Genomic DNA, 576,716 nt, shown 5'->3' with positions numbered 1-576,716 from the left:
AGCTAAGTCTTTCTCAAGACACTGCCTCATTCAGGCATACTGAGGCATTTTCAGGTCTGGCTTAAAGAAAGCTTTAATGAGTTGCCAGCTTGGTATAATTAAAAATATTCAAAAATAAAAAATACATGCATATATATTACCTACTGGCGGTCGCTAGTAGGTAGTTATAGTTAGGACCTAGTTACCATAGGAAAATCGTAACATTCTTTTCCCAATAACTTTGGCGCCGGATGACGAATCTTCGCAAAATTTTAAAAACTGGTGGGGCGCTCTGGTCAGCTCCTATCCCGAAAGTTTCAGGGTGATTCATCAAGCGGGGTCTGAGAAAAAAGGGGGGCCCCAAAACGTGTTTTCTCCATGTTATTTCCCACAGGAAATTTTGGAACAGACTACAGCCCGAACTGCTGAACGGAATTAAACCAAATTTTGCAAAAAAGTAGCCCTTGGCTCAGAAAGAGACCTTTTTTTAAAATGGTATAAATCCGTTCAGGAGTTCCTGAGAAAATCAAAAAATAGAGTTAAAAAAATCAATTTCCCCTAGGAAAGTTTAGACACCGTTATAGCAAAAGCTGCTGAACGGAATTACACCAAATTTGGCAAAAAGGTACTGCTTGGCTCAGAAAGTGTTCTTTTTGAAAATGGTGGAAATCCGTTCAGTAGTTTTTGAGAAATTAAGAAATAAAGATTGTGATATCTATGGCCGCGGTGGATCCGCGCAGCCTCCCGATCACAAGCTTTATTCTAATTGACTGTCAACACTCCAAACCAGGAAATGTTGGCAGCTATCTTAACCAAGGCGCAAGAAAAGAGAACAACAAAGGCGCAAACCAAGAAAAGGGGGCAGTGTAGAAACACCCTGAACCCCTAGGCCTGCTCAGGGGGTCTCACAATGCCACCGGGGCCCAAAAAAGTATTTTTTTTAAAACAAAATCTGCGAGATTCGGGCACCCAGTGCGAATTTCGGCCGGAAAAAAAAAACAATTAAAGTGTGGGCCAGGTCCCGGGGGCATGCGTTTTCCTGACTCCTGCACTCTTTCCCCCAAGCAGCCGCCCCAGCTTCTGCTCCCCATACTCTCCGGAGATCTCCCCACTTTACGGTGTCTGGTCCCTACATCCACAAAGCGCTTTGATGTCTTTTATGTCTTTGGCGCTATGTATACAATTATTGATGATGATACTGCCCATCTGATGATAATCCCACAGCGAGCCTTCCTCTTACTCCCCAGACTCTGCTCACCTGGCGTCGAACCTCTGCCACAGCGTTCCACCACAGCCCCTTACTCCTATTCTCTTACTCCTACAAAACAGCCTCTGTTCCACTTCTTTCTAGACTCTGCCCCGGCGCTCTCCGCGGCCACATACTCTTACTGTCCGGTCTCTGTTGCTCTACTCTCTAGACTCTGCCCTAGCGCTCCTTCCTCCCAGTGCCCAGTCTGTGACTCCCGCACTTCAAGGCGCTGCTTTCCGAGCTCCTTCATGGAGCACCCCTGCTCCAGCCCCGGAGCCCTCGCTCACCTGCCCGTTTTTGCAGAGGTCTGCCCACATGCTCGTGCCATCCCCGCCCCTCATCAGGATGTGCTAGGTGAAAAAGTAGATCCCGGGCACCTGGCAGGTGAACTTGCCCATGGACTTGTCGTAGTGGTTGCCCAGGTTGGTGACCACGTCATCAAACTTCAGCACTTCGTAGCCCTCGTGGGGGCTCTTCAGCCCCACGTAGAAGGCGATTTTGGGTCCGCTGAAAGAGGTGGTCACCGTCCCCCAGTGGTGTCTATTGTCCCGGCCACGGCCAGTCCTGAGAAGCCCGGTTTGCCCGGGTCCCCCCTTTCTCCAGGGGGGCCCCTCGGTCTTGGGGGCCCAGGTTCCCCAGGGGGACCCCTGGGGCCAGGTTTCCTCGTCCTGCCCTGGTCCCCCTTGGGTCCCTGGATCAAAGGCAGAGGGGGCATGGCACTCAGGCCCTGCAGCGCCTCCACGGCCGTGCTGCTGGGCTGCTTGGCGCTATAAGGGTCACAGATCATGCGGCAGATCCCCATCATCTCGTAGTGAGCTGAAGCCTTGGGGGGCTGCATGAGGAACAGGATGGCAACAAGCAGCAGCAGCACCATAATGATACCGAGCACAGCAACGACAGGCACTTCCTCTGGAAGATCCGGGAAGCGAGGGCCACCAAATCCTCTTTGCTGTGCGAAGTAATGATGGCCGCTTGCGAGCGGCGCCCCCCAGACAGAAGCAGGAGCCTGCCGAGCCACGGGAAGCCGAGCACCCCCCGGTGCTGCTGACGCCCAGTAACTTTGCCGTGACCTCAAGCTGAACGTGCGGTGTCCGCGGGAAGCATCAGCCTGCCACTGCCGCTCTGCTTCAAAGAGAGGGTGAGGCGGCGACTCATGGTGACAGCACTTGCCCGAGCCTGCTAGTGCTCTCACTAATGGGACGCACCTGCGAGGCGGCGGGAAGATAGCGAGAAGGGGTAGAGAAGGCTAAGAGAGGACGGGAAGAAGATGGGGGAGGGACGGGGGGCTAAAGAAAGTGACTGGAGAGAGAGTAAGGGAGGCTGACAGGAAACTGATGGAGGCGGGAGGCAGCTGGTGGAAAGATAGGTAGAAAGAGGGACAAAGTATGGGCATAAATAAAGTAAGTGAAAGGAAGGATTTAGATAGAGGGGGTTCAAGGGAGGTGAGAAGATATTTAAAAAGTGGTGTTGAAGAGTGAGAGAGGGGAAAATGAAACTCGAACAAGGAGGGAATATACTGGAGAGACTGCCATACATTAGAAATAATCTGAAGATAGATAGATAGATAGATAGATAGATAGATAGATAGATAGATAGATAGATAGATAGATAGATAGATAGATAGATAGATAGATAGATAGATAGATAGATAGATAGATAGATAGATAGATAGATAGATAGATAGATAGATAGATAGATAGATAGATAGATAGATAGATAGATAGATAGATAGTCCCAAAAAAGCCTCCAAGCTTTGAAGCAGCACTCCACAGGAAATTGTTCATCTGAACTTTTATTCAAACAAGAAGCGATTCACCAGACCTGTATTTAAGGTCCCTGATGTGTTTCAGTGCACACCTGCACCTTAATCATAGGGTGGGCATGTTGTAACAACAGGACTGGACTGCCACGTAGTATTTCCACTTTCATTTGCATGTTTTCTCCAGTGAAAAGCATGCTGGGCGCGGTAGTCCCGATTCTTCCCCCTTGGTGGGGTCCGTTGCTAAAACACAATTATCTGCCAATGTCAATATCCATTGTCTTCACGGCCCTCCGGTGGGCTTCAGGTCTGCTTAATCGCCTAAAAAATGTTAAGATTTCCTGCGCTGGAACAGGCTGTGATTTTCACAGCCACACAGACCTTCTTTCAATGATGGTGGCGGTGCATACTTCCACGGCCGGAGCAGCCGTGTGTAACATGTTCCCAAAAAACCTCCAAGCAGCACTCCACAGGAAATTGTTCATCCGAACTTTTATTCAAACAAGAAGCGATTCACCAGACCTGCATTTCAAGTCCCTGATGCGTTTCAGTGCACACCTGCACCTTAGTCATAGGGTGGGCATGTTGTAACAACAGGACTGGACTGCCATGTAGTATTTCCCCTTTCATTTGCAGGTTTTCTCCAGTGAAAAGCATGCTGGGCGCGGTAGTCCCGATTCTTCCCCCTTGGTGGGGTCCGTTGCTAAAACACAATTATCTGCCAATGTCAATATCCATTGGCTTCATAGATAGATAGATAGATAGATAGATAGATAGATAGATAGATAGATAGATAGATAGATAGATAGATAGATAGATAGATAGATAGATAGATAGATAGATAGATAGATAGATAGATAGATAGATAGATAGATAGATAGATAGATAGATAGATAGATAGATAGATAGGATATATCAGAAGAGATCTCCACAGAGATCCCAATAGAAATCAATTTGTTGAGCAAAAACTGAAATGCATTGGAAATTCCAAATTATTGAATTACATTAAAGCTGCCACATACATACCACTCAGAACACCGAGATAGACATGGGGACGAGATATTTGATTGTTTCAAGCATAGTGTCCATTAGCATCACTTGTTAGTTAAGTAAAGCACGTAACGCACGGACCGTACAACCATACAAATGGATATACATATGTAGGTATATGGATAGATAGACAGACAGACAGACTGGCAGATCTGCAGGTAAACAGACAGACAGAATGGAAGAGCATGCTCCTAAAAAGGATGACTGAAAAAGGAACCAAAAAGAGAGATAAAGAGAGAGATGGTTAGTGAATGAAAATGTATTGAGGAATAAAATGTAGATACTAAACCAAGGGGCAAGAAAAAGAGAAATAAGACTAGAGTTAGATTTTGAGGATCGATACATTAAAGAAAGGGAGATATGGATCACAGAAGCTAAGAACAGATACGATTTGAATAGAGAGACGTGAGTGTGGTTAAGAGAAAGGAGGAGGCAGCCAGAGGCAGGTGAATACCAAAGAGTTCAGAGAACGGGGGACTGGGTAAGACAGAAAGGGAGCAGATAAAGACAGGGGGTAGAAAGGGAAGATGGAAAGAGAGACACAAACAGGTATGTAGAGGTAAAGATATACTGAAAGAACAACGGATAGAGAAGCAGAAACAATAAATAAGGGAAAGAGAGCGGTAAGTAAAAGTCTTAAGAAATTTGTGAGAAATAAGTGACAGGAGAGAGAATGAAGAAGAAAGCAAGAGTACCCGAGTAGGGGTCCGGAGAAAGAAGGCGCTTACAAGAGACACGTGCTTTGAGCAGGGCACTGTGAGGACGTAAAGACTCTCGGGCCAGAGGGAGTCTATGGTGTGGAAGGGAAATGGGACTCATAGGAGAGACTAAAGGCAAAAGACACCGGAAAGAGACAACAATGAAGAGAGTGCTAGGAGTGAAACATGATGGAAAGAGAACGGAGTGAGAGATTTCAGGAAAAAACCCAAAACAGGCGAGGGAGCAAGAGAGAAAGGGCGACGGGGGGAGCGAGGGACGAGACACGTGCCTTTATAGAGATGGGGAAGACGCTCTGATGGAGGGCCGAGGAACAAGTAATGGAGCGAAACCCCTGCGGAAACGGAGTGGGATGTGAGCGAGGCGCTATCCGAGCGTGAAGAAGCGCGAGGCGCTATCCGAGCATGAAGAAGCGCCTGACATCGAAATCAGACGCATATTGGCCAGATGACAGTAGTACAAACCATGTCATCCCCGTTTAACCCTAGTCAAGTACTCCCTGCTTAATTGGTAACACGTATGCACATCTATCCATTCACTCAAAACACACAAAGTGCAAACCATGACGCGCACAGCTATTGCAATGCTGATTTAATGCCCCTGTTAGATGCTAACGTAATCCCTTCATACCCACGCTGAAACACTTTGATGTCTCAGAAACTGTTGAACGGATTTAGACCAAACTAACAAGCAAAGCCACTCTCGAGTAAACTTTCACTTTCATGCTAAGTTTGACGGAAGTTAATTTAGCTGTTTCATTCTGCAGAGGAGAGGGAAAGATCCGTTGAGTGTTAGACTAGGACATACCACCTTTTTGACCTCGCCCACCTTTAATTTCAATACCCTTCACAAATCAGCAAGCCACCTACCATATCAAAACGGATCAGATTTGTTAAAGAACGCCACAGTTATTAAGAAAACGAAACAAAAAAGCTGGTCAGTGTATATATAGCTAGACACCCAAAGTTGTTGCTGGGCGCCCGGTGCCAGCGGTGCCCGGGATTGCAGCCTTTGAATTCCAAGGGCGCCTTTGTCTTAATTCCACCGCCTGCGTCTTCCTTCCACCACCCATAACTTGCAAGTTATTTTTTATCCCTGCTTTCCCCCATTTTCATGTTTTCCTATCATTCTATTCCTCTTTTCTGTTTTCTGTATGTTACGGTGAGTCTGATGATTCAAAATAAACCCCTGCCCCAACAAATGAGTGCGGCAGTCCACAACCTGCAACAACCTCACACATTAATAGTGAAGTACCATTACACGGGGTTATTGTAACACCGTTAGTGGCAGCGCTTAGAAGCGACAGCCGTGCTGCATGACGCGCCACATATAAAGCACGGACGGTTAGTAAAAGAGTGTAATACGTTTTTGCGGTTTTCCCTGTGAAGAGTCTCTCTCCGATTATACGCAGCAGGGTAAAGCTCTGACAGGTGCAGTCTTCGGTCCTCTCAGCCTGCAGCGTAAGTGCCCAGCTCAACCACAGGTGAGCTTGGGGCTGCATCCCCACTTGAAAGCCCACGTGTCTCAGCCTTATAACTTGTCAAAGTTCACCTTTCCCGTGAGTCTGAGACCTCGGCCCCGTCTCCTGAGATTTTTCAGTGAATTTCTAATGTTTTTAAATGCTAATTCCTAACTATAACGTGTCTGAAACCTATGGTTTTTTCAGTGAATATATATATATGTATATATATATATACATACATACATATATATATATATAATTAGCTCTCTTCTGCCACTGGCTCTCTTGCACTATAATGGTATGTTGGTTGAACACGTGCACATGTGCCTAAAAAGAAGTGCACTTCAGTGCCAGGAGTGGGTGGGCCATACTTTACTCTACCACTGTTTTCTTTCCATTCCTTTTCCTTTTTTAATTGTCACCTACAGACTGCATTTAGCTGTGTGTTGCCGAAAGACCTATTGTGTGTTATACTAGTGCTTAAAGCAGGACTTGGGTCAGCCCATTGCATTGCTTATCGTTCATTGGCTTTCTTGTCAATCTGGTTTGCTTCCTTTTCATTCACTGTCAGCCCTTCCTATTCTTGAGTTTGGCCCCGAACCCAGAGCATAGTTTCTTTATAATCCTTTTCAATAGATGACTTGTAGACCTTGTGGCTAACACCAGTAAACTACGCTTTTCTAATGGTTCTATTACTCCATGGGAGTGCATTTGTTTTCATGCTCTATCCCCAATGTGCTTTATGCATCATGTCTCCACCTGCTGCATACTTCATGTTGCCCACCAAGATCGTCTGCTGTCCTCCCCCATCACGTCCCACGCCTCTTTTATTATCATGTTCCACCCCTCTACCTGTACCTACATTGCTTCCCGTGCTTGGTAATATTGACTTCCTCTTCACCCCTTCTCCTCAGCAGATTGTATCAGCAAAAGGTATAATTGAATATCTAAGGGATCCTTGACTTCTCACTCCCCACTTCAGTGTCAAGGTCTTCTCCCTCCAAGTTCAGGAATGTTAGCAATATACTTTCACTGTTTGGGAAAACAACCTCACCTCCACTTTGTGCACAGGAACAGGCCAGTGGTTCAAAAATGGGAGCCTCAGGTCTCCTTTATCCCGGCCCACTTATATACACAATGCATGCACTATCCAAGCCATATACACAAATATGCACAACATACACTTGTGATGTTAGCACTAGAATCTGTGTTAGTGCATAGCAGCAGAACATCATGTGAGTGGACTAGCAGGCCTTCACTCCATAGAAACAAATAAAAAGGATTCACAGACCATGATATGCTGCTACCTCTGCTTTACATGCTAAAACCGTTACAGGGACAGTTGCTCACTCTCAGTAAACAAATGCAAGCTTGGTCCCACTCTTTTGATTTTGGCTCATACTTCACACTAATCTAGTGTTTGCACAGAGGCCTATCCTATTCTGGATATAAATGAGTTCTGGGTCTGCCTTAGTGTGAAGAATTATGAGTAGTAGCTTTACACTGATAAATTTGGTTCTGCTCTGCGTTTCAGGAGGTGTAGATATATAAGTCTACACTTTGTAGTGTATTTACACTGAGAAGTTTGTTTGGTCAATGCTTTATTTGAAAAAATCACACCTTTTCAAAATGTTTCCAAATTGCGAGATAAGTGAAGCAAAGACAAAACTGACTATAAAAGGGGCTGGAAAATTGACAAGTGGATCTTAGATAAAAAGTGAGCAGAAATTGCTGTTTGCTGGTAAAATCATACTGAGCAACCACGGTAGAAGAATAACAGTAAAAAGCAATCTTGAGGGAGATGCAATCTAGGTAATAATCAGGCTTGTGCTATTTCACAGGGTTAGTTAGTGGAACCCAGATCTTCTTTCATCATGGAAAGGCATACTCAAGAATACGAGGAAAGCAGGAATACATTCAAAAGATTTATTTAAAATCAAACTCCTATCCAAGTGCACACAATGTAAATAGAAACTATTATAAAATCAAACAAGGTATTGGCAACAATACTTACCAGGAAACTATTGTGACATTATGATAGTACCATAAAGTTTCTTATCATCAATATCTCCCCACCCCTCAGTGCTCTCTGCTAACTAAGCTAAATTTAGCACCAACAGAGGCCTAATCTGATGTGTCCAGAGTTGGAGATAAGCCAAGTGAAGGCTGGATGCACTTTTGCCGTAGACTTCAGCAAGGGAAAGTGGTTACAACTCTGTATGACCCTCAGTCGTGAAACCCTGATATGAAGTCCCTCTCTATCTCATAACACTCTGTTCTAGTTTATATATTCTGTCTGAACATTGTTGAATGTTTTCAAAATGAACAATTAGTAGTAAGCCCTTCTACCATTCTCCTTACTATAATTCTGTCAAACCTCAAATATTGTTTAAACGTGAGAGGTTGAGATATCAGATTTCATGAAACCTTGTTCTTTGTTTAAAAACAATCACTGGAAAGGCGCTTTCAAAACCATACATGAATGTATATTAAAGCAGACTGAATTATCACATTGCAATGAATAACATTAATAAATATACATTTATATTTGAAACATAGAAATGAATAAATGAGCATATGTCATTCTAAAAGAGAACTATATGATAATTATAACAGCTTGGTGTGTAGGTGTATATCAGAATGAGTAACAGGATGGATGGATGGATGATGGATGGGTGGATTGATGGATGGATGGATGATTGAGTACATGGACACATGAATGGGAGAGTGGTTGGGCGCATGGTTGAGTAGCTGAGTGAGTGAATGACTACATGAGCGTGTAAGTGCATAAAAAGATGCATCAGTGCATGGAATGAAAAATGGTTGAAAGAGTGCGATGATGGATGGCTGGTTAGATCAATGGGTCAGTGTGTGTATGGATGAAGGAAAAAGTGATGAATAAGCATGCCTGGATAGATAAAGTTGTAAATTGATGAGTGAGTGCAGGTATAGCAACACAAAATGATAATGGACGGATGCTGAACATTGTCAAACATTCATCCCAGTCTCAGATCTGGGTTAAATCTATCCTCCCATTAGTGCACCTTATCCTGTTGTTGCTCATTAGCTCACCCATGCATTCAGTTCCTCTTTGGTCAATTCATTCTCTTAGTCCCTCACACTTTCTCCTATACACACAACCACATGCAGAAACTCATTGGAGAATTTCAAAATAGCAACCCAACTATCAGCCAATCCTGAGTCAAAAAAGTGGCACATCCAATTTTGCTTTTAACATTGTAAATTTGGGGTTAAACCCCCCAGCATGCAACGGTTGTCATAAAAACACAGGGCTAAAAGTGACACACCGGGCATAGACCACTTCACACCTATAAATGAGACGTGCAGAAACCTGTGAGTGGCTGTAAAACATGGAACAAAACAGAAACTAATGAGCAATGATCGAATGAGGTTGTAAAAGTGTTAGATATGAAAAGGCCAGCATGCTTGTGAAAACGAGAACACACAGACACTTATGCACTAATGCCAGACCAACAGTAGGGAAGTTAAAAATATTGGCAGCCACACCACCATTCCCAACTGTATACTACCTACTGTGTACAGCCGTACTCCAGTGGCAGCATTTGCTACAGTTTTGGTGAGAAATTTCCATTTCTGTTGAATTCTACACAATGTTTCCTTTATCTAAAGACTCCTGAGGTACTGTTCTTTTGAGGCATTTCCTTAACCGGAGGGGTTTTTGCCTGGCTGGTCAAACGTTGTGTCCTATTTTACTCACTGTTTCATCTGCAAGAAATCTCACCTGTGTGCTGCATAGTGTTACTGTCCTTCCAGTATTTTGTCTTCATGGACGGGGATCCCTCCAGTGTTGTGCCTGTGTTCTTATGACTCCTCTGTGAGGCTTGTTGTGCTTTCGCCTTCAGGTCGTATTCCAGCTAGGATCGCTGTCTTTTTACTGTAGGTAATGAAGATACAACGGGGTTCAATTAACTTCTGATCTCATGAGGGACTTCCTTACCAATCTTCACATTTGTCACCAAAAGGCTGCTTTGTATTGCCCCCGGGCAAATGGGTTGGTGGAGCGCATGAACAGGGTTGTCAAGGAGTGTTTGCAAAGGGCAGAGGTGACAAATGTACCTGCCAAGCTTGCCTTCGAAGAGATGATATGAGCCAACCGCACCGCACCTAATAGTGTCACAGGTGTGTCATCCTTCATCTCCTTAAAAGGTAGGAAGCCTAAGACTAACCTCACTGTGGGATGGTTACGCAAATACAGTACATGTTCTGTGGACAGGTCAGAAACTGCACCAGGACAAATACAAAACCAGATATGACAATACTAAGTCTGTTAAAACACAGCTGTTTAGACAAGGTGAATGGGTCCGTATTGACCTTCCTAAGACAAGGAGGAAGAACTACTCCTGTTTCTCCGAACCTTTCAAGACAGTAAGTGTGGGAAGAAATGTGGTCCAGTTAGAGAATGGGTATACGTGGGGGATAGACAAAGTGACAGCATGCAAGTAACCCAATTATATCAAAATAGATCCAGTACCATGGTTATGCAGTTGGAAAGGACAACCAATCTTCCTCGGAGGTCACCGAGGAATAATGTTCGCCCTGCGTGGCATAAAGATTATATTATTGGATAACTCTTTGTTATATGCTGTATAGGTTGTATCCAACTGCAGCTACTTGTGTCCTTATGATGTGCATGTACTGGAATGTTAATGATACTTTATGAGATGTTGTATTCTCTTTTTCTCATCTCTCTCTTTCCTCTCCTCTTCTCCTCCTTTTTGGCTCTTTGCATTATTCACTTCCCTGCACAGGGAGATGTGTTGTAATTCACTTGGTTCATCCTGCCTGTGTTTACCCCTCCTCTACCTCCCTTCTTGGAATGTTCTCACTTTTGTTAATAAAGATTCTAAAGCTGTCTACAGCTGACTGGAACCTGTTGGTGGTGTAAGACCTAATAAACTCTACTCCTTTTCAATTCAGTGTTGTCTTTTTAACAGTATGCAAGGGCGGCGGAGGAGGCCAGTGTTGCAACCCTTGCCTAGGAACAGTGACTTTGTTTACTCGGAGCTCAAGCATTCAAAATTTTAGATCTTTTTTATTTGCATAACATTTTTCGTGGTGTAAATTTGGTCTCTCACAAGGTAATTTAGATTATGTCAGAGGAACTTCTTCCCGATTTAGAGAGTTCCACCTGCCTGGCAGCTATTTTTATGCAGGGAAAGGATCCGCTGTCACAGCACTGAAGGTTTGGAAGAGGGTGCCATTTTTAAGGATCACACTTGGCAAACTTTTTTGTTTAGAAAGATGGTAAAGGGAACAATGAGGAGCTTGTTTTCTCTAAACTAAAAATAAATGGCCTGAGGCACAGGGAGTTTTCTTCCTGCATGTGGTGGTCAGTCTGCAATTTCCCTGCTTGTATCTGCCTCGGACTCAGGCAGGGAAAAACAGGGCAACCAATACTGTGATTTGGCAGCCCAATGGCAGACATGTCGCCATATTAGAGATTTACTCATGCAGAGCACCTGAAGCTCTGCTGGTGTAAGGCTAACACTCACCCAATTATAAACAGAGTGGGAGAATGCACATTTTGAAGGGCCAGAAGCATCACCAATTTACCAATTTATAGATTCTGCTCTCAATAAGGCATTACATCTTCTGAAATTGATTGCAGGATGTGGTATGTCACTAAACACACCCAAATAATCCCACACTTCTATAGAGGTGTGACATAGATAATCTCCTCCCTTCTATCTCTCTCTGTCGCTCTCTCTCGCTCCCTCTGTGAGGCATGATGCTCTTGTACTATGGTCTCTCTAGTATAATTTAGTGTACATAGGCTGCCATCATTATATTGATCATTAAATGATATGCCAAGAGCGATTAGATTTGAATGGGGTGTCTGTGCTGCTGCTATGATATATATTTATACCTGATTCCATTTGGGAAGCTAAATGGATTACATTCTACACTGAACTTCGTTCTGAAAGACTTGGTATTTGCCCTCCTCACTCTAAAGGCCAAGAGGCTCCTATTCTGAATTGCAAAATAGTGCTGACTTCAGCTGGCACTGAAACTAATCTCCTTTATTGATTAAACAATGCAAATCATCGTAGTCCTTTCAGACTGCATACACCGCATAGTTAAAAAGACTCTCCCTCATACCTTTCCCAAAACTATCAGACCTACCTACACCTTACCGCATTCTCTATAGACTTCCCTGGCTTTTAAATAATACCGCCATTTTGGGTGGCAGTTTAGTAGCTATATGAATATTATGACATATATAACGGGACAATTCCTTAACCCCTTACTTTGCTGCTGAGGTTTTTTCTACCCCTTTTTGATGTCCGGGGCACTACACACATAAGTTTTCATAACCGTTTTCCACTAGAGGTATCCAGGCCAAATCTTGCATTAGGTTTTCTAGTGTATGAAGGATTCTAAAGGTACCCAAAGTTAGTAGATTATCATGGAGTGAATTGAGCAGATATTCAAAATATAACACGTTTGTGGTTTTTTTGTTAAAGTGCTGTGCAAGAAAGAGCACTTTTTCCCTAATATTGCATCAACCAAAGGTTTGCTATGGTAATATCATCTTCCAAGCATTGAGCAACTGTTGTCAAAAAGCATGTTTTAATTACGTTTTTTATTTGTCTGAAAGGAAGTTGAGTTTCCTATTTTGTGTGATTTCTAAATCCTTGCAGTTCGGGGTGGAAACAGGTGGAGAACCCTAAAAGCTAGGCAAAAACAAACACAAGGAGATAATGGACGGAGTGCTGATTTAGGCCCAGATCTCTGTACTGGGGTGAATGTATGACATTGTTCTGCATTCTGTACATCAGCTGTTGTTTTTGCATTTGTCACCCCGAGTGGGACGGGTATGCCCAGACGTGGGTCCCGTGCTCTCCATGCCACTGGAATCAAGCGATTCTGGCTGAAGAGGGGTGAAACCCCGAAACCGGTCCTAGGATGCTTGTTTCCAGTCCAGGAAGGACCTAGCTTGGCAGTTTGGGCTGGACTGTTCTCATGAAGCACAGGGTCAAGACTGATTTGCATATGGCTGGGTTCAAACTGGAATGGCATGGTGAGCAAAAAAACGATGGATTTAGGCCCAGATCCCTGTACTGGGGTGAATGTATGACATTGTTCTGCATTATGTCCATCAACTGTTGTTTTTGCATTTGTCACCCCGACTGGGACTGGTACGTCCAGATGTGGGTCCCGTGCTCTCCATGCCACTGGAATCAAGCTATCCTGGCTGAAGAGGGGTAAAACCCCGAAACCGGTCCTAGGATGCTTGTTCCAGTCCAGGGAGGACTTGGCTTGGCAGTTCGGGCTGGACTGTTCCCATCAGGCACAGGGTCAAGACTGATTCGCATATGGCTGGGTTCAAACTGGAATGGCATGGTGAGCAAAAAAAGGATGGATTTAGGCCCAGATCTCTGTACTGGGGTGAATGTATGACATTGTTCTGCATTCTGTCTATCAACTGTTGTTTTTGCATTTGTCACCCCGAGTGGGACGGGTATGCCCAGACGAATCAAGCTATCCTGGCTGAAGAGGGGTGAATCCCCGAAAACGGTCCTAGGATGCTTGTTTCTAGTCCAGGGAGGACCTGGCTTGGCAGTTCGGGCTGGACTGTTCCCATGAGGCACAGGGTCAAGACTGATTTGCATATGGCTGGGTTAAAACTGGAATGGCATGGTGAGCAAAAAAAGGATGGATTTAGGCCCAGATCTCTGTACTGGGGTCAATGTATGACATTGTTCTGCATTCTGTCAATCAACGGCTGTTTTTGCAACCCTAAAAGCTAAACGTTTTTTAAAAATAGACAACATTCCTAATTTAGCCAGGGATCATTAGTATAGATTGCTCCTGGTTTTCCCAAGGAAACTAATGGTTGACTACAAAATATTATGAAAATAAGTTGGAGAAATAAGACATTGATGGCAAAGTTTTCGTCTGTAGGTTGTTTGCCCCGGTGGACGATTATAGTAATGTACTGCTACATCTGTCAGGCCCTTTCTGGCCGCAAAGATATATAGAATTGGTTGGTTGTCCAAAAACCTATGGTACCCAGAGCTAACTGAGCAGCAGCATATAATGATATTTCATTGTGCACCAGCCATGTAGCAATTCATATGGTAAAAACTATTGAATGGAAAAGAGGTATGGAGGAAACCTATGCATTTTTTTAAAATGTGCCCATAATAGAGTTTAGGAATAGTGGTTATCTGTTGTATTTTGCAAAATGTGTTCTTTTTTGCACATTGACAATCAGAGCCAAAATGACAAGAAATGCAAATGATAATTAAAAATGTTCTACTATTTTGTATTCCCACATTACTCCTGATAAAAACAGGACCCCACTTGTTAGCATTTCACCAACTAAAGCAAAGGCTGTGACTAGTCTTGCACCTAGTGGGCAAATAATTATATGCTCATATGAGGCTATGTGTATTTACCAATGGCTGAGATTCATTAAAGCATTGCTCCCATCTTTTTTTAAATGTTTTATTTAAGTCACCCTTAGTGCGACTGGAATGCCCAGATGCATCTCATGCTTGTTGTACAAATGGATTCAACCTGCACTTTCTGACTGACCCAGACCTCTGAAATAATTTGTAGTTTGCCTGTGTTCCTTTTTGGAGGCGACATTATCTCGGAGTTCAGGCTGGATGGTTCCTATTGAATGGTTTATATCTAAAAAGTGTGTAGTTACTGGTGGCTGAGGTTAATTCATGCCTCCCACCATCACTTTTCTGTTTTTCCAAGGTTCAATATGGGGCAATGCCTCTTCTAATGTGCCAGTTGAATTTTTACGTTTTTCCATATGTCATTATAACTTACTTCCTATTTACCAACTCTGCATGCAGTGATGGTTCCTCCGTGGGATCGGAGGAACGTTGCCCCCCTCCCCTGCCCCCCACACTACTGGGTAGAAAGTGTGAAAAATGAAATATGTGATCAAATGATTTTATTAACATTTTATTTTTGACACTTTCTGCCAGCAAACGGAGTGTGAGGGCAGGGCGGCCCCATGTATCACTGCTGCCAATGATTGGCAGCAGTAGGGAGTAGCCACTTAAGTTTGCAATGCTCATTTTGGTTTGGCCGACTACCTTGCTAAGGCCAAACCGACATGCATAATTCAAACCTCTCCAACCCGGCTGTCTTGGACAGCCAGGTTGGAGAACAGGCACAGGCCTACAGTGCCTGTTGTGTGGAGCCAGCCCGTTCTAGCCAATCAAGACACTTTAGAAAAGTGTCTTGATTGGATAAGAGTTGGCTGTGGGCTACATACTCAGAGAACAACCAGGAAGTTCTGCAGAATGAGAGGCAGTATAAGGTAATTTATTGATTTTTCTTAAAATGTATGTTTATGTTAATGTGCATATTGTTGTGTATTTGTTATATATATATTATGTTTACCTGTTATGCGCATATGTGTATGTATTTGCATATATGTGTATGTGTATATATGTGTATATGACTTTTGTATATCTTTTGCACCCCCCAATGTGATTTGCTACTAACCGCCGCTGTCTGCATTTCAAAATCTTTACTGTTGAGAATATGTTGTCTATGAGTCACTACGCGTCAGCCACCATCCAAAGGACTTGCTAGGCATGGCCAAAATATATTGAAGAGCCAACCAGCCAAATGCCGTAATCAGCTAAAGCTTTTCATTTGAGAATATTTGGGCCGATTCACAGAACTAATCGGAGACAAAATCCTAAACTTACTACTTTTGGTATTCACAGAAGGCAAGTAGTAGTAGTAGTAAAGTTAGGATTCCTAACTTTACTACTACTAAACTGAGACAAAATCCTAACTTTACGACTTTCGGTATTCACAAACGGCATTTAGTCGTATTAAAGTTAGATTACTAACTTTACTACTACTAAATGCCTTTTGTGAATACCGAAAGATGTAAAGTTAGGATTTTGTCTCAGTTTAGTAGTAGTAAAGTTAGGAGTCCTAACTTTACTACTACTAAATGCCTTCTGTGAATACCAAAAGTAAATTTAGGATTTTGTTTCAGATTAACCCCTTCGCCGCGGCGGGAATTCCGCCGCGGCGCTGGGGGGGGGGTTTGGGGGCAGGTGCGGTGGCGCTGTGCTCGTGACGGAACCACTCCGTCACGAGCCACGGTTGAGCTGTGCTCATGACGGAGTGGGTCCGTCACGTCTCCGCCCACTGCGCTAATCTCCCGCACAGGTGGGGAATTAGCACCGCGTGGGCGGAGCGGCCGCCAACGGCCGCAGCATGACGGAACCACTCCGTCATGAGCACAGCGCAACCGTGGCTCATGACGGAGTGGTTCCGTCATGAGCGGGGAAGGGGTTAACTTTTGTGAATCGGGCCCACTGTGTGTATGTCCCTTGAGTAGGGGATGGCTCGGTTCACGTTGTCCAATATCATGCAGAGTTTTTAGGATGTTACATGAAAATGCAGATAATATCCACAGAGCAGTGTACGAAAAAAAATTGGTGCCAAAAAAGGAAAAAGTAATTTACATGATGAATCACCCTCATGTTCCTCCTGAAATTAAACATGATCTTGATGTGGCTAACAAAACTCTGAACATCAACTGATTTTCAGTTGAAAACGTTTGCAAACTGTCAAAACAAGACTGCCAGTAATGTAGATTAGTATATGCATTCTTGGTGATAGCGTGCGTAATCTCAAATTCCTTTATAGCAATTTACTCACGAGAAGAAGATTCTTTGCAGTGTTGAGATTTTAGAGAATCACTTTCTGAAAGTTAAGTCCTTTGTTGCAAGTATCTAGTGTTGTGTCTTCCTTTTCTTTCAGGTTGCATTAAATGAAATCACAGACGTGAATGGGTAATGGCCTTGCTGAACAGTGACCTACAGGCTTCGGGTTTCATCTTTTTTTTAGAAAATTTGACTTCTCTTGTGCTGATGTTCCCCGTCAGTGACTCATAGTAGATTCACATCGCTAGCACAGGACAAGACATGCTCTGTTAATCCATAAAGGTCTTTCAGGGTTGATTATTCTTTTTATTTCTTTTTTTTATTTTTTATTTTATAAGTACTTTATTGACAACACAAGTAAATCAGAAAGAAAAGAACATACACAAGCTTTTTAGGATTAGCTGATAATAATAGCATATACATTTGATATCAAGTAGGCCTTACAAATAGATAAACATTAGAGACATAAAAAGAAAAATTAAAGAAAAGTTCCCCATATTCTATCAAATTTTTTCATTGATTTCAATCCCTTTATTTTGGCAATAGCACGTTCCATAGTGTAAATTTCATTGATCAAGGACCACCATTCCAGAATATGTGGAGGTTTCTGAGATATCCAAGCCCTAGCAATAGTCAATCTAGCACATGAAAATAATATTGTTAATAGATCTTTATGTGGGCAATTCGAAGCTTGTATGTCTAATAATACAGACAGAGGCGAGAGAGAACAAAAGACGATTTGTTTTTGCGATAAGATATTTTCAAATCCGGCCCTGAACTCAGACAGGGCTGGGCATGAGAAAAGTATATGTGTAATGTCAGCCGCAACAAGATCGCATTTGGGGCACTTAGAGCGTTCACTTGGTGGAGAATTTTGGGACCAGTTGGATATTCTTAGCGGGGTATAGTATATTCTTTTTATTTCAAAACAATTTTATTTCTCAAGACAGTCAGGATTGTAACAACACTTTGCATTTCAGTCTGCGAGTAAAATAACATATCTTAAACAAAAATTGGAAAGCAGAGGATGTGTATTCCTGGTATGTCGCTCAAAAGAACACATGCATAAGGAAGAAGAGGGAGAAGGAGAGAAAGTATAGATAGAATAAGAGGAGGGAGAGTGTCGGGAAATGAATAGTGTACATTTAGATTATACTGCAGAGTCTCCTGATGTGGTTCAGGGTGGGTTAATTTTTGTTGTATGTATAAATCCAGTTTGGACCATTAAAGGTGCGAGGATATTTTTTATTAAATATCTGATTATGTAGAAGGTTGTCAGCACTCCTGGTAAAGCATACACAGCCCTCCCCGCCCCCCAATTATAATATGGGATGTTTACATTTTTCCAGTTGTCAAGGATTGTTTTAATGCTAAGTGCAAGCAAGATATCAATGAGGAAAGAGTCCCAGTAGGATAGTGAGCTTAGTGTGATCGAGTCTGAAGCTGCATGAATACCTAGAGAGACTATGGTATGTGATAAAGGGATTTGTATGTTGAATATTTTTGATAGTGTAGCTTGAATAGATAGCTAGAAGGGGTTAATGTGTTTGCAGTAAAACAGCAAATGTTCTAGGTCTCCTGCGGGGTGTTGGCATTGCCAACGAGCAGCTAAAGAAACAAGATCACACTTATTTAGTCTTTCAGAAGTCCCGAATGCTCTGTATGTGGCTCATAGTTTGCATTGTAGGATGAGTGGCAAAACTTTATGCAGTAAAATAGATATCCACTTGCTAGGCCATTGTGATGGTAAGATGGGGTCAATGTTATATTTAATACATGATGCATCGAAAAAAATTTACATCTCATCTGTTAATATTGATGATGTTTTTTTAAAGTATTTTATCAAATATGGAGTCTTTATGGTTTTGGGATATAAGGTTTTGCAGAAAAGTGAGGCAGTCTGCTTTGTGTGGTTTTTATAAACCTCCAAGAGCAACTTTAAGGGACAGAAAGTAATGAAAATCAATTGATTGGAAGTTGAATTTAGATGTTAGTGGGGCAAAAGATAGCGGGTTGTCAGGGTGGATAATGTCTATGCCAATCGAGGTCCATCATTTCCAAAAAGATGGGATAAGATCAAGTTTTATAGATGGGTTAAACCATAGGGAGGCGAGCTCTGAGCCTTTGAGTCTTTGAGAAAAGCATTGGTCTAGCTTTTTGATAGCAAAGATGGAACCTGCAATAATTTGGTAAGAATGAGGTACCTTAATATTTTCTGATCTTAGAATATTTATAAGCGAGAGCAGGGAGGTTAGGTCAGACTCTATGTCCACCCAAGATGGGCGATGTGGTATCCACCAAATGGTTGATCAAGGAGGTCTGACAGAACATGAAATTAGGGAGGTTAATACCACCCTGTTGTTGTTTGCCTGTAATTTTTTAAGAGAAATTCTTGCCTGTTTTCCTTTCCATATAAAAGCTGAAATCAGAGCACTAAGTGATGTAAAGAAGGAGTTGGAGAAGTGCAGTGGAAGCATGTTTAGAATGAAGTAAATTTGAGGGGCAACCATCACTTTAACTGTTTCAGCCCTGCCCCACCATGTAATGAGATTTGGGGACTACTTCTCGGTTAGCTTTTTCATTTTGAGAGTAGGGAGGTTTCTATGTGAAGTTTAGTTCATGAGATAGAGTTTGCAAACTCTATTCCTAAGTATTTTAATTTGTTGGGTTGCCATTTAAGGTTTGCATTCGGGGCCATAAATGGTAGGCAAAGAATATTAAGGAGAAAGATTTCAGTTTTCTCCTGCTTTAAGGAATAACCAGAGACTTTGGCAAGTCCGTGATCACATTAATAATTTCAGGGATGGCGTTTTCTGCATCAGTAGAGAAAAGTGTCATCCACATATACTGCCAATTTCTGAGATCCACTTTTGAAAAGAATATCCTTTAATTGTTGCATTGCTCCAAATAGCGTGTAGCATGGGTTCGACTGATAGGAGGAACAATAGATGAGACAAGGGGCAACCTTTCCTAGTAACCTGAGCCTAATTAAAAGCTTAGGAAATGTGTCCATTAAGTTTAATTCAGGCTATTGGATTACAGTAGATAACCATGGCCAAACAAATTCATCTTGAACCTAAATTACATTTTTCAAAAGTGACTTGTAGGAAGGGCCAGGAAACCTTGTTAAATGTGTTTTCTGCCACAAAACCTGAGCACACCCATAAGTATACAACAGTATGTAATAATGATGTGATTCAGTTTCTTGAGGTATAAGATCAAGTCTTCATTTATTGATTCTTGCTCCAGCCAACACGTGTTTCGTCGCCTGGGAGTACCCGCGACTTCCTTAGGGCTGGAAAATGAACAAATATACAAAATTTGTTTGTCTGTATCATCATCAGTGTCTAAATATCTCTCATTCCATATTCACTCATGTCGTGAGAGATAGGTGGAGCCCAAGGTGAGGAGCACATCAGTTAAGTGACATGTATTACAAATTGTCTGAAAGTTACCACAATTACATAGATCCTAGACACCCACTTTGCTAACAAAGAGTGACATCAGGGATATGTCCCATCAAGGATAAAATAAATAACGTGTAGATCACCTAAAATGTGTGTATAGAAAAATATCATTGTGAGACACAAGGACCCAGAACCAAGTCACGATGACTATATACATGTATTATGACGAGTGTATCTACCTTACGTAAACAATTGTCTCCTTTGCGTTAAATAGATATTCGAATGTCTTTCGAATGTCTCGTTCGGCAATAATGAATATATATAAATATCCAAGTGCATAATAAGCATCGTAACACTAAGGTTCATGAACTAAGAAAAGTTTCCTAACATATCCAAAATATAATGAGATAGAGCTCCTAATATTTATGGTATCGATGTGTTTTCTGCTTCCAACGTCATAGCCATGGTTGGAGACGGGAGTAATTTAACTTTCTCCAAAATATGGGAAAAGATTCCATTCTTATCAGCGGCTAAGCACCCTTTTACAAATACTGTTTGAGATTGATGTATGAGTAGAGCAAGGACTTTCTCAAATCCGAGTGCCAATTTCTTAGTATAAATGTTATAGTCTGTATTTTAGAATGAGATAGGTCTAAACTTTTTTGTGTCTAGAGGGTCTTTCCCATCCTTGGGAATTGTAACAATATGTGCTTCTTAGAAGGAGCCTCCAAGTTTACTGGTAGAGTCAAAAGTATAGAAGAGGGTGAGATAATGTGGTGCTTATAGTTGCTGGAAACTATGATAATAGGAACTGGAAAACCATCTGGGCCCAGGGCTTTATTTTGTTTTAAAGATTTGATGGCTAAACACATTTCTTCTTGAGAAATACGGTTATTAAGCGGTGACAGGGCCTCTTTTGGGGTTGTGGGGAGTTGGAGAGGATCTAAAAAGAATTTGCAGGCAGCTGTGCAACCATTATGTCTGTGAAGGATTATATAATTATAAATAGAAGTAGAGGAATGTTTCTACGATTTTTGCGGGATCAGTTTGCAGGCAGCCTGTATGGTCTTTAATGGCCGTGATGTTGATGGATTTTTTAGCATCCTTGAGGGTGAAATCAAATAGTCTCCAAGATTTTTTGCGCATGCAGAAAGTTTTTGATTTTAACTTTAGCTGACCATACATGTGCCCTTTCACTAAGTATTTTGTTGTATTCGTATTTAAGTTGTTTAATTTTGGTGGTGGTATGAGCTTTAATGTCTTTGATTCTGTCTTTTTCTAAGAGTTGGATTTGTTTCTCTGGACTGTTTAATTTGCTTTCATAGCATCCCATTTAGTGCATTCATCAACTTCTGAGGCAATATTATTCTTGAAAGAAATTGCTAATGCCTGTGCCACTGAATTCCTGGAGACAGAACCTCATCATTCATTCTCCAGTATCTAATTTTAGTAGGACAAACAGATACATTTAGAGCAATTGTGATGCATGCATGGTCCGATGCAATAATCGGTTCGATGGTGGGATTAGATACTGACTGAATCAGAGAGTTGCTAATAAAGAAATAATCAATTCTGAATAAGGAGTTATGGGTATGAGGGTAGAAGATAAAATCCCTTCTAGTTGGACTGTGAAGGCACCAAATATCAGTTAGTTCATTGTCCTTGGTACGTTTATGAAATAGGGCATGTGAATGATTGGTCCTGTATGTATATTGTGATAATCTGCCCAGTGTGGTGTCAAAGGATAAGTTAAAGTGGTATGCTAGGATAAGTTTGTTGTTGGGTGGAATTTTAAGACATCTATGGTTCAGAGCTGACCAGAATGTTGGGTCATTCGATGTTGGGGCAAAAATGTTTGCACTGTGAAAGCAGGAGCTGTTTTTTGACATTTTGTAATTAAGTCATCTGCCTTGATCATCTTGGACAATAGTATCAAGCTGACACCCTGCAAGGTTCGAAATCAAGGTGAACACACCATTCTTCTTGTGGAACGCGGGAGAGCGAGCGTGATCAGATATCCAACTGTGATGCATGCTACGTGCTTCAGCCAGTCCGGCACTTGCTTTTTGGAGTAGTAGGATACCACTTTTTAATTTGCAACAATAGTCTAGAATATTTTTCCCTTTGAAAGGATGTTTTACCCCTTGGTGGTAAGGGAGAACATCTTAAGTGATACCTGAGACATATCTTAAATCTGAACTTAATTGGACAAGCAACATGTGGGAGGCGGAAGACTCCAGGGAAAGAGAGGAGAGGAGAAGGAACAGAAGGGGAAAGGAAGGGAACTGCATAGCACAGTGTGAGTATTGTATTAAGGTAGTATAAGAGTTAAGCATTAAAGTTGACCTGACTTTCAGTATGGTCAAACAAAACCTCACTATTGACAAAGAAAATCACCCCATCCACCCCCACCCCACAAGTCCCCCCCCCCCCCCCCAAGCAAAAAGAGGAGTCCTGAAGGCCTTGTAGAGGAGGAAAGCAGCTGGATATTGGAACCAGACCCCAGCAGGATTATGAAATTGTGAGCACCGAAAATATGATATGATAAAAGTTTTGATTTTTTTAAAAACCTTTATAAAACATGTGTCCCAAACAGAGAAAGACAGAATATACTTCTTGCTGTGTCCATTAGAAAGTCTTTAGGGAATTAACAATAAACTGAACCTAATACACTCAAAGCAAATAGGCCAAAAAACAAAAGAGAAAAACGCAGTATTATAAAAACTGTTGCAAGAGAATATGCAGTATTTCCCTACTGAACACTTGCTCATTACAAACAATGGGTGTCATTGAAGACTTCGGGGCATATTATCAAGACAGGCAATAAAATTATCGCCGCTTTAGTGGCAGAAAACTGCAGCTAAAACGGCGATAATGGGCTTGATAACATGCTCTATGGAATTCCAATTGAAGCCCATGTTAGAAGTCCTTCTAATCTAATCTAATCTAATCTGAGACACAGCAAAACTATGAGCAAGAGCATGTATGGACTGACAAAACATATATCAACTGAGCCAAAAGAGCATACCTGAAGACCTTCTTATATCAGAAGGGTGGAAGAACCATTGCAAATAACGTCTAGTGATAATACTATATGTAATACCATGGGCATAACATGGGTGGCAAGGTAAACTAATTCAACATAAACTAGGGCACAGAGAAACTGTAGGCAAATTCATATATCGTCTGAGACAATGTTTAGCGACTAAAACAGAAGAGCACACCTGTAAGGACTTCTTATATCACAGGAGTGACATTACAGAGGGTTAAGGTATATCACAACATTTTATCTGACATTCAGTATGACATTTGATTGTCAATTATTTGGTGTGTGAAGGTTTCCAGATCCTTTGCTTTGTCAAAAATATGTGGATTTCCTACAAAGATGGTCCTCGGCTTTGCTGGTCCAATAAATGAAAAGGATATGTTGAGAGATTGGAGATCTGGCCGAAGAGCTAGAAACATTTTTCTTCGATCCACTGTTATTTTTGCGTAGTCTTGTACGATGCCAATTTTGTGGTCTTTCCAGATGGGGGTTTGATTTTCTTCTTAAGGTCTAGGACCACTTCAGTATGTTGGGGGCATATGTATCATCATCTCCATTTGCGATTCTCAAATAGCAATTTTTTGAGAATCGCTATTTGAGAATTGCAAAACGGGATGTATTTAAAAAATCGCACAAATTTTGCGATTTCTTAAAATTCCTTAATTGCGATTAGCAAATTGCGAAATCGCAATTAAGGAATACCTTCCCATTCATTCCTATGGGCCAGGAGGCCCGTAGCAATGAATGGGAAGTCCTTCTCAATTTGCGAATCGCTATTTGCTAATCGCAAATTGAGAATATTTTCAAAGGTGCAAGGGAGTCATGATGACACCCTGATCCACCCCTGAAATCAGCATGTGTGCACATATGGCGCACATACATGCCCTAAGGGCATGTATGTGCACCACATGGCACTTTGAAATATGCAAAAAAGTGCATATTTCAAAGAAGTCGCAACTTACCACCAACTTGAAGTTGGTGGTAATTTGCGATTTCTTAAGGAGAAATCGCACAACTTGGGTGCGTGTTACATTGCATTTAAGAAATCGCAATTTGCGATTTCTTAAATGCTTACGCAAACTTAAGAAATCGCAAATTTAGCGATTCCTTAAGATTGCGAGGCTGAAATGCCTCATACATCTCCTTTTGCGATTTTGTATTCGCAAACACTGTTTTTTTGCGATTTGCAGCGTTTGCGAATACAAAATCCTTTGATACATATGCCCCTTGGTACCTTAGAGGTCTGAAAGATGAGGGCCCTTGGTTTATTAAGGGAGATGGAGGAGACGTGTGTTGGAATCTTCCGGGCCCTCTTCAAAAGTTTGTTTACAGTTAAGTTCAAGAACCTGAAGGGTCCACGATTCCAGGAAAGCGACACTAGATTTGTCGGTGTCTTCTAAACATAATATAATGTGTATTTGTAAAGTGCACGTTCACTGCGACAGGTATCTTGGCGCTGAATAATAGATGCTTATTGTTACCTAACTCAATGGTACTAATTTTATCGACTTCAGAAGAATGAAAGGATGAGTGGACCTGCCAGGATCTTAACCTGTGACCCAGAGGTCAAACACAGGCCCCTGCAGTGGACTCTTCTGTTTTGTTGGTAAGCCGCAGATTCGAAGGTCGCTTCTTGTTTCTATCTTCCAAGGCTGATATTTCTTTTTCCAGAGAAAATAGTTTCCGCTACATAATTTCAGAAGATTTTGTGATAAAGCACTGTTTATCTTCAACTTTGCAAATTCGAGATTCTGTTTCTTCCAGCCGGTTGGCCAGTGCACGTACATCTTGCCTGAGGCTGCCCATTTCCTCTTGAAGCTTCTCAGTATTTACTTTTGTTGCCTGAGTGAGATCATGGCGAGCGTTGAGTTTCGATAGTATGGTGTCAAGTCCGTTCGAGAAGTCTTGTTTCCCCTTCATAGGGGAGTCTGGTGACCGGGGGTTCTGATTTGTTCTCTTTTAGCCCAGTTTTTGTCCCTTGTGGTCCTTCTTATCTTGTGGCCCTCATGGTTCAAACTATGGTCTTTTGCTCTTGTGACTGTGATGATCTTGCGGCCATGTACGTTGAGAGAGCACTTTTATATAATCCTCTTGTTATTTGTTGTTCACTGATGACTGATAACAGAAGAAAGATGTCGGATGTGTAGGGTTGCTCAGGGCTGTCCAGAGTTATGAAGGATTGTGGAAGGGTAGTGGCACTATTACTTGGTGAAAGCTATGTGAATTCTGGGATGATATTATAGACAGTACACAATCTCAGTTGACTTTCAGAGCCAGAGCCTCTAATGTTGAACGGAAGTCAGAGGAGGAAAAAATAATTGTTCATATCCTTTTTGGACTTCATGCAGAAGCGTTGCATTAGTCACAAAAATGCCAAGATTTCGAGCAGGTGCTGGAGTAAAAGCACTATGGTACGGAAATCAGTTGTAGAGCTCAGCAGATTCTCAATTTCTAACTTTTGTTTTCACCTCAAGCTGTTAAAAAGAAGGCATTTTCATTCATTTGTATTTATTTATTTATTTTAAATCCTTATGAGAGCAAAAAGCTGGAAAGCTGAATAGTGCCATAAAACCAGCCAGACAATGTCACACTGGAAGACTTAATCGGAGCAGACACTAAGGTGACTTTATGAATCGCGTGGAACGCTAGTGGCCACCATTTTATCCTGGTAAGCAATTACGTTACAAGGGATTTTCCTCACCATCTTGCTTTAGTTTTTTTATGAGATGTGGCTTCTAAACCCTGATGGACCTGAGAGCACTGTGATGGCTTGTTGGGCTTTAGGGCCTGGTATTAGACCCTGTAGCGCAATGTGTGAGGCGGTATCGCTGGCTTCTGATGAGAGATGGGTGCCATTTTGCAAAGCGTTACCTTGCGTCGGATGCCAGGCGTGCCAGCTCGCCAATCTATGTGATGCAGCCCACGGACCTCTTAAGAAAAAAACACAGCCGCATGAGTAGAGCTTGGGATTAACAGAAGTTCATTTTTTAGGCAGGTTGCTCTTCAGCGGAAGGGAATATCTGCAATGATATCCACTTCGGGTCCATAGCGCCCTGCTTACGCTGACATCATGGTCGGGTGCTAGCCACACCCCCATTTGAGGGTTGATTATACATGCACTTTAAATGATAATGGGGCAAGCAGGAATCCCACTGCAACCTCACTATCAAAAGTGTTGGGAGAGGTTAAAAAGTTCTGTAGATTTTAAATTTGGTATTGGTGGCAAGTATGTCAATGATAAGGTATCATTCAATCAATCAATCAGGGAATTGTAAAGCGCGCTACTCACCCGTGAGGGTCTCAAGGCGCTGGGGGGGGGGTGCAGCTCTGGGTCAGCCAAAGGGCCAGGTCATGAAGCTCTTCCTGAAGGTGTGCAGAGTAGGGGAGCGTCTGATGTTGACCAGGGGCTCCTTCCAGGCCTTACCCTCGACGTAGAAGAAGGCTCTTCCACCCGCTCTGGTTCTGCGGATGCACTGGGTTTCTGCTGGGGCGCAGTCGGCGGGATGGAGGTTTCTTTTGGGTACGTGGAAGAAGACTCTTTTATTGCGGTATTTGGGTCCGGTGTTGTGGAGAGATTTGCAGGAGTGGGTGAGTAGCTTCTCGACGGGGAGCCAGTGGGGGTCTCGCAGGTATTGGGGAATGTACTCATGTCGTGGGATGCCAAGGACGAGTCTGGCAGTGGTGTTCTGGATGGTCTGAAGTTTGCGTAGCAGAGATTTGTTGATTCCAGCCTAGAGGGCATTTCCGTAGTCCAGTCTGCTTGTTATGAGTGCGTGGGTGATGGTGTTTCTGGCTTCGGGGGGGATCCATTTGAAGGTCTTGCGAAGGATGTGGAGGGTGTTGAAGCAGGTGGAGGCGACGGCGTTAATCTGGCGGGTCATGGTGAGGGAGGAGTCGAGCATGATGCCAAGGTTCCGGGCGTGGTCCGTGGGGGTGGGGAGGTTGCCGAGGGCGGTGAGCCACCAGGTGTTGTCCCAAGCTGAGGGGGTAGGTCCAAGGACGAGGTCTTCCGTCTTCTCCGAGTTGAGCTTCAGACAGCTGCTGCTCATCCAGTTTGCAACGTCTTTCATTCCTTCCTGGAAGCTGAGTCTGGTGGCTTCGGGGTCCGTGAGGGAGAGGATGAGCTGGGTGTCTTCGGCATAGGATACTATGCTGAGTCCATGCTGTCTGATGATGGTGGTGAGGAGGGCCATCCCTTACAACACAGCTTTTGTTCAGATAGCAGGAGGAGATGCAGTTGTACAATGGTAGAGTGGGAAGCTCTGATACCATTGGCATTTAGGAATTGATTATCTGGCACCATTACACCTAAATCAAAGAGGCAGCAGAGCCAATGTGGCACAGCGCGAACAACACAACCCCAATAATAAACTATTGTATTTTATCAAAAAATCTCTGCATTGCAAATAAGAATCTGTAGCATGTCAATATAGAGTGTTTGATGACTGGGGAAAGCAATCAGCAACTAAAACCAGCTACAGATAAAAACATTTTTGCCTAAAGTATTTGTATTCAAGGGTGGCATCTGTGTCCGTAAAATGATGTCCTGAGGAAATAATTATTTGTTATTTTGTGCGCTGATGAAATGTTCTCTATGAAATTATTCAATTTTATTATTCAGAAATAGACTTTTTACAATCCATATAATAGAGATATTGATATTTTGCAAGGAGCATCTTTAGAAATGGGTTTTAAATTGACTGTGCAAAGTTTAACAAGGAAACAGTGGTATGTATTTAACATTCATTTGTTGGTCTAATCTTCTTGAGAATTAGATTTATTAAATAGTGATGTCTGCAAGTATTTGCTCACCGTGAACGAGTTCTGCCTGAGACGGTATTTGTTTTCAAATAAAATGAGTTATTAATAAAAGTGAATTTCTTTATATTAATCTCAGCTATCTAGAGGATGTTACCGGTTCACTGAGTATAAAGAAAATACCTTGAACCACCCCACGCAGTCTGTGCAGACTTAAAAGGGAATAGGCATATAATCAGGCCGAATGTGTTTACATAAAAATGTGTGTTATTTTTTAGATAGCATACTGGAAAGTTCATACCAAGCACTGCTATGCAAGCACAGTCTGAAAGATATTAAACTGTCACTATAATAATAAACCATGCATATTTCACCAAAACCCTAGGGTTTAACTTATTTTCCCTTTTTCTTTAGAGAAGGCTCATAATTATAAGCTTGTATTTATGCAGTGTAATACATTAATGTCTTAATTATAAGTGGCGCCACAGCTAGAGCAACATTTGAAGAGTTAGTGGTTACCCGTGTTCTCCGGTTTCATTTTTTCTAAATGAGATTTGCTTGGGAACAATAAGAGGTGGTTTTGAAGCAGAATTATTAGTTTGAATTGAGGTAAATTAAAATACCCGCATTCTAGATAGTAGCCACCCTTCAGATACAGATGTACTTACAAATGAACTTATTTTCATCTTACAGTCTGTTTTATGTCGTTATGTACTTACTCTGCCCTCTCACGAACAGTAAAATGTGAGGCACGGCAGTTTCACTTACACTCCTAACTCATAGCTGTTACATTTATAACAATGCAGGAAGGTGTGTACAATTTCCTCTGGAGACCAGTTCTAGCACTATCCTATCTGCTGGTTGAAATATGGTACATGTGAAAAATATTTTAGAAAATCTACAAAGACTTTATTGGAATGCTAGTATTATCACATTTCAAAGTTGTATTTATACTTTTATCATAAACATTTACAATACCAACAGAATAATAAATACATTATAATGCATGAATCATTACATGTACATAAGAATCGACTTAATATCATAATTCAAATTATTCAGTTGCAACACCTCCGTCCCCCGACCCATCTTCACTTGCCAACATCAATGTGTACAGCATTGCGGACCAGATTTACAAATCATCAGCTAATTTTTCTTCCATAAAGACCATTGTCATCCTAATTTCCTCTGCAATTGCTCATGCAGAAGATCCTTCTACCAGGAAGCAAGTGTTGTGCTAGTTTCATCACTTACATCTGTCATCTTCTTGAATTGTTCAATTGAAGTTGTGACACTCAGCATTTTAACATGCCTTTAAACACTAAAGTAGTGGTGTCTAACGTAAGTCTAGAAGGTCCGAAATCATGTTAGATTTCAGGCTAACCACTGATTACGCAATTGAGTTCCACTTAGATAAATTTGATGTAAATTTATCTGATAGGATGTTCTGAATATCATTCATTTATTTGGTCCTCTCAGACTAACTCTCTTTAAAGTTTATTTTCTGAAATTTTAAAATGCAATTCATTTCTGCAAGACGCCGACTCTTTACACTGATGTGACTAGTTCCGGTCCATGCTCCCCTTCTGATGGATACCCAAAACTTACCTAAAGCTCAACCCCAACAAGACAGAATTTCTTTACTGGCCAAGAACAACAAACAAGAAATAGTACAAACCTGGCTCAACAACATGAACCATGTCTTTGAGCCCCAACTATAACTGAATGTCATGTCATTTGAAATCATCCTCTACACTAACCTCGCCCTCAAGTAGCACATTGTCAAAAAACAAAGATGACCCGATACCTCCACTCTCTTCTAAAGAAAGTGAAAAATGTCTTCCAGAATGAGACTTCAGAATTATGTTCAAGCCCGTGTTTTCTCACATTTGGATGGTGGCAATACCCTACTCCATGGCCTCCCAGACTCCTCACTGGTACCCCTTAGGGGAATCTTACATGCTGCAGCACAACTCATTCAGGGCCTGAGAAGTATGATCACATCACCCTAATTCTACTGGAATTCCATTGGCTTCCCTTGCCGACCAGCACCATCTTCAATACCACCTGCATCATTTACAAATCCATCAAAATCCTGCTTGTGAGTGTAACCTTGTTGAGGGCAACCTTCTGCTTGTGAGTGTAACCTCGTTGAGCGTTACAACAAACAAATGATGGACGGAATGCTGACAATGCAGACATTCTCCCCCAGTCAAGAGATCTGGGTTAAATCCATCGTTCTTTTGCCCACTACGCCACCCCAGTTCAGACATGGCCATATGCAAATCAGTCTTGACCCTGTGCCTCATGGGAACAGTCCAGCCCGAACTGCCAAGCCATGTCTTCCCTGGACCGGAATCAAGCATCCTAGGACCGGTTTCTGGCTATCAGCCGTCATCAGCCAGGATAGCTTGACTCCAGTGGCGTAGTGAGCACGGGACCCACGTCTGGGCATACCCATCCCACTTAGGGCGAAAAGCGTTACAACAATATATATATATAATACATACTTCAGCCTGTCATTGTATCATGAAAGAATAAAGTTGTAAAATACATACTCCAACCAGGAAATGCGGGTTAATAATACATGTTCATCGTAATTGTAAGAGCAATATTCTCATAATCATTATTATTTCGCATACAATGCATTGCCGTTATTTTAATATGCCCACTTGGGATAAATTGTTTAGCATTGCCGCTTCTTTAATATGCCCACTGGGGCAAAATTGTTCAGCACGCGATATCGGCTTATCGTTGAAATGTTTTTCAGTAATGCAAACCTTTGCGATTGGAAGGGTATGATTTCACCGCACAAGACTTTGAATGATAATAGGATGAATTCCATTATTTAATGCACTATATGACCACATGGCGCCATTATGAATACGAAATAATAATGATTAGGAGAATATTGCTCTTACAATTACAATGAACATTCATCGTATTAACCTGCATTTCTTGGTTTGAGTTTGTATTTTACAACTTTATTGTTTTATGATACAATGACCGGCTGAAGTATGCTTTTTATGTTTACCAAAAAAGCACATGATTTGAGCATTTGTTTCTTTAAAAGAAAGCAAAGAGGCACTTAACCTTGCCCGTGAGAAAGGAGTGATGTAACTACGAAACACGTCGGCATCGTTCGTTGCAATTAAACACGCTCTTGAATAGAGGCCACGGCTCCGGTGTTTTTCTTGGTATCAAGGATTGTGTTCACTGGATTTTGGTGTGTGCCCGCCGTTGGAAGAGGCTTGGGTACAGCCAAATTACGAGGTGGATATATGTGTATATATATATATATATATATATAGAGAGAGAGAGAGATAGATAGATAGATAGATAGATAGATAGATAGATAGATAGATAGATAGATAGATAGATAGATAGATAGATAGATAGATAGATAGATAGATAGATAGATAGATAGATAGATAGATAGATAGATAGATAGATAGATAGATAGATAGATAGATAGATAGATAGATAAATAGATAAAGAAAAAAGTTGCCCTCAACGAGGTTACACTCACAAGCAGGATTGTGCCTCTTTATTCCCAACAAAACCAGCAAAAATGATCAAGCCTTAGATATTTCGAACTTCACAGTTCTGAGAATGATTGATATAAAAGAGGGGATATCTTTTGTAGTAATGTTGCCGTTTTCATGCAGGATGCCTTTGACAAAGGGCGTGAGGCCCGAAACGTGTCGGCACTGGACTGCTGGTTATATGTGATTTTATTGACGTTTTTCTTTTCCTTCTAGACGTAAATCTTTTGAGAGCGCACTTTGTCTGGGGGCAACCTCTCTTCTTTGCATTTATACAGCCAGCCCGGTCTTGAAGTGGCACCACCGCAGGAAGCAATGCGGGTCCACGGTGTGCTTATCTGGGCAGCCTTTTGAGTGGAACAGCAGATTTTGAGTAAAAGAAAGGAACTTTGATGGATGTCATCAGCAGAGACAATAACTTTTGATTGTGTGGCAACGGCAGCCCACATGGGCAGTCTTTCGAACTACAGATCCCAGAATCCTCGGCACAAGCCGTTGACTCACCTGACAATGATTGATATAAAGGAAGGGTATATTTTGTAGTGATGTTGTCGTTTTCATTCAGAATGCCTCTGACAAAGGGCATGAGGCCCGAAACGCGTTGGCACTGGACTGCTGGTTATATGTAATTCATTGAAGTTTTGCTTTTCCTTCTAGAAATGAATCTGCTGAGAGCACACTTCCTCTGGGGGCAACCTCTCTTCTTTTCATTTATACGGCCGGCCCGGTCGTGAACTGGCGTAACTGCAGGAAGCAATGAGGGTCCACCGCGTGCTTATCTGGGCAGCCTTTTTGAGTGGAACAGCAGATTCTGAGTAAAGGAAAGGAACTTTGTTGGATGCCATCAGCAGAGACAATAACTTTGGATTGTGTTGCAACGGCAGCCCACATGAGCAGTCTTTCGAACTACAGATCCCAGAATCCCAAGTACAAGCCATTTACTCACCTGAGAATGATTGATATAAAGAGGGAGTATATTTTGTAGTGCTGTTATCGTTTTCATGCAGGATGCCTCTGACAAAGGGTATGAGGCCCGAAACGTGTCGGCACTGGACTCCTGGTTATATGTGATTCATTGAAGTTTTTCTTTTGCTTCTAGAAATAAATCTGTTGAGAGCACACTTCGTCTGGGGGCGACCTCTATTCTTTTAATTTATACGGACGGCCCAGTTGTGAAGTGGCGCCACCGCAGGAAAAAATGAGGGTCCACGGCGTGCTTATCTGGGCAGCCTTTTGAGTGGAACAGCAGATTTTGAGTACAGGAAAGGAACTTTGTTGGATGCCATCACCTGAGAATGATTGATATAAAAGAGGGGATATATTTTGTAGTGATGTTGCCATTTTCATGCAGGATGCCTCTGACAAAGGGCGCGAGGCCCGAAATACATTGACACTGGACTGCTGGTTATATGGGATTCATTGAATTTTTTCTTTTCCTTCTAGGAATAAACCTGCTGAAAGCGCACTTCGTCTGGGGGCAACCTCTCTTCTTTGCATTTATATGGCCCGTTCGGTGCTGAAGTGGCGTCACTGCAGGAAGCAATGCGGGTCCACGGTGTGCTTATCTAAAGGAAAGGAACTATTTGGATGCCATCAGCAGAGACAATAACTTTGGATTGTATGCCAACGGCAGCCCACATGAGCAGTCTTTCGAACTACAGATCCCAGAATCCCCAGCACAAGCCATTTACTCACCTGAGAATGATTGATATAAACAGGGGGTATATTTTATAGTGCTGTTATCGTTTTCATGCAGGATGCCTCTGACAAAGGGTATGAGGCCCGAAACGTGTCGGCACTGGACTCCTGGTTATATGTGATTCATTGAAGTTTTTCTTTTCCTTCTAGAAATAAATCTGTTGAGAGCACACTTCGTCTGGGGGCGACCTCTCTTCTTTTCATTTATACGGACGGCCCGGTTGTAAAGTGGCGCCACCGCAAGAAGCAATGAGGGTCCACAGCGTGCTTATCTGGGCAGCCTTTTGAGTGGAACAGCAGATTTTGAGCAAAGGAAAGGAACTTTGTTGGATGCCATCACCTGAGAATGATTGATATAAAAGAGGGGATATATTTCGTAGTGATGTTGCCGTTTTAATGCAGGATGCCTCTGACAAAGGGCGTGAGGCCCGAAATGCATTGACACTGGACTGCTGGTTATATGGGATTCATTTAATTTTTTCTTTTCCTTCTAGGAATAAACCTGCTGAAAGCGCACTTCGTCTAGGGGCAACCTCTCTTCTTTGCATTTATATGGCCGGTTCGGTCCTGAAGTGGCGTCACCGCAGGAAGCAATGCAGGTCCACGGCGTGCTTATCTAAAGGAAAGGAACTATGTTGGATGCCATCAGCAGAGACAATAACTTTGGATTGTGTGGCAACGGCAGTCCACATGGGCAGTCTTTCGAACTACAGATCCCAGAATCCTTGGCACAAGCTGTTTACTCACCAGAGAATTATTGAAATAAAAGAGGGAATATATTTTGTAGTGATGTTGACGTTTTCATGCAGGATGCCTCTGACAAAGGTATATATCTAGATATATATATTACCTACTGGCGGTCGCCTGTAGGTAGTTATAGTTAGGACCGTGTTTCCATAGGAAATCCGCAACATTCTATTTTGAATATATATATATACATATATCTATATATCTATATACATACACATATATATATATATATACACACATTGCGTTTTTTTGCTTCATTCTTCATCAACCATGATGCGTTTCGGCCATCTCAGTGACCGTGATCACATGCTTTTTTGCATGTTGAGGACAGCCCTTTATTCTCCGGAGTCAGACTGACATTAAAGAAAGACTCCTGAGAACATTTAACAGAATACGATACTCTTGGTTATATTCCCAATTTTTGACATTTTGGACCACAGTAAGACCAAATCATTAACTCATGTCAAGGGCTTTCTTCATATCCCAACCAAAAAAATATTGTTATTAAATACAAGGAAGTTACACAGGCCGATTTAAAGGGCAAAGAGTGCATCTCATTAAGCAAAGTCTTTACCGTATCCCCATCTTATTTAAGTGCAACCTCATGAATAATGGCAACTCCATCAGAATTGCGGGCAAGTGCCCGTTGCTTAAATTGGTTCACATTCATAGTAATACATTTCCTTTTGTCCCTTCATCCCTTGTATATCTCACCAACATATAAAGTGCAACTTAATTCATCATGTAAACTACATCGAAATTCGTGGCAAGTGGCCTATCATGCACTCAATTCCACTAAAAAGGATTCATTTACTTCCAGTACCTAGTGCCTGTTATGTTTTTATCGTCATTTATTATTATAATAAAAAATAGGCCAGGTTAGCAGGGAGTTAGTTAATCGTACAGTAAGTCTTCCTGAGTACCAGTGGGCATATATTTATATGTTCCAACTCCAAATTTACAAGCAAGAGTGAAATTCCTCATCATGATTTAGCCCATTAGGTGCTTTACTATCAAGTGCCAGGATGTACCTGGTTTCTAGCTCCCGGAGTTTCCTAGTGTGGTCACCAACCCTCCTATTAACTGGCACTGCATCAATGACAAAATACCTAACATGTGTTGGGTCTTTTTTGGTGCACCATCTCACAGTGTCTGGCTACTGGGTACTGTTGGTTATGGCCATCATGTGTTGTAGAATTCTTTTGTGAACCTGCAGCGTGGTGCAGCCTACGTATTGTAGCCTGCAAGTGCATGTTAACACGTAGATCGTAAAGTCAGTCTTACAATTGTACAACCCCATGATCTTGTCTCTCTTCCTCCAAATGGGTTCAAAAAGGTAGTGACATACTGACCTAAGCTGCAAGCCCTGCAGCGACTGCACTTCTCAAAGCCCGGGTGTGGCCTCAAACAACTTACTTCACGTTCAATCTCTGTGTCTGGGAAGTATCTTACCTATAACAGGATCGGCTTTAAGATCGGTTTTAAGAACATGCCAGTTTTTGTTGCATAGATCCCTAAATTCCCTATATTGGGTATTGGAGGTGATTAAAAACCTCACCTGCGGTTTACCTTCCTCCTCCCTTGATTCTCTCTTGGAGAATGGGATAATTTCTCATTTCTTTTTGTTGGCAGCCCTACGCGCCTCCTCTATTACTATTCTACTGTAGCCCCTCTCTAGAAATCTCTGACTCATTTCATTCTGGGGTTCGTTTAATTCGTTCCTGCTGCTGTCGCTGTTTCCTGAGGCGCTCAAAACTTCTTGCAAACATGAAGATTTTTCCATTCTCATAATCAATTCTGTCTCTCAAGAATTTGTTTACCTTCCTTTGTTGAATTACATATTCAATCTTGTTTGCATTTCAATTTTAAATTTCGTAATTGCCTCTTTCGCTGATCTGCTTTTAAGGTCATGCTCCAAGGTTTCTATTTCTTGTAAGATTTTGGAACTATCTTTGTCGGCATATTTAATTAGTATCTTGCCAATGCTTCCAAATTGTTTGTAGCCCACTCTTGCAGCATTTCGGGGTTTGATTTTTCGAAACTTGGTGCAATGATGATTCTTAAACCTTGTGGAATCTTACCCACATCCATGTACTTTGTTAAGGATTTAACTTCCCACCACTTTGTTATTTCTTTGCCATTTAGTTGTTTTAATGTTTTCAAAACCTGTTGTAAATCTGTTGGTTGAGAGGAACTCCCAGTGCTTTGTACCTCTTTTCTTGCTCCCTGCAAGCCTTTGTCTCTGAACATTTGTTCAGCCTCCTCCTCCCTCTCACGAACTGCAGTGGCTGACATCTCTGTTTGTAAAACTTAAGACCATTGCTCGGAAGGTATACTACCGGCAGTCTTTTTCTGCCCCACACCCGTACTGTCCCCCTCACCTGTGGTCATCACAACCTCTCAGTCAACCCTCCGGTCGACGGTTCGCCGTGCCGATCCTCCAATACCCCAGTCTTGGGTTTCCAGTATGGGGAGACCAGGACTGCCTTGGCTTCGCTCTGACCTGCCACGTAATTACACAGCCCGTCCAATTCAGCTGAAGCCGCTGATCCAATCATGGGTGGTTCGCTCGTGGGTACAGCCTCCACGCAAATATCGGAATAATTTTGTCAATTTCCAATAACAAAACAGAGTTGACTCCAATGCGGTTTTTGCTTTATTCTCCGTCAACCATGGTGTGTTTCTTGGTCAAGACCAGCGTAGTCGAAACGCGTAGGTGGAGAGTTGGGCTGAGTTACTTTATGACTTTAAAAAGTATTTGGCTATATTGTATGGTGAGTGCAGCGTCATCTTTTTGGTGGCATATATATATATGCACCACCGATTAGTCTGTGGTAACGTGCTCTGTCACACAGAAGATGCTAGTGTCAAGGGTGAACTGCCCCTCATAATTGTTAGTCACCAAGATTTCTAAACAAGGATTCACCGCACACCAAGGGAATATATATTTCAAACCTTTATTTGCAAACGTGCCAATTATGCCCCTTTCCACAGTGGGATAATTTGCACGTTTGCAAATAAAGGATTGAAATATATATTCCCTTGGTGTGCAGTGAATCCTTGTTTGGATATCTTGGTGAATTATATATATATATATATATATTCACTTAAAAAAACATAGGTTTCAGGGGCGTTATAGTTAGCTGGACATTTCCCTCGTACAAAACCCTAGAAATTCCCCTGTTATAGTTAGTTCAGCTAACTATAACTCGCACCCCCGCAATGCACTGCTGATGACGTCACATATTACATCACTCATGACATGGTCAGTGACATCACTGATGACATCATCCAGTGAGTATGTGTTTCTGTACAGTTTTAATATGTTTAATATATATAGGGAAAGGTCTGTTGAAGAATGAGTGGGTGTACAAGTGTGTGAATGGAAATTTTTCTAGGTGCGTAACTGACTCCATAAGTGAGTCATTAAATGTATCTTACTGCAGACTAGTGACTAAACTGTGTGAATGTCTGTATGTGTGTATGTGTCTGTGTGTTGGTGTATAAGTGGCTGCATGGTTTTGTGAATAGCTATATGAGTGTCTATATGGGTTATTGATTGGTTGTCTGAGTATCTGTATGGGTGCCTGAGTGTTTGTGTGGGTAGGGTGTGTGTGACTCTATGCATAGATGTGTGAGTGGGTGATTCTATGGGTGCATGGTTTTAAGAGTGTATCTGTGATGGACTGTATGGTTGGGTGAGTGTATGTATGGTTGTGTTAGGGATTGAATGTATATCTCAGTGGTACATGTGTGACTAACTACATATGTGAAAGGCAGTATATATGTGTGTAAGAGTATATAAGTGGGTATATGTGAGAGTGTGTGATTGTGAGAGTGGCTGTATGGATGAGTGTGTGCTTGTATCAATGATTGTATAAGAGCGTAAGAATGTGGTACTATTTTTATGAGTAAGTGAACTTGAATGTGTTTAACTGTATAGGTGAGTAAATTGGACTGTGTTTAATTATTTGCACGACTGACTAGGTGTGTCAGTACCTCAAAGGATGATTGGCGGTGTGTGAGTGTCTATATAGGTGTGTAAATGTATATGATAGTCTTGTACGGAGTGACTGTAAGCATGAGTGACTGTACAGGTGAGTGAGTGGAGGTGTATGTAGACCTAAAAGTTAATGAGTGGTTTTGTAGTTATTGGTATTGGAGTATCTATGGCTTTCAAAATGGCCGTCTGAAATTTTGAGTCGGTGTATCAGAGGTTATATTAGGGTGTGAGAAGATGCACTAATTTATCACATGGATGACGTCATCAGTGATGTCATCAGTGATGTCATTTGAGATGTCATCAGTGATGTCATCAGTGATGTCACTGACCATGTCATGAGTGATGTAATATGTGACGTTATCAGCAGTGCATTGCGGGGGCGCGATTTATAGTTAGCTGAACTAACTATAACAGGGGAATTTCTAGGGTTTTGTACGAGGGAAATGTCCAGCTAACTATAACGCCCCTGAAACCTATGGTTTTTTCAGTGAATTTCTAAGGTTTTTTAAATGCCAATTCCTAACTATAACGCCCCTGAAACCTTTGGTTTTTTCAGTGAATTTCAAAGGTTTTTTAAATGCCAATTCCTAACTATAACGTGCATGAAACCTATGGTTTTTTCAGTGCCTTTCAAAGGTTTTTTAAATGCTAATTCCTATCTATAGCTTATCTCTAAAGATATCGGGCCATATGTAGGTAGCCCAATACCGGTCGGTAACGGCCGATTTTCGGTAAATATACCGTTACCGACCGGTATTTAGGCTTTTGAGATGTAGGGGGATCATTTCTGTATTCGGTAATTTACCGAATCGGTAAAATTACCGAATCGGTAATTTTACCGATTCGGTAAATACCGAATACAGAAATGAGATGTAGGGGGAGTGTGTGGTGGGTGTGGGGATTCGTTATTTACCACCAACTGAAAGTTGGTGGTAAATGACGAATGTCTCTGTTAATGCATTATTTGGCCCTTAGATGTGTGCAATGTGGCAGACACACATGCCCTCAGGGCATGTATGTGTGCCACATGTGCACACATGCAGGAATCAGGGGTGCAACAGGGTGTCAATGTGACACCCTGCCACCCTTGATTGAGCTCCCCCCATTACCGATTCGGTATTTACCGATTCGGTAATGGTAACTGGCTTCCCATTGATTCCTATGGGCATCCTGGCCCATAGGAATCAATGAGATACAGGTTACCATTACCGAATCGGTAAATACCGATTCTAAAATACCGACACTTACCGAATCGGTATTTTTTTACCTACATTACATTTACCGATTCATAAATACCGAATCGGTAAAATTCGGTATTTAAAAATCGGTAAATGTAATTTACCTACATAAGGCCCATCGTGTTTAATGATTTTGATTGGATTTCTATATTTTTCCAATTCAGTGTGTCAATTTAATTAATTATGATTTTTTTAAAATACTTTTTTATCACCATTTTTTAAACTTATTTTTTCAATTCATTCTTTTAAAAATTAAAAGATATTATTTGAATTTAATGGGTTTTTCAAACATATTTTTTTATATTTTTCAAAATATTATGTTCAAAACTTTATTTTATATATATTTTTTCCATGTTATTGGATCCGCGCACCCAGGGGGTCCTTCTGAGACCACCTAAGCACCTCTAGAGGGTCAGAGTATTTCCACTCTGCCCCCTTTATATGTTTAACACACTTATTCCCCTTGCTTCTTCAGCCTCGCTTCTACAGAGGCAGGAAATGGCTGCCAACAGTTCCTGGTTTTGAATGTAGACAGACACTCGACAGCCAATTAGCATTCAGCGCGCGATCGGGAGGGTGTGCACTCAGTTCAGGGAGGGTGCGCTTACGGTGCGGGTAGGGTGCGCGGATCCTCCCCGGCCATAGATATATATGTACTTTTAACTCTAATTTTCTCAGGAACTACTGAATGGATCTCCCTGAAACACCACCCCCAGCATGACCCCTACACTGCCTGAACACCACTGCACTGCCCTCAACCCTGAAACACCACTGCCAGCACGACTTCCTACACTGCCCGAACACCACTGCACTGCCTTAAACCCTAAAACACCACCCCCCCACGACCTCCTACACTGCCCGAACACCACTGCACTGCCCTAAACCCTAAAACACCACCCCAGCACGACCCCCTACACTGCCCGAACCCCTAAAACACCACCCCCAGCACAACCCCCTACACTGCCCAAACACCACTGCACTGCCCTAAACCCTAAAACACCAGCCCCAGCACGACCCACTACACTGCCCGAACACCACTGCACTGCCCTAAACCCTAAAACACCAGCCCCAGCACGACCGACTAAACTGACCGAACACCACTGTATTGCCCTAAACCCTAAAGCACCAGCCCCAGCATGACCCTTCACACTGCCCGAACACCCCTGCTCTACACCCTGAAACACCACACCCAGCACGATCCCCTACACTGCCCGAACACCACTGCACTGCCCTAAACCCTGAAACACCACCCCCAGCACAACCCCTACACTGCCCGAACACCACTGCACTGCCCTAAACCCTGAAACACCACTGCCGGCACGACCTCCTACACTGCCCGATCACCACTGCACTGCCCTAAACCCTAAAACACCAGCCCCAGCACGACCCCCTATACTGCCCAAACACCAATGCACTGCCCTAAACCTTGAAACACTAGCCCCAGCACAGCCCCCACACTGCCCGAACACCACTGCACTGCACTAAACCCTGAAATACCACACCCAGTACGACCCCCTGCACTGCCCAAACACCACTGCCCTTCCCTAAACCCTGAAACACCACCCCCTGCATGACCCCCTACACTGCCCGAACACCACTGCACTGCCCTAAATCCTGAAACACCACCCCCAGCACGACCCCCTACACTGGCCGAACAACACTGCACTGCCCTAAAACCTGAAACACCACCCCCTGCACAAACCCCTACACTGCCCGAACACCACTGCACTGCCCTAAACCCTGAAAGACCTACCCCTGCGCGACCCCCTACACTGCCCGAACACCACTGCACTAAAACCTGAAACACCAGCCCCAGCACGACCCCTACACTGCCCGAACACCACTGCCCTAAACCCTGAAACACCTCCCCCAGCATGACCCCCTACACTGCCCAAACAACACTGCACTGCCATAAACCCTGAAACCCCACCACCCTGCACGAACCCCTACTCTGCCCGAACACCACTGCACTGACCTAATCCCTGAAACACCACCCCCGCACGACCCCGTACACTGCCCGAACACCACTGCACTGCCCTAAACCATGAAACACTGCCCCCAGCATGACCCCCTACACTGCCCAAACACCGCTGCACTGCCCTAAACCCTGAAACACAAGCACAAGCACGACCCCCTACACTGCCCGAACACCACTGCACTGCCCAAAACTATGAAACACCAACCCAGCACGACCCACTACACTGCCTGAACACCACTGCACTGCCCTAAACCCTGAAACTCCAGCCCCAGCACGACCCCCTACACTGCCCAAACACCACTGCACTGCCCAAAATCCTGAAACACCACACCAAGCACGACCCCCTACACTGCCCGAACACCCCTGCACTGCCCTAAACCACCCTCAACACGACCCCCTACACTGCTCGAACACCACTGCACTGCCCTAAACCCTGAAACACCATCCCCAGTAAGACCCCCTACACTGCCCGGACACCACTGCCCTAACCCTGAAACACCACCCCCAGCACGACCCCCTACAGTGCCCGAACACCACTGCACTGCCCTAAACCCTGAAACACCACTCCTAGCATGACCCCCTACACTGCCCGTACACCACTGCACTGCCCTAAACCCTGAAACTTCACACCCACAGCACGACCCCCTACACTACCAGAACACTACTGCACTGCCCTAAAACCAAAAACACCACCCCCAGCACGACCCCCTACAGTGCCTGAACACCACTACACTGCTCTAAACCATAAAACACCACCCCAGCATGACCCCTTACACTGCCCAAACACCACTGCACTGCCCTAAACCCTAAAACACCAGCCCCAGCATGACCCCCTACACTGCCCAAACACCACTGCACTGCCCTAAACCCTAAAACAAAAGCCCCAGCACAACACCTCACACAGCCGAACACCACTGCCCTGCCCTAAATCCTGAAACACCACACCCAGCACAAACCCTTACACTGCCCGAACACCCCTGCACTGCCCTAAACCACCCTCAGCACGACCCCCTACACTGCTCGAACACCACTGCACTGCCCTAAACCCTGAAACACCACCCCCCTGCATGCCCCCCTACACTGCCCGAATACCACTACACTGCCCTAAACCCTGAAACACCATCCCCAGTAAGACCCCCTACACTGCCCGACCACTGCCCTAACCCTGAAACACCACCCTCCTGCATGACCCTCTACACTGCCCGAATACCACTGCACTGCTCTAAACCCTGAAACACCACCCCCTGAAAGACCCCCTACACTGCCCGAACACCACTGCCCTTAACCCTGAAACACCACCCCCAGCAAGACCCCCTACACTGCCCGAACAGAACTGCACTGCTCTAAACCATGAAACACCACCCCCTGCATGACCCCCTACACTGCCAGAACACCACTGCTCTGCCCAATGCATAAAACACCACCCCTCGCGCATCCCCCTGCCCTGCCGGAACACCACTGCTCTGCCCTCACCCCTAAAACACCAGCCCCAGCACAACCCCCTACACTGCCCGAACACCACTGCCCTTAACCCTGAAACACCACCCCCAGCAAGACCCCCTACACTGCCCGAACGCCACTGCAAAGCCCTAAACCCTAAAACACCCCCCCTGCACGACCCCATACAGTGCCCAAACACCACTGCAATGCCCTAAACCCTGAAACACCAACCCAGCATGACCCCCTACACTGCCAGAACACCACTGCTCTGCCCAATGCATAAAACACCACCCGTCGCGCATCCCCCTGCACTGCCGGAACACCACTGCTCTGCCCTAACCCCTAAAACACCAGCCCCAGCACAACCCCCTACACTGCCCGAACACCACTGCACTGCCCTAAGCACTGAAACACCAGCCCCAGCACGACCCCCTACACTGCCTGAACACCACTGCGCTGCCCTATACCCTGAAACACCAGCCCCAGCATGACCTCCTAAACTGCCCGAACACCACTGCGCTGCACTAAACCCTAAAACACCACCCGCAGCATGACCTCCTACACTGCCCGAACACCACTGCACTGCCCTAAACCCTAAAAGACCACCCCCAGCACGACCCCTACACTGCCTGAACACCACTGCACTGCCCTAAACCCTAATACACCATCCCCAGAAGGACCCACTACACTGCCCGAACACCACTGCACTGCCCGAAAGATTAAACCACGCCCAGCATGACCCCCTACAATACCCGAACACCACTTCACTGCCCTAAACCCTGAAACACCACCCCCATGCATGACCCCCTACACTGCCCGAACACTACTGCACTGCCCTATACCCTGAAACACTACTCCAGCACGACCTCCTAGACTGCCCGAACACCACTGCACTGCCCTAAACTCTGAAACACCACCCCCTGCACGACCCCCTACACTGCCCGAATACCACTGCGGTACCGTAAACCCTGAAACACCACCCCCAGCACGACCCCTACTCTGCCCGAACACCACTGCACTGCCCTAAACCCTGAAACACCACCACCCTGCACGACCCCCTACACTGCCCGAAACACCACTGCACTGCCCTAAACCCTAAAACACCACCCCCAGCACGACCCCCTACACTGCCCGAACACCACTGCACTACCCTAAACCCTAAAACACCAGCCCCAGCACAACCTCCTACACTGCCCAAACCCCACTGCAATGCCCTAAACCCTGAAACACCACCCCCTGCATGACCCCCTAAACTGCCCAAACACAACTGCACTGCCTTATACCCTGAAATACCACCACCTGCATGACCCCCTACACTGCCCGAACAGCACTGCACTGCCCTAAACCCTTAAACACCACCCCTGCACGACCCCCTACACTGCCTGAACAGCATTGCACTGCCCTCAAGTCTGAAACACCACCCCCTCCATGACCCCCTACACTGCCCGAACACCACTGCACTGCCCTAAACCCTGAAACACCACCTCCATCACAACCCCCTACACTGCCTGAACACCACTGCACTGCCCTAAACCCTGAAACACAACCCCCTACACTGCCCAAACACCACTGCACTGCCACAAACCCTGACACACCACCCCTGTGCACGACCCCCTACACTGCCCGAACACCACTGCACTGCCCAAAACCCTGAAACACCACACCCGCATGACCACCTACACTGCCCGAACACCACTGCACTGCGCTAAACCATGAAACACCACCCCCACACGACCCCCTTCACTGCCCGAACACCACTGCACTGCCCTAAACCCTGAAACACCACCCCCCAGGAAGACCACCTACACTTCCCGAACATTACTGCACTGCCCTAACCCCTGAAACACCTCCCCCCTGCATGACCCCCTACACTGCCCGCACACCACTGAACTGACCTAAACCCTGAAACACCACCCCCAGCAAGACCCCCTACACTGCCCGAACAGAACTGCACTGCTCTAAACCATGAAACACCATCCCCTGCATGACCCCCTACACTGCCAGAACACCACTGCTCTGCCCAATGCATAAAACACCACCCCTCGCGCATCCCCCTGCCCTGCCGGAACACCACTGCTCTGCCCTCACCCCTAAAACACCAGCCCCAGCACAACCCCCTACACTGCCCGAACACCACTGCCCTTAACCCTGAAACACCACCCCCAGCAAGACCCCCTACACTGCCCGAACGCCACTGCAAAGCCCTAAACCCTAAAACACCCCCCCTGCACGACCCCATACAGTGCCCAAACACCACTGCAATGCCCTAAACCCTGAAACACCAACCCAGCATGACCCCCTACACTGCCAGAACACCACTGCTCTGCCCAATGCATAAAACACCACCCCTCGCGCATCCCCCTGCACTGCCGGAACACCACTGCTCTGCCCTAACCCCTAAAACACCAGCCCCAGCACAACCCCCTACACTGCCTGAACACCACTGCACTGCCCTAAACACTGAAACACCAGCCCCAGCACGACCCCCTACACTGCCTGAACACCACTGCGCTGCCCTATACCCTGAAAAACCAGCCCCAGCATGACCTCCTAAACTGCCCGAACACCACTGCGCTGCACTAAACCCTAAAACACCACCCGCAGCATGACCTCCTACACTGCCCGAACACCACTGCACTGCCCTAAACCCTAAAAGACCACCCCCAGCACGACCCCTACACTGCCTGAACACCACTGCACTGACCTAAACCCTAATACACCATCCCCAGAAGGACCCACTACACTGCCCGAACACCACTGCACTGCCCGAAAGATTAAACCACGCCCAGCATGACCCCCTACAATACCCGAACACCACTTCACTGCCCTAAACCCTGAAACACCACCCCCATGCATGACCCCCTACACTGCCCGAACACTACTGCACTGCCCTATACCCTGAAACACTACTCCAGCACGACCTCCTAGACTGCCCGAACACCACTGCACTGCCCTAAACTCTGAAACACCACCCCCTGCACGACCCCCTACACTGCCCGAATACCACTGCGGTACCGTAAACCCTGAAACACCACCCCCAGCACGACCCCTACTCTGCCCGAACACCACTGCACTGCCCTAAACCCTGAAACACCACCACCCTGCACGACCCCCTACACTGCCCGAAACACCACTGCACTGCCCTAAACCCTAAAACACCACCCCCAGCACGACCCCCTACACTGCCCGAACACCACTGCACTACCCTAAACCCTAAAACACCAGCCCCAGCACAACCTCCTACACTGCCCAAACCCCACTGCAATGCCCTAAACCCTGAAACACCACCCCCTGCATGACCCCCTAAACTGCCCAAACACAACTGCACTGCCTTATACCCTGAAATACCACCACCTGCATGACCCCCTACACTGCCCGAACAGCACTGCACTGCCCTAAACCCTGAAACACCACCCCTGCACGACCCCCTACACTGCCTGAACAGCATTGCACTGCCCTCAAGTCTGAAACACCACCCCCTCCATGACCCCCTACACTGCCCGAACACCACTGCACTGCCCTAAACCCTGAAACACCACCTCCATCACAACCCCCTACACTGCCTGAACACCACTGCACTGCCCTAAACCCTGAAACACAACCCCCTACACTGCCCGAACACCACTGCACTGCCACAAACCCTGACACACCACCCCTGTGCACGACCCCCTACACTGCCCGAACACCACTGCACTGCCCAAAACCCTGAAACACCACACCCGCATGACCACCTACACTGCCCGAACACCACTGCACTGCGCTAAACCATGAAACACCACCCCACACGACCCCCTTCACTGCCCGAACACCACTGCACTGCCCTAAACCCTGAAACACCACCCCCCAGGAAGACCCCTTACACTGCCCGAACACCACTGCACTGCGCTAAACCCTGAAACACCACCCCTGCATGACCCCCTACACTGTCCGAACACCACTGCACTGCCCTAAACCCTGAAACACCACCCCCAGGAAGACCACCTACACTTCCCGAACATTACTGCACTGCCCTAACCCCTGAAACACCTCCCCCCTGCATGACCCCCTACACTGCCCGCACACCACTGAACTGACCTAAACCCTGAAACACCACCCCCAGAACGACCCCCTATACTGCCCGAACTCCACTGCACTGCCCTAAACCCTGAAACACCACCCCCTGCACGACCTCCTACACTGCCCGAATACCATTGCACTGCCTTAAACCCTGAAACACCACCCCCAGCATGACCCCTACTCTGCCCGAACACCACTGCACTGCCCTAAACCCTGAAACACCACCCCCCTGCACGACCCCCTACATTGCCCGAACACCACTGCCCTGCCCTAAACCCTAAAACACCACCCCCAGCATGACCCCCTACACTGCCCGAACACCACTGCACTGCCCTAAACCCTAAAACACCACCCACAGCATGACCCCCTACACTACCCAAACACCACTGCACTGCCCTAAACCCTAAAACACCACCCACAGCATGACCCCCTACACTACCCAAACACCACTGCAGTGCCCTAAACCCTAAAACACCACCCCCAGCACGACCGCCTACACTTTCAAAACACCACTGCTCTACCCTAAACCCTAAATCTATCCCCAGCATGACCCCCTACACTACCCAAATACCACTGCACCACACTAAACAATAAATCCACCCTCAGCACGACCCCTACACTAACCAAACACCACTGCACTACTCTAAACCCTAAAACACTACTCCCAGCACAACCCCTACACTACACCAACACCACTGCACTGCCCTAAACAAACACCACTGCACTGCCCTAAAACCTAAAACACTACCCCCAGCATGACCCCCTACACTACACAAACACCACTGCACAACTCTAAACCCTAAATCTACTCCAAGCACGACCCCCTACACTACACAAACATCACTACATTACCCCAATCACTAAAAGACCACCCCCAGCACGACCCCTACACTGCCCGAACACCACTGCACTACCCTAAAACACCACCCCCAGCACGACCCCTACACTGCCCGAACACCACTGCACTGCCCTAAACCCCCAAGGCCAACCCCTTACAATGCCCGAACACCACTACACTGCCCTACACCCTGAAACACCACCCCCCTGCACGACCCCCTACACTGCCCGCACACCACTGAACTTGCCTAAACCCTGAAACACCACCCCCAGAACAACCCCCTACACTGCCCGAACACCACTGAACTTGCCTAAACCCTGAAACACCACCCCGCATGACCCCCTACACTGCCCGAACACCACTGCACTGCCCTAAACCCTGAAACACCACCCCCTGCACGACCCCCTACACTACCCGAATACCACTGCACTGCCTTAAACCCTGAAACACCACCCCCAGCATGACCCCTACTCTGCCCGAACACCACTGAACTGGCCTAAACCCTGAAACACCACCCCCCGAACGACCCCCTACACTGCCCGAACACCACTGCACTGCCCTAAACCCTGAAAAACCACCCCCTGCACGACCCCCTACACTGCCCGAACACCACTGCACTGCCCTAAACCCTGAAACACCACCCCCTGCACGACCCCCTACACTGCCCGAATACCACTGCACTGCCTTAAACCCTGAAACACCACCCCCAGAACGACTCCCTACACTGCTCGAACACCACTGCACTGCCCTAAACCCTGAAACACCACCCCCTGCACGACCCCTACACTGCCCGAATACCACTGCACTGCCCTAAACCCTGAAACACCACCCCCCTGCACGACCCCCTACATTGCCTGAACACCACTGCACTGCCCTAAACCCTAAAACACCAGTGACAACATGACCCCCTACACTGCCCGAACACCACTGCATTGCCCTAAACCCTAAAACACCAGCCCCAGCACGACCCCCTACACTGCCCGAACACCACTGCACTGCCCTAAACCCTGAAACACCAGCCCCAGCACGACCCCCTACACTGCCCTAACACCACTGCACTGCCCTAAACTCTGAAACACCAGCCCCAGCAAACCCCCCTACATTGCCCTCACACCACTGCACTGCCCTAAACCATGCAACAACAGCCCCCGCACTACCCCTACACTGCCCAAACACGAATGCACTGCCCTAAACCCTGAAATACCACCCCCTGCACAACCCCCTACACTGCCTGAACACCACTGCACTGCCCTAAACCCTGAAACACCACACCCTGCACGACCCCTACACTACCCGAACACCACTGCACTGCCCCAAACCCTAAAACACCACCCACAGCACGACCCCCTACACTGCCCTAAACCCTTAAATACCATCCCCTGCACGACCCCCTACACTGCCCGAACAGCACTGCGCTGCCCTAAACTCTGAAACACCACCCCCTCCATGACGCCCTACACTGCCCGAAGACCACTGCACTGCCCTAAACCCTGAAACACCACCCCCAGCAAAACCCCCTACACTGCCCGAACACCACTGCACTGCCATAAACCCTGAAACACCACCCCCTGCATGACCCCCTACACTGCCCGAACACCACTGCACTGCCCTAAACCATGAAACACCACCCCCAGACGACCCCCTTCACTGCCGGAACACCACTGCACTGCCATAAACCCTGAAACACCACCCCCCTGCAGGACCCCCTACATTGCATGAACACCACTGCACTGCTCAAAACCCTGAAACACCAACCCTGCACAACCCCCTTCACTGCCCGAACACTACTGCACTGCCCTATACGCTGAAACACCACACCCAGGAAGACCCCCTACACAGCCCGAATACCACTGCACTGCCCTAAACTCTGAAACACCACCGCCAGCACGACCCCCTACACTGCCCGAACACCACTGCACTACCCTAAACCCTAAAACACCACCTCCAGCACGACCACCTACACTGACCGAACACCACTGCACTGCCCTAAACCCTAAAACAGCACCCCCAGCACGACCCCTACACTGCCCGAACACCACTGCACTGCACTAAACCCTAAAACACCACCCCCAGCACGACCCCTTACACTACCCGAGCACCACTGCACTGCCCTAAACCCTAAAACACCACCCCCAGCATGACCCCCTACACTACCCAAACACCGTTGCACTGCCCTAAACCCTAAAACACCACCCCAGCATGACCCCCTACACTTCCAAAACACCACTGCACTACCCTAAACCCTAAATCTACCCCCAGCATGACCCCCTACCCTACCCAAACACCACTGCACTAGCCTAAACCCTAAATCTACCCTCAGCACGACCCCTACACTAACCAAATACAACTGCACTACCCTAAGCCCTAAAACACTACCCCCAGCACAACCCCCTACACTACACCAACACCACTGCACTGCCCTAAACCCTAAAACACTAGCCGCAACATGACCCCCTACACTACACAAACACCACTGCACTGCCCTAAACCCTAAAACACTACCCCCAGCATGGCCTCCTACACTACACAAACACCACTGCACAACCCTAAACCCTAAATCTACCCCAAGCCCGACCCACTACACTACACAAACATCACTCGACTACCCTAAACCCTTAAACACTACCACCAGCATACCCCCTACACTACACAAACACCACTGCACTACCCTAAACCCTAAAACACTACCCCCAGCACGACCCCCTACACTACACAAACACCACTGCACTACCCTAAACCCTAAAACACTACCCTCAGCACTACCCCTACACTACTCAAACACCACTGCACTACCCTAAACTCTAGAAAAGTAACCACCACCCCATGCCCAATCCCCCTTACCTCTAACTCCTGTTGGTTCCTCTCTCCTCATGGTTCCTGCTCCATGTCATCTCTGAGGGGCGGTGCACGTCGTTGTGAGGAAACGGAACAGCCTCTGTTTCCTTACAATGACATGGAACATCTACATTTTTTTAGAACTCATGGTCATTTACCATACATACCTTTACAACAAAATTCCTTATAAAAGGTATGCGTGGTAAATGACCATGCGTTCTAAAAAAAATGCGTAGTAATGACTTTGCGATGTACAACGCATGCTATTTAATGCATGCATTGTAATGGTATCGCGAAGTAAAAAATTTGTTGTAACGGCTGTTTACCGATCGAAGCTGGCCCCTGTTCTTCAGTGAGTTGTTTTTTTGATAAATTAAGAGGAAGGAATGTGTTTTTTTTACCGAAAAGTGCATTCCCGGCTGTTGTATTGTGAAAGTGTCCGCGTGTGGCCTAGTTTCACTTCCGGTGAGAGAGTGGAAGAGTCTGTTTGGATCTAAAGGGGTTCTGCTGTTGGACGGGGCCGGCGCGACACGTCATCAGAAAACACAGCTAATGGAAAGCATTGTCCCCGAAGTGTGGAGCAGTGCCATGAGAGGTCAACGAGTGTGCGTCCCACCGCTGTATGACCGTACTGCGTGACCCATGTGCCGCCTCCAGTGTACGGAAGGCAGAAGCGGCATCCATCGCAGGTCCTCTTTAAGACCGTTGTAGCACTAATTCTACATTTTTGAACAAGGGCATTTTAACATTGTTGTTCCTGCCAGATACAAAGAGAAGATCCTGTGTTATTCAATGCCCTCGTTACCTTTTCTGAGGGTAGTGGTGCTTGTCACTTCGCTGCCCTGCCGGTGCACATGACTGCATCTGCAGGGCCTCTGCCCTCGGATCAATGGTTTCGGTTTCTGGAGTGGTAACATAAACAGTTGTTCCCTAAGGCCTAGCCTGAACACTTAGGTAAATATCCCCTGTGCCAGCATTCCGCGGAAATTCTTTCCTAGCTCTCCCACGACGATGTCATAATAGCACGGCTCCGCTCGCGACACTGTATGACGTCATAGGAGCCATAAGAGGACCTCATCGGCGTGCTGACGTCAGTTCCACCGATTTTTTCCATGACACTGAGGTAAACAGGTGGACCGACAAATTTTCACATGTATACATAGTATACTAAATATATATTTATATAGATATATATACAAATGCATAACCAATAAAGGCATGAAGAAATAGCAACAGATCAAGCATTTCTCACTATTAAAACATAAGCATGATTAAGACATATTAAAAACATTCATGCCAAACAGTAAAAGCATCTTTTTGGTAGAAACAGTTGGGCAACGAGGAGGCGGGTGGGACAGTGAGGAATCCACAGGCAGATACTGTATCCACCAGAAAAAGCGTTACCGAAGCTAAGTAACTTGCTCTTCTGATGGATACTTCTGCCTGTTGATTCCTCACCTTTTGAATAGAATCCTCAAGCCGTACCTCACCCGGAGGAGGGTCTCCACCTGACTAGACCAAAAAATCTTGCAAAACAGATCGAGCAAAATGGCCATCCCTCCTAACCTCCGAATCCAATAATAATCAAATAATTTTTAGTCAAAATTATATTGAAAATAATACTTTAAAAATACTTTTATTAATAAATTTAGACAAACACTTAAAGGAAAACCTTTATTTATAATTAATTTAAAAATATTTCATACTTTACAAATTACACCGAAGTCGCAACCCCAGCGCGACTTTTCAAAATGGCTACCGGAATGCACGCAGCCATCGTGTAGGGTGCGCGAAGGGTGCGCGACTTCTGTATAATATTTTTTTTTTTTTAAAGAATGAATGTACTTTTACTAAAAATGAATCACCATTTTTTTTAATATATATATATATTTATATATATCTTGCAACAATGTAGCCCAAACGTTGTCGACGCCGGCGCTCGTTGCTGGGGCGGTGCGCTTCTAACGGCATGGCTGCACCAATAATTATCAAAGCCAGTTCTCTGTCTCACGACAGAAATTATGAAGTGCACTCACTTGTAAACAAGAATTGTGGCCGTTTTATTGTCAAAATCTCGTCATGCCCAACGCGTTTCGCCTTAGCACAAGGCTTGTTCACGGGATGTTAACACAAAAGAAAAAAAGGGCATCTTTTATTTTAATACGCACGCAGTTACTTCCTGTTTGCATTGCAGTGCATTATGGTGAGTGTAGTTCATTATTTAACAAAACTTGTAACATTCAAGTTTACTTAGTAAAATGGTGTGCTCTTTACTTTATAATGTTAAAACTTATTACACTTTAATCTTTTTATGGCATGATATGCTTATTGTCCTTTATTATTCATTCAGTTCTTTTTCTCTCTGGTGAGTCCTTTTATTCCACTGTTTTCATCATTTTATCTCCAATTGTTTATTCAAAAGAATCTTTCCTCTCTGGTGAGTATTTAATAAGGAGATAGTTGTTGCTTCTGATCCTGTATGCTATTTTAGAGATGTACATAAAGTTCTTCATTTTGATTAAGACCCCTCGGGTCTAAGGTTCGGAATGAGAGTATATGTTTTGATTTTCTTTGTCTCAGTACTCTCTTACAATCTCCACTTCTCTCCATTAGTGGGATTTGTTCTAAGGCCCAGTATTTTAAGGATTCCCATTTGCCGTCATGGTGTATTGCCATGTGTTTTGCTATGGCATTTGTGCGATCCTTATGATTCGTGGCTCTGATGTGTTCGAGGATTCTTTCTTTACCTCAAAGATCGTGCTTCCTATATATCGCAATTTGCATGGGCACTCTACCATGTAGACTACAAAATTACTTTTGCATGTAAGATGTTGTTTTATTTTCCATTTAATGCCATCTCGCATCTTGATCTCTTGTTTATGCTTTGCGATTTTGCACACCTTGCAATGTTTGCAAGGCCAGAAGCCTTCTCTTTGTAGCCAAGTAGTTGCTGGTGCTTGTTGAAAGTGGCTGTGGACAATTTTATCTCCTATGGTTCTTGCTCGGCGATATGTTATATTTGGATGGTTGCCAATTATTGATGTTAAGGTCGTATCCATTTTAAAATACCCCAATGTTTATTTCTTATTATTCTTGTTAGACTCTTATTTTCAGCACTGTATGTAGTGATTAGTCTGATTACTGTAGAGCTGTTTGATTCCTTTGATTTTTGTTCACTCTAAAGGAATACCCCTCGTATTTGATTTGAGGCTCTTTGTAAACTTTTTTCTATTACTTTTTTGGGGTATTTACATTTTTGAAACCTGTTACTTGTTTCTTTACTGTGTTTAGTAAATTCTATTTCGGTTGAGCAGTTCCTCCTTGATCTTAAAAATTCCCCATATGGGATGCTCCATTTCAATGATTGATTATGGAATCTTTCTCCATGTAATTTCACGTTTGTGGTTGTTTTTTTGCGATGTAGTGTGGTTTGTAGGGAATTGTTTTCCACATAGATATTCGTATCCAGGAATGTCACTTGTGTCTTACTAATTTCATACGTGAATTTGAGTTTTGATACATTGTTGTTTAGTCTGTCAAAATAATCTTCAAATTCTTGTTCCGTGCCATCCCAGATGATTAGGAGGTCATCTATGAAGCGCAACCATAAAACGACCTTTTCTAAGAACTCATCATTTTCTGATGCCCACGCCAGTTTTTGTTCGAACCATCCCATGGTTAGATTTGCATAATTGGGGGAGAATGGAAAACCCATGGCACATCCTTTTATTTGTTTGTATAGTTGTTTATTGAATAAAAAGATGTTATTATTGAGGCATAATGATATAATTTCGTTTAACATGATGTTATGTAGATGGTACTTGCTATTCCTTTTCCCTAGGAAATATTTGCATGCCTCTATCCCAATGGAGTGTTCAATGTTCGTATATAATGAAATCACATCCATCGTAATAAGTTTGAATGTTGACTGTCATGTGATTCCCTCTAGTTTTAATAAGAGGTCTGTAGTGTCTCTGAGATAAGGGCTAAGATCTTTAACAAGTGGTGCGAGGAAATGATCAATATAATTAGAGATGGGTTCCAACAAGGAATTATTAGCAGATCCTATTGGTCTTCCTGGAGGATGTTCTTTGCTTTTATGAATTTTAGGTAAACAATAGAATGTTGCTAAAGTTGGATGACTGCGACTTAGATATTTTTGTTCCTCATTGTCTATCAATCCCACTTCGAACCAATTTTGTAATTTCAAGGTTAGATTTTCTTGAGTTTCTTTTGTAGGATCCATCTGTAGTTCTTCATAACATTCCAGATCTGTTAGTTGTCTTCTTGCTTCAGCAACATAATCTCTTTTGTCCATAATGATGATATTTCCACCCTTGTCCGCGGGTTTAATTTCTATTGATTTGTCTTGTTGTAAATTATTCAGTGCTTCTCTTTGTTGTTTCGATAAGTTATCTTTTAGATTTGTGATTCTGATCTTATAAAGTTCTTCTGTTATGGCTTCATGAAACAGATCTACCTTGTAACCTGGTGATAAAATTGGATTGTACTTAGACTTTGATTTCAATCCACTCTTTCCTGCACCACCTGATAGGAGTACCTCCTTTAATTCTGTTATTGCTGCTGTTTCCTGTGATGGCGTCACTGCCCCCATTGTTAATAAGGTTTCTAGACCTTGTACATCTTCTGCCAAAAGGGTATTTGTTGGAGGTGTTGTTCTTACTGGTTGTTTTGAAGAAGTACTTTCTGCTTATATTTTCGCTAATTTGACTTTTCGTGTGTATTTGTACAGGTCGATCCTGGTTTGGGCGATGTCTATTTGGGTAGTTGGGCAGAAGTCTAAGCCTTTTTTGAGGACTTCTTTTTCAGTCTCAGTTAAGATTTTTTTTGAGAGATTGATGACATTCAGTTCTTGTGTTTTTGAGTCCTCTATTTCTGTTTCTTGGGTTGTCTGAGGCGTTCTTTGGTCCACGTATCTGCTCGCAGTTCTTCCCTTGCCTCTCTGTCCTCTTCTTGTCTTCCTCTTGTTCCTCTTCCACGGCCTCTGCCACCACCTCTTAGTGAGTGACTGTTTTTGCTCTGTTGTTCCAGTGCCATCCTCATCTCGGTTAAAAAGCTGGTCTTTTTTCTACTTTCTGATGTTACTTGTGGGGTGCCTTCATTTTCATTGACATCCGTGCTGGTGAGTGAATCATAACTTGAGAATTCTTTGTTGGTTATTTCTAGTTGGGCTTTGCTTTTGCGTGCTTCATATTGTCTCCCAAAAGTAAAAATCCTTCCTTCTTCGAAATCAATTTTATCACGTTGGAATTTGTGTTGTTTGCGTTGTTTTACTCTATCTTCATGTTTTTGTAAGTTTTTTAGAATATCTGATTTAAGTTTTTCCATCTCTTCTGATAGTGTCATTTTTTCTATTTCTTCTTCTTGGTCTTTTAATTCCCGTCGTGTTTCTTTTAGAGTTTTTTCAATGTGTTTTATCAGGATTAAAATTAAGCCCATGGATGATTCCAGCAAGTGCTCTCCCCATTCCTGTAATAGTTCCCCACTAGTGTCCTGGTGGCCTGGTATTAACATTAGGCGTAGGTCCCTTGGAATTCTTTTTACTTCCACATATTTCTGTAATGTTATTAACTCCCACCACTTGTTAATTTCCTTTTTGGACAGTCTCTCCCAGTACCTTAGTTTGTCTTTGATATTACTCATGGTTGTTATTCGTCCTCTTTCTACTCTCTGTGTAGCTGCAGTGACAAATAATTCGGACATGTCTGCATTTCGTTTTGCCTCTCTTTTCTCCATGGCGAAAATAAAGTTTGTTGACTTTTAGTCAAAAACTGCTTTGTTTGCAAGTCCCCCTCCCCTTGGTATATTTCTGTCTTTAGTGTGCCTAATTAGCGCTGTTCTGGCAGTGTTTCTGTTGTTTATTGTTTCCCCATACACTTCCCATTCGTACAAATCAGTTCTTAATACTTAATATATAATATATATATATATAAAATAAAAAACATAGGATTGAGGTACATTAGACTTACAAATTTTCATTTAAAAAACCTTTGAAATTCACTGGAAAAACCATAGGTTTCAGGCACGTTATGGTTAGAAATTAGCATTTTAAAAAAACTGAAATTCACTGAAAAAAACATAGGTTTCAGGCATGTTATAGTTAGAAATTAGCATTTAAAAAACCATAGAAATTAACTGAAAAAACCATAGGTTTCAGGAACGTTATAGTTAGTTGGACATTTCACTCGTACAAAACCATAGAAATTCCGGTGTTATAGTTAGTTCAGCTAACTATAACTCACGCCCCCGCAATGCACTGCTGATGATGTCACATATTACATTATTCATGACATGGTCAGTGACATCACTGATGACATCACTGATGACATCTCAAATGACAGCACTGATGACATCATCCATGTGAAAATCTGATGCACCTCCTCACACCTAAATATAACCTTTGATACACCCACTCTAAAATAAAGACTACCATTTTCGAAAAAATAGACACATCAATACCAGTTACTAAATACGCACTGACTGATTCCTAGGTCTAAACACACATCTACTCATTCACCTATACAGTCACTCATACATGCAGTCACTCATCAATACAACACTATCATATGCACTCATACACCTATACAGACACTCACACACTGCCACATATCCAGAGTTACTCACACACCTAGTCAGTCATGTAAAGAATCAATCATACTTCCATTTACTCACCTATACAGTTATACAGACACCACCTCACTTATTCATACATATACTAACACATAATTACTCTCTTATAGAATCACTGATACAAATACACACTCATCCATGCAGCCACTCTCACAATTACAGACTCTCACATACAGTTACTTAATTATACCATCCCTCACATATACTGCCTTTTACATATGTACTTACTTGCACATGTACCACTGAGACATCCATTCACTCACCAACACACCCATACACATACTCACCCACCCATACAGCTGTTTCCACATGCACTCTTGAACCCATACACCCAGTGAATCAACCATTCACACATCTATGCACAAAGTCACACACCTCCCACCCACCCACACACACACTCAGGCAGCCATACAAATACCCAGGCAAGCAATCAATAACCCATATAGACACTCCTGCAGCTACTCACCAACCCATGCAGCAGCTTACACAACATCAGACTGACTGATACAGACTTTCACACAGTTTAGTCACTAACCCATTTATTCAGAAAGACACATTTAATCACTCACGTATACAGTCAGTCATGTACCTACTAAATCCTCCATACAGACACTTATACACCCACTCATTCTTCAATACAGCTTGGCATATATATAAAACAAATTTAAACTTTACGGAAACAAACAGTCACTGGATGATGTCATCAGTGATGTCACTGACCATGTCATGAATGATGTAATATGTGACGTCATCAGCAGTGCATTGCGGGGCATGACCTATAGCTAGCTGAACTAACTATAACACCGGAATTTCTATGGTTTTGTATGAGTGAAATGTCTAACTAACTATAACGTTTCTGAAACCTATGGTTTTTTCAGTTAATATATATATGTATATATTTGTCATGAAGAGATCCTTTTGCTTGAAAGAACCAGAGGGACACCATGGGGTACTTCAAACAGGGGATTTATTTCAAAGAGCATGGGCATGACGAGTTTCGGACATTGCCTTTCTCAAATGTCTGCTCCTCCCCCGATTAACCACAGTTCCGTTTAAATTCCTCCAGTCGTTCCGCCATTGGTGGCTCTCCTGATAGGCCAGTTAAAAGTCACACACAGACCTGCAATCCGAGTAGTAAACTGCAAGTCCCAGTAGGCTCTCTCACCGCATGCTAGGCAAGTGCCTTCAGCCGGCAATGTCTGTAAAACAAAACCATCAGGATAACATTAAGAACGCTGTTCAGGGCTGTGGTAGTCGAAGCAGTTTAAAACAAATACTCCTCCCGAGTCCCCAAAACGCCTCAAACCACATTGATCCGCTCCTTGGGTGGCCTGGAAAACATATATGTCTGTATGTATGTATGTGTGTATATATATATATATATTAATATGTTCCCAAGGTCTCTGTGCTCAGAAATGCACTCCATGAGAAAATGTTCAACTGAACCTTTATTTCAGGAAGTGGTTTGAAACGCCCTAACAATTCATGTCCCTTACGCGTTTCGGTGCACACCTGCACCTTAATCATAGGGTTGAGCAAGTTAGAAAAAACGGCATTGGATTACCACATATTTGACCCTCTTAGGCATGTGTGCTCAAGTGCACAGCATCCTGGGAGCGGTAGTCCCGATTATTCTCCTTTGGTGGTGTCCGTTTTCCCAACAAGATTTTATCTGCCAATATCCTATTTATTATCATCGCCCTCCAGTGGGCCTTAGGCTTGTGAAAACGCTTCCCCAAATTACGAATTTCCTCGTGCTGGAACAGGCTGTGACAATGCACAGCCACACAGACCTTACTTCGATCATTAGGCGGTGCAACTTCTCACGGCTGGAGCTGCCAAGTATAACATGTTCCCAAGGTCTCCGCGCTCAGAAATGCACTCCACGAGAAAATGTTCAACTGAACCTTTATTTCAGGAAGTGGTTTGAAACGCCCAAACAATTCATGTCCCATAAGAGGGTCAAATATGTGGTAATCCAATGCCATTTTTTCTAACTTGCTCAACCCTATAATTAAGGTGCAAGTGTGCACCAAAATGCGTAAGGGACATGAATTGTTTGAGCGATTCAAACCGCTTCCTGAAATAAAGGTTCAGTTGAACATTTTCTCATGGAGTGCATATCTGAGCGTGGAGACCTTGGGAACATATACATATATATATATATATTCACAGAAAAAACCATAGGTTTCAGGCACGTTATAGTTAGGAATTAGCATTTAAAAAAACCTCAGAAATTCGCTGAAAAAACCATAGGTTTCAGGGGTGTTATAGTTAGCTGGACTTTTCACTTGTACAAAACCATTGAAATTCCCCCATTATAGTTAGTTCAGCTAACTATAACTCGCGTGCCCGCAATGCACTGCTGATGACGTCACATATTACATCACATGGTCAGTGACATCACTCATGACATCACTGATGACATCTCAAATGAGATCACTGATGACATCATCCAGTGAATGTGTGTTTTTCTGAAAATTAAATCTGTTTTATATATGTATAGCTCAAGGTCGATGGAAGAATAAATGGGTATATAAGTGTCTAAATGGATGATTTATTTTTGAAAAATTGATTGTGTAACTGACTGATTAAGTGTATCATAGTGAATACATGGCTTAGTGAGTAATGTTTAAATATGTAAATATCTGTATCAGTCTCTCACTTTGTGTATAAGTGGCTGCATGGGTTGGTGAGTAGCTACATGGGTGTCTATATAGGTTATTAGTTGGTTTTTTGAGTATCAGTCTGAGTGTCTGCATGGTTCGTGGGGGGTATTACGTAGAGCATAGGTGCATGAATGAGTGACGCACTCTTTGTATGTGTTGAAGACAGCATGTGTGCAGGACTGTATGGGTGGATGAGTGTGTGTATGGGTGTGTTAGTGAGTGAATGACTGTCTCAATAGTGTCTTTATGAGTAACTACATATGTTTTAAACTAGTATATGTGACTATTGGTGTATATAAGTGAGTATATGTGAGAGTGAGAGATTGAAAGAGTTCCTGTATGAATAAGTATGTGTTTCTATAAGTGATTGTTTAAAAGACTAAGTATGTGTAAGTTTCCGTAGAAGTAAGTGTGGTGGTGTGTGTATAACTGTATATGCAAGTAAATGTATGTTTGATTCTTTATTAGCATGAGTGACTATGTGTGTGAGTAACTCTATGGATGAGTGGCATTGTGTAACAGGATGTATAGGTGTATGAGTACATATGATGAGTGAGTACATGTATGAGTGACTGTATAGGACTGTTGGTGAATGAGTGGATGTGTATGTGGATCTTAGAATTACTGAAGAGGTTGTTGTAACTGGTATTGGTATGTCCATTGTTTTGAAAAGTTTCGTCTCTATTTTTGAATGTGTGTATCAAAGGTTATATTAGGGTGAGAGGAGGTCTGCCACTCTATCACAAGGATGATGTCATCAGTGATGTCATCAGTGATGTCATTTGAGATGTCATCAGTGATGTCATGAGTGATGTCACTGACCATGTCATGAGTGATGTAATATGTGACGTCATCAGCAGTGCATTGCGGGCGCGCGAGTTATAGTTAGCTGAACTAACTATAACGGGGGAATTTCAATGGTTTTGTACAAGTGAAAAGTCCAGCTAACTATAACACCCCTGAAACCTATGGTTTTTTCAGTGAATTTCTGAGGTTTTTTTAAATGCTAATTCCTAACTATAACGTGCCTGAAACCTATGGTTTTTTCTGTGAATTTCAAAGGTTTTTTAAATGCTAATTTCTAACTATGCCTACAGAGATAGGACATGTGAAGAAAGAAGAAACAATGCACAGAAAGAAAAAAAAGAAGTGCAGAAAGAAGCAACAGAAGTCCTCAAAGACGAAGAAAAGTGCAGGAAGAAGATAACGTGCAGAAAGAACAAAAAGAAGAGCAGAAAGAAGCCTTGTTGCAAAATCATCCTGTACCCTCAACTTTTTCAGACGGATACTGGTGGTAACTGAGTCTGACTAACCAGTCCTAGAGCCAGTGCTATGTTAAAAGACACTTAGAATACAGTGAAAACACCTACATACACTAGGGAACATTATGCGTTGGGGTCCCCCTGTGATTAGCATGACCTCCTCTGTAAGCCCCTAGTATATAATAGGGCAGGGGGATTAAAACTACCTCTTAAAACAGGCCACAGGGCGTTTTTGCACACGTCACCTCAGGCCCCGTCCCCTCCCTTCACCACTGTGTAAACGCGCCCTGTGTCCGTTTTTAGTTGGGAGATTAAGTCCCCTTGAATCCTAAGGGTCCCTAGGGTCAAACTAGACCACTAGGTACCTCCAGTAAGCGCCACAGAGCTGCGTTGCAGAGAGGTGGAAAAAGGGGCTTGGCCTCAGAACACCTGTCTGCAGCGCAGCTCCCTGGCGCATACTGGAGATGGCTGTTGGGCTAGTTGGCCCTCAGGGACCCTCATTATTGAAGAGGAATGAATTCCCCAACTTATAACTCGCCAGGGGGCGCGTTTGCAGAGTGCTGCAAGGAGGGGGCGTGGCCTCCGGCACGATGCCAGTCTTTTATTTATTTTAATTTTTTAAGAAGGGGGGCTCTGTGGTTCCCCTTCTTATTCTAATTTATTGGCCCTGATGACCCCATCCCCCAGGGCCTGTCTCCTAATTATATTTTTTTGACCCCAATCCCCAGGGCCGGCCACTGTTTTTTATTATTTTTAAAAAATATATATTTATAGACACACCTAGGACATGCTGGACAAACGGTACGTACCTATCACCATGACGATTTGCGTGATATTCATTAAAAGACGACTATGCATACAATGAATCCACGTGGAATGTATTTACACCACTAGTGAAGCTCTGACATGTCTGATGCCCTACCGTGCCTAATCCCGGTAGACACCCTTGTCGTTTATTTATACAAACATGGGTAGCTATTGACGGGCACATTTAATACACATGCACACCAAGCCATTCAAAGGGGATTCGACAAAAATTCGACCAAAACAATGCAAGAAACCCCCCTCACGGTTAATAAAACACACATCCACTGCCGGATGTGTAATACTTTTTATTTTACTCTCTGGAAAGGGGACGAACTTCACGTGAGAGTCACAGCGCGCTCCTGGCAGAGCCCAATGCTGTGTTGCACCCACCATTGCCTGCTGAGTGCCACACACCTCTGTGTTGTATTCCACTAGCTAGTGCATATGCTATGACACTCTCTAGCCCATGTGCACTGTAACACCACCCCGTGAATATGTCAGGCCACACTTGTCTTCGCACGGGTTATATTGCCCCATCTAACGTGCCTTCCTCGATGCCTATGTTATAACGCACAGTGCTATGCCATACATATTACAATCTGGGATCCATATCTTTGTCACAGTGCATATGCAACGTTACACTCCCCAGCACATATTTTATATTACAACTTTAGAGACTAGTTAGGTTACACAACACTGCCCTGTGCATATTACACTCCAAGGCGCATATCGCATAGCACGCGCTAGTGCCTGTGCTATCTCGCGCTCTCCAATGAATCTGTCATTGCGCACAATGTATTGCATATTATATTTCATACCCGGTTCATCTTATATCACACTTTTTGGTGCATAGTTTATACCATACACTATATCTAGTTTTCATTTTCAATCGTGCTCTCAGGACTATGTTCTATATAACACTGTGTTCACCTACCCTTTTCACGGGCATTACATTTTGCGATAGGGGGTGGAGGGTCAGGGGGTTTTTCTGCCAAGTGAGCCCGGAGTCACAGTCACAAACGTCCTCTTCTTCCTGAATAAAAGTGAGATTATGCTGCATACTTGTTCATATTTTAAGTAGTTTGCACAGACACACGTTTTAAAAACAATAATGTTCCTAATACTCGCCTTCTCTGAACAGTTAGCTTGCTGCCCCATCCCCCTCCTCCCTATCCTCTGTAGTGTGAATCCATGGACTAGCCTTCTCCCTCCTGCCATGCATGATCTGATGTGCTGCCACTGCCCTCAATTTAGTATGATGTACCAGTCCACTCCTCCTGCCCTCCATTGCCCAATTCTATGCCCCATCATTGACCCCCTGCTTAAACTCTGTGCTTAGCTTGCTGCCCCTATTCTCCTTCCCCCTGCCCTCCGATGTCTTTGTGCATGCCCCTGCTCCATCCTTTTTGCCCACCATGTTCCATGGACCTGCCACTCCTATCTACTCTGAGTGTTCTGTTGAGCTGCCACTCCCCTCCCACCTGCCTAGCATTGTCAGATGACTGTAACCTGTCCCTGCCACCTCCACCCTGCCTGTCCACATGCCATGCCCCTATCCTCTTCCTCCTGTCCTACATGGTCCATTGTACTGCCACACCCTTCTGCCCTCCCTGGTCTGTTGTGCTGCAACTGCTCCTCCTGCCTGCCCCGTGCGGTCTGTTGTGAGGCCCCTTCCCCTGAACTTTCTTGTCTGTGCACAGGTCCCGACCCTCCCTTCTATCCTCCATCGTCCTTTGTGCATGCCCCTGCACCTTCCTTCTTGCCCATCATAGCCATTGTGCTGCCACTAACCCTCCCACTTGCCATGCATGGTCTTCTGTGCTACCATGGCCCCTCCCACCTTCCCTGTGTGGTCAGTTAGCTGCCCCTGAACCCCTCCCACCTTCCCTCCATGGTCTGTGTGTATGCCATCACAGTCTCACTGTTGCTCTTCATGGTGTGTCTTGCTTCTAGTGCCCATCCTGCCTGACCTCCATGGCTATCTTGCTGCTCCTGCCCTGCCCCCTTGTCCCCAGCCCTCTGTTTACATGTGCAGACCCCTACTCCCTCCCTCCTGGCTTGTCTGTTCCATTGTAATGCCCCTGATCCGTCCCTCCTGCCCTTTATGGTCTGTTATGCTGCAGCTTTCTCTCCTGTCTGTCCATTATGGTCAGCTAGCTACCATTGCCTCTTGCCCCTCTGTACTCTGTTGTCCATGTGCATGGTCCTGTCCCCTCCCTCTTGCTTTCTATGGATTGTTGTGCTGCACTCCCGTCCCGCATGCCCTGTGTGGTGTATTGTGCTGCTGCAAACCCTGATGCCTGCCCTGCAAGGTCAGTTTGGTGCACCTCTCCATGTCCCTCCTGTCCTCTGTTATCCAAGTCCATGTCCCTACCCCATTTCCTTCCATGATCCAATGTACAATACTTGCGAACATTTTGAACTTGGTAAGAGGGAGATTTTGAAACAAAACTGGGGTATTGATTTTCCCCTTTGAGTTACATTGAAAAAGAGGAGATTGTAGACAGGAGACAGATCAAATAAAGCCCATTTGAGCTTAAAAACATTGGACGTTTCCTGGCTGAATCGGGTCTGTTGGCATGTATGGTTGTACTACCATTGCCTCTTCCTTCTGCCCACAATGGTCTATTACATTGCCACAGCCTCTCTTGCAAGTCCTGTATTGTTGGTTTGTTGCCCCTGCCCCCCTTTCCACTGCCCTCCATAGTCTGTTGTGCTGCCACGGCCCTTCCTGCCTGCTCAGTGTGGTTAAATTGTTGCCTGTGCACCCTCCTCCCTGCCTTCAATTTTCAGAGTCCGTGCCCCTGGCCTCTGCCTCTCAACAGTATCCTAATGAACAACTAGATTGCTAACATTCTATATTTATTACAAAAGTGTGGAACGCCTGACGTCATCTTGATGTAATCAAAACTGTAATACCTAGAGCATTTCCTTTAGAAATTACATATATGAGAGGGTCTTATTGGCATCAAAATTATGGTTAGTGCTCTAAAAGACTAAAATAAGGACATATTTTCTGAGTTTTCAAATAGCGACAAAGCACTTTTAAATTATTTGTTACCTTTATGTTTTTTTATCCAGTTGACCACTTGATTAAATGTTGCACTTAGGGGAGAGGATGTGGTGTTACTTCCAGAACTGCAGACTTTGCAACTGGGGAACCAGGTTGGAGTTTCTGCTTCAGCTCGACATTCTGTGATTCTGGTCAAATCACTTAGTCTCCCCATGTCTACAACCAAAATGAATTTGTTCTTGTGTGATGTAACCAATGCTCATGTAAAGCACTCCAAAACCTGACAAGTCTGCACTATATAACACTGCAAAAACACAAAATAATAAGTGTTTTGCACACTTCTGTCATTGGGCTATATTTGGGCTACATCTGGGTGATTTTGGGCTACATTTGGGCTCTTTTGTCTCCGGTGGCCATCTTGGGAGATTTATTTGTTATCAAGTTTCCTAATTTCCACATGTACTGCAGTCTCCTCAGTAGGAAATGCTTTCAGTTTTTTACTTTGATTCCATCATGAAGGTATTCAGATATGTCACACATTTGCCATAAATTCTGAATGTTAGCACTCTAGTTGCTCATTAGATCACTGTAGTAAAACTACTGTTCACCATGGAAGTCTGCTCCTGGTATTAAAAGTGCGTGTTTCAGTCTGCATGTCAGAATTTTTTAATGAAATAGAAGAGGATTTGAGAAGTCACTCAAAATGTGCCCTCATTTTCTTTCTTCAGCATCAATCATAATTTCTATGGCAAAATCAACCCCCTCATTGTGTTCCTTTTTAAATTAAATGTTTTAAGTGTTACCAGTTTATTCCAATCAAGATGGCTTCAGGTGTGCCATACTTTGGTCATAATGAAGACAGTAAGCGCTCTAGTTGTTTTTAAGAACACTCTGGGACATTCTGTCATTGGGCTATACTTGGGCAACATCTGGGTGATAATTGGGCTACATTTGGGCTCTTTTGTCTCTGGTGGCCATCTTGGGAGACTTATTTGTTATGAAGTTTTGTAATTTCCTCATTTACTGCAGTCTCCTCAGTAGGAAATACTTTCAGTTTTTTACTTTGATTCCATCAAGAAGGCATTCAGATGTGCCACACATTTGCCATAAATTCAGAATGTTAGCACTCTTTTTGCTCATTAGATCACTGTAGTAAAGCTACTGCACACCAGGGAAAACTGCTGCTGGTATTGAAAGTGCATGTTTCAGTCTGCATGTCAGAATTATTTAATGAAATAGAAGAGGATTTGAGAAGTCACTCAAAATGTGCCCTAATTTTTCTTTCTGCAGCACTAATCATACTTTTTATGGAAAAATGAACCCCCTCATTTTGTTCCTTTTTAAATTAAATGTTTTAAGAGTTACCACTTTAATCCAAGCAAGATGGCTTCAGGTGTGCCATACGTTTATCATAAGTAGGACTGTTAGCGATCTAGTTGTTCTTTGGAACACTCTGGGAAGCTGCAGTAGAACACAAAGGAATCAACTGACAGTCTCTGCCCTTGTTGGATGTACATGTTTTACTGAGAATGTCAGTCTTCATTCTCACATGACTGAGAAAGATAATGTGAATTTACAGAAAATAAGCTCTCAGTTTAGCTTATAGATCACCTTCCAAACCTCTGTGGGAAAAGCATGAGAAAATATTTTTCTCTCAATCATGATATCCCAGCAGAAGGCTTTTTCACATGGTGAAATCACCTTAGAACATACCACAATTCCTAAAATGAGTATGGTACCATCAACAAATGATTTATAATGTAACTAAAGTCTTAAAACCTTCTATTAACTGCAATGCTTTTTAATGAGGTGCTATCATGTATATTGGTCCCAAGATGGCTGCCAACACTTCTTGGATGAAGTGCTGACAGCCAATCAGATCTCAGGATGAGATGTGTGGTTAGGCTCCGCCCACATATATATATGATTTTACTTTTGATTTTCTCAGGAACTACTGAACAGATTGACACCAGACCTGCAAAAGGCACATCCCTGACCTGAGGACTACCTCTCTGCCAAATTTCAAGTAATTCTGTTCAGCCGTTCGGGCTGTACCTTGGACTAAAGGTCCCTATGGAAAATTGCATGGGGAAAACACGTTTTGGGACCCCCTTTTTTCTCAGCCCCCGCTTGACGAATCCTCCCGAGACTTTCAGGGTAGGAGCGGAGCGGAGCGCCCCACCTATTTTTAAAATTTCACGAGGATTCGTCAACCAGCGCCAAAGTTATTCCAAATAGAATGTTGCGGATTTCCTATGGAAACACGGTCCTAACTATAACTATCTACTGGCGACCGCCAGTAGATAATATATATATGTATATATATATTCACTGAAAAAACCATAGGTTTCACACATGTTATAGTTAGCGGAAATTTTACTGATAAAAAACCAATGAAATTCCCCCGTTATAGTTAGTGCAGGCAACTATAACTCACGCGACCGCAATCCTCTGCTGATGCTAATACTGTATTTAGACACTTATTTGCCCATGTCTTCTTCCATACATTTTTAGCTATGCATATATTACAAATATTTTTTTTTCATAAAGACACATATGTCATCAGCAGAAGATTGCGGTCGCGTGAGTTATAGTTGCCTGCACTAACTATAACGGGGGAATTTCATTGGTTTTTTATCAGTAAAATTTCCGCTAACTATAACATGTGTGAAACCTATGGTTTTTTCAGTGAATTTGCAAGGTTTTTTAAATGCTAATTCCTAACTATAACGTGTGTGAAACCTATGGTTTTTTCAGTGAATTTGTACGGTTTTTTAAATGCTAAGTTACTTTACGCCATTCGTGGCGTGCGCGCCCACTTAACGCAGTTCGTTCCGTGCGCGCACGGTGCGCTTCGCGCACCGCGCGCCCACTTTACGCAGTTAGTGCCGTGCACGCACGGTGGGCACGCAGTGCGCTACGCGCACCGCGTGCCCACGTTACGCTAGATGGGCCATGTACGCACGATGCGCTTCGCGCACCGTGCGCACATGGAGGACATATGATGCACTTCGTTTTGAAAGGTAATATTTTAATTTTTCGTATATGTTATAAGCCATGCACAAATGGTGCCCTTCGGGCACCATTTGCACACGGGGTGGAGAGAGTGTGGATAATTTTTTTTTTATTATTTTTTTTTTAAATATTTTAGTTTAACTCATCTTTAACAACCCATGCACAATTGGTGCCCTTCGGGCACCAATTGCACACGGGGTGGGGAGAGTGTGGATAATTTTTTTTTTTATATAATTTTTTACCGTACGCGTACGGTAAGCGTAATCGGCGAAATTAGCGAAAAAATAAAAATTCCGTTTTTGGCCTTGGGGGATCTTTGGGGACTCCCTCAACATTGCTATGTGTGTGGGAGCTGTCTAAACAGCCCCTTTACATGTTTTTGTGCTTTATATTTTAAACATCACTCTCAGTGCGAGAGAGAAAATGGCGGCCGCTGCTTCCTGGTTTCGGCCGATTCGAATGTTTACTAAGATCTAAGAGCCAATCAGAATCGCGCTCGCGCACGCCACCGTACGCGTACGGTAAGCGTACCGTAAGCGCACCGTAAGCTGGCTCAGATATATATATTGATTTAAAGGCTATTTTCTCAGAATCTACTGAACAGATTTACACCAAACCTACAAAAGGCACTTCCTTGACCTGAGGACTACCTCTCTGCCAAATTTCTAGTAATTCTGTTCAGCCGTTCGGGCTGTAGCCCTGTCTAAAGGTCCTATGGAAAAATGCATGGGAAAAACGCGTTTTGGGACCCCCCTTTCATCTCAGCCCCCACTTGACGAATCCCCCCGAGACTTTCAGGGTAGGAGCGGAGCGTAGCGCCCCACCTATTTTGAAAAATTCGCGAGGATTCGTCGACCGGCGCCAAAGTTATTCAAAATAGAATGTTGCGGATTTCCTATGGAAACGTGGTCCTAACTATAACTACCTACTGGCGACCGCCAGTAGGTAATATATATATTTAGAAAAGAAACTCGGTAGCAATCCCCACCAAGATATCCACGGCAACAAGGAAGTCCAACAGCACAGCAAGGTCAGTCAATAACGTTTTATTTCATCTTCACCAGGTGCACAACAACAGGGACGGTCGACGCGTTTCGGCGAATGCCTTCAACTGGACCATAGAGTCCCAACATCTAGACAGTCTTTTTAAAGTGACAGATTGCAAAAAACAAATAATTAACCTTGTGTTTATCTGTAAACTAGAATGTTAACCCACACTCAGCGATGACATACATTAGGCGCCATTTTACATTTCCATTCTTTATTTTTTATTATTATTTTATGTATGTCTGTTTATTTATTTATTCATTTTATTTTTTTATATATTATTCGTTATTTTTTTATTTACTTTCTTATTTATTTATTTATTTATGTGTTTTGTTGTATACATTGTCCTTAAACAGGTGACCAGACAGCGTTGGCGGATTTATTGAGTGAAGTACTCACCAATTATGGAAGACTTATTTATGAGGGCCTTAGAATACCATGTATGCTATGATTGTCAGGATCATGCATATATTCACATTCCAAAGAAAAAAGGAGAGAGATCCTAAAAAGGTCCTAAAAAATCCTAAAAGCAACCTAAGGGATATGCAGGAAAAAAAAAAACTGGATTTTCAGTTTTGACTAATTTTAGGAGGAGACCTCAAAACCCAAGGGAATTATCAATAATTCTCAAGATCTTCCAAAAATTATTAAAAGTTATTAAAAATTATTAAAAATTATTACCAAAAGCCATGGTCTCAAGTTAATCATCTCCCGAGTTTAAAAGGAAGTTCTTAAAGTTTTTGAGGGGATGATAGAAAAGGGATTTGTGCAATGTGCAAATTGTATCAATGGTGTCAATAACCTGCTAAGGTGTTTAATAAAGTGCAAGTGTGTCGTGCAAATTTGCAAATAGTTTAGGCTTATGAGATCCAAGCTGCCGTAATTGTAACGCAGTGCATTTTAGTAAAGTGCAAGTGTATCGTGCAAATTATGCAATTATTTAGGCTCATGAGATCCAACCTGCCATAGATGTTATACAGTGCATTTCAGTAAAGTACAAATATGCAAGTGTATTGTGCAAAATTGCAATTTTTTAGACTCATAAATACAAGGTGCCATAGCCATCATCTAATACAAAAATATCGTGCAAACAAGCAGTTTCAGTTCTATAAGATATATCATTTGATGCTACAAGTAGCATGAGTTCATATATAGTTCTGATGCATTGTGCAAATTTGCATTTTACAATCTACCATCAATGTTATGGTCTTGTTTAAAAACTCTTTTATTTTTTCAGGTGGCCCATAGTTCATTTCTAGGTATTCCAGTTGTTTCCAGTCTCACTTTGATAGTCATGATTTTGTAAAAACTCATCCTTTTGCTCTCCTGAATTTCTCCACTAAAAGCTACAGGTCAGGGTTAGGTCTTCCATGGTTTTTATAAATGAACATGTAATTCTGCATCCAAGTTATGGCCAAAGGGCTTTTCTGTTCCTAGCGCTAAAATGAATCTGGACTCAGCCCTTCTTAATTCCAGAGTTATGTCCCCACCTCTCTCGCTAGGTTGCATCATTTTGGCTCCGAAATAGCGTAACCCTAGTGAGTTCCCTTGATGTTTTTCGGAGAAATGTTTAGCCATAGGGTACGCCAGGTCTCGGTTTTTTATTGCTCGCAAATGCTGTAGAATGCGTAGTTTTAATTTATTGATGGTACTTCCAACATAAAGTTGTTTACACGGGCACTCTAGAACATATACCACGTATTTGGTTTCACACGTGATGTGAGCAGTAATCCATTCCTTTTTGCCATTGGCCAATGTGTATGACAGTGTGTTATTTCCATGTTCACATGCTTTGCATTTGGAGCATTTCCAAAAACCAGGTGTGGTTAACCATGTTACTCTATCCTTCTTTGGTGTTTTTAGATGGCTTTGTGTTAAAATGTCCCCTAATGATGAGGTCTTCCTATAGGTAATTTTAGGAGTAGGTGGTAAATTTTTCTTTAGTGAGTCATCCAGCAATAAGATATTCCAATTCTTTCTGATGATTTTCCTTAGGCACTTATTTTCAACGTTAAAATCCATAATGATCCGAATTGTTTCATCATTGCCACATCTCGTTCTCTCAGTAGTTCTGTTCTTGGTTTTTCCATGGTTTTGATCTTTGAGTCATTTATGACCTTCAGGGGGTATTCTCTTGCCAGGAATCTAGCACTTGCATCCTCCAGATTACTCTCTATGTCGCAGGTCTCTGAGCAATTTCTCTTGATGCGGAGCATCTCGCCATACGGGATGCTCCATTTCAGATGTTGTGGGTGTCCACTGTTGGCATGGAGGATGCTGTTTGTCGATGTGGGTTTCCGATGGATTCTGGTGCAGATCTTTTGATTATGAATGAAAACTTCTACATACAGGTAGGTTACTTGATTTTTGCTCCAGTTAGATGTGAAGGACAGATTATAATTGTTCTCATTCAGGCTTTGGATGAAGTCTTCCAGTGTCGATTCGTCTCCTTCCCACACTATAAACAAATCGTCTATGTACCTCATCCACGTTTTAATATTAGGCCTGTATCTGCTTCTCAGGATGCCATCTTCCCACACTGCCATAAATAGATTGGCAGACGTCGGGGCAAAAGAAGTCCCCATCGCTGTGCCTTGTCTCTGAAGGAATATTTCCCCATTAAAAAGAAAAACATTATGTGTTAGACAATGATTCAACATATCTAGGATAATTTGTGAATGTTCCAAATAACTCAGTGATCTTGTATCCAGAAATGTGTTCACTGCTGCCAGACCATCTTGGTGACAGATAGATGTATACAGTGAAGTCACATCCACTGTAATCAGAGTCTGGTGTTTGTTCCAATGGATGGTTTCCAATTTGTTTAGAAAAGCCGTAGTATCTTTTAGGTATGAGGGCAATTTTGTCACATATTCAATTAGGAACACGTCGATATAATGAGACGTTCTTTCCAAGAGTGAGCCCATAGAGCTGACAATTGGTCTGCCCAGAGGATCTACAGTTGACTTATGCACTTTTGGAAGAAAGTAAATTGTGGGTGTAATATGATTATCGACCTTGAGGTACATAAATTCCTCGAAGTTGATTAGTCCTCTCTCTTTCCAAATTAGTAATTGCTGATGGTATTCTGTAGTCCATTGTGTCATAGGATTTTTATCCAATATTTTGTAATGATCTTGGTTCCTCAGTTGTCTGTAGGCTTCAGCAATGTATTGCTCTCGATTTTGTAGGACAATATTGCCGCCTTTATCGGCGGCTTTTATAATGATGTTATGATTGTCTCTCAGTTCCTTCATTGCTTGCTGTTCCCCCGTGTGAGATTCCATGAGGGTTTATTATTTCTCCTATGTTTACCCATGGTGATTTGATTGATTTCATCTACCACGATCTCATGAAATAGGTCAATTTTATTTCCTGGGGGTAGCTGTGGACAAAATTTGGACTTAGATTTTAACCCACTTTCACCACCCACATGGGTGGTGATGCCTTCTTCTTGACAGAATTTGAGATCATCTTCAATGCTTGAACCAATGCTGGTACTCTCGTCAAGGTTCGGGCTTCCAAGATTGGATAGTGTCTTTAAAGCTGGTAAGTCTTTACGATTCAGAGGGGAGATGTCTTGGGTTTTAGAGATTAGGGCCCTTCCTGTTGATGTCAGCTTTTCTTCAAAGTATTTCTTTAATTTGGCTTTGCGGCAAAATTTGTATAGGTCAAAGCGCATGTTTGGGATATCTAGAGTTGTATTTGGACAGAATGTGAGTCCTTTATTGAGCAGGCTGATATGGTCTGTATTTAAAATCATGTTGGAGAGATTAATGACCAGATTTGTATCGAGTGAGGTTCTTTTTACTTTTGCTTTTTCTTTTCTTCTCCTCTTTTTGGCCTTGCCCCTTCTTTTACCACGTCTGATTGGGGTGGGTTTTGACCCCTCCCCCTTCCCCATGCTCTTGGTCGACCTCGTTGTCGCGTTTCCATCTGGGCTAATCTCATCTCCCCACAAAAATCCAATTTAGAGATTTCTATGTCCTCATCTGCCGAGCTCAGATCCGAGCTGTCATACAATCCTAGTGTTTCATGGCTGATGCATTTGTCCATTGCCACTCTATTCCTTAGAGAGTCATATTTTCTGGCAAATGTGTAAATACGCCCATTGGCGTAATCAATATGATCACGGTTGAATTTACTGGCTTTTCTTTTCTTTTCTCCACATCAACTTCGTGTTTGGTTATTTTATTCTCCATTGCTTCTATCAGTTCTTTTTCCTCATCATTATTTGGAAGTTTGTCCAACTCCGCCTCCAAGGTTTTAATTCTTTCCAAGGCACCAGCCAATTTGCGCTCTGCGTGTGTAATTAATGTTTTCATTAGTCTCAGGGAACATTCATTTGTGTCCGTTTGCCATTGTTTGATGAGGTCCGCATCCAAATCATTAAGTGTGGGCATAATCAAAATTCGTAGACCTCTAGGTACTCTTTTAAATTCGATATATTTTTCTAGCGTGGTTTTCTCCCACCACTTATTAATTTCCATGATTTTTGCTTGTTGTAGTTCTCTAATGACAATGTGGACATTTTTGTTCTTCCCCTCTGAAGGAACACTGTTGCGGCGGGATGGATCTGAGGTGGCTGAGTTGTCATCTAAGAGCTCATTGGCTCTTTGTGCCCGGTTGAGGTTTCTATCCGCCATGTAACTGTCTGGTTATCTGATAAGCTCCCTTGATTTTGGTGCTCAGTTCTACCACAATTCACTCAGTTTCGTTGCGTGGTTTTTTTTATCATTGTTGTGCAGTTTGGTGCAAAGTATTAAGGCTCATTACAAATGTGAATAAATCGTTCTTTTTAGTTTTTGTTTCCTTGCTGTACGGTCTTCCTCATAAGCACCTTGCAGTTTAGCAGGTGCGTACTATTCCACTGTATGCCTCAAGAGAATGTTGTTTTTCTACTTTCTGGGACGAGAGCGAGACGTCCGGCACAAAGCGGTTTCACTTTCAACCCGCCCGGGACCGCGTCTCTCGCGAGTCGGATGCTGACACGGTTTTCAGGTCAGACAGAGTTGGCTAAGCGTTTTCCCCCCACCGCCTCCACAGCGATGTTTGGATCTCGCTACAGCCCCCACAGCCTTCCCGTACTCACCGAGCAGCTCTCCTTCGCTTCGTCTTCGGTGTTCTACGTCGCGGCAGTCTTTGGATAGTCCTTCTTCACTGCTTACGACGTGAGGCAGAGGCGTCAGCTCCAAGAACTCCGTATCACGAATCGGGACTGGTTTCACGGAGAGAGACTGCTTCACCTCAATAGCGGAGTGCCTGTGGTGTGCAGATCAGCCGCTGCACTTCACATTTAGAAAAGAAACTCGGTAGCAATCCCCACCAAGATATCCACGGCAACAAGGAAGTCCAACAGCACAGCAAGGTCAGTCAATAACGTTTTATTTCATCTTCACCAGGTGCACAACAACAGGGACGGTCGACGCGTTTCGGCGAATGCCTTCAACTGGACCATAGAGTCCCAACATCTAGACAGTCTTTTTAAAGTGACAGAGTGCAAAAAACAAATAATTAACCTTGTGTTTATCTGTAAACTAGAATGTTAACCCACACTCAGCGATGACATACATTAGGCGCCATTTTACATTTCCATTCTTAATTTTTTATTATTATTTTATGTATGTCTGTTTATTTATTTATTCATTTTATTTTTTTATATATTATTCGTTATTTTTTTATTTACTTTCTTATTTATTTATTTATGTGTTTTGTTGTATACATAGGAAACACTTCCTATTTTGGGTCCTTAAACAGGTGACCAGACAGCGTTGGCGGATTTATTGAGTGTAGTACTCACCAATTATGGAAGACTTATTTATGAGGGCCTTAGACTACCATGTATGCTATGATTGTCAGGATCATGCATATATTCACATTCCAAAGAAAAAAGGAGAGAGATCCTAAAAAGGTCCTAAAAAATCCTATATACATATTTATATATATATATATATATATATATATATTACCTACTGGCGGTCGCCAGTAGGTAGTTATAGTTAAGACCTATTTTCCATAGGAAATCTGCAACATTCTATTCCCAATAAGTCTGGCGCCGGTTGATGAATCCTCGCAAAATTTTCCAAGCTGTTGGCCAGCTCCGCTCCGCTCCTACCCTGAAAGTTTCGTGGTGATTCGTCAAGCGAGGGCCGAGACAAAAGGGGGGCCCCAAAACACATTTTCCCCATGCAATTTCCCATAGGATCTGTTGTCGCAGCTACAGCCCGAACCGCTGAACGGAATGACACCAAATTTGGCAAAGAGGTAGTCCTCAGTTCAGACTCGTGCCTTTTGCTTAAATGGTGTAAATCCGTTCAGTAGTTCCTGAGAAAATTAGAGTTAAAAGTACATATATATCTATGGCCGGGGAGGATCCGCGTACCCTACCCGCACTGTGTGCGCACCCTCCCCGAACCAATCGCGCACCCTCCCGATCGCGCGCTGAATGCTAATTGGCTGTCGAGTGTCTGTCTACATTCGAAACCAGGAACTGTTGGTGGCCATTTTCTGACTCGGTAGAAGCGAGGCTGAAGAAGCTAGGGGAATAAGTGTGCAAAACATATAAAGGGGGCAGAGTGGAAATACTCTGACCCTCTAGAGGTGCTTAGGGGGTCCCAGAAGGACCCCCTGGGGCCCCCTTTTTTTTTTTTTTTTTTAACCGCGAAATGCGCGCACGGTGCGCGCATCCTATTACGTTGGGTGCTTGGATTCTCTTGCGTTGGGTGCGCGAAAAAATTGAAAAAAGACAAGAAATCATTGGTTGTATGACTACTTTCTACACTGAAAGGTAGGGTGTATATTTCTGTTTTTTAAAGGTATGATTCTTATTGGTTAACAAAAACAGATTGTAAGGAACATTATATATGATAAGCTGATATGTTGAAAAGTCAAGCACACTTGCTGTCTTGTTTAGTAATATTGTGTGCTGAACTTGTGACCTGTGTGCTCGGTGCAGTGTTCCATGACCTGTTTCTATGGTAACAGGCAGAAGGCAGATTGGGGGAAGGGTTGAAATGTATTTCAGTTGGAAAGGGTTGAGATGTTTAACCAATAGATATGTGTGTTTGCTTTTGAGTTTATGTGTGAAGGATTGTGATTTGATGTTTACATGTATATGTGTGGAAAATGAAAGGGAAACTTTTCCATTCTTTGTTTTTGCTGAGAGGTGCACAGTGCAGAGATTCTGTAAAAGAAAATCTGGTGTGTGACTGTTATACTTCTTAAACTACAAAACAACTTGAGGTGAGTTATTTAATTGTGAGGGGATGTATGTAGACTATTTTGATTTTAATCAGACTAATGTATTTCTCCTGCTAAAGTGTAGGGAGTACTTTTTTTCTCTACAATCTTATTGACAGTGTGTGTGCATGTAGAAACCATTCTGTGATAAGCATTTGTGTTTTTCGTGTGTTTGCAGACAGATAACTGTGCTGTTTTTATATTTTGGTAGAATTAGAAACCAGTCATTGTTTATGAATTTGTGAAATGAGTTATGTTTCTATATTAAAATGTAGTACTCCTTCTAGATGAAGAAATGTGTTTTGGTATAGTGCAAGGGATAGTGTTGTTTGTCCCGAATCACACAGTGAGTCATTTTGTCAAGTTTTAGTAGCATTAGAAGCCAGTCTTTGCTTATGCATTGATAAAATAAGTCATGCTTTGACACTAATGTGCTGTACTTTAATATGTAGATTGTGTGCAGTTCCCTTACCACTTGCATTGTAGTGAATGAGTTGTGGTAAACTCCTAGGGATAGTGGTGCTTCTCTAGAATCACACTGTGAGTTAGTGTGTATTTGGGAACTACTGTGAGAGAAGCATTTGGTAACATCGTGTATTTTCTGACAGATAACGTTTTTGAAACCTGTCATGTTGTCAAGTTTTAGTAGCATTAGAAGCCAGTCTTTGCTTATGCGTTGATTAAATGAGTTAGGCTTTGACACAAAAGTGCAGCCCTGAAATATGTAGATTGTGTGCAGTTCCCTTACCACTTCCACAGTAGTGAATGATTTTTGGTAAACTCCTAGGTATAGTGGTTGTTGTCTAGAATCACACTGTGAGTCTGTGTGCATTTGGGAACCACTGTGAGAGAAGCATTTGGTAACATTGTGTATTTAGTGACAGATAACTCTTTTAAAACCTGTAATGTTGTCAAGTTTCAGTAGCATTAGAAGCCAGTCTTTGGTTATGCATTGATAAAATGATTCATGCTTTGACACTAAAGTGCAGTACTGAAATATGTAGATTGTGTGCAGTCCCCTTACCCCTTCCACAGTAGTGAATGAGTTTTGGTAAGCTGCTAGGGATAGTGTTGCTTGTCTAGAATTACACTGTCAGTCTGTGTGCATTTGGGAACCATTGTGAGAGAAGCATTTGGTAACATAGTGTATTTGCTGACAGATAACTGTTTTAAAATCGGGCATGTTGTCAAGTTTTAGTAGCTTTAGAAGCTATTCTTTGCTTATGCATTGATAAAATGAGTCAGGGTTTGACACTAAAGTGCAGTACCATATACTATTCTCTTCACTGTGCCAGAACTGAAAATGTAAAAGTTTTACCCAGGCACTAACCTAGCAGTAGTCTGATGATTTAGTCAGTTTCCAAGTACTCATGTTGTGAACCATACATTACCACATAGATTGCTTCAAATGTCTATGCAGTATGCATGCAGTCTTCTAACATACTATACACTTGTCTTTCACATTTTCAATTCCCTAGTCAGTATCCATACACTTCCAGGAAACACCCTGTAACTCCCTTTGCAGTCTTATAGTGACCCATTCAGCACCATGTACAAATTCATTCACTGTGCCCTAACCCAAACAATTATAAATTCACCAAGACACTCTCTTTGCAGTACTCTAATCATTCAGTCAGTGCCTAAGTATTCATACAGCGAGCCAGGCCGTAGCACATGGACTGCTTCAAACCCCTATCCACTATGCATGCAGTCTTCTAACCACCTAGACACTTGTCTTTCACAATTTCAATTCCCTAGTCAGTATCCATACAGTCCAGCAAACATCCTGTCACTCCCTTTGCACTCCTCTAGTGACCCATTCAGAACCAAGTACTAATCCATTCCCTGTGCCAAAAGCCTACCACTTATAAATTCACCCAGGCACTCTCCTTGCTGTACTCTAATCATTCAGTCAGTACCCAAGTACTCATGCAGCGAGCCAGGCCGTAGCACATGGACTGCTTTAAATGCCTATTCAGTATGCATGCAGTGCTCTAATCGCCTACACAGTTGTCTTTCACACCTTCAATTTCCCAGTTAGTATTCATACACTTCTAGCAAACACCCTGTCACTCACCCAGTGTGTCTCCTTATAGTACTGTAATCATTTTGTCAGTTAGCATGTAGTCTTTTAGTGAGGTAGGCTTTAGGGCATGAACTGCTTCAAAGTAGTATGCACTATGCATGTAGTGTTTTAACGATCGTCACACTTGTGGTTCAGGGCTATAGTTTCTTAGTCAGTTTTTATATAAAATGTGTTTGTACAGTAATGGAATAGTATACATTTGAAAGTTATTAATATACGTTTATTTGTGATTTTTTTTTTACAGATACAGAACAGGAGTGTTTCTCATCTGTTTGCACTCTTCTCGTGCAAGATTGTTTGGATGAAGGGTCCTTCGGTGTTTCATCATACTTGTAGTGCTGTACGAGTATTTCTTGTTAGGATCCCCGTGCAACAGAACTCTTTTGCAAATCTTGCACATGACCAAGGTGGCATTGGTCTTTGTTTGCCCCTCGGGAAAAGTAAAACATTTCCACACCACTGAAGGAAAACGTTGTGGGCGTGGTGCGTCCTCCAAAAATGAATCCTTAGATTCGGAGAATATTTTAAAGCGACAACATTTACAGTTTTTGTAAGTTAAACTTATAAAATTTTGTTAGCTGTAAGCATTTTATATATCTGTGATTTGTATCTTGTGGTATTTTGTTGTCATTTGAGATGTCATCAGTGATGTCATCAGTGATGTCACTGACCATGTCATGAGTGATGTAATATGTGACGTCATCAGCAGTGCATTGCGGGGGCGCGAGTTATAGTTAGCTGAACTAACTATAACGGGGGAATTTCTAGGGTTTTGTACGAGGGAAATGTCCAGCTAACTACAATGCCCCTGAAACCTAAGGTTTTTTCAGTGAATATATATATATATAGATATATATATGTATATATTAATTACCTACTGGCGGTTGCCAGGTAGTTATAGTTAGGACCTAGTTTCCATAGGAAAAGCGTTTTTCGATTTGCCAATATCTTTGGCACCGGTTCACAAATCTTTGCAATATTTTCAAAACTAATGGGGCGGTCAGGTCAGCTGCTGTGTTGAAAGTTTTGGGGTAATTCATCAAGTAGGGGCAGAGAAAAAGGGGGGTCCCAAAACGTGTTTTCTCAATTTTAATTTACATAGGAAACTTTACACACAACTACCGCCCAAACTGCTGAACGGAATTACACCAAATTTGGCAAAAAGGTAGCTTTTGGTTCAGTAAGCACTCTTTTTGTTAAATGGTGTGAATCCGTTAAATAGTTCCTGAGAAATTTTAAGATTTCTCAGATATACAAATATAGCTGCAGTGGATCCGCTAACCCTCCCAATCTCTTGCCTGAGATCAGATTGGCTGCCAACACTTCAACCAGGAAGTGTTGGCAACCATCTTGTGACTCGTTGTGCTGAGGCACAAGAAAAAAAGTGAAGAAAACGATTAAAGACAAGAGAAATGTTCAGGGTTGAAACACCCTGACCCCCTAGTCCTGCTCAGGGGGTCTCACAGGGACTCCGTGGGCCAAGAAAAGCATTTACATTTTTTACATTTTCGGTGGGATTCACTTTGGATCCACGAATAAGGCTGAAAATGATAAAAAGAAATGAAGCTCCCGCGCTTAGTTTTCTTTTAGCCCCCCGGGTGGGCCAGGTCCCGGAACAATCATTAACCCCTTCGCTGCTGCGGACATTCCGCTGCAGCGCTGGGGGGGGCAGGGGGGCAGCGCGGTGGGCCTGTGCTCATGACGGAGCCGCTCCGTCATGAGCCACAGTTGAGCTGTGCTCATGACGGAACGGTTCCGTTATGACTCCGCCCATTTGCGTTGTCCCCCCGCACAGGCGGGGAAACAGCGCCGCGCAGGCGGAGCGGCCGCCAACGGGAGTGTCATGACGGAACCGTTCCGTCATGAGCACACGCCAACCGTGGCTCATGACGGAACGGTTCCGTCATGAGCAGGGAAGGGGTTAAAATAGATGCGTGGGCCCGCACAGGCCCCCGCAGCCCAGGGGACCGCCAACTCCCTGGGGCTATTTACATTAAAATGTGGGATGCCACGTGCCCTCCTACTGCCCCGGGGACCACCACCTCCCTGAGGCTACATTACAACAGGCATGGGGGCTCCTGCCTCACCATGCAGCCCCGGGGACCACCAACTCCCCCGGGCTCCAGGAGCCCTCTATGGCCCTGGGGGGGGAACAGCCATTACAACGCGGTTTTTACCACACGTAGGCATTACATCGCATGCGTTACAACACATGCAATGTTACAACATGTGGTAAAAACCACGCATACCATTACATCGCATGTGCTTTTACAACGCATGCGATGTAATGAGTAATGGCGGCTATCCAAGTCGTTGTGAGGAAACTGAGGCTGTTTCCTCACAACGACGTGCACCGCCCCTCAAAGCAGGAAGGAGGAAGCAGGAACCGGGAGCAGTGACAGCAACGCTGGACAGGAGAGAGGTAAGGGGGTTTGCGCTTGGGGTGGGGGTTACTTTTGTAGGGTTTAGGGTAGTGTTGTAATGTTTGTGTTGTGTGTTTTTTTTAACGTTTTAGGGTGTTTTTTTGTAGTGTAGTATAGTGTTTTAGGGTTGTGTTAGTGTTTTAGGGTTTAGTGTAGTGTTGTAGTGTTTGTTTAGTGTAGTGTATTAGGGTTTAGGGAAGTGTTGTAGTGTTTTAGGGTTTAGGGTAGTGTTGTAGAGTTTGTGTAGTGTAGTGATTTAGGGTTTAGGGTAGTGTAGTAGTGTTTGTGTAGTGTAGTGCATTAGGGCTTAGGGTAGTGTAGTGTTTTAGGGTTTAGGGTTGTGTTGTAGAGTTTTTGTAGTGTAGTGTTTTAGGGTTTAGGGTAGTGTAGTAGTGTTTGTGTAGTGTAGTGCATTAGGGTTTAGGGTAGTTTTGTAGTGTTTGTGTAGTGTAGTGTTTTAGGGTTTAGGGTAGTGTAGTGTTTTAGGGTTTAGGGTAGTGTTGTAGAGTTTGTGTGGTGTAGAGTTTTAAGGTTTAGGGTAGTGTAGTAGTGTTTGTGTAGTGTAGTGTTTTAGGGTGGTGTTGTAGTGTTTGTGTAGTGTAATGTTTTAGGGTTTAGGGTACTGTAGTGTTTAGGGTAGTGTTGTAGTGTCAGAAAGACTTCCATTTTATGTATCACTTGCTTCAACTCTGGACATTCATAAAACATATGAATACTGTCAGCTTGATCTTTCCCGCATCGCGTGCATCTACCCTCATTTAGCCTCCCCACCATGCTATTTTGGCTGGCGTATAGTACAAATTGAAAACAGTTTTATAATATTGTGATTTAAGGCTAGAAGTTTATCAGCCATCACAATTGATTCCTGTAGGATATCCCCTTCCTGTTCTAATTTATTATTCCATTTACGATTCTGTATTTCGAGGTCATCTCTTTGCAGTTCAATAAGGCTTTGATATAAATTACCAATCCTACAGTGCTTTCTCAATATCTCCAACACATTACTTTTCGTAGCCAAATTCGTTATATCTACTCTTGTTATTAAATAGTCCCGTATTTGTAAATATTTAAAAAAATCAGTCTGAGGGAGATCATATTCGGACACCAACGAGGAATAGGCCTTGATAGCACCATTATTAATTAGATCCCCCAAAGTCATAAGACCCTTTCTCCGCCATGTAGCCATAACAACATCGGAAAAGATTAAGGGAGGTAGTGCTAGAGAGGAGGTAGGTGTGTCAAAATTAAGTTTACCAATCTTCAGCATATTATGAATCTGTAATCATGCTTTATGGGTGGCTCCCCTCCTTTAATTGTATTTTTTTTCTAAATAGAAATGGCCATGCCCCGGGGATGGGGTCCTTAGTTAGCCCAGCTGAACAAATTAGGAGTCGCATCACATAAGCTACCACCACGAGCCAATTGGGGAACAATCCTGCTGGCTCCCGCTTCTCATCATCGGATGAGCACCTTACTGCAGGGGCAACACTCAACAGTTACCACCAAAGGAACCATAACCCTCAGGCACTGTTCCATCAAACACTGGGGGAGGGGGCACAACACATACCCGCCCCCACAACAACACCCTGCAATAAATAAGTGTATGGTAGATCGTCAAAAACCTCAAGTGCTCACGTCACCTTCAAAAAACGTGTACATGGAACTGTGTCAAAGGCATCTAATAGTCCAGACAGACCCTGATGCATTGTTAAAAACAGATTCCCATGTTCTGACCCCTAATTAAGAAAGGCTAACATGATTCATTGCCACTAAGGTTTTAAGGTAAATTCATCAGGGCTAGAGGGCCAGGCTATTACCCATTTTTGCAACGCACCTAGAAAAAAAGAGAAGGAAAACAAAAAAAAGGCCAGTAACAGTGCTCAAAAATTGTAATAAAAAATATAGAGCATACCTTCAAAATATATCTACAGAGGATGGTTTTAAAACATGGATAATTACCAGATGTCCACCAGGCGAGTACATACCAGAGGACCCCGGATACATGACCTCTTATACATTTTAGTTTTTTTGTATTGCCACATGAAAGACATTTGGGAAATCTTTTCTGCAGTTACAAAAAGATTTATATTCAATAGGAGTGACATGTTTGGAAACCATCCAGTAGTAACACAAACGTCAGAGAATGCACAGAAATTCAGCATCTCTTTATAAGAGAAAAATGTTATCCCACTGCCTATGCTGCTTTTCTAGGACACGTTTCTAAGATATTTTATTATAAATATCAGAATGTTTGTATTACAGAGAGAATAAGTCCAAGAAAACGACAATAGTCCCCGCACCAAGCGGTGCATAGGTTGTTGTAAAACACTTATGGACACTGTATCGAATGTTTTATTCCATACAGAGGATACTGGTTAGCCAAACTATTAGACATGGCACCCTTAGCGTGGTTTCCCCATAATTGTTTGCCTTCAGACCTCCTGTTTTTGCTTACTTTATTGTTGCTGGTTTTAGGACTCTGCACACTTTACCACTGCTAACCAAAGCTAAAGTTTGTGTGCTCTCTGCTTAAAACCCGGTAGCACTGGCTTTTATCCAGTTGGCATATTTAATTCACTTATAAGTCTCTAGTAAAGTGCACAGGGCCTGTAAATTAAATCCTACTAGTGGGTCTGCAGCATTGATTGTGCTACCTACTTAAGTGGCACTTTAAACTTGTTTCCGGCCTGCCATTGCAGAGTCTGTGTGTGCAGTTTAAACTGCAGTTTAAACACTTGGTAGGTACCAGCATACAGTGAAAGTTGGGGGAGGGGTGGTATCACAGAATATCCTGTCAGGTTTTTCGAGAACTTTCCTGCTAAAAAGGTTGAAATAATAAATTCACATATACATTTTCCAAACAACCCTGATAAGTTACAGGCTACAAAGGTGCAATTGTGTGCCATTGCATGATTCCCACATGTCAATGCATATGCTATCGAAGCCCATGTCCTACTTCACATACGTTTCCCCAGAGTGAGTTAATTTACAGAAATCGTCGGAGCCAGAACTTCCTGAAAATACAGATGGCCTGCAATGCCACAAACCTCCTTAATGACCTTTATGCAAACAGGGGCGGCTGGTGACATTTGAAAGTGGTGGGGCGTAAAATGATTGGTATACTGCACCGTTGCCAGCGAGCTTAGTGAGCTCGAACCACCAAAGGGGGGGTTTGTTGCGATTCTCTTCCCGTGAAAATTTAGAAAAAAGAGAAGAAAAATGGTGCATTTTCAAGCAAATTTGAGAAAGCAGGAAGGTTAATAAAGCAATTGTGAAAGTGCCTCTGTGAACTGTCACATTTCTCTTTACCTATCTCTCTCCCAGATTTCACCACCTTCACCTGTAAGTGGCTGCAAGCTGCTCTATCGGCATCACTCTCTTCCAGTGACACTCTCACTTTCCCATCATCTAAGTATCCCTTCCTACCTTATCTCTTTCGCTATCTCAGCATCTCCCCTCCTCTGTCACTGGATGGGTGCTGCTGACACTGCCCGGTGACTATCTCTTGCTGCCCCTTCCATTGTCTCCCAACCCCCCATGCTCTCCTCTCTCCCTATCTTGCTTCCTCTTTCTATCTTGCTATCTCTTCCTATCTTGTTGCTGTCACATCCATCTTGCTTGCTATCCCTCCCTACATCTCAGTATCCCTTCCTCCCTCGTCTCTTTCTGTCTCCACACCTCCATTCCCCCGTCATAGTAAATGACAAGTAGTTACAACAGAGCACATCTCACACAAGAATCGGATGAACTATCTCTAGACTCTACTATAGCGCCTAATATGTACCGGCGATTGCAGGTGGTGGGCACTTAGCGCTGCCACTCTTTTAAGGTCCGGGGCGTATTTCTCATCATCGGCCTCCACCCCCAGAGCAAGAGAGAAAAGTCAGTTAACCGTGGAATAGAAAGAGAAAGAAACAGTGACATAAGGGAACAAGGGTGCAGAAAGGAACGTGTGAGAGTAACGGAGCTGACTTAATGCCCATTGCTTTTATCATTACAAAACGAAAGCAGAATAGTTTAAAAAGACCACGTTTGTGAATACAGAGCCGCAGTATGCATTTTGTTTTCCAATGCATGCACCCAACAAGCAGGTATTTCAGTACCTCCAGGAATAGTGTGCTTTCCCACCCAGGGAAAACATGGTTGTTCAAAGAGCGAGGAGGCAACAAAAGTAGGGCTTCGCTGGCAAACACTGTAATGTGGCGCTAATGTGTTTAGGTGTGAATAAATCAATATGCTTTAGTTAGTTAGTTATTTTTCATATTTTGAATGTTTTATTTCTCTCTACCCTGAGGCTGCACTTAGAAATTGAAAAATGTCAGCAAAAGACTACGTTTCCAGCAAGTGTTTTTCTTTTTTGGATCCATTTCACAAGGAAGCAAATAAACGAAAGGAGGAAAGAGAAGGTACAGAGCACATCTCACAATCGGTTGAACATCATGAACTATCTATCTATAGCGCCTAGTGAGACCTAATGCCCATTGCTTATATCATTAAAAAACTAAAGCAGGACAGTTTAAAAAGACCACGTTTGTGAATACAGAGCCGCGCGTGCAGTATGCATTTTATTTTCCAATGCACGCAAAAACATTCTTCAAAGAGCGAAGAGGCAGTCGCGAGGGGAGGGTCGCGCGGAGGGGGGGGGTCGCACGGGAGAATACAATTAAAATTAAGACGAAAACTTACCTGACCGCCTCTGCTCCTGGTCCGCGTTGGCGCCTCTGCCCTCTTCAAACAGGAACAGCACGTCAGCACTGGAGTGGCAACCCCTCACCCAATCCTGGCGCTGCTGCAGCGCCAGGATTGGCTGAGGGCACAGCTTACTCTTCGCCCGCCGCCTGCCCATTAGGAGACCGAGGGGCTCCTAATGGGCATGCGCAAGTCTGTGAAAACACAAGTGTGCATGACTGGGCATGGGCTAAAAATTAGCTCACCTTGCCCACTCATGCGCACTTGTGCTGCAGTGAAGCCTGTCCCTGGCTGGTCTGACAATGCATGTCAGTCAACATGACACCGGACCGCCCACGGTCCGACGTCATGCTGACTGACATGCATTGTCAGTTCTCCCTCGGCGTCTCTGAACTTAAGTAAACTAAGTTCAGAGACGCCGAGGGAGCTGCGGGCGTGGGTGGGGGCGGGTGGGAAATGCCCCAACGCCCCCAATGGACGCATCGCCACTGTATGCAAAGTATATCCATGAACACACACAACGCCAATTTTTCCCCTCTGTGTACTATTCAGGGAGACCTATAGAAAGCATGTATAAAGCTGCTCATAAGCACGCCTAATCAATAATTAAATGCACACGTGGATTGCTGAAAGGCAGATTTCATTGTTTGCACGAGAGAGGGGGTGCATTACAATACGAAAGAGCTACTTGTTGCATGATCAGAGCCACATGTGCCATCTTGCGCAATACAGACCTCATGAACGGGATTCCAAGGGAACCTGTAAGTGACAACTCTGGTGATGATAATGTCCCTTCCCTCAAATGCCACCCCAGGACGGAATGCAGAAAGAGCTAAAGAAGGACGTGCATTCCGTACTGAAGGGATTATTTTTTACGTAAATCAACATAAACTTTAGTTTGCATTTAAGTCATATGCTTGGATGAGGAGCAAAATTGTTTGGCCTAGATGTTGCCAATCGTCTATTTTCATAAATGAAAGCAAATAAAAGTATTGAAGTGTTTGTACATAAAACTGAAAGAAGCAATTTTTCCTCCATGTATAACTCTATTTCCATTTCGGCTCAGTAATAGTTGCTCTTTCTGTGGGATGGTGAGTTCCACTACACATAAACAAATAAATAAATACAAAAGGCCTCATTTATGAAAAGTGACGTATCGCTGCGAGAAAACAGCGATGCATCACTTTTCATTGCGCCCTCCTTACGAGACCAACGATGCGTCATATTTAAAGTATCATGTCGCAAGGAGTTACAGATTCGTCAGTATTTCTGACGTATCTGTAGGCGCAAAAATTACGCATTGCTGGAGTGTGTCACAAAAGTGACGCAACTCTAGCAATAGGTCATTACACATAGGCAAGTCCCATGCGAAATGTGCCTTCATCAGTCTTACGCCTGCTTTTGCGTTCTAGAAGTGGCGCAGTGAAATCTAATAGACTTTACTCCGTCACTTTTATGACCCTTTCTTGCGTCAGAACGCCCCCCCCTGCTTACATTATACCTGGAGCAGGTCTAATGTGGCGCAGGGGTTTACAAAGTGACGCATCTACCTAGATGTGTCATTTTGTAAATATGGTGCAACAAGGCACATTTTTTTACGCCGCTGGTGCGTCACAAAAAGTGATGCACCGGCGGTGTAAAAGTGACGCAAGGCCTCATAAATAAGGACCAAAGTTTATAGAGCGCAGCGGCAGGCTACTGGGCTACTCAAAGAGTGTCCCTGCGCTAAACCGAATAAGTGACCTTTCAACCAGCAAAACACCTAATCATAGCAGAACGTGAAAGCCAAGTTTTCAAGTTACTCTTAAAGCACAGATCACCTTTCAGAGCACGTATGTGAAGAGGAAGGGCAGTCCAAGCTGTAGCCGCGAGATATGAAAGGAGGCGCACATTCCCTGTCCATTGTGGGTTCTCCAATTCTTTGTATTACCTGCCTCAGCTGCCACAGACAATGACTAGGAGTAGAAGCCTTTTCAACCTCCCGTGGTGCTGTGTTTGACCTGCTGGATGCACTAGCTGTCTGTATTTCCTCGTATAGAATTCATGTGTGTAAGGGTTCTGGCTACATCTCTGCCGTGGCGGATATCCGCACTTGCACATTTCATGCTTCACTGTGTGTAGTATTCAATGGTTTATGTGGAAAACCCCAATAACAAATAGTTCGAAAATAAACAGAGGGATCTCCTAAGAGACATATCTAGTAAAATATATAACATGTTGTTGCAGATGCCAGCCTTTCCACCGAGGTCCCCACAGCCTGTTAGTGGTTTTCTGTATGCCCCTAAATACACTTGTTTGCCTAGGATTCAGCAAATAGGCACAGGTCCTTCACTGCTTTTGTTAATTCAGATATGCCAGATCTAAAGATAGAATTTGCCTCAGTTAGGGTTTACCTAACTTCACCAACCCTCCAGCAGAGCTCACATGTGCCTCTGTGCTGCTTGTGTTGAATCAGTAGCATAGATTTCTGTAATGTATTGAACTGTAAGGCAGTAAGAATGCCAATTGGTCCTTCAGGTAATATTTGATGTTGATTTTGTCAAGAGGGCCTGCCCTGTCTGCATAAACTCGGATGACTTTCCCTGTCTCCATACATTTGTGAAGCCAAGCGAGTGGTTGTTGACTGTGTAACTGTGGTTGCAGAACTTAGTAGGACTGCAGTAGATGTCAAAAATGGTGCCTAGGTGGTCAAGTGGCTTCTTTCCCAGTCTTTTAGAGACATTTTAAGGCATGTGCAAAGTTAGCAATTGCCCAGGGTCCCAGCGTCCAAGGGATCCCTGATAGAAAAGTGAGTGAGACAGTCATAATTCCTGCCTTTATAACCATGTTCATAAAAACCTGCTTACTTATCTAATTTGACAGCTGAACATACTTATCAGAATCATGGCGGCAAATTTACTATTATTTCATGCAATGCAGCTTAGCAACTTAAGTTGCTGCATTGCATTACATGAAAGGGAGCAAGCAGGACTGCGGGTCTCTTTCCAAACGTCTGTGTGAGTCTAGCATAGGTTTTATTCTGGAAGTCTAGCCTTAAATTACAAAACGCTAATCTTAGGCTAACTTTAAAACTTTTCCTATTTTATATGTGTGCTGTGTCATGCAGCACACATGCAAATAGGGAGAAAAATACCTTATTGTTTTCTTTGCGCCTGTCTCAAGGAACATATTATTTAGACGCAAAGCACTGTTTTCAAATGTTAGTAGCTAGGGCTTTACATAAAAAAACACAAAGGGAGGTAGCATGGTAAAGCCCATGTACCACCTACGGGATGCCCCTTTGACGCAAAGTATGTAAAGCAGTTCATTGTACTGGGTTAATTTTAGGCACCGTTCCAGTGCAAAACAAGCAGTGGAAAGTAATTCCTAAATCAACGCTAATGGCCCGATTCCGATGTCAGAAGGACCGGAGTCAGTCCGAAATTGGTTTGGAACTGTAACCGAACGACCTCCTGTTGTTGGTTCCAGCCCAGGAAGTAGGATGCGACCAAACCCTGTTCGGTCGCAATCCCAGAGGTGCATTTCATCCCTGCACCTGGAGGCAGGCACCTTAAGGTGCCAGCCACTGGGTGCAGGGATCAACAGGGTGAAACCATAGATGCTCCCTAGGCTGCCATTTGGTTGCCGTGAACCCATGGGGGCCCTGCTGGGGGCCCCCAAAGACAGTTTCCCAATGCCTTTCTGTGTTGAAAAAGCCAGCACAGAGAGGCAGTGGAAAGATGCCATTGTACTTCCTCGGCTGGCTCATTTGGTGGCCTTGCACCCATGGGGGCCCTGTTGGGGGCCCCCAAAGACAGTTTCCCAATGCCTTTCTGTGTCGGAAAAGCTGGCACAGAAAGGCATCGTACTTCCTCGGCCGGCTCTGTTACTGAAGGGCTTCCGAATAATGGACATGCTCTTCGAGCCCACTGTAAGCCATTCGGAACTCCTGTTTGGAATAATTTCCGACCAACTCCATCAAAATGGGTCGGTCGGAAATTATCCCAAACAGGAGATTATGATGCCATAAGAATGGCTCCAACCAACAGTCGGAGCCATTTCTTACCCTATCGTAATCGGACCCTGGGTCTTTTTGCGTTACTTGTGTTGGCTTTGAGCCGAATCACATTGTTGATAAAATTATCCCTTAGTGTGCATTACTTCCCTGCCCAGCCTTAACCCTCGCAATCTCTGGCAGTTGGCAATTCAAATGAAAAATAATATTTCTGTGTCATTTTTTTCTCCTTATTTCATCTCCCCTCTTCTACCTTACCCGTCTTTTAACCACTGTCTTTTTCTCTACAGCTCTATGTACCTACAAACTGTCTCTCGATCTTAGCTGTCTATTAATTCACTTTTGTCTACCTCACCTCTCTCTCAATAGACCTGAAAATTCAGATTGCGGTGGTATTAGGTCTCCTTCGCATTTTTAGGAAGATATTTATGTGGGATTGCTTTTTAGGCCAGGAAGAGGATTCCACAGATTTTCATTATCAGCAGTTTGGACTATGGCAGTGATTGCTATGTACAAGAAATCAAGGTAGTGTCCCCCCACATGACACTATGTTCTCTTACACATCAAGCACTCCCTTATTCACAACTCGCCCATTCAATCTGAATGACTGAACCCAATTATATGAAATAATATATCATTTTATTATTATAATAGTATAAACATTTTTTTTAAACAGTGCTTATTGTAAAATCACAGCCTTACAAATTATATTATTTAATCACAAAACTATGTCTTAGTACATCAACAGGCAAAATATACACATCAATGTACATGAATTAAAAACACATTAAATCATCCAAATGTCCTTAAAAAAGCACAAAGATATCTGGCATATGTTAATCTATATATACATATAAAATAACCAAAACCATAGAGTTGTCAAGGAGGCTGCTGGAGCGCAAAAACCCTAGTAATGGGGAAAGCAGACCCGTACCGGTCTCCTCCCTTCAGCAGACCAGACGTCACACTAACTCATTCATACATGCAATCATTGGTGGGGCCCATAACACCAACACTCACTCTAACCATTCCACAGTCTGCACCCAACAGGAGGGATGAGCGGTTCAAGCACTCGACATGTGAGGGGAACACCTTATAACCTATAGAGAAAGAAAGTTATTTTACAACAATATACAACAATACCCCTTCCACCTACAGATCTCAATCCTAATCATCAAGGCACTCCTCCCACAATGATCGATGAATCATTTAGTTAGGTTTATTGAGTTACCTTTCTCAATAAACCACAAACTCATTTCTTGTTAATCAATATCTTTTTATCTAAATTTCTGAAGAGTAATTTATATCAAATTTCAAATATAGCGCAGAACATCATATTTACCTAATCTGACTATTCGGAGTCCTTTAAGTCAATGGTTCATGTCACAGTCAGTTGTCAAAGTTCTTTGCTCAGCACACTACAGTCTCAATAGATCAGCAAAGACCAGAGATGTGTAAGCATCTGTCAGTGCCCATAGAATTTAGGAAAAGTTCGCAGTCATCAATGTTTGGGCAGCATCTGGATCATCTAGGATTCAGGAAAAACGCAGCAGTCACCCTAAGTGGTAGAGTTCGCGTAGCATCACCGTCGTCGTCGTTGTCATTTGCGGCATAGCATAGCAATAAGTAAGATAGATAGTCCTCCCTATTCTACCGCGTAATTTTATAAAAAACTCAAGGCAAGAAGATACATTTTGTTATTTTGATATGGTTGTGATGGGTCAGTTGAGATCGTTCGATGCTGAAGTTTGCAATATTTGGTACAGTTCAAGGAGTGATGTCATAGGTTTCTCTAAAGTCATTCCTTTCCGGTTTAGTGGGAAAGTCCATTGTCTTTCGTCTTGGCGGTCGTCCCACAGTGTCCTTGTTTAAGAACATTAGGTTCAGGGTTCATGACGAGGTCTAGAAGAGTTTGTCGCTTCTGTGCACTTCGCTCCATGCCTCGTGGGACACTGGCCACTTCGTCGTGTCGCATTGGCAGCCATCTTTGTTTTTAGGCCCAAACGCCAACTTAAGCGAACCAAACACAAAAGTGTAATTAATACATAGAAATAATAAATCTAATGTTGACCCCTTCCTAATCCCTCTATGTACTTGTATTTATCTAGCGTATAGCAACATTTAAAGCAATTATATTCACCCTTTCGGTCCTCTTCTTGGGCAACATTACTAAAAGCAACATATATCATGCAGTATTCTAATTACTACATATACTACTTGTTAGTATGCGTACGGATTTTAGTCAACAAAAGTTATTTAGCCATGCAATATGCAAATCCGACGTGTAATTCGATTATTAATAATGTTGATTAATAAACATGCAAACTCATTTAATAATATTATAGTTAATGGATTATTTAATTAGTATTTTCAAGCAGAATGGGAAGGTATACAAAATGTTGTACTACCTGCTCCAGCAATCCCCCCTTTGGTGATTGTATCACCACACCATTAAAAATTTTTATCAATTTGTCAAGAAAGCAAAATGAATTCTTTATATTAGTTTACATCTCTGTTTCCCCAATTTCTTCTCTTCTGGCTGTTTTATACATATTTTCTTTCATCTCTTCTAATTCTACTTCTTCAAATTCCCTCTCCTGTTTCTTATTCTGTCTTCTTTTCAAATACTCTCTTTTTAACTTTTTCTGAATTTACTTTTGTTTATGACATAAACATCCTAATCTTAAAATTAATACAATAAAAATTACACATGTTAATGGAAATAAGATCTTACCTATAAATGTACTACCTAAGTTTAATAAGAAATTTTTAATAGAAGAAAGTTTCTTTACAATCTTTTCCCAAACACTTTCAACCTCCAGTGGTGAAATTTCATCATGCAATTCAGTTATATTTTTAATATAAATTTTCAGATCTTTACTTTCGTCTGGAATATAAGTACAACAATGTTGAACTTTCAGCATTTCACAGACTCCACCCTCTTTTGCCAATAATATATCAAGGGCAAGTCGATTTTGTATTACCATGGCACGCATAGCAACCATTTCAGTATTTACCAATAAAAATTCTCCAGCCGTGCTTGTTGACAAGCGATCCACTACTGTTGATAGTTGTCTAATTTTGTGTGCATTCAGAGATATTCCCACTGCTGGTATCAATGCTCCAAATATGTCTCCTACAATTTCTGACCAAGATTCTCTCTTTCTACGTGCTAAATGACTACCTAACTTATGTACACCATCTTCTCCGCTTCCCATGTGAAATATCTTTGGGAAAACCAGACCCCTACATAACATGTGCCATACCAATGGTCTGGCAAACGATAATATGCCTTGTTCCCACAGATAAAATATAACCCAGGAAAAACTGGATTATTTCCTCCTTTAAATCCCCATCCACCCATGATTCGGTATGTATCATGGCACTCACTGTTACCTACAAAATAATTATCATATGCCGTTTGATTCCTTCTAATACACAACTTCCCTTTCTGGGGCCAATCTAAAGCCATAGTTGGACTAGCTTCTCCTTTCAAGTGTTTTTCCATTTCAACATCCCAGACTGTCTTTTCCTCCTTTCCCTCAGATACTTTCTTCAACCCTATCCAAGAACGTCTTTTCCTCCTTCTTTAGACTACAAGTCAGATTATTCCTAAATATATATTCTAATGTTAGTTCTTTAGTTTCAAAGAAAAATTCACCTAACACCTTTGCAGGCTTTACTTTATTCAACTTGTTAATTGCGGGAACTTGTGAAAATATGTTATCTATATCTGAAAAATAATATTCTAATTTCCCTGTTTTATAAAACAAACTAGCTATTACACTACATGTTATTCCATAGGTTACTGGGAGGTGATGGTAGGTCACTCCCTCCGATACAGAAGCTGGTAACTGCATACATACATAGCAATCTCTCACGTCCATCGTCTTTACAAATTTGTATAAAAGTTTTGAAAACACATTGTTAGAGAAATCATTTATAGACCTATATTTATGTAGATAATTCCTATCTATTTTATACGGATATACTTTCTGAATCTTTTCTATATTAGTCTTATTTTCACTATGTCCTTCTATTGTGTCTATAGTAACCTTAAATGAAATCATCAAAGCTAATACACTCCATAAAAGCATTAGTAATCATGTACAACAACAACACATTTTAAACCACCTTCTAAGGAACGTACATTTAGCTTTTCTACTTTCTGTATTCGCCATTTCGTAAACTGATCAGTGTATTTTGTCTTAGCCTCTTCTACTTCACAACTAGTTTTGTCTAACCCAAGGCTCTAAGCACCTACTTGGTTCTATCAGTTATGTATTTTCCGGTATTCTATTTTGTTTCCATTCGCAGCATTTTTGTCTTTTTCAGTTTGGCATTTGATCGTCTTTCACTTTTCTCTCGTAATCTTGATACAGAACTTCCTGAACATCCGTCTCTTCTCCAATATCGGACAAGATAACTCTCAGGATTTCCGATTCTTCGTCTTCCTCAACCACTTCTGGTACAGTCACATCTGGATTTTCTTGGCTATCCACCTCTTCTTTTATTTCAGGCAGGGCCACGTATGTCCATTCTGGCGACTTATACTTCTGGTTGGGCTTTCTCGTTCTTTTGTTTTCCTCTGCTGTAACAATTTTTTCATTTTTCGACTTTTCTTGACTTGATACTTCATTCACCTGCTCTGCTCTTTGTGAATTCACTTGTGTCAATCGATATCTTAATCTCTTTATCTTGTTTGGCCAAATTTCATCTCTTGCTGGTCTTTTCAGTTTATTTCCTTTATCATTCTTTTCACCTCTCCATGCTCTTTTTCTCAGGACTCGTCCTTCTGGTACTTCCTCATCACTTTCTTCTGTTTCTGTTTAAACTTGCTTTTCGCTTTCAGCTGTTCTTTCCACCACTTCTTTTATTTTCCCTACTTCTGTCCCTCCTCGTGGTTCTTGCACACAATCTTCCTGCTGTCTAATTGTCCCTTCCTCTAACTGGATGTTGGAATTCCCTACAACTCCTCGGGGGTCTTCTGCAAGAATCTTTCCCTCTCTTTCTGTATCTTGCACCTGCTCATCTACTTTTGTTATTTCAGGTGGAATTTCTCTCAGCTTTCCATCAGGCATCTCTTCATCAATAACTTCCTTGGTTGTTTCTCCACTGCTTTTTGCTTTTCCCGAACATACCGGTATTTGTTCTGTCTCTGAGTCTGAGCTGGTATCCGAAATCTGTAATCTTCTTCTCAAGGGAATATTTTCTGGGGCAACGAACAAACTTGGTTCTGTTTCCCCCCTTTCAGGATTTTCTCTTGTTCTTACTTCTTCAGCATTTGATTCAGAGCTACTTTCTGACTCGTCATAATATTCTCGTTCTTGGCTATCCACTGGATTTGGGATTCTCAATGTATGACTAGCATGGATCCAGTTCTTGATCCCAGCACACTTTATTTTAATTCTCACCCAGTCTCCTGGGCTCAGATCATGAGCTTGCTTCTTTTCAAGGGTGGTGACATCCGCTCCAACCTGATGAAACACAGAATGAACTGCGTCAGCCAGCCCCTTACAGTAATCCAACACCAAGTCATCAGTTATAGGCAACAGCTTGTTGACTGGTATGAATACATGTCGCATTGCTCTTCCCATGATAATTTCATGTGGACTCAAACCTGTGGTTGAATCTGGAATTGATCTAATAGTCATGAGTACCCGAGGCAAGGCATCAGGCCATTTCAAACCTGTGGCTAAACACATTTTTCCCAATCGGTTTTTAATGGTGCCATTCATTTGTTCCACCACACCAGAAGCCTCTGGGCGATAGGCACAATGTAGTTTTTGTTGTACATTCAATGCTTCACAAATTAATTTCATGATCTCATTATGGAAATGCTTTCCTCTATCTGATTCAATTGTAACTGGGAAACCGAAATTAGAGATGAATTCCCTCAAAAGCAATCTTGCTACTGTGATTCCATCACTTCTTCTTTTGGGATATGCTTCTTCCCATCTAGAAAACAAACGGAACATACCTCAACCTATTACAGGGCGGCATCTCAATGAAATCAATCTGCATTCTGGTGAAAGGACCTCCTTCTCGACCTATTGTTCCTAGACTTACCACTGTCTTTCTTGACATATAAGGCATCTTTGACAAAGGCTCTCAGCTACAAGTCTGAATTTTGCATTGTACCAAGTTTGTTTAAAGGACCTAATCATCGCATCTCTCCCTATGTGTCCCTGTCCATGATACATCCGGGCCATGGCAGACACCATGCTATCAGGCATGACTGGTCTTCCATCTCGATATACCCATACATGATCTGTTTCCCTTGGTGCACATCCTGCTTTTACCCACTGTCTCATTTCCTCATCTCCTGCTTCTTCCTGCAATTGCCTCACTTCTTCCCAAGTCCCTACAATGTTAGAAAACATTAAAGGCAAAGAATTCATCTCCCTTTCTTTAGCCCTGTTGACTGAGTTCTGGTTTCGAGCACAATATTGAGCCATATCATTGGCAAATCTGTTTCCAATATAGTCAGCGGTTTGCACATGGGCAGCACACTTCACAACAGCCAATTGTTTAGGCAGCTGTATCGCCTCAAGCAACTTTCCAACCACTTCAGCATTCTTTAAGTCAGAAATCCTCTCTGCAGCCACATCAGGCCACAGTCATGCACAACACCAAAACCATACTGACTATCAGTTATCACAGTCACTCTCACATTCTTTCCAATCTTTCATGCTCTAGTTAAGGCTACAAGTTCAGCAACTTGGGCTGATGCTTCCATTACTGCTGCAACTGTGCATACTGCATATGCTGCACTCAGTCAGATTTCCTTTGTCTGTTCTCAAACATGATCCATCTACAAACATCACAAAATCACTCTCTGACAACGGTTCATCCTTTATATCCGGACGTGGTTTGGTACAGAAATCCAACACATCCAAACAATCATGATCCACTTCGTCCCTGACTTCAACATGTTCAGCATCAGGCAATTGTGTTGAAGGATTCACATTCAGACATCTCACAAGGCTTACATTCGTTGCACCTAATATGACTTTCTCATATTTAGTCAGCCGACTATGCGTCATAAACTGAGTGCGACTCCTTGTTAAAAGGATTGCCATATCATGAGGTACAAACACTTGCACAGGATATCCCATCACAATTCCCTCACTCTGTTCCAGACTCTTACAAGTAGCAACTACTGCTTTCAAACAACCTGGCAATGCTACAGCTACAGGGTCTAACATTGCTGAAAAATATGCAATTGGTCTTCTCAATTTTCCATGTTTCTGTATTAAAACAGAGAGTGCACATCCATTCCTCTCACTGCAGTACAGCTCGAACTCCTTATCATAGTCAGGAATTCCTAATGCTGGCGCTTCACACAAACTGTCTCTCAATTTCTTAAAAGCTGTTTATTCTTCCCTACCTAAATCAATAGGGTCCTTCACATCACTTCTCGTCAGGCATACCAATGGTTTTGCGATCAGGGGAAAATTACTTATCCATTGACGACAATATCCAACCATTCCAAGAAACATTCTCACTTCTCTTTGCGTCATTGGGGCTCTCATTCCTTTTATTATCTTGATTCTGTCTGTAGTTATTTTCTTCAGTCCTTTTTCGATTTTGTGACCTAAATATTGTACTTCTTTCTGACAAAATTGTAATTTCGATGGAGATACCTTAAGTCCTCCATCTGCCAAATGATTTAACAATGCTATAGTGTCCATTACACAAGCTTCTCGAGTCGTCAATATATTGGACTAACACTGAATTCTCAGGCATTTCAAGGTCTTCCAAAGACCTTTTCAATATCTGATTAAAAATCGAGGGGCTCTATGTATACCCCTGTGGGATTCGGCACCAAGCCAAAATACGTTTGCCAAAACGAAACACAAAAATGTGTTGGCTATCATGGTGCAACGGGATGGAAAAGAAAGCGTGACATAAGTCAATTACTGTGTACCATTCTGCATCATGAGGAATCTGATACAAAATCACAGATGGATTTGGTACAATAGGGCAGCACGATACAACAATTTTGTTTCTCTTTCTCAAGTCTTGCACTATCCTGAACTTACAGTTAGGCTTTTTCAGTCCTATAATTGGTGATTTACATGGATTACTCATTATTTCCCTGAAAATTCCTTGTTTAATCATTTTCTCAATTATTGGAATTACTCCTTCAATTATCTCGGGTGTCAATTTATATTGAGGAACATTTGGGTAGCTTATTCCTTCCTTCACTGTTACTTTTACGGGATCCACATTTCTCATCAATCCTACATCTTCTCCTGTAAAATCCCAGACTTCTGCTTTTACTGTCTGTTTCAATTCTATTGGTAGTTCATCAGGGTTGAATACAGCATAGGCTTCAGTAATCTCAGTTTCCATATTAGCCATAGTCATTTTATACAGTACATCTTCATCAGGGGTCTCAAACGCTATACCATCAGGGGTACAAAATATGGTGCAATTCATTTTACACAACAGGTCTCGTCCTAATAGGTTTACAGGACTTGAACCGCACACAACAAAGCGGTGCATTTCGGAAAATGTCCCTATATTGACTTTTACTGGTTCTGTGAGATACATTTTGATTTGTCTGTTGGATACTCCAACTACTTGGATTGTTTCTTCCGAGAGAGGAAGATTTCTAACATCAGCTGACCTAACAGTTGATCGAGTAGCACCAGTATCTACTAGGAAAGTAATATTTTCATTATTTACCTTTCCATCCACAAAAGGGCCTGTCTGGTCTACTTCTAGAGTTGCGCCAAGTACTCACTCTTCTTCCTCCCTTCGGCACCATCAATAACCTTCTTCTGACTCACTCTCATCGCGTTGTAGCCAATACTGCGAAAAAGCGCTAGCGCGCGGCAGCTTAGTTACCTTTTCTTTATTGTAGAATCCTGTCTCATTACTGTATTTCTGTGAATTTACGCTCTGTGAAATAGGCAGCTTTGGCACCTGATTCTGTTGGGTAACAACCTGCTGCTGTCGCTGCGGTTGACCACTCACCTCTTTCTGCACCTGCGGATTCAATGATGCATTATCACCATTAGTATTTGGGGGAAATTTACACTCGGATTTCCAGTGCCCTATTCTTCTGCAATTATGACATGGCCATTTCTTTTTGGCCTCTTCAATATTGAATTGTCCCTTTCCTTTTCCAGTATTAAATCTAGGTTTTGGCCTGGCATTATTTGCCTGTTCAATCAATTGTGCTTCCTGTCTTTCTGCTACCTTTACTTGTGCCCACATTGCTTTCTCTTTTAATTTACGCTGTTTAGCTTCAATTTCATCACTAAAATATTTTGCATGTCTTAGTACTTCATCTATTTTCTTGTTTTGCCAATCCAAAGTATGCTGTTTAACATCTCACTAATTTCTGGACGTAGACCATATACAAATCTATACACAAAATGACTCAAATCCTTTTCACTTAAATTTTCATCACCACTAGACTGCTTAAAGGCAAGGATTAACCTTTCATAATATGCATGCACCGATTCCTTAGCTTCTTGATGAGTTCGGTCAATTTTTACCCAATCAGTCTCTTTGGGAGGCACTTTGTTTTTCAAAAATGTGATTAATTGTTCGTTTTTTCTCATCACCTCTGGATCAGGGGCACCTGTCTTTGGATCTCTAGGGTATTCTTTTGTAGGCCTGTCTATCATTAATTTACACTCTGTCCATAGATCTGCTGGCACTATTATGTCAAATAGACTATTCAAGTCAATTCACAAAACCTTTGACAATTTTACATATCTGTCCACTTGTCTATACCACTCAACTGGCTTTTTGCGTAGTCGAGGGAAATCATTTGTAAATGACAAAATATCTTGCCTAGTCCAAGGAACATGTACATATCCTCCTCCTGGAATTTCTCTCATAGGGCATTCTGTCACTATCTTTTCCTTTTCTCTTACGGGGAAAGCAGCAAACGTTTTCTAAACCTCCTACTTCTCCATTTATCCACATCTCCCCACTTTCTTAACAAAATGATTATGTCTTTAATCTGAATTATTCGTCCTGTGGTGTTTAAATTTTCAATATCCTTCTCGGTAAAATCTACTCTATATGGTTTTTGTAAAGCTTTTACTTTTTCCATGTCTATACCCATTTCATTTGCTATTTCCTCTAATCTCTCGTGTAGGCTTTTTGCTCTCCAAGTTATACTTTTGCACAAAAACAATAATTCTTCATCCTTATAGGTTTTTAATTTTTCTGTGGGGATCGTCCATACTATTAATTCTTCCAAAACCATCCTTAGTTTTGCCACATCTATAGATTGAGATTCTCTGTCTTTTCTCTGTAAGCTCCTTAACCATTCACTTAATTCTTCTGAAGTAGGACCTACTGGTTTCTCTTCATTACCTCGTTCTTATTCTCTTGGGGTTTCTGATACGGGGTCTGTAGTCATTATCAATCTCTCAACTAGACCTGGATTTGCTGTTACATGTTTATGTGTACTCTGTTCTGATGAACTTATTGTTTGTCTCCATGGGTTCTCTTCTGAACTTATCCTTTCTGTCTGTTTATTACTGTTATAAGGAACCGTTAAACAATGTTCATTTTCCTTCTGTTTATCAAAGATAGGCATTACTGGACATATGGTTACGGGAAAAATCACGGCTTCTAAGTTTTTAGTCAATTCCCTAATCTTTTCGGTTAACTCTAAAGTGGTTTTTGCTAATTCTGTTGAACTTTCACTACTTACCTTGTTATCTGGTTTTCTCTCTATTTCTCTGAAAGAATTATTTTTCCCTAACTCTTGGGATACCGGTTCAGTCTTTTTTTTTTTTTTTTTTTTTAAAACCTTTATTCTTCAAAAAGCATGGACACAGCTATTCAGCCGACATCCCGGAGGTTCGGCAGCTTTGAGAGAGCAGAACAAAGAAACGTCCACAGTGCAGAGAAGGAGAAGCAGAAAAGGTTCTGTTTTAAATAAATACAAACTCACACAAAACCCCAGCAAGGCGAAGGACACTGAATACCACTGGTGATTGCCCCTCAGGGGAGAGCAGACCCCCCTCGTCTAACAGTCACAATACTGTGTTAAGAGGAAAAAGGGGGAAAAGCAGAGGCCCAAAAAGTCAACTAACAATCAGATACATATACAAAAGCTGGAAAGAATGTTAAGGAGAGAGCTGTTCATCGGGGGGAACCAAATCAGGGGCAAGACATATGCCCCCCCTATACTGGTTCCACCGCCCCCAAATGGCGTGCCACTTCCGGGGGCGCCCTCTAGCACAATATACTGTCTTTTCCCTTAGCATACTCCAGTCCATGTTTTCTTTCCACGCAGTCAATGTGGGGGGACCCGCAGAGCCCCACAGGCGCGCGATGTCTCGTTTAGCCACCATATTACCCAGAGTCACCCACAGGGTCTGTGCCTCATCGTGATCGGTAGGCCCCCAAACATTCAGGAGACAGCACCGCGCCTCCGGCTGCATAACAATGCCCGTCACCTCCCCCATCACCGTATGGACTCTCCTCCAGAATTCCATGATGACGCCACATTCCCAAATAATATGCATAAAGGTACCCACCATACCGCAGCCCCTCCTGCATAAACCCTCCTCAGAAAATCCCATATGAACCAGCCTTGGCCCCGTAACATAGGTTCTGTGGAGTATTTTGAGCTGCACCAGCCTCAGACGTGATGGGATCGCGACCTCCTTAGGAGAGGAGACCGCAGACTGCCAATCCTCCAGTTCGAGTCCGTCCCTAGTCCACTGGTCCCTCAGCCCCAACAGCAGGTCCGCCCGAACATTTATCAATTTCTTATATATGAGAGAAATCGTACTCTCTGGCATATGGCCGTCGAGGATCCGATCCTCCAATGGAGAGGACTCAGGCACCTTCTCACCCTCTACGAGGACTGACCGCAGGGCATGACGCACTTGAACATAGCGGAAAAACTCGGATTTCCCCAACTCATACTCCTGCTGCAGCTCTTCAAAGGACTTCACCCTCCCCTTAATCAGCAAATCTCCAACCCTGGAGATTCCAATCAAGTCCCATTTATCAAAACCTTTCGTATGCCAGAGCCTTCCCAATTTTTCAGATTCAAACAACGGGGTAGCTAGGGTGAGCCTATCCTTCCAGCCCAGCGAGTCAGTCGCCAACCTCCACACGCGCACCGCCACCCCAGTGGGCCCCGTGAGGGACGAGTCCAGCGCCCGAGAGTACAACGCTCTATGATAATTACCGCCGCGCAGCAACCATCGGTCCATGGCATAGCCGGGGCTTAGAGCCGGACCATAGAAACCATGATTAATCGCGCTCAACTGGGTGGCCCAGTAATAGCGTCGAATGTCCGGAAGCGCAATACCCCCGTCGTACCACGGAAGCGTCAATTTTGCAATCGATATGCGCGGCCGTCCATCCCACAACAACGATCGTTGGAGGCTTTCAACCTCCCTGAAGTAACTGGCCGGTACCCAATCAAGGGTATTCTGCAAGGCGTAAAGGAACCGGGGGAGAGACATCATTTTAAACAAGGCGGCGCGCCCAACGAGGGAGAGCGGCAGCTTCCGCCAGCCCGCAACATCCCGCCGCAAACGCGCCAGTGGGGGGAGCAGGTTTCTCTCATACCGCAGAGTGGAGTCAGTGGAGATAAAAATCCCCAGGTACACAAAGCCCTGCTGGGCGATCCGGATCGAACAAGTTCGCGGGACCGGCGGAGCCTCGCCGTTCAGAACATACAAATACGATTTACTCCAATTGATGACGAGTCCCGAGTTCCTGCCAAAGGACGTCAGAACGTCACAAACCACTATAAGCGAGTTCTTGGGCGAGGCGAGATAGAACAGGATCTCATCGGCATAGAGCGATATACGGTCCTCGTGCTCGGGCGACCATCTAAGTCCACGTATATCCGGATGCCAGCGTATCCACGCCGCCAGTGGCTCGAGGGCAAGGGCGAACAACAAAGGCGACAGGGGGCAACCCTGCCGAGTTCCCCTCCCAAGCTGGAACGGAGTCGACGCCCGCCCGTTTACCACAACACTCGCAAGGGGGCCCTCATAAAGCAACCTTACCCAGCTCACAAAACCAGGGCCAAAGCCGAACTTGGCAAGCACAGCCCACAGATATGCCCATTCCACCGTATCAAAAGCCATCGTGGCATCAAGCGATGCCACAATAGCTGGTTCTCGGAGCGTGCCCGCCATGGCAATCACTCCATGGAGACGCCGAAGGTTTAACGCAGTGTTACGGTGCGGGATAAAGCCGGATTGATCCGGATGGATCAATTCTCCAAGCACCCTGACCAAGCGGCCTGCCAGAATTTTAGCCAGAATTTTCGGCTCAGCATTAAGGAGTGATATTGGCCGATAGGAGGCACACTTATCTCGGGGTTTACCCTCCTTGTGTATTACAACAATCGTCGCCAGTCTCTGATCCAACGGAAGGGACCCACCCCCCCGCGCCTCCACAAACATGGCGCGCAGGTGAGGGGCAACCCTATCCGGGAACAGCTTATACAAGTCAATCGGCAAACCATTAGGGCCTGAGGCCTTGCCCGAGTTCAGCGCGCGGATGGCACCCGCCACCTCATCGACCGTTATGTCACCATCGAGATCATCTCTATCCACATCAGAAAGGCAGGGCAGAGCGATGTCACGCAGGAGGTCAAGCGAATCCTCGGTCGGCCTATCCGAAACTGAGGCATAAACCATACGGAAATAATCCAAAAAACACTGTACTATCCCCTCAGGGTCAACAACCACCTCTCCCCCCTCTCTCGTCAGCTCTGGCACCACTCTATTAACCCGTTCTTTTTTGTTCAGCCAAGCTAGGAGTTTCCCGGCCTTGTCACCAACATCATACAAGCGGCCCTGCTGTTCCCTACTGAGGGTCTTGGCGGCATTCGTCACCAGGTCCTTATATTCGGCTTGCTTCAAGCTCAGTTCATGCAGTGAGGCCTCTGTAACCTCCCGCTCCAGGGCCCCCACCAGAGCCGCGATCTCCTCCTCAACCTGCATAACCTCGCCATCTCTCCGCCGCTTGGCTGCCACTACCAAGGAGAGGGCCTCTCCTCTCAGCACGGTCTTAAATGCTTCCCACAACGACACGGCCGAGTCAACGGACCCCTGGTTGTCCTTAAAAAAGTGATCAACTGTCTTCAACAGCGCACTGCGCATCTTGGGGTTAATAGGAGCAACCCTGCCCCCTCCCTCGCGGCCGACGTCCAGCCGGACCCACACTGGCGAATGATCCGATATGCCCCGCGCCATATGCCTGGCCTCAGATACCAATGAGGCGTGCGCAGCCAGAGTGAGCAGGTAATCAATCCTAGAGAGGCTACCATGCGCCCCGGAGTGGAAGGTGTATTGGCTCTGTGTGGGGTGCCGAAGCCTCCAGCAGTCTACCAGGCCGAGTGTGTCTAGAAAGTCTGGGAGCCACTTCTGAGCCCCCCCGGTGTCCCTGGGCGGGTACCTATCCAGCAGCCCAGAGCTGACAGCATTGAAATCACCCCGCACCACTAGCATACCCTCCGGGAGGTCCAACAAGGCCCTACCCAGATCTGTAAACGTGGAGGCCTGCAGGGCAGGAGGGACATAGACCGAAACCAAAACCAAAGTTCTTCCTTCCCACCTCCCCGCCACCGCCACAAACCTCCCCCTATCATCAACAATGGTGGAGTTCACCTCGAACGGTAATGAAGCTCTAACTAGAATGCCCACACCCCTGGAGCCGGAGGAGAATCCCGAGTGAGCTATGGATTTGTAACCTTTCCTATTAAGAGCATAGCAAGTGTTACCTATAAGGTGTGTCTCCTGCAGTAGGGCGACATCCGGCAAAGACCGTTTCAAAAATTGCAAGACTATCCCCCGCTTAATGCGATCCCCCAAACCATTAACATTCCAGCTAAGAACATTTAAACCCCTACCCCCCATCCCCACACACAAAGAGGCCCACCCCACACCCGAAGAGCCACCATGGAACAATCCTGACAATGATTACTACGCCTTGCAAAAACAAACCCCCCAACAACAAACCCAAAATCCCAACTATCCCCCCCACCCTGCACCCCTGCTGCAGCTTACAAAGCCCCCCCAACTTGCAGTGTGCCTGTCGCCCTACCAAAACCCAAATCTACAAAATGTACCCTGAGGGAGGAAAGAGCTCCCATCGTCCTCCCGCAACCCTCCGTATTTACTGCAATCAGTTCAAGTCATTATCTAGACCCAAATCAAGTCAGTTCGGCTCCAAAGGCATCAACCCTGCCCATCCCGGCCACTGTCCCCGTCTGTGGCAGCGTCCTCGCCAGTCCGCCGTCGGGGCAAAGCGTCCAACCATTCACCGGCCATAGCAGGCGACTCAAAGAAGAAAGTTCGGTCTTCGTACACCACACGTAATCTGGCAGGGAAAAGCATGGCATACTTCAGGTCCCTCTCCCGAAGCCGTCTCTTCACCCCCAGGAAACTCTGCCTTTGCTTTTGCACCAGTTGGGTGAAGTCAGGATAGAAACTCACCGACGCGTTCTGAAAAGGGACCGGGCCCGTCACCCGCGATGCATGCAGGATGGCGTCCCGATCTCGGAAGTGAAAGAGCCAGGCGACAATTGGTCTCGGTGGAGCTCCCACCTTGGGCCTCCCACCCGGCACTCTGTGAGCTCGCTCAACTGCGAAGAACTTCCCAAGGCCCTTAGGCTTCAGATGGTTAAGCACCAAGTCCTCCACGAGCAGGTCTACAGAAATCTCGCCCGAGGACTCCGGGACCCCGATAACGCGCACGTTGTTGCGCCTGGCCCGGCTCTCAAAGTCCTCGAGCCTACGGGCGGAGAGGTCACTCTCGGCCCGCAGCTTACGAACCTCAGTCTGAAGTTCCGAGACATCATCAGCGAGGCCCGTGGTCTTGAGATCAAGGGCTTTAACCCGTTCATTAGTTTTGCCCAAATCCGCGCGGATCAGGTTAACGTCCACCAAGATGGTATCCACTTTGTGCGCCAGGGCATCAAACTGTCTCCCAATCGAAGCCTGCATCCCTTCGAGCGCGCCCATGACATCCTGCAACGAGAGCTCCGAGGCTGAGGGTGAGGCAGTCTTCTGTACATCCAGCGACTGGCTCGATCCACCAGGCGACCCCTTCTGCTGGGCATAGCGATCCTTATTATTGGCTTGAGTATAGGCTCCCCGCCTGGTAGCCTTGGGTTTCAGCCCATCCACCTCTGCTTTACCCGACATGTCTGGCACCAAGCAGGCCGGTGCAAAAAGACGGCCCTCTCTCAGTAAGAGGGAGCAGGAGAAGTCAGATCTGCAATAGCCAGCCAGAGTAGGGCGCAGAGCGTCCAGAGGATAATAAAGCAGCCGAAAGCACTCCCGGGCCAAGGCAGACAAAGAGCGAGAAAGTGAAAGTGAAAGGACGAGGTCCTCCGTCCGACAGTTCACACCTCGCCTGGCCGCTGTTGTTCAATTAGAGGTCGGGCATCCTGCCAACACCAGCCCCTGGCATCCCTCGGAGATAGGCCTCAATCTTCCGCCGTGCACAACTCCGGTTCCCGGTGGGCGATCCGAACTCGGGCAGCATCAATCGCCTCCATAACGAGTCATCTGCAAGATGCCGTGCATATAAAACAGGATTGAAGACAGGATAGTCGACGGAGGGCGCGTGGGTCTCAGGAGCTCAAAGCTCACGCGGCCATCTTGGTCAAGCGCTAGGCTCCTCCCTCACTGGTTCAGTCTTAATGCTTCGCAAAGTCTCTCTAACAGGGGCACTTGGTGTCAACATTTCAGAATCTGGTTGATATGAGGGTGGATTTTTATAAAACATGTCGTCAAGAACATCATCCTCCGATTCTTTCACTCCATACCCTCCTGACCCTATATTATGTCTTTTTTCTATACATTTTCTTCCACTAACTTCGTCAACATGTCTCACAGGATTTCTTCGCCCTCTCCTCATTCTATCATCATGGTTTCTCCTGACAATGGAGTCTACCAAACATGTACCTATATCTTCCGCCACTCCTTTGTCTTTCTCTGTCATGCATCTCATCTTCCCATTCCGTCAATGCTTCAAACTGTGTTGGTCTAGGTCTCGGTTCTAGGTTCATCATTTTCTCTCTTAAATTTCTCAAAACCGCTAAATTAAATGAACCATATTCTGGAAATGCCAAAACTCCATCATCTTTCGTATACTTTGCCCAATTGTCCAACCAAATACATGTATGATATCCGTATTTTGCAACCATAAATGATGCGGGCGATTTCGGTGAAGGAAGCAACTGTCCCTCTCTAGTCTTAATTGGTTTCTCCTTTTTAAATAAGCTCTTGATCTTTCCAAACCAGGTCTTTTTCTCTTTCTCTGGTGGATCTTAATACGTAATTTTGTCTTCCGTGTATCGCTAGACTTTCCCTACGGCTATTGTGTTGTTCTTAACAAATTGTAGCGCGACTCATATTAACGCACCAATCAGGAGTGTCTATATCACTTCTGTAATTCTCCAATACCAGCGCGACTCACACTAACGCACCAATCAGGAGCGTCTATGTCACCCTGTAATTCTCCACTCCTAGCGCGGCGCACACTAATGCACCAATCCGGAGTGTCTACGTTTCTTACTGACTAGCCAATCCCAGCGCGGTCTTTCTGACGTCAGCTTTTCTCACTACTCCTGCTTCTGCTGACCCCTCCTTTGCAAAATTTCTCGGTCCGCTTTTTTACGTACTTTAAACTTACAAATCTGTTAGTAACGACATTAAAGTCCAACCATTATCTGTTTCGCTAACCAGTAACCAATAACCTTTCTCACAAGAATTCCGTCTTTCCCGAGAGCAGCGCTTACCTCTGCCCTACTAGGGAATCGTTACTTCCGTGGATAAAGTAGCACATCCCTCTACTTCACCCTTCCAGCAAGCATTAGCTAACCGTTTCTCCAGAATTAAGACACCTAGTTGGAGACCCAATGCTCCTGAGAAATAAAACCAGAGTTTCACAATTAACCTGATTGCCTTTTCATTCACGCACTTTCAGACGGAAAATGTAGTTCATTCACACAGAATTCTGTCTTTCCCGAGAACAGCGAACAGTCTGTCCTACTACAGAATTATGACACTCATTAACAAAGTAGCACTTCCCTTCCCTTTATCCTTCTAACAAGCTTAGGCAACACCTATTACCTTTCCAGTGATAAGCGTAATCAGAGTGCCTTTTGGACTCCTGGTACCTAAGACCAAATTTTCACAGGTGACCTTCGCTACCATACATTTCTCTCATACAGAAAATGTCTCTAATGGTAACACACGATGATGTTACCGAATCGAACCCAGACAATGCGTCGTGTAACTCCAATCGTCACACGTTTTTCCCGTGTACCTACAGGGCAACAACAATTCCGTCTTTCCCGAGAGCAGTGCTTACCTCTTCTCTACTACGGAACCGTTACAAACTTCTGACTTCCTACATCCCAGAAGCCGTCAAATAACATAGAACTCAACACGACCCAACATAGAGTGTTTATTCATAAACCAATATTTTCCCACAATCAATAATCAATAAGCTATTTACAAGCAATAATCACCAAACCAAAACAATAAAAACCATCATCTTGCTACCAGAAAAACTGCTGGAGCGCAAAAACCCTAGTAATGGGGAAAGCAAACCCGTACCGGTATCCTCCCTTCAGCAGACCAGACATCACACTAACTCATTCTTACATGCAATCATTGGTGGGGCCCATAACACCAACACTCACTCTAACCATTCCACAGTCTGCACCCAACAGGACGGATGAGCGGTTCAAGCGCTTGATATGTGAGGGGAACACCTTATAACCTATAGAGAAAGAAAGTTATTTTACAACAATATACAACAATACCCCTTCCACCTACAGATCTCAATCCTAATCATCAAGGCACTCCTCCCACAATGATCGATGAATCATTTAGTTGGATTGGTTGATGGTGATTTTAGAACCAGCTAAAGCACATTTAAGATTTTGATCTTACCTTTCTCAATAAACCACCAACTCATTTCTTGTTAATCAATATCTTTTTATCTAAATTTCTGAAGAGTAATTTATATCGAATTTCAAACATAGCGCAGAACGTCATATTTACCTAATCTGGCTATTCGGAGTCCTCTAAGTGAATGGTTCATGTCACAGTCAGTTGTCAAAGTTCTTTGCTCAGCACGCTACAGTCTCAATAGATCAGCAAAGACCAGAGACGTGCAAGCATCTGTCAGTGCCCATAGAATTTAGGAAAAGTTCGCAGTCATCAATGTTTGGGCAGCATCTGGATCATCTAGGATTCAGGAAAAACGCAGCAGTCACCCTAAGTGGTAGAGTTCGCGTAGCGTCACCGTCGTCGCCGTTGTCATCTGCGGCATAGCATAGCAATAAGTAAGATAGATAGTCCTCCCTATTCTACTGCGTATTTTTATTTAAAAAAATCAAAGCAAGAAGATACATTTTGTTATTTTAATACGGTCGTGATTGGTCAGTTGAGAACGTTCGATGCTGATGTTTGCAATATTGGTACAGTTCAAGGAGTGATGTCATGGGTTCCTCTAAATTCAGACCGTTCCGGTTTAGTGTGAAAGTCCATTGTCTTTCGTCTTGGCGGTCGTCCCACAGTGTCCTTGTTTAAGAACATTAGGTTCAGGGTTCATGACGAGGTCTAGAAGACTTTGTCGCTTCTGCGCACTTCGCTCCATGCCTCGTGGGACAGTGGCCACTTCGTCGTGTCGCATTGGCAGCCATCTTTGTTTTTAGGCCCAAACGCCAACTTAAGCGAAACAAACACAAAAGTGTAATTAATACATAGAAATAATAAATCTAATGTTAACCCCTTACTAATCCCTCTATGTGCTTGTATTTTTCTAGCGTATAGCAACATTTAAAGCAATTATATTCACCCTTTCGGTCCTCTTCTTGGGCAACATTACTAAGACACCAAAAAGCAACATATATCATGCAGTATTCTAATTACTACATATACTACTTTTTAGTATGGGTACGGATTTTAGTCAACAAAGGTTATTTAGCCATGCAATATGCAAATCCCATGTGTAAATCGAATATTAATAATGTTGATTAATAAACATGCAAACTCATTTAATAATATTATAGTTAATGGATTATTTAATTAGTATTTTCAAGCAGAATGGGGAAGGTATACAAAATGTTGTACTACCTGCTCCAGCAAGGCGTTTTGGTGGATGACACTCGATAGGACCACCTTCCTCAGGACTTTAATTAGATGACAACAGTAATCTATTTGTTGTTATTCACGGAATCTCTAATTATTTGTAGATTCTGAGCCTTGTTTAAATCTTTACTGGGTGGCAAAAATTGCGTTCCCATGATAATTCAAATGTTCTTAAACATCAAATTTGCACTTCTAAACTGATATCTGTTTAGGTTCTCACTTCCATTAGTACTCTCAAACTCTCTTTCATTATATGGAGACAAATACTATTATCTGTCTATTGTTCCACACTTCTCCCAAGGTTTTCTTCCAATATCCTTATGGAGTCAACGTGAATGAGTTCTTCCGTTTAATGACGAGTCCCATCACTCCGATTGCTATGTAATCATCTTTAAATCCTTCCGAACAGAGCAGCTAGTCTGGTCTGTCATTTCCCCACAAGGACAGCCTTTGGACCTTTTCTGAACCTCCTTCACTGGCAACTCATAGGAAAGTGAATAATCTCGAAGTTGCTCTGTCATGTCCACAACGCACTATATACTGGTAGCCCCAACTATCTTCTCACGCAAATCAGTCTCTATCAACCCCACAGCACTCTTAGATCTGCCAACTTTGCCCTGGCCACTTCCTGTAGAATTCACAGAGATAGGAGTGGTGGTCATTCCTTTTTAGATGTGGTACCTTGGCGCAAGAATAAACTTCTGTCACCTATCTACTCCTGCATGAAAGATGACAGCACCAAATAATGCTTAAGATATGGCTCTTTTAGCTAGGTTCTCTGGGGAGTCCCGCTGTGACCTTAGGAACAACGGCTTGCTGTCTGAGCGCTGGGATACTCCCTCTAGACTGACTTTGTGTGCTAGACTCAATTGACTGTGTTAGACTCTGCATCTGCTCATATCTTCATCACTCTCAATTACTCTCTCTACCTCAACTCTCTTTCTACCTCATTCCTCCCTCTGTACCTTACTGCCCTGTTTCCACCTGACCTCCCTGTATCTCCCCTCCATCTACTTCACTTCTCACAAACCTGCATCTATATCTTTACCACACCTACCCATTTTCTTTCATGTCTACACTATGTTAACTTTCTCTACCTCTCTCGGCTCCTTTCTCTACCTCATCACTCCTTCTCACCTCTCGATTTTATTTTTCCCTCTACCTCACATCTCTTCACTACCATACATTTCTCTACCCCACCACTCTCTTTCTGACTAAGAAACTTCTCAAATGATCTAACCATTTGTTGACTACCTCACATCTCCACCTTCTCTTTCTCTCATTCTACCTCTGTTATCTTTGCTTTATCCCTTTAATATCTTAACCATTTCTGACTGCCTATATTCCTCTACCTCTATCATCAACTCCTCTCTCACACACAAAAACACATCTCCTTGTGACCTCCTTTTCCATTTCATCTCACCTCCTCCATTTCAACTATCATTATCTTCCTACTTTTTTTATAGATCTATCTCATTTTCTTTTCTTCTTCCCCTTTCTCTATGTCACATCTCTGTCTACAGTTGATCAAAGTCACCTCTATTCTCAAACTTTGTTTTTGCTCTATATTACTTTTTTCTTTCTATCCTTCATTCCTCTCTACATCTTTCTCTCTTCACCACTACTCTCTACCTGACCCACTTTTCTGTGCCTTATCTCATTTTGTTTTCTCGCTACCTTGGATCTCCTTGCCTTTCCTCGTATTTCACTATGTGTCTACCTTTATAAATCACTATCTCTCTCTACCTTACCTATTTCTCAACCTCCCTGTCTCTACCTACATCTTTCGCTTTCTACCTCTCTTTCTCATTCCATCGAACTACGTTACCTTTCTCTATATACTTTACTTCTCTCCCTACCTCATAATATCTTTCTATATCAACTCTACCTCTACCTCCTTCTCCCTGTACTTCACGACTCTCATGCAACTGATGGAGCACGATTTTTAAAAATAAAACCTGTTCAATGAAATCCACCTTAATGCATGCTTTGCATGAAACTAGAGTGAATAACATGTGAAATGTGCACAAGGCACGATAGTTTGATTTTTCTTAGCTAAAATAATTAGAATAATGCTAACTGAATGTTATTCTGTCTTCCTAACTGCCGAAAAAAAACGACAAAAGAAAAAGCTTTATTCTTCGTGAAAGTAGTGCAGGGTTTTTAGAAATTATTCTCTATTTTGCTAAAATAATGTAGGCCTCAGAATTGTTAGAGGACGTACTTTCTGTGCTCCTGTCCTTCAAATGTTACAAATGCTTCCTTACGAGTGCAGATATTTTGCCTGTTTCTGAATAGGTCTTTAGAATTCTTTCCTGTCTAGGTGAGGGATGTAGATGACAAATATAACTGTTATAAAACTATAAATACATTTGTAACTAGGTTCTTTTCCTCTTCATCTCTTGGAAGTTATACAATATTCAGACAAAGAGTGCTTAGAAAAACAGTAGTAAAGTCACTGTCAGTAGATTGTCATGCCATCGTGAATAACCAATAGAGAGGCTTGCTACAGAGAGAGAATGCAACAATATTAACGGATGAAAGGAAGTAGAGTACAATAAAGATTCCTGTGGGAAAGTGTTCCTCGGCTCGTTCACAAGATTGGTAACCTGTCCTGTGCCTGTGGTTATGCTGCATGCCGTGCTGATTCCTGATTCTCGGGCTGGCAATACCTGCCGAACCTAAGATACTATCCTAGCGACTTTGCACATCATCGGCTGATGGTGCTGCACTCACTATACCCTAACGGCCTAGTGTTTGTCTTGTTTACTGAGTTACTGAGTGATTTTTGGGCATGTTTATAATGATTTATGTTTAGCGTATTTCTTCATTGAAGGTCCTCGTGGAGAAATAGCATTTCATCTTTCATTGATTAGTCCCTTTTAGCTCTCCCAAAGATTCATCGGAGGACCTTGATATTGCTAATTGAGTGATAATGATTTATGGGCCCGTTATTAGAGTTACGTTTCCGATTATTATATACTGGGTGGTGTGGATAAGTGAGCTGACAAAAATCCCCCAACGCTTCCACTGCATCAATACTCTTCTTATTATGCCTCTGCCTTCTCCAGGATCTTGCCATTGCAATTTATCTTACTCAGCAGGGATACAGGTTACTGTCTAGCCAGAGAACGTAACATGTATAAAGAAGATAAGAGAAAAAGGTAGGGGAAGGGAATCTAGGAAAAAAATATCAGATTTAATCAATAGAATGGAATAAATCTTCAGAGAAACACTTTCATGTTCACTGTTTGCAGCAAGAACGCCAGTAATAAAGGAGAATTAATTTCTGAATGCAAATATCTGGTAACTAAAGCTACAATTTGAAATGGTATGTGTATATGCCGTATTTTAATATTATACCCTAGTCCATCTACCAAGCCACCGTTAGCATGTTTTCCTACAATAGGGGTACCAAGCTGGTTAGACACTGAATTCCAAATTAAATGTTGTTATTGCAAGTGAAAGCATTAGATCTAAGCTAAACAAGCATTTGCAATGCAATAGGACTCGCATTTACGCGAGACCTATTGCATTGGAAATGGGAGTGCAGGCGGGCGAGAAGGCACGAACGGGAGTGCGGGGGGCTGCGGGGGTCGAGAAGTCACAGACTGCGAGAGGGGGGAGGCATGGGAAGAAAGTAGTTTTCGATGTAAAGGGGTCAGTAGCCATGGAAGGATACAAATGATGACATGACCATCATGAGGAGGGACTAACAAGCCTAAAACCAATCGGAAGGCAGCATTTAGGACCTAAGGCAATGAAAAAGATGGGCAGAGAGTGGGTGGAGCTTCCACAGAGCTTCCATGCCATACTGAATACTGCATGCCTCGCAAAGCACGCAGCGCCTGCGCGCTGCCGCCACAGGCTCGACCTAAAAATGGCTTTATGAATGCTTGTTCAAGTTTTCTTTTGGTGATATTTGGCTGTTGGACATCAGGCAGCTTGAGCTTTTGACTGTTTTTGCATGCCCCTTTTTTGAGGGTTTAACGTATGGCAAGCAGGGGTGCATTCCTGACCAATGGTATGCAGGGTGCCACCCTCAATTATGAACTCTTTCCCTGTAGCGTGGCACATACTTGTCCCAGAAAGCACTGTTCTTTAAAAACCAAAATAAAGAATATCTCTACTGGAGCTTCAGGTCTGGCTAACCCAACCAACAGGTGTGGCTATCTTTCCCTAACACCCCCTTCCAGCCCTTCTGCTGATTCAATTACAGGGGTTCTGATCTGGCTGGGGGTTTAGGAAATAGGGGTGGGCCTGGATCCTGTCCTCAGTGTCTTTCCCTCTTTGAAGACCAGTTTAGCTACCCAGCCCCCTTCCTGCTTTTTGCTCTGTAGCTTGCAGATCTCCTCCCACCAGATGTCATTTTGTTTCTTTTCAGGCCACTCTACACCTCATCAGAGCGGTGTGGCTCAGCCTGTCAAAGGCTGGCCAATCAGGAGAGGCTGCTCTAGAGCTGGATTCAGGTGCATCAGAAAAGCAAGTTTTATAACTTCTTTTCTGTCATAGCTAAAACAAATCTAACCTTGTTTCTGGATTTATTCTAATTATTATTTATACACTTTGCATTATTATTTTAGCTCACTCCTGTCAATAAAGCCTTCCGACGTTAGCCTATGGAGCTGATGCCTAATAATAGGGAAAACGAAATTGGCAGTTTTTCCCTCACCAAGGCTTATAAAACATATTTTATAATGTCTCTAGGATAGACCTTAGAGGTGACTTGTATGTAAAAATAAGGTAGTTTAAGACGTTGGAAGTACCTTTGATTTCAAATTCTAATTTGGACATCATTTTATTTTAAAAGCAGCTTGCAAAGCAGGGCTGACTTTTAAAATGACAACAGGCAACACAGCAGTGCACCCTTAAGTGCAGTAAACCTACTGGTCCTCTAAACATACATGCCTTACCATATATTAGGGGCTTGCAGGTAAGTTGTCATCTCACACTTGTCCTAATCATTTGGTACCTGCAGCCTGTCCCTGGTTACATGACTTGGTCCTTGTGTATTGCCCCCAGACAGTAAGACAAAGAGAGGCTAGGTGTTTGCAGGATGGGCCACTCTAACTTAACGAGAAGGAGCTGTCACCTACCACACTTGCACATCAGAAAGGGTCTGCCTGAGCACACTCACAAAGGGTATGCCACTATGTCTTTTGTGTCCCCAGACAAACTGGGGTCAGGACAGAGTGGAGGGGGATGCCTGACACCTCAGGGGGTTTAAACAGTAAGAACCTTCCCCTACTTCACAGTGGGTACCAGGTATAAATAATGGACTCTTCATTACCCATCTGGACCTATGTATGACACAGAAGATCGACTGCTGTGCTGCTTTACTGCAAGAAGGACTGCCACTCTGCTGTGCTGCACTCCTGCCTGAGTGAGAAGGACTGGACATGGATCTTGAACCAAGGACCACCAGAGGGACTTCAAGGGCTACTTGGTTGGTCTCCTGATCAGAGCCTCAAGGACTAAATAGGCTCCAACATCATTGTACCAGGCACCAGGACTCTACCAGCTGTGAGTCCTGCCCTTCCAAGTGACGCTACATCAATCCTAGACCCTTGGAAGAGAGCCTGAAGGAGCTCTGCCAGCTGTGGTCCCAGCTAATTTGACACCTTGTGACGTATAGCCTCCCAAATCTCTGCATCGAAACCACTGCATGACAGATCATCAGCGCAGGTCTTCACATTGCATGCCTCAATGGCATTCTCAACGAAGATTCAGTACTCTGCATCGCAATCTACATCGGAATCAGCAGGTGAGTGACACATGTTCGACGAGGACTTTGCATTGCTAGCCCCTCATCAATGGCATCCTTGAATATGATTGGGGACCTCACAATGGACCCTCGCAGCATCCTTGGAACAACGGCTGCGCAAGCTTCCTTCGGTGCGGGATCTCGCAATGCGCCGCAACCAGGATTTAACGTACTTTGTTCGGCTCCCCTATCTGAGACCTTGTACCCGGCCCGCACTTTATCACGGTCAGCCTGAACTTGTGACTTTGCTCTGGTCTAAAGCAACCAGAAGACCACAGTTGGTACTTTGAGCTTTTTATCGCTATTTTCTCTTAAATGTTCTTTTTTAAAACCTTTATTTTTCAGTTTTAGAAAACATAATACAGCAGTTTGCGCAGTACGGTGTATAATGCATGACAGGTCGCACAGGAGAAGGCATTCTTTCGACCATTGAACACTCAGGCGACTTGTCAGGTGCACACTATGGCATGATCCATCATTCCAAGCTTGTGGGGAAATCACCTTACTACTGTTAAGACTAGGTCCCATCCCTCCCTGGGTTTGAATCATCACCCACACTCCCACCTGTGGTGTCACTATTCGTGGGGTAGGTATCTGCACGTGGGTCTAGATCCTCCTCAACTTTTTCAGCCCGCCTTCTCATTTTCATGTGCTTCTCCTCTGCTAGTGACCACCCCCGTACGTCCCTATATGAATTTTCCACTTAAATGTTTAAAGTTGCACATCTCCAGCTCTACTGATTGGATTTTTGTTTTCTTTATCCTAAACTGTTTATTACATTTTACTCTATTTATGTAAATTGGTGTGGGATTTTTCTTGTGTTGTGTGTCACTTTAATGATGGTTGAAATGTTGCATAAATAATTTTGCACATTGCCTTTAGGTTAAGCTTGACTGTTTTTGTGCTAAGCTACTAGAGGGTTAAGCACAGGTGATTTGGGGCTCGCTTGCAACTTCACCCTGATAAGGATTGTGGTTGCTGCTTAAATAGGGTTTCACCCCCCTCCCCCTTTAATCAGTAACCCAATTTCTTACAGGGTCTTATCATCTTTGGGTCAGTCTTTTTATTGGACGTAGGTCTTAGGGTTAGGGTTCTGATTGGTAGGTTAGTTTAGGGTTTCTGATTGGTTCCTGGGGCTAGGATTTCTACTGGACATAGGGCTTAAGGTTTTGTGTCTGATTGGCTGCTGACACAAGGGCTCTGAATGGCTGTAAGTGGCTGGGCTCCTGTTGGTCCTAGGGCTTAGGGCTTGTGTTTTCATTGGTTAAAGAGGACAAGAGCAGCTGCCTGTTTGAGGCTGTTCGAGACTGCTTGGGACTAGGGCCTGTCCAAATTCATAGTCACCAACATCTACCCTACCCCATTCACATCCACAACCAGATTACCACACTCACAGCAAATGTACTTCACTCATTTACTACAAACTAATCCTAACGAAGTTCATTGTCTCAGCACTCACTACAAAACCCCACAAACCACACCTATACCCCATCTACCCCAGCTACCACACATTTGCACCATCACTTATAAACAATACACCAATTTATGCTATACCACTAACCAATCCACTCATCACAAACACAACCCAAATTCACACCATATTTAACTACATCCCATCCAGACACACATTACCTGCTCTAATTACTCCAAACAAACCCCTTTTGACACTAACAAACCTATACTCAGCCTTCATCTTTTCACCCACCAACACACCCTTCTCTTCTTTCTATCACAATAATACAACCACACAACTCTTACACTCCACTGCATCAAACATATTTCGTCTGTCAGCGATCAAATCTAACACAAACACTCTTACCTCTAGTTCATCCCCTCTTACACACCACATGCACTCTATTCAAAAACACATCACCACCCCCTTTAGCTTACAACTACCGCTCACCAACAATACTTTACATACAAATCCTTCTCAGAAAACACCTACATCAGCACCTCCTTTCACTGCTCCTCAAAAACAAAACATAACACACACACTAGCACAACAAAATCTCTCACACACAGTACCTCATAATACTTTCCATCACAAACTACAATCAAACACCCACTCTCACCTTCGAGACTACAAGAATGATGCACACCGGGAACAAATTCCAATGCCATGCTTTCTCACTTCCCCCATACCTAACTCATATACAGCAACACCACTCTTTTTTAAGCACCTCTCATTCACTGGACAATTTAGAACCATACTACATGACCCACATACTGCACCACCACCCCTATCTCATACACATTCCACCCTAAACAGACACAAACAAAATAAGCAACATGTCACTCCTCAGAACGTAGCTTCTGCATGTCTACTGCACAACAAGGCTACACTGCAAAAACAACACAGCTCACCAACTCACTCTCAACCACCATCTCCACCACCTACACATACAGACCCATCAAAATGCTTCCTTAGCCTGTTGGACAAGGAACACAATACAGAATAGATACACTATTGCTATTCTCATACAGTTAATACCAGCACTAAGAACACACCTGCAACAAACTGACAAAATACTGCTCACTCTTCCACAAAACAAAGTCACATTGCCACCAGAGCTCATTCTCTAAACTGCCTACAAATAAATGCTCGATCACTGCCTAAATACAAGCAGCATATCTACAACCTTCTCACTGACACAAAACATGACATACTCTTCATAACTGAATCATGGTTGGGAGATGATGTGGCTCCAGTGTATCGTATAGACAAAATAGGAGGTGGCCTAGCTGTTGTGTTCAGGCAAACATTAAATATCACTAAAGCTGACGACGTCTCCATACAAGGATGTGAGGCCCTCTTCACCAGATGCAACCCTACACCATCTTTCTCCTGTAACTTCCTGCTCCTTTACAGACCTCCACCTAGCAATGCAACTTTCCCAGACGCACTTCAAGACACGGTTTCAAACCTGATAACACTACACTCCAACCTATGCATTCTGGGCGAACTCAACATTTGGTTTGACAAACCCAATATGCCCCAATCAAAAACAATCATCACTGTATGTTGAATATTAGATGTGCAATGCAGAGTGTTTAAAATTGAGATTTTTTTCTGTCAAAATTTTAGCCCCATACGACGAAACACGTGTTGGCTAAAAGAGGCTGGCCACTAGGCTGAAAATAAAACTGCTAAACTAAACCACGAAAGTCAATTATAAGCTTGAAGATCTATCATTGGATTGTTATTTGATTTTGTGCATGTGCTTGAGGCTGTTGATGAGGCTATTAATGGGCACTGGGCTCAGTCAAGTACGCCTCGCTAGATCAGGCAATTGCAATGCTCCAGGAGCTGGGACCTGGAACATTGCTAGCAAAGGCACATATAGAATTCTCAATTAGGCTCCTTCCGGTGCCCCCTGAGGACTTTTATTTATTGGGGTTCCAATTTGAGGGTGCTTTCTACTTTGACAAATGTATGCTTATAGGCTGTTCAGTTTCCTGTGCTTACTTCGAGAGGTTTAGCACCTTCTTGGAGTGGGTAAATAGGCAGGGATCAGGGCACCAGCCATAAATGATCTTCTCTTTCCCACGTCTCTTGTAAACCCACTATATCATAGGCTTTAAGAAAATTAATCCATCTGGGTTCCCTACTTTTTGTTCTAAGCCCTGCTACGTTCCAACTTAAGATCTTCCAATTCAGGTTCTCCTCCACCCTCTCCATGGAGGGTCCTTCTCCCCCCTCCCAACCCACTGGGATAAGGGGCTGCAGTCAATCGTTTTCATCCAAACTGCTTAGTGGGAAAAACCTGTTAGAGCACACTAGGCCATTCACCATTGTGTCCTCATTAACAGATTTAGACAATATTTTGGGGGGAAATGGACCTCTATTTTGAATCAGATTATCAAGCCGGTTCATCCTAGGACCTTGCCCCGAAGGTGGATCAAACTTATTTTTCATTTGAGATGAAGTCCCCAGCTGAGTCCTACCCAGAGACTGATTGCTCTCTGGGGGTGGGTAGAAAAATCCCAACGGTAGAGCCCTTATGCCCCCGGGCCCACATTATAACATTCATTAAACAACATTCCTGCCACCCCTATTTGATCAAAGTTAATAACAATACAGTCACCTTCTCCTTCTTTAATCCTCTGTCCCACCCCGCCAACATGTCTAACCATTTTATGTGAGCTGAGGCCTGTGCCCCATATATTGAGTGTTGTTTGCACTCTCACGTCCTTGAGCACCTCGGTAGTTGCAGATATGCAATGAATAAACAGCTTCTTCACAACTTTAGCTTCTCCACACTTTCTGCCAAGGTTTTCTTCTCCGGCCTCTATAGCTCTAATACATAATACTCCTTTCTCTGACTAATGTTGCCTTGGGACCGCACCTGTAGAGGAGAGAACATGCAATGTAAGCACGAAAATACATTTAGAAGTTCCTGCTTCTACAGTCAAGCTAACCAAGCCTGAGAGTTCACTACAGTTACATTAATGTAGGTGCACCTACTGTTTCAAAATAAATGTTAGATGAATACTAAAATCATTATTACACATGTAAGGCATTTTTTGTCTGCATGCAATATAACCTGAAACATAAGTGAAAGGTGTAATAAAACTACACTTCTTCATGATTAGGCTAAACATTAATATGCACATGTTTATGGATCTCTAGTTTCCACAGTGCATGCACTTCAGGGTACATTCAAGTGCACCACTGTACATTAATATCAGAACACACAACATATATGATGCTAAGAGCACGTATATATTGCGTACTTGTGACGTGTATGGGTGAAGCTAAAATTTCGCTGCCCCAAGACTGTGGTTGTTGAAGTGTGTTTAAGTGCTGTGAATGATAAGCTGTAAGAAAACAGAATTCATAAGGCTTTCCTTCGTTAACTCTAATACAATCAGGACTCTCCTGAACTGGCTTGGAGAATCTGCAATGTACTGCTTCCGGTGAAGTCATACCGGTATAACCTCTATAGTGCCATGTTTACCCGAAAGCAACACGTTCTGTGAAAATTATAATGGTGCCTTTTTAATGTATTTTGCATGGGTGACTGGAGGCGACCAGGGTGGCTGAGCAGACATGGATGTGGGGGGGAGGGAGTTCTAATCACTGAGATGAAATTGTGTGTTTCGTTGGTGGATAAGGGGGGGGGGGCAGCTTTTCGGAAAGAGTAATAGAAACCCTTCTTGGAAGTCCGAGCTCGTGTTCAATGCGTATTCCTGGAGATGAGTATTTCATCCCACTGGACCCCTTTTAGAACAAAAAGGCGGAATAACGGGCTCGGGGAGGCTCTTCAACCCTGAAAATAATCCCCTCCTTTCTCAGAGGACTGGGCGTAATTAATTTAAAGCAGAAAGCGAAACGCCAGTGCAATGATTGTTTTCTGTCAGCAGCAAACATTGCATTGCTTTGCAGTTAGTCACAGGGCCTGAGCAGCACGAGCCCCGGCGGCTATCAGGTATCAGCCTCGACGCGCGTGCCGCAGCAGCGCAGACCCGGAGCTCCGGCCGCTCTCCTAGGACAGAAATAGTTAATCTCGGCGAGCAGCGCCGCTGAGGGGGAGTTGCCTGGCCTAGGCAGCAGCAAAAACACGAGCGCGCATTCCTGCTTCTCCTTCAGCTGCCAACATCTGATTAGAAGCAGCGGCGGCGGCGGCAGCACAGTCCGCCCGGCTCTGAGTGGCTGCTCCGGGCTATCGGGGAGGAGACTGCGGACAGGGAGCCGGGGAGGAGGTACGAGAGCGGCGCAGACTGCCGGACGGTGGCTGCAGGCCCTTGGCAGCGGGAGGAGCCGGCGGACACCCCAGCCCCGGGGGACATGCGGAGAGCCTGAGGCGTCAAGGACCTGCCTGCTGCCGTAAGTAACCGAGGATGCTCTGCGGACCGTGCGTTGCCGTGGGGTCAGATGTCAGGGTCTCCCGAGGGGGGGGCCGGGGCAGACAGCATGTCACAGCGTGATGCCCGGCAGGCCCTAGGGGGTGAGCCGCATTCTGCAGTACATTCACCGCTCTCCAATGCCTCCCTCTGCAGCCGGTCGCCGGCCAGCAGCTGTGACACCCACATTTCTTCTGCTTTGTCCCTGCCAGGTTTATTGTATCACGATCTATTTCTAGGGGGTGGCGGTGTGTGCCGCTGGCTGCACACAGCATCACCCTCATTTGTACTCAGCCTTGGTACTGATTTGATGAAAAGCCCGTGTGTTGTGGCAATGCATAAATACCTTCGGCTGTTCTGTTATGAGCACCTATCATTCTAGTCACTAGTGCACAGAGTGGGCTTACTGGACAGCAGGCGCATTATGGATGGCGGCCTTACATGCTCGCTTCAGGTGATGGGGTGTATATGCAGTACATTGAAATGACCCTCCTAAGGCAGGGATGCTGGAATTCAATGGCAATTCTCCAGTTGACCAAACTTTGTGGTACTGAGATTTTCACGTATCCGATGTTTTATGATTTGTCACGACGGAGAGCGCTTAAAAAATGTTAGACTCCAACATTAACAAACTGGGCATGCCCCTGGGCAATGCCCTTTGAGCAGCGGGCCCTTGTCTTAAATGCACTCATCCGTTAGAATCTTATGGCTTCTTCCATCACCTCCATCCCCTTTCAGGGCTCGGCCAGGGGGCTGGGGAGGACGGGTTCGAGCAAGGGTGACCACCCCCTGGTGTACATTGTTTTTAGAGAGGTGGGCTTTTAAGTGTATCTGCGAGCCTTGTACTCAAGCTGCCCACCCATGACAGCTGATACAGTCGCATTCCTTTGTGCCTTTGGCAAACCTGCCAAGATCACACATCGAATGTAAGTTTGTGTCTCAACTGTATGAGCTAGATCGGGTATTGGTTTCATGTAAAAGAAGCAATGGGCAGGGGGAAAAACACCCTGTTCTTGCTTTAAATGGGGTCCAGATGCCGTTGTGTGACGTGGTCTCTTATACAGTTGGTGTTGCAAGGCTCAGTGGAGTAGAGAAGGAAGTGCTGGCGCAGGCGGGACCTGGCGTCCATCCGTAGCGGCTTGAAGCGGTGACTCGGAGGGTGGGGATATGTCAGCACAGCCCGTTTGGTGATTTAAGCGCGCATCCGCTCACATTTGCTCTAGTGCTGAAAATCCGCTATATTAGCAATTTTCAGTGGCCGGGTGACGACTATTTGTCACCGTGCATGTATTGGCACGGGCGGCTGAGTTTTAAGGGAGACAGCATGCATTTTGAGCATACCTTGCTTGCCTCCACCAACAAATCACTTCCAGGACAGAACGTGTCACAGAGAGCAGTGAATTTGTGGGGCTGGTTTAGATTACCTACCCCTGACAGAAAATATGCGGCTTCCTGCCTTCACAGACCCAGGCGACCGATTTGGACATATTACGAGCAGGCTGGGCAATTACATCACTTGTAAAAGGCGCGCAAGATTTCTTTTAACCTTGGTGTCACATACCAAGTGCACGGCTTATGGTAACCCACGATGTATTTCCTCAGACCGAATTGTGCGTTTCGTGCAGTAGTTTTGGTTTAAGAGCCGCTCTGCTGGTGATTTGAAGGCGTGTTTGTGTGCCTGGGACCTGCGTTCCGGCTGGGGGTGCTTGGCAAGCACTGTGACAAGCCTGCGAATGCGTCACATATTGTTTTGAAGTGACGAAGAAGACACCGTGGAATAGTTGTCTCTCACTCAGGTGTGATTCGCACCTGACCGCTGTGCGTGACTCGTGGTGCGTTCACACCCCGTGACAGACTCCCCGCCGTCTCCCAGGTGGCTGTCAGCTGTCTCTGCCTGATGGGCTTATCTCAGGCTGAACACACGGGATCTGCCCAGGCCGGGCTCAGCCCTCCACTCGCTCTCGACGTGAACAAACAGCAGTCCAACGTGCATTTAATGGAGCGAGCCTGACAAGTAAACTGCACTGTAAACAAGAGTGCATTGTTTCATAATTGGGCAGGGTGACGGGATTACAAGATCAGCAGCCAATGGGGAGTTCGTTTTTTTTGTTTCTCAGACGCACGCCGCCGATCTGGCTTTTTAAGAACAATCTAACGCTGTTCTTTTCTTTACAACATTATTTCAGTTCTTTCACGCAGAGAAGGCAGATTTTTTACTATGTATCCAGTTCAGCAGGCCTGAAGGAAACCGTTATTTCCTTCATAAAACTAACATTGAGATAATATTTGAGAAAACGACATCGTTTGCTTCGAAGGTGGTTAACGTTCATTGCTCGTCTCTGGAAATAGGACTTTTAAACATGGAATAACTAAGTTACAAACAAGGGCACATTTTCACAGGAAAATTGACATTTAGTTTATTGAGATAGATTGTTAAAGCTTTAGAGGCTAAAAAAAACCTGAAGATGCTAGCGATTTAACCTCAGCGTTCTATAAATGTATTCATTCATTCATCCACTCACCAGTTTACACTGAGGTGAATTTACGCCTGAATTAAGTTCTCTCAGTAACAGATAAGACAGTACGAGACTAGAAAATTAGATACATGTAAATACCATGACATCACTTAGCATAGCGCCATCAAATGCATTCAAATAGTGGTTTCTTCTCCGGACGCACGAAGCCCGAGGTGCCAGGCTTAGAATGGGAGGCACCAACTTTTGTTTTTTACTGGATTATTTTTTATGGGGCACCTCACATTATGCGCCACAGATTAAATATTCCTTGTCTCAAATTCTATACAAAAAGGAATATGTACACAGTTAATATGTGAGATAGAAGGTGAGAGTTTAATGACAGCTGCATTCTGGTCACAAGACGTACAATCATAGCCATAAACTACAGAAAGGTCAGCAAGATTTGCACCTACTAGGTTTTGAAGAGAGGAAAATGGTTTTCAATATTAGAGAAAGAAAGATTTCAATATTGAAGTGCTTCTTGAGAAAGTGCGGTTTTAAGACTGAGAGAGATGAGCAGTGGCTGTACTGGTAGGTAGCTCCCTCTCTTACATGCATGCTCAGAGAAGGAATGGGCACGGGAGGACCTCTCCATAAAATGTGTGATCTGTAGACTCTTCTCTAAGAGGGAGCCTCCAGAGATGTTCAGTTTCTGAGAGAGGTATGTAGGGGTATTTCAGTGCTGCGCCTTGTAGATTAAACAAGCAGTTGTATAAGTGCAGTTTGCCTCTATCGGGGCCATTTTTAGGAGGCGGGGACTAGTGTGATATATGCATGTGTTTGAGACAATCCTGGCATGCAGCACAGCCTCTAATGAAGCAACCCAGTGAGAAGTGCTTTCTCACAGTCAATGCAGGAAAGTACAAAATATTGCACAGCATTTTTAAGGCTATTTGGTGGGTAAGAAGCAATTGCAGTTCTGATTTGAGTTGTAAAACTGCTTGGTTGATTCTTGGTGTGAGTTACAGGTTTAAGTTCCCTGCCAAGTTTAATTGCAAAGGATTTTGCAGAAACAAAAGTTTGGGTCCGAAAACCCACATATTGATGTGCATTTATCCTGTTTTTTCATTAATGAGAGTATAAGGTACAACTGGGTATCATCTAAATAGAGATGATACCAAATCCCTTATTTGGTTAGAAGCTCCTCAAAGGCTTCAGATGAATATTGAAGTATAAGTGTGACAAGATTGATGCCCATGGTACATTGAAGGTAACAGGGTCAGTAAAAAGAGAGACTTTCCAATGTTAGCAAATTGGTGTCTGTTGTCAAGCTATGATTCAACAGGAATGGTGGACTGGAGTGGTAAACAGGAAGAGCCCATGTATGCCGCTCAAGAATGCCCTGAGAAACATGCCAACATTTTGGGAAAGTGGTGGGCATAGTATGGATTGATTTAATTGATTTTGGGACTTAGTTTTGTGATATATATATATTACCGAGGAATGTGTTCTTGTTTCTCTTTTGGACTGACTGACTATGTGCAGTGTGCAGTGTTCACTTTTGCAAGAAAGATTTTGATAAATCAAAAAAAAGATAAGATTCAAACCATTTTAGTACAGTGTAACTTATGCCGAGCTTGTCTTTAAGGGTTTTATTTTAGTTTCTTTTTTGAACCATCTTTATTTGAGTTTCATTATCAACAATACAGTAAGCAGGCCAGAACTTGCTAACCAGTGAGACACATCACTGCAAGCAGTATTCCCTCCGAAGCCCTGATAACTGTTTTACATGTTTTCTAGATAATCAGAAGATGCAGGTTCCATAAGGTGCACCAACATATTACCAATTCAAACAATAGGCAATAGGCCATTCCCTCCAAGCCTGCTCCTCACCAGACCCTCACAGCACCCACCCTGGTGTGGTAGGCCCTGTTTCTCGTTGTACTTTAGACCATGATCAGTGTCCTTGCTGTGCCCACTACCCTTCCATCTCTGAACATCTGAGAGTGGCTGGGTAGACCAGGGATGATTGTGGTGGGGTTCTATACCTTTTGACCTATGTGAATACTCAGTAACTACATGTCCCTACTCAATCCAATGCATCCGGGTCAGCCTGAGGTGCCTGTAGGGTGTCTTGTAAACCTTCCCAGTCTGCTGCAATGGGTTTCTTTTCGCAATCCACGTGCTTCCTCCTATCGCAGCGCTACAGCTTCGGCCCTACTCCACTTAAGTGTTGCCACACTCCAATGTTCCATACTGAGCAAAACACTGTCCTTCAAATGCATGGCGACCATTATACAGACCATCAGCAACACCAAATCAGTAAAGCGGGTTGTCACTCTCCCAACATTTCTGTGCTTTTATAGCCCTCGCATGCCACTCGCCATACTATAAAGGTCAGTACGGCCCCTTATTCTGGGGAGTGAGTCCGTGACCACCGCACACAGCGGGCAACTCCAGAACATGTCCTTTCATGCCCCCGTTGGGCTCCATACACTGTGGGCAAGTCGATACTGATCCGGGAAAGATCCACTACCGCGTGCATCCAGCAGCTTCATTCGGGATGGAGCACGAAGCTGCTGGCAGCACGTGGTAGCGGTGATACTGACGATCGCAGTCATCAATGGGGCACGCGACCATTTAGCGCATGATTCCCTGAGGAGTGGGTTGCAGGTACAAGGGATGACAGCAACCACTCGGTCCGGTGTGAGTTACAAGTGAGGTGAAGACTGGTTACCCTGGCAGCCCTGATGAAGTTGCCTAAATAGGTTGGCAACGAAACATGTCGGATTTTTGCTTTTGAAAATGGCCCAATACAAGCCATTTTTTAAAATTGAGGACGCTCGCGGCACCAAATAAAATTATGTTTAGCAAGTGAGTTGTACCCCATTTTAAATCCTGAGAACTGCATTTCTTTTCTCATGGGACCAGTGGGCACTCTAGTGATACAAGCACTGACAGTGCATTTACACATGTTTTTAACTGTTTTTTCTTCCCTTTTCTCACCTCTGAGAATTCTTTGAAGAAGCACATACTTTTTTCTTTTGGTCAAGAAAGTTATTGATGATGATAAAGTGGGTGAGCTAGTGAGTACCAACCAGCAAGCCCCCCTTGGTGATACTACCGTGAGGTACTTTCTGACCTTTCTCACATTTTTTTCACAAACTCTGTGGGGACACAAATCTCCTTTTTATGTGGTGTATTGACATTTTCTTCTTGAAACTGAACAATTAGACACAACAGGTTAGTGATAGTGTGCCTTGCTTGTGAGGAAGTTTTAAAATTTCTTATAATCTCCTCAGGTGTCTTTAAAATATAATAAATTGTTCATAACCAGTCAGGTCTTTTTGACAATTTTTGTACCTGCTGCATGTGGAGCAGTGGGAAGGCGGGATTTTATTTTAGGGTCGTACCGTGATCTCCATGTAATTCTCAAGATGGAAGAGATAACTATTCTGGCCAAATTTGTCAAAGGCAACAGAGAGTTCAAAATAGATTCGGGTCCTTAGTAGGTTTCCAATAAAGGATCTTAAAACTTTCATCCTTCATGTCTAAAAGCGTTGACACCGTGCCTCAAGTGTGTTGAAAGCCACTGGCAGGTCACCTTTGCAGCTGATTGGCAATCTCCGTTTAAAGGGTTTTTCACTTTCATATAGAGACTGGATATTGGGTGGCAACTCAATAAATTTTGTTAGTCTACCCTTGTTATTTTTTACATTGTTGTAATCATAACCAAACAGATAATTATAACATGCAATCAAGTAAAGATACTTTTATGATTGTGGTTTGTGTTTATGTAAGTGTTTCAGTATTGCCTGATGTAGATAACAAGGTTAAGGAGCCATTTTTGATTGCTTAAGAGACCGTAACGTAGCATAGTATGGCGATTCATTAAATGCAATAATAACATATAATAGCGCAACATTAAATAATACTGCTTACCATAAAATAATATAAAACACAACATACCATAACAAGAATTGGCAAAGCCAATAGTTCTTGCCTTTGGAGGGCATTAGCTAACTTCTTGTTTTGCCAATCCAATGTTTATTTACGTTGTTGAATGGTGTTGACCATAAAACAGGTGGCCAATATGTGATGGCATACACGAACAAACATCAGTACACATGCATGAGAATACGTTAGGACACAGTAGCCGTTTGCCTTTTTTTAAATTTACTATTCAAAGATGGCAGACAACCATCTTGGAACAGTAAATAAAATAAAATAGTTCAAGGGTCAGCATAGCAGCAAACTGCAGCTACTGGACCATTCTAAAAAGTAAAAAAACTAAAAAATACTAACAGAAAAAAAAGGGACGTGGAAGGGCTAGGGGAAGCAATGAAACAGAGTGGTTGAAGGAGCAAATTTAAATCTCTGTTTGGCCAACTTAGCCAACATTTGATCCTTTCGAGATCAAAAATGACTTAGTAATAAAGTAGATAATGGTAAATCCCCTTATGTACAGTGCTATGAACTGGCAAAACAAGTAGTAAACACTTTAGAAAACATACGTGGGAACTTTTTAAGGAGTCTTAGAGCAATCAGATGAGAGGCTTTTACCACTGTTGTCATGGAGATTTACCTTATTCGTGGACATACATCTGAGTACCAAATACATTCCATTGGCATTTGACACTCAGGGTAGCAAAGTTGAGCAGTTATGGGTGTACTCAGGGAGGTGCTGTAGGTTAGAGACACTGAACTCAATAAGACAGATATCCGTCAATAATTAATTGTCTGACCAATGCTTTTAATTAGAAAATATCTACTTTACTCTCAACACACAACACAATATTGTACATACAAGTTACATGGTGGCTTTACTATGGTATACTGTTCTTAAGGAAGTCCTTACTAGAAACACGGGCAACCAGTACTTACGTTGGCTGCTCCGCAGAACATGTATCGGAATGACTAGTGCAAGTCCAGGCACATTGGCTCGCGGATACAATTATGTTGATTTCCCCTTGGATCTGCATCAGCTCCCCCAAAGGATAGTAAACAGGTAGACCGTAAAGTATCCAAAGGTTCTCCCCTCAGTGCTTGATCTTTGTGCTGGACCTTGTGTTCGTCTTCTTAGGCCTCTGCAGGCCGGGCCTGCTGCTTGTTGGCTGTGTTGGAAGCCACACCGCTGTGTTGTCAGCATGGCCCCAAGTGAGACTGTGCTGACTGTGGGCTCGGCCCACAGCCCATCCAACTCTGGTTTCTGTAATCTTTACCGGACCCTTCACAGACACACCACAAAGCGCAAATGTTCTCTATAAAGCAGTCTGCTCCTAGTGCCACTCTATAGGAACTGACTAAATTATATGTGGAATGACTGTAGCTGTATATATGGAAGTAATTAAGGCCCCTTAAAATTCTGCAAGAAATTCTGACTCCTATCCATTTAATCAAATGGGATAATTCACCCCTTCAGCAAGGTATTATGAGGCCTCACCCCCAAACGTGGCCAGTCGCTGGCGTCCCAACAGTGAAGACATTGAGAAGATTAAATAAGCAAATGATGAGACAATAAAGTTGACAACTAGTTATTTCTATGTAAATGTGGAGTGCAAATGGATTAAAATGAAATGTATGACCTTGTAAAGCACCGTGCCTGTTAGCAGATTAAATAAAAATAGGTTGAGAGTTACTGAGGAGTTTGCAGAAGGCCAGATGCAGAATGAGTCAAAATGGGGATGGCAGCTAGCGACTTTATGAAAGAAGCTCTAAAGAAAAATATCACAAAGGGTATTTATTGATAAACTTTAGGAATGGATATATTTTTTAAGAAACAGTATAAGATTTTTTTTAACAGCTGTTGCGGAAATGCCTGGAGGGACATCTGAGCGGTGTGTCATGAGATGTACCATACTTTTCAGAAACGCAGCCTTACATATGGAAGTAATTTATTTTGGTTTCGTTTCACAGGGTGCCACGTAATTTCTAGGGCTTTTTTGTGTTTATTTTAAAGCTATTATTGCTGACTTTATTGTTTATTCTGTAGCAAGGTTTGTTCCCTCCTGGGAAAACTATATTTAATTTATTGATATAAGCCCCCACACTCCAGTGGCTATTTCAGCAAGCTGTTATGATGAACGGGAATGAAAGTTCCATGTTGGTGTTTCAAAAGTCTGTTAACATATAATGTAAGCCAAGTGAAAAAAGGTATAACTTTTCTTTACAAATGTGAAGAGATTAAGGTGTATTTCAACTTCAGTCCTGTTTTTCAGAGTTTGAAAAAATGATGGCGTTTGTAAAGTTGCAATGAAATGGAAATATTGGTGATGTTAAAGCCCTTTCACAAATAAAGTGATCACATTGAGTTTAAAAACCCGAGATGGGTTTTTGTTAACAATATGGGTAAGAGGACCTAGTCCTGCCCAAAAAAAATAGACCAGTGTTCACTCCCAAAACGAGGAGTAGCAGATATGCAGGGTTCCGCCCCTGCTGCCACCTTTAGTGCTCTGTTGATATGCTCTTATCAGGGGACACCATAAGCGTCACCGCCCAAGAAGTTAGCTCTATTGTTGCCTGATCTCGAAGAGAGCTATTAAGATAAAAAACAATTTTTACTAAGCGGTTATACTGGCCTATTAAGAAGTTTCACTTGTTAAATTAGGTAGTAAAGTATTTCCACTTTAGATTGTTCCTGTTAGCCCTGCCTGGGTGTCACACGCCAAGTGTTAGGATACGTGGTAGAGACATAGTTGGCACAGAGCATAGATGTAGGATGTTAGTGTGGCATGTGGTGGGAATTCATTCATGCGCATCCTCTATTAATTCTTGCCTAGAAGATGTTAAGTGTAACCATTTTTAACATATCACACAATTCCATATCACAGTAATCTACAGCCAGTTATTATCTATTTTGCAGCAGTAAGCAAGCATTGGCAATACAAATAGGCCTGGCTTTAAAGGAATGTTATGAGGCATTAGAAGAAAGACGCATGGGTATTTGTGTAGAAGCAAAGAACTGTATAATAATATTGGTGTAGATTAAAAGGTCAATTGAAAGTTGCACAGTTAATCCAGACCTAAGAATCCACGGTGGTTAATGACTGCTCTCCTCCCATCTTTGCTGCAGCCAGAGAAAACATAAATTATCTAGTTATGTAAGACCCTTTAATAGCATTCCAATGTCATGTGCATCTCTATAAAAGTCTAAGCTAAGGCAGCTGGATAAATAAAAAAATGATTACAGCTGCGTGGAGGACAAGCACTTTTTTCGTGAAAGCACACAAAACATGTACTTCTGGATGCCAACATGTATGTGGAGGAAAAGCCCCTCTCTAGTGATGTTCACATAATTATTTGGCAACACCTGTTCTGTCAAGCCGGACCTTAAAAACAAAGTGTACTACTGCTTGAATTGATTATATAAATCTAGATTTGTCCTCCTCCTTTCTGGACTAACCATGGATGTCTCTAGAAGACTGCTGAACCTATACAGTACTACCTCACCTTTTTGAAGCGATGGCTGTCATTCTTCTAGCAGGCCGCCGCCTGCTGCAGACATATATAATACTGCAGATGGGTAATGTTTAATAATAGGGTTTTTCGCCTAAGATGACCAAATGTAATAATATAGATAGCAAGAGCAAAGCTCAAGTTGTATATGATGTCACTTGGAACCCAAAGTGTAAAACTCAATGTCATTGATAGTTATCCATGTACAGTGTTACGTTGTGTATGCTCCCATGAGTACTCCACAGACTGAGAAGATTCATAAGGGAGCCACTCACAAAATACACTCTCCCAACGCATTCATACTTCCCTCAAGCTCTATTCTTCCTCACTCCCTTCCTACCTCACTTAGCAACTCTCCCCACCCAAAATATTACAGATACCAATACCTGCCATTCTTTCACCCTCCCCAACCATCCTCAAGAATACTCACCACTGTCTAAATAAAAAATGCTAAACAATATGAAATATTGTGCCATTATGCTTAACGATCCTAACCAGTGACCTCCCACAGCCAAATATTTTTTAATAAATATAGCTGACATCTTGTCATCTTCCCCAATCATGCTCAGTAATTCCCTTCCTCGCTCTGATATTATTTTAAAACCTCTAAACCTAGATGTGTGCCTTCTATTCCCTCCACTCACTGAGGTTGCCATATTGTCTTCACCCAATTGTCTTTCTCTACGTTCTCAGTTAGAGAATGGGGAGCCAGCACTGTGTTGACAGCTGCTCTTAGTGAATCGCTTCAGCGTGAGTGAGATTCTCCTTTCAGCCGAGAGTCTGTGCAGACCCACACCTGAAAGAAGGAGTGGTGGGTGGTGGATCAAGAGTGCCACCCTTATTACATCGTCTTCTCTGGATGTCTGCTTACATGGGCGAAGCAGGGGGGTGACTGAGGAAGCAAAATCCCCCTTCCTTTGGTGTTGCCACATCAGTTAAACCTCTATATTCCACTGCAGTGACATAGAATCCGTAAATAACTGTTAGAGATGGGGGTCTCCCGTTGGCAGGTTGTTACCCTGTCCAAGTAGGGATCCTTCTTCTTAGTCAAGATAAGAGGAATGCACTTATAAAAATAACCCCTGCTCACCTCCTTGGTAGCTTGGCACAAGCAGTCAGGCTTATCTCAGAGGCAGTGTGTAAAGCATTTGCACATAACCATCAGTAATACAGTGAAAACACTACAGAAGGACATCACACCAGTTTTAGAAAAATATCCAATTTATCTGTGCAAAGAAGACCAAAGAAGATAAAAATCCACCATACAGTTCTTAGAAATATCACTAAGCAAAAATAGGCATAAAATACAGTTCCTTGAAGTCAATAGCTCTGTCTGGGACTATGACGGCGTTGTGAACAACAAATCTAAACAGTTCTGGCTGACTGCAGCATCGTGGGCCAGCTACGGTGTCGGGAAAGACCCGCAAAACAGAACCTTTAGAAATGCAGGGACAGGAGCTCGCAATGAGCTCTGAAGAGCCGTCATCGGTTCCGGAGGTCGGGCATGAGTCATCGGGCCTTTGAAGTCACACGCGTTGCAGATCGGACTCCGTGTGGTTGAAGGCAGGAGCACTGGTGTCGGCGGCATTGGGGCTGCGGTGCTAAGTACAGTGGTGCGGCGTGCGGTGCCCTCAGGTCATTGTGCAGGCAGCAGCTCGGTGACGGTCATCCAGCGGCGTCGGTGAGACCAGGGCTGCGCTGCGAAGTGGGGCGGCGCTCGCTGCAGTGCTAGCAGGCTACGGTGCAGGCAGCGGCATCGCCATTGCTGAAGCTCTGTCGTTGGCTGACAAAGCAGAGTCGATGCCGCCCGCGTCGGTATGCTAAGGCTGCGGTGTGGGGCCTGGTACTCTCAAACCATAGTGCAAGCAGTGGCGTTGATGTCGGCGTGGAGCGGCATCGGGGATACCAGTGTGGTGTGTGAAGCGGGACAGTGTGAAGTGGGGCACCCACAGGTTGCGGTGCACTCAGCGGCTCGGTGGCAGCGGCGTGTGTCATCATTGGTGAGACATGGGTTGCGGTGTGAAGTGCGGCGGTGCCCTCCATGGTGCCTTCAGCACATGGAGTCGGCAGTGGTGTAGTTGACGGCGTCAAGTTGCTTTTTCTCCTGTTGCAGCACAAAACACACAGTTCCCAGTGCTGGTAGGAGATGAACTTGAAGTCTTTGCTGTTCATGAGACTTCCTGAACAGATGGCAAGCTGTACCTCAAGCCCTTGGAGAAACTAAACCAAAGAAGTTGCAGAAAGTTCAGTCCAGTCCTATCTCTGCCTAAGACCGAAGCAGCCATTGCAGGCCAACACTGCAAAGCACATGGCAAAGTGGTAGTTCCTCCTCAAAGCTTCTCCAGCTCTTCTTTTTGGCAGGTTCCTTGATCCAAAAGAGTTCTAAAATCCTGGGGTCAGGTCCCCAATATTTATATCACATTTCCTCTTTGTTCTCTTTGTGGCAAGGGTCTCTGAACCCAGTCCAAACCAGCTCTGCTCTCTCTGGCCCAGCTTCACTACAGGAGGTGGAGATAGCATTGGGCAGAGGAGACACTGCCTTTTCAGGTGCTGGTGAATACTCCTCAAACCATTCTAAAAGCAGGTCAGGCCTATTCAGCTGAACTATGAGTCTCCCAGGAAAGGCAGGACACACCTCAATCCCCCTTGTGGCTGTCTACAGTGAATGCACATCCCCAGCCCCTGTCACTCCCAAACCAGACAGTCCATACACAAACCAGCAGAGGCACACAGAATGGTTAGGCAAGAAAATACCAATTTTCTAAAAGTGGTATTTTCAAGCAGATAATATAAAAACCACCTTTAATATAAGATGTGTTTTTAAATTCTGAGTTCGGGCATATTTCTCCATCTTGTCCCAATGGAAAGTTAGGCTTGTAAAATGTTACAACGCAACTCCAATGTTAGCATATGGGACAGATAGCCTGTCAATAGTGAAAAATGAAATTGGCAGTATTTCACTATCAGGACATGTCACACTCACTGGGACATGTTCTACCTTTCACATTATCAGCCTCCTGCACATGGGGGTACCTTCGACCTACCTGAGTGGTGCCTTATATGTAGGAAAAGGGAAGGTTAGGGCCTGGCAAGTAGGGGCACTTGCCAGGTCAACATGGCAGCAAAAACTGCACGCAGACACTGCAGTGGCAGTTCTGAGATACCTTTTGAAAGGCTGCTTGTGTGAGTGGCACAATCAGTGCTGCAGGCCCACTAGCAGCATTTGATTTACAGGCCCTAGGCACACACAGTGCAATGTACTAGGGATTTAGTAGTAACTCAAATAATCCAAACATGGAATCCATAAACACAATTTACAATGGGAGCACTTGCACTTCAACACTGAACAGTAGTGAGAAAGTGCACAGAGGCACCAAACCAGCCAAATGAAGTCCAACATACCATTAAAAACATGGGGCCAGAAAGCAAAAAGACAGAGGAAACACGCCAAAAGATGCCAGGTCTAACAATAGCCTTGTTCCAAATCCAGGATTCACATATATTATTGTCAAAGGAAGCCAGCCATACATGTTAATAGCACATGCAATACACCCTTGAAGATGGACTGGTATCAGCATTGTGCAAGCAATCCACCTTAGAGTTCCGAATGACATGGACAGTTTATCCTTTGCTTTTGTTGTCTAATATTTCACTCAGCACCCCTCAGTAGCATCTTACCACCATTCATGATACCGACCAATCTACTAATCCCTATCAGATGTTGGCTAGCAGAAGCCGAATATTTTTTGATAGTCAAGCTTGAGTGGGGTCGTTCCTCAGCTAAAAATACCCCTCCACAGGCCTGATTACGAGTTGCGCATGAACAGCATGCAGCAGTTCCCATCAGTACCGTGCAATTGTAAATGAATCCCCATGGTATGGGGAATAACCACACAGACTCCGTTTTTCCAAGCTAAATTCAACATAGCATTCTCTAGTCAGTGTGTATTAACGCTCCCATTGGCTACCTGCTGTGAGCAGCATCCCTTAATAACCCGCGGTGCTATATTTAAGTTTATTTATTTTTCTTTTGCCATAATTGATCTAGTGTTATCTGTAATTTAAGATGTTGCTTTCCTTTAAGTTAAGGTATTTGTGACACACTCATTGGAATTGATGGAGTTTGGTTTACTGGGCGGGGAATGCTTGCCTTTGGTGCAGGTCTTTGACCATTTTCAAGGGAAGGCACCAACACTTACTGGCAGATTACCGCTTTCACTTTTCACAAAAAAAGAGATGCTGTCCTAATCAACAAATATTACAGCTTGCTTTACAAAACTCTTCTTTGGAATGCCAATAGGCTTGGCATAGCAAAATTAGATGAGCATTCGCACTGGGGGAATACTCTATTACTTATGCATTGTACGTAGGGGAACACGATACATGCTCTGGTAATCTATTTTCCAAAGAAAACGTGTATTTAAACTCGGTTTTCAACGTCTTGTGGTAACTGAGATTGAGGTAAGAAATATTCCAGCTGATTCCTAAGAGCAGGGTCTTGTAGCAACGTGTAGCACTGTAAACAATCACATGGAAACCGGCCTTTTGCAACAGCTGTTGATGATTTTAAAGGCTGGAGTTAATCTCCAGCCATTTTAAAATGAGTGTTTATGCGTGCTAAGGAAGGGTGGGACATATGGAGTTAGCCTGATGAAAACAGAGCTTAGGATGGCTTTTCTAGTGTTGTATGGTGAACCTATAGTCTAAAACATTGCTGTCCTGGAAAATACAGAATTCTTTTTCTACATCGTTGAGTTTGCATTTATACTTCTGATGAGGGTAGTGTAGACCGGTACCATCTGTTGCCCCAGGATTGACCTGTGTTACCCCTAACAGGGCCCTGGCTCTCAGGGTTTCTGTATGCCTCAGTGGGAAGAAAAAGGGATCCGGTCTCCTAAGGGCTTCTCTCTGTAGTTTCCACTTCCTACCCTTCTACTATTCCCCCACGAGCAAAAACGTAGTTCTTGCTTAATTAGTATCAGGACAGTATCAAATATGTGATGTCATTGTGTGGAAGGGAATCATAGGGTGTGTGATGCCGCTTTCATGAACCAGTAATTTTTTAGTTGATGTCTATACTAGGGTAATTTTTGGGAGCGAAGTTTTATCACAAGCACTATCTGTTCCAATACAGTGTACCCAAAATCAGGTATTAGCATAGAAACAAGTGTAAGCCCTCAGAAATTTAAGAGCCCAACACTAAACGTATTCTAAGTGCATTTAATTTGAGTGTCTCCTGTATTTCCTACTCCTACACAAACGTACTCCAGACGATAAAGACATGCCTCCTTTTTTCTCTGATCCACAACAACAGTGTTGTATTTAACAGTATCTGTAGGAAAGTGGGTTTCGGTTGCAGTAACCCTGCCACTTTTTGCCTGATTTCTGATGCACTTTGACAGAGTGCACACTGGGTCCTTGACAACCAAGTTCCCAGGGCCTGTGTTCTTTCCCTAACATGTACCATTGTTCTCACAATTGGCACAACTTTGGCCTTCCTGTAAATCCCTTGTAAGGGGTGCCTGTGGTGACAAGGGCCTGGTAGCCAGAGAAAGACCTCTGAGGGCTGCAGCATGTCTTATGCCACACTCTGAGACCTCTCACCACAAACATGTACCACTGTCATTGCAACCTGCATGTTTTGGTGCAGCTAAAAGTGAAGAGTTGACATGGCATACATCCTTGTGTGCCATGCCTACCAGTCACTGCATGAGGAATAGTTAAGTCACCCTTAAGGCAAAGGGGTACTGTAACTCATGTGAGGACCTATCGGTATGAACAGCTAGGCCCCTATACTTTCTAAGTCCAGTCTTAGATATTTTAAGTGCAGTAAAGCCATATACGAGTATATGGTCTGGAAACTTGTCTTTACGGTTTCACAGCACCATAAAGGCTTTACCGAATCCTGGGATGTTTGGTATCAAACATCTCAGGATAACAAACCTGCACTGATTCCAGTGTCAGATTTATTAACCCTTACACTCGGGGGTCCCTTCTAGAAAAGACACCTAAACCAAACCAGCCTCTTGTCGGTTCCCTGACTGGTAATCACCAGCCAGCCACCAAGAGACAGTTGTTTAGACCCCTGAGGTGAGAGCCCTAGCTCTCTGGGTCCAGAAACAAAGCCTTTCCTGGGAGGAGGTCAGGAAGGGCTGAGCATCATCAAAGGCCCTATCATCCTTGCACTGCGACCCCACACCTCCTGCTAGCAGGAGGAGCCTCCATTTCTGTCTTCCCCCACAATTTCAGCAGGAAGACAGGCAGTTAGCAATTCCAGGAGGTGGGTCCACCTCTGCCAACCCCACCCCTCAGGTGGGGGAGGTGAGGTGAAGCCCACTCTTCAGTGCCCACCATCTTGCTGATGGAGGGCATCCCTCAATCAGAGTTAGGGAATGTGCTCACTCCCCCAAGTGGGATGAGCACATCAAGGGTGTAGTCACCCTAAGGTAAGTAGCCCATTGACTACTACCTCGAGACTCCTAAAACTACCCCTAAATATTGTATTTAGGCAGCAGCCCTGAACCCAGGATGGTAGATTTGAAGTAACAAGAAAAAGAAGGACCGAGGAGCCAATGCTATAGAAGAGGAGGAGGACGATAACTGCTTTGGCCCCAGCCTTACCGTCCCGTCCCGTCTCCTGCTCTGAACTCCTGCGAGCTGAACCAGGCATGTCCTGCAGCCAGCAGCCTCCAAGAACCCCAGAGACCTGCCCTGCCTTCACAAAAAACTCCTATTTCCAGTGGACACCGGATTTGTCCAATACCAACCCAAGCAAAAGACTCCAGATCCGTCCGGATCTACAAGTTCTCACCACTCTGCACCTGACGCCCGCCGCCCTAGTCCGAGTGGCCCAACACCCCAGCGAGGTCCCACTGGTGATCCTGACCTGAGTGCCATTGTTGGGTGACCTCCACGACCTTCATCTCGACACCTGCAGCCTCAATCCAAAGGGTCCCCCAACCGTGACCGGAACCGGTGAGAAGAACCAGATACAAAAGGACACCCCTGCATCCGTAGCTCCTGTGACCTGAGGTGCCCAACCAACAGTGTCCTTGTGTCCAGCATCTCCTCAACTTCATCCTCCAGTCATTGGTTCTCCCGTCCATCTTCTGGCTCCAGCCTGCAGTCCGTTTTCACGACCGACAACCTCCATTGAATTGCACTGGGCTCCCAACACCTCCTAAGCACCCTGCACCTGGCCGCCCCTGAGGCGCTCGTGGTGTGGACTTAGTGCAGACCTGGGACCCTCTTTGTCCTGATACTAACCCTAGGAAGTTGGCTCCTGAGACCGAGTGGCCTGCCCGGGAGCAGTCCCCAACATAGGTGCCCCCTAACCCCTTAGGCTAACCTTGGCACACTGCATTCTGCTCCTGGCCTCCCTAGTGCCACTGGTGGTGCTCCTTGAGTGCCAACCTGAACCTTGGAGAACCTTGGTTCTACCCCCCAAAACTCCAATCCCAAAACAGATTTACTCACCTGTAACCTAACCCTTCATTTTTCCCATAGGACTGAATGGTGAGTTTTTCTCAAAAAGGTCTTCTGTGTTGAACTGTCTTGTACTGCACAAACAGTAATCTATTACTTGCACAAGAGTTAACCAGCTTAGAACTGTCTTGTGTTGTATAAACTGTGTGGGGAGTATATATCTTACCAAACCAGAACTATAATACGAAAGTAGTCCAAAAGTAAGCAAAAAGTACTTACCTGCATTTTTTAACTGTTTTCTCAACAGCAAAAGGTAATCCAAATGTTCCTACTAATCCAGCTTTCACTGTCTTACTGAAAGTAACATGGTATGAAGAGTTTAACTTACCTGCTACTAAGTGAATCGTTGTGCAAGAAATAAAAATAACAAAATAATAACTTTTTATACAAAAACTGGTCTGCATTCAGTCTTTGAGTGTGTGACATAATTTCTTGCTTAAGTGTGTACAATAAATGCTTAACACTATCCTCCTGATAAGCCTGATTGCTCAACCACACTACCACAAAAGAGAGTAAGGTATTATCTACTTTAGCCTCTGCTATACCTCTGGGGATCCACTGGACTCTGTGCACACTATATCTTATTTTGGTATAGTATATACAGCGCCAGCTTCCTACAGTATCCCTCTGGTGGGATTGTTGCACTTATAGCCATCTCTCAGAAGGCAGTATTAACAAAATGTAAACAAATAAAATTTGCTTATGCACTTTAACTCCTACGCTTGGAGAAAATGTCTGCTTTTTTGGGAATTTAAAAGCAATTACAGAAACATTTGCATTGTATTTTATTTGCTGTTGTGTAGGGTACCGGTTCCGCTAGAATGACCCCCTCCCTACTGTTGGGAATCTTCAACTGTCACAAATTCAAAGGACCCTTATACCTGAATTTTCCACTTATGGAGATGTAATTGACATACATTTCCACATCCATAAATGAAATGTTGAAGTGCTATTGAAGTGGAATACATTTATATTTTTTTCTCCATCGGGTAAAAGTTTCAATGACCATAACTTTTTGGGAGGAGACACTCCATACTCATACTCGTAGAGTTTTGTGAGGATGAAATATAGGCGCATTTGCTGGCTGAAAACTACATGCAAATCTTGTCCACAAATTTGTGAGTACTAAAGTTAGTATGGACCCACAAACTCCTGAGTTTGTGAGCTTTCAACAACTTTTACAGGTAGACCCACCCACAAGCTCACCTCAGTAGTTGGTTGTCTCACATAGGATTTTAATACTAACGGACAGTCCATGTCAGTAAAGCCCAATTGAATCCCCATATTCTTAAACCTGTGAACCAGAAGCAGGGTTGAACTTGCACATGTTTTTGGACGCCTAAGCTGTAATGGAGGGAATTTTAAATTAAGATTAAAATTAATGTAATTAGCCTCTTGGAGGTCAGTTACGTATAAATGGTGAATTTCAGTGTTTTTTATGGTGTTAAAACATTGTTTTTTATTTTTTGAAAGACCTACATATAACTCAATGTAAACTTTTGGTTTTGTCAGTGAATTTCTGAGTTTTTTAACATGAGTTAAAATGTTACTACTTTAATGACACTTTAACCCATTCAGTGAATATATATATGTATTAGAAGGGCATACACGGCTCCTGTATTGGTGATGTCATCCAATGTATGCGTCCATGCGGTGACAGTCTACAGACCTAGAGCTGAACAATCATTGTGGTGATAATGTCTTTGGTGTGTCCAGATCTTACGCTCCTTAAACCTTCCCATCCTCTGTTTCACCTTTTGCCTCAGGAGAGAAGTCTCCAGGCCTAGGTATGGGCATAGTGCTATATGTGCCTCATCCACTAATGTTTAAATGCACGCAGTCGTCACTGCTTCATTTATGGGTAAGAAAGTCGGACTATCTACTCAGAAGTGAAAGTTTTTATATCTATAACTCCAACACTGTATTTCAGTCAAATTTTTCGTTAGTGTAATTCCGATAAGGTTGATATTTTGTTTTACATATCCCTAGAAGTCTATACTGTGTACAATCCTTTATGTGACACACTTCTGTCTGTTTTTCTTATTTCTCAAAATCAATAAAGAAATATTGCATAAAAGAAGTAGCAATAGTTCTCGCCATATTTGTTATTGAGCCACACTATCAACCATCATACCGTACGCGAAAGGTTCAACTAGTTGTTACCATTCTGTCTGTATAAGTAGTAAACTGCCTGGGATGTTACGGTGTAGTAACTCCAAGTAGTATCTGTTCTGACTCTTTGGTTTGAATCCTGTTTTCAAAGTGTTTCGTTTTTAAAAAAAATGATAACCTGTGTACTTATTAATTTTATGTGCCAATATTAGTATTTTTCCATGGCTACCCACTCTTGAATCTAAGGCATTGCCGTCACTCTACCGGGGCGTTTGTGCCATAAATGCGTATTGATGTGCATGATGATGCTGATTTGTGCCAGGGTTTTGATGTAGGGTGCTACTCAATATGCCAGAAGTGTTGCTCAATTTGGAATTCTGCTGCTTAATATTTTTGGCTTTTTTGCGGAATGTGCCATGGCGCTGCCAGTTGCATTGAAGTATTGATCTCATTTCCTGTCCTCTGCACTCTATATACCTGGGGGCATAGATCTGATGTTCTGAGGGGCTGATGCCTGCAGTATGATGCTTTCTTTGGGCTGAGATGGCCTGGGAGACTTACATAAACCATGCTGCGTCTGTTGTGGGTGAAGGAGAAACAACCATAATGCACCTTTCTGTCATGCAAAGATCTGCACCTACTGCTGCCGCCTCCTTTCCTGGCAGAGTTACAGCTGTGGCATGAGTGGTAGGACTTTACTACTGTCCCTTTCCCAGGGCCAAGTGTAGCCAGTAAGAGCCTTCTTGAGGATCTGGGAGATAGTTCATGAACTATCTTCTTCCTTACTGACCATCTTGCTAGAATAATACCTGTTTAGTTTATTAGAAATTCTCCAAGTTGGATGTAGCTAGTGCATGTGACTATGAAAAACAGAAATAGGGTGGTCACGAGGCCTCTCCGAAACAAAAAACATACATTACCTATCAGGTTTGTCAGTCTTCACTACATTGTTTTAAAGTTCAACATTAAGATGGTAACATTTCTTCAATTAATCTTAAGTCAACTTCAGGTATAAAACAGCTCTAAGATCTCAGTTACAATACATATTTTTGTGAAAAGATACATTTAAGAATGATATTAATGGACTTAATTTATTCTGTCAGGGAAGAATGTAATAGATGTACAATTCCCCATCATGGAATGCCTATGAGTTCTATCAAATAGGCTCTTTTCATCACAGAATGAATGGTAGAAGTTCAATAGTTGAAGATTTTCATTTGTTGTGATTTAAATAATCATGGAAGTCAGTTGAAGGTTTTTTTGGAGTGGTAGATATCTGCTTAATTTTATTAATTGACAATTCTATTTGATAATACTGTTGTAAGACATTGTCTGTGTAGATTGTATCTTGCCTTCTCATTTAGAGGCACATTTGGAAAGTCATAATTGGAGTTAAAAGACTATCGAGTAGCTTGATACAGTTGTTTAGTGCTTTTAAGTAAGCAAAAAGCCTCTCTCTCATGGCCCTCACATATTACAGGTGAAATTCAGGAAGACCTTTTCAGGGTGACTGAAGAAGTTTCAGTTATAGTGTGGAATAATGTTTTATCTGAATCAAAGAATTATCAAATATTTTACTGATCAGGGACTCTGGCCGTGTGTTTACTAATGGTCATAATGTCGTGGCCAAGAGCTGCTGTTTTCAGCATTTGTGCTGTTGCACGCCCTTCCAGGAACTATGGGAGTGTATCCTCACCCAAATAAGATCTAGCAACAGTTGCAGATGGACAAACAAGTTCCTCACCACAAGAATTTACCAGACAGGATGGTCTGGTTATTAAATCATGATGAGTGTTCACCTAAGCTGACAAGGTTGAAAAGAAAACTCAAAAGACACCTGTCTTATAAATGAGTTTTCATGTATGAGGTATCTTAACTATATAACTATCAATCTTGAGTATATAACTTGATCAGGATAGTGTGCAGCTTTTCGAGGATATCAGAACTAAAAAAAAAAGGGTTAACAAATTAGAGGACATGACTCTGGTTACTCTTCTTAGAATTCCTGATAAAGCCATCAGCAGTTGAGTCAGTCACTACAGCTAAACAACCAGAGATTACAACTTCCTCATTTACAAAACTGGCCTCATCATCAGGTTCTCAGAATTGACCATAACAGAAAATGCTGTGCAAGGCATAACACCCAAATAAATCATGCAGGGAGTCATGCAGGGAGTGGACGAATTTCAGATTATGCTTTGCTTCTGTCAATTGTGGCATGCATGGCTTGCCTGATTATTCAAAGTGTTGTATTGTTTTCTCAGCGATAAGGCTTAAACAATCAAGAATATATTTTATTGAATATTTTATAAAAAATATTCTCTGGTGCAAGCAAGACATTTGTTTTACAAATAGGCATGAACAAAACCGGCATCATTTGTCATGAAACATGGCTGATAGAATGACAACATAGAAGGTCTATAATTTCTAACTGTAGCTATGTCCTGTGACTACAAAAATGTGACTACATTCTTACAAATGTAGAGCTCTACATAAAGCTCCTTGGTCCTGTCTAAAAGTGTTGCAACTGCACTATGGAAATATATATACATAGCCTAGCTTATTGCAGGAGATTTTTGGTTGCACCAATTTTAGAAAGCACATTTACAGCACTTACAGCATATGAAGCCAGAGCTGATGCTTGTGGCTGTATCTGGAAACATCACAGTGCAGCTCTGGAAAACTATTTTATAAAGTAGGGCCGCCTGCATAAAGCAAAATCCTTACATAATTTTCAAAATGTTGCACGCATATTTTGGTTTTTAGTATGAACTGCGAATTTTACAATAATATTGCCTACACTTGCATAAAATATTTTATGTTGTTTTGGTAAAAAAAATAATATATATATATATTAAGTGTAGAAAATATAATGGTAAAATAGCAAATACTTAAAAATATAAGACCACACCCAGCACAGTCCCTAGCACTAACAGTAGTTGCAGGCCTAACTGTTTCCGAATACTTACAGTACTACTTACCTAATTATATAATTTGACTTCCGATGTATTTGTCAATGCGATATAATGCCCTCATCATTTTTCTAGCAGGATATTTTGCAGTCAGTATTGTGGTAGAGCACCAACCAGGTGATCATGTAGGCTCTAATAAAATGAAAACCACTAATGAGGACTTTGTTCTGCAATTGAAAATATTAGATGTCAGTAAAATTAGGGTCCGGTTACTCTTGTCAGTGCTGAAATTGAATCTTTTCTTAGGAAGGCACAAACCTAATCACAAGGGTGACCAGGTACCAAGGCTACGTTATCATTATAACACCTCAACCCTCTTGCCTCATCCACCCTATACTGTCTCTTTGCCTCACTATTGTGTGTTATTTTTAATCGCTGCTTTTCCCTTTGAGACAAATTTCCTATCTTTCTTTTTTCACTTTTTTTCTATTCTTTTCTGCCTCTGCCTCTTTTGCTCTGGCTAATGAGAAAAAATGAGTCCTGGAACTCCAAGATGAGTGCCTGTGGCCACCACTCGCAACCACCACCATAAATTGAGCACTGAGCTCATGTTATAGGGCATCCCTGCTTCTCTCCAAATAAGGGCTCAATGTGGTATACTCTATGTTCAGAACCCAACTATATAGAAAGGGATCGCTTTAGGTTGGGAAATAAATTCAAATCCACAAATAAACTAAACTAGTGTGGTTCCTCTAACTCTCCATAAGCTGAATAGGGAATTAAACAAACTTATCCGGGCACAGTACCTTGAAAGGATATTGGAACGTGGGAAAGATATTGCTAGGTTAAAAAGAAAGAGAAGCAGACTTAAGCGAAAAATTAAAAGGGACAGGGAGGATGAAGTATGGATCAAATTAAGGGAATCTGCTGCTCAAGGCAACAGTAAAGATTTTTGGGCAATAATCGGGAAAGGATGTGGTACGCGTCACTCTCCTACTCCCGTAGCTATATCAGAAGATCTATGGTCCTCTCACATCCGAGAATTGTATGCAGGAATTGGGACCATGGGTGTGGATAATTTCATGCATGTCGCACCTGAGGCCTCAGTCTTTTCTCCCTCTGAGAAGGACATCGAGTTGGCTATAAAAAACATGAGATCCTCTGGGGCTATGGGACCGGATGAGCTCCCGATGACGGTCCTAAAACAAGACCCTTCAACCTGGAGTAAAATCTTGTATCCCCTGTTTAGGGCATGCCATTTTTCTAAATGTGTCCCTGCATCGTGGAGGGGAAGCATTCTGGTCCCTATCTTCAAAAAGGGAGCAAGGGACAACCCCAGTAACTATCGCATGATTGCGCTCCTCGACTCCATCGGAAAGGTCTTTGCGAAATGTCTCCTGAGATCTCTCTCCGATTGGGTCGAGGAGCGCAACATTTTGCCGCTGGAACAGACTGGCTTCCGTAGGGAACATGGCACTCTGGATAACCTTACAGCCCTTCAGGTTATTACTGATAAATATGTCCAGGTTAGAGGGGGTGTTGTATATGCCGCTTTCATAGACTTCTCCACAGCGTTCGATAAAGTGGATCGGGGTACGCTGTGGAGAAAATTGATGGGGATGGGTGTCCCTCCTCCCCTACTGGACTTGGTACGGGCTCTACACACTGAGACCTGGTGTAGGGTCTTAATGGGGGGTGAAAGGGGGTTGTCGGCTAAAATACCATCTCAGAATGGCCTTAAACAGGGCTGCTTATTGGCGCCCCTGTTGTTCTCCCTATATACAACTGACCTCCCTGCAGCTGTGTCCCGTAGTGAGGGGATCGCACCGTTGATAGGAGGGGTGCCAATAGCCTGTCTGATGTATGCCGATGATGTTTTATTGCTCGATTTAACTCCTGCGGGTCTGGCCAACAGGCTTCAGGCTCTTCAGGACTTTGCTGGCGAGCATTATATGAAGATCAATATTAATAAAAGTAAAGTGATGTGTATTGCGGGTAGGAAGAAATGTCGCTCTACAAATTTCGGTTGGGCCATCGGAGGGCTTAGATTGGAGGTCGTAACTTGTTATACGTTTTTAGGGAAAATATTCTCATCCAACATGAGCGAGAATTCTCATATAGAGCATTGCTCCTGCAAAGCTCTTGCCCAAGGTAATGGGTTAAAGTCCCTATACCTGGCAACGGGGAAAAGACATTTCTCTAGTCTTCTAGAAGTATTTAGAGCTAAAATCCCCGCAACCATCTTGTACGGTATAGAAATAATTGAGATAAAATATTGGGACTTTTGCAATAAGACCGAGGGAAAACTCCTAAGATCCCTCTCGAATTTTAATAATGCTTGTTCACTGGCTGCGTGTAGGCTGGATTTCGGACTCAGAAGTGCCTGGGTTCAGGGGCTGTGCGCCTTAATAAGGTGGGTCGCCAACTTAGCCAGAGCGAGAGAAGGAACCCTGCGAGTCCTACTCAAAAATGAACTTTTGGGCAATTTTAAGGAGTTCTCTAAACTTGTTAACAATTTTAGAAGGGCTGTGAATATCCTTAGATTGGATGAAAGCGCTCTTTTCTCCTACTCTCCCACACAGTTAAAGCAGGTCCTTAGGGAGGCCTCGTGGGAGTATTGTTTTCAATCCGACATAAAAACAGTTGGAGATAAAAGGAATGTGGAGCTGCTGGTCTCCTCCTATAGGTTGAAACAGCCCCAACCGTATGCCCAGTGGAATCTCCCACATGGGATTCGTAGGTTTTGGTTTTTATTACGTTATGACTTAATCCCTCTTAATGTGCTGTTGTCTAAATGGTACGGCACTTCACCGTTGTGCAACCTATGTAAATTAAATAATCAGGACTGTATACATGTACTTTTGATTTGTCCTATGCTACGAAGCTTGCGCAAGAGATGGCTTAAAGTAATTTGTCTTCGCCTTAGCATTGTCACTTTACAAGATTTTCTTCATGCACTTTATTGCCCACCAAATGAAATGTTTTGTGCCTATGTTTTTAACTTTTTTAAAGGATTTTTAGATATTTATTAAATTCTCTGGAAGATGTGCCGGCCTGGCCATGTGGGATTGCTGGTTTGCAGTGTACCTATTACGATTTGAATACTATGTTTTATGATTTTTGTATTGTTGATGACTGTGTTGTTTTGTTTGTACATGCTTATGTGGCCCTCTTTGAGAGCCAAAACATAATAAATAAATTTGAATTTAGTGTGGTATCCTGAATACTTTTCTTCTATTCTTTTTCCTGCTATGCAATGCCTATATGTTGTAGATATTATATGTAGTCTCTGGAGATATTTATTGTTATTGTTTTATGTGAAAACACTGACCTCCACTTCATTTCCTGTTAAATTTCATGACTTTCAATTGTTTGAGTAATTTTGGAGAGTTTTATTTAACTCCATTCTTGGAGGCTAGTAGGATCATTCATAGTTCTATTTTGTGGAAACGTGTGTTAGTTGTGCATAGTTGTCAAATGTAGTTCCACGAGGGCCTTATCCATGGCAGATTATCACAATATCAATGTAGGAAAATATCTACAGACAGTGGGTCTCATTCTCAAATAAATCAGTGAATTTTCACACGCAGGATTATGACCTTTCAGCCTATAATCATTTCAGGAATTTACAAAAATGGACCCGATTACACATGAAACCCCTGCACTAGTAGCAGCTTTCCAGACCTAAAACTGAAAAATGTGAGTGAATTCCATTTTTGTGTGTAAGGGACATGTGTTAACCTTCTTTTTTCTCCCTGAAGAAAATATTTTTCCAGAAAGAAAATTCTGTTCACATATAACCACAGTAATGTTTTTGGGTGTGTGTATGCTGCTCAATTGATCCCTGGAAAGCTTTTTACTCCTTCCTTTAACTAGAGTAAATCTTCGACCATTTCCAGAGTTCTATGGGACCCAAAAATTGTTTCTGCATACATGCGAACTTGCAGGTTTATGGGGGTGCACAAACCTCAAAGGGATGCCTGCTCTGCAATGCCCCTCCAGGTGTAGGATTTGCATTTATTGAAAAATTAACCTCCTTGCGGGTAAACGTTTGTGTGTGGTAATCCATTTAGGAGCGTAAAACTAACTTGCCTGATATTGAAAAGTGGTTTAGTTCTCATGAATAAAGTTACTAGGCCATGTATAATTCCAGGTATATTGCTCCATGAATTCAAATATCACTTCTTTGCATAGTCAGTGGTAGTCATTGTGAGAAATAGTTTGGATCCCGCCTTCCAGGGCCTAAGTTGGATATGCTTGTATTAGTAATTTCTCTAGGGGCTAATGCTCAATTTTCTTTTCACAGTTCAATTAAACAATTTATTGTCAAAGTGGTAGGATATAAATGACTAGTCACTGTTTATCTGCAGTGCATTTGCTATGCCCTCAAGTCTCTGGGTTCTTCCTTCTAAAACCTATTGACCTTGTGATAACCTGTAAGTTTTTGTTACATAATACAAGGCAAATTGTTGTGTTATTAATCTTTATTAGAACATGGGAATGTAGAGCGCTCCATGAAAACAATGGATGGCTCCAGGTTTCTAATAGCCGCTGGAACTGCGGAGCATCAACATTCCAATGTTTAACAAAGTCCTCAAGGAGCCAGAGGGGATTTCAACCCCCTCAGGCCCCATGAGGCCTTTGTTTCACAAGTTAGAATATTCTGCCCTCTAGGGACGGAATGTTGCTATAGCCTTAGAGTTCTCCATAGCGGACTCTACCAGCCATTAAAGGCCCGCTCCCTTGTTAAAGGCCCGAGCCGAAGCAGGTCTTTAATGGCCGGTAGAGCTCGCTGCGGTGGGCTCCAAAGCTATATTAGAACATCGGAATGCTGAGAGCTCTATTGAAGACAATAGAGAGGGTACAGGCTTACAATGGCTGGTATGAGCCTGAGCTCCAACATTCCACAGTGTGTCTTCATGCTACTCCCTTTTTAATATAGCCTTATAGCCCGCTGTAGCGGGCTATACTGTCTATTAAAGGCCCGCTCTCGCGTTAAAGGCCCGAGCCGAAGGCGAGGGACTTTAACAAGGGATTGGAACTTTAATAGCCGGTATTGCCCTGCTACGAAGAGCTATAAGGCTAGTAGAACATTCTGCCACTAGAGGGCAGAATGTTCTAACAAATAAAACAAAGGCCTCTCGTAGCTTGAGGGGATTTAAATTGGCCGGCCGGTAGAAGCATGGAGTACTCCATTGTCTACAATAGAGCTCCCAACATTCAATGTTCTAATTTAGAATATTCTACCCTCAGTGGGTGAAATGTTCTTATAGCCTCATAGCCCGCCGTAGCGGGCTATACCGGCTATTAAAGGCCCGCTGCAGCGTTAAAGGCCCGAGCCGAAGGCGAGGGACTTTAACAAAAGCAGCGGGACTTTAATAGCGGTATAGCCCTGCTACGAAGGGCTATAATTAACAAAAGCAGCGGGACTTTAATAGCGGTATAGCCCTGCTACGAAGGGCTATAAGGCTATTAGAACATTCTGCCACTAGAGGGCAGAATGTTCTAATAAATTAAACAAAGGCTTCTCGAAGCTCGAGGGGATTTAAATCCACTCGAGCTTCGAGAGGCTTTTGTAAAACATTGGAATGTTGCTCTGCGGGCCTTTACCGGCCCGTAGAAGCATGGAGCACTCCATTGTCTACAATGGAGTGCTCCACATTCCAATGTTCTAAAAAGTCTTATAGCCCTATGTTTTATGTTTTATTAAATTTACTATCTCATCTTCAACACAAAATTCCACAAAAATGCATGCTATTTCATAGCAAAGGAGAATTGGTCATGCATGCTGCTATTAACAGAGTATTGTTAAAATATAGGAACTTTACATCTAGTAACTGTTACTCAACAACATGTTTTCTATGCTCCTCAAATGTCTTCCGTTCACTGAAAACCTACTGAACGTCTTGGGACAACCTGCCTGCTTTTAAATTCATTACACAGGGAGACTGTTGTATCCGTAATCTTTATTGGAGTAGTAGATAAGGAAGACGAATAAATGAAACACTTCGTTTTATCACGTACTTTTTATCATAAAAAAATTACAAACCCGTGTTATTTCACGGCAAAGGCCAGCTTATCATGCTAGTAGTCGTCAAGACTGACATCATCATAATAACAACTTGTTTCCTTTCTTTAATACTTCGAAACATAACTTTAGTCCGTTCTTAGTGCTGCCAAGGACAGTTGTTAGTACCCAGTTCACAGACGTCGGAAGGATGGAAGGCTGAGCCTGCCCCTCCATGATTTGAGTTCATGACCTCCAAACCACTGAGTCAGCAGCAAATGTTGAGCTCTCCGAGGCCTTCTCACGGACGCCCTTCACATTGTGCTAAAGAAATAGCTGTGCATTTCAGTTCAGCTACTAATCAACCCCCTGATTAAAGAACACGGTAGTGGCGGATTCAAACTTAAGGGCATCCTAGGCTGACCTCTCTTAGGTGTATTGGATCTGGTGTTGTTGGTGTAACTGTTTTATTAAGGTCCCAGTTGTTTAATCCACGCAAGATAATCTTGCTGTGTTTGCCACTTTGGAATCGCAGAATAATTGACTCAACCCGAGGTCAACAATGTATTTAGCTAGACAGATATCTGCAAACAAATTGAAATAATAAGTAAAGATCAAATTAATGATCTATTGTGCAGTTAGGTGTCAACATTCGCTCTGTAAATAATTAAAGGTTCTTTTGAAGGTGTCACATCGAGAGGAACCAAGGGAAAACACATTACTCGGTCAAGCACTGGCAGTCCCTCTAATAAATCTAACCCCTTGTTAGGTTGAAAAGAAACAAAAAGAAAACAGCAATACGGTTGTTGCAGACTCCAGGATCACTTTTTAGTTCGCTTTCATGGCATGTTATTGTGCTCGTTCAATCTTGAAGTTCAATGGATCATGTTATTCTGTTATGTTTTTGGCTTCCACATTCACTAGAAGCAGCTGCGGCTGTACTGCAGAAAGCATACATGATCCTGGGGTTCCCAGGACATCAGATATATAGGCTCTAGCTCGAAGGGGCCCCTGCTGCCTAAGGTGAGGCCTAAAAGGGTCACCATCTTATCTCAAACAAAAGCAAAAGGCAGCCATGGCAATGTTTATCACAAAGGACATCTTGTGGAAATAATTCAAGAAAGCTTCTCAACCATGATGTGGACTGCATTGGCTATTCATTAAATGTTTGTACTTTCCTGACCGACACACCAAAAATATATCGGCAATGCCGAAATGATGTTATCTTGTTCCTCTCCATCTCTTCTTTATCATCATTCCTTCCTCTTCCCACATGTCTGTTGTCTCCCATCTTCATCACTAAATGTTCCAAATTTTATCAACCTTCCGAAAGCTGCATTAACCTAGAAATATCTGATGTTTTCTTGTTGGAATGGAAAAGTTCTTCACGTGGTGATGGACGTGCACCCCTGCCCTGAGTGCCCTGGTTACAATGATGTCTTAATCCCTGATGCCGATTTCTGTTGTCATGCGTAAACACGGATCATGCATGTACACCTAGTTAGTGTGTTGTGCTGTGCATTAAATGTGTGTTGTATACATGTTCTGGGTATTTGTGTGCCTGTGAATGGTACAATACATTGAATATTCTGGATTCCATTTTGAGTGGAGTAGCATGAGGAGGTGGTGGGAACCCTCCCCCCTCAGATTTGTGGATGGCTGCATTCCTGTGAGCTTGATGGGACACACACAGGAGGAAGGAGAGTCTGGCTGTCCAGCACACTTCAAAGGATGTTCTTTGATTCAGAGAGAGGTCACTGAAAAGGGCACAGGTCAGTAAGGAGACAGGGCTTGTAAGGGAATCATGAAGAGTAGGGCTGAGGCCCTGGGGTAACCTTGTGATACACATATCACTGTGGTTGACATCCAGGTGTGAAGCTCTAGTTACTTCCAAAGCTGGCATTGTGAAGTGATTTGGAGCCGCTTCTGCTGTGAGAGACTGCTTTGTGAGGAAGGACAGAGCAGAGGAGAAGGCACTTCAGAAAGAAGCAGACCCCAACACATTCTTCAAAGACTCCGACTCTAAAACACATTTGGTGCTTGGAAATGGACAATGGGTATGGGAGATCGAAGCCCCCAAAATTATTGTTAAGCAACCAAATGAGCTGTGCAAGGAAGGGAAACGTTGAAAGACGTTTGGCTATGAACAGGGTTGGAGGATAAGACCTGCCAGTCTACAAATTGAGTGAGGGGTCATCACCCAGGGACATCAACGACCGCCTGCTTCTGGAGCCTGAGGCACCAGTGTCTGCCTGCTTGCCAAGATCAGTGAGCCTTGTGAGGAAGATGAGAGCTGGAGGAAGCGAGGTCCAGTAGGGGATCCTGGCGAGTGGATCCCTGTAGCAAAGTGTGAGGAGATGGCTGCTGCACCCATCAGGTTATTGCCCACAGGCATGTTTAGGTTAGTGACCCATGTATGCCAGAGGAGAACTGCATAGAAGTGAACCATGAGCTGTCAGTCAATCAGGATTTATAAAGCGCAGCTAATCACCCTATAGGGTATCCAGGCGATGAGCAGGTCTGAAGGCTAATTAGATTAGCCAGGTCTTGAAGTCCATTCGGAATTCTGGAAGTGAGGTAATGGTCCGGAGTTGCGTGGAGAGACCGTTCCAGGTCTTTGCTGTGATGTGGGAGTAGGAGTGTCCATGGTTGTATAGTGCCTTGTCAGCAGCGTGTGGGTCAGCAGCTTAAGTTGGCATCTCTTCTGTACGGGGAGCCAGTGGAGTTGCCTGAAGCGGGGGGGGGGGTGATGTGGATTTGTCAGGGAAGGCTGAGGATGAGTCTTGCTGTGGCATTCTGTGTGGTCTGAAGTCTCTTTAAGAGGTTTGCGACTATTCCTACATAGAGGGCATTACCTTAGTCCAGTCAGCTAGTGATGAGGGCCTTAGTCATGTGTGTCTTGTGTGTAGGGGTAGCAACTTGAACCTCTAACATAGCATACTCTGAGTGAGGGAGCAGGTGGAGGAGACAGCGCTGATCTGTGATTTCATGGTGAGCTTGTTGTCAATGATGATTTCAAAGTTTCTGGCATGGTCGGAGGGAGTGGGTGCAGGTCCTAGATCTGATGGCCACCAAGAGTTGTTCCATGTGTTGCTGCTGTTGCGGAAGATCAGAACTTCTATCTTGTCTGTGTTCAGCTGCAGGCAGTTGGTCTTCATCCAGTCAGCAACCATTGTCATGCATCTATGTAAGTTGGTTCTGGTGGGGCTGGGCTCGTTGGTGAGTGTAAGGATAAGTTGGGTGTTGTCTGGGTAGGAAATTATGTTGAGGCCATGGGATCTGATCATGTTGGCCAGCGGGGTCATATATGCATTGAAGAGTGTGAGCCTGAAGGATGAACCCTGGGGGGACACCGCAGGTGATCTCCTTGGGTTCGGAGGTGAAAGGTTGGAGGTGGATTCTCTGGGTTTTTCAAGTGAGGAAGGAGGTGATCCATTTGAGCGCATCCCCATGTATGCCGATGTGGTAGAGTCTTTTGATCAGCTTGTAGTGGGTTACAGTGTTGAGGTCGAGGAGGATCAGAGCTGTGTGTTTCTCCTCAGTCAAGGAGGGTTTGAATGTCATCGGTGGCTTTGTGTGCTCCACCCACCCTGAAGGACCATGCATGCAACCTTGGCATTATGCTGGACTCTTCGCTCACAATGAACCACCAAATCAACACAGTCTCCTCAGACTTCTTCCACACACTCCGCCTGCTTAAAAAGACTTTCAGATGGATCCCCACAGATTCCAGAAGGATGGTCACTCACGCACTCATCACCAGCAGACTCGACTACGGCAACATACGCCGGCATCACCCAGGAACAGCTCAATAAACGTCCAAAACGCTGCCGCCAGACTGGTCCTCGACATTCTCCGCAGCAGCCACATCACTCAGCACCTCTGAAAACTTCACTGGCTTCCAGTCAACAAGAGACTCCCCTTCAAGCTCCTCACTCACGCCTTCATAGCTCTACATGACAAAGGACCAGCGAACCTGAACCACCGCCTCACATTCCACATACCCACCAGACAACTCTGATCCTCACAACTCGCCTCACATCCAGCCACAGGATCCACAAGACAAAAACTGAAGGAAGATCGCTCTCCTACCACGCCGCCAAGACTTGGAACACCCTGTCCCTGCACCTCAGGCACTCAGCGTCACCAACCCAATTCAGGAAGGACCGCAAGACCTAGATCTTCGTATGATCCTCCACCCAGTCCGACCAGCAGCCCCCCTTCTAGCACCTCGAGACCCTCACAGGTGAATAGCCGCTATTTACAAGCCCCTGATTGATTGACTGGCTATGATTAGGGTGATTTTGGAGCTGTGATTGCTATGGAAGCCAGATTGGAGGCGTCCAGTAGTTGGTTCTGCTCCAGGTGTGTCATGATTTGCATGTTGTCGATCTTTTCCATTTCTTCACTGGGAATGGGACCAGGGAGATTTGCCGGTAGGTTTTGAGTTTGCTGTAGTTGGCTTAGGGATTTTTGAGTAGTGGTCTGACTTAGTTGTGTTTCCAGACATCAGGAGATGATGCGGTGGTGATAGAAGTGTTGAGCAGGGTGGCCGATCCTGGCCGATCCTTTGGTTTCTGAGGGTGAAGATGTGGTGTGGCATGGGTCTGTGGGAGCTCCTGAGTCAATGGATTTCATGGGGGAGGTGGTCTCATGGGCAGAGTGGAGGTTCCAGGTGGTCAGTCAGTGGTTCGTGTCGGATGCAGTGGTGGAGTATCTGTTGAGGAACTCCTTAGGTGTGGGTTGAAGTTTGAGGTTTCTGTATATGGTTGTGATCTTGTTTTGCAGCTCCAATCGTATCATTGCCCATGTGCAGGTTTAGGTTGGCGACCTACCTATGCCAGAGAAGGGCATCAATGATGTGGGCTGTAATCAGGGTCGTTGCTGGTCTGCAGTTTTAAGTCAGTGACCCTCATATGCCAGAGAAGGCTATCATGAAGTGAGCTGTGAACTCTGCTGCGCCTGATTAGGTCATTGCCATACTGAAATCTGAGTGAGGGATCTAGGTTTAAGTTTTCTTTAGGAAATAGACTTTGAATAATTTTGTTTTTGTGAGGTGATTGATTGGCTTCTTGGCATACACGTACCAGAATGGAGAATGAAGCCCAAGAGATTTCCTAAGGTGCTACTACAGGAGAGGAGCTTAATTCTACTGGTCAGCATTGCAAATAGATTGTCGCACAGTTACACCAATGCACTAATATGAATTCTTTCCTTTGAGCATTGAGATTTTAAATAACAGTCATCCAACCCCTAATTCCTAATCCCTGCAACGAAAGGCTCAATAACATATTACACAATACAATATCAGTATTGTGAGATAAATCTGCTAAAAACGCTGCACAGTAAAGAGGCAGAATTCACCAATGGTTAACTATTTTATCAAAGGTTGTGGTTTTTCCTTCTGTCTGAAAAATGCTTCACTGCAATTCTGTTACCACTGCATGTCATCACCACAGCATTTATCAGCAAACGGTAAATGAGGTCTAAGGTGCACAGTGAGAAACTGGCATATTTTTCAGTGCCACTCTGTCGTTCTGTTGTCCTGGCCACAACTGGGGAACAGAATGTTTAAAGCTCTTTCTACAGATTGCATCTTATATTTCATTCGACTTCTATATCCTGTTCTAGTTTCCCCTTTTTCCTAACATTTTCTGTTTTTTTCACTTAAAATAATCCGTTATGCTTTTTGTGGCATTTTATCTCTTTTATCACATAAGCCTGAAAATGTAATTACATTATCTCCTTGGTGATTGATTCTTTGATTCATTCTTTAAGAATGTTTGCATAGCATGCCCTTCTGCCCTGACTGCATCTGTGTTCTTACTGATGTACCTGCTGACCAGCAGAGTAACCAGATGAACATACATATTTTTTTGCAAATGCCAAATAACAATCAAAGGAACAGCATAGAAACATCAATGGGTAAATGACTTTGGTGACTCAACATTCTCTATTTTAAACTTCATTAATATTTTCCATATGTACCAATCCACTTGTTAAAGTCTGTAAGGTTGAATCGACTCTTAAAATGGGATTGTGACTTAATATCAATTTGTTATTTGTAATGGGTAGTTGTGGGGCTCCCTTATAAAAACAGAATCGATATCTAATGTATTAATGGTTTGCAACTGTAATTCTGGTTGCAAGCCATTGAAAAGGTACCGACTCCCAAGTAGGGGTGGAAACTGATTCACAAAGGAGAAAGAGCCCCCTTTGGACTCATTGCCCTTTATACATTTTTGTAAACGTTTAGAGGAGTAGGCAGTGACCTAGAGGACCGCTGCCAATTCTCAGTGAAACCTAAAAAAACAAAAAAAAAGTTCCTTCTACCCCCAGACTTAAAGTTAGCAGTACAATTACTAATGGTCTTCAAACTCGAATATGGCTTTGCAACCCTTATGGGTCTTCCCAAGTCGAAGAAACGGCTCCACTCAAGGCAACCCTCAAAGCAGCAGCAAGACTGATAACTGGCATGAGATGCCAGAGCTCAGGTGGAAATTGCTGGTCTCTCTCAAAAAGCTTTGCACTGCGATAAACCCAGGTACCTAGCTGAAAAGATTCCAATATCAGGGGCAGCCACTTCCTCAGGGGTGCAAACTCCCTCCAGCTAGAACCCCAAGGTTCAGGAAACAAAAACCTACACACTCTCCTTTTTAGGATCTGCCCCTAGGAGGGGAAACTCTCTCCCACCAACTATTCGGTCAAACCCACCAACCTCCATTTTCAAAAAAGAGATGAAAAGGATCCTAACGAACAGGTTCTTTACCTAATGTCTTGGTAATCCTGATTTGAGGGATGACCCCCCATAATACTATAACTACGTATATGGCATGAGCACCATCATTCCAGCAGAGTGCCCAGAAACAATGTCCATCCGGGTACTGTGAAGCAGATGTTTTGAGGCCCCAGAAGGCCTTCTTTAGAGGAAGCACTTGATGCTTCACAACTGAGTTACTGGTTGCTTAGTGATGTTTGTGACACAGGGGCGCTGGAAGTATGGGCGCCAAAATCGCCTTACAGGAGTTCATGAGGAGAATGTCTTTAAGCTTTGTTTTCATCATGGTGCAGTTACTGTGCATCTAAGACAGAAGTTAAATGTCAGGCAAGTCTTCTAACAAATTGTTGCACATTTTTAGGTCTCGCCTGACCCAGCGCATGAGCTGGTCTGGCGAGACTTATTGAGAGGGCTCCAAAAGGTGCTACCAGGCCAGCCTAGAGCTACAGTGCAGGTGCGCGGGCGCGCGCGCAGCGCTTTACTGCGATTACATTTACTTTCGCGGCTGCATGGCCGCTTTGATGTTTGATCGTGATCGCGATCACTTTCACTTTCGCGGCCGCATGGCCGCTTGGCATAGCCAATAGGTCTCGCTTTTGGGACCTTTATAAGTATTTAGTTATGCAACTGTTGCATGGCTAAACACTTATAAGGTCCCAAAGGCGAGACCTATTGGCTATGCCAATGCTTGTTTTTAACATGGAGATTGTGATTTACTTTTCCTTTCTCCAACTACAAGGTGAGGTGAAATGTGAACCTGTACCTCGATAGGGTACAGAAAGCTCGAAAGGAAAGGCTGTAATATGTCAAATGGAATTTGAATATTTGAAAATGAACGATACAATTATTTCAAAGCTCATCAGGAGTAAGGAAATTACAGATGAGGCATGGTATGTTTTTTGTAATTCTCAAGTGTGATGGAAACAAAGATTTTAATAGGATTAAAACAAACCTGACACTTTGCTCCTATAATGCAAAAATAATAAATATGCACTCAAAAGGTATTGACTGAGTGTTATATGCGTTTAGCATTAAAACTGCATGCCAGATGCAAATTTAGTTGTTATTTCATGGACCTCACTACACAACGCATTAGTCATGTTTGGGACACTGTGCTCCAAAATGCTCTTCTGAACACATACTTCTCCCCTACCCTCCCTATTGCTGAATGAACATGCATTCTTTGCTGCACTTTTTCTTTGAAAGGCTTGGATTTTTCACTATCCATATACCTTCAGAAACGTATCACTGATGGCAGCACCCATGCTCCTTAAATTGTCCCAGCAATTTGGGATGCATCAGATCATATTGTGTTCTATTTTTATATACATTTTGTCTTGTTTTATGTTCATGTTTTGCTTTTGTTCCAGCTTGTGTACAGCGCTCTGATAATGTTAGTACTTTAAAAATTCTTTAAATAAAAAAAAATAAACAAAACACTTTTTGAAGAGCCTTGGCTGCTTATCAAATGTTTTTTTTTTATCAGTCACAGACCTGGTGGGCTGCTGACCCTTACAAGTCACTATCTCTGTGATTTTGTCCAATCAAAGTGAGTTGCAATTTGTAACTTTGTTCATGATTATTAATGGGGTAGGTCAGGCTGCAATCCACTCCGATTCAAATGACCCAACCTATAAATAAATAGGTCGGTTTCCAAAATCCAATAGTTGTCGCAGAAAGGCTATTCACAGACTGCTACTGCACTTTGCGACCAGTGTAGGTGCACATCCGGCTCCAAGATTCTTATAAAACCATCTAGGAAATCAGTTGGAATTATCAGGGCAGAAGTCTAAGCTCATATCGTCTTCCATACTGAGGTTTACAGAAATGAGGATTTGGTGTAATTCGTAAACCCTGCAATGCAAAGCTCAAAACCATCTTATATGCAAAAATATCTTCAGGTTGTTTGCAAGTGAAACTTTAAATGTTTGATTCGTAGGATGGTACATGTTCCCAGTGCTGTTTACAGCCCACCCCTGAAATTTCCTTGAGCAAAGAAGAAAAGTGGTCATGGCTCACGTGCCATAAGATCATGTTCAGAATTTAGATTCCGACAATATCTGTGTCTTCCAAATACAACAACTTCCTCCCTGACAAGTAGCAAGTAGCAATTCTTCGACTCATTCTGCTCAGGTTTCTTCTCCTGCTGGATTTGGATTTCTTTCTGCTGTGCTTTCTGGCAGTTTTTTCCTATTTCCCTCCTCCTGATGAACTCGCATTTATTTCTGTTGTATTCTGACAATCTTTGTCTCCCCACCCACCCCATGCCTCTGTTGCCTCTTGTTGTATCGGCAACATTTGTTTCCTGTGCTTGTTTTATAGATTAGTAAAATGCACCAATCTTCCTTTGTCTTCCTTTGAGATCAGTGACCTTTCTGTGTTAAGGAATTCAAATAATGAAAATTCCTGGGACATGATGTGTGAGTTGTTTCTTAACTATTCATCCGCGGCTTATTAGCGGGTAGAGAAGCTTTATTTTTGCATACCTGGAATTCATAGCTTCTCCCCGAAGATCACCGCTGTCAACTTTTAGGCTTTTTCTGGAAAGGGCAATAGTGAGGGAGACATAAAACCTACCCCTGCACCACCCACAAAACCTAAAGGATAAAAAGTCAACTTTACGATATGTGGCTTCAAATGAATGAACTATGATGGTAGATCATTCAGAGTCCATGGCCTGAGGTTCTGAAATTCCCTAAATCCAAATCTGCGAGCCTAACCAAACTATTTGTGGGTCGGAATCGATTAAATCAAAGCTTTTCAAACTCGCCCACAGCTGATCTCCCTGCAGGATAGGTGTTGTGACGCAGAATGCCAGACACGGTTTCACCTGAGCTATCATACTTTAAATTCTCACCTGAACAACCAAAAACACATCCAACACTTTAAATTAACCGAGAGGGACCCCACAGCACTCTACAAAACCAAGAGTGCCCTGCAGCTCCCCTCCTCCGGCTCTTGCACTCACCTTTCACGGTGGCAGTCATTGCCTCTGGTCTAGAGCGACCACATATGTTTCAATATAGGCCCCCATTGCAAGGCCCTCTGCTGCTGATCCATGCCATCTATGTGTCATGCTTCAGAGGTGAGATGTGCCTAAGGCTGCCTTTAGAGGTGAGTATGCAAATATGCCAAGGCAGCACACCACAAAGATCATGCAAACTGCTGAAGTCTATACAATGACATAATAAAAAAATGCACTGCTATACAATACCAGCCACATGAGCAGGAAGTGGGGAAGGGGAGTGGGCAGAGCCTCCTCTTGTACTAACGAGGTCAGCAGTGAAGGAGGTCGGCCATGTTAGGGAGGGATGGGAGGACTAGAGCGCTAATTTGCTTGGAGGGTTCTGTTGGGGAGCTGAAGCGCACTACGTAAGTCATGTGGCGAGGAAGACTTACGAGGAGGTAATCTAATGTGCTGGCATGACTAGTCCCCTCCTTTCTACCTCTGCATCTGTAATACAGGGGCCCAGTCAATTATCACTCAACTGCTCAGTTATCAATCAAATGACAATTAATCAATAACACATGTTAGACCTCCTAGTTCTCAGACTTTTACTTGTTTAGGGATTGCACAACACAGTCAATGACACCAACACAAATGGAACGGGTGAGCACGTGAAGTCGCACATCGGGCTCTTTTATTTTCAACCAACCGCACAAAAGGATAACACAGATCTTTATTTTTATTGGTTGTGTTTCCTAATGAAAACCAGTTTTTAAATTATGCACCATATGGGGAAACACATTTACAGGAACACATTTACAGACACTGTGAAATTCTTCGAGCTCACTCGGTAGAAAAGGAGAGTGGTGAATGCTGTAGACGGGAACTCAGATGAATAATTGGTTTTCTGAGAAGTGTGTGCCAAGAAAAAGGACTCCCTGTTCGAGGATTATGTTTTTCGCAGCCTTTCTGGTCATTTCCGATACTTCCATTTCCCATCCGGATATGCTGAGTCCAGCAGCCTGCTGGCCCCTCTTTTCCTGTCCACTCCCAGCCTGAAAGGTCACATTGTGCGGTTAATATTTAAGTGCATTCTTAACTTTCTCGGTTCAGTCGGGCACGCACCAGAACAAGGCAGAACGACACATGTACACAAGTGAAGTCCGAGCGAGCAAAGTGCCTACTCGTCCTGGGGTGCACTCCTGCTCTCAAAGTCGGGAGAAAAGACGACCACCTCATGTGTTAATACCAGTATCGGAAAGTACGGGTGGCATTTTGTGTGTTTTTACCGTCATTGTCTTTATTTCTGACTTTCAGCCTCTATTTTCAGAAGTAATACTTTCTGTATTTTTTTTACCAGACAATTAACTTTGTCTCGAGTTTCTGTATCAAACGCATGCAAGTTACACAATTCAGCAAGGCACATGCGTTGAATTAAATGCCCCCCTTCAAAAGGGGTCTTGAAACACTCTTAGCTTGTTATGCATGAGGCTTACAGAAACATAAGCTGTTTAAAATATGCTGCCTGTTCAGAAAGAAATATGTTTCAGAAAGTATAGATGCTTGCGTGTATTAGTGGTATACATTATTATTTCAAGCAAACAAATAGATATAAAAAAGAACCAATTTTGCTCTCACTAAGGGCCTCATGTAGGAAGCCAAATACCGGCCGGTAACGGCCGAAATTCGGTATATATCCCGTTACCGACCGGTATTTAGGCATTTGCGATGTATGGGGCTGATTTTCTGGATTCGGTATTTACCGAATCGGAAATTAAGAAATCGGTAAAATACCGATTCGGTAAATACCGAATCCAGAAATGCAATGTAGGGAGCACTCTAAAGAGTGAAAATTAGTATTCAGAATTCGTTATTTACCACCAAATACAGGTTGGTGATAAATAACGAATACCTTGCAAAAAGCAATATTTTGCAGATTTAAGAGTGCCATGTGGCAGACATACATGCCCTTAGGGCATGTATGTGCGCCACATGTGCACACATGCAAGATTCAGGGGTGCAACAGGGTGTCAATGTGACACCCTGCCACCCTTGTATATGCTCCCCCCATTACCGAATCGGTATTTACCGAATCGGTAATGAGGCATACCTTCCCATTGATTCCTATGGGCCTCCAGGCCCATAGGAATCAATGGGAAGGTATGCCTCATTACCGAATCGGTAAATACCGATTCATAATTACCGTATTTTTCCGAATCGGTAAACTTTACCGAATCATTACCTACATCACATTTACCGATTCATAAATACCGAATCGGTAAAATTCGGTATTTATGAATCGGTAAATGTGAGGCTACCTACATATGGCCCTGAATCTAAATCACTAATAACTGTTGCATCTCTGCAGAGCTCAAAGGGTTCAGGACAGGATGCCAGAGGGACTCCGACACATTCAAGAGGCGGTGCACCCACTTTCAATAAAGAGAATGCACTACCTCCATAACTGTATGAGTCAAAGCATGAGCGTTAGACAGCTCACTGTGGGAACATCCAGCTTTGACTCTGTAAGTTAGTACATGAGCTGCAGACAGCACACAGTGAGAACATGCAGTAGTGACTCTGTAAGTAATTACATGAGCTTTAGACAGCTTACTGTGGGAACATGAAGCAGTGACTCTGTAAGTTAGTACATGAGCTGCAGACAGCACACTGTGAGAACATGAAGCAGTGACTCTGTAAGTTAGTACATAAGCTGCAGACAGCTCACTGTGGGAACATGAAGCGTTGACTCTGTAAGTTAGTACATGAGCTTTAGACAGCACACTGTGAGAACAGAAAGCAGTGACTGTAAGTTAGTACATGAGCTTTAGACAGCACACTGTGAGAACATGAAGCGTTGACTCTGTAAGTTAGTACATGAGCTTTAGACAGCACACTGTGAGGACATGAAGCGTTGACTCTGTAAGTTAGTACATGAGCTTTAGACAGCACACTGTAAGAACAGGAAGCAGTGACTCTGTAAGTTAGTACATAAGCTGCAGACAGCTCACTGTGGGAACATGAAGCAGTGACTCCAAGTCAGTACATGAGCTGCAGACAGCACACTGTGAGAACATGAATCGTTGACTCTGTAAGTTAATATATGAGCTGCAGATAGCACACTAAGAACATGAAGCATTGACTCTGTAAGTTAGTACATGAGCTGCAGACAGCACACTTTGAGAACTTGAAGCGTTGACTCTGTAATTTAGTATATAAGCTGCAGACAGCACACTGTAAGAACATGAAGTGTTGACTCTGTAAGTTAGTACATGAGCTGCAGACAGCACACTGTAAGAACATGAAGCGTTGACTCTGTAAGTTAGTACATAAGCTGCAGACAGCTCACTGTGGGAACATGAAGCTTTGACTCTGTAAGTTAGTACATAAGCTGCAGACAGCACACTGTAAGAACATGAAGCGTTGACTCTGTAAATTAGTACATAATCTGCAGACAGCACACTTTAAGAACATGAAGCTTTGACTCTGTAAGTTAGTACATGAGCTGCAGACAGCACACTGTGAGAACATGAAGCAGTGACTCTGTAAGCTAGTACATGAGTTGCAGACAGCACACTGTGGGAACATGAAGCAGTGACTGTAAGTTAGTACATAAGCTGCAGACAGCACACTGTGAGAACGTGAAGCAGTGACTGTAAGTTAGTACATAAGCTGCAGACAGCACACTGTGAGAACGTTAAGCTGTGACTCCATGAGTTAGAGCATGAGCTTTAGTTAGACACCACATCGTGGAACCCTGAAGAGGGGAGTCTGTAAGTTAATGCATGAACCTCAGACAGTACACCATGTGACAATGAAGCAGTGGCTCTGTGAGTTAGTGCATGAGTGTTAGACCAGTGGCGGCTCCTCCGCCTTAGCGGAAGAGCGTCGCCTCACTGCTGTCCGAGCAGTAAGAAAAATAAAAATAAAATGATAATAACGTAATATTATTAACATTTTCTTTTTCCTTCTGCAGTGGCTCTGTTGTTTCCTGGGGGTGGGGGTGGGCCCCATGACCCAGAGCACTGCAGGGGGACGAGTGGTGGCACTCCAAGAGTGCATGACATTTTGGGCGGCCTGAGACAGTCATGCGCACTGACCATGCTCTCCATCCATTGCAGCCTGGGTGGAGAATATGCCCCAGAGTCCCAAGCTTGGTCTGAGCGCAGACTTACAGTGCTCAGACCAATCACAGTGCTGCATTGCTGTGTTGTGATTGTTCTGGGGAGCTTGGGAGCCTGGGTGCTTCCTGCTGCTGGCCTCCAGGCAGGAAGAAGACAAGAAGATGCAGCGGATCGGAGGAGAGTCGGCGGTAACACCGGCCATAGTCAGGTAAGAGTTTAAAATTATTTTATTATCCTTTTCATTTCCCCGGCCTAATCCCCCCTACCTTCCCCGCCTCACCACCCGAGTCCGGTAGCAGCTGCTACTGTGTTAGACTGCACACTGTGGACACATGAAGAGGGGAGTCCGTGAGTTAGTGCATGAGCTGCAGACAGCACACCTTGGACCATGAAGCAGTGACTATGTGAGTTAGTGCATGAGCTTTAGGCAAGCACACCATGAGAATATGAAGCAGTGCCTCTGTGACTTAGATCATCAGCTTTAGAGAGCACACTATGGGAATATGAAGCAGTGCCTCTGTGACTTAGTGCATGAGCTGCAGACAGCACACACTGGAAACAGGAAGTTGCAACCCCATCAGTTAGAGCATAAGCTTTAGACATCACACCATGGGACCATGAAGCAGTGATTCTGTGAGTTAGTGCATGAGCTTTAGGCAAGCACATCATGGGACCATGAGGCAGTGACTCTGTGAGTTATTGCATGGGCTGCAGACAGCACACCATGGGGCCATGAAGCGGTGACTCTGTGAGTTAGTGCATGAGCTTTAAGCAAGCACACTATGGGACCATGAGGCAGTGACTCTGTGAGTTAGTGCATGGGCTGCAGACAGCACACCTTGGACCATGAAGCAGTGACTATGTGAGTTAGTGCATGAGCTTTAGGCAAGCACACCATGAGAATATGAAGCAGTGCCTCTGTGACTTAGATCATCAGCTTTAGAGAGCACACTATGGGAATATGAAGCAGTGCCTCTGTGACTTAGTGCATGAGCTGCAGACAGCACACACTGGAAACAGGAAGTTGCAACCCCATCAGTTAGAGCATAAGCTTTAGACATCACACCATGGGACCATGAAGCAGTGATTCTGTGAGTTAGTGCATTAGCTTTAGGCAAGCACACCATGGGACCATGAGGCAGTGACTCTGTGAGTTATTGCATGGGCTGCAGACAGCACACCATGGGGCCATGAAGCGGTGACTCTGTGAGTTAGTGCATGAGCTTTAAGCAAGCACACTATGGGACCATGAGGCAGTGACTCTGTGAGTTAGTGCATGGGCTGCAGACAGCACACCATGGGGCCATGAAGCGGTGACTCTGTGAGTTAGTGCATGAGCTTTAAGCAAGCACACTATGGGACCATGAGGCAGTGACTCTGTGAGTTAGTGCATGGGCTGCAGACAGCACACCATGGGACCATGAAGCAATGACTCTGTGAGTTAATGCATAAACTGCAGACGGCACAGCATGGGACCATGAAGCAGTGACTCTGTGAGTTAGTGCATGAGCTGCAGACAGCACACACCGGAAACATGAAGTGGGAACAACTGTCAGTTCGAGCATAAGCTTTAGACAGCACACCATGGGGCCATGAAGCGGTGCCTCTGTGTGTTAGTGCATGAGCTTTAGGCAAGCACACCATGGGGCCATGAAGCAGTGACTCTGAGTTAGTGCATGGGCTGCAGACAGCACAGCATGGTACCATGAAGCGGTGACTCTGTGTGTTAGTGCATGAGCTTTAGGCAAGCACACCATGGGGCCATGAAGCAGTGACTCTGAGTTAGTGCATGAGCTGCAGACAGCACACCATGGGACCATGAGGCAGTGACTCTGTGAGTTAGTGCATGGGCTGCAGACAGCACACCATGGGACCATGAAGCAATGACTCTGTGAGTTAGTGCATGAGCTGCAGACAGCACACCATGGGACCATGAAGCAATGACTCTGAGTTAGTGCATGAGCTGCAGACAGCACACCATGGGACCATGAGGCAGTGACTCTGTGAGTTAGTGCATGGGCTGCAGACAGCACACCATGGGACCATGAAGCAATGACTCTGAGTTAGTGCATGAGCTGCAGACAGCACACCATGGGGCCATGAAGCGGTGACTCTGTGAGTTAGTGCATGAGCTTTAGGCAAGCACACCATGGGACCATGAAGCAATGACTCTGTGAGTTAGTGCATGAGCTGCAGACAGCACACCATGGGGCTATGAAGCGGTGACTCTGTGAGTTAGTGCATGAGCTTTAGGCAAGCACACTATGGGACCATGAGGCAGTGACTCTGTGAGTTGGATCATCCGCTTAAGACAGGAAGCTATGGGAATATGAAGCAGTGCCTCTGTGACTTAGTGCATGAGCTGCAGACAGCACACACCGGAAACATGAAGTGGGAACCCTGTCAGTTCAAACATAAGCTTTAGACAGCAAACTATGGGAACATGAAGCCGTGACTCCGTGAGTTAGTGCATTGGCTGCAGACAACACACCTTGGAAACCAAGAGTGACTACCACATCACAGTGCTGCTATCCACAATTTATGGACCAGTTTATGTAATCACATGTTCTGTGTACTTTAATCTTTCGTATGCTTAACATTTGCAATAATTTGAATTAATTTTGCAATAAAATTGAACTTGCAAGTTTCAGGTCTTGCACTGATTCATGTAGCTCCTGCGTTACTGTTGCATTCACGCACAGATAGTGCAACCTCACTGAAAACAGGCGACTTGCGCAGCGTTCATGATACAGCCACACGTTTTCGGATGTGGTGTGCCTCCTATGTTCAGGACACCCTTACATGAACGCTGGCACTGTGCGTGGCACCCGGCTTGTGTGTGTTCTCTTGTGCGCATCCGTGAGAAGCCTGGCAGCCCCTCTACCTGCAAGACAAGGAAGAAACAATCGTGGCCCAATAAATAGCTCGTATCATATATCTACAATATACCTGCCACCCACTCGAGGCCTACTTTGTTAAGGTGTTGGGATCAACAACAAACAATGCATCTGGCTGGCCGTAAAGAATCCGGCACAGGAAGTGATAATGCGCACTGCGCGCGCAGCTGCACACATTACCCACAGCGTCCCAACCCCTCGGGCTCTCGAAAGACAAATCGGCTGCACCAGAATACAAGCTGCTTTGCCTTTGAATCAATTTCAGTTCTTTCAAGAGTTGCCTATGGCACAAAGTACAATTTCAGAGCAGTCATGAGGTGAAATAGCCATATAAAACATGATAAGTAATGTGTTTATGGGCCTGGTGACAGGCGCTGCTGGCATCTGCACAGTGAACACAGAAAGAAAGACACAGGGAGGAAGCACCCTTCAGCTACTGCATTTAGGACATTTTTCAGATGTTTACATTTCCGTCCTTACGTTTTATATAGATGATTGGCGCACAATGTAGTCAATTTTAGGGATCGTGAAATACCACGATACCCCTTTCACAGCGGACAACTCATGTACCCCATAATAGGGACACCACTTTTGAGCTCCCAGCATTTCTAGAAAGATAAGCAGGTGTTGTTTGATGTGCAGAGGACAACCACTTTTTAAGTACCATTTACTTGCAATATCTGGAAATATTAGGATGTCCTCATCTGCCGCTTCCAGATGATACAACATTGCATATTTATTTAACTCGGAGGAAGAAAAAATCATTAGACTAGCAAAAAGGCATATGAACATGTATGTGTCGGAGCCATAAAAGAATTGAAAGGAGACCTATGAAAGGAATGCACTGAAGCACACTCATTTTCAGGCGGGTGTGCACATCTGATCAGCCAAAATGCTGTTACTCAAAGGGCAATAGAGTCAATGGGAGAAATGGGCTAACCTATTGCCCCATGCGCTATGCTGTCACGGGGAGAAGCAGAATGTGAACGACAGACAGACAGAAGAGGGCCAACCTTAAGGCCCTCTATTTATTTATATGTATGTGGAGATTTTCCTACGTTTTGTTTATTCCATTTATTAGAGGCTGTAGTAAGGATTATTGCATGGCATATCTTCTGCTCCCCATGGTTTGTCTCAGGAAGCAACCAACACCAACATTCTTGCTTACTATAGTAATCTGTGAGATTCTGTGTAACTAAGCAACTGTCTACAGGCATTAACACTGTTTAATAGCAATCCATCCTTAAAGGCCTAATGACTTTATCATATAATTTTTACAGTACATAAGTCAGGAATGCTACTTTTATGGTGACTTTTCATAATAAGCAGATTGCACCTATGACAGAAAGTTTGCTAATGGACAAATCATGCCCAAATGCTTTATCACTGGATCATCATCATAACCAACTCAGGCCTAGTATATTGACCATAAGCCTGCTAAATAACTATCCGTGTCAAGATGCACTTAGAACTACTTTGCTCACTCACTCACTCACTCACTCACTCACTCACTCACTCACTCCATTCATTCATTCATCCATACAGTCATAATTTGTATCAAATTAGAGTTATCAAAACAATGTGCAACCCTCCCAAATGGGAGGGGTTTTGTCAGAGAGTTAACCAAACCCAGACCGCCACCTTTCATGGTAATTTATGGGAATCCATGTAATGCAATATACATATATCTGTCAGGCAAATTGCTGTTCTGATTATTTTTTATTATTAGTAGATCAGGCTTATGTCATCTATATAACTTTCCAATCACATCCGCAGCCTTTGTCGTTGGCTAGTCGCCCTAACCAACTGAGGCCAACTGTATTGAGCAAAACCATTCCCACAAGTCAACCATAAAATTACAAGTTGTACAACATTACAGTTGACTAGAAATATATTATAGCTCATCCTAATAGGGCCTAATAAGGATCAACACAGTACATATTTTGTTCCCTCAGGCTATGTAAAAAGCTGATAATCAACACCAGAACTTGGCCTGCTATGGTAATCTGTGACATTGCATGTTACAAAACCCATGACTACATGTTTTAAAACAGTGTATCAACAATCCAACTTTGTTGTCCTTTTGGCTTCAACATATCTTTTTCACAATAAATATTCAGAGTCTACTGCAGTTATCATAATATAATACATTTTCATAATAAATTCACCAGACCTATGGCAACTGACATAACTTTTCACAATCAACCAACTAGGTCAGCTGTTTTCATCATTGGCTTGTCACCCAAAAATTCATGTCTACAGTCCTGAGGACAAGCTTTGCAGCATAATACCCTTTTGTAAAGAGTCATACAATTACAAATATGTACACAATCCAAGTTTGCAACACAATAAAATTATCAACTTTCCTAGAATTTCATAATAAGGATTCTCAGGCTTCAAATTTTCTACCCCTCAGATTTTTCATTGGTGTAAAGTACACAAAACCCTTGCTTACTAAGGTAATCTGTGAGAATCTAGCTATAAAATTTAAAAAGCATAAATTAGGGCTTCCGGTTTTATGGTATTTATTTTTTAACATTTCCGTCTGTATTTATCCATATTTATTTTTTAGCCATCTTATTGGTATTTATCCATATTTAATTTGTGTTTCATGAGCAAATATAGCTATAAAATGGTATATTTCTGCATTTATATAACTCTTCGATGTGCACTCAAACATGGATGCCTATCACGTTATAGCAAACTAAGCAGCCACATATAACAAAAGACTACACTCACAATTAAATATTAGCATGATACTACAAATATATGTTAACATATGCCTGTACCTAAGGAAATCTCATCCTGTATTTTAACCCTTCATGCTGTCTGCCTGCTTAACTGTTGCCTAGAATTCATGAAAGATAATATGGAGAGTTTCTCTCAAGAAGCACCATTTTCAGTATTTTTCTGCTTTTAAAAATAAATACACACAGGAAACGCATAGTTTTCTATCTGTATTTATCTGTAAAAATCAGTATAAACTGATCAGGCCTACAGTCGTAATCAATCTTTTGTCACTGTTAACAACCCAGACCTGCTGTATTGAGCATAAGCATAAGCTTTCCCACAAAGTGATATTCAAACACTTTTTTTGGTGGAAGCACTTAACTTTCTCCCAATCACAATCTGTGCTCAAGCTATTCAGCATTTTGGCGGAGCCAAAGCCCCTCTCTCCGCAGTCCTAAAATGATATATGTATACAAAATTATAGATGCGAAAACAAGACACATGCCTTCCTAATTCAGCATAACAATGATGCTCAAAGTGGAGATATTCTTGCTCAAGAGTTTTCCTGGCATCACAAGGATTCTCAAAGTGCACATCTTCTTTCTCAAGGATTTGTGAGAGCAGGTAACCAAGAACAAAGCCCTTGCCTACTACAGTAATCTGGGAGCCTCCCTGTAACAAAGTACCTGTCTACAAGTGTTAACCAATTGTAATTAAAATCCCCTCTTAAAGGCCTAATGGTTTCATCATATGCTTTCCATAATAAGTAAGCCATGCCTACTGCCATTATCATCATTTTTCCTTATGTATAGATCAGGTCTATAGGCTTGATTAATGGATTGTCGCCACAGCCAACTCAGTCTTGCTTTGTTGAGCATAATGTTTCACACAACACAAAAAGTGCAATGCAACCACTTTTATTCTGCAGAAGCACACAACTGCTGCCCAACCAAAATCTGTTTACAATGGAACCAACATCTGGCCGGGCCACATTCTGGCTCTCAGTAATGCTTCTTAAATGTATTTTACTGATGATCACATGAGGTCTGGAGAAGCTGGCTTAGCAATGTTGTACCTTCCATGAAATATGGAAAAAAGTGCACGGTTGCTTTTGAAATATGGGTTTAAACATGCTTTCACAGATGTATTACTACAATGCAAAGGTCCAATTCGATTTTATTACCACCGTTCAGCAAAATGTACACAATAGAAACACTCTTTATTACCTACTGACTCCCAGACTGCAAATAACAATTGCTTCACAGGTGGAAACAAGCCTCCTAATAATCACCAGCTCTCTTGAATGTGAGGACCCAGTGCCTTTTAGTAGTCACTAGGTCTCTTGAATGTGAGGACCTAGTTCCTTTTAGTAGTCACTATGATCAGCAACCAGTTATATTTATGAATTGTGATTTGTCGGAGAGTGATCGTCAATGCAATTATGTATATATAATTTCTTGTAAGAGATTATTTTGCTAAAAGTGTAAATATCTTTCCGTGTTGTTCCTCGAAGGTCATACTAACGTCATTAAGATCTTCCTTGGTGTAAGAGATTCTAGTATCTGAGGTCAGTGGGATGTTTGCTTTATGTTACTTTACCTTTACTGTGGAATTTATATCAACAACCGTCCCTCAAACAAGAAGAATTTCATGGAGAATACATATAGAGATAAAATTATGTCTATATGTGTTTGTCCAATTGAACACATTTTTTTAATGTAGATTGTTTAAAACAAAAAACATACAAGTGGGGTCACATACAAAATAAAAGATCAAAGAAACTAAAAAGTTCAGGCATTTCACAGTGGCTTGTCCAGGGATACAATTCCTAAATCAGGACAGCAGAATTATAATCCAACACCATAGCACATCATAATATACAATAACTGGTTGTGTCACGGTGTTATGTTATGTCTATTTATAAAGCGCACTGTCACCCCACGGGTATCCTGGCGCTATATTAAGTTATTACCGCTATTGAAACACATTCCTAGACAGGTATCATCAAGCGAGATTGATTTACTCGTTTGGAAAGAGCCATGTTCTAACTCTCTTTCTAAACAATAGTAGGTAGCCTGTCTGTCTTAGGGTTGATGGGAGGTGTGAATAGTTGACGACGTTTAGATCCCTTAGAACAAAATACTGGGATCATCTTCAGGACATTTGCATAAATGCCTATGACTGATGACTGTAAGTGTAGGAAGGAGAGAAGAGGAAAATAAGAAGGAAATTAGCAATAAAGCAAAAAGAGAAGGGAGGGTGGGGGTGGTTTGAAGAGGGGGGAAAAAGGGGGTAAGGGTAGGAGAAAGTTAAAATAATAGAATTAGAAAAAAAAAACAGTTGTTGATGGTAAAAAAATTATTGTGATTTTTGATAGTCATGCTCGTCAAAATTAAGTGTTGGGCTTAGTATTGGGGAGTCAAAACACGTGAAATTTCCGTCATGCATAAGGCGCCTAGTGATGAAGGGTCTAATACAATTTTGCACGCAATTTCAATATCGGCAAGAGATGATGGTGTGGATAATATTTTTTTTTCTGAAATCATGAATCAGCAACATACCCTCAGATTCTGAGACCAAGCGCGGCAAGAGAAGTATTCTGAGGACCCTACAAAGATATGTCAAATTATATAAAAATGAAAAACAATTTATCCGGAACCTATACGTTATGAAGGAGGTGGCGATTCTTACCATAACATATGCTTAGAAAGCGCCCCAATATGTTGAACGTACATGATAATACAGGAGTTGCTGTGCGGCTGAGGGGTACTGTAAGGAATGATATAAATTGACGAACGACGGATGCATCATGGTCAATGGATAAGTTACGTCAAATCGCATGGGGGCTCATACCCCTACTGGAACTGGAAGGCACTCCAGTAAAGAGTGGCTGTACGAACAAAGTGAGATGAGCTAGTTCGGAAGCTAACATGTATATAAACACATGCCGGTGCGTCTTAACAAGATGACGGAATTAGAGGTGTTCCCCCGGGGAGGTGTACCGGCTGGGAACCGAAAAGTTTGCGGCCTTATTTAAAGAGGTCCATGCATACAGGTGTGGAGGGGAACGGGGGGAAGAAGTGCTAGGAAATAAATAAAAGGTTGGACATAAATAATAAACATTTAGAAAGCCACAAATTACATGGCAGGATGTGCCCAATAAATCCTAAATACTCTTTTGTAACAAAAATGGGCACTGATACATAATAGTGGCATAAGCTAGGAAAACAATAAGGCATGAGAAAACGAACATACATATTTAAAAATTAAAATTTCCAAAGAGCAAGGAAATCAATACATCATAAAAACATTCGTATATGCATATAGAGACATGGGCAGACAGTAATGAGATTGACAGGAAAAATCCGCCATATACAAAATAAATAAGGAAAGAACGCAAAATTTGCTTAAGTCATAGGTAGCTAAATTGTTGATTGAAGCCCGTGGTTAAGATAGGCTACATAGGTGAACCTTATAATCAAAATAGAAACAAAAAAGGGAGATAAATAATAAAAGTGCTAGAAAAAATTAAATACAATATTCCTCAAGGGGGAGATCCAGCAATAGGTAATGAAAAAGGCAAGCAAATGATTTCAGAAGTATAAGTATAAGTATAAAGACGCTTTAGAGCGCTCGAATACCGAAGGTGTCTTGGCGCTGAGGTGTGTATAGTCGGGCAGAAGAGCAGAAAGATTATGGTTGGGCCTGAAATAAGCGATGTTTCAGCATTTTCCTGAAAAGGGCATGATTGGGTTGCAGCCGCAATTCCAGAGGCAGGAGATTCCATAATCTTGCGGCACACGTGCCAAAAGAGCGACCAGCCCATCTCGCAAATTTAAATCTGGAAGTACAGATAAAGCCTAGGTTAGCAGATCGCAAAGCGTGAGGCGGGACATAGGGTCTAAATCTGTCACTTCCATCATTGGCGCCACCCCCAAAACGGGCCCGGTGAACCAAACAGAGAGCCTTGAATTCTATCCTCTGTTGGACCGGAAGCCAGCGCAGGGATTTCCCCCCTTCAGAGGAGGGGCAGCCCCTGGGCAGATTCAGAATAACACGAACTGCAGCATTCTGCAAGGACTGAATTTTTCCCACCTGAAACTTATCCATCCCCAAAAACATGGCATTGCAGTAGTCCAATCTGGACATAAACAAAGCGGCCATCACAGTCTTCTGGAGCGCCTGAGGAATATATGGGAACATTTTCTGCAAGGTTTTTAGGAGAAAGAAGCATGATGACGTTAAGCTGTTGACCTGGGCAGACATATCTAGTTTGTCATCAAAAATCACACCCAGGTTCCTTACCTTATTGACCGGGAGGGGGCAATGCCCAGCCTCCGCCGGCCACCAGAGGGAGTTCCAAATTGAGGGACCTTTCCCAAACTCCATCACCTCAGTCTTTTCGGTGTTAATCTTTAAAAAGCTCCGGCGCATCCAGTCCATCACGTCAATAAGGCAAGCATGAAACTTGGCCGCTGTGTGGTCAGGGTGGTCCACAGTTGATATTACTAACTGCGAGTCGTCCGCATAGGATACCAGCGTGAATCCATGTCGTCTGACCAAACTAGCCAGTGGTCTGACATAGATGTTAAAGAGGGTCAGAGATAAAGCCGACCCTTGCGGAACTCCGCAAGGAAGAGAAAAGTTGGCCGAACGTAGCCCGGACCATTGTAGGCTTTGTGTGCGATTGTCCAAAAAGGATGCCAAAAGAGCCAAAGCACGGTCCACAATCCCAACTCCCTTTAGACGCTGGAGCAGTACCTCATGGTTAACGGTATTGTACGCAGCGGACAGGTCCAGAAGGACAAGCACCGCTCGCCCCCCTCCGTCCACTGCAGCTCGAATCCCCTCAGCTGTGGTTATAAGAGCTGATTCAGTGGAGTGTCTAGGTCGGAAGCCGTGCTGGGACCTATCCAGTACATCGTTCTTGTCAAGATACTCCATCAGGCTCTGGTTTATGGCCTTCTCAGCAATTTTAGCCACTAGGGGAAGGCCGGAAATAGGACGGTAACTAGAAAACTCCGCGGGGTCAAGCGAGGATTTCTTCAAAAGGGGTTTTACACTCGCTGTTTTCCACGTACTTGGATAGCGTCCAGCAGCTAGTACCTGGTTAATCAGAGCCATAAGAGTAGGTATGACCTTATCGGTACCCTGATGTAAAATATGGGGAGGACAGGGGTCTGATGCAGCTCCCGATTTTATGGAACCTAATAGTATCCTGAGCTGATCTCTGGACAAGGGAGGAATAGTTGACAGGCTGCAGCTGGATACCTCCAATGGAGGAGATGGGAGACCTACAGTGTTTAGTAGATCAGCATAGATGGTAGTAACCTTGTTCTTAAAGAAATCGGCTAGCTGATCGCAAAACAACTGATCCGGTCTGAACCGGCTTGTCTGTTGGGAATTCGCCAGAAAAGATACTGTTTTAAACAGTTCCTTGGACGAATTTCCTGCCTCCGAGATTTTCCGAGAGAAGTAATCCCTCTTAGCATTCTGAATGGCAAGTTTATAGTTAGACCACGCCAAACCATAGGCTTGCTTCAGGTCCTGTCGTAGCTTACTCTCCACAGCCGTTCCTGCCGTCTGCATTCAACCTTGAGACGTTTCAACTCTGGGCCATACCAAGGGGCACCAGGTGGACGTCTGTTCTGGGTGGCTACCTGGAGGGGAGCGACCTGGTTGACAGCATTAGTGATCCAGTCCGTAAACTGCGCAGCAGCTGTGTCATTATTAGTATCCAGGGTGGGGGGGGGAACCCAGCGCCTCAAGAAGGGCTGAATGTGTGACTCTACTCCATCTCCTAAACATAATTCTGGCAGGTCTCTGCGGACCCCCTATAGGTCTAATCTTGGCTCCCACACTAAATAGCACAGCCCGATGGTCAGTCCACGGGAGAGCTTCCGTCCCAAGATATAGAAGGTCAGGATGGCTGGAGAATAAACCATCCAACGTATGTCCCCCCGTGTGGGTCGGGTCGGAAACCAACTGCTGGAGTCCATATCCCTCCATACTATCCAACAATCTGGCAGTGTCCGAATGATTCTAGACCTCCAGATGAAAATTGAAGTCCCCAAGAATAATATAAGGCTCCAAATGTTGTTGCAGGGCCCACAAAAAAGCGGTCCAGGCGGTCTATAGACCAAAAGCCCATGGGAGATAGTTGTATCTTTTGAAAATATACTGAATTGTAATGCTTCAGCGTACAAATTTTCAACCACCTCGACCTGTAACTTCAGGTGGTCTCTATAAATGATAGCTAAACCGCCCCCTCTGCCGTCATTTCTATCCAGACAGTGTAACGCATACCCTGGGGGCAGAGCCATGCTCCAGTCAGGGCAGGAGGCCGCATTTGTCCACGTTTCTGTGATAAAGGCCAAATCGGGGGAATGAGCCGTTAGCAGCAGCTCCAATTCTCCATGATGTTTAGTCACGGAACGTGCGTTTAGGAGGATCCCCAGCGAGTGATTCCCTGAGTTTGCCTGTAAGGCAGGGATTGATGCTCGGGTCTGTGTGTCATAAGGACCAACCTTGGGTCCAGCCCCCACCCTCTTTCTGTCCCCAGTCCTACATGGGGAAATATTCCGGTCTTCTCCATCAATGCTGGCCTCCCTGACCACAGAGTATCGACAGCCCGGGCACCGATAGTTAAGTGTGTCCTCATGCCCATGCAGGGGAATACATTGAAGGAGGCTCCTCACCTGTTGCAACAACAACCTCTCCCGAGTATAATGTAGGGAATGCCTGGCGACCAAGGGCAAGACGTCTGGCGCGATCCTGGCGCGGACGGGCGCAGACGAGCTTGCCTTTGGCGCGCCCGCCGCGCGCGTCTGCTGCGCGCTCGCGCCAGCGTGTACTATATGGGCAGCAGAGGCAAAAAACTAGAGCGCTAACCTCACCGGAGGATGGTGGGCGGGCCCACTCGCACGGACGGGCACCGCGCACCAGAGGAGGTGGAGCCGGGAGAGGTGCTCCCGATAAACAAGTAAGGAATGAATAAAATAAAAACGGGGTTTTAAAAGTCAGCCAGGTCTTTAAAGTAATATCTGTGATAAAACTACAAGTTCCAACACATTCTATCACGTTAGTTAAAATTAATAATAAGTGGTTACACAGCAGTCCACTAATTCAGGAGCCCACTCGCAGCCCGAACCCCACTCTCCATTTGCTCTCAGCTGTTCTCAAACACACGCTGCGTGCTCGTGCCAGCGTGTACTATACGGGCAGCAGAGGCAAAAAACTAGAGCGCTAACCTCACCGGAGGATGGTGGGCGGGCCCACTCGCACGGACGGGCACCGCGCACCAGAGGAGGTGGAGCCGGGAGAGGTGCTCTCGATAAACAAGTGAGGAATGAATAAAATAAAAACGGGGTTTTAAAAGTCAGCCAGGTCTTTAAAGTAATATCTGTGATAGAATGTGTTGTAACTTGTAGTTTTATCACGTTAGTTAAAATTAATAAGAAGTGGTCACACAGCAGTACACTGATTCAGGAGCCCACTCGCAGCCCGATCCCCACTCTCCGTTTGCTCTCAGCTGTTCTCAAACACACAGTCCGAGTAGAATATAGAGCTTCAATCCCATGTACGGTTTAGGCCAGTGTGTAGACCTCCAGTGCGTAAGATACATTTAAACTCTTCCTTGTTGAGAATCTGGCCGATATCTGCGCCTCTTGGTGGTGGTTTAACCACACTGATTTCCGGCCAGCAGATGTCGTCCTCTGTGTGTCCCATCATGGAGAAATGATCCACCAGTTGAGTATTTACCTTTTCAGTGGTTTATCCAACGTAGATCAAGTTACAAGGGCAAAAGAATAGCATATACCACATTGGAAGTATTACAGATAGAAAACTGATTGAGTGGAGTTCTCAAATTTTCAAAGACAAATTCTTTACCTTCAATTGTGAATTGGCATACCACACAATTCCCACATTTAGTGTGCCGCACAAGTGGCTGAAGGCCCCAATAGTCGTTGAGTGTCAGTGTTGTTTTCTTTGGTGGAAGTGAGACTCTGACCAGGTGGTCCTTAATGTTCTTATTCTTGTGAAAAATTTTATGTTCACCAGTATTTAATATTGGCAAGTGTTTTAAAATGCTTTTTAAAACTTTATTAGAGGTGAGAAGGTAGTCACACATACCAGATGGGTAGTATTCTCCTTCTTAACTCTGGGGGTTAGTAATGTGTCTCTTGGGCAGTACCAGGATCTTTTGAGCGACCTGCGTAACAGTTTCCGGGGATACCCCCTGGATACCAATTTGTCAGTTAAGATGTTGGCCCACGAAAGTAGTCCTGTTTGAATAAGCAATTTCGCCTAATGCAGAGAAATTTTGAAAATGGGAGTGAGTCACGTAGTGCCTGAGGATGATGGCTACTATGCAATAGTAAAGTGTAGGTTTTCTGTAAAGACTGGTGAAAAGTTCACCGTCTATGTGTTTGATTGTTAAGTCAAGGAACGCAATCTCTGTCCTGTTATGGGAGAGGATGAACTTCAACCCATTGCAATTGGCGTTAAGCCATTCAAGGAAGGAAAATAATGTACGTTTGCAGCCATGACAGATTTAAAAAATATCATTAACATAATATTTCCAGATAGTAATGTAACATGGTATGGGTCAGTGTCATTCAGTATCTTCAAGATCTCTAGGTCACCCATGTAGATTATAGCAAAATTTGTGGCAAAGACAGCCCCCATAGATGTACCTTTGACCTGTTGGTAAAATTGGCCATCAAATGAAAAGAAATTGCATGTTAGGCATAAGGTGAGAAGCTGTAAGATTAGTGAGAAGGGTACAGCGTGTGGACGTGTTCTGCAGTGAAGTATGTTTTCTATAATGTGAGGCCCTCTCTTTGTAAAATATTGGTATATAATGACTCCACGTCCAAAGTGCATAGAATATCTGGATTAAATGGGAAGTGTTCAACCTTGTTTATCATATCCATACTATCCCCGATGAAGCATCGGGTGTTGAGTATAAAATCTTTTATGAAGTAGTCAACTTCAGTAGACAATAAGGCGTCCTGGGGGAATCTCTGTATTCTTGTGGATTTTACTGTGGGTCACTCCCCAGTAGGTTATATGAGCTGGTACTCTCTCCCATTATTTAAAAGATGCTAGTTTATACAGCCAATAAACTGTGTAATCTACGTTTCCTTGCCTGATTGACTCCCAGTAATGTGTCTATTTTAATAGTGTTGCGTACATGTACCTATCAGTATATGATGAACCAGGTATCAGTTGTTGTTCAACGTACAATTAATTTATGTGTCCAAGATAATACATCTTACTGGTCGTTATGCAAAACTGAATAATCATAATCTCATAAAATAGTGGGAGAGTTTCTCAAGGTGTTGTGTCTACATATATTGAATGATGGTTACAATCAGTTGTGAGTTTTTTCTTTCATCCTATATTTATAGCCATCTCTTCATCGATATTTAATCCATTAGGATGCCTGCTGCTAAGATCAATATCTTACCTTGATTCTAGTATGCTCTAGTATTTCTCCTGATCAGCCCCTGAAAGAATGGGATACCAAATCAATACTAAAAAATATAGTTTTTTAGGATTTTTGTGATGATACACATTAAAATTTCTAGCAACTGGGTACTATGGATCCTCATCTTCGATGGCTATTAAATGTTTCAAAACACAATTTTGCACATGCACACAATACTCAGATGAGCATGTCAAGAATTTCCTTATTTTCTTTTTGTGTACATTTGGCAATGCACATTCATTAAAAATGCTTTTATCCCTACAGTCTTTACAGTTCCCACATTTGATAAAGCCACTAAAACAGTTGTGCACTCATGTCTTGTAGTGTTGCGGCTTTACTATAGGTGATCAATGGTCTGACATTTAAAGCTTTCACAGTAATGTTGTTATTGCTTAGTGCTTTCCAATGTTTGTTGATGGGTTGTTGTGCAGGTGTGGACTCCCTATTACATTTCTGATAAATCTAATGGTGGTATTTTCTTCACTATCCATTTTTAGGTCTCGCCTGAGACAGCGCTTTAGCGCTGCTCTGGCGAGACTTATAGTAAGCACTTTTGGAAGTGCAAACGAGTGCTTTCAGGCCGCCAACTACTGTGCATGTGTGCCGGGCGCGCGCACCATTTGGCAGCCTGAAAGCACTCGTAGTCTTTCACTTTCGCGGCCGCTCGGCCGCTTTGATGTTTTATCGCGATTGCGATCACTTTCAGTTTCGCGCCGCTTGTTCTTGTTCTGACTTTGTCTATCTCTTCCTGTATTTTTCCTTCTCTTGCTGTCTATCTCACTCGCTGTCTCTCACCATCGCTCCATGTCCCTCTTTGACTTTGTGTTTTCCTATATTTTTCCTTCTCTTGCTGTCTCTCACACGCTTTAATTTTGGTTCACACTTGGAATTCACAGCACCATATCGCCACAAAGTGGTTGGATGTGAAGCTAAACAAAAACCCTTTATAATTTGATTTAATAATGTTTGAAGTACAAAACGAACACACAACTACGGACTCCTAAATATATTGCACACTCTGAGAACACATTATACTGTATTTGTTTTTTATTTTTATATTAAGTCTTTAATTCATGCATTAACGTAGTGCATTGTCAAATTGCACTGCTTGATTTATTATTTGTGGTTTATATAAAATGACAATCTCATGTCCTTTGGCATTTTAGCGTATTCAGTAGTGCGGGAACATCTTTCCAAATAGTACAGAGGTTTCCAACAGAACGGACACTGATTTAATGACTAGAGACTGCTGCTCCCTTGTGGAAAATGTTAATACTTGTTTTCTGATATTTAACCTCTATGTAGGATCTAGGTTGTCACTAATAAGGAAGAGTCCGTTAATTGTAAACATTCAAACGTTTATTTCCAGCGCGACGTGTTGACAGCGGTAAGTCCAAGACAGTAATAACAACAGCTGTCATTACCACCATATATATATATCTTACCCCCCAATACAAATGAAGCTCCACGTGCCCCACCGTTAACACCAACCTCCAATGCATTATGTGGCGGATGACGACATTCTATGAAAATGGACACGAGCCTGAAGCAAGGTTTACGCTCAAGACTACATCAAACACGAGCACGACAACAGCATGCCGTGCTTGTGTGTACAACAATCTATATCCCACCGGGCAAAATGTATGATTATCTAGTAAACTCAATCTTCATGTTTATCCGTGACATTAGTAATTCGGAGGATTCCCCTAAGGTAATAATTGTAGGTGACCTAAATGCAAAAATGTCCAACTCTGCATATTCGTCGTTTGTAACTTTGGAAAAGGAAAATGCCTGTGCGATCCCTGAGGTAGTGTTTCCCAGAGGCGCCTGCTTCACGAGGGCGTAAGGGGGCGTTGATAGGGAAGGAGAAGAAGGAAATTCCAGCAGCTTAGCAAACAAGCCTTTGCAATGCAATAGGTGTTGCATTTATGCAAGTTTAAGCTATTGGCATCGGAAATGGCAATGCCTTTTATTTATGTTTTAAAAAGCAAATCATAAAAAAAGGCATTGTCATTTACAGTGCCAATAGCTCAAACTTACGTAAATGCGAGACCTATTGCATTGCAAATGCTTGTTATATGAGAAGGGTATAATATTTCACTTTTGGTTTTACTTTCTGCTTCAGCACTGGCAATTTTAAATCCTTTCTTTGAGTATCTTACATATCTGAATCTGTTGGAGTTTTGGCATGTGTTGTGTACTTTTGAAACCATAACTGGTGAATTTCAGTTATTTACCCTTTAGAGCCAGAATCATGTCTCCGTTTTTAATTGAAGTTATTTCAGTGAGTTTCACTGTATTTTTATGATGTCCTTAATTCTCAATCCCCTCTCTGCATGACATTCGGACATAAGCAGTAGGGGCTGGCTGCAGGGCATAGTGTGAAGCCAGGCCCTGCTTCCTCCCTGCTGTGGGCAGCCCATCCTCGCTGCGCAAGGCTTTCAGTTGTGTGTCTCAGGGGCTGGTTGCACATGCAGCTTGGCACTGCCCCTAATTATCCCTGGCAACACAGCCCCAGTGCTCACAGCCTCTGGGCGTGCACTGCATAGGCTGCCGCAGGGCTAGCCTCTGGCTAGGCCCAGCCCTGAACCAACCAACAACCACTGTGCATGGCATTTCGCTGTGTGGAGGGGTTTGAGCAGTGCCAGGCCTGTGATAATTGCACAAGAGTATCCCCATAATTATTAGCCTTTGTTCAGTTTCTTATTTTTTTCGCGCTTCCTATAATAGGGTTTGCAAATGGGATGCAAGCTTCACATCCTGAAGCTTGCCTCAGAATCACAAGTCCGATTTCTGACTCACAAAATCCCAACACCTAAAATGGCAGCCAAGGACCTCTGTACTTAGACCCTCCCGAATGACACCCACCAAACTGACTGAAGAAGAATGGTACAGATGGAAGGCATCATGTGTCTACACTGGACTAAGCATACATTTGCTTGCTACTGTATTGCCACTGTTTGTTCTCCATATATGTTCTAGTCCACTCATAGGAAGGACTGCAGTACTTATGGGAAGTCGACTCCAGTCCTTTTCCTGTGTCCAAACGTTCATCCACCTCACTCCCCCATAACATGCATAGTATCATCTGGTAGATGCCTTCATCGTTGATGCATTTTTCCATTTTTTGGTATGAGTTTTGCACATCCTTTGTGTTAAGCTGTGACTTTGGACAGGTTATGGCATTGCTAATATTACTGTTGTAAATGTAAGACTGCGGTACAGAATTGAAACACAAAACAAGTACAGAAGTTCTTCATGTGTTATGGTTTATCCCTGATGGTGGTGATGGCTGGATTCATTTCGCTGCTCCTAGTGTTATCATTAAACGCAGGTGTTATCATGTGAGCGCTTTTGTTTCTAAATACTGGTAAGATTCTTGTTTGTCTGTCCTCCCATTATTTGGTATTTTTAATTATGGTGTACATTGGTTTTGTGAGGCATAGGATCAGTGCTCAATTTGTAAAACAATAAGCACAAGAACCCTCGTGAGGAGTCCACTGCAGCTGATAGCCCCTGCCAGCGCCAGCGCGGCCAACACGACTATTAAGCATCACCACTCCTTCAAGAGTGACAGTGCAGACTATTCCACACCCTTGGTGGCAGGTATTAGTCATTTTCCTTTTAAATATAGTTTGAATTATTAAACAGCTGCTGTTGTGTTCAACACTAAATTAGACAAACATCGCCACCATGTGGCAGACTATTATAAGTTTCGGTGTTGACAATTAAGTGCCTGTGCGGAGCACTGGAAACACCAGCTCAAATTAAGCACTGCATAAGATTTAGATTTTCTTGTATTCACAGATTGATCATACTACGGATTCTGTAAGTTACTTTTGAATAAGGACTCTGATTCATTTTTGTTTAGGTGATGGTGTTGGCATAATGACTGTCTTTTTTATTAGGATCGCTAGCTACTATGTTGATCTGGAACATTAGTTTCCTCCTTATGTGCCTCATTTCTGGATTTACCTCTAGTAAGAATGATTAGTCTGCCCTGTGGTGTTGCAATACTAATGGATATAAGGGTTACTTGTTGTTGTTGTTTCTGTGCACTATCTTCTACTGCATGGTTCCACGAGTGAGGTGGGGTTTCTCAAATGTATTTGTCTTATTCATTTTAAGTATTTTATCTTTGGAGTTTCAACCTCAGCCTTTGGGAACCATTTCTTCTTCCAAGTGCTTCTTGCACCTTAGGTGACTGTTTGCAGATTGATTCACATCATGGTTTTATTGGTGGCATACTTCAAAATTCATTTGTTTTTATCAGATTATAATTTTATTTTGTTTTTTGTTTTCTACATGTTGGATCTATTACAAATAAGGGATCTAAAATGTATTTTAATCGACACATTGTCCTGAAGATGGTCTCAAGCACTTTATAGACATTAGTTTTAGACAGGCTAAAATAATTAATGGGAGCGGTCCCCACTTACGTAATACATCCACCTCCCACATATGTTCCCTTAAACTGTCCATCTTCTCTGTTGCTCAATATCATCTTAATCATACAATACTAATTTAGATACAGTTTTTTTTTATCTTCCATTCAAAAACATGGGAGAAGATATTTTTGAGGTGCAAGAAGCTATTTACTCTTGGTACTAAGACTATCTTTCCGACTTGTTGTTTAGACATTTCTGGGCCGATTCACAAAAGATTTTTTTTGCGATGGCAAACAGTATTACAGGACTACTCTTTTGCACACCTTTGCATGCATTTGAGAATCAGACCAAAAATATCCGACTCCTTACTAGCAAAAGTGAAAAGACAGGCACTGTCCTGTCTATTTGTTTTAATTATAGATGAATATTCTCATTTTAGATGTTCTGGTGGGCAATTCACAAAGGCATGTAAGAGTGCGTAAAACAGTACTACAGGATTACTAATTTACATATTCCAAGAGGCCTTTTTGAATAGATTCCTTAATTTTTATTTTTAGGTCTTCCATTTCAATAGTTACATTTCCCTGTATGAACATGTAATTGCTTTAAAATAATTTTGATTCTGATTTAAATATACAGCAATAATAAAATATGTTTAACAATATATATTTAGTGTCTATAAATCTGTAAACTAGGTAGAAAAATTACTATTTTAAAACAAAGTCATGTGCTACATAATTTTCACATGCTAGGAACACTTAAACTATGTAATACAAACACATGACCTTTTACCACTGCGCTAACGCGAACCTTGCAGCCTTATTTAGCTATTTTATAATTTATATTTTAAACGTTACCTGTCACTCGCGCTGCCATTTTGGCGATAGGCGCATTTGCAGTCCGTCATTTGGGGGTATCTAGTCAGCTCTGACTTGCACTATAAAATGTAAACCCATCCGCATTTTGCGAGAATTAGGTAGACTTCGGGGGGCTACTTTGAAAGCGAACGCGGCGTACCGGCTGCCATCTTGGGTGAGGGTCCTTGGATCGGCCCGTTTTCAGGCACCATCTTTCGCGGGTCCAGAGGATTTGCTCACAGGACTCCCGCGCACTGGATAGTGCATTTAAGGCGCTTCCTGCCGCCCTAAGGTAGACCTTTTACCACTGCGCTAACGCGAACCTTGCAGCCTTATTTAGCTATTTTATAATTTATATTTTAAACGTTACCTGTCACTCGCGCTGCCATTTTGGCGATAGGCGCGTTTGCAGTCCGTCATTTGGGGGTATCTAGTCAGCTCTGACTTGCACTATAAAATTGTAAACCCATCCGCATTTTGCGGGAATTAGGTAGACTTCGGGGGGCTACTTTGAAAGCAAACGCGGCGTCCCGGCCGCCATCTTGGGTGAGGGTCCTTGGATCGGCCCGTTTTCAGGCGTCATCTTTCGCGGGTCCAGAGGATTTCCTCACAGGACTCCCGCGCAGTTTACTATCCTAGTACATAAGGAGATGTGCGTACAAGCGCGCAGCGTGGGAGCGCAGCGGGCGCGACGGCGGCATGCCGGAGGTGCGCCAGAGGTAAGCCCGTTTGCGCCCATTCGCACACAGGTCGCGACGGGCGCCGGGGATGCTGCTTCTTCTCCTCCTGCTGGGTTAACCTCCTCCAGAGACATGCTACTAAGCCTTGATCCAGGTACATCACTACGCCGCCAGCCTTTCATCACTGCTAGGCGGAATCAGTCCCTGTCCTGTGGTCTGCTTAATGTTAGATCTCTTAGCAAACACCACATGGAAATTGTGCTGCTCATAGAGTCCTGTGAGTTAGATGTTCTTTTCATGACAGAAACATGGACTAGAGCGGACTGTGTGGTGGAACTGGACTTAGCCTGCCCTCCTGGTTATAAGATCAGGCATAACCCGCGGGTGGGAGCTAGAGGAGGTGGTGTGGGTCTTATTTATAGGGAGTCTTTGGATTTCTCCCAGCTTGAGACTAAGATTATCTCTGGCTTTGAGGTATTAGGCTTTTCCCTGAAAGGACAGGGAGGTACTCTCTACTCGGGGTTGTTGTGTTATCGACCCCCTGCTAGTACTTTGTCAGCAGTACCTGAGCTAATTGATACCATTTATGATCTTTTTAATACCCATGCCAGGATTCTGATTTTGGGAGACTTTAATTTACGGCCAGATGGGTCTACAAGGTCTGCTTTCTCTGACCTAGTTCAGGCCTGCAGCAACATTCATCTGCAGCAGTTGGTGTCCTCACAGACTCACATCAAGGACCATATTCTCGATTTGATCTTTGCAGATGCCAGCCAGGTTTCTGTTCGAGACATCCTCCCCCAGTGTTGGACAGACCATGCCCTAGTCCATTTTTCCATCGCACTCCCTATGGAGACATCTAGGAGTGGGAGCACTGGTATTATGACCAAGATTGGTAGGCAGTGGTCGAGGCTACTGAAACAATCTTGCCTGCCGTCTCTGCTGGGAGGGGGTATCCTTCTATGAGATAGTGTGGATGAGAGCTATGAGTCTCTTAGCCGGAAAATCCTAGACTCTCTGGAAGTATTGTCTCCCCTGCGGAAAATTAGGGATAGGTCCAAAATCGCTATGCCTTGGTTTACAGCTGAGTTGTTACAGCTGAAACTTCGATGCAGGCGGGCAGAGCGGACCTGGAGAAAACAATACCTCGAACCGGATAAAGTCCTCTTTAAACAGGCACTGACGGACTATAAGACGCAGATTAAGGGTGCCAAAGCGAGATTTCTCGCAGAGTCGCTACTACAAGCAGCGAATAAATCACAGACCTTATTTAAGATCTTTAGAGACCTTTCTCGACCAGTCTGTGCTGCTAATGACATCCCAGCCTCTCAGGCTCTGTGCGACTCCCTGGCGCAGGCCTTTGAAGATAAGATCGCTCTGATTTTGAGCAAGCTTGCTTTGTTGACCACGCCTGCCATTCATCCTTTGCCTGTTCCCGTGTCGGTGACTGATTCAGAGACCGCAGAGGTAGATGGCAGACAGGTACGGTTGGACAGCTTTCCACCCCCGTCCTTTGAGGATTTCTGTTCTTTGGCCAACAGTGTATCCTCTGGCTTTCCCCGGGACCCATTGCCACATAAATATTGGAAATTGTTCCAAGCGGAGCTTTTTCCTCCGCTGTATGCTATCTGCTGTCAGTCCCTTACCACGGCTCGAGTTCCGGATAGTTGGAAACTCGCGGTGGTCTCCCCATTGCTGAAGAAAGAAACACTGGATCCCACCTGTCCAGCGAACTATAGACCCATTTCGCTGCTCCCTTTTCCCATTAAGATTCTGGAGAAACTGGTCACTAAACATCTGTCCGGTTTTATGGAGACTAACATCTGTCTGGACGTGACCCAGTTTGGCTTCAGACCAGCTCATGGTACTGAGTCCGCCTTGGTGACCGTCCTGGACGATCTTCGTTCGCGAGTTGACATTGGACGGGCAGCCTTTTTAGTGCTGCTCGATATGTCGGCCGCGTTCGATACGGTCAACCACGCCATCCTGGTCAGTAGACTAGAGGAAATCGGAGTGACGGGTTTGGCCCGTGAGTGGCTGGTCTCTTATCTGGGGGGCAGACGTCAGGTGGTAGCCTTGCCACCATTTCAGTCTGACATCAAGGTGGTTGGGCAGGGTGTTCCTCAAGGGTCTGCCATCAGCCCCATTCTGTTTAATCTTTATCTTCGGCCCTTGGTGAGCTTGATTAAATCATTTGGCATTGCGGTCACTAACTACGCTGATGACACGCAGCTTATTTTTTCTATCGGGGGTAAGGACGCGGTGCCTCTGGAGACCTTCCATCGTTGCATGGCAGCAACTGCAGATTGGTTGAGGCGAAACTCCCTGCAATTCAATAGCTCCAAAACAGAGGTACTGCATTGCTCGATGGATCGTGTCCCCCGTCCGCTGCCATTTGATTTCTGGCCCACCTCCCCCCAGGATGCTCCTTCGGCAGCAGGTTCCATCCGGAACCTGGGTGTGATGTTCGGGCCCAATCTTCAGCTAGACGTATTTGTAAACAAGACTGTGGCCACTTGTATGGCGCTGCTCCGTATGCTATGGAAAATCCTTCCGTTGCTACCGGTCCATGCTCGACCAGAAGTGGTGCGTGGCATTATATTGAGCAGGTTGGACTATTGCAACGCATTGCTGTTAGGAGAACCCGCCAATTTGGTGGGTAAACTGCAACGAGTGCAGAATATGGCTGCTAAGTTGGCCCTTTCTCGGCGGCGTTCTGATTCTTCTACTATGGCGCTGGCGGACCTTCATTGGTTGCCTACCTCGCAACGGATTGCTTTTAAAGCACTGTGTTTGGTGTTTAAGGCGATTCATGGGCAAGGCCCTGTCCCGCTGCAGGAAATGTTTGCGTGGTATGTACCCGCACGTTCTCTCCGATCATCGTCGGCCTATCTACTGGTGGTTCCGAAGGTTGTGAGGGCCCGGATGGGCGGACGGTCCTTTAGATTTGTGGCAGCTAAATGTTGGAACTCCCTACCTCTGTCGCTGAGAAGTATGGGGGATCTTTCCTCCTTTAGGAAAGGATTAAAAACTCATCTTTTTCCTAGGTCAGGTTAATTTGTCTGGATATTGTAACATCGCGTGATGTTGGTAAAAAGTCAAAGCGCCAGGATACCCTTTGGGTGACAGTTTTTTATGCTATATAAATACGCGATACAATACAATACAATACATGTAAAGGAACATTTTGGGCGACTAATTTATTTCTGGATTTGTGCTGCAGCAGAGATTAGCACCATTTTCTTGTACATATTCAGGCTTCTGTATGGAAAGGTGAATGATCCCTCCGAAGCAGGTCTTTCAGTGCAGGCAAATTCTGTGTGCTAAGTGAACACCAGTCATGTCACATTACTTGAACCATAGCTTTTTTAGTGAACTTGTATGTTTGTTTTATATGTAAAATAAGGTATTAGCATGTCTAACTATAACATCACTTTACCCTTTGCTGCTTTCAGTGAATTTCTCGGTTTTTTAACATGAAGTAAGGTTTTATTGCCAATACGTAACTATCCCAACCCCCCTCTAAACACGGTCGGTCTATCAGAGGGCTTCATTTGTCGTTTTTAGGTCTCGCCTGACCCAGCGCATGCTCTGGTCTGGCGAGACTTATTGAGAGGGCTCCAAAACGTGCTACCAGGCCAGCCTAGAGCTACAGTGCATGTGCGCGGGCGCGCGCGCCACGCTTTACCGCGATTACTTTTACTTTCGCAGCTGCACGGCCGCTTTGATGTTTGATCGTGATTGCGATCATTTTCACTTTTGCCGCTTTGCATAGCCAATAGGTCTCGCTTTTGGGACCTTATAAGTATTTAGTTATGCAACTGTTGCATGGCTAAACACTTATAAGGTCCCAAAGGCGAGACCTATTGGCTATGCCAATGCTTGTTTCCTTTGGTTCTTGGTACCTTGGTACTCCCTCGGTACTCCCTCTGTACTCTCTCGCGAGCTAACCATAGATTTTATTTTCTCTTAAATGGCTGAACGGATTGTCACCAAATCACAAACCTCAAGCTTTCTCTGGAAAGGTCTAGCTTTTTGCCAAATTTGGTGTGATTTCATTCAGCCGAAGGGCAAGGTCAATTTTAGAACTCTTCAGAGCTTGGTTCAGTGTGTTGGTAACCCAGTGGTCATCAAGTGCTCCTGTATTGCACATTATCCATCGACAGATGACAGCAATATGTGGTTTTCTGTTCTATCATGAACATTTTGCACATGCCAATAAGCATTAGATTGCACAGGGCACATTTTTCATGCAGCAGACCTATAGTGCTGTTCATGAGCTCAGAATATTTATCAGGTGGAAATAAAACACGAGTTCAAAAAGATTTATTACCGATATTAATGAGAGAATGTATTATTCACTAGAGAAAGTATCCAATTAAAGAATCTTACGAAAAGCACGACGTCTGGAGCACTCAGTATTCTTAATGTATGCAACATTCGAGACAACTCTAATTGTCCTTAAAGAAGCAGTATGCTATTTTATCAGATAAATACATTTTCCAGTTTCTTTCATTTTTCGTTCTTTGATTCTTTTTTGGCATGGAGATGTGTTGTCTGCTCATTTCTATGGTTTTCAATAACATTAAATAAGAAAGAATGTGTGTCTAAGTCAGTGCTTTCCAAGAATTACACCCCATTTCTCTTTTTCTGTTTAAACCTAGTCAACCTTTTTCATTTTCTTTTCAGAAATTAATTAAACCTGTTTTTCCTTTTCTCCTTTAAAAATAACTTAAGCCACAATTTTCCAAATAGAGGTCAACAGGAAGGGCCAAATACTGGCAGCTCAGCACCTGCTACAAAAGCCCCAGTCACTGGTGTCTGGGCGGTGCTCTCCTTCAAAGTCAACAGTGCAGCCGCAAGGACCAGGCCAGGCTCAGTTTTCCACTGCAGGCTATTAAAGTGGTTTATTTTATCCTAACAAAATGGGCGAGTGACAGATATTTCACTAGTAACATCTCCCTTTTAGCTGTATATTTTCAGGAGCAGTTGATTTCCTTGTAAATTGGAGCAAACACAACAGAACTATGTTTTTTTTGCTTTTTTGAATGATGGTGACTCACTCGGTGATGGAGGAGTAACTATCATAAATATTTTGACTCAATTATGCAGAGAATGTTTGAGAATACAAAATCTTTTACTGTTTTTCTTGAACTGGCTGTTGACATATTTTTTGACACCATTTAAAGTTTATTCACCTCTACCGAAAACCTTCAGACTGGTCTCTGCATAATATTCCCTTTGACGATAGCCAGAAGCTCCAGGGGTATGTAAATGTTGACAAATCTAGATCCCCAATTCCAGCCACTTTCTGGGCCAGATATACTACCGTTTTTAGGGGTCGCAAACTGAAAATTAGTCCATTTGCGACCGCTAAAATGGGTTGTAGCATGTACAAACCCTACATTGCGAGTCGGTAACCTATTACTCTCACAAACCATATTATTTCCTCATTTCCTTCCTCCTCTTAGCCCTTACTTTTCATGACGTGCCGATCTTGCAAGACACTTATCACATTTTCTACATATAGTACTAAAAAACTTTAGAAATCAATGCTCTTAGCTTACCCCCTCCCTGCAAATGGCCATACAGGCCCTGCCACCTGTGAGCATGTCCGGTGAGTAGCTTCACAGCTGCAAATTAGTGCACATGTGCAAAACAGTGCTGTGAGTATTACACAAGAGCTAGGCTAATCAACAACTCCAGGATGGATTGGTTTGCCTCGAAGACATAGCCAGGCATGATGAGACACCAGTGCATGATAAAACGGGGCTTTGGGCTTTCCCGTGCAGTGGTCCTTCAGGTGATTTGTCCTTTGAGATCAGTAACCTAATATCGACTTGCAAAATAGGGTTTACGAGTTGCTATTAGGAAGGGGTGTGCCAAGGACTTTCCTTCCTAATAGCGAGTCGCAGGGGTATGCAACCCCAAATGCACTTGCAAAACAATCGCAGCTACCATCAATTTCAAATTGGTGGTAAGCCAGTCACAAACAGGAAGGGGTCCCATCCCCTTCGTGTTTGTCAGCGAAAATATATTTGAGAGCAGCAGTGGGCCGAGGGGCCTCTGCCTGTCCTTAAAAAATTTAAATAAAACTTTTCATTTTTTTCTCTTAAACGCATCCCATTTTCCTTTAAGGAAAACGGGCTGCATTTGGGAAAAAAAACGTTGCTTTATTTAAAAAAGCAAACACATACATGGTGGTTTGCTGTCCCTAGCAGACCACCATTCCTGTGATTATATCCCATTCCCAATTGCGACATGACTCAATTATATTGGTGAGGCAGGTCATTTGCGACCCCAGTGGGAATCACAAAATGTGTCTGAGACACATTAGTACATTCTGTTTTGCGAGTCGCAAAAAACGCTATTTGCAACCCGCAAAACGCCTTGGTCATACGTCTGGCACTCTGTTCTTTGATGGAGAGGCCATTGTTGCGGCCTTAGAGAACCAAGTGTGGAATAGGGATAGAGTCATGAGTATTAGCACTTAGGTGAATCTTATGGATTAGTACTTGGGGGCTCACTTGTTGGATTTAAGCAGAGTAGTCTCTGAGTCTGATTTGTGGTGTATGCCTACTAGGTAAGACCAAGCTGGTCACAGACAACAATCCTAAGCAGGTCTTGTGGAGCCCCCTCAATAAGGTACACAGGCTAGAAAATGTCAGTGTAAGTATATTCACACATGTGGTTGTTTCACCATACTTAAGAAAATGTTTTATCTAAAATACAGGAATCAAGCAAGTACATTTTTTAAGGAAGAAAAACACTATTTTTCGATACTGAGGGCGCTGAAAAAAGGACATATCAAACCAAGATAGTGTCCAGTATGTAAATGTCTAAGATTGTGTAACGAACCAAAATAAGCAATATCTGGATGGGTACATAATTAGATTCCCACAATTAATATTCTTAATGATGATATAATCAGATGGAGTTTACATATTTTGTACACTGCTTTTACTCTTTGTTCTACACTATGTATGATTCCTTCAAATAATGGTTTGTCGATTTGCTTGGAATGTTTCTTCATTATAAATTTTCTCTTTGTGTTTTCAGTTGCCTGAGCACGACCTATGACCAGTGCTTAATTTGTAAACAAAATAAGTGCCAGGGCTCTGTCAGGAGTCCACTACAGCTTGCATCACACATTGCCCCTGCCAGGCTGCCAATGATAGTAACAACACAACTATGACAACTTCTGCAAATGTGAGAATTCAGACTATTTCAGGCGCCCAAAGCTTATATTGAATGAATAAATTACCTGTTATAATGGCCATATTTAAATAACCCAAACAGCGCCAATGTGTGACAGACTGTTTCAAGCAGTGGTGTTGATAATTAAATGCGGTGCTGAATACCGGAAACCACCGGCTCAAATTAAGCACTGCCTATGACTATTTCAGATGTATTGTTTAAAGTGTTTAGGAACTTCGGGATTGCTGCTATAATATATTCATGGGAATAAGAACACTGAAATAGTTTGAATAGGTTCTTTAGAAGCGGATCCATATTCATTCTTAGGGGGGCCCCCCAATAAGATTAATGACTTGCTTGATAATTTGTAATATAGAGCCCCTCACTGGAAAGATCTTATCTATGTAGCTGTCGCGGAGTCCAGAAGGGGCACTTGTCTTTCAGCTTGAAAACAAGTACATATAGAAAATAGAGACAACCAGAAATTGATTGAGGCAGCATTTAAGCAAACGTGTGTTAAATTCAATAGAGAAGTGATGTGGTGTCTACTACTAAAGGTGTTGTTTACTAGTAATATAGATCCACATATGATCATTTCTCAGTGGGTGATGAGGTCGCGACGGGGCATGGATAAATAAAGGAAAAACAATATGAAGGAGAAGATAGCTAGTGAGAACTACTGCATGATTTGCAGAGTTAAAATGGATAAAAAGCAGGATAAAAAGCATTTATCTGCTCCATAAGGCTAGGTAACTGGTTGCCATTAAACAGCTGATTGAAGTATTGACACATTTAAAGAGACTAAGCATTGCCAAGGAGATTATAATGTCCAAAATTAGTAGACAAGGGGGACGAGTTTTTAGGCAGCGTCAACCTTGATACATTTGATTAGCTGATTGAAAGTATTTTTAAAAAGGCTCGAAATAATTATTCCTTTTTTATGACACTATTGCATCACAGACTTTTAGTGGTTAATTAGTGAAAAGATAAATGCCTGGGTTCTTGTCAGGGGGCAGCTTGCACCAGCCCATTACTCCTATTGGCACCGCCTATAAGAGAACCAATTACTAACCATGAAACCGTACAAGTGGGGAGAGGGTGTGGCGTAACAGCCAGAGCTGCTGACTTTGGTGCTGGGGAACCATGTTGCAGTCTCGGTGTAGACTCAACATCCTGTGATTCTGGGCAAATCACTCAATCTCCCCGTGCCTAACAAAAATGAATGTGTCCTTAACTGGTGCTCATGAAGAGTGCTCCAATACCCAATGGTCGAGTTTGAACTATAAGCGCCGGTGTTGACGATTAAGTGCCGGTGCTGAGCTCCAGAAACCACCAGCTCAAATTAAGCACTGCAGACGTTGTTTTAAGAGAAGCAGTTATTTCACTGGGATCCTTCTCAAAGCAACAGTCATTTAAGGATCATACATAGATTTTGGAATGATCCCAAACACGTTGCACCTCTTTTTTTATATCTGACATTTTAAATAGAAAATTGCCTACCACAAAACATGTACATATAAATTGAAATCCGTAATATTGTTCTTCAGGGCTGCTAAGAGGTGCTTCTAGACTCCCAGCGGTGATAAAACAGAGAAAGTCCAAAACTGAAAACAGGGTTTAAAACAAAATTATGTGATACATAATTAAAGAGACACATATTGTATCATACTAAGTTGTCTAATGAGTAAAACAGCCTATATATTTGTTATACAAATTATTTTCTCCTGGATGTACAAATTATTTTTCTCCTGGAAGGATAGTGTTAAAAATGTTGATCCTATACTTATCTGCAAAACAATCATTAATTGTTTCGCGATGAAGCAGCTAAAGTTGTATATTCCCATGCAGTTAAATTAGATTTCTAATCCATTTTGTATGCACTTGAGAGCAAGAAGGACGAAGTTCTGGCTCCTTCATTGCGGTGAGAGAAATAGGGGGAGAGGTAGAGGAGGCGAGAGAGGAGTTTGAGTGTCAGGCTGACAGAGAAGATAGAGAGACCATTATAAACAAAAGAGGGGGAAGAGACCTAGAGAATTCAGAGAAGAGAGTAAGAGTGACATAGAATGTGATAGTGAGCCTGGGAGAAGGAAAGCAAAGGGGGAGCTGGAGACACAGAGAAAGAAAGAAAAAGCGTGATAGAGTAATGACAGAGAACTAAACATAAATACAAAGAAGAAAACAGCAAAGAAAAAGTGACAGTAGAGAGGAGAAGAAAATGAGAGTAAGATATAATGGGCATGTGTTCTGCTTGGGTTTTCGGATCAGATAGAACCCGCTCATCAGAGCCTCACTAACCCAACCAGAACGTTACCCTCTCCCTAGGGCCTATCTACAATAGTGCAACCACATATATCTACCACCTAAGGACAGGGAATTCCTACTATACATACCAAGACCTCTTATAATCGGCGGCCTCGCGATCCCATACGGATCCAGACCTCTCTGCCCATACGACAGTATCACAAGTGGCGGCCTCGCGATCCCATACGAATCCAGACCTCTCTGCCCATACGACAGTATCACAAGTGGCGGCCTCGCGATCCCATACGAATCCAGACCTCTCTACCCAGACGGCAGTCTCAGCACAATCGGCGGCCTCGCGATCCCATACGAATCCAGACCTCTCTACCCAGACGGCAGAATCAGCACAATCGGCGGCCTCGCGATCCCATACGAATCCAGACCTCTCTGCCCATACGACAGTATCACAAGTGGCGGCCTCGCGATCCCATACGAATCCAGACCTCTCTGCCCATACGACAGTATCACAAGTGGCGGCCTCGCGATCCCATACGAATCCAGACCTCTCTACCCAGACGGCAGTATCAGCACAATCGGCGGCCTCGCGATCCCATACGAATCCAGACCTCTCTGCCCATACGACAGTATCACAAGTGGCGGCCTCGCGATCCCATACGAATCCAGACCTCTCTACCCAGACGGCAGTCTCAGCACAATCGGCGGCCTCGCGATCCCATACGAATCCAGACCTCTCTGCCCATACGACAGTATCACAAGTGGCGGCCTCGCGATCCCATACGAATCCAGACCTCTCTACCCAGACGGCAGTCTCATACAACAGTTCATCCTATGATCACCATAACATACAAAAAGGGAATCAGTCTCACTATTCATCAGATCACACAAGGACTGCCAGTTCAAGCATAGCCTGTTCTCTGGTTCGAGGGGCTCCTCTTTCCCTTATTCAGTTACCACTTACCTGATCAGGGTTAACATCTGTTCATGTAGCCGCAGCTGACTAGAAGAATAGGCTACCCTCTCATACAAGAACACGCAGCACATGTTGGTTCACTACAAACTGGGTACTTTATTACTCATTACATACGCAATCACATAACATTACAATATGACACATAACCTGCAAAGCAAAGTGAAAGATTAAGTTGTACACTCTAATAAGAAAGGGTCGACATCACCTTAGTAGTGTGTAGCCTGCACTCAGTGGTCATCTAGGTTCCCTTCTCGTCTGTGCCTTGGCTCGCCTGGAAGTCACACCTCCGCAGTCACGGATACATATCTGCACCACTATGCGCTGTTCTCTTCACCCTTCTCCGAGTCACTGGGACCTCTTCCTTATCGGCTACTCTCTCCTCTCTGGCTACTCTGCTAGGAGAGTATCTGTCTCTCGGTTCTTCTCCGCCTTCAAGATGGCGTCTGTCTTCCCTGGAATAAGTAGTAGATTTACTGCTAACGGCTAGATGCCGCCTACGGACTGAACATGTAACTGCCTCAGACTTTCACTAATATAGAGGTGCGTTTCCTCATGGAAAATTCCGGCCCGTAACCTGCCGCCCACCAAATTCTTGTACCTCCCCGTACCAAGGACACGTTCCCAGCCGGCCGGCCTGATGTAGTGTCTTCGGCATGAAGAAAAATACAATCCTTTGATAAGGGCCGGCCTGAACCGGTTCTCTCCAAGCGAATAACACCTCATAACTAAAACATTACATTTGACCTAGAAGCATCCCAAGCTGCCGGAGCAGAAAGAAAGATGGAGTCTCTCCCGTTTGAGGCCTACCAGGCCTGAATTCAGCACGGCTTCATGAAATACCCTCACTACAGGACAGGTTATCCCTAATACTAACGAATCTATCCCCTAGGCTATGTGTGCAAGCCCTGATCTATGGGGAAGAGCACAGGATCATGTCGAAGTGCCTAGTAAATAGGCTCCATTCACTACTCTAACCCTTAGACTTGAATGATAAGAGACTGAAGTCACATTCAATCATTCCTCCTCACAAGAAGGCCGGGAAAATCGAGCAGAACATTTCACCCTTGACTTCAGTCTATTATACATTCATTAAACAGAACTAATATCTGTGGAAGAATAATATGAAACAAGACTAACTGATCTATGTCTAGTACCAGGTGTGCAGAATTGAAATAGTGAAGGAATACACTGAATAAAGCAACAGATAGAAATCAAAATGCCAATAGTAATCAGAATACCTCCTAATATCTGACGTAACATATGCAAATCAGGTAACCAATTAAAGAGCCAGTCAAACCAGCCCTGGTCAATGTGTTTTCTAACTTCTTCTGTCAAGTCATGTAGTTTGTCAATGTGAGCTTGAATGGATTTTGTATGATCAGACAAGTTAAAACAACAAAGACCCTCAAAGTCAGAACAATCGTGTCCATGTTTAAGCAAAAGATAATCGATGGCCGCTCGATTTTGCAAGATAGCTCTACGTTCACCCTGGGCGTCTAATAGCATGTCAGACAGGACTGTAGAAGTATGATTGATGGATTTTACCATCCAGCAGGCCATTTTCCCAATAGATTTGGCATTATAAACTGCCAAAGCAGGAACACCAACAATTGAAATAGCCAGGCTAAGGTATTCAGACTTGGAATATAAATGCAAAGATGAGTCACAATCCTCCTGTAACCTCACTGTATCTCGAATCACACGAGAGTTGGCATTCGGATGTGATGAAAACATCAACAAGCTCAGTCTAGTAATGGCACAAGGGCCTCCAGAAATATTTGCGGGGATATATGGCCAGGAAGTATTACCACATGAGAAAAGCCATCCGGCAGGTAGTGACATCTTGCGATAATGACTGGGGGTAACTACCAAACTCTTGCAAGTCATGTTATTCTGAACAGAAGTACATGTTTTCGGTGTCCTTTGAAGGCACAAAGTTCGTTCATGAGCGGTGAATGAAGTGGCACCTTTCAATCTTAAACGCATACATTCAGAAATCGCACTAGGATCACAAGTAAGGAAAAAACACAAATCACCCTGTGTGATATTATAGGTAACTATTTGGGACTGGATGGGGGGTATCGGGTCTGACAGTACAGTACACAAGGGGCAATACTCATGGGCAGCAAAATCGCCCAGAAGAACATTGGGGCGAGCATTCGATATATTAAAAATATGAGTCAAAGTCTCCAATGAAGCAGGGACAGCAACTAAACAAGTCGCTAGAATGTCAGTCACCGATCTCATCGGTGTCAAGCAGAAATGAGGGGCTTCAGTCACTTGTTTGGCTAATGTAATCCAAAAGTTCGACGACGAATCCCACGCAGCGAAGGAACGCGACACTCGGGTTCTCAACTCAGCCCGGGTTGATGGGATCCCTCCTCTCTCGTCGTACCAGCCCAAAAGGAGTCCAACGCCGACACATCCTGCAGCAACAGTCCAAAGAATGATCTGAAAGAGAATCAAATACAGGCATTATTCATTCTCGTAAGTAACATTTGTCAGCCGGGACTGCTTCCCAGCTATCTTTCCCTGGTCTCATAACTAAAATGGTGTTGTCTTGACCGGTTGCAATGATTTCTGCTTGTTCAGGGGGATTCTTAGGCGACTGCACCCAAACTCTGGCCCCAGGATTATCTGTGGAGCCAAAACCTTTCTGGCCTCGTACAGTTAGCAACGTTGGGGCAGTGCCTTTTGTGATCTCACCACTGAAAACAGGCATCATTAGCAATTGAGCCACTCGGTCAGTTTGATGTATCAGTAAGTCAACCTTACTGCTGTTCAGCAGGAGCACCTTAATCTCTCCCTGATAATCACTATCAATTATTCCTCCAAGCACCTGAATGCCTTTTACAGCCAGCCCCGATCTAGGGGCGATTGATCCGAAATTTCCAGTTGGTATATGAACACCAACACCAGTTTCAATGATGACTCGATCCTTACTTTTTATAACGGTGTTATCCATGGCATGCAGGTCTAAACCTGCCGACCCTGGGGTCGCTCTACATGGAGCCAAAGCTCCGGGAGTAATCTCCCAGTACATCACGGTCTCTCTGATTTCATTGGGCTTAGCATCAACATTCGGAGGAAACAAACGCATAAGTGGGGATTCAGCATTTAGAAAAGGACGGTTATTCAAAATCAATAGCGCTTGAGGCAAAAAGTCTCGCCAATTCTTATACTTGTCATCTGTTAATTTACGTAACTGATCTTTCAGCAGTCCATTCAACCTCTCCACAAGACCCGAGGCCTGTGGATAATATGGTATATGAAACACCCATTCAATATTGTTTTCCACACAGAATTCCTGTACCAATCTTCCACGAAAATGGGATGCATTATCAGATTGAATTTGGAATGGCACACCATAATACATCATAATCAATTCCAATGTTTTAATAGTATTCCATTGGGTAGCTTGCTTACAGGGAAGGGCCACCAGCAGGCCACTGTATGTATCAACAATAGTGCAAACATATTGACAATTCCTACTCATAGGAAGTGGACCAATGTAATCAATCTGCCAAATTTGAGCGGGCAATTTCCCGCGATGTAAATGACCTTTAACAGTTTGGGGCACTTTGCGCTGCCTGATATGCTGACAAATGGGACAATGAAGAATAACATTTTTGATTAAATCTAGGGGAATATAAATTCCTCGATCAGCAGCCCACCTGCTAGTGGCTTTCTCTCCAAAGTGTCCTGCTTTCTGGTGGGCCCATTTCGCCAATCCCGCAATATCAGAATCTTGCCTGTCCACCACTGCCTCAGCAATTTTAGATTTCTCATCTGCAATATTATGAAAGAATTTGTCAAGAGAGTCTATCGGGGTATGAGCATCCACATGGAAGATTGTAACAGTACTCTGTGGGAGCATTTCCCAAATCTCCTGCCATAATTCTTTTCCCCACAGTTCTTTTGAATGGATTTTCCAACTATGGGAATGCCAAGTCGGTAACCAGACTGCCAGTCCATTGGCAGTAGACCAAGAATCGGTGAAAATATGACATGTGCCAGGTAACTCTTGTTTCAGAACTTGATAAACAGCATAGAGTTCAGCAAATTGACTGCTCTTACCCTCACCAGTTGTACTCAGCAATTTTTGTGTGATCGGATTATAGGACACCGCCTTCCAATGCCGTTTCGTCCCTATGAACCTTGCTGAACCATCCGTAAACCAGACATGGTTTCTGTCCTCCGCCGACAAATCATCAAAAGGTCTACCCCACTTAACAGGAGACTCCTGTACTAAAGGTACGGAACATTCACTCTCAGTCTCAGTCGATGGCGCCCGTGCCACCTGCTCATGCAAAGATGCAACTCCTTTTTGTCCCACACGTGCCCTGTCTTCTATATACCATTTCCATTTAATCACACTCGCCTCTTGAGCGTGTCCAATTCGGTGAGTTTTCGGCGAACTCATAACCCACTGCATGATAGGAATTTCAGGTCGCAAAACTATATCATGTCCCAAAGTCAATTGCTCGGTATCCACCAGAGCCCAATAATATGCAAGTAACTGTTTCTCAAAAGGTGTATAACGCTCACCAGCATCAGGTAACTTTTTGGTCCAGAAACCTAACGGTACTCTACTCTTGCCTTGTTTCTGCCACAAACTCCAATTCGCATAAAGGCCTTGTACAGACACATTCAAATCCACATCACCATCACATACAGGCCATAAATCCAGAGCATGCTGAATTGCTTCTTTTGCCAGACTGAACGCATCTTGCTGTGGTTTATCCCATTCAAATGCATTCTTTTTACGAGTGACATGGTACAAAGGGGCCAATATTTGACTCAAATGAGGAATATGTTGGCGCCAAAAACCAAACAAACCAATGAAGCTTTGGGCTTCTTTCCTATTCCTCGGAACTGCAAAATCAAGAATTTTCTGTTTAACCTGAGGGATCACTTCTCGGTGCCCCTCATGCCAATTAATACCCAAAAATTTCACAGCCTGGGACGGACCTTGTAATTTGTCCGGGTTGATTTCCCAACCTTTCTCACGCAGGCACTCAATGACTCTGTCCAATTGGGTCTGAACTTCTTCTTGTGTTTCGCCTTGGATCAAAATATCATCAATATAGTGACATATCTGAATTTGCGGATGAACCGGTACCTCAGCCAAATGCTCTGCCACCAGCCGGTGACATATCGTAGGACTATGCACATAGCCCTGGGGAAGACTCCTAAACGTCATTTGACGCCCGTTCCACGTAAAACTGAATTGTTCCTGACACTCAGGGGCCATCGGAATCGAAAAGAAAGCATTAGCAATATCAATGGACGCATACCATGTACCTGGATGTTTTTGGATTCTTTCAATTAGGGTAATAACATCCGGTACTGCAACAGTCAAAGAGGGTGTGTGTCTATTCAATTCTCGATAATCAACAGTCATGCGCCAAGAATTATCACTCTTACGTACAGGCCAAACAGGATTATTCCAAGCAGAAGTAACTGGGGTTATAACTCCTGCATCCACCAACTCCTGAATAGTGGTACTAATCTCTTCATGACCACCTGGAATACGATACTGCTTCTGACGAACCACTTTTGTCGCCTGGGGAACTTTTATGGGGGGCATTCTTAAACGACCAACCCGTACAGGCCTGGACGATATATAATGTTTAGTTCCAAATTGGTAACATCCATCATCTAAGTGCAAAGTCATTCCTTTCAAAATATCAATTCCAATTATGAATTCTAAGAGTGGTACCACTAATACAGAGTATTCTTTTCTAGGAATTCTACCTATTCGCATTTCAAGTAAAGTTTGAACTGCGGGAGTTTCCTTTCCACCTAATCCGGTAATTGTAAAAGGCTGACCTTTAAACTTCTTTGATTTTCCATGAATAAGAGTGGCCTCCGCTCCTGTATCTACCAATGCTCGGGCCCTTTGGACATTACGATGTCTCCAATAAATATCAATATCTACATAGGGTCTATTATCTCTGTGAGCCCATCTGTGTACTGGAGCTTGACCTATTTCCTAGTCATTTTTACTGCGTTCTGTGTACCAGGATAAATCAGGATAAAGACTCTCACGTTTCCCAGGTATCGATACCTCCTGTTCATATCCATCTCCATTACGAAATGGATTCCTGTCCTCTGCATTGTACTGCGGGTTTCGATCGGCCAATCTGTGTCGATCCTCTCTCCTCCTCCACTCAGGGGATTGATCCCTATCATCTCTACGTCTGCTGTTAACATAATCATCTCTCCCCCTCTCTCTTTCCCCCTCTCTCTCCCTGTCTCTCTCACGACCGGGGGACAAATCACGTACATAACGTCGATCATCACGACGATCAGAGCGCCCACGGCGGTCGTCATCACCGCTACCGTCAGAAAAACCACGATCACACTCAGTCATCCGAACACGCCGGGCACCCTCCTTTCGATCCAAGCCACGTTTGCGAAACATTTCCCACAAACGAGAAGTAGTCTCACCGTCAATGTCCTCCTTCCGCACACCATCGGCCATAAGACCAAAAAACATATCACGTCTAGTAAGTTTATTGTCACCAGGAGTACGAGTGTCAGGCCGGGATTGCCGTTCAGGTTTAAACCACTCACCCAACTCACCGAGTTGGCGTACCGATTCCAGCACCATAGACAATATGTTACCAGTCTGATTAATCAATAAAGTCATCATGACCTGCTTATAAGCAACAGGGGAAGAACGAATGATACGATTCCGCACAGAAGATGTCAACAAACCATCAAGCAACCTGTCAGCAGTATTCAAAAAAATTGCCGTTTTCATCACCTCCTCTTTGAGACGTTGTGCAGCATCGCGCAAAGTATACCACGGTTTGTCATTCACAGGCCAGTCAGACTCAGTAGGATATTTTTGATTACAACCCTCAGTCGCCAATTGAAGCAAAGAAATTTGACCACCAACATTAAAGTTACGAAAATGATCCTGTACAGTAGAATCCGAACTCAAGGAACAAAACTTCAAACAATCGCCAGCATCCAACATAATGCCAGCAGCGCCCAGTTCATAAAGGCGCACCATCCATGTGAGTAAGGTCTCACCAGCGCGCTGCCGAAATCGCTGCAAAATATCACTAATTTCTTGTTGAGTAAAATCCTCCAAAGAGTCTAAAGCAATACCATTTGGAGCACCGGGAGCCTGCTGCAACTTCCGCCGAAAAACTGGATGCACCGAGACCGCGGGACGAGCAACACAAGGAGCTCGACCAGTACACATAGAGGAACAATCAGTGTAAGAAGCACCGACCCCACTCGAAGGACGAGCGCAATCATGGGGTGCACCATCAGAGGCGCAAGAAGCAGACTTACAATCACGGCCGGAGCGAGAGGACTCGCGCTGGGCAGACTCCTCACCCGAGGAAGGAGAATCACTCGAGTTCCAGATATTACCATCCCATTCATCAGGATTCCAATCCAGTCCGGCTTTCGCCACGACCAGACGCACCTTTCGCGTCGAAACCCGACCACGCCGATTTTTGTATTTATAACGAGCAATTCGCACAGCCGCCCTCTCGGCAATAGTTTGGTACGTCTCAAGTTTGTCAGCAAGCAACTTATTTTGACACCGCAACAAAGTATGAGCATTCTGAATCTCAACAAAGTTCGCTTCCACATCCTTATGCGATTTCTGTAACTTCAACAACCTCTCATGCAGAATCCTGTACGCAGACAGAACAATCCAACCTCTGCGCCCCAAAACGGGAAGCTCATCACCCTTAGATACCGGCGCCTTCTGTAAACAATTAATCACATTAGCCGGCTCCGCCAGCTCCAAAAAAGAATTCCAATTCTCACTCAAACCAGTAGAATCAGCCCACTCACGGGCTAAGGCTTCATAAGGCGTTGAATCCCAGCCGGGAATATCAACGGGCAACTGAAAAGTAGATTTCGACTTTCTAGAAAACATCTCGGAAAAGAAAGAAAAAGAGAAAAAGAGAAAGAAGAAAGGGAGAGAAAAAAAAACTACACTCACAATTATATAGAAATAATATACAAACGAAACCACGCACGCGCCGAAAGCAAACACGATACAACCACAACGCACACAGGTTTCGTAAACGGTTCGTGACGCCAAATGTTCTGCTTGGGTTTTCGGATCAGATAGAACCCGCTCATCAGAGCCTCACTAACCCAACCAGAACGTTACCCTCTCCCTAGGGCCTATCTACAATAGTGCAACCACATATATCTACCACCTAAGGACAGGGAATTCCTACTATACATACCAAGACCTCTTATAATCGGCGGCCTCGCGATCCCATACGGATCCAGACCTCTCTGCCCATACGACAGTATCACAAGTAGCGGCCTCGCGATCCCATACGAATCCAGACCTCTCTGCCCATACGACAGTATCACAAGTGGCGGCCTCGCGATCCCATACGAATCCAGACCTCTCTACCCAGACGGCAGTCTCAGCACAATCGGCGGCCTCGCGATCCCATACGAATCCAGACCTCTCTACCCAGACGGCAGTATCAGCACAATCGGCGGCCTCGCGATCCCATACGAATCCAGACCTCTCTGCCCATACGACAGTATCACAAGTGGCGGCCTCGCGATCCCATACGAATCCAGACCTCTCTGCCCATACGACAGTATCACAAGTGGCGGCCTCGCGATCCCATACGAATCCAGACCTCTCTACCCAGACGGCAGTATCAGCACAATAGGCGGCCTCGCGATCCCATACGAATCCAGACCTCTCTGCCCATACGACAGTATCACAAGTGGCGGCCTCGCGATCCCATACGAATCCAGACCTCTCTACCCAGACGGCAGTCTCAGCACAATCGGCGGCCTCGCGATCCCATACGAATCCAGACCTCTCTGCCCATACGACAGTATCACAAGTGGCGGCCTCGCGATCCCATACGAATCCAGACCTCTCTACCCAGACGGCAGTCTCATACAACAGTTCATCCTATGATCACCATAACATACAAAAAGGGAATCAGTCTCACTATTCATCAGATCACACAAGGACTGCCAGTTCAAGCATAGCCTGTTCTCTGGTTCGAGGGGCTCCTCTTTCCCTTATTCAGTTACCACTTACCTGATCAGGGTTAACATCTGTTCATGTAGCCGCAGCTGACTAGAAGAATAGGCTACCCTCTCATACAAGAACACGCAGCACATGTTGGTTCACTACAAACTGGGTACTTTATTACTCATTACATACGCAATCACATAACATTACAATATGACACATAACCTGCAAAGCAAAGTGAAAGATTAAGTTGTACACTCTAATAAGAAAGGGTCGACATCACCTTAGTAGTGTGTAGCCTGCACTCAGTGGTCATCTAGGTTCCCTTCTCGTCTGTGCCTTGGCTCGCCTGGAAGTCACACCTCCGCAGTCACGGATACATATCTGCACCACTATGCGCTGTTCTCTTCACCCTTCTCCGAGTCACTGGGACCTCTTCCTTATCGGCTACTCTCTCCTCTCTGGCTACTCTGCTAGGAGAGTATCTGTCTCTCGGTTCTTCTCCGCCTTCAAGATGGCGTCTGTCTTCCCTGGAATAAGTAGTAGATTTACTGCTAACGGCTAGATGCCGCCTACGGACTGAACATGTAACTGCCTCAGACTTTCACTAATATAGAGGTGCGTTTCCTCATGGAAAATTCCGGCCCGTAACCTGCCGCCCACAAATTCTTGTACCTCCCCGTACCAAGGACACGTTCCCAGCCGGCCGGCCTGATGTAGTGTCTTCGGCATGAAGAAAAATACAATCCTTCGATAAGGGCCGGCCTGAACCGGTTCTCTCCAAGCGAATAACACCTCATAACTAAAACATTACATTTGACCTAGAAGCATCCCAAGCTGCCGGAGCAGAAAGAAAGATGGAGTCTCTCCCGTTTGAGGCCTACCAGGCCTGAATTCAGCACGGCTTCATGAAATACCCTCACTACAGGACAGGTTATCCCTAATACTAACGAATCTATCCCCTAGGCTATGTGTGCAAGCCCTGATCTATGGGGAAGAGCACAGGATCATGTCGAAGTGCCTAGTAAATAGGCTCCATTCACTACTCTAACCCTTAGACTTGAATGATAAGAGACTGAAGTCACATTCAATCATTCCTCCTCACAAGAAGGCCGGGAAAATCGAGCAGAACAGCATGTCAGAGTTAGGATAAGAGAATTAAGCCGGGCGAGTCAGACAATGAAGCAGAGATACAGTTAGAGAGAGGCAGAGATACAGTTAGAGAGAGGTGGAATGAAGCATGAACAAAGACAGGAGTTAGAACGAAGAGAGAGTGAGCAAGAGAAAATACTTTGGAAATTGGGTTACTGGTTTAGGGGGGTGAAGCCCTACTCAAGCAGGATCCGCAATCTCTGTCAGAATGAAGCACCAGCATCCCCAAAAAACCTGTGCTTAACTTTCTGATAGCTTGGCACAAAGCATTCAGACTTAAAATAGAGGCAATGTGTAAAGTATATATGCAGCAAAACAATAATAAAGTGAAAACACAATTTAGAAAAAAAGAGTAAAATGTAATACATTATTTGAGAGCAAAATGACAGAAATCCAATCAGTTGAACTGGAGCTATGCAATTTAGGCCATCTGAACAAGAGTACCTTAAATCCGGATTGTAGAGTGTTGCGAGGACCTGGCCGAGGATGCGTCGCTCAGCCAAGATGATGTTAGATCCTGGTGTGGAGATAAGTCCTAACTTGGTCCCTACCTTGGGCCAAACTTGGTTCCTGTATTCGGCTCTCACTCCATTGCGGTCATACTGACCTTGTGACTTTGTCCCAGTCCGGCGTTGCTTGATAACCACAGTTGACTCTTTATGCTTTTAGGCACTATTTTCACTTAAACCTTTAAAATTGAATGTCTCTGGACCTAACTGATTGGATTGTCATCGTTTTGGTCTCAAATAATTTATTACATTTTACTCTATTGTTCTAAATTGGTGTGGGGTTTTTCTTGTGTTGTGTTTTCATTTAATTACTGTTTGAAGTGCTGCACAAATACTTTGCACATTGCCTTTAAATTAAGCCTGCTTTTTAGGTCGAGGACTACCGGTCTGCCGAAAGGCAGAACCGGAAGTCGGAGATTTAATGACTTGGAGAAGAGGGGCTTGAACCAGCCCCTCTTCTCCCCTGTTCTCCATTGGCTGGCATCGTAAATGCTGGCCAGCCACTGGAGAAGAGGTCAGTCACTCCATTTAGGCCCCGTCCTTTTCGGATCGGGGGGCGTGTTTTTTGCGAGAAGTCTCAAGGAGGAGACAACAGCAAAACACGCCCCCGAATCCGAAAAGGACGCTGCCTTTCTCCGAGGCATTCTCTGCCTCGGAGAAAGGCGGTGGTGTCTTCCGGTGCCCTAGCTTGTAAACAGACTCCGTGTCACTGAAAGCCTGTAGTGTTCTGTCCTTTTTTTTTTTAAAGATTCTACATTATACATATCCCTTTTTGAAACCCAGGAGTTTACTTTAGTGAGCCCTTACTGTCATTGTATTGGTTTTACGTTAAATTTGATGGTTTTATCCATTTACTGAACACTGAAATATCACTTTTTTTGTTGAAGATTTAGATCGCGCTAGGTCGACCCGAAGGTTTTGGAGCCCTTTACATGAGCACCAGTTATGTCACACAAAAACGAATACATTTTTGGTAGGCACAGGGAGGAGATTAAGTGATTTGCCCAGAATGCTGAGCCGACGCCGAGAATGGAAACCGACCCCCCAGCACCAAAGGCAACAGCGCTGATCGTCACGCCACATCCTCTCCCCTTTTTACACCAGTGTTGGGCAGAGGCACTGCAGGGAAACGAAACACTGCCTACGATCACACGTTTTTAGGCATGTCCTCTGACCTGGCACGCGTGTTCTCTAAATACAGCTGACTGGCTCTCACGCATGCCTTTATATAGCACCTAAGCCTTTCAGAATAAAAGCGATGTAAATGCAGGTTTATTATTCATGCAATATAATTAGTGCTAATTCTTCCCATTTCGGAGGATTACATACTTTGAAATCCAACGTGCAGATGTGCGGCCCCGCATTTTACAAATGTTGACACCTTAAGCCACCCAGGTTTGGAGGGGGGGGGGAGCATTCTGAAGCTCGTAGTATCTTTGAGTAAAGGCTAAAAGAATTCGATCTAAGAATTTCATTGGTTTTTGGCTAAAAATCCAAACCTTACGAAACGTTTCACTTATGACGTGGAGTCAATTGGCAGCTGTGGTTGAGGTGACTCCTACCACAATTTAAAAGGGTTCTCCCACGGGCTGGGTGGAAGGGTTAGGCATAAACACATTTCCTTTCCGTTCACTGCAGAGCTCTTGTTTACTGACCTCCGATTCTTTCGAAAGGGGGCTGGCGCTTGCACCCGTCGCATCTTGTAAACAATGCAGGGAGGAGCCTAGAAGGGGCCGATTTTCTGCAGATGTGGTGGGACAGCGGCAGTGATATCCTCACGTTATCGTAACTCTTCGCTTTTGTAACAGATGTGGCACGATGTATTGAGGGGGCCTGAGACCAGCGAGTCACCTCCTAGCTGGTAAGATAGTACAAAGTGGTAAAATGCCCGGCGCTGGCTTCCTTTGCTATTTGACGACTTGCTAGTTAATGTTCCCCCATGACCCTCCAGCTGGTCCGACATAATTGCCAGGCCTACTTTGGGGTTCCAGTTCGGCCCTGTTGTTGAGTATCCTACCCAGGGCTTTAAGTGGGATAAAAAAACATGGGTGGGGGTGGGGGACGGTGTTGCGCCGGGTCGATACGAATTGTATTTTGCTGTCTCTTTTGTCATTGCATCCAGGCATAATGATACAGCAAGTAACATGCTACCTACAACAAGTTAGGACTATTGGCTTTGTCAATCGTTGTTAGTTGCATAAGATAAATTAGCAGTAACTGTGGCTTGTATATAATATTGAGAAAGCATCCACTTGAAGCCCTAGTGACACCACGAAAATGTTACTGCTCCTGAGTTTCAAAAAGAGACAACAATATAATCATGCAGTGGCTGAACTCGACAGATTAAGAAATATATCCCAAATTATACATAACAGTCGGTAGACGCATGCCTCTACAGTGTTCGATTGTATTTTGAAACCAGAATTGCTCAAGTTCGTATCCTTTCAAAGTTCCCTTTTCAAACAATCATTATCAACGCCAAGTCTGGCCCTGGCACGGTAGTGCGATTTTTGTTTAGTATTAATAAAATTTGACACTTCAGAGAGCAGTTTCAGCAGAGAGGACAAAGAAGGAATGGGCATGGGATCCAAATACTCATCATGCATATTAGTCTGGGCCACGGGCATTTTGCGATGCTGCAGCGTTTTCCTCATAATTATGGGTTTGCCAAACTTCCCAAATAATGCTCGCATAATAAATCTCGCTTTTGAGAGTGATTAAGCTATTGACATTGTAAATAACAATGCCGTTTCTTTCAATGCAACGGTCTCGGCATTGTTAAAGTTAGAGCTATTGGCTCATTGCTCATGACAATGCCGTTTCTTTAAATGTTTTAAAAACAAACATATAAACAAAAATAATGTCATGAGCAATGCCAATAGCTCTAACTTTACCAAGGCCGAGGCCATTGCATTGTAAATGCTTGTTGTGAAAAGCTACCAGACGGTTTGTGAAAAGCTACCAGACGGTTAAGTACAGGGTAATTTCGGATTGCTTGTTCTGCACCCACCTAACCAGTTACCAACAAAGACTATATAGAGGGAGAGGCACTTGATTGACGTAGAGAAAGGGGGAGGGAGAATGAAGAGAGAAAGACTTGGTGGCATACCGAGTGAACAAGAGAGGGGTGAGAAGCCAGAGAAGAAACAAGAGGCTGAAATGAGTGAGTTAGATTTGAGGAATAAAGGGGAAAGAGATACTGGGAGAGGGGAGATAGAGTTTCAGAGAAAGTGATAGAGAGGGAGAGACAATAGAGAATGAAAGCAGAGAGAGGAAGAGACAGTTAAGATGAGAGAGAGAGAAAGGGCGAGTGATTTAAATGAAGACAGAGAGAGGAGGACGAAAGAGAGAGCATTCGGTCTTCTCTTACAGTAGCAGCAGTCTCTCAGTGCAGAGATACTAACACTTTGAGCCATGTCGGTGCAATAAATGGAGACTCTTCTTTCTGTGTCTGCGAAATTTGTTCGTATGTCGCATTTTTTCAGTTTTGAATCTGACACTTCCTCAGTCTGACTCTTGGTTATAATCAGTCATTGGTTTATTCAACATTGGGCGCGTGCTCGTCTCACTTGAAAGAGACAAAATACTTCCAAAATAATGTATGCATTCCACGCCAGAGCAGTCTTAGCAGTTGCTGGAGCAAGAAAGCAGGCATGCCCATGGAAGGCTGGAGGTGGCCACCTTGCCAAATCGAATGCAGACCAGGGCCTCGCTGCTGCCCCCTGGCGGGACCTGCGTTTATTTGCACAGGAGTGCTGTTACTAGCTTGTGGCCAAGGTAGACGTTTGTTTGGCTGCAGAACAATGCCTCCCTGTTTTATAACTGTTTTACTCTATTGGTGTGCCAGGCAATTTACATGACTCAAGATTTCAAAGACAACACTCCATTGACCTTACTCAGGATTCTGCAAGATACATATTCACTGTGGTCTGCTTGAAGCTTCACAATAGGAGGGCCGCTGTGGGAATCTGAGTCAAATGTAGGGCAGAGCCATCATTATGCACTCGTTTGTTGCTAGTGTAATCGGAAAGAGAGAAAAGCATTTTTAATGTTGCAAAAATATTTTGAATCATGACAACATTTCTCAAAGTTTATGGTGGAATCCTTGCTAAACATATATAACCCAATTGTTGCTGAGAAATCATTCCGTTTTTGCTACTTTTGTAAGAGAAATGTAGCTCTCCTATCTGCAACAGACCATGTCCCTTAATTCATGTTTAAAAAACGAACCGTAAAAGTTCAGAAATGTATTTTCTCCCTTTCTTATTTTGCAAGCACACAAAAGAATTCAGTTCGCTCTAGGATTTGCGGCAGTACAAATATTAATTTTGGCACCAATAGCATTTGACCCAGTTCCTCTGGTGCACTCAACAAAAATAGTGCAAATGGATTTGCCATTTGGTTTGCAAAACTACCATATTTCAGCAATCAATAACTTCGGTTCTGTGAATGCCAATATGAGGCTGTCTGGGTATCACATGGGATAGTATTGTCTGTCTGCTTTTTTAAGTTGTTTAAGTGACATTTTAATATTGCAGCAGACTGGGATTCGAGTGCCTGATTAGGCTGTGATTTATTTTTGTTCTGTCATAAACAACAATATTAAAAAATGCATGAAGCAGCTGGAAGGTTTCTAATTTGAAAACATCACTTATAAACCAGCCACAGGGCTAAGTGTTTTTTAAATTCAAATTTTTATTGCAAGCATATGGCGACCATGTTTAGGCGGCGGTATATTTCCTTTTTGTGGCATATCGTTGTAACAAAATAAGAAATAATAACCATCACACATCCTGCCAAGGACAGACCTTTTGTCTTTGCCAATGCTTTTAATTTTTTTGTTGTCTTTCAAAAGTAAAATGTAGTTGAGTAGTTAAGGATAACTGCAGATGTCTAGACGTTTTGGTGATAGCTCCGAAGCAGATAAAAAGCCTTTCAAGTTTAAATACCCCACCTGGTCATGTGTGTCTTTAGCTAAGTTGAAAGATGAGTGAATATCAAGTGCTAACCTTACCAAAACCCGTGCCAAAATCATTTCAGAGATCAGAGTTTAAGTTTGTGATACTAGAGATGCTGCATTTACATTTATTGTTTTTTATATTTACCACCTATTTGTATTTTAGGTGTATGCATTTTTAATACAAAACTAAGCATTCTTTCTAATTGGGATACTGAAAAGCTTTGTAAAAATATACCTCTATTTGGTTTTCAGTATTGATTTGTGAATCAATGAGTGACATGAAAATAAGCTTTAATTTTACAGCCAAACTTATTGACACCTGGTTTACATAACCATACATACATTAACCCCACTGTACTAAACACTGTTCACAAACCAGGATATGCAAATTACACACCTGTTAACAAGGAACAGGGATACACTTTGAGATGTGACCCACGTACCATTAGGTCACATTTATTAGTGCATGTGGTGAGTGTTACACAATGACCTGTCTAATTAATATCACTAAGGCAGGTCACTCTTTGTGCTACGCTGCCATTCGCTGAGAATGAAGGGATGCTCCCTGCATTTGCAGTCCCAAATGGAAAACATTTTTTGACAAGCCAATGCCTATTCATTGGAAAAAATATGTTTTAAAAAACGTTTCTCATTTAGGAAGACATTATGTGGGATATGTGTCTCTCTCGGAGGTCTCCTGACCAGAGACATTTTAAGTCATGGGCAGAGTGGGTTCTGGCCCAGTGTCGCAGTCTTACAGGCTCCCTGATAGATCAGACTCTTCTCCACACAGTCCTACCCCGATAACCTTGAATGATTTTTAAACTTAAATTGTTTTAAATACCGTTTTCCTTTAATTTATTTTTGACAGGGTAAAATGTGGGAGTCAATTACAGACATTTTTCTGAGAAATGTGTTTAGGTTTTTCAACAACATCCATAAAAAGTTCCTTTTATATCAAAACTGGAACTCATATTCGAGAAATGAGAGGGTCTCACCAAACTTATTTGCAATAATATTAGTGAGCAGCTGTTGTGTGACAATACTGAAAACTCATGTCACTATCCCTGAATATTAGATGAAAACACAGTTGGAATGTTGGCCAGTGTGCCTGTGCAGTGTCAATGACCTGGCTAAAGAGATCATGAAATAGCTGAAATTGTATCATAAATTCAAAGCTGTTCCAAACAGGGGCCCCCAAAATATGTTTGGCCCAGGGCACCCAATATCTTTATGATCTCCCTGCTCCTGACACAATTCGAAAAGGTAAAGTTTTCACGCAGAGACCGCTCTGTCATTGTCAATCTGTTACTACCCAAGCTCGAGGGTCGATGTCTGATCAACGATTTGCAACCTCATGTTCCCAGCCATTGATACATGTCATTGAGAATCACAATGTTGTAGGGGGGCCCACGTCCATGCCTTCTCTTAATTGCCATTAAGGAAGAGGTGCAGAACCACTTTTTGTGAGGCAAAGGAGATTTTATGGCAAGATAGGAGGCTAGCATTATGCAATAACTTTTTATTGCCAACTTCCATCTGCAAACATTAAAAGTATTCCAAAAAGAACTTTGACAACCCAACAATGAAATAATGTGGATTTGAGGTTTGAGTGTTTTTCTATGTGGGTAAGTGTGGATGGAATCCAATTTTTAGATTTTTCATCAATTAAAAAAAAAAAACGGGAAAAATGAAAATTTAATTTGAATGGTTTTATTTCGGTTTAGGCTTTACATGTTTTATTTAGTATTTAAAGATTGAGGTTTGATACCTTTTTGACAGCGGTTGAGGTCTTTTCGTTAAGGCTTGAAATCTTGCGTGCTGTAATGCTCAAGCACAAACTGAGGGCAGTGAAGTCGTAGATGACAGCAGTAGGTAAGAAACACTAAGACGGGCAGCCATCTTAACGTTGGGCACGCACCGTGTTGCGTCAGTACGTGGAGTTTGTAGAAAGACGAGTCTAGTTTGGTCACGGTACATGACTCGGTTTCAGTGTGAGTCGGTACTGTGATTTAAGCTTTCAGACTTTTTGGGAGTCAAAAGAGATTTGTGCAACCATAAACATTTTTTCCGTCACAAAACCTGTGACTGTGAGAATCTCAGGTTTGCAACAAAAGAAGGTTTTTGAAAGTAGTTTTGTTTATTTTAGTGCATTGCCGGGCCCCGGGGGAAGCAGAGTCGCAGACTAGTCTTCCCCCGGGGTCATTCGCGCAGGGGAGGACCAGGTAGGGTCAAAGGGTGGAGTTAGGGGGTGGGTATAAGAGCGCAGGGGAGGAAGGCGACTTCCTCTTCCTGCGCTCAGCACCATCGGGAGGGTTTAGCGAAGGCCACCCACCCACCCTGCAGTTGGGTTGGGGTTTAGGGTTGGCTAAAGCGTGCCAGTTTAGGACAGGCTGCGAGGGCTGGCGGTACTTTGGAGGGGTGGGGGGAGTCATTAGCGGGCACACCCATCCCTCGGGGGGGGGGAAGAGTGACGAGGTGGGGGTAATGGAGGCATGAGTTAAATGGCCGATGAGAGCGGGGAGGATGCAAGGAGGTTTGTGGAATGGTGAGGAACGGATGGGGCATGGAGTGGTGTGGAGTGGGTGAAAGGAGTGAAGGATTATGGAGTGTTGTGGGGAAGTTGTTATTCAGGGAATGTTTGGTTATTGTTTATTGTTGTGCAGCCTGGTCCTAATAAATGGCCTTTTACGCTTAAGACACGTTGTGGTTTGTTTATTGCGTGAGTATCTCTTCAAAGCCAGTCCATCCTTCTTTTGCAGACGTTTCAAGTTTCCATACGTTGATCATGAGCTTTGTAGGATGACTTGAACTTTTTCACTCCTCTAATCACAATTTATTTAGTAGCACACTTTTGTACACCATTTTTGGTCCCATTTATTTTTTGTGAATATTACTGATTCTCAAGTGTTAAACTAAGGCTCTTGTCTTAATGTGCCTTTTGTGTTTTTATTTGACTAAAGAACCAGGGAGAGCTTATGAATTCAGCTGCCAGGATATAAATAAATGTGGTTTAGCAAGCTGCTTTAAGCAGACTTTGTACTGAATGCTTCTTTGTAAAAAGAAGTGTTGCTTTGACCAGGTTAAGCTTTCTGTTTTTTTAAGCCAGCGCCTGATAGAAATTCTCCGAAACTGAAATATTAACTTTATAAACCTAACCTTCAACCATTTCATGAACTTTGCTCAGTAGTTTTCACGGTTTTGCTGACTGGATGCGAGCAGGTGCACTGGGACAGATTTTGAGGTTATCCTAAGGTACAATTTGCATACTTTTGCCTTGTAGTAGACGTGGTGTTATAGTCGTGTACGAAGAGCAGCTTGAACATTATAGTGTGCTTTTTGAGTTTATTTGTTGGACCATCGCTGTTGGGAAGTCATTTGTCAAAATGATTGCATTTCTTCAAGGTGTCACTGCTCTAATTTGCTTTTGATGCGTGGTATGTAGCTTTCTTTTAATGTATTATGTTTTACCATCACTGCTGTTTTTCATTATTTACAAAAAATCATTGCAAGGTATGTCTACATTTACATCTAACTCTTTTGGTATAATACCAGCTCTTTTCTTTTTACTGTTGATTCTAAGATTCACTTAGATGCGCTGCAAATATTTTGAAGGGGTGTGTAAAGTGAATGTGTTTTGTCTAGTTCTATGTTGTTTGTAGGTAATTTGTTTGCAGTAGAGCATTTCATAGATTCCTTGTTTTGTAATATTTGATTATTACTTTCTTTTGATTGATGTCCCTCATTAGGAGGTCCCAGAGGGTACAGGCAATTCTATGGGTCAGAGTTCACGGGGATTACAGGTAGAACCCTCAGGTTCCCTGAGACATGAGGAACTCCATCAGTAAGTCTGGGTCCCATTTACCCAGTAATCCTCGTTCTCCCTCGGAGTTTCACTGGGATATTTCAGCTGCTTACTGAGTTCGCGGATTTACCTTCGACCATGCAATCCCGAATAAGACCTGCAACTGGCATTCCCTACACGACTAGGAATCTATTTTGTGCATTTGCTTATGTTTTATGTTTAAAACGTTTTTATTGAAACAAAACAAACCATGGGGGAGGGGGATAGGAGGTTAGGGTACATATAATACAATCAAAGAAAAAGGGGGCAACTCAAGAGGGTTGGCGATGGATAGCTCGATGGGCCAGGGGAAAAGCACAATAAATGAAAGGCTAAAAATGCAATCTGTGGAATCCCTGCGTGCATATCCAACACCCCAAATCTGAGCAATGAAAGCCAGCATCAACTCAACGAGGCACAATCCACCCCCCCCCCATCCCCCAGCCCCCCATTAAAGAAAGTAAGAAAGAAAAAACAATATCCCACCCCCCCCGTCCTATGGTCCCGCTCCAGATTAGTCCTCACCAAAAGGCCCCGCTCCCCCCCCCCCCGGAGGGCCCCATCTCACATGTGATCTAGTCCACCGGGATCACCGGCGGCGTCAACCTGAGAAGCCTAAGATACCTCGGGCAGGTGAGCTCTCGGAATTCGGTGGACAGCAGCGCTAGAAAGGGTTGCCACAGGTCTTCAAATTGGTCTATCTCCCCCCGCCACCGTAAGCGACAGCTTCTCCATTCCCAGCACATGCCAAAGCCTATGCAACCAGCCCGTGATGGAGGGGACAGTGGTGGTGCGCCAGTGGATAAGGATGTTCTGGACCGCAGACCCCAGCGCAATCGCGATCTGCCTGCCCCTGCGGGACTTCAGTGGGTACATTAGGTCATTGGGGAGGCCCAGCAGGACATACGCCGGGAAGCGCGGCAGCTCTATCCCAAAGTGCTTATCCACCTCGTCCAAAACTTCCTTCCAGTAAGCGGTCAGCACGGGGCAACCCCAAAGAATGTGTGAGAGGGTACCCTCCTGCCCGCAGCCCCGCCAGCACCCCTTGTCAGTGTGTTTATGCATTTCATACAGTCTCTCCGGGGTGTAGTACCAATAAGTGGACACCTTGGTAAAGGTCTCCGTAAGGCCCGTGTGGTACGCAGAGTGCCGCGCCCGATACGCAATTTTGTCCCATTCCTTGTGGCTGAGTGTCCTACCCAATTCCCTGTGCCAGCGCTCCCTCCCCGGGTTGTAATAGTGAAACGGCGGGGGTTGTAGGTACTTATACAGATCGGTAATTAGCTTAGCGTCGGAGGTCCGGGTGGCCAGCCACCTCTCATACGGTGTAATTTGACGAGCGGCGGTGTCACGCACTTGGGGCTGGAGGGCCCAATGCCGAACCTGCATGTAGCGCAGTCTGTCCAGCTCCGTCAGGCCGAACTCCTGGCGGAGTTGCTGAAAAGGAATCACTCCCTCCGGGCCATAGACCTGGAAAAGCGCCCTGCAGCCCGCCTGCACCCAATGGGAGAAAACTCCCGGCTCCATCCCTGGGGAAAAGTCCGGGTTGCCCACTATGGGTGTGAACGGCGAAGGGAAGGTGGTGAGGCCCCGATCCTCACAGACTGCATCCCACACCCGCAGGGGGACCCGCGTAACGAAAGAAGCGTAAAGGTTAGGGGGGCGATGCGCGCGGCGCAAGAATGGAACCTCTTGTAAGGTGCGGCCCGCCACTGCCTGGTCTTGAAAGAGCCAGTGTTTGTCGGACTCCCACCTGCTCCACTCCACCAGATAACGCAGCTGTGCCGCCTGAAAGTACTTACGGAGGTCCGGAATACCGAGACCCCCCGCCTCCGGAGCAAGCGTGGAGAGGACCCTCTTCATTCGTGGCTTGCGGCCCTGCCACACAAAGCGGGAGATGTCAGCCTGCATTTGTCGTATCCAGCCCACCGGGGGCTGGAGAGGGAGGGCCCGGAAAAGATACAGTATCTGGGGCAACACCGTCATCTTAACCGCCGCGATTCGCCCCAACCAGGACAGTAGGCCCTTGCTCCAGCGGCCAAGCTCCTCCTTGACCTTCCTGCTGAGGGAGGCATAATTGGCCGTTACCATCTCCGGCAATGTGGGCGCCAGCAGAATCCCCAGGTATGGCACCGTGGACGAGGACCACTGCATGGGGAAGAGTCGCTGAAGGTCCCTCCTGGTGTCCGCAGCCAGGGACACGTCTAACGCCACTGACTTGCTCATATTCATTTTGAAGCCAGCCGCACAGGCAAAGGCGTCCAGTTCCCGGAGGCAAGCAGGCAGCGACCTCCTAGGGTCGTCCAAGGTCAACAGGACATCGTCCGCGTAAAGACTGACAGTGTGGACATACTGGCCCATCCGGACCCCAATAGCGTCCGGGTTATCGCGAATCCTCTGAGCAAACGGCTCCATGTAGAGGGCAAACAACAGCGGCGAGAGGGGGCAGCCCTGCCTCGTGCTGCGTTCGATGGCAAATCCGCCGGAGCTACACCCGTTGACCCGTACCGACGCCGAAGGATGTTTATAACAGTTGAATACCATGGTGCGGAACCTATCCCCGATTCCCAATTTCTTGAGAACCAGCTCGAGATACGGCCAGTGAACTCTGTCAAAGGCCTTCTCCGCATCAACGGACAGCAACATCCGCTCCCCCGGGATCCGCGAGGCCTTCTCCAGAACATGCGTCACCCGCTTGGTATTGTCAACCGTCTGTCTGCCGGGCACAAAGCCAGCCTGGTCCGCCTCCACCAATCCGGGGAGGTGCGGACCCAGCCGGGACGCTAGAATCCCTGTATACAACTTGAGGTCGACATTTAAAAGCGAGATGGGTCGATACGAACCGCAGAGGGCCCGGTCCTTCCCAGGTTTCGGGATTACCGCGACCGTCGCCCTCAGGAGATCCGGTGGGATGGCTCCCGGTTCGGAAAAGGAATTAAATAGCCGAGTAAGGACAGGGGCCACCGCCGTGCAAAAAGTCTTGTAAAACAACGACGTGTACCCGTCCGGGCCCGGGGCCTTACCATGCTTCAGCCGCGCGATAGCGGAAATCACTTCCTCAACATGGATATCTCGCTCCAGGTGGTCCGCCTGAACCGGATCCAGCACCGAAAGGGTCACCGACTCCAAGTAGCCTGTGGCATCCCGTGGCGAGGAGGGCTCCTCAGCATACAACGCCTCGTAGAAGCCGTGGAAAGATTCCGCTACCTCTGCGTCCCCGGAGACGGCCACCCCGTCCGTGCCCACCAGTTCCTTCACGACGCCACGCTGCTGCGTGACCCGGAGCCGGTGTGCCAAGAGCTTGCCACATTTGTCCCCCCCCAGTGTAGAAGGCATGTTTCAAGCGCAGGGCGGCATACTCCGCCCTATCAAGATCCAGTGCCGACAGGAGCTTCCTCGCAGCCTTCAACTGCCTCCACACCCTGGGCGCCCCCGTGCGGCGGTGGACCTGCTCAAGCTCCCGGATCTGAACGGTCAGCTCGTCCCTCTTCCGTTGCCGCTCCCTATTTTCGGCTGCGGAGATAGAGATAAATTCCCCCCGGAGGACTGCCTTCAATGCCGCCCACTGTGTCGCCTGCGAAGTGTCGGTGTTGCTATTGTGAGTTAGGTAGTCCTGTATGACCTCTCCAATGCGCTGCACTACAGACTTTTTGTGTAAAAGGGTATCCCGGAGGCGCCACACCCCCCGAGAGGGGGAGGCCGCCGGCCACTGGAAAACGCTGGTGACTGGTGAATGGTCAGACAGGGTCAGGACCCCGATGTCCGCCGCCGTGGCAGCGGCACGCATCGGTCCGCTCACCAGAAGGTAGTCCAGCCGTGAGTAGGTGCGGTGTGCGTGTGAAAAGTAAAAGTAGTCCCTATCCGTGGGGTGCATGGAGCGCCAAAGGTCGTGTAAATCCATTTCCGCAATCCGGGCCTTCACAGCCTGGGACAGTTCCCCCGTCTGCGGGAAGCGCTGCGCCGATCTGTCCATCACAGAATCGAAGACAATATTAAGGTCTCCCCCCAAAATGACGTGGCGGTCGGGAGAAGCAGTGACATCCACCAACACGGAGTCTAGGAAACGTTCTTGGTGGTCGTTTGGGCTATAAACGGAGCCGACCGTAAACGCTATGCCTCCTAAGCGCATGCGATACGCCAGAAGCCTCCCCTTCTGTTCAGCACACTTATACAAAACCTCCCCCCTAAAGGAGCTCGCTAGAAGAATGGCTACCCCCGCCGTCTTGTTCGCTGCCGAGGAGAAGAACTGGGTAGGGAACTTAGCAGAGCGCAGCCTATGGCAATCCCGGGACAATAAGTGGGTCTCTTGCAAAAGGCAAATGTCCGCCTGCGTCCCCTCCAGCAAAGATAAGATCGCTCTGCGCTTCACGGGGTTATTCAGACCCTGAACATTAAGGGTCACCACCTTTAGGGCCGACATTCCTCTCGGGGATCGGGAACGCCGTGCAATGGGCAGTGGATCAGCGGGTAGGGCACGCGGGGCAGCCGCGCGGGACAAGCCAAAACAGACCAAGCGTGGGCATGGACAACCTCGGACGGGACCTCCCCAACCCCAGAACAACCCCCACACCCACCCAAAACACAACCCTGGCAACTAGCCAAACGCAATCTCAAACACCCCATTGTCCCAGTCAAGCCCCAAAACGGGCAAGTCCGTAGAAAAGAACGAAGTGGAAGTCCAGCCACTCACCTCCATCTGCTCCCCCCCGACCCCCCCGCCCCGTACCCAGCAGTTAAAGAAGCTAAAGGCATCTCCCCCTGGAGTGAGTGTTAGGCCGTCAAGGCCACGCCGGTGGAGCCGGCCGAGTCCCTGGCCGCCGCCCTCAAAGCATTGGCCATGTCCGCCCTGATGGTAGGGGAATCAGGACGCCCTGCGCTGGCCGCTGATCGTCGCCTCATCGACCTCCGCCGGCTCCGTCTCTCCGAGGGCCTCCACGACGGTGTAGCTCCTTCCTCCTCCGCCGCCGTAAGCCCCAGGACTCCACAAATGTCCTGCAAGGAGCGTAGCTGGTGTAGCACCCCATTCCACCGGAAGATCAGGCGGAAGGGATGTCCCCAAGAGTACGGCGTCTCGTGTTCGCGCAAAAAGTCAGTGGCAATCCTGAAGGACCTGCGTTTCTGCAGCGTGATGGCGGAGAGGTCCTGGTAAAGCGCCACCGGCCGCTCCCGGAAAGTCAGGGGCTGTTTCCTGCGGGCCTCAGTCATGATGCGTTCCTTCAGCGGGAAGTCGGGCAGGAAGGCCAAAATGTCCGGTGGAGGTGCCGATGACTGGCGCTGCCGGCCAACCCTATGTGCCCTATCAATGCTAATGGGGAAGTCCGCAGCTTCCCCCAGTATCTCTCGGAACAGGTCCCGCAGGTAGCCCCCCAGATCGGACCCCTCGTCTGCAGTCGGCACACCACGCACTCGAATGTTGTTCCTCCGTGATCTGTTCTCAAGGTCCTCAGAGTGGGCCTGGAGCTCAACACACTGCTCCCGGAGGCGGAGAACGTCCTGTTGAAGATGGACTATCTCCTCCTCCCGGCGCTGGGCCTCCGTCTCCACCGTTTCCACGCGCTCGCCAAGGCCCTCCACTTCCCTGCGCACTTCCCGGACCTCGCTGGCCACCTCCCGCTTCAGTGTCTGGAAGTCCTCCCTGAGGGAGCTGAACAGTTCCTCCATAAAGGTCCTCGTGACGGGTGGCTCCCCCCCAGTCACATCCGCCGAGGCCCGGGAGGACCCCGGCGAAGGCTGTGTTCTGTCCCGCAGTTGCTGGGCCCTGCCAAGCATGTCCGGCAGGGTGCGGTCCCCCTTCTTCGAGCCGCCTCTTCCAGACATCGCAAGCACTGCGGTCGGGCACAGGTCCAGCCGCCCTAGGGATGCCCAGCTGCTGGCAAGCGCTCGACGTGGGTGTCCCCCCACAAGCAGAATCGCTGCGTCACAGGTGACAAAATGGCGGTCCAGTCCGGTCACCGCCAGCCGCGGGTGCCCATCCGAGACAGCAATGGAAACTACAGTGGGGGGCTCCTCTTCAGCACATCCCCCAGAAAGTCAGCCCGGCAGCAGCGGCGATCACATACATCCACCAGCAAGGGCTCCAGTGAAGGCCAACACCACTGATCTCTCGGGGACAAGATGGCGGCAGGGCGGGGCAAGGCAGAACGACCAGGCCCGGCGACACCGCCGGGGCCCCCAAAACGCACAGCAATCAAAGAGGTTCCGCCACCGGTTCCAGTCTGTCACACGCAAGGGCCCAGACGGGCCGCCCCCATCAGAAAGTCCGCCGTACTTCGGTCAAGGGACAGGGGCCCCGCAGTGCGAAGTGTCGCCGACACCAGACTGAGTGCCAAAGCGCCCGTCCTAAGTCTCCCGCACCGTCGGGTCCCCTCCCGCGGCTCCTTCACCCTCCGTCGAGCGACGGGCCAGATTCCCTCCAGATCGCAACTTTCAGCACCAGGCCCAGCCGAGGCGCGCGGACAGCACTCCGATGCACTCCGCCTCCCAGGCCTCCGTCGCTCTTCGAACTCGATCGGACCTTTTGGGGGACTTCCCCCGAAGCGATCCGAATCAAAGCGGCAACAATGTGCGCACCAGGTGCTCCGCCACGCTCCTCTCACACGCTGAGCCTCAGCGGGGGGAGAAAAGCGTAAGAAAAGGGCTCAAGCTCGGCCGGGCTGGAGGAGCTACGGGAGGAAGCGTCCGCTCACCCCGCCATCTTGGCCACGCCCCCCGCTTATGTTTTAGTAGAATATGTGAGTTCATGGATCTTGCCTCATTCAAATTCTGGCATTGATAGCAGCCACAGCTTTGAGTGCATCTATCTTTTATAGAAGTATTTGATGGAATCGGTGTCTATTACACCTCCTTTCTCCTCCTGCAGTCCTGAATAGACACAGTGATGCTTGAGGGGAAAGTCAGAATGTAGAAAAGTTCAGAACTTCCCCCCAGCTCCATTTCTGACCCTGCAGTCCATTACTAACATCAGAATGCTTCCCACCGGCATCAGCCCTCGTGTCTTTTGAGAGCCAATGCATGATAAATTTGTGAGGACCCACCAGAATCTTTGCTTCACATGGAGCAGCAGGCCAAGACTGATAGGGCAGCATACCGATTCCCTGACCATCTACCTCCTCACTGTTGGACCAGACTGAGTAAGGACGAGTCCATTTATGACACTGGAAAAGGAAGTGTACAGAAGGTGTACAGAGCCCATGCATATTGATCCACCAGTGTGGTATTGGTAGTGTCATAATCATCATCACATTAGTTTGGGAAAACAAAAAATCCTTTAAAAACACAATCCACATAAAATCAATCACACATAATTTCATATAGTATTAAAAAGTATTTACAACAATAATTACAATGCAATATAGATTCAAAAGCTTTCAGTAACCATATTTCATTATATAATATATAAAATAAAAACACTTTATTATGTTAGTGTATAAGAACAATTATAAATATTCCAGTAGCTTTCCATAAAATACAGAATTCAGCACTTCAACACTAACAAAACATTTTCTCACTGTGACTTCTGATCAGCCAAACAGATATCAAAAACCAGAGACAAAGTGAACAACAAGTACACCTGTGTCACTAGGAAGTATACTGAGTGTCTCCATGTATCTTCTTGAACCGATCCTCTGGCACAGCGGAACCATCCACTTTTTCCTCTGCACCATGTAGGCCCTACAAAGGAATAATATATGGGCTACTGACTCTTCCTTTTCACAGCAGACAAGACAACGTGCAGAGATATCCTCCAGCTTCTACCATTTTTTTTGCAGAATACCCTTGTGTTTAGGGTGCCATATCTAATCTGTGGGAAGAGGTTTTTTGCTGGGGGGGAAGACGGAATCTATAAACTCCTCAAATGAGGGTAAAAGCTTTAAATCCAAGACCAAGCCTGTGCTTGCATGATCAAAATATCATCTCCGTCTCATACTTCCGAAGGAATTGTTTGATGATATATCTAGGAAGGGAAAATCCTCAGACTGATGCCAAAATCTTTCAAAGCCCAGTTTTGATAACTAAGGCTTTATAAACTGTAGCCAATGAATCTTTAGACAGTCTGGCAGCTTTAAAACATCTTGGATCCCCACTGTATAGGATACAAGTTCTTTACTAATAATCGGTGCCAATATAATAGCGGCCGAGTGCATATTTTCACACCTATCTGCCTATGAGCTAAGTCCAAGCAGACGGGGATTAAATGAGTGCTCTGTGATAATGAAAGGAGGAATCACAGGAATTTGTTAGCAGTCTGCAGTTGGCGTCACCCCATATTTCTGCACCATATAGGGCTGCCCCTTGTGCCTTGATATTATAGATTTCGAATGCTGGAGATATGTGTCTAGTCTGCGTGGCTTTAAAAGTTTTTACTATACTGCATGATTAATGGATTAGGCTTTGTTGACTTTTCTGCATCTAGGGAAGCCAAAATAAACCAGTGGAAAGCTTAATGCCCACATACTCAAACTTTCTCTGTGTTCAATCTCTTCCTCAGCTACACTCAATTTAACTCTGGGGGACTTTGCTGTATTAAGGATCATAAACTTAGTTTTGAAGCTATTAAGTTCCATTCCCTTTTCTTGGCAGACTAGATGGAACTCCCTTAGCAAATGCTGCAAACCTTGTGGGTACTTTGATAACAAGAGAGTGTCATTTGTGAATAGGGGGCAGGAACTCTCTGCCCTCCTACCCTAGGAGCATCGCAGCCATCTTTATCGAGATGTTCACTACTCCATTGATGTACAATGAAAATAGAGTTGAGGCTAAGACACACCCTTGCCAAACACCCCTCTGAAACTTAATACGCTCAGCCAATTGGCCCCTCTAGCCCTATCTAACTTGGCATAATAATGTGAGTATAGCCGGATTAATATAGCTAGCAGATTGCCTGGGAGACCTAACTCTTCCAGTACAGCCCACAGCTTTTACCTGTTGATCAAATCAAAGTCTGAGCGCAAATCAACAAAAGTCACATATAGCTGACCCCTGTTGATCAGAATGGTTCTCCAATAGATGGTGCAAAATCGAAAGACCTGATCAATTGTGCTAATGCCCGATCTGAACCCCACCAGATATTCTGATAGAACATTATTGTCAGCAATCCAGTCCTGCAACACATTTGGCATCTGTTTGTTAAAAAAAAAAAAACCAAAAAAACTTCTGCAGGCTAGGCTGTGACATCCCACGCCTTTGGATCTACAGTGACATGCCTGCTTTGGCCCATTGCCCTACCCTTAGTCTATCAACTTGTATTTAGGGAAAGGGAAGGAGTGTCAACCTCTAAAGTCTGTGTCCTTTAGGTTTCTGCTACTGCCTTCGTGGCTTCTGAGATCAGGCTTAGCAGAGAAATGCCAGTGGTCCCAAAGTGAAAGCCAGGCATAGCAGCTCTCCTGGTTGATATCCTTGACAAACCCCACTCTTTCACGGACATTAGCAAGTCTGAAACTGACTAGAGTGCAATTATATTCATGGAAGAATTGTGTTCAAATAAAGAAAACATTGATGGGTTCATTTGAAAGGGCAGAAATACCAGATCTGGCCACTGTTCCTCAATAAAGTATGCCTACTTTAACTCAACACACTACTGGTATGAAATAAAACAGAAAGCTTACTTAGAAAAAATGCCTTTAAAAAATAATCAGTTCTGGGCATAAGTGAACTGCCATCCAGTTTGTCATCTAGGTTTTAAAATGTGTTTTAATGCATCTTGAGAAGGAGGACAGGAACCCATTCTTTGCTGCTACAATAACTGAGACACATATGGGGCAACATAACATGTTATGTTGCAGCCATCTTGGAAGTGCAGACAATAATGCTCGTAGATGGTCACCCGCTACAATTGTACAACGATTGGCAAAGCCGTCTGGGTCAGCTGTTGCCAGTGGCAGTCTGCAGCGAGTGTATTATGGGAGGTGTAGGAAGATAGGATGGAAAAGAGAAAGCGAGCCACTGAGCATCAACTGTGAATGGTGTTGGCTGAGGCTGGGGCAGTGTGTGGGTGAGAGAGCTATAAGTAGACATTGGAATGGGGAAACTATGAGACTAACTGTGGAAATAAGAGGAGATGGAGAGTTAGAGGGAGACAATCATTCCCAATGAGTGCTAATGTTAAAATGCCTGAACAAAAATGCAAAACCAAAAATAGCTCCATTTCCTCAGCAGTGCAAGGATTCACTCATGTAGGTTTGACCCTGCGAAATCAGGGTCAAATATATATACTAAGGCGGCAGGACTAACACAAGAATGGAGAGGAATCAGAAACAGGGAATCGAAATAGACAAGAGAGCCATCCAATCATGAGAGCAGATCTAAACTATTGGTTACTTTGCTGTCTGGAGCGGAGACCGCAAAATGAGTGCACACATGAAAAAAGCCTTAAAAATTATAATCATGCATCAGAATTGAACTTTAATGAAAAGTTGCAATTCTATTTTAAAATAAACGTATGTATCCAATCAAACAATGTACAGTTGCGCATTGTATCACCTTGCATCACGTTGGTCTTCAAAGCAGGGGCCTTTTACCCTGCATCCTGTGTTTTTCCAGTCAAAATTAATTTTAATATCTGAGAGCACATTAACTTTCCCAAGTAATGGCTGTAATCAGATAAATGTTCGACCATTCTTCTTGTGGAGCATCAAACCTATCAAGAATCGCCACGGAAAGGTTTGCACCAATCAAGTTATTGTTTCACTGTGATGTAGTGACCATTGTGTGGAATGTTACTGAACTAACATTTCATCCCTGTGCCCATGAATTAAAAGTGCACAGTGTGTGCTGGCAATTGACATGCTTTGGGTTTGCTGAAAGAGTCAAAGATTGTGGGCCATGGTTGCTATGTACAATGTTCTTCTTCCCTTGAAGCACTGGCATAAAATAAGCTGTAGAGTATGAAGATGTTTTTGTGTTTGGCGAAATGAGCTATATTGCATTACTCGCTGACCATAATTCATAGAGTTGGCACTCTCTTGTATTCGGAGATTCTGGTCGAATAAGAATACTGCTTTGATCACATCGTGATACTCATTAATTGGACGATTGATGGATCCACACATAAGGAACTGGACATGAAGGAAGCTCTGTTTAAATGTAACAGGGTGAATACATGGTGGATGATCAACGCTACATGCATTAGGTTTAAGAAAGTAATGCTATTGCCACAATTTCAGCGGAGGGGCATTCCAGTCCAATATACTCTTTATATTTAAGTATCCACCCCAATCCATCACACACACACACACACACACACACACACAAATACAACCTGTAACTCTCGGTTGGCCAAGTTAGATCAGGTGCCTCTCTGTAGAGCCCCTCCACCTGCTTGTTTGATATTTGGAATGAATGCTGCACCTGGCTTTGTTCCCTCCACATTGCAGGTGGTAGACTAAGTTGCACTGAGATATTACCTCTTCTCCATCACACTGAGTAATGGGTGTAAAATATCAGAAAACGATTGCTCAGCAACAGAAAACTGATGATAATTCTTTTTTTAAATATTTTGGGGAATATTATAAAAAATATTTTAAATGGCAACAATCTATTGTGGTGACAAAAGATATATTTTTTTATTTGATAAAGTTTGAAACATATTCTTAATATACGTTAACAGTGCTGCCCAGTAAAATACCAAGTCTTTGTATGTTGCATTTCATGGTAAATGTTTTTGTCTTCCGGTCTACTGTGTTAGGTAATTTACCGAGCTCATTAGAGATCTAAAATCCAAATAAAACACAAATGTATCGTTAAAATGTGATAGGTTTCTGATAAAATGAAGCACAACACTCTCACTGCTCTCTGACTGATGTACGTGTTGAAGCCTCCAGAAAATGGCTATTGTGCCTTTGCTCCTAGAGGTCTTTGCTGATGAGTGAGATATTTGTCATCTTGTATTAAATAATTGTATTCTTGCTGAGAGATTAATTCTAGCTAACCTATAATACAATTATTTGAAAATGAATCCTGATAATGCATTGCTTTGTGAACCTTCTTGTTTCACACAATCCACTAATGGTTTCCTCATATGCGTATCTGATTCTTACTGTTGCAAAAGGTCTTTAGTATTTTACATACGATTTGTTCTCAAATAAAAGTTCAATAGAAGAAAATGCTACTTGTTTAATAAACCAAAAATCAAATTTTAAGCAGCGTATTGTTTAAAAGATTTATTATGATTAACAAGAGCATTTCCACATGAAATGCTTTATAAAACAAGAATATGGGGAATAAGGTCATGGCAGACTTCTGGATCGAGTATGGGGGTCCTATGGACCCTACAGACATCCCCTTGCAGGCAGGTGCAGTCACTCACTGCACCCGCCTGCAAGGAAATCTCTAATCCCTCTTAAAAGTTCAGTCTGGTTGCCATCTGCACAGTAAAACATGGAGCGGCTACTTCAAAGTTGTCAGTTTTTCACTTGAATGCACTGCCCCAGGACAGTTCTGCCCTGGGGGCAGCTCATTCAATGTAATAGGGCGCACTTTCCCTGTTTGTGCCTGGCGCACCTGTATTTAAGGTGCACCATGGTGCAAACAGGGAAAGTGCGCCCTTTGTGCAATGGGGTCCCTGGTATTTTAAAACTTGGACAGCTATAGTTAAAACGGGATCTGTGCACACAGGAGCATTGAAGTAAATGGCAAGGTTTCTGATGATGTTGGGATCAAAATGACAGGAGGAAAGAAAATGAGAAGATGCACCAACCAAATGAATCAATTTGGTCGTAGATGAGTTGAGTATTGTATTGTAATTGCATTTATATAGCGCTTAGTACCCCAGATGAGGCGTCGAAGCATTTTTTCGGCGAGTAGCACGCTGCTCTGTAATCCATAAAGGATTAGTGTTAGTATAGTGAAATATGAAAGTAATTTGAGTGGTGGATTGGTTAGTCAGTTATTTGTATTCAGAAGGCTAGTGGAGGGATATATAGCACTTGTTACCCCTGATGGGGTGTTAAAGCACTTTTTTTGGCGATGAATTGTCCTCCAGTGGTGAATTGCTGTACGGTATTCAGGAGCCTTAGATTGAAGACAAGGGGTCTATCATAAAAAACTGAAGAACATGTGTTTATCATCAGCATAGAGGCCATAAGAAAACACACAGAATGCATTATTCTACCCTGTTACGTGGTGGGAAGGGAGAAAAGGTTGAAGCCACAGCAGAAACTCCAACCAGAAAAGTGATAAATATGTGAATGATGAGTTCATAGATATGAGTATGCTGATTAGCTCAACTGGGAATGTCAGTGCCGAGGTTAATAGGTCAATGGCAGTCATTGTTTGCATTCATAATGTATGTGCATTTTGTTTATCTTCTTGCAGGTCTGATTATGCCGGTTTGTTGAGGATCATCGTTTGGAAAGATCTTGGAGATCATTGCAAGAGTTTTGAATGTTTCTGGAGTTGTGAGGCTGGCCTCCCATCATGTCCACAGAAGTAGAGACTAACATCAACACTCAACCTGATGTAGCAGCTACACCAACAACAGCTGCCAAGGCAACGCTCAAAAGGGAGAAGAAGAAAGGTATGTAAAAAAATTTGGTGTATCTTAAGAAAGGCCTCTTATTGTTTCATTGCCAATTCCTAATGCACATTTCCATGTAAGACATTCATAGGACCCAGATAACTTACCATATGTATTCACAAAGAAGATTGTATAAGGTGCCACAAAGGCAAAATTCAAACATGTTTTATAAAATCAAATTTTTTGGAGGTTTTATTACTTTCATGAAAAAGAGTCCCAACCTCTAATGGAAAACAATACTGAATCAATGATTAGCGCTGATATTGTCATATACTTATGATGTGTATTTAAAATTTTAGCAAGAGTTTTTCAACGAAACCTCACACCTACTGTATCATCACTGGGCATTTGGGTAAAACTGTTTGTATCTCTTTGGATAGATGTTGAATTGACGTGGATAGTTAGATGGATCAGGAATGCATACCTTTCAAAAAAGTGGTCCAGTGCTGCTGGAGTGAGAACAATTCATTTAGCAAGGTATTCTTTTAGATGGCCCTTGTTTCAAGCTGAGAAAAGAAATTAGGAAAAGGGCAGCCTTGATGCAAGTTCACTTTCTTCTTCTCTAAAGCGTCTAATGATCTGGCAAAAATTGGTGCCTTAATTCATGCTTGTAATTGAAGTTACTGCTCCAGCGTAAAAGGGCAAATTTACATATCCTCCCTGCGTCACAGACCCGTCATCACACTAACTCATTCATACACGCATTCATTGGTGGGGCCTATAACACCAACACTCATACTTCTCACTCCGAATCTGCACACAAGGGGAAAGAAACACTGGACATGTGGCGGTACCTTATTCCCTATAGGAGGAAAAATCTTTACATTATTATATACATCAATACCTATAGAATCCTAACTTTATCCTCAAGGCACTCCACCACTTGGTCGACGGACCAATTAGTTGGATTGGTTGATGGTGATTTAGAACCAGCTAAAACCACATTTAAAGCTTCAGAACCTTCAATCAATACCTTATTAAAAGAATCACAAACTCATTTTCTTAATCAATGATTAGTTGGATTGGTTGATTGTGATTTAGAACCAGCTAAAACCACATTTAAAGCTTCGGAACCTTCAATCAATACCTTATTAAAAGAATCACAAACTCATTTTCTTAATCAATGATTTAGTTTATCTAATTAATTTGTTTTCATTTGCATAATCGGCATTTTAATCAACACAGGGTCTTCAATTTCATTATTTTGCACAATTTATCATGACAATTATATTTACCTTAATCTTGATATCGATGACCATTTCCCAAACCCTGTTCGCCCTGCATAAATCAAATCCCTTCGGGTGAAATTGTCCAATCGAATGCAGGCTAATACCGAAATAAGTCCGGGAAAAGTTATTTTCGCTCAGCATGACACAATCCCAAAGATCAAAAGGACCAGGCAATCGTGCAAGCAAATCGATCAGCAGCCACCAACACATATTCGGGACGCACTTCTGGAACGCACACACCCCTACCGTCTTCTAAGTTCCCCTTTTTATTGTAAATTATAAGATAATCGGCAACATTTTCCAAAATCGAGACACTCTGATTGGCTAAGCCATTGAAATTTGTAATACGGAACGTTGTTCCCAGGTTCTCTTGGTTCTCAGGGAATCGAATATGTCATCTTTAGTTTGTATAGTTCTCATGCGAAAATCCTGAAGTAACGACATGTAGACCTCTGAGTACAGGTTGTCATTGTCTTTTCTGTCATTCACACTAGCTGAGTTCTGGCAATCCTCCACGTTCCTATCCTTGACGAGGAACACAGTGCCCAAATGGAAGGTCGCCTGGAGATCTTCAGAGCCATCCGCGTCGGCGCAGTAGACTAGTAGGCCCGAATGCCAACTTAAGCAAAACAAACATAAAAAGTAGTTAATATACGGAAATGAAGATTCTAATGTTTAAACCCACACTAATCCCAATATGTATTAGTAATTTCCTAGCTTATAGCAACATTTAAAGCAATAATACTCACCATTCCGCAACACCAGGAATGGGAACCATTACAAAAGCAGCATAAATCATACAATTTCTATACCAACACATTCTACAGTTAATATGCGTACCACAGTTAATCATTAGAATTATTTGCCATACTAGCATTAGTATTTTATCATGCAAATAGAGAAGGTATACAATATTTTGCTCTACCTGCTCCACCATTACCATGCTTTTAATATTACTGTACTTCAATCTTGTTTTGGCTCCACTTAAGTCTGGGTTGTATGGGTGTTTGGGTGTAAGATATGTGTAACTGAAGTACCGCAAGTCAAGTTGTGAGTGAGTGATGTTGAATGAAAAGTCAGGCAGAGTGAATTTGATGTTTTGGCAACAATAGGGAGATCTGAAAAGTATAATACTATTTTCAAGTTTCCCATTACCTCATTGTGTAATGTTGTGACTTTATTTTCACGAATCTCCATTATATCCTCTCTAACTGGCCATTTACTAAAATCTCATTTGACAACTTAAGGCACTGTGCAAATACCTATTACGTCAGTGCAGAGATTTCCATGGCCAAATCTTTTGAATGAACGCGTATGTAACTATCCAAAAAAATCTTCCAATGGCTCAAAAATTATTAATTGGTTTGGACACTTTTCTACCACGGATTAAGGTTGTGTACCCAGCACAATGTTGCATAGAAAAAGCTGACATTATGTACAGCTACCCATGTGTCAGACCTGGCCCGCTCTTCATGTCTGTAATTTGTTTGCAAAGTGACTAAGTGCTGTTCCAACCATCATAGAGAAATTACATCATTTGCTTAGAGAGTCCCCTTCAGGCTGGACTCAGACCTGCTCACACTCAGTGGCTGCTACATCAGTAACAGCAACAAATTGGCTTAATTTACAAGCAGAGAAACTGACAGCTATGGTTTATCTGCGAAACATATGTAATTTGAAGCAAATTAAAAGCATAAAAAATCAATGCAAGAAAGATAACACCCTCTGCTGAGGAATTCAGAATGCTTCCATAAAAGATACTACATGTATTAAAGGAATCTGCCTTCAGATTGTGTGTTATGTTCTGTAGATAGAGACTTTAAGAACATTAAATACAAACCTGAGCGATTATTACAAATAATCAAAACTCAACCTGAAGTTTTATAAATAATGTACTGTCATATTAATATATATATATGGTATTGGGAGATTTAGAGACGATGCAAAATGTTTCAAAAAATAACAAACGAGAAAATCTAACAAGAACTGAACGCATGGCCATGCAAACATTAAAAAACAATAATGAGATTGAAATAAAACCGGCCGATAAAGGCGAAAATATTGTGGTGCTGGATAAACAACACTATATAGAAGAAGCGATGCGACAACTTGATGAAGCAAAAAACTACAAAATTCTATCCAAGAATCCCACCAATTAATTAATATTAGACCTGAATAAGAAACTAATCATATGGCAAGAAAAGGGTCTATTAACGGAAGATGAGAAGGATTTCCTGTTGGTGGAGAATCCAGTTATGCCAACTATTTACTTTCTTCCAAAAGTGCATAAAACACTAAATAAACCACCAGGACGCCCAATTATCTCGAGCTGTGGAAGCCTGTATGAGAACTTGTCAACTTACGTGGACTTCTTTTCAGCACCTATTGTGAAAACACTCAGCTCCTACATAAAAGACACTGGAGACTTTCTACGTATCTTAATGGATACTCAATGGCAACCAACCTACTTCCTGGTGACGATCGATGTGGTGTCACTGTACACCTCAATCGACCACGAGAAGGGAGTGAATGCCATTCAATATTTTCTAAGGCAGAGACCAATGAATGCACTGGAGCATTCCAAAATGCTGATTGATATGATAAGCATGTGCTTACACAACAATATCTTCTTATTTAATAGGAAGATATATGCACAATGTTGTGGTACTGCAATGGGAGTTTCCTTCTCTCCAAGCTATGCGAATCTCATGATGGGGTGGTGGGAGAGGAACATAGCTTGGTGAGAAGAAAACGATCATCACATGATGAACGTAGCCCTTTGGCTGCGTTTTATAGACCATCTGTTCCTGCTGTGGAAGGGGACTGAAATAGAATTCCAAGCCTTCTTCACGGAGCTGAACAATAATGATGTTGGTCTGAAATTCACATACAACCTAAGTCCAAAAGAGATTGAATTTCTTGTTACCAAGATCTATATCAAAGAAAATCAGATGCACACAACAGTGCATAGAAAGAAGACAGCTACCAATAGTCTGCTTCACGGATCAAGTTTTCATCCACAGTCACTCAAAAAAAGCACACCGTATGGAGAACTGCTACGGAGGAAAAGAAACTGCTCGGAAGAACAAGAAATGGAAAGGAAATTCGAAGAAACTAAAACACGCTTCCTACAACGTGGATACAAATATACAGACATCAAGCGTGGGGAAACCAAAGCGAGACAGAAAACCAGAGCAGACACACTGGTGAGCAAGAAAGATAAAGAAAGAAAAGTGAAAGAAGAAAAAAGTATAAAACACAGCATAGGAAACAGTAATGAAACAACAAAATCCGATGAAAGTCAGCCACGATTGATACTTACCTACAGTAAAGAAAGCTACAAAATACAAAAATAAGTAACTAAATATTGGAATGTATTAAATAAAGATCCTGAAATAGGCAAATTAATAGGAGATCGACCTTTGATATCATTCAGAAGAGCACCGAATCTATCAGACCATCTGGTGAGGAGCCACTTTGAAGCCAAAAATACAGAGTCATGGTTACAGCTAAGATCCAAAGGCTTCACAAAATGTTCAACATGTAAGGCCTGTAAAATTGGCAAAAATCTGAGGAACACAATAGACCCCACCAGAAAAGTGTTTGAAATAAAAGAAACTATACCATGTGATTCGACATTTGTGGTGTACATGCTCCAATGCTTCTGTGGAAAGCAATACATAGGAAGCATGATATGCCCCCTAAAAAAGTGTATCCTGGAACACACACGTGCAATTCAAAATATGGATAACACATATGCTATTGCGAAACATATGTCCACCCATAGTGGGAAAACCTGGTTGGACATAAAATATTCAGGATTGGTGTCAGTCCCCCCAAATGAACGAGGAGGGAATAGTATTCAGAAGCTACGAAGATTGGAATCTCGGATGATAATGAGATTCAAAACCAAATATCCTCTGGGTTTGAATGGAGATGAGGAAATGTACGTTCATTTATAGACTGAAAGAACAAAGAATGCAGGAGACAAGGCTATAATTGTAACTGATAAGAAATGGTTTTGATTTGATGGAATTCAATTGTTATAACATTGCTCCTCGCATACAACTCTTCAAAATGTAACAAACTATATGTTGGAACAATTATAAAATCACTGCACTTGATAAAATCTCATGTTGTAAATGAGGCAACATCCAAATGAGATTGGATAGACATTGAATGATTTGAAAATTTGCAAATGGGTGGAGCCCACTAATTAACAACAATCGAATAAATGTGTTGCTGCATGTTTTTCTTTCTGGCTGTCCTGTGTATACGGATGCCACAGCAAGGGGTAAGGGCACTCAGCCCGCTACAATAATATAGGACACTCAGTCCATAAATTACGCTCCAGGGAGATCGACTGCTTAAATATGCAGTATGGGTCACTTTAATTCGAGGCTTAGCCAAGAATTCATCTATACGCTGCTCTTATTTAAATGATGAGCGCATAATGGGTGTAATACTGATCATACCCCTTGCAATATGACATCTCAGCCACCGGCCATGCCAGAACCAATCGAGCCAACTGGTGAATAAAGTTATATATAATGTGGCTAAAATATCTACTACATAACCCACAATGCACCAGTATTGGAAGTATATAAAAGTAAAAATTGAAAAAGGACCAAGTTAATACACTACCGTGATCAGGAACTATGGTTCGAAACGCGTAGGAGATAGACACGACTTAAATAAATAAGATCGTACCATCAAGAGGAGTGCCGTGCCTCCATTTTCGTGAGAATATATATATATATATATATATATATATGTAGATACATATATGAGACAGTATATATCGATAACATTTCAGGTTGAGTTTTGAATATATATATATATTTTTTATTTTTTTATTTTTTATTTTACAGAGAGTTTTATATAGCACGAACTTGACCCGAATCGGGTATCAGAGCGCTTTACATAGCACCAGTTGCATTACATGAGGACACATTCATTTTTTTTTTTTTATTAGGCACGGGGAGATGACATGATTTGCCCAGAATCACAGGATGTTCAGCGTCATTGCCGAGACTCGAACCCAGTTCCCCAGATTTGTGGTCGACCGCCCTAGCTGTTAGGCCAACTCCTGCGAGGGGGAGCCTCAAAACACCACACACACGCTGTTACCTCGTAGACTCACAGCAGCCGCGGACACCAGAAGGCTTTTAAAGCAGTTGTTTATTCAGCAGAAATAAACAACTATATATATATTTATCAAAGGTTACAGGGATGCTATAGTTAAGAATTTTTTTTAAAACCCTTGGAAATTCACAGAAAAAAACAAACGTTCTAGTTAGGCACAGATTTCACTCGTACAAAACCAGTGAGATTCAGCAGTTATAGTTACCTGAGCTAATTATAACTTACACCCCTGCAATGCACTGCTTATACCTCACATATTACATAACTCATGACGTAGTTCATGGACGGGCCCCAAGGAGGTGGTGGTCCCTGGCGCCGTGTATGGCCCGAAATGGAGGCCACACGGCCCCCTCCCAGTTTAAAATTTTTATTTTGGCCCCAGGGAGGGTCCGTGTGTGTCTGCGAGGAGCCCCCATTACTAACTATTTAGCCTCGGGAGGTGGTGATCTGCGGGGCACCGGGGGGGTCCATGAGGCCTCCCTGATTACTTTCTATTGAGCCCCAGTGAGGTGTTGGTCCTTGGGGCATGGAAATCCTTATGGAGTGGTGCCCCCCTTCTTTCATTTTAACATATTTGGGCATGGCCCTCTGATCTGGCCCACCTGGTAGCTTTTTAAAAAATGTTTTTGCCAGAGTTGTGGATCCATGATGATTTTCAGCAAACATTTTTTTTAATGCTTTTTTGCTCTGGCGGGGTCACTCTGGGACCCCCAAAAAGAGCTAAAGGGTCAGGGTATGCCTACCCTGCCCCCTATTCCTTTTAAAAAAAAACCAATTTTTGTGGGACTCGGCTGAAGCCAAGTCCCAAGATGGCTGCCAACGCTTCCTTGTTGAGATCTCAGCACGAGATTGAAAAGGTTTGCGGAGCCTTCACATCCTTATATTTGCAAATTTGGTTTTCCTTTACTATCGCAAAAGCTACAGAACACATTTACACCAAATATTAAAAAGGGTTCTTTCTGGATCAAGAACTATCTTTCTGCCAAAGTGTAGGAGAGTGCTCCCTCGTTGTGTGGTGCTGTGAGACATCAGCATGGGGTGCAACAGCAAGGGTGAGGGCAATGAAGGTCTCTGGGGGGTAGCGGAAGGAGGGGCGAGGAGTATGCTCAGTGCAGTGTAGGCACAGATGGGCACAGAAGGGCTTGCCTTTGGTGCACCCACTACACACACCTACTGCAAGCGTCCCTGCTGCAGCCACCCGGAAAATCCAGTGATATCTCTTTCTGTGCAGCTGGGTAGTGGGAAATCGAGTGATGTCCCTCCATGTGCAGATGGATGATTGGAAATCCACTGATCTCACTTCCTGTGCAGATAAATGGAAAATCCAGGGGAGTTACAGATTCTGGGTCAGCTGGTTAAACAAGCTGCATTTAGAATTTTTGCTTTCTTGCAGACTGTTTAAGGACAGAGAGGGTCTGCACTTCTTAGGACTCATGGACCACCTAAAATGGTCAGTTTCTCAGCTAGATAGTTGGTAGTTCCCTCATTTAGAGACTTGTATACAATTCAAGTCAATTTGAACATGTATCACATCTCTATGGGTAGCCAATTGAGCTGTAACAATATTGCAGTGATATGATTGGATATTCTAGTGCCTGTTAGCAGACAAGCAGCAGTGTTGAGGCCTGTTGTTATGGAAGTGTTTTTAAGATGCCCTCCAGGATGTAAACGCTGTAGTCTTATATAGAGAGTACTACGCCCTTTCTGCACTCAGCACTTTTCTCCTCAGAGTCCAAGGCACGCCGCACTTTCCTCGTGTTGGAGGCCAAGGCACGCTGCACCTTCCTCGTGTTGGGGGCCAAGACACGCTGGACTGAGCTCACGCCACATGTCGTGGTGAGGACTCCATCTCCCACAAGGCTTAGCGCCAGGAGGCGCTACTGTCATCCTTTTACGCCTGGAGGTGCATAAGAACAGCCCAGGGCTACCGCTGCATGGGACGCACCCGGGCCAAGGGATGGCCCGTCCGAGCCTGTCAGAGACCAAAGGAGGTCAGGCAGGGCCACACTATTGATCGTTGACATCGGATATTTCCTGGCTGTTCTTGTCACCAAGTTGCTGTGATACAAAATTATACTGGTTGATCTGGGACTTTGCAGGCGGGCCTCCAGTATGAGTAGGCCTAAGACTGTAGCAGGGTAGGGGGTTGTTAGGACATTGGATGCTTTTCTTTTGAGGGCTGAATCTGCTCTTATACATGAGATTGAACGTACTGAGTGGAGACTATTCCTAGACCCCCAAAGTTTGCTTAATCAAAATGCCCCCTTTACTCTGTTACCCTCTAATAATGAAGAAACTCCTTCACATTCTAGCACACCATATTCTTTGTTCTCGGACTCTGAAGTTACAATGGTCCCGGAGATCACTGACAAATCACACATACCACCCGTCACCACCAGGGGCCAGAAGGATAAAATAGCTCACAGGCATACTCTTGCACCACCATCTAAGAAAAGGAAGGGGCAGGGCACTTATAAACAAAGTCAGCATTTGCCAAAATACTCAGGCCGTAAAGTCTGTCCATCTGATAGTGAGCCCAATCAGGGGACGATCCCGGCATCAAAAGAGGGGGCCGCCATGGAAACATCACATATCCTGGCAAAAGAAGACCTTCTGGGTAAACTAGAGCTAATGCTATCAGCACTATTAGACCCAATAGTGCAAAAACTAACCCAAATTGAAGCTAGGTTAGCTAATTTTGAAAAATGTATGCCGAATACCTCTTTAACACCCTTAGACAATTGTCGGAGTAGGAGCGAAGTTACCTCTATAAATAATCAATTGGAGAGTCTTGAAATTAACAAGGGTCTGGCCAATTTCAATCCTGGCTTTCCCTTAAGGTTCTGTAACTCTGCTCCTGAAATTAGTAATGCGGCTAAGAATAACGTCAAGCCCCCATTTATCCCGGGTGGCGCGAACCGGGGACATGTGTGTCCATGCAGGGTTCAAATGGGGATACTGTTGGTAGGGACAACCATATTCAATTTGAGAGAGGCCAGCCTTCAACCACTTTGAGGGGACAGTCTTCTGATCAAAGGGTCCATTATAATCCAGCTACAAATTTACACCTACCTCCAGAAATAAACCCGTACACTGTGGTGCTGACGAATGCCCCCATCGTGTCATCCAGTAATAATGAGCATTGGTCATCACTGAGGAACAAATCCCTTCATTTTCTCAGTGCAAGGACTGGGATTAATAAAAAGCTCCTGTTCTCAGAATTCAAGATAGCGCGAAGAATAGGCTGGGTTGGACAGTCCAGAAAGTGACTACCAGGGGCCTGCGTTGTGTTGTCATTCAGGACCCTAGGTTTGGTACAGTCAATATTAGACAGGGCTGGCAATAGGCCCGTTAGACCACACAAGATAGCCATACTACCCTTGGGGCATTTCTACCCACCACCTAGATATCTATGGTATACTGCTGAGGAAGAGAGATCTACTCAGGGCAACCAATTAAAGTATGCAGCCACAACAAGTAACCATTTTGATATTTTGATCACACTGGAAGACACTGATTGACTGGCTTCTCAGAGTCACTGCCTAAGATCCTTAGATAAGCAAGTTGGGTATTCTGGAGACAGGCTGTTAAAACAAGAAAATAGATCCCAAATTACAACAGGGCAGGACAAGTCTATGCCATTTTTGGCCCGTACAGAAGAGGAAGTCCAGGTCAATGGGTTTGCACCTCGGGCTCAGACCCCTCCTCCTGATTTATTAAATCTTCAGATCTTAGCGGAGGATGCCCAGGATATTGGTTTTATTCCCCGGGATCAGGCCCCTCCCCTTGAATTATTTAATCCTAAAATTACAGTCCAGTCGCAGCCCTGTCATGGAGACAGTAATTCTCATGACCTGGTGTTAGCCAGTCTCCCCTATACTAATGTGAGCCCTGGTTGTAGCCTTGTATCCTGGAACATATCAGGACTACGTTCCAAGATTAGTAACCCTCAATGGCCTGAATTCATATTAAAACATGATATTCTATGTTTTCAGGAAACGTGGCTGACGGATTCAATACACATAAATGGTTTTAAAACATTTAATACCCATGCTATAGGGGGCCTACACGGTAGAGCTAAAGGTGGGCTCTGTACATATATATATAATAAGTTAAACCTTACTAAGATTGAGCCTTGCCTTGAGTCTCCATATTATTAATTGCTCATTTTGTATTCAAATGCTTCTCATTGTACGGTACGGGTTAACCTTTATAATAATATTCCACCAGATAGTTTTTCTATTGTGGTTAGGAATTTGTGCAATGAATTGAAAACCTTGTGTAATGAAAATGTTAAATATAAGATGCTCATATTGCTTGGTGATTTTAACTGTGCATTGTGCCCTCATGAGGATGATACAATATGTGGTTTTAATGTGGAAGAAGGCATAAGTAATACTCACTTCTGCCACTCAAGTACAGAGGAGCTGTTCAATGAACTGGTGTTTAACCTGGATCTAGGCTTTGCTAATGAATTATGAACTAGACCTGCCCCTATTACGCAGACCTTTCATGGTAGAGGCCTTTGTTCCACAATAGACTATATATTGCTATCAAATACATATGCATCCAGACTGCTTTCTTTTACAGTTGATGGCAACCCCCTGAGTGATCATTTCCTCACTACGCATTTTGGCACTATTCCCCACTAATAGACAGGGGAGGGATGAAGAGGCTGTAATCTGGTTCTAGCCAATGTAAAAATTTACAAAGTTAATGGGTACACCCTTCGCTGGAATATGGTGGACCCCGATGTGTTAAACAAACAGCTGATTACTAAGTGTAGACTAGCGTTTGATACTTGCCTGAATGAATCAGCATCTTCTGAAAACATCCTATCCTCTTTTCAAGTAATAGCAGGTGTGGTAAGGGATGTGTTACTCAAACAAGGTGGAAAAAAGTCTGGTCCCCAGAGGTGGTTTGACTCAAAGTGCTCCCGAGCATACTCCTCTCTGAAACATGAGCTGCATAATACCCCAAGGATCACCATCAAGATCAGGCAGGCTAGAATAGATTATAAAGTGGCCCTTACAGAAAGAAAGAATGTTTTAAGAAAAGAAGCGTGGGAGTCGCTTACCATAACCTCACAAATGAAAGATAGCGCTGCTTTCTGGAAAGCGCTAAAAAGACCATCGGGTGGGGATCCAGCTACTGAAATAGCCATAAGCGAGGACCAATGGATTGAACACTTCTCTAAGATATACAACGGGCAAGTAATCTCTAATGGTCAAGATAGTGATATCCATGGATCTTCTAATTATACCCTGGATTAGATTAGATAGATGAAGTATATAGAGCACTTTCATCAAGCTCAGGTGGCAAAGCCTCGGGCCAGATGGGATCCCTGTGGACTTATATAAGTCCAACACTACTCTATGGGCCCCCATTATTACACAAATAATAAATGCTAGTTGTCAGGCCTCTTTTCCATCAACCTGGGTGGAATCCACTATTGTCCCCATATTTAAAAAAGGGGATCGCCAGGATCCCGCCTGTTACAGGCCCATCTCATTGTTGGATTCCCTGGCCAAAGTTGTTGGACGAATTATTGTGGAACGCCTACAGGTTTGGGCAGAGGATAATCAAAGGTTATCAGATATTCAATATGAATTCCATGCAGGACTAGGTACTGTAGAGCAGAGCTTAAACCTAGCTATTTTTGTGGGGAAGTATATTAGGGAAAAAAAGGGTAGATTGTTTTTAGCTTTTGTCGACCTCACGGCAGCTTTTGATTGTGTGAGGCATGCTAAACTTTGGGAGATTTTAGAAACCATAGGGGTTGATAAAAATATAATTTATTTTCTTACGCACCTCTCCAGTGGAGCAAAGTCACAAGTGCGCTTTGGCCTGGGGGGAGAGCGCACTGCCTCCTTCCCTATTAGGAGGGGGGTTCGACAAGGTTGTGTCCTAGCCCCCTTCTTTTTTAACGTTATATTAATGGGCTAGGGCAGGCTCTTCTTAAGGATGCTAAAGATTTCCCCCAAATAGGCAACCGCCCCATACCAGCTCTTTTATATGCGGACGACGCTGTCATAATGTCCCGCACGCAGATCGGTCTCCAGAAGGTTTTAAATAATTTTTTTAACTTTATGAAGGACCTTGGTCTTAGTATTAACACCTCAAAGACTTTTATAATGATATGCAGACGTGGGAACCAGAAATGTAGGGATATGTATGTGGATATACATCTAATAGCCCCAACTAACAGTTTTTCATATCTAGGGATTCTGTTTAGCCAGAATGACACTTGGGCCCAAGCGGTCTCAGCAAGAAAACTGGCATTTATTAGAACAACAACTGCTCTTGCCAGTTTCTCAAATAAACTGGGTAGGAAACCCCCAAGAGAACTCTTGCAAATATACAAAGCCAAATGTGTTTCGACTGTTATATATGGAGTGGGGGTCTAGGGTTTTTCTGACACACACCCAATTCAACTAGTGGAGAACACATTTTTAAGATATATCTTGTCAGCTTCCACCAGTACCTCCACTTATGTCTGTCATGCTGAGCTGGCCCTCCCATACATATCCGACCTCATAAAATTAGAGCCAATTCTTTTTTGGCATAGGATCTGGTCAAAAGAGGAGACCAAACTAAATAGGGAGATTTTACAGGATAGTCTGAGGCTGGAAGGGGCGCAAAAAATTCCATGGGTCAAGTTTGTAAAAGAGTTTATGAAAGAGTTTGGCCATCCGGAATATTTTACCAACCCGAACTCGCTCACGTTGATTACCAGAAAAAGCCTAAGAAAGGATGCCCTTCAATTCCTGGATATGTTAAGATTATGTGGGGAAATCACGAAGCCAAGTGTCCAGCAACATCAGATGGTCCTTAGTACTTCTAGTCTGCAGCCATATTTAATATTTGTACCCAGCGGTTTTGATAGGCTGCTATTAATCAGATTTAGATTGGGGACCATCCATAGATTTGTCTCTTTCCCAAAAATGAATGATTGGGCAAGTGAATTACAATTATGTCCTTGTGATAACCAATTGGCTCAATCTTCATCTCACCTAGTCTTATTTTGTAAATTTTAAATAGAGTCAAGAAAGGCCTGAATAGTTCCACTTTTAAAAATCTGGGGGCTGAGGCAATGTCATCCAGCTTTTATCAAGCTCCAGCTTTTAGAAAATGAACATGTAGCCTTGAGGATATCCATGTTTTTTAAAGCAAGTCCTTCGTCAAAGGAAGAGTATTGTGATTTAGGGACCGACATTGTTCAGATGTACTTTTTTGATGGATATTGTTTCTAAATTCTGTTGTAAATTTTTGTGTAATCTTTGTATTTTATCTGTGCTTTTATGATTGTAAAAAATGCATTTGAAATAAAGCTTTTCTTGACTTGACTTTACTTGAGTACTAGCATGTGCACCATGGTTTTGAAGTCATCTATGAGGAATGAAGTCATCTATGTGGATGAGATACTTCTTTCTTCATAACACCTTGATTAGCTAGTGTGCTTTGTTAGATAGTGTGTCGATGTTGGCATGCATATTGGGGGTTTTATCAAGGTTGAAACCCTCGGTAAAAACCTCAATATATATAAACAATTTGTTTACAATGGAAGGCTTGCAATCCAACAGGTTCGTAGCATCCAGCTAAGTCTGAACTATAGTGGAGAAATTTGAAGGAAAGATAACAAGGAACTCCATTTTCAGAGGGTTCTTGAGATAATAATTTAACATCAATGATGAAAGGAATTTTATGGCATTTGCCAGGTCAAAAATGTCAGCTAGCGAAGTGACTATCAGGTCAACTGAGTGTCATAATCATAAAGGTAGAAACAGATGTTGGAGTGTCTCCTAGGAGAGTAGAGGGGCTCCCTGTACATACTGAAGAGTGTATAGATCCTTAGGAACCCCTTGGAGGTGGGATAGGCTTGAACATTTGACAGTTTTACATGCTGAGAGCCATTGCTGAGAAAAGATCACACCACTTGAGGACTATGTCATTGATTCCCATTTGATATTCTAAGGTTTTCAGGATATGGCATAGTTGACCCTGTCAAATGTAAGTGACAGTTTAACAAAGATAAATAGCTATATTTCACCTTTTTCTAGAATGCAGAGCATGTCCATATTTTAAATTATTGCAGTCTCTGTGTTGAGGATCGATCAGAAACTGGTTAAGGAGGTTGTTTTAATTGATAAAAAATTATTTTTTTGCTTCAAGGCACTGATCTCTAGGATTTTGGCTAGGTAAGAGAAGGTGGATATTGATCATAAGTTGTTCAGATCATTTGGGTCTGGGTCTGTTTATCTGAGTAGTGGACTGACTTGGTGAGTTTTCATTTGGTTGGGGATAACAACTTGGCTAACGGAGGCTTTGATCACATTCTTTAAACATGGAATGAAGAGCTATCTGTTACTCTGTTGGCTGGATACCATCCCAGAAATGGGAAGGGGGTCCTAGGTCAGTAGTGATGTAGATCAATTAAAACTGTGTTACTTCCAGGAAAGATGATCAAATCACTGTTGATGTGCAGGTTAAAGAATCACAGAGTTCTTTAAGGATCTCAGTGGGGAAATATAGTTTGATCTTTCCTATTTTACCTTGGAAGAAGTTTGAGAATCTCTCACAGTTTTTGTTAGAATCAATGATTTGTAGAGAGACTTGGGGATTTAAATATTTTTGTCAGTTTCTTTTGGTGTTTTTTTGACACATTTATCTCAGATTTGAAGAAAAATGGTTTAGCCATAAGTATGTGTTGTTTTGTAAATGTTGCTGTTGTATTATCGATTTCTATGATTTGAAAAAGACGGGTTTTGCTGCCTTAATCTCTTAGTTGCTCTCATAAGTCTCCTCTTTTCATGCAGCTCTTTTGATTCCCAATTTGAAGGTTTTTCGGAGTACTGTTTTTCTAGCCTAAGCAATTCAAATTAGTCCATCACTTTAGTTATGACTGAATTATAGTTCTGTATCATATTTTGGTGCTTTCTTCGTTCATTAACATAGGAGATATTTTATATTCGAAAACAGATAACTTAACTTTCTTTGTTTTATAAGTAATGCCGATTATTGCACAGTGAAGTGTGAAAGGAAATAGGAAACAGTTGGACTAGTCAACTGGAATTCTAGCTTCTGTTTTGATGGAACCTTTATTAGAGATTATGAAGTCTAGCGTTGAGCAATTCATGTTGGTGGACAATCAGCATAATTTTTTGGGACTTCTGCTGTCAAGAAAGAGGGATAGTTGCAAGAACTCCATCATTCGAGATGATGTTCACAGTAAAATGTGTTTTATCTGCTATAAGGTTATTCAGTTATTTAACAAATAGTGAGTTGTAACTGGTGGGTTGGAGATAATGTGGAAAATTATTGTGTTCTTTTCGGAGGTTTTTAACTTAACAGACTGGCATTGATGGGATGGAAATGTGTTAGTATTTAGAGTTTTTGATTGAATGGATTTTCGATGGATTATCATCACACCACCCCCGGTTCCCTTCGTGAACTAGGTGTCTTATAACATAGCCTGAGTTAGGACAAGGTGTACGCCTTGCTGTGATGTTTCTGTGAGCAGTGTCCATCTACAAAGTCAGAGATAATAAGGGTTGCAATTTCCATCCAATATTTGAATGCTGATCTTCTGTTGTGCAGGACACATGTTCGAGAGGAGAGCTCAACTAAGCATGTTCATGAGGGCTTCACTCCTATAATAATACTGGCTTTGAGTATTTTAGGTGTTCCTGATTGCAGAGAACTACCACTTTGGGTACCAAAACTGTAGGAGAGAGAATTATTGTGATAATTAACATGTACTGTGGCATAGAGTGAGCTCTATAGACCAAGAATCTCATGCATTTTAAATAATGTGTTTATCTTGTAGTCCAGCATGTCTTGCCATCTTATTATGACACACTCTTGCGATATTGGATGGATGGTGATCCATGTCTTTATACATCTTTGCATTTTCTTTTACTTTACTTTGTGGTAGCAGTCCATGGAGTTCTTCTGTATGCTCTGTGGATGCTCATTTCTAGTTACAGATGTTTTGGATATGAGATAATAAATTGCCATAGTTCATGTTGGTTTGGTTACGATGTGGCAAGTGAGCTCTGGTGCTCATACAGACCATAATTTTCCATAAGTTCTTGATCTTGTTACATGTTGCAGAAGAGCTGAATGATAGCATGAGACAATTTACGTCTTCTGGGGTACACATTGTTTTGCTCTATTTGGGCGAGGATCTCTGGTATTTTGGGGGGCAGTTTTGGCATGTGTCTCAGTGTGGTATAGGAGATTAGGAGGTTGAAACATAGTGTTTTTTGAGACACCAAGAGGTCATTGGTGTCCTTAAGGAGTGTTATCATTTTAAGAAGAGGGAATTAAGTTTTGCAACACAAGATTTGCTGTGTGATTTAGGCGTATGTGAGTTAAGGTGTAGAATGATTTATGGTTCTGTGTATGGAATCGAAATGTACCGGTTCATTATAAATGATTCATTCTGATTGCAATAGTAGAGTTTGATTTGCCAATGGATTGTGTGTATTTTTTGATGGGTGTGCAGAATCTACAAAGAGAGGGCTTTCCAAAGTGATTGGTAAGAGGCCCTTAGCTGGGCCTAAGTTATTTGGTGCAGTTAATGTACTTTCTTTATATAGCAAAGTTGATGCCTGATGAGTACTCATGATGGTTGCCGTTTGGGAATATTGAAAAGTAAGGGAAGGTTTTTCTCTTAGAATCGGTCTGGGGGATAGGGACAGGATAATGAGGTGATTCAGGAATTTGATTATTGGTCAGGGTAGCCCCCCTGAGTCAGGGAAAAAGACTTTCTCTAGTGAGGAGCAAGTTGGAGATGGCTCAGAAGCATGATAGGTGGGCAATCTGAGACAGGGGAAAGGCTACTTCTTAGGAGGAGTGTTACAAGCTATCACTGATGAAGTTCACGGTGGGGAGAAAAGAGTTAAGAATGATTAAGGAATATTTGGTGTCAGCGTGGTTGGTAATTGTCTCATGAGAATGAGGAGTGCAGAAAGCCTTTTCTCTCTGATCAGGAGAGGGATGAGTTAGTCATCAAATGGTGCAGAGGTCATATCTGAAGCTTGGATCAGATAAATGGAATTAACAGATTTTTCATTGGAGCAACTAAGCATAGTAGTGGATAGTTTCCATGCATTATGGAAAATTAAAGATTTTGTGCCAATTAATCAAACAGTCACAAAATATGAACTTCTTTAAAAGGAGTCTGAAACCTCTACTCACACAATGTTACTCATCATCCATGACTAGATACAGCTAAGCATTGGGTTACTTTGATTTAAATTCTTTGCATATGTTTTGAACTGAACTTAATCTCTTGCTTCACAAGGCTGCACATACATTTTCCTCATGGGAATCAAAGCAGCTGGGATGTGAACATTGCTTATGGTAACATCCAAAGCTAACCTGGGTGTGCCCTCACCCTCACTGCTTGGTATAGGCATTGGTGTTACATCTTCCTCTTGGAGCACCACTATGTACATTTGTGGTGTTGCCATTAGTGTCCCCTGTCTGACCCAGATTCCTTCTTTTTCAGTGATTCAATATTACCAACAGCTGAATTGTAGCAGCGGCAGAGGTGCTTTCTTCCTTTTATTTAATCCTCATCCTCCCCATGCTGTCAGTAGATTTTCGAGTAAATGTATTAGTTGAAGGAGCTGCCCTTTTTGTCCTCGAAACATTACTAACAACTCTGCCCTGATTATCTCTGTGTGGCATAAGAGCATAGGAACAATAACAGGCACTTCTAACCGTGCATAAGGTTTGTGCCGCAAGTAATTGTGCACCTACCTATGTTGGCATAGATTTAAATGTAGGCCTATATTAGTTTTTCATAGCCAAGGTTGATGAAAGCCTTCAGCAATTTCTACTGAGTGAACAGAACTTTTTTGTGGGGACCTTATAGGGCAAGTGGATGTATTGACCTAATTCTACAACAGAGATAAGAAACCAACATGAAAATTCCTTCTGGTGGCACACACTATCTCACCAACCATCCCTATATCTAGTGAGAGGAGTACATCGATGATGAAAAGGCCGCAAATTCTTGAGATCACTGAGTTATAAATACAATTGCAACACAAACATTAAAAAATGGCGCCCATAGTTTAGATTGCCTTGAGATAACTTGTGGACACAGAAACTAATAAGGGACCAAGTATCTATACACTGTATTAGGAAACCCCATTAAACATAAATAAATATGGGGAAAATGGCTTTAAGCACATACTTATGATCAGAATAGTCCAAGACGACATATGTTGAATTGCAATAGTAATGATCATGAGTAAACTCAGATATACACAAGGGACTGGATACTGAAATACCATAGGTCACCATAGGTCACCTACCTTTCTACTGTAAATTTATGGATTAAACATTGTTCATCTCTGACCAGGTAAAACATTTTTCACAAACTTATACACCTGATAATGATATTCCAGATCAAGAATCTAATATCCCATAACGGCTCTAAATAAGGTGCCACTGCTAAAAATATGCAGTTACTGGAATACTTCAGTACTTAAAATTTAAGATGACACTATAATCACTACTATTGTTCTCAAAATGCAATCAAAACACTAAAAGATGGCGCTCATAGATCTGATTGCCCAGGGAAATGCATAGATCTAGAAACCAACAATGGACTAAGCACCCACACAGTGAACCATGATACCATTCTAGAAATAAATATGGCATCAAAGTAAAATGTAGATAACACATTCTCAAGGACTGCAGAGACTGCATCTGAGCGAAAGTCAACCTATACAAGTTATGCTCCACTAACTTTTTATCCCCTGGCCTTTCCATGTTTTTAGTGTCTGTTACTACAGAGCGGGTTTCTTGTAATTTACCCCAAACTTCAGATAGCCTTATTTTGCTCAAACCAATATGCATAATGGACAAATCTAGGTGATAATAATTTTTTGTACCAGTGTCAGTATAATACTCGCCGTTTTTACTGTTTAACTGCTTTTCCAGAGCTTAGTAATAAGGCTTACAAAATAAACCTTCATTAAAAAGGATCACCATCATTATATAACATGAATGTACAAGTGGTTATTGCATTTAGAAACTTCAAGGGAAATCCAACAGGTAACACCATAATATTAATGTCAGTGCATGTTCAACACTTACTAATAAATCAAGTAATAAAAAGAATGTTAAATAGCATAGATACATTCCATGCTATAGTCTTTTCCTTTATTATTTTTTTTTATGCTTGCAATCCTCAGGTATAAACTTATGATAAAGAATATAGGTAGACCAATTAGCTGGATATCTGTCACATGTGTGGTGTTTTCACCAGGGTGCATCTCACACCCATATAGCATCTCACTTATTAACGAGGCACGATAAGTTAATACAAAATCATCAATAGTTATTATTAATTTGTTCCGTTTTCAGCCTTGATAAAGCCCCAGGCTTGTGAGTCAAATAGTAGGTAAAACCCTTTTTGGCTTCATTAATATTCATGAATCGCCAGTGATTACAAACTGGAACATTACTAAGATTCTTCGCAAAGGATGTATTTGGAAATGTTTCGTACATATCAGGAAAGACAATGTAATGATGGATTTCTACATGAAGCACCAATGAAAGATTGAAAAAAAAGAAAAAAGAAAATAATTTCTAACTTTACCATATATCCTTTTTTTCATAGTTTGTACCGTGTCAGAAATGTATTGCAAATATATTGGGAATAACATACTCTATATGATACCATTTAACCACAAGTGGGTGGTTGTAGGCCCTACCCTCAAAAGTGTAAAAATCCCACATACACGGGCACGGTCGAACAATAGCACAATTAATAAGCAAAGTTAGAGTGGGTCTGGCATTTGCTACGAAATTGCATTCACAAATACTGTTTGCAGGTGTTGCATGCACAAATGCTGTTTAGCACTTTTTGGCTTTGCCAGTACTGTTAAGAAGTAGTAAAAAAAACAGAATGTCGAGACGAGATTACGAATTGAATATATCAAACAGTGCGATGACAGTGTCCTTTTCAGATGTAAAATAGTTCCTGTGGAGGCACCTACAGGAAGGCAGAAAGACATTCGAAACAGCCAGTAGTATTAGGTGAAACGTACTCCTCCAGGCGGATCAGTAAATACCGAATCGGTAATGGGGAGAGCTCAATCAAGGGTGGCAGGGTGTCACATTGACACCCTGTTGCACCCCTGATTCCTGCATGTGTGCACATGTGGCACACATACATGCCCTAAGGGCATGTGTGTCTGCCACATTGCACACATATACGGGCCAAATAATGCATTAACTGAGACATTCGTCATTTACCACCAACTTTCAGTTGGTGGTAAATAACGAATCCCCACACCCACCACACACTCCCCCTACATCTCATTTCTGTATTCGGTATTTACCGAATCGGTAAAATTACCGATTCGGTAATTTTACCGATTCGGTAAATTACCGAATACAGAAATGATCCCCCTACATAGCAAAAGCCTAAATACCAGTCGGTAACGGTATATTTACCAAAAATCGTCCGTTACCGACCGGTATTGGGCTACCTACATATGGCCCTTGGTAACAATAGGTCTTGCAGACAGCTGCACTGTCAAGCGATGAATAAAAGAAGTTGTAACCACTGCTGCTAGAGGATAATAATAACATGGACATGTTCCATGCTTATGCAATGCATAGTTAAACCATTTTGTCCCACCTCCCCATCCTCCATTTACTGCTGTATGATATCTCTGAGTGAAACATCTTAGAACAGCATCTAAAGCATGAACTGTTTTCTGCCTTCCTCCAACACAAGTAGGTGGCGGGAAGTGGGGCAGCCAGAAGAGTACAGCGGACACAGACAGGAAAGGTGTGAACCTTCAAGCGTGTTTAGGATGCAGGGTAGTGGGCATTCAGTGGGGTATAGCTGAGAAGAATAGTTGTCCTGGAGTATGCAGAATGGGGTAAGGCTTGTATGACTGCCAAGTGCAGGGCCGGACAGGGAACCTAAACCGGCCCTGACACCGCAGCAAAGTGCTCAACCGCCCCCCCCCCCCCCCCGGAGGGTTTGGGGTGCTGCCGAGCTCTTTGCCAGGGCCGGTTTTCGGCCGATTTTGTTTCCGGGCGGATTTTGCATCTATGCTTCAAAATTGTCCCTAAAACAAAAACGGCCCCCAGGGTCCAAAAACCGGCCCCCACCCGTGCGGCCCACCGGGGGATTGCCCGCTATGGCCAGTCCGGCCCTGGCCAAGTGGCAGCAGATTCTAGCTGTCCTGAGCGGCCCCTCTAAGTTGCGAGGTTGTTGCATGCACAGGGGCTGTCTGAGATGAATCTTTGTGCTGAAGTAGGCAGGACCCATAGCACCTGGTGAGGTGTGGATAGCTTCTACACCGCATTCTGTTGCCCAAAATGGGCAATTCAAAAGCAACAACAGTTCACTTCTGCCGTGAAGGGATGCTGATGCTGTCCCCCTTGCCATGTTGTACCTACCTCCCACATCCCTAGCACCATTTTACCTTTGACTATACCAAAGGATTACTACGTTACCTGATTTGACAGCTAGGATAGCATTGGTGGTGGCGTAGTTTCAAATACACATCATATGCCTTTACCCACATTGAGTCCTTTACATACATTTTCGCGTAGTGGCTGCCAAAAAGCCCAAATATATTTCAAATTTGACCTGAGATAATTTTTTAGAATTTATGACCAAATCAAGTAAAACAGTTATGGTAAAGTAATAAGAAAGATCTAATTGTAAACCATTTTTGATAAACACTGTTGTAGACATTTCAGTTTACCCATCTATGGGTCATTTCTACCATATGATTGACTATATATTAGTCAGACTGTGGGGTCAAAATATCTGTATTAACACATTGTGCCAGAACCTCTTGAATGACCAGACTATAGGGCGATTAGGTTTGTGCTGCCCAAGAATAAAGAGAGTCTACAAGAATCATGTTGCTCGTTAGAAGAGATTGAATCACAGAGTGCCTTCTAAAAAGTGCTTCCTCAAACGCTATGCAACTTTCAGTCGTTCTAAAACCACCACTACCACTGATGAGATTTACAATAGCTCTTTGGGGGCTGATGTGTGAAGATTACTCCTATACAGCTATGTAAAATCAAATAATTAATTAAATAAGTGGTTTACTCCTGAAAGCAAGCAAATGAAACTAATTGGGCTATTTACAAATATTTTTTGCTGTTTACCATGTACGAGTGTAAAGTTGCTCAGAAGTGTAGACTACCATTTCCCCACCACCAGAATCTTGGGGTGGAGTTATTAAAACCTCTATATATGACTTTATTTGACGTTCTGTACATTTGGCGCAGACCTCCACTATCAGGGCAGAGATCTCACTTTGATAAAGTATACGGAAATGTATAACATTTATTAAACTTTAAAAAAGTGTTTATTTTTTATGTTGAATCTTATTTTAAATAATGTTATATATTTATTTGAAAGTAGGACAAGTTTATATAAGTGCTACAGCTCGATCAACTTAATTTTGAAATGAATATTAAATAAATCTAAATATTTTATATTAAATTGAAATTGTTCTTCTAAATTTATTTTAAAAAGTCCACCAAAAGTAACATTTTTATTTTTATTTATTATATATTAAAAGTTACTAAACATTATGTATAAAAGCAATTATAATTAACGTAATTATTTTTTGTAAAAAATAATTTTACATTTATCTTTATATTAAAAATGTTAATAAAGATATTTTCAAAATAGAACAATGTTTAAATATAGTTTATATTTCATTCTTTTAACATTTTAAAACTAAACTAAATGTATATATATATTTTAAAGGTATTTTTTTTAATTTATTTTAATATTATTCCCTATAGGATTTTATATTAAGTCCTTACTTCCATTGTTTTCTAAAGGGAGAATGTTGCAGTACCAGTGGCTGGCCATCTGGGGTACTCAACTCCCTCCAGCTTAGAGCTGCAGTACATTTTCCCCTGCTTTGGGTCTTTTTTAGCTGTAGTAAATATAGAAGTGCAATTTGTGGATATGAATGTGCTTACTCTTTTGTGGGTGGTTCTCCTCAAATCATTCCCCAGCCCCTTTTTGTTCATCCCTAAACCCCTCCTACTTAGTCGTAAATATTCTACATTTTCCAGCCACTCCTCCGTCCCTACTACATTTACTACTAAAACGTATTCCTACATACGTGAAGATCTTTGCACATAAGCGATCTGAGAGGTGGTTGTACAGACGCCCCCCATGTCGGTTGAGTCCCATTTTGTAGTACATTAGTACTACTATTGTACTACTAAACGCACTGCAAAATGCAGTTTGTGAATAGTCTTATATATACGAAAAGAGCGAAATACGTTGAGAAAACAGACCGGTAATGAGGAAGTGGGAACATTTTCAAGACCGGTTTCTGCAAACTGATGAATTTGATAACTTCTTGAAGGAGTTGTTTATGACACCAGATGGATCCTAGAGAACAGTCAGTTCAATAAAATCTCCATGCACAAAGCCAAACTAAATAGACCAGAGGCCATTTCTCAGTGCAAAATTCACTAATTAATCTCGTAAATCCAAGACAAGATGGGTATGTTGTTCTTTCCCTGGGAGAGAACAACATACCCATCTTGTCTTGGATTTACGAGATTACTCCGGTGACGGTTGAACCCGCCTGTCATCCCTCGTTGTTGGACAGACAGGGAAGTGACTGATCTGTCCGCCCGTGTTCCCCTTCACGATTTCATGCCACTACTGGCCCTTCCTTTATTACAGAACCCGTTAAGGCCGGGTTGGAATTATCACCGGACTCACGCCACTGAGCTTATCGCGTTATTTTCAGCCCTGAAGAGTCACGGGTACACTGCACGATTGACGAAACACGTGTCGGCTGGTTTATCTTTTATGTTCTCCTTCTGAAGAAGGAGGTTCAAATATATTTTACCTAAACAAAACCGTCTACTGGTGTTGACCCTGTCTCCATTCCTGCCATTACATTGTTTTTCCTCATACAGACATTTACTTGTATTAACCTAACGTGTGCACAGGTCCTTTGTTGCATTTACAGAGTGGGCCCTTGCCACTCCCACCAGGGGTGATTGGGGTTTCCTCTGACCTAGTAGCACCACACCATTTTCTTTTGTTGTATTTGCCTTACTTACCGCTACCAGTTTAGAGCGCCATTCTTCCTGCATACTTAAAACCCTACACAGAACCCTAAAAATTCATGAATTAGTTGGCCCTTTTACTCTTCTAAACTTGTGTGTAGGAAATGGCAAGGGGCCTGCGAGCAGCATGTTTTGCCTAAGCAAACATCTTTGATGGAATGGCTGACCTTTAACGCAGTATTGGAATTAAATCATGACAGGGAGAACAATCATTGGCAAAACTAGATGGTGTGGCCTTGGCTAGCCGTATGTCAAATAGCTGTTATTTTTTTTATTGCAACAATGAGCCACAAAAAGAAATGAGAAAGCATGTGCCAACTTAAATGCGGCCCCTTATGCTTGCATTAATAATTTCAAATTTTAACAACATTCAACGTTGTGCTAGTGATTGTTTTTGTTGTAAGAAAGCCTTTTAGTTGTACCATGCATTATATAGTTACTTGTGGAGGAGACTAGGATAAATCACCAACCAACCGAGCGCTCAAATTCCAGGCCACTACAATGTTACAATGTCACCTAAACACTGTATATCTTTAAAAAAGAGACGAAAAATAATTTGCCATTCAATTGGGTACCCATCAGAGGAGGTCAAACATATAGCTGCTAAAATTAATTTAAAAAGTAACTAAAATTAAATGGAATACTTGAAACCAGGTTTATCAGAGAAGAGAAAGAAAATACTTTTGGGTGGATGTGAGCAATGCACTCTGGCTTTCTGCAGACACTCAAAGGGAGCCAATGAGTTAAGCAGGCTGTTGCCATGCCGTATGCTGTGGTGAGCAAAAGCAAAACGTGAATGACAATTCAAAAGACAAATGGACAAATGGATGAAACCTTCTCATCAATAGCCTTTCTATGTTTGTTTAGTATAGATGGAATTTTTGAAAACACAGTAGTCTGACGAGACAGCTGAAGCTAGGCCAGACCTAAAGACACAATTAAATGAATTTTTACATTTGTATACTTGTTTGCAGGGCTTACAGACAGTCTTTGAAAGATAATGCCCTGGGAATTCAGGACAAATCGGACAGGACAATGGCACGATGCGTTTTATACTTCTAGCCGCATCAGAGCTAAGTGTATTCTACAGACTCGCCCTTCCTGTTTTTAAGCCTAATGGTGAAATATCACTTCTAGCTTTTCAGCATAAATGTGCTGACTGTCTTTTTTGCCTCATGTTTCTAGGAATATGGAAATATCAGCTTTGCTATTTTAAGAATAGCAGAGCAGCAGAAAAGTTGAATTCCAGAATAAATGCCCTTGGATTTAACAGAAAGGAAAACACGCCCTCCCTGGGCTGAGCCTCCTCCGAAGCAGTGGAGTGAGCACAGCTACGAATAGGTAATGATGTGGACGTGCTGAACAGTGGTCGTATAATGATTCACGTCCCATACTAAGCAAGATACATGGATCATTACATCTCCCACTGGATTCCGATCCAGATGCAAAGGGAATTTTACGCCTGAATTGGGATTTCACGTTTTGAGATAATTACCGCACCTGTGGGTTTTTCTCCTACATCCTTTTTGCGGGTGAAGTTGGTGGAATTTGTGCGGAGAAAAAACACACCATTCTAAGTTTTTTTGCAACTTAGCAGTAAAGAAGACCTGTGTTGCTACCGCATTATACCCGATTCTGAGTTGATAAACTTGGATTGATATTGCAATACCGTTTCCAATAAATAAAGAACAATGCGGTTTTGGGTTTTAGCCAATATCATTTTGTGCAGCTGGGAATGATGCCCTTAGCTAGCAGGAGCACTGAACTTCAGTGTAGCATTTATGGTTTAGCCTGTCTGGCTCAGCCAGATGGGCCCGCTTGAAAGGGCCAGGGTGTGCCGTGTCTTTTTTCATTCCATTATGTCTCAGAGGACAACACAAGGCAGCCCACGCACCTGGCCGTTCAAGCTGGCCTTCTGGCAGTGCCAGGCTGCCCGAAGGCAAGTCCAACACAGCTGAACTTTAAAAACACTAGGTTTAAAAAAAAAAACATATTTCTGTAGATATTACATCTTGTGCTGTATAATTACTCAGAATTAGTGGTCAAATGGGAATTCTATATTTACAGTCACAGTGATGATTCTTCTCTATAAGAACATTGTTAATTTAACCTAAAACTTATTGATCAAAAAACATGAAATTAAAAATATTGCATGGTTTGTAATTGCAATAAGGAACATTTTTTATAGGTATATAGTACTTGATAGCTGTCATATATTGCAGTGTAGTTCCTAAAAATACTTAGGATCTGCACGTTTGTTGGACAGCATAAACTTAGGTATTGGTGTCTAGACTGATTCCGGACATCCCCACAGGATATGTCAGCGTATAGACCAGCTAGCTCACAGTGCCACTAGAAGCCCCCTAACCTTACTAAGGAGCGAATAGTTTCTGGCAACCATTGAACATGACAATCCTTGACCCTGGAGGAATCGTGGAAACAGTACAGTACTTTTCGTCCATTTAATTGTTATCACTTAGTCTCAGAGAGATACAGAGAATGAACATTGGGGATGTTTTCAGTAAATATTGGTCACAAGTTAGGCACCCCACAAGGGATGTCACACCACTGCGTGTTAAAGCTTCAGTGTGCAGGGACCTCAGTGTCTTGTGTCAGCGTGGAAGCTTCTCCTCTAGTTATCCAGTGAAGGTGCTATTCTTTTATACCACAAGGATAGCCTCAGGGTTCCTACCAAAATCGATATGTTGTGAGTACAATTATGTAAATGAGCCTTAGTCAATAATTGCAATTCTGCAAAGCAGTTCTGTCGCCCTAGGATGAAGATAGCCATACATTTTGTATAGAGTATGTTAATCCTGTTATGTACGTCATGTGCAGGAGATTTTACCAAGAATCCTCATACATAATTAATGAGGCTAGTTTCAAGGAAACCAATCGACATTTATTCAGCACATAACTGGGTGAAAGGTCAGTGTTAGAACCCTTATGCTGAACAAGGTAGGACAAATGTAGGTAAAAGGTTGCTTTGCTACTTAGGCCTAGTTTGGGGAACATAACAATATTTCATCCTGGTAGGTTAAAACTTTTAGTTGATATTTGTTTTGTATCACCATTACCTCTTCTTGCTTCATAGTCTCTAAAACCTACACTGTCTTAATACCTCTCACCCCCCACAGGATATTCTCACCGATCTTGGTCTTTCTGTTCTCCCCACTGCCTCAATGCTACATTCACCTCTACCCTCAACTAACTCAAATCACCTTTTCTCTGGGTTGCTTTATTTCTCCTTTGGACTATTGTGCCTCATGCCTTTGTTTCCTTTCTCACATTCCTTGATACCTATCTTAACTCCTCTTACACATTACTCTCATTTCATCTTGCATGTTCACCCTTTCTCTTCTCCCAAATAGCTTACTTCAGGCTCACTACTCTAAGTCTCTCCCTATCAAGGCCGGACTGGGAACCAAAATCGGCCCTGGCAAAGTGCTCGGCCGGCCACCTTGGGGCTTCGGGGTGCCACCGAGCACTTTGCCAGGGCCGGTTTTCGGACGATTTTGTAACAGGGTCGATTTTGCAGCTATGCTGCAAAAACGGCCCTGTAACAAAAACGGTCCCCAGGGGCCCAAAACCGGCCCCCACCCATGCGGCGCACCGGGGGATTGCCCGGTGCCCGCTACGGCCAGTCCGGCCCTGCTCCCTATTTTCCTACTCCTCAGTCACACCTCTTCTCTCACTGACCCTTTCTGCCTCCATTTTGATAATCTTTTGCATTCACAAGCCCATCTGCTTTCCTCTTCTTATGCTAATATCAGCTCTTTCCTTACATACATCTCCAGCACAACTTGTTTGTCTCCTTATCTCTGGCCCTCTACTTTTCTCCCATGGCCAGTCTTCCTTCTTTTCTGACCACCTCTTTTCTTCTCTAGTCCACATCTGCTCTTCCCAGCACACTGATCTACAGCCCTATATACTAACCCATATTTTCCAATGGATAACCTTCCCTCTCCTATGACACACATCTCTCTCTGGCACACCTTCCTAATCAAGAACCATATGTATCTTACCACAACTCATCCTTCCTAGCTTAGAAAAACTCTAATCTGGTTCACCTCTATTTGTTCCTGGACCATCCTGGCCCATAAATGTTCTTTTGTGAACCACTTCAAATCTCCCTGGCACATCTCCACTTCCCTTATCTATGTCTTTTCCCCAAAGCCCAATATCAGGTCCATCTTTCCACTTCACATGAGTCACCTCTGATATCCTTACACAAGTATGTCCTCTCTTCCGTCCTTCCTCATACATCCCTTGGCCAAATACAAGAAGTCTCCGTATGCAGTTGGACGTAATGAAGAAAAACAATGACTCAGAAGGACTGACTATGTCTAAAGACAATAGCCCACCACAGCTAATCTTATCTAATATCATATGATGAGCATTTTCAAAACAAAATCCCAGGCTATCAAAGTTCAAATTGCTCAGACCTAAACAGAACCCGACTTTTTGTGAAATAATCTAAGGTACCATACCCAGTCCTATAATAGTTGATCCTGTCAATAAATGGTAGAAGTTTGATTGCTTGTTCCATACATTTTAAGCTTCTCTCCCACTCCAATTTAATACCCCTTGTTCCACCTTATGCAGAAAATCACTGAACTACTGGTCTACTTCCATAAAAATATCCCAGACGGAACATCTCTGCACCATTTGCAGTGTAATCCCCTGAATCTCTTCGTTGATCCCCTACTGGCCAAATTAGCCAAATACATGTGGTTATACCTTGTAACTCACTGGTTAAACCATATTAATCTCTCTGTCAAGAAATGTTTCCAGTCTGCACTAAAATTGGATAAATGCCTCCATTTGTAAAGCAACCACTACTGACCAGGATGACCTTAATAAAGTCTGCCAGTTCGTTAGTCTACCTTTCTAGGCTAAAACCCTGCAGACCTGAGTAAATGGTAATCTCAAGCAATTTTGTCATTACAACAACCTCTTCAATTAAATCCAGCCTGGTTAAGAACTGGCTGCACAACAGAGACTGTTTTTCAGTAATTCATTGATGGTACTTCTAGTATCCTTTACAAAGGTGATTCTGTCCTGCTGATCTTAATAGACCTTTTGGTGATTGTTGGACTTGGCCCTTTTTGGCAGGTTCACCCCTAAACTTGTTGCCTTTTCCCTGACATAGTATTGTTGGTTTTAGGCCTCTGGGCACTCTAGCACTGTGGTCCAGTGTAAAGTGCGTGCGCTCTCTGTGTTACATTTGTAAGGGTAGCTTGCCCTCTCATAGGACTGCATTGGGGATTCCCTGATCAGTGTGTGTCAGTGGTAATTTCTGTTATGAGAGGAACAGTGTGGTCAAGTCTGGTATGTATGAAATTGTGTGAATAAATGCTGCGCATTGGTGTGCACAGATTTATTGTGGTAATTTTAGAAATGGCACTTTTAGAAGTTGGCATTTTTGTGTGCTATATGTCTGCCTGCCTGATGTGAATTGAATGTCTGGCTTGTGAGTGACAGGGGCTGAGAGGTGTGGGTGGCTCCAGGAGGGGCAGGGTGAGTCCGCGCTAGGCTGAATGGTACACCTGGAGTAAGAGTAGTAGGAGGGGTAATCCCCTGACTCTGAATAGGATGGTGCCTGCCCTAGTGAATGCTGGCTCCGCCCCCTGTGGTGCGACTGATCACCTAGCCCCCACCTGACAAAGGGGAAGAGGAGCTTGCCAAACAAAGTGCTCCAAATCCCCCCAAACCAGTTGCATCTGGTTCCCCCATGCCCTGCACTTTACACAAAAGAAATGGTGTATAAAAGTAGTTGCTGTGACCCCATGAGAGGGTTGTTGTACTTGTGCTTACTTGGACAAGTGGCCGGTATGCTGCCAGGAGGAACAGCCGCTGGGGATGGACTTGCTGCCCTGCAAGGCAGCTGAGGGTCTGCTAGCCTTGGAGCCCCCAGCGTGCTGGCCTGCCTGGGCTTTCTTTGCCCAGCTTTTGCCCTCATCCAGCACCAGGACGAGGGGAGCGTGAGGGCGTAGCAGCGCTGTGCTGCCGAAGTACCGATAGGAGATTCCAGGCGGGAGCCTACCCCACGCTGGAAGGTGCCTCAAAACCGAAGCCGGAGCCTACCCCGCGTTTGGTACCGTTTGCGGGTGCCCAACCCGCTCAAATCAAGTCTCATCGGCGGGTGCCCACCCCGTGTTCGTGCATCTCCTTGTTAACAGCGGGAGCCCACTCCGCTGTTCGGGTGACCAAAAGAAGAAGAGCGGGTGCCCACCCCGCTTATTTTTTTATCTCTTTGTCCTCGCGGGTGCCCATCCCGTTTGTGGTGTTCGCGTGGCCAGTGAGGCAAGTGTGGGAAGAAAAGAAACAGCCGCCGAGATCGCGCGGTGACCCGGAAGGCAGGTGCGTCTGCCTGACCGTGGGCGGGGCCTTCCTACATCTCAGAGCCTCAAGGGGCTCCATTTCCGCCTCCGTGCCTGGGAGCCAAGGACCAAAGCGGAAGACTCCAGGCGGGAGCCCACCCCGCACTGGACAGTGCCGGAGGACGTCTGCGGTGACCCAGGGAAAGTTGCCGAGGAGCGAGGACTGGTCTGCCCGCCTTTTGGCAGCAACAGAGACCCTCGTGGCTGGAAGTGCCTGGTGAGCACTTTTCTCCTGTGTGCTGAAGAGACCGGAGGAGTGTCCCAAGCAGTCCGGTGAGTAGGGGCTGCCCCATACACATCGCTGGTGCCGCCAGAGCTCCAGAGTGGTCCCGGTGAGTGGGGGCTGAGTTGGGAGCCCTCATAGTGCTCCCCACCTATCTTTTACTGTTCTTCGCAGCTGTGCCGCAGTTGCGGGCAGCTGCCTCAGGAGGGCACTTTTTGTCTGAGAGTCCCAGAGAGGGGCTCTGACGGCCCGTGGAGGGCCAGTGCCATTTTTCCCAGCTGCCCCACCTGACAGTGGGCAGCTGCAACGTGGGGCCATAGTTGTTTCTTAGGAGCCCCAGTGGGGGTTCAGGAGGCACAGTAGTGCCAGATCCATTCCTTTCCTTGGGGGCATTTAGTTTAGGGTCCCAGAGAGGGGTTCATGATGCTCGCTGGTGCCCGGACTCATTTTCACAGCTGCCCAGCAATTAGTGGGCAGCTGCCACGTTTAGGCTTGTGCAACTGCGCACTTTTTGGTTTGCTGCATTGGCAGCCAGAGGGCCAGTAGACGGTCCTGTAGAGCCCTGACATTTCTGGACATAGGGCATTTGAGCCCTGGACAAGGCCAGTTGGCCTGGGGGGGGTCCGTTTTATGTGGTAGGGCGCAAGGCCCTAATGTGATCCCTAATATGTAACACATTGATGCTTAGGATGTTAGGCATAACGCGTTTACGCTAATGAGGTTTGAGGCCTAAGGTGATTTGTTGCCCCATGTCATTTATGTGATACCTAGGACAAATGTGATTTATGCATAATGTGTTTATGTTAGTGATAATGCAGAGGTCATTATTATACCAGTAGTTACTGGTTGTTTCATTACTTGTGTTTTACTTACCTGTTCTGATGGTTCTGACCAGGGCCCGATTGGAATGGTCCTGTATATAATCCCCTGTAAAGATTGCTCAGTGCCAGTTGGCACAGTGTATATTGTGTGATTACTATTCTAATGTGTTTATGATAATACAAAGACTATTTTTTTATACAACCTTGTGTGGAGTTCCTTTTGTGGTGTGCCTAGTTTGTTGCTGCTGTGTGAGTGTGTTGCACAAATGCTTTACACATTGCCCCTGGGATAAGCCTGACTGCTCGTGCCAAGCTACCAAGGGGGTGAGCAGGGGTTATCTTCAGCGTGTAACTCTCTTGCCCTGACTAGAGTGGTGGTTTCTGCCTGGATTTGGCGCAAGCCTTAGCCAACCAGAAATTCCATTTCTAACAGTGGTGTTTGATAAAGTTAATCATGACATCCTTTTGCATGCCATAGCATCCAAGGCAAAGTATTGGATTGGTTCAAAACTTATCTAGCTGTCCAATTTCAACAGATTCAATTTGTAAGCTCAGTGCCCATCCCAAAGTCTGTTTCTCAAGGTGTTCCACAAGGTTTTGTCTAGGCCCCTGCCCTTTTCTATATCTGTTTCAAACCCTTTAGTGATATCATTAAATAATCTGGCATTTCTTCCTATCAATATGACAATGATACCCAATTGTATTTGGAGGTTTCAGCTCATGATTATATCTCCATATTGGCTTTGACACTGGACAAATTACAGTCATTGATGACTGCTCATCACATCGGACTTAGTCATAGTAAAATTCAATTTTGATTGATCTCATTAAACACATCCTCTGTCCTGGAGCAACAATGGCCGAACTCCTTTATTATCATAGACTATTCTCTGGCTATCCTTGAAAGTGTCAAATCACATGGCTTCAGCCTTGATACCAGACTGAGTCTTCACAAACAAATCAAAAACATGAATAAATAAAACGATATTTGAGTAGTGCACGGCTACTCCAAGGAGTGTCCCAGCACTCCGCTCATCGGTAGCTTTGCCGGACTTGCCAAGACCACTTATTCATGTGAAAAGCCATGTTTTCAACAGGAAAATAGACTCCACAGAGTATAACTCAAGAGGGAGCTTATTCCATGTGGACGGCCTCATATAAGAGAAGGACTGTCCCTCATCTCTGGCATGGCAAATGTTGGGGATTCTGGCCTGGAGGCTGTTGGCTAATTGCAAGTTCCTAGTGGGGACATAAAAGCTGATTCTTGCTCTTTGGTAGACCGCACCGGTGTGATGGAGCGCTTTGTGGACTAGGGCCAGTGGTTTAAACAGGATCCTCTTCCCTATTGGAAACCAGTGGAGGGCACGAAGGTGAGCGGATACATGCATTCTCTGAGGCAGGCTAAGAAGAATGTGACCTGCTGTGTTCTGAACCAACTGCAGACTATTGGTCAGGTAGTTCCAGATACAGGGTTCTCCCATAATCCAACCTCGAAGTTATGAGTACTTAGGTGACCAACTTCCTAGCAGCAAATTAAAGGAAGTGCAAGAACCACTTTAGGATGCGCAGCAGATTAAACCATGCGCCTACCCCAGAATTAATTTGTGGTTGAAAAGATAGGCAGCTGTCAAATTTGACACCCAGATTCTTTACTAAGCACTCCTGAGGGCCTGGAAGGGGGGTGTCTTCAAGCCAGAAGGTCTGCAATGTTTCCAGGGGATTTTAACAGAAGAATAGTATTTTGGTTTTGTCTGTGTTACACTTTAGGTGATTGGTGGTCATCCAAGCTTAGCTGCTAGGCAAGATTTAATAGATTCGCCTGAGATCTCTTCTCCCTTTTCACAGGAGAACAGCGGCTAAGGCAAGATTTAATAGATTCGCCTGCGATCTCTTCTCCCTTGTCACAGGAGAACAGTAGCTGAGAGTCATCAGTGTATGAGATCACTTTTGCCCCCAAGGTGTCTGCCAACTGAGCTTGTCGCGTGAGATAAACATTAAACAGTGTGGGGCTCAAAGCAGAGCCATGAGGCACTCCTAATGTCAACTCCAGGGACTTTGAAGAAAAAGGAGGGACCCATATCTCCTGTCCTCCGCCCTCCGCCCTCCAAGAAGGAAGCAATCCAGTCCAAGGCCTCTCCAACCACCCTGATAGATTGGAGACGCGCTAAAAGCCTGGAGTGGGGGACCATGTTGAAGGCCGCTGACAGACCTAGCATAAAAAGCACTGCCTTCCCACCAGCATTTAGGGTACCTATAATGTATTCGGTGACCATCATTAACACGGTCTCCATATTAAAATTCGATCTGAAACCAGACTGCCTATGATGGAGCAGGTTTTTGTCTTCCAGATACTTGTAAAGATGATGATTTACAAACTTTTTCAGCAATTTTGACAGGGCTGGTAGCAGAGATATTTGTCTGTAATTAGACTGCTCTCTAAGGTTGGCTGTAGGTTTTTGTAGCAGGTTAGATTTTTCGCCTGCTTCCAGGAAAGGGGTACTATTGCCGTGAACAGTGAAGCATTTAGCACCTTGTTAGCCAGTGGGTTGATGGTAGTCTTAGTCAGTGGGTTGTTGGTAGTCACCCCAATTGATAATAGGTTGGTAGGGCAAGGATCTGTGAGAGATCCTGATTTAAAGCTATTTATGGCTGCTAATGACCCCTCAAAGGGAATGTGGTGGAAGCTTGAGAGTGTAGACTTCACCGCTGTGACCGTACTTGAGTAAACTGTGTCCATCAAATTGTCTCCTAACAGGGTGCCAGAGGTAAGACTAGCTTGAAAGGCTGAAATTGTCTTTTGTAAATAGGAGGCCAGCTGTTCACACCATCCCACTGATGGTTGCTGGACTCTGGCACATGTCTCGGCTGACATATTGATTTTACTACTTGTATTATTTTCTTCTCCCTCTATCTTCTCTCCGAAATAGAGCTTCTTGGCTCTCTTGACAGCATCATAGTATTTTTTCTGAGACTTGCCTTATATATGAATTTGTCACTAGCTCTGTAGTCCTTGCGCCATTGTTTTTCCAGAGTTTCTTCTCTTCCCTGAGACTGTCTGTGAACCAGCTGTCTAGCAAGTCAGCTTATTGGTTGTATTTCAGACCCAGCTGTCTAGCACGTTGGCATCTTCCTCCACTGAGCCTGAGAGAAAAGGGGCACTCTCTTCCAGGCAGTGAGTGAACTCCAATTGCTGAACTCTATGGAGCGCTCTTGATACATATGGAGCTTTGACTATCGGGCTTGCACTATTCACTACGGTAGGCCGGCTAAACTTAATCATATATTGATCCGTCCAGACTTGTGGGAACTTGACTAGAAATATGAACCACCAGCTCTGATCCATTAAGGGGATCAAACTTTTCATATTGGAAGACAATTTTAAGGGAGTAATCCAAGGACATTCACCACATTGTCTGAATTTCGGCAATTATTGAAATGCCTTCTGTCTTAAAGCATAGAAGCATCCTCTGCTTGGGACCAGTGTGATGGCTGCTGCCCTCATACATATTTCCTGTTGGTTCTAAACTTAATTTAAGTCCCCACTGTTAATCAGCATGCAACATGTTATGTTATGTTAAATGTATTTTATATAGCGCAAAATCACCTTCAGGCCTCTAAGCGTTTTTAGAGAGAGTGACCAGGATCACAGACGACAACTGGCAAGGCGGCAGAATTACACTGTGACTAACGTCTCCCTGAATAGGAGCGTTTTAAGTTGTTTCTAAAATGTGAGGAGTACCGGTTACCTATGAAGGTGCTCCGGTAAATTGTTCCAAATTTGTGGAAGCATGACAGAGAACGCTCTGCCCCCTTTGGATTAGATGATATATCGGGGAAGGACTAGACAGCAGGCCTCAGATGATCGCAGTGTCCGGCCAGGAACATATTTCTCCGGGCGTTCTTTTATATACACTGGTGCTTGGCCGTAAAATGCTTTGTGGGCAATTCGGAGGCCTTTAAATTGAGCTCTCTCTCTGATTGGAAGCCAGCGCAATTTGTGTAGAAGAGGGGTAGTGCGAGTCCTTCTGGGAAGTCTATAAATGAGCCTGGCCGCATCATTCTGCACTACCTGGAGTCTCTTAATAAGTCTCTGGGGAAGCCCAATATAAAGAGCATTCCCATAATCTAGTCTAGAGATGACAGTGGCAGATACAATTGCCTGTAATGAGGCCGTTGACAGAAGGGGGGCAAGTTTCCGCAGCTGCCTCATCAACCCTATACAAGTTTCCACCACCATGGTGACCTGGCTGGACATAGACAACTCTGAATCAATTTTTAAACCCAGGCTTTTTACAACCGGGACTGGTATGGGGACAATACCCAGTTCCGGTGGCCAGAAAAGATCACACCAAGGGCTATTTTTTGTGTCTAATCAGTCTTATCAGGATTTATTTTCAGAGAATTGGCCGTCATCCAATTCACTGTGAATCTGAGTAGCTTTTGCGCCGATTTCTGGGCCTGACTAGAGTTGTTAATCCGGATGAGGAGTTGGGTAATTGAAAACCCAGCAATCCATTTGAGCCAGGGTCTCCACCAGGGGTTGCAAGTAGATATTAAAGAGGAGCGGGGACAATGCGGAGCCCTGGGGTACGCCGCAAGTAAGAGTGCCCTTTGCCGATGTATGCTCACCCAAACAAACCCTCTGAGTCCGGTCTGAAAGAAACAAATCTAGCCATTGATGTGCAGGCCCACTAATGCCCAGGTCTAAAAGATGGGACAGCAGCTTTTTATGGCTGACCGTATGGAATGCCGCTGATAGATCTAATAAAATCAGGGCACTCGGTTGTTTGTTGTCAGCCATAATTCTGAGTTCGTCAAGAACAGATAACATCACTAGCTCGGTACTATGATGGGCTCTGAAACCCGCCTGTCGTGCTTGGAGTAGCTGATGATCCTCCAAGTAATTTGAGAGTGCATGTTGTTCTATCACTTTTGCCAGGAAGGGGAGCTGGGAGATGGGTCTATAATTCTTAAGAATAGAAGCATCCGCACCTGGCTTCTTTAGCAGGGGGGTGACCCTAGCTTCTTTTAGATTGGCCAGTAAGTAGCCAGTTTCCAGGATTTGTTCAATAGCATAAGGATCTGTTTTTCCTGCCCTGGAAGGGCCAAGTGAAAGATCCTCGGAGGGCAGGGGTCTGCCGGAGAGCCCGATTTGGCGTGATTCATTAATAAAGACAGAGAGGCTGAATCAATTTTTTTTGTTGATAAATGTTATTGATTTTACAGAAAGCACCGGCAAATCATCAAGATATGAAAATAGCAGACGAATATATGCATTAATCTGGACAACCCAAAAAGCAAGGATGTACAAAAGCAAAAGGGCCAATTTTAGCATCCTCAGTGAAATTAAACCATGCCCCCCAACCACTTTCCCCAGACCCTATGGTACTTCTTCGGGCAGCCGAGCGCTGCATACATTGTCTTCTCCTGTGCGGCACACCAGTCCACCCCTGCCCGCCATTTCCCAACAGTAGGGGGGTCAGGGCATTTCCAGGTGGTCGCAATGGCCCTCTTGGCAACCATCATTGCCGTGAGGCTGAATCTATTTTAGGGAAGTTTGTCAGTTGTCTACCAGGGGACGGAGAGGACTGGGTCTGGGAAAAGGAATCCTGGTTGGTCGAGGTGTTCTTAATTTCTGAGATAATATCCCTAACTTTCTGAAGAAAGAAAGCCTGAAAGGCGTTAGTCAGTGGGTGCGACCGTAGATTTTTTTCTCTGACTTTTGGCTTAATTCTTTCAGAATGATGAACCTCTCTTTCTGTATATTAGCTGCCCCTGTAATCCTTCCCTCATAGTACTCCGCTTTCCTATTCATGATAGCTTGCTTATAAGAGGTAAGGATCGCTTTATAGGTAGTCAACTCAGCCTAGTCATAAATTTTACGCCACCGCCTCTCAGCTTGGCGGAGATTTTGTTTCCTTTTCCTCAGCGATTCGGTAAACCATGGGGCCCCTTACCCTTGTCTCTGACTTTCTCCTTCCGTTCTGGTGCTTCTTTGTCTATGGCTTCACATAAGTTAGCCGAGAAAGCTTCGCTCTCCTGATCGAGATTCATTATCGTAGTTTTTAAGGGAGGGACATGATGTCACTCCAAGGACCAGGCAACATCTGTGAATTGTTGAGATGAAGATATGACACCAGTTATTGCTTTTGCTTTCTTATAGTCTTTTATCACTAACCCTTTTTAAAAAAAAAACAAATTGTGTGTTTTTCTTTATTTGTTTTCTCGGTTATTTTTTCACTAATTTTTACTTTGTCATTGATATTGTCTCGCTTTGTCTTATTGAAACGTCCGAATGAATAAAAAACAAATAAATATATAAAGTATTTGAGCTGGGAGACATTGCTTACTGTCTCCCTCGTGCCGCTGCTGCTCAGCTGTTTTTCGCCAAGCTGATTCTGATCATTAGAAGAAATCACTTTCCAAAGAAGAAACCATTTCTGAGGATGTATTTCCTGCTGTAGGATCCAGGAACCTTCAAACCGGTGGAGGCGAGGGCACGGAGAGGTGTTTCCAGTTCGCCTCAAACAGTATATTTGCAGCTTGCCAGAACCAGTGTACCAACTCAGTTGAATTTTGCTTGAGCCTTTTCCAGCCATGTGTTAGCGTTGGGGACTTATTGCAGTGCTAGGGAGTCCTACACAATTGTGGAAGCTTACCATGTATCACCTGTATTGTTCCTTAAAATGTGTTCTGCTCACACTGTAAATTCATAGGCAGGATATGGTGCACAGATGTCTTGGGATGAAAATGAAGTGAAATTGCATCTTTTTTAGGCCATCACAGTGGTCAATACGGTAATGTGGTCCTACCTCAAAGGTCAAATTCTGCAAATGTTGTGGACTGTACAAACGATATCATTAGGAACTATCAGCAAGAGAAATATGTTACTGGTGCTTATGTAATATCCCAGATTTAGAGTGTTGGTTTATATTTTGTGTACTTTCCTGAAAACATGAGTAGGACGAGCTTGTCACTGCTTTTGAGCCATGCCTTGCTTCTGGTGTCAATCTTGAACTTTGGTGCTGAGGAGAACGAACTGCCAAGATGTATCATACATAACTCGCCCATGCAGGTGCGATACCGATTTGAATCTGCGTTGACAGCATTGGGGACATATATTGTTACAAGATCAGAAAATGAGTACTGCTGACTGCCAAGAGTAAAGTGTCATACCAGTTCAGGCTAAAAGAAATGTATGTTGTGTTTGCAACCTGCTGTTTATAAGCAATGTGCTAATATAATTGTTGAGGATTTTTAGTATATGTATTTTTTTGCATTTGTATTTTCTATTAGTGGTTTTTCAGAATGCCGCTTTCACCAGCGTGCATCAAAGGCTCGTTATTTCATTCACCTGTTCAGCTCTTGGTGATTTTACTCTTGTCAGTCGGTATCTCAACTTCTTTATCTTATTCGGCCAAACTTCATCTTTTGCTGATCTTTTCAGTTTATTTCCTTTATCATTCCTTTCAGTCCTCCAAGCTCTCTTTCTTAAGAATCTACCTTCTGGTATTTCGTCTTCACTTTCTTCAGACTCTGTTTCAACTTGCTTATTCTTTCCAACCTCTTTTCTTTCTTTTGCTTCTTTCATCTTCCCTACTTCTGTCCCTCCTCGGGTTTCTTGCGCACAATCTTCCTGCTAGCTACTTGTCCCTTTCTTTAACTGGATGTTGGAATTCCCTACATCTCCTCGGGGGTCTTCCGCAAGAATCTTTCCCTCTCTCTCTGTATCTGGTACCTGTCCATCTAATTTTGTTACTTCACGTGGAATTTCTCTAAATTTTTCATCTGGAATTTCTCTATCAACAGTTTCTTTAATTGTCTTTTCACTGTCTTTTTCTTTTCTCAAATGTGAAGTTGCTTGTTCAGTCTCTGAGTCTGAGATGGTATCAGAAATTTGTAATCTTCTTTTCAAGGAAACACTTCGCGGGACAATTGTTTGATCTATCTCCAGTTCCCCCCTTTCAGGGTTTTCTTTTGTTCTAGTCTCTTCTTTGTCTGATTCAGTACTCGATTCTGTCTCATCAAAATATTCCTTTTCTGTGCTATCCACCGGATTTGGGATTCTCAACGTGTGACTTCCATGGATCCAGTTTTTGATTCCAGCACACTTTACAGCGGTTTTCCCCACCTTGGAACCAAACAGTATCTTCTTCTGTGTACTTTGATTCTTACCCAGTCCCCTGGGCTCAGGTCATGAGCTTGCTTCCTTTCAAGGGTGGTGGCATCCTCTCCAACCTGATGAAACATAGAATGAACTGCGTCAGCCAGGCTTTTACAGTAATCCAACACCATGTCATCAGTTATAGGCAACAGCTTGTTGACTGGTATGAACACGTGGCGCATGGCTCTTCCCATGATAATTTCATGGGGGCTCAGCCCTGTGGTTCTATCTGAAATTGATCTAATTGTCATGAGTACCAGAGGCAAGACATCAGGCCATTTCATACCCGTGGCTATACACATTTTTTCTATCCTGTTTTTGATAGTACCATTCATTTGTTCCACCACACCAGAAGCTTCTGGGCGATAAGCACAATGTAGTTTTTACTGTACACCTAATGCTTCACAAATCAGTTTTATGATCTCATTCTGAAAATGTCCTCCTCGATCTGATTCAATTGTTACTGGGAACCCGAATCTGGGAATAAATTCCCTCAAAAGCAATTTTGCCACTGTGATTCCATCATTTCTTCTCGTTGGGTAAGCTTCTACCCATCTTGAAAACAAACAGACCATAACTAGAACATACCTCAACCTGTTACAAGGAGGCATTCCAATAAATTCTACTTGCATTCTGGTAAAAGGTCCTCCTTCTCGACCTATTGTTCCTAGACTCACCACTGTCTTTGTTCCTGGGTTATATTGCTGACATATGAGACATCTCTGACATAGACTTTCTGCTACAAGTCTAAATTTTGCATTGTACCAGGTCTGTTTAAAAAACCTTATCATAGCATCTCTCCCTATGTGTCGATAGACCCATACATGATCCTTCTCTCTTGGTGCACATCCTGCTTTTACCCACTGTTTCATTTCCTCATCTCCTGCTTCTTCCTGCACTTGTCTCACTTCCGTCCAGGTACCCACAATGTTAGTAAACAGCAAGCAGCAAGAAGTCACTTCCTTTTCCTTTCCCCTATTGATTGAATTCTGATTTCGCGCACAGTATTAAGACATATCGTTAGCTTTTTTATTGCCTACAGCGATGTAATCGCTAGACTGATTATGTGCAGCACACTTCACAACAGCCAATTGCTTAGGCAGCTGTATCGCCTCGAGCAATTTTCCAACCACTTCAGCATTCTTAATGGGCGTTCCACTTGATGTCAGAAATCCTCTCTGTAGCCATATTTGGCCAAAGTCGTGCACCACACCAAAACCATACTGGCTGTCAGTGATCACAGTCACTCTCACACCTTTCCCAATCTTACATGCTCTAGTCAAAGCAACAAGTTCAGCTACTTGGGCTGATTTTAATCCTTTCAGATAGGATGCTTCCATTACTGCTGCAACCGTGCATACTGCATATGCTGCACACATTCCATCATCTGTTCTAAAGCAAGAACCATCTACAAACATCACAAAATCACTTTCTGACAATGGTACATCTTTTATATCTGGACGTGGCTTGGTACAGAAATCTAGTACATCCAGGCAATCATGATCTGCTTCATCTCTGACTTCCACTTTCTCGGCATCAGGCAATAATGTTGAAGGATTCACATTCAAGCATCTCTCAAGGCTCACATTTGTTGCACCTAATATGACTTTCTCATATTTAGTCAGCCGACTATGTGTCATGTATTGAGTGCGACTCCTTATCCCAAAGGATTGCCACATCATGAGGTACAAACACTTTCACAGGATATCCCATCACAATCCCTTCACTTTGTTCCAGGCTTCAACAGGTAGCAGCTACTGCTTTCAAACACCCAGGTAAAGCTACAGCTACCGGGTCTAGCATTGATGAAAAGTATGCAATTGGCCTTCTTAGTTTTCCATGTTTCTGAATTAATACAGAAAGTGCACATGCATTCCGCTCACTGCAACACAACTCAAACTCCTTTTCATAGTCCGGCATTCCCAATGCTGGCGCTTCACACAGACTATCTCTCAATTGCTTAAAAGCTGCCAATTCTTCTTTGCTCAAATCAATAGGATCTCTTACATCACTTTTTGTCAAGCGTACCAATGGTTTTGCGATTAGGGAAAAATTACTTATCCATTGACGACAATATCCAACCATTCCAAGAAACATCCTTACCTCTCTTTGTGTCATAGGAGCTCTCATTCCTTTTATTATCCTGATTCTGTATATTGTTATTTTCCTCAGACCTTTTTCAAGGTTATGGCCTAAGTAATGTACTTCTTTCTTACAAAATTGTAATTTTGATGGTGACACCTTAAGTCCTTCATCAGCCAGATGATTCAACAATGTTATAGTGTCCGTTACACAGGCCTCGTGAGTCTTCGACGCCACAAGCAGGTCGTCAATATATTGTACTAACTCTGAATTCTCGGGCATCTCTAGGCTTTCTAAAGATATCTTCAGTATCTGATTAAAGATTGAGGGGCTTTCTGTATACCCCTGTGGAATTTGGCACCATGCCAAAATACGCTCGCCAAAACGAAACGCAAAAATCTGCTGGCAGTCATGGTGCAATGGAATGGAAAAGAAAGCATGGCATAAATCATTTACTGTATACCATTCTTCTTCATGGGGAATCTGATTCAGAATCCCAGATGGATTCGGTACAATGGGACACCATGGCACAACAATTTTGTTGATTTTTCTCAAATCCTGTACTATCCTGAACTTTCCATTTGTTTTTTTCAGCCCCATAATTGGGGAAATACATGGGCTAACCATTATTTCCCTTAAAATACCTTGTTTTATCATTTTCGTATAATGTATTCCCTCTTTTACTGTTATTTTTACTGGGTCTACATTTCTCATTAGCCCCATATCTTCTCCTGTGAAATCCCAAACTTCTGCCTTTACAGTTGGTTTCAATTCTTTTGGTAGGTCATCAGGGTTAAATACAGCATAGGCTTCAGTAACCTCAGTTTCTCTGTTTGCTATGGTCATCTTATACAAACACATCTTTATCAGGGGTCTCAAATGCTATACCATCAGGAGTACAGAATAAAGTGCAATTCATTTTGCACAATAAATCTCTTCCCAATAAATTCACAGGACTGGTATCGCACACAACAAAGCGGTGCATTTCAGAAAATTTCCCTATGCTAACTTTTACAGGTTCTGTCAGATAAGTTTTAATCTGTCTGTTGGATACACCAACTACTTGGATCGTTTCATCCGAGAGAGGAAGATTTTTAACATCAGCTGACCTAACAGGTGATCTAGTAACACCAGTATCTACCAGGAAAGTAAAATTTTCATTATTTATCTTTCCATCCACAAACGGGCCTGTCTGGTCTACTTCTAGAGTTGCGCCAAGTACGCACTCTTCTTCCTCCCTTCGGCACCGTCAATAACCTTCTTCCGAATCGCTTGCATCGCGTTGTAGCCAATACTGCGAAACAGCGTTAGCGCGCGGCAGCTTAGTTACCTGTTCTTCGTTGTAGAATCCTGTTTCATTACTATATTTCTGGGAGTTTTTGCTCTGTGGAAAAGGCGGTTTTGGCACCTGTGGGTTCAATGATGCATTTTCATTATTAGTACTTGGGGGAAATTTACACTCGGATTTCCAATGCCCTATCCTACCGCAATTATGACATGGGAATTTCTTTTTAGCTTCTTCTATGTTAAGATTTCCCTTACCTTTCCCAGGAATTTACTTTTTGGGACCTTAATTATTCGCTTGTTCCACTAACTGGGCTTCCTGTCTCTCTGCCACTTTTACTTGTGCCCACATGGCATTTTCTTTTAACTTTCGTTGTTTGGCCTCAATCTCATCACTGAAATATTTTGCATGTCTCAATACTTCATCTATTTTCTTGTTTTGCCAATCAACGGTATGTTGTTTGATCATCTCACTAATTTCTGGACGTAGACCATATACAAATCTATATACAAAATTACTCAAGCCCTTTTCGCTCAAATTTTCATTACCACTAAATTGTTTAAAGGCCAAAATCAACCTCTCATAGTAGGCATGTACCGACTCCTTACTTTCCTGATGAGTTCTGTCAATCTTTACCCAATCTGTTTCTTTAGGAGGTACTTTGTTTTTCAAAAAGACAATGACCTGCTCGTATTTCTTCATTACCTCGGGGTCATGGGCTCCTGTGCTTGGATCCCTAGGGTATTCTTGTGTAGGCCAATTTATCATAAGTTTGCATTCTGTCCATAAATCTGCTGGTACTATTATGTCAAACAGGCTGTTTAGATCAATCCATAATAATTTGGACAATTTTACAAATCTGTCTACCTGTCTATACCACTCGACGGGTTTTTCACGTAGTCGAGGGAAATCATTTGTGAATTACAAAATATCTTGTCTAGTCCATGGGACATGTACATATCCTCCTCCTGGAATTTCTCTCATAGGGCATTCTGTTACTACCTTCTCCTTTTCTCTAACAGGGAAAGCTGCAAAAGTTTTATCTGAGGCATCATCGCATTTTCGATACCATCTGCTTCTCCATTTGTCCACATCTCCCCATTTTCTTAGCAGGATAATTATTTCCTTAATCTGACTCATTCGTCCTGTGGTATTCATATTTTCAATGTCCTTTTCAGTGAAATCTATTCGATATGGTTTCTGTAGGGCCTTTACCTTTTAAATGTCTATACCCATTTCATTCGCTACTTCTTCTAATCTTTCATGGAGACTTTTTGCTCTCCAAGTTATGCTTTTACACAGAAACAGCAACTCCTCATCCTGGTAAGTTTTTAACTTCTCTGTGGGAATAGTTCCTACTATTAACTCTTCTTATACCATTCGTAGTTTGGCTACATCTATTGATTGTGATTCTTTGTCTTATCTCTGCAGACTTCTCAACCATTCGCTCAGTTCTTCTGAAGATGGGCCCACTGGTTTCTCTACATTAGTTGGTTCTAAGTCCCTTTGGGTTTCAAATACTGATTCCATCTTCACAGTAGGGCTTTCTACTACCTTTGGGCCTAGAAATGGGTTTTTTGAGGCATTTGGCTCCATCCATTGTCTGTCTCCATTAATTCTCATTTGTGTTCTGCGTTGATTTTTCAATTTGTTTATTACTGATATAAGGAACCATTAAACAATGTTTACTATCCTTCTGTTTGTCAAAAATAGGTATTACAGGGCCTATAGTCACTGGAACAGTTACAGCTTCTAAATTTTTAGTTAATTCTCTTATCTTTTCAGTTAATTCTAAGGTTGTTTTTGCTAACTCTGCTGAATTTTCACTATTTGTTTTCTCATCTGATTTTCTCTCTATTTCTCCCATCCTTTTACTTTTCCCTAATTATTGAGGTACTTGTTCTGTCTTAATGACTCGCAAAGTTTCTCTCATTGGGGCACTTGGTGTCAACATTTCAGATTCTGGTTGATACGGAGGTGGATTTTTATAAAAACATATCATCAAGAACATCATCCTCTAGTTCGTTCACTCCATACCCCTTTCGTTCTAAATTATGTCTTTTTTCTGTACATTTTTTCCCTCCAACTCCTTCAACCATTCTTACAGGAAACAACCCATCGTTCATACTCACACTCCGCCACCTTCTCATTTTCTCATCATGTGTATCATGCCCGTATCTGCCAAACATGTATTTATACCTTCCGCCACTCCTCTGTCTTTCTCTGTCATGCATCTCATTTTCCCATTCTGTCAGTGCTTTAAACTGTGTTGGTCTAGGTCTTGGTTCTAGATTCATCATTCTTTCTCTCAAATTTCTTAAAACCGCTAAATTGAACGAACCATGCTCTGGAAATGCTAAAATTCCGTCACTCCTGGTATATTTTACCCAATTGTCTAACCAAATACAAGTGTGATATCCATATTTCGCAACCATAAAGGATGCAGGGGTTTTCGGTGGGGGAAGCAACTGTCCTTCCCTAGTCACGATCGGTTTGTCCTTTTTAAACCACTTCTTGATCTTTCCAAACCAGGATTATTTCTCTTTTTCAGTTGGATCGTAATACATAATTTTGTCTTTGCGTGTATCGGTAGTCTCTCCTTTACGACTATTCTGTTATTTTAGCCAATCGTAGCGCGACTCACACTAACGCACCAATCCGGAGCGTCTACGTCACTCTGTAATTCTCCACTCCTAGCGCGACTCACACTAACACACCAATCAGGAGCGTTTACGTCACTCTGTAATTCTCCACTCCTAGGGCAACTCACACTAACGCACCAATCAGGAGCGTATACGTTTCTAGCTGACTGGCCAATCCCAGCGCGGTCTTTCTGATGTCAGCAGTCGCTGCTCTTACTCCGGCTTCTACTGACCCCTCCTGTACAAAATTTTCTCTGTAAGCTCTTTTCGCTTTTTCTAACTTACAAATCTGTTAGTAACAACATAAAAACGCCACCATTGTCCGCTTCGCTAACCAGGGATAGTTAATGACCTTTTCCACAAGAATTCCATCTTTCCCGAGGGCAGCGCTTACCTCTGCCCTACTACGGACTCGTTACTTCCGTTGATAAAGTAGCACATCCCTCTACCTTACCCTTCTAACAAGCATTAGCTAACCGTTTCTCGGGAATTAAGACACCTAGTTGGAGACCCAATGCTCCTGAGAAATAAAACTAGAGTTTCACAATTAACCCCAATGCTATTTCATTCATGCACTTTCATACGGAAAATGTACATTCACACAGAATTCTGTCTTTCCCGAGAACAGCGAACAGTCTGTCCTATTACAGAATTATGACATACGTTAATAAAGTAGCACTTCCCTCAGCAGCGCTTACTTCTGCCCTCCTACGGAACTGTTACAAACTTCCGACTTCCTACATCCCAGAAGTCGTGCAAACAACATAGAACTCGACACGACTCAACATAGAGTGTTAATACATAAACCAATACCTATCCACAATCAATAAGCTATTTACAAGCAATAATCACCAAAACAATAAAAACCATCATCCTGCTACCAAGAAAAACTGCTCCAGCGTGGAGTTTCCTATCCTCCCTTCGTCACAGACCAGATATCATACTAACGCTTTCACTTTATACATTCATTGGTGGGGCCCCTAACACCAACACACACTCATTTGATTCACTCTTACTGGAGAGATAGATGTTCCAAACGCTGGCGTGAAAAAAAATCTTTTAGTCTAATAAAATTCTATTTACATATACATACACTGAATATCCTCAATCCAGCACATCTTAATTCTGAATCTCTAGATATCCCTTCCACTTTGCAGATGGATCAATTTAGTTGAATTTGGAAAAGTGATTCTAATCCTTTTCATTTATATTCAGACAACAATAAATACCCCAACACATTTGATTGTTAATCAATAATATTTTTATCTAATAAATGCAAATTTCTTTAGTAAGAATTTTAATAAATCCACAGAACATCATAGTTACCTAATCTGGCTATTAGTCGTCCTCTTAAGTCAATCGATTCGTCATGCAACACGCTACAGTCCCAAAGATTGATATGGACCATAAACGTGTCCACATCGATCAATGCCCATCAGTATAAGAGTCCTCAGTTCATCAGAAAAATGGGCAGCAATCTAATCTGTCAAAGATTCGGGAAAACAGCTGTCCTGCAGTGTCACCGTCCTCTCCGTCAGCATAACGTCAGGAAACAGGAAAAGATCGACCGACGTAACTCACTATTCTACCGTCTTTTATAATGAAATTAATGATAAAAAGTAGCAAAAGTCAGTTTTAGGCACTTCTGATTGGATGGTTAAGATCGTCCGTTTCGGTTTCCCAAAGTCTATGATGTCACACTGTCAGACATGATCCCTCCGTTTTGATAAAGATTGTCCATTGTTAAAGCTCTTGGCGGTAGTCCAGTCACGACCTTGTCAGTGGAACAGGCTGTGTGGGTCATCTTGAGGCCACTTGTTCAGGAGCCTGGAGCATGCGCACTCAGTCGGAAACCTCGTGGAATGATAGCTGTTTCGTCGTGTCCAAGGGGCGGGCATTTTATCATAGGCCAAATTGGTCAACTTAAGTAAAACAAACACAAAACGTAATTAAACCATGGAAATAACAAATAAAATGTTTAACCCTCACTAATCCCCGTTGTTGGACTTGGCCCTGGACTTGGCAGGGTCATCCCTGAACTTTTTGCCTTCCTCCTATATTTTTTCTGACCTGTTGTTGGCTGTTTTATGACTTTGGGCACTTTACCACTGCTGATCAGTGCTAAAGTGCATATTCTCTCCCTACTGTAAATTATTGTACGAATTAGTGATTCCATGATTTTTTGGTTTGGTTTACCTGTCAGACCCTAGTACAGTGCACCAGGAGTGCCCAGGGCTGGTAAATCCAAATACTGCTGGTGGGCTTGCAGCACTGGTTGTGCCACCCACAGAAGCAACCTGAAAAAGTGTGTCGAAGGTCTGCCATTGCAGAGCCTGCGTGCAGTCTGGTACTGTCATGCTGACTGGGCAAGTGCACCCACTTGCCAGTCCCTAAAACTTCCCTTTTCTTCATATCAGACACCCCTGTGGTAGGCCCAAGGGCAGGGTGCATTGTAAGGATAAGGTAGGACATGCCCTGGTGTGTGTGGCATGTTCTAATAGTGAATTACAGCCATTTTCGTTTTTCACTATTGCAAGGCTACCTGTTCTCCATAGGCCAGAATGGGCAGTTTGGTTATTACATTTTATAATCTGACTCAGAGAGCATGGTAGAAATTCGAATTTAGTATGCCTGAACTCAGGATGATAAAATACATATTTTAGTGAAGTTGGTTTTAACATTCTGTGTTTGAAAATGCCACTTTTAGAAAGTAGGCCTTTTCTTATCTAACCATTCAAACCTGCCTCTGCTAGGCTGTTTATTCCTTTGTCTGGAGTTTGAGTGACAGGGCTGGGGAATTCCAGGAGACAGGGTGAGTCCGCCCAGTGGTGAATAGAGAGGTCTGCATCTAGATGGGAGGGAGGAGTTGCACCTGGGACCTTAATAGGATAGTGCCTGCCCCCCACAGTGCTGGCTCCACCCCCTGTGGTGCGTCTGATGTCTCTGCCCTGCACTGTGAAAGAAGAGAAGGAATCATGTCGACAAAGTGCTCCAGGGCTGTGCTTTCCCTCCACAATGCTGGCTCCACCTCCTGTGGGGCGTCTCATTTTTCTGCCCTGCACTGTGAAAGGAAAGGAGAAGTCTGGTAAACAGAGTGCTCAGGAACTGGTTTGCACTGGGCAAAGGCCCCTCTGCCTACAGAGGACAAAGGATTTCTGGGTATAAATATTGGGACCCTGATCCCAAGAAATTAGATCACTTTGGGAAAACAAGAAGAACCTGTGCTGACGGAGGAACCAGAAGAAGCTGAGGAGGAAACTATCCCTGAAACTGGGGGATTGGCCTGCAGTGGTTGCCTTACTGCCAAAGAGAGGCGAAAGGAACTTTGTGTGTACTTTTGCTCAACTTGTGAAGGATCTCCAAGGGCTTGGAAAAGAGCTTGCCTCCTGATGAAGTCTCAGGAACAACAGACTTCACCCCCCAGAGTTCTTTGGAAGTGCCTGCTGCTGTTGTTCGGCCTTCTGAGGGACTGCGTGTCGCAAGGAGCTGGAAGCGCGACTCAAGAAGGAGAAGCGTGCCGCCGTCAGAGCTGTTGTCGTCGCATCTCGTAAAGTGTGTCGCCGCTGCAGCATCGCATCGAGCGGAAGCGTCTCGCATCATGCAGGAAGTGTCTCGCAACGGCGAAGAAGCATGTCGCCATCGCAGCCATTGTAGCTGACGCATTGCACCGCATCAAGAAAAGCGCCTCGCATCCACGGAGAAGCGTGCCGCCGTCTGAGCTGCTGTCGTCGCATCGCGTAAAGGGGTGTCGCCACTGCAACATCGCATCGAGCGGACGCGTCTCGCAAACGTCGGAGAAGAGTGTCGCTGCCAAGGCCGCTGTCGTCGCATCGCGTAAAGTGTATCGCCGCTGCAGCTGAAGCATCGAGTCGAGTCTTCTCGCAACATCGGAGAAGCGTAACGCATCTGGAAGATCTTCACGTCTTTATTTCTTTGCACCAAAAACTTAATCGCATCAACATTGTTGCAACACTTTTGTTGCCCTGCGTGTCGCATCTGAAAGGTACATTTATCTTAAAGTGTCGCACTTAAGAACTTAAGAGAACTAAGCAAAATTCTACTATCTAAAGTAACAGTATTGTGTGTTATTGTTGTTTAATGCTCTTGTGGTAAAACTATATAAAGAATACTTTTTTTTATATAAAACCAGTGTGGTGTCCATCTGTAGTGTTGTCACTTGATTACTGTATGTGTTCACAAATGCTTTACACACTGCCTCGGAGATAAGCCTGTCTGCTCGTGCCAAGCTACCAAGGGGGTGAGCAGGGGTTATTTTAGGAGTGTACCCCCTACCCTGACTAGAGGAGAGGGTCCCTATTTGTCACAAGTGCATACCTGTGACAACTAGAGGCCATGGTGCTGCACCTGACCACTGGGCGCCGGAGCAAGCGTGGCCCCTGCAGCCTAGAAGGAGAGGTGGATTAAAAAATTGTTTCAGGCAGCAGATGAATGAACAAAACGAGACCAAGGGGAAAGGCGACCTTCTCTGAACTGGGATGTTGCTAATCCTCTTACTCAGTTTCTGTCTCAGCTTCTATCCTGTTCTCTTTGCGGGTGAGAGTCACGCAGAACGGTCAGGTTTAACTTGAGCAGTGGCGGCTGCCAGTAGAGGGCGCCAGGGCGCCGCCCACCTGGATTTCCAAACTATGTGGATGGTAATTCCCACGAGCAATTACCATCCACATAAATTGCTTTTTAATTATATAAGGGCTTTAAGCGCATGCTGGGTGCTGCCCTCAATGCCTGGCTGCCTCTTGTTATCCTTGCGGAGATGAGTCAGGAAGCCAGGCACACTCGAGAGGGACACCACACAGTCAGGATTTCTTTTCTGTTTTTTATTCCTATAGAGGCTAAGGGCTTACCTAGCGCCCGCCCTGGCCTGCAATTTTCGGGGATCTAAAGAGACCTCCCATTTATGACGCTCAGCAGCGTCAGATTTTCAGGCAATCCCGGGCGTCCAGGGTTTAAGCCCTGTATTCCTAGAGCTGTCTGTCAATCACTTCAAAGGCGGCAAGCAACACCCCTTGTGACGAGCTGGTAATGGGTGTTTCTTGCAGCCTCTGAGGGAATGGGAGCGAGCATGTGACCTGACGTCAGAATCCTAACTCCAAGTCGAGTGGACACACAGACATCATGCGCAGTGAATTCGAAGAAAGCCGAATTCCAGGCAGGGTTTTCACAGAGAAGACGGTAAGTTGAAATGCGCGCTACTAGAATATCAAAGCTTATGTTAATCATCTATTAAGAAATGAAGTGCAACAGTATGCTACATGAGCATTAGGCTTTGATATTCCGGTGGCACGCATTCCCTCTTTGAAAAGATTTTTCTCTTACCAGCTTTTGTTTAAGGGCAGCTGTATGCTACTCTCTTCAATCATATGATGCCATCCGAAAACGGGCTTCCCAAATCCTACACATTGTGCGATGGCTGCTCGTGTTTTTTTGTTGTTGTTACTGCAGCAAAAGATTAACGTTTCAAAGTCTGTGTTAGACGTTTGTGTGCACAGTTGCCTGCTTGGGTTGCCTCACAGATTGCTTTTCTTTCCCTTGGACTCATGGTAGGAATTATACTTGGGTGGCTCGTTTATTTGGGATGCCATCTGGTGCACGTGTCGCTCTTGCTCACTGTGAAACTTTGGCGCCTATCGAAAATGGCCTTGGAAGTGAAGTTAATTAATTGTATTTTTCAACAGACCTTCACTTTGTTGAAGCGCTAACAAAGCCTGCAATGACATTCCGTCGGTGTCACCCACCCTAATGCAGACAACACACCCACTTGTTCTAGCTCTCCGCCTTTTATATAATTTTATATTGCGCCTAGAAGCTGGAGCTTGGCACTTGTTGCTCATTACAAACAATAGACATTTACAATTGGGGATATAATAATTTGAAAGAGCAGGGTGAAAGGATTATTTTATTGATATTGTGTCTAGAGAAGTAGTGCAACAACCAGGCCATTTTGGGCGGAGCTGGTTAGCGGGGGAGGTGTGAAAATAGGAATTGCACAGGGCAAGTATCGAAGAGTTTTACGGTTCAAATTGGTACTTGTCTTAGGTAGGAGGAAGGGAGTAATTTACAGCAGCTTTCATTTAAGACAACTTGTGTCACTTTGAAAACTAAAGAAAATAAGATAAAAAAGCACCAAAGTGAGTTTTCCTTTGACAGTAGTAAGGCCTTAGATATACAGCAATGGACCTTGGCGTGGGTGAGGCACAGGGAAGTACTGCTGCCAGTATCTTACCAGCTCCAGAGCGCTAACCTTCCCTCTCCAGTGCTTCCCAACCCTGTGCCTCACTAGTAGCAATTTGAATAGGAAAGCGTGCACTGTGTTCTCGTGCACAGGCCTGTGAGTTAGCATAGCAGTCCTATGATTATACAGAATAAGCAGTTACCAGCGACTTTTTCATATGCAATATTTTTATTGATGTCAACTACAGTTTCACAATTGCTTTATGACCCTTCTTGCTTTCTAAAATTTGCTTGAAAATGCACCATTTGCCAACACCTTTTACAAAATTTTCTCGAGGGAGAACCCCCGGAACCCTTGTAATGACAGTCAGGCTCACTCATTTCGCTTGCTTGCCACAGGGCACTCATCCTGAACCTTTACGCCCTACCACTTTCAAATGTCACCAGCCGCCACTGAACTTGAGCACCAGTAATGATGTCATCGGCAGGCGACTCTCAATCAATCTGGTGCTGCGCGGTATTGCACAGTTCAGACGTCACAGAGCGGCAGTTTTTCACGCAGCACTCTGTTGCGCGAAGAACGGTAAATCTGAGCCTAAGAACGTTAAGCAGTAAAAATCAGCCTGGAGTGAAATTGTGAGCAACAGGCGTCTGTTTAGCATCTCCCATCTTCTCTTGTGTTTTATGTGGTTTACATGTGCCTTTTTTCAGTTTAATGTTTTTATTAGAATATTGACCAATGACAGTATATTCGGGGTGCAATTCATTTTAGGAAAAGTATTTTATCGTAACACATATTTTCAGAACTGACTTGACTGTTTTAATTGCTCTTGAATGTTATATTTATTGTGATATATTTCATATGGTCTAGTGTTTGTGCCGAATAAAGAATTCGAGCGAGAGACTATTAAATTTAAATTACAATACAAATTAATACACAAAACATAAGTTAAGAAATCTATAATAACATACAGTGTAGGAAATAGGTATCTGGAATACAGACAAACAATCTGAATAAATGAAAACTTTTAAGTATAATGAAGGAAAATATATATGAAAGAAGGAAACGCTAATAAGAAGAAGAAACAAGGAAGAAAGACATAAACAAGGACGGGAAAAGAGGAAATTTAATAGAACAAGTTGCCATAAGAAGCCTTATCTGGCAGTCATTCTCAGCTCTGTAACTAGACATGATTTGCAGGGTGTGCAAGTTGCTGCTCCGCGTTACTGACGCAGGAATAAAGAAGTCTTTGTTTACCAAAACAACCAGACTTCATGTGCGAGATCCAGGGACCCTCATGACTGCAAATTAGTGAGAGATTGATGAGCGATGACAGGCGCTCTTCAGTAAAATGCCAGAGTGACAACAAAAGCAGTCATTAACTTAAAACAGGCTTTTGACTTTTTCCCCATATGCGGAGTGACGTCCCTGAAGACTTTTCAAGTAAATTCCCTTAGAAGCAGTCTTAAGACACTTGTGTTTATTTCGCTGAAAAACCTGCCCGAGCTGTTGCTTGCGCTGACTCACCTTCTGTGGCTGGCCGGCCTCCTGACGAGGCTCCGTAAAGTGGGACTGTGCCATCCCAATTTCAGTCCCAGAGAAGTTTGTTTATAAACAGGGGGTCGGGTTACCCGAACGGCCTGGGTGGTGCGATCCTCCTTGGGTTCTGCTCACTAGCATCATCCGGTATATTTGTAAGAGTGTGCTAGTTTGCGCGTTTTTCTTTTGCCGCAGTGTGTGCTGTATTGTTTTGATTTGATTTTTGGTTTTATGGAGCGCTCTTTTGCTCCGAGGCGTCTTGGCGCTGGCCTGTGATCAAAATAGAGCACGCTTACTTGTTGTGGCACAAGTCAATGTTCGTATTACTCTAATACAGACAAATACGAACATTCATTTTTTGTTGTCACAAAACATCTGGGATCCCTACAGCAAGAAATTAAACTAACCACACATCACTACAGATTTGTAAAATGATGCTACTGGGCTGTAGTGTGAAATAGCACACACATAAAACGTGTGTTGTGCGTGTGCGTGCGTGCGTCCGTGTGTGTGTGATCTCTGCCCTGACGCTGGTGAACACTGTAGGATAACACAGGTTCCTTCAAACATGACGTGTTTATTTTGCTCCTTCGTGACTTCCTATTCTCATGCACCAGAGGTTCCTCCTTCGGCAGGTGCAGGGCAGCCTCGGTGGGACTATGAAGCCTGCATTGAGGTAGAATGATTATGCAAATTATGCAAATGGCTGGCACGCTCCTGCAGAGCGGCCCACAGATGCACCCACCAAGGGGTGATTTTTACACGGCGCACCTGCTCTGCGCCATCAAGCCGAGGCTGCTGCCAGTTCCCTCATTCTTCAAGAGCACTTACATCTATTTCTGGAGTCTAATTGGGTTGCTGAAACCTCTCTCCTCTTCCTCAGATCACGTGGCCTCGGCATGGGTTTACAAAGTTTTCTTCTTAGTAAGTTGCTAAATGATGGATGGACAAGGACTTTTTAATCACAGATGCACAGTTATTATTTCGCATCTCTCGCTGCTGTCAAGGCATGTTGGTCCAATGCTGTAATATCCACACAGAACACTTCTTCAGTGCCTTCTGCAGTGCCATCCTGTGCAGCAAGGATGTCCAACCACCATCGGTTTGCATGCTGCCCCCTCATCTTTTCCTAAAAACAAAGGAATTCAAACTGGATCTTTTCTAATAGTGAATCTCCAGACACAGAGTGTATATTTAGTTTAAACACTTTTTAATCATGTTTGATGCTATTGTGTTGTCTGGTGAGTTTACTTGTTTCCAGCACACCCTACAACACATCATTTAAACATCAAAAAACGGTTTCCAGGCTTCACTGGGTATAATGATCCTGTAGAGCTGCTATCAGGTGCCTGGAACAGGGTGTTTGGGGGCCAGACATTCTTGGTTGAAGATGTAAAACTAGCTTTCTTTGAAGAAGTCCCTGTTAGTTTAGCTTAAAGGGATGGGAGAAGGATGTCTGTCGATCCCAACCTGTGCCCTTCCCATAGCCTGGATGTCCTCCTTTTCTGAACATTTCATCTTGTGGTAAAGGTTGCGATATGAAATCGGGTAAGAAGCCGGTGGTAAGAAAGCCTGAAAATGAAGCAGTTGGCAGGTCCCGATCTTGCCAGATCGCCCCCCTCATTTTCATCAAAAGCAGGGAGGCTTCATTTATAGGTTTGATTGCAAGTTTTTGATACAAGACTGATGGTGCTACACAGAAAAAGCCCAAAACACTTCACGAGGGCTGCAGATGGAAAAGAGCTGAATGTTCAACCAAATCAGTATGGGACGGACGTCTGTGGGTTCGCTTTGAAATGGAACCGCTCACATATTGGAATGCCTGAGCGAGTGGATTTTCAAGATCTGTGGTCTTGAAGTATATCCCTATGAGAGGGTAAACCTGCTAGGGCAAGCCCACAGTATTTTCTTGGTTTGCTCTGGGGGCATCTTCTTCACTTGAAGGCAATTGAGCAGAGCAGATTATTGTGCAGAAAATGTAACGAGGTGGAATTTGATTAGCGCATAGATAGGCACCCAAAATAACATTCTCATAGTCCAGATATAAGCTTATTAGTACGTGCGTCACAGTGATGTGAATCTGCGCTTCAAGGATGGCCACAAAGACTATTAGTAGGGAAAGATTGAGTGGACACGTTTTGTGATGTGTCCGACACTATTATGCATAGTAAAGGACCAACCCATGTTGTCTAGGGCCGGGAGACTTTTTGTAGCATCTCTGCACTTTATGAAACCCTTTCGTTCATCGAAACTTACAGATTTAGCTTTAATGGTATTGGTGATGTAACTCTTGCTCTAAATGAGCTGGTTTTTGTGACGCTTGGGCAATGTTATATATAGGGGTGAAGAGTTGCATTGGTTCTGTGGTTGGTGGCTTTTAGATATATGTCTCATTCTTTTTACACTAACAGTGATAAAGGCACTGTTACCGAATTGAATTCAGAATGGTTCCATATACGTGCTTTCAATATAGCATGCAGTTAATAAAGATGATTATTTCTGGATTAATACAACTCATTTACACTTTGTTACTCAGCGATATAATAAATAATAGAAGTACTACACAAAGGGCAGGAACGACATAAAGGAATGAAGGGGGAATGCATGCTACGATGCATCTGCATTTCACTGCAATACATTTACTAATACACATAGCAAATGCTGTTTAGTATTGTTCATTGATTAGGGTATAACTGGAATGTGCCGGTGTTTATTTTCGCGGGTTTTATGGTGAAATTGTAAGATAAACATACTGTCGGTGCACTACAGATCACCGGACGTCATTCAGTACAAGACATGCCCTCCATATTCACCTTCAGAGTTGTCTCTATTTATGAAAATAAATGTCTAGGGATATTTCATGAATCATTTCTATTATTTATAATGACTCTAGTATTTTTATTTTTTATTTTGGGCTTATCAGTAGAGTGAACCAAACTTTGGATACTACACATAGGGCTGATATTGTACGACTCACTGGGCATATATAATGCATAGGAGGGAACCAAGTAGGCTATAGTTGACAGTTGCCTCAGTATGCCCTTTCGGGGGCAGTGGTACATGAAGTCTAAGCTTACTGGTGCAGACAGCTGGCAGGACTGAAGTGGTGGCATTCTCTCCGTAGGCGCCATCGTAAAATAAACAGGAGTGCATAAGAAGTCTGTATACAGCATCAACATGCAAAATATCTTCTACTTTGGTTAAATGCAGGTGCTCAAGACTGATGACAACGGAGGCTGCTAGTTGGGTAGAGAGCACAGACTATGGGGCTATCTCTGTCAGGGAGCGGCCGCAATGTACTTCAGTAATAAGAGGCTAAGGAGGTGCGAGTTTCTAGATTGACTACAGATGGAGCGGAAAATACAGAGACAAAGAGTTGGCTGGCTAAGGCCCTCCTTACAAGACAAAATGACTAGAATTGGATGCTATTATCACAAGGAGAGAAATGGAGGTGTCGCTCACAGTACTGCCTCCTACAACTCACAACCACAAAGAGTGCAGTGAGGACTAACTGTAAGAGGGTTCCTAGTCCTCTATCCTTAATCTTTTGTCCGAGGTGATCACCCAATAAAAAGATATTGGATGATGTGATCTCACCTGCATAATGTGGCATTCTTCATCATAGGACATCCCACCCTGGTAAAATGGTACTACCAGGGCAGGCTCAACCTCACAATTGTTAAGAAAGTTCTTAAGATATGTTAAGACTGGGATCCAGTTGCTCTAAAAATATCTTGAGGTATACCACAAGGGTATCCTTTATTGGGTGGTACCTTAGGTGTGATTAAAAATACTAGGATAATTGGTCAGTGGATGCTTTGGGGTACAATGTCCATGGCATCCTTAGAGTTCGCCATCATGTTTCTGCCCTATTCTAACCATAAACTGGTCTTGGGAATTTTTCTGGGCTCTTCAGGGATTTCTATTCTTTATGATTTGTAAGTAAACAGACTAAAATCAGAACAGGTAAGCCCTACCTTCCTTCCTATGTATGTTCAACTATGAAATAAAACAACATCGTTAAAGGTCAGATATGTCATTCTGCTCTGTTGATAGCAGTGACTCAACACAACATTCATAAACCGGCACACATGATTGGAGTAGTACTTCGAACACAAACACACACCATGCAATCAAAGTGACCAAGACATAAATTAAGAATACATGCATTTTCTTATATGTGTTGTACAGCCTTACCCTATTCAGGATATTCTTATACATCACGGTCTGAAGAGGGGTTTTGATTCCTCTTTTCCTCACTGGATTATATATGTTTACATATCATGAGACTCATAAGCATAGCCGCGCAGAATGCTGTGGCCAAAGAATACGTTATGTGAGGAGAAAGCACCTTATCCAGCTCCATTAATGAGTTATATAATCCCATCTAAGTAAGCTCTATTATTGCCAAAATTATGCTCCCAATACTGCGGTAGGTTTTTTCCAAATACCGTATACCCACAAGCCCATTACGTAGACTGGGTCTCCCCTCATTGCACCTGTAACCATCACAGCCCCATTCGACTAATATTTTCAGGGAGATGTGCCCTCTTTTAACCTACACAGCCATTTCCTTCAGCTGAACTCTTGTAGTGTGACATCTATAATAGTGCGCCCAGAATTGACCATACTCAGCACTATCAGTAATTCTGGGTACAGGGCTGCCGCATTGGTTTTCCTGGGACCTCGTGACTAGGAAAAGATATACTGGCCATTGCCAATAAATCATGAATTAGTCCTTGAAGGATATTCAGGCTTACAGTGTGAGACAGTGGAGTGGACTCAGAGAGGTTGTGATGTTGTCCTATTAATGTGCATCATTAATAATTTCTGCTGCCATTTGTATACTACTGCCTTTAAATAATACTAAGGTGAATGTTGAAGGTAGAACAGAGTTTTATCTTTGTTCTCTGATTCTTTTTTGTTCTCTAATCCTTTTTCTTGACTTCCCTGTCTTTTGTTGATTATTTGTCCATGATTTCTTATACGAATGTTTGTCATTTAATAGTACCACATGGGAAAGAAAAGTCAGTGCCTTACTCAGTCACATTAGTTTTGCCCTTGAGTTTGAAATGAACTCTCAGTGAAACAACATGGCTCATCACTGTACTCCTGGGCAGTATTCTTGGACTGTTCTGTCTGGGGTGTAAATGCCCTGAACTCAAAGATGCGTGGAATCTTGTGGCATGTCATAGGCTCTTTCACTTACTGAGGTGTCTACATGTACTACTAGTTAATGTATAATTTCCTTTTTTTAATATCTCTAACTCTTTGGATGGAGGAAATAATATTCAATAGTTCGGACCCGTGAAGAATTCTGCAATTGTCTTTAGTAAGTGAACACATTACTAAGTAAGTACTAGTGGGCATAAAATGGCAGATTCACTGGTTCTTATTAAATACTCATATGCATCAGTACTATTATGCCTTGTTTTTACATTGACAAGAAGTTACTGGCTCATTTTGTTGGTTCAGCTTAACTCTAATTCAGACTTTGTATTTTTTGAATGGATATTTCTGTACTAAACTCAAATGTTATTATTTTCAAGGTCCGGAAAAAACAGATGAGTTTCTTCTCGCCCGATTCAAAGGAGATGGCATCAGATACAAGGCCAAATTGATTGGGGTGGATGAAGTTCCGGATGCAAGAGGAGATAAAATGAGCCAGGACTCAATGATGAAACTGAAGGTATTAAGTTAAAAAATACTTTAAAATGAATTGATCATCATCCATTTAAGGTAGCTTTGTAAGGATATTTGACCAGAATTGATGAAAAATGTACTTTAATCCTAGTACAACATGATTAAGAAAAAATAAAACCGAAACATAGATTAACTCAAGCATGGGATAGATATGTTTGTATCTAAACGTGCCATCTAGCAAACTATGGTTTGACATCAAATTGACCAGACAAATAAGAAAGCAGGATAAACTGAGCTAAGTCAATGATCTCCCCTTCATTGATTGTCCACGTGAGTTTCCAGTGGAAATGTCAACCTATCATCAGTGGTAAAATTCTACACTTGTATGGGCTGATGTGAACTAATTCATTGACTTGAAACATTTAGTGTAATGTACTTGTCCCTGGATTGACAGAGTAGCTAAACCAGAGGAATTGCATCCAGAGTAAAGGCAAGCCTTCAAAGTTGTGTACAGTCTGTCTTGATTTTGATCACGATGAATGCTTGGATGAGGCACTTTGCAAATCTGAGCCGCTTGAACAGAAATACTCTACTAAACGATGTTTAATTGAAGCTGTGCACTACTAGTCAGAATAACCTACTAAATATTGTTTGATTGAAGCTGTACACTACCAGTCAGAATAATGGAACAGAATGAAGTGATGCATTTCTTAAACTTAGGATGGTGGCAGAGTGTTGTAAATATCCTGTGTGCTATATTGCCATAATAAAACCTTGCAGAGATTAAATAATTGCCAAAAGCAATGGAAAACTGTAGGAAAGTGGGTTTCTGTTGCAGTAACCCCCCCCCCCACTTTTTGCCAGACTACTGATGCACTTTTACTTGGTGTGGCCTGGGTCTAAGCCAAACAGGTTCCCAGGGCCTGTGCTCTTTCCCCAAAACACACCCAATTGGCATCTCTGGCCACAGATCAGCCCCTGGTAAGTGGTACCACTGGTACCCAGGGCACTGTGGCCAGAGAAGGCCTCTAAGGGCTGCAGCACCTATTGTGCCATCCTTGGAGGTCCTGTACCACTACACTCACACACTGCCTTTGCAGGCTGCGTGTTTTGGTGCAGAACAAAGTGAAAAGTCGACATGGCACATCCCTGTGTGCCATGCCTACAAAGCACTGCCCTGGCCTAGGTCAGCCACCCCTCCAGCTGGGTGCACTATGCCAGTGGTGAGGACACAAGGGTATGAGCCCTGTGCCCCTACTGTGCCCAAGTCCATTCTTGGGCATTTTGAGTGCAGTGTTGCCATTCAAGAGTTTATGGTGATGGGAGTTTGTAATTACGAACTCCACAGCGCCATACTGGCTACACCAAAAATGGGGAAGTTTGGTATCAAACTTCTCAGCACATTAAACCCACACTGATGCCAGTGTGGGATTTAATGTAAAATGCACAACAGAGGGCATCTTTGAGATGCCCCCTGAAACTTGACCAACGTCTAGTGACCTGATTGAGTGGCTGCTTAGGCTGCCACCACCAGACATGTTTCTGGACCTGTAGTGAAGTTCCTATATCCCTGATAGGCTCTGCGCATTGGAATAACATACACTATTGATTTGACATAGGACTAAGGTCAGTATGTCTCTATCGAGTATATTAAACTTAATTACTTGTGTGTGCCAGCTAACTCAGAGGTCACTAGAAACTTCTCGAATATACAAGAAGGGATTGGTTTCTGACAACCGCATAAACATGACAACTTTATTTCCTTTTAGAATCTGAACAGTCTCAGAATCGTGGAAACAATAGATAACAGTTTCACTCAGTCAGTCGTGCATGCTTTGTTTCTAGAGAGTTGCACAGAAATAGAGAGACGGGCGTTTCAATAAAAGGGTTTATTTCACAGTCTTATTTCTCATGCAAGAGATATGAATTGCTACAATCGTAAGACAGACTGCGAAGTACAATATGTACGAGGTTAGCAGTAAGATAAAATAATACTGCAATAGCATGGTTTGTAGCTATGTCATATATTAATCAAAATACATACATAAATAACATAAGCTAAAATGTGATACTCATCTGATGCTTCTAAATTGTTCTACCCCCAGTGTACCTAACCTAAGTGCAGTACGAAGTTTGAAGTAGGTGCCATTTCTAAAGTATAGCTAGCTATATTTTAGTTTTGCCAAGAGTTGCCAAAAGTTTCTCTAAGTTCTAGTCAGCTCCATACCTTGGAATGAGAGAGGTTGCAATCTCTTTTCTGGAGTCGATAGTCTAACCCCCGCAAGGGAAGTCAGAGAGCACTGGAGCTGGATTCTCTGCGAGGAGGATGACAGCGTCAGGTCAGTGTATCAGGCTGGAACTCGATCTCCTTCCAAACTTGCCGTGGCGAACCGCGTAGTCTGGGTTGGATCGAATCCTCCGGGAACCGTAATTTGCCAGGGCAAGTGCTGGTATATTTATACCATGAAGGTGTCTAGGAATGCCAGTATTGACGTAAAAGTCGGGCAGAGGAACGTCATGAATGAACCCCTAAGGAATAGATGTTCATGCATATTTCTTGGAGAAATCAATATTCAAGCTGAGGGAAATTCCTAAGGCTTAAGGGTCTGGTTTTCCAAGAATTCATTGTGACGTGGATGGATGGATGTAGGTGGTCATGCCTGTATTTGGTTTGTACGGACAATGTCTAAATAAGGGCCAGATTTCTATGGCCAAATAAGGGCAATGTGAATTGTACCTATATAAGGGCATAAATCTGGAAACCTATGTACGGAATCTAAATCTGCACACAACAGGCCCCTGGGTCGAGAGCCTGCTGCTCTCGGGGGCCTGAAACAATGCACATCCTGGGACGAGGTGCCAAGCCTCCTCCCCCAGGATGGGCAGGGTCCTCGAAGGAGAAGCTTCAAAGGTATGCCGCCTTTGTGAGCCTCTCCAGACCATTTGCTGCTTTCAGCAACTGGTCCCCACGTGTTCTACCCCCCACTTTGGGCGGGAGAACCATCGGGAAAACAAGTGAGAAAGAGAGGTGTGCCCACCTCTGCCAACTCCACCCCTCTGGTGGGGGAGGCGAGGTGAAGCACAACCTCTAGTCCCCGCCATCTTAAGGATGGGGGGACCCAGCCAACCAGTGACAAGTTCCTGCCCTCTCCCACTGGAGAGTGGCAGAATAGGGGGTGTACCCACACCAGGGAAGGGACCCATTGTTCCCTGCTCTTTACCTACCTGTAACACCCCTAAATCTAGTATTTAGGGGGCACCCTGAACCTTGCTTCCTCAGATCCAGAAACGACAAGAAAAGAAGATAAGAAGAAGGACCGAAGAGCCGTGCAGAGCTAATAAGAGGACGACGCCCACTGACTTGGCCCCAGCCCTACAGGCCTGTCTCCCCTTGAACCTGCTCCTACGAAATCCCAGTGTGTCCTGCAGCCAGCAACCTCACAAACCCCGGAGGACCTTCCTGCCTTCACTTCAAAGACTGAATCTCCCATTAACACCAGACTTGTTCAAACTGTAGCTTCTGGCTCCGACCGGATACTGCAAATCCAGCCCACTCTGCACCCGCCGAACACGGCCCGAGCTCGAGTGGAAAAACACCATGAGGAGATCACCCCGGCATTCCTGACCCGAGATCCGGTGACTCCTGACCTCCCTCAAGCCTCCAGACGACGCCTGCAGCCTCAATCCAGAGGATCCCCTCTACTGCGACCAGAGTGGGTAAGAAAATCCGACCCTAAAAGGCACCCCTGCACCCGACGCCCCACGGCCTTGTGTGCCCAAACCAATGGTGCCCAACCAACCCATGACATTCCAACTTACCCCTCGATGTGGTGGTCGCACCCAGAAGATTCTCGTCCCCAAGCCTGTAGTGTTTCTTCAAACCGGAGGTTCTCAATAGAAAAAAACAGGGCGCCTGACGTTGACAAAGCACTCTGCAGAACCTTAACTCCCACAGTCAAATACTTACCTTAGAACCGATAACCTGTTTTTCCTCCTTAGGATAACATTGACACTTTTTCCTGAAAAAGTTTCAAGTGTGGCGTTTTAAAAACTAAAGAAATGCTTTAAGATTGTATGATTTAACCAAAACGCTTTTACTCACCTGTTTACAGGAAATGTCCCAGTGCTGCATCCAGGCATACAGCACTGAGTAAGAAAAGTAATCCAAAAGTAACTTACCTGCTATTTTACTGAAAATCCCATTGAAGTCTATGTACTGTATTTACAAGTGATGGCATTTCCCTGAAACAATACTCTTAAGTCAAACCAAAGTGCATTTACAATTGCAATACAACTGTATAACATTCAGCATTTATTACTGCAAAGTATTTGTTGCTTACCTGTGCCAGGCTTGCTTGGTTCTAGAAATAAAATACCTAAAATAATATTTTTATTCAAAAACAATTGGCCTAGAGTTCAGGTATTGAGTGTGTGAATTCATTTGCTGACTGAGTGTGTACATCAAATGCTTAACACTGTCCTCTGATACTGCCTTACTGCTCGACCACTCTACCACAAACCGAGAGTAAGGTTCTATCTAGCTTTAACCTCTGCCTACCTTTGGGGACACTTGGACTCTATACACACTATACCTCATTTTGGTGTAGTATATTTAGAGCCAGTTTCTTACAAAAACTGATAGATGCCGTGATCTTTTTCAAAGGTTTGTGAATGAAGAAAAAAGCATATTGAGAGAACAGACCTATCAGACCCTACACAATAGACTAGATTTGATGACAATTCCAAGAATGTAACAGGGACTTGGGGCACGCAATGCGTGTCGTCCTTGGAAGATGGATGGATATTATGTGCTCTTTATATTCCATAATATGTGCATAGTGTGTTTGATGTTTGAATCATTGAGCTATTGACTGATAGGTACTGCACTTGTAAAATATTAAAATATGTGATTTGAGATAAGATGAAATGAAGTTGTTAAATCAATATAGTCACAAAAAAGGAGGTTGCTTAAGCTAAAGGAACATATATATATATATGTCTATATATATGTCTATATATATGTCATATATATATATATATATATATATATATATATATATATATATATATATATATATATATATCTCACCTCCCAGATTTCCTTTATCCACATGGACCAGGCACAGACTCCAGGATCTTCAGATTTCAAAATTGTTTATTGAACCACTCCACCGTAATTCGTTTGTCGGCACAGTGACCTTATAAACATATATGATTCTGTTTTGACATTGCTGTCATTTGGCATTTTTCCTTATTCTATAAAACATAAAAATGAGAAGAATTTAGTGATTCAATTTTCCCAGTCATCTCCAGGCAGTCCATGTTGATTGCATTAACAGATGCCATTGCAGGTTACAGTTACTCACGCAGTAGCCATTTCAGAGGCTTAACTTCCGAACAAAGAACTAGTGGTGGCCACTAGCTTGCTAAATCGGTGGGACGAAAAAAAAATTAAAACTTACCTGAATCCTGACGTCCATCGCCTCGCCGCCGCTTCAGCTCCAGCCACTGACGTGATGATTCTCGCACAGGCTCCCAGAGTGCCCTGCGCAAATCCTGATGCTACTCTCATGCTGGTTTTACCCAGCATGAGAGAAGAATAGAGGTTGAGTGGAGCGGGCTGGTTCTATGCACCAGCAGGGACTGGGAGCCTGTGCTCCTGAGCCCTGCGGATATCTCCAAGCAAAAGCTTGGAGATATCCAAGTGCGCATGTAGGTTTGGCCGACCGGCCAAACCTACATGCGCACTGGTAGTGCACTGAGACCACCACTCATCCTACTGCCGGAAGCCCTGCCCTCAAGACTCGGCGGCAGCTCAGGAGTAAAATGAAATGGTTTCAGCAGAGGGGCGACGCTCCTCCACCATAGTGGAGGAGTTGCTGCTTCAAGGAACCCATAGACCCCATGAATGAATTGAACATTTGTTAAATCTATAGCTTATAAGAGGCACATCTGAAGAGGTACTCCACACTAACCACACAAACATTAAATTGAGTTTTGTAAAAAAAATAGATGAGTCCATGCAGCAGGTCCACCCGAAAACGTTATATGTTAGATTTACCAATCTAGAAATCTTGATGTAAGAAGAAAGCCATAGATGGGTTTCTGAATGGCATAGAGAATATTAAAATGTCATCTATATATTGAGGAAAGCCAGTGAAGAGATTTAAGCACAGTGTGAGTGTTTTCCTCACAAGCCCATGTTTATTTAAAAAAAATATTGATTTTCAGCATAACACAGAAAATGTATAACGTAGCACCAATGCATTAAGAATTCCTGAAGAACTTTACTAAACTTACATAGCTCAACATGGAAATACTCCTCACTTCACTTTTTGGAACCTATAAAACAGCAAACCACTAGGCATAATATGTATGTCTCCCATATCATAGCGACAGCTAACACTCATCGGGCAGTGCATATATATTGTAAACTTTGTGATATTTCAGGACCCATACATGGAAACATTTGTGCACCCAGACTTGCAATACCTGGCAACACAATGAACATGTTCAAGTCACAAAAGGAAGCATCTAATGTGGCTTTTCATCCGTGCAGTCAGAAAACTGTAGAACTATTGTTTCCCTTATCGCCAATGGTTCAGCAAAGTCTACCCACGTTGCAACACAAGCTACTATTGTATGAGCAAAGCTGGGCCTCCAGGGCATGGAAATCCTATGATTTACCACAACCAGCAGCAGGACATGGAATTTCAGTTGTTTTGATTCTTCCTTGTAAGACTTTAGTCAAGAACACATAACTGATTAAGTTTGACACCATACTAGAATTCACACACTGCTCTTTCATACTCCTAGCACTGCCACTCACTTCTGTGAACTTGTCAACGCATTCACAAGTTCATTCACTGTCTAAGGAGGGGCTAAGGAGGGGCTTGATATCTGCATTACTTCACCACACAACTTATCCACTCATCTGATCACATTTGTTCTAGGTAACTTTGGAATGTGCTGGACAGTGCATCTTCCCATCCTACTACAGATTTCCTGTAAAAGCATGAACTCACAAATTGTCTTTCTGTGGAATTCGGAACTAAGACTTCACTATAGAAATCTTGAAGACATAAAAAGTCACAATGTAAATCACCCATGATGCACCAAGAATGACGGACAATGGCAAAACCTGTCTTGTTTAACTGCAACATCTTCTGGGAGTTTTAGACATAATAGTGCAAATCTAAACAGCATCCCGGAGAGCCATACAGACATTGGTTTTCTACATTCGTAAAACATCAATTATTTTTTTTATCAAAAACCACAAATCCAGGTTCTTCACCCCTGCCAGTGCCTTGCAGAGCCATCTTTTGGACTCACTGCCTTTCACATGTAACCCATAATCACCCTTTGCAAGTTAACAGTCACTTCTATATCTTTATGCTTTGACTACAGTGTGTATACTAATTTCACTTTAAATGTGGTGACCTTTTCTTTGATTGTGTTATTGAGAGAGTTGTATGATACTTTTGTAATCCATGCTTGAATTGAACTATTAAGCAAAAAGTAATAATTATTTGCTAACGGTTAGCTCCTTAGACCAAATGTTTTTTTCACATGGTTCAGACTTACAAACAAGCGTGTAATGCTGGGTCGGCCTTATATCCTGTTAAACGTCTTCAGGACTCAGTGTTGATTTAGCATACTAAACATTCTAAGCAACATATAGTCAGTTTCACCAGAAGCCTGCCAAATGCTTTCTCAATGTGCCACGTGTCATTGCACGTGGATTTATGATCCCCTTCCACCTGTGTGTTACCTCGGTCAGAGCCATCCTTGGTCACAGCCTCCAGAGCTATGAGCTAGACAGTTGACAGCTGCTGGGGTATGTTCACACACATAGAGCCCCAGATCAAGGCCAGGCTAGGAATTTAGATTCTGCTCTATCACCAAAGAGATGGATATTATCAAGTACATCCAAGATATTGGACTTTCTAGCCGCTCCTCCTCTGGGCAGACTTGTCAGCTAGCACTTTTAAAGCAATGTGCAAAGCATCGCTTGCACTGCAAAATGTGGAGTAGTTACGGATATTTCTACCAGTGTAACCAATACCAAGGAGCAAAATTGAGCAAACTTAAGAAGCAAAGACGACAGAGACCACTGTTGTTACGTCATGATTCCTGGTCCCCAGGGGCAGACAGGGCCGTCTTGCCAGTTGTGTGATGTGCATGGTGCTGCTAGAAAGGACCCTCTTTCAGCACATTGCAGCAGCGCCTTGCAGTTTCTTAATTGATCCTGTACACCTGTAAGTATCTCTGGCGAGCCTGACCCATGACTGCCCCTGTTCGCTGTGACTGACTGCAGCAGTCCTTCCCTATAGCAGATGCTACAATACTCTGTTCTCTGCTCCTGCCAGGCCTATTACCCTAACATTTTGTGACTTCATCTCACATTTCCTTCACATTTTCAGCAGAAGCCATTCCAAGGAGCATCATTTAGTACCCATCAGGGGCGGAAGAGTGTTCGAGGTGCAGTGACACTGTGTTATGTTGATAATTAAGAACGCCACCCTAACGTCTGCCTTTTGTGGCAATTCATATGCGCTTAATTTACTTAACTGATTGCCGCATCTCTCCTCCGTCTCTCCCACGTCGTCTCCCCTCCCCTCTGCAAACAGGAAGCATCCAGGCTCCCCTAAGCCAATCACAATGTTGCAATGCAGCGTTGTGATTGTTTTAGCGCTGTGGTTCGGCGCCTTGGCGGGCAATGGGAGCCTGGGCATGTTCTCCACCCACACTGTAATGTAGCCTGGTGGAGAACATGCAAAGTGCGGATGGCGGTTTGGCTGGGCCAATTCGTCCTGCCAAACCATCATGTGCTCGTTAGAGTGCAGAAACCACTCCTCCTCCCTGACATCACGGGAGCCAAGCCCCTCCCCGCCCTAACCTGGCGACACTCAAACTAAAATGATAATAACTTCTGTTATTATCATTTTTTCTTTTACACCACTCCGTCAACAGTGGGGCGACGCTCCTCCGCCTTAGCGGAGGAGCCACCACTACATTCCTGTCTGGGTTTCGAAGTATAAACATGCATGGCACAAGCAATAAATTACAAAAGCCATTTATTTATTTTCTTTTATACTGGATTAAAATGACATTCACCGGCTCTGACCTCCTGTTTCTGTTTTTTACTTCTTCGAATCGTGAGCCACAAACTCGCTGGTTGAAGCCGAACACCAAGTGCTCTTTGGCACAACTGGAAGTGTAATAGCAGTTCTGGTATCTAAAATCATATCAACGAGCTCTGCCCCTGTTTCTCATTGTTCTGTTACAAATGGCTGGTCACATTATGTTATTTCATTTGTTCCTTGTTAACAGGGAATGGCTGGAGCAGCGCGTTCTCAGGGACAACACAAGCAGAGGATCTGGGTGAACATTTCTCTGTCTGGAATTAAACTCATTGATGAGAAAACTGGAGTAAGTATTCGACAGAATGGTGTTGAGACCGAGAATGAGATGTTTGCATTAAGAGGTGCATGCAGATATCAGGTTAGACATTTGATTCCCAGTAAATTGCAGAAGTGAACGTTTGTAGTAGTGAGGATCCTGAGTTGCACTGTGTTCGCACAACTCTGTTTGCTATCTTACACACTTATAACATGTGTTTGATGTCTAAAAATGTGTAAATTATTACCCAACTCAATGATAATCATGGTATAGACCTCCAAAGTATGAAACTGATAACATTTAAACTTGTGACATTCAGACACGCACAAAGACAGATCTGTTCAATGAATCGATTGGATCACTGAACCGTCTCTCAATCTTTGTTAGTTAAAAATACCGGCTAAAGAAGACAAATATGAGAGACGTATATGATGGCATTAGTTTAAATACGAAACTTAATTAGTGGGTGAGCTCCTCCCAGTAATGGTCCTTGGACCGTTTAATTGTACATCTTATGTGAGAATATTATCTTTGCGGCCATTTGCTCTGTAATTTACACATACTTTTGACAATTGGTGAGAATGCATATTAGCCTATGGTATAGGACCACAAAGTGTAACATATAGTGGAGGAGACTGATATAATCATGTTTCGCAGTTCACTTCTTTGCCAAGATTTTTCCGTACATTAGCATGCCCTTCATGATTTACTGGTTGAAATTGCCAGGAGAAATAGCAGGTCATTTTTTGCTTCGTATCGTAAATGTTGGCTTTTATCTAGGGCTTTTGCTGGTCTACTTTTCCTTTTGGTGCTGCAGGCAGGGAAACAAGAACATCCTCCGATCCTCTATGTACATGCCACACCCAGAGCACTATGTTGTTGGTGGTGGTGTTGGAGCGCTGATTCTACTGGATTTGTCGGCAGTTTTTGGTACCATAGTCTACAACATCTTGCTTAAATCAATGGCTGAACTGGGTATATTTGGTAATTATTTGTTTAAGTGGATCATATCCTTCCTTCAGGCAGATCCTAGTTTATGGCAATTGCAACTTATTTCTCCCATGATCATCCTCTGTGCTGTGGTATCCCACAGGAATCTATTCTGTGACAGTTCCTGCTTAACTTATATACATGGCTTCTTGATGTACTTCTCCACTAAGTAGAGGCATGCATTTATACCTATGCTGGTTACACCCATCTAATGTTTGAACTCTCCCACGCCAGGAAGCATAACAATACCCCCATCGTCGACTGCCTATCAACTATTTTGTTGCAAGAAATCCGCCAGCTTTCTCAAACTACACCGAACCAAAATGGAGAAATCATCTCCTGCCGGCAGTAATGGTACCAGCCCCAGCCCTTTCAAAGATGTCTTGATTCACTTTGTTATCTCTGAATTCCCAGGTGGAGCGGGCAGCCTATAGTGGCTTTGCTCTGTTGCACATCCTAAGGCACAGTCTACTATTTATTGATCCTAAACTTCTCATGACAGTAATTAGTGCCAAATAATCAAGTGGGTAGCGGGTGAAAATTAATCCATCCATCAATCAATCAGTACTTGTGTAGTGCGGCTAATTACCTCGGGAGGTATCCAGGTGCTAGGGTCCCGCAGGTCTATAGTTGAAGAGCCAGGTTTTGAATCCCTTCCTGAAGTCTTTAAGTGAGGAAGGTGTTTTAAGGTGGTGGGGGAGGTCGTTCCAGGACTTGAAGGTGCATCTCAACTCAGATGTGCATCCCAAGCCTCCACACTAATATATGTCAATAACACAAAGCAAGTATTCTTGGAACTGTACCCATGGGACACATAAGGGTTAGGGAGGAGACAAGAGACACAGACAGCTGGATAGATACACTCACAGACCAAGTCTTCTCCCAACAAGGGAGGTCTCAGCAGAAGGAAATCTAAGATAGGAGGAAGAATCAGTGCAGGCAATGACTGTGATAAAACATGTATATGGTAAGTCATATCAAGCAACCATTCCCATAGGTGTCTATGAGGTCTTAGCTGCTTCGCCAGTATAACATCAATGACATACACCTGAGCAACCAGGATACACTCCAACACAAAGGAGAAGTGAACACAGTCTGCAAGGGAGCTAACTGTGGTTAGAGCAATAGCCCCCCACCTCCAATAGGCGAGAATGATTTAACCCTAACATGAGAGAAGTTGGGACGGGAAACCTAACAAATATGGAGGACGGTAACAGATGAGTGGTATCTAAAACAGGAACCTCAAAATAGGATGTTGCTAGGTAATGTGACTTTCTTCTGACTCTGCTAATAAGGTCCTGGAAGGAGTTTTCTGACTTTTGGGAGTGCCTAGTCTCACCTTCCCATGGAGCCCCAGCCACCACAAATCCAGTCTCTATACTTTTAGTTGGGACCTTTTGTAGCTGAGTCTATGCCTTCCACTGTTCTATGTGATCTTACTTGCACAGAGTATGGGCCTTTGGGGAGACTCCTGACATCCGCTACCTGTAATGTGGCAGTCACAGTACTGTTCCACAGATCTGCCTTAGGTTGAAAGGTGGGTAAATGGGCAGTGATTTCCTAATTCGTTAGGGTCGATTTTGGGTTTCTTGAAAAGGGTAGTATTTGTCCAAGGATGACAAGGTGTCTCTAAGTAGTGACTCACTGGAACATTTTGAGATGTTATGTGAGTCTTGGAGACATGTCATCACCGTAGGTGGAGGTTTTTAGGGAGATAATTGCCAAATTTAGCTCTGGTATTGCTCTGTTTGTATCCTTTGTGTGTTGCACATACAGTGGTGGGTGCTATGAGGTTGGAGAGAGATTAAAATTGTCATAGGACTTTTCGAGTTTGCATATTTTGTACGAGTTAAGCTTGTATGTGCCTCGGAGTGGATGTTTTGGGTTTTGCTTTGGAAACCAGTGAATGAAAGATAGCTTTTCTTTAAAACAAAAACATAGAACCTTGTGAACATTGAATGTTTTGTTGTACTGAGTAACAATATTTTGCCCCTTGAAATTCACACCGTTTATTCACAAGAGGATTCTTCTCACCTACTGGCCACATCAAATCCAGTCCTTCCAAATGCCCTCCCTCTCTTAACAGGCAAGCAATGGCTGGTCTAAATTCTTTATAAACCAACTCCACAAAAAGAGAACACCTAATGCTGTCACTAACACAACACCCAGTCCCACACTCCCTTTGGTATACCACCCCTTATTGCTCAACCAACAGCACTGATTTACAATGACTCTGGTCAATGGTTTATCTTACATTTAATTAAAGCACTCAGGCCCTGCAACATATTGGTGGTCGCTTCCATGAAATCATCAATATAACTCCAACTGATCCTTTATAAAACATCTCTCGTCCAACAGAGCTCAGCAGCTACAGCATCGACTTAATTTCGGGTTTTGCCAGGGGTCGTAGCTGCGACCCCCTAACTTGCCCTTTGCTACCCATAGGCACATCCTTTTCGACCCCTGGCCTCAGAGGTGGCCAAATTAGTGCCAGGAACACAGATGCAGTCAATTTTATATTACATACAAAATAGACTTCACAAATACTGTGATAAAAATGGAGTACAATAAGCTAGAATATGCCCTTCCATGGCAGCTGAAGTAAGTAAAACAATGTGTTTAAATTTATGTTTGTGTGCGTGTTTGCTGATGTGAGTGTGTTTATGTGTGACAGTGTCTATGTGTGAATTTGTGTGTATGTGTAAGTATGTGTGTGAGTGGAAGTGAAGGTCAAAGGGCATGTGATGCCACTTCCGCTACCCTTGGCATTTCGGTGAATTGACGTCCATAAACTACTGCCCCTATGTAGAAATCTCCATGCTATCAAAGTCTCTCAGAAGGCAGTCATCTCACAACTAGAACACCACAGTGAGAGAAACTCTATCTCAGAAAAGTGCTAATTAAGTTACAGCCTACACATTACAGTGAGTTCTCAACTCAGTCTGGTGCTGCATACCAGACCTGGCAACAGAATACTAATTTATCAACTCACAACTGTAGCCAATTTGTCCAAATTCCCTCTCCTTTATTTCAGTCTTTCCCAGCCGAGGTACAATACAGCTTGCAACTGACAAATATGACTTTTTAATCTAGAAATTTGACTTAGAGTTTCTTAAGAGTCCACACTCAACCTCACACGCTTGAGATCCTGATGTAGAGTTCAGCGGACGGGTTACCACACACATGTGAGGGATATCCCGCCCGCTGTATTACAAGTGCTTTATATCCACTGGCACTTGCAATATGGCGGGCGGGATATCCATCACATTTGAGAGGGCGTAAACCCTCAGCTGAACTCTAAATCAGTCCCAAAGATACTAATGAACTTCTTACACCCTCACACCCTCAATATTCAGTCCTGCGTAAATGACAAGCAAATTGACTTAGAAGGAATAAACAACAATTTGAACACTGTATTGAAAGTGCTAACAGCCATAGCCGCCTAGATGTACGAGATCAGCCTCTAGACTTAGACTCCATACTGGAAATCCTGGGCCTCGCTAAAATAGCTCCTGAATAGGATGGACAGACTCTGCGCCTCCACATTCTCCAGAGAATAAATGAATCAAAGTGAGATATATTGGACTCCTGTGGGACACAGACCTTTGTGTCACTTACCAAAATGTGGAAGTCATCAAATCTGCCCCCTTCCACCTCAGCTATTAAAGCAATATCCCAGCAGAACCACATCATTGAGTGCACTCTATTCAACTTTCACTTCATCTACAGAAGTATGCGCTATACTCCCATCTGGGACATATATGGACCACAAACCGTGAACAATGCAGCGGTCTTTCATAAATCAGATTTCACTGGTTCTTGGTCAAATCCAAACTACAATTCAAAGTACTCTTCCTGCCATATACATGCCTAACAACCGCGGCATCCAAGGACTTGAAAACGGATTGAGTACTGGCACTCCAAGTGCACTGTGCCTTTTGCTCCTGAACCTTCTACAGAACACCCAAGGCAGAAGAACAAGAAGGCATAACCTTCCCTCTAGGGCAGTCTCTCCACTCACATCCACAGCGCCCAAAATCTGATTCCCACATCGCCTCAGACATGAATCACACAGCAGCCCTGTCCTCACTGCTGCCAGACCTCGCCTCGGTATTGGTGTTAGGGCCGGCATAAATCAAGTAAGCCCAGCCTTTGAGTGCCCCCTGGTGGTTACTTTCAAATTTCTGGGGAAAAAAGCCACAAAGTGGACCATTTCAAAATATATCCAGTAATTCAGAGAGAAAACCCGCATTTTGTGTGGAATGCTGGATATCCTCACACCGCTCTATACAAAATGCGCAATAACATTTACTAGGTTTTATTGACTGCATTCTTTCAAATGTGATCCATGAGTTTGGATGTTGAATGGTTCGTTTTTCGCTGGTATTTGTAATGTTCTACCTCCATTTACTAATTCTCCACACTTCCTTAGAGAAGCTGATGCTCGGTCCTCACTACCAATGGAAGGTTAGCTATTTTATTAACTTGAAAGTAGCCCTCAGTACCCGGCTCAGGCGCTTTCAGATCTTCCTTTGCTTACTGGTTTCAGTCCACCATACTGATCAGTGGACCCCGGCAGAAAAGTCTTTGAGCAGAAGCAGGGAACCTCTCAACTAGACTTAACACTGACTTAATCCTACAAAGTCTACAATTCTTTTATTGAGGTTTAAAACGGCTATTACTTTGAAATCGCAATTTATGTATGACCCTGGATGATAAAACTTTCCATAATTCTCTGACATCTTGTTCTTTAGACTATGTGAAGAAAATGTGCAGCTTACTTAGCAGAAGAACAGGGGAATTTGTCCAAAAAATCCTTGTGACTAGCAAGTAATCACCAAATTGAATCACAAAAAAAGAGTATGCGTCTTATGGACTTTTGTGATTCCGCAGTTGTGTCTGTTTTCGCATAATTATGTGTTTGCTGCATTTGCCACATAACCCATCATCTGCTAATCTGCAGATTTTAGCAAAAAAATGTTTCTAGCTCAGACCACTCAAAAGGTTCTAAAAATGTGGGTCGTGCGCAGTGGAAGGCTCTTTGCAAAGGTTATCAGGTCATGTTTTTTCTGTATTTGGTTGTTAAACTGGTACTAATCTGATGAAATGTTTCCCCAGACAGTATTACTAGGTGCAAAATATACAAAAAACTGAGTAATATGAAAAAATTTGCCGAATATTTAGCCTTCTCTTGCCGCATGATTTAGTCAACTCCGCTGCATAATTTGGCGCTCGCCTGCTACATAATTCCAGTTGCTGTGGTCATATGTGAGCAAGGCCAAGGCCATGAGGTGAGCGCGGCGCCACAAGCTGCTTACTGCTGGATATATGTGAGGCTGTTTTAAAATATGCAAATTAGACCACGCATCATGCAATGGAAGCTCAAAGTGAAATGATGTGAGGCATATCATTGAGAAAATGAGGCTCCCACTGGGATGCATTTACAATTTTTATGATTGCGGGCATTCATGAGAATGCTTTTTAGGTCTCGCCTAGCTATTGCGTTTACGCAATCACTATGCGAGACTCTAGTAAGAGGGGCATTTCAAAGTGCTCCCAAAAGTGGATTGCATGGCGAGCACGCGCACAATCACGTGCATCGTGCCGCCATGCAATCCGTTTGGGGAAGCGCTTCAGCCCACTGGCGCGTGCACGTGTAGCCACAGCCTCGGCATCATACTTCAAAGGGTCCGCTCCCCCGCCTGGAATGCGCTTCCCCGCCCCCGCCACAGCATGCCGAGAGATTGTTTTTTTTTGGTAGGCAGTTCCCTGCAAGGCCTGTGTTTTGGCAGTGGGTCAATCTAACTTCTTTAATTTTCCCCAGTGTGTGTGTGTGTGTGGGAGTGGTTCGTGCAGTCATGGTTTTTGCTTGCATTCTTGACTTCTATGTACGTTAACATTAAAAATCAAAATATCCCAGAATGCAAAGCAAAAACCAAGCCTGCATGAGCTACTCGTACATGCCCTGTGAGACTTGGAACCAGCGAGCAATACAATGGCAACATGGCAAAGCGTAATTTGGATAAGGTTCGCAGGCAGGTTCAGCTTTCCCCTCCGCCCCATCCACATAAGTTGATTTCAGTACCTCAATGCACCCCTTTGCATCCTCAAATGTTGGGGTGAATGAGGACAATCCCATATGGGGCATCAATGGCGGGCAGTCTGAGGACAGGTTGCGGCATCTGCTTGAAGGGAGGAGTCCTGGCGGGTTTCTGGTGCTGACAAATGCTGCTCAGATTTCCACATCAATAACTACAGAACTCTCAAGGTTTCAGATTCCATGCATGAGTAGCGCCTTTCCTTCCATTATAAATGAAGCACTATAAGTAGAAAGATGCAAAGAACCCCCACGTGACAATAGTATCCTTAAGTATGAAAGCAGGACACCTGCGCGCTCTGGAGCGGCCGACTACCTGCAGGCCTCCCTCTCAGGCACCATTTAATGCTTGGTATATTTCTGGTGCAGGTTGTAGCAATGCTTGTGATTGGGGTGAACTGGATATACTAAGGGGTAACCACTCAACACTGTTAGAGAGGTTGATCTGTTTTAGAGACAGTTTTCCTATCTCCCCAACACATTTTTTGCATTCTAGGATTCTGGGACTTGTAGTCCTTTTTCTCCTGTTATAAAATCAGGTGTGTACTGGGTAATCTACTCACACTAGAGCTATGCTGTGCCTGTCAATAATAAGGTTCTTAATGAAGTGTCCCTCAAGGTGCCACACGTAAGACCTGAACACGTCACACAAACACAAAAGAAACATGGAAATCACACAGGAGCAGGCTGAACACTTGGGAGCCCTGGATGCAGCAAAGCTCAGACAAAAGGTATCGTAAAACAACGACAGGAATGATTCACACTAGAACACGGAGGCATCTGCCCTCTGACCTCAGAGCAGAAAACATTTACTTCTTCAATAGGACATTGCCAAAGAAGCTGAAGTAAAGCAATGTATTACTGGCGGTAAATAATTATGTGCTTCATGCCGATTATTACACATTTGTTGTTCACATAAACAAAGCCCATTTGCTTCCTTTAACGGGCGTTTGAAGCCAAGAAAGTGACTTTGGCTTTTTTATTCACAAAATTCTCGGCTGAAACACACGACATTTGCAAAATGTCCCAAATATGCTTAAAAGTGCCATCACAAGCCATTTGTCTCAGAGGCTTGCAGTTTCTGTCATCGGCAGAGTGCCACATCCTCTCCCCCACTGAACACCATACTGCCACATTGAGAGAAACTCACACTGCTTTCAGCTGCAACCCAATTGTGCCCCACCAGCGCTAAAGCTGTCTCTGGCCATCACTATGAGGATTGAGGTTTTGTGTGTGCAGAAGAGAACAAGCATTTGCAATGCAATAGGTCTCGCATTTACGCTAGTTTAAGCTATCGGCATTGTAAATGACAATGACTTTTATTTATCTGTTTTAAAAACCAAAACATATATAAAAGGCATTGTCATTTACAACGCCAATAGCTCAAACTCAAGTAAATGCGAGACCTATTGCATTGCAAATGCTTGTTGAGCAGGTAATTGACACGGCACAAGAAATTAATTTTCATCTGCAATGAAAAGAAGGCAGAACAATGTGACAAAATCACCCCCTGCACCAAATCAGAAACCATATGCTGGCCTAAATGAATTGCCATTGAATGTTTAAGCACGCCCAGGCATTCATTCATTAAATATTATATTTTAATATTGACAAATAACAGAATAGTAGGTGGATTTGTTGTTAAGTGAATATACATCCATGTAAATTATGCTCGTTTTCTGTGATTTTACTACTCAATTATGTATCATCAATTGAGTTCTGTGCACCAACTTGTGTCAGCTCCCTTTGAAAAGAAGCCTTTATCAAGCACTGTTGACAGTAAACATCAGTGGCAGCAATTCAACCAAATAACGCAAATCTTCTGTTTTCTGTTTGAAACCAGCCACCCACCAGATAATGCTCTGTAAGATCTTGCAGTAACATCAGCAAAGGCTAAATGCGGCCACTCCAGGCTTGAACTAATACAATAATTACCTGAATTCACTAGAGTCACGTGCAGCTCAACAGCAGCCTCTGCTTAAGAACTGCACGCCGGCTCCACAAAGCATTGGCATCGCTTACTCAAAATAACATGGCACCCTGGGCTTTTGGAGAAGGTATACCAACAGTTTCATTCGTCATGAAAAATTACAATTCACAAAAGTTTGCTAGATGTACATCTAGAAACCTTTAACCGCAGCAGGCTTCCAAGGGTCCTTCTGGAAATTTCTATGAATTCCTGACGTCATAAATCACCCCCCCAAGCACGGTCGTAGGCGTGTCTGCATGCAAGCTCTTAGACATGCCAGCAGTCAAGTAAAGATGCAGGAGTTTAACATGAGACTAGAGATGTTGGTACAGACGTTTTGATGGCAAATGTCATGGGCTTCAAATGGTCAGGGGCGGCTGCTGCCAAAATAAACTGATGGGGCAGTGCGGAGGCGAGGGCAAATAATAAAAGAAACACTTACCTCACGCTGCCGTTCACGCTGCCAGTCGCCTTGGTGAAGAAGTATAAGGAAGCCCATGGGCCACTCCCACCCAACCCAGATGATGCTCTCAGCATGAGAACAGTGCCAGGATTGGTCTTAGAGGCCTGGTTAGGCACTCATTATGTGACTCGTAGCCTTTGCCATTTCTCCACCTAGTTGGGCAATAGAGATGGCTTGGAGAAATCAAAAGGCGCATGATGGTTTGGCCGGCCTAAGACGGCTGGCCAAAGCACCATGCACACTTCCAGTGCTCAGCAACTCCTCCTCCCCCTGCTGGCTGTCACTCATGATTCCCAGCCCGCCCTTGACTCAGCAGCATCAGCTGTCAGAGAAAAATAAAACGATAATAAAATAATTTTATTATTGTTTTATTATTCTTCTACAGTGAGTGGGGCAGCGCTCCTCTGCCATTGCGGAGGAACCGCTTGCTGCAAATAATGGTAGTGAGGTAGCAGCTGGTACACCTGGCCTGCCTTTTTGTAACCCCCGGTTCTGATTTTGCTGCCTTTAGGGGCATGAAGATGGCTGCTGAAACTGGAAGTAAACAGCCGACTAAAACATCGCTATTTAAGGTATGTAGTTTCTAGTTCTTGGCCTTCTCCTAGCCCTCAAGTGCAAATAGGAGGCTGTCCAAGATCGATGTTTGGGTAAAGGGTCCAACCTTAAGATCAGCTGTGGCCCGTGCACGTAAGAGCGGTGGGGCCGGGTGGTAGGGGCTTTTTCATTGCACAATGGGAAATTAAATAAATAATTTATGTTTGCTCATCATTGTCCGTCGAAACTCATCCCCCCCCTCCTGCCTCACCACTCTTACCTGCATAGGCCATACCTGCTTCAGATGTCACCGGCAATCTAGGAGTGCAGGACGTCACTTTCATTACCCTTGGCTTTCGGCTGAATTGACGTCCATAACTAAAGTTAAACTGTCCTTTAGGATGATCTATTGCTTATAGGGTGACATATTTCCTGCAGTAGTAGTAGGAATGCTTAGCTCTCATGAGTCTGCCTGGGGCAATATGCAGTTGTTGAGATGCAGTTTTTCACAGTTCTTTTCAGGATATCAGCTCCATGACTCCTTTTAAAGTTGTTCTTCTGCCCTACTTGATCTATAGCAGGATATCAATGCATTAACATGTTTTTCAAGACACACACAAAGAGGATCCATAATGGAGAACCATGTAATATGTTAAAATGTCACAATGGAAGGCTTCTAGTGAATTAATAAACTAAAAGAAGGAAGACCGAGTGGTGTGTAAATGTAACCAGAATACGGAGATGGTCATATAGGCCTATATTACACATGGGTATCTGTGTGTATATTTTCAAATCACATGTTTACTTTGAGATAGTTAGCTTGAAACAGCTGTTTTATTTAAAGATCAGCAAACAATTGGCACTGATTGGAATTAGAATGTATAGGTTTGGTTTAACTTTCTTGAATAAGTGGTCAATAAAACAAAATGCAACATTGAGTGCATGTAAGCATTTCACATAATTATATATTTACTGCATTTGCCAAATAATTAGCAAAATTTGCAAATTTTACAAAAAACTTTTTGCTATCTCAAATGGATGAAAATAATACTGGCAGGGTATGTGCCAAATAATTAGCATATTGCACACATAATTTAGATAACCTTGCTGCATAATTTGGTCTTCCTTGCCGTATTACTCTAGAATATATGATTTGCATATAACGTCTGTAAGATTTACAGCAAAATTGTTACTCGCAAGCCAATATTCATGCAGTGGAAAAAGTTAACCAGGGGCTCAAAGCTGATACCTGGTTCCTTTCTAGCTCTCAAAGGAATGTTTGCTCAGTGCTGCGACAAAAACTGCTGAATGCATTTACATCAAAATTGGTATGCTTGTGGACCTTAACACGGAAAGAATTTCTTCTGGTTTGGTGCAAATCCATTCAATATTTTGAATGATGTTAGTGTTTGAAATTGTGCCAGGACGGCTTGAAAGGGTTAACACTTTTGTATATCTTGGCATTGAAAATACATGTGTTGATTTGCTCATATTTTTGGCACGGTTGATTATGCATGCTTGCCGTTCGGCATGCATGCATAATGTTAAGCTTACTCATGGTATTCTGGGATTTCTTCACATCCATAAAGAGAGCCCAGCTGAATATATGGGGCAAGAAAGTGTTCATTTGATAATATATTTGGCACCTTAGGATACATCTGCACCCATTCTGTCTGAATTTTTGATGTATTAGTTTGCTATTTGATATGTCAGCTTTGTGTCAATACATCAAAGAAAGGAATAGTTAGAGAGGGCCAATAACATTTTCACTTGCTTTGGCACTGTGGAGGTCCAAGCAGGTCCATCAAGGGAGACACATTTAATAGGGGCCTACAAGAAGTGCTCATTTGCTAATAGGTTTGGCACCGTTTCATGATCCACATAAACCTTGGCAGACATTTTGCAGCCTTGATTTTCTGCTGCTATGCCACATTTTGAGAAGATTTTTTTCGAAGAAGGGATTCATAAATGGAGAGCAATACATGTTTCATTCACTAATGCCTGTGACTTCGTTTGATGAATTTGCATGACATTTGACTGACAGCTGGCACACTCCATTGCAAGAATAGCAGGCTTCATTCAGATGAAAGGGGGCAAATGAAAGGAGACAATCTTTGTTTTTGCTATTAGATCAACATTTGGCAGACAGCATGTTTAGTTTGCTCTCTGCATGTTGAGTTATGTGCAGATCCGTCACATGGGCACACAAGTCCAATTAAAGGGTTGGGAGGCAAAATATTCATTTCTTAAATATTTTGGCAACATTTGATTAATATGACATCTATTGTTGGGAAAATTGTTGGGGAAATGACATTTAATTAAATGTGACACTATTTGCTGAACTAGCATGAAATTGCCAGGCTGTAAGAAATGTAAACCTAGTAGTGGGATGTCAGGTTTCATACAGATCTGAGACCCAGCGTCCTATACAAACACATCTCTACCTTCATCTGTCCGCCCATCACCCATCCTATGCCAGCACATTACCCTAATCCTCAATACTATCCCCTTCACACATGTACTGCCTCATACACCCACGCATCCACCATCAAGGAGCAACACAGCCACCAATATACATCCAAACAACCAATAACCCATGAACATGTTCCTTTGAATAGGAACTCTGATACTCAGTGTAAAACCATTCTTAAAACTAAGGTATGGTTCATGTGGAAATTCATGAAAAAAGTCATTTAAAGTGGTGTCAGGGTTCACTTCCAAAACCTTAACATCCCTGAAATTTATGAGTTTTGGTACGCTATGAGAACCGTAACTTGTACCACTGCCATACCCAGATCAAGGCCATGTTAGGGTCTTCTGATGTATATGAAATGACGCTTTGCAGTTCTATGATTTTGCAGTTGTGCCTACATCAATTTATCTGTTTTGTTTGAAGTCATTTTGTTCTCTGGTTTCAAATACTTCCATAGCTTGAAACCAGGTCTTTCTATTTTCGTTCGGATGCAGGGATTTGATAGGGTCAGGCATTAAATATGTATTCTGGAAGGTCATGTGCAGTGTTCTCCTTTGTGCCTACGCTTTTAAGGGGATGGGTTTTGGAGGTTAAAATATTTGGTGTGCAAGCAATACGTCCCCTTGAGAATTTATATTGCTTTAACTCTGTTCTACAGCATAATTACTCAACCGGGTGCTCCACTCATTGTGACCTTTGTATCCTGCTGAGCTTGTGGACGGCTCAGTTTCCCCTTCTGCCACTTTCCCCTTCTTATGTTTATCAATTGATGACGGAGGGGGTAAAAAAGAGAGGGGAGGATTGCAGCCTGTTTTATTGTTCTCTTCTTTATCTCATCTTGCCCCTTCACTATGAAGTTTCCTTATTGGCTGCCAGTCTAAATGAAACATATTTCTTATTTTGTGTCCTAGGTCATAGAGCACGAACATCCTGTAAATAAAATCTCCTTTATTGCTCGTGATGTGACCGATAACCGTGCATTTGGATATGTTTGTGGTGCAGAAGGACAGCATCAATTTTTTGCATTGAAAACAGCACAACAGGTGGAGTATTATTCATTATAAAGTCAAAATATTAAAACTCATTAATTTGTTCACAATATGTATCTTGCAGCTCTCATCAAAATGATATTAATTTCTGTTTCTGTATGCAGGAGATCATAAATGCAGCAATTTGCAGTTTCATACATTTTGCCGGTACTTAAGATAGTTAATCCATATGTAAAGTAACACTTTTATAATGGATCTGCCTGCTTCATCGATTAATTTGCCTGAATTCCCCCCACAACAGCACAGCTCGCAGTCCTCTACCCTCAGTGACGGATGGGAGACCGTGGCACAGGGGATCAGTATCGGTATGATTTGACAGGGGCGGCTCCTACCGCGAAGGTGGAGGAGCGCCGCCCCACTGCTCTCAGAGCAGTGAAAAAAGGAAAAATAAAATGACAATAACTTTTTGTCAATTTATTTTTCGTAGCTGCGCGGCTATATTAGGGCGGGGTTGGGCTTGGGTCACCCCCATCCACCCTGCCCCGCCACCCCGTCCCCTGCCAGCCTCAACTGGACTTAAAGAGTGTTTTACAGATAGGATAATAAGTAGTTAGACATTGGATTCAATAAGGCAGTTTCAACATTATAATATCTTTAATAACATACAGGAGGTACTAGGAGGTCAATAATGGAAATGACGATTAAAGTGAGTGCCAGAGTTCAATGCAAGCAAATTCTCCCTAGGCAGAAAGTTCCAAAATTACAGGTAAGCTAAATTGGAAACCTGTTCTAGAGCATAGCCTTGAGCCTCCCATAGCCAGTGGGCATGTGAAAGTAATGGGCATCCAGAAGTTCATAATAAGACTTTAATCATAGTTGGTTATTTGGCCAAATTATGTACTGTATTACACATTACTCAAATTTATTTGAAACATCTTAAAGTAAAATATTTGCACCGTCTGCTCTGAATTTGTTAAGCACATCAATTCCAACTATTTTGATGGGCATGACTTTGCCAAATGTATAACACGAAGGCAGGCTGTAACTAGCTGTTGAGTCTAACAGAATAGCGCATCAAATAGAGCCATTCAAATAACGCTGAGTTTGACCCTAAACATAATGTAATCAAAAATGTGTGCAGGCCATTGGTAATTAGTGCAAGAGATCCAGGCAGAATGGAAGAAATAGCCAATGTACCATCTATAGGAAGACTGCTAGAGATATCACAAAACCAACAGCTGTCAGCAAAGCCAGAAAAATATACTCTTTTGAGTGGTGTATCTTGTCCTGGAGATTAACTGAACACGGCAAATGAGACTGTGTCAGTGCTACAGAACAGTCTATATCTAAGTTGAAATAAGCATTTGACATGTTCCAACTGTGTTGGGGTAGAGTTGGAGAATGACTCACTTTTCTTTGAATTTTGGACAGAGTTTAACAAATACTTGAGGTTGAGTTCATACTGGTGATAAGTTATGTATGTTTTTGTGACTGGATTGAAGTTGTGAAATTATTGCCAGGATGATTGTTGTATGTGTTATTTATGAAAGGCTACACAGGAAAAGTATTTATTGTTTTAGAGTACATTTAGCAATTTTTGACCTGTTGGAAGTGAGGAGCTTATTGCATTTTCCAGAGGAGGTGGTACAGGCTTTATGGGGATTAATTAGGATCAGAGTGTTTAAGGAAAACATGCATTGGCGAGGTTTTTTCATGTACATATCTTCAAGAATTACACTTTCAAATGGCAATGGAGATATTTATATCTAGATGAGTGTAATAACTGGGGTTTCTGGTTGTCAGAGTATGCACCCTGTGCAAACAGGAACCACCACTCTAGTTAGGGTAACTAGATACACACTAAAAGCTAACCTGTGCTCACCCTCTGGTAGCTTGGCACAGAGCAGTCTGGCTTATCTAAAGAGGTAACGTAAATAGTATTTCTGCAACACACATGCCACAGTAACACAAGGAAAACACCACAAACATGCTCCACACAGGTTTAGAAAAATAGATTATATTTTTATGAGTAAAACAAGACCAAAACAACAAAAATCCAATAAGTAAAACCAGAGTTATTCATTTTAAAGATTAAATCAAAATGTATTGCTTCAAAGCTAATAGTGCTTAGGGATTACTTGAGGTCGCACTGGTCCATGGTAAATCCAAAGCTCAGGCCGACTGTGATGGAGCAGGTCAACTCGTGCAGGTACCAGTGAAAAAGAAAGCGTCGACAACAAGGACTCAATGTGTCGGTTCCGATCGGCGCAGGTGATGAAGGCTTCATCGACAAACCCCTTTACGATGCATGTGTGTGAGCCGCACTGTTCATTGTCATCGAGCTGCGCAGTCCGTCGACGCGATTTCGTCGATCAGCTCCTGCGTTTCTGTTGAAGGGTAATGCATCGGTTCAGACTGGCACAAAGTCGCCACTGCATTGATTTCGATGGTTCTGCACAGTAGAATCTCACTTTTAAGGGCCCAAGACTGGATTGGCACAACTTGGCAGGGCAGGACTCATAGATGGCAGAGTCCAGGTGCTGTTGCACGGTTGAAGGAAGTCTTTGATGGCACTGAGACTTCAGAGCAGAGGGCAGGCCAGCAAGCACTTGAACCACTCTGAGTTCAGGTGAGATGGGTCAAGTCAAGTCCTTGTCCTCAGCAAGGCAGAGATTAGCAGGCAGCACAGCCAAATAGAAAAGCAGCTCTTCCAGAGCAGCAGTCAAGCAGAGTGGCGATCCCTGTCAGACAGCAGTCTTTACTCCTGGCAGAGTTCTTCACAGCTCCAGTGGTGTACTGTCTTGGTAGGGTCAGAGGCTCAGTACTCAGTTATTCATTTTAAGTGGGAGTGAATTAAAATAAGGTTCTTTGAAGTCTCATAGGTCCTTCTTCCCAGCCCTGGCTTCAGACTATCAGTAGGGGGTAATCAGTCCTTTGAGTGGGAAACAGGACACTGCCTATTAAAGTGAAAATATCAGCTCCCCCTCTCTTCCTGCCCAGGAAGAGCTATCATTATGCAGATTAGATCTCTGTCACACCTATCCTTCCTGTATTTGTGGCTGTCTAGAGGGAAGGAGCAAACAGTAGTTTTCAACCACCCCAGGCGTGCATTGAGACAGACTGTAGGCACACAGAACAGTAAGAGTGGAGAAATCCCCACTTTCTAAAAGTATCATTTCTAAAATAATAATGTTAAATCCAACTTTACCATTAAAGAGAATTTATCTTTACCATTCCAAAGATATGGAACATGATGCAGCTACTCCTTTCTAACCAGGAATTACAGTTTAAAAGTGTATTAAGGAATTTTCAATGTTAACCTATGAGAGGAGTAGGTCTGAATTTGGGTGTCTGCCACTACCAGGTCATGCAAAATGTAACAGTACATGTCCTACCTCTTACGGGAAACAGCGTTTACAACGCTATTAAAACAACGCGATGCTATTACAACACAGTTGTTACAATGACTGCGTTGTTAGTACGCAATACCTTTACATTGCAAGTCATTACAATGACTTGCTGTATGGGGGCAAAGGTATTGGATATAAAATCCAACACCTTCCCTGCTATTGCGCAAACTAGAGTAGGAATGGTAAATAATACTATTCCTAAATCCAGCTCGCTCCCTACAGCAAGTCGTTGTCATGACTTGCGATGTAAAGGTATTGCGTACTAACAAGGCGGTAGTTGTAATGACCGCGATGTATTATAATGCTTTGTAACATGCTATATTCACCTCTTACTTAAAAAGCACCCTGCCCTATGGGCTACCTAGAGCCTACTTTAGGGGTGACTTATGAGTAATAAAAGGGGAGTTTCAGGCTTGGCAAAGGGTTTTGAATGTCAAGTCGATGTGTCAGTAAACTGCACACAAAGGCCCTGCAATGACAGGTTTGAATGTGTGGGTGGCACAATCAGTGCTACAGGCCCTCCAGTAGCATTTAGATTACAGGCCCTGTGTATATTGTATACCACTTTACAAGTGACTTACAGGTAACCTAAATATCCCAATTGTGTATATCCCAAAGTTGTCATGTGTAGAGGAGTGTGTCAAGTATCAGGAACCCCACAGAGAACTCCTCAGAATCCCTGTGATGCAAAAAGATGTCCACCTCTTGACATCCCCAACTCAGATAATAAATAACAGAGTACTAGGGTGATCAAGCAAGGGAAGGGTATAGGCAGTGAATAGGAGACCTGTAGAAGAGAAAGAAGACCATTAAAAACAAGTAACAACAATCCTAAACTCATATGATCTCGCTACAACTGATCCGTACCTGAATCATACAGTGGTATAATTGCACCACCACTCTGACTGTGACAGGTACCCACAATCCTCTTGGCATACTCATATGACCGAAAAAGACAAGATTACAAATGCTCTTTTTCTTCTAAGCCAATAATATCTCTAATAAGCAAACCACATTCAAACGTACCGTTTTGCAAAATAAAAAGATGCCAAAAAAACAGGGGCCAATCCAAAATACAAAAGTTAAAGAGCATAGAGCAGGCACACCATAGTCTCTCCTCTTTACTGCATAGTCCTGGATAGCAATAATTGTTATCAATGCTACATAGAATTTCCAAATGTCAAATAATCCAAGGCAGACAAAATAAAGGGTTCAGAAACTATTGTCCATACTAGTCCGTTAGAGAATATGCTTATCTTTATCACTTCACTGACTAGTACGATAGAAAGTAAATAGTCAAATCCCTTTGTAGAATACTAGATTCGACTTCATACCTGGAAGTATTCCCATTCATCCAGTTTGAAGGAAATTCATGGGTGGCTTACTGTTGATAGCACCGGAGTGGTAATCCGTCTTACCACCTTTTGAAAAACACAGGCAAACCCCAGAGGAAGATGCCTTGTCCAAGGGCCCCACTGTTCTCTGATCTTCGGAGAAGCGACCAGGAAAAGCACAACATGGGAACTCTGTGAGGCGGCCGCTGCAGAAAACACGGCACCCCCTCAGTGCTGAAGCAAATCCTGCATTGCTTCGTAGCAAAGGGCGGATTGACCAACTGTCAACCGCACAACTTCTGGCTCGTTCTCCTTCCCATGAGAACGGGGGATAGTGCAGCTAGCACGCCGCACTCGGGTTCATAGCTGGAACCCTGGCAAATCCGAAAACTGAGGACATAAAATCACCCACTGAGCGGGCTTCCAGCAAGTACAATGAATTACGCACACTGGCAGGCATGCATGACCTGCTTAAATACGAGACTCTTCCCTTCCACTTTGCTTGGGCTTCTGGGAGAGGGAGTCCCGCCCTTGTTGACCTCAGGGAAGGCGCAGCAGAGGCTCAGATACTGACAGAGTGTGCACATGCACTTTAGCACACAGAATTTGGGGTGGACCTTCAAAGAGGGCAATTTTTCAAGACTGATTCACGTGCATTACAGTTTCGGAACAGTACCCTGCCCTGAAATTGTAATGTGTTTTTTGTTATCATTGCCATTTTTTTATCCATCCCTATCTGTTTTGTGTCTGAGAGGTTGCCCTATCAGAGCTGTCATAGAAGGTTAGCAATCTTGTCCTAGGTGGGGACAAATATTCAACAATATGTTTAGCATCATAATAGAAATCTTCTGAGCATTCTTTGAGGGACATGGAAATCCGAGTTTGTTTGGAAGAAATGTAATTTTTCTCCACTTCTAAAGCATCTGGCAATTCACTCGACCTGCTGGTGGTTCAAAGGGCAGGTGTACAGACATCTCTAGTGCTGCTGCAGGTTTACAGGTATGGTCTTTCCATGCTTCCTTACAAGACCATGTATGAATTTTCTCCTGAGTCTGTAAATGCTATTTATTAAGATGCATGCTATACTATGGTAATCTTTTCTAAGGCAGGGTTTGATATGGATGCAAATTTGTGTCTAAAACCTGCCTCATACCAGTAAAATGCATTGCAGTAAACTTCACATGTTATGCTCTATTGGTTAGTTCCCCTAATAGTAGTGTTTTATCAAATGTGCTACCTGTGTTTGCTGGCTGCAGTGTTCCCTGCACAGTTATGGCAGCCTGACACCATTTCGGGCATCTTGAAAGTATTAAGCAGGAGTTGAGTTGACAGAAACAATGCCGGCCACTTCTTTGAAATGAAATAGGTCTCGCATTTACTAGAGTTTGAGCTATTGGCATTGTAAATGAAAAGGCCTTTTATTCATGTGTTAATTATCAAAACAGATAATTAAAATGCATTGTCATTTACAATGCCATAGCTTAAACTAACGCAAATGCAAGACCTATTGCATTTGCAAATGCTTGTTGGCCAAGTGCTGGAGATGTATGCTTTCCATTATTTACGCGGAGTGGGATTTGGGTCAGCGCCTAGCTAATAGTTGGATAGCGTAATTGTCTATCTCACTTTTCTGCTCCTGATTGGAAGACCTTTCTCCCTATTCTTCTGTTTGGCCTACAAGGAGCCTTTCGATCTCACAGTTTTTTGAGTGGATGATGTCTTCTTCCATGTCTGATGTGAGACTTTGCTTTGAAGTGCATCTTCTATTTACCCCACATTCCCTACTCCCCTCCCATTCCTCTTGTTTTCATTACTGCCACTGAAGAGGCATTCTGCTGATGCGAGGGGTGGAGGCTAGAAATCTGATCTCCATGAGTGCACCGTCCTGAGTTTCTCAGCTTGAGTCCACCCTACGCTGTTGCTGCATCCGGTGGCTTCATCCTCATTCCTGGTATGGGGTTAGCAAACCTCTGCCTTTCCCCCAACAATGAATTCAAGCTGGTATATGACTGCCTGTCAATTTGCCATCAAAAGAAGATGAAAAGGCGGTGGTTAAATTTCAGCTGTCTCACAAGCCCGGATGTAAGGCAGAGCTATGGCTGGAGCTGATTCCTTTTTTTCTAAAACAAGAGAAGCACTTTGCACAGACTTGGTAGCTGGTTAGAGCCTGCCTTTGTGTCACTGTGGGCTGCGGGCAATTTCACTCTCGGAACCATCTTCTATAGGTCAGCTCCCAATATGGCATTAGTTAGAAGGAGGGCTGGTTTTTTAACGACCTCAGAGGCAAGTCATACACATGAAAGTCGGGTTTCGGGGAGTTATAGAATGCTTTGCAAACATGTGGTGTGTGAGGCCTGGGGACGTGTGTTTTTCTAACTGCCTTATAAAGTTACACTCACTTAACAAACATAAAGCAGCAGGCAGAGTGAAGTCATTCCTTTGGACAGCCCTTGCAAATCTAGGGTACACCATAGCTTTTCTAATAATAGCCCTGCCAGGTGCCCCGCATCAGTGTTTAAGTTAATGCCCCGATTACTTACCGGTAATCTTCATTACTCCGCGTATAGTCTTCCTCGCCACATGACTAACAAAGTGAGCTTCAGCTCCACACCAGAACCCTCCAAAGCAAAAAAAGTCAGCCTCCCATGCCTCCCATCCCTTCCCAATATGGCCGACCCAGTACACCCATGACCTCTATAAGAGGTGGGCCGGCCCAACCCATCAGCCTGAAACTACCAAGCCAAACCATGAAGCCGATAGCCAGACAGGGAGGGAGGGATGGGAACTCATGTGGCGAGGAAGACTATACGCGGAGTAATGAAGATTACCGGTAAGTAATCGGGGCATTACCTCCTCGTTAGTCTTCCTCGCCACATGACTAACAAAGTGAGCACATACCAAAGCCAAGCGGCTTCGTGGAAACTCACAAGAAACCAATGGACCAGAAGGGAAACCCACGAGAGAGGGCAAACCCAACAGACCAAACGAGCGGAGAAAACCACCCAAGAGAGAGGCAACCACGGGCAGGAAGAACCAGCCCGGGACAGAAAAACACCGGAAGGGCCGAAAACCCCGGACCCCCCCAGACAAGAAGTGCCGCCAGAAAATCCGCCCAACCAAGGCAAAAGGAGGACAGAGAAGGCAAGGCACCAGACCACACGGATCCAAAAGGCAACCGAAAACAGGCCCACAAACAGAAAGCAGCAAGCCGGTCCAAAACGCCAAGACCGCCCAACGGACAGCCCAAAGCGAGGGGGGACCCAAACAGCCAATGAGCCACCGGAGCCCCACAGGGAACAAAGACACAGAGAGCAGCCACACCACAGAGACCCAACAAAAAAAGGCCACAGCAGCAAGAGACCCAGGCCGACCAAAGCCCAGCCACGCGCATGGTGGACCACCTACAGCGAGAGAGACGAACCACCCCCAAACCAAGGACCGGAGGGGAGAAGAAAACAAAAGCCACCAGAACCGGAGGCAATCGGGGGTAGAAGCAAAGGAACCAGAGGGAACCCAGACTGGCAGGAGCCGCAAGAACGGGTGGAGGCACAGAAAAGGAAACCAGCACCCCACCCGAACAACAAAACGAAGGGCACCCAAGCCCCACCAGCAAGGAGAGGCAGGAGGGACACGGACCACAGCCACCCAAAGGATCCCCGGATGGGAACGCGATAGCAACGAGAGAGCCCAGGCATGAGCAAGGCAAAACAGACCCCAGGGGCCACAGGAAACTACAGCAAAGTGCCCCCGTCAGCAAGGCCATCGAAGAGGACCAAGGCCAAGCCCCAAACATGAAGGCAAACACCCACCAGGGGACCCAAGCACAAGAAAGCACCACGGACCCGGAAGGAAGGGGAATGCAGAACGAACGAGCAACACAGCCCAGCGCAGAGGACAAGCAAAAAGCCCCAGCAACAGTCCACACGCAACAAGGGAGCCGCCGAGGCGAGCACCCGGTAGGCAAAACCAACCAACCCCGGGACACAAACTCAAGACCCTAGGAGGAAGAGCCCACAAGGCCACAGCAACGCAAACCAACCCCCAGGACCGCCCCAGCCGAAAAGCGGAGACCCAACAGGTACCGGAGAGAACACAGGGGCAAGGCCACAGGCAGCAAGCCACCAAAGGCGAGAAAGACAGAAGAGCCGGATGGAACGAGGCCGAGAAAAGTCATACCCCCAGGGATAAAACCCGAGCCGGAAGGACCCAGCACCCCCACCAGGGGCAAAGAAGAACAGGAGCCAATCCGCACAGGGAGCGTCGGGCCCCAACCAGGGAAGAGAACCGGGAAAACCAGCAGTCCCCAAGGGGCAACAAATAAAAACGTGGTAGGAGAAGAAACCACAAGCCGCAGGAGCAGAATCGGGAAACAGCCAGGCAAGTCCCAACAACAGGAGAAACATCCCGGCCAAGCCAACAAGCCCAGGCGCGAACCAGCACCCGGGACCCAGGCAGAGAAAGACCGAGGCAAGAGCCCCAAGAAGACCCCGCGAGGCAGGGGCAAAACCAAGCCAGGAAACGGCCAACAGAAGGCAGACGATACACCGCCAAAAACAGACCAACCGAAGCACACCCCACAGGCGGAGAGGACGCCAACACCCGGGAAGGGGAGACCGGAACACAACGACCACCGGCTACACGGGCAGACAGGGTGGAAGGGGAGCCATCCCCAGAGGCAGGGGACACCCGGAACAGAACCAGGGACACCCGGAACCGCAGCCAAACGCCCTACCGAAAAGGACACCCATGGGAACAGGCGAAAGCGGGAAACCCCACAGAGCACCAGGACCACCCAGACGGGGAGGACCCCCAACGGACAGACCAGGCAAGCACTGACAGACAAGGCACAAGGAGCCCAAAACCGACCCCACGGAAGAACAGCAGCCGGGTAGACAACCCAGACCCGAACAGCCGGGGGGGCCACACCAAACCAGACGAAGGGGGACAGTCACCCAAGGTAGGAGATCAACCACAGAGCCACAGCACGTGGGACCAGACCCACACAGCCAGAAAAGCAGGAAACCAGCGGCAAGGAACGCACGGATGAGGCCAGCACAAGGGAACAGGGACCAAATCCACTGGACACCATAGCACACCACGCCACTCCAGCGGAAAAACACCACCACCAGAGCCCACGGAAGGACGCAGGAGAAGTGAACACGCACCACAGGTACCAACCGAGAACCGTGACACCTGCCCCAACTGGAGTACGGGAGCGCGGGGGAACCCAACACCGTACACACAGGCAACGACGAGGAGGAAGGTGCAAGGGACGCCCACCGGGCCAAGGAGCAGGAGGAGGAGGGGACACCACCGTAGCGGCCTGAGGAAGGCAAGCCAAACTGCAACAACCGGAGCAGAACAGGGGCAAACAGAGGACCCACCCCAGCAGACAAGCCGGAACTCACAGTTCCCGAAAACCCCGAAGGCCACATCAACCAGGACCGGCCAAGAACAACAGCGGGGAGCAGGCAGGTACAGGAGAACATAGGAAGGAAGGCAAAACCAGGGAACGGGAACACACAACTCACCGGGCGAAAAGCCCAACACCATGTCCACAGCACCAGGCACACCCAGGCGGGCCGCCAACCAGGAACCAACCAGCCCGCACCCGAGAAAAGATGAGAGCAGGGGCTACAGGGAGGAACGGCCGCAGGGCCAAGTCGGCGAGACAGACCGCCCTGGAAGGGACAAACACTGCGACAAGTAGAGAACCCAGGGACCCGACGAGCACGGACACCCAGCAGGAAACCGAGTACCGACGTCGAAATAGGCCCCAACCGCCCCGAAGGGAAAATCCATCCCAACACAGCAGAGAAAACGAGAGGATATCTGAACTCTGAGGGGTAAGACTAAATCAAAATGCGCCTAGAGAGCAAGAGTCACTGACCTCACCCATGAGGCCACAGCGACTCCAGCAAACAGAGACAATGAAAGACCAGGGATCGAACACCCCAGCCACAGAGTAAGAGTCAAAGACCCCAACCAGCAGGCGCTGCCACAGAAAACCTCAGTAATACGGAACGCCTCACGAAGTCGCGTGTCAACCCTGCGCAGGGGCCAAGCTAAACTACATAGTTTCGCACCAAATGGTAGGATATGTGCCGACGAAGCGCACTTCAGACGAAGGCACCCAGTCACACCGAAAGACCAGGAAAGTGAACCTCAAGCAGCAGGGCAAGAGACCAAGACCCCAACCAAGAGGCCAGAGCGACACCTAACACACAGCGACAAGGACGTCCCATGCAGCCACATCGAAAAGAACAGGGAACCGGAAAGCAGAAGCGAAACACTCAGAACCACAAGAGGACGAGCGCCACTACACAATCAAAAAAAGGCAACCGGAAACCCCGGAGGGAAAGGAGGAACCAACACAGAACACTCATCAGAGGAAGTGTTCCCACCGTCCAACACCGGGCCAAAATGACCCGAGGAACAACGCAACCGTGGGGCCCCCACCCACAGCAGCTGCAAGGGAGGCAGCCAGGCAGCCGGACCCCAACCAGAAAAAAAAAACAGCCCGAAGCAGAGCGCACAGAGCGCACAGAGACTGAAGCAGGACCGGGAGCAGGACCCGCCCTCGAGAAGGCGGACCAGAGAACTCCCGCTGGAAACCAGGAGGAGAAGGCAGCAGCCCGGACTCAGCCAACGGAGTCGCCGACCCCCGTGAGAACCCCCGAGCAGACCCCGGTGCGCCGAGGAACGCACTAGCCCTGGCACCCGAAGGTAAGCCCAGCCCGGGACAGCAGACCCGGCCAAACAAACACGCGCCCAACGGACAGGGAATCACAATGGGGGAGACCGGGACACGGGGGCGCGTCCGCAGGAACAGACGGAGGCACACAGGTGGAGAGGACCATTGCCATGGGATTTAGGGGGATCCCCCTAGCGTCAGGCCAACTCCCCCCCCCCAATGACGAAGGCACCCTTCTCGATCGCATGCAGCGAATTGCAGGGCTGACAGCAGGCAGCAACCCCCCCCCCCCGCCGCATCCAACTGAGACGGGTCGGGGCATAGCATGCCGGGGAAAGAAAAACCCGACGGGCAGGCCGGCCAAGGCGACACACATGCGTCGAAGCCGGCCGCAGGGTATCAGGAAGCCCCGCGAGGCATGATAGGCAGGGAGCACAAGCGAGGAACCCCGGCAGCTGCTCAGAGAACCAGGAGAGTAAGAGTCACAGGTCGAGGACTACGTGACAGCCCACAGCATACCACCCAAAACAAAAGCCCGCTAAAGCAGGGCACAAAGCAAGGAATGGAGAGGGTGCAGGGCAAAAACACTCCCAAGAGCCCACCAGCACCAGCAGCCCGCTAGAGCAGAGCGTCGAACCCCAAAGGGACAGTGCGAGGGCTAGAAGGCAGGGGAACCAGAGAGCGAGCCCGCTGGAGCAGGGCCTCCCCCCCCCCAGGGCACAGGGACCCGCTGGAGCAGGACCTCAGCCCAACTTACCTGATCAGACGCTTTGGAGAATCTGCATCGCAGAACAAAAAAAACAGGCTGATGGGTTGGGCCGGCCCGCCTCTTATAGAGGTCATGGGTGTACTGGGTCGGCCATATTGGGAAGGGATGGGAGGCATGGGAGGCTGACTTCTTTTGCTTTGGAGGGTTCTGGTGTGGAGCTGAAGCTCACTCTGTTAGTCATGTGGCGAGGAAGACTAACGAGGAGGTAATGCATTTCAGTGCTGTTCCCACAACACTGCTCTGAAATGAAAAAGGAATGGAATGGAATGGCAATTTCAGGTCCACTGTCTGTGTTTTATGGATCGGTTCACTTTGAGCTTCCTGGTTTTAAAGCCAGCTTGAGATGTACGCCTGCAGTCAAGAACTCAGACCGGGGTCGAGTACAGGTCAAGTTGCCATATACGGCACAGTCAGGACTTGACTGGTGGACGCCTGCCACCACTGTTGGTTTTATTAGCACGTTTCTGTGTTGTTTTGTTGGGTGGGCTGGGCTGGAACTGTCCACCGTGCACCACAGGAGTTGAGCCATGGCTAGGATAAGACTCCAGTCCTTACTCAACTTTGCATGTTGTGGGCAATAGCTGTCACTTAGCAAGGTGATGTAGCCAGCCAGTCACCTCCTCCTCCATTTCCGAAAATCCCATGCTCTGCACTGTTCACTACTATTTTTGCTGCAGAGTGTGCCTGAGACACTGAGTGGTACTGGTTCCAGTCCTATAGGGCTCTGCCCATCTCTGGGGGCTCAGAACCTCGTGACTCATATGTAGGTAACATAAGAAGCTCTCTAGATTGGGTTTGATTGAGCATTTTTCACCCATGATGGGTCTGAGACAGAACAGCACAAGAGAAATTACAATGAATAGCACTGTAGAGAAAATCATTACTGCGAAATATGCAGACAGGAAGTATAGGTTGCAGGTGTAGCAGTCATGATATAATACTATGTTTTAAACATTAGACAACTAAACAGAATAACACTAATTGATTCAATTCATTTTGTTTATATTGTGCATGTAGAACACTTCTACGTTTCCTCACTGCTTTCAGGCATAGAAAGACATTTCCTTTTGGCTCATGGACTTAGAGAGACCAAGACGTCCTCTCAATGTGGGCTTCATTGTCTGAAATTCAAATATTTATGCTGAAAAGGTCAGTGGTATGCTATGCTTTTTAGATTTGGCGTTAGGCAATAAATTCTGATTTTACTAAAATTGAATGTATAATATATTTACAGCACTTTTCATCCTTCTCTCTTCCTTTATTGGTCTGTTATTTCAAATTATTGTTCCGCCCACTACAGCGTACAGTACGGTGCATGAGGGCAGCCGAGTTCATTGATTTGGCAACTTTCCTTTAACACACCAAGGGCCCAATTAACAAAGGTAAACATAGACCTGAAGTCTAAGTTTAGACCTGAAATCTAAGGGCCCAATTCACAAAGATAAACTTAGACTTCAAAAGTTTACCCTTGGTAGTTACTTTAAGTGGTAAGGACTATTATGCCAGTATTTGAGTTTTGAGACTGGAAAAATCATTTTGCTTTAAACCACCTTTTATTATTTAGACTGTGAGGACCTGGCAGTTTCCCCAACATGCTTTGCTAAAATCATAGCCAAACAAAACAGCCATTGACATAGCCAAAAGGCTGGCGGCTAATGCCAGAACTATTGGTTTTGCTTTTGCCAGTACTTGTTTTCTTGGCAGTTTGTTGCTGTGGTGCCTTCAGCACTTTAACAAGCCAATCCTGGATTATAGAGAGCACACATATTCCCTGGTGGACAAAGAGAGTAGAGGAATGAGGGAGACGGAGGAGGAAAGCAATCAAGGGCGAGCATAGAACTAGGAAAGAAAGAGGGAGAGAAGAAAATGTAAACAGAGAAGGGAGAGTGCTCATTTGTTTTAAGAGCATGTTTAGATCATTGTATTGCAATAAAAAGGGTAATTTTTTGTAGTTTATTTCAGTGCAAGGAGAGTACTGATTAGTTATTCTTGCAATTCAGTGCCATTGATAGTGTCTCGCATAAGGCATTGGAATGCCACACATGAGCATATTGAAAATATTATAATGTCACACATGAGCAAGCAGAAAACTTGACAGCTATCTAATAAATATACTAATGGACCTCTCACTGCGTTTGTGCTTCCGGGTAGAAAATATTGTAAGCTGTAAGTGTGAAACTGCACATTTTAGGGCATATTTACAAGCCCCTATTGCCTTTCAGTGATGTTGTGATGGCAATAGGGGCCTCGCCTTATTTACAAGGGCCCCCTGCAACACCCATTGCCCTCCCCTTTCACGCTAAATACAGTGTGAAAGGGTGTCTTATTTACAAGGCAGCGTTAATCCACGTTAAATAAATAAGGCGAGGCTCTTTTCGCCGTCATGACGTCACTGAGGGGCTTGTAAATATTTCCCTCAGTATCATAACCTGCAGGCAGCAACTCTTCAGCAGAGAAGCTGTTCAAAAGCCCTACCAGAGCACATTTAAGCCGGTGGTTGCTGGTGGGATGCACAGACACTTGTTCTTAGGGGCCATCACAGATTATTTTCTTTTCAGACATTTCTGGGGAGCTAGAGAGGGAAAAACACACACAGCAGACCGAAGGAGGAAAAGAAAGACAAAAAAATGTCACATTCAGTGCAACAGTCTGAGATTTTAGGAGCCACTAGCCCTCTTGAGCTCTGCATAGGGGAATCAAATTCCCTTCCTGCCAATACTTTTAGTGGATATGGTGCAGTCGAACTGAATAAATTCATTCACGGCATCTATGCCACACAAGGGCAATCAAGGCATTGTGATTTCAGTGCCAAGGTTTTTCTTTGAAATCACAAACATTCATTGTAAATGCAGATTTTGATAGATGAGGGTACAGATGTCTACAAGGTTATGTTCAACCAGCAAGGATATATAGCTATAAATAAAACATCATGTTTGGACGCGAGAGAGAGGCAAAGGAGTGATAGGAGTCAGCCTGTCATTCTGCAGTGACAAAGCCCTGCATTGTTTTCTTTATATATACATCCCGACAACAGTTTGAGCTTTCATGCCTACAAGCTGACTCACGAGGTAGGAATGAGTGCCTTACTCAGCCATGGACTAATCTTCTAAAAAGATAATGGTGAACTGCCTTCGATTCGCATAGTTGACAATTCGGTTGAGTGCCATTTTTCTGGTACATTTCCAGACACAGGAGAGTTGCCCAGATTCCTGGTTGCACACACTGTAATTGCTGGCTAAAATACTACTTCCAGACATAACACAATGAGGCAAGTAAAATCTAAAACTAAATGAAGGTTCAGTATATTTTACCAATATTTCAAGTCAATACTCAGTTATTAATCATGATTGTGTTTCACTATGTTCATGCTCAATACATTCTGTGCCATCACACCTCATGTTGGACCTGACATCTTTGGTGAAGTTTTCCCCCATCTTTTTGACTTCCAGCCTCCAGCTTTTGCTGACTTTTTTTTGCTGGTTTTAGGGCTCTGTGCACTGTACCACTGTTAACTAGTCCCATAGTATCTGTGCTCTCTCACCTAAACATAGTAACATTGGCTTACACCCACTGGCATATTCAATTTACTTGTAAGTCCCTAGTAAAGTTGTACTACATGTACCCAGGGCCTGTTAATGTAATGCTACTGGTGGGCCTGCAGCACTCATTGTGCCACCACTTAACTAGCCCTTTAAACATGTCTCAGGCATGCCTTTACAGCCTGTGTATGCAATTTTAAACTGCCATTTCAACCTGGCAAAATAAACCTCTTGCCAGACATAAACCTCAATTTCATTACATATAATTTATAGCTCATTGGGCATGGTACGGTGTATTTAAAAAGTTGAACATGTGCCTTAAAGTTGACATGCCCTGAACAAGAAAAACGCTGAAATGTGTACCTCTCCCATAGGATATAATTGGGTTAACTTATTCCATTTAATAAGTAATAACTTTCAATTTGGAAAAACAACAGTTGATGGACAGAATGCAGAACAATGTCATACATTCACCCCAGTACAGAGACCTGGCCCTAAATCCATCGTATTTTTTGCTCACCATGCCGTTCCAGTTTGAACCCAGCCATATGCAAATCAGTCTTGACCCTGTGCCTCATGGGAACAGTCCAGCCCGAACTGCCAAGCCAGGTCCTCCCTGGACTGGAAACAAGCATCCTAGGACCGGTTATGTACTCCCAGTGGGAGGGAGTGGGTTAGGTATCCCAGCATGCTCCTGTTCTTTTTTTCTGTCGCAGAGATGGTCATCTCCACTATGTTCAGGAATGGGATGAGGACAGGAGGGATCTGGGGGTAATGAACGGCAAAAAACTACATTTGGAAGGCCACCCCTAAAGGTTATTTACATAAAAGCTGCATATTAATTGTTCTTTTGTAATGCGCTGCTGTGAAACATGTCTTAAAAACATTGACAAAGCCGATGGATCTCTCATACGCGAGACCTATTGGTGTTGCCAATGCATGTTAAATCTATTCCCTTTTCATTCCTTTTAGCTCAGCCTCATTGTCCTTGAAGTTAAACAAATAGTTTCTGATGTTTAAGGTATTAGTGTGCAGAAAACAAAATGAATGCATTATAATATTAGTCTTTGCCATGAGGCATAGACGAAGGACTAGACAGGACATTCACTTTTAGATGTGAGTATATAAAGCTTCGTAGTTACTTTTGAAGAGATCTTCCATGTCTATCATTAAGACTACCAAGCACTCGGTCTTGTTAGTATTTGTAGTGTACACTCAGCAGTCCTTCATTTTATTTTTATTTAAAAGCAAGTAGCCAAGTCCCAAAAGGGACAAATACTACTTTATAATGTAAAGCTAGCTACAACTTTAAGGCCCTGATTGGTAGTGGTTTGTTGTTTTCCAACCCCTGTGTAAACCCTTCTTTGCCAGGGGCCGGCAATACGGGTTTGGTGGTATTTAATGCATCCGGCGAATATCCAGTGCGTTAATACCTCAACCTTTATTAAACCTGCCGAAATTTAACACGGGAAAAGTGTACAGTACTTACCATACCATGCCGATTTTGGTGTATCAAACAACTCGTAATAGCGCTATTTATCACACCTGATAAATAACTTATGTGTATACTGGTATTTATGAAGGTACCATATATGGCACCTGTTAATAATAAACTCGTAATAAGGGCCTGAGTAATGCTGTTGGTCTCTTGTAATTTTGTTACTGAAGTGTTACTACACAGCATCTGACTTTAATGCCATTCCATTTTTCTATATCCCTGCTCATGAATGTATTTCGGTTTGCAAATGTACTTTTCTCCGTATATATGCTGGATTTTGGATATAATATCGTCACAAAGAATTGCGTTTGATCAATCGGAATAAAATAACACCTAAGTATTTAATGGGCATTACATTACAATCGCTGTATTTCTAATTAGCAGGTGATTAAAGAAAGATGAATCTTCCCTTATCAGGATGAGATGTTTTATTGCATACCTCTGGAGGTGTTTTTTAAAATAACTATTTAAAATTTAAATGTTTAATGTTTTAGGCTGAGCCTCTTGTGGTTGATCTCAAGGACCTTTTCCAGGTCATCTACAACATAAAGAAGAAGGAGGATGAGGACAAGAAAAAGGCAAGTCATATAGCAGGTTGTCAGCATTTGTGGTGCATGAGTGTGAATTTATAAACACCCTCCCCACCCCCAACACAGCAGGTCAGCTTCTATACAATAAAGGTCAAGGTAAATCTTTGTAGTTGTGAGTTTCTATCCCCGTCACATGGGAGGCTGCCCCAGATGTTAGCAGATCAAGTAATAATCATTTTCTTAATTTATAATCTAATATTAATTTTTAGCATTGTCACTGAAGGGGTGTGCATTATTTTAAAATAGTCTGTATATATCTTTTTCAATGTATTTTTTAAATTGTTTAAAATCATTTCATACTCCCATTGGCAATCGGTTTTGTAAAGATTGTTGAAAACTTGTGGAATCTTATTGTAAAGTATATCACAAATGCATAACTATTGTCATATATTCCAAGCCATTTGTACTACTGTGGCCTATTACCACAAATATCTCTGTCCTGATTGCTTCTGTTAGCATGCGTGAATTACTCGGTACTATACGGGACGTCCCCAGTGATATTACCACCAGACCTGATCTGAAAAGTTATTTTACGTTAGTAAGCACGTGTTACTCTTGAAAATTCATGAACAGTTAACTTAATTTGAATCCTAGGAACCGAGAATCAAAAAAGGTGCTGCCCTCGAAATTCTGAGATCGAATTATAAGAATAAAAGGGTGCCTTATCTTGGACTATGGGCTCTACTTCATACACCAATATCTTACCTCGGCCTGATGACACTCAAGGGATCAGCATGCCTGAACATGTGCTTGACTTGGATTTATCCTTTGTTGGTCTGGAAAGAAAATACTGGCGCAGGGCAAGATTAGCCCTAATGCAATATCTACCCTCCCTTAGCATAGCTTTAAGTGGGTTAAACCTAAGCTACCTGTTTGGCATCATGGGAGTACAGAGTAAGTAACCGAGTTCTTTTTATGTCTCTATCATTTGAAATCAAAGGGAACACAGCGAACAAGCAAATATAAGCTGCAACCTCAAGCCCAAATCCAGTAGCACAGTTCCTTGGATTATTATTATCAAACAAAATGTATTTTTAAGCTAAGTTCTAATATTATCATTCCTACCTATTTAGTGGTATCTAATTAATGCATTCCGAGTTTTCCATTAGACTTTTCTGGACCTTGTGTTCTTCATTCAAAGGTAATAGGTGTCATCATTTGAAGTAATATGTCTTTTCAAAGGCAATATATTTAGATAGTTGCCTTTGTATGGCTCCTTAACAGCTGGCTTGTGTGAGTTTATTTTTCTTCATTTATGGCTGACGACATTACATGGAAAAGGTTTCTTATGCAATGCAAAAAGCGCTACTTCTGGAGTTTTAACCCCTTGTCAAAAAAGATAATTTAAAAAAAACATACATAGTTCTACTATGAATTTGAAGCACACTATTGAAAGCGTTTTATCAGGTGTTGTCAGCATGGGTTCGGGTGAACGTTATAGCTCCAAACTGAATGCTGATATTTTCCCTACAGACTTAGATAGGGGTTTATTGCCAGTGTTATGTGTTTTCAGAGCAACCATCGCTCAGCAAGACTCTGCTGGGTACCACATCCGAAGGGTATCCAGCGATGTGTATATGAATTTAAAAGTATTTTCCGAAAACCAGCTTATCGTCCTTATATATTGTAATTAGGGCTCCCGGTTTTATGGTATTTATTTTTTTGCCATTTCCGTCTGTATTTATTTTTTGGGCATTTTTTCTGTATTTATCCACATTTATTTTTGCCACAAGCAAAAGACGATGCTACAGCTAGTATTTTTCTGCATTTATTTAAATTGACAATGCACACATGCGCTCACTTAAACTAACAATTTCTTGTGGCTTTAGCAGTGCTTTAAATGGTCCGGTACTGAGTAATTTGAAAAAGACCTGTGCATCTCTGTTCTGCTATAAAAACACTTTAGGACAGAGAGCAAGCACTTATCAGGAGCAAACATGTGCCAGCGCTTCTGTATTTCCATCTAAAGCCAGCTAGAAATCTGCATTTTTAATAACTTTTGAAACATCTAAGCAAGAAACATTTGTTTTTTGTAAAAGTCTGCAAATTATGCAATAGATAATGGATTATGTAGCAAATTCCACAAATATATAACTATGCGAAAACGCCACTGCCACATACTCGTATAATTCCAGTGGCCCTGATTTAGGCTGTCACCGATAGCGGTAAGTAGGTGGCACTCATTGTGCCCCAGTCTGCTTCTGTCAGTGCGTGCTGCCTGCCTACCACAGTGCATTGTTTTGTGCAGTGCGATCTGTGCACTCATGCAGGATTCTGATGTGCCACTGCATTTTTGTGGTGCTTTCAATGCGTTTCTCTTGTGTCTTCCTGTCACGTGGAACGGTCCCAGAAGAAGGCAGAAAACATGTTGCACGGACAACGGGACAGATATCAGCGGCGAGCAATTTGTTTGTCTGCATCCTGCCAAATGCAGAGGCGGTATGTGCAGAATGTGTGATCAGTCAGGGAGACTGCGTGCACTAAACACTGAACTGTTCAAGGGGTTCACCAGTGTGCCGCAGAGCTCACCAGCGTGCTCCAGGGCTCACCAGTGTGCTGCAGGGTGCAGGGCTCACCAGTGTGCTGTAGAACACAGCATGGTTTAGGGCTCACCAGCGTGCTGCAGTGCTCACCAGAGTGGTGCGGGGCTCACGGTCACCAGTGTGCTCCAGGGCCCACCAGTGTGCCCCAGGGCTCACCGGTGTGCTGCAGGGCGCAGAGCTCACCAGTGTGCTGCAGGGCGCAGGGCTCACCAGTGTGCTGTATGTAGAACACAGCTTGGTTCAGGGCTCACCAGTGTGCTGCATGGCTCACCAGCATGCTGCAGCACACACCAGTGTGGTGCAGGGCTCACCGGTATGCTGCAGGAATCACCAATGTGGTGCAAGTCTCAACTTCGTGGGGCATGGCTCAACAGAGTTGTACAGGACTCATGGTCACCAGTGTGCTTCAGAGATCACCAGTGTGCTCCAGGGCTCACCAGTGTGTACCAGGGCGCAGGGCTCACCAGTGTGCTGTATGTAAAACACAGCGTGGTTCAGGGCTCACCAGCGTGGTGCACAGCTCACCGTTTTGCTGCAGGGTTCACCAGTGTGCTGCAGGGATCACGGTCACCAGTGTGCTCTAGGACTCACCAGTGTGCTGCATGGCTCATCAGTTTGCTGCAGGGCTCACCAGTGTGCTGTAGAACACAGCGTGGTTCAGGGCTTACCAGCGTGCTGCAGGGTTCACCGGTGTGCTGCAGGGATCACCAGTGTGCTGCAGGGATCACCAGTGTGGTGCAGGGATTACCAGCATGGTGTAGGGCTCACCTGCGTGGAGCAGGGCTCAGAGCTCACCAGTGTGCTGTAGAACACAGCCTGGTTCAGGGCTCACCGGCGTGGTGCACGGTTTACCAGTGTAATACAGGGCTCAGTCCACATCTGCCAAACTGGAGAACGGAAATTCCTCCAACAAACCTCAAAGTCACTCAGTCAATAAGGGTGTTTAGCAATAACTGAAATCTTCAGTCTGGATTAAGACAAAGGAAGAATTGTTTTTCGTCTGTATTTATATGTAAAAATCAGTTTAAACGGAAAACCGGGAGCCCTAATTGTAATAAATAATCACACTAGTTCTTTCATAGTTCTTTAGTATTCCATTGAAGTTAATCTCCATTTGTGAGTCTTCTGAATGTCATTTCATATGTTCCTGGTTTGACAGTTCGGACTGGATTGATATTGTGTTTTGCATCGTAATGTCGCATTTATCAGATTCGTCTTGTCAAATACATTTTTTCTCAAAAATACATCAACTGTTCCTGTCATTTTCTCCCTTGTTATTTTTTGGGGGAAAGTGGGAATTTGTTATGAGGATAGATCTTCCCATCTTTCACCTTTTCAACCTATCACACATTCCCATCCACTCTCCTTCCCAACTAGCGTTCTACCTCCTCATGTTCTTTTGTTTTTCTTCATCTTGTCTCTCAATTTTCTTCTTCCTGTCCTCAACCCCTCCTTTTGTTGTTTCTGTGTCCCCTTCTACCTTACCTCTTTTGTTTCTATACCCTAATTTCCTTTTTCAACTCTTCCTTCCTACTTTTGTCCTTTTCTTAAAGGCATCTATCCAGTAAACCGTCATAGGATCTTTACTGCCCTTGTCACCTCATTACAGCAGAGCAAAGCCAATGAAAATCACTCCTATTCAAACTCAGTTTTACGCAAGCTACCATTTCTTTTAACACCTGTGGAATATGCTTCCTCTCCATCAATACCGAGTGCTAAGAGGTGTTTGACCCGCGGCATGTGGTGCTACATACAATAAAGTCTGCTAAAATAAAAAAGATAGATTCAGGAGAATGATTTGCCCTCGCAACAAGTATAATTTCGTGGGCATTACTTAGCTCAAAATGGTGACTCGTGTGACCGGGCATTTTGTGTATTAGAGGGTTCAGACTCTCTTCAGATGTTGAAGTTGTGGAAAGAGGGTAGTCTTTGGTTGTATTTTGAAGGCCAATAGGCTGCATTATTTGTACACATCCTCTGTGACCCCTGGCTGGAGAAGATTGCAGATATTTTACCCGTGGGTCTTCTGCTGGCCTTGTTCTTTTGTTCCTTTTAAGGTCTCACCTGGGCCAGCGCACATGCGCTGCACTGCGAGGCATTTAGTAAGGGCTTTTGCACTCAGAACACGCTCGTGCCTGTGCTTTTATTTTATTAACCCGCAATTTGCCTGTGCTTGCGTTTTTATAAAAAAGACAGCACGCAATTGGTCCAAGGCAGGGGATTGTCCCGCCTTCTTTGTTCCCTGGCATAGGGTGCTCGGGAGCAAGCATTAATGCCATCTGTTTCCAATTATCGCGTTTGCGTTAATTGGAAACAGATGGCGCGATGGTGCTGGTTTTTCGCGGGCACAAGCGTTTGCGCTCCACTTTCAGGCTTGTTAATGTATATTGTCCCAATTTAAGATGGTGGCCACACGTCATGCCTAATGACATAATTAACGTCATAATGGGGTATTGTTCCTGTTTGAATACCAACAGAACGCTGCATAGGTATTTGTAGGACAGACTGTCACGCCTTTCAGTTTCCCATTCGCATAATTTACAGCAGGCTCACTGCTCAGGGCCAGCCTCTGTCCACTCCACCCACTTAGAACAAAGACCCGCTCAGGCCCGCGCCTGTCTCTCCCGTTTCCAATTACAACCACATTTCCTTCCCCCATGCACGCCAGCCTCACCGGCTACACATCCAGCCTGAGCCCTCTGTCCCCCCCAGGAGCAGGCATCTGCCATGGCCTCGCCCACATATCTCCTGACCAGCAGCGTGCGGCCCTCCACCCCTCCCCAGTACCTGCTGCTGTGAATGAGAAGCCGAGCCGCAAGCCCAGGGTTTTGTGAATGGAGGAGTGTGAGGGCACGTTCCGATAGGTTCCATGTAACTTCGGACCACTCTGCCAGCACCTTGAAGGCAGGCAGCAGCCCAGGCTCCTAGCCAACGATGCGTGAGGATCCCCCCACTTAAGATGTGCCCCCCCCCATTTACCCAAACAAATGAGGCATGTCTGTGGTGCCCTGTGCATAGAATCCACTGGGCAATGTGTTCACAGACTCGAGAACTGGCACATACTTGCATACATGTTCTTAGCGTATGTACCATACATGTCTTCAGCTATGGAGTATTACAGAGCACCACATGTTGGAATTAGACCGTTTTGGAGCACTGAGTCACAGAGTAAAGACCGCCAGGCCCACCCAGTGTGCCCAAGCGCCCTCGACTCACAGACCACTTGTGGTCTGAGGGTTCGCTACACCTACCCTCCCTGAAGGTCACCGACAGGCGAGTCTTGCACCCACATACACATGCCCTATCGGCCTAGCATGGTCCCATCTGGGGCTGTGCAGGGGAGTGGCCCCCCTCCATCACCCCAGGCAAGCTGTGCACTATGTGCGACGTGCAGGCGAGAGGGCGCAGGTGTTTAAATCACACTCGCTCACTCTGAGAGAAACAGCTGCGGCCTCTTTTCACCAAATTCGCTTTCCTGGCTGTTTTTTTGCCCACATATGAAGAGATTGAAATAAGCAGCGATTCATTCATCGTTCTTGCCTGAGGTGCAAACAACGCGTGCTCCAAAAATAGATGTGGCATCGTGGGGCAATGCGCTCAACAAATGCACAGTGTGAAAAAATATATTCTCCAGCCAATCCTGAGAGCAACTCAGCAGACGGTGGGGGTGTGTGCTACACACACACACAGACCTTCCTTTACCCCACACACATCCCACATCTGCAACCCAACAAACCTCTTCCCCATCCCCATCCCCACAGAAACATACTCACCCCACGCCCCCCCTTCTCCTGCACATCCCTCCTCGTATACTGATTGCCACTTGCAAAGACATGGGCACACGCATTCACACAAAAAATACACACACAACCTGGCCAGCGCATCCAACCCAACAGCTATCCTTCTTGCATACCCCCACAGAAACACGCACAACCGCCCTCCTGCATGACTAACTTATACAAAAACATATAAATCACTCCTACCTTTACACATAATGTCTTTCACACACCTGCACCCATACAAACACCCCCTCCACAAAAGACACCACACCCGCCTCTCTCCAGCGCACACAGACATTGCCTCCCTAGTCTCTACAGAGAAACCCCACGCCCCCACACGGCTGTAAACCCCCACACAGCACACACTACACCCCTCTATACATGCGCACCTCCACACACACTGAACACATGCTCCAGGCTGCCATCCCCTGTGCTCCTTCAAGCTCACCCATTCCATAGAAACACCACCCTCAGAATAGGAGATCACACATGAATACATTCTATAAATGCTCCTTATATGCATCCAATGCGTGTGTAAGTCATTTTACCGTGCTGAAGTTGCTCAGCTGGTTGTGCCGGCCGGGCATACTCTGTCATTTATTTTCATGTGTTTGGTAAAATTGCCACCAGTAACCTGGTCGATAGTGACATCAATATGGTAAGCGCCAAGAGACCGTTTGATGTGCGCTATCTAAATGGCCACCCATATACAGATGGTGATTGGTGCTTAGTAAAACCCCCAAAATATTGAGAAAATCACAGAACCCCCAATTTCCGTTCACCATGCCCCTCACGTCCCCGCCCCTGAAGCGGGGACTGTTACGCTCCTTCCCTGCACACAGCCTCCTTACACGACACACCTGCCCGAAGCACCAGAGCAGCACCCCGGGGTGAACGGTGGAAGCTCTCAATCCCTCACACACTGCATTACACTCTACTGAATGCAACATACACTCCACACAATACCACTCAGTGCCACATTACATGCTACATAATTACACTGCACTCACTGCAACATACACTCCAAATACCACTCAGTGCCACATAATTACACTCTACTGAATGCAACATGCACTCCACACAATACCACTCAGTGCCACACATAATTATATGCTACATAATTACACTGCATTCAATGCAACATACACTCCAAATAATAGCACTTAGTCACATAATTACACGCCACATAATTACACTCTACTGAATGCAACATACACTCCACACAATACCACTCAGTGCCACATAATTATGTGCTACATAATTACACTGCACTCAATGCAACATTCACTCCAAATACCACTCAGTGCCACATAATGACACACCACATAATTGCACTCTATTGGATGCAACATACACTCCTCACAATACCACTCAGTGCCACATAATTATATGCTACATAATTACACTGCACTCAATGCAACATACACTCCAAATAATACCACTCAGTGTCACATAATTACACGCCACACAATTACACTGTACTGCATACAACATATAATCCCCATAATACCACTCAGTGCCACATAATTACACGCCACATAATTACACTCTACTCAATGCAACATAAATACACTCCACATAATACCACTCAGTGCCATATAAGTACATGCCACATACTTACACTCTACTCAATGCAACATAAATACACTTCACATAATACCACACAGTGCCACATAATTATATGCTAGATAATTACACTGCACTCAATGCAACATACACTCCAAATAATACCACGCAGTGCCACATAATTACATGCCACATAATTACACTCTACTGAATGCAACATACACTCCACACAATACCACTCAGTGCCACATAATTATGTGCTACATAATTACACTGCACTCAATGCAACATACACTCCAAATAATACCACTCAGTGCCAAATATTTACACACCACATAATTACACTCTACTGAATACAACATACACTCCCCATAATACCACTCAGTGCCACATAATTACACGCCACATAATTACACTCTACTCAATGCGTCATAAATACACTCCACATAATACTACTCAGTGCCATATAATTACATGCCTCATACTTACACTCTACTCAATGCAACATAAATACACTCCACATAATACCACACAGTGCCACATACTTATATGCTACATAATTACACTGCACTCAATGCAACATACACTCCAAGTACCACTCAGTGCCACATAATTACACGCCACATAATTAAACTCTACTGAATGCAACATACACTCCACACAACATCACTCAGTGCCGCATAATTATATGTTACATAATTACACTGCACTCAATGCAACATACACTCGAAATACCACTCAGTGCCACATAATTACACACCACATAATTACACTCTACTGAATGCAACATACACTCCACACAATACCACTCAGTGCCACATAATTATATGCTACATAATTACACTGTACTTAATGCAAAATGCACTCCACACCATGACACAATTTCACTAAGCATAATTTCACTCAACACCACAGTTCCAGGCCACACAATTCAACTCCACACATTGTCAATACACACCGCATAATTACACACCAAACAACATATTTCAACTCCACAACTCCACAATCCACAACGTACCTTCAATCCACACCATATGGTGTCACCACCTGAGCACCAAACAACATTCACCACCACCATTTTGCATCACCGCACTACCTAAGCATCCCGTCAGTCTGCCCTTGGAATCTGGCATCTGATGATTCTCCCCTAGTGTCTGTCCGCTGCTCGTGTTCTAATTAAATTACTGTTTTCCAACATCCACTCCCCCGTTATTTATGTCCCGCTCCCCCATAACAAAACAAAATTATAACAAACAAGCATGAGAACAGGCAGGAAGAAGTTGCCAGCAGTGCAAGTACAGAAAAAGTAGAAGACATTTTTTATGTTAAAATCTTTTTTTAATCAGGTTTTTCAGTTGTATATAATGTTGTCTTTGTTTGTATAAAGGTAACAAAAATGCTTAACACTTTTTATTATAACTTTTCAACATAATGCACAGCAGCCATAATGCTCTACAACATAGCCAAAAGTTCTGGCTAAACACATAAGGTCCTAAAGGCGAGACCTATTGGCTATGCCAATAGTTGTTGTCTTTTTGCTTTTAATAACCATTGTTCTCCTGACCCTGGTCTCTTGGAAAAATTAATTTGGAGTTTTCTCAAACTTGTCCTCCTGGTTCTGCTTTCCATCCTTTTCCTGCTTCTCTATGTCTTGGTCCTTCTGGTCTTCTTGATCCTGGTATTATTACTCTTTTTGGTCCTGGTTCTCATCAGGTCCTCATTCTTTTGTTTGTGCTTATGGTCTTGCTCCTGGTGCCCCTCGGCCTGGATCTCCATAGTCCTGGTCCTCTTGCCCCTCATTTCGTGCACCTCCTTGTCTTGGTCTCTGATGATCTAGGCCATTGCCGTCCTGGCTCTGATCCTCCAGTCCTTTGATATCCTGGTTCCATTGTTCTAAGACCTACAGGTCTTGATCCTCCTGTTCATGGTGCTCCTCTGGGTCCTAGCCCTTTACTTGACCCTTCTGGCCCGATCCTGTTCTTGGCCATACTAGGTCTGATTCTGTTTATGTCCATCTTCTTCCTCTTGGTCATCCTAGTTATTTTCCACCTTAGAAATTTCTACCTGGTGCTGCCCCCCATGGTCCTGGTCTTCTTGATGTTGACTCACCAGGCCCTAGTCCTCCTGGCCTAGGTATACTTGTGCCTAGCTCATCTGGTCTTCCTTGTCCGGTCCTATGGGTCTCCTGGTATCCTTTCTCCTCTTGGTCCTTTTGATCTTCCTGATGTTCTCCCTCCTAATCCTCCTGGCTCTGATCGTCCTGTCTTGACCCTTCTGGTCATGATTCTCTTAGACATTGTCCTTATTTTCCGCTGACCTTCCTGAATGTCCTGATCCTGCTAGCGGCACCTCTCTTACTGCTGCTTTTAAAACTGCATTAGTGACCCCCTTTAAAGAAGTAGATATATTGTCCTCACCAGCCTTGGGCCTATCTCTAACCTGTCATATTTATCAGAGCTGAAAGTGCAGTAAATTGTGGTCTATCGAAGCAAGGATCAGTTTCGAGATTGCCTGCTTGACGCACAAAGCTATTCACTACAATACGCCTGTCTACCTGGCAAAACAACTTGAACTATCAGGTTCGAATCAGACCCTAAGAAGCTCTAACTCCCTACTGCTGAATCCCCCCAAATTCAAAAAGAAAAGAATTTACAATTGTGCATTCTGTTCAAATGGTTACTCATGAATGACCATCTACAGCAATAAGCCTGAAGCTAGCTTCACTAACTTTTATTTCCTGTTAACACTCTTTTATACCTCTGTAAATAAGTTTTAATTTTTGTCTCTCCGTGTGCCCTTTAGATTTGCTGCTCTTCTGGTTCTTTACATGTCCCACAAGATGGGCTGTTACCTTTGTTCAGTGTTGTAATTTGTGTCTTCCAAGTGCTCCGTATGACCTGTTGTTTCTCCTCGTACCTCATATTTCCCACGAGATGGGTTGTTGCTTGTTCTTGTGTTTTTAAGTTCCTTGGTGTTGTACTCGTGTTTTTTACCACCCCTTGCTTCAAGTTCCTTTCTACAGCGCTCTGATACCCATACGGGTCATGTTCGTGCTTTATAACACTTTTCAAATAAATAAATAAGTATGTGGCTATATCCCTTCCTGCAAATAAAATCGATTGTTGATCCAAATATATTGAACTGAGTCTGTGATTTCATCAATTTATGATGACCTTAAGATCTGGATGGATGGCAGTGGTGTCAGAGTCCTCGCCTTGTTAGATCTGCCAGCAGTGCTTCACATGTTTGCTCTCTGCTCTCATCTATTGATGATTTCGAACCTACTTTCTTTCTATTATGTCCTGGGATGGGACTCGTTTATTCGCTTATATTCATGTTTCTGTTTAATACTTGAGCTTTGCTGTGAAGTGTCGTAGCTCCCTTCGGCTATGTTCGCGCTATAGAAAATAAAATGAATACAATAAACCTGTGCATTCTGGTAGTAGTGATCGTGGTTACTTGGGCCTGGCAAAGATCAAAATATGGGTTTCAAGAAGTAACTATTGGATCCTGTGTTGCTGAACCCTGTTGTTTTCTGATTTTCTTTTCAGAACTCTACTAATTTGAAGAAAAGCATTTACTTTGATTTTCAGTAAATTCTAATTATTCTCATATTGTTCAGGTATGCCATCTGATAGCTGCTATTTCAATAAGTGCATTACGTAAGATTTTGCAGTTTTAATAAGCAGATTGTTTCCTGCCAGTTTTCTTAGGCAGATCTAACAGCTTTTGCAGTGGAAAGAAATGGAAAGGTATTGTCAACATCGTTGTATTTCACTTTTATTGACCATTATCTGACTCTCATACTTTAAACTTGTTTGAAAACCGAACTGCAATGGAAGTCTGAATATGATGGCTTCCCTGTTACTCAAATTGTCCTTATTTTAGGATTTTAAGATCTACAAGAAAGAGCAGTCTGAAAACACAGTTGTAGAAAGTGGGTGAACAATTGGAGATACATACAGTGCCTGTGCTTTTGGACACCTATTGTACACTCTGGAGAATTGAATCACGATTCATAAATTAAAGGTAGTGGCAGGGATGACGGAGGTGGCTGAGAAGCTGTTTTAATTCTTCTCGAGCGACAGATAAGCAAGTGTTTGTGTGGTTGACTGGGTGTTATCGCCCCTGCTGCAAAACATCTTGAGATTCTTCCATGAATCATGATTTTCACTAGCCCTGCTTAAAATACCTGTTTAACTATTAGAAGATGTAACCTTGATGTTCAGTATCTACACTGATGGCACCCAAAGGTCTTTCAATGAAAATGATGAACATGAAGATGTGGATAACCAGTGTTGGTTTCAGGTAGTTGAAGTAAAATACATCCTCATGGAAAGGTCGAAACTCTGGGGGATTAACTTCCAGATTTCCAGGGATAGTCAGATTAATTCTGTAAACTTGTAAACTCAGTAATTATGCAAAGTTGGTCTTTTATAGTGCTTTATTTGTGGGAAGATCCATGACTAACCTGTGCAGTGGGGTGCATGGGTACAGCCAGTGCTCTTCATGCCCTGGTCCTTGTCATGTTTCTGGCTGTCACACTTTCAGTGTTTGACTGGGTGAAGTATGTGCCTGGCATGGGGATCTGGCCCATTTCTGGTTTTGATGGAATCACATGATCTTTGCCTCATGTGGGGGCTACATGGAAAGGGAATTGCTGTTTCTTTGGGGTGCCAGAGGTCCTGTTGGTTTACCCTTTTCACATACTTCAGCAATGATGATTGAACCAGGATCGCCTGGGTTATATGTTTTTACCTACCTTTCTTTTAATTTATTAGCCTCAGATCCCTTTTCTCATTTTAAGTTCTTCAAGTAACTCACAACATTGATTAAATATTTCTTTCTTTTGAGCTTCTAACATACATTATAGGTCTGTAGGTTGTTGCTTGGATATTCACTGTACTTAAAGCTGTTCCTACTACTGTTGATGTATATCGTGGGATGGTTCCTCTGACAAGGCCGTCCGCCTCCACCTCTGTCTTAGGTGGTACCTTTGTTATCATATCATATTAAATTGTGAAGAGTTTGGTGGTAATGGTGATGATTTTTCATCCACCTGCACCATCAGATTTGGAGAGGTCTTTGGGACACGGTCAGGTAAGCCTTCCACATTGCTTGAGGCATAGGTTATGCTCAGTTGTTGCCCCTGATCACGCGTGGTGTCTATCAGTATCCTTTCTCTCAGAGCTGGAGCTGATGTTACTGTCTCCATCCCCCCTTTCCCCTCACTAGCCTCCTCCTTCTCAGTCTCCAGTCTCCCACGCCTTCTTTGGCTTCTCTTAAGAATTGTCAAGAATGACTCTGAGCCCTCCACTCTCACTGCAGTCAATATTTTATCTGCCTTTTGGTTTAAAACTCTGTTAGCTCTGAACTGGAGTTAAATGGGGGTTTACCAGTTATTGCATTTCTCTGAAGTAGCTATATCTTTTGTGACACATCAAAACAAATCTGGGGCCGTATTACATATACAGCGCACTTTCCCTGTTTGCGCCACGGTGCACCTTTAAATAGTTGCACCATGAACAGACAGTGAATGCACTGCCCACAGGGAAGCCACAAACTTGTATTGCCTTGGGGGCAGTGCATTCAAGTGAATTACAGAGTGGCTGCTCCAGAGCCGCTCCATGTTTCATAGTATAGCTTGCTACTCACCTGAACTTTTAAGAGGGGAGAGAGATCCCCTTGCAGTTTGGTGTAGTAAATGACTACAGATGCCTGCAGGGGGATGTCTGGGGGTCCAAGGGAATCCCTTCCCCCTGCTAGAGGGCTTCCATCAGGGGACACACTCACAGTGCACCAACTTTTAGTGGTGCACTTTCAGTGCACCACCTGACAGCTAGACTGCCTTTGCACCCGCAGTATGGCGTGGGCGCAGAGGTAAAGATCCTCATTTGCATGGTGCCATGCCCTCATGCAAGCGAGGTAACATCCTCTTGAGATAGTTCTAAAGCTACCTGTGCACCAGCGGTTTCTCTATTAGATAAGCAGCAGTACAAGCGTCTGTGGCCCCTTTTGTAATACTAAAGTGCCTCAGGGGTGAACAAAATGGGCGCACATGTCCATTGCGCCCCCCGGCACACTTCGTAATGCAGCCCCTGGTGTCTGTGTTTCTTTCATTAGACTTACAAGTCAGAGTCAGCAGCAAAAAAATTAAATGATATTTCATCATAAGATCTCATAATGTCAACCTAGTAAATTATACAGATGATACCCAACTTATCCTGTCTTTAGAGGGTGAGCAATTGGTTTCTCTAACAGACTTTCATGCATGTCTGCAGGATATAGCAACTTGGCTCAGGGAGGATTCCCTTCATTTAATTGTGAGAAGACAGAGATTTTATATTGTGCAGCAGGAAGAATTCCCCCTACTTTTCCATCTAACCTCTGGCCAACTCCTGCCAGCGTCCCATTGGCTCCCAGTAATGCTGTATGCAATCTGGGAGTCATGTTTGATAACAAATTGACATTAGAGAAACATGTCAACAAGACAGTTGGAAGCTGTTTCAGTCTGATCAGAGCTTTCCGGAAAATCTTCGCGATGTTTTCCTTGGAGGCCAGAACGCTGATAGTCCGGAGTACTATCCTCGGCAGACTGGATTACTGCAATGCTCTGCTTTTGAATTCTCCGTGATATCTGATTGAGAGATTGCAAAGAATACAGACCATGGCCGCAAAAACAGCATTAGGACGATCGCGCCATTCCTCTGCCTCCCTGGCACTCCCTGATCTGCATTGACTGCTAGTCTCGCAGAGAATACAATTTAAGGCTTTATGCATAATGTTCAAGGCCCTGCATGGACATGGACCTAAATCCCTGCAGGAAAAATGTATTTGGTATGCTGCCCTCCCCGGACGCTTCGCTCCTCTTTGGCAAATCTGGTGAGGGTGCATAGAGTCAAGAAAGTTAAATCAAGAAGCCGGACCTTCTTCACGGCAGCCCCCTGCCTCTGGAATAAACTTCCATTGGATATTAGACACATAGATAACATTCTGCAGTTCAGAAAAAGGATAAAACCCTGGCTCTATCCCCGGGTATGCTCTCCAGTTCCCTGCTAATTCCATCTGGCAGGGGCTATAGTTCTTTCCACACTCAGCTAACATCTTAACATAGCGCCAGGTTATCCGTAGGGTGTCAGCTGCGCTTTACAAGCAACTGTAATAATAATAATAATAATTATCATTTTCTTTTTAAGCTGCTGGCCCAGTTTTGATGTGCAAGGAGTGGTGGGGCCGAGGCATGGGAGGGGTGAAGAAGAGCACTCCCAAAGTGCTCATGTGTGTTTGGCCGGCCGTCTCAGGCCGACCAAAACACTTATGTGCACTTAGGTTTTTCTAACCCGGCTGTATTTATCAGCCGGGTTTGAGAAACGCTACAGATTCCCTTACCTGAGCGTAGCGTAATTCTAGCCCGCTCAGGCCAGTCCCTGTGCTGAGCAGCGAGGGGATTGGACAAGGGGTCTTTGGCGTAGACACAGTGTCTGCTGGATCAAGGTAGGGTCAGCTCCGAGGCGCGACAATGGAGGCGGCCGGCGTCTGGTACATTTAACTTAAAAAAATAATGTTTTATTTAATGTTCCGGTCCCTTGGTACCCATCCCCTGCATCCCTTCCGACGCCTCCCTCACACCCCCTCCCCCTGCACCGCCACTTTATGTATATGGTGGCTGCCACTGCTTACAACAGGACCCTAATAGCTCTTAGAAATGGGAGCGAGTTTTGCATTATAGATACACAAAGAGCTATCAAATTTCAAAACCTGTGGATGATTTTGTCCACCCACTTTGAGTCAGCCTTGAACCAGGTCTAATAGTGACGCTCCACTCGCACACACCTCTGCTCACCTGCAGCCCCTGGAGTCCCCCCGAGCCTCTTTAACAGTCTTTGTGGTTGAGAAATGAGCTTAGGCGATAGGGACCGCAAAGAACGCTAAGGAACTGCAAAAAACAAGTGGAGAGGACAAATACATTTAACGAGACCATCTAGAAAATCTCCTTGCATTTAAGTAGACCAATTGGGCGTGCATGTGTGTGTCTCATGTAGCAACTGGGAAGGCCGACAAACATTTTAGCTGGAGTCATCCAGCAGTAAAAAAAAAGAGGAGGGGCTCTTTGTCCTGACAAACCAGCAGTAATTATTGGGAGTCGATAAAAAACGCGATATTGGCAAAATAAAAGAAACTGAAAAGAGAAGTCAAATCAAGCACCATCCAGTATTTGTATGATCTGTTTGAATACAAAACCTGATTATCCCTTTCTGGCCAGCAGATGGCGGTCTATCAACACTCAATGGACTGTTTTAAATGTTAGGAGTGGTGAGAAATGTTTAGAGTCTCTGCTCTTTCAGTGATTCGTTTCATGCCTTTCAAATGGCAATACTATATCAAACTACACTTAGTGGAAAGATGCTTTGAATACATGCACGTTTAACACATGAGAGGAGATGCTTTCTGGTCTTTACGTTGCAGGCTGCGAAAGAAGAACAATTAGGCGCAGTCCAAGCTTTCCAAAAGACCCAAACGTGTGATCTGAAGAAAATTATTTTTTGTCTCGTTGAATCCCTGCTGGGTGGCACCCCAGACCGTAAGCAGCTCCTGTGATAGCGCTGGCCTTGGCTGAGTGGGAGCAATGTTTGTTGCAAACAGCCTTTTAAAAAAATGTTGTTTTCAATTACCAATTCCCAAAGCAGAAGTTGGTTTCTTGAAAAGCAAAAAAAAACAAGCATTGAAAATGCAATAGGTCTCGCCTTTGATTAAGTTAAAGCTATTTGCCTTGCTATACAATACCATTAGCAAAGCAAATGGCTTTAACTTAATGAAAGGCGATACCTATTGTATTTTCAATGCTTGTTTCTGTTTGGGACTGCCAAGCTTTTCCTTGCAGTCATGAGCAGAAAAAAAATACACCAGACGTCCACTCTCAATAGAGCAAATGATATTGATCTAATGTACTTACATCGACAACCCCAGCTCCGCCCGCCGCTGGTGATTGTTTCTGCTGGTGGAGCTTGCCGGAGGCACCACTGATGGAAACGTGATGGTCTGCTGGACTCAAACCAGAGCGGCGGCCTGGCAGGCTGGCGTTCAAGTGACTCTGCCACATTTGTGTCGGAGTACCCTGTCCACTGAACTCTACATCAGGCACTCAGTCTGCTCTTTCTTTAGAAGCTTTATCAAGCCATTCTTTGGAAAGAAAAAATAATTTGATTTGCATGCTTGTCCCTCTTGAATATTGTGCTGCAGGAGAAGAAACGGACTCTGTGATCGTGATCAATTGCAGACTCTTAATAAGGTCTGGGATGGGCCCAGGAAACCTTTGTTTTTGTAGACCAAATAGAAATCACATATTTTTTTGCATTTGCGGACTTCCAAACAAAAAGGAAAAGGCAAAAATGTTATTTTTAAAAGATATCATACTCACGCCAAGAGAAATCCCCACACACAATCAATCATTTTGCCCGACAACAGAGACCTTTTAACGTATAATCGCTGCTGCAACGTTATTTCCTAAAAAAGGCACACAAAAAGACATTTCGAGTTAACGGGGCCATAATAAACTTGAGCCGACCGTCATCTCGTGCTGCTAAAACATACAGCGCACCGAACTGCAAACACCACACTATCGAATAGTTTTAACCACGGAAACAAACATTTTCGTTTGTTTATTAGCGAGTTTAAAAAAAAATATTATGGTCAGGCTGAAAAGAGAAAACTGAATGAGTTCAAATATAATATAGCAAAGCCGAGAGAGGGAAAAGATGGTAACTGATGGCGAGGGTCTATGAAAGGGGAAGAAAAAGACGACTAACGCCAGACAGAGTTAGGTCATGTGACTGTTTTACCCGCTTTGGAGAACCGTAGTTGCGCTAATGTAGTGCAGAGAAACGCAGCTCCACACGCCCTTCCCCCCTTTTTCCAACTGTAAATAAGAGTTATTCTGGAGGCTCAAGTTCCCGAGCCTTTGATTTTCGCAGTCTGTTCCATGCCCCCGACCCTAGCGCCCCCTCCTTGACGTGAGCTGTTGTGATGGGGCGGGGCACGAATTCATGATCATCCAGCTGCAGAGGACTGGCATAGGCAGTTCCGGTCCTGAAAAAAAGACAGCCAATGCGGAGCCTGATAATGTGTTTTTCCTATCAAGGGGGTGGGGATATTATGTCATTCTTAGGGGCGGGGACTCTTCGAAAGGACACAGTGTGTGCAGAAATCTGTGACTAAGGTGGTTAAATACTAAAATTGAACGTTTTTTCAACCGACCTAAAATTGAACGTTTTTTAAGAAGCATTTTACGTGAACTGGATTGAATAAATTCTCATTCAGCGTTGATATTGTTTAATTCAGGGTTCAACCATAGTTGCATTGAAACACTGCGAGGATCTACACCTAATAAAGTCACAGACCACTGGCAGTGCGTGTGGTAGAGCAAAACCTCGAACGGCTAAATGGAATAATTTATAAACAGCTCTTTTTAACAAGCGCTCGCCATGACGTTTTTGTTTGCCTTTTTCTACCGTCCCACTTGGACGGCTTCGCCTGCTAAAAGGTTTCTTATCTTTATGGGGCCATGTGTTTGGCCCCATAAAGATAAGAAACCTTTTACTTCAGAAGGAAAGCAGGCGAGGCCGTCCAAGTGGGAAGGCAGAAAAAGCTGAGCGAAAACGTCACCAACAGCTCTTTCCCAATAGCTGGCCGCCGTTTAGCATAAACGGTGATGCCGGCCAATGGGAAAGCCCTTTACTGAAAAATCCCCAAAATATTAAATCACCCCAGCGAGACTGCGCATGTGCGCAGCCTACGCTAGCGAGACCTAAAAACAAAATGAACGACGACGTGACGGAATATTAGTTTCTCCACGCCTCAGCGTCATTGTTTTGTGTACCTGCCGAGACTGACGTGCTTTTCATGGTGGTCCTGACCTTGTACCCTTAGTATTTCATGCGTTGCCCTCAATGTTCTACTTTCTCGTCAATATGCTGCATATTTCCAGGGTGCATTAATCGTAAGCAGTGTTGGGGCAAATGTAAGTTTTAACTAGAACGCCAAAGTAAGTAAAAAATAACCACGGGAAACACACGAGTCAGGATTCCATGTAATAAATCAGACAGATTAATGTGAGAAAAGCACAACGGACAGGTATTAATGATTTTTAAATTATTTCTTAATAGAATGAAGACGGTGACAAGCCCGTGGAGGTAAGACATAACTTCTTTCTTTTTTTTAATGTCGCTTTTTAGCCAAAAACCAGGTTTTGCAAGAAAAAAAGAAACCATGCAAGCATGTGATTAGAACCGCAGTAGTTAATGAGTTCTGCTCCTACTTTGTCTCCCCCCCCCCCCTTTTGTAATTCCCTGAGCTTGAAGACATCGATAATGCTTTCAAACAGCTTCGTTATGGTTGATTAACAGAAGTCATTCTTTCTAAACCCTCAGACTCATATTGTTGTCACCAATGTTTGTATCTACATCCAGTGTAGGCCAGCAGATGTCTTTTTGCGATGCGAGCAGTAGTGATTAAAAATATAGGAATTGTGACACATCAGGCATTTGATCATTCCAGTACTGCAGTGCAACACCAAACCGGTACGTTCCGTCAGTAATGAGCGCGTGGCAACATTGAGAATGTATAAAATTATCATATGGTGCCGGTCCAGGAAGCGTTGTGCTCTCTGTTTTTATTGCAATTACTACTATTCAGTGAAAAAGGAAGCCCCAGACAGGTTGACGCCGTGTGATGGCAGTGCTTACCTAGGCTGAAACATATCGACTTCTTAGTTGCAGCAGGAATAAGCGCTCATGAACTAATCATCTTGTTGGCCCTCCTGCAATAAAGGAAACACTTTGGGATGGAGCCCAAGATTTGGGAACTTACACTCTCGATCCGGTATCCCCATCCCTTAAGAACTCTCCACTATCATGGGGAGCCCATTTGTCACTAGAAACGTTTCTGACAAATGTGGTGGGCTGATGATGAAGCATGACACCCAGGGCGGAGAGTGAGGTCTTAGTTTCCAATTGTTTGTAACTTCTGAGCACCGACCTCTCTGCTACCACACAGACATCCAGGACCACCATATATGGTTACTACCTTTTAAGATGGACATTTAGAACTATCCTTACTTTGTCACGTCTGTTTATTGTGAGTAGGATTACATTTAGAGAGGGCACATTCAGTGACTACTCATGCACCCTCTCATTCCCTTGAACTTCAATTTTGGGGCTGTAGTGGTTTGAAGGTCTTAATTTGTGCCAGTGTTCAAAGGGGCTCAAATCCGGAACTTTGTAGCACCTGCACATTTTTATGGCATTCCGCCACATGGTGGCATGTCTGCCTAATTTTAAAACAGAATACATAAGCAATTGCTTCAATAATTCAGTATACATTAAAAAATACAATGGTACCATACCCAAGCTATTCTTGCAGCTTTGGGTGACTTGAATAGTCCAAGTTCTGACATTTGTGGAACTATAATGGTTTGCAGATGGCATTGGTTACTGACATTTTTAGGTCTCGCCTAGCGATGCAGCGCATGCGCTGAACGCCTTGGCGAGACCTATTGTTGTCGGCTTGGTGGGCGAGGGGGGGACAGGACATGTACACGCGTGTGGAAGACAGGAGATGTGCACGCATACGGCTCGCAGCGTTAGCACAACTCCTGCTTGCACCATACGCGTGCACATCTCCTGTCCGGCACGGTGCACTTACGTCAGCTCCCCCATGTGCCACTGCTGACTGCAGATCTCCCGGTGCCCTGCATGGACTGGAAGCTCGGGTTGCCGCCCTGGTGAGTCTCTGTAATCGGCGCTGTCCTGTTTCCTAAGTATCTGAGATGCAGAAAACCGTGTGGTTTTTTTTTTTTTCTGTGCAGAATGTTTAGTAAGGCCGAGGAAGGATGCCGGGTTAGAAAGTCGTTATTCACACGCTCTTGGTGCCTGTCAGGCTTTCGTTGCTTTGAATAAATGAGTTCCTGGCCGCTTGCCCGCTCCTCGTGCATCAGGGATCTATTGTGAGCAGGTAATTGATTTGTTTCCGGTGACAGCTTCAAATCATCACGGCAGATCTTCCCGATAACTGGAAATCAGTGGTAATAATGAACCATGTGATATCGGTATAGCGCTGCCTGCTATAGGCGCTAGGTTTCTTAGCCTAATCGATCCCAAATGTTTTTATTAGTACAAAGCTGGCGGCACTTATTTTACCCGCCTCAGAAGAATGAAAGGCAGCGTCGTCCCTGCAAGTATTTCGAACCTGAGACCTGCACCATGCACACAGCAGGCCTGATTCTCACATGTTCTTCCTAGTACTGGTTAAAAATATGAAGTTTTTGACGTGTATAATTAGCCATGTTTTAGCTTTGTATTTGAAATTCACTAACGCATTTTGTGACACTAATTACAATATATAGACGTGCTCAGTTGCCACATAGGAAGGTATCTGCGTTGAACAAAACATGTTTAGTATCTGAGTCGAAAGAAATTGCAGTAAAACAAGGAATGCTGTTCTCACCCTTCCTGCTACCTACAATAAAAAGACAAGTAGAGAACCTGCCCTATGTACCCTAGCCTTGACTGGCATGGTATTCACGTGACTCGTGCACTTCCAAGCAAGTGAAGCCTTACACAATCCTGCATGCTGATGTGTGCTTCAGTGAATATGGCGTGTTATTTTGAAGAAAACAAAACAATTGATAAGTGGAATGCTCAAATTAATCCCATCCACTTTGTAATTACTCAGGCCGCTTCCGATCCATCAGTTTTTGCCCAGCATGCCACCTCACACAGACCGTACACCAATCAACTTTGTTACTGCTCCAAAAGAAACAGTGCAACCCAAACTGCCAGAGTAGGTAACCCCTGAACAGCACAAACCACCCTATACCTTTTTTGACCTATATGGGGCTCTTCAGTAGGGTTGCAAAGATACCCAGAGCGATTGGCAGTGGTCATCACCTTTTCTGCAGGTAACCGTCTCCTGGAGAAAAGCATGTTGCTAACTCACACATAAGAATAAACCCTGAACATTGTTTCCACACTATGTTTTTCTTTCTTTCTTTTCCTTAACTCCTCTCCTTCCTGGATGAGGCTAAAATCGGCCCTCTTCTATGACCACAACTTGCATAATCTACCACTGCAGTATCACCAGAGACAGAAGACAGCCACTGGGAAGCATGAAGGAAGTAGAAGTGTAACAAGCATTTGCAATGCAATAGGACTCGCATTTATGCGAGTTTAAGCTATTGGCTTTGTAAATGACAATGCCTGTTATTTATGTTTTAAAAACAAAAACAAAAATAAAAGGCATTGTTATTTGCAATGTCAATAGCTCAAACACGCCTAAATGCGAGACCTATTTAATCGCAAATGCTTGTTAAGGACTACCACGAACAATGGATGGTGCAAGCTGTTGTGGTCTTCTGAGAAATATCCTATTTATTTTACAAATTGAGCACTGTGTGCTGGTCTGAAAGCACAGTCATATACATCATTATTTCTTCTTTACCCTGTTCCCAGGACGCACACAGGCTTGTACACACAATGGTAACCATGTCTCTCATTGGTTTCAGAATGGCAGTGATGCTCTGGTCCTTGTGGATGATCAAGTTGGCAAGCTAAAACTGGTACGTTCCACTCTCTTTTCTTAGCTCAGTAACATTTTTTTTCATATTATTTTAGAACTATTGAAATGGTTATCTCTCAGACTTTCCATCACGCCCACCTTTTTCCTTCTATTCTGCCTCACTTTCCATCTGGATAGAACAACTACACCAAACTCTTCCTAAGCAATGATGTGTCATCTTCATTCTGCCATTTCTCGCCTCCATCTTCATGAATCTCACCAGGTTATTTTCATATTTCTTTGACACATTAAAAAGGTAAAAACTCACAAATAATGCTAGTTCCTATTTTTCATAGCATGGGTGGAAAAAACTAACACACCAGCACTCTAGCTTGTTCCAACATAAAGTCACTCAGCGTGGAACTACTTTTATGTGCATCTGTCGGACTCCTTTATACCCTGTCACTTATGAGTATGTTCTCTATACTAAACCACAGTCTGAAAGAGCGCACAAGGTTATTTTCCTAAATGTGCACAAAATTATTGGTGGTGTTAGATAAGGAGACTCTTATCTTAACAAAATGCACAAATTTGGTGAAATCATCACTGCCAAATCACTAAACATCTTGATTATTTTGAAAAAGGGCGTTGACCAGCTGGATTTGTTTGGCGATATGTCGACACCTCCTGACTTCAGCAGTCCCACGGTATGTACCGCTACACATTCAGCTCGTTGTTTCAAATTACCGGAGGAAAATGTGATTTGCTGGAAGTACATTTATGGTTGCTCCAGCATTATATGAGATAACCACTCCCCAAGCGCTGTATGGTAAACATAGCAAGACGGCCTTCTAAGTTCCAATCCAGGGGAGCCCTGCACGTCTGCGCCACTCCCAATTAAAGTGTGTTAGGGTGGCAGAATGGTAGGTCCAGCTACAGAATAAGTTAAAGTTAATTATGTATTTTACAGCATTTTGAAACGTCATGACCGTGAATACATGATTATGTTGGCCAATAATATTCTAAGACCTGCAGACCCTAGGTAAGAAATGCAGCAGTATTTTTATTCGTGCAGCTTGACTGCATGGCCTGCACAGGCAAACCTCAGTGGTTGACTGAGTTACAGTGGCTGTGCTGAGAACAAATGTTAACTAGTGGTTGTGAGCACATGTATTCTCTTCTCTCTATTAGCAGGTAATTGAGCTGTGGCATCCAGCATAATGCAACATGAAACAGAGGGGCCACAGCAGGAGGACAGAAGAAAGTGCAATAACTAATACATCACTTCTCAAAGATTGCCAATAAAATGATTAAAAGCAACATTTTTGTCAACAAACACAGAGTTACTAGAATTAAACTGATATAATAGTTATGTAGTCTATTGAACTGTGAAACATGCTTCTATCAATGCAGCTTCACTATGAAACAAAATTCACCCCTACAATATAAAAAAAATCCATAGTGAAATGAAATACTAATCCTTATGCACTTATAGTTGTATCTTTAGGTTTAAGTGAAATCTGTAAAGCACCTACCCTTCACCTTCATGTTTATCATGTGATTGAAACCACTAGGTGGCAATGTAGGACCGCTATAGACGGTTCACCTTGGGCCTAAATCAATATTTTTCACCTAGGTGAGCAAATACACATCCTGCCATTACGAGTCACAGAATCGGAATTGATTGAATTTTATTTTTGAAAAGAACACTTACAAATGCACAAAATCTGCCAGGAGGGCAGAATTGTTGCAGTAACAGATTTAGAAATATTTGCAGAATTTTGAACATTCTGGCAGGGGTAGAGATGCAAACTCCAGTAGGTAATTTACCTCCCTAGAAGTGACTGAAAATAAACTAAAATACATGGATGAATCTTTCTATAGTTTCAAATGCAGCAGAACCACCAGGGGCTCTAATTAGAGTGTATAGCATAGAGTCAAATATTTGAATTGTGGTAAACAATAACAGTTACATGTCCCAATACGTAGTTCTACATCATTATGCATGCATAATGTTTCAGCTGAAATAAATGCAAGACACCTTGGACCAGCAGGGCGTCTTCGATTGCACCATCGTACGCTTTACTGAAGTACTTACTGTCTGTGAATCCCTAAGGAGTCAGAAATGTGCTCCAAATGTGCTACTGAGTTTATGAGAGCAGATATTAAGCTCGTTCACAAAGTGTTTTGTGAATCGGCACCATACTTGATAGAGAATATATGTCATGATTTCGGTGCCTTATCCATTAACTTTTTTTGTTACTCCCATTTAAACCCAGGTGTGCAAAAAAAATTGTATTCACTGATTTAGAGATCCTGGTTGAAATAATCAATATCTGCGGAGATGTATGTTACTGGACGACGTATAATATAGTGGAAAATTTTATAATTCAGTACATTTTCCACAGTGTAAAGTCCAGCGTTAGGGATGGGAAAATGGCGAAGCCAGATGGGTGGCTAGGCATTTTGGCAATGTAAAGAGACCACCTAAAATTTGTAAGAGTGTGACCAGTTACATATTTTGTGCTTGCTGCTTTCCACGCTGGAACCACATTCAAAACAACTATTAGCAAAAGCCGTATTAGTGCATATTAAGAAAATCGTACACTACCTATCTAAAGTAGCATTATACTGACTAAAGCACATGAACATAAGATGGCTATTAAAATATCTGTTTTTGAAAAGATAGAATAAGATTGCTGTTTCCAAACAACATTTTGCCCCCAGCTGGCTAGAGAAGCCTGTTCTGTAAACCCGGCCCTGAAGGGATCAGCTTTGGCAAACTGTAGTCACGTGGGCTTCAGGAAAGCCGATGCTTTGACATCCAACCATTGGTCAATAGTGGTCAGAGGTCAGTTTCACAATCTGCAGTTGTCAACAACATTGCTTAATAGTTTATTCACTAGAAGCAGTTCAGGCTTGTCCACTAAACCTATGCGCATACATCAGCCCCGTCGTTCCTTTTTGGTAAATTAATAATAAAATATGTATTAAGTTCTTAAGTGCAGTTTATTCCCATAAAGAAAACGCCATGCAGTTGAAATAACACTGTAAGAAAGTTCATGAAGCATATCCAAAGATTATATGTAGATTTATTATAAGCAGCACAGCAACCAAAGATGACCGATCAGCATCCTCCAGACAGTGCAACTGCCCGCAGAGCCTCACAGTCTACTCAGGTTCCATATGGAACACAACGTTATTCATAAGATGCCACAATGCCAAAAGCCTAACATATTGAATAAAACAAGCATTGAAACACGTAAATGCAATTGTAACATATCTCCCTTTGTTTTTTAAGAACAACTATGTACAGTCATACATACAGAATGACAAAACCCAGACAATACATTACTAACTAACTGAATACAAGCATTATTCATCGTCAAATCTTCTTGGAGCTAGTCTTATGCGATCAGAAACCTTAACTCTGGACGCTACAGTATCATTATCATGCACTGAAGGAGAATACACAATTTGACTGGGTATATTGCGACATTTCGCAACACGTTTCACATTCCATAATCTTCCATCTCGAGTTATGACACTATTACCAAAAACCCGTTCAATCTTCATGGGTTTACCAAAACTTTCTGAACACTTCATGGTTAAACCAGGCTTCTTAACCCTGACCCAATCACCCCTGTTGAAATTATGAGCTTTAGTTTTCCACTTGCTGTCGTACCAAATCTTCGTTTTCATTTGTTTGGAACAAACTCTTTCTTTAACCCCAGTAATCATGGAGTCAGAAAAAGACTGGTAGTTGCATTTCTCTTTAAACCACCATGGACATATCTTGGAAGCAGGATCTCTCCCTTTTAAAAGACGGAAAGGACTGACTTCCGTAGTGGAATGAGGTGTAATTCGGTATAACCATAATTTTCCCCTCACAAAATTCTTCCAATCTCCACTACTTTTTAGTCCATCTGCGACAAACACATTTCAGAACTTTGCTTTTTAAAAGTTTATGTCCAGATGTGTGGGTATACGCATTTTACATTTCGTAACTCCAAACAGTTTATATTTGAACAGTCAAAGGCAGATTTCTGCATACTGTGATGAACTTAACATCTGAGGTTATCATGCAGTCAAAGCGTGTCTTTAAACCCATAACTACTCATTTAGCATCACCTACCTCTTATGAAGCGAATCAGCACTGCAGAAGATAGGGAACTTCGAAGTACACCCCTAGAAAGGGCCTGCGGGTTATTTACCCATATTGCTGAGGGCCCACATACTAATTTACAATGGGACACCTCCTGTCACAACAAGACACACACACTTTTAATCTGCACCGTTTACCTGTCTTCCTCCTTGAATAAAACTTGACAAGCACTGGTGTCTTTAGAAGTGAACTTTAGAGAGGGAGGCACACATTGGGCCACAGATAAAAATATACTCACACATATGAACCTGTTTGCTTCAAATGTTTAAATCTAACTTTGTATATATGTGTGCAGATATATATTTGAAAATACATAGATATGCACATATATCCAGTTAAACTTAAACACTTTACACAAACTTCACTGCTTTCAGTGAAATGTACTTTAACAAATTGATGTGTGTGGCAAGGTGCAGTGTCTACTTGTTTTTTTTTACCTGTATCGACCCCTGGCACAGTCCGCAGCTGTGTTGGGGGGAGGGGGCACAAGAGGGGCCATGGCAAGCAGAGCCAAGGGCACGGGCCCCATATGCCTCCTCTATAGAAAGGTCAGTATTTCTAACAAAGCATAAAGATGGCCCACTTAGTTCAACTTTCCAGTTGTCATTTTGTGATTGCCTCTGGGTGATGTACAGGGATACTGCTGTGAGTCTGGAAGCAGCAGTTGAGGTCGGGACACAGCTCACCACACCTCTTTCCTTTGTTTACAACAGTTTCATTTACTAATCTGTTTTTTTTATGAGCCTGTGACGTAACTGTCTTCACATTCTTATTTCTGGTGGTGATTTTCCAGCGTTCATTTATTCTCACTTGGAGTTAATTAAATGATTTTCCTGATTCTCCTTTGCTTCATAGAAACCAATTTGTTGGCTAAGTCATCGGGTTGTGCAATTAAAGTTTAGTCAGTTATTAGCCCCTTCTGCCTCCACACAGGACTATCGATGTTTAAAAACCTGCTGCTGCGTAAATACATTTAGATAAGTAGAAACCTTTGTAGAAGATACAGCCATCCCTAAGAGCTGTGCTTAGGAAGTTAGGAATTTGTGACCGAGGTCCCATGATTGAATTAGCAAATTGTTCATTTTTAGTTCATAAAGAATTTCACATTTAAGTGGGGGACACAATGACCAATTAAAAGAAAACTCTGCCACATTCTTAAGCAAGACAACATGAGAAAGATGGATATAAATGCTTGAGGTGATTTTAACCACTGGGAAGTTCTCTGGATAGTGTTCCATTCCATTGCAATGTAATTTGACACAGTTATTATAAAAGGAGGCAGACCATATTGAAATCAAATTGGTGCAGTGTTGAATCAACTGTCTTAGCCGACACAAAGTTCTAGAACATTTCCCATGGATGATCATTTAATATTTCTGATTATAGATAACATGAGTTACTCACTTGAATGTAAGCCGTCTACTCCCATATTATCTCAGCTTCGCTAATCTGCCTATCAAGATAGAGGATGACTTCTTCAAAAGTCATACCTCCAGAAAATTAAAGGTGGTCCTACTTGGATCCCATAACCAGTATGTTATGTATGGGATGCAATTGGGCCATCACATACAGACGAGTAAACATTTTGTGTGGTCTGCTTTAAGTGACATGTCAGTAAAGATACAGAAGTTCAGCAAAGTTCGAAATCCCACCTGGTGGAAATAAACATCACTGTAAGACAGTCTTAAGCATGCACATGTTGAAAAAATTTATATTTTACAGTTGGTGTCAATTTATTATGCCTCAAATAACCAATTTGAACAGAATTTTTCAGACTGCATAGCATTTTAGCTATGAATCATATCTGCTGTTCTTACATTGCTTTTATTGTTAAAACTCCATTGTGTACCATTCCATTGTTTTACCTACTGTCTCCTTTTCTGTTTTAAAATAATATGTTCTGCAAAGTTCAATGAATCTTGTGCTTCTAGATTAACAACTGTGTATATCCTATCTTCTTGAAATTCCATATTAACATTTAATAACCGAATCATTCTAATGCTTAATGTAAATATATATACATTTCAAAATGATTTAATATTGTTAGAATAGAGTATCCCTTTTCCAGTACATGCTCAATATTGTCTGCTGTAAAGGATAGTCTTCTTGTTTGTCAGTGAGTGTGTGCATTTTGAACACATGTTTTAGCCTCTTAGAATATACATTATATTGCCTCCAACAAAGTCCACACTGATAAAAGCGAACATTGTGATGCTTTCTAAACTTAGTGAGCATAATTTGTGGATTTATGTTTTAGTTCTAATGACTGTACTGTCTTTTGGCCTGATTCATGGGTCATCAGGAAGTATAAAGCATTGGTTTTCTGTTTGAATATTTCAGCTAGCAGTTCCCATGAGAACGAAAAGTGCAATGGGTAAAACTAAGGGTGGGCAAGGGTGGGCAGTTTCAAACGTTCTTCATTCTAATGGGTGGATTTTCTTGCAAAAACATTTTGGCAAGTGTAATTGCCTATAAATATGGGAATTTTTAGATTTATCAAATTTCTTAAAGTTCACGAAGATTGCAAAGTTAACATTCTTCACTAAGTTGCATAGGAGAAATCATTGCACACCATTAGTTGAATATGATGCTTGGATTCACTGTCTGAGGTATGCAGAGGTACTTACTTAGATCAGGGCAAAAGTAGCAGCTACCATTTACAGTGAACACCTGTTTATTGAATTTTATTTTAACAGACTATGCATGTGTATTGTTATGCAATTGTACCAAAGAAAAATAATTGTTTAAAAGTGTCAAAGTACTACCAAGTGAAATAAACTAAACGGGAAACTGTAGCATAATTTTTATTAAAGCTCAGTGGCTTCAGCAGTGGGTGTTGAGATCCCTATTTAACTGCTGTGTGTGTTTGAGTAGCTGTTGAAATTCCTGTTCAACAGCCAGTCACAGAAATGAACCCCAGCAGTGTTGTTATAAACTTTCATCTTTCCAAGAATAATTGAGTACCATAAGTTGGTTACGAAAGGACCTATGTAACATGCATATTTGATTTACATAAATGTATGTACATTTTTAATATTACCATAGTACATTTCAAAGTGAGTTCAAAATTCTATTTGTCTGAGTTCTCTGAATATGGGCTTACTACTCACATGAATTAGGAGTTTTAGTGAGATGGATCCATGGTAGTCTGTATTCCCAACTCCCTGAAGACCAGACTCAGAACTTGATTCACTAAAGAGTTTTACAAAATTAATACATTCTTAGGAATGTCTTTAGCTTGGAAAGATGGAGCTGTTTGACTAGGGTTCTATCTAAGGTCAACAATAAGCAGAAGCACATTCCTTTGTAAATTCACTTTTTCTGCAATTCTCTTCTACTTACCATTCTCTAAAAAATATTAGCATTAGTTGGTATCCTTCAGCAATCCACAGACTACTGTCGGATCTTTGGCCTACATTCAAGACTCCTGCTTTCCATGCCACATTTATTCTGATGGGCTGCCAGCAGTAAATTAGAAAGGCCTTAATACACCAGAACTTTCAGATTGTGGAAACACTACTCTGTTTCAGCAGTTCTGATTAGGCCCATTCACCTAATCTGAATAAGGACCCTGTGTCTACAGACCATTCTGATTTTCCTTTGTAACCAATGTCTTCTATCCACAAAAATGTGAACAGTTTAACTTTCAGTGGTTTTCAGTTTTCCTGCCTTGGGTCTGACCTTTCTCTAGTCAGTCTAGGGAGCAGATTGAGGCATTTTTAAAACATAACTATGTTCTGCAAATGGACTTAAAGTACGGGCAAATTATGCAATGTTTGCATTTTTACTATCAGTTTCACTGGCCAATTTAATGGAAATCAGGCATGATTTGCAAAGGTTTGTGATGTCTTAAAACTTTTTAAAGATTGTCCTTCAAGCTTACAAAGAACTTTTATACATCAGGTCCATCTTTCCTGACTTAACCCAGTTTTGACGCTGCTAAAAGTCTGAAAAATTCCTCAGTAAACCGAGCCTTTTTCATGTTGTCAAGAATCTGCTGGTGGTCTAATAATAAAGACCAGTGAATAACACTTTGTCTGTTGCAGGGAATATCAGTCCCTTTTAAAATACCCTTTGACCTTCAGTTGTTCACTCACCTAGAGAGAAATGAGGGGCAATTTGAAATCTGTGACAGGCTGTATATAACAAAGAATACACTGGACCATAGTTCGCACATTAACATCAACGCTTTCCTGCCCCAAAACAACATAGAAAAACATGGTATTCATTATGTAACAAATTGTAAGTGTATTTTCCATGACCATTTTGTTTATGTTATATCATAATGTTTGAGACAACAGAAAGTGGCCAATGTACAAGAGAAACAGCATGAAACACGTTTAAAGTGATGCAGGTTACTACGTACAGTTACCTGGTGTGCCTTGAAATATGTAAGACAAACATCAGAACAGGATAATGAAATGGAACTTCAAAATATAATTGTTTGTTTTCTTTTTGCTCTTAAGTGTGAAATGTGACACTTTGCTAATTTCTTTTAAATTTGCCATCAAAAGGAACCACACAGGTAACATGATGTAACAGCATCTTTCACTCATTGTTATGATGGTTTATTTTATAATTTCAGTTTAGTATTTTATTCTTTGAATGATTAGTTTAAGAGCATCACAGCACAGTGACTGAAAGAAAATAACTTTCTATAAAGAATCAAAGTTGATAGAGCTTTATCATTTTCAACACTTAATAAAAACAAGACATTTCCTCGTGTCATAACTATAGATCATCAATACTTAAAAATGTAAAACAATTTTAAAATAGTTCTGTCATTTAATAAATCATAGATCTTTTTAGCAGTCAAAGTTTGAAAACCCTTTTTCTCTTAAAAATGTATCAGATCTCTCCAGAATATCCTAGAGTTTTTGTAATAGCAATTAAATGTAAACAAAGTATTTTACCTTGCAGTTACAATATTAGAAAATATTGAAATTGCAACATATATTTTAAAGTAAACTAGGCTCTGAAATAATGTGAAGCTTTCTAAACTGATTCGGCAATTGTTAACAAATGATGTAAACAAAACATGCATTTTTGAACTCAAAGTACACATTTTTAAACACTCCTCAGAATCATTAAACTAACTCCAGCGTTTCTGCTGCCAGCTAAAACTGTTAAGAAATTCTAAAACATTTGTAAATTATTGCAGTTTGGTCAGTATTTCAGAATTTGTCTTCTACAAAGCTATGTATTTTACAACATTTTTTTTGGCTTTTTTCAAGTGCTCCTCAGTTTTCAATAAGATATTTAAAAGAAAAATTGGTTAAACAAAGTATAAGATCATAGCAGATTAGATTTTCTTACAAAAGAGGTGACTTTTTATTTTTATACTAATGCCAGCATTCTAGAAATAGCTAAAAATAATTTTATATTCTTTAAAAATGTAAATAGTCAAAATAATGTTATAAATAACAACTGAAGCGTTAGTGCAAGCTATTTAATAGGCTCAGTTGGCTATTGGTTGTCAAACTGCATTTAATGAATTTTGCCAAAATGTCTTAAGAATGACATTTAAGTTCAAGGAAACATTTCTAAATATATTTGCCTAAATTCTTTCATAGCTATAGATAACATTTTGGCTGGATTTCAAATTGTCAATGAACAATATACCCATTCGAATCAATTTTTGAATATGTTTGTTTTATTAGTGTGGGCTTTATCCAACATTTTCAAAAACAACACCAGATGATTTCCTGACATAATTACACATATAATATCACACACTTCCAATGTTAACAACTAGAAGGAAAACCATTAGCCAGTACTAATCTAGACACGTAATATAATTAAATGTGGCTTTTGTTTATTTTCATATTCCCTCTTAAACTGTTTTGTCATAAGTCAAGTCCTGGGCCAGGTGCAAATCCAAGTTGTAAGCAAATGTTTGCAAACACCAACACTTCCTGCACACCGAGGTCATGCACCCATTTAATTTTAAAAAATGGGTACTTTTATTTGGAGCTGCACACAGATACTATGTGACTGTGCATGAAGCATGCAGTAGTTGCAGAGAGGCAAGTGAACCTGTTGCTCCACAAGTGTCTGCTTGTGGTCTCCCCAGTCTTTGAGAGGAGACTAGGTACAATCAGTGACCCCTCAAGGGCCTGAGTCTGCGTTATGCATGAATTAGCTCTCTGAGTGATGTGGGTATGCCAAGCTATGGGTCCAAAACTAACTGTGCCATCAAAAATTCTGATTATGAGTGATGTGGGACACCCCTCATCAGCAATTTTATACCTGAAATTACGAATATTGTAGGATGCCGAATTACTGGGCTATTATGCGTTTTGAATTCATAAATGGGGATACGGTTGGGTATTGAGGCTCATAAACACATGCCGCAGGTGTTTCAGTCATTTTGACCTGTTTTCCATTTGCAAGACTTTTCCTGGAAATTTGTGCATGAGGGCGAACACAGATTTTCTGTATTCCCACGTTACTCATAATCCTTATTCGGACAGTACTTCCAATTATTGGCTGAATCGGAATTCTGAGCAAATTTTTAATTGGGTGTTTAACTCAAATGTTGCTTTTTGATATTATAATATGACATTTGAATGCTTGTGCAGTTGAAATTATGACAGACAGTGAACAGACCAGGGACATATCTGAATCTGTGAATGCTTGCTGCAGGATGTTATATGTCGGCTAGTGATAACATATTTTACCTACAAACCAATATTTATTGTAGCTGTAAGATATATGTATACTTGCAGCATACATGGCAAAAGCCAATTTCATTTCCTTTTTTTTTTCTAGAAACAAGTTTGTTTCCAGGTCATTTATGAGTAATAAGACAACACATGTGTAACCTGTTGTCATAAAACTGTGCATGATCCTGCTCCTTCAACTAATTATATGTCATTTTCTTTCCAAATGAATAGGAAAGTAAAGATATCCTATTAGTGGATCTTAACACTGAAATCGACAGCAATCAGAACTGTGTAAAAGGAAATCCTTTCTTACAGAATGGCAACGCCACCGCCTCTTCTTCTCTTCCACGGCCAAAGCCGCAGTCACCTTTCTCGCCTGAAAACCCTTTTTCTACCAATCTCGATTTCTTTCCTACCCCTAACCCTGATCCTTTTAGTGATGATCCATTCACAGCACAAGACAAATCGACATACTCGTCTTCACTTGATTCTTTCAAATATGCAAATCAGAACAAAGAAAATTTGAATAGATCCCTAAATGGCTCTGTGAGTAATGGTGCCCTAAATGGAGATATTGACTACTTTGGCCATCAGTTTGAGCAGATTTCAAATAGAGTTGCCAAACAGGACACAAAGACAGGCCAATGGCCTTATGAGGGCAGTGCGAGGACAGACAATGGGGTACCACTAAAGGAGCAGAATGGTTTTGTGATAAAGTCTGCCCAAAACCCATTTGTGGAAGCCTCGAGCAAAGGACTACCCATGCAAAATGGAGTGCTACCGGACTCAAATGGCAATTCTAGTCACAAGGCCGATGCTGTTCAGCCCCCTTCCAGTGACCCCATTGCCATCAGCCCTCCACCACAAAGCTCCAAGCCAGGAAGAGGCAGGCGAAGTGCTAAGGTGATATTTTTAAATGTTATATACAAAAAGCATGTGCATTAACGAAGGGCAAGGTGACGGATGTCTATCCCATTCTCTAGCTCTGAGTACCCCCATAAAAGATAGGGAATTGATAACACATCTATAGTCCCTATTAGTTTGATTGTAATGCACCTCTGATTTTCACTTCAAAAATTCCCTTCCTCTCTAATTTCACTTTTCTGCTTGCATGTGCATGTTTCTTCGCATTTGTGATTAATACTAAACACATGTTCTTTATTATTTTTATGCTGCCCTAGCTCTGTAAATGGAGGTAAGTATGTTTACCTTCAACGCGGAGAAAATGTCTGCAGTATGGTGCAGGTGCATCATAAAGCACAGAAGCTTTTCGCTTTATGACAAAGGAGTGCACATGGTCAATACTTAATGCAGTCAATTCCAAGATGTTCGCGGGAAAAGGAACAAGTGTAGCATGTCATTGTACTGGTGTTTTATTTCTATTGAGCCTGTATAGCTTCCTTCAAGTCTGTGAGCCTTATGGGTAACAATCTAATGCACTAGTAATTATTGCACAAAGAGAATTTTATTCCTGAAAGTGATTACAAGTAATAAGAAATACTGCACCTTTTCCCTGCACAAATTTCACTCTGTATAACGTGGTCGAATTTGTTCTTATTTCTACCTGAAGGACTCATTATGCAGAGGTAATACCATACAGACTATATGCCACACCCTGTACTGTTGGTTTATGATGGATCCTGTATTACCTCTCGAAATGCTGGGCTACTCAAAAAAGGCCTTAATTACTTTGATATGCGAACTTCAAATGAGTAGAGGATTTACCACCATTGAAAAATTATGTACTGACAGACATAACTTAGCTTGCATTGCATTGCAAAAGGAAATTGCAAGATTTCATTCACAGGTACATTTTCACTGACATTCCCATTACAAAAAATAAGAACTTTTTGATTAGTGTTTATCACCCAGAATAAGATCAGCTCTGAGCTGGTCATAGAAATATTAAAACCATAACTAATTGCCAATGTTTAAATTGTAATTTAAAGATCATTACAACACATCCAGGTATTGAGCGAGGAGTTGATTTTGCCAAGACTCTTGTCACTGCTTTTTTCAGTTCACAGTTGTATTTCTAGACACAGGTATTTTTGTCTCTGACAAGGTCTTGGCTGTACAGAAGTTCATCCAGTATACTTTCTTTCTATTTTGTTTGCTTATGCATCATCCTGTCCGAGAATCAAAAGGCAATCATATCCAAGAGTTTCGAAAAAAGTTGAAGCTCTAAATTTTCCTATCTCAAGGTTTCCATTCTCATTGCTTTCATCACCCTGAAAGCTTCAGATAACCACACAAAATGTGGGCCTTGTAAAGATTATTCAAAACCTTATCCTAGAGATGTTCAAGATGGTAATCAGCAGAGGTGACACAGCAGCAATTATGCGGACCTTCCATTCAGGGGCCCCACAGACCCATGCCCCCACTACATATACAACCTGAGAACATCACCCATCGGCACCACCCTGACCCCCATCATTAGCACCTATATCAGGTCCGCTACTTTCCCGAATGAATGGAAACTTGCAGAAATCAGTGCCCCACTCAAGAACCCCACTGCCGACCCGAATCAACTGAGCAACTTCCCTACTCATCTCCCTTCTCCCGTATCCAGCCAAAATGAGTGAGAAGACCATCAACATGCAACTCACAACCCTCCTCAAACTTCACCATCTTCTAGACAACACACAATTAGGATTCAGAAAGAACTGCAGAATAGAAACAGCAGTCATTGCGGCCATTGATGGCATTCAAAACATCCAGGACCATGTAGAAACAGTTGTCCTCACCCGCCGCAACCTCTCTACGGCCTTCTACACTGTCCCCCTAAAACATCCTCATCAGAAGACTCCACGAGATAGGCATACAAGGATCCACTCTCAAATGGATCTGTCCCTTCCTCACGGGAAGAACCCAAAGGGTCAGGCTGCCACCCTTCACATCAGAGACTGATACGGATCATCCCTCAGCCCTACCTTTTTCAACATACACATAACACCGCTCATTAACCTAATCCTAGCACAAGACATCACCGTCATCTCCTATGCAGATGACATCAAACTCCTCCTCTCCCTGACAGACAACACAAACACCACCAGAACCAACTTAACCAACTGCAGGATCATGGTAGTAGATTGGATGTGAACCAACTGCCTGAAGCTTTACTCTTGCATACGGATGTACTAGTCTTTGGCAACAAGACATCCCCATGGGATTCCATTTGGTGGCCGTTGGAGCTAGGGCCAACACCCACTGACCACCCAAGAAATCTAGGAGTCAATGCAGTGTGCACATCCTGCTTCCACATCCTATGAATGCTGCAAAAGATCTTCATATGGTTGCCTCAGAACACCAGACTCATCACTAGCAGGCTGGACTACAGCAACACTTTCTACTCCAAAATCTCCAAATAACTACACAGACCCCAGACCATCAAGAACATAGTTGCAAGACTGATGCTCGACCTCCCACGCCACACCCATATCACTCATCACCTTAGGAAGCTTCACTGGCTCCCCATTCCATTGCGCAGCCAATTCAAATTTCTCACGCACACATACAAAGCCTTACACAACACAAAACCAGAATACCTCAACAGCCCCATACACTTTCGCCAACCCATTATACACCTATGCTCTGCCTCACTCTCACTTGCACACACTCTCTGAATCCACAAAAGCAAAACTGGAGGTTGCTCATTGTCCCACAACACACCCAAGACATGAAACAACCTCTCTCAACACATCATAGCCTCTTCCTCAGTTCTTGAGTTCCGCAAGAAGCTGAATACCTTGCCCCTCATATGAGCACCTTGGGACCACACACTTACACACCTTGCCTAAGCACCTGGATACTCTCTTGCGTGATTAGCGTGCTATACAAATCAATGTAACATAATCTGAGCCAAAAGCTTGGGTGTGAGTGGCACATCTCTAGGACGCATACTCTTCTATGCTACATGAGAGTCAAATGTTTCACAGGGTTCCATTAGGGCTCTGAATTGTTATTACAAGGTATTACTTTTACTGATTGTGACTCCATATCTCTGCCAGTATCAACAGCCATTTAAATTGTCAATTGATCCATTTAAATCCCTATAGACAAGGATTAATGCTTAAAATCTGATCCTGTTGAATGTTCAGATTTTTGTGTTCACTCTTCGCATAACATGGGCTTCTTTAGCTTTCCTGCAAAAAGAGAATGATGTTTCATTTATCAAAACCCTGAAAGTAATAGTCATCTATATCCAGTCAGGCACCCCTCAAAGGAATGGTTAAACAAGCCCATATCAAGCAGGACATTCATATGAAGGGATTGTATAGTAAAATAACAAGGAATAATAAATAATTAAATATGCTATGAGACAGTGATAGATGCTTAATTTAAAGCTGTTCTTTACATCTATGCATAAACTGTTGATCTTTTACTGCTTCCTGAGGTGAGGAATAAAAATAGAACCTAGACAAGACTTGTTAACAGAATAAGCAGAGAACTCTTAACAGTAGCCTTCATGCACTAACTGCACTGACGCGTCCTTGTACAATTTGCAAGCATCCACCCCTGGCTCTGATGTATGTACAGTTTGGGTATTGAAAGCTTTGCCAACTCTGATTGATATGTGCATGGGGTAGATATCTGGTGGTGAAATGCAAGTACCAGATGAGTTTATCTTTGCAACTGAAGTTTTAAATAATTTGATAGTAGGTGGAAGATTGAAGGTTAGTTTATTATAACCTTTGAATCAAGGCTGTTAAACCATACTGAAGATGTATGCATACCATTGTCACTGTTAACCTATAAATGTTTTTTGCTAATATGTATCAAATAATCATATTCTCTATAATTATATTTCGTAGTCTAAAATGTGTATTGCACAGAATGAATTTTTATTATGACGAAATGTATCCAATGTGTATTATATGGCAATAAAGGTAAATATCTTTGCTCACAGCAGCCACTCAATGATGTATTTGGCTCAGACATATTCTCTGCACCTGGAGCATCAAAACCTGAACCCTCTGTGCCTGCAGACCAGGCCTTCCAGCCAACAACTCTGGAAACAAATCCAATGGATCTTTTTGCCAATAGTACCCCTTCCACAGTGTCTACTATTGGAGGGCTAGGTAAGATGACTATATATTCCGTACCTGTAGGAATTGATGGGTGGTTTAATAAGTCACCCGCGAGCCAGCAAGGAACGTGAGACTTGTCTCAGTACAATTCTGAAAAAGTAAATATGAAATGCTTTGCAGCATAACTTTCACCAGCAATCAATTAAAATAACATTTGGCCAAAGTGCATGCATCTGGCATAAGAACATAAAGACTGCCACTGCTCCATATATATTTGCACTGTCCACACTATCACCACCCATGCGTGTGTCTTTCATTACTAAAACTGTTGAAATTCACCTCAGATCCTAGGAATTATAAAATGTAAAGGTCATATAGATTCCTCTATAAATGGAATAGAAACTGGTGAATTCAGGGAGACACCCAATTTAGAGTAAATCATGTGCTATCTTTCACCAAAGTCACAATGCACCCCTGATTTAGGGGTGCAAAGAGGGCCGGAAGAAGAGCTGGTGAGATTGCACTCAGACAGAACGGATGAGTTGGTTCCATCCATCAGCAGGAGCAGGTCAACGTTTGACCAAGAATCATCTGCCCCCTTGTACCCTGGGCACAACAGGAAAGCCGTGGGAAGCCATAGGTTGGTTTGAGTTCCAGCTCTCATTCCCCAAGTAGTGGGATCATCCAAGTAGTATGTGTAATGCCAAGTGGATTTCTGCTTGACAATTTTGCTTTGTCAATGAGCTATAAAATGGGCAGTTACCACATCCCAATTTGACAAACATACGTTTAAAGCAGTTGAGTATTAATTTGCACAATTACCAAACTTTTCAAAGTTTAAGAATACAGATCATCTGGCTCCTACCTATAATTTGCAACCAATCTTTACTGCATTTGGTATGGCCACGTGAAAGTGTTGTTGAACCTCTTTCACTCGATGACTGGGCTTAAACAACCTGTGCACCTTGCAATGCATCAGCAAAATTGTTCCAAGTTGCTTTTCATGGCCTTTAGATCTTTACAGCAATGCTAGGTATTGATGCTTTTCAGTATAAGGAAACACAGAGTCATCCAAAGTAAGTTATTCATGCAAATGTGGAAGAAACAAGAGTAACATATTAATATTTAAACCCTCTTGAGAGAAGGTGTAAATCTTGTACATGTTTTACTGGTTATAGCAATATTCTTGCTAATTAAACATAAGAAGAAATAGAGGAGAGGTGGGTGCTGGAATGGAAGGAGTGTAGGCAGTGACACCATCACAGCAAAAAGTAATCGGGTTGGTGGCTGTGAACACTTTGGCTACTGTCTGCTATCAAAGGTAGTGAAATCAGAGTTTTTACCTTGAACAATAAAGCTTGAATCAATCCTAATTAAAATCACAAGACTAGAGTATATTACAAAAAATGTAGCTAGGAATAGGTGTCAACAGCTTGATAATAAAATGTGCAAGCACAAAAGGATCAATTCGCACCTCTGCTTGATTGTACTTTTACATTTTTTTAAGAATTCCAGAAGTATGTCTGGAAATTTGTGACAGTTATCCTTTTTCACATTTACTTTTGGAATTCTTGTTTCCAGGCGTATGCATTTTTCTAATGTGGCAATGCATGCAAAGTACAATTTTCTTAGGGGAAAGACAGTGTCAATGTGCATTGTATCTCTTTAGTTCTGCTTAAGGAAAGTATTTTTTTCCACTGCACCCCACCAAGTTTGGGAATGTTCGGTTCCTCTTCCGTCCCTATAAATTGATTTACTCCAGCCTTTGGCAGGAGCAAATCCCCGCACAATTTCAAGATGAAAAAGTTTTAGAGAGCAATTTGTGAATGCTCACAAACTGATGTGTTTGTGGCCACTCACAAACTTAGAAGGCTTACCCCGCCTTGTAACAGCCCCTTCTCGTCCATTGCATGAGTGTGACTTCTACACCAATGTTCACAGTCATGTCACACAATTATACAGTCATAAACATGTAAATGGATCATGTGGAGAAATAATTCATCAAAGCATAAAAAACTTAGCTCCTCCTGAATAGATGAAGAATACAGTGACATTGTTACCATTATATTGGAGATTTTATAGAAGTATGAAAGGTAAACAAGCACTTAGGGGATTATATTCTCAACTCAAAGCTAGGGGTGGGCTATAAATTCTTCTCCGCCGGCAGAGTTTTGCCCACTCCACATTACACTTGTAACACAGAGTTCAGTTAAAACTCCACCAACAGCCATGTGGCGGAGTTTATTCTCACCAATGTTAAGTTGGCAAGCTCAAGCAAGAATTGGTGTCTCATAGTGTGATTTTTGGGAGCTAGGACAGCACTCAGAGAGGTTTTCTCAATGCGGGCGCTCACGGGCAGTGGCGACTATTCGCAGTAAGAAAGCTGCCACTTGCTTTGAGAAAGCTGCAGCTCAAGTAGAAAACCTACTCGAGTGGCAGCAAAGCAGCAGCACCCTCTGGCGTGCCACTTGGCTTGATGCTGTTCACACTGATTTTGTAGTCTGGAACAAGCTCCTGCCGCTAAAAACCATTGTGATGTGCCGATTCCTTCGCCCACGGAACTCTGCAGACTCTCATGGGAAGTAATAATGTAAAGCTACCAATTTATGTTCTTCTGTTTACCACCTAATCATACCTGAGAACACATCATGAAAATTCTATGAACTCAATTTTGGGTCTCGCCTAGACAGTGCATGCATTGTCTCTGTGAGATTTTTTTTGCATATAGTGGACTTACAGCCCGCCTATAGCTTACCATTTGTTAGCTTCGGTGCTGCTGTCACTTCCTTCTCTCCCGTTTGTCACGGCATGCATGCGTCATGTCCTCTTCTTGTGTTTAACCCTCCCCTGAAGCATGGACCAAGTCCATCTCCCATATTCTTGTCAATGTAGCTTCTAGTCCTGTCCCACCTGTCCCCTTTCCTTTTTGCTTCTTTTTCGTTCTACCCCCATCCGGTACTCTATGACACGGCACCCTACCCCACTGCACTCTACTCTGCGCCACTGCACTCTACACCAGTAGACTTTACTGTGCACCACTCTACTCCATGCCTCTGCACCACACTACTCTATGGCAATGCACTCTATGCCACTCTGCTCTTGTCTGCACCATTCTAGTCTACAACACTGCAATCTATGCCACTGCACTCTTTGACACTGTACTCCACACCACTCTACTCTACACCAGTGCACCCTGTGCCACTGCACTCTAAGCCACTATACCTCTACTCTGCACCACTCAATGCCAATGCACTCTATGTCACTGCACTCAACAACACTCTATTCTGCACCACTCTATTCTGTGCCACCCTACACTAGGCCAGTGCACTGTATACCACTCTACTCTGCACCACTCCATGCCACTGCACTTTATGCCACTGCACTCTACAACACTCTACTCTGCTACACTTTATGTCACTGCACTTTACACCACTGCACTTTACACCACATCACACTACTCTAATCTGCACCACTCTAATCTATGCTACTGCACTATGTGCTACTGCACTCTATGGCACTACCATCAACACCACTTTACTCTACCATGCGCCACTCTACTTTATCCCATTGAACTCTACGCACTCTATTGTACTCTGTACCACTCTACTGTATGCCACTGCACTCTGTGCCATTTAATTGTATGTCACTGCACTCTACACTGCACCAATCTACATCACTGCACACTATGCCACTGCACTCTACTCTGCACCACTCTACTCTATGGTGCTGCACTCAACACTACTGTACTCTGCACCACTGCACTCTACGCCACTCTACGCTACTGTATTCTATGCCACTGCAATCTACTCTGTTACACTCTATGACACTGCACTATACAACACTCTACTCCACTCAGCTCTGCATGACTGCAATTTATGTAATTGCACTCAGCACCACTCTACTATGCTCCACTCTACTCAATGCCACTGCACTCTGCAACACTCCACTCTGTTCCACTCCATGTCACTGCACTTTGTCACTGCATTCTTCGACACTTTATGCCGCACCACTCTACTCTAGAACACTGCTCTCTATGCAACTGCACTATACACTACTCTACTCTATTCTGTACCACTGCACTCTAAGCCACTGCACCCAACACCACTCTACTCTACACCGCTGCACTCTACACCACTCCACTCTGCACCACTCTAGGCCATTGCAATCTTTGTCACTGCACTCTATGTTACTGCACTGTATGCCACTGTACTTCACACCACTGCACTCTGGTACTTCACTCTATGCCATTTCACTCTATTCTGTACCATTCTACTCTATTCCACTGCACACTATATTGCTATATTCTACACCACTGTTCTCTACTCTGCACCACTTTACTCTATGCCACTGCACTCACCAACACTCTAGTCAGCACCACTCTACACCACTGCACTCTACACCACTCTACTCTGCACCACTCCACTCCACTGCCCTTTATGCCACTGCACTCTACTCTGCACAACTGGACTCCACGCTACATCCCTGCACTCTACGCTACTGTACTCTACGCCAGTCTACTTATGCCAATGCATTTACCCCACTGCACTCTACACCACTCTAATCTACTTTGCATCACTCAACTCTGTATCACTGCACTCTATGCTACTCTACTCTCGACCATTCTACTCAATACCACTGCACTCTAGTCCACTGCACTCTAGTCCACTGCAGTCTACACCACTGCACTCAATGCCACTGCACTCATTGCCACTGCACTCAATGCCACTGCACTCAATGCCACTGCACACTATGCCACTGCACCCTACATCACTGCATTCCATTCTGCAGAGCTGCACTCTGTCACTGCATTCTACACCAATGAACTTATGACACTGCACTTTTAGCCAAACCACTCCACTCTAGGCTATTGCACTCTACTCCACTTCAGTCTATGCCACTGTACTTACGCTGCTGCACTCTCTCCCATTCTACTCTACTCTGCACCACTGCACTCGATGCCACCACACTCTATACCACTGCACTCTGCTCTGCACCCCTTTAATCTTGGCCACTACACTCTAGGCCACTGCACTCTACTCTGCAGTACTCTACTCTAGGCCACTGGACTCTATGCCATTCTACTCTGCACCACTGCACTTTATGCCACTGCACTCTACGACACTCTACTCTGTAACACTCTACTCTACACCACTGCTCTGTCTGCCACTCTACTTTGCACCACTGTACACCACTGCACCACTGCACTTAATGCCACTTAACTCTATATCAGTCTACTCTGAGCAGGGGAGGCACTCCATGACTCCAAGGGAGTTTTCTTCAGTCTTCTAAGCAAAGTAGAACGTTGAAGGTCCAGGATATATATTGCAAAGTTTCGTCCAGGGTAATCGAAAGTCGCAAGGACTGGGTTCCCATACTTATGCAAAGTTTGGGGGTTGGACATACTCTAGGGACCCAACTATGGGAGGGTTTGGAAAGAGGGGTGGTTACATCCATTTCCTTTGTCCAGTTTCGCACCAGAGCTGGGGCAGGTATCCCCTGCAACCGGTTTGAACTGGACTATGCAAGGGGACACCAAGCGTGCCCCCAGTGCAGGACTTCAAAGCACCAGAGTGGTCCCGCCCAGTCCCAATACACATCTGCCTGTCTGGGGAGGTGGTTACACCTCCCTGGGACAGAAAACCTATTGTCCAGTCCTCCCATGCCGGAGTTTCGGTCAGCAGCAGGAGGCCAGACCCGTGTCTGTGGCAGAGGCATTCATTTTGTGATGCCAGGGCTGTAGAAAGTCCTACCGGGTTAGATGAGTGTGAACATGTCTCTCCCTCTAGAAGGGTGGAATGCTACCCCCGCCACCATAACTGGTGGGGGTGGGGGGGGTAGTATTCCAAAGCATTTGACACCAAACACGACATGTTTCCGTGCAGCCATCCCAAAGTTAGCATTTACCGCGAGGTTATATGCACTTAAGAGTATATGGTCAGGCTGCATCACAAACAGCATCAGAGGAGGTACTCTGAATGCTGCAGAGGGGCCCTGCTCATGCAGGGGCACTCTCGCACATAAAAACCAAGCACTCTGCCTTCAGGATTGTCAAGGCCTGCTATAGGAGTGACTTATAGGTTTTATATGTGTGTGCAGTGGTAGTGATATAGGTAGCCTATACCACTGTAAGGGGTGCATGCACCACCTTACCCAGGCTGCAGTAGCAGACCTGAGGTATCATTTTGGATTGCTTGCATGCTTCAGCCCCTGGTAGGCCTCTGAGGTACCTATGCCCTAGGTACATAGTATACCATATACTAGGGGCTTATAAGGCACTCCAGAATCCAATTGTAAATGTACCTAATGTACATGGAAACCATTTTAGAGAGGAAGCAGCTAGGCTTGGGTCCTGATCAGCAGGGCCACAGCCAGACTAAGGTCAAAAAACAGTGAAACACCAGCAAAAAGTGGGGGTACCCATGTGAAGCAGATCCTACTCTCCTACACTCTGTACCACCGCACTCTATGTCACTGTACTCTATTCCACTTTAATCTACTTTGCATCAGTCTACTTTATACCACTGCACTCTACGCCACTCTACACATTGCACCACTCTATACCACTGCAATCTATGTGACTGCGCTGTATACCACTGTACTCTATACCACTGATCTGTCACAGCACTCTGTGCCATTTCACTCTATTCTACACCACTCAACTCTAGGCCACTGCACACTATGTTGCTATATTCTACACCACTGTTCTCTACTCTGCCCCACTGCACTCTTTGTAACTGCGCTCTATGCCACTGCACTCACCGACACTCTAGTCAACACAACTCTACTCTGGGTCATTGCACTCTACACCACTCAACTCTGCACCACTTCATTCCACTGCCCTTTATGCCACTGCACTCTACTCTGTACCACCCTACTCTACACTACTTCACTCAATGCCACTGCACTCTATGCTACTCCACTCTACGCCACTGTGTTCCATTCTGCAGAGCTGCACTCTGTCACGGCACTTTACACTAATGCACTTATGTCAATGCATGCGACAACACTGTACTCTGCAGCACTCTATGCCACTGCACTTTTAGCCTTACCACTCTAGTCTAGGCTACTACAATCTATGTAACTGCACTCTATGCCACTGCACTCTGTGCCACTGTACTCTATGTCACTGTACTCTACTCTGCACCATTCCACACCACTGCACTTTACACCAAAGCACTTTATTGCACTCCACTTCACTCTACTGTGTACCACTCTACTCTAGGCCACTGCATTCTATGCCACTGTACTCTATGCCACTGCACTCTATACCACTGAACTCGACTCTTCTCCAATCTACTTTAAGCTACTGGACTCTATACCATGCTACTCTGCACCACTCCACACCACTGCACTTTATGCCACTGCACTCTATGACACTCTACTCTACACCACTATACTCTGCACCACTGCACTATACACCACTCTAATCTGAGCCACTCTACACCACTGCACTTTACGCCACTCTACTCTACACCAGTCTACTCTATGCCACTGTACTCTGTCACTATACTCTACATCACTCCATGGCACTGCACTTGAAGCCTTAGCACTTTTTTGCTATCCCCTTCAATCTACTCTGCACTACTCTACTCTAGGCCACTGCACTGTATGCCACTGTACTCTGCACCACTCCATACAACAGCACTTTATTAAAGTCGAGTCACAGCAATATGATGAAAAGAAGTGCATTAAATAACACATTTTAACTTTAAATACCTTTTTGAATAAATATACTACTTTGCTCTATGCCACTGAAATCTGTCACTGCACTCTACTCCGCCCAACTGCACACTACGCCACATCACTGCAGTCTACACTACTGTACTCTATGCCAATCCACTTACACCAATCCACTTGCGCCAATGCATTTACCCCACTGCACTCTTTGCCACTCTAATCTAGGCTGCATCATTCTATTCTATGCCACTCTACTCAGCACCACTTGAATCTACACCACTACACTTTATGCCACTGCACTCTATTTCACTGCACTCTATGCCACTGTACTCCACACCACTGCACTCTGTTACGGTACTCTATGCCACTGCACTCTACTCTGTACCACTCTACTCTATGCCACTGCCCTATATGTCGCTACACTCTACACCACTGCACTCTACTCTGCACCACTCTACACCATTGAACTCTACGCAACTCTATTCTACCCTGCTCTACTCTACTGTGTGCCATTGTTCTCTTCCGTACACCAAAGCACTCTATGCCAGTGCACTCTACACAAGTTTGGTGTTTTCTGCGCCATTCTACACTATGCTACTGAATTCTATGGCCCTCTACTCTGCACCCCTCTAGACCACTGCACTTTATGCCACTGTGCTCTGCGCCACTCCACACTACTGCACTCTATGCCATTGCACTCTCTACCACTGCATTCTTTGCCACTATACTCTCCATATCACTGCACTCTATAAAACTATGCTCTGAACCACTCTACTACACAGCACTCTACACCACTCTACTCTGTACCACTCCACACCCCTGTACTTTATACCACTGCACTCTACTCCACTCTACTATGTACCACTCTACTCTACGCCACTTCACTCTATGCCACAGCACACTATGCCACTGCATTCCATTCTGTGCAGCTGCACTCTACACCACTGTACTCTACACCAATGCACTTATGCCAATGCATTGTACGACACTCTACTGTGCACCACTGTACGCCACTGCACTCACACCACTGTACTCTGTGTCACTGCACTCTATGCCACTGTACTCTGGTCTATGCCACTGCTCTCTATGCCAATCTACTCTGCTCTACACCACTGCACTTTGCCACTGTACTCTACTCTGCACCACCTTTCCCTACGCAACTGCTTTCTATGCCACTGCACTCTACTCTGCACTACTGCACTCTATGCCACTCTGCTCTACACCACTGCTACCTTACTGTATTCGCCACAACTCTACTCGGTCACTGCATTGAATGCCACTGCACTCTATACCACTGCACTCTATGCCACTGCATTTTATGCCAGTCCACTCTGCTCTGCTCTACACAACTCTAGGCAATGCTGCTTTACAAAACTCCTCACCATTCCACTCTATACCACTCTTGACTCTACCTACCTACTCTATGTCTCTCTTCTCTACATCATGCCACTCAGCACGGTCCAACTCTATGCCACTCTACCCCACTTCACTCAATGTCTCTACTCTATGCCACTTTACTCTATGCCACTTCATACCACTCTACACCATGCCTCTCCACTGCACAGTACTCTATTCTACCCCATGATGCTTTACAACATGTCTAAAAGACATTGGCAAAGCCAATACTCCTCACGTAGGCAAAACGTATTGGCTTTGCCAATGCTTGTTGCATTTGCTGTCTAGAATTCATTCTACTACAAACCTTCATTTAGGATGACAAACATAGAGCAATCACCCTTCTCATAATACATACACTCATATTTATATAATTCTCCAGCTTAATTACTCTAAAAGTAGAGTCACAGCAATATGATGAAAAGATGTGCATTAAGTAACACATTTTAATTTTAAATGCCTTTTTTGAATAAATTACTCAACAGATATTGAAATGTAATAACTATTAGAAATAGAAACTGAACTGATGAAAGCTCAAAGGTATCATGACAAAACTGTGAAAAATATCATTGTCATTTTGATCCCTTTTATCTTCTAGGTGGACTACCTGGCATCTCTTCTCAAACCACAACTTGGAGTCCACAGTCTCTAGCTTTCGGACAGCCTCCTGCCTTGCTAACTGGGCCAGTGATGGCCGCCCAGACTGCAGGGTATAATCAGCCGGGTGTGTTCAGTGCGCCAGTGCCTGGACCTGGATGGAATCAGCCGACGCAGTTTGGAGCTCCAGCCGTGAACCAACCTCCTATTACCTGGAACCAACCTGCCCCTGCTCAGCCTAATGCGTGGACTCAGCACGGAACCATGGGCAACCCTTTCAACCAGATCAGCATCTATACTTCTCCAATGGCTCTCTCGCTATCGCCTTCATCCATGTTAGCATCTCCACCTCAGCCGCCGCCAAGGCCTGTGCCTCTGAAAGAGACTACCAAAAAGGAAAGTGATGCTTTCACTGCCTTAGATCCACTTGGAGAAAAGGAAAACAAGAATGTCAAAGAGTTGTTCAAGGATTTCCAAATGACAAAGCCTCCAGCTGTTCCTGCGAGGCGTGGAGAACAGCAAGGCACCTCAGGTGGTGCATCTGGGGCATTTGCCAACTATTTCAACAGCAAAGTAGGAATTCCTCAAGAAACCAACGACCATGATGATTTTGACATTAATCAACTTTCTGCTAAAGTCAATGGTAATATAATTGTATTTTATATGTTATTTAATTGTAAACAAATTTCTTATTATGTGCTTGTGTTGTTTGTCTTTGGCCTAGCAATAACATAGTAGATCCAAATGTCATTCACATTTATTTTAAAGGCTAACATATTACACCAGGGAACTTCTCAGAAAGCAAACATGCTTTGGTTTAGAACCTCTAAAGTTCAAAATAAGAACTATATTTGGTCCCCATACTGCACTCCTGTTAAGCCCTCCAAGTGCAGCCATCCAAAACCAAGGCACTCATTATGAGTGGGCCAGTAAATTTCGAACCCTACTGGGAATGCATAAATAATCAACTACACCTCACTGTTACATTTTAGCAATTTAATAGGTGAAAAATGGCAAGTAAATAACTGGACATGCAGTAAACACTATGGCCATCATTACAATGTGACTCGGAAAGCCTCCAACCTCAGGTCAGAGACTTTCCGAGTCACATCGTAGGTTTCATTTCTGACCACCGCATCACAATAATACAGGTGGTCTAAAGTGAAACCGGACAGTCATTCCGGCTGGATTCCGATGGGGCCCAGTCAAAGGCCCCACCATAATCCCTATGGACGGCGTTTCTGCCGTTGGGATTATGATGTCGGTTTTCGACAGGACAGGCTTTCCATGTTGGGATTTCCAACATGGAAAGCCTATCGCAAAGCGACTGTGGGAGCCCCTAGCAGGGCCCCCTTCTCCCTGCGGACTCCTGTTGAGGGCCAGTGGGGCACCTATGGTGCCCCCCTGTTAATCCCTGCACCTTGTACCAGGCACCTTGAACAGATTCTCTCATTTCTCTATGGGAGCTTGTTCTGTGACCGGTTTATGGCCATAGCACAAGCTCCCATAGGCAAATGTGAGTATGCGACGGCACCATGTGCGATCACATTGTAATAGGTCGGTAGGTCCCGATTCTGCAAAGTTGTCCGACATCGTAATAAGGCTATATATGTTATGCCCCATGTTTTCAGGAAAAACTCAGAATAGGCAATAATTTTCTATCCCATTCAATTCCGAGCATACCAGTGTGAAATTTTATCAGGTGTGATAATTATCACATCCAACTCTAGGGCACTTGAAATCAGGGCACAATAAAAAGTGATTGCTAAAATATGTTAGCACTTGTAATGCAGTGCTGTAATGCAGATCACAATATAAGGTTGATGCAGAGCAATCAGTACTTCCCTAAACATTTTTCCAACACTAGATGACCCATTGTGTATGATATTACTCATGTAATACCACCAACGCATCGGAACCACCAAAAGGACCTTCATCCACAACAGAATCCTCGCCAATTCCAGCAACTCCAAGGAACATTTCAGCGTCATCCAGGAATTCACCAAGCCCCGCTGCAAAGCCACCAACATCACCCCCTCCCGGGACCTCTGTGACAAACTGGGCTCCTAATTCCAGCTGAAGATAAAGAACCTCTACAACAACTTCGACGCCCCCACGGTCAGCCCACCTGGCAACAACATCAGCCAGACCACCATCTCAGCCTGGACACTGATCACGACCAAGGAGACCGCCGCGACCATAAAAGGCATCCACTCTGGGGCCCCCACAGACCCATGCCCACCCCACATATACCACAGAGCTGCCACCACCATTGCACCCATATTACAACATGCCATCAACACCACATTTGAGACCGGTTCCAACCCCAACTACTGGAAATGCAAAAAAGTTAGGCCACTGCTCAAAAAGCCCTCAGCTGACCCGTCGGATCTCAAGAACTACCGGCCGATCTCGCTCCTCCCTTATGCAGCTAAAGTCGCAGAGAAGACTGTGAATGCAGAACTGTCACGGTTAATCGAAGACAACGCCATCCTCGACCCCTCCCAATCCGGATTCCGAAGCAACCACAGCACTGAGACTGCCCTACTCGCCGCCACTGACGACATCCGTGCCCTCCTCGACCAAGGCCACACCGTGACCCTGATTCTACTCGACCTGTCAGCAGCCTTCAACACGTCTCCCGCCACACACTCACAGACAGACTCCACAATGCCGGCATACAAGTCGCCACCCTCAACTGAATCAGATCGTTCCTCATCGGCAGAAGCCAAAGGGTCAGACTGCAACCCTACCTCTCCCAACCTACTGAAATCAACTGCGGAGTCCCACAGGGATCATCACTCAGGCCTACCCTCTTCAACGTCTACATGCCCTCCCTCGCCGCCATTGTCCAACGGTATGGCCTCGGCATAGACTCCTACACTGACAACACCCAGCTCATCCTCTCCCTCACCAAGGACCCCACCACCAGACTCAACTTCCAGGAAGGAATGCAGGACGTTGCTGCATGGATGAACACAGCTGCTTAAAACTCAACTCAGAGAAGACAGAAGTCCTCGTCCTCGGAACCACGTCTTTGGCCTTTGGCGTGGAACAACACCGGGTGGCTCCCACGGACCATGCCAAGAACCTCGGCATCGTACTCAACTCCTCCCTCTCTATAAATTGACAGGTCAACGCCGTGACCTCCAGCTGCTTCAACACCCTCCGCATCCTCTGTAAGACTTTCAAATGGATCCCACCGAGGCAAAGAAGACAGTTACCCACCCACTCATAACCACCAGATCTGGACTTAGTAACGCCCTCTACACCGGCATCAACAAGTCCCTACTCCTCATGCTCCAGACAATACAGAACACCGCCGCCAGACTAGTTTTCGGGATCTCTCAACGCGAACACATCAGCCAACACCTACGCATGCTCCACTGGCTCCCCGTCGAGAAAAGAATCACTTTCAAGATACTTACCTACACCTATAAATGCCTACATAACACCGGACCCAACAATCTCAATGACAGAATCACCCTCCACGTGCCCAAACGCAATCTTCGCTCCACCTACCTCCTTCTCGCCAAAACCCCACGCATTCGCAGAGCCAGAGCAGGGGTAGATCCTTCTCCTACATCACGGCCAAGACCTGGAACAAGCTCCCCATCGACGTCAGACACGCCCCCTCCCTGAACACCTTCAGGAAGGCACTGAAGACCTGGATTTTCAACTGATACGGAACTTCTGACCCCCCCCCCCCCCCCCCTTGCCTTGAGACCCTCATGGGTGAGTAGTGCGCTTATAATTCCCCTGATTGATTGATGTATGCTCAGTGGGGAATCATGACTTCGTACATGTGCACAAATTATAAATGTATTATTAAAGATAGTATTACGTAGTTCCTTTTCTTCTGAGTGGTGGGAATATCTCTTCCATGTTTATTGCCCCCCACCTCCCATTGCCATTCCTTATGGTAATGGCCCTTGCCACCTTGAATGGTGATAGTGGACAAAATCAAAATTCAGTTTTATTGTGTTATAATGGGTATTTTAAAGGACTCTTGGCAAAGCAGATAAGAAAGTGAAATTGGCATCTAAATGTGTTTAATTTTAGGAACTGAAAATTGCTGTCATCTTTAAACATTGCAATGAGTTCTATTGGGAATTATTTGTGGTTCGTGTGAACCAACTCCTGAGTCTTGAAAACCATTGCCTCAAATGACACTCCCACAACCTGCAAAGATATTGTGAGATAATGATTTCTCTTACATTGTTTGAAATGTATCTTATAATGGTTATACCAAGCCACTTCACTCTACGCCACTCTAGTCTACCCCACCCCACTCTATGCCATTCTACCCAACTCAGCTCTACTCTATATCAAGCCGCTCTATGCCACTGTACTCTATACTAATCTACTTTACTAAATGGCACTTGGTCAGCGAGGGGACATGGGGAAAATAGTATCCATGATATACATATTTTTCCCATTTTCAATGTTGTTAAGCCCTGTATTAGTGTTTGTAATGTTTTTCAGAGCCACCAAAGCCAGCCCCAAGACAAAATCATCTTCCTGCTCCCAAAGCTGCAGAAATCAACTTTGACAACCCATTTGGAACCGACCTATTCAGCAACTCTACAAAAAACCCTGTGAGTGCTGGACACAATTTCATTAGATAATTTTTCACAAAAGACTTTGAAGTGTATAGAAGAACGATATTAGAATGTTGAGTTTATTAGAAAATGGTGTTTTAACCCCTTCAGCGCGGCGCGGATTACCGCGCTGTGCTGTAGGTTCTATTGCGCGGGCGGGGCCATGACGGAGCGGTTCCGTCATACGCACAGCGCAACCGATGCGCATGACGGAACCGCTCCGTCATGCGCATCGAAAGGGTTAATATTGTTAGCTCATATCCATGCTGCTGTGAATAACAGTTACATACAACGCGCAGAGCATCTAAGAATGTAAATATCCATGTGATGGCTGCTGTATATAGCTACCTTCTATAACTAAAGGTTGCTAGTGATGTTACTAAAGACTTCTATGCAAATGTCTCAGTGCACAATAAACCATAAACCTGCTCATGAACAATGGCCTATTGGCTGAAACCAATATCAGTGGACAGCAGAATGATAGGTGCATGATGCCTAGAGTACCCGGTGATCTCCGTAAGGGAACCATCATCGGGCTCGCGGGTGAAAGATTAAAAAATGAGTGCAATTCACCTACACAAGTGTAAAAGTATGACTGAAGTTCTATGACTCCGCCTGAATGCACTTTTTCAGTTTTTTGATTTTCACTAAACAAGTGTAGTGATGTACCTGGAAAGTCATGTCAGGCACAGGTTACCAGATATACGGTTGCACCTGTCATGTGCCTTTTTAAAAGCTGCCTATTCCCCCATGCGCAGTTGTCCATAGTGAATAATTCCACACAGCAGGAAGGACAGCCTAATGTGCAAAAGCATTTTTTTTTCTTTTTGGGGAAAACATTACACCAACAGAGAAGGCTTAGAATACCTAAGGTGATTAATTTCCCTTCCCACCGTGGAAGGGGTGGAGTCTTACTCCAGCCAGCAGCGGCCGGTGCAGGTAAACGCGGTGGAGCAGTGAGGTGGGGGGTATGTCGAACGGAATCGGATTTATTTACTTATTTTATTTTCCTTATTCCATCGTCTGTCGACATCTCCCTGCCCCGCCCCGCCCCGCCCCACCGCCCTTGAAGGGCAGAACTTCTGACCATATTCAGGGCTGGAAAGGGCCGCATTTCTGTTTGTGAGTGGTTGTTAGAAATGGGATTTCTGGTTGGCTAAGGCTTGCGCCAAAGTCAGGCAGAAACCACCACTCTAGTCAGGGCAAGGAAGTTACACGCCAAAGATAACCCCTGCTCACCCCCTTGGTAGCTTGGCACGAGCAGTCAGGCTTATCTCTGAGGCGATGTGTAAAGCGTTTGCGCGCGCACCCAGCAACAACACCCAAGGCCCACCACAAAGGAAACTCCACACAAGGTATTCTATAAAAATAACCTTTGTATTATACACAACACATTAGATAAAAACACACACTCTACAATGTGCCAACAGGCACGGGCAGAATTTACAAGGGATTATATATACAGGGGACAGGGCCACCTGGACCACTGTCAGGAATTAGCACTTTTTAGAACATAGGAATAATACTGTAGTACAAAATAACATATGTAGCACACAACCAGTAACTACTGGTATCAGGTAAGTACCACCTACGCAACCCTAACCACCTTAGGAAAATATTGCGCAGGGAATCAGGACCTCACTAGCACCACCTGTACTAGGGAGAAAACAACCACCTAAGTATCACAATACCTGTAGGGGTCTAAGCACATAAACACATGATGCATAACATTCAGAGGTGTAAAGCAAAGCACATGACGCATAACCACATTCAGAGGTGCAGGAAAGGAAACAAGAACTCACTAGTATAATTACTACTAGTAAAACAATCTCCAATGCATAAACACAGTTTAGGAAGGAGAATATCATAAAGACCTTGCGCAGGCGCAAAAGTACATATATAGAAATCACCAGGTCCCCTAGGGGAGGGCACCATACAGAAAAACTGTCCCCCAGGCCAACTGGCCTCTCAGGGGTGCAGAAATGACCAATCCAATAATGTCAGGGCGCGACTGCGCAAGCCAGGCGCACCCTGCACAACCTAAACGTTGCAGCTGCCCACTAAGTGCTGGGCAGCTGTAGGGACTGGGGCCTGGGCACCTCGGGGCCCTTAGAACACTTATGGGAGTCGTTGGAGCCTGACTGGGCTCTGAATCAATACTGTGCCCCTTGAGCCTCGCAGGCTCTAAATAATAATATGCCCCTTCGTTGGAGCCTCTGGGGCTCGAAATGGCCAATAGAAATGCCCCCTGGGAGCCTCCTAGGCTCCTGAAGAATGCGCCTGGTTGGAGCCTCGTGGGCTCTGAGGACGAGAATGCCCCGTAACGTTGGAGCCTTCTCGGGGCTCAGGGCAAACCAATGCAGGCCGTTGGAGCACACTAGTGCTCGAGAAAATAATGCGGGCCCCTTCGTTGGAGCGGCCCGCTGCCTTCCGGGGCCGCTCTGACTGCAGGAGAAATGCCCCCGTAGTTGGAGCGCCACTCGCGCTCTGGCCTGCTACAGAATACTGCCCCCGTAAGGTTGGAGTCCCACTCTGGGACTCGAGCATAGACAGGCCCCCGCTGGGGCGGGAGCGAAATGCGGTCCGGACCCCCCCCCCTCGGAGCCTCACTCACCGGGACTCCGGCGACGCTTCTCGTGGAGCCTCAGAGGCTCCAGGCTCACTGGACGCGTCGGGGTCAGGGCGGCCGGCACTAGAGAGCTCCCGCTCCTCGGGGGCTCTCTCTCTCTTCCCCGGCAGCCTCCTCTCGCTCCTCCAGGAAGCCGTCCAGTGCGGAGTGGGCTCCCGCCTGGACTTCCGTTGCAGGCCGAGGCTCCGCCCCCGTCCTACGAGCCGTTGCCTGACTTCCGGTTTGAGAACCGGGCCGCCGCGGTGATTTCTCCGGGGATAAGAGGGGTGGGCTCCCTCGATATGCAGTACACGGCGGGGTGGGCACCCGCCGTAGGAATACTTCAATAAGCGGGGTGGGCACCCGCCAACAAGCACACAATGCGGGGTGGGCACCCGCTTCGAATATAGCACAATAGCAGGGAATCCCTACGCCGGGGTTCCCTCGCTGATAATCGCAGCGTTGCGCTGCCGGCCCCAATTAAAGCGCTTCTGGCGCTATAAGTGAATGAAAGGCGCTTCCAGGCGCCCTAGGGGGAAAATAAAGCGCTCCCAGCGCCTAGAGTAGGATCCAAGCCAAGTCCAGCAAAGTTCTTCCCTGCATGCAGCAGGGCAGGGGTGGGGGGCAAGGCTGGACCCAGAGCCAGCTCACTGGGCCTCCAGGCAGGGAGGTAGTCCAAGTGGCGGTCCTCTGGTCCAGCAGCAGCAGCAGCCCCCCTCAGGTAAGATCCTGGCAGAGAACAGTTTCTGTGGGGACACAGACCCATTTTTATACAGCAAACCCCTTTGTTCTGGGTTCAGGGTGAGGGGGAAAACCAGTCGCAGCTGGTTGGGGAGCACCCTTGATGTGCTCAGCCCCTCACTCTATTCATTGGCAGGGCTAGGGTCGTCAGTCGCACCGCAGGGGGCGGGGCCAGCATTGTGTGTGGAAAACCCTGTCCTATTCAGGACCCAGGTGTACTCCTCCCACCCATCTAGCTGCTGATCTCCCCGTTCACCACTGGGTGACTCATCCTGACTCTGGGGAATCCCTAGCCTGTCACATGACATGACCAGCCAATCACGCGACAGACACACTGCACACAGAAGTGCCCACTTCTAGAAGTGGCACTTCCACACTAGGTACATGCACGCCGCACACATCATCGCGCAGCATTCACTCCCACGAGTCCGCACATACCAAACTCGGGCCTGCACACCCCACGCATCAGGAACTACTAGGGACACATACATTCCCCATGCATTCCTATGGGAGGGCAGGCCTATCTCACCACATGCACTCAGAGCACGCACGCACTTTACCCTGGGACACAGGGAAAGTGCGCCGAAACCAAAAAAATCACCACACCAAGTCACCAATAAAAAGCAAAAAGTTCAGGGGTGAACCTGCCAGAAGGGCCAAGTCCAACAGTGGTCACAAACATTCATGTGTGTGGGCGTTCACAAACTTACTAGGCAAACCACACGTGGTAATGCCCACCCCTTGTGAGGGATTTACTACTCCAGATTTCTCTGCACTTCTGGCAGAGACATCTTTAGTGGTACACCCATTCACCCCTGCTAGGATTTATTTTGTGAATTATTGCAGGTGTTAATGAGGTGTTTGTGAATTGTGCTCTGTGTGTAGATAGCACCAATACAAAGGGGACTTCCTATTTCATGGGAGAGCCAGTTCTTCCTCTATTCTCTTCATTTGCTGCGAGTATCAATCTTGTTCAACTATGAGAACAGATATAAAGCGTAGACCATGTTCTGAAGTCAATTCTGTGCCTGTATTCCAGAGTCCTGTGCCACAGCAGCCAGCGCCTTCGATTCCATTCCCGGATCCTTTTGGAAACCCATTTGCATGAAAGCATCTCCGATTGTAAGTAATGCTGCGTGGTTTCTATGTATGGCTTCTTCTAAATAACAAGTGCTGTCAGTTCTCAGAGGGCAGCAGATTTGCAGGCGGGCAGCTCGGGATGTTTGTGTTGCAATTTTCAGCAGATTCAATGAATTGTACGCTATCAACTTTAGTGTTTTCTTTTGCTTTCATCCAACACTAGGCTCAGTCATTCATAATTCCTTTTCAGTAGTTCATGTCAGGGCCGGCTTTGACGCTGGTAGTGCCCGATGCGACAATCATTTTTGGTGCCCCCGCACCCCATGACCGCCTCCTCGGATTCTCTCACTACCACTGGGTAAAAGTGCCCCTCATCGCTCCAATCATAAGCTGTTTCCTAAACACAGCACCCACCCCTGAGGTCGGTGCCCCCTCCACAGGTCAGCGCCCACTGCGGCCGCACCAGTTGCACTGCCCTAAAGCCGGCCCTGGTTCATGTTGATGGGATCAGTGGACAGACAGAGGAAGAACCAAATGGTAGCACACAGTACTTTAAGAGAAAGTTAGGTTTTCATACTATTAGGCAGATAGGAAATATGGGCCATAGTTAGGATTACAAGTAGTGCGAAAATACGGCTCTAAGATTGGCAAGCAAAACCTAGCTGAATTGGTGCAGGGGAACGTTCCTGCGTCCAGGTTTGGCGTCTGCAGACTGTGAAAAGCCCGCAGTATTATTACGTCCTCCACATTCCAAGATGCAGAACTGTTGAAAAGTGATGTAATACAGGGCTTAATATGAGCAGGTGAGTTCCGGTCCTCGGCACCACCACTTAATCAAACCCTGGCGCTTATAGCACAAACTCGACCTTTGGGTATTGCAGTGCTTTTCATGAGCACCATTCATTTTTGGTAGGGTGGGGAAGATTAAGTGATTTGTCCAGAATCACAGGATGTTTGACTGAAACCTGGTTACCCGGCTCCAAAGTCGGCATGTCTGACCGTTACGCCACATAATTTCCCCACTTGTAGGATTTCATGGTTAGCAGCTGGCTCTGTTTTAGGCGGCCCTAATAGGAGCACTAAGGATTACTAAATACAGCGCTCTACGGTATTGGATTTGATGAGTGTGGTTTTATCACTCACTACTGGGTCACTCCTAATCATGTCCTTAAAGTAGACGCATAAGAGAAAAGGAAGAATGGCTTTGTAATGTATTTTTTACTATGTTTCATTCATGTGGCCAGCAGTGTGATTCCATGGAGGGGAACGAAGAATACTGTCTCAGAGAACCACAAGCCATATTTGATAGGCAAAAGCATTCTGTGCAAGGCCCCTCCCTAATACTGAAACATAAGGAAGTTGCGGCACATTTCACTGCATAAAAAGAAAAGTTTTGAAGGAAAAATTACTTACTAAAGAATTCTGAGGATCGACTAAACATTTTGAGTGCACCTACATTCAATGTAGGGGCTCATAAATGCCATCTTTCACTTCAGATGACAGATTCTGGTTGACAGTATTAAAGGTAAGAGAAGGAACATAGGTATATCTAAGAGAGAGGGAATGGAGGACTGGACATTTTGAAAGTAGTGAGCAGATAGAGGGTTGCAAGTTTGAGGGGATGGTCAAAACCTTCAGTGGTTTTCGCACGCAGCTCAAGCGCCTGCACTTTGGCGTTCATTGTGATCAGCCTGGTCATTCGGCCTGAAAGTGTGGCCCCTAGTGCTATGGTTACTTTATCTCCGGGGTATTTAGAGTCGGGCCCCGCAGCTCCACTTAGGAATGGAGGGGGTAACGGAGATGATAGAATCACTTGCAATCGTCATGGGACTGGTAATGCATGAACCCAGAGATTACAAACAACTCTTAATGATGGCGTTATTGATACAAAAAGCAATTTAAGCGTGCAGTTAGGGTGAGATAATTGCTCACACATTCCCATCATTTGGGGTATGTAGGGAAATGGATTTATCCAACAGGAAACCATTTTCCTGAAATGAATGAAGAAAAGGTTTGATTGGCTCTTGCTCATGTCATCCTTCTGATGGCATGCCCCGAGTCCACCAGAGTTAAGTGGAGGTCAGCCGGAGTCTGGTTGGAGACAAACACCTCCCCCACGTTAGACTGCCACACTAAAGCCCATTTGGGGACCCGATTCTCTCTGCCCCTGAAGTTCGGATGTGGCCAGTAATGGTTGTTAGCAAGCTCAACCCGAGTTCTTTGCCTGAACCGCAGATGAGGGCCCAAACGAGAGAGAGGGCCTTTGAAACCATTATAGCCCAAGGAAGAAGTACTGTTATGTGACTAGAACATTCCAACCACTGAGGGTAGAATGTTCTAAAGTAAACAGGGAGCAACAGAAGGTCAATACCAGGCATTATTTGCCCAGAGCCACTCCATTGTTCTAATTAAGCATTATAGCCTTCTGCCGAGGGCAATAGCGTTTGTTAAAGGCCCTTAACTCATCCTATAATGAGGGGGAGGGAGCTTAACATCCAGCATTAGGGCTTTGCTAGCCATTGTTGTTCCTGAGCCTCTGCATTGCCATAAGTGGAACTAGCGACTTTCCACTGTTCGAATTGTATTAAGTGACATCCTGGTATGCGTTTGAGGTTGTCCCATAGTTTTAGTTTTGTGGTAGTAAGCCTAATTGCATTGAATGTCCATGGCCACTCCTCTATATTACTCCCCTTGAGAATCTAACCTTTCTCTGCTTAGCAATGCCAAATGTACATTACTCACGCATTTACAGCGATAAAATCAGGGACATCTTAAGGATTTTGGGGGCCCTAGGCCAAATGTCTTTTGGGGGCCCCTGTTGAGAACTGCTTTGAGTTTATGATCCAATTTCAGCTCTTTCGTGCCTTATGTGGCCAGGTAACTGGCAGTGCACAGGCACACTCGTCCTAATTGAAAATGTGTTTACATCTAATATTCAAGGATAGTGGCTCATATTTTCAATATTGAATACAGCAGCTCACTAACATTACTACAAACAAATTCTGTGGCACACACCCATTTCTCATATGTGAGGTCCCGTTTTGATCTAAAATAAAAGTTTTTTATGGATGTGGTATGAAACATAAACACATTTCTCTGCAAAATATCTGTAATATACTCTCACACATCACCCACATTAAAAATAAAGTAAACCAGTGTTAAAAACAATCTGTTTAAGAATTATTCAAGGTCATTTGGGCAAGAATCTCTGCATAACAGAGATGGCCCTATTAGGGCCCCTTGACAGACTGGGGCCCTGGGACAGAGCCCACGTTGCCCTTGCCTTAAAACGTCTCTGGATAAAATATCAAGGAATTACCTACCTTAATGGACATATAAGTCCATTGAAACATTAAAGTTGATGGTTGAAATTGGTTTATTCATGTTTTCCTTTTATTTACTTGAACATGGAATTTGATTTGTTTGTCGTGCACGTTTCTCACTTTTCTGAATCCCGTTTAGTGTGCCATATTTGCCATGTACCTTACCTCCTCTCGAAGGGCTTCTTTAGACATCCTGTCAATGGATACGGATTAGTATATGCTTCAGAGCTCAGACTGCCCTGTTCGACTGCTTGTCTGAAAGGTACGTCTCTTGACATAATTACCAAACAAGTAACTTAACTGAGCCTTCCTAGCCACCAGCTGGGTGTTTATATTCCTATTTTAATTTTGAAGAAAAGTAGGCCTGGGCGTGAAATTCCGCTTCACTCGCGGAGTTTTGCTGAGTTTTTCCCACACCGTGCAGTAGAACTCCGCGAACTCCGCCCAGGCCTTTAAAATACACAGAAAACAGAGGGGCATATTTACTAGAGAAGTAGAGGAGCGTGGCGTTAGCCCATAGCTTAACTCCACGCTCTGCCACTTCTGAAACGCAGGGCTGCACCATATTTACAACAATATGGTGCAGTCCTGCATTTCCCCCTGTGCTGGCGATAAATTTAGCAGCCTAGGGCTAACACAGGTATCCTTGCACCATAGTGCAAGGGTGTCTGCATTGGGATGAAGATTGTTTATGTGCAAGAAGGTCTCCCTTCCTGCACATAAACAATCTTTAAATGGCGTTTTGAAACTTCTATGTGTGCTGCTTAATGCAGCACACATAGAAATTGAAATAATTCATTTTTTTATTGATTGTTTATGTGCAGGAAGAGACACCGTCCTGCACATAACCAATCAAAGGCCTTTTTCTGTTTCTATGTGTGCTGCACAACGCAGCACACATGGAACCAGCAAAAAACGGGAGAAATTAAAGGTTTTCCCTGGTCTTAATTTTGGTGATGCCCCATATTTACGCTGCCCTTGTAAATATGGGGCAGCATCAAAATCAATGGTTGTTGCGGTGAAACGCCCACCCTGACACCCATTGCCCTCCCCTTTCACGCTAAGTACAGCGTGAAAGGGTGCCTTATTTACAAGGCAGCGTTAAGCCACATTAAGTGGCTTAACGCTGCCTTGTAAATAAGGCAAAGCCCCTATCGCCACCACCCACATCACTAAATGTGATGCTGTGGTGGCGATAGGGGCTTGTAAATATGCCCCAGAGTGAGGTACGAAGTCTTCTTTAATCAGTCGTCCACTCTCCAAAACTGGCCGCTCAAGGGCAGAAGAAAGGTACTAAATTAATCACACATTCTGTCACGTAATTGTGCCTTGCATGAAGTCTACCTCAGCCACTGACGCCAACCTTAAAAAATCTCTTTTTTTACAGGTAAAAATCTTTTTTCAGAACATGGATTTTGCACACCTGAAAATCTACAAAACTCCAGCTGATTTTCGAAGGATAAAGGAAGTGAACAATGACTGCCCCTCCCTTGCCAGCCTTTCCTGAAGACCTATTGACTGTATCTCCTCGGATGCCTTTTTTACATAATTTGTACTTCTGTCTATATGCAGGAAACTTCCGCCTTTAGGTTTTAGCAGACTGATGGATAAGTCCCTCAAGCAAATTAGGTTGTGTTGTTATGAACTATCAATTTGGTAGCAATATTATCAACGCTATTTATGTGTAATCAGTGGATGTAACCGTGTATTTTTTGTTCTAAATCAAAGAACATACTGAGAATTAAAAATAGCATAAGTAAAATATTATATAACATTATGAAATTATGAACGTGTATTATTTACTTTGGCTGGTCTTTAGAACTGAATGTATTTTGATTTGATTAACATGGAAATAATCTATTCTCTAGAGGTTCAAATGTGTTATCCCCAACATTTGGACTAGTGGAATTCAGGCCTACTAACTCGTATTTCCTATTCAGATTAATACAGTACTAGTTTTTGAATTACCAATATTCTATTTGGGTTTCTTATAGTAATGATGAGTAAGTATCATTTGTAAAATGCTACTGAAAATCATATTTTATCTTTAGTTTTCCTACAACTTGCAAGTCTGCTTTGTTTTTTTCCTGGTGGCTATCGCTACTGCACTGTACAAGCATCTTTTTTCCGCCGATTCATTACTTATGCCCCATCTCCCCCTCCCCCACTGCACAGATGGGCTTTGACCGGTCAAAGCTGCTTCCGGGGTATGCACGGGGGAGCTCCGCCCATTTTTACTGGGGCTCCGGTTTACTGTTCGCCTCAGTCTTTCCCAGAGTCTTTCACGCAATGCCCCACATAAAACTGGCTTGACAATACATATCGCTTTTAGCTTTGTTTCCAAAATGACTCCAAAGGTCCTTAAGCTGCCACTCTTCAGTAGGAACGAGAGTGGCTGCCCTCCAGGACCAAACTGACAACATTGTATTTGCACCCAACAAGTAAAATGTCAAAAATCCAATTTCATTCACCTAGTTCCCCCTCTTGATATGCTCCCCCTGTCCCCCACACACCCCTCCAGTAGACCGACGGAGAAGAAGGTATTCACGCCCCTAGTTTGAGGAACACCGCGGTAACAGGATGTCAATTGTTAACCCGAATGCCATTGACCATCAGAGCACTGTCAAGGACACATGGATGTAATCCATGTAATGATTGGTTATTCCCTAACTGGTGTCTCATCAAGGACATCCATGTAATGATTGGTTATCCCCTAACTGGTGTCTCATCAAGGACGCATGTAGCCAGACTAACATACTTTCAATAAGTATATACCATGCCTAAAGATTTGGAAGTCTATCAAGCAATCTCTCAACTCCTTTTTTTCTCTCCCCCCCAACCCCCCCCAAATACTCTGAATGTCCAGTTTTATAAGTTACAAAAGAGCAACTTATGTTGCAGCTTATATTTCCTACTAGTTTAAGAAGCTTTCAATAGTATTGAGGTTCTACCATAAATGATTTTACCGGACTAGTTTCATAGATCTACCAATTCCTGGCACAGGTAGATGTTCTTTCATTAAACTGGAAAATGTACTGATAAATACAACATCCATATTTCAGTAGTATGACGGATGTCAGTACATTCCAAATAATGTTACATTGCACAAACTTTTTTGTCAACCTGGCCATGGAAATCACCTCATCCTCGTCATATAATTACACAGAGCATTATTTTGTGAATACATGTATCACTCTAGAAGGCCCTGAATCAGAGGCGGGGCACTCAGCGGGGATAACAATCTGTAATTGTACTTGCGAATCAGTGTTACGAACTTCATTGATTGAAACACTGACCTTTACAGCTCACTCTGTAATAGTTGTATTTCTTTTGCAACTGGAATTCCAAGGAAATGTCAATATGAATACATTGTCGTCTTTTACTGATCAAATCTCTTTATTGCACTGTAATGATAATCATCAAATATTAAAGTTTTTTTTATTTTTTATTGTCAGTCTCACACTATTGCAACCGAAACATGTGAGGGATGAAGCATTGACTTGTCTGTACACATAGACACATGCTGTGATCATCAGGAAGCTAGAGGGAGGCCTACCCAGGCAGAGCCCAGGCACTGTCAGGTGGGGACCCGACTGATTCATCATAATTCTGTTGATCACCCTTGGTGACTTTAATATCTGGTTCGATCATCCATTTCACAGGGCTGCAATTTGCAAATTGATGATATACTCTCCGGCAGATCTCAACCTTTACAAACATGTACTTGGATCCTACCTTTCAGCTGGGCACTCCTTGGATGGCCTATGTTCTATTGCAGAAACCATTGTAGCACATCAGTGATCCATTTCTATAGACTGACCACAGCGCCAGCCCCTTCTCAAGGTTAAAATTCCCTATATTAGACAACTGGTCTGTGATACACAATGCACATGCAAATTTTATAAAAAGTTCAATATTACATATTGAACAAGCATTGGCTATTGACAATAAGTCTGGTGGTGACTGCCAGCCTCTTGGCTTTATCAAGTCTTGTTTTGTCATGGTCTTACTACAACCTTTTTGTTGGGGGAGCGACTGGGTACTCAACAGTATAAACAAATTATCTAAAAGCAAAATAGTTTTTTGGGATAGAGCAAACATTGTTCAAGCTCCTGGCACTGAAGGGAACTACTTTGTGTGCGAATGTGCTCCTGGTAAAAGAGCAGAATGGCATCACTCACAGGGAAGTTAGCCAATAGCCAAAGTCAGCTGATCCATTGTCCCATGTTGCATGCTCTGGTGGGCCTGAGAAAAATGTGAAGCACCTGACCAGTGGATAACAAGCATTGGCATAGCCAATAGGTCTCGCCTTCGGGACCTTATAAGTGTTTAGCCATGCAACAGTTGCATAACTAAATACTTATAAGGTCCCAAAAGCGAGACCTATTGGCTATGCCAAGCAGCCGTGTGGCCGCGAAAGTGATCCCGATCGTGATCCAAAATCAAAGCGGCCGTGCGGCCGCGAAAGTGAAAGTAAGCACGCGCACATGCACTGTAGCTCTAGGCTGGCCTGGTAGCACTTTTTGGAGCCCTCTCAATAAGTCTCGCCAGACCAGCGCATGCGCTGGGTCAGGCGAGACCTAAAAAGGGCTGACTGAAAGCTCTTACAAGTAAATATCGTTTAAATATAATTTTGCTAGCTTCGTAGGGTCTCTAGGAAGACTTAAAACAAACACATTGAATCATTATTTACCACATAATTTTGAAACGGTTTGTAAAAGTTTTTCCTCACATAAAAATAAATGATAGGACTTTCCAATGCAAATAAGTAGCCACCTATGTGTCCCAAGTTCCACTTTCTGGGCCCGATTCACAAAGGGACTTTTGCACTCCTAGTGGAGGCCCGCAGTCATGGTGGGGGGCATGCACTTGTGGCAAGGCTTTTGCAACGAGAAGCTGCCATGTGAAGGTCCCACCATGAGGGCCGGCCCCCCGCCAAAACTGCGGGGCGTCCGCCATGAGTGCGGAGTCCCTTGGGGAATAGGGTTCTCTATCGCAGAGGTTGCAAGTATGCCACATTTAAATTACAGTATTGCTCATTGGTGTAGGCAAATGTGAAGCTCCAAGGAGTTTGGTTATTCTTAAAAGTTTGGTTGCACCTCAGTGCTAATCTGTGTCTCATTATAAACAGTAAAATGTGAGGATAAGGATCTACAGTAAAGTTTAAATAGTTTGGAATACATGCAACAGCCTTTGTTTCTCAGGAACCTGGTTGAAATCTTCCCTTGAATATATCTGACATGTTCTATAAAGAAAGTGAATCACCGAAAGCTATTCCCCCTAATGATATTCCCAATTTCCTTACCGGGACAATAGTCTCAAGGAATTTCCTATTTTGAACTCCTTGCTTCCTCAAAGACCTCTTCACTCTTCCAATGCTTATCTGGCTAAAGTACCCCGAGTCTGGAGGGAAAGATTCGGAGGGCGCTCCTTTTCATATAATGGAGCTATACTCTGGAACACCCTGCCCCTGTCTTTGTGCTCTGCAAATCAGCTACTTCCCTTTTGAAAAAGGCTTAAAACCTCTCCCAGAACATTTCTCTGTAACAGAGTATTCAACATCATCTTGATATTTCTGTGTGGCACTTTCAGTGCTGGGATGCCTACGCGATCTACACGTGCTTATTTGTCATTATAATTATACGTCTCATGTTTAATGGATTTGTTTATTATACCATTTGTGAAATAGTCTTATTCTTAATATTAATTTGAAGTCCCTTTTTTCTTTGGGTAGTAGTAAATATACAGTTTGTGTGGCCTTCTAATGTCTCGTACATAAAGAGCCTATAAATGACTTGAATGCAAGAATGGAGCCTGCATATCTCGACTTCCACATCTACCTAGCGAAGCCCCAGTTTCAGACAAAGTGCTTTGATCATTGTAGTTGGTGAGAGTAAGAGCGCTTGCTTCCAGCACTTACGCGCCAGCTGAGAATAGTCCTATGGCTCACCACTGAGGTTACAGGGCATCATTACAGAGCTGCTTGTGCCACCTTGATATTAAGAGCCTTATTTAAAGGCAACACTGGAAGGCCCTGAAATTGATTTGAACTTGCCCGAGGCAATCAGAGTGCCTAATGCACTTCCTTTCCCTGATCATTGCGAGTAGTTTATGAAGGATTATTTTTAAAACTTTTTATTGAGCATTTTGCATGTAAGCATCACCTTATACTCATTTATGTATTTAAGTACAGCAACTAGACATAATATACCACAACCAATTTGCTTGATATACATAGTCCACTTGTGTGGATATCGCAGTCTTTTGCATGACAATACATCGTTCAACTATCTTCCGGCAATAATTACCGAGGCGGTAATGTATAAATATTCCCTCTGTATTTGTTCCACCCATGAAGGATTATTTTTAAATAAAATTCCCAGGTACCATGTATTGACAGACAATGTTGAAAGGCTCATTCTCCCACTTCCCCGATGTTTTCAGTTGCTTCTTTCCCAAAAATATTACTTCAGCTTTGCTCGTATTGACGGCCAACCTGTTTTCCATACAATGATTACATAAACAGGCAACTTGTCATTGCAGACCATTTAGTGTGGACAACGACTTCTCCTTTGTAAGCGTAAAGTAAAACTAAAACATTAACAAGTGACTGCCTCGCTTTTGGAAAAAATCATGGTGTCATATTTGAAGTTGCTGGACGATCAGCTGCAAATCGAATAGAGGTGCAAGTACACCACCCGTCCCTTCCCTCCGTCACCTCCACCACCGTTATTGCTGGCAGGGTACCAAAAGCCTCTCTTCGTGTGGTTCTAACTAATTCATTCTTTCTTCCTTGGTTAACCAAGTATCCGAGACACACACCAGGATGAAGCTTAGCTCGAGAAGAAAGTTCCTGTTTTGCAGTGATTGCCTTTGAGAGTATTGATTAAAGTGAGTTACCATCTTTTATTGATACACGGGAGGAGTAAACATTCACCACAATCGGCCTGCACGAAATATCTCCACTCTGATCATCAAGAATAGTTCTCACAAACTGTGTGCATTCAAGCACTATTTGTTTAACTAATTTGAAGCAGAACACTTAATAAGGTTAACAGTGCCAACAAAAGGGCCAACAAAGCGATCATGTTCTCTATCTGGGCACCTACTAGAAAGGTGCAGCCCACTACGAACACCTCGTGAATCTTATCCAGGCACTGGATAAATTGTGTGCTAATGTTGGAAAGTAGGATCTGCTTCTATGGTTACCCCCACTTTTTGCCTGGTGCTATGTTGTTATTGACTAGTCTAACTGGGATCCTGCTAATCAGGACCCCAGTCTAGCTGCTTTCTCCCTTAAACTGTTGTGTTCAATACTTAGCTACATCCCAGATCGGATACTGGGGTACCCTTATAAGTCCCTAGTATATGGTACTAAGGTACCCAGGGCATAGGTACCCCAGAGGTCTCCCATTGTCTGAAACATGTATTATGCCACCCATAAGAGACAATTCAAAATGGAACTACAGGCCTGCCATTTCAGCCTGTCTAAGCTGGTGCTAGCACCACTTACTAAAGAAATAGGTTTCCTATATCTAGGGTCACTGCACTTAAAACCTGTAAGTCACCCCTCAAGCAGGCCTTTGCAATCCTGAAGGCAGGGTGCTTGGTTCTAAGTGAAGTGAGAGGGTGCCCCTGCATGAGCAGGACACCCATACAGCCTACGGAGTCCATTCTCCCTTGTTGTCAGTGAAGAAGCCATATCCATATAGAGGGGCACTCCGTAATTACGGGATGCCCATCTCGAATCTGGCTGCAACAAATCCTATCATGTTTGGTAACAAACATGTTGGAATCATACCCCCCACACCGTAAACGGTGGGAGGGTATGATTCCAAGCACTGGAATAGCCCTCCGTTAAGGCTCTCAGTGTTCTTGGTGCCAGCCTTCTAATCCCGGACTGCACAAAATGGTTGCTGCCGACCAGAGACACGATTCTGCCTTCCTGCTGCTGAGCCAGGCTCGAGCAGGGGAAGGCAGAACAATAGGTATCCTGTCACAGGGAGGTGTGACCATCTTCCAGACAGGATTTAGTGTATTAGGACCGGGTGGGTGTGCTTGCCAGCAACACTAAGTCTACATGAGGGGCACATTTGGTGTCCCCATGCATAGTCCAGTTCAAACCAGTTCTGGGAGCCGTTGGCTCTGCTCTGGCACGAAACTGGACATAGGACATGGGAGTAACCTCCCCCCTGTCCAGACCCTCCCCTGGGAGGGTCCCCTGAATCGTCCCAACCCTTTCCTTAGGGTACTTAAGGGCTTACTGGTGGGTGGGTCTCTAGATTCGACGTGGGACAAGATTCAAATCAGACACCACTTCTACCATCTGGGCACTCTGTACTTTGCTGGACTTCGTTTGGATCCGACTTCGTCCCCCTTCCATTCCGACTTGCTTTCTAGGGTGGCTTGAACTCCCCTCTTTTGACCTTTTTCAAGTGAATTTTTCCAGATGCGAAGACAGCCTTATGCCTCAATCTACTCTTCAAAAGGAATATGCTTAACCCCAGCAATCTAGATGACTGTTGATAACTTGCAGCTCCTGTACCCTAAGTAAGCTGACTGAAAAGCCTGTATTTTGACATGTTCATGATTGCATTGAAGCCCATTATCTCCTGGTTGATCTCCCACGTTGGGTTCTGCTATTGTTGGGGAACTCATCTTTCTGTTGTCACTTTGAGAGACAGCATCATGCACAAGTGCATTAGAACAGGGCTGTAACCATCAAATCTCCTGGTCTCAGCCTTTAACATTGCTTATCAACCCACACTCCACCTGCACCTCTGTGGCATTAAAATCCAGATTAAGATCTTTCATTTTGTTTCCTCTTCCCTTTCAAATCACCATGAGATCATCTCGGCTCCCTCTTTCACATCTTCTTGCTCTCTCAACTCTGACTTACCACATGGCTTCATCATAGCTGCAGTTTTGTTAAACATCTACCTCTGTCCACTGCTCTACCTCATAAAATGCTTTGGTTCAATATACTAAAACAATGCGGACACACAGATTGTAGTGTCTTTCCCAGCCTGGATACACAAATTACTATGCCCCAAACAGAGCTTAGTATTACACATCTTAATTCTGCTGTGTGTCTGCATTGCATTCCGCTCTAACACCTACGTCACAGCTCTACGGAGTCCATCAGGAGCCAGAAGGGTTCTGTCATTGCTTGCTCACCAGACACTTCACAGATTATACAGAAATTAGAACTACATTGTGAGAGGATGTGGCATTACGGCTAGAGCTGCTACTTTGGAACGGGGGAGCCAGGTTTGAGACCCGGCGTTGACTCAACATCCTGTGATTCTGGGCAAATCCCGTAATCTCCCGGTTGAAAGACGACAGAGTCACGGTTTTCCAACTTCTTCCTTTTTCTTTCAGTAACAGTCAACCAACATACAACCTGGCAGTATGTTCTCAATCTCCAACTGACGCTGGCAGAACATTTTTCCATGGAGACCATGAGCATTCTAGGCATGAACTGTGCAGGTGCACTTAAAGGGGCTTGTGCATAACCACAACACTCCCCATGCCTAAAAACAAACCAAAAAATGTATGTGGCTTTATTCAATATAGCTGGTGCTCATGTAAAGCATGACCTTTGGGTCGGGTTTGCCATATATGAAACTTCAAAAAAAGTATAATTTTCGCAATTTCCAGTTCCAGCCTTGCCCCATACCATAACAGAATAACAAAAATATGTCCGAATCTATATAGCATTGAAACAGAATTCATATCCTCCGTACCATTTTCAAATAAATTACTTGCATCCCAGTGATTGATGCTGTACCTTCAGTGAAAATGACTGATGCTGTACCTTCAGTGAAAAGCCTCAGTTTCTCTCTGGTTTCTATTTTGAGCCCCGCACCCCAAATGAACATTGTAGTCAGGACCTCCTTCTGTCATTTAAGAATACACAGAGGTCTTCAGTTTCTTGGGTTTTGTTCCCGGGTTAAGCTCTTTGAAACTTTCTTCTGATCTCTGCCAAGGTTCTCTAGGTCTGTGCACCCGAATATCTTCTGCACAATGCAGAACATTCATTTGAGACTGCTTTTTAATTTCGAGGTACTGAGCTACATCAGCCCAGGCCACTCCATTCAGTTCTGGCTTCTAGTAAGAAACAAAGGGGCATATGTACGATCCCCTATCGCCACCACAGCATCACTTTTTACAATGTTGTGGTGGCGATGGGGGCATTGCCTTATTTACAAGGCAGCGTTAAGCCACTTAACAAGGCTTAATGCTGCCTTATACATAAGGCCACCTTTCAAGCTATGCTTAGCGTGAAAGGGGTGGGCAGTGGGTGTTGCGGTGAGCGTTCCACCACAACACCCATTGATTTTTAATCTGCCCCCTATTTACAAAGGCAGAGTAAATAGGAGGCAGTGCCAAAATTAAGACCAGAGGAAACCTGGTCTTAAGTAGGCGAAACGAGGAGAAATGCATTATTTCTCCTCGTTTTTGCTGTTTCCATGTGCGCTGCCTTGTGCAGCACACATGGAAAAAGCAAAATGCCTTGGATTGTTTATGTACAGGAAGGTGCTCCTTCCTGTACATAAACAATTTTTAAAATAAAATGCCATTTTGTGACTTCCATGTGTGCTGCATTAAGCAGCAGGCATAGAAGTGACAAAATGGCATTTAAAGATTGTTTATGTACAGGAAAGAGGGACCTTCCTGTACATAAACAATCTTTCCCCTGCATGCAGACACCCTTGCACTAGGGTGCAAGGGTGCCTGTGTTGGCGCTACACTGCTAAGTATAGCGCCAGTGCAGGGGTAAACGCAAGGCTGCACCATATCGGTGTAAATATGGTGCAGCCTTACGTCTCTGAAGTGGCGGAGTGAGGCTTTAAGCCATGACGGCTAACGCCTCACTCTGCCGCTTCCTTGAACATATGCCCCACAATATTTCTCACATTACACGACAGGGAATAAAGCCATCCTTGCACAAGGAACACTCAAAACCTAATCACTAATATGCAGTATCTGATCAAAGATCCATTTGTGAATTGAAATTGCAAATACAATAGATTATGTCGATTGATTTTCAATTTTTCTGTGCTGATGGAAATGATTACACTCCTTTTCTTCTCTCGTGAGGAACCCCCATGACCACCTGTTGGCTCACACACCAGTGTTATCTGTTATGCTGAATGGTCAGAAGATAAACCTGAGTAGCGCAGCAGCCCTACACTGACTACAAGACCACACTACACTACACTCAATCAACACCGTTCTCACCTATGCATAAGGGTACATGCATATCTCTAAGAGTGAGTTATAATTTTTTGAGCATACGTTAGAAACTGACTGTTGCAGCAGGTTTTGAGTTTGATTTCACTGAGTGCAGCCCACTAGTGGGGCTATTTACACCAATGACATAGAGTAAACATGAGTGCAAATAATATTTAGGAATACTTTTATAATTGCTCCATTCAGAACTGAGGGCATTTCACATGCACTTACCATCAGATTGTAGCTGGAGGCAATTGCCTTGGAAAAATAATAGGCAAGGACCAATTCCATGGGCACAACAAGTGCAAAAACTGTTTACTCACATTATTTTATTTCACTTACCACTGGGGTCATAATCACAGCTGATACTGGTGCCAATGATATTTGTGACAGGGTCTTTTTGCACCTATAGTTGTTTTGTAGGTCTGAACTGTTACTGCAGCTGCTGCTATCTTAATCTCTAAACAACTCCTTAAGTATTGTATTTGGAAGAAAACTGAGTGGGGGGAGCATTGTTTTCAAATACCAAAGTTCTACAAAATAAATGACACTATACATGATACAATATACTGCAAAGAGGCCTGACTACATTGTTTGGAAGTTCAATGATAAGGTGCCAAGAGGTCTACTATCAACGTTAAATCTAATCTAGTTACAAGACAACAATTATTATTATGATTTAAGACATATACACTAAATTATCCTTTCTGAAAATGTTTAACATATATATGTAGTCACTGAAAATACCATAGGTTTCAGGCACGTTATAGTTAGAAATTAGCATTTAAAAAAACCTTAGAAATACACTGAAAAAACCATAGGTTTCAGGGACGTTATAGTTAGTTGGACATTTCACTCGTACAAAACCAGAGAAATTCCACCGTTATAGTTAGTTCAGCTAACTATAACTCGCGCCCCCGCAATGCACTGCTGATGACGTCACATGTTACATCATTCATGACATGGTCAGTGACATCACTGATGACATCACTGATGACATCTCAAATGACATCACTGATGACATCATCCAGTGACTGTGTGTTTGTGTAAAGTTCAAATATGTTTTATATATATGCCAAGGTGTATTGAAGAATGAGTGGGAGTATAAGTGTCTGGATGGAGGATTTAGTAGGTGTGTGACTGACTGTTTAAGTGAGTGATTACATGTGTCTTACTGAATGCATGGGTTAATGACTAAACTGTGTGAATGTCTGTATCAGTCTGTCTGTTGTTGTGTAAGCTTCTGCATGGGTTGTTCAGTAGCTACATGAGTGTCTAGATAAGTTATTGCTTGGGAGACTGAGGTGCCGATTCCGATCCTGTAAAACCCAGGTACGAACCGTCGGACGGAGCGTTTTCTCCGTCCGACTCGTACCCAGGAAAAACACCTTACAAACCCGCAAGTACGATTCGTATGGAAACACCATTTCCGTACGAATCGTAAAAAACACCGACCGGCTAAAAGATAACCACAAATCGGATCCGGGACACCGTGTCCGCGACATTCGCACAGAGTCAGGCAGCGTTTTACGGATCAGCAAGTACGATTCGTACCCACAGCACTTCGCACGTCAAAATTTTTACGGGACCCAAAAAGTGCTGGAAAAGCTAAGTACGCCGCGATGCACGACGAAAAGGGGGCCTGGTATGCACCGTACCCCCATCCCTACACGTCCGCACCATACCCCCAGCCCCCGTACATCCGGAGCATACCCCCAGCCCCCCGTTGGAACGGTGTGGACCCCCACCCCTGTAGGTACGGTGCGGACTCCCACCCCCGTAGGTACAGAGCGTACCCCCACCCCTGTAGGTACGGAGCGTACCCCCACCCCGGTAGGTACGGTGCGGACCCCCACCCCCGTAGGTACGGAGCATACCCCCACCCCCGTAGGTACAGAGCGTACCCCCACCCCCGTAGGTACGGTGCAGACCCCCACCCCCGTAGGTGCGGAGCGTACCCCACCCCCGTAGGTATGGAGCATACCCCCACCCCCATAGGTACGGAGCGGTCCCCCACCCCCGTAGGTATGGTGCGGACCCCCACCCCCGTAGGTACAGAGCATACCCCCACCCCCGTAGGTACGGTGCGGACCCCCACCCCCTTTGGGGGTGGGGGTCCGCACCGTACCTACGGGGCTGTGGGTCCACTCCGTACCTACAGGGGTGGGGGTACACTCCGTACCTACGGGGGTGGGGTGGAGGTACAGCGCGTACATGGGGGGCTGGGGGTACGGCGCGTACATGGGGGTGTACAGCGCGTACATGAAGGGGCTGGGCGTACGGCACGTACATGGGGGGGCGGGCTGGGGGGGTGTTCGGCACGTATGTGGGCACATGTTTGGACGTCTCCATGGTTGCCATGGGAGTTCACTCTGTACGGTGTTTTTTCCATACGGTTGTGCATTCGGACGGACGGGACGGATCGTACTTGCGCGCTCGGACACGTTTTCCGACCCGGGGACGTGTCGGGGAATTTTCCCAATGCAATTCGTATGGATTTTTTAACATACGAATCGTACTTGCCAGTTTGTACGGGGCTTGTACGATTCGTACGTAAAAAAATCCGGATACGATTCGTACGGGGAATTTTTCTAACGGATCGGAATCGGCACCTGAGTGTGTGGGTGGGTGGGTGAGAGGTGTGTGACTCTGTGTACAGATGTGTGAGTGGTTGATTTACTGGGTGTATGGGTTCAAGAGTGCAAGTGGAAACAGCTGTATGGGTGGATGAGTGTGTGTATGGGTGTGTTGGTAAGTGAATGGATGTCTCAGTGGTCCAAGTAACTACATATGTAAAAGGCCGTGTATGTGAGAGTTGGATAGAATAGTTTCTTGTCACAAGTCCCATATGGTTTGAAGAACCCTTTTTTTAGAAGTGGCAGACATTATCTATAGTAAGATGGTAATGGCAGAGAGTGAAATAAAGAGATCTTCACTGAAGAGTAATAGCTGGATAGAAATAAAGCCCCTTATCTTGCTGGAGAAATGACCAATCCCTTCACACACATCGTGCATTAGAAATCTGAAGAAATTTGAAGGATGGTGGCCTTGGAGGTTGTGGTCTTCATGCTGATTGTCTCTAATTGGTTGAACTTTAGTTCTTATTGAATTATTTGTCTAGGCTATTACACAGTATTTATTTTAGCCATAGCTTTGTATCATCATTAAACTGTTTGTGTAAAGATTACAGTGGGACTCCTAGCATGATGACAGGGATAATTCAGGCATGTGAATCCATGAAAGATCCAATTCTGGAGTACATATTAGTATTTATATGCAGTAGTGGCTGGCAGGGATCGATAGTGGAGAGGCGGGTGGAAGTTTTCAAAATACAACAAAAAAAACACTTACCTCTTTGTGGCTTCCTCCGTCGTCCCTCAAGGGATGGAACCAAGCAGGCTCCCTCCCCTAAGCCAATCACAAGGCTACAATGCAGCATTGTGATTGGTTTCCCTAAGCCAATCACAACGCTGTAATGCAGCATTTTGATTGGTCTGAGCGCCGTGGTTCAGCGCTCAGACGGGGAATGGGAGGACGGGCATGTTCCTCACCAGGTTGTGCATAGCAGCCTGGTGGGGAACATGTAAAGTGCACATGACTGTTTGGCCGGCCCCAGATGGCCGACCAAACAGTTATGCGCACTTGGAGTGTGCAAACCACTCCTCCTCCTTTGCCTCCAGCCCCGCCATGCCCTAACTCAGCCCCAAATGTACTACAAATAAAATGATAACTATGTTATTATAATTTTATTTTTCCTGCTCTTAGAGTAGTGGGGCGACGCTCCTCCGCCTTTGCGGAGGAGCTGTCCCTGTTCATATGGGTTCATTAGTGCAAGTCATATCCACAAGATAATGGACAATTTCTTTGAACACTAACATGGTCTGTAACATGTTCATCAGTGAATGCAATCTCCATAAGGAAATGCAGCAATTCTATGAAGCATAACGTGGTTTGTAAAGCGCACATTCCACACAACTGCTTCTCACAGATTCACATCATCTAACTTTGTCCTCAATGACATATGACATTTACGCAATGATGTCAGTTCACCATGCTCATACAGCTGATGCAGGCTAAGAGCTCTTAAAATAGTGAGCTCTTGGGTTACACAACCATTATGTGGGAGCACAGGCCTGGTATTACCTTATGGTGCAGTAAATATATTTAAAAATTGTATCTGGGGAGGAGCCTAGCGCGTGACCAAGATGGCTGCGTGAGCTTTGAGCTCCCGGGACCCTTGCGCCCTCCGTCAATTATTCTGTTCTTCATCCTGTCTCCTATGCACGGTATCTTGTAGATGAGTCATCGTGGGGACGATTGACGCTGTCCGGGCCAAAATCGCCCGCCGGGGACCGGAGTTGTGGACGATGGCGGATTGCGGCCTACTTCCAAGGGATGCCAGGGGCTCGCGTTGACAAGATGCCCGGCCTCTAATTGAACAACAGCGGGCCAGGGGGGTGTGAACGGGCAGATGGAGACCGTCGCACTTTCACTTTCTAGCCCTGTGTTGGCTCCGGCCTGAGAGCGCTTCCTGAGGCTCCACGGACATCTGGAGGACTCGTGCCAGCCCTGGTCGTTGAGTGACGGTCCGGCCTGTCTCATTTAGCTGGGTGAGGGACGTTTCTCCGTAATTGTCTCCATCGAGTCTGCAATGTCGGCCAAAGCAGAGGCTGACAAGCCGAAACTCAAGGCTACCAGGCGGGGAGGTTATACCCAGTCCAACAATATGGATCGATATGCCCAGCAGAAGGGGTCCCCTGGTGGATCGGGACAATCGCTGGAAGTACAGAAAGCTGACCCGGCCCCGGCCTCGGAGCTGTCGTTGCAGGATGTTATGGGGGCTATAGAGGGGATGCAAACATCGATCGGGCGACAGTTTGATGCCTTGGCACAAAAAGTGGATACTATTTTGGTCGATGTTAACTTGATACGCGCGGATTTGGCCAAAACCAATGAGCGGGTCAAGTCCCTGGACCTCAAGACTACTGGCCTTGCGGATGATGTTTTGGGACTGCAAGCGGAGGTCGAGAAGCTGCGGACTGCTAGTGATCTCTCTGCCCGTCGGCTGGAGGAATTTGAAGGTCGGGCCAGGCGCAACAACGTGCGCGTTACTGGAGTCCCGGAATCCTCGGAGGAGCGCTCAGTGGACCTCCTCGTCGAAGACTTGGTGGTGAACCATCTTGGGCCTAAGGGCCTTGGAAAGTTTTTTGCAGTAGAACGTGCTCACAGGGTACCTGGCGGGAGGCCTAAGGCGGGAGCTCCCCCGAGGCCGATTGTCGCCCGGATTTTTCATTTTCGAGATCGGGACGCTATCCTGCAAGCGTCGAGGGTGGCGGGCCCGGTTCCTTTTCAGAACGCCTCTGTGAACTTCTATCCTGACTTCACCCAGATGGTGCAGAAGCAAAGGCAGTCTTTCCTAGGGGTTAAGAGACGCCTTAGGGAGATGGATTTAAAATACGCTATGCTTTTCCCTGCCAGACTGCGTGTGGTGTATGAGGATCGGACTTTCTTCTTTGACTCGCCTGAAATGGCCGGAGAGTGGTTGGACGCTCTGCCACGGAGGCGGACCAGCGGGGACTGTACCACGGGAAAGGACAGTGACCGGGCTGAGCGGGAGTGATGCCCCGTGTGTTAGATCTATTTATTTTTGCCCCGGACAATGACTTGTGGCTAACTGCAGTAATGAGGGGGTGGCAGAGGGCCGTTAGGAGCTCTTTTCTCCCTTGGGGTTCTTTTTGTAGATCTGTTTTTGATAGGGCGACAGGCACACTGCAAGTTGGGGGGCTTTGTAAGCTGACGCAGGGGTGCAGGGAGGGGGGTGGACATGGGGTGTTGGGGTGGTTGTTGGGGGGGGGTTTTCTTGCAAGGCGTAGTAATTGTTGTCAGGATGGTTTGGTGGTGGTTTTTCGGGGGGGGACGAAGGACTCTTGGTGTTTGGGGATGGGGGGTAGGGGCCTCAATATTATTAGCTGGAATGTTAATGGCTTGGGTGATCGTATTAAGCGGGGGATCGTTTTACAATTCCTGAAGTGGGCTTCGCCTGACGTTGCCCTATTGCAGGAGACACATCTTATAGGCAATATGTGCTATGCACTCAATAGAAAGGGCTACAAATTCATTGCCCACTCAGGCTTTTCCTCGGGCTCCAGGAGAGCGGGCATAGTTGTGCGAGCCTCACTGCCACTAGAGGTTGATTCCACCATTGTTGACGATAGGGGGCGGTTCATAGCTGTGGCGGGGAGGTGGGAGGGTAGAAAGTTGGTATTGGTTTCTGTGTATGTTCCTCCGGCCCTGCAGGCCTCCACGTTTGCGGATCTGGGCAGGGCCTTGTTGGAACTCCCTGAGGGACTGCTGGTGGTGGGGGGAGATTTCAATGCTGTTGGTTCTGGGCTGCTCGATAGGCACCCGCCCAGGGATACCGGGGGGGCTAAGAAGTGGCTTCCTGATTTCATGGATACTTTTGGCTTTGTGGACTGCTGGAGGCTCCGGCACCCCACTCAGAGTCAGTATACCTTTCACTCCGGGGCGCATGGGAGTCTCTCCCGGATTGATTATGTGCTCACCATGGCTGCGAATGCCTCGCTAGTTTCTGAGGCTAGGCATATGGCACGCGGCATATCTGACCACTCTCCGGTGTGGGTCCGTTTTGATATTGGCCAGGTGGGAGGGGGTAGGGTTGCTCCCATTAACCCCTGGTACTTCCGTGACCCCAAGACGCGCAGGGCGCTGCTGAAGGCAGTTGATCACTATTTCCAGGAAAATCAAGATTCGGTTGATTCGGCGGTGTCTCTGTGGGAGGCGTTTAAGACCGTATTGAGAGGGGAGGCCCTCTCACTGGTGGTGGCCGCCAAGCGACGGAAAGACGCCGAGGTGGTGCAGATTGAGGATGAGATTGCGGCTTTAGAAGTGACCCTGGAGGAGGGGGTGGCAGCGGATACGCTGCATAATCTGAGTTTGAAGCAGTCGGAGTACAGGGATTTGGCGGAGAATGCTGCCAAGACCCTAAGCAGGGAGCAGCAGGGCCGTCTGTATGATGTTGGGGATAAGGCCGGGAAATTGCTAGCTTGGTTGGACAAAAAAGAGCGGGTCAATAGAGTGGTGCCGGAGTTAACGACGGAGGAGGGTGCGGTTGTTACTGACCCCGACGGTATAGTCCAGTGTTTCTCGGATTATTTCCGCGTAGTGTACACCTCGGTTTCGGACAGGCCGACTGCGGACTCGTGTGACCTCTTGCGTGATATTGCTCTGCCCTGCCTCTCTGACGTAGATAGGGACGACCTGGATGGTGATATAACGGTTGATGAAGTGGCGGGTGCTATTCGGGCGTTGAACTCGGGTAAGGCCTCCGGTCCGAACGGTTTGCCTATCGAATTGTACAAGCTTTGTCCGGATAAGATCGCTCCTCACCTGCGCGCCATGTTCGTGGAGGCGCGGCTGAACGGGTATCTGCCGCTTGATCAACGACTGGCAACCATAGTGGTGATACATAAGGACGGTAAGCCTCGGGACAAGTGTAGTTCCTACCGGCCTATATCGCTTCTTAATGCTGAGCCGAAAATCCTCGCTAAGATCCTGGCGAACCGATTGGTCCGGGTGCTTGAGGACTTGATCCACCCGGACCAATCGGGCTTCATTCCGCATCGCAACACTGCATTGAACCTTAGGCGCCTCCATGGTGTGATTGCTAGGGTGGACACGCTGCGGGAGCCGGCTATTGTGGCGTCTCTTGACGCCACGATGGCGTTTGACACGGTGGAGTGGGCATACCTGTGGGCGGTACTGGCCAAGTTCGGCTTTGGACCCGGATTTGTTGACTGGGTGAGGTTGCTTTATGAGGGTCCCCTTGCTAGTGTTGTGGTAAACGGGAGGGCTTCCAGGCCGTTTAAGCTTGGGAGGGGCACCCAGCAGGGTTGCCCCCTGTCGCCTTTGTTGTTCGCCCTTGCTCTTGAACCGCTTGCAGCGTGGATACGATGGTATCCGAGTATACGTGGCCTCCGATGGTCGCCCGACTATGAGGATCGTATCTCACTTTACGCCGACGACATCCTATTATACCTCGCCTCGCCCCAGAAGTCTCTCATAGTGGTTTGCGACGTCTTGACTTCTTTTGGTAGGAACTCGGGCCTTGTTATCAACTGGGGTAAGTCATATCTGTATGTACTGTGTGGCGATGTTCCGCCTGTCCCCCGAAACTGTTCGATCCAGATCGCCCAGCAGGGCTTCCGGTATCTGGGGATCTACATCTCCACTGACCCCATCCTGCGATATGAGAAGAATCTGCTCCCCCCCTGGCGCGTCTGCGGCGGGATGCGGCGGGATGGTGGAGGCTGCCGCTCTCTCTCCTCGGACGCGCCGCGTTGTTTAAAATGATGTCTCTTCCCCGTTTCCTCTATGCCTTGCAGAATACTCTTGACTGGGTCCCGACTAGTTACTTTAGAGAGGTCGAAAGCCTCCAACGCTCGCTATTGTGGGATGGGCGACCGCGCATAGCGATCGCTAAGTTGACGCTTCCGTGGTACGATGGTGGTATTGCGCTTCCGGACATTCGCAGATACTACTGGGCTACCCAGTTGTGCGCGATTAATCAGGGCGTCTATGGCTCGGCGTTGAGCCCCGGCTTCGCTATGGATCGGTGGCTACTGCGTGGCAGTAATTACCACAGAGCCTTGTACTCGAAGTCGTTGGACTTGTCCCTTACGGGGCCCACTGGGGTGGCGGTGCGGGTGTGGAAGTTGGCGACGGACTCCCTGGGTTGGAGGGGCAGACTTACCCTTGCTACCCCGCTGTTTGACTCGGATATCCTGGGGAAGCTTTGGCATACAAAAGGGTTCGAGAAATGGGATTTGATCGGTATCTCAAGGGTGGGAGACTTGCTGGCTCGGGGCAAGGTGAAGTCCTTTGAGGAGCTGCAGAAGGAGTATGAGTTGGGGAGCACTGAGTTTTTCCGCTATGCCCAGGTGCGTCACGCCTTGCGGTCGGTCCTTGTAGAAGGTGAGAAGGTGCCTGCGTCCTCTCCGTTGGAGGACCGAATTCTGGATGGCCATATGCCGGAGAGCACGATCTCTCTCATCTATAAGAAGCTGATTAATGTCCGGGCTGACCTTCTTCATGGGTTGCGGGACCAATGGACTAGGGACGGCCTCGAACTGGATGATGAGGACTGGCAATATGCAGTTTCCTCTCCTAAGGAGGTTGCGATTCCGTCGCGTCTGCGGCTGGTGCAGCTCAAAATACTTCATCGAGTCTACGTGACAGGCCCTAGGTTGGTCCGTATGGGTTTTTCTGAGGAGGGTTTATGTAAGCGAGGCTGCGGCATGGTGGGCACCTTCCTACATATCATCTGGGAATGCGGCGTGATTGTGGAGTTTTGGAGGCGAGTCCATGCAGTGATGGGGGAGGTGACGGGCATTGTCATGCAACCGGAGGCGCGGTGTTGTCTTTTGAACGTCTGGGGTCCTACCGATCTCGATGACGCACAGACTCAGTGGGTGACCCTGGGGAACATGGTGGCTAAGCGGGATATTGCGCGCCTGTGGGGTTCGGCAGTGCCTCCCGCGCTGGCAGCGTGGAAGGAAAATATGGACTGGAGCATGCTCAGGGAAAAGACAGTGTATTGTGCTAGAGGGCGCCCGCGGAAATGGCATGCAGTATGGGGGCGATGGAACCACTACAGAGGGGACATATGTCTGCCCCCTGATCTGGATCAGCCAGAGGAGCAGCTTTCCCCTTGACATTCTTTCCGGCTATGTACGTATTGTAGATGACTGATTGCCTGTTGTGGGTCTCTGCTTTCCCCCTCCCTCCTCTCATTATAGTGTTGTCTCTGGTAGATGAATGGGACTAACTCCCCCTGATGGGCACCCCTCATGTGCACTCGAAGCTTAACGCCTTGCAAGGGTTTGGTTTGTGTTGGTGTTTCTTTAAAATTGAACCTTTTATTTGATTCTCCTGTCGGTTCAGTGCGAATGCATTTCAATGTTGCTTCACCTAAGCTGCCGAACCTCCGGGTTGTCGGCTGAATAGCTGTGTTCCGGATAAACTGAATAAAGGTTTAAAAAAAAAAAAAAAAAGTGGATCTGGGTACTGATGCGATTTGAAGTGGGTTCACACTAAGAAAACCTTCTTCCGTAATTTCTGTGCACTTTAAAGGTCCACGTGATTTTGGGGCACTCTCCGATAATCTCATTGTATTAATACTGTTAGAAATTTGCTTTTACCTGTGCTTACCCTCTGGTAGCTTGGCACAAAGAAGTCAGGCTAAACTAAAGAGGCAATGTGTAAAGTATTTGTGAAGACACCCACAAACACACACACACTCAGTAGCACAGTGAAAACACCACAAAAGTACTCCACATCAGTTTAGAACAATAGCCAATATTTAACTACTGAGTAAGACAAGACCAAAACAATTATAATCCAACATACAAAAGTCAAGATACGAATTTTGCAAGATGAAATCAAAAGCAGTGCTTAGAAATCAATAGCTTTAACTGGGGCTATCTAATTGTGCTTGACCAGATCATATCCATAAGTTTAGTCTGACCGCGAGGGAGTGTGGGCCAGATGCATGAGTCACGCAGACCCACTGACAGTACCTTGGATGATTCGAAGCTCAGGGACAATGCTTGCGCAAGGAGAGGGTGATCACATTAACAACACGTCATTAGCATTTGGGAGGTAAAGCTCTATCCAACTAGACTTCATCGTCTCTGCTGCTTGTTGGCCAATTACGGTCCATACTTATAGTTTGTTGGGCCATTTCTGATGGGCTCAGTGATATCTGAGTAATTTAATCGACGCAAATTACTCCTGTTCCCAATGTACTCAATGTTTGCCTCCTGCAGACATTCAGAGGAAATTAATGTGATGCTTATTTATTTGAATATTATATGGATTAATACAAATATTAATTTACCGGTGGGTACTAATTATACATTGAATTTGAATCACAAAGTGTTTCAAATATATAATATATTAATGTATTTAAAAGGAGAACAAAATAAAAAATAAAAGTAACCATGGTTGAAAACAGTTTCCTTACAAAATATAAAACCATGACTTAATGGAGTGCAAAATTTCTCCCTGTCTTTTCCCTTCACTTTTCCCACATTTCAAAACAGTGCTTTTCACCCTGCGTCTCTGGAGAACGCTGGCCAATAGAGTGTCAGTGAGTCCTCTGGAATGTGTTTAATTCCTAGTAATGGAGGGGGTGGGGTTGTAAACATTCAATGCTCTGTGTTGTACTGGTTTCTCTCTGCTTTCCGGTTAATAAACTGTAAAGTGCAGGGGGCAGCGCTGGCACATCAGTAATAGCTTAATATATTGAAATGATTCTTTTAAGCAATTCGACTTTTTCAGTTATTTACCCCGAGGAAAGGTTCAGGTAAAATAAAAGTGTAATGCCTGCGCTACAAAGTATTGTAGATTAAAGGTTGCCCTCTTGCTCTTGAGATCCAGTGAGAGTTTTATGGATATTTTCATTTCAAACTATTATGTCTTTCTCATATCAGGACTTCTCCACTCGGATTCTTTGAACTGACTTCGTAACACCATCCTGTTGCCCCACTCCTCCCTCTACAACAATATGGAGCAGCTCTCCAACATCTTTTTAGGTCGCGCATTCAAGACCTATTGTAATTTCTTATGTTGGGTTAAAGACATCCCCCAGCTTTTGATTAGTTGTTTCAGTGTCCTTCAAATATCCTTGCTTGCTAGTGGTCAGTCCTGCCTCTTTGTCCGTCCTTTCTCTCTTTCATTCCTCCCATGCAGCAAGGACTAAGTACTGTCTCATCACACTACAGTTCTTTGTCTGTTCTCTTGGGGACTACTTTATATATTTGTTTCCTGCTCTGTTTCTGTTTGCCTGTGTGTAGCTTCGGTACCATAGCTGATTACATTTAAACATAGTTTTCCTCCCTCCCGCCTCCTCCTAATTCCACAATTGTTTTGGGGGTTATTTTTTTCGCCATGCCTCTCTCTTCATTGGTCATATTTTCTTAGGCGTTTTAGCAATTTTCGCTGTCGACCGTCATTTGTGCTTTTTTTTTGTAGGATGTTAGTTTTGATTTGGGCGTTGTTTTATGGAGGATTGGGCTTGTTATTTCTGTAATCGAGTGGCCGGCCAGTAAAGTCACTTTGTGATTTTGTATATTGTCTCTCACAACATGGTGCCCTCCTTTGTTACAGGCTGTTGCCCTATCCTATGTGGTACCAAGAATATTTTTTATCGAGCATATTTCCAGGTACAGCGAGGTTCCTCCTGCGTGATGTTGGTAGCCGGGGGTAGAAAGCGGTTGTCTGCAGATATGTCTGTTTATTTATTTTATTTATTTATTTAATGCGATTTTCTAGGTTGTAATGCAGGTTATCGATTCATAAATGCGCGAGTTACCTTGAATCTTATGGATTCTTAAATGCGTGAGATAAGTTCAAGCTGCGTGGCGTACGGCCGGCGGAGGGTTGTTATGCGGTACTGGACGAGCGTTTTCAGGTGTCCAAGCGTGTGGAAACAAAGACAATTCAGTTCTAAACACCAAAAATAATTTGGGGACAGTCCCTTTGTCCGATGATTGAAAGTGTGTGCCTGAAAATAATTGCTGTAGTGGCCTGGACCGTGGTGCCTCACAGTGCTGACATACTGCACTACACCAGACTGCCTGTGAGGCACCGCACTTAGGGCCTCATGTAGGTAGCATACCAGTTACCACTTCTAAAATACCGAACGATACCGAATCGGTATTTTAGAAGTGGTAACTCGTATGTAGGTAATGAGTCGGTATTTTTAACCGATTCGTTACAAGTCGGTAATTACCGAATCGGTATTTACCGATTCGGTAATGAGGCATACCTTCCCATTGATGGGAAGGTATGCCTCATTACCGAATCGGTAAATACCGATTCGGTAATGGGGGGAACACATGAAAGGGTGGCAGGGTGTCACATTGACACCCTGTTGCACCCCTGATTCGGCCATGTGTGCACATGTGGCACACATACATGCCCTAAGGGCATGTATGTATGCCACATTGCACACTGCTACGTGCGTAAAAATGCCTAAACACATACATTAATTATTTACCACCAACTATAAGTTGGTGGTAAATACCGACTCTAAAACACACCCACACACTCCCCCTACATCTCGATTTTGGTTTCGGAATTTACCGAATCGGTAAAATTACCGATTCGGAATAGTTACCGATTCGGTAACATTACCGATTCGGTATTATTACCGAATCGGTAATTTTACCGATTCGGTAAATTCCGAAACCAAAAATTGTCCCCCTACATACCAGTAGCCAAAATACCGGTCGGTAACGGTATAATTACCGAAAATCGGCCGTTACCGACCGGTATTTGGCTACCTACATGAGGCCCTTAATATGTAATACAACGTGCACGCCGCGGCCGGCGAGGAGTCACAACTCTTTTCCTGGAGGAACACAGTGAGCCCGCTCATGGCTGAGAGCCTTCAGACTGACACTATGACTGCTCACCAGTAAGTGTCTGACTACCTGTCCTTTGAGCCTCAATTCTGGGCTTGTGTACATAACTTGGAGGCAGCCTCAGAGATCCGGACACACATTTGTTTCACAGCACGTTCAGGTGGACTGTGTTGGCCTTATAACCAGAGTAAAGTGTCTTGTTTGGGCGTTGTTTTACCTGATCGGTTTTTATGAGTCTGCATCTCATAACTCCCACCCCCCCCCCCCCCCCCGCCCCTCTCCCTTCAGCTGCCACATCTTGACCCTTAATTTTTCGGTCCCCACAATAAATTTATTCCAGCTCTGGTTGCGCACTTGTCTCATTTAAGCGGCTTTTACACCCACCTGTGTAGCAGTTTATTTTGGATGCACCATCTCTTCCGATATCACCCTTACAGTTGTAGTATCAGAAACCTCAGCAGGCCCTCTGAATGTTAGAGTCTCTCTCCCTCGTGGTGAGGTGCATTTGAGGGCTCTATAATTGGAAGAGTAGTTGCGCAGTTACAGAACTGGTGCTTGTTAAAATATTTAGAATCAAATGTTGTAATCAATTACGTTTATCAGTTCACGAGCATAAAAACCAAAAAATGTAGCTAGTTATTATATGCAACTGAGTCACAAACGAGCAATGGTGTAGTGCGTGAGGGTGCAAACCATAATGGGACGCTGGCTAGGCTCCTCCTTCAGTGGACAGAGCGTGTGATGTTAATAGTATTGGACTCTGCAAGGTGACCGAGAAATTAAGAGGTGAGGCTTGTTTGTTTTAGCACATCTGTGATGTGCTTGCACTTTGGATCCCGCCTGGGTCCCTGCGAAACCTCATCTTCATAGAGCAGGGTACTTTTCTGGCCAGTGCTTAATTTGTGCCGGTGCTTAGCACAGGCACCTATTTTTTAGGGCCAGATCTACACATGATATCAGCTCACTACATTCCAGTACTGCTACATTCACATTGTATTACTGGTAAAGATGTGATATCCCACTGTAAATCCATACCTGGGTTTCAGTGTTGGGCTAATTTGGCGTGGATTTGCGCGTAAAATATTTGAATTTGGACGACGCGGTCGCCCTCCTATTAATGAGGCACAAACCTCCAGAAACTGCCTGAGTGAGGTCCTTGCCTCAGCCGAACTAACAGCAATCATAGCGCTAGTGCGCTACCAATGACTGCTTGAAAATGGATTAATAGTCCGGCCCGGCCCTCCTTGGAGAATCGGCAAGTGTTTCCTCCCGAGTCTGACCAATGCTGATAAGTGTCCTCACCTTTCACCCGCCCCAGCGCACTGCGCAGCTGCAGCACTAGTCTGTCAGCTAAAGAAGCAGTGTGTCACGCAGCAGCAGCCCTAAAATTAAAAGCTTTAAAACAGAAAGGCAGTAAGTAATGATTTAATTTTCGTAACATGCGCAAGTATGTCTTGTTTAATGGTTGAGGTACGTGCCCAGAAAAGTGTAACCTCTCATTTCTGGTGCTTGTTTTTACTTAAAAGTAACTGAAATTCATTTGCAAATTCTTCTGCAGATGACCTGCCGTACAATCCTGATTGGCGGGCTACCCGAGTGATGATAAATAGTTTGTCTGCATGTTGTTTCTACAGCAATCATGTTTTCAGCTTTCATTTTATGATTCGTACAGTGTTGTGTTCTTCCTTACTGTATTTTGCAGAGATCTGAAAAAAGCATGACGAGCTGAGAGCTAGGGCTTTAATAAATATAAAGAGAAAGTGAAACCAATGGTAGTAGGGAATGAGGAGGACGAGTTTGCTTGAAACATGGATGCTAGAGATTGCAGGTTGGTGACATAAGGATCTATATTACTAAATGATAAACCCCGTCATAATTGCAGTTAAGATTTTAACTATGTCCATAAAAGAATTATATTACAATGTATTAAACAATACACACATTTGATAGGTGGGAATGCAATTGAGTATGCCAAAAATGTGTCTTGGAATCGGTTTAATGAAATTGCAGCTCATTACAAGGCACATGTAATAACTTTAATGCACAATTATGCCCACTTTGTGATCAGGACATAGGCTTCAGAAAGAAAAACTCCGGCTCTACAGTGTCAGGTGTAGTATAGTTACCAAGGAAGTGGTTTCCCCAGCAATGGTAACCATGTTAAAAGTGTTCCCCAAACTATTCTTCTGGCTTATTCACCAGTTCTGAAATTTGGAAAGGTGGGCAGCTGGGTTTTTCACGATGCCCACCACTTACGGTGCTAAGAGGCATGGTTAAGGCCTTCGTTCATATAGTTTAATATGTGACCCATGTATAGGGGATTTGGATGAATTCTTGTAACTTGCGAGACAGGACTCTCACCTTGGATTTTCTTTAACATCCCATTGCATTCTGAGATCTGTAATCTTGGTTTACTTTAATTGTACCTGTTAGAACTGGCGGTCTCTAGTTGGCAGAGGTATACACTTCTGACAAATAGGGACCTACCAACTCTAGTCAGGGCAAGGGGATTACACACTCAGATAACCCCTGCTACCCCCTTGGTAGCTTGGCAGAGCAGACAGGCTTATCCCAGAGGCAGTGTGTTAAGCATTTATGACCACATACAGTAATAAAGTGAATACACTACAGATGGACACGACACAGAAGTTATTATAAAAATAGGATTTTTATATAAGGCTTAGCACAAGACCAAATATCGACAAAAATATACCACAGTCTTAATAAATACTCTTTGGAAGGAAAAATAATAGTTCAAGTAAGGTTTCTTCTTGGCAAATAGTTCTTTAGCAACAAAATTAAGTATTCCTCTGAAACACAGTTCTTTGGCAACAATGTAACCCCCACAGGAGTCACACGACGTCGAGTCTACTATATTCCCAAGGTTCGGCGTCGACCGCGAGGAGCGCTACGTCGAGCCTGGAGTTGCAACAGACCCCACAAACACAGTACCTTTGGGAATGAAGAAAACGACGATCCACGGCGTCGAGATGTCGAGGTCGGCGTCGATCGTGCCTCGGATTCGGGTCGATCCCCAGCGGCGTCGAGGGCCGGAGCAGCGCTCACGGCGTCGAGATCGGCGTCGATCGTACCTCGGGGTCGGGTCAATCCGCAGCGGCGTCGAGGGATGTCGGGCCGGAGCAGCGCTCACGGCGTCGAGAAGGGCGTCGAGTCGATGCGATCAGCAGCGGCGTCGGGACGGGGTCGCTTGGAGGTGGAGCCGATACTCACTCCTCACTGGCGTCGATACCGGAGTCGAGACGGGGTCACTTGGAGCCGGGGCCGATACCCACTGCCCACTGGCGTTGCTGCTGGCGTCGATCGGGCCCGGCGGCCGGCGTCGAAGGCTCGGGACACTGGAGCCGTTACTCACGATGTCGAGCTGGATTCGGCGGTGTCGGCGGCGTCGGCGGCGTCGAGACTGCAGATTTTCCCTTGTGTACTGGAAACAACACTTTTCAGCAATTCAGTAGATGGTGAAGTCCTTTGGCCCTGTGACTTCAACAGGAGACTGGCACTCTTCCAGCCCTTGGAGATTTTCTAGGAAGCTTTTAGAGAGTACACACCAAGTTCCTCTCTCCTTGTTCCTTGGCAAAAATAAAGAAGCAGCTTTCAGGTTCCTCCACAGCAAAACAGCACTCTGGCAGAAAGGGGAGGCAAGTCCTTAGATCAGCAGGCTTCTTGTCCTTGGTACAGGTTTCCTTGTCAGAAGTGATCTGAGTTCTTGGTTCAGGGGTCCTTCTCTTATACCCCTTTTCTCCTTTGTTCCCTTTGTCCAAGCAGGGAAATTCCCCCCATCTCAGGTTCGTTGTGGGTGTTGTCAGGCAGAGGCACCTGGCCTATTCACTGAGCAGGGCAGAGTCCTCAGCCGCCCAGCAGGAGGCGGAGCCAGTATTGTCACTGGCAGGAGCAGGGCTATCAGTCGCCCAGCAGGAGGTGGAGCCAGCATTGTGTCAGGCAGGGCAGGCTACTTTTCCCTCACTCTATGTGTAAATGCCTCATTCACCCCACACTGACTCATTCAGACCTCTGGAGCCACCCAGCCCCTGACACACACACCAAACCAGCAGAGAACGGTGGATAGTTGGACAAGAAAATAGCCACTTTCTAAAAGGGCTATTTTCAAACATAGAATTTAAAAACCATCCATCCTAAAGGGTGTGTTATTAAATTCTGAGTTCAGGGATACTAAACTCGACCTGCTACCATGCTCCCTGAGTCAGATAGATTATAATGGAGTTAATAATCAGTCTGCCCAGTCTGGCCTATTGGAGGCAGGTAGCCCTTCAGTAGTGAAAAACGAAAATGGCTGTAATTCACTACTAGGTCATGCCACACACATCAGGGCATGACCTACCTTTTACCCACAATGCACCCAGCCCTAGGGCCTACCATAGAGGTGTCTGAAATGTGGCAAGGTGAAGGTTTAGAGACTGGCAAGTAGGTTTCCTTGCCAAGTCGACATGGCAGTCAGGGACTGCCCGCAGGCGCTGCGGTGGCAGGCCTGAGACACATTTTACAAGCTGCTTCTGTGGGTGGCACAACCAGTGCTGCAAGCCCACCAGCAGCAGTTAACTTACATGCCCTTGGCACACGCAGTGCACTAGACTAGGGTCTGAACAGTAAGTCAACCAAGCCAATCTTGGTAACACCAATCAATGTAACAATTTAACATAGGGAGCACTTGCACTGTGGCACTGATCAGCAGTGGCACAGTGCCCAAAGCAATAATCCAGCAAAAGCATCGTAAACCGAGGAGGCAAACAGAAAAAAATGGAGGAGAGACTCATGCCAATGATGCCAGGTCTAACAGTACCCATTGTACTAAAACGAGATTACATAGTTTACTAAAACAAAAGAACATGAGTAAATACACAGCAGCGTCCTTTTAGATGGATTTTTAGAAACACCAGTTAAGTACCTTGGTTTCTATGGGTGACGTGGGGGTGATTTTTCCCTTTGATTAACACAAGCCATCAATTGATCAAGTTTTGCTCCATACAAAACCAGAGCGCACCACGTCTTGAGCATCATTGTTTTTTTTAAACCAGCATTCCTCCGGAGGAAAGAGGGCATCAATATTCTTTACAAAAATGTTGTTATTGGCAAAATAACTTTCCGCCTCCATTCCTGTGTATCTGCCCCTTCATTACTTTGCCTGTCCATCCACTCTTGTCCATATGTCTTTCTTTGCCAGCTCAACTTTCCCCAACTTTCCTTTTTTCAACAGATGTACTCCATTTCCCTCTTTTTAGATCCTCGTCCTCTTTCTCCCATATGTCTGTCTCTCTCCTTTGCTTGCACCCTTCATAGCACTCGCTCTGTCTTCATCCATCTCATTACTTCGATTTCTTTCTCTTCCTCATGTTTGTCTCCCTCTTTGCTAAGTTATGTTATGTTATGTTATGTTCAGTGGCTATTTATAAAGCGCACAGCTACTCAATTGAGTGTCCCAGCGCTGAAGCAGGATGAAGGCCCAGCCGAACAGGTTGACCCCCGCGCTAGATGTTTAAAGCTGGTGTTGCAGGGATTCTGCTTATGCACAGAACTATGCACAGGAAACCAGGACCTCAGTGAATTGTGGTGTACCAAAAACTCACCTCAGAACCCAGAACCCCTTATCCGACTAGCATCAGTGTCCCATTCGTTATCCGAGTTTTATCTCAGCGGTCCCAATGTATAGACAACCCAGAATGCCTTTGCCATTGTCCTTTCACCACACCAATCGGTGAAGGGTCTTCTAGTCTATCGGCCGCCAGGGCCCTTGGGCTCTTTTTTTGAAGAGTTCCAGTCGGTGACCTCTTCTTTGTTACTTACATCAGAACATTGCATTGTCGCCGGGGATTTCAACGTCCATATGGACGTGGAAACGGATCCCGATGCGATGAAAATGTTGGAGGTCACAGCCCCTATGGGCCTGGTTCCTTATCATGTTGGGCCGACCCATGAGAAGGGACATACCCTGGATTTGACCTTCTCTACGATCCCAATAGAGATGTTGGCCCCCACCCAGGTGCTTTGGTCTGACCACAGGCTGGTGAGATTTTATCTCTCAGATGCTGGGAAGCCTGCCGGTGTCCCCCGGCAGACTTCAGGGGGATTCAGGCCACTTCACCGGATTACTCCGGAATTGTTGGCACAGTCCTGCGCTGATCATCCCTGTGCCTTAACCGGGAACTTAGAGGAGGATGTGGAGCGTCTGCAGGTCTGGCTCTCAGAGAGGCTCAATGAGCTTGCTCCTCTGAGGCCCCTCCGCAAACCCGAAAAAGGTGCCTCTGCCCCTTGGTTTACGGAAGCATTGGCGGCCTCTCGTCGGCAATGCAAGGTAGCGGAAAGAGCTTGGCGCGTGAAATACGACGCGACGGCGAAACTCGCCTACAGGTCTCTGGCGAAAGCGTACCATCGGAACATTCTCGCGGAGAAGAAGGCTTATTTTGCTAGAAAAATTGAAGCCGCTTCCAATTCCTGTAGGGAGCTTTTCGCCATTGTGCGGGAGTTTACAGCCTCTCGCGCAGCGCCCGCCCAGACCCCCCCTCCTGCGTCCTGGGTCAGGGCGATTGCGGACTTTTTCACCTCCAAGATCCAGCGGATCCAGGACTCCTTCCTTGTGTTGGATCCTGAGGTATCAGGTCGGGCGGAGAATGCCGCTGCTATCCGACTGAACGCCGGTGTGGCCTTGGCAGCTTTCCCTCCTCTCTCGCTGACAGCTTCATTTGACCTGATGGTGGGACTGAAGTCAGGTTCCCCTCGGGATGCCTGCCCCGCAAAATTCCTGGCTAAAATGGCAGCTGTCATTAATCCACTTGTGAACCCCCTGTTGAACTGTTCTCTTGCACAGGGTGTGGTTCCCCAGTCCTGGAAGCAGGCAATGATTATTCCCCTGCTTAAAAAGCCTGGTCTGGATGTGGAGGTGTTAGCGAATTATAGACCTATTTCGCTTCTGCCGGCTTTGGCGAAGGTCATTGAAAAGCACGTGCATAAGGTGCTTGCCGATTACTTGGAGGCCCACGACCTACTGCACCCTACCCAGTCGGGTTTTCGCGCCAATCTTAGCACCGAAACAGCCCTCCTGGAAGTCTCGGAGGCGATAAAGGAGGTGTTGGATTCGGGTGGGAGAGCGATGCTGGTGATGTTAGACCTGTCGGCGGCCTTTGACACCGTCCCTCATGAGGGTCTGCTTGCTAGACTCTCAGAGATTGGTCTTCGAGGGACGGTGCTCCAGTGGTTTCGATCTTTCCTAGCAGGCCGTCGACAATCGGTCTGGGCTTCTGCTTGCTCCGCCGAGATGTCGCCATTGGGTGTCGGAGTTCCTCAGGGCTCTGTCCTGAGCCCAACTCTATTTAATATCTTCATGACCCCTCTGGCGGCCCTGGCGGAGTCTTTCGGGGCCCAGACCATCTCTTACGCTGATGACACCCAGCTCCTTTTTACCTGTGAGAGGGGTGCAGACTTCGATGGAGGTAGGATCCAGGGTTGTCTTGAGGCTGTGTTTCAGTGGTTCCATCATAACAGCCTCAAGTGCAACTCGGATAAATCCGAGGTCCTCTTCTTTGGGTGCAGCTCGGACCCGGATTGGAAAGTGTGGTGGCCTGAGAACATGTTTCCACCAGCAAGTTCGTCCCAGGTAGCGAAAAACCTTGGGATTAAGATCGACAATGGCCTCGCACTACGCTCGCAGGTAATCGGTCTCACAGGGACCTGCTTTGGCTTACTCCGGATGCTCCGCAAGTTCCTTCCCTTGTTATCGGAGGAACACAGGAAGATCACGGTGCAGGCGATGATAGGCTCGAGAATAGACTATTCCAACGTTCTCTATCTCGGCCTGCCAGAATACCTGCTTCAACGATTACAGGTTGTTCAGAATTCGGCAGCACGTGCTATTTTTGGACTATCTCGCCGTGCCAGAGCCTCGGGCCTTTTGGAGGCTCTGCACTGGCTTCCTGTCCGGAAGCGGATAGTTTTTAAATCTCTCACCCTGGCACACAAAGCCTTGCACACATCTGGAGCAAAATATCTTCAGAAAAGGCTGGCTTTTTATCGTCCTGCCAGATCGCTTAGGTCTGAAGCCTTGTTTTTTGCGGTAGTGCCCCGCGTGAAGAGAGCTCGCATTGGTGGCCGCTCCTTTAAATTTTTAGCGCCTCAGCTGTGGAATAAATTGCCTGTGTCCCTGCGCAGCACTACCAACCTGTTGGCCTTTAGGAAGGGGCTTAAAACTTGGCTTTTCACTTCTTAGTTTCAGGTCCTATCAGGTCTCTTCTCTTTCTGTTTCTGTTCATTTTTTCTGTTGTGTTTTGCGATTAGCGTGCAATTTAAAGCGTCGGGACACTCTTTCGAGTAGCCGCACGCTATACAAAAACCTGTTTAACATAACATAACATAACAGAACAAGCAACTTAGGGTATTCTCAGGAATGGTGGGAATCGTAAATACCTGTTCGTAATTATTCTCATATTAGTCCACAACAGAATAAACAGAGACACTGTAAAGTTTAAAGAGTTTATTTTATAAACCTCGTGTCCTAAGATGCAGTACTTTGGCTAACATAAGCAGACAAATGATTAAGATCAAAACCATCAGCATAGTTACAATACCATAGAAAATGAAAGGAGTAATCATACTAAAATGACAGTGGATATCAGCCACCTTCCTTTCGCTAGTAAACTAATATTATTATTTGACTAATAAAAGGTCTCTAGGCTTGAATGGGGAACCCCATACCGTAAAGATCAGCTCAGTGAGATCACATCACAGGATCAGCTAGACTCTGCTCCTGGGAAAGCTCTTCTTCCGAATGTAATGAAAAACATGCAACACTGCAATATTAAAAGCACCCGACTTTCAGGTATTTGCAGCTGCATGCATGTTATGTCTAAATAGTGGGCCGATCAACCTGAACCCAACAACATGCACCGTCTAGCGACCCAGACTGTTTCTTTACACGATGTTCAGACCAAGGTCGCTGCACACTGTTCGGGATGTGAACAACAAACAGTTCTCATGTGAAGCAAAGTCGAGCAAGCATTTCTCAATTTAATAACATGTAGCTACAGTGTCGTGTGCAAAAGCAGCAGAAGCGGCAAGATGGCTTTCTAACATCTAACGCGGTTGTGCTAACTTAGCATTGTACGTATATAGATAGCAATCTTCACTACACTGGATCAACCAAGTTTTCAGTGATTTCCTAAAAGCAAGGAGATCCTGTGTCAACCTTAAGTCCACCGATAGACTATTCCACAATTTTGCCGCTTGCACCTGGAAGGAGCGGCCCCCGATATGTGCCCGTAGGTGTCTAGGGGCCCTGGCCAGCTGGAGTGCCGCCGACCTGAGTGCACGGTGGGGGCGGTAAAATTGGACTCTCTTCGCAATGTACCCAGCCCCCAAGCCGTGTAGGGCCTTAAAAGCCAGAACCATTGCTTTGAAATGGATCCTTTTGCGAACAGGGAGCCAATGCAAGGTTTTCAGCTGTCTGGACATGCAAGCTCTGGGGCCGAGCATGAGTATCGCTCTTGCTGCAGTGTTCTGGGTCACCTGCAGTCTTGCCAGTAGATAGTTAGGCAGCCCCAGGTAGAGTACATTCACGTAATCCAACCTGGAGATTATTAATGCCTGAACCACCGTTTTCCTGTGGGTGATCGACAGGAGGGGCAGGAACTGTTTCAGCATTTTGAGAAGGCCGAAGCAAGAGCCCGCCACTGATTGGATCTGTGCCTGCATGGAAAGATTTTCGTCCATCTTCACCCCTAGATTTTTCACTATCTTTACGGGGGATGTGGGAAGGGACATGTCAGCGGGCCACCAACTGTGCCAGAGGTTACTGGGGTGGTGGCCAAAGAAGATAATCTCCGATTTGCCAGGATTACATTTAAGCTGGTTACGCTGGAGCCAGGAGAATACTTCTGATAGGCAGGTGTTAATCATGTCTCCCTTGAAATCCGTGTCTTTGTTACAGGTGAAGAGCAGCTGCTTTCAGGCTCTGTCTTCTCTCTCGCTTGTTCTTTATCTCTATTCGCATTCTATGCTTCCACCTCGTTTGTATCCACTCATTTTGTCTCCTTTTTTTCATTCCATCCCTTTCTGACTCCCTTTAATCCAGTTTCCCTCCCTCCATTTAGCTTTGTGTTTTGCTTTTTCTTTTGCAGTACACATCTGTGTATCTTCCTACATTAGTTGTACTTTCAGGTACCCTTTCTGGAGCACATGTTGTTGAAGATGTTTCAGAAGCACTACACCTACAGAGTCAGAAACCCTTGGCCTACCAAGCAGTGGAGATGTTTTAAGGCATGGCCAAGAGGGCCCCTGCCTTGGGCCCCAGCCTTTCAGGGGTCCCCTTATAAAGCTAGCTCTGTTCTGCAGAGAGTCCTGCCCTGATTACCATGACTAATTCTTTTTTAAACAGAATGTTTTAAATACCGTTTTCCTTTTTAATGTGGGTGATATGTGAGAGTCTATTATGGACATTTTGGAGAGACATGCTGTTTTTATGTTTCATGTAACTTCTATAAAAAAGTTTCTTTTAGACCAAAGCAGTACCTCTCAAATGAGATATGGGAGGGCGCCATAGAGATTATTTACAGCAACATTAGTGTGCTGCTGCTGTGTTAAATGTTGAAAACACTAGTCATAATCCCTGAATATTGATGTAAACACATCTAAAATATGGACGAATGCTCCTTGCTCACATGACGTGCCTATCCCTGAGGCCTGAACTACTGGGCACTCTTGTCCTCAAAAAATGCATGTGCCAAAGGTTTGAAGCACTGGGCTAATATCACCTGGCTATTTAATATGTATATGCCAGAAGCATGTGATAGTGGGCAAATATCAGCTGCCAATATGATTTGCATAGGCTTTCACAACTTGCCATATATAATGTACCAACCAAACAGAAGCCTGCACAAGTGGACATTTCTGACTCGGTATGGAACATTTGCAGACCTCCATTATATGAGATGTAATGCTTAAGTCATCTGCACATCTGAAAATTGTAATTTTCAGATACCATACTACAGCATTACCTACTGTGCATATACAAAGCGTCAGCATTGCATACTATAGGCATATCTGTGACATTACATTTTACATGAGCATATGATATATTCACATTTTAGAAACCTGATATATGCATATAGTCAGAGGTTTTAGATGTCCATATTGGGCATATTACAGGACTGAATGATGTACATGAATCAGTTACAGGCAGTGCACGTGCCAAAGAGGTGCATACTGTGCATCTAGCAGAGTCCAACATTCTTCATGTGATAGATGCCTTCATAGTGGGCTCCTACCTCTCAGCTCTATAATACCATATATTTTTGGGAACAAGATGTACATATATCAGTGAAATGCAAATTCCGCAAATTCTCAGAGCAAAAGAATTGAGAAGTGTGTAAGGTGTGGTACTCTCTTCTACTAATAGAATGGTCTGGGCAGTTTAGGGTGTTATTTGAAAATCAAGCCTGGGGAGAAACAAAACACAAGTGAAGTAGATAGTAATTACAGCATTATTTTAGAGTAAGGCCTTTCATGGTGAGAAAAACGTCATTATCTGCAATTCCACAAGTTATGACATCCAGTCTCTTTTTGGGTTTGCCTTGATTTTATTAACAACCTATTTTGCTGAAATTAAGATCGGGTATTACATCTGGCTTTCAGTGCCAGTGACAGTTGAGGATGTGGGTGGAGCGAATATATAGAGTGGGTGGAGCCAGTGGGTGGAGCCAGGGAGTGGGTGTGACTTCCTACAAAAATTTGAGCACCTGTACTTAATATTTTACAAATTAAGCACTGTTTCTGGCCACCCAAAATGGAGCGTCTCATTCAGGGCTTTAAGTTGCCCGGGTCACCAACAGTTTTTAAAACTGGGCATTGCACCAGTGGGGGCCTGCTCTGTTTTGCCCTGGTTTTCCCCCACGCTCCAGAGTCGAGGTTTACATGCAACAAATTCATGTTACAAGAAACGTGATAAGAAACGTGATTGTATAACCAAACAGCTCTACAGCAGCGTATTGACTCATTACCTGGAGCCTGTCTTCAAAACTTCCAGCTCACCTTTCCGCCGACTGCCTTCCAGCTACATAACACATCTACCTTCATGCTTTCTCCTCATTAAATGGGTTTGGTTTTATGGGCGGCTTCCGAAGGCTTTTCTCCAACTGAACTAATCACATGTTTAGGATTCTGCCCAGGGTGGCGAATCAGACTAGTCTCTCAATATTTTGTTGTGTACTGTTTTAATATCTTTTCTATTACTAAGCCATTCTCGTGTACGTATTTCTTTTTAAATGATTCCTATAGTCTGGACTGCAAACTTCAATGTACGTGGGTCGCTTTTATTCCAGTTACTTTTAAGCATTAATTCCCTGTACATTTTCTATAACCAGAAATGCACATCACTGCAGCTGCCCGATGTTTGTTTCTTTCTCTAATTGCCAGCACTAACCTTTCCTTCTAAAATGTTCCATGGCTGCACATGAACATGGAACGCTTATGCTTCAGCATTTAACAATTTACTAGCTAATGTATGACATTTATGCAGATTTGAATTGAAATACCTGTGCTTTTAAAACACGGATATAATTCTGTGGTATCACTTTGTGCTGAATTTCTCATGTTAATTTTAAATATGTCCCTGCAAAATTGTATTTGTGCTTCTCCTAAATCCATAGTTACAAAGTGATGCTTGCTTGTTGACAAGAGCAATTCCCTGAGGAAAACCTAAGAAGCTGTCATTGCAGCCAGTCACCTGAGCTAAAAAGACAATTCGCATTTTGAATGTATTTATTGGGCAAATTGACCTCAAAGTTCTATAGGAGAGGATTCATAGAATGACAGATAATTCATCAAAATGAATGTGTTCTCCTAAATTGCACCACATACACCGTAATTAAATAGCCATTTAAACATATTATCTTATACATGAAAGTGTCTGGTTATGTGGAAAATATATCTTGACAGTACTCCACACCCTACAATGTCCTTCATTCTGTCTCTTCTACCTCATTCCTCTTCACTGGATACCTCTGCCGCATCCCTCTTGCTCCTTCACTTCCCCTCGGTCCTTTCATGCTAGCATACTCTAGCCTTCAGTCTCGCCTCTTCTTCCTTTGGCTCTTCACATGCCCTTTTTAGAGATCCCGTCTCCCCGTTTTTTCACCCCACTTAAAGCCCTGGACGTCTCATTTTTTAGATCGAGCCTGAACAGAGCATGCGCTGCTCCGAGGCATGCAGTAGTAGAGTATGACTTTGAAGCCCCGCCCATATTTTTAGTTGGCTTGAGTCATTGTCCTTCATAAACACTGGCTTCTGAGTCGTTAATAGGCTTGTTAGTCCCTCCATGGTACCACCTTGTCTGCAATTGTTACCTCCCATAACAACTGGACCTTTTACTGGTCGTGTTACATGTTCTGCTATATAAATTAGTGAGCACTCTTTTCTTTAATGCTCTTCCCCTATTCCACCCGCAGCATTGCATTAAAAATAGCAATGCCTTTTATATATGTGTTGGGTTTAAAACACATAAACAAAAGCCATTGTCATTTACAATGCCAATAGCTTAAACGCTTGCAAAAGCGACACCTATTGCATGGAAAATACTTGTTTCCAAAGTTGTAAGTATGTACATTTCCACTGAGACGATATTTTCGCTTAGTCGTTAATAGGGTGCCCACTTCCATGACAGCTTTACTTGTTAGTCGTCGCCTCTCTGTTGAGTCAAATGTTGCGTGCTCCTGTTTACCTTCTGCGCAGAGGGCTTTGGAGCCTTTCTCCTGCCAGTTCTTCATCACTTGCAACATACACAGTCAGTGGGTCAGGTGTTGTTAGCACACAACGAGGCCTACAGAGAGCTGCGGAGTATTAGTGCAAGGGTAGGTTCTCAAACCCTCCTCCTCTTGAGGGCACTCACAACACTATCAGCTTGTGACTTCCCCAGCCAGCATAAACCAGCGGAGAGACGCTGCACCACCACCCTCCGTCAGTGGACTGAGCTCCCAGTGCAGCAACTTTTGAAATATCACGTCAAAAGTAGGACCTAAAGAGAACACGTGATTTTAAAGTGCTGCCACTGATGATGACTGCACATGGCGCACGACATACAGTGATCACTCTTCCAGTATCTTCTCCAAGACTAATGCACATGCGCAGTGAGAGAGTGAAACACAAGCATCAGCTTTGTGCAGGGACAGTGACAGACTGCGATCACACACATTAGACTTGTACACTCACAGTGCCCCGCACATGTATTGGAATTTGGAGTTGGAGCAGATTGAAGCAGTGGGATGTTTGCCATCTGCCGTGATGTGAATGGTGGCTATAAGACTGGCTGCGAAGGCCAAATTGCAGGTTCATTACAGTCTGCAGTTGGTTGATGATTACATTGAGCCCCAAACATCTCATTACCGGTGTTTCTGACTGACGGTGTATTGCACGCATGTTCCTGCTTCATCAGTCCCCTAATAGGGGGCTTCCTGGGAGGCAAGTACGAAATGACTGATAAACCTGCCTCCAAAATGGGTCTCTGTCCTTTCATTCCTCTCCCCTCCCTCTCCTGGGTTTGCGGTCCTTGCATCATACCCCTAATGAGGCGCAAGACTACATGAAGTGATTTGCCCCCAACTCTTTTTAGGTTAGGTCTGGGTAGCGCATGCGCTGCTCTGAAAGGCATGCTGTATTTTTCATTGGTTTGTGTCATTGTCGCTTGTAGATGCTGGCTTCTGATTCGTTAATAGGCTTTTTAGTCCCTCCTTAGTACAGCCATGTCTTAATTTGTAACCTCCCATGAGGACTGGCCCTTTTACTTCAGTTGTTACACGGTATGTCTTTTATAGTCTGTAAGCAAAATTTTCTTTAATGCGTTTCTCTTACTGCAGGCATGACATACTTTCCTGCAACTTTTAGCACGTCATGCGTGCTTTTACTTTCCAAGATGGTAGGCTGGCTGGCATTGCTGGAGGTAGGTGTGGCTTCGGTATCTAGTATCTGTTTGTTGATGTTCTCGTAGATCTTGAGATGGAAGTAGGAGCTGAGTTTGTTGCAGCAGTTCTGGGAGGGCATGACGCCTGAAGCATCAAGCAAAATGGCACCAAATCCCATCTAAACGAATCCTTATCTATAGCAATTTTTGTGCATTGGCTGGCCTGAAAGAAGAAGTTGCATGATTTAAATAAGAATTTGGACTGAAATTATATTTCTGTAATTCAGATTTAGATTAAAATGTTTTTTTGGACACCCTAAACACTCCCTTTCTAAGTATATTTGTTCATTGGAATTTATGGTTTCTGAGCAGTAGAACCCTTAGAAGGTTGAATGCGATTGTACTTATACTACAAAAATAGTGCCTGTGCAGCCGTGTAGAGCCAATACTGCTCTTTTGGATGTATGTCTGTGCACGTAAACTCCGTGTTCAGCTCAGTCCGGCTGCTCAGTAAGGAGCGAGAGCTGCATGTCAGCTCTGTCTGGCTGCACCATAAAGAACACGAGCACCAGCAGTTGATCTCAAGTTGTTGTGCAGTCCTCAGAGCAAGCTCAAATAAACAAAAATGTATTAAAACAAACCCCACAGTGTAGAACAGTTTATCCGACAGTGACAGGCAGTCAACTGCAGGCACGAATGCAGGTCATCCTACAGTGACACGCAGTCACAATGCGCCTACGTTAAGAAGGTGATGGAAAATAATCTGTTCACCTTTTTAAATGATAAAAAGAAACGCAGTAGCACCGAAACAAGGGCGTCTAGTCCCAAACCCCACTGATTTCACCTCATCCAGAGTAGTGAGTCCACTCTGCCTCTTTAGCTAAGTATGTTTATTCATAAGACGATCCCATGCATCCATCCACCAGCTTCCCTGGATTAACGTTCACTGGTCTCTCCACCCACAACACATTTCAACCCCTAGTATGACATATTAGATGACATCATGGTGTTACAACACCAGACAGGGGTGATGGTCATCTCATAGCTCTCCCCTTAGGCTGCTACCCAGCTACCACAAAGCACTTACAGGAAAAGTAGTCCATTGGCACCCATTACATGGTACACTACATAGTTGGCTTTCGAGGGAGCTAACTATGTGCAATGCAGTAAGGAGGAAGTGTTATATTCCATATAGGTACCATAATATAGGCCTCTGTAAACTAGTTGCCCTTCACCTATATTCTCTCCCTACATTACACCTGTTACGGTTTACAGGGACTGACCTTTTACCTAGATATTTCACGGCATTCAGAATGCGGGTTTTCCCTAGTTCAAAATCTTATGCATTATGCATGAGGATTCTTGGAAGCATAGGAAGACTGCCATCTCCTGTATAAAATCTATGTATAAAGTTCATGCCTGACGTCATCCTTAGGCCGACACAGTAATACAGCAAGGTACGACCCCTGGGGAGACCTAATGATATATATACATCACATCTTGCTAAGATAGTTAGAGGAGACTAAGACTTCCCGGCCGACACACTGACCAGAGATGCTGAGGTTCTTGCATGCAGATACTCCAGCTTGCAGAGGTCTAACATCCATTGCGGGGTGTTCAGCTCGAGACCAGGACGGGGTCCCATAGTCTCACATTTCAAGTAAAGGGGTTGACTAAATCCTAGAGGGATTCTTGGCTTAACACCTAAACCCATGCTAGGCACATGGAGGTACATCTAGTTAGGGAAGACATCGTAGGAGTTCACATCTTTTGTCATGTGTTTTATATACTCAAATGTATTCATGATTTTAGTAAGATGGTAGAACTATACCATCCATTCACGTTTATAGTACTGTTAATCATTTATATCTTGTATTGTATAACGGTTGTTGCAGCACATCTATTCTACGCCAGAATAACAACTGTTCAATAAATGTTTACTTGAAAATGCCCAGCCTGTTTTATTCAGTGTATCTCTCTGAGACAAACTAAGTAAGCACGAGTGACTGAGCTAAAGGTATTATATTGTTTCCACGGTCCTGAGGGAGCAGGGTTGTCATGTTTGATGGTTGCTAAGAACTATTCTCTCCTTGGTAAGAGGAGATTCTAGTGGCACTGTGATCTAGTTGGCACAAAAGGGCCAACATACCCGGTGGGGGTGATCAGAGTTCGTCTGACACCAATCCTACAGTGTATGTTGTCTAAATGCACAGATCCTGTATACTTTCTATAAGAACTACACGACATGGCGCTCAACGTGGGTTGGGTACTTATTTAACAGTAGAATCTGAGTAGTTCAGTCATGCTAACCTCAGAAATCCCTATTCACAAAACACCAGAGACGTCTGGAGTGGGTGCGCTAAACTCCGCCACTGCTGAGTAGGCGAAATATCCTATTTATTGGCTGTTGGTTAATCAAGCTTGAAGGACACAGTGTTCCTAAAATTGTGCAAAACACATTATCTTAAAGCTTCCTTGAATAGTTCTTCTTCTATAAAACAATGACTGAAGACGCGGATAACGCGGGAGGAGCAGTGCAAAATGTGCACCTCTCAGATGAAGAAGAAAATGCAGATGTAATTCACATTGCAGAAAATATTAGAAATGCAGTCACCCTGAAACTGCTTGCACATGGTCTAACACCTAGGGGTGGCATAGTAGCTTTCATAATTGAGGCACACGAATCATACAGATCAGGGGTATTTTATTCATGGTTTACATTCCCAGCAGCAAATGCAAGAACAAAAACATTTAACTTCTATACAGAAGGTGATGCACCAGCGAAATACTGTTCGTATGAGGACATTGAGGTTCCGCTCACGTATCAGGAACACTTATACTGGTTTAAAGGCGCCATAACCCATATAAGAGGTAGAGTAAGACTCGGTCTGCTTAGAAGAGAGGGACCAACGTGGCCAATATTAGTAGCCTACACACAACATCCTGCCATTGAAACAATGCCAGGACCAGACTTACTCATACTTCACAAAGAATGAATAAAACTTTACAGTAACGTGACGCAATTCTTCATGAGGACACTTACAGTCCAGCCAGTGATGGTAACAACAAATACAGCTCACCTTCAAAACACAGCAACTAAAATTACACCACAAACGTTACACGCAGTAATGGGTAAAATGCCTGCAAAACGTGAACAAATGCCATTCTGGATAGCTTAGAAAATAACACAGCTATGAGCAGTATTCCCAAATACAAGCCCTAATGAAAAACACAGAATACGGACAATCTGCTTGCCCATTGGAATCACACCACAGATAGAGGATTGTACCTCGTGGGGTACAGTTTTCGCTGCTGTATATACAAGAACTCATAGTATCCTGTCAGTAGCAGTAATACCAGATGTATTGAGACAAATACAAAATGAGTATGGAGCAGAGTCTGCTCTGAACCTAGGGATGAAGTTACTAGGTAACTATGCCCAGGTATCAACAATAATATTAGCAATTATCAAAGGGGAGGCAGCATCAGTGGCTATCCGCTAAGGCCTAAGGGAGTTCAGTCCTTTACAACAGGAACACGAATTACCCAAAACAATTGAAACTGCGTATGTAGAATTAGGCAGGGACAGTTTGGGTGGACAAGCATTAAAGCCACAACCGATGGGTAGTCCCAAGATGGAGACATTCAAGCAGACACCGACTTCTTCTTAAAAGAAGTGGGACAATAACAAAAAACTTAAAGTTCAAGAAAACAGATCTCAATCCAGAGGTAGATCTCTTCGACAGGAGCCCTCCGAAAGGAGGTATAACCTTAGGAATAGGGATATTAGGAAACCTGACAGGTATCAAGAAACTGATACACGTTCCTCTCGTTCCTTTCAAGGTTCATCAAAAAACCCCAAGAGGGAAGGAAGGTCAGACTGAGCGTACAAAGTCCAGAGACAAGCAGAACGCTCAAGACTATACTTCCAAAAAAGAAGACAAACCAAAACTAAAAACACAGTTTAAAAAGAAGAAGTTTGCAGGTCTAAAGATCAGACATGCCCAGAATTCTGAGGACTCGACTACTGAACGGGGAATGGGCTCTGACGATGCTAGACAGTGCGGCAGAAGTAACAATAGCTCACCAGAACCTGATGGAATTTCTGGTGACAGCGGACTTGAATGATTATATTACGGTGGAAACACCTGATACTAGAGTAAGTGTCCAACATAAATTGTATGAAATAACACTCCAAATTGAGGGGGACAAATGCAGGACAGTTAGAGGTTTCTTTTGGGAGAACCTAACGTTTGGCCATAAACTTTTGTTAGCTGAACAAGATTGGTCGTCAGCATTCGTCGTGGATTGCCCTGGGGAGAAACAGTAATTTTATCAGCATTCTCTGACCATGTTCCAAAACATTTAAAATATGCAAATGCGTGGGAGTGGGAAGTAGCCCAAGCTCTGGCATTATACAAAAACCATGTTGGATGGGATAAGGATTCAACCCACCACATTATTCCACAAAAAAATACTCCAACTGCACAAAGGCAGTATCCTATTAAGCAAGAAGCAATAACACAGGTCAGGGAGATCTTAGATCAACTTGAATACCAAGGGGTGATTGAAACTTGCACCTCTCAAATGAATAATCCTTTGTTTCCTGTATTAAAACCCAACAATTCATATAGTTTGGTTTTATATTACAGACATTTAAACACTTGCACTAAGACGTTTACAGTTCAAAATGAACACAGTGCCACATTAATGAATAACATTGTACGGAAAAAATACAAAACAGCAATAGATATCTCAAATGGATTTTTTGCCAAAATATAGCGCCTGAGTGCAGATATCTGACAGCATTCTCAGCACTAGGGTTCCAGGGCAATTTTGTCGACACCCCCAGGGGTGTAAGAACAGCCCAGGGTTGTTTTCAGCCAGAGTAACTGAATTACTTCAAAATCTGGATGAAGAGGCATTGTCCTATGTGGATGATATTTATCTAACGGACGATGACCTGGATGAAAACACTTGAACAGAGTGAATACCATATTGGGATTCTTCTTAGAGGGTTACAAATTCAACTTTAAAAATCGAATATAGCCCACCTTAATGTCCTTTTTCTAGGATATGAGCTTTCAAGTGAAGGGAAAAGCCTGGCAGCTAACGTTTTAGAAAAGTGTGTGCTGCTCCAACCTCCAAAATCATTAAAGAATTTACAATCAATCTTGGGATTCTTGAATTTTGGCAGAACATACATTTTGGATTACGCAGAAAGAGTAAAACCTTTCTACGATTTAATAAAGCCTGACTTTTCAGTTAGACAATGGACACAGGAACACACAGATACTCTACGTTCCTTACATGCTGACATGATAGCTTCAAAACACTTATAGACACGCGTAAACATTCGCAACCTGGTGATCCGAATAGTTGTGGGTCAATCTTTGTACACCTATTTAACATATAATGAAGGTGAAACAGTACCAATAGCATATAAATTACATTTGTACACAAATGCTGAGATGCGTTTTGCATCAACTGAAAAAATCCTAACAGCAGTACAGACTGCTGTAGTTAGAGAAAGAGCCCTGGCTCAAGGGAAACTTATAATAGTCGTTACCCCAGTTCCAGCCTTAGAGGCTGCGACAAATGCAAGTGTTCCCAATGCTAAAGCCTTACATCCAAGATGGATACAATGGCTAATTCTCTTGTTGCAACAGACGTAGAATACAGGTACTTCCCAAATTTAAAAACACAAGCATTTCTGCAGTGCGAACAAGAATATCCTCTACCAGATGAAATAATGCCTCTGGATCAGTATGAATACATTATTTATACCGATGGTTGTGCTGAACCGGCCATAGGGAGTAAACAACAGTACAGCGCCGCGTGTGCTATCATTAAAGGACGTATACATGATGGAAAGCACTAATACTGGCACTATTAAATACGGATCGCGAATCTCCCACACTAATCGTGTGTGAATCCTTTTACTGTGTACAGTCATACAATGAATATTTATATCACTGGGGACAGAATGGGTTTAAAGATGAAAAAGCTAGCACGATTAAGCACAAAATGCTATGGTAACAGGCAGTGGAGTTGAAAAACGAACTACCAAGGGCTCACATGATACACACACTGAGTCATCAACGTGATGGTGTTCACGTTGAAGGGAATTAATTGGCTGATAAAGCTGCAAAGGGGGCTGTACGCAAGGCTTCCATAGCTGCAATCACTCGTTCAAAAACGAGGATAGACAGTGAGATAATGGTTGCCATTATTGCCACACGCAATAACTCAGCAGTACCGAAATAGTTTCCACTCAAGTACTCCTATAAGTTAGATGCAAACAATGTTTCATATGCTCAAATTCCTGGAGTGGGGGATAGAGTCATATCAAATATGGATCGAAGGTTAGGATTAATTCTAGCAGCATTTTTGAGGTTATCAACTCCTGAGGCGGAAGCCGGGAGTACGCTCGTCTTTCTATAAAATTGCAATTACTGAAACTGATTGTTTTTATCTATGTGCACTTTCCCCTGAGCACTCCCCCCGCCCTTACTTACTTAGAAACCCCCGTGCAGCCGATTTGAACGCTGCCGCGGGTCCGAGATTTCTTGCCGCCATTCGTTTGTAAAGCCCACAGGCCACGCCCACGGCCGTGAGGTCACGCCCCCTGGACCACTACTTAAGGCGCGCTGCTGCACAGAGCTCGTAATGAGGTTATCAACTCCTGAGGCTGAAGCCGGGAGTACGCTCGTCTTTCTATAAAATTGCAATTACTGAAACTGATTGTTTTTATCTATGTGCACTTTCCCCTGAGCACTCCCCCCGCCCTTACTTACTTAGAAACCCCCGTGCAGCCGATTTGAACGCTGCCGCGGGTCCGAGATTTCTTGCCGCCATTCGTTTGTAAAACCCACAGGCCACGCCCACGGCCGTGAGGTCACGCCCCCTGGACCACTTCTTAAGGTGCGCTGCTGCACAGAGCTCGTATTGAGGTTATCAACTCCTGAGGCGGAAGCCGGGAGTACGCTCGTCTTTCTATGAAATTGCAATTACTGAAACTGATTGTTTTTATCTATGTGCACTTTCCCCTGAGCACTCCCCCCACCCTTACTTACTTAGAAACCCCTGTGCAGCCGATTTGAACGCTGCCGCGGGTCTGAGATTTCTGGCCGCCATTCGTTTGTAAAACCCACAGGCCACGCCCACGGCCGTAAGGTCACACCCCTTTCTCACACAATAAATGTGCCTCCCCCGGACGCGCAGCGGAGGCGCTCAGCGGGCGCGCCGCTTGCGCGCCGAAGGCGCGCCAAAGGCAAGCCCATCTGCGCTCGTCCGCGCCAGGCCGGGTCCAGGGGCCAGCCATGCCGGTTATCTCACCTCATACTCGGCCAACGCCTTTAGAGAATTGCAATTTCCATACCCCCCACTCTCTCCTGCCACCGCCAGTCGGATCATCACAGCTGGCCTCGCGCGCTCATATTCACACCTCCCTAGTCGTTGCACACCCCCCGCTAAATCGGTCAGGAGTGACACTTCCATCCGGGTGTTGTACCTGAACACCCGTTCACTGATAAAACACCAAGCCGATATCTACATCCTCTTGTCCAATGAGAAACCAGACGTACTCCTGCTCACAGAAACCTGGCTGACTACAGATTCCCTCCCTGACATCCTGGCGGCCCTCCCCCCAGACTATTACATCCTCCATGCCGATCGCACTGGAAATCGCCCCGGGGGTGGGGTGGCAGCCATCATATCTAAACACCTTAACTTCACCTCCACATCTTCCCTTACCCTCCCGGAAGTAGACAACCTTATTATCAGTCTGAAAACTGACGTAGGAGCTCTTACACTTCTCCTTTTATACCAACCTCCACACCCTATGCCGTTTTTTGCCGCCACCTTGTTCGAACAGTTGTCCGACCTACTGACACTGCACTCCAGATTAGCTCTTTTCGGTGACCTTAATTACTGGTTCAATGACGTCAACGCCGGGCCTCACGCCATGGAACTCTTTGAAGCCCTTAACAGCCTTAACCTGACCCAACAAATCTCCTCACCCACTCACATCAAGGGCCGTATCCTGGACCAGATTTGGACTCAAAATCTGGTACTCTCTCAGCCTTCTGTCTCCCCCTGCGTCTGGTCAGACCACCACCTAGTCGACACCATCCTCACTGTCACAGGCAGGACCCCCGCCCCTCTGATGGCTGGTGGCCTCTCACGCAAATGGAACTCATACGACTCCCAAGGCTTTCTCGCGACCTTAGCCGATACCCGTCCAGCTATCATTACATCTGCCAACATCGACACGTTAGAAAGTGATATCGGTACCTGGCTAATGTCGGCCAGCGACCAATTCGCCCCCCTTACCAAGTTCCCCTGTACCAGACACCGCAACTCCCACAGATGGTTCTCTGGCGAACTCAAGAAACATAAACTGAAGGTCCGCCAGCTGGAACGGACGTTGAGACGCAATTACTCTGCACCAGATAGACTGCAATACATGACAGCTCGCAGAGAATACAAAAACGCAATCCCCTTAGCCAAATCGGAACATTTCGCAATCAGAATCTCTTCTGCGGACAATAAATCAAAGGAGGTCTTCAAAATCATGAACAAACTCACTTCAGACGACAGAACTCTCCCGGGTCAGGTCCCCACCCAAGAGACCTGTGCTGCTCTTAATCTCTTTTTCATCGAGAAAATCAATAAAATTAAGGATTCCATCCCCCCCTTTCCTCAGATACTCTCCCCAGACTCTCCTTCAAATAACTCACCTACCTTCACTGACTTTCCCATCCTTAACCCCAACTCACTAGCTGAACTTGCAACCCGGGTAAAATCAGGCTCTCCGAACGACTGCTGTCCTCCTTCGGTCCTACGGGATGTCTGTCTCAAATTACCTGACTGCATTCTACCTCTACTGAATGGTTCACTCAGCACCGGTATTGTCCCCAGCTCCTTCAAGGATGCCATTCTAGTGCCTCTCCTGAAGAAACCTGGCATGGACCCGGCGGAACTCTCTAACTACCGTCCCATATCGCTGTTGCCCTACTTTTCCAAATTAATGGAGGCTCACGTCACCCGCTGTCTTTCCAACTTCATCGAGGCCTCCTGCTACCTGGAGCCTAATCAGGCCGGCTTTAGGTCAGCCCATTCCACCGAGGCTGTTAATTTAGCAGTCCTGGACTCGCTGAGGAGGAACGCTGATACGGGGATCCCCCAGGCCCTCGTACTCCTGGATCTGTCGGCCACGTTCGACACGGTTGACCACAACATCCTTCTTCACCGTGTCGAGCGGGCAGGCATCAAAGGTCCCGCCCTCAAATGGATTCAATCCTTCCTGACCAGCAGAACACAGGCCGTCCGCCTGGGCCCCTACACAGCGTCTAAAACCAACACGACCTGTGGAGTCCCTCAGGGTTCTTCCCTGTCTCCCCTATTATTCAACCTTTACCTCCGTCCCTTGATTCACTCGCCTCTGAGCTGGGACATCACAGTGTACAATTACGCTGATGACTTACAGATCATCTTTCCACTCAACTCCTTGGATGCTGTTAACAACTTCCACTCTGTCATGTTACTCATCCAGGAGTGGATGGACCATAACCAGTTAAAATTAAATCCTGGTAAAACTGAGCTCCTTCTTCCCGGCTCCAGCCCCTCTCACTGGGGCCCGCAGTTCTGGCCCAATAAACTTGCCCCCCCCCCCGATTCCTGCGAAATCAGTAAAAAGTCTTGGTGTGACCATCGATACCGAACTCTCCCTCAGATCTCATGTGGGCACTGTGATCTCCTCATGTACGTTCCAGCTTTGCAAAATCCGTAAAGTCAGCCATCTACTACTACCAGCCGCTCTGGTTCAGGTCATCATCTCCCTGGTACTCTCCCGCCTGGACTTTTCTAACTCCCTGTACCACGGACTCCCAAAATCATTGCTGCATCGCCTTCAGGTTGTACAGAACCAAGCAGCCCGTCTCATCTACAAAACTCCCAAATGGCAGTCGGCCAAACCTCTGCTACACAAATTGCACTGGCTACCTATAGAACAAAGGGCGGCCTTTAAGTTGGGCTGCCTCACGTTCAAATCCCTCTACTGTTCTAGTCCTGCTTTCCTGACAATACTCATTAATCCATACCGCCCAACGCGCATCCTTCGTTCAGCTCTCCTTAATCTGCTTGCTGTCCCCAAAGCTAAAACTAAAAAATTCGGCGACCATCGGTTTGCCTACCTTGCCCCCACATTTTGGAATCTTCTTCCCCTGTCCATCAAATCTAGCAGCTCTCTTCTTCACTTCAGGAAAATGCTCAAAACCTTCCTTTTTCCCTCACTTGGCTAATCTCCGCTTCTCTTGACCCCTGTTTCACCTCTGTCTTACAGCGCCAGGAAACCCATGGTGTCAGCGCGCTTTACAAATTCCACCTAACATAACATAACAGCACATGAGTGTATAGGTTCTGCATACGCAGGAGTTTCTGCAACAGTTTCTCTATTGAAACAACGCTACTGGTGGCCAGGACTAAGAAAGCAGACTAAGGACTACGTCTTGAAATGCGACATCTGTCAGCAGAGGAAAGACTCCACATTAACATGTCCAGTGCAGACACCATTACTAATATCAGACAAACCACTTGCGTCTGTTTATTTGGACCACTGCGGCCCGTTACAATCTGATGGGGCTTACAAGTATATCATGGTAGCAGCGGATTCCTGCTCTAGGTTCCTTTAGGTGTGGCCCCAGTGCTCGGGTGATGCTCGAACTCTTATAAAAGATTTACGAGTCTTCATAGGGACATACGCAATCGGCACACTACATTCTGACCGTGGCCCTTCGTTTAGCTCTAGGGCTTACAAGAAAGCTATGGGAAGTTTGGGTGTAGCATTGTGGTACTCCTCTTCGTACCACCCTCGGGCAAATTTGGTTGTGGAGAGGAAAAACTGGGACTTAAAGCAATCTTTAACAGCTGGAGTATTAGGCTTGGGTGCAAATTGGGCAAAACATCTGCATGGAGTCCAAAGGGCATTAAACAATCAGCCAAGAAGCTCTCTAGGGGGTGTCACTCCTTATGAGGTCCTATTTGGGACAAGAATGTAGGTACCTGATCTTGATTTTGAAAGCACAGTGGCGGATGAAAAACCTTTTGACATCCTTAAACGTTTGGCTGTTTTACAGGACCTGAATGAATCCAGGGAACTACATAGTAATGTCAAAGTAAAGAGGAATGCCACTGGGGAAGTAAAAAGTGTCACTGCAAGACCTGTATGGATCCCTAAAGTCGGGGATCTGGTCAGAGAGAAAATAGCGGACACAAAAGAATTCAGGCCATCATACAGAAAGCCTATACCTATCCTGGCAGTTGAAGAAACAAGAACAGTACTTCTGCCACCTCTTGCCGGTAAAAAGGAGAAAAGATTTGTCTCAATTGACCTAATCAAACTACACTATGTGGCCACAACTGAGTAGGAGGCCGCGTGGACTCCGGAGTAACAGACATCTTCCTCTCACAACTATACAAGAAGTTCAAACAGAAAGACTCATCACGTTTGAAGGGTCACCTGCGCTTAATGAAGGACTAAGCAACAATGCAATGGAACTCGTTCCTCCTGACACTGAAGTTCAAAATGAGAACTCCACTGAAAGACAAATTTCAATTTGACCGAACACGGATATCTACGTCAACATGCCACTACAAGAGCAAGCTACAGTTTCCACAAAACCTGCATAACTACCGAAAATTGATCGAACTGCATCTGGCTATTTCATTTTTTTCTTTTTCATTAGATCCAAGCGAACCTGAAACGACATCAGCCCCAAAAACTCATCTACAGCGATTTATAGATTTTATGAACTTTCTTAAAAAGACTTACCTGGTGTCACCTTGGGTGGAACTCTGGGTATCTACAGGAATACTTTTCTTTCTTTTCTGGATAGGCCTAGTAACTGTTTTTAGTATGCTTATTAATGGAACTTATCTTCGAGAAAGCTCTGCAGCACAAAAAGTGAATGTGATTCTGAAACCACATCTATCATCACATCATGAAAGAAGAGACATATCATCAGTGAACATTACAGCAATTCCAATACCTGATGGTATAGTATGGGACACGGTTGATTACGATATATTTGGCCCGCCTGAACTCTTAGAAATACCACATTTATTTAAAATAACATTGAGTGATATCATTACCTCCAGTACCTTTTCCGATGATTGGGATTATGAAACTGTTAATAACACGTTGTCTGATTTAGAGAAATCTGCAGCTTTTTTTAATAAAGAAATGTTAGAAGACACATCAGACTTTAAAACAATGTACTGCTATCAACATTATGGTCACTATTTTCTGCATTAATCCGCTAATCCTACATACCACCAATGGGAACATTGCCCGACACCGCCAAAAAGTATTTCGAAGACATCTGAACAAAAATGTCAATATTTTTCAGGGTTTAACACGTCAGACCCAGTCTCATATTATAAAGTTGCAGCAACACCAGCGCAGAAAAATATGTTAACAAACACCAAACAGATTTATTCTGCTTCCTTTATAGCACAGTTGTCTAAACAAGGTTTCGAATTATGGAAAGACATCATAGATTTAAAATCCGTCTGGGGTACTAGAGACTGGCAGGTCCAGGGAACAGAGGTGCTATTTAGAGCATGCCTTAATCCTCAACGAATAATGTTCTTGAATGAAACTGCAACAAACAACCTGTTTTGGATTAGCTAGGAATAAAGATTTGAATACACCTCGGGTGCCAGCACCAATACACACTGAGGATAACATAACATCACAAAAAGAGGTTACAATAGATGACATCATGTAATACAATAGATCAGACCCTGATTGGAAGGGATGGTGGATTTGGCCTGTAGACACCAATAACTGTCAAGAAAGATTATTTGGTAAAACTAAAGGATTTAGTATCAATAGTCCTGATCCATGCTATGTACAGAGACAACACCAAGGGGTAGTGACATCATACAGTGTTGGGAAGTTATGCCTCGACTGGCTAAAAACCTCAACACTCACACAGGTGAAACAACACTTATCCTTACTTACAGAGGATGTGGACCTATGGGACCTTTTATTAGGTCCTAGGAAACCACGTCACAAACGTTTCTATTATGCTGTCTTAAATGAGATTTGGAAGATTTCACAACTGGAGGCCGCAGAAAGATAACGAGAAATAGATCGTATTAATCTAGAGAAAGCTCTAGCAGTGGTCGTTAATGGGTCAATAACATTAACCTCCAGGCTATATTCACTGGGCAACATTATATCTTCTGCTATCGATGTACTAGTACAAGATTTGTCCATATCACAACACGGGCAATCGCAATTGTGTTCTATTATGTTATTAAGCTGGAAGCTGCCATCTTTGCACGCAGGCTATGTGCCACGGCGTTTCATAAACAGCACGTCTGTTTCTCTCATACAATCTGACAGAAAAACAGACAGAAATGTCACAGAGGTGAGCAAAGTATACAATGCTGTGCATTAAAAAACTGGACAGATTAGCCTTCACAGTGGCTGAATCACCGTCCACAGAATGGTTAATCCATGGCCTCATAACTCCAGTCACAACCTTTCAATTCCAATATTGCCTAGAACGAATGCAGGTAGGCAGAAATGAAAAAATTGGTAGGGAATTCATCAAGGAATCTTGGGAATTACAGTACAGATTTCGATGCCAGAGTGGGGAAAAAGAAGTGTTTCTAACTGCAAGAATTGTTAGTGGATCACTTATATGCCAGAATATAATGCTTCATGGGGCCTGTAACGGTTCAGTAGCAAACTTGTCCTGTCACTTAAAGGGTGCCCCAGCTGCCGTGATCACTCCAGTGTTCAGACTACTCTCAAATGGGAGTTAGTTGATGCTGAACGATCAAGGTTGCTGTGGGATGCTTCCGGGCATCGCATATCTGGTAACTGTGAGTTTCAGGGTCAGGGTTACTTGCTGTATGCAAGTATTGTTTCCCCCAACACATACAGTCAGGTAGGTGCCGCTATGGCCGTCAATAAATATTTCACTAATACGGTTTGATACTTTAAGCAGAATGAAAGCCATGCTTACACAGACGTCTGTGCCCTTAACCTCAGGACTAGAGTTTTGATCTTCAAGCAGCAAGGTCTTCAGCAGAGATACAGGCACTTATCTGTACAAATTGCCCTTTCCGTGTTGTAGAAATGGTAAATCGTGTCTTTAACATGTTTGATACGATAGGCATTGTCCACCTATTTAAGACCATAGGTTCTGGACTGTTAAGCCCCTTTCAGACGGGCCTCGGAGTTATACCAAACTTTATACACTCCGTATTTGGAAGCATATTTGGAGGGCTGCTGATGATCCTGTTTCTAATAGCAAGTGTCCTGATTGTAGTTTTTCTGCTATGCAATGGATGTCCCAGTCACCAAGGAGATTGAAACAGTACTCCTGGAGCGAAAATACTGTGATCGGATAGTACAACTTCTAGGCACACCTCGCCTAAGAGAACTAAGTGCTTCTTCGTTCTTGTCATTTAGACCAGTCTGGATGGACTGCATTTTACCTGTCCTCCGAGGAACTGCACGACAGAATTAAGCATTGAGGCCCCTGCATATTGATGATACACAGTGCTGCAGGGGCATCTGAGATGTCAACGGTGTTGATGTTGAGCATTTTCTTGTGCTGCATACATGCAGGTGCACGGGCAGTGCGTAATTTGTAAAAGGATGAGTGCCGGTGGCCAAAGCTCTTCTCAGAAGCATGCAGCCAGTGCTAATAAATATCAGAGTGCCAAATACCAAGGCTGCACCTCGTTAATTCACTGCAAGACACTCCCTGCCCCTTTCTCTCTTTGTGGCTGTTTTTCCACCCTTCTCTTCCTCCTCCTTAAACCCTTGTGCGTTTTCCCTCTCTTGCTCTCTGGAAATGTCTGAACAGGAAAAATAAGTGCAACAGGTCCCTAAAAATGAGTGCTGTGTCCTCCACCACCAACGACCAGCTCGAATCAAGCACTGTACAGGCTATCATGGCAGATCCCGTTCACTGCACTTGATTACAGTGACTCCCAGGTTCAATCATCTCCTCGAAAGCTTGCTTATACGAGCCTTAGTTTTGAAACCATTTCATGTCTCTTACCCCTGCAGAGATGCTGGAAACAGGGGTGCGGGAGGTGCTGCAGCACCCCCAAGATAACCCTGCAAAAGTCTAGAGGAGGAATGAGCAATAAGGAAGCCTTTAAGTTTACTTTTTGTCTTGTATTTGCTGTGAGTTCAGAGACAGAGGGCAGGTGTAATATAATCAATGTCTTTTGAAAGCTGCTGCTTTTTAATAAGAAGATTGGTGCTTACTTTTTCTTTCCCTGACTGCAGAGTGAGGACATTTTAGAATGTGAACCAAGTGACATTCTTGCTGGGCCCAGGAAGTCTGAAAGGAAAGACAGCAGAATGTCATATATTTTCTAATACATAAGAACATGTAAATACTATTAGCGTTATAAATGTTTGCAAACTGTATTAGCAGCACAATTTGTTTGTGATTTTGAGGTGATGGAAACAAAGATTTTAATAAGATCAAAACAAACTCTGGGGCATATCAGCAAGGGCCGGCGATAATTATCGCTAAGCGCACTTAGCGCTAGGATAATTATCGCCGGCTATCGTGGAATTTTAATGCTGAGATAGCGTGCTATCAGCAACGCTTATCTCAAAAGCGATAAGTCAATTCAAGTCAATACCACTTTATTCGATAATTCAAAATCATAAAAGTATGTGCAAGATACAGAAATATAAAACATCTTAATTAAAATATTCGGATAAAAACTAATTCATTAACTTTTAAAAGGTTTAAAAATCAGCCAATTCCATTTTAAACAGTTAATACAAGATCATTTGTTGCCAGATACTGAAACGGGGTCACTGTCTTGGGCATTTTTAAGTCTGACCCTCCTCTCTCTAACAGATGCTGCTAAAAAACTGGCAACACAAAACATGATTAATGGACACTCTAAAAAAGTTAAAAACATTAAAGCTGGCCTACACTGGACAAAATTCATGCTTTTTAACAGTGGTATAATAAACTTTTTCCTAGCCTCTTTAAAGAATGAACAAAACAGTAGAAAGTGCAAAGTGTCTTGGGGGGAATAGTCATCGCACTTACATGGAGCAACGTCTACAGGTCTATGCCATCCCTCCACATCCCAAAGGACCATATGTATTTGGTTAAATCGCAGTTTGGTCAATAACCATCTGTGGAAAGGTTTGGAAACTAATGTCAAGTATGGGGACAACCCTGAAGATGTTGTTAGCAAAACATGCCCCCCGACCGAGGATTTACCCAACTCAACTCTCTCCCGCTCGGCCTCCCTAAGTCTAATGAAGTTTGATATCACCCACTCCAAATCTGCCTTACAAAGGGATTCCGGATTGAGGAAAATATCCGGTCTCCCTAGGTATGCAGCCGACGTCTCGATGTTCAACAACCACTGAATTTTTTTCCTCTTATCCAATCTCATGCAGTCCTTCAAGATCTTCTGGTTAAGGGATAAATTCGGGTTTAACCAAATTTTGATCCATAGCAGTAAAGGAGCTAAATTGATTTTATCTGCTATGAAGCCCATCCCAAGTTCCAAATGGACTGAGTAGGAAGCGGTTGAATGTGGGAGTCCAAGGAGAGAGCGCAAAAATTTATTTTCCTCTGTCTGAATGGCATCGGGTTTAATATAACCCCAAATTGAGGCCCCATAACTTACAATAGAAATGGATTTAGCTTTGTAAATTGTCAATATTGCCTCAACCGGTTTACCACCTAGCCTTTTTGCGAAACCAAGAACTGCCGCAGAGGAATTTCTTACAGAATTAACCTTTAGTAAGAGCTGAGGGGACCAGGAGCATTTGTCATCAAAAACTACTCCCAAATAGGTGAATGTCTTCACTCTTAATATTTCTTCTCCCCCACAAAAAAAAGGCTTAACACTTTTCTTGGCCTGACCCAGCGACATCACATGTGATTTCCCATAGTTAACTACCAGGTCCAGACTGGTCATAAAGTCACAAAACGAGTCAAGAAGTCTTTGCAGGGCCAGAGGGGTCCTGGCTAGAAGAACGGCATCATCCGCGTACAGGAGGACCGGGATCGGGGAACCTCCCATACGCGGGATGTCCGGAGTTGCTGCCAACAAGTGTTGTTCCAAGGCATTTATATATAAAGTGAACAACATGGGGGCTAGAATACAACCCTGTCGTACCCCTCTACCGGATTTAAAACTAGATGTACAATGTCCCTTGGAGGTCATCCTGATACAAGCATTCAGGTCTTTGTGGAGCTCAGCAAGGAAATGCACAAGGGGACCATCAAGTCCCAGTTCCAGGAGCATTGTCCACAATTTAGTCCTATTGACTAAATCAAAAGCCGTGGACAAGTCCATGAAGCCAAGATAGATGGAACCCTTGGCCGCCTTAGTATATTTAGCTGTTATTAAAAGTAGGTTCAGGCATTGGTCCTCTGTGCTCCGCCCTGCTCTGAAGCCGTATTGGGCATCTGACAGGATATTATTGTCAGAGGCCCACCGCGATATCCTGGCTAGGATGACCTTCCCCAGAATTTTAATCGAGGAATCCAGGAGGGATATGGGCCTGTAACATCTAGGGTCTGCCCTTTGGCCCTTTTTAAAAATCGGTATTATTACCGACCTGGACCATGATTTAGGAAAACCAACACGGACCGAGTGGTTAAATACATTTGTCAATATGTTGGCCCAAAACAGAGGATTAGCTTTGTACATGTCGGCAGGAACTCCATCTGGGCCAGGGGGCTTTTTCCCTGCAGAGTCTTCAATTGCTTTTATAACCTCTCCTATGTGAAACCTAAGAGGTGCTGAGGAAGAGTCAGGGACTGGTCCCGCAAAAGTATCAAATTCAAGGTGAATGCCCTAAATGTTTTCAAAATGACTCAACCAATCCTCCTCTGCGATATTAGTTTCCAAGACACCATTATTTGTATTAGAAAAAAAGGGTGTATTAATTATAGACCAAAATTTTGCACTGTCTTTTATAGTGGCTTTGTCCATAAGTTCAACCCAGGCATTGTGTTTGATTTCTACTTTCCTATCCTGAATAATTTTTTTGTATTCTTTTCTAAGCTGTGACACTAGGCTTTTGTTCCTTGGACAAGCCTGGAGAGCTTTTTTGAGATCTTTATGGGCTTTAGTGCATTTATGATTGAACCAGACCATAACTGAGCTATCAGTGGCCGACCTAGATTTACAAGTTAGCTCTTTTGCCACAAAATGACAGATAGCTTCATACGAGGATATTACTTCTTTCCCCGTAGAGTGAAGATCTCCACAGATTTCTAAATCCGGCGCCACCTCTAAGGAAATGCTTTTGAAAAATTCCTCTGGATTTACCTTGCTCCAACGTAACCTCCTCCCCTGATCCTTTGCCTTCAGATCCGCCACCACCAGGTGAGGGGAGCAAGAGTTTAAAAACTGGAGGCCATCAATCAATTCGAGTGTCACCGGATTATGGTCACTGAAGATTGACTGTATAGCGGTGTAGGACACAACAAAATTTAAAAGCCCAAGGGAAAGAAATATGTAGTCAATAATTGTATCGCTGTCCCTACCTTTAAAAGTGGGAACCGCGACCTTTGATCGGGGAAACCAGGTTCGTACAAGCCGATCTCAGATAAAAGTTTTTCCAGTGCTTCCCCCTTACTTGAATGCTCAAAATGTTGCGGGGATATAAAATCAGGCCCATCCTTGTCGGTTATCAGACAGTTATGACTACAAAGGTGCACGTTAAAATCACCTAACAAAATATAGTGACATAAAGTGGTTTGCTTTAGATTATAAGTATTTAAAAAATTCGACAGCCAAACTAAGTGAACATTTGGCGAGACCCCTTGCTGGGCATTGTAACAATTCACTAGTAATAATTTTGTTTTATCGGGGAAATTGAATTCGAGGATAAGAAAATTATTAGAGAGACAAACTAACCTACTAACTGACCCTTTAAATTTCACCGAAACCATAGTGGCTAAACCCCCTATAGCCCTCCCGAACGCAGAATTTAATGCGGGGACAAAAAAGGATGTGTACCCGTCCAACCAGAAATCACAATCAATTTCCCAGGTCTCTTGAAATGCCAAGATGTCATAATCTTTCAAGAGAAAAGCGATAAAATTCCTCGCACTAACAGCCAAAAGTGATATTATCACTGGAAATCCATCGATAATCTCACACATTTTGGCGCTAGCTTGCTGATAAGGCAGGGCATACTTAGCCATTATATCCACCTTACATTGGATATAATGGCTAAGTCAGGGTGAAAGTAGGCGTAAGGAAAGTAGAGTTAACTGTGGTTAGCGCTACTTTTCTTATCGCTATGCCTGTTAGCGATTCCCTTGATAATTGGAGAAATGTCGGTTAGCGACATTTCTCCAGTTATTTTGGGACGGAACGCCCACTTTGCATCTCATTAGAGATGCAAAAGTGGGCGTTATGGGAAAGGGAGCTAAAGCAAGGAATGACGCGTTAGCGTGACCTTGCTGATTAAGCGATAAAATTATCGCCTCTTTTCATCCGAAAACGGACGCCAAAGAAGCGATAATTTTTTATCGCCAGCTTGCTGATATGCCCCTAAGGCACTTTAGTTGTGCAATGTACAAATGATAAATATGCGCGAACACCCCATTTCAGCATGTTATTCCTTGTGCACTGCATAGGTTTAACAATAAAGCTGCATAATTTATGCAAATTTAGTGGCCTTTTCAAGAGGCCAGTGCAATAGAAAATGTACTCTGTGGACCCTAGTGCACCATGCTTTATTCATTTATTTGAGGCAATATTCTCCAAAATGCACCATTGGGGACACACTATTGGCCACCATTATTCAGCCGAATAGGCGTGACTGACTTTTCCAGCACTTCTGGCTTCACGGCATAAGATTGAAGGCAGCACCCCCACTCTGGAAATTGTTCCAGCACCAGTGAACCCTTGGGACTCATCTGAGAGGGACATTTGTTCTAGAGTTTGGTATGGTGTTCTGGCATGTTTCCTCTCTATACGTCCTCTGCTTTCACCAACCTACCCAGGAGTTCTTTGCATCACCGTGTGTCCCTTAGACTATGGTTCCTCTCACAGGGCATCCCTGCACCTACGTGCACTTTTGAGCTTCTAGATTGGATAACTGCGTGCTGCCCTTGCCTCAAGCCGTATTATTGCTTGAGATGGAACAAAGGTGCAGGAGGGGCATATTATATCTTCATGACCTGCCTTTCTCCTGCATTTCCGTCTCAGCCGTTTTAGCAAAGCCCACGGCTAGAATGAGAGCCTGGAGATTAGTGGGAAGTACAGGCAGGTCAGCCTCTGATAGCCAGTACATGGTGCAACTGCTATTAAAGATGCCTTGTTTCACAATAAAAGGTCATGGACTAGTTTGTCATCTGCCTGTTATTATTGGCCATAGTGATTATCTTCCAAGAGCTCCTTGTCGTGTTAAAGGTCCCAGCCTCATTGTTTGATTTTTAGTACCATCCACCTGGGACATATGGCGAACAAAAAGAGAAAATTCCTCTGGCAAAGGCGGTTGCTGAGCTTTCTGAGGGCACTCAGCAAAAACACCTTCTGTGCATTTTATGATTTTTCCCTTTAATCCTTTTTTCACCCATCTGCTGTCGCTGTCTTTCGTTGTCAGCCATCTTTCTGACGTTCCCCTAGCTATATGTCACTCCGTTATCTTTTATTACTCTTTTTCCTTCTGTCACTTTTTAGTCTGCTACCCCCTTTCATTTTGTTACCACTTCATGTGACTGCCTCTCTTACCCATATGTCATATCTCTATTCTGCAGCCTCCCCCTGTTCATCGGTCACCTCGCTAATTTGCTGATTTCCTATTTCGTTCTTTCAGCCCTCTCTCTAGCGCCTCTTCCATTCGGTCTTCCACAACTCTAATTGCTACATCACCGCCTTGTTCTTTACCACTTCTATTTGCTACCACCCTTCTTCTGTCACCCTTTTGTTTCCTGACTCCTTCTTTCCTTCACCACTTTTCTAATGTCGTTATCTTTCATTCTGTTATCCTCTCATCAACTGCCCCCCTTAACCTCTACCTAACACAGAGCTCTTCTAGTACACCTCTACACTGATACAGCTCCACCAGTGACCCTTGCAATGACACAGCTCTGCTAGTGCATGAAAATCCCGACACAGTATCAGGTGCCCCTAAGCCTCTTTCTGACAGAGCTGTGCTAATTCACCTCTCCACTGATACAGCTCAGCCAGTAGCAGGACTTTCTGCTGGTGCACTGTTATCCAGACACAGCTCTGACAGTGTGTGTGTATGTCTTTCCGGTGAAGCTCTGGTAGTTCTGTCCTACCCAGACAAAGCTCTGTCAGTGTGTGTACATCTCTTCCCAGGTAAAGCTCTGATGAAAATGTTCTATCCAGACACAGCTCGGATAGTTTGGATGAACCTGTTCCTTGGGCAATATATGGTAGTACTGTCCTACCCAGACACAGGTCTGATAGTCTGTGTGCACCTCTTCTCAGTTAAAGCTCTGCTAGCACTGTTCTATCTAGCACAGCTCTGATAGTATGTTTACCTATTCCCAGGTAAAGCTCTGCTAGCACTGTTCTATCCAGCACAGCTCTGATAGTATGTTCACCTCTTCCCAGGTAAAGCTCTGCTAGCACTGTTCTATCCAGCATAACTGCGATAGTGTGTGCGCGCCTCTTCCCTGGTAAAGCTCCGGTAGCACTGTTCTATCCAGCACAGCTCTGATAGTTTGTGTGCACCTTTTTCCAGGTGGATGTCTGGTAATACTGCTGTATCCTGACACAGTTCTGATAGTGTGTGTTCTCCTTTTCCCTGGTAAAGCTCTGGCAGCACTGTTCCTATCCAGCCAGCTCTGATAGTATGTTCACTTCTTCCCAGGTAAAGCTCTGGCAGCACTGTTCTATCCAGCACAGCTCTGATAGTATGTTCACTTCTTCCCAGGTAAAGCTCTGGCAGCACTGTTCTATCTAGCACAGCTCTGATAGTATGTTCACCTCTTCCCAGGTAAAGCTCTGGCAGCACTGTTCCTATCCAGCCAGCTCTGATAGTATGTTCACTTCTTCCCAGGTAAAGCTCTGGCAGCACTGTTCTATCCAGCACAGCTCTGATAGTATGTTCACCTCTTCCCAGGTAAAGCTCTGCTAGCACTGTTCTATCTAGCACAGCTCTGATAGTATGTTCACTTCTTCCCAGGTAAAGCTCTGGCAGCACTGTTCTATCCAGCACAGCTCTGATAGTATGTTTACCTATTCCCAGGTAAAGCTCTGGCAGCACTGTTCTATCCAGCACAGCTCTGATAGTATGTTCACCTCTTCCCAGGTAAAGCTCTGCTAGCACTGTTCTATCTAGCACAGCTCTGATAGTATGTTTACCTATTCCCAGGTAAAGCTCTGCTAGCACTGTTCTATCCAGCACAGCTCTGATAGTATGTTCACCTCTTCCCAGGTAAAGCTCTGCTAGCACTGTTCTATCCAGCATAACTGCGATAGTGTGTGCGCGCCTCTTCCCTGGTAAAGCTCCGGTAGCACTGTTCTATCCAGCACAGCTCTGATAGTATGTGTGCACCTTTTCCCCAGGTAAAGCTCTGGTAATACTGCTGTATCCTGACACGGTTCTGATAGTGTGTGTTCTCCTTTTCCCTGGTAAAGCTCTGGCAGCACTGTTCCTATCCAGCACAGCTCTGATAGTATGTTCACTTCTTCCCAGGTAAAGCTCTGGCAGCACTGTTCCTATCCAGCACAGCTCTGATAGTATGTTCACCTCTTCCCAGGTAAAGCTCTGGTAGCACTGTTTAATCCAGCACAGCTCTGATAGTGTGTGTGCACCGCTTCCCTGGTAAAGCTCTGGTAATTCTGTCCTATTCTGACACAGTTCTGCCAATAATTCTGTCTTTAATTTGATAAACATTGACAAAGTAAAGTATTTTCCCTCCTGGAAACATGATAAAGAAAAATGCTGTCACTCACACTGCAAGAGAGCCACTGGTTGAATGCTGTCTTAGGTGCAAGCAAAATTTGAATTACTATATCACAGATCAACAGATGGCGAGGCCAACCCAAAAGTGAGAGAGAGAGAGAGAGAGAGAGTGTGTATATATATATATATCTCCTTGCTTCGCCCGTGGAATTCTCGTGGAGTAAAGACGAATGCAAACCCAAAAGCTCAGTGCTATTGCTTTTTATTAAATGAACGCCCAGCACCTCCGCCATTACGCGTTTCGGCCAGCAAGTGGCCTTGATCACATGACGCGCTATTGGAGTGCTCTCACCCATTTAAAGTGACAGTGCAAAATCACGACTGAATTGCATGAAAGTCATAGAAATCAACAAAGTATTTAGACTTGGCTCATTGTAGCATCTCAAGCAAGAAATTGCTGTATAATACATCACTATTGAGACACACTGTGTGCAAAGACGCGTTTTCAAGTATTCATAAACATATAAATAAAAAAATAAATATATGAATAAATACTTAAAATAGGCATGAATTCAACATGGATGCATTAAGACCAGTTAAATTGACAACCCCAAGGTGAACTATAAATATAAAAACTTAATGGTTCTACATTAAACATGGTCATTTTAAAATTGGTTGTATTCATTCAAGCCTCAATATCGCTGCCAGTTCACTACAAACCCGTCCAAGCCTTTCTAAATCCTGCCCCAGTGGGCCATGATATCCATTAACAGTCATGTAGAGTGCTAGTGCAAAAAGTGCAGATATTAATGATCAAAATTAAATCACAGCCGTGATTTATAAAGTGCATATGTGAAATAATGGTGAAAGCTAAAAACAATGTCGGCAGCAGCAAATTCACAGTAAGTATAATGTAGCTATTGGATAAATAAAATGTTCAAGTAGAGCAGAATACATTAAAGGCATGTTAAAAAATCCTCACTGAAATTAAGGCCATTCGGCATTTTACTGTCCAATTCCAAAATGTACCTGGTTTCGAGGCTTCTCAACAGCGCTTCCCGGTTGCCACCCCTTCTCAACGGAAGGACATAATCCACAACAAAATACTTCAAATCCTTTAAATCATTGCCATGGAAATCCTTGAAGTGCCTGGCAACCGGGTAAGTCATGTCGTTGTTATTAATTGCCCGTATGTGCTGGAGAATTCGCTTGTGGACCTGCAGCTTGGTGCTTCCCATGTACTGCAGGCCACACGAACACTCCATTACATACACCGCAAACTCTGCTTTGCAAGTCAGTACCTTAGTGATAGGCACTGTGTCAGGCCTGAAAGGTGTTGCAAATGAGAACTTATTGATGTCGTACTTACAGGCCTTGCACGAGTTACATTTAAAAAATCCAGTTCTGGCATTAAGCCATGTTTTAACACGCCTAATTTCTGGACTACTGCTCACTAATGTGTTGTGCATAGAACGAGCTCTCCTAAAAGCTATATCGGGGGAGTTTGTCAGGTTGCTACCTAAGATAGGATCATTTTGAATCAAAGGCCAATTTTTATTGATGATCTTGCATAGGGCTTTGTGTTGTTTATTATCGATTAAAATGAGAAGTGTCTGCTGTGGGGGCTGCTCAGTTCTTGATGTCCCTGACTCAGTTTTATTGAGTAAGGCAACTGATCTATCAATATTGTGGGTTCTGTTTATGGCACTAAGTGACACTTCTGAGTACCCCCTTGCTCTTAACTTGTCCCTGCTTTCACTTTGGGCCTTGGAACAATCTGAATCCATACTGCAGATCCTACGTATCCGCAGCATCTCCCCATAGGGGATGCTGTGGATAAGATGCTGGGGATGGTGACTGGATGCATGCAGCACAGAATTTCCAGCAGTGGGCTTCCTGTGAAATCTGGTTTCCAATTTGTTACATGATATAAATACTTCCACATCTAAAAAACAAATACATTCCTTGCTCATTTGTGCCGTGAATTCCAGATTAAGATTATTGATGTTGATCTGTTCGATAAAAAGTCTGGCTCCACTTTCCTCGCCTTTCCAAATTAAGAACAGATCGTCAATATATCTATACCAACATACAACATGATTCTGTATTGTCACACCATAGGTCGCCATGAGGACATGCTCCTCCCAGTATCCCATATGTAAGCAGGCATAACTGGGTGAGAAGCATGCTCCCATGGCGACTCCTCTTGTCTGCTGGAACACTTGGCTTTGAAACAGAAAGAAATTATTCTCAAGACATGTCATGATCATGGTACTTAACATTCTGTTGTGCATGTATAAATACATAGGCCTGGTGTTCAAGTAATGTTCAACAGCTTTGACACCATCAAGATGGTTTATACTGGTGTATAGGGCTGTATATATATATATATATATATATATATATATATATATATATATATATATATATATATCTCCTACTGGTGGCCGCCAGTAAGTAGTTATAGCTAGGACCATGGTTCCATAGAAAACGTGTTTTTGACTTGCCTATATCTTTGTCACCACTTGACAAATCTTCATGAAATTTACACCAAAAATTGTGCCGGTGATTCTTGCTGCACTTGGTAAGTTACGGGCTATATGTCAAGCGGATGCTGAGAAAAGTGGGTGGGGTCAAAAAAAGTGTTTTTCCAGTGGTAATTCCGGTAAGGATTTTTAATAGTACTACAGCCCAAACCGCTGGACGGAATTGCAACAAATTTGGCAGAACGTTAGTTCTGGGTCCACAAAGAGCGCTTTTTGTTATTTGGTGTAAATCCATTCAGTAGTTTTGAAGTTATTAAAAGAAATCCAAATTTGTATATTTTAAAGCGCAAACCCCTCAAAACTTTCCTGATCTCGTGCTGAGATCTGATTGGCTGCCAACACTTCAACCAGGAAGTGTTGGCAGCCATCTTGGGTCTCGGCCACAAAAAAAGTTTTAAAAAATGAAAAGGGGGCTGGGTAGGAATACCATGACCTCTTAGGTCTGGTCATGGGGTCAGAGGGACCTCGACAGGGCCAAAAAACACTTTTCGTTTTAATTTTTGTCATGAGAATGCGACGGAGCCACAAATCAGCCAGCAAAATTTATAAAACACGCGCTTGTTTCGAATACAGCCCCCAGGTGTGCAAGGTCCCAGGGGAACTTAAAAAAAAAAATGAAAGGGAGCATCAGGGATCACCACCTCCCCGGAGCTTTATTTGTTAAAAAGGAGGGGCGTGCACGGGGCCAACCTTCATGGGCTCCCTAAGCCCTGGGGACCACCACCTCCTTGGGGCTAATTAAACATTGGTGGGGGAGCGCAGACCCCCCGAGTACCAGACATCACCACCTCACTGGGGCTAAAAACACCTAATGGGGGGCCCGTGGTGCCCCTGTGTCCAGGGACCACCACCTACCTGGGACCAAATATTTAGAAAACAAAGTAGAAGAGGGGCCGGCCCCTCTTTTTGGCCACATACAGCCCCAGAGACAACCACCGCCTGCCCTGAAGAGTAAAGGAGGGGGGGGCGCGATCCTCTCCTGGAGTTATAGATGGCCTTGGGGACCGCCACCCTCCAGGGCCAGCTCCTGCTATGTCCCAGGGTGCCCACCCCCAGGATATAGCCGTTTGCTTTAGCTTGGCAGGAGCTGTGACAGCTCCTGTCAAGCCAAAGCAAATAATCTGGTTACAGCGGGCTGGAGCAGTCAAGCTGCACCTGCCTGCTGGAAGCGGAGAGTTCATCTCTTTCCCTGCCCGCAGACATGTGGGCAGGGAAAGAGACTAAACAATTGCTCCTGCACCGAGGGGGCTGCCTTTCCAGTAGCTCCCTCAGTGCAGCAGCAATGCCGGCATCTGCAGGAGACGGAGAGCCAGCTGAGATCCTGGGGGTCTTGAGGTTCCCCCATAGTCCCGGGGAAAGCAACAAGCAGAAAGAGGCAGAATAAAGGTCAGCAGAGAAAAGTAAGAGGCAAGATAAAGTTGTCAAACAACCAGAGAGAGGCAGAATAATGGTCAGAAACAAGCAAAAAGAAGTAGAATAAAGATCAGCAGAAAGCAGATCGAGGCAAAGTAAAGGTCAGAAATGAGCAGATAGAGGCAAGATAAAGTGAGAAACAACCAGAAAGAGGCACAATAAAGGTCAGAAATGAGCAGCAGGAGGCAAAATAAAGGTCAGAAACGAACTGAAAGAGGCAGAATAAAGGTGAGAAATGAGCAGAAAGAGGCAGAATAAAGGTCAGAAACTAGTAGAAAAAGACAAGATACAGGCGAAAAACAATTAGAAAGAGGCACAATAGAGATCAGCAGTGAGCAGAAAGATGCAAAATAAAGGTGAGAAAAGAGCAGAATGAGGCAGAATAAAGGTGTGAAAAGAGCAGAAAGAGGCAGAATAAAGGTCAGCAAAGAGCAGAAAGAGGCAGAGTAAAGGTCAGGAACCAGCAGAAAGAGGCAAGGTAAAAGTGAGAAACGAGCAGAAAGAGGCAGTATAGAGGTCAGAAACAAGCAGAAAGAGGCAGAATAAAGGTGAGAAATGAGCAGCAAGAGGCAGAATAAAGGTCAGAAATGAGCAGGAGGCATAACAAAAGTGAGAAATGAGCAGCAAGAGGCAGCATATAGGTCAGAAACTAATAGAAAGAATTAGAAGAAAGGTCAGAAATGAGCAAAAAGAGGGAAAATAGAGATCAGAAACGATCAGCAAGAGGCACAATAAATGTCAGAAATGAGCAGAAAGGCAAAATAGAGGTCAGAAACTAGCAGAAAGAGGCAAAATAAAGGTCAGAAATGAGCAGCAGGAGGCAGAAAAAACAAGTTACTTGCCTGTACACTGTGGTTTTTCAGTATTGATATCATTTATAGATTCACATGCCAGAATCTTCTCTGGAGTCCCACTGTAACAATACAAATAGCAGTGCTATTGCATTAGCCTTAATCTCCATTGAAAACAATAGTATTTAGTAAACTAATTACATTGCTTTAAAACATCCAAACTTCAGGTAAGAAGAGCAGAGTCACTGGAGTATTCATCCCCTGCAGAGCCACCCTACCTCAGATTTCGAGCACAATTGGAAATAAAAAACAATAGAGGTATGTAATGGTGAACCTGAAAGGGGAGGAGGGAGTGTCGCATGTGAATCTATGAAAGATGTTAATACTGGAGAGCCACAGTGTACAGGTAAGTAACTTGCTTTTTCCCCAGTATTGTACCTTTTATAGATTCACATGCTTGAATCAGACTAGTTAGCAATATCCCGAAGACTAATGGTGGTGGGAAGGTTAATTATCCCTCCATGACACTCAACCAAAATACAACTATCAAAGGATATGACTTCAAAAATTGCACAAAATTAGAAGATACATAGAAATATCTTTTACCAAACCTAATAAGAGCAGTTACAAAACATTAAAGCATGGATAAGATTGAGCTTATTAGTTGCATACCATATGCGAAGAGACGCCGCAGGGAAGCTAGACCGACTGCCACATCTGCTTTTCTCCAGCCATCAAGGCAGATGTCAGGCAGAGATACACATGCGAACAGGGCTGAAGAGGCTGCAATCTTTCGAGTTGAATAAGCCTCTACCTTTGCAGGCAGTGGCTGCCCAGCCTGTTCATGACAGAAAAGTAGGGCTGAGGAGACCCAGAGAGAAATACTAGCCCGCACTAAGACTTGACCTTTTCTAGGAGCAACTGATTTGATTTTTGGAAAGACTCGGGGGCATATTATCAAGGACGGCGTTAAAATTATAGCCGGTTTAGCGGCAGAAAACTGCAGCTAAAGTGGCGATAATGGGCTTGATAATATGCCCTGGAGAATTCCAATAGAAGCCCATGTTCACACCAGAACATGGACTTCTATTGGAATTCTCAAGGGCATATTATCAAGCCCATTATCGCCGCTTTAGCTGCAGTTTTCTGCCGCTAAACCGGCGATAATTTTTAATGCCATCCTTGATAATATGCCCCATGGTTCTTTGCAAGTGGAATTTCAAACAATGCTTAATATCCAGAGAGTTCAATGCCCTTTCTACCATTGAAGAAGGGTTGGGAAAGAATGTAGGCAGAATAACTGGTTCATTGAAGTGATATGTTGAAGGCACCTTGGGAATAAATGAAGGATTAGTACATAGGATTACTCTTTCCTGTAGGAACTGAAGGTAAGGTTCTTTCATGGTGAAAGCCTGGATTTCGCTAATAAGTGTTGCAAACGTGGTGGCTAAGAGGAAAACCACTTTCCAAGAAAGGAATTTGAGATCATACTCATGAATAGGCTAGAATTGAGGCTTCATGAGTTGTGATAAGACCGTGTTCATCTGCCAAAGCACTGTAGGAGGCTTTACAGGTGGGTAAGCCCTGAAGAGACCCTTCACAACAAGCCTGTTGGACCACAAGGACGATTGGACAGAACGTCGTCTATATCTGAAAATGGAAGGTAAGTGTACCTTTATGGATGAATGGGAGAGGCCTGATTTGGCAAGAAGCAGGAGATATGGTAATACCTGCTCAGGTGTGGAAGAAAAGGGATGGCATGACAGTGTAGGAAACCATGCACAGAACCTCTTCCATTTTGCCATTTAGCACTTAATAAAGAAGCTTGAGCTTTGTGAACTATCAATCTGCATTTGTCAGATAGTTTCAGGTCTCCGAATTCAGCATGGTGAGGAGCCAAGCCGATGAGTGAAGAGTGCGAATCTATGGATGAACCATTTGGCCCTGGTTCATAGAGAGGAGATCCTCCGTCAGTGGAAACTGAATGGGAGAGCACTCTGATAGGCAATGCAGCTCGATGTACCATTATGGTCTCACCCATGCCGGGGTGATGAGAATGAGCTGGCATGGTTCCTGTTCCATTTTCTGCAGAATCCTTGGGATGAGAGGGAATGGAGGAAATGTATAAGCAAACATCCTTGCCCATGAGAAGTGGAAGGCATTTCCCCAAGATCTTGGCTGAGGAACCCTGCTGGCAAAGAGAGTGCATTTTTTAGTTGAGGGATGTAGTGAACAGACATAAGGTTGGATAACCCCAAGACTGGAAGACACTTTGCAGTTGATGGTCGCTGAGCTCCCATTCGTGACACTGCTTGGTGTCCCTGCTGATGGAGTCGGCCCACTTGTTCTATACTCCTGGCACATGCTCCACCTTTAATGAGATGCCATTGGTTATCAACCACTCCCATATCTGGTGTGCTTGGGCTGAGAGGACTTGGGGCCTTGTCTCACCCTGTTTGCGGAGATAAAAACATGATCGTGGTGTCGTCCATCCTGACGAGGACCAAAGAGCCCCGGATCCTTGGAAGGAAGGGTTGAAAGCCAAGAAACACTGCTTTTAGCTCCTGAACATTTATGTGCCACGATGCTTCCTGGTTGGAACATTTGCTGTGAAACTCTAGATCCTGGAGGTGGGTTCCCCATCCTTCTATGGAGGCATCCAAAGTCATCGTCATTTGGTGTATTGTCTGGAGGAAGGAGAGACACAAGGGATGTTGTCCTTGACCATCCACCAGGACTTTGCCAATGTAATTTCTAAGGGTATGAAAATTATGTTGTCGAACGATCCCTGAGATTTAGCCCACTGCACATCGAGCTGCTCCATTCAGCGGTCTCATGCGGATAACGAAATTGGGGATCAACAAAATGCAGGATGACATCATCCCCAGCATGGATTTGAATGTCCTTACAGAAACTGACTTTCTTGCAGACAGGAGACATTTTAAAGTTTGCAGACGTGAAATCCTTTCTTTTGTGGGAAAAGCTTTTGAGAAATTCGTGTCAAGGATCGCCCATAGGAAAACTTAGGACCTGGAGGAGACGAAAGATGACTTTTCCTTGTTGAGGCAGAGACCTAGAGACTGAAAGAGTTGCCAGCAGCCTTGCGTGGATTTCTTGCCTGTTAGGAAGGATGGACCTTTGATTAACCAATCGTCCAGGTAGGGAAATACCAGGTGACCGGAACATCGGAGAAAAGCTGCCACCGGCCATGCACTTGATGAACACTCTGGGTGCTGACTTCAACCCGAAGGATAGCACTTTGAATTGATAATGGGACCCTGCAACTTCAAACCTGAGAAATCTGCAATGCTTGGGATATATGGGGATGTGAAAATAAGCATCGAGAATATCGAGGGAGGTGAACTAATGTCCCGCCTCCATGAGCAGCAGGATCTCTTGGAAAGAGAGCATCCTGAATGGATGATTTTTGAGGAACATTTTAGTAACCTGAGGTCCAGTACTTGCCACCATTTCCCTGTCTTCTTCTTGATGAGAAAGAATTGGGAGTAAAATCCCAGATGACGCCGCTTGCGTGGTACCTCTTCTATTGCATGTTTGGAAAGAAGTGAATATATTTCGTTTCTTAGAATTGGAAGATGAGATTTCTTCCGTGGAGGAAAATTTGGAGGCTGCTGAACAAATTCCAGAAAGAACAATTGATGGACATGGACAGAGTGCAGAACAATGTCATACATTCACCCCAGTACAGAGATCTGGGCCTAAATCCATCATTTTTTTTCTCACCATGCCATTCCAGTTTGGACCCAGCTATATGCAAATCAGTCTTGACCCTGCGCCCAATGGGAGCAGTCCAGCCCGAACTTCCAGGCCAGGTCCTCCCTGGATTGGAAACAAGCATCCTAGGACCGGTTTCGGGCTTTCAGCCCTCATCAGCCAGGATAGCTTGACTCCAGTGGCATGGAGAGCACAAGACCCATGTCTGGGCATACCAGTCCCACTCGGGGTGATAAATGCAAAAAGAACAATTGATGGACAGAATGCAGAATACATTCACCCCAGTACAGAGATCCGGGCCTAAATCCATCATTTGTTTGCTCACCATGCCATTCCAATTTGGACCCAGCCATATGCAAATCAGTCTTGACCCTGCGCCCAATGGGAACAGTCCAGCCCGATCTGCCAAGCCAGGTCCTCCCTGGACTGGAAACAAGCATCCTAGGACCGGTTTTGGGCTTTCAGCCCTCATCAGCCAGGATAGCTTCACTCCAGTGGCATGGAGATCACGGCACCCACGTCTGGGCATACCCGTCCCACTCGGGGTTACAAATGCAAAAAGAACAATCGATGGACAGAATGCAGAACAATGTCATACATTCACCCCAGTACAGAGATCTGGGCCTAAATCCATTGTTTTTTGCTCACCATGCCATTCCAGTTTGGACCCAGCCATATGCAAATCAGTCTTGACCCTGCGCCCAATGGGAACAGTCCAGCCCGAACTGCCAGGCCAGTTCCTCCCTGGACTGGAAACAAGCATCCTAGGACCGGTTTCGGGGTTTCACCCCTCTTCAGCCAGGATAGCTTGATTCCAGTGGCATGGAGAGCACGGGACTCACGTCTGAGCATACCCGTCCCACTCGGGGTGACAAATGCAAAAACAACAATTGATGGACAGAATGCAGAACAATGACATACATTCTCCCCAGTACAGAGATTTGGGCCTAAATCCGTAGTTTTTTTGCTCACCATGTCATTCCAGTTTGGACCCAGCCATATGCAAATCAGTCTTGACCCTGCGCCCAACGGGAACAGTCCAGCCCGAACTGCCAGGCAAGTTCCTTCCAAATTCCAGGGTGTGACCATGCTGGAAAACGTCTAACACCCATTTGTCTGATGAGATGTTCTTCCATTGATTTAAGAATTTCGACAAGGTGGGACTGAATCAAAGTGGGAATGAATGTAGTGACAGGTGTCTGCTGCTTCTCATTTTCTCCTGTTGGAATCTTGAAACTTCCTGGCTGATGGTTGATGTCTATGGCTTAATGCCTTAATACCCTCGAATACGATAGCATGGTATACAATTGGTAGATTTAGCTGGAAGAAGACAGGTGAAAGGCCTGCTGGGAATAAGGTTGGAACCACTGGTGAAATTGTGGCCTAGATAGTTACTGACCCCTACCTCTGTCTCCAAAGGGCTGAAATCTCCCCTTCTGCCAACTGCTGAGCGATTTGGCTGTTTCACTTTCTGACTTGATAGATTGGAGCACATCATCAATGTGCTTCCCAAAAAGACATTCTCCATCAAATGGCTTGTCTAACACCTTGGCCTGCACTTTCAGGCAGAAAGTAGTGACTTTAAGCCATCCCTGGCAGTGCAACTTCCCTAGCTCCAGCCGGTGGATGAGATTTCCATGGAAGAGGCCTTTTCTCCTTCATATAGAATGTCTCTTGCCTCTTTTTTCTTGACTTTTGGGAGATACTCCAACAGAGACAAGGTGTCGTACCACGTCTGTTGGTTGCATCTCCCCAGGATGGCCATGGCATTGGAGGCTCTAATGGAAGTGGCCGCCAGAGCAGAAAATCTTTTGCCTATGTTATCTACACAGCACCCTTCCTTGTCCGGTGGGGCCGTGCATAAAGAAGATGGATTCTTGGCCCTTTGCTGCGTGGCCTGCATGATGACTGAATCCATCCTAGGATGTCCAATGAGACACGTGGGGGAGTTTTCAGAGGCCTCATATTGTTTGTCGAGCTTCGCCACAATGGCTTGAGTGGATGCTGGTGTTCTCATCAATTTGAGGCCACAATAAATCCACATTGGGTATAGTTTGAATGGTGCACTCTGTGCCAGGTTTAAAGTCATACAGAAAGCACTCCTCTTGTTTGGCTGGCACAGGGAGGTCAGAGCGCTTGGAGGCTAGCTCTAAATGATTGTGGAAACCATCAATATCCACAGGCAGCAAATCAGCTACTGGTGGGGTAGTTGATGATGGCATTGAGGCAACCTAATCATACCATTTATATGGAGCATCCGGATCTGTGGAACTCACCCTCCTCCATTTGCTGGTCATTGCTGTCCTGTGTATCATCCGGGATAGAAAGAACCATAAGTATTATCTTCTCCTTAAGGCGTTTTGGAGTACCTGGGGAGGTACTGTGGAGGCAGAGGCCACTGAGCAGAGTTTGCATCAGGAAAGCGTCTATAATAGTCATTGATCATGAAATGCAAATCCGTAACCAAGGATATAGGGACATTGACAGAGGGTTCCTGGAGGTAGTGGTGCTCCTCCTCTTGCTCCTCATAAGGATAATGTTCCTGAAAGGGTAGTCCAGGTGTTGAGCTGAGTGAGGACCCCTATCAGTGAAGGAGTAAGGTAAGCGAATGGATTGTCGTCCGTTTCATCCTCTTCATCTGATTCCTGACATTTAACCTTCAATTGTGAAAGACTGTAGGCAGGGCCAAATAATCCTTCAGATTTGTGGAAAAACAGGAGGTGCGTTGGGGGCAATAGCGAGATTTTAAAATAGTCCTGAAACACTGGCTTCGATAATGGCATTAGAATGGTCTTTTTCTCCGTCAATGGGGCCATTGACGGGCCTGTCTGCACCGTCATTGATGACAAAGCTGACGGCAACGCCGACAAGGTGGCATGAGGAGCCTTTGTCAGCGGAACAGCCATAGATGCAGCCATAGATGGTGAGGTGGCCAATGATGAAGGCCTCGCCGATGGGGATGGTCTTGTCGTTGTTGATGGTAGAGTAACTGCCATCTTTTTGCTTTACAATGCTGTTGCAATCTACGTTTTAATCATCCTTGTGGTGGACATCGCCAACAAGAACGTTAATTGTGTTGAGACAATGGTAGTTGATGTAGACAGCAGAATCCTCAACGATGGAGCCGTTGACGGTCGGTCAGATAGTGAGGAAAGCTCTTTGAAACAAGTATGAGGCAGAGACGAAGATGCTGAGCCAGGCCTCTAAAGAGAAGTGGAAGTGTCTGCCTGGTCGTTTTTAGATTTTCTCTCCTCAGAAACAACTTTTTCATGAGACTTTGATCTTTTAGTGTCCTTGTGAGAAGAAGAGGATTCTCCTTCTTTTCCTGGAGGAGGAATGCGCCTTCTCCTCACGCTCTAAGTCAGAGGTTGACTTTTTTAACTGGAGCCATAGAAGCAGTCCGCCATCTGTTTGGTTGAGGTTTTTGTCAGAAAAAGGACAAAAGTACTTACATTCTTTTAGTCTGTGGTGAGGATAGAGGCGCTATAGACACTCCTTATGAAGATCCTCAGAGAAAAGTCTCCTTTGTCTCCAGGTCATGCAGTGCCTAAACAGCACTTTTTTAGACTCTGGCATTCTGTGTGAATATAGTCAAACACACACTCCAACAGTACCTTAGATGTTGATAGGTGATGAAATGGTAACTGGAAGCTGAAGGTCAAAAGGATAATAAAGAAACACTGTGACAGAGCAGGGCTCAGGGAGACTCCCTAACACACAACATGTGGCAAGAAATCTGAGGTATGTGGCTTTGCAGGGGATGAATAATCCCAGGTCTCTGCTCTGATTGGCTGAAGTTTGGATGTTTTAAAACAATGTGAATAGGTTCCTGAATGCTATTGTTTTCAATGGAGATTGAGGCTAATGCTTTAGCACTGCTATTTTTATTGTTATCGTGGTACTCCTACCATGACGATGGGGAAGATTCAAGCATGTGAAACTATAAAAGATGCAATATTGGAGAATTAAGGTCAGAAACGAGCAGAAAGAGGCAAAATCAAGGTGAGAACTGAGCAGAAAGAGGAAGGTCAGAAATTAGCAGAAAGAGGCAGAATAAAGGTCAGTAACGAGCAGAAAGAGGCAAGCTAGAAGTGAAAAATGAGCAGAAAGAGACTACAAAAAGGAGAACAATGAGCAGCAAGATGCAGAATAAAGGTCAAAAATTAGCAGGAGGCAAAATAAAGGTGAGAAATGACCTGAAAGAGGCAGAATAAAGGTCAGAAATGACCAGAAAGAGGCAGAATAAAGGTCAGAAATGAGCAGACAGAGAGAGCCAGAATAAAGGTCAGAATCTAGCAGAGGAGGCAAATTAAAGGGCAGAAGTGAGCAGAAAGAGGCAGAATAAAGGTCAAAAGGGAGCAGAAAGAGGAGGAATAAAGGTCAGAAATTAGCAGAAAGAGGCAAATTAAAGGTGAGAAACAAGCACAAAGATGCAAAACAAAGGGCAGCAACAAGCAAAAAAAGGCAGAATAGAGGTCAGAAAGGAGCAGGAAGAGGCAAAATAGAGGTCAGAATAAAGCACAAGGAGGCAGAATAAAGGTCAGAAGCAAGCAGAAAGAAGCAAAATAAAGGTGAGAAACGAGCAGAAAGAGGCAAAATAAATGACAGCAGCAAGCAGAAAAGGCAGAATAGAGGTCAGATACGAGCAGAAAGGGGCAAAATAGAGGTCAGAAAGGATCAGCTAGAGGCACAATAGAGTCCAGAAACTAGCAGAAAGAGGCAAAATAATGGGTAGAACGAGCAGAACAATTGGGAGACTCACACACACACTCACAGGCCTACTCAGAAACTCACACACTCATGCACCTACTCACAGACTCACTCAGAGACTTCACACCCACTCATAGACCTACTCAAACGCTCACGCACCAACTCACAGATCAACTCAGACACTCATGTTCACATTCACAGATCCACTCAGAGACTCATGCACCCATTCCCAGACCGACTCAGACACTCACGTACCCAGCCACTCACCCACTCAGAGAATCAAAAACCCACTAGCCTACCTCTACAGCCACTCGCACACCCACTCTCAAAGGTTACAGGTTACCGTTAGGAAATAACGTTTATAAAACTGTTGAAATTCACTGAAAAAACAAAGGTTACAGGGACGTTATAGTTCAGAAATAGAATTAAAAGAACCTATTAAATTTACTGAAAAATACAAAGGTTACAGAGACGTTGTAGTTAGGCTCATATTTCATTCGTACAAAACCAGAGCAATTCAGCAGTTATAGTTACCTGATCTAGCTATAACTTACACCCCGCAATGCACTGCTTATGACCTCATATATCACATCGCTCATGAAATGGTCAGTGACATCATTAATGTAATCAATGATGACATCTCAAATGGCATTACTGATGGCATCATCCATACAACCACTCACACTGTAGGAAAGTGCCCCCACTTTTTGCTTGATACCTGCTATGATTTCAAACTGTGAGTGCACTGTCTCTGGTAAGCAGGTTCCCAGTACCAGATCTCTTTCTCAAAACTGTATCACAACTGGTACAACTTCAGCCACCTCTGTAAGTCACTGATAAGTGGCACCCCTGGTACCTAGGGCCTGGGTACTGAAGAGGGTCCACTGGGCTGCAGCACAAATTGTGCAACCCCAGAGACCCCTCACCAAGACCATGCAAGCTGCCATTGCAGGCTGCATATCTTGGTGCAAGTAAAAGCAAAGAGTCAACATGACACACAGCACTGTGTGCCATGGCCTCATACACTGCATGAGATATAGGTAAGTCACACCTACTGCAAGCCTTACAGCCCTAAGGCAGGGTGCACTAAATCCCATGTGCGGTAATACCAGAATGAGCGGATATGACCCTACAATATCTAAGCCATTTTTGGATATTGTAAGTGCACAGGGAAGCCAAAGAGAGTACTTGGGCTGGATATTCATCATTACAAGTTTCCCAACTTCATGATGGCTTCACTGTGCCCTAAGATGTTTGGTACCAAACATCTTGTGTTAATAAATCCTCCCTGATGCCAGTGTTGGATTTATTAATAAATGCACACAGGAGACCCTTTAGAGGGTCCCCATAAAACCTATCAAGCACTGGTGTGATCTTTGACTAGTCCTAGCTAGCCTGCCACCACCAGACATGCTTCTGACCTCATGGGATGAGAGCCCATGCTCTCAGATGCCTGAAACAAAGCCTGCTTCACACCTCTAGGCTGGAATGGTCTTCCAGAGTGGGAAGCTTCAAAGGCATTGCCGCCTTTGAAGGGCAGTCCAGGCTCCCCCAGATAGTGGGGACATTCAGCAGGATGACAAGCGGAAAAATTAGTTAGATGCGGCGGAGTGTCCACATTCAGCCAGCACCACCCCTAAGGTGTGACAGGTGATGTGAAACCCTCTCCTGAAAATCCACCATCTTGGGATGGTGGGAAAACTACTTATCAGAGCTAGACTAATGCCCCTTCCCACAGAAGGTGGTCACTTAGAGGGTGTACACACCCTAAAGGTAGGTAGCCCAATGGCTACTACTTGTCTCCCCTTTAACGCCCCTAAATTTAGCATTTAAGTGGCATCCCTGGACCTTGAACTTGAGATTCGACGGACAAGAAGAAGACAAGGATAAAGAAAAGCGGCTGCCCATCGTGAGTGGCCCAGCTGTCCCGATGTCAGCAATGAGCAAAAAGAGGCAAAATAAAGGTGAGAAATGAGCTGAAATGGGAAAAATAAAGGTGAGAAACAAGCTGAATGAGGCAAAATAAAGGTAAGAAATTAGCAGAAAGATGCAGAATAAAGGTCAGCAATGAGCAGGAAGAGGCAAGATAACAGTAAGAAATGAGCAGAAAGAGGCAGAATAAAGGTAAGAAAGTAGCAAAAAAAGACAAGATAAAGGTGAAGAACGAGTAGAAAGAGGCAAAATAAAGGTAGAAACCAGCAGAAAGAGGCAAAATAGTGGTCAATCGCGCAGAAAGAGAGAGACAAAATGAAGGTCAGCAATGAGCAGAAAGAGGCAAGATAAAGGTGAGAAATGAGCAGAAAGAGGAAGACTAAAGGTCAGAAACCTGCAGAAAGAGGCAAAATAGAGGTCAGCAACAAGCAGAAAGAAGCAAATTAAAGGTGAGAAACGAGCACAAAGAGGCAAGATAAAGAACAGCAATAAGCAAAAAAAGGCAGAATAGAGGTCAGAAAGAAGCAGAAAGAGGCAAAATAGAGGTCAGAAACGAGCAGCAAGAGGCAGAACAGAGGTCAGAAACGAGCAGGAAGAGGCAGAATGGAGGTTAGACATGAGCAGCAAGAGGCAGAAAAAAGGTCAGAAGCAAACACAAAGAGGCAGAATAAAGGTCAGAAGCGAACTGAAAGAGGCAAAATAAAGGTGAGAAACGAGCACAAAGGATAACAACAAGCAGTAAAAGGCAGAATAGAGGTCAACAATGAGCAGAAAGAGGCAAGATAAGGTGAGCAACGAGCAGAAAGAGGCAGACTAAAGGTCAGAAACAAGCAGAAAGAGGTAAAAAAGAGGTCAGCAACGAGCAGAAAGAGGCAAATTAAAGGTGAGAAACAAGCACAAAGAGGCAAAATAAAGGACAGCAACAAGCAAAAAAAGGCAGAATAGAGGTCAGAAAGAGGCAAAATAGAGGTCAGAAACGAACAGCAAGAGTAAGAATAGAGGTCAGAAACGAGCAGGAAGAGGCAGAATGGAGGTTAGATATGAGCAGCAAGAGGCAGAATAAAGGTCAGAAACAAGCACAAAGAGGCAGAATAAAGGTCAGAAGAGAGCAGAAAGAGGCAGAAAGAGGCAAAATAAAGGTGAGAAACGAGCACAAAGAGGCAAAATGAGGGATAGCAACGAGCAGTAAAAGGCAGTATAGAGGTCAGAAACGAGCAGAAAGAGGCAAAATAGTGGTCAGAAACGAGCTGTAAGAGGCAGAATAGAGGGCAGAAACGAGCAGAAAGAGGCAGAATAGAGGGCAGAAACAAGCAGCAAGAGGCAGACTAAAGGTCAGAAATTAGCAGAAAGAGGCAGAATAAAGATCAGAAGCGAACAGAAAGAGGCAAAATAACATGTAGAATGAGCAGAACCATTGAGAGACTCACTCACACACTCACAGGCCCACTCAGAAACTCACACACCAACTCATAGACCCACTCAGACGTTCATGCACCAACTCACAGATCCACTCAGATACTCTCGCACGCTCTCACAGACCCACTCAGACACTCATCAACCCCCTCACACACCCACTCAGATAATCATCCACCCACTCAGACACTCATGTTCACATTCACAGATCCACTCAGAGACTCACATACCCACTCACTCACCCACTCAGAGACTCAAACACCCACTAATCTACCTATACAGCCTCTCGCACAGCCACTCTCAAAGGTTACAGATTACTGTTAGGAAATAACTTTTTTTTAAACGTTGAAATTCATCGAAAAAACTAAAGTTACAGGGACATTATGGTTAGGAAATATAATTTTTTTTAAAGGTTACAGAGATGCTGTAGTTAGGCTCACATTTCACTCATACAAAACCAGAGAAATTCAGCAGTTATAGTTACCTGATCTACTATAACTTACGCCCGCAATGCACTGCTAATGAACTCATATATTGCATCACTCATGAAATGGTCAGTGATATCACTCATGAAATCCCTGATGACATCTCAAATGACATCACTGATGGCATCATCCATACAACCACTCACACACTGTAAGAAAGTACCCCCACTTTGTGCTTGATACCTGCTATGATTTCAAACTGTGAGTGCACTGTGTCTCTGATAACCAGGTTCCCAGTTCCAGATCTGTTTCCCAAAACTGTACCACAATTGGTACAACTTCATCCACCTCTGTAAGTCCCTAGTAAGTGGCACCCCTGGCACCTAGGGCCTGGGAACTGAAGAGGGTCCACTGTGCTGCAGCACATATTGTGCCACCCCAGAGACCCCTCACCAAGGCCATGCAAGCTGCCATTGCAGGCTGCATGTCTTGGTGCAAGAAAAGCAAAGAGTCGACATGACACACTGCCCTGTGTGCCATGCTCTCATACACTGCATTTGTTACACCCATTATTTATACTGTTATGGAGAGCTTGTTTTATGGATTCTTAATACTTATTATCAATATGGACTGTAGATATCTAAGAGCCTTAATATTACTGTTTTTGGATCAGTTTGAAGTTACCGTTTATAAATGGCCGCAACTTTTTTCATATGAGATGTGTTAAAGCATTACTGATGAGTCCTAATGTCACTGATTTTTGGATCGGTTCGAGGTAACTGTAGTGTTGGCGCAACGGACCAAACCATTGCCCGAGGGTCCGTGTGTGTGTGTCAGGGTCACACCCCCCCTTCAGCGTGGCCGTAGTTGGGTCAGCCCGACGTCCCCACGGACGGCACGCATGTACATCAATAAAAAGCCCAGGGCGCTGGGCGTGGCAGGCATTTCCACTGACCACTAGCATAACACACGTGTGCCCCTGCGATTTATTCCTAGGCCCTAGGCACGACTCTACACTGGCGACGAGGTGGTCTCGCCACCCCATCGCGCGATCTCGAACCCACGCTCTTGCCCAAGGAGCGGTTCGCACCACCTGCAGCTGGCCTGGCCCCCGCGCTACCTCTGGCCCCTGGACGCCCTGCGAGGTCCCCCTGCTGGCCTCACCTGTTTGGCTGTGCTCCTGGTAGCTTCCCCGGGCCCCGACGACTGCCTCCTCCCTCTCCGGCAGCCTGCCTCTCCTGCGGAGCCTGCGCGCGCGGAACGCTGGGACCCGCCTGCCAAGTCTCACGCATCTCGCGTGCAACACGCGGCCCGGGCCTGCCATTTCTCACGCATCTCGCGTGAGGCCTGTTTTTGCTGTCGAGAAGGTCCCTGGTCGACCCTGCCTACTCCTCAGCGGCCCCTGGCCCTCAGCACGGCCTACCTGCCCACGGACGACGCCAGGAAGGTTGGTGTGCCTCCCCGAAGAGAGCTAGTGACGCCCCCTGCAGCCATCCTCGGCGACCATGGCCAACGTGCCTCCCCTGGAGCCCTTCGAAGTCACCGGCACCCCACCGTCTCAAGCCGCACGGTGGAAGAAGTGGGTGGAACGCCTGGAGAACTACTTCGTGGCGGCGGACATCGCGGTTGTGCGGAGGCGTGCCATGCTGCTACACCTTGGAGGTGAGGCGATCCATGACATTTCAAAAGACGTGGTAGAAGGTGGGCCGCCCATGACGTACGCCACGCTGCGCGACGCTATCACGGCGTACTTTGAGCTGTTCGCAAGCGCTGACTATGAACGATTCCTGCTCCGCCAGGCCCGCCAACTCCCAGAAGAGTCGGTGGACGTCTTCTATGCCAGGTTGAAAAAGCTAGCCAGCACGTGCACTCTCCCTGATGCGGACGACGAGATCCGCGCACAGTTCATCCAAGGCTGCGCATCGTCCAAACTCCGCGAAAGGGTGTTGGAGGCGGACAACATGGCCATGCGCGACATCCTTACGCTAGGGCGCTCAAAGGAACTGTCCAAGGCCAGAGCCGCGCACATGGAGCCAAAGCCGGCGGTCGCAATCAAAACGGAGCCGGTGTGTGCCCTCCAAACGGAGGTGGCCGACACTCGCACAAAGCAACCCCAGCGGAGAAACCTGAGACCAGTCCAGCCGTCCCCCGGCCGAGCCTGTGTGTGGTGCGGAGGAGTGACACCGCACCGAGGAGCATGCCCGGCCCAAGGCAAAATCTGCAGCGCATGTGGCAAAGCCAACCATTTTGCGAGTGTGTGCCTGTCATCGTCAAGAAAGAAGCAAGGAGGCCCGCCTGGGAGGGTAAGACAGCTGGTACCACTACCCAGCACCTCCACCAGCAGCGACATGGACGACGACGACGAGGCAGATGTAGCCTCTGTGCATGTCGATCACCACCCCCTTTTTTACGGCTTTGTTCGCCATAAGTTGGCAGGGTATGCTCAGACGTGAGTCCCTTGCTCACTTTGCCACTGGATTCAAGCAAGCCTGGCTGAAGACGGCTGAAATGCCAGAAACCGGTCCTAGGAAGCTTGTTTCCGGTCCAGGGAAGGCATGGCTTGGCAGTTCGGGCTGAGCTGTTCCCATGAGGCACAGGGTCAGACTGATTTGCATATGGCCATGTCTGAACTGGGGTGGCAGAGTGGGCTAAATAACGGTGATGGATCAAACCCAGATCTGTTGACTGGGTGTGAGTGTTTGATTGGTTCTGACGCTCCGTCCATCACCACCCCCTTTTGTACGGCTTTGTTCGCCATAAGTTGGCAGGGTATGCTCAGACGTGAGTCCCTTGCTCACTTTGCCACTGGATTCAAGCAAGCCTGGCTGAAGACGGCTGAAATGCCAGAAACCGGTCCTAGGAAGCTTGTTTCCGGTCCAAGGAAGGCATGGCTTGGCAGTTCGGGCTGAGCTGTTCCCATGAGGCACAGGGTCAGACTGATTTGCATATGGCCATGTCTGAACTGGGGTGGCAGAGTGGGCTAAAGAACGGTGATGGATCAAACCCAGATCTGTTGACTGGGTGTGAGTGTTTGATTGGTTCTGATGCTCCGTCCATCACCACCCCCTTTTGTACGGCTTTGTTCGCCATAAGTTGGCAGGGTATGCTCAGACGTGAGTCCCTTGCTCACTTGGCCACTGGATTCAAGCAAGCCTGGCTGAAGACGGCTGAAATGCCAGAAACCGGTCCTAGGAAGCTTGTTTCCGGTCCAGGGAAGGCATGGCTTGGCAGTTCGGGCTGAGCTGTTCCCATGAGGCACAGGGTCAGACTGATTTGCATATGGCCATGTCTGAACTGGGGTGGCAGAGTGGGCTAAAGAACGGTGATGGATCAAACCCAGATCTGTTGACTGGGTGTGAGTGTTTGATTGGTTCTGATGCTCCGTCCATCACCACCCCCTTTTGTACGTCTGTGCATGTTGTGCGGATGCTCAACACCCTGGCAGCGACGCCTTCGACAGGACCCATGTGCACAATCACTGTACAGGACCAGGCCGTAGCCGCTCTGATCGACACCGGTGCGTCAATCAACCTGATGGCTGCCAGCGTATACCGGACGCTGAGGAGCGCACCGCCACTCCATCCAACGAGGGTGCAAGTGTACGCCTACGGCACCCATCGGCCCCTACACCTGTGTGGGGCCTTCAGGACGGATCTGTCCCACGACACCACTCGGCTGCAAACCAAAGTATACGTGTCGCAGGAAGGTACGGGATTCCTGCTTGGGTGCCGCACAGCCCAAGACCTTGGCCTGATCCACTTTGCACTCACCGTCCAAACCCGCAACTTGGACCACCTGGTGCAGGAACATGTGGCCCTGTTTGAAGGGATCGGGTGTCTCAAAGGACCTGCCATACACCTCCACATCGACAGGACAGTCACCCCGGTGGCCCTCCGGCACCGACGCATTGCGTTTCACCTACGGCCCAAGGTGGAAGCAGAGCTACGGACACTCGAGCAAGCAGGAATCATCGAAAGGGTGAGTGGACCCACCCCATGGGTGTCACCCATCGTAGTAGCCAAGAAGCCGAAACAGCCGGATGCAGTGCGGATCTGCGTTGACATGTGCATCCCCAACCTGGCCATCAGGCGCGAGCGCCACCTGACGCCGACCATAGACGACATAGTCGGAGAGCTATCGGGCTCAAAGTGGTTCTCCAAAATGGACCTGAGATCGGGATATCACCAGATCCCCTTGCACCCGGACCCCCGCCCCATTACTACCTTCTCCACGCACGCAGGCCTCTGGCGCTACACCCGGCTCAACTTTGGGATATCGAGCGCAGCGGAGGTGTTCCAGAACATTATCCAGACCGTCCTGCAAGGGCTGGACGGCGTCTTAAACGTCAGTGACGACATTCTAGTCCACGCCCCAACCCTGGACGAACATATCCGACGCCTCCGAGCAGTGTTTTCCCGGCTTCAGGAGCGAGGCTTAACTCTCCACAGGGACAATTGCGATTTTCTGCATAAAGACATTAGCTTCTTCGGATACCGATTCTCCGACCAAGGAATAGGCCCGGATCCGGATAAAGTCAAGGACATCCACGCGGCCCCCGCGCCTACCTCCGTGACGGCTGTCCGCAGTTTTCTTGGGATGGTCACCTACTGCGGGAGGTTCATCAGAGACCTGTCCGACCTCACTGGGCCCCTCCGCGACCTCACCAAAGCCTCCGCCACCTGGGAGTGGGGCCCGGCACAGCAAGAGTCGTTCCAGAAAACCAAGGAGGCGCTTTCAGCCGACACGACCTTGGCGTATTTCGATCCTCGGCTCGAGTCACAACTCCTAGTGGACGCCAGCCCGACAGGCCTAGGAGCCGTGCTAGCCCAGCAGCAGAGGTGTGGAGAGTGGGCCCCCGTCGCGTACGCATGCAGAACCCTCACGCCGACGGAGCAGCGGTACTCGCAGATCGAGAAGGAGGCCATCGCCATCCTGTGGGGGTGCCGCCACTTCCACATTTACCTGTATGGACACCCGTTCGTGGTGCTCACAGATCACAAACCCCTGGTCCCGCTGTTCCAAGGCTCCTCGTCACGCCCTCCCCCGCGGATAGAGAAATGGGTACTCCAGCTTCAAGAATTCCAATTCACAGTGGAGTATCGACCAGGAGCCCGAAACCCAGCCGATTTCCTGTCCAGGCATGCCCGCCCGGCTACGGACGTGGGAGCCACGGTGGCTGCAGCCACAGAGGAGTATGTCCGGATGATTGTGGAAAGGTCCCGACCCCTGCCGATGTCGCTGGAGGAAGTAGCGCTAGCTACCAAAGAGGACGACTGTCTCCAGATGGCTATCCGAGCGGTCACGTCAGGAAACTGGAAGCCGCTCCAAAGTCCGTCGTCTTTTCGCACGCCAGAGGCTCAAGCATCACTGAAGGCGCTCCACCTCGTCAGGAACGAACGGTCAGTGTCCCCTGAAGTCTGTCTCCTGAGAGGCCCCCGCCTAGTGCTGCCTAGCAGCCTCACCCAACAAGCTGCCCTCCTGGCGCATGGCGCCCACCAAGGCATCGTCAAGTCAAAAAAACGCCTCAGGTGCAAGCTCTGGTTCCCGGGACTTGACAAGATGATAGAGGACACGGTCCAGCGGTGCCCGGTGTGTTTGGCGACCAGCCTACCCGACCCCCCAGCACCCGTAATCACTGAAGAGGGCCCTACCTCACCCTGGGTACGAGCCAGTGCCGACTTCGGCAGCTTACCTGGAGGACGATACATGCTAGTAGTGGTAGACGATTACTCGCGGTACCCAGAGGTAGAGATCCTTCCCTCAACAGCCGCAACGGAGGTGATCCCCAAGCTGGAGAAGATCATGGCCACCCATGGACTCATAGGTGAGCTGCGCACGGACAATGGTCCACCGTTCAACGGCGCTGAGTTGGCCGAGTACCTGCAGTCCCACCGCATCAAGCACCGACGCATAACCCCGAGGTGGCCGCAAGCAAACGGAGAGGTTGAGAGACTGATGAGGACTCTAAACAAAACTATTCAGATCGCCCTAGCAGATGGCCTAAACGTGGAGCTAGCTCTCTACCAATTCCTGCGCGAGTACAGGCTGACGCCTCACTGCACCACAAGGGTCCCTCCGAGCCGCCTGTGTCTGGGCCGAGCAATCCGGGACACCAGCCCGCACCACCCCGTGTGGGAGTCGTTACCAAACCCACCCAACCGCTCCATGGAAAACCGAACAAAGACTAACCAGGAAGCCTCCCGGAAGAGGAGAGCAGCTGACAGTACAATCCAAGTCGGCGACCGGGTGCTAGTGAAGGACCGCCACCCCGGGGGAAAGTTCCGCCTGCCCTTCGAGCTAGCCCCGTGGACTGTCACCAACGTCAAAGGGACCCTGATCACGGCAATCAGGGGCGGTGAAGAAGTCACTAGAAATGTATCGTTCTTCAAGAGGGTCCCGCATGAAGTGGAGGAAGACTTTCCGGAGATAGAAGACTACTACCCAACGCCTTCTCCCGGCCCTCGGAATCCCACGGGAGCTGATGAGCCACGCGTGGCGGAGAGTGCAGGAACGGGTTCTTCCACGCAAACCGGGAGAGAAGAGGTGCCACATGGAATGCAAAGCCGCCCGGACACGGTGGAGGCGGACAGTTCAGAGGACATGGTTCTTACCCCACCGGACGGGCGCAGCCAGAGCAAATACCATCTATGCCCATGCCCGCGACCATCCCAGAGGTATCGAGACTTTGTGGCCCGCTGTCAACCACTGGAGTGATGGGAGGCTGCACCTCCACCAAAGCCAAGTAAGACTGTTCCATTGTTTTCCCTCATGAGACTCTTAGAGACTGTTAAAACTGTTGGGTCGCGCTAGGCGGCATGTTCGTTTGTTTTTCATTTCTGGGTAAAGGAGGAATGTAGTGTTGGCGCAACGGACCAAACCATTGCCCGAGGGTCCGTGTGTGTGTGTCAGGGTCACACCCCCCCTTCAGCGTGGCCGTAGTTTGGTCAGCCCGACGTCCCCACGGACGGCACGCATGTACATCAATAAAAAGCCCAGGGCGCTGGGCGTGGCAGGCATTTCCACTGACCACTAGCATAACACACGTGTGCCCCTGCGATTTATTCCTAGGCCCTAGGCACGACTTTACAGTAACCATTTAGAAATGGCCGCAACGCTTTTCTGTAAGAGATGCATCAGAACGTTAGGTATGAAGGGTTATACATTTGATTCTTAACAACCTTTATTTAGATTGATATGGAGTTCTGACTTATTGTACTATGACCGGCTTAGAGTTGCCACTCAAAGATGGCCGCGACTGTTTTTTCTCAATAGACGTGCTAGGACGTTAGGCATGGATGGCTGTGTATTAGAAACCCAGAATGGCGCGGGTGGACCACGCTATATGGACATTGAGTAGTACTCTCCTGTGAGGCATGGATTCTTATCTGGATTTATGTGAGTACCCTCAATGTGGTTATCGTTCTTGCATTGAAAATGTTTCTACTTTCTCTCACATAGCACTCTCATTGTCGATGGATTTCGACTTTTAACTACAAGCAATGTTGTATGGTATTCAGGTGTGTTGCCTAATTATTAGCTGATAATACATTACTGTGCTCATGTTTTTATGTTTTTTAAGTTATGCGTACTCCTTTTACGAGATAAGATTGGGGCTCGCTTTTCTACCGTTTTATATAAGGTAGTACTAGCATTATTGAAGACGCTTTATTGCGCGTGTTCGCTGTATTTATCAAGTGTACTACACTAATGCGCTCATGTTTTTTAAGTTATATGTACTCCCTTTACCAGATAAGGTTGGGGCTCGCTTTTCTACCAGTTTTTATAAAAGGTTGCATTAGCAATATTGGAGACGCTTTATTGCGTTTGTTCACTGTATTTATAAAGTATGCAATGTTCGATATTTTGGCACACCGAACATTTGACTTTCGATATATCTTTGACCTTGGAATTATGTATCTTTGGTTCTAAAGCGGCGATAAGGAGCTTGATAATATGTCCTAGAGAATTCCAATAGAAGCCCAGGTTCTGGTGTGAAGGCCCACAAACCTGGGCTTCTGTTGGAATTCTCTATGGCATATTATCAAGCCCCTTATCGCCGCTCTTGATAACATGGCCCTTCATTTTTATCACCACTTTCTCTAATTTATGGTTTTTGCACATCATTGGTTGGTGATAAGATGATCTATTTAATGCCTACAGCACTGAAGAAGTCGAGGTGTTTACGACCTATCGATGAAACAAGTGTTGGCTTGTTGTTTCTAAACTGATTATCCAATTGCTCGGCGTTGTGAACAATTGCTTTGGACTGTCTTCCTTTTGGATACAACTGTAATGACATCTACCACAAAATCATTGTGAAGATTTAGACTATACTTTATGGGCCTGAACTTGGATTACAGTGGACTACAAAATATACACTATTATATATATGATTAATCTAGTGCTCGGATTTGTAGATTGACTACTTTTTGCTCTTCATTGAGAGGGCAGTGTGGGATTGTGGATGACAAGCAATCCTTTCCTAGGAGCACCACGTATATTTTGCACCTGCCATATACTTTCCCCTAAATAAGAGTAGAATGCGCCCATGTGCTTGCTTTATACCTGGTTACCATGCCTGCTAATTTTAAGGCTATTAAAGATTGGATAGAGTTTTGTATAATGGTGTGCATTTTTCCTTAATAAGCCTTTATGTTTGCCTCTGTGCAACCTCTTTCTTTCCCTTTTGCTGAGGCTGCGCTTTTCCTTTATCGGAGTCCTGTGTTTCATTTCGGTATGCTCCCCACATTGCAACTCTTGTGGGAGCAGTTTATCTGTGATTGCAATGTAACCCCAGCCTTACTTTTCCCGGAATTAATGTTTATACATGTTTTATGTTTAACTGGCTTGACTGCCTTTGCCACTGAACCGACATTGCATGCTGTCTCTGCAAATTCATGAGTGGAAGGTCATTAGTACTCTTCGGTTGGTGTACTGCTGCCGCCATAATTTATTTATCATATATATTTTTTAAAATCTTTTTATTACAACAACTCAGAACAGCAGTACATCAGTGATACGAGTTATACAAGTGATGTATTGATCATTTGTTTACATTCTTATCTTTTAGTCATCTGAGAGAGCATTACCCTACGGATACAGTACCCAGCTCACTCATTCAGAGTTTCTTCACAGGCCTCAAAAAGCCCGCCATTGTTCCCAGATTTTTTTCCCATTTTTAGGACATCCCCTATTTTGGTAAATTGTACACTCCGCTAGCCAACTCCAATCCATGTCCGCATGCAAGTCCCTCACTCGTGGGAGTGCCCTTACCCCCCAGCACCTCGCCAGGTTGTGCTTTGCCACCACATCTGCCAATGCCAGCCATATTTTTGTATATCTAGGCCAGTCCTCCTCCCCGGCTATCCCCAGTAGGAACCACTGCGGTACCAGAGGAATCTTAAGCCCAGTCACATGTGACGTGATGTCTCTGACTCTTCCCCAATACTTCTGTGTTTCTTGACACTCCCAGAGGAGATGATAGAATTGACCACACCCACTGTGGCATAGGGCTGAGTCTGTCCTGCCCAATCGGCACAGCAGCCCACGGCAACAGTATACTCTGTGCAGGACCTTCAGATGAATCAGACGGAAACGAGAGCTTATAGCAACTTCCCTGGGGCTCTGAAGGGCCTCCACCCAATTAGAATCTTCCAGTGTACCTCTGTCACCCTCACACACTGTTCACCATGTTCCCGTGGAATTCCAGGGCATTATTCACTAGTTGTTTATATATTAATGAGATAGCTTTCTCTTCCAGGGGGTCTGTCAACAGTCTGTCTCCTAGAGGGGATGCTTCCACCAGTTCCTCACCTTCACTGATATGTCCCCGCAATGCATGGCCCAGCTACAGGTGGCGCAGCCACTCTCCCAGGCCCATTTCATACTCTTGTTGAAGGACGTGGAAGGTCACAAAGGGCCGGCCTCTCCAGACATCTCCCAGTTTTTGCAGTCCAAGTAGTTCCCATTTGGTGAAAGCCCTTAACTTGCTCACTTCCGCCAGTTGGTCGCCCACCCACAGGGGGGTCATCTCTGTCAATCTGTTCGTCCAGCCCAGATACTTCACCACTTCCCACCATATTTTGGTCACAGTTTGCGTATGTGGTGGCAGATTCCTGATTCCCTTTTTATTTTGAAGCAGGGAGCTGTATCCCATGCTTCCCATATATAGTCTGTCCACTATATAAGCTGGTTCCATCCGGTCCTCAAACACCCCAGTCGGTCAGTGTGACCAGTTGGGATGCCCAATAGTATAGTTTCATATCCGGGATTGCCAGCCCTCCCCTCATAAACCCCCGTTTGTAGTTTATGGAGCGCTATTCGTGGTGCCCCTCCGTTCCACAGCAGGGAGGGTAGCTCCGCTTCAATTAAGCAAAAGAATTGAGTTGGAATTTGATATGGGGCATTATGTAGAACATGTAACAGTCTTGGTAGTGTCAGCATTTAAAATAGTGCCGCACTGCCTATTAAAGTCAACAGCAATGCCTTCCATCTCTGGGCATCACGCCAAAATCTGATCAATTGGGGCAATAGGTTCTGATCATAATAATTCTGAGGATTTCTCGCTATATGTATATCCAAGTATTTGAATGCCAATAGCTCCGCCGGGACCTCGCACCTGGATGTTAATTTAGGGATGTCTCCTGCCAGTGAAAACAGTAAAGACGTATCCCAATTAATGCTGTAACCTGAGAAATCTCCAAAAATAGAGAATATTTGCAGAATTCTGTCTTTTGATTGCCGTGGGCGTTGTACATCCAACAGCATATCATCCACATACAGGGATATACGTCACCCACTGGAATACCCCAGGACCGTACCCCAGCCCCGCACCTGTACTCGCCGCACCCCAGGCCCATCTCCCAGACCCGCACCTGTACGCACCGTACCCCAGGCCCGTACCCCAGCCCCCCACCTGTACGCGCCACACCCCAGGCGCATACCCCAGCCCCGTACCTGTACGCACCGTACCCCAGGACCGTACCCCAGCCCCGCACCTGTACGCGCCGCACCCCAGGCCCATCTCCAAGCCCCATACCTGTACGCACCGTACCCCAGCCCCCCACCTGTACTCGCCGCACCCCAGGCCCGTATCCCAGCCCCGTACCTGTACGCACCGTACCCCAACACCAGACCCCAGCCCCCCACATGTACGCACCGCACCCCAGGCCCGTACCCCAGCTCCGTACCTGTACGCACCGTACACCAACACCGTACCCCAGCCCCGCACCTGTACGCACCGTACCCCAGGACCATAGTGCCTGTATGCGCCGCACCTCAGGCCCGTACCCCATCCCCCCACCTGTACGCACCGCACCCCAGGCCCCTATCCCAGCCCCGTACCTGTATGCACCGTAACCCAGGACTGTAGTGCCTGTACGCGCCGCACCCCATGCCCATACCCCAGCCCCGTACCTGTACGCACCGTACCCCAACACCATACCCCAGCCCCCCACCTGTATGCGCCACACTCCAGGCCCGTACCCCAGCCCCCCACCTGTACGCGCCACACCCCAGGCGCATACTCTAGCCCCGTACCTGTATGCACCGTACCCCAGGACCGTACCCCAGCCACACACCTGTACGCGCCGCACCCCAGGCCCATCTCCCAGCCCCATACCTGTACGCACCGTACCCCAGCCCCCCACCTGTACTCGCCGCACCCCAGGCCCGTATCCCAGCCCCATACCTGTACGCACCATACCCCAGGACCGTAATGGCTGTACGCGCCGCACCACAGGCCCGTACCCCAGCCCCGTACCTGTACGCACCGTACCCCAACACCGTACCCCAGCCCCCCACCTGTATGCGCCGCACCCCAGGCCCGTACCCCAGCCCCGTACCTGTACACACCGTACCCCAACACCGTTCCCCAGCCCCGCACCTGTACGCGCCTTACCCCAACACCGTACCCCAGCCCCGTACCTGTACGCACCGTACCCCAACACCAGACCCCAGCCCCCCACATGTACGCACCGCACCCCAGGCCCGTACCCCAGCTCCGTACCTGTACGCACCGTACACCAACACCGTACCCCAGCCCCGCACCTGTACGCACCGTACCCCAGGACCATAGTGCCTGTATGCGCCGCACCTCAGGCCCGTACCCCAGCCCCCCACCTGTACGCACCGCACCCCAGGCCCCTATCCCAGCCCCGTACCTGTACGCACCGTAACCCAGGACTGTAGTGCCTGTACGCGCCGCACCCCAACACCAGACCCCAGCCCCCCACATGTACGCACCGCACCCCAGGCCCGTACCCCAGCCCCGTACCTGTACGCACCGTACACCAACACCGTACCCCAGCCCCGCACCTGTCCAGAACCGTACCCCAGGACCATAGTGCCTGTATTCGCCGCACCCCAGGCCCGTACCCCAGCCCCCCACCTGTACACACTGCACCCCAGGCCCCTATCCCAGCCCCGTACCTGTACGCACCGTAACCCAGGACTGTAGTGCCTGTACGCACCGCACCCCATGCCCATACCCCAGCCCCGTACCTGTACGCACCGTACCCCAACACCATACCCCAGCCCCCCACCTGTATGCGCCGCACCCCAGGCCCGTACCCCAGCCCCGTACCTGTACGCACCATACCCCAACACCGTACCCCAGCCCCACACCTGTACGCACCGTACCCCAACACCGTACCCCAGCCCCTCACCTGTACGCGCCGCACCCCAGGCCCGTACCCCAGCCCCGTACCTGTACGCACTGTACCCCAACACCAAACCCCAGCACCCTCACCCAGCATCGCGTATGTACGGACCTTACCTACGCAAAAAAGACTCATACAGAACCAGGACAATGTAAAACAGCACAAGGAGGGTCAATTCGACTCGCACAACACCACAAAACACGTCTACATGACAAAATACATCTCAATGACTGACCTGGCACATCTAAACAGGCAAACAGAGGCCCTAAATCACAACCACCTCTAATAACACACCCACCACAAATTCAAACCCAGCCACACCCACAACCACAAATGGACCAATAAAAAGGGCCTACACACACAACCCATGAGCCTTTGCAACAAACCCACTGCTGCCAGACCCCACAGACAAACAACTGCACCTTACTTACACCTTAACTACACCTTAACTTACACACCTTCACACAACCTCCTTCACAAACACCCCCTCTTCACATTCACGCACACACCGTCACATTCACACCCACACGCCCAAAACCATCCACACCCACACCCCACACCATGCCCACAGACAAGAATCCAAAGTTCACAAGGGTGGAGCTGGACCTCCTTGTCAACGAAGTCATCAGAGTCGAGCCACAGCTGTTTGGATCATTGGTCAGACAGACCAGCATAGCATAGCCTGTGGCAGAGGATCGTCGATAAGGTGAATGCTGTTGCGCCCATCCGAAGGACCAGGCATGAATGCCAAGCCAGGTGGTACGATCTGCGCAGGGCGGTCAAGAGGAAAATGAACAAAGAGTATGCCCAGAGTAACATCACTGGAGGTGGGCCGCCCCGCAGACCCGTACACTACCATCCCTGGGAGGAGAAGGTGATGGCCCTTGTTGGACAGGCCACACGAAGGGCTTGCTCCCTCCCCGCACGACAGGGCCCGAGCTCCGGCCCACCAGGCATAACCCACGAAAAGCACCTGTACCCCGTCTCCCGACGGATCTTCTGCCCTCGGACCTCTACTCATCCCGGGGCCCAGCCCCACCGGCTCCCCCGGCCGGTTCAAGCCGCCATCTTGGGTCCTGCACCACGAGGCCGCGTGGCCTCGGCCCGACCCTAACCCCGGGCCTGGCCGGCCCCGACATCCCGGCACCACCTTCCACCCAGGAGGTGAGCGGACCACTTGGCAGGTCAATGGGGGAACGGAGTGTCAAGAGCTCTTCCCCCGCCAGGTGCCGATCGCCTCCAGCTCCCCCAGGAGCTGGCTCCAACCCCTGCTGGGTGTCTGGACACCTTCATCCCGGGCCCTCCGACCTCCAAGTGCGAGGGTCCGGACATCAAAGGGCGCCTGCCCTATAACTGGGGCAGCTCCGGAGCAGGAAGGCAGTTGTATCCTGGAGTCGAGAGACACCGAGAGAACTCAGCCTTGACGGACTACTGGCGCTGCCATAGCCCGCTCTTGTGAACCATCGTCCTGCCTGCTGGCGCTGCCGCGGCCTTCTGCAACATCCATCCTCGTCGGGACCTGCTGGCGTTGCCGCGGCCCGTTGTAACGACCATCCTCACCGGGACCTGCTGGCGCTGCCGCGGACCGTACATCGACCATCTTTCCGGGACCTGCTGGCGCTGCCGCGGACCGTGTACCGACCATCTCAACCGGGACCTGCTGGCGCTGCCGCGGCCCGTACCAACTAAACCACCAAGCTCGAGGATTGTGAGCTAGTCATCATCTCATCCGAACTACCTGACTGGTAGACAGACTGTCCCGCTACCCCTTACCCTGCTTTGAGAGACTTGAATCGAGGGGACCCCGGAGTCCAGACCTCCTTGTACCATTCAACCGTACCCTAAGAAGTGCTTATAAAGAACCCTGAACCTTATCCGTGTGTGGTATCCGTCTGTGGGGGGGAAGTTACTTGTCTGTACGATCGCTGGAGACGGCTCTCCCCGGAGACCTCTCCTCCTGACCCCGGCCGACCCTCCCGGTCCGTCTACCCTTTCTAACATTGGTGGCCAGCGGCGGGATCCGAATCAACGCGTAATCGTACAGAGAGTAGCTCACCCCACGACAAAAACACGATGTCAGCCAAAGATAGCAACTCCACCGAGAAATTCCAAATGGATAAATTAGAAGAATACAACCACCGCGAACTGAGACAATTCTGCATAGAACTTGGCATTGCTACCACCGGCCTGAGTACCAAAGATGATCTAAAGCACGCCCTAGAGTCGTGGACAGAAACCGGGGCCGCCGGACCCTCCGACCAAAGCAGCATCACACCAGAGGGGAACGCCACGGCTCCCGAGGAGCGGGGAACGGGCCTCTCACAGGAGGAGATCCGAGAAAGAGAAAGAACCAGATTGCACGAGTTGGAAATGGCACGACTCAAGATGGACGGGGAACTCAAGTTAGCTGAACAGAAACTCAACCTCGAGCATATGCGGCTCCGAGATGAACGAGAAGAGAAGCAGAGACAGAGAGAGCTGGAGGAGAAAAAAATAACGCTCGAGCACGAGCGCAAACTGGCGGAAATAGAACTTCGGAAACAGAATAAAGAACTGGGGGTGCCTGAGCGACCACACACCCCAGGGCCAATCGAGAAAAAAGTCCACATCCCCAAGGATGTTGTCCGCGAGTATGTCCGAGAAGACGACATACAACAGTGGTTTAAAGCCTACGAGATCGCCATGACCTCCCACCGGATCGACCGGAGTGATTGGGGAGCCGGACTTTGGGGGAGGTTTATCAACGAGGGTCGCGATGCCCTACTGCAGCTCCCAGATCACCAAATGTCGTCCTACGACCACATGAAGGCTGCCCTCCTCACCCGCTACGGCCTCACACCCGAGATGTACCGCCAGAGGTTCAGAGATTGCACCCGGATCCCAGGTACAACTTGGGTAGAATACGTGAACTATTTCAGCCGTGCCTTCGAGGGTTGGATAAAGGGGAGCCATGTCACCACCTACGAACAACTCTTTAACCTGATGGTATGGGAGCACCTGTCGAACAACTGCTTCGTCGAGCTCAGGCAGCACCTCCTCGACAGTAAGCTGACTGACCCCCGGCAGCTCGCCGCCGAAGCTGACCGATGGGAAAGCACCCGAGTGGGCCGGAGGGGGCCACACGAACAGAACAGAAACAACCAAGGCCAGCACCGTCCTCGGGGAGGAGGAGGGGGCCAGGGGCGAGGGAGAGACTCCTTGCCAGCAACACCCGTGGCCAGCACCCCGCCTCCGGCCGGCCGGGGCAACCCCCCGTGGCGTCCTGGGGTCCGAGCCAACGTCACGTGCCATCGATGCCAGCGAGTCGGCCACTACGCCAATGACCCGAGCTGCCCGCAGAACCAAACACCCAAGCCCCGCCAGGTAGCTGCCGCCGCCCTGGGGGAAGAGCAATCATCGGAGGAACCAGAGGAGTATGAGCCGGCCCAGCAAGAGTGGGAACCGGCCGCCATGGTCCTGGCGTGCTTAGGGGGAAGAGACATGGTCCCGCGGGCTCCCCTACCCGCTAACACCAGGAAATACGGTCAGTGGGTGACCATTAATGGACAGCGAGCCGAGGCCTTGCGTGACACCGGTGCCAGTGTGACGGCCGTCCGCTGTCACCTGGTGAAGCCCGAGCAGATCCTGCCGAACATTCTCTGCCCCGTCCGCTCGGCAGACAACTCTGAAAGTATGTGTCAAATGGCCTGCGTCCCATTCGAATGGGGAGGGGTCTCCGGCCTGTTGAAGGTGACGGTCCGGGACGATGCCCCCGTGGACTGCCTCCTGGGGAATGACCTCGAGAGTTCCCCGTGGGCCACCGTTGAGAGAAGAGAGCACCTGGGGATGCTGGGCCTCCCGGACTGGGCCTGCATAACCACCCGGTCCATGGCCGCCCGTGCCGTCCCTCGATCAGAAGAACCAGAATGGCCAGCACCTCCGCCCCCGGTCGCCCCAGTAGAAGACAACGACGAGGCCAGCCTCCCAGACCCGACGACCGGAGGGGACGCGCAACCTCAGGACCTTCCTGACCTGGCTCAGTGGCGTCAAGAAGGGGGGCCCACTCAAGAACAGTTCCGCCAGGAACAAAAGACCTGTCCCTCCCTCGAGGGACTCCGCCAACAAGCCAGCGCCCAGAACGCAGGGGACTCCACCGGAACTCACTGGGTCTACTGGGATAACGACCTGCTATACAGCGAGCAAAGAATCGCCGAGCTGGGGGCCGGTCGAGTACTGGTGGTACCTCTCCGCTTCAGAGACTTTCTGCTCAACCTGGCCCACGATGTCCCCCTGGCTGGACACCTGGGCCAGGATAAAACATACAGCCGCCTAGTGACCCACTTTTTCTGGCCGAAAATGAGGAACGACGTCCTGAACCACTGCCGATCTTGCCCCACATGCCAAGCCAGCGGGAAGAGTGGTCGGAAGCTGAAAGCCCCTCTGCAACCCTTCCCTGTGGTCACCACCCCGTTCGAGAGGGTGGGGATAGACATTGTGGGGCCTCTGGACCCCCGCACGGCGCAAGGACACAGGTTCATCTTAGTACTGGTGGACCATGCCACCCGCTACCCCGAGGCGGTGCCCCTACGGACCGTGACAGCTCCGGTGGTTGGCCGGGCCCTAATGGGGATCTTCTCCCGGGTAGGCTTCCCCCGAGAAGTCGTCAGCGACCGAGGCACGAACTTTATATCCAAATACATGAAGTCCCTCTGGTAACAATGCGGGGTCACCTACAGATTCACGACCCCCTATCACCCCCAAGGGAACGGACTAGTGGAGCGTTTTAACCGCACCCTCAAGGGGATGATTGGGGGATTGGAAGAGCCCCTCCGTCGCCAGTGGGATGTACTACTCCCATGCCTCCTCTTCGCCTACCGAGAAGTTCCCCAGAAGTCCCTCGGTTTTAGCCCTTTCGAACTCCTGTACGGGCACCCGGTGCGAGGGCCCCTCAGCCTAGTAAAAGAAGGTTGGGAGATGGCCCCCCTAAAGACCCCTCCAGACGTCTTCAAATACATCCTGGCCCTACGCAATCAGACCCGGCGCTTCAGAGAGATGGCCAAGGCGAACCTCGAGGCCAGCCAGGAGGACATGAAGAGGTGGTATGATCACAATGCCTCCTCCGTTGAGTTCGAGCCGGGGCAACAAGTATGGGTGATGTCCCCCACCGAACCATGTGCCTTGCAGGATAAGTGGACGGGGCCCTTCAAGGTGGTCGAGCGCAAAAGCCCCGTCACTTACCTCATCGATCTGGGGACCTCCCGGAACCCCCTCCGGGTCCTCCACACCAACCGACTCAAACCACACTTCGTGCGCTCAGAACTCAGCCTCCTGATGGCTACGGACAGTGGGGCAGAGGAAGACTCCGAACCCCTTCCGGATCTTCTGAAGACTCAGGAGAATGACGGCTCCGTGGACGGGGTCCGGCTATCTGACGCCCTCACTTCGGAGCAACGCCAGGGCTGCCGGAACCTCCTGCGGCAGTTCGCTACCCTGTTCTCCCTCACCCCCGGGGTCACCCCTTGGTGTTTGCACGACGTGGACACCGGGGACAGCCCCCCTGTCCGACACCGGGCCTACCGCGTACCAGATCGGGTACGGGCCTGCATACAGGAGGAAGTAGCCAAGATGCTCACAATCGGGGTCATCGAGCCCTCGGACAGTCCCTGGGCCAGTCCGGTGGTGTTGGTTCCCAAAGCCGCTGCCCCCGGCACCGCACCTGAACTGAGATTCTGCGTCGACTACCGGGGCTTGAACGCTGTCACCCGGACCGACGCTCATCCGATTCCCCGAGCAGACGAACTGATCGACCGGCTGGGGGCCGCCCGCTACCTTAGTATCTTCGACCTAACAGCGGGCTACTGGCAGATCGGCCTCACACCCAGGGCTCAGGAACGATCAGCCTTCTCTACCCCCGATGGCCACTACCAATTCAAGGTCATGCCCTTCGGCATGAAAAATGCCCCCGCCACGTTTCAACGCCTCGTGAACCAGGTCTTGGCGGGGCTCGAAGAGTTCAGCGCTGCCTATCTGGACGATATCGCTGTATACAGCCGCCACTGGGCTGACCACCTCCGTCACCTCCACGAGGTCCTACAGGCCCTCCAGCGGGCCGGCCTCACAATTAAGGCCGGCAAGTGCCAAATTGGCCAAGGGTCTGTGACCTACCTTGGGCACCAAGTGGGAAGCGGGCTGGTGGCCCCGCTACAACTTAAGATTGCTGCCATCCAGTCCTGGCAGCCCCCCGTCACCCAGACCGAGGTCCGAGCCTTCTTGGGGCTCACCGGCTACTACCGGCGGTTCGTGAAGGACTACGGCAGCATCGTGGGGCCCCTCACGGGTCTCGCGTCCAAGAACCAGCCGAAGCGGATTAACTGGACCCCCGATTGTCAAGCGGCCTTCGAGAAACTGAAGGCCGCCCTGTGCACCGCCCCTGTGCTCCAGGCCCCCGATTACAGTCGGGAATTCGTGGTACAGACCGACGCCTCCGACCACGGCATCGGAGCCGTCCTTTCTCAGTTAAACCCCGAGGGTCATGACCAGCCGGTGGCCTTCATCAGTCGACGTCTCCTGGCCCGAGAACAGCGCTGGAGCACCATTGAGAGGGAGGGCTTCGCAGTGGTGTGGGCCCTCAAAAAGCTCCGGCCTTATCTCTTCGGTACCCACTTCCGGGTACAAACCGACCATCGACCCCTGCAGTGGCTGATGCAGATGCGGGGAGAGAACCCAAAACTCTTGCGCTGGTCCATTTCCCTGCAGGGAATGGACTTCACTGTGGAGCACCGGCCCGGCCAAGACCACGCCAACGCGGATGGCCTGTCCCGCTTTTTCCGCCTCGACGAAGAGAGTCCCCAAGGAGATGGGTGACTCTCCCCGCCTTCAGCTGGGGGGGACGCATGTTGGACAGGCCACACGAAGGGCTTGCTCCCTCCCCGCACGACAGGGCCCGAGCTCCGGCCCACCAGGCATAACCCACGAAAAGCACCTGTACCCCGTCTCCCGATGGATCTTCTGCCCTCGGACCTCTACTCATCCCGGGGCCCAGCCCCACCGGCTCCCCCGGCCGGTTCAAGCCGCCATCTTGGGTCCTGCACCACGAGGCCGCGTGGCCTCGGCCCGACCCTAACCCCGGGCCTGGCCGGCCCCGACATCCCGGCACCACCTTCCACCCAGGAGGTGAGCGGACCACTTGGCAGGTCAATGGGGGAACGGAGTGTCAAGAGCTCTTCCCCCGCCAGGTGCCGATCGCCTCCAGCTCCCCCAGGAGCTGGCTCCAACCCCTGCTGGGTGTCTGGACACCTTCATCCCGGGCCCTCCGACCTCCAAGTGCGAGGGTCCGGACATCAAAGGGCGCCTGCCCTATAACTGGGGCAGCTCCGGAGCAGGAAGGCAGTTGTATCCTGGAGTCGAGAGACACCGAGAGAACTCAGCCTTGACGGACTACTGGCGCTGCCATAGCCCGCTCTTGTGAACCATCGTCCTGCCTGCTGGCGCTGCCGCGGCCTTCTGCAACATCCATCCTCGTCGGGACCTGCTGGCGCTGCCGCGGCCCGTTGTAACGACCATCCTCACCGGGACCTGCTGGCGCTGCCGCGGATCGTACATCGACCATCTTTCCGGGACCTGCTGGCGCTGCCGCGGACCGTGTACCGACCATGTCAACCGGGACCTGCTGGCGCTGCCGCGGCCCGTACCAACTAAACCACCAAGCTCGAGGATTGTGAGCTAGTCATCATCTCATCCGAACTACCTGACTGGTAGACAGACTGTCCCGCTACCCCTTACCCTGCTTTGAGAGACTTGAATCGAGGGGACCCCGGAGTCCAGACCTCCTTGTACCATTCAACCGTACCCTAAGAAGTGCTTATAAAGAACCCTGAACCTTATCCGTGTGTGGTATCCGTCTGTGGGGGGGAAGTTACTTGTCTGTACGATCGCTGGAGACGGCTCTCCCCGGAGACCTCTCCTCCTGACCCCGGCCGACCCTCCCGGTCCGTCTACCCTTTCTAACAGCCCTGCTTCCGCCGGTGGGAGTACACGGAGTCGAAGGAGTTCGAGAGCCTGGTGAGTACAGAAACTACTTGCGTAACATGGGGGCAATGGCATCCACACCCCAAATACACCAAATGCACGCAACTAGCCCCAAGCCCTCACTGGACACAACCACACTCAAAAACCACGCTCATGCCACTAACATGTCCATGCCCCATTCACTAAGCAAGGCCATGCCATGTCCCAGGCTACACGAGCCACAAACCCAAGACTGGATGTCCGGGATGCTGGGAGGGTGGGCCTCACAAAACACATCGTGACACTCAGAAGCAGACACCAATGCCCTCGCCCATATGGCCTAGGTACATACCCATGCACCATGCCCAAGGCACAGGGACTGGCAAAGTACTGACAAGGTAGCTGGCACTTGGCCCCGCTGTATGCACACACTGGTCGTACACGTCCGTGTCCACACTGGTCGTACACATCCGTGTACACACTGGTTGTACACGTAAGTGTACGACCAGTGTGTACACAGACTTGTACTACCGTAGTACACGTCCGTGTACACACTGGTCGTACACGTCCGTGTACACACTGTTCGTACACATACGTGTACTACGGTAGTACACGTCCGTGTACACACTGGTCGTACACGTACGTGTACACACTGCTCGTACATGTACATGTACTACCAGTGTGTACACGGATGTGTACGACCAGTGTGTGCATGTACGTGTACGACCAGTGTGTACACGGACGTGTACTACCGTAGTACACTTACGTGTACACACTGGTCGTGCACGTACGTGTACGACCAGTGTGTACACATACGTGTCAAACGCACTGTGCAACTGGTGCCGTAGGGGTACGTGTCAAACGCACCGTACCTGTGTGTGGATTGTCAAATTACATAGGGGACACATGAGGGACAAGTATTATGGCCTAAATGCATGCTGGTTGTCATGGAGACCGAGTTTCCAGTTCAAATTTTTTATCAGGTGGCCAGCAAAAGTCGGTTGGAGACAATATACAATGTTGCAAAGTGGTTGTTGACTTGACATGATGATCAAATTTTGAACCATGCAAAGGCACTCACTGGTGTATGTTTAAAGGGATTGGAGGAAACGTAGGATGCTAATGAGTCTGACCAATCACTCTGTACTCCTGTAAATGAAACAGCCCAGCAAGGCAGATATAAGGCAGCCAGAACCCATGAGAGGGCACTTGCCTGCACAACACGTCATTGGACACCACTGCTGCTGTCATTGCTTCCTCTGGCACCATGTCCAGGTCTGTGGAGAGGGCCCAGCCATTCACCCAGGAGGAGAATGAGGCGTTGCTGGACGTCATCCTCCCACAGTACCCCAGCCTATATGGGAGACCAGGGGAGCAGGTGAGTGCTGACTCCACTAGCTTTGACTGTGCCCCTTTTTTGTGTCTGTCACTTCTGGCATTGTGTCCAGGTGTGACAGACATGCAATGTTGTTTAGAGTGGGACCCAGGGGGGGGAATGCCTTATGTCTCCCATGCAGAGCATGATGTAGTTCATGTCTGCACTCCTCACTTGCATTGTGCTTACTGTGACAATCACTGCATGGTGCATGGCACATTCAGCCTGGCTAATCCTCTTGGGCATTTTTGTTCTATAGTCCTGATGTGATTCTGTGGTCCCCCCGGTGTGACAGGTGACTGTACCCACAGATGTGTGTGAGTTGAGTGGAGCTGTGGTGAGAGTGTCCAAATGATGTGTACGCCCCCTGGACATTGATGTGTGTGAATGTTCCCTGTCGTGTGGGTGAGTGTCTATGTGGAGTGTTGCACCACAGCTGCATGGAGGAGGCATATGCTCTACCCATCTGATGTGAGAAGGAAGCCGTGCTGTGTGTCTGACGTGCTGAGATAGCCCCACACCTGTGACACCCCCCAGTCAAGTGGCACATGTGTAGAGTGAGGTTTGTATCCGCTGTTGCCAATGGCAGGTGATTGACCTGTGCCTGTGTGTGTCTGTCTACTCTGCTGAGGTTGTGTCAGTGGCCTGAGGCATGTGACTGCTTTGAGGTGCTGTCCATCATCATTGTGTTGCTTGTGATGCACAGTGTGAGCCATGATCAGTGAGTGTGTCGGACCCCTCATGCCACCTGTGTACTTTCAATGCCATGTAGTGCATTTGGTCTTCCCCAGAGGCTAATGTCCCTATGACAAAGGTGCTATTAGTTGGCTGCATACTATGCCCTGTTCAAAAAAGCAAAGATGTTCAAATGTGTGTCTCTGTGACATGGAGCAGGTGTAGTGATGTTGTCTCACTTTGTCATCCTCACAGGTAACCGCCTACGAGAAGGGGAGAATTTGGAAGCGGGTCGTCAGGGCCGTGATGTCGGTGGAGGGTCAGTGTCGGCGCCTACCCCAAGTGAGGAAACGCTGGCAGGACATCCGGTCCTGGACCAGGAGGATCGCCCGGGTCCTGCTGGGGGACTCACCTCCACGCCCCCATGGCGGGCGTCGACGACTGATCCACCAAATGAAGCGTGTCCTGGCGGTGGTCTTCCCTGACATGGATAGGTGGGTACAGGAGAGACAGCAGCAAGGAGGGGGTAGGTACATGTGTGTTTGTTGTGTGTCACCAGCTTTTGGAAGTGCTCAGTCGCCTGGATACACTGCCAGGGTTTATATGTGCAGTGCATATCCTGTTCCCCCAAGTCAACCGGTGCTGTTCTTCCTCCCTTACCCTCCTTGACATGTGTTCCCTGGTCTGTGTGTAATCACTCTTGCACATGGTTGTTGGACAGGCCACACGAAGGGCTTGCTCCCTCCCCGCACGACAGGGCCCGAGCTCCGGCCCACCAGGCATAACCCACGAAAAGCACCTGTACCCCGTCTCCCGACGGATCTTCTGCCCTCGGACCTCTACTCATCACGGGGCCCAGCCCCACCGGCTCCCCCGGCCGGTTCAAGCCGCCATCTTGGGCCCTGCACCACGAGGCCGTGTGGCCTCGGCCCGACCCTAACCCCGGGCCTGGCCGGCCCCGACATCCCGGCACCACCCTCCACCCAGGAGGTGAGCGGACCACTTGGCAGGTCAATGGGAGAACGAAGTGTCAAGGGCTCTTCCCCCGCCAGGTGCCGATCGCCTCCAGCTCCCCCAGGCGCTGGCTCCAACCCCTGCTGGGTGTCTGGACACCTTCATCCCGGGCCCTCCGACCTCCAAGTGCGAGGGTCCGGACATCAAAGGGCGCCTGCCCTATAACTGGGGCAGCTCCGGAGCAGGAAGGCAGTTGTATCCTGGAGTCGAGAGACACCGAGAGAACTCAGCCTTGACGGACTACTGGCGCTGCCGTAGCCCGCTCTTGTGAACCATCGTCCTGCCTGCTGGCGCTGCCGCGGCCTTCTGCAGCATCCATCCTCGTCGGGACCTGCTGGCGCTGCCGCGGCCCGTTGTAACGACCATCCTCGTCGGGACCTGCTGGCGCTGCCGCGGCCCGTTGTAACGACCATCCTCGTCGGGACCTGCTGGCGCTGCCGCGGCCCGTTGTAACGACCATCCTCACCGGGACCTGCTGGCGCTGCCGCGGACCGTACATCGACCATCTTTCCGGGACCTGCTGGCGCTGCCGCGGACCGTGTACCGACCATCTCAACCGGGACCTGCTGGCGCTGCCGCGGCCCGTACCAACTAAACCACCAAGCTCGAGGATTGTGAGCTAGTCATCATCTCATCCGAACTACCTGACTGGTAGACAGACTGTCCCGCTACCCCTTACCCTGCTTTGAGAGACTTGAATCGAGGGGACCCCTGAGTCCAGACCTCCTTGTACCATTCAACCGTACCCTAAGAAGTGCTTATAAAGAACCCTGAACCTTATCCGTGTGTGGTATCTGTCTGTGGGGGGGGGAAGTTACTTGTCTGTACGATCGCTGGAGACGGCTCTCCCCGGAGACCTCTCCTCCTGACCCCGGCCGACCCTCCCGGTCCGTCGACCCTTTCTAACATTGGTGGCCAGCGGCGCGATCCGAATCAACGCGTAATCGTACAGAGAGTAGCTCACCCCACGACAAAAACACGATGTCAGCCAAAGATAGCAACTCCACCGAGAAATTCCAAATGGATAAATTAGAAGAATACAACCACCGCGAACTGAGACAATTCTGCATAGAACTTGGCATTGCTACCACCGGCCTGAGTACCAAGGATGATCTAAAGCACGCCCTAGAGTCGTGGACAGAAACTGGGGTCGCCGGACCCTCCGACCAAAGCAGCATCACACCAGAGGGGAACGCCACGGCTCCCGAGGAGCGGGGAACGGGCCTCTCGCAGGAGGAGATCCGAGAAAGAGAAAGAACCAGATTGCACGAGTTGGAAATGGCACGACTCAAGATGGATGGGGAACTCAAGTTAGCTGAACAGAAACTCAACCTCGAGCATATGCGGCTCCGAGATGAACGAGAAGAGAAGCAGAGACAGAGAGAGCTGGAGGAGAAAAAAATAACGCTCGAGCACGAGCGCCAACTAGCGGAGATAGAACTTCGGAAACAGAATAAAGAACTGGGGGTGCCTGAGCGACCACACACCCCGGGGCCAATCGAGAAAAAAGTCCACATCCCCAAGGATGTTGTCCGCGAGTATGTCCGAGAAGACGACATACAACAGTGGTTTAAAGCCTACGAGATCGCCATGACCTCCCACCGGATCGACCGGAGTGATTGGGGAGCCGGACTTTGGGGGAGGTTTATCAACGAGGGTCGCGATGCCCTACTGCAGCTCCCAGATCACCAAATGTCGTCCTACGACCACATGAAGGCTGCCCTCCTCACCCGCTACGGCCTCACACCCGAGATGTACCGCCAGAGGTTCAGAGATTGCACCCGGATCCCAGGTACAACTTGGGTAGAATACGTGAACTATTTCAGCCGTGCCTTCGAGGGTTGGATAAAGGGGAGCCATGTCACCACCTACGAACAACTCTTTAACCTGATGGTATGGGAGCACCTGTCGAACAACTGTTTCGTCGAGCTCAGGCAGCACCTCCTCGACAGCAAGCTGACTGACCCCCGGCAGCTCGCCGCCGAAGCTGACCGATGGGAAAGCACCCGAGTGGGCCGGAGGGGGCCACACGAACAGAACAGAAGCAACCAAGGCCAGCACCGTCCTCGGGGAGGAGGAGGGGGCCAGGGGCGAGGGAGAGACGCCTTGCCAGCAACACCCGTGGCCAGCACCCCGCCTCCGGCCGGCCGGGGCAACCCCCCGTGGCGTCCTGGGGTCCGAGCCAACGTCACGTGCCACCGATGGCAGCGAGTCGGCCACTACGCCAATGACCCGAGCTGCCCGCAGAACCAAACACCCAAGCCCCGCCAGGTAGCTGCCGCCGCCCTGGGGGAAGAGCGATCATCGGAGGAACCAGAGGAGTATGAGCCGGCCCAGCAAGAGTGGGAACCGGCCGCCATGGTCCTGGCGTGCTTAGGGGGAAGAGACATGGTCCCGCGGGCTCCCCTACCCGCTAACACCAGGAAATACGGTCAGTGGGTGACCATTAATGGACAGCGAGCCGAGGCCTTGCGTGACACAGGCGCCTGTGTGACGGCCGTCCGCTGTCACCTGGTGAAGCCCGAGCAGATCCTGCCGAACATTCTCTGCCCCGTCCGCTCGGCAGACAACTCTGAAAGTATGTGTCAAATGGCCTGCGTCCCATTCGAATGGGGAGGGGTCTCCGGCCTGTTGAAGGTGACGGTCCGGGACAATGCCCCCGTGGACTGCCTCCTGGGGAATGACCTCGAGAGTTCCCCGTGGGCCACCGTTGAGAGAAGAGAGCACCTGGGGATGCTGGGCCTCCCGGACTGGGCCTGCATAACCACCCGGTCCATGGCCGCCCGTGCCGTCCCTCGATCAGAAGAACCAGAATGGCCAGCACCTCCGCCCCCGGTCGCCCCAGTAGAAGACAACGACGAGGCCAGCCTCCCAGACCCGACGACCGAAGGGGACGCGCAACCCCAGGACCTTCCTGACCTGGCTCAGTGGCGTCAAGAAGGGGGGCCCACCCAAGAACAGTTCCGCCAGGAACAAAAGACCTGTCCCTCCCTCGAGGGACTCCGCCAACAAGCCAGCGCCCAGAACGCAGGGGACTCCACCGGAACTCACTGGGTCTACTGGGATAACGACCTGCTATACAGCGAGCAAAGAATCGCCGAGCTGGGGGCCGGTCGAGTACTGGTGGTACCTCTCCGCTTCAGAGACTTTCTGCTCAACCTGGCCCACGATGTCCCCCTGGCTGGACACCTGGGCCAGGATAAAACGTACAGCCGCCTAGTGACCCACTTTTTCTGGCCGAAAATGAGGAACGACGTCCTGAACCACTGCCGATCTTGCCCCACATGCCAAGCCAGCGGGAAGAGTGGTCGGAAGCTGAAAGCCCCTCTGCAACCCTTCCCTGTGGTCACCACCCCGTTCGAGAGGGTGGGGATAGACATTGTGGGGCCTCTGGACCCCCGCACGGCACAAGGACACAGGTTCATCTTAGTACTGGTGGACCATGCCACCCGCTACCCCGAGGCGGTGCCCCTACGGACCGTGACAGCTCCGGTGGTTGGCTGGGCCCTAATGGGATCTTCTCCCGGGTAGGCTTCCCCCGAGAAGTCGTCAGCGACCGAGGCACGAACTTTATATCCAAATACATGAAGTCCCTCTGGCAACAATGCGGGGTCACCTACAGATTCACGACCCCCTATCACCCCCAAGGGAACGGACTAGTGGAGCGTTTTAACCGCACCCTCAAGGGGATGATTGGGGGATTGGAAGAGCCCCTCCGTCGCCAGTGGGATGTACTACTCCCGTGCCTCCTCTTCGCCTACCGAGAAGTTCCCCAGAAGTCCCTCGGTTTTAGCCCTTTCGAACTCCTGTACGGGCACCCTGTGCGAGGGCCCCTCAGCCTAGTAAAAGAAGGTTGGGAGATGGCCCCCTAAAGACCCCTCCAGACGTCTTCAAATACATCCTGGCCCTACGCAATCAGACCCGGCGCTTCAGAGGGATGGCCAAGGCGAACCTCGAGGCCAGCCAGGAGGACATGAAGAGGTGGTATGATCACAATGCCTCCTCCGTTGAGTTCGAGCCTGGGCAACAAGTATGGGTGATGTCCCCCACCGAACCATGTGCCTTGCAGGATAAGTGGACGGGGCCCTTCCAAGTGGTCGAGCGCAAAAGCCCCGTCACTTACCTCATCAACCTGGGGACCTCCCGGAACCCCCTCCGGGTCCTCCACACCAACCGACTCAAACCACACTTTGTGCGCTCAGAACTCAGCCTCCTGATGGCTACGGACAGTGGGGCAGAGGAAGACTCCGAACCCCTCCCGGATCTTCTGAAGACTCAGGAGAATGACGGCTCCGTGGACGGGGTCCGGCTCTCTGACGCCCTCACTTCGGAGCAACGCCAGGGCTGCCGGAACCTCCTGCTGCAGTTCGCTACCCTGTTCTCCCTCACCCCCGGGGTCACCCCTTGGTGTTTGCACGACGTGGACACCGGGGACAGTCCCCCTGTCCGACACCGGGCCTACCGCGTACCAGATCGGGTACGGGCCTGCATACAGGAGGAAGTGGCCAAGATGCTCACAATCGGGGTCATCGAGCCCTCGGACAGTCCCTGGGCCAGTCCGGTTGTATTGGTTCCCAAAGCCGCTGCCCCCGGCACCGCACCTGAACTGAGATTCTGCGTCGACTACCGGGGCTTGAACGCTGTCACCCGGGCCGACGCTCATCCGATTCCCCGAGCAGACGAGCTGATCGACCGGCTGGGGGCCGCCCGCTACCTTAGTATCTTCGACCTAACAGCGGGCTACTGGCAGATCGGCCTCACACCCAGGGCTCAGGAACGGTCAGCCTTCTCTACCCCCGATGGCCACTACCAATTCAAGGTCATGCCCTTCGGCATGAAAAATGCCCCCGCCACGTTTCAACGCCTCGTGAACCAGGTCTTGGCGGGGCTCGAAGAGTTCAGCGCTGCCTATCTGGACGATATCGTTGTATACAGCCGCCACTGGCCCGACCACCTCCGTCACCTCCAAGAGGTCCTACAGGCCCTCCAGCGGGCCGGCCTCACAATTAAGGCCGGCAAGTGCCAAATTGGCCAAGGGTCTGTGACCTACCTTGGGCACCAAGTGGGAAGCGGGCTGGTGGCCCCGCTACAACTTAAGATTGCTGCCATCCAGTCCTGGCAGCCCCCCGTCACCCAGACCGAGGTCCGAGCCTTCTTGGGGCTCACCGGCTACTACCGGCGGTTCGTGAAAGACTACGGCAGCATCGTGGGGCCCCTCACGGGTCTCACGTCCAAGAACCAGCCGAAGCGGATTAACTGGACCCCCGATTGTCAAGCGGCCTTCGAGAAACTGAAGGCCGCCCTGTGCACCGCCCCTGTGCTCCAGGCCCCCGATTACAGCCGGGAATTCGTGGTACAGACCGACGCCTCCGACCACGGCATCGGAGCCGTCCTTTCTCAGTTAAACCCCGAGGGTCATGACCAGCCGGTGGCCTTCATCAGTCGACGTCTCCTGGCCCGAGAACAGCGCTGGAGCACCATCGAGAGGGAGGCCTTCGCAGTGGTGTGGGCCCTCAAAAAGCTCCGGCCCTATCTCTTCGGTACCCACTTCCGGGTACAAACCGACCATCGACCCCTGCAGTGGCTGATGCAGATGCGGGGAGAGAACCCAAAACTCTTGCGCTGGTCCATTTCCCTGCAGGGAATGGACTTCACTGTGGAGCACCGACCAGGCCAAGACCACGCCAACGCGGATGGCCTGTCCCGCTTTTTCCGCCTCGACGAAGAGAGTCCCCAAGGAGATGGGTGACTCTCCCCGCCTTCAGCTGGGGGGGACGCATGTTGGACAGGCCACACGAAGGGCTTGCTCCCTCCCCGCACGACAGGGCCCGAGCTCCGGCCCACCAGGCATAACCCACGAAAAGCACCTGTACCCCGTCTCCCGACGGATCTTCTTCCCTCGGACCTCTACTCATCACGGGGCCCAGCCCCACCGGCTCCCCCGGCCGGTTCAAGCCGCCATCTTGGGCCCTGCACCACAAGGCCGCGTGGCCTCGGCCCGACCCTAACCCCGGGCCTGGCCGGCCCCGACATCCCGGCACCACCCTCCACCCAGGAGGTGAGCGGACCACTTGGCAGGTCAATGGGAGAACGAAGTGTCAAGAGCTCTTCCCCCGCCAGGTGCCGATCGCCTCCAGCTCCCCCAGGCGCTGGCTCCAACCCCTGCTGGGTGTCTGGACACCTTCATCCCGGGCCCTCCGACCTCCAAGTGCGAGGGTCCGGACATCAAAGGGCGCCTGCCCTATAACTGGGGCAGCTCCGGAGCAGGAAGGCAGTTGTATCCTGGAGTCGAGAGACACCGAGAGAACTCAGCCTTGACGGACTACTGGCGCTGCCGTAGCCCGCTCTTGTGAACCATCGTCCTGCCTGCTGGCGCTGCCGCGGCCTTCTGCAGCATCCATCCTCGTCGGGACCTGCTGGCGCTGCCGCGGCCCGTTGTAACGACCATCCTCGTCGGGACCTGCTGGCGCTGCCGCGGCCCGTTGTAACGACCATCCTCGTCGGGACCTGCTGGCGCTGCCGCGGCCCGTTGTAACGACCATCCTCACCGGGACCTGCTGGCGCTGCCGCGGACCGTACATCGACCATCTTTCCGGGACCTGCTGGCGCTGCCGCGGACCGTGTACCGACCATCTCAACCGGGACCTGCTGGCGCTGCCGCGGCCCGTACCAACTAAACCACCAAGCTCGAGGATTGTGAGCTAGTCATCATCTCATCCGAACTACCTGACTGGTAGACAGACTGTCCCGCTACCCCTTACCCTGCTTTGAGAGACTTGAATCGAGGGGACCCCTGAGTCCAGACCTCCTTGTACCATTCAACCGTACCCTAAGAAGTGCTTATAAAGAACCCTGAACCTTATCCGTGTGTGGTATCTGTCTGTGGGGGGGGGGGAGTTACTTGTCTGTACGATCGCTGGAGACGGCTCTCCCCGGAGACCTCTCCTCCTGACCCCGGCCGACCCTCCCGGTCCGTCGACCCTTTCTAACAATGGTCATCTAGGCTGCCAGTTAATCCAAGTGCACAATGCTTGCTGCATCATGTGTGGGGGTGGTCTGTGACATGTGTTGGTACCTTGCCTGTGCCCTGTCCTGTTCAGTCATTTGGGGGTCCATAATTGTTGGCACTGATGCTGAGTCTCAACATAGGAGTGTGAGGCTTAAAATGAACAGACTTGCAGCATGCATGGCCGATGTTGTGGCCTCAGACATGATGTGCATGAGTGGGAGATATGCATAGTGCCGGGACGGTTGCTCCTGTTGCAGTCAGATCATTCCAGGACCATGGAGCAGTGTGCCCACTACAGTCCCCTGAGACACCTTTTCCTAGGAATCATGTGTGTCATCCAACACTGTGGACATTCTCGGTGTGTTCAGCATAGGTTGGCCTCTGTGACATTGTTCCCTGGCCTCATTTGTATTTACGTAAAGTGTGCTACATGTGTCCACCGTACAGGGTGACCCCATTTGGCTTGTGCATACTCACACTGGCCAGTGCCTGTGTGTCTATGTACAACTATCTGATGATGGTTGTTTGTCACTAATATGTGTGGTCAGCCTCACGAGGTGATGTTGAGTACATTTAGGAGTTCTTGATGCACATTTTAGTAAACCCAGATTAAGAGGTGTAAGTACTTGCTCTGTCTCAATCACATTGTCTCAGGTAGGGAGAGTTTGTGCGGGCAAGGCCTACATGTCCAAATCTTATGTCTTCTTGCCAGGTCTGACCTGTGTGTGATAATTGTCTGGACAGACACTCAACATGCAGTGACCCAGTCATGTTGTGCAAGGTTTAATGTTTGTGCTTTGCAGCATGTGTCAAAAGTTAAAAGACATGGTTCCTGCTCATCCATTTTTGGCAACGGTGTGTGGTCCAGATGCTACGTAGTTTGGTCTGTATGTGCTGACATCTGTGTGGACAATCTTGGTTCCCATGAGGGTGTCTCCTCAGTGCAGGTGCTCCTTGTTCCGACACAATTGCAGGGCCATTAGCTAATGCATCGTCCTGTGTTTGGACATGTGTGCCACTCCACATGACAGGTAGTGGGTCAGATGTGTTGCCAAATGTGTCATGATGTTACGGATGGCCATGTGACAGGTGGCTTGATTCAAGTTGTTAGTCAAGCAGTCTTGGACGTTGGCACTCACTACACTTGTCAACATGTCTCAATAGTTGATATGTATGACTTTGATGTTTTGTGGTGAATGACAATAATGTGCCTGCATGACAGATGTCTCCCAAGGAAGTGCACAAGACACCACCTTTACACTTTTCTTGGACACGCTGGCACATTAAAAACGAAGGCACAGTTTCGAAAAATATTTGTTTAGAGATTATACATATACATGTTCCCACTGTGTGGTTGCATTTGGGTAAGTCCTTGGTTGTTGATGATACCAACTTACGAGTGTCAAGTCATCGAGACCACCATGGTGCCATGTATATGTACTTACTGATACCCCATTTCTTCTTTACTGTGGCTTATTTGATTTGGGCTGCCAGCTCATACAATGACTGTGTAAATGTAGTTTTCTGTGCACCTCCTTGTGTGACTTCTGTTATACAGGCACATGTGTGTTCTGATCAAAAAGTGGCACATTCCCACATTCCAAACACGTTGATTGTGTAAAGTGTTGTGGTTCCCAAGGGTTCACAATGTATTTATTTTGGCTTTCCTAATTACTCACAGGTCTCTGAGTGTGGGGACACCTTCAGCATTGGCGTCAGTTATTTGCCCTTGGGTGCACCAATACTGTTTCTTTCACAGTGAACAAGAGGTGGCATGCCTTCATAGTCTGGCTGTGCTCAACAATTCCCAGACATCATATCCTCTGTCTAATTGGATATCGAGTTATTAGCTGTTGTGTTCTGATTTTCATTGTTTCCAAGGGGCATGATGGGTCAACCAACTGGGGAGTGCAGGGCTTACATATGTGCGGAGTATTGTGGATGTTACTCATGATGCTTTTCATGATATGCACTGTGACCTATTTTGTTTGGACTCATGTGTCATATGTATACAGGTGTCTGATTATTTCCTGTCTCTTCACCTTGCCCACAGCATCGTCGGGGGACACCGAGGGAGACACCTGCACGGACGTGGAGGAGGGATCCAGCACATGTGCCACCAGTGCTGGCGAGTCTGGTGCAGCAAGTGGCACGGAGGGCGAGGGGAGTCAGGCGGAGGACCTGTCTAGTACCAACACCGACTACGACGCTGACGGGTCCGAGGCTGAACTCCCAGAGGGGGCGGAGGATGCTCCAACAGCTGGCAGCAGCACTACATCTATCACCGCCCCCTCCATTCCCATCACCGCTCTCCCAGTTGCTCCGGTCCCTTCTGTCCGTGTAGGGCAACAACATGTCTCCTTCGTGCCAGGCACCGCACCCCCTGCCCCTGTCTCCCCTGCTGCCCTCACTGCCGAGTCTGTGGACATTCAGCGGCAGTTGCAGGTTGGCCAGACATCGCTGCTGAGTGTCCTCCATGGCCACACCAGACTGCTGACACAGATGGTGTCGTATATGGAGGGCATGTCATCAGCGATGTCTGACCAACGGATGTTGCTGAGGTCCATGGACTCATCACTGACGGCAGCAGTGAGTCTCCTGCAGCGCTTCGTCCCCCCCTACCCCTGCACCATCCACACTTCCCACTCCCATGCCTGTCCTAAGCACACCCAGACGTTCCCAGGCACGCACCCCACCAGACACAGGCAGCACACCAACACGGAAGGGCAAGCGCACACCTCCTGTCACGCACACTCAGGGGGAAGAAGGCACACCCACTGGGTCTGGGGCACACAGGCAGACACGCAGCCACAGTCGGAGTCCGCATTCCTCACTCCCCAGTCCAACCAATGTCACTCCCCTCGGCTCCCCTGCCCCACAATCTGAGACGGACACCTACTTGGCTATGCTGGGCCTCAGCCCCACTAGTTCACCAGCCCGCAAACGGGCAAGGCACTCCACGGGTAGTGGAATTGAGCCCCCCCTGTCCACCACCTCCCCCAGTAGCGCTTCAACCCATCCCTCCAACCCCCCCCCCTCCATGGGGCCTGTGGTTTCTTCGGGTGCAGCGGAGACGCTGGCCGAGCTTGCGGAAGTGTGCAGCGCCCTGCTAACCATCACCTTTGACGCTGCCCCACCCCATGTGGTGGAGTCGTCCGTCCCTGCACCCACAACACCTACCCTTCCCCCTCCTGTCCCTGCGGTGCCTGGTCCTTCCCCACATGATGCCCCCCCGTGGATGAACATGAAGTGTCTAATGTGCAGGCAAGCTTGGGGAGACGCGTGGCCATGTGTCCCCCCCCCCCCAGGACTTCGCATCTGGACTGGCCTAGGGCCTTTGTAAATAGTGTCCTTTTATACGTTTTAATTTAATGCTGAATAAAGCATTTTGTTTTTCCTTTGCACACTATTGCTTTTCTGGTATTGATGTGGGTGCTGATGCTCCCTGAGTTGGGGTGGTGATAATGTGTTAGGTGTCTGGGAAATGTTGTAGTGTGCTGCTCATGGGGTGGACCCTGGTATCTGCATGCCATCACAAGGTCTCTGCAAATAATCTTTGTTCGTGTATGCTCTTTGTGTTTGGAGACATTGTCCCAAGGAGTGTTCCTTCCTCTGTGGCACCTGACATCTTCCCTGCAGGGAGTTGCACAATTGTTGTGCTGACCTGTGTCTACATTTTCTTGGTGGGTGACGGATCCCTTCAACTATGGCCATGCTGTCCCAGCACCTGTACATTCCTATCAGTCCTGGAATGTGCATGACAGTGTGTGTTCCCTTTGGCTCTCTTAGTTTAGTAGGCATTAACATGACTATACAGTCTTGTGGCATGATCTCAGTGTGTGTATTGTGCTGCGTTCGCCAGGGGTGGGTATGCATGTGTCATTTGTCATCACACACACATGTAGTGTGTCATGCAGTGGGGGAAGGACATCCATCCTCATGGGAGTGGGACACTGCTTTCAGTGATGTGTTGTTATGGCACTCTCAACATAGTCGCACATTGTGGATGCGTTCATAACCCCATGGAGTTGTGGTCATCTGAGGATGATGTACACACCCCCATGTCTCTGTCCACTGCTGGTATTCCTATGCACCCACCCCCATGTCTCTGTCCACTGCTGGGAGTGATAGGCACCCACCCCTCACATATCTCTGGGCACTGCTGGGAGTGATATGCACCCACCCCTCACATGTCTCTGTCCACTGCTGGTATTCCTCTGCACCCACCCCCATGTCTCTGTCCACTGCTGGGAGTGATAGGCACCCACCCCTCACATATCTCTGGGCACTGCTGGGAGTGATAGGCACCCACCCCTCATATGTCTGTCCACTGCTGGGAGTGATATGCACCCCCCCTCATATGTCTCTGTCCACTGCTGGTATTCCTCTGCACCCACCCCCATGTCTCTGTCCACTGCTGGGAGTGATATGCACCCACCCCCATGTCTTGTCCACAGCTGGTATTCCTCTGCACCCACCCACATGTCTCTGTCCACTGCTGGGAGTGATTGGCACCCACCCCTCACATATCTCTGGGCACTGCTGGGAGTGATATGCACCCACCCCTCATATGTCTGGCCACTGCTGGGAGTGATATGCACCCACCCCTCACATGTCTCTGTCCACTGCTGGTATTCCTCTGCACCCACCCCCATGTCTCTGTCCACTGCTGGGAGTGATAGGCACCCACCCCTCACATATCTCTGTCCACTGTTGGGAGTGATAGGCACCCACCCCTCACATATCTCTGGGCACTGCTGGGAGTGATATGCACCCACCCCTCATATGTCTCTGTCCACTGCTGGTATTCCTCTGCACCCACCCCCATGTCTTGTCCACAGCTGGTATTCCTCTGCACCCACCCACATGTCTCTGTCCACTGCTGGGAGTGATTGGCACCCACCCCTCACATATCTCTGGGCACTGCTGGGAGTGATATGCACCCACCCCTCATATGTCTGGCCACTGCTGGGAGTGATATGCACCCACTCCTCACATGTCTCTGTCCACTGCTGGTATTCCTCTGCATCCACCCCCATGTCTCTGTCCACTGCTGGGAGTGATAGGCACCCACCCCTCACATATCTCTGTCCACTGTTGGGAGTGATAGGCACCCACCCCTCACATATCTCTGGGCACTGCTGGGAGTGATATGCACCCACCCCTCATATGTCTCTGTCCACTGCTGGTATTCCTCTGCACCCACCCCCATGTCTCTTTCTACTGCTGGGAGTGATAGGCACCCACCCCTCACATATCTCTGGGCACTGATGGGAGTGATATGCACCCACCCCTCACATGTCTCTGTCCACTGCTGGTATTCCTTTGCACCCACCCCCATGTCTCTGTCCACTGCTGGGAGTGATATGCACCCACCCCCATGTCTCTGTCCACTGCTGGTATTCCTCTGCACCCACCCCCATGTCTCTGTCCACTGCTGGGAGTGATAGGCACCCACCCCTCACATATCTCTGTCCACTGCTGGGAGTGATAGGCACCCACCCCTCACATATCTCTGGGCACTGCTGGGAGTGATATGCACCCACCCCTCATATGTCTCTGTCCACTGCTGGTATTCCTCTGCACCCACCCCTCACATATCTCTGTCCACTGCTGGGAGTGATAGGCACCCACACCTCACATATCTCTGGGCACTGCTGGGAGTGATATGCAACCACCCCTCATATGTATCTGTCCACTGCTGGTATTCCTCTGCACCCACCCCCATGTCTCTGTCCACTGCTGGGAGTGATATGCACCCACCCCTCATATGTCTCTGTCCACTGCTGGTATTCCTCTGCACCCACCCCCATGTCTCTGTCCACTGCTGGGAGTGATAGACACCCACCCCTCACATATCTCTGGGCACTGCTGGGAGTGATATGCACCCACCCCTCACATGTCTCTGTCCACTGCTGCTATTCCTCTGCACCCACCCCCATGTCTCTGTCCACTGCTGGGAGTGATATGCACCCACCCCTCACATGTCTCTGTCCACTGATGTGAATCCTAGGCAGACACCCACCCACCCGCCTGCACCCTTGGTGCAGTACACTGCTCTCCTGGGCATACACCCCCCCAATATACTGATTAGATGCTGCACCAGGCCCTATGATAACATTCGTGGCGTGTGTAAGCCTTGTATCACTGATGTACTGGTGCCCTAGGGGTACGCGTGATGCGGTCCGTACCCACGCTCTGAGAGCGTGTGTACGGTCCGTACCCCTACATCACCACAACTATGGTGGTACGGGCCGTAGCCACGCTCTAAGGGCGAGGGTACGGCCTGTACCACTATTGTTGGGGTGACGTAGGGGTACGGCCCGTACCCACGCCCTCAGAGCGTGTGTACGGGCCGTACCACCATAGTTGTGGTGATGTAGGGGTACGGCCCGTACCGACGCCCTCAGAGCGTGTGTATGGTCCGTACCCCTACATCACCACAACTATGGTGGTACGGGCCGTACCCACGCTCTGAGGGCGTGGGTACGGGCCGTACCATGCGTACCCCTACGTCACCCCAATTATGGTGGTATGGCCCGTACCCACGCTCTGAGGGCGTGGGTACGGGCCGTACCACCATTGTTGGTGTGACGTAGGGGTATGGCCCGTACCCATGCTCTGAGGGCGTGGGTACGGGCCGTACCACCATTGTTGGTGTGACGTAGGGGTACGGCCCTTACCCACGCCCTCAGAGCGTGTGTACGGGCCGTACCACCATAGTTGTGGTGATGTAGGGGTACGGCCCGTACCCATGCTCTGAGGGCGTGGGTACTGGTCGTACCACGCGTACCCCTACGTCACCCCAACTATGGTGGTACGGGCCGTACCCACGCTCTGATGGTGTGGGTACGGGCTGTACCACCATTGTTGGGGTGACGTAGGGGTACGGCCCGTACCCACGCTCTGAGGGCGTGTGTACGGGCCGTACTACCATAGTTGTGGTGATGTAGGGGTACGGGCCGTACCCACGCTCTGAGGGCATGGGTATGGGTCGTACCACGCGTACCCCTACGTCACCCCAACTATGGTGGTACGGCCCGTACCCACGCTCTGAGGGCGTGGGTACGGGCCGTACCACCATTGTTGGGGTGACGTAGGGGTACGGCCCGTACCCACGCTCTGAGGGCGTGTGTACGGGCCGTACCACCATTGTTGGTGTGACGTAGGGGTACGGCCCATACCCACGCTCTGAGGGCGTGGGTACAGGCCGTACCACCATTGTTGGTGTGACGTAGGGGTAGGGCCTGTACCCACGCTCTGAGGGCCTGGGTACGGGCCGTACCACCATTGTTTGGGTGACGTAGCGGTACGCGTGGTACGACCCGTACCCACGCCCTCAGAGCGTGGGTACGGGCCGTACCCCTACGTCACCCCAACAATGGTGGTACGGCCAGTACCCACGCCCCCAGAGCGTGTGTACAGGCCGTACCACCATTGTTGGGGTGACGTAGGGGTACGCGTGGTACGACCTGTACCCACGCTCTGAGGGCATGGGTACGGGCCGTACCATCATTGTTGGGGTGACGTAGGGGTACGGGCCGTACCCACGCTCTGAGGGCGTGGGTACCGGTCGTACCACGCGTACCTCTACGTCACCCCAACAATGGTGGTACGGGCCGTACCCATGCCCCCAGAGCGTGTGTACGGGCCGTACCACCATTGTTGGGGTGACGTAGGGGTACGCGTGGTCCGACCCGTACCCACGCTCTGAGGGCGTGGGTACGGCCCGTACCACCATTGTTGTGGTGACGGGACGCATCCACGTCCACTTCCGTTGTGGCGGGACGCAGGCCTTGGTGGACACGCCCCCCTGGAGGTACAGTATGTACATGATATATGTGGTATAATATGAGTAGGGGTTAAGTTGCATGCCCCTCGCCCCCCCCTTTGACCATGGGTGTTGTTATGACCTTCTGCGGCGTCTGCGTTGGTTTCTGTGCACCAGGTCGTAGGCTAGGAGGGCCGGGATTACACGTAGGATGGGGTCCATGGCTGTCCGTCGCGTACTGGTGCTCCTTCTTCACGTCGTCCTCATTTTCCCGGGAGTTTTTGGCTGCCGTAAAATATTAGCCGTGCGGAGTGACGTAGGCACGAATCGTACTTGCTGGTCCGTAAAACGCTGCCTGACTCCGTCCCTACATCACATACGCGATGTCACGGATCGGAATTGTGGGTATTTTTTAGCCGCACGTAGTTTTGTACGATTCGTACGGAAGTGGTATTTCTGTACGAATCGTACTTGGTGGTTTGTAAGGAGGATTTCCCGGGTACGAGTCGTACGGAGAATACGCTCCGTACGACCATTCATACACGGGTTTTACAGGATCGGAATCGGCACCTAAATATGTTAAATAATAAAATTAATATAAAAATAAAGTAGATTTAATATAAATAAAAAAAATATAATAAACTTAATTAAAAAAAGTTAAACACACATACATAATAACTCATATATATTTACTTTAAAACAATTAATTAACTATTAATTTTAATGTATTTTATAATGTTAAAATCATATATATATGTATATATATATATTTATATATATATATATATATTCAAATAAAAGCTTTGCCAACACCAACCTCCACACGGGCGATGAAGAAAAGGCACAAACTCCTCTTTTGGGTATGGCGAGATTTTAATGCTCACATTGAAGTAGTCATTACGGGTTTTGACTGACACAGCAGCCTTGATCACATAAGGTAATGCGTTTGCCATTGTTTTTTAAATACCACCTCCCCGTGTCACGTGATTCCCATCGGACATAAAAGACTATGTAAACACAACTCGTAATGTGCAAAGTAGGGCATAACTTATCACAATAAATATCACTAAGTGTAATTACTAGTAACGAACGGTGCTAAAATACTAAACTCATAAATAGAATATATAAGAGCCACAATAAAAATTGAATAAATTGCATGGAGTCTAAAAAGAACCTCTTTTCCCCTTTTAGGGGCAGATTCAGATCCAGGTCGGAAGGGCACCGAACGTGATCTGGCCGGAAAAACTACGAGCCGTACGCGTGTTTTCCGCCCGACTCGTACAGCTGTACAAGCGAGCCAGTACGGTGCGAGCTACATGAACTTCACCGACTGAGGCGTTTCCGGGTCCAAACCGCTCCGTACGTCTCGGTCGTAAGCTAACCGTGGCGTGCAATGGATGCGATTCACAACCGAGCCAGTACGATGCACGCTTCGGACAGCCTGTGCAAGCCGGAGTGTCCAGCTCGCCAAAGCTCCAAGAGTCGGAAATCGGGGGTCCGCGTCGGACCCCCCGACTCCCACAGTCTTACGACTCGCACACAGAGGGAGACACATGGGTCCCCCCCACGCAGGTATATATAGCGCGGATGGCACCAACGCGTACCCACTGTATAGGGCGCATTTGTTCGAGACGTACCCATTCAGTCAATGGGAGCGCATGTACGCATCGTACAACTGGCTCCCATTGACTTCTATGGGAGTTCGACCGAACTGAGTCCGACAGCATACGTGCGCATCGTACTCACTCAGTCAGACTGTAGGGGTCCGGATCGGTCGGAAAACACTCCGGATCCGACTCGGTCGGAGTGCTTCCCGACCCGGATCGGAATCGGCCCCTTAGAGCGAAACACCTTTCTATCAGCATAAATGCATAGTTGTTACATTGTACTACCTAGCTGCAAAGCATGTTAATAAATACTATTTATTTTGCACAGCAAAATAAAACAGCTTCTAAAGTTACATACATAACCTATGAGAGCTAAAATTGATAAAATACTGAAATAAGATCATAACAGTTGTGTTTAGGATCTTGGGTAGAAGAACCATTTATATGGAAAATTCAAAATATTCATATAAATAAATGTATCAGCATGAAAGCAATGATATCATATGGAAGACTCTTCTACACATATGTGGTTCTAAATCCGCTGTACAAACCAGCTCTTTTCATCATAAATTGAATGCAATGCTGTATTTATGAAAATGCACCTAAGTAGATCATACCAAATAAGATGCAGATGAAGTGTTTTTACTGTGGAACTCTAGGTAATTAAAAAACCACTCTAATTCAATATGGCACTATATTCATTCCAAATTCTTTCAGAGCCCCGCATATCGTGCAATTAACGCAACAAGAGATGCCTTGTGTCCAATTTAAAGTGCAAATAGTGTTATAATTAAATACCAATATTATATAAGATAATATATTAAAAATAATATATATCTAAAAACACAACTTAAAAAACACTTCTAAATTGATTTCATTTTTATGGGATTTTTTTAAAAAAGGGAGTTTTTATATAAAACAATCTGTGTGATCAGTAGATGGTATTATAGACATTATGATACAGTGAGACTGAAACCTTCTTGTTCGAAAACTACCTATTTGAATTGATATATGACCTTATAGTTTTGGTTTCATCATGTGTTGTTACTGATGTGGATGCGAACTATGTCTTTAATGAGTTTATAAATAATAGTGAAGGTCTTCTGTGGTATTTAATCCATTTGGGGCCTTGCTATCAAATTCCATAATCATGTGTGTTTCCAGTTTCCTAAGCATGAGCTCTCTATTACCCCCATGTAGAAGTACTGGAATAGCAGTCACCACATAGTATTTAAGACAACTAAGATTATTGTTGTGTATTGCCTTAAAGTGATGTGCTACGGGGTAATTAGTGTCGTTGTTGACAATTGCACGGAGGTGCTGCAAAATGCGAGTATGCACCGAGAGCTTGGTGCCTCCTATGTAGTTGAAACCGCAGGTACACGTGAGGACGTATACAGCGAATTCGGTTCGGCAAGTGAAATGGCCTCTTATTTCTCTTTGCTGAGGACTAAACGGAACTGTATAATGGGTAGTATGTTTGTCAAATTTACAAGCTCTACATGTAGAACACTTGTAAAAGCCTAATTTGAGTTTCAACCATGTTGTGTTTATAGTCATTTCTGGACTATTTTTAACTAGTTCTGTCCTCATTGATTTTGCTCTTCTGAAGGTGAGTGTGGGTACTGTTGGTAAACTGGGTGCAAGCACCCCATCAGTTAGCAAAATGGGCCATTATTTGTTTATTATTGCCTTAACTTGCCTCTGTTGTTGGCTGTATGTTGTAATTAACCTCGGTGCATTGAGCTCTTCATTAGTTATCTGACTAGTCCCCTGGATGGCATCACATGTGTTCATAAGAGAATCCCTAGATCTAAGTGTGGCTTTCTGAGTGGCTTCCTTGAGTATTTTTTCGCTCTACCCTCTTTGTCTAAACCTTTCCAAGGAAGCCAATGTGCATTTATTGAATTCTTCTTCAGTACTGCAGATCCTCTTTAGCCTCAAAAGCTCACCATATGGGATGCTTGTTATCAAATGTTTTGAATGTGAGCTTGTGGCATGTAACGTAGAGTTACCTGATGCGGGCTTCCTATGTAGGGTTGTATGTAATTCATTGTTGACTACATATACAGTGGTATCTAAAAAATCGACACTATCATTGCTTACATATGATGTACATTTCAAATTCATTTCATTAGTGTTAATGTCTGATATGAACATTTCTACACTCTTGATGTCACCTTTCCATATTATAAAGACATCGTCTATATAACGGAACCAGTTTACTACATGAGCATCGACAATATCTCTGTACATCCCCCTGAGAGCCTGCTCCTCCCACCAACCCACGTGTAAACACGCATAGCTGGGGGAGAAGCAGGCTCCCATCGCAACTCCTCTGGTCCGTCTGTATATTTGTTTGTTAAACATAAAAAAGTTGTTAAAAAGACACCATTTGATCACCTCCATCAACATAATATTATGATTGTAACAGTTCAGGGGTCTGGTGTCTAAATAATGTTTAACAGCTGCCAGTCCTATTTGATGTAAAGTGATTCTATATCAAGGGTGATAAGTAAATATCTGTCTTTCCAAACCACTTGCTTCAATTTGTTAAGAAAATCACCTGTATCTTTGACGTATGTAGGAAGACACTGCACATGGCTCTCTATATATATGTATGTGTGTGTGTGGGTGTGTACCAATCACATAAAATCTAATTTAAAAAATCATTCTATTATAAATTAAAACATTAAACTATTTAAGAATCATCAAACTTAAATTTCCCACTCCAGTACGTGCAACAGTAGGGAAAGTGTTGGATAGCAAAGGGGTAAAATGTACTATTAAAACTCCAGTGAGTACAACAGTAGGGAAAGTGTTGGATAGCGAAGGGGTAGAAATTACTATTCCCACTCCAGTGAGTGTAACAGTAGAGAAAGTGTTGGATAGCGGAGAGGTAAAATTTACTATTGCCACTCCAGTGACTACAACAGTAGTTAAAGTGTTGTATAGCGGAGGTGTAAGAATTACTATTCCCACTCCAGTGAGTGTCACAGTAGGGGAAGTGTTGGATAGCGGAGAAGTAAAAATTACTATTCCCACTCCAGTGAGTGCAACAGTAGGGAAAGTGTTGGATTGCAGAGGAGTAACAATTAATATTCTCACTCCACTCAGTTCTAAATTAAAAACAGACAAACTTTTAACAACATAAAAATATTTTTTTTTTTAAATAAATTAAAAACATAGAAATATGTTAAAAATTCAAATACAAATATATTTAATATTAAAATAAAAAACAAATACATATTTTTAATGACAAATATTTAGAAACAAAAACATTAATTATTACATAAATGTACTTTTTTTTATTTTCTACTCTATACCCCCACACAATTTACAAACCACATCTACATTTAAAACAAAATTTACTTCCCCAAATAACATAATTAATTACCAATTAAAGAAATATTATTAATTAAAAAACGAATTAAAACTCATAAAAATTATTTAACTCCCCATACTTTACCTCTATAATCCCCACAACCAACAGCTAAAATTAAATTCCATGCGTATGGTAAATGTTGCATTGCACAACCTTCAACACTGCCTTTACATCCACTAATGCAACTATTATAACAATGTATCCTGGCAACTCTTTAACCCTTTATCTATCCCTTTTTCGTATCTGCCTGATCTATTCAAGAATGGCAATAACTTTATACCCAAATCCATTATGGGAGCTATCTTCCTAGACAAAGTTGGCCTGGGGCACTCACACCTGAACCTTGACCTCATATCCTGAAGCATCTCTCGGCTAATCAAGAATTCACATATTCTGCAACATGTTGGACTGTTGTCCACTGTGGTGATGAAGGGTGTTGTACTAACAGCAGATCAAACATGTAATCTCCTAAAGAGTCTACCAAACAATTAATACCGCCATCCATCTGGTCCTTGGTCTAGCTTTCTTTTTCTTTGGTTTGCCCTCCTACACATCCGAATCTGAGTTAAAGTTCAGATGACCACCTAAAGACTGCATCCCCACTTCCTGAGGACTGATTGCATGACAAAAAATCATGGTTATTTTTTTCTTTGTTTTGTATGAATACCATCCTCTTCCAGTGACTCTTTGCATAATTGACTCACTCGGAAACACTGGACATCATGTCCCTTACCCTGCTGACTCGTATTCGACCTACATTTATGATATGCATCCTCCTTCCTCGTCCTTGTGAACTAAATTCTAAGCTCCAGCTAACCAATATCTTTCCTCATCCACCACATCCTCTAGGTCTTTCCTAGTAACTGCCCGACACAAATTACAAAAGCAGCATTCATTTATACAAACGATCAGCTATCTGATTTTCTAGCTGACTAGCTACCTCACAAAGAGCCCTTGCTACCTAACTCTACAGTCAACTGACAACTAGTTCCTTGTACAAACATCACTCGATTGTTTCCTCTGACAGAGCTCCGTAAGATTTGCTCCCAAAATACGGCCGTCCGTCCACCTGTTCTAAACATATGGCCACTGTTTCCCAACCTTTCAAAATGGCGTCAGCATGCAAATCAGCTCTGCGTGGGTACGGCAGCTCATCGGGGTCAAATCACTTTTTCTGACTGTGGTTCTTCTGCTCTCTGGCACCATGCTGCACACCCAAATGGATCCTACCATGCTCGCTGTGCACGACTGAAACACTTGAATGCCAACCTGCCCACAAATGGGCAACCATGACTGTCTCAAGCACTACTGATCATTTTAGACAGTGCGCTCCTTTTTGAAACCCAAAGCATTTCGTAAATAGACTCAAGACATGCAATGATCTATACTTTAGATAAAACACATAACCCAGGAACGTTTGCCTACTTTAAATTCTTACTTACAAGGGGCATATTAGCAAGACCGGCGATAACATTATCACCACGGCGATAATGGGCTTGCTAATATGCGTTATAGAATTCCAATAGAAGCCCAGGTTAGATGTCCTGCACATCTAACCTGGCTTCTATTGGAATTCTATAACGCATATTAGCAAGCCCATTATCGCCGTTTTAGCGGCAGTTTCCTGCCGCTAAAGCGGCGATAATCTTATCGCCGGTCTTGCTAATATGACCCAAAATAGGTTGATGAATACTTTGACCTATTATTCTGTACCCTAAGGCCCAACCTCCACCTATTAAACACATGTGATGCTCTAAGGCACAACCATTCCAAACATTTATAAAGCCCTGGACGCGCTCTACTAGGTGCTAGCTAGCACTGTACTTACCTGAGCATTAACAAAAGAGGGACGATCATTTCAGGGTTTTATGCATGTTCTGGATGTTTTAATTATCTCCATATGTGTGTTCTTACTTTACTGCAAGCAATAAAGAAGGCATGCATAATATTGGTCTCTGTGCATTGCCGTAAAATCACCATTGTCCATGCTCCTGATTCTGTATGTTTTTTTAGAAACGACTGAAATGGTTTCAAAGTTTTGTCGGAGACAGAAAAAAATACAAAACTCTGCCTCGACGAAGAAGAGTAAAGGAGGCAGACAAGTGCATTTCTTTATCAGTGAGTGGCACAATACTGATGTTCACAGTGACTAATCATTAACAGTGGATGAAGGTGATATATATTTGCACATCGAGCACAGCCTGGGGGAGGGTTGGACTGGGATTAAAAATCGGCCCGGGCACGCAAAAAAAAAAGTGGCCCATATTTGCATATTGCCTTTCCACAAAACACTGCTTCGCCAAAAACAATTTTTTAAAAAGGGGGGTAAAAAAAATGCACGGATTAGTTTACACTGGTGAAACACACCTGAAAACAAGTGAGGCCACTTTTGCTCAGGCCCCCTGCTTAATATAGAAAGGCGGGTGCCGGTATCGGCCCCGCTGCGGATATGGCGGGGCCCTGACCCCCTCCCCCCCCTCGCCTGTTCGCCCGGCCCGGCGCGTTTACCGTGTCAGTGTGACGCGGTGGGCGCGCCGCGGCCGGAATTGGGTGGCGGCAGGCTACTCTTGGCCCGGAAGCAATTAAGGTGCTTCCGGGTCAAGGGGGCGGCGGGGGACAGGCCAGTTAGAACTGGCCTGCCCCCAGTGCTAGCATAAAAGGCCGGGGAGCGCGGGAGGCGGTCTCTTGGTCCCGCGCTCGCACGCAATTCGATGCAGCCCCGGGGAGGCTGCTAACTATTTGTTTGCTTTGTACTTCAGATCTTTCTTCGGAGGATGAATCGGCGGATTCGGGAGCGGGCTGGGGACGAGGAGCTTGAGCGGCGTGCGGCTTATCGGCAGTGTGGAGAGCGGAGGACACGAGCGTCATAGCGGCGAGACGCGAGCATGGTCTTCGTGTTTGCAGCTTCGTCGGTCGAGGTTGCCTTCGCAGGATGACCAGTGCCGGTGTCGGGCTCGTCGGCGGAGGGAACAGCTGTGTCGGTCAGCTGCGATGTGAGGGGCTGCCTCTGCCCGTGTTATTTATGGTGAGCATGCGGCGTGATCTGGCATGAGGGGGGCACGGAAATATAGAAAGGAATAACAGGCGGCAAACTGATGCAAGAGCTCTAAGACTCATACTTTCAAAGGTAAATGCTAATGATGTGGCGCGATCGGTTTGCACGTTCGCCCCTGCTAAACTTTATGGGTGGGGGATCGAAGCACACCCAGGGAAGGGTGTTTCAAAGTTCAAATCGGGCGGGGAGGTGGTTCGACTTTGGTGCTGGAAATTGGAGTAAGAGCCTCGAGGTCGCGTTCAGATCCTGTGATTCTGGGCAGGTCACTTAATCTCCCTGTGCCATAAAATAGTGTGTGGTAGGAATGCGGTGTTCGTGTGAAGCGCTCCAATGACTTCGGGTCGAGTTTGCGATTTAAAAAGCATTGCTTCTGGACGAGTGTCATGTTGGACGAGCGGTCTAAAGCGCTGCGTTCAGGTCATAGTCTCCTTAGGCGGCGTGGGTTTGAAGCCCACTTCTGACATACATGAGTTTAATTTTGTAAAAATAAAAGATAGTTCTCTTCGTATATTCTGGGGGCAGCAAGATAAGGCGAATATTGATTGAGAAATATGAAGGGTGTACCGTAGCGGCTATGGTGAACGACTCGGACTGGTGGGCGGTGTTTCCCTGGCACTAAAAGTACCGTGGGGGGGAAGGGGGGCGCTCTACTGGGAGCAGGGGGGGAAAGTCCAGATGACGTGGTGACTGGAATGAAATCGTAGGTCATCCTGCAACACCAGTTCCCCTGCGTTGTTTGTTTTCTAGTGGCAGACACTACTCACTGTGCTGATAAAAGTAGAATCCAGCTGCATGATGTGTTCAAAAGGATGAAGAGTGGCATGGACAGAGTAGCCTTAACTACATATCCAAGCAGCGCATAGGTTCCATTATGAGCGAGATTTGACAATATAGGCTGGCTGACCCGTTTAGAACTGGGGAGAGGGGTCATGTTTTTAACCGATGGTTAGAAGCCAGGGGCGGGCCCATACGGCCCTGTACGCATCAAGATTCAGGAATGTAAGTGTTCCACTATGGGTTGCGTCACTATGTGGGTGATTTGTTAACTAACTCGCAGGCATACTTAGTTATTGTTTACAAGTTTAAGAAACTTGGTAACCGTACCATGCATTTAGCGCAGCCTATAACTAGAGCGGAAGACATTAACGCTGTAGTGCGCACGTCCTGATTTCCCGGATGCGTTTGTATTTAAGTAAGCCCAGAGCAGTCTATTCGGGGTGGCCATGAGATGTTTGTCCCTGGAGGCGTGCAGGGCTGATGGTGGGGGCGCCCGTCCTTCTGAACTTGGGAGGGACATCTTGCTCTGGTCAGAGGGCTGCACGACGCCACAAGAGGCACAGATGTACTATTGGCACTTGAAAACAGCACCGGTCTGTAAGCCCTTCGTGCTCTGAAGGGATGACCGGTGCTGCACTGCCCAGAGTGCGTCACCTGCATTGGGCCCCGGCCGGCAGCATAGCCCTGCTACCCTGGTGTGCGCTTCTCTTCACATCCCATATGATGGCGTTTGTCGCATCTCGGGGCTCCTAGGAGACACTGGCCCCGAACAGTGAAAGGGACAGGCTGCGTGAATGCTTGAATTGGACATTGATTCCCCTTGGGCACCGGGACCCTCCACAGTGTCACCCAGTAGAGTTTTCCAAGTGGCCACAGGTATAGACACTGACTCAGTCTAATCTCAGGGAAGTGCATGGAGCCCACATGTTGATTTATATAGTGATTGCAACTAAGGTCACGGATGTTCACAGACAGTTACCACATTATTACAAATAACAGGCTTCACTATCACTCATGCCTGTCGTGAATTTATTGATGGCATGAAATTTGCGTTGTTTTCAGTGCTTCAATTGGGCAAAATACTAGGGGAACCCATGACTTAGGGGTCAAGGTGTGAAAAAATGATAAGTGGCGGAGAAAAAATTGGGAGGAGTCATGTAAAGCGGAGTCGAACAGTCAACTTTTACATTTATATTTTAAATTATGTTGCAAAGACAATGGGAACGAAGGCAAATGTGCCAGTACATCAGTTCTGGTTTAAGTGGCCGCAAGGAGGTGGTATTTTTGAAACAGCACCCAGGGTTAAGACACCGGTTATAGAGATCTTTGTGTGCCCGGCAATTTTCAGAGGATTAAAATGGTGGTAGGGTAACTCTGGTGGTTAATGCAGTTCCGGGTTTTGTCCAGTTTTAACTCAACTCATAAGGTGGCATAGAGGGTAATGTGCTTGCTGCAAAGCACAGATAGTGATATGCAGGCAACAGATTTGTGCCCGCTGTCGATAGGGAAGCACCCTAAATATACACAAACAATCTGAAGAATGCCCTTATTGTGGGTGGTACAGATATGCCATGGTTTTAACAGCTTTTGATCCCAGTATTGCTTTATGCAGACCAGTATCCATCAACATGATCAATCACAATCACAAAATGGGGGTGAGTAGGGTAAAAGGGATGACTTTCTCACAAGCCTGCAGTCTGAAATGTACTTATTGCAAGTGTGATTACAATCATCTTTTACTGGCAAACCTTTAGCAGGTTAACCAATGCTTTTAAATGATTGAGGTTCGGCCCACTAGGCACTGGCCTGAGGGGAGGGTCTCTTAAGCAAACTCGCATCACGTATGATGTCACATAACAGGACATCCCAGGCCTTGTTGTCACACCTTCAAGGGTATCTTTGTGGGGGTGTTAAGTCACACGGCGTCTCTGCGCTGGTCCGCTTATACACGTAGGCACTGGATTCCGATGTAAGCTCACAGTGTCTGTACACCCATTTATGCGCATACATGTAGGCATAATGATGTATTGTATCACACGGTATCTCTGCACTTATGTGCTTGTGCACGTGTTATTTGAACGTCATGTGACATCACACTGTACCGTCGCTCCCCTAGTGCGTGTACACTGTGGCGTTATATACCTGGGGGTGTGTTATGCTGTTATATGCACCATTGCCCGTGCACTTGCACGGTGAAATGTATGTGTGGAGCCACACATTGCTGGCGTGCATTGGACTTGGAAACGATGCAGGTTATTCCTGGTTTGTGTCGCACTGGACCCACTCTCTGGGGCTGGTTCACATTTAGGGTATTTGGGGGCCTATGTTGTCAGACCCACGCAGTATCAATGCACCCGGCGGCCGGCAGGTTATGGGACCTGGTCGTGTCACACCTCGAGAAGGGTTCAGTGTCGGTAGTACCAACGCATCCTTGGTCCGGCGGCCCAAAGAATAGTACTGGTACACTTTAAAAGCCTGGGGGTCTGGTTAGAAAGGGGAGAGTACGGTCTCACGAAGTAGAGCATGACTTAAAAGATTGTTGTTGGGCATCTCACAGCATAAGGTACTAATCATTGATCTTTGATTTTCATTTATGTACGCCGGGATCCACGCCTGATGCCTGGAAGTGCTACACACCGCTATGATTACAAGAAGTGGACATTCAAGGGGACCGGTGGATCCGGAACGTGAGTGGCAAGCGGCGACATCAAGTGGGATTGGTGATCAACCCAGTGGCACAAGCGGTGCTAGCCTGAGACAGTGCTCCATATGCTTCATAGTTGGAATGTATAGTTGTCACCCGTTTGTTGTTGCCAGTTGTGGTAAGTCGGCAGTACGTCTGCCCGGCAGGTGTATACCTTCAGAGCTGCTCATGCATTATAGTGGGAGGGTATGGTTGTCACCCATTTATTGTTGCCATTCGTGTTATGGTGGCAGTTCGCTGCCTTGTAGGGGAATACCTGGACTGATGGTATAAAACATAAGTATTAGGGGCAGATGCGACGCATTGATTCCTGTGTCACGGAACAGCTAACTGCCATTACGGCGCATGTCCACGCAGGCGCCTTTCAGTGCGGACATTGAGCAGTGTTGGGATGCTCTATGTAAGGGGATAGGCTGGCACGGAGCCTATCTCAGAACATGGTGCTTGGTTGCAGATAGTTCATGGTCTAGGGCTCCAAAACGGCAGGTACATTCCTATGATGAAGCCAGCCCCGTGGCATTATTATCCTGGAAATGGGGGATGACCGGGTACGAAACTATTGCTCAGCACCCCTTGTCATTAAATTGGTCACCGGGTGTGTTGGGAGGTCCCGTTGCAGGGGCAGCAGTTAACACAGAACCTATCTTAGAGCATATTGGGTCGGTTTCAATGGGTCATGGGGCCCATGGTATGCTTATGGGAATTCTTTGGGAGCCTGTGGGACACTACTTGGTTAGTATCACACAATGGTATAATCACATCGGCAATGAGTGCCGGGGTATGGGAGTGGACGGTTAACCCTGATGGTTTACAGCATGGTGCTAATAATACTAGGGGTGTGGTTGCAACGTGTCACATCGCGATGCGTTTAAGCAAGACCATTTAGTGGCTCCCTGATGGTATGTCCACTTTGTTTGATCCAGTCGGCCCTGGTATTGGTGTTATCATACACTAGGAAGGGGGTCGCGGACCCTATGCCTGGGTAGCACAGTGGGAATACTTCTTATGGGAGTGGGAAAGTGACACGTCTAGGCCGAGGTTTACCTCGGCAGGGATTGCAGAGATTTCAGTAGGGAGGAGGCTAGCTAGCGTTCTTACACCTGCGGACTAGACAGACAGGGCTGAGAGCAGGGGGTTTCCAAGTATCTTTCCTGGGCCTCAGTCAGTTAGGGGTTTGTTATGACTGATCTTCTGAAGGGACACAGTCCTTCGCCACGATAGTTCTTAGTTAGTGGGGTAACGACTGGATACCACTAGGCAGAAGGGCCGTGTTGGATGAGGTAATCTCCAAAGTTAACTGGTTAGCGCAGGAGTGCCAGGGCTGCAGCATAGTCTGGTCACATGGCGAACTGTGCTTCATAGAAGTTGGGGTCCATTCGACTAGGTTAGGTTATGAAATAGTGTTGGATAAATTCTCGTAGGCTGGGTCTGGGAATTGAGGCAGGGGCATGACCTTTCTGAGTTTTAGGATGGGGGGGGCCAGATAGTCGGTCAACTATGCTGGCCTGTGACGGTAAGGTCATGACTGGTGAGCAGTAAATTTATGGTCCTTAGGGGGCGGCGCCATTCACGGATGGGGTCGCCCAGGAGGAGGGACAAGGGGTCTCTCCTAGAACTCCAGGGGCGGTACATCCGGTTGGATGGATGGGTGCGGGGAAAGAGGGGAGTCACGCTTTCTTTGGGCTGGTTGGCCACCCCGCACTGGTATGGACGTCATTAAATGGCGCAGAGTGCAAGACCCCACAAATTGGAATGGAGTTCAGGGAACGTATGGGGGTAACCGGGGGGGGGGGAAGTACCCTCTCGGTAAGCGGGCCCTCTGCGCATGCGCAACTCCTACGGGAGGGCGTGGTTAATTGAAAAGGATCTGACACCGGTTAGCGACCTTGCCGTAGGCCCAAATAGGATACGCAGAAAGTAAGTAATGTATGATTATGTCCAGATGTTAGATTCAGATAGGAAAACTATGTATTAGTGATAGTTTAAGGTTAGCCATCTGAAATCTGTGCATATGAATTGTAATCAAATGTTGTGTTATGTTTCTGCGTATAATTGTGTAAATATTGTTTATTTCAAAATTTTAATTTTGTTTTCATATTTTAATAAATACGGCCGGGGGTTGTACGACCCCCGCCTCCAAAAAGTAATTACCTTCTCATGTCCCTCATTAGAAATGTGGTTTACGCGCAGGGGGAGGGGGAAATTCGGGAGTCCCAGACCATATGCATACACTAATGGGCCGGCCCAGCGAGAGAAAGGGAGTGACACCTCTGCCATTCATAAAAGGGAGGTAATGGATGCCCATCTGCCTCCAGAAAGGCCACTCGGGCATGCACTGGGCCGCTTGCGGCATCCGAACAACGCAGAAACCGCCCAAATCGACCCCCAGGTTGCCCAAAAAAGCATCCTACAGTTGGCACTCGGATACCGGCCCCTCGGCCATTGCCTGAGTGCCCGCGTTACCAATCCGACCTTGGCCTGGGGAAAGTAAACTATCAAAAACTATCAAAAACAGGATTGACCAGAACTTTCCAGTGGGTGTGTCGCAATAAAGTCCCAATTCAGTGATATGCCTATATAAAGACAATGATGGCAAAATGTTGAAATTTAAAAAGAAAATGTAGATATTCATCTCTGTGTCCCACAATCAACTGCTTAAGTAGAGGAAAACCTTGAACACAGTGCCATAAATCATACCCACAAAGAGAATTGATGTATTATGCTATCAAGAGGCATTTTCATATATGTATGCTGGGAAGAATACTATGAGACTGATTTCATTGCAAAAGTGAAAACGAACATTTTGTAGAAGGAACTACATTATCTGGGATTTCTGAAACGAAATGCTGCCTCCACCTATAAAAAAAGACAATAGAATCTGAAAACCTGAGTTAGAAATGCAAAAAGAAGGAAAATACATCTGAAAATGGATATCAGTACTATGAGTTGCAGTCTTCAACACTGAAGTGTTTGATTAGTCACATCCTGCCTAACCGGAATAGCAAGAGCTTTGATGGTATATGGTCATTCCTCCTCCATATAAACTAATTTTCTACTCCTCTGGTAATCCTTTAGAGAGTTTAGAAATTCAAGTCGTCAATCAGCAAGGAAAATGTTAATTTAGCTATTAAGTGACCTGCAATTTATGAGGACACTCTCTCAGACCATAAGTGAGTTAGATAATATGGAAAAGACTCAAAGGAATTCAGGAGGAGAGCCTGTATCATATATACTAGGGAGTACCTGAAGTCTGGAAGAGAAAGGAGAGAACTGAAGCCTCAGACAGTGTAGGCTGGAACAGATTTTTAGCTAAAAGCCAGCCAGACAGGCATCCAAGTCCGAACTAGGGGCCTCATTACGATGGTGGTCAGGAGACCGCCCGACAAGCATACAGCGGTCCGACCACCGCACGAGGATTTGACCGCTGTGCTGGAGGTCGGACAGTGCTCAATACCACGGCCACTTGTGGTGCGGCCAAGAAAAAGGTCCGCAGCACAAGCCGTCATGTAATGGAGCTCCTCCTGGACATCCATGAAACGTGTGTCATTTACCATATTGTGGCACACGATGCATGGAGGTGAGTGAGGGCAGTACATTTGCCCCAGGGCCACTTTAAAGTGGCCCATGATTGACGGGGGCCCTGTTGGGGGCCAACAGATTCCATTTCGGACAGCCTTTTCAAAGCTGCCTTTTTTGACATGAAAAGGCTGTCGGAAATGGAATCTGCTTGCCCCAAACAGGGCCCCCATCCATCGTGAGCCGCTTGGACAGTGGTGATTTTATGGCAATGCACGGCGACCAATTTAATGCATTACTTATTTATTACTAGTAGGAAAGTAAGAACACACATATTGAAATAATTAGAACATGCAGACAACCCTGAAATTATCTTCCTTCTTTTGTTAATGCTCAGGAACAGGTAGGTACAGTGCTGGCTAGTTCGCGGTGGTTCACGTGTCCAGGGCATTATAAATGCTTGCAATGGTTGTGCCTTAGAGCATTACGCGTGTTTAATAGGTGGCGCTTGGGCCTGTATGGGGCAGAATGATAGGTTAAAGTATTCATCAACCTTTTTTGTAAGTAGGAATTTAAAGTACGCAAACGTCCCTGGGTTATGTGTTTTATGCAAAGTATTGTCCCATTGAGTGCCAACCCTCCTGGTGGTTGTCTACAGTGAATGGACATCCCCACCCCATTCTCCAAAACCAGGCAGTCAATACACAAACAGGCAGAGGCACACAGAATGGTTAAACAAGAAAATGCCTACTTTCTAAAAGTGGCATTTTCAAACGCACAGTTCAAAAAACATCTCCCTAAAAAGATGTGCTATTAAATTCTGAGTTCAGAGAGCCTAAACTCCACTTCTCTATTTTGTCCCAATTGAAAGTTATACTTGTAAGATGTTACAAAGTAACTCCCATGTTAGCAAATGGTGACAGATAGCCTTTTAATAGTGAAAACTGAAATTGGCAGTATTTCACTATCAGGATATGTAACACGCACAAGCACATGTCCTACCTTTTTACCTATGCTGCACCCTGCCCATGGGGGTAACTTGGGCCTTCCTTAGGGGTTGCCTTACATGCAAGGAAAGGGAAGGTTTGGGCCTGGCAAGTGGGTGCACTGCACCAGGGATTTATTTTCTTTATGTATATAGGGGTGCAAGCGGCCCAAAATTGGCATGCCAATGCCCCCACCCCTAAACAAATTCCACAGTCTTTCTGCCCCCCCCAGAGGCTGATGGAGCAATAGCCCCTGATCTGTCCTGGGGGGCAGAAAGCCCACTAGGCACCAGGGATTGTGTTTTGTTTCATACATTGTGGACGGGGATGCCCAAAATAGGCATGCCAATGCCCCTACCCCAAAAAATTTGACACAGCCTTTCTGCCCCCGGGGGGGGGGGGCAGAAAGCCCTCTATGCACCAGGGATTATGTTGTTTTTATATGTAGGGGTGGGGGCTGCCCATAATGGGCATGCCAATGCCCCTGCCCCCCACAAAATGTGACACTGTCTTTCTGCCCTCGGGAGGCAAATGGGGGCTATTATCTGCCCCCCGGGGGTGCAGAAAGCCCACTAGGCACCAGGTAATATGTTGGTTTTTTTTACACGTAGGGGCTGCACAGAATGGGCATGCTAATGCCCCCACCTCCAAAAAAGTATTTTTGCTCCCCCGGACACAGATCGGGGCAATAGACCCTTATCTGCCCCCAGGGGGTGGGGGGCAGAAAGCCCACCAGGCACCAGGGATATGTTTATGAGCATGTCAGGGAGAAGCCCCATAGTCAAGGGTCACTACCCTTTTTTTTAGGCACACATGTTGGCTGTTTCAGGCGGGCAGAAAACCACTTGAAACCAGGGAAAGTTTGTGTGTGTGTGTGAACTGCAGTTTGGCTGACGGTTTGCGTGTACTGACCTTTGGCTGGCATTTTGCTGGTGGTGTGTGTGGACTTGCACTTGGCAAATGGTGTGTGTGGACTCATGCTTGATGTGTGTAGATTAGCGTTATTAGGAGATCTCGGGAAACCCTGGGTGGTAGGAGATTTGTGGCGGCCCGGTGATTCCACAACTTTCCTTCACAGAAAATTGAGGAAAATGTGATTTCTTTTTAAAGCTAAATTAGAGGTTTGCAGGGGATTCTAGGTAGGAAAGTGTTGGGAGATCCACCCAAGCCACACCTCCCTGGACTCCCCATGGGCTTCTAGTCTTCAGAAATATCTGGGTTTGGTATGTTTTCCTAAATGCTCACCAAGCCCGGGACCAAAAATGCAGGTGTCTCCCTTGCAAAACCAAGTCTTTTTGTGATCGATAATTTTGAAGTCTCCACAGTACGTTTTGGGATGTTTCCTGTAGCGGGAACTAGGCCTACCCACACAAGTGAGGTACCATTTTTATTGGGACACTTGGGGGAATGCTGAGTTGGTTGAAGTTTGTGGCTCCACGCAGATTCCAGAAGTTTCCATCAAAGAAATGTGAGGAAAATGTGTTTTGGGGCTAAAGTTTGAGGTTAGCAAGGGATTCTGAGTAACAGAACTTGGTGAGAGCCACACAAGTCTCACCATCCTGGATTCCCCTGGTTGTCTTGTTTTAAAAAATTTACAGGTTTGCTAGGTTTCCCTTGGTGCCAGCTGAGCTAGGGTCCGAAATCCACAGCTAGGCACATTGCGAGAAAAGGGGCAGTTTTCATGGAAACATTTGATGTGCCCATTTTGCGTTTTGGCCCTTTTCCTGTTGTGGGCACTAAGCCTACTCACACAAGTGAGGTGCCCTTTTTATTGACAGATGTGGGGGAATGCTGGGTGGGTTGAAGTTTGTGGCTCTCCACAGATTCTTGCACTTTCCATCACAGAAACGTGAGAAAAATATATGTTTTTTTACAGAGTTTGAGGTTTGCAAGGGACTCTGGGTAAGAGAAGCTGGTGAGAGCCACATAAGTCACTCCAACCTGGATGCCCCTGAGTGTCTAGTTTTCTAAAATGTACAGGTTAGCTAGGTTTCCCAGGTGCCGGCTGAACGGGGCCCAAAATCCACAGCTAGGCACATTGCAAAGAAAGGGTCCGTTTTCACTGGAAAAATGTGATGTGCCCAAGTTGTGTTTTGGGCCGATTCCTGTCACGGACACTAGGCCTACCCACACAAGGGAGGTACCATTTGTATTGGGAGACTTGGGAAAATGCTGGGTGGATGGAAGTTTGTGTCTCTCCACAGATTCTTCCATCACAGAAGCGTGTGAAAAATATGTTTTATTTTTACAGAGTTTGAGGTTTTTAAGGGATTCTGGGTAACAGAACCTAATGAGAGCCACATACGTCACCACATCCTGGATCCACTCAGTGTCTAGTTTTCAGAAATGTCTGTGTTTTTTGGGTTACCCTAGATGTCTGCAAGCCTGGGACCAAAAATACAGGTGCCCACCTATTACATAATGACCTTGTTTTGCGAGGGAGTCACCTGCGTTTTTGGTCCTGGACTCAGCGGCCATCTACGGAAACGTACCAAACCCAAAATTTCTGAACACTAGACACCCAGGAGAGTCCAGGGACGTGCAGCTTGCATGGATCTCCCAACATTTTCCTACCCAGAATCCCCTGCAAACCACAAATTTGGCTAAAAAAATCAAATTTTCCTCACTTTTCTGTGTTGGAAAGTTGAGGGATCATGGGGCCGCCACACATTTTCTACCTCCCAGCATTCCCCGAGGTCTCCTGATGCAAATGGTACCTCACTTGTGTGAGTAGGCCTAGTGCCCACGACAGGATATGGTCCAAACTTACTGTGGAGACTTCAAAATTGTCGATCGCAAAACTACCTGGTTTTGCGAGAGAGTCACCTGCGTTTTTGCTCCCGGGCTCAGCAGTCACCTAGGGATACATACCAAGTCCAGACATTTCTGAAAACGAGACACGCTGGGGAGTCCCGGTAGGTGAGGCTTACGTGGTTTTCTCAACATTTTCCTGCCCAAAGTCCCATGCAAACCTCAAATTTAGCTAAACAAAATCTAATTTTTCTCACATTTCTGTGTGGGATCACCACGCCAGCACAACTTTCCTACCAGCACCGTTCCCCTTAGTCTCACAACAAAAATTATATCTCACTTGTGTGGGTGGGCCAAGAGCCTGCGACTGCGAATAGCCAAAAACGTAGAGCTTGAGGGGATAGCACAGTGAGCTCTAAGCGCTATTTCTTTTATATAGGTTTAAGGCTGGCTCTGCTTTGTACACCCACACAAGTGAGGTATCATTTTTATCGGGAGACCAAGGGTAACACTGGGTGCCGGCATGGTGATCCCACACAGACAGGTGAGAAAAATATGATTTTGTTAACTAGATTTGAGGTTCATAGGGAATCCTTGGTAGGAAAAGATTGGGGGATCCATGCAAGCCACACCTCCCTGGACTCCCCCAGGTGTCTAGTGTTCAGAACTGTCTGGATTTGGAAGCTTTCCCTGGATGGCTGCTGAGTCCAGGACCAAAAGCGTAGGTGACCCCACTTACAAAACCAGGTCGTTTAGTGATATATAATTTTGATGTCTCCACAACACAAGTGAGGTACCATTTTTATCGGCAGACCAATGGGAACACTGGGTGTAAGGAAATATGTGTCAGCCAGGTTCTCCCACAAATTTTCCACACAGAAATGTGAGGAAAATGTGATTTTGTTTAGCTAAATTTGAGGTTTGCAGGGGATTCTGGGTAGGAAAATGTTGGGAGACCCATGCAAGATACACCTCCCAGGACTTCGCTGGGTGTCTAGTTTTAAGAAATGTCTGGGTTTGGTAGATTTCACTAGATGGACACTGAGCTCGGTACTAATAAAACTATGGTGACTTCGATAATTTTGAAGTCTCCACAATACGTTTTGGACCATTTTCTGTCGCAGGCACTAGGCTTACCCACACAAGTGGGGTATCATTTTAATCAGGAGACCTGGGGAAATGCTGGGCAGTAGCAAATTTGTGGCGGCCCAGTGATTCCACAACTTTCCCACACAGATAATTGAGGAAAATGTGATTTTTTTAAAGCTAAATTTGAGGTTTGCAGGGGATTCTAGGTAGGAAATTGTTGGGAGATCCACACAAACCACACCTCTCTGGACTCCCCTGGACTTCTAGTTTTCAGAAATATCTGGGTTTGGTATGTTTTCCTAAATGCTCACCAAGCCAAGGACCAAAAACGCAGGTGTCTCCCTCGCAAAACCAAGTCTTTTTGTGATCGATACTTTTGAAGTCTCCACAGTATGTTTTTGAGTGTTTCTGTCACGGAAACTAGGCCTACCCACACAAGCGAGGTACCTTTTTTATTTAGACACTTGGTGGAATGCTGAGTAGGAGGAGGTTTGTGGCTTCACATAGATTCTAGAACTTTCCATCACAGAAATGTGAGGAAAATTTGTTTTTTGAGCCAAAGTTTGAGGTTAGCAAGGGCTTCTGGGTAACAGAACTTGGTGAGAGCCACACAGGTCACCACTTCCTGAATTCCCCTGGTTGTCTAGTTTTAAAAAATTTACAGGTTTGCTAGGTTATCCTTGGTGCCGACTGAGCTAGGGTCCAAAATCCACAGTTAGACACATTATGAGAAAAGTATCATATTTCACTGAAAAATGTGATGTGCCCATGTTGCGTTTTAGCCCGATTTCCTGTTGCGGGCACTAGGCCTACTCACACGAGTGAGGTACCATTTTTATTGGGAGACTTGGGGGAATGCTGCGTGGGTGGAAGTTTGTGGCTTACCACAGATTCCAGAATTTTCCATACCAGAAATGTGAGAAAAATGTTTTTTTTTTTTTTTACAAAGCTTGAGGTTTGCAAGGGATTCTGGGTAACCGAACCTGGTGAGTGCCACATAAGTCACCCCATCCTGGAGGCCTCTCGGTGTCTAGTTTTAAAAAATGTACAGGTTTTCTAGGTTTCCCTAGGTGCCAGCTGAACGGTAGTCCAAAATCCACAGCTAGGCACATTGCGAAAAAAGGGTCAGTTTTCTCTGGATAAATGTGATGTGCCCAAATTGCGTTTTGGGCTGTTTCCTGTCACGGGTACTAGGCCTACCTACACAAGTGAGGTACCATTCTTATGGGGAGACTTGGGGAAATGCTGGGTGGGTGGAAGTTTGTGGCTCACCACAGATTCTAGAACTTTCCATCACAGAAAAGGGAGGAAAATATGTTTCGTTTGACAAAGTTTGAGGTTTGCTAGAGATTCTGGGTAACAGAACCTGGTGAGAGCCACACAAGTCACCCCATTCTGGATTACTCTTGGTGTCTAGTTTTAAAAAATGTACAGGTTTGCTAGGTTTCCCTAGGTGCTGGCTAAGCGAGGGTCCAAAATCCACAGATAGGCACATTGCGAAAAAAGGGTCTGTTTTCAGTATGGAAGAAGGTAATGTCGCCATGTTGCATTTTGGGCTGTTTCCTGTCACGGACACAAGGCCTACACACACAAGTGAGGTACCATTTTTATCAGTAGACTTGGAGGAATGCTGGGTGGGTGGAAGTTTGTGGCTTCCCACAGATTCCAGAATTTTCCATCACGGAAATGTGAGGAAAATGTGTTTGTTTCACAAAGTTTGAGGTTTGCAATGGATTCTGGGTAACAGAACTTGGTGAGAGCCCCACACGTCACCACATCCTGGATTCCCCTGGGTGTCTATTTTTAAAAAATGTACAGGTTTGTTAGGTTTCCCCGGGTGCCGGCTGAGCTAGGGTCTGAAATCTACAGCTAGGCACAGTGCGAGAAAAGGGCCAGTTTTCACTGGAAAAAATTGCTGTGTCCATGTTGAGTTTTGGCGTGTTTCCTGTTGCGAGCAGTAGGCCTACCCACACAAAAGAGGTACCATTTTTATTGAGAGACTTGGGGGAATGCTGGGTGGGTGGAAGCTTGTGGCTTCCCACAGATTCCAGAACTTTCCATCACAGAAATGTGAGGAAAATGTGTTTTTGGGGCCAAAGTTTGAGGTTTGCATGGGATTCTGGGTAACCGAACCTGATGTGAGCCACACATGTCACCACATCCTGGATTCCCCTGGGTGTCTAGTTTTAAAAAATGTACAGGTTTTGTAGGTTTCCCTTGGTTCCGCCTTAGCTAGGGTCCAAAATCCACAACTAGGCACATTGCGAGAAAAGGGTCCGTTTTCCCTGGAAAAATGTGATGTCCCCACATTGCGTTTTGGTCCATTTCCTGTCACGGGCACTAGCCCTACCCACACAAGTGAGGTACCATTTTTATCAGGAGACTTGGGGAAATGCTGGGTGCATGCAAGTTTGTGGCTCCCCACAGATTTCAGAACTTTCTATCACAGAAAATTGAGGAAATGTGTTTTTTCCACAAAGTTTGAGGTTTCCAAGGGATTCTGGGTAACAGAAACTGGTGAGAGCCACACAAGTCACCCCATCCTGGATCCCCTTGGTGTCTAGTTTTAAAAAAATGTACAGGTTTACTAGATTTCCCTAGGTGCCGGCTGAACTAGGGTCCAAAATCCACAGCTAGGCACATTGCGAGAAAAGGGTCTGTTTTCACTAGAAAAATGTGATGTGCCCACGTTGCGTTTTGGGCCGTTTCCTGTCTCGGGCACTAGGCCTACCCACACATGTAAGGTACCATTTTTATCAGGAGACTTGGGGGAACAAAGAGCAGCATTGTTATTACCAATTGACTTTCTAAGCATTTCTGCCTTCCAAATGTGAGACAATGTGTAGAAAAGAAGTCATTTTGAAAAATGTCCTCTGATTCACTTGCTAGTACGGGTACCCACAATTTCAAAGAGGCGCAAATAACCACTGCTTCTAAACTCTATATTTTGTTCTCATTTAGGAAATACATAGGTTTCTTTGATAACTATTTTTCACTATATATATTTTACCAAATGAATTGCTATATGCCCGGAACACAATGAAAAACCATTGAAAGGCACACCTCAGTTATTGGCTCTGGGTAACTCGGGTTCTTGTTAAACCTATAAGTCATATATATCCCTGCAACCAGAACGATCCAGTAGAAGTACTGGTATACAGCTTTAAAAAATCAGCCATACTTACAAGCAGTAATTGGCTGATTTTTTTCAACTCAATTGCAATATGTTTTTATTTCAACTGTTAGTTTCTATAGGAAAACTTTGAAGGATCTACAGAAATGACCACTTGCTAAATTTCAAATTTTGTCTACTTTTCGGAAATGAATAGCTTTCTGGGATCCATTATAGCTTTCACACCCATTTCTGCCACTAACTGGAAGGAGATTAAAAGCACAAAAAATAGGGAAAATAGGCTATGTCCCAGTAAAATACCAAAACTGTGTAGAAAATGTTGTTTTTCTGACAAAAGTCTGCCTGCTCCTAAAAGCTGGGAAGATGGTGATTTTAGTACCACAAATACTTTGTTGATACCGTTTGCAGGGAAAAAACAGACGCTTTCTTCTTCAGCACTATTTCCCTAAAAACCCCAGATTGAGCTGTATTTTGGCTAGTTTCTCGGTCCCTTCCAGGGGAATCCACAAACCCTGAGTACCTTTAGAATCCTCGGATGTTAGAAGAATAGGACACAAATTTGGCATGAAAACCTTATGTGAACAAAACGTTATGGGGGCCTTAGCGTGAACTACCCCAAATAGCCAAAAAAGGTACCGCACGGGGGGAGGAGGCCATGCACCGAAGGGGTTAAAGTGTGTTTGAATGTGGAAGTGAATCTAAAGGGGTCAGGAATCAGGTTACACAGGACTTCTCCTTCAGAAAAGATTTAAGGAAGGAAAGAATTAAAAGGACCAGACTACTTCATTTTGCCAGGGTGAAAAACAGAAAAGGGATGAAAACTGTAGCAAGGCTTCCAATGTGTCAGATAGTGTATAATAGAAAGCAGGTCTGACTGCAGAAACTTACAGGCTCTCATAGGCAGAATCGTGACAAATCAGATAATAATACTAAAAGTGACCATCGTTTTCAGAGGAACAAGGACATTAAGATCAAAAATGAAGCTAGTAAAGAAGATGACAAGCCCGTCTCATGAAATAAATGAGGAGCACAGAAAAGGCTAGCAGGAGAAACCTTAACTTTCCAAGTCTGCAACTAATTAATTTGTAAAAATAGACAACTCTCTCATTTAAAATGGCACAGCATCCCCCTCCAACTGACAACAGAATCCATGCTGCCTCCCTGTCGCCTGCACTCTTCCAGAACCCTACCAACATCCATGCATTTTTCCTTCAGGAGTCAAAATGAGAGACAGTTGTAATGGATACAAGCGTGTGTTTTAAGTTTTTTTTGCACAAAATGTAATGCCAAAAGGTGTATGAGCAACGGAAGATATTCTTTCAGGTATGCTTTCAAAGTAATCTAGTCTTATAATATAACAATATGAGCAGAAAAACAATTAGCTGCTTCCGTTATATCATTACATGCTGTAAGGTGCACACTTGATTGCACCTGTCTTTTCCTAGCACCAGCATCATCACGGGTCTACATATATGGGAATAAACACATGCAATCTTAATGCACAAGAAGGCCCAGTTGCACTTGCATAGTGCATGCTGAGCAAGAGCCCCTTCCACAAGCCTTGGTCTTGCATATCTGCACAGGAAGAAGTCATGCCATTTCATGTTGTAAGCTACTTCATGAGTACATCCCAGTAGGAATGTGGTCACAAATGCAGTCCCCTTCTCCCTCTTGCCCCATGACAGGTGTCAGCAGGTGTAGACCAAATGTAGCCTAATATACAAGGCACACATGGATCACATCTAATACCTAATACTTTTGCAGAGTTCTTTAAGACTCTACTAGTGCATTTAAGCATGTGTTTTTCCATTTGAACCTATTCGCTTAGGGACATGCTAAGGGCCATGAGGGCATAAAGAGGCCTTTTGCCCCCTTCGACTCAGATGAGGGAAAACAATGAAAAAGTAAGGGCCTTAATAAAAGTTTGGAGGACGGGATACTTTGTCACAAATGTGGTGGATATTCACAGGTGAGGGACCGTCACGAGACCTGTGTGATGAACAGGAAGACCAAGATTCCCCTCCACAGACCAGAACGAATCCCACCTGCGTCCTCCACACGAAACCACAAAGACAACCATATTTGCATTTTGAGAAATTAACCATTCTCTGGCCGTATTTATTACACTTCATACACACAACATAAACAATTCGCTGTTGTCTCCATATTCATATTGCATATCAGCTTCATATATACAAACAAAAATACAAGTTTAATACAGTAAAACGTTACTAATACAATTGATCTCCGACTTGCATATTCTCACACCCAAATAGGAGCCATGTGTGACCACCTCTCTGTTCCTAGTGGCATTGTTTACAAGGCGGATTTGCCCTTTCTCAAGATAGAGGGAGCTAGGGCCAGCAAGGCAGCTGCCCCCCAAAAGAATAATGCCAGAGCAACCCAATAAAGGGACACCCCCTGGCGCCCAAACAGGGGGATGAGCCTGGGCAACCGGGCCATACCTTGGTCCCCTGGCGCAGTCACCATCCCCCCCATTCCCACGGGGCATATCATGGGGTACCCTCTAGGGCCAGGGACAATTGCGGTAGCGGATGCCCCCACCCCTTCACCAGTGACACTGTCACCCCTTCCCCGGGTCATTCAAAACCACCGATACCTTGAAGCTGCCTGCGCTTAGATCTGTGATGCCCCATATTGGCAACTCGTTTTGTGGTCAAAACATGACTCCTTATCCGCCTCCTCAACCATAGAAGCTAAAGGGATGGGTGGGTGGTTAGAAGGTCCGTGGTGGGTCAGCGTGCTCCGGGAAACCTCAGGGGCAGGCAGGACGCAAAGGTGCTCATGAGGCTGGACTACTGCCTTTTAAGCTGTCCTGCCGCCTCTGCAAGCTGCCCGGGTAGCCCCGCTGCCCCCCAGGCATCCAATTAGGGTGACCCACAGGAAACCTACCCGTGAAAATTCAAACTTGCGACCACCTTTGGGCCGCCGTCATAAACCGATCCATACCGTCCCGCAACTGTCTCCAAGGCCCTGCGAGGGGGTGTGCAGTCCCTTTGTCCACAGGTGAGGGACCGTCACGAGACTGGTGTGATGAACAGGAAGACCAAGATTCCCCTCCCCAGACCAGAACAAATCACACCAGCGTCCTCCATACGAAACCACAAAGACAACCATATTTGCGTTTTGAGAATGTAATCATTCTCTGGCCGTATTTATTACACTTCATAAACATAACATAAACAATTCACTGTTGTCTCCATATTCATATTGCATAACAGCTTCATATATACAAACAAAAATGCAAGTTTAATACAACAAAACGTTACTAATACAATTGATCTCCTACTTGCATATACTCACACTCCATTAGGAGCCATGTTTGACCACCTCTCGGTTCCTAGTGGCATTGTTTACAAGACGGACTTCCCCTCCTTCAAGAAAGAGAGAGCTAGGGCCAGCAAGGCAGCTGCCCCCCCCAAAAGAATCATGCCAAAGCAACCCAATAAAGGGACACCCCCTGGCACCCAAATGGGGGGATGAGACTTGGCAACCTTGGTCCCCTGGCGCAGCCACCACCACCTCCATTCCCATGGGGCATACCTAGGGCCAGGGACAATTGCTATAGCGGATGCCCCCACCCCTTCACCAGTGACCGTGTCACCCCTGCCCAGGGTCATTCAAAACCTCCAACATCTTGAGGCCGCCTGCGCTTAGATCTGTGATGCCCCACGTTGGCAACCCGTTTTGTGGTCAAAACATGACTCCTTAACCACCACAGAAATGGTTGGTTTATTTATTTATTTAGAGTTTTATATAGCGCTTACAAGACCCAGGGTATCAGAGCACTTTACAGCATACATGAATAGATAACATAAACATTAGAATACAGGGAGTAGCATCTAGAGTACAGGAGGTCAAAAAGATCAAGGTCATTGGGCAGATGCACAGAGATGGCAGTTGAGGAGAAATTCTTTTAGTTGTCTCTTGAAGATCGTGAAGGAGGGATTAGTCCTGATGTGGGTAGGGAGAGAGTTCCAGATTTTTTGGGCATTCCCAGAGAAAGAGTGGGAGAGGGCTTTTTGTTTATGTCTTTTTGGGGGGATTAAGAGTGGCGAGTTGGAGCTTCTTAGGTCTCTTAATTGCCCAGCTTTTGTGAGTTTGGCAACGAGGTAGTCCGGTTTGCCTGTGTGTAAGGCTTTATGGGTGAGACAGGGCATTTTTGAAGGCGCAGCGCGCTTTGATGGGTAGCCATTTGAGGGCCTGTAATGCAGGGGTGATGTGGTCGTATTTCCTGATACCTGTGACCATTCTTGCTGCTGCGTTTAGAGTGGCTCTCATGGGGGCTGTGTATGTTTTAGCTGTCCCCGTTAGTGTGGCATTACCATAGTCAAGTCTGGCCAGAACTAGAGATTGGGTTGCGATTTTAAGGTCATTGGGGGGTATGAAAGGTTTGATTTTGTTGAGGAGTTTTAGGTTGTGGAGGGCGCCTTTTTCTGTAGATTTAATGTGGGAGCTCCTGTTGAGACTTGGGTCTAGACAGGTCCCTAGTGATTTAACTGAGTTTGCTGGAGTGAGTTTGCATTTTAGGGAGTCAAGGTTGTTTATCCATTCTTGGATCTGAGGGTGTTGTTCGTGATTGGAGAAGACAAGGATTTCATTTTTTTCTTGGTTGATTTTGAGGTTGTTGAGAGTTAGCCAGTTTTCTACTTTTGAAAGAGTGAAGTTGAGACTGAGGATGTCATTGAGGGAGGAGATCTCGAGGTACAGCTGGGTGGCGTCAGTATAGAGGTGGTTGGCGATGCTTGCTTGTTTTAGAATGGTAGTGAGCGGTTCCATGTAAATGTTGAAGAGTTTGGGGGAGAGGACTGAGCCTTGAGGGACACCTCGAGTTGAGGGGGAGGTGTCAGACATTGAGTTTTTGATTTTTATGAGTTGGGAGAGGTTATGTAGAAATGAGGAGAACCATTTTAGGACATTGCCATCTGCCCGACACATTTTTGTAGGGCATCTAAGAGTAGGTTGTGATCAACCGTGTCAAAAGCAGCTGATAGTTCGAGGAGGACAAGTAGGCAGCATCTGTAGGAGTCAAGGGAGTTCTGAATGTCATCGGTAATGCTCAGTATAGTGGTTTCTGTGCTGCATCCCTTCCTGAACCCGGATTGGTGTGAGTCAAGTATGTTGTTAGATTCCAGGCGTTGGTTCAGTTGAGAGAGAACACATTTCTCCAGGATTTTGGCTAGGAAAGGAAGGTTGGTGATGGGACTAAAGTTTTTGAGGTCATTCGGGTCAGCATCAGTTTTTTTTTAGAAGGGGGGTGACTTGTCCTTGTTTGAGGCAGTCGGGCCTCAGTCCGTTGATTAGGGAGCTGTTGATAATCTTTGTCCACAGTGGGGTTAGTGTAAGGTTGAGGTTCTTAGCTAAGGAGGCGGGTAGAGGGTCTGCGTAGTGGTTGGAGGGTTTAGAGTTGGCAATCACATTGGAAATGTCCTCTTCGGAGAGAGGATTGTAGTCTTTCCACCGCTTGGGGAAGGATGGGGCACTAGGGTGAGAGGTGATTTGGGGGATTGACAGAGGAGCGGTCTCGGTTTCCGGGAGCATGTTGTGAGCTGGGGATGGGTAAGGTTTCATTAAGGGTGAGGATTTGCCGTGTTGGGATTGAGGGTGGGGGTCTAGGGAGAGCTAGATATTGGAGAGTTTGTCATTGAAGAATTTGGCCAGGTTGTTACACTGAAGTTTGGAGGCAGGGGGGTTAGTTTTGGTGGGCTTGGAGGTCTGTTTCTGGATGATGTTGAAAAGTTCTTTGGGGCGGTTTTTGGCTTTGTCTAGTGTCTAGTCGTTCCCCGACAAACCATGACTCCCCCCCAAATATGACCACCTAGTGATGAGAGAAATGCTGCATGGAAAAAGCAACCAAGTTTTCAACAAAAAAGTCAAGCAGAGAAATGGACCCCGTCTCTGTGAAAGAATTCCTTACCAAGCAGGCAACCATGAGCAATTGTTGTTAGCCGTGCTGTTTTGAGTAATCGTTTTAATCTGCTGTTCAAACGCCTGACAGATTCGTTCAGGCCTTTCACAGATTGTCCAAATTTCCTTACTCTCCTCGGAATTATATGTGACTATGCTATGATTGCATTTGGGAATTACTTAGCCAACCAGGGGATTTCTATCACCAGGTCCTCAAATAGGGCCCTTCTGCCCCTCGTTGCTGCCGATTTGCAGAATGATGAGTGCCGGAGGCAGTAGCCCCCAGGTTGTGATCTCCTCGATGGCCCCGCGTAGGCCCTCCAGATGAAGACCACCCCTACCGACCCAGTAAAATTGAAGACCTGCTGCTGCCGCCTGCTTGCTCAAACGACTCTGACACAAAGGAATGACCGACGACCCACACACTGGTGGTAGCCATGTGCCTTAATGCAAAGAACAAGAGGGAAAAGAAAAATTATCATTACTGTAATGGCCCAGTGAAAGCCACTGAGTCTATAACAGATTGAGCCACACATAACGTTTGTAGCAATCTGACTTCCACCTGCCAATGCTTTTTACTGCTTCTGTGTTAAACCCTGCTCCTACTGCAGATGTTGCTGCACCTATCCTAAAAGAATGTGTGCTGAAGATACCCGGAATATCCGCTGCCATGAGGGTTTTCTGCAGGACATGAGAAAACTGGAATTTTGTCAAGGAACACCGGTAGCATGGACCAGTAGAGAAGCCGATGCCACCCTAGGTCGCTTCTGCAAGTATGCATGAGTCGCCCTAACTGGGCACCCTAAAAAACTGCCAGCTCTCCTCAGAATCACCTGGTCCCCTTTTCCGCGTTGGTCTGTTTTTGAGCGTGGAATGGTGACTACCAGGGTGTCCCCTAACTATGAAATATCACTGGGTAAAATACCACCGTGGATGTCTTGTTTGGATCTCGCCACAATTTTCATAAACCCTGAGGCTCCGTAAAATGCCAAAGGCTGCTGTAAACAAATTTACCTTGTACCCAGAATGACACACCCTGTCTAAGACCCCTAATATCTTTTCCAGTTTATCAACATCGAGAGGGCACCTCTTGTCTGGGGTGTACCCTTCCAACCTCTCCCATCCCTTCAAGGCCTGCTTAATCAAAAAAGATTGAGAATGATCCATGTCCCCCCTAGTTTGGCGAAGAATGCAATTGCTGCTAGGTGACGCCCAGCCGAGGATGCCGAACTACCCTGAGTTCCATGTGTTCCATAAAGCCCAGCCAGTTATCTAAGCAAAAACCTGCGCTTGTGGATTGGCTGCACTGTATGCAACATAATGGCTCAAAGCTCTTGGGAGCAAGGCTGGCAGTGATTAGACCAGGAATAGTTGTGTTCCAAGGCTCCAGAGATGTGCCGGGATGTGCGTGGGTTCCGCCTCTGCCTGTGGATGGAAGTGCCAAAATTCCTGCAGCTTGAGACGAGATAATGCATCAGCAGCGTTATTCAAGACTGCGGGCACATGCTTTGCTCTAAACAAGATGTTATTCTTTAAACAAATCAAGACCAACTCTTTTAACAACATGAGCACTTTCTTGCATTTCGCATGCTGACAGTTAATACTTTCCACTACTGCCATGTTATAGGACCAAAATGTGACAGATTGATCGTGAAACTGGTCAGTCCAAATATGCAATGCCACTAAGATTGGAAAAAGTTCTAAGAAGGTGATGTTCCTTACCAAACCTGACTCAAACCAGGCCTGGGGCCAGGCCTGAGCACACCATCTGTTGCCCAGTATTGCCCCAAAGTCGATGCTGCCTGCTGCGTCGGTGAAGACCCGAAAATCATGACTGGACCACAGAGGAGCTCACCATACCCTGGAACCATTAAAACTTGAAAGAAATGACAACCAGATCCTAAAATCCTGTTTTTGGTGTGCTGACAGGCATGCCCTATGATTCTCCTTCAAGCCAGACATAGCCTGAGCTATGGAGCGCGAGAAGGGACGGCCCATCGGTATTATATGCAAGGCGAAATTGAACTGCCCCACCAGTACCTGCAACTGATGCAAGGATACCTTCCGAGCCTCCAAACAAGGTTCAAGTGGAGCCCTGAAGGCCCGTACTTTTTCTGCTGGCAATCTACATTCCCCTTTTTGAGAATCAATCTCAATCCCTAGGAAAGTCAATGTCGATGCAGGCCCAGCAGTTTTCTCATGAGCAAGGGGTACACCAAAGTCAGACATCAGACACTTAAAGGTTGCTAAGGACTTGGCACAGAGGTCTGAGTCCCTTGGCCCCAAGAAGAGAAAGTCATCCAAATAATGAATGACATAGGTAGAATCAGACCTCTGTGTAAAGACCCATTCCAGGAAGGTGCTGAGTTGTTCAAAATAAGCACAGGAGACTGAGCAGCCCATGGCCATACACCTGTCATAGTAGAACTTCCCTTCACACTGGAAACCCAACAAATAGTAATTGTCTTGGTGGACTGGCAACAGACGGAATGCCGATTCTATATCTGCATTAGCTAGGAGGGCTCCTGGACCAAGCTGCCTTAAGAGCTCCAGGGCCCCATCCAGGGGCGCGTATCTGACTGAGAACAAAGTAGGGTCAATGGCGTCATTAACAGAGGCCCCTTTAGGGGCTGACAAATGGTGGATCAACCTGAATTCCCCTAGCTCTTTTTTGGGAACCAAATCAAGTGCGATCAAACAAAATTAGCAAATGGAGGTCTATCAAATGGCCCAGCCACCCTTCCTAATCTTGATTCCTTGACAATCTTCTTTCTTGCCACCTCCATTCCCAGAACTAAAGACTGTTGGTTTTTGCAAATTGTTGGGCCATGCAATCCCACCGTGGGAGTCCTGAAACCAAATTGAAAACCAGATTACAATTGGAAAGCCTGTTCCTGGAGGGGGTACCTATTCATCCAAGGGTTCATAGCCAGCAGGGAGACCGGTGAGGGATTAGCAAAACCAAGGGAGAGGGCCCCCTCATCTTTGTCCACTTTTTTCCTTGGATTTCTTAAAGCATTTGAACTCTGGGTGCCCCGTCGTCCTGCAAAAGGAACAGTTGTGCTTGAATTTACAAGTGCCTTGCGGCTTTGAAAATGCTTTCTTATTATATGCCCAACACACCCCTTTTTCGCTCTCCCCCTCCTGAACCATGACGAAAGGGCATCTGGCTGCTGCCCTCTGGTTTTTTCTAAGGGTGGGCGTAGTGGGCGTAGTGGGGCTACGTGAAGCAGCACGTAGTGTGCCCAAATCTACGCACACTACGCGCTTCGCGTAGCCCCACTACGTGCCACCCACCTCCCACCCGCCATTCTTTTAAATAATATAAGCAATGAAAAATAAAGTAAAGTAAGTCGACTTACCCGTAAGCGCGGCGTCTCCGGGGCTCCCTCTTTCAGTTTCTAATTTCTTCTGGCAAATGCGCATGCGCGGACGCCCGCGCATGCGCATTTCTCGCGAGAAATGCGCATGCGCGGGTGTCCGCGCATGCGCATTTGCCAGAAGAAATTAGAAACTGAAAGAGGGAGCCCCGGAGACGCCGCGCTTACGGGTAAGTCGACTTACTTTACTTTATTTTTCATTGCTCATATTATTTAAAAGAAGGGCGGGCGGGAGGTGGGTGGCGGGTGGCAAGCAGCTACGCTTCGCCCTCGGCGTGTGCGTAGCGCTGCCCTGCTTCGCCTACTTCGGAAAGTGCGAAGCAGGCAGCGCTACGTACACTACGTGGGCGAAGCGTAGTGCTACGCCCGGGGTTAGTTTTTTCAACATCATACACTGCAACCAAGCATTCACATCAGTCTGAGCCCAAAACATCCCCGGGTTCATGGCTTTCTTCAACCTGAATGCTTTATTGTATTCATTCCAGCAGGACCCCCCAAATTCCTCATAAGCACCAACTATTTAGTTCATATAAAAGGAAATCTGGGGGCCCCACTCCGGATACTTTTCAAGGAGGACTGACTGATAAATAGTAAAACCTTTAATCCAGTTCATAATTGTTTCCTCAATTTTAGGCTTCTTCAATTTATGTGAACAGTCCATGGGCTCCTTGTTATCCTCATCAGGAGATTTGACCACAGTCAGCTCGAAAACATCAACACATGCACCCTTTTTTAGGTCTCGCCTGGATGCGTGCTGCTCTCACAATGCGAGTGCCTTTTGTAATCGATTCAATTTCAGAAGGGGACTTAAGCCACGGCCTTCTTTTTCATTGGTTTGCGTCAGCGTTTATGTTAAACACTGGCGCGTGATTGGCAATCGGGGTTTTGCGTTACCGCCTTGCACACTTTTAGGACGACCCATGTGGACAGCCCGACGCCATCTTTGTTCCCGTGAAGTGGAAGCAGGCAGCTAATGGGCCACTTTATTCACATTCAGCGCACTATGCGCGCTTTCACTTTTGGAGGTGTTGGGACAATCTCGACCACTTGTTTCCTCTGGTCAATAATCCCTTGAAGTCGCCGATAGGTGTCATGTTGGCCTTACATGAAACACAGATAATTCGCAGGAGCATTATTAGCATGTGTTGCTTGGAGCAGTCTCGGTGGCCGCATCTGCTGCCCCGACAGTATGCATGACCTTCCCAACAGCCTTTATTCGGGACAGATGCTGCGCCTTTCTTCGTGGCTTGTTTTTGTGTGATCTGAGCTAGTTTTTCTGCTAATTTTACCACTGCGGTTGGCTTCTTTCGGAGAGTAGGATACTGAAGGTTTCCGGATCCCGAGAACTGCTGAGAGAATCTGCTCTCTACAATAATAGCGCTTGCTTCCGGTCTTACCCTTCCAAGCACCATAAAATCGCCCCATTCAGCAGTACTGGTACTTATTTCAGCAATCTCAGTTAGATGAAAGACTGAGTGAAAACTGGAGATTGCTGCGCACACATTTCTACAATGGCTGTTAGGACAATGGGATTGCTTGCATTTGAGGCAACTTCCCTTCAAAAAACACAAAAAGCAACCCTAACCTGGCAACCCATACAGTATGACAGGTTTAAACTGTCAATGCCTAGCAAAGAAAAAAGTGCCTGTTATATTGCAGATTTATACAGCGCAAACTCGACAGGAAGGTATGGGAGCGCTTTACATGAGCACCAGTTACGTTATACAAGAACACATTCATTTGTTCTTGGAGACACGGGGAGATTAAGTGATTTGCTCAGAATCACAAGATGCTGTTAATGGGCCCGATTCACAGAACTAACTTAAGACAAAATCCTAAACTTACTACCATTTTGGTATTCACAGAAGGCACTTACTCATTTTGGTATTCACAGAAGGCACTTACTCATTTCGGTATTCACAGAAGTTTGGAGTCCTAACTTTAGGACTCCTAAATGCCTTCTGTGAATACCGAAAGTCTTAAAGTTAGGATTTTTCTCAGTTTAGGAGTAGTAAAGTTAGGACTCCTAACTTTAGGACTCCTAAATGTCTTCTGTGAATACCGAAAGTCTTAAAATTAGGATTTTTCTCAGTTTAGGAGTAGTAAAGTTAGGAGTCCTAACTTTAGGACTCCTAAATTCCTCTGTGAATACCAAAAGTCTTAAAATTAGGATTTTCTCAGTTTAGGAGTAATAAAGTTAAGAGTCCTAACTTTACTACTCCTAAACTGAGAAAAATCCTAACTTTAAGACTTTTGGTATTCACAGAAGGCATTTGGGAGTCCTAAAGTTAGGACTCCTAACGTCTGTGAATACCGAAATGAGTAAGTGCCTTCTGTGAATACCAAAATGAGTAAGTGCCTTCTGTGAATACCAAAATGGTAGTAAGTTTAGGATTTTGTTTTAAGTTAGTTCTGTGAATCGGGCCCAATGTGTTCCTTTCGGTGATGACGCTTTGGCCCTAAAAGCAGCAATAAAAGCAGTGTAGTATTGACGAAAGGACGCTCCAAGCTAGGTAGCTTACCTCGTAGATTTATTGAGGTGATAAGTAGATACAGAGAGGTAAAGTCAGAGTCTAAGTAGGAGCCCCACCAGGCGCAGCTTCCCTGCTGCTCAGCTCTTCATCCGACTGATTCACACATGCACACATTCCAAACACTAACATTCCATCAGGCAGTCATTCTGGCTGAGCAGCAGGATACCACATAACTCCCCCTTTACAACGCAAAGGAAGAAAGTTTTAAAAGGGATCAAAAAGAGGCAAGAAAATAAGAGAATGAAATATAGTAAATGGTACACTGAAAGAAGGCGTGAAAATGAAATATGGAAAGAACAAGCAGAGGAAGTAAAGTGGATAGGAAGTGAGAGAAAAGACAAGTACAAGCGAGTATTACACCATTTTCCTTACCACAGAAACACAAAAATAAACACAAACCCGTACAACAGACTAAAGAGGAAACCAAGTACTAAGATCATGTATGCTGGCCAGGCAAACAGGAAAGTACAGGGTGTTAGAAAGAATTTGAAAAAGGAATGACGAAATAAGTACAGATAACAGTGAAAGAGTGGAAGACAGCCAAAGACAGAAAAAAATGATGGCTGTTGTCACACAAGCAAAATACAATAGTGGTATGAAACACAGTAAATAAACGGGTGTTACGCTCACAAAGGTGGGAAAGGGTGGAAATAGAAAGGTGAGCTACACTATAGTACTTCCCCAAGAGCATGTTGGGCGAAAGGTGTGGGAAGGAACCCACAAAGTAGAACGTAAAAATGTAAAATGCAATTGATGTGGATAAACCACATGAAACAATGTGAATGCAATCTGTAAAATGCGCATAATGAAATATGTAAAAAACGCATAAGATGTGGTGATACCACATGAAACAATGTGAATGCAATATATAAAATGCGCATAAGATGTGGTGGTAACACATGAAACAATGTGAATGCAATGTGTAAAATGCGCATAAGATGTGGTAATACCACATGAAAGTCTGAACATAGCACACGGAACAATGCAAAATGGACATAATAGATGTGGGTGCAAGCCACAGAACAACATTTTATATTATGACGAGTAGACCACACAGCACATGGCGTATGCAGAAATAAAAATCACTCAAAGAAAGGTTCCCTAAAAGGAAACAAAAACATGTAGCATGTAAATATAAACTGCTCATGACATCGGAAAATGAATAATCCTTGTAGCACAGCAGGTTGAAGCCTTGTAGCAGGTGGAAGCCTTGTAGCATAGCAGGTTGAAGCTTTGTAGCGCAGCAGGTTGAATCCTTGTAGTGCAGTAGGGTAAGGTAAGTACATGTAGTGAAGTGGTGACATTACTCTTTGCCCCTGGCGAACTCTCACACGCGTAGAGAGCAGTTCCAATGAAATACTTGTAGAACTAATTAAATTGTGTGATTTGGTACAAATTTGTCCACAGTCTGGATGGCAGAAAAGAAGAAAGGAAACACAACAATACCTGGTTCACTGGTAGAGAAGGGTTGTCCGAAGAGCAATGGAGAGGCAGCAGGTCGATGAAGAAAACAGTGCCTGCTGTGAAGCATGGCGATCTGTTATGGTGCTCCGATGTATTTGAACTATATCGAATGTTCAGATGCGGTGGTGCTGGAAAGCCACTAGATGGCACTGTTGTATTATTGTCTATATTACCCACAGTCAAATGCCGGCTCCGAGACTTGAAGTATTGGAATGAAGATGCCGAGAAGTAAAGAATTCTTTGGAAAGATGGAGGTATGTAGAAACCAAAAGAAGGCAGAGATAAGCAGACCCCTGAATTAGACGACGTTCCGGCTACATCTGAAGAGAGGATCCTGGTTGGCAAAAACATGTGGTTGGCAAAGAGACAGGATTGCAGGACAAAACATTGCAGCAGAGCTTGTGATGTACAGCAACCACAAGATGGAGGCATGCTCCAGACGCAAAGCCGGGTGGCTCACAGAGCATTGGAGCAGCAGAATGTCCAGGAGCAGCAATGGAGGGCAGCAGGAGAAAAGTAAGGCTGCGCGAGCTCGCCTGCTGGAGCCACTTTTAAATGTGAAGAGGCAGTTAAACTGCCATGGCGATAACACACAGAGTACTAATGCGCAGCAAATAAAAATGAATTAGAAAACTTACAGTTACGGCTAGTAGAGTCTATATAGACACATCAGCTCACAGTTGTAGGTGTCGATGTTGTAATTGCCGGTGAACCGTCACGGCACAGGAGAACTGCTAGTGAGGTAGATGCAGGAACAGTAGATCTTCTCCCCGTCACAGGGTAGAAAGTGAGGCATGGAGTATGAAGCGAAATGGTGGCAACCGCACCGAAAGCAAAAGGGCATGCAAAACAAGTCCAGGGCAGTAATAACAATAACAGAATAAAAGAGATCACTGGGAGTTCAGGTGCTTGCTCCTCCCTTGTAGGGCTCACGCATATAAAAGGCGGGTTGAAATGGGAAGCCTGTGGGAAGTTTACTTGCACTGGAGACACACTCTGAAGGCAGGAACTGGCAGGTAGCAGAACAGTGCTCCAGGGCATCAGTAAAGGCAAGCAGGCAGTAGACAGCAGGTAGGTAGCAGGCAGAAAGAACCTGGCACAGAAATGTTGTGGGCGACCGGTGGAAGGTCACTGGTGGGGCTCGGGGTGCCAGTTACTTGAGAAGCTCCACATTGAATTAACAGAAAGTCCTTTAGCTTGATTGTGGGTTCTTGTTTCTTCAGTCTCTTATTTTCAGACTGTAGTACCCCATTCCTAGTACCAAAATGTAGTATTGAAGAAAGGACGTTCCAAGCTAGGTAGTTTACCACGTAGATTTATTGAGGTGATAAGTAGATACAGAGAGGTAAAATCAGAGTCTAAGTAGGAGCCCCACCAGGAGCAGCTTCCCTGCTGCTCAGCCCTTCATCCAACTGATTCACGCACGCACACATTCCAAACACTAACATTCAATCAGGCAGTCATTCTGGCTGAGCAGCAGGATACCACAATTAGGAGGCTCGAGCGGAGCTGCTCTCCTCGGCCCTCGCCATCAAAGGGCACAGCAGTCACCCGAAAGCAGAAACAGAAGCAGAAGGCTTGGACAAAGCTGTTCTCTGTAGCCACTGCCATCGATGAGCAGAGCAGTCACCCAAAGCGCGGCGTCCAGAACAGGTAAGCGACCCATGGGTTCGGGGAGCCATCCTGAGTGTTTGTCCCTGTGTTGGACTTATATTTGCATTAAACATCTGTACCTACCCCTGGCCTCTTACAGCTAAACACAATATGCTAATAACCATTCCACGGTATGATCACAGGAGACTTAACTTTTAGAGGTACTCCCACACTACATAAATAACAAGCATTAAAAATGCAATAGGTTTCGCCTTTAATTAAGTTAAAGCCATTTGCTTTGCTATACAATACCATTAGCAAAGCAAATGGCTTTAACTTAATCAACGGCGAGACCTATTGCTTTTTCAATGCTTGTTATTTTTGCCCTCATATCCACAGATAAATGCAAACCTAACTGATGCCTAGAAGAAAGGACTCGATCATGAACAATACTGGCAATAGGTGCCCCCTCTCCTTTTGTCCCTTCCGCAGACCCAACAACTGCTGTGGATGCCTCGGTTGGTGGTAGCGTAGGGGGGACAACCACAGCTGTCGTATGCTGTGTATCAACTTGCCTAGGTTGCTGAATAGAAGCACGGGGGAGACTCTGGGCGCCTGCTCCACTACTAAGTGGAACCTGTGGGTGGCCCCCTAATGGGTTTGTTGGGACTGCTGAAGCAGCCCCCCCCGCAATGAATGAGGCGCCCTGGTTGCCTAATTGTGACAGCCAGGGTAATACCCTAGCTAGATTATTCACTAGGTCCATTGCGGGGTTGCCTGAGTTCATACCCATCAACCCCTTGTCCCTCTCCCCTTGCCCCTCCTCCCCTAGTACTATGATCTCCCTGCTCTTACAATCTGAAAATCCCAACATACTTCTTCTAACTGAAACGTGGTGGATCGAGGATTGTGCCCCGGATATTTTAGCAGCAATTCCGAAAGGCTACTATATCCTCCATGCATACCGGTCTCCAGGGAAAGTTGGAGACGGGGTTGCTGCCATTATCCGCAATGAACATCAGTTTACAACCTTAGGGGCTACTCATATGCCCTCAACTGACTTTCTGATTTTAAAGCTTGATTTTCCTCAGTTATCCTTTGTCTTTGCCCTTTTTTTTATAGACCCCCTGGTAATATACCCACCTTCCCTCAGGCACTGGGTGAGATGATATCTCACCTTGTTATTAATCATGCTAGGATTCTTATAATTGAGGATTTCAATTACTGGCCTAGAGATGATCGGGTGAGCTCTAGTTCGAGGGAATTCGTCGATCTTCTTTCTGGGATGAATTGTACTCCGCACGTGAGAGAAGCTACCCACATAAAAGGGCATACTCTGGATCAAGTCTGGACATCAAATTTGAAGATCTCCACTCCCTTGATAGCTCCGTATGCCTGGTACGACCACTATTTGATTAGATTTACTCTTTAATGTATTCCTTCTCTGAAACCCCAACTAACAGTGAATCAAATGTCCAGAAATTGGAGACGTGCAGACATGGACCATTTTCGGTCACTTTTGACGAGCACGTCCCCCTCCACACTGGAAGTCTTACAGACTCAGACAGAGAGCATTAAATCATAGCTGGAATCGGCCAGCGATTGTGTCACCCCCTCAAAAAAACAAAGATCATGAGACCCCACGACGCTCAACGGTGGTTCTCCGATGATCTAAAAATAAAGTAACTTGAACTTAAACAAGCAGAACGCCGATGGCGCCGTCATTATCTCCCGGATAAAAAAGCTTCTTATCTAGTCTTGATGAAAGAATACAAAAATGTGATTATTCAGACTAAGGCAAACTATTTTTCTCAAAAAATTGTTAATGCATCAAACAAATCTAAAGAGATTTTCGCTATAGTTGACGAACTCTCTAAACCAGATAGAGTTATGCAAAAACAACCTGTTCCCTCACAGTCTCTATGTGATTCTCTCAATTCATATTTCTTAGAGAAAAGAGCCACCATCAAGGCTAGTATTCCTTCTGCGGCTTGTTCTATACAGGATCCAAACATTGATTTGAGCCCACACTGTCTTGACCGAATCCCTCCGATTTCGGAGGAGATTTTTCTGAACTTACTAAATAAGGTCCGCTCTGGCTGTCCCATGGATTACTGTCCCCCCTATATTCTCCGAGAAGCTTTTACTATGTTTCCAGACCCCCCGACCATTTCTGAACAATTCGCTTGAGCATAGCATTGTTCCCGACTCTTTTAAAAGGGCAGAAATGATCCCAATCCTGAAGAAACCGGGTGCCGATCCGTCGGCTCTTAGTAATTATCGTCCTATTTCTTTGCTGCCCTACCTGGGAAAAGTTTTAGAGAATCATGTAGCTAACTGCCTCAGTTCCTTTGTTGAACATTTCCAGGTTTTGGATGCCCATCAGGCCGGATTCAGACCCGCACACTCGACTGAGTCAGTCATTCTTACTGTCATGGACGTGCTCAGAGGGGGAGCGGACATAGGCACTACCCAGGCCCTGATTCTCTTGGTTCTCTCAGCAGCTTTTGACACGGTCGATCATGGTATCTTGATCTACTGTGTCAGTAATGCCGGAATTCAGGGTCTGGCACTAAAGTGACTTTCCTCCTTTCTGAGTAATCGGTCCCAAGCGGTGCACCTCGCTAATTTTTCATCTAATAAAAGAGATATTACCTATGGGGTTCCTCAGGGCTCCTCTCTCTCTCCGCTCCTTTTTAATCTCTACCTTCTTCCTTTGGTTCGTTCTTTGAGAGAAAGGAATGTTGGAATTTTCAACTATGCAGACGATCTTCAACTGGTATTCAATATTGACTCATCTGTTTCATCAGAGTCCAATGTTCAAGCCACTATGGTTTTCATAAGTGACTGGATGAACAGCAACCAGTTGAAGCTGAACCCGGAGACAACTGAGCTGATTCTTACGGGTGGGTTAGCAAATCCATGGCATTCCAACTTCTGGCCCCCTAAATTGGGCAATCACCCTGTGCCAGCTGCCTCCTCTAAAAGCTTGGGGATTATTATCAGCAATGATTTGTCCATGAAGGCCCAGATCAGCTCAGTCGTCTCGGCTGGCTTCTTTCAGCTGCGCAGAATCAAGAAGATCAGTAGATTCTTGAGCAGGGAAGCTGTGATTCTGGTCACTCTAGCTTTAGTGATCGCTCGTCTGGATTATGCCAACTCATTGTATGTTGGCATTCCGGCATACCAACTGAGGCGCCTTCAACTGGTTCAGAACCAGGCGGCCAGGATGATCTTTCATCAGCCTAAATGGCACCATGTCAGCCCTCTCATGAAAAGCCTTCACTGGCTTCCAGTGATTAAGCGCTGTGCATTTAAGATGGGTTGCACCATTTTTAAAGCACTACATTGTAACGGTCCGGCTTTCATCTCGGCTCGTCTTCACCGTCACATTCCCTCTCGAGACCTTAGATCCTCCCACTTGAACTTGTTGGAAATCCCATCAGCCAAACGGAAGAAGCACAGCGGACTAAGGTTCTCAGTCCTTGCCCCGCAATTTTGGAATTCCCTCCCGGTTGAGATAAGGACTTTGACTTCTTTAGCCCAGTTCAGAAAACAGTTAAAGACCTGGTTGTTCATCCAAGCATACACTAATTAAGCGATATCTCTGTCACTGCCTTGATCCTCACTTGAGCGCCATGAAACCGTTGGTGTACGTGCGCTTAACAAATGCTTTTAACATAACATAACATAACTGGAAGACTGACTAGCAGATGGGGGCAGCATCAGACTGATGTGCTCCTGCGGTCTCTCTCCTCTTTGCCGGCCCCCCTCCTCGCCCGCTTTTTGACCGGAGGAAATTCTGCTTTTGAGGGGACAAAACCCCGATCATATCTATGCCAAAAAGTAAAATTTACTTATGATGCACACAATAAACCGAGCTCCTATCCCCGTCTAAAACTAAACCCACAGCGCCGTCTACTGGAGAGATACCAAAGGAAAGTGCTGCAAATAGATACATAAAAACCGTCAAAGCTTCGATGGGGAATAAATGCGAGCTATTGAAGGAGAACAAACTAACCTTTCTCACCACTCTGCAAACGGACTGCACCCGCCTCCAGTACAAGGTTCCAGAAAAGAAAATCTCTCTGTGGGATCACCGCCCCAGCCTTAACTTAGGGCTTCCAATCCCGGCCCCGGACGACAGCCGGCATGCTGGGCCGGCAGGGCTGGCCTGAAATGAACATATAACTCCCTGGGGCGACAGCCCGCCTCTGCCGCCCGAGGCCCAGGGAGAGGTAACGACAGCAGGCAAGGGCGACAAGCATTGGCATAGCCAATAGGTCTCGCTTTTGGGACCTTATAAGTATTTAGTGATGCAGCACAATATCCTTGGTGCAATAACAACTGTTGCATGGCAAAAAACTTATTATGTCCCAAAGGTGAGACCTATTGGCTATGCCAATGCTTGGTGCTGTTTTTGTGGTACTGCAATATATAGGGATGTTATTTGTCACAGTTTACAGTTTGGATTAGATCATTGATGACACTATTGTTCATAGGGTCACAATGTCTCCAGTGACAACTTCTTGCTGCCCAGGTCGTGCCGAGGGGTTCCTTTTCCGGTGGTTCTGCTGTCCTGATCGAGCCGAAGGTTCTGCTGCAGTTGTCTCCTCCCTTTGTGTGTGTGGTTGTGGTTGTGTGTGTGTGTGGTTGTGTGTGTTTGTGTGTGGTTGTGGGTGTGGTTGTGTGTGTGGTTGTGTGTGGTTGTGTGTGGTTGTGGGTGTTGTGGTGTGTGTGGTTGTGTGTGTGTGGTTGTGTGTGTGGTTGTGTGTGTGTGGTTGTGTGTGGTTGTGTGCGTGTGTGGTTGTGTGTGTGGTTGTGTGTGTGGTTGTGTGTGTGGTTGTGTGTGGGGTTGTGTGTGTGTTGTTTGTATGGTTGTGTGTGTGTGTGGTTGTGTGTGTTTATGTGTGTGTGGTTGTGTGTGTGTGGTTGTGTGTGTGTGGTTGTGTGTGTGTGGTTGTGTGTGTGGTTGTGTGGTTAGTTGTGGTTGGTTGTGTGTGGTTGTGTGTGTGGTTGTGGTTGTGTGTGTGGTTGTGTGTGTGGTTGTGTGTATGGTTGTGTGTGGTTGTGTGTGGGGTTGTGTGTGTGGTTGTGTGTGTGTATGTGTTGTGTGTGTGTGTGGTTGTGTGTGTGTGGTTATGTGTATTTGGTTGTGTGTGTGGTTGTGTGTGTGTGGTTGTATGTGAGGATGTGTGTAGTTGTGTGTGGTTTTGTGTGTGGTTGTGTGTGTGTGGTTGTGTGTGTGTGGTTTTGTGTGTGGTTGTGTGGTTGTGTGTGTATGGTTGTGTGTGTGTGGTTATGTGTGTGGTTGTGTGGTTGGTTGTGTGTGTGTGGTTGTGTTTGTGTGTGTGTGTATGGTTGTGTGTGTGGTTGTGTGTGTGTGGTTGTGTGTGTGGTTGTGTGTGTGGTTGTGTGTGTCTGTGGTTGTGTGTGTGGTTGTGTGTATGGTTGTGTGTGTGTGTGGTTGTGTGTGTGGTTGTGTTTGTGCATGGTTGTGTGTGTGTGGCTGTGTGTGGTTGTGTGTGTGGTTGTGTGGTTGTGTGTGTGTGGTTGTGTGTGTGGTTGTGTGTGGGTGTGGTTGTATGTGTGGTTGTGTGTGGTTGTGTGTGTGGTTGTGTGTGTTTATGTGTTGTTGTGTGTGGTTGTGTGTGTGGTTGTGTGTGTTTATGTGTGTGTGTATGTGTTGTGTGTGGTTGTGTGTGTGTATGTGTTGTGGTGTGTGTGTGTGGTTGTGTGTGTGTGGATGTGTGTGTGTGTGTGGTTGTGTGTGTGGTTGTGTGTGTATTTGTTGTTTTCCCATTTGTAAGCCCTGCAAATGCGCAGTGTTACTATACCAGATTAATGGTGATCAAATTGCCGGCCTCGAAAGGCGCAATGGCTGTCTGTTTTGCAGGGATTTGAACATTTGACTTGCAGAGCAGTGCAGATATCAGCAGTGATCATTTAACTTACGGAGCCATCATTTCGGTTCGATTTCGATATATATGTTGTGTAGAAATGTTGATGTATTTGTGTATTGCATCCTGCAGATGAAATAGTTTGCGTTTCTCATGTCACCACCCACATACAATTATCCAGAAGGAAAAAAAGTGTAATGGCGATGGAGCAACTTACACTTCTAAAGGCGAGTTTGTAGATTTTTCTGCTCTGTAGCCCGAATTTATTGATGATTTCGACAAAGAGTTAGTAAAATTCAGAGATGCTGTTTTCCTATTGGCTTGCAGAAGAAACCTCTCTTTCTTGTATTCTGTGGAGGGCTAAGCAGTATTCAAGTCTGCTGCTCGTAAATGTCCTTACAACGAACATAACATAACTCGTATTGTTATTTTGAGTTGCTTGTTGGTTTTCTGTCCTCTGGGGGCAGTGGTGCTGTTGCAAATGCAAGCATCCAGGCATGAGAGTGACATTCACCCAGTATGTTGTATTTGCAAGTGAATTTGAATTATTGTTGGCTTTCTGAAATTTTAGCAGAATAAAAATGGTGTATATCAGTAGCCATTATATTATGCTGCATCATGTTAATTTGCTTACGCTTGTAAGCGTGAAGGCGGGGGGAGGGGCGGAGGCAGGGAGCAAGCAAGAGGAAAGACAGATGGCGCTGAGGGCTGGCGGTTCGCGCCTGCACGTTCGCGTGAACGCAAGCTTGTCGCCAGCCAGCAGCACTCAGCGAGACCTAAAAAGTCCATTCTCGTGTTCTTGTACGCTTTCAGTCTTTATATTTTGCGTTCTGGTGCTGACTATGATTATGCACCAGGCATAAAAGTGACTACGATACCATCTGGACTGACCATAACCATCATCTCAGCCACTTGCAAAATCACAATCCCCACTCAGAGCCATATTACAGACAGGGCTCTATGGGCATTCTGGGAGCTTGCACCCACTTCTTGTGCTCCTGCGCACTTTGGAATTTTAGAAGGGCCTGCCATGCTTGGCTGCATCTATAAAAAGAATTGTACCAGCGAGATTAAGACGGTGCGTACATTCATTTGCATAGGTGCATTATCTGTAGGAACATGTTTTACATTTAATGTTCAACATGGATTGTAGGACTCTCATGCGCTGTCTCTTTAAGAACTGATTCTAAGGAGTGTTATGATATGAGCAGTTGTATGGGAGGCTGCTGGCAGATGGGCAGCTGCTGTTAGTGGACAGCAGCTCTGGCGAGTTGCTTTAATAAATCTACTACTTAATCTATCCTTTACTCCAGATTGCATCTTTTAAGAAGGAATCATAACAACATGTACAGATGACCTTGAGATTAATGACGAAGGACTAGCCAAAGAGGACCCTTCTTATATCTTCACTGAATGGCCCTCTAAAGAACCTACACCCCACCCCACCGCACTTAAGAGCCTAGAAACAATCAGAGATCACTCCTTGTTGAACATGGAAAGCATGCCACTGTATAGTTTAGGGAAATAGATCTGTTTATAGGAAATATTGGTGAAACTGATTTGGTAATAGGCTCAAACATCCAAGATCTTTGACTGCTGTGAGAAAAGAACAATTAGCGCCCAACTAAGGCACGCCCAACTTATCATTATTAAGTTTAGACCGTTTACTGGTTTAAAAAAAGGTGAAACAGAAATCAATGTGTCAGTCTACTACAATAGCCCAACTCAGAGTGTGGGACGAGAAGTTCGAGTGAAGAGAAGGGTTTCTGAGGAAAGAATAAATTATTGCTGGCATACCAAAACTGGCCTCCAGTGAATTTTTTCATCAGTTCTAAAAGGTGATTTTTCAAGAAGAGAAAATAGAAACAGTGGTAGGCAAGACGACAGAGGTGAGTGGGCGGCCCAGAAAGAAGTAGAAGAAAGGCAATGGATTAAAGAGACAGAAGGACCATGTTTTTCAGCGATGCGGACAACTCTGTTCTGACTGCCAGTTATCAACGAACCACTCTGTTCCTTTTCACCAAAGTTCAGGTCAAATCAGGACTCCTTTATTATAAAAGATATCAATGTATGTGCTCCTCCAGTCAGGCGCTCTAAGCAACCTCAGGCTGGACAGGTCACTCTCCGCTTTCTCTCTATCAGGCCAATGATGGAGCAAGGTGGCATCATCTGACAAACTGCTTAGCAACTGCTGTTTGTGTCTGGCCGCCATTTTAAAACATGCTTCACTCAGCAATCACAAAAGCAATAAACCAACACGGGGCATAGCTGTGTTTCTATACTGGACAACCATTTGATTTCTACTTTTTTTAGAATAACAGCATCACCATTTGCCCTTAAAAATGAGCTTTGAAAATGTGTCTTTTTCTAAGGCAGATTTTGCACCGAAAAATAAAAGTAAATAATTCTTCAAACAGTGTCTGCAATAATAACGACAGGCAGCAAGCATGAAAACTGTTTGATTCCAAAGGTCTGAGAGCCCGGTGCGCATTGCGACTGATAAGAGCTGTTGAAACCGGAAGCTGAGCCCGGTTGTAAGTGAATCATGGCCGACAGCAGTGCAGAATCCCATTGGCCAGCCTGAAATATTTGAATAAAGCAAATAGTAGACTTCCACTACCAGGAAGTAAACCATTTCTCATAGGGAACAGCTTTTGTTTTTTAGTGCTTTATCTACAAACAAGCAACCCTTTGCACTTAACACCCCCAGACGGTTTTTAATGTTATAGCCTGCTATGAAATATCTGCTTAAGGAAAGCGATGAAGGTGGACCTGGAAGCTGCCATCTATATTATGAGGGGCTTCCAAGCACAGGATTACTTACTATTACATCACCGAGAGAATGCTTCTCTTGAAGGATGCTGCCATTATAGGCGTGTTGTTATTCACTTTGTTATGTGCACCTTCCATACAGTGTTGCGACATATCATCATCTGCACTGCAGATATGCTACAAGGTAGAGCCCTTCAGCTTTACCAATGGCACTCGGAGTGATTGAAGATCTAACAGCCCTGGTGCCTGCCTCTTTGGACAGTAAGTTCGACTCTGTACAACCTGTCTCTTTTCCCCCATGACTCCAGATGTAACCACGAGAGTGTCTGCTTGACTAGAATATGAAACTGCTTCCTCTTCAGTGCCACTCCTTGGAGACATATCATGCCATAGGGTTATTTCTTTGTGCTTTTTCACCTTGGGATTCTGGAAGAATGGGATGTTGTTTGTGACAAAAAACACAACCCAGGTTGCTGTCAGCATAATTCCAGGACAGGATGTCACCATTGCTAGAATGGCAGCAAATGGCAGGCGATAGATCTCTTCAGGATGACAATCCCAAAAAGCATTGGCCGCGCGGCAGTAAAAGTAACGGCGCGCGGCCGTAAAAGCGAAAGTCATCACGATCGCTCTGAAAGTGAAAGTGATCGCGATGACGCGCTAAAGTACGAGTTTTCAAAGTGCTGCTGAAGGCTAGCGGTTCGCACGTGCACGCTCGCGTGAATGCAAGCGCTAGGCCAGCCAGCAGCACTTTGAAAACTCACCTCCAAAATGTCTCTCCGAGCCAGCGCATGTACTGGGTTCAGCGAGACCTAAAAAACCAACAGAAGGCAAAAACCGTGGCTGCAATGCAGGCGATTCCGGCAGAAGTGCGAGTCAAAAAATGGCCAGAAGAAGAAACTCCTTCGTACGTGGTGGGGCAGCGTGCTCCGGGAAACCTCAGGGGCAGACAGGAAGCAAAGATGCTCATTAGACAGACTACAGCCTTTTAAGCTGTCCTGCCTGTAGAGAGCCACCTGGGCTCTCCCCAGCAATGTAAGAAGCATGCACTCCTCGGGGAAGGCTAAACCCGAGAAGATATAATAAACGGTGAGAGACTGCTCGGGGTCCCGCCAACGTATAACCGACAGTGTGGTGTACCACTTTATTTCAGCGCTGCGCAGGCCCTATCACCCCGGGCCCCGCAGCGCTACATTGGTGACGAGGCCAGTCGGACTCCCGTGCGACGCAACGCTGTGCCTGCTGCTGAGTGCGCAGTGCCCTGCGCAACACTCCTTTGCCCCAGGAACGGAAGGACATTGCCCCCCTGTGCCTGCTATCAGCGGCCTGGGCTGCGCTCCTGTGCCCTGCACTGCCACCCCTCTGTGCATCACCTCACCTGCCTTTGCCTCTGGCATGTCTGGTGTCGGCCTGCTCCGCTGCAGTAACCTCTGGCCCTGCGACGCCGCCTTCGAGCCGTGGCTCTGCGCCTTGCCCTGAGCGACATCTTCGACAACGTCCAGCACCCTGCCAGCACGCTTCCCAGAGGTGACGGGGTGCTCATGTCGGCTGTGCGCGCATCCTGGAGATGACGCACGCTCTGGTGACTCAGCCAGCCCCAGGGTACCACCGTAGTGACACGCTGCAGCGCGGCAGGCCTCAGGCACCCATTGCCTTAAAGGAGATCGCCCCACGTGACCAGCGCCTCCTGCTTTGCACAGTAGTGGCAAGTTTAAAGCCAGAGAGAGCCAGTCAGGCCCAGCAGGCCTTAATCACTGAAGAGCAGTCACAATAACCTTCAGCCCACTCCAAGGGGGAGCCCTCCTGGCCCAACAGACTGCACACTGTAACAGCCCAGGGGAAGACCGCGCAAGGAGGCACCCCTTTACTGCCACACAGCCCACCGGTATAAAGTGCCATTTTCAACAAGGAAAAGCAGGCACGGTGCATCGCACTTCCTCAAGCGCGCCAGTCACGTGGCTACCAGCCACCTTACACCTCGCATTCAGGACCCCTAGTGGAGACGTCGCACCACCGCGCCCAAGCACACTGACGCCATGAGCACGCCGTCCGCAACAGGCGCTGATGGCCAGCAGGCCGGAGCGAGCGGACCACACAGAGGCAATAACGGCCCACCACCAGGTCATAGCCACGTGGTTATTTCACCACTGCAGTCTTTCAGCGAGACTGCTGACCCTGCCAAAGTGGCCCCACGATGGAAAGCATGGATCAGACGATTGAACCACTATTTTAGGGGCACCAGGGAGACACACGGCGCTGTGAAACGGTCGCTGCTCATATACTATGGTGGCGCTGAGATCTACGATCTGTTTGAGACATTGCCCAACACAGGGAATGATGACGACTATGAAGCTGCGGTCGTCACGCTTAAGAGGCATTTCGATCCCCAGCTCAACCCTGACTTTAGACAAGTGTTTCAGTCAGACACAGAGTCTGTGGACATGTTTTATGAACCCAAGTACGGCCCGCCCTGCACCGCATCCATCTACGAGTGGGGCGTGCGGCAACTGTGGGGTGGAACACCAGTCAACCGTAGTGTGCAGAGCAAGGGGAAGACATGCTCCTGCTGCGGAAAGGTGAATCATTTCGCCAAGGTGTGTAGAAGCGGCAGATCTCAAAAGACCTACACCAGGCCTCTGGCAATGACGCAACATCTACGCCAGGTGTCGCCCGACGATGCACAATCACAAGATGGCAAAGCGACGCGGGGGCCCTGCCTTGCGCTTGAAGAAGATGACGACGAGGTGTTTGTCATATCCTTCGTCAGCAGGTCGGACAAACACCGAAGGCCGCTGCCGATGTGCTCTGTCCTGGTAGGAGGGTCTGCAGTCCAGGCCCTCATCGTTACGGGCGCATCGGTGAATGTCATGGACTCAGAGCAGTATGAACGGCTGTTGCCACGACCCCCTCTTGCACCTACCAAGGCCCGGATCTACACCTATGGAGGTACGCACCCTCTGCCCCTCAGAGCAGTCATCGAGGCTGAAGTCACCAGTGATGAACACTTCACAAGGGCATGGTTCCACATCACAGAAGGAAGAAAAGGCACCCTTCTCAGTTGTCACACTGCAGAAGACCTCGGTCTGGTCTTCGTCGCTCGTTAAGTCCACGACTCACCCGCTGACGCCATCTTGCACGAATTCCCAGCACTGTTCACAGGGCTTGGCAAGCTGAAAGGGAAGGAGTTCAAACTCCACATTGACCCCACCGTGAGGCCTACAGCCCTGAGACACTGGAGGGTGCTGTTCAACCTCCGCCCGCGAGTAGAGGCGGAACTGAAGACACTCGAGGACCTCAACGTCATTGAGAAGGTGTCAGGCCCCACCCCGTGGGTGTCCCCGTTGGTCATGGCCCCTAAGCCGAAACCGCCTGGTGCCATACGGCTGTGTGTGGACATGAGGCTCCCAAATTTGGACGTTAAAAGGGAACACCATCTCACCCCCACCATGGATGACGTCGTGGCGGACATGAATGGAGCCAAGTGGTTCTCCAAACTGGACCTGAACACGGGGTACAACCAACTGGAGCTTGAGCCTGAGAGCAGGTACATCACCACGCTCTCTACGCATGTCGGCCTTCGAAGGTACAAGAGACTGAGTTTCGGGGTGTCGTCTGTAGCCGAGGTCTTCCAGAATGCCATCCAGGAAGCACTGTCTGGCCTGCAGGGCATCATCAATCTGAGCGATGACATCCTGGTGTTCTCGAACACCTTGGAAAAGCACCACACCCACTTCCGAGCCACCCTCCAGCGGCTAGAAGACTGCGGACTAACCCTCCACAGGGCCAAGTGTTCCTTTTACCAGGAGTCAGTCGACTTCTTCGGCTACATCTTTACCAGAAACGGGTTGAGAGTGGACCCCAAGAAAGCGATAGCCATCCAGGCTGCGAGCACCCCCGAAGTCCCCCACAGATGTTCGCAGTTTCCTCGGCATGGCAACCTACTGTGGCAGATTCATTCCAAACTTGGCCTCTCTGTCGGAGCCACTCCGCACCCTCACCCGCAGTGACTGTTAGTGGGAATGGACCGTAGCTGCCAATACAGCGTTCAGTACCATCAAAACAGCTTCATGGATAAGACGGTGATGGCCTACTTTCACCCGGGGCGACGCACGGAGTTGGTGGTGGATGCAAGCCCAGTAGGTTTTGGAGCCGTCCTCCTAGAGGAGCATGACCGAGAAACATGGAAACCAGTCGCCTACGCCAGCCGGGCGCTCTCAGACACCGAGACCAGATACGCCCAGATCGAGAGGGAAGCTTTGGCTATAAAATGGGTGTGTCAGCACTTTCACATCTATCTGTATGGACAGGAGTTTCAGGTAGTGATGGACCACAAGCTGCTGCTCCCACTCTTTGCAGGGTCATCTAGACTAGCGCCTCCCAGGATCGAAAGGTGGGCCGTTTAGTTGCAGGCGTACAATTTCAAGGTTGTATTCCATCCAGGGACTCATAACCCGGCAGACTACCTCTCACGGCACCCCGAGCTGTCAGTCGCTCGAGACCCGCCTATAGACGTAGCATACTCGGAGGCATTCGTGAAGATGGTCTTGTATGAAGAATGCCCAAAAGCCATGACATTAGAGCAGATGAGACGCTCGCCGGGGTGAAAAATGCTCTACTGAACAACGGGTGTACCCACTTCCTGGATGGGACCCAGTCGCTCTGGGCTGAAGATAGCCATGCTCGGCAACAGCTCTGTCAGAACCGACACGAGCTGAGTGAAGGGGAACAGGGAGTCGTCCTGAGAGGGCATGTCATTGTGATCCCCAGGACACTTCAGGATTGCATCATCCAGCTGGCACATGTGGGGCATCAAGAAATGGCGAAAACCAAAGCTCGGCTACGAAACAAAGTGGTTCCCAGCGATGCATACCCGAGTGGAAGACATGGTGCAAAAATGTCACTCATGCACCGTCACGGGCGGCGACCCGGCATCAGCCCGCTGCCATATGTTGGTGATCGTCCATTCATTCTCCTGGTTCCCAGTGGTGGAGGTGGTAGCATCAATGGCGTTCCCGCACGTCAGGAAAATCCTGGACAAGACCTTAGCCTTCCTAGGCCTGCCGGATGAAATCCGTTCAGACAATGGACAAGACGGTGATGGCCTACTTTCACCCGGGACGACGCACGGAGTTGGTGGTGGATGCAAGCCCAGTAGGTTTTGGAGCCGTCCTCCTAGAGGAGCATGACCGAGAAACATGGGAACCAGTCGCCTACGCCAGCCGGGCGCTTTCAGACACCGAGACCAGATACGCCCAGATCGAGAGGGAAGCTTTGGCTATAAAATGGGCGTGTCAGCACTTTCACATCTATCTGTATGGACAGGAGTTACAGGTAGTGATGGACCACAAGCTGCTGCTCCCACTCTTCGCAGGGTCATCTAGACTAGAGCCTCCCAGGATCGAAAGGTGGGCCGTTTAGTTGCAGGCGTACAACTTCAAGGTTGTATTCCATTCAGGGACTCATAACCCGGCAGGCTACCTCTCACGGCACCCCGAGCTGTTGGTCGCTCGAGACCCCCCTTTAGACGTAGCATACTCAGAGGCATTCGTGAAGATGGTCTCGTATGAGGCATGCCCAAAAGCCATGACATTAGAGCAGATGAGACGCTCGCCGGGGTGAAAAACGCTCTACTGAACAACGGGTGGACCCAATTCCTGGATGGGACCCAGTCGCTCTGGGCTGAAGATAGCCATGCTCGGCAACAGCTCTGTCAGATCCGACACGAGCTGAGTGAAGGAGAACAGGGAGTCGTCCTGAGAGGGAATGTCATTGTGATCCCCAGGACACTTCAGGATTGCATCATCCAGCTGGCACATGTGGGGCATCAAGAAATGGCAAAAACCAAAGCTCGGCTACGAAACAAAGTGGTTCCCAGCGATGGATATCCGAGTGGAAGACATGGTGCAAAAATGTCACTCATGCACCATCACGGGCGGCGACCCGGCACCAGCCCGCTGCCATATGTTGGCGATCGTCCATTCATTCTCCTGGTTCCCAGTGGTGGAGGTGGTAGCATCAACGGCGTTCCCGCACGTCAGGAAAATCCTGGACAAGACCTTAGCCTTCCTAGGTCTGCCGGATGAAATCCATTCAGACAACGGACCCCCATTCCAAGGTCACGAGTTTCAAGAGTACCTGGAGAACAAAGCGATCCACCACAGGAAGATCACCCCTCTGTGGCCTCAAGCCAACGGGGAGGTGGAACGCTTCATGCGGACTCTTAACCGCGTTCTGAGAATCGCAGTGGATTAGGGGGAAGATGTTGAGTCGGCACTCAGCCAATTTCTAAATGCGTGCCGGCAAACGCCCCACAGCACCACCAAGTGTGCTCGCGCTCACCTGCTTTTCAAAAGAGCCCCGCGGGATAGCATCCCGACAGATTCAGGATGGTAACCTCTGGAGAGAGACAACGTAGCCAAACAGGCTAGGAGGACCGTAACCAATCATAAGGCCAGTGCTGTCAGAGGAGCAAAAGAACCACAGCTGAAAGCAGGAGACAGCATCGTGGTCAAAGACCCGGGCTAGAAATTCAGAACACCATACGAACCGGAAGAATGGACCGTCATCAAGGTGGACAGCAAGTGGTCACCCGGAATGTATATTGCTTCAAGAGGGCCTGTGGGCCGGACACCAGCTCAGGGGAGACGGAAGACATGAGTGAGGTCCGTGTCACGTGCCTATCAACTCGCCGGGGCCTGTGACCTCCACACCAAGATACCTGCAGGCAGGAAGCAGAGACGATGTGCCTGCTGCTCAAAGGCCCAGCCAAGACATCGTGACTCAAACACCCCCAAACACCCAGGCAGATGCAGTGGCCAGTTCCAACTCCCGGAGCCAGAGGTATGGTCTCCAGCCGAACCCTGCACCCAGCCAGAAGCTGAAGGACTTCATGTGCACATCCCTCTAAGCACGCAGACTATGGTGGACAGTCACTAAAGAAAAGGAGGAATGTAGAGAGCCACCCAGGCTCTCACCAACAATGTAACAAGCATGCACTCCTCGACGCGGGCTCGACCCGAGGAGATATAATAAACGGCAAGAGACCGCTCGGGGTCTTCCCACCAACGTATAATTGAGGTGGTGTGCTGCTTTATTTCAGCGCTGCGCAGGCCCTATCACCCCCGGGCCCCGCCGCGCTACACTGCCGCCCCTGCAAGCCATCCAGATAGCCCCGCTGTCCCCCCAGGCAACCAATTAGGCTGCCCTGCGAGAAACCTCCCCGCGAAAATTCTAACTTGCAACCACCTTTGGGCCACCGCCATAAACTGGTCTATACCGGCCCGCACCTGTCTCCGGGGCCCTGCGAGGGGGTGTGCGGCCCCTTTGTCCAGTTTGCCAAATCGCAAATGTATTATAAACTATTGCACTTGTAGTACGACGGACGGGATAACAGCCATGCTTGTGATGGCGTATCTTGTCTGCCAAACTCTAAATAAGGCTGTAAGTGACCAGCCCTCTTCTGATGCTTAGGGCCTTATTTATGAGCCCTTGTGTCACTTTTTTTTTTTTTGAAATATTTTTATTGGGTTTATCAACAAAACAGAAAAACAAACACCACTCGTATAGTGCAAGGCATGGCATACAGGGGTTACAAGGTACCGGAGCAATGACAGTACAGGTGTCACAGAGAGAAATAAACAGCCCAATGACAACACACCATCGCTCCCTTCCCCGCCCATCTCCAGCAGTGGAGCCATTAATCCTGGTCACTGAGATCCGAGTCCGCTGCATCCGGTGGGGGCTCACAGATATTTCCCCGGTATACATTCCATCCACCCCAGACCTGGGACCACTTCTTGGGGCACCCTCTATGGACATACACAGTTTTTTCGGTCACCATTACAAGGTCCATATCTCGGATCCACTGCGTCAGGGTAGGCCCCAGCCCCGATCCCCATTTCTGGGCTATATTACGCTTTGCGAGCATGAGTCCCAAAGTCACCCAAAGCTGGGTCACCTTCTTGTGGTCCGTCTGTTCCCAGACATTAAGGAGGCACAGCCGAGGTTCCGGCAGCGTGGGAATTTTTGTTACCTGGGAGAGAATACGCAACACCCCTTTCCAATACGTCGCCACGACAGGGCACTCCCAGAGGGTATGCAAGAAGGTCCCCTCGTGGCCACAGTTCCTGAGACACAGCGGGGACTCCACCCGGTGGAGTCTGAATAGGAGGGTGCGGGTGTAGTATGTGCGGTGCAAAATTTTGAGTTGGACCAGTCTGAGCTTGGAAGATATGCCCACCTCCCTGGGGGATGAGAGCGCGGAATTCCAGTCCGTCTCATCAAATTCTCCAAGTTCTGCCTCCCACTTCCCCTTGAGGGCGGAAAAAGGGTCGGGGCGGTTATTTAGTATCTTCCGGTACGTTAGGGACGTCGCCCTCTGGAGCAGATGCTCCATGAGGAGCCGGTCCTCTAAGGGCGATGACTCAGGGAGCCGAGTCCCACGTGGTATCGCCGCCTGAAGAGCGTGTTGAACTTGTAAATATCGGAAGTGCTCGGTGTCCGCCAGGTCGTAGTCCGCTTGCAGTTGGGCAAAAGTGATCACCTCTCCCTTGCGCCAGAGGTCTCCCACCCTGGAGATACCAATAAGATCCCACTGGTGGAACCCCTTGGTAGTGCGAAGTACCCCGAGCTGCCTGGTGTCCCAAAGCGGCGTTGCCTGGGTAATCTTTCCAGCCCATCCCATCACCCGTTGCGCCGCGTGCCATATCCGGAGGGTATGGGCTGCGGGCCCCGCCGGAACGCGACCCCTTTTTGGGTTGTAAAGGGCTCCCATAACCCCTCCGGGGCCAAGTAGTTGTCGGTCCATACGGTATGCGGGGTCATCCCCCGGCACATGGAGCCACTGGTTGATAACCATGAGGTGCGACGCCCAGTAATAGGTCTTCATGTCGGGGAGGGCTATACCTCCATCATACCAGCCACTGGTAAGCTTATGGAGGGCAATGCGAGGCGACTTGTCCTCCCAGAGGAGACGAGTGATCTCAGCGTTGATCGCCGTGAAGTAGGAGGGTGCAATGGGGAAGGGGGTATTTTGCAGCGCATAGAGGAATCTCGGGAGGGCGAGCATCTTAAAGAGCGAAGCCCGCCCAAGCAATGTCAGCGGCAATGTGCGCCAGTGTTTAACGTCGGTGCGAAGCCGTTGGAGGGGCCTCATTAGATTTTCCGCGACAAATTTGTCCCGGTCGGCCGTGACGTATATGCCAAGATATTTGAACCCGTCGTTAGCTAGTAGAATGTTACAGCCTGACGGAAGCCGCGGTGGGGAGCCTCGGAGCATATATAAGATGGATTTCTCCCAGTTTATATCGTATCCAGACCTACTACCATATGATTCACATATGTTGAGGAGACAGGCGATAGAGCGCGCCGGCGAGGCGAGATAGAGGAGCACATCGTCCGCATAGAGGGATATGCGATCCTCCCATTCCAACGTCCACCTAAGGCCACGGATCATCGGATCCTGTCGCACCCACGCCGCCAATGGCTCGAGAGCCATAGCAAATAGGAGCGGGGAGAGGGGGCAACCTTGCCTAGTCCCTCGACCCAGCGGAAAGGCGTCAGAGACGCGGCCATTGACCACCACCTGTGCAAGTGGCTTAGTGTAAAGCAGCTGGATCCACGCGCAAATCCTGGGGCCGAGCCCCATATGGCGGAGGACGGCAAAGAGGAAAGGCCACTCCACTCTGTCAAACGCCATCCGCGCATCCAACGACAGTATGGCCGCATCTTCCTCGATCGAGGAGCGGCCGGCAATGATGCCATGGAGACGCCGCAGATTCAAAGCGGTGTTCCGGTGGGGCATAAATCCGGACTGGTCCGGGTGTATTAGGGTCGAAAGGTAGGGCTGCAGCCGCGTTGCTATCACCTTGGCCAGGATCTTCGCCTCGGCATTGAGCAGCGAGATTGGGCGATAAGAGGAGCACTCGTGGGACGGCTTGTTGGGTTTAGGGATCACCACTATTGTAGCCATCCTCTGATCACGGGGGAGCATCCCCGTCGATAGACCGTCCTCATACATGGCTAATAGGTGAGGGACCACAAGAGCGGAATTTTGCTTGTAGTATTCGATTGGGATTCCGTTGGGCCCCATTGCCTTACCACTGCGGAGGGCCAAAATCGCCAGCGTGATCTCCTCCGCCGTCAGATCAGCCTCCAGGGCCTCAGCCCCCGAAGCGGCCAGCCGAGGCATTGCGATGTCCCTGAGGAAGAGCTCATTGTCCGCCACGGTGGCCGAGGCCTCCGGGGTATAGATGTGTTGATAATGGGCCGCGAAGGCCCCGGCTATGCGCTGGGGCTCCGAGGTAAAGTCTCCTTCGCCCAGGCGAATCCGCGCCACCCACCGCGACGCACGGTCCCCCTTCTCCAGCCAGGCCAGGAGTTTGCCAGCCTTATCACCGAGTTCATAGATGGTGTGCTGGGTGGCTACTTGTCGAGCTCGGGCCCCCTCCCAAAGATGGGACCTATATTCTTGCTGCGCCATATGAAGGGTGTGTGCCGAATCTCCGTCCCCCCGCAGTGTATGGGATGCTTCCGCCTCCACTATCGCCCGCTCCAGCTCCAGTACAGCGAGCCGCTGGGTCTTAGTATGGTCCGTAATGATGGAGATGGCCTGGCCACGGAGGACGGTTTTAAAGGCCTCCCAGAGGGTTGCTGCGCTCTCGACCGACTCAGCATTCTCGGTAAAATAGTTCTTGGTCGCCTTTTTGAGGGTCTTAGCAATTTTAGGGATTTTAAGATATCCGGGGCGGATCGGGAACAATGTGCGCCTTCCTGGGTCACCGGACGCAAACGTGATGACCACCGGCGAGTGATCCGAGATGCCCCTGGGTAGGTGCGACACCTCCGTCACCCCTTTGTACCCGGCCGGTGAGGTGAAGATGTAGTCGATACGGGAGAGGGTGTGGTGTACCCCGGAGAGGAAGGTGTATTGTCTCTCATCAGGCCAGTATGCCCTCCATGTGTCTACTAAGCCAAGCGCGGTAGCAAAGTCTGCGAGCGTGGAGGCGTCGGCCCCAAGAGTCCTGTGTGCAGACCTGTCCAGTGCAGGGTCCATGGCTGCATTGAAGTCTCCGCCCATGATGAGCTCCCCAGGAGGGAGCGCCAAAAGGAATTCGCCCAGTGCCCTGAGGGAGGCTTGGTGTAGTGTCGGGGGGATGTAGACAGAAACCAGATTATAAACCCTCCCCTCCCATTGACAAGTGAGTGCCGCGAAGCGGCCATATTCGTCCCTACGGGAATCAAGAAGAATCAGGGGGACACGCTTGTTCACCAGTATGCCCACCCCCCGGGACCCTGTCGTAAACTCTGAATGTGTTGCCATCTTAAACCCCCACCTATCCAGGGCTTTGGTGGACGTACCTACTAGGTGTGTTTCTTGCAAGAGCGCCACCCCGGGCCCCTTGCGCTTGAGATATTGAAGCACTAGCCCCCTCTTAATCTTGTCTCCCAGGCCGTTAACGTTCCAGGAGAGGACCGCAAAGGAAGGAGAACGCTGCTGAGCAGGGGCGTCTGGCAGTGAGTCAGAGGCCGCTCGAGGCAAGCTATGTGACGTCGTCTCCAGGGGAGGGTGTGTTAGTCGCGTCCTGCCCTGTGCCACCCCTGTGCACCTGTACCTGCCCAATCTGCCGTATGTACCCCTGAGTGGTCGGTGAACCTAAAACAAAACAAAAATCAACATTTAAACGAACTCCCCATCCCCCCACCCCCCTCCCTGCCTCCCTGCCCAGCGGATTTACAACTACCCGCCACCCCAACACAGCAGAGTGCTTAGTTCCCATAAACTTGGTACGTGCGTACGGGGGAAAGCCGCTCAGCACACAGCCGCCACTCCCCATACCGTAAGTTTGTCCCCTCAAGCAGCAGACTGTCAGATGAGAGAAAAGGAAAAAGGGGGATCCGGGGTCATACGCTCCTTGTAGGTTCAAGGCCCCAGGGGCCGGCGGCCACTGCAAGGTCCCAGGTCGCCAAGCGTCCAATAGTTCGGTCACATCACAGCACCATGCCTCAGGGCACTTCGTCACCCGCGCCTGAGTCCTCAACGTTCAGGGTTTGGCGAGAGTCGGGAAGGCCGCCCAGGGCGCGCTCTCCCCTGCCCCTCGCTCTTGCTGGACGCCACCCCTCGAGCCATTCCGAGGCCTCCGCCGGCGATGTGAAGAACCATGTGCGCCCCTCCGCCTCCACTCGCAGCTTTGCAGGGTACAACATTGAATATTTTAGCTCTCGAGAGCGGAGGTCTGCCTTAACTGCCATGAAGTCCTTACGTTGCCGCACTACTGTAGCGGTGTAGTCCGGATAGAGGGTGACCTTAGCGTTGTCCACCCGTAATGGTGGGGCGGCACGCGCCGCCTGGAGGATCGCATCCCGGTCTCGGAAGTTGAAAATGCGGGCCAGGATCGGGCGCGGGGGGGGCCCCAGGCTTAGGCCTCCCACCCGGCACCCGGTGCGCCCTCTCGACCGAGAAGAACTTGGAGAGCCCGCGGGGCTGCAGCTGTTCGGTGATCAGTTTTTCAACAAAGAGGTCTAAGGCAGGGCCGCGTTCACTCTCAGGCACACCCACGACCCGCACGTTGTTGCGCCGAGACCGGCCCTCCTGGTCGTCCAGCTTGGCCAGCAGCTGCTTTTGCACCAGTTCAAGGGCTTGTATGCGCTTGTGGTGGTCTGCCGTGCCCCGCGTGAGGGTCTCCGTGGTGGCCTCGACCTCAGTCAGTCTGGAGTTGATTTTGGCGACATCCGCCCGGAGGAGCGCAACATCTGTGGAGATAGTGCCAATTGAGGCCTGCATCTGCGTCAGCGTGGCCATGACGTCCGCCAGCGTGTACTCCGCAGGCCCGTCCGGGGGGGACCGTTTCTGATCCTGACAGAACGCGTACTTTTCAAGCTTCGCCTGTGCCCCACTGCGGTGGCCCTTCCCCCCCATGGTGCCAGGCCGTCTCCGCGATCACTCCCGGCCGGTGCAGGCACAGGGCTACCGCAGGAGCGACCGACCCACGTGCAGGGCAGGCCCAAGGGCGGCGCCGCCCGACCACGAGTGCCGCAGCGGGCCGAGATATCTCCAGGTCGCCCCCACGGCGCGGCCGCCGATATCCGAGGCGCCCCAGCGCCGGCAAGCCACAGGCAAAGCGACGGTCACCACAGCAAAAGGTCAGAGTATGGCCGCAGGCACTGGGGCGATGCACTGTATCCCAGGACTACACGTGCTGGCCGGCAGTCTGCGTGAGGGCACCACCCGGGTCAGGCGCTCACAGTCCCCTCAGAAGGCCGCAGTCCAGAGCGGCAGGGCGCCGCCAGCCCCGCGTAGGTCAATCCCAAAGTCCGATCTCCACTAACCTCCCTGTAGCCGGCGAGTCCACCCCTGCTCCTCCTCAATGCTGGTTGCCTCGAGGCGCGGGCCGCTGCCCAGGTCCCTCTAGGCACGGAGATGGACGGGCGGCTGTACCAGGGTTATCACTCAAGGAGGCGCCGCAGGTGGCTCAGCTCACACGATCGATCCGCGGGGCCAGACCGTTCCGCGGGGCCAGATCAGCACCCCGTCTTCGCCCCGGCGCGAGTCCGCCGAGGGCCCTCGAGTCCTGCCACAGGTCGCTCCGGGGACCGGCCCGTCCCAACAGAGCCCGGCCGCACGCAAGGCGACGCAGCCACGCCCCCTGTCTACCAGGCCCCGGGGATGCGAGGCCCAGCAACGCGCCAGAGGCCTCGCCTCACAGCTCCGGAACGGGGGGGCCACCAAGAGTCGAAAGGCCAGATCTGGGACGTCGAGGCCCCCGGACCCAAAAGCAGTCGTCCAAAGATGATTTTTGCCTGAGGGGGTGTCGGATAAATACAGGATAGTAGGCCGGTGCGGAGGAGCTCCGGGCTCAGGCGGCCATGTTCGTCGCGAGCCAAGCTCCGCCCCCTCCTTGTGTCACTTTTATGCCACGTTTGCGTCAGTTTTTTTGACTCTGCGGCAGCGTAAATAATGCGCCACTAAATAAAATCCTGCAATATATTATACCTGCGTCAGATATAATGTATGCAGGGTGGGCATTCCCCCGCATCAAAGCCTCGTAGAAGTGGGGCATTGAAATCTATAAGATTTCAGAGCACCACTTCTAGGCCACTATTGCCTCATGGCAGGTGTAAGGGTGACGCAGGCCCTTTAACATGAGGACTGCCCCATGTGAAAGGACACATTGCTGGAGTTGCGTCTGTTTTCAGACACACCCCAACAATGCGCCACTTTTCTGCATACAGATACGTCAGTAGTACTGACGTATCTCTAACTCCTTGCGACATGATGCACAGTACTGTAAAAACGACGCATCTTGGTGTCATAAGGAGGGCGCACTGAGAAGCGTTGCATTGCTACTTTGTCGCAGCGATGCAACATTTCTGATAAATAAGGCCCTTAGGGCCATATTATCAAGCACGGCGATAACATTATCGCCAAACCTGGGCTTCTATTGGAATTCTCAAGGGTATATTATGAAGCCCCTTATTGCCGTTTTAACAGCAGTTTCCTGCTGCTAAAGCAGCGATAATATTACCGACGTTCTTGATAATATGGCCCTTAGTTTTTTTCCCAACGTAGTGTGGAGGTGGCAGTGCACAGCACTGGTACAATTCTTACACTAACTACCTGTTCCTCCTTTGACTCACAGGTCCAGCGAGCGAAACTGCATACCTTTATTGTGATGTAGCGCCTAAAGGTTTTGAAATTTGTAGGGGTGCATCATATTCACTGTTAGTTGGCACCCGCATATAATCAATGTATACTTAGATGCGTCGTGCGAAATGTATTAAGTAAATGTATCAGTTATATCGCAACATAGAAGCGTTAGAGATGTGAACCATATTGTGAATATATTCAGTAAAATGCATGATGAATAGTTTCGCTCAATGCAATGTATTAGGTTAAACGTTTGACATGATGAAGAATTACTCATGTAGGTCGCTTATTCATGTATATAAAAGCAAAAGTACTAATGCTTAGAATGTGATTTAATAGCGTGTTTAACCGAGTAGAGGCCCGAATGCACATATATCGTTGAGAAGAAAAGCCTGTTAATTTCTTATGTTAGCTGAATGCGGTAGGCCGCAATGATTTATTCTAGTAGAGGTTTTGGGCTGCAGTAAATTGTAAAGTTAAAAGATGCGAAGTATTTCTCCATCCCATGATCTCACCGCAGGTGCAAGGACAGTTGCTTCGTTAGTAGAAAAGGTCTTTGTCTAAGAGTTGAATTATGGGGGAAGCCAGACATGGGAGTACATTGGAATGTGCCAATCGCAACTCCTAGTGCGGACAGTGTCTGGGACCCAAGGCCAAGCTGATGGACGATGGAGGATGGGCAGCGCTGGATGGAAAAGTACTGGAAGAAGACCTGGTCGAGGAGGTGTGCCGGAGGGCGTGTTCTAGAATTTGGGGTTTCGTATTAGGGACAGCGCCCCGTGGGTTGAGCAGTCGAGAGTAGGGCAGCCCAGAGTAGACCACACCAGAGTAGAGTACAGCAGAGGAGAGGAGAGAGATGAGGTGGGCGAGGATCTAGAAGGAGCATGGTAGATCAAGCTCTCTCTAAGTGAAGACTTTTAGGAAGTTTCACTTCTGACACCTTTTCACGATTTCGTGGGCCTTAAGGGAATGCCAAGTAGGGATGACATCTAGCATAGAGTAGGGACAGAGATGTTTTAGATTGATGATTCCTAATATTGACATTGGCTTGGTAGTTATCTACCTTATGCTTTTAGAATTTGTACTTTTGTTTATATTTAGTCGAATGCGGATTCTTCGTAGAGTAGCATTTGTGTTAGTGCCTATTTACCTGTTGTGCCTTGTGTTAAGGTGCTTATATCTGCAGATGTTCATGTTGATAATAAAATCCCGAGAGCACTGGAAATTGAGTTTCGAGTCCTCAATTATGTCAAATTGCGGAAGGTATTCTCTGATAATTGTGTTTGCTCCCTCCACGCTATTGGGCAAGTAAAAAGGTTCAGTCGACCAGAGTGGGTTCTTGGAGACTAATGGAAACAAGAAAATTGGGCCCCAGCAGTTGGTAGCAGAGGCGGATGGTTACTTCCGATAGCGAGGGACGATTAGACTAGGATAAGTGATCCTTGAGACCCATAGACGATAAGTGATGGTGAATCATCAGACGGTGAGCAGCAGACGACGGCGGATGATGAACATTGACGGCGAGTAGCAGTGCGGCAGGAAGCAGCAGTTCGTGGAGTGAGTATGAATAGGATGAGATGTTGTAGATTGCGGTGTTGATTTGTTGTGTGATGTCTTGCGGAGTTGGAGTGAATGTTGAGTGATTGTGAGATCAGGCTGTGAGTGCACGCAGCCCGGGAATTGTGGTGTAGAAGACACCCGTGGTAGATTTTGTTGACCACCCAAAGGAGCTCGTGAGGTACCATCGATCACCTGGACCGAGATAGGGGGAGCGAATGTGTGAGTGCATGACATCTCGACGCTGGTCGTGGGTTGCTGTATGTGGATTTGAGTATTTGTAACCTATCAGAGGCGATCTGTCTGGCCGGACGGGGACAGACAGTTGCCAACCGAGGTCAACAATTTCGAGAGACTGTGGACGAACCGTCAGAGGCTGTGGACGGACAGCCAGAGAAGTAACTTGTTTGGGACAATGGTTATTTCAGTGTATGAATGGGACGAATGCAGGAGTGAGACGTAAGCGTAAGGAAAGGGAACTGCTGCGAACGAAGGAAGGTGACGTCAGAGAGTGTCGCGCTGTGATAGGCTGGTTGGTGTTAGTCGCGCTGTTATTGGAGGGTTTGACATCAAGAGGTAAACAGTGTGTGAGATTGAATTTTGTCAATCATGAAGTGTTTTAAGGTTTTCCGAGAACTGTGTATAGGTGACAAACATTTAGTTTCTCGAGGAGGAGAAGAAGCTCCTCCTGAGGATACTCCAGCACACTACATGGCAAAGAATGTGGGATTGCATACGATAATTTGGCTTGAGAATTGGCATAAAATGACTCAAAATGAAGGAGAATTAGCATTCCCGAGGTAAGGCTCATTCAGATTAGCAGTGTTGTACCAGTTGAAGTCTGTGATGGAGGCTTTACAACCTTTGCCAAGGCCAACACAATTTGAAGCGCTACATGCGTGGATTAGAGCAGCGCATGATAGGGAAAGAGGAAGAAATCAGGAAAGGGTGAAAAAGTCGGTCAGGGCTTTTCAGGATGCCAGATGGGATGCAGCGGAGAAAAGGTGGAGGGTACAGGCAATAGAGGGAGATAGACTGTATCCCTTATTGATCACTTCGGAGGGGACAGACAAAGAACAGAAAGTTAGATGATGAGGATGATAGTGATTTTGAGGATAGCCTATTGGAGAGGTTGTTATCAGAGAGACCACCTCCGTATAATCCAGAGGTCCCAGAAGAGACGTTGGTTCAGATAGAAGACACTAGAGGAGTAACAATCCAACCAGAGACGAGAGTAGAAGGAAGGATCTCGATAGGAACAGAGAGTACAAGGAGCCAATCTGTGGCTAGCGTAAAGGTCGAGAGAGATGTGAGGTTACCGGATGCTCTAAAGGTACTGGTCACTATTGGACCTATTGTTTCGATTTATTACCCAGATTCAGAGGAGGTTGCGAACACTGAGTAGACAGCCGGAGGGGTAAGAAGAGAGGGTGCAGGAAGTGGCCTAATGGGAGGAAATGGCTTAGTGGGTGGAATGGCGTGGGCTCCGAACCCTATAGAATGGAGTACACCATTGCCAGCCCTGTCAGACTCATCTCGGAGTCAAGGATAACAGAGATCAGAGAGGTCGAGGTCTCTGATGGAGTCGAGATCAGATTTACGATCATGGGTACCACCAGTGAGAAATCAAAACCCAACAGTGATGACAGCAGAAAGAGAGCGGGTTACTTTCATGAATCGGTCTGCTCCAATGTGCATACCAGAAGAGAGTAGGTCGCAGGAGCAAGAATGCGAGGACAGCGATAGGGAAGGGGCAGTCTGCCGAGACATGCTGAGAGGAGCCCTGAAAGGGGGGATGATAGATGTAGTAAGGTTAAAGGCGGAAGTGGATGAGATAATAGGTGGAAACTTACCCCTTGAGAGAATATTAATATATGGACCAGATGAATTACTCTTCGTAGCGAAGGATGTGACGCGGAAAGCACGAGTCGCACATGAGAAATTGTCAGAATTGGCCAAGCGATATGAGGTGGATCTGTCCAAGACTAAAACATCGCAAGGAAGTCATAGGTTGCAGTACAGTGATCAGGAACTGTAGGAGAAAAGGGTTGCTGGATTGAGGGCCCACAGCAGAGATCTGATCACAGCCATACGTGCATGGATGATGCTTGATAAATGGGAAGAAAGATGGTCCAAGAAGAAAAGCTCTAGGAGAACGATAGGAGAGACCCCACCTCCGGGTGGAGGGGTGTTGGAGATAGGGAATTTCCCTTTAAGGGAAGTGCAGAATGGAGGATACGTGCATGTACACTGGAGCAGGGGTGATTTGGCGGCGTTTACGAATGATTTTCCCCGGCTTAGGTAGAAGCCCGCAGAGTGGTATAAGCAGGTTGACCGCTTTGTAAAGATCTCGAAGGTATTGTGGATCGATCTGAATACCTTATTTGATATTGTGGTTCCGGGAGATTTGTGGGCAGCATGCAAGATTGCTGTTGATTGGCCGACTTACGAGCCTGATAGGAACGCGATCACGAATGGTCCAGCACTGATAGTGATGAGGAAGTACGAGCAAGTGATTGCTTGGTTGAAGTCGAAGGTCTCACCACAAGACATCGATTGGGTGAAGATAGATAGGACAGTGCAGGAACCTAAGGAGACGGTACATGAATTCTATGAGAGACTCTTGCAGGCTTTTTAAGCAGTACAGTGGTCTAGATGCGTTGGACACGAAAGATATGGGACAGTTTGTTTCAAAGTTGGTGTTGGGTTTGAGGCCAGAGGTTAGTCTTATGATACAGCAGCATTTGATTTGTTGGCAGAACAAGCCTGTTGATGAGATTTTACGGTACGCCAGATATTGCACAGATGAGATTGAATCCAAACACAGGAAGTTGAAAGATAACCTGATGCTTGTTCAGATGCAAACCGCTCAGGGACAGCCTAATGGGGGAGCGTTGGTAAGGAGACAGGGAAATAATCAGGCGGGAAATCCGAATGTTCAGGGGCAGGGAAGACCAAGACCAATAGACCCTAGAACAGGTATGGATGTGGCGACATTGAAAAAGACCACAGCATGTCATCAGTGTCACCAGGTTGGACACTGGAGACGCGAGTGTCCCCTGAACCCATGGAATCAGATACAGCCGGAATGAGAAATAGTTCAGGTCCCTGGGACGGAGGCGGTACCGACGGTGACTAGACCTAAAATGATAAAAGTGGGGACTGGTGTTCCGCAGGTGCAGATTCCCCAGCCACCCAGAATACAGAATGTACAGCAGGGAGCTCAAACTTATTTGCTGATGCCAATGTTTGAAGTGAGCGAGGAAAATGATACAAGCCTGTTGGCACGATCATGTTCAAAGAGAGATAAGGATTGCATGCTTAGAGCCATCCTAGAGGTAAATCAGAAAGGACCCTTTGTGGAAGCAGACCTTGATGGTCACCCTACAACCTTTTTGGTTGATACGGGAGCTACCAGATCGCCTCTAAGATCGGCAGTGGTTCCAGGTTTAGCTCTTTCTGGACAAAGTATCCAGGTTGTTGGTGTGGCAAATAAGAAACTGATTAGTCCACTGACGGAGCCAATTCCAATCAGGATAAGGAATTTCAGTGATCGACACCAGTTCGTGGTGTGCGATTCTAGTCCGGTTTGCCTGTTAGGGAGAGATCTATTGTGCAAGCTCAACTGCACGATTTACTGTACCCCGAAAGGAGTGGAGGTACAGACGAGAGATGATGACGCGACCTTTAAGGTTGCGAATCAACGTGTGTGTGTGTGTGTGGAAATGTATGCAGCATTGACGGTGGAGGAGCTTCCACTTGATTTGAGGGCTCAGTGTCTATTGACGTATGGGACCTTAGTGGTGAGGAGATTGGTTTAGTCAAGGGAGTAGACCCAGTGAAAATCCAGATTAAACCAAACGTAGAGTTTCCGAGGACACCCCAGTATAAGTTATCTCCTGAGACTATTGCAGGGATTAAACCTGTGATTGAGTCTATGATCAAGCAGGGAATACTAATGGAAATTATGGGTAGCCCATGTAATTCGCCTATCATGGGACTGCAGAAACCAAGTGGGAAATTTAGGATTGTGCAAGATTTGCGAAAAATAAACGAAATAGTTGTTCCATGTTGTCCAGTGGTGCCGAATCCATCTGTGATCCTATTTCAGATCCCATGTGAAGCTGAATGGTTCACAGTGATTGACTTGGGTCAAGCTTTTTTCTCGATTCCTCTACATAGGGAAAGCTGATTTCTTTTTGCATTTCAGCTGGAAAATCGTGTGTTAACTTGGTGTCGTATCCCACAGGGGTATACAGAGAGCCCATCTATCTTTAATCAGATCTTGAAGAAGAATCTTGAAGGTCTTGTGTTGCCACAAAACTCTGTTTTAGTGCAATACATTGATGATCTGCTCATTGCGTCGGAGACGGAAGACGCCTGCAGAATTGATACCGTTGCTCTGTTGAATTACCTGGGAGAGAATGGTCACAAGGTGTCTCCAAACAAGCTGCAATACTGTTTGAGCGAGGTACAGTATTTGGGGCACCGAATCGAGAAAGGCAAGAGAAAGGTGTCTCCAGATTGCATTGATGCGATTTTGAGAATGCCGGTTCCCTCGACTCAGAGAGAGGTCAGAATGTTTCTGGGAATGGTGGGCTATTGCCGCCAGTGGATCCCAAACTTTTCCTTTGAAGCGAAGCCTTTACAGCGGCTGACGCGAAAGGATGTGAGTGATCCGGTACCATGGGATGACGACTGCTTAAGGTCATTTTTGAGGCTGAGAGAAGCTTTATGCAGCACGCCAGCTTTGGGAATGCCAGATTATAACAAGGCATTCGCCTTATTCTGTTGCGAAAAGGAAGGTTGCGCATTAGCAGTGTTGACTCAGAGTCACGGAGGTGTCCGTAGACCAGTTGCCTATTTTTCAGCTACTTTAGATCCAGTAGCTTCTGCGTTGCCCGGATGTCTCAGATCCGTTGCTGCAACAGGTGTCAGTATCGAAAGATGTGAGAGCATTGTGATGGGACATCCGCTTACTGTTCATGTGCCACATTCTGTTGAATTGTTGATGACTAGGACTAAAACACAGCACCTCACAAATAATAGATTGACTCGTTATGAGCAAGTCATCCTTGCTGCAGATAATGTGACGCTGAAGAGGTCTTCTGTTTTAAATCCTGCTACACTGTTGCCTATTCCAAATGTAGATGAAGATGAAAATTGTGAGGACCATGATTGTCTCGATGTGACTGAACTATGCACCAAACCGAGACCTGACATTGTCGATGAACCGCTCCCAGTTTCAGATGAGATTTTCTTTGTGGACGGTTCATGTTTAAGAGACAGTGTTGGTCGATTGAGAGCAGCGTTTGCTGTGTGTACCATCACAAGGGTGGTTGAAGCCGCTTGTCTAGAAGGAGTACACTCCGCACAGGTGGCTGAGCTTATTGCCTTGACCCGTGCCTGTTTGGCCGCTGATAAGATCCGTGTAACGATTTACACGGATAGCCAATATGGGGCCTGCCCCATGTGAAAGGACACATTGCTGGAGTTGCGTCTGTTTTCAGACACACCCCAACAACGCGCCACTTTTCCGCATACAGATACGTCAGTAGTACTGACGTATCTCTAACTCCTTGCGACATGATGCACAGTACTGTAAAAACGACGCATCTTGGTGTCATAAGGAGGGCGCACTGAGAAGCGTTGCATTGCTACTTTGTTGCAGCGATGCAACATTTCTGATAAATAAGGCCCTTAGGGCCATATTATCAAGCACGGCGATAACATTATCGCCAAACCTGGGCTTCTATTGGAATTCTCAAGGGTATATTATGAAGCCCCTTATTGCCGTTTTAACAGCAGTTTCCTGCTGCTAAAGCAGCGATAATATTACCAACGTTCTTGATAATATGGCCCTTAGTTTTTTATCCCAACGTAGTGTGGAGGTGGCAGTGCACAGCACTGGTACAATTCTTACACTAACTACCTGTTCCTCCTTTGACTCACAGGTCCAGCGAGCGAAACTGCGTACCTTTATTGTGATGTAGCGCCTAAAGGTTTTGAAATTTGTAGGGGTGCATCATATTTTACTGTTAGTTGGCACCCGCATATAATCAATGTATACTTAGATGCGTCGTGCGAAATGTATTAAGAAAATGTATCAGTTATATCGCAACATAGAAGCGTTAGAGATGTGAACCATATTGTGAATATATTCAATAAAATGCATGATGAATAGTTTCGTTCAATGCAATGTATTAGGTTAAACGTGTGACATGATGAAGAATTACTCATGTAGGTCGCTTATTCATGTATATGAAAGTAAAAGTACTAATGCTTAGAATGTGATTTAATAGCGTGTTTAACCAAGTAGAGGCCCGAATGCACATATATCGTTGAGAAGAAAGGCCTGTTAATTTCTTATGTTAGCTGAATGCGGTAGGCTGCAATGATTTATTCTAGTAGAGGTTTTGGGCTGCAGTAAATTGTAAAGTTAAAAGATGTGAAGTATTTCTCCATCCCATGATCTCACCGCAGGTGCAAGGACAGTTGCTTCGTTAGTAGAAAAGGTCTTTGTCTAAGAGTTGAATTATGGGGGAAGCCAGACATGGGAGTACGTTGGAATGTGCCAATCGCAACTCCTAGTCCAGACGGCGTCTGGGACCCAAGGCCAAGCTGATGGATGATGGAGGATGGACAGCGCTGGATGGAAAAGTACTGGAAGAAGACCTGGTCGAGGAGGTGTGCCGGAGGGCGTGTTCTAGAATTTGGGGTTTCGTATTAGGGCCAGCGCCCCGTGGGTTGAGCAGTCGAGAGTAGGGCAGCCCAGAGTAGACCACACCAGAGTAGAATACAGCAGAGGAGAGGAGAGAGAAGAGGTGGGCGAGGAGCTAGAAGGAGCATGGTAGATCAAGCTCTCTCTAAGTGAAGACTTTTAGGAAGTTTCACTTCTGACACCTTTTCACGATTTCGTGGGCCTTAAGGGAATGCCAAGTAGGGATGACATCTAGCATAGAGTAGGGACAGAGATGTTTTGGATTGATGATTCCTAATATTGACATTGGCTTGGTAGTTATCTACCTCATGCTTTTACAATTTGTACTTTTGTTTATATTTAGTTGAATGCGGATTCTTCGTAGAGTAGCATTTGTGTTAGTGCCTATTTACCTGTTGTGCCTTGTGTTAAGGTGCTTATATCTGCAGATGTTCATACTGATAATAAAATCCAGAGAGCACTAGAAATTGAGTTTCGAGTCCTCAATTATGTCAAATTGCGGAAGGTGTTCTCTGATAATTGTGTTTGCTCCCTCCACGCTATTGGGCAAGTAAAAAGGTTCAGTCGACCAGAGTGGGTTCTTGGAGACTAATGGAAACAAGAAAATTGGGCCCCAGCAATTGCATCCTAATGACGCCGGACTTTTTGGAGAGGTTCTACATGTGCTGTTACTAGACTTCAAACCCTCCTGAGCTTTAATTTAACAGATCAGTGCACGTCGCTCTACTAGCTGTAGTCTTGCTTTGCTTCAATTGAATTAATTAGACCAACACAACCGACAGGAATAACTAACAAAAAGAAAGCTCAGGATTGGCAGAAGTTCTTCTAGCGATCTCTGATTACACGATGAGCCAAAACCT

General features: G+C 45.4%; 1 protein-coding gene, 1 non-coding gene and 1 pseudogene across 6 annotated transcripts; 1 reads left to right on the top strand and 2 right to left on the bottom strand.

Annotated features, from left to right (window-relative positions):
* Positions 1–1,449: 1,449 nt before the first annotated feature.
* LOC146864117 (complement C1q-like protein 2 pseudogene) lies at positions 1,450–2,102 on the bottom strand (annotated as a pseudogene).
* Positions 2,103–120,877: 118,775 nt separating this feature from the next.
* DAB2 (DAB adaptor protein 2) lies at positions 120,878–390,170 on the top strand. 5 transcript variants are annotated; one of them, XM_085631150.1, is made up of 15 exons: positions 120,878–121,123; positions 227,659–227,860; positions 287,224–287,363; positions 296,651–296,749; positions 310,157–310,288; positions 327,973–328,056; positions 347,119–347,145; positions 350,514–350,567; positions 351,151–351,213; positions 361,568–362,239; positions 366,249–366,417; positions 376,037–376,678; positions 380,521–380,633; positions 385,025–385,107; positions 389,776–390,170. In XM_085631150.1, exons 2-14 carry the CDS (start codon positions 227,761–227,763, stop codon positions 385,091–385,093), a joined length of 2,364 nt encoding a protein of 787 aa, XP_085487276.1. In that variant the 5' UTR covers positions 120,878–121,123; positions 227,659–227,760; the 3' UTR covers positions 385,094–385,107; positions 389,776–390,170. The 5 variants fall into 5 exon arrangements, with proteins under 5 accessions (XP_085487276.1, XP_085487273.1, XP_085487278.1 ...); XM_085631147.1 differs by having other exon boundaries at positions 366,246–366,417; XM_085631149.1 differs by lacking the exon at positions 120,878–121,123 and adding an exon at positions 163,512–163,624 and having other exon boundaries at positions 366,246–366,417.
* Positions 320,991–321,096, bottom strand: LOC146864116 (U6 spliceosomal RNA). Its single transcript, XR_014977510.1, has one exon. It is a non-coding gene; the product is annotated as a U6 spliceosomal RNA (small nuclear RNA).
* Positions 390,171–576,716: the final 186,546 nt, after the last annotated feature.

The sequence above is a fragment of the Triturus cristatus genome, chromosome 2_1 (genome assembly GCF_964204655.1).
Source record: "Triturus cristatus chromosome 2_1, aTriCri1.1, whole genome shotgun sequence".
In the NCBI taxonomy this organism is placed as follows: Eukaryota; Metazoa; Chordata; class Amphibia; order Caudata; family Salamandridae; genus Triturus; species Triturus cristatus.
This window is presented reverse-complemented; position numbering and strand designations above follow the sequence as displayed.

Coding starts and splice junctions, on each gene's coding strand:
- DAB2 (XM_085631147.1), top strand. CDS start 227,761: ATGTCCACAGAAGTAGAGACTAACATCAACACTCAACCTGATGTAGCA. Junction 296,750..310,156: donor TCATTGATGAGAAAACTGGA/GTAAGTATTCGA, acceptor TTTGTGTCCTAG/GTCATAGAGCACGAACATCC. Junction 310,289..327,972: donor CATTGAAAACAGCACAACAG/GTGGAGTATTAT, acceptor TTAATGTTTTAG/GCTGAGCCTCTTGTGGTTGA.